Source organism: Oncorhynchus tshawytscha, linkage group LG10 (genome assembly GCF_018296145.1).
Source record: "Oncorhynchus tshawytscha isolate Ot180627B linkage group LG10, Otsh_v2.0, whole genome shotgun sequence".
NCBI classification, from domain to species: domain Eukaryota; kingdom Metazoa; phylum Chordata; class Actinopteri; order Salmoniformes; family Salmonidae; genus Oncorhynchus; species Oncorhynchus tshawytscha.
The window spans coordinates 24498087-25074802 of record NC_056438.1 but is presented as its reverse complement, the minus strand read 5'-3'; the positions used below and the strand labels follow the sequence as shown (position 1 = coordinate 25074802).

At 42.3% G+C, this 576716-nt stretch overlaps 7 protein-coding genes and 1 pseudogene across 14 annotated transcripts; 5 read left to right on the top strand and 3 right to left on the bottom strand.

Moving 5' to 3' along the window:
* Positions 1-24890: 24890 nt before the first annotated feature.
* Positions 24891-30502, bottom strand: gba3 (glucosidase, beta, acid 3). 3 transcript variants are annotated; one of them, XM_024434740.2, is made up of 6 exons: positions 30364-30502; positions 30035-30146; positions 27845-28072; positions 26742-27544; positions 25746-25869; positions 24891-25336 (listed from the first exon to the last, which is right to left on the bottom strand). In XM_024434740.2, exons 2-6 carry the CDS (start codon positions 30087-30089, stop codon positions 25128-25130), a joined length of 1419 nt encoding a protein of 472 aa, XP_024290508.1. In that variant the 5' UTR covers positions 30090-30146; positions 30364-30502; the 3' UTR covers positions 24891-25127. The 3 variants fall into 3 exon arrangements, with proteins under 3 accessions (XP_024290508.1, XP_024290509.1, XP_024290506.1); XM_024434741.2 differs by having other exon boundaries at positions 30368-30489; XM_024434738.2 differs by lacking the exon at positions 30364-30502 and having other exon boundaries at positions 30035-30350.
* A 10262-nt stretch (positions 30503-40764) lies between these two features.
* On the top strand, positions 40765-96773 carry adgra3 (adhesion G protein-coupled receptor A3). The gene is made up of 19 exons (XM_024434737.2): positions 40765-41909; positions 64573-64644; positions 71441-71512; positions 76678-76749; positions 77167-77238; positions 77664-77824; positions 78661-78874; positions 79085-79249; positions 80132-80333; positions 80625-80774; positions 81527-81688; positions 81917-82120; positions 82856-83063; positions 83457-83665; positions 87510-87634; positions 89376-89499; positions 90304-90449; positions 91544-91639; positions 94893-96773. The coding sequence occupies exons 1-19, from the start codon at positions 41686-41688 to the stop codon at positions 96382-96384; spliced, it is 4170 nt and encodes a 1389-aa protein (XP_024290505.1). The 5' UTR covers positions 40765-41685; the 3' UTR covers positions 96385-96773.
* A 4311-nt stretch (positions 96774-101084) lies between these two features.
* On the top strand, positions 101085-359497 carry kcnip4a (potassium voltage-gated channel interacting protein 4a). 4 transcript variants are annotated; one of them, XM_024434735.2, is made up of 8 exons: positions 101085-101985; positions 338553-338677; positions 351496-351565; positions 352875-352945; positions 354737-354844; positions 355201-355305; positions 355553-355615; positions 355751-359497. In XM_024434735.2, exons 1-8 carry the CDS (start codon positions 101913-101915, stop codon positions 355796-355798), a joined length of 663 nt encoding a protein of 220 aa, XP_024290503.1. In that variant the 5' UTR covers positions 101085-101912; the 3' UTR covers positions 355799-359497. The 4 variants fall into 4 exon arrangements, with proteins under 4 accessions (XP_024290503.1, XP_024290501.1, XP_024290504.2 ...); XM_024434733.2 differs by lacking the exon at positions 101085-101985 and adding an exon at positions 179220-179826; XM_024434736.2 differs by lacking the exon at positions 101085-101985 and adding an exon at positions 255087-255363.
* Positions 124128-125139, bottom strand: LOC112259982 (annotated as a pseudogene).
* Positions 359498-370210: 10713 nt separating the features above from the next.
* On the bottom strand, positions 370211-397725 carry sec24d (SEC24 homolog D, COPII coat complex component). Its single transcript, XM_024434732.2, has 23 exons — positions 397571-397725; positions 395845-396044; positions 395371-395470; positions 394827-394945; positions 394228-394530; positions 393790-393920; positions 393171-393282; positions 392313-392440; positions 388140-388278; positions 387645-387760; positions 385088-385212; positions 382393-382584; positions 378735-378828; positions 377768-377884; positions 377441-377611; positions 376883-376979; positions 376503-376648; positions 375534-375672; positions 374338-374456; positions 373726-373905; positions 372659-372850; positions 372411-372500; positions 370211-371576 (listed from the first exon to the last, which is right to left on the bottom strand). Exons 2-23 carry the CDS (start codon positions 395993-395995, stop codon positions 371436-371438), a joined length of 3102 nt encoding a protein of 1033 aa, XP_024290500.1. The 5' UTR covers positions 395996-396044; positions 397571-397725; the 3' UTR covers positions 370211-371435.
* A 1552-nt stretch (positions 397726-399277) lies between these two features.
* Positions 399278-464993, top strand: LOC112259978 (synaptopodin-2). 2 transcript variants are annotated; one of them, XM_024434731.2, is made up of 5 exons: positions 399278-399490; positions 433187-433338; positions 447105-447868; positions 449682-452527; positions 463536-464993. In XM_024434731.2, the coding sequence occupies exons 1-5, from the start codon at positions 399383-399385 to the stop codon at positions 464223-464225; spliced, it is 4560 nt and encodes a 1519-aa protein (XP_024290499.2). In that variant the 5' UTR covers positions 399278-399382; the 3' UTR covers positions 464226-464993. The 2 variants fall into 2 exon arrangements, with proteins under 2 accessions (XP_024290499.2, XP_024290498.2); XM_024434730.2 differs by having other exon boundaries at positions 399279-399490; positions 449682-453352; positions 463536-464991.
* Positions 464994-474383: 9390 nt separating this feature from the next.
* On the top strand, positions 474384-483997 carry LOC112259977 (myozenin-2). The gene is made up of 6 exons (XM_024434729.2): positions 474384-474551; positions 476287-476376; positions 477814-477980; positions 480343-480472; positions 482823-483009; positions 483383-483997. The coding sequence occupies exons 2-6, from the start codon at positions 476295-476297 to the stop codon at positions 483621-483623; spliced, it is 807 nt and encodes a 268-aa protein (XP_024290497.1). The 5' UTR covers positions 474384-474551; positions 476287-476294; the 3' UTR covers positions 483624-483997.
* Positions 483998-508665: 24668 nt separating this feature from the next.
* LOC112259976 (inactive ubiquitin carboxyl-terminal hydrolase 53) lies at positions 508666-571517 on the top strand. Of its 2 annotated transcripts, none has more exons than XM_024434727.2 (17): positions 508666-509134; positions 524706-525392; positions 526224-526316; positions 526683-526817; positions 530496-530606; positions 531108-531190; positions 531339-531423; positions 531700-531846; positions 542231-542380; positions 545828-545996; positions 547631-547795; positions 548843-548989; positions 557436-558258; positions 559374-559441; positions 566497-566566; positions 566785-567563; positions 567810-571517. In XM_024434727.2, the coding sequence occupies exons 2-17, from the start codon at positions 525249-525251 to the stop codon at positions 567884-567886; spliced, it is 3246 nt and encodes a 1081-aa protein (XP_024290495.1). In that variant the 5' UTR covers positions 508666-509134; positions 524706-525248; the 3' UTR covers positions 567887-571517. The 2 variants fall into 2 exon arrangements, with proteins under 2 accessions (XP_024290495.1, XP_042184327.1); XM_042328393.1 differs by lacking the exon at positions 508666-509134 and adding an exon at positions 509291-509348.
* Positions 571518-576716: the final 5199 nt, after the last annotated feature.

Sequence of the window (576716 nt, the reverse complement as noted above, 5' to 3'; positions counted from 1 at the left end):
CAAGAGAGAGTGCACATTTCTGTCCTAGCCCAGCACTAACACACCTGATTCAACTAATCAATTAATGACCAAGCCTTTGGTTAGTTGGATGGGATGTGTTAGTGCTGGGCTAGAACAAAAATGGGCACCCTCTGAGGGCCCCCCCGGTCACACCAACAAACGACCATTTGACAACTGATCTATCTTGGCGACAGTGGTCGCCCTTGGTTGTCCGTCCGCCCCCCTCCTCTGTCATGGGCATGGCTGCACGGCGTGGCACTGCTCACCGGCCTCCAACAGAGCACCTGGCCAGGGTGGCATCCATCTCTCCCATATACACAGCCTCCATCCACCAGACCCCCCTTGGAAATGACACACACACACACACACTCTCAGGCACCCCTGTCATCAGTCACCGCCCGGGTAGATAGCGTCGGTCGTCACGGGATTAAGTGACGATTGGGCTCTTTACCTGAGGCACTGGATGACAGTGGGCCTCGCCGCGATAGATAGAGAGATGAATATGCCTCCCATAGGCCATATAGAACACTCTCATGGCTTTCAACAAGAGGCTACCCACTGGGCACACCACGTCATTTCAACGTGGATAATTAGGTCATATTTAGTTGAGACGGTGATCAATGAGTATCACAACATATATCCACCCAATCAATAAGACAGCCACAAGTTAGTTGAATTTCCAATTGTGTTATCACTATGCTATACCATCTAAAAGCATGACCAAATTCCAATGATTTTTGTTTTAGTGTCACCCAAATGTCTATCACTGCACTTTCAACCATTTAACGGCACAGCAGTTCCAATGGGACTACAATGTCAGACGTTTTGTTTATTTATACAACAGATGAATTTATACAACCAGATGAAATTGATATCATCTAATAGCAGAAGCAAATGAGCTGGATTGCAGTTGAGATTACATTAGAAGTACATGGTGCAAGTGATCAATGCCATTTGAGATTCTGTGCGGATGATCACAGCATTTGTGAAGGTCTCACAGACCTGGGATGACCTATGCATGTTATCTTGAACATGCACACTTGATATGATTACATAAGAAGAAATGTACAATTACAGAAACCTCAAAATGTGGCCACGGATGTGTTACTCAATTTAAGGTTGAATGTTACATTAGTTTGTAAGAAAAGCCTTAACTTTAAGCTATTTACTATATTAAAAAAGTAACATTGATTTTTTTTTGGGTTGACAACACAATTAAATATTATAATTTAAAGGAGATCTATCTATTGCTCAGATAGTTCCATCTGAGCAACTGGCTTAATCCCATTCTTTAATGTTTATTTTAGGTTGAGTTGGAGACATGAATCCAACATATCATTTGTTAACTTGTCAACACGTTAATAGGCCATTTATTGCATTTTAAAAGTGATATTGAATGTGTTTGGTTGTCAACATGACCTAACATCAACATTTGAAGGGGATTTATCTTCTGCTTGGATAGTTCCATCTGTCCCACTGACTTAGTCTGGCTTTAATTCCAGTTTGTCTAAAAATGAATCATTTATATGTTGCGTTCACGTCTCCATCTCAAACAAAAATCTAAGTTAAAGAATAGGACAATCAAACCAAACTTTATTTCAAGGGCTTTTTAAGTTCGATTTGATTTAGTCTTCTTCTTTAACGTAGATTTTTGGTTGACAAACTGGTATTAAAGCCAGACTAAGTCAGTGGGACAGATGGAACTATCCAAGCAGAAGATACATCTCCTTCAAATGTTGATATTTGATTGCATAGACAACCAAACACAATTCAATATCATTAAATAGTATTACAATTGAAATCACCCAGAGCTTGAAACCCTAAGCCTATTGTTTTGTCTATTTTAAGTTGAATTCTGGGATTCAAATGTTATATAGGCCTAAATAGCATCATTGGTGATTGATAAAGTATGCTCACATTTCATTTGCTCTGGTAAGCCTACCATTTGGAATGACTTTGATAGCAGTAGTGAATATATTTCGTTTTGAAGAACAGATCTCTCAACAGTCATTCTCATCGGTAATAGTCAGTGACAAATACCGTAGATAAACTGGGATTGGTTCCAATCTTGGATGGGAGACTAAAGGGTAACTGTAGATAGATGAACTCTTCTGTAGGAGGTGCTGCCCAGCCTATTGTTGTTTTTTATGATAGTGGATATAATGTTGAAAGTCTGCTGTTGTTTTAAAGGTAAAAACTCAACATATGTTTTCCAAGGTTTGTCTACGGGGTATTCTTGTTTTGGCAAAAGTCTGTCCTCTGTCCTGTCGCCCTTGTCCTCTCTTCTCGTGACCAGGTAACCGATAAGTGGTCGAGTGGTCAAGGAGTGCGTCAATTCGTTAGTAGGCAAACGGAAGAAGTCCTCCTCAATAGCCTCTTTTTGCCATGGAAGCACAAGTGTATCCTACCTGAGTCCTTTGCGGAAGAGCTTTGAAATCTGCCACACACCCCTTTGAATCAGCTATTGTTTTCTCAAAGGAGAAAAGCATGAAAACATTTCAAAACAATATGTTACATATCCTTTTATCTATAAAATGTCGTACACAACTAGCTACATTTGTTTTGATCCCTTTAAACATCTATTTTGTGATTCCACCCTGTAAACTGTCATTAGCATAATGACGCACAAGTGGAGAAGGACCGTCTCATTTCAAGCAAGCGCATTTCCATCCACGCTCTCTTCTCGCCGATTCTCGATAACCTTTGACATTTTTCAGGAGGTGAGAGAGGACGGAGGAGAGAAGATGCAGGAGGTGAGGAAATCAAATTGATAAAAGGACTATGTTGAAATTTGGTTACCATGATGACTAATAATCTTGTGTTTGAAATTTCACCCTCAAAACAACGTTAAGGACCTTTTTCAATTCCATTGTGTTTTCCACGTAGATTCCACTTCACAATATGTAGACAAATTACGTTTAAACAATGTTAATTCAACCAAAAAGCAGACATAAGATGTACCTTTGAGCAAGGTGAAGTTATTAATTACACTTTGGATGGTGTATCAATACACCCAGTCACTACAAGACATCCTTCCTAACTCAGTTGCCGGAGAGGAAGGAAACCGCTCAGGGTTTTCACCATGAGGTCAATGGTGACTTTAAAACAGTTACAGCATTTAATGGCTGTAATAGGAGAAAACTGAGGATGGATCAACTACATTGTAGTTACTCCACAATACTAACCTAATTGACAGAGTGAAATGAAGAAAGCCTGTACAGAATGCAAATATTCTAAAAACATGCATCCTGTTTGCAACAAGGAACTAAATTAATACTGCAAACAATGTGGCAAAGCAATTCACTTTTTGTCCTGAATACAACAGTGTTATGTTTGGGGCAAATCCAATACAACACATTCCTGAGTATAACTATCCATTATTTCAAGCATAGTGGTGGATGTATCATGTTATGGATATGCTTGTGATCATTAAGGACTGGGGAGATTTTCAAGATAAAAAAAATAAACAGAATGAAGCTAAGCGCAGGCAAAATCTGGTTCAGTCTGCTTTCTACCAGACACTGGGAGATTAATTCAGCAGGTCAATAACCGAAAACACAATCTACACTGGAGTTGCTTACAAAGAAGACAGTGAATAGCTGAGTAGCCGATTTACAGTTTTGACTTAAATCTACTTGAAAATCTATGGCAAAATCTGAAAATGGTTGCTAGCAAGAAGAAATATTTGGCAGAGCCGTAAGTATTTTGAAAATAATCATGTGCAAATGGTGCACAATCGAGGTGTCTCTTAGAGACTTTTTTCTCCCGAATGGTAGTTACAGTCTTGTCTCATCGCTGCAACTCTCATACGGACTCTGGAGAGGCGAAGGTCAAGAGCCATGTGTCCTCCGAAACACAACCCATACTGCTTCTTGACACAATGCCCACTTAACCCGGAAGCCAGACGCACCAATGTGTTAGAGGAAACACCGTACACCTGGTGAATGTGACAGCATGCACTGCGCCCAGCCTGCCACAGGAGTCACTAGTGCACAATGGGACAAGGATATCCCTGCTGGCCAAAGCCTCCCCTAACCCGGACGACGCTGGGCCAATTGGGCACTGCCCCATGGGTCTCCCGGTGGGTCTCCCGGAAAGACTCACAGCTATAATCACTGCCAAAGGTGCTTCTACAAAGTGTTGACTCAGGGGTGTGAATACTTATGTAAATGAGATATTTCTATATTTCCTTTTCAATACATTTGTCATTATGGGATATTGTGTGTAGATGGGTGAGATAAAAAAAAAAAAATATTTAATACAGTTTGAATTCAGGCTGTAACACAACAGGCGTCTGTTTCTCAAACTAGACACTAATGTACCTGTCCTCTTGCTCAGTTGTGCACCGGGGCCTCCCACTCCTCTTTCTATTCTGGTTAGAGACAGTTTGCGCTATTCTGTGAAGGGAGTAGTAAACAGCGTTGTATGAGATCTTCAATTTCTTGGCAATTTCTCACATGGAATAGCCTTCATTTCTCAGAACAGTTTGAGAAACAGACGCCTCACAAGTCGTCAACTGGTAGCTTCATTAAATAGTACCCGTAAAACACCAGTCTCAACGTCAACAGTGAAGAGATCTTCAGTTTCTTGGAAATGTGTCACATGGAATACCCTTCATTTCTCAGAACAAGAACAGACTGACGCGTTTCAGAAGAAAGTTCTAAAGAAGGCCAGTTTTATTGCTTCTTTAATCAGGACAACAGTTTGCAGCTGTGCTAACATAATTGCAAAAGGGTTTTCTAATGATTAATTAGCCTTTTAAAATGATAAACTTGGATTAGCTAACACAACGTGCCATTGGAACACAGGAGTGAGGGTTGCTGATAATGGGCCTCTGTACAACTATGTAGATAGTCCATTCAAAATCAGCCATTTCCAGCTACAATAGTCTTTTACATCATTACCAATGTCTACACTCTATTTCTGATCAATTTGATGTTATTTTAATGGACAAAAAATGTGATTTTCTTTCAAAAACAAGGACAATTCTAAGTGACCCCAAACCTTTGAACGGTAGTGTATACCGTGGTGGGAAAAGTACCCAATTGTCATACTTGAGTAAAAGTAAAGATACCTTAATAGAAAATGACTCACGTAAAAGTGAAAGTCAGTACAACACTACTTTAGTGAAAGTCTAAAGGTATTTGGTTTTAGATATATTTAAGTATCAAAAGTCAATTTAATTGCTCAAATATACTTACTGTAAGTATCAAAAGTAAAAGTATGAATAATTTCTAATTCCTTATATTAAGCAAACCAGATAGCACAACTTTCTTGTTTTTGTTATTTACTGTACTTCTGGCCAGGGGCACACTCACTGAAATATAATTTACAAACATTTGTGTTTAGTGAGTCCGCCAGATCAGAGGCAGTAAGGATGACCAGGGATGTTCTCTTAATAAGTACCAGAATTGGACATGTTTTCTGTTAACATTCCAAATGTAGCGAGTACTTTTGGGTGTCAGGGAAAATGTATGGAGTAAAAAGTACATCTTTTTTTTACGAATGTAGTGGAGTAAAAGTAACATCTGTCAAAAATATAAACAGTAAGGTAAAATACAGATCCCCAAAAAACTACATAAGTGGTACATTAATGTATTTTTACTTAAGTACATTACACCACTGCTTGAATACATACTGCTGTCACACCCTGACCTTAGTTATCTTTGTTTTCTTTATTATTTTGGTTAGGTCAGGGTGTGACGAGGGTGGTATGTGTGTTTTTGTCTTGTCTAGGGTTTTTTGTATATCAATGGGGTTTTGGTATTGCCTAGATAAATGTAGGTCTATGGTGGCCTGAATTGGTTCCCAATCAGAGACAGCTGTTTATTGTTGTCTCTGATTGGGGATCCTATTTAGGTTGCCATTTTCCATTTTGGTTTTGTGGGTTATTGTCTATGTGTAGTTGCATGTCAGCACTAGTTGTTTATAGTGGCACGTTTGTTTAAGTGTTATTCGTTAAATAAAATAATGTAATCCAATCGCGCTGCGCCTTGGTCTCCTCGTGATGTCGAACGTGACAATTGCCTTCACATTTATGCGTTAATCATGTACTCCATGGTCAAGTCTTGGGCCAAATCTCCCTTGAAAAACAGTTTCTAAGAGAGTTAGAATTATATAAGAATGACTACACTTCCACAGTATCCAACACGTTTCAAGTCCACTGGCTGGTGGAGTTTTCTGTGTCAATCGAAGTGACAGAGGAGAGGATGGAAGTATGTTTCAGAGCGATGCACTAACAAAAAGCTCTTGTCTAAACAAAAAGGGCAGGAATAACAATTGCCATGCGTCTAATCCCGTCATTATTGAGGTTCCGGGGTGGCGTAGCAACTCCCATAAGATGACAGTAGTCTTCGAGTGGCCATTGTTGCGTTTTTAAATTGAACTGGAAATATACATCCCGGACCGAATTGGCTATCCAAGGTATAGGCCTTGATATCCCCGGAGTGACCCTCTTAGCAAATCCTGTTAAGTCCCTCTTAATTGCACGCTATTCAGTTCGATTCAAATTTCTTGTACACAATATAAAGAAGTGAGTTTGGGGAGTGGAGGGCCTTCTAAGTAAGTCACTCCAGAGAGTGTGTAGGTGTGAGTTTGGGGAGTGGAGGGCCTTCTAAGTAAGTCACTCCAGAGAGTGTGTAGGTGTGAGTTTGGGGAGTGGAGGGCCTTCTAAGGAAGTCACTCCAGAGAGGGTGTAGGTGTGAGTTTGGGGAGTGGAGGGCCTTCTAAGTAAGTCACTCCAGAGAGGGTGTAGGTGTGAGTTTGGGGAGTGGAGGGCCTTCTAAATAAGTCACTCCAGAGAGGGTGTAGGTGTGAGTTTGGGGAGTGGAGGGCCTTCTAAGTAAGTCACTCCAGAGAGGGTGTAGGTGTGAGTTTGGGGAGTGGAGGGCCTTCTAAGTAAGTCACTCCAGAGAGGGTGTAGGTGTGAGTTTGGGGAGTGGAGGGCCTTCTAAGTAAGTCACTCCAGAGAGGGTGTAGGTGTGAGTTTGGGGAGTGGAGGGCCTTCTAAGTAAGTCACTCCAGAGAGGGTGTAGGTGTGAGTTTGGGGAGTGGAGTGGAGGGCCTTCTAAGTAAGTCACTCCAGAGAGGGTGTAGGTGTGAGTTTGGGGGGGAGTGGAGGGCCTTCTAAGTAAGTCACTCCAGAGAGGGTGTAGGTGTGAGTTTGGGGAGTGGAGGGCCTTCTAAGTAAGTCACTCCAGAGAGGGTGTAGGTGTGAGTTTGGGGAGTGGAGGGCCTTCTAAGTAAGTCACTCCAGAGAGTGTGTAGGTGTGAGTTTGGGGAGTGGAGGGCCTTCTAAATAAGTCACTCCAGAGAGGGTGTAGGTGTGAGTTTGGGGAGTGGAGGGCCTTCTAAGTAAGTCACTCCAGAGAGGGTGTAGGTGTGAGTTTGGGGAGTGGAGGGCCTTCTAAATAAGTCACTCCAGAGAGTGGGCCTGTAGGTGTGAGTTTGGGGAGTGGAGGGCCTTCTAAGTAAGTCACTCCAGAGAGGTGTGAGTGTAGGTGTGAGTTTGGGGAGTGGAGGGCCTTCTAAGTAAGTCACTCCAGAGAGTGTGTAGGTGTGAGTTTGGGGAGTGGAGGGCCTTCTAAGTAAGTCACTCCAGAGAGGGTGTAGGTGTGAGTTTGGGGAGTGGAGGGCCTTCTAAGTAAGTCACTCCAGAGAGGGTGTAGGTGTGAGTTTGGGGAGTGGAGGGCCTTCTAAGTAAGTCACTCCAGAGAGGGTGTAGGTGTGAGTTTGGGGAGTGGAGGGCCTTCTAAGTAAGTCACTCCAGAGTGTAGGGTGTGGAGGGCCTTCTAAGTGTCACTCCAGAGAGGGTGTAGGTGTGAGTTTGGGGAGTGGAGGGCCTTCTAAGTAAGTCACTCCAGAGAGGGTGTAGGTGTGAGTTTGGGGAGTGGAGGGCCTTCTAAGTAAGTCACTCCAGAGAGGGTGTAGGTGTGAGTTTGGGGAGTGGAGGGCCTTCTAAGTAAGTCACTCCAGAGAGGGTGTAGGTGTGAGTTTGGGGAGTGGAGGGCCTTCTAAGTAAGTCACTCCAGAGAGGGTGTAGGTGTGAGTTTGGTGTGAGTTTGGGTCAGAGAGGTGGAGGGGGAGTGGAGGGCCTTCTAAGTAAGTCACTCCAGAGAGGGTGTAGGTGTGAGTTTGGGGAGTGGAGGGCCTTCTAAGTAAGTCACTCCAGAGAGGGTGTAGGTGTGAGTTTGGGGAGTGGAGGGCCTTCTAAGTAAGTCACTCCAGAGAGGGTGTAGGTGTGAGTTTGGGGAGTGGAGGGCCTTCTAAGTAAGTCACTCCAGAGAGGGTGTAGGTGTGAGTTTGGGGAGTGGAGGGCCTTCTAAGTAAGTCACTCCAGAGAGGGTGTAGGTGTGAGTTTGGGGAGTGGAGGGCCTTCTAAGTAAGTCACTCCAGAGAGGGTGTAGGTGTGAGTTTGGGGAGTGGAGGGCCTTCTAAGTAAGTCACTCCAGAGAGGGTGTGGAGGTGTGAGTTTGGGGAGTGGAGGGCCTTCTAAGTAAGTCACTCCAGAGAGGGTGTAGGTGTGAGTTTGGGGAGTGGAGGGCCTTCTAAGTAAGTCACTCCAGAGAGGGTGTAGGTGTGAGTTTGGGGAGTGGAGGGCCTTCTAAGTAAGTCACTCCAGAGAGGGTGTAGGTGTGAGTTTGGGGAGTGGAGGGCCTTCTAAGTAAGTCACTCCAGAGAGGGTGTAGGTGTGAGTTTGGGGAGTGGAGGGCCTTCTAAGTAAGTCACTCCAGAGAGGGTGTAGGTGTGAGTTTGGGGAGTGGAGGGCCTTCTAAGTAAGTCACTCCAGAGAGGGTGTAGGTGTGAGTTTGGGGAGTGGAGGGCCTTCTAAGTAAGTCACTCCAGAGAGGGTGTAGGTGTGAGTTTGGGGAGTGGAGGGCCTTCTAAGTAAGTCACTCCAGAGAGGGTGTAGGTGTGAGTTTGGGGAGTGGAGGGCCTTCTAAGTAAGTCACTCCAGAGAGGGTGTAGGTGTGAGTTTGGGGAGTGGAGGGCCTTCTAAGTAAGTCACTCCAGAGAGGGTGTAGGTGTGAGTTTGGGGAGTGGAGGGCCTTCTAAGTAAGTCACTCCAGAGAGGGTGTAGGTGTGAGTTTGGGGAGTGGAGGGCCTTCTAGAGAGAGGGTGTAGGTGTGAGTTTGGGGAGTGGAGGGCCTTCTAAGTAAGTCACTCCAGAGAGGGTGTAGGTGTGAGTTTGGGGAGTGGAGGGCCTTCTAAGTAAGTCACTCCAGAGAGGGTGTAGGTGTGAGTTTGGGGAGTGGAGGGCCTTCTAAGTAAGTCACTCCAGAGAGGGTGTAGGTGTGAGTTTGGGGAGTGGAGGGCCTTCTAAGTAAGTCACTCCAGAGAGGGTGTAGGTGTGAGTTTGGGGAGTGGAGGGCCTTCTAAGTAAGTCACTCCAGAGAGGGTGTAGGTGTGAGTTTGGGGAGTGGAGGGCCTTCTAAGTAAGTCACTCCAGAGAGGGTGTAGGTGTGAGTTTGGGGAGTGGAGGGCCTTCTAAGTAAGTCACTCCAGAGAGGGTGTAGGTGTGAGTTTGGGGAGTGGAGGGCCTTCTAAGTAAGTCACTCCAGAGAGGGTGTAGGTGTGAGTTTGGGGAGTGGAGGGCCTTCTAAGTAAGTCACTCCAGAGAGGGTGTAGGTGTGAGTTTGGGGAGTGGAGGGCCTTCTAAGTAAGTCACTCCAGAGAGGGTGTAGGTGTGAGTTTGGGGAGTGGAGGGCCTTCTAAGTAAGTCACTCCAGAGAGGGTGTAGGTGTGAGTTTGGGGAGTGGAGGGCCTTCTAAGTAAGTCACTCCAGAGAGGGTGTAGGTGTGAGTTTGGGGAGTGGAGGGCCTTCTAAGTAAGTCACTCCAGAGAGGGTGTAGGTGTGAGTTTGGGGAGTGGAGGGCCTTCTAAATAAGTCACTCCAGAGAGGGTGTAGGTGTGAGTTTGGGGAGTGGAGGGCCTTCTAAGTAAGTCACTCCAGAGAGGGTGTAGGTGTGAGTTTGGGGAGTGGAGGGCCTTCTAAGTAAGTCACTCCAGAGAGGGTGTAGGTGTGAGTTTGGGGAGTGGAGGGCCTTCTAAATAAGTCACTCCAGAGAGGGTGTAGGTGTGAGTTTGGGGAGTGGAGGGCCTTCTAAATAAGTCACTCCAGAGAGGGTGTAGGTGTGAGTTTGGGGAGTGGAGGGCCTTCTAAATAAGTCACTCCAGAGAGGGTGTAGGTGTGAGTTTGGGGAGTGGAGGGCCTTCTAAGTAAGTCACTCCAGAGAGGGTGTAGGTGTGAGTTTGGGGAGTGGAGGGCCTTCTAAGTAAGTCACTCCAGAGAGGGTGTAGGTGTGAGTTTGGGGAGTGGAGGGCCTTCTAAGTAAGTCACTCCAGAGAGGGTGTGTGAGGTGTGAGTTTGGGGAGTGGAGGGCCTTCTAAGTAAGTCACTCCAGAGAGGGTGTAGGTGTGAGTTTGGGGAGTGGAGGGCCTTCTAAGTAAGTCACTCCAGAGAGGGTGTAGGTGTGAGTTTGGGGAGTGGAGGGCCTTCTAAGTAAGTCACTCCAGAGAGGGTGTAGGTGTGAGTTTGGGGAGTGGAGGGCCTTCTAAGTAAGTCACTCCAGAGAGGGTGTAGGTGTGAGTTTGGGGAGTGGAGGGCCTTCTAAGTAAGTCACTCCAGAGAGGGTGTAGGTGTGAGTTTGGGGAGTGGAGGGCCTTCTAAGTAAGTCACTCCAGAGAGGGTGTAGGTGTGAGTTTGGGGAGTGGAGGGCCTTCTAAGTAAGTCACTCCAGAGAGGGTGTAGGTGTGAGTTTGGGGAGTGGAGGGCCTTCTAAGTAAGTCACTCCAGAGAGGGTGTAGGTGTGAGTTTGGGGAGTGGAGGGCCTTCTAAGTAAGTCACTCCAGAGAGGGTGTAGGTGTGAGTTTGGGGAGTGGAGGGCCTTCTAAGTAAGTCACTCCAGAGAGGGTGTAGGTGTGAGTTTGGGAGGGAGTGGGTGTGAGGGCCTTCTAAGTAAGTCACTCCAGAGAGGGTGTAGGTGTGAGTTTGGGGAGTGGAGGGCCTTCTAAGTAAGTCACTCCAGAGAGGGTGTAGGTGTGAGTTTGGGGAGTGGAGGGCCTTCTAAGTAAGTCACTCCAGAGAGGGTGTAGGTGTGAGTTTGGGGAGTGGAGGGCCTTCTAAATAAGTCACTCCAGAGAGGGTGTAGGTGTGAGTTTGGGGAGTGGAGGGCCTTCTAAATAAGTCACTCCAGAGAGGGTGTAGGTGTGAGTTTGGGGAGTGGAGGGCCTTCTAAATAAGTCACTCCAGAGAGGGTGTAGGTGTGAGTTTGGGGAGTGGAGGGCCTTCTAAATAAGTCACTCCAGAGAGTGTGTAGGTGTGAGTTTGGGGGGAGTGGAGGGCCTTCTAAATAAGTCACTCCAGAGAGGGTGTAGGTGTGAGTTTGGGGAGTGGAGGGCCTTCTAAATAAGTCACTCCAGAGAGGGTGTAGGTGTGAGTTTGGGGAGTGGAGGGCCTTCTAAGTAAGTCACTCCAGAGAGGGTGTAGGTGTGAGTTTGGGGAGTGGAGGGCCTTCTAAGTAAGTCACTCCAGAGAGGGTGTAGGTGTGAGTTTGGGGAGTGGAGGGCCTTCTAAGTAAGTCACTCCAGAGAGGGTGTAGGTGTGAGTTTGGGGAGTGGAGGGCCTTCTAAGTAAGTCACTCCAGAGAGGGTGTAGGTGTGAGTTTGGGGAGTGGAGGGCCTTCTAAGTAAGTCACTCCAGAGAGGGTGTAGGTGTGAGTTTGGGGAGTGGAGGGCCTTCTAAGTAAGTCACTCCAGAGAGGGTGTAGGTGTGAGTTTGGGGAGTGGAGGGCCTTCTAAGTAAGTCACTCCAGAGAGGGTGTAGGTGTGAGTTTGGGGAGTGGAGGGCCTTCTAAGTAAGTCACTCCAGAGAGGGTGTAGGTGTGAGTTTGGGGGGTGTAGTGGAGGGCCTTCTAAGTAAGTCACTCCAGAGAGGGTGTAGGTGTGAGTTTGGGGAGTGGAGGGCCTTCTAAATAAGTCACTCCAGAGAGGGTGTAGGTGTGAGTTTGGGTGGAGGGCCTTCTAGGTCACTGAGTTTGGAGTTTGGGGAGTGGAGGGCCTTCTAAGTAAGTCACTCCAGAGAGGGTGTAGGTGTGAGTTTGGGGAGTGGAGGGCTCACTCCAGAGAGGTGTAGGTGTGAGTTTGGGGAGTGGAGGGCCTTCTAGAGAGAGGGTGTAGGTGTGAGTTTGGGGAGTGGAGGGCCTTCTAAGTAAGTCACTCCAGAGAGGGTGTGAGTTTGGGGAGTGGAGGGCCTTCTAAGTAAGTCACTCCAGAGAGGGTGTAGGTGTGAGTTTGGGGAGTGGAGGGCCTTCTAAGTAAGTCACTCCAGAGAGGGTGTAGGTGTGAGTTTGGGGAGTGGAGGGCCTTCTAAGTAAGTCACTCCAGAGAGGGTGTAGGTGTGGTTTGGGGAGTGGAGGGCCTTCTAAGTAAGTCACTCCAGAGAGGGTGTAGGTGTGAGTTTGGGGAGTGGAGGGCCTTCTAAGTAAGTCACTCCAGAGAGGGTGTAGGTGTGAGTTTGGGGAGTGGAGGGCCTTCTAAGTAAGTCACTCCAGAGAGGGTGTAGGTGTGAGTTTGGGGAGTGGAGGGCCTTCTAAATAAGTCACTCCAGAGAGGGTGTAGGTGTGAGTTTGGGGAGTGGAGGGCCTTCTAAATAAGTCACTCCAGAGAGGGTGTAGGTGTGAGTTTGGGGAGTGGAGGGCCTTCTAAATAAGTCACTCCAGAGAGGGTGTAGGTGTGAGTTTGGGGAGTGGAGGGCCTTCTAAATAAGTCACTCCAGAGAGGGTGTAGGTGTGAGTTTGGGGAGTGGAGGGCCTTCTAAATAAGTCACTCCAGAGAGGGTGTAGGTGTGAGTTTGGGGAGTGGAGGGCCTTCTAAATAAGTCACTCCAGAGAGGGTGTAGGTGTGAGTTTGGGGAGTGGAGGGCCTTCTAAATAAGTCACTCCAGAGAGGGTGTAGGTGTGAGTTTGGGGAGTGGAGGGCCTTCTAAATAAGTCACTCCAGAGAGGGTGTAGGTGTGAGTTTGGGGAGTGGAGGGCCTTCTAAATAAGTCACTCCAGAGAGGGTGTAGGTGTGAGTTTGGGGAGTGGAGGGCCTTCTAAATAAGTCACTCCAGAGAGGGTGTAGGTGTGAGTCTGGGGAGTGGAGGGCCTTCTAAATAAGTCACTCCAGAGAGGGTGTAGGTGTGAGTTTGGGGAGTGGAGGGCCTTCTAAATAAGTCACTCCAGAGAGGGTGTAGGTGTGAGTCTGGGGAGTGGAGGGCCTTCTAAATAAGTCACTCCAGAGAGGGTGTAGGTGTGAGTCTGGGGAGTTCTAAATAAGGAGAGGGTGTAGGTGTGAGTTTGGGGAGTGGAGGGCCTTCTAAATAAGTCACTCCAGAGAGGGTGTAGGTGTGAGTTTGTTTTTTCCTTTTTTCTTTCTGTTTTCTTTTCTCTCCATCCTCTCCGCTCCCTGTGACGTCTGAGGGCCAAGGGGGTTTGATTTACCTTCATAGTCCTGCTCACGAGTTAAAACACTGCTAATGCCCCCCCCCCAACAGACACACACACATACACACACACACACATTCACGGACGGAAAGACACACATAGACACACACATACGCACACCCAAACACCAAAGAGATTCATAAAGATAAAAAGCCCCCAAAAAGCCAGCCAACTCATAAGCCCATTTGTGCGCAGCCTTGAACTCTGCCTGATCCGCTATGTATTACCGGCATCACTTGGAAAAACAAAAACACCAACATCCAAACACCTGAAGGGAGTTGTTCCTCATTTTGGTGGGGTTCAATGTTGTCTGGCTGAGAGGCAGAAAGCGACACAGACACACATTCCCTCCCTCCTTCACAACAACCTTTATCCAATTAAAAAATGTCAAGCTTATTTGCTAAAGTGTGAACACTTAAATTACTAATATCACCCAGGTAATTATTATAACATTTCCCCGGCAACCCTTTGGAAGGTTTGTATTACGTTGGAAAACAATGTTTGCACAACAATCCAGTGTCGGGTTTTGGCGCCAGCCGATAATGATTATGTTAATCCAAACAAAGCGACAGCTCTTTTGCACGTCGTGGAATTCCGCTGTAAACTCGTGACCTTATTAACCTCCCTAATCCTTGACTGTATACCCACGATAAGGGGTTTACACACCCTGACACACACCCATGTCACTTTGTCTCAGGACTCAAGTGCCACTTCACCCCCCCTCGCTCCAGAACACCTGACGATCCACGTGTGGAGAAATCACAGAGAAACTAAACACAATTAATACACCTATTTGATCAATGCGGAAAATGGACATCGACTGGGCAAAAAAAAAAAGAAAGAAGCTAAGCTAACGAGCGTCGAGCGAGCGGTCTGATTGGTATTAAGTGGTGAGATTAAAAAGCCATCCCGTAGGTCAGGTCAGCGGTGTTCATTTGAATGCATTATCACCGGGGCTGGGGCCTAGATTACTCACTCAATAGCCACACTCCAACCCTGAGTGACAACGCGGGTGAGAGGGAGCATGTCGTGCAACACTTAGAGCTCATTAGTGTTAGCAACAGTGATGTAAAGCACGTAAGTAAAAATACATTAAAGTACTACTTAAATCGTTTTTTGGGGTATCTGTACTTTACTATTTATATTTTGGACAACTTTTACTTCACTACATTCCTAAAGAAAATCATTTATTTTTACTCCATAAAAATGTCCTTGACAACCATTACATTACATACTCATTACATACTCATTACACATTGAATGTTTAGCAGGACAGGAAAATGGTCCAGTTCACACACTTATCAGGAGAACATCCCTGGTCATCTCTACCGCCTCTGATCTGGCGGACTCACTAAACACAAATGCTTTGTTTGTTGAAGTGTGCCCCTTGCTATGCGTAAATAAAATAAAAACACAAAAATAGTGACATCTTGTTTACTTAATATAAGGAATTTGAAATGATTTCTAGTTTCACTTTTACATTTGATACTTAAGTATATTTTAGCAATTACATTCACTTTTGGTAATACTTTTGATACGTAAAACCAGATAGTTTAAGACCTTTACTCAAGTAGGTGACATTTGACATTTGAGTCATTTTCTATTAAGGTATCTTTACTTTCTTTTACTCAAGTATGACAATTGGGTACGTTTTCCACCACTGGTTAGCGAGGCAGTAGCACACTGTTGCTCCCCACCACCACCTCACCTCCTTGCTCTGTCACTAGTGAGAGGACGGAGGCATCTCCCTTTATTTAGCACATACCTTTTGGTGTAAGGCTAGAGGAGGCAGTCGACAGCGATTGCTGGAACCATAATCCTTCACGCAAAAATAAGGTGATTATCGGATGATCATGGGGTTTTATTGATCATTTCGGTAGGAATCATTGATGATGTTTTTGTGGAAATAGTTAGGTATTGTTTTGGGCACATAGGGAAACCCAGCCAAAAAACCCAAACAGCAAGCAATGCAGATGTAGAAGCACAGTTGTTAGGAAAAACACCCTAGAAAGGCAGGAACCTACGATGAAACCTTAAGAGGAACCAGGGTATGTGGGGTGGCCAGTCCTCTTCTTGCTGTGTGGGTGGAGATTATAAGAGAACATGGCCATTAAGGCCAGATTGTTCTTCAAGATGTTCAAACGTTCATAGATGACGAGCAGGGTCAGATAATAATCACAGTGGTCACAAGATTGTCTATATTTAATATATTATCTCTTTCTCTCTCTGCTTGGCTCCTAACTACTGACTTCTGATTTCCGAGCTGCTGCAGGTGTCCTGGAGTGACACACACACACACAAACACACACACACACTCTATCTCTCTCCCGCGGTTTCCGCCATGAGATAGAGACGGCGGAACTTGGCTCATTGGTCACCTCAACACACACAGGGGGTATCTCTCCCACCCCCGCTAGACCTACCTACCACGCACACACACTGAATACCAACTCTCCTCACACCTCACCCACTGTGCTCTCAGAAGCAGCTGAATATTCCACAAGCGTTTTGATTTTTCAAGGGGTATGTGAACTCCCATCATGGAGAGCTGTCGTACGCGGGAGAAGTTGGGCTAGAACAGTCGTAAGTGAGGTCATTTCCTCTCTCTCTCAGTGGGACCACAAAGAAAAACTTTGAATAGTTTGTTCTTTTTTTTCCTAATTTCTGTGTGCTTTAGTCCTCGGCATCGCTCCTGCTATGTCAGTTCTTGTCTTCGAGGCCGAAGCACTCATCCCTCAATCTTGTCTCATCCCCAAATTCAAGAATCAATGTCGAGGCCGTCCAATCGCTTTTTAACTCCGATGTCACACTTCTTACGAGATGGACAAAAGCTCAGAAAGAGCGAGTTATGCGACGCAAAAGCATTTACCCCCCCCCCCCACACACCCTACCCTCAGAATGTGATGTGCTGGAAATGGCTTCTAGCTCAAAGAAGAGGGGGATATTGAGGTTGTGATGAGAAAAAAATAAAAAGAGAACACATTTTTTTCTACATTTCTTTTTCAGTGTTTCGCATTAATATGAATTCCCAGCAAAATGTCTGGTGAAGTAGGTCAATGGGATTTAGAAAGTTTGGCCTGTTTTTTTTTTCTTTCTTCTCCTCTCTTGTCAATGGAGACTGAGCAGCAATGCGATTAGAAGGAGGGAAGGAGATGAGCTCTGGAGAGAAAGAGAGAGGAGAGAGGGAGGAGAGAGGGTGAGAGAGAGGAGGAAAAGAGAGAGAGAGAGGGTGAAAGAGAAAGAGGGATGGGGAAGATAGACAGAGGCGCGCATATACTGTAGATGTGAGAGAAGAGGAGAGGGGGCGAGAGAGAGATACAGAGATCTGTATAGACCTCTCCTCATTCCCTTTCTGATTGGCTGAGAGAGAGAACGAGATCGAGAGACTAGGAATGTGAGGAAGAGATGGTGAAATACATGAAATCTATCATTTCAGTACACAAAGGGCACATCTCTTTGTCGTGATAATAAATTAACAATTTCAATGCACCATTTCTGCCAGTAATATGTATATGAGAGTAAATAGAAAAGGTATCTGTACCTGTATATGTCAAGACCTAAGACGTTACAGCATTATTCAAAAATTGATTTAATTGTTTTTTTCTTCTCATCAATCTACACACACTAACCCATAAAAAACCTTCGACCGCAAGGCGCTACAGAGGGTAGTGCATACAGGGCCAAGCTTCCTGCCATCCAGGACCTCTATCCCAGGCCGTGTCAGAGGAAGGCCCTAAAAATTGACTCCAGCCACCCTAGTCATAGGCTGTTCTCTCTGCTACCGCACGGCAAGTGGTACTGAAGTCTAGGTCCAAGAGGCTTCTAAACAGCTTCTACCCCCAAGCCATAAGTCTCCTGAACAGCTAATCAAATGGCTACCCAGACTATTTGCATTGCCCCCACCCCCTCCCTTCTTACGCTGCTGCTACTCTCTGTTATCATGTATGCATAGTCACTTGAATAACTCTACCTACGTGTACATATTACCTCAATTACCTCGACACCAGTGCCCCCACACATTGACTCTGTACCGATACCCCCTGTATATAGCCCCATTATTGTTATTTACTGCTTCTCTTTAATTATTTGTTATTCTTATCTCTTACTTTTTGGGGATATTTTCTTAAAACTGCTTTGTTGGTTAAGGGCTTGTAAGTAAGCATTTCACTGCAAGGCCTACACCTATTTTATTTGGCGCATGTGACAAATAAAATTTGATTTGATTTGATTTGATAATGACAAAGCAAAAGCAGTTATTATTTTATTTTTTGCTCATTTATAAAATAAAAAACTGAAATATAACATTTACATAAGTATTCAGACCCTTTACTCGGTACCTTGTTGAAGCACGTTTGGCAGCGATTACAGCCTCAAGTCTTCTTGAGTATGACGCTAGAAGCTTGGCACACCTGTATTTGGGAAGTTTCCCCCATTCTTCTCTGCAGATCCTCCCAAGCTCTGTCAGGTTGGATGGGGAGTGTTGCTGCACAGCTATTTTCAGGTCTCTGCAGTTACATTCGATCGGGGTCAAGTCCGGTCTCTGGCTGGGCTATTCAAGGACATTTAAAGACTTATCCGGAAGCCACTCCTGCGTTGTCTTGGCTGTGTGCTTAGAATCGTTGTCCTGTTAGAAGGTGAACCTTTGTCCCAGCCCTGAGCGCTCTGGAGCAGATTTTCATCAAGGATCTCTCTGTAATTTTCTCAGTTTATCTTTCCTTTAATCATGACTAGTCTTCCAGCCCCTGCCACTGAAAGACATCCCCACAGCATGATGCTGCTACCACCATGTAGGGTTGGTGCCAGGTTTCCTCCAGACGTGACGCTTGGCATTCAGGCATTCATTCATTATGTTCAATCTTGGTTAAATCAGACCAGAGAATCTTGTTTGTCATGGTCGGAGAGTCCTTTAAGTGCCTGTTGGCAAACTCTAAGCGTGTTGTCATCTGCCTTTCACTGAAGAGTGGCTTCCGTCTGGCCACTCTAACATAAAGGCCTGATTGGTGGAATGCTGCAGAGATGGTTGTCCTTCTGGAAGGTTGTCCCATCTCCACAGAGAAACACTGGAGCTCTGTCAGAATGACCATTGGGTTCTTGGTCACCCCCCCGACCAAGGCCCTTCTCCCCCGATTGCTCAGTTTGGCCAGGTGGCCAGCACTAGGAAGAGTCTTGGTGGTTCCAAACTTCTTCCATTTAAGAATGATGGTGGCCACTATGTTCTTAGGAAGCTTCAATGCTGCCTTGACACAATCCTGTCTCGGAGCTCTACGGACATTTCCTTCGACCTCATGGCTTGGTATTTGCTCTGACATGCACTGAAATCTGTGGGACCTTATATGGACAGGTGTGTGCCTTTCCAAATCATGTCCAATCAATTGGATTTACCACAGGTGGACTCCAATAAAGTTGTAGAAACATGTTGGCTGCACACTTGTTGGCTGCTTTTCCTTCACTCTGCGGTCCAACTCATCCCAAGCCATCTCAATTGGGTTGAGGTCAGGTGATTGTGGAGGCCAGGTCATCTGATGCAGCACTCCATCAATCTCCTTCTTGGTTAAATAGCCTTTACACAGCTTGCAGGTGTGTTGGTTCATTGTCCTGTTGAAAAACAAATGAAAGACCCACTAAGCGCAATGGGATGGCGTATCACTGCAGAATGCTGAGGTAGCCATGCTGGTTAAGTGTTTCTTGAATTCTAATTAAATCACTGACACCATCACACCTCCTCCTCCATGCTTCACGGTAGGAACCACACATGCAGAGATCATCTGTTTACCTACTCTGCTTCTCAAAAAGACACTGGAACCAAAAATCTAGTGGAACCAAAATTCTAGTTCCGTTGCTCATGTTTCTTGGGCCAAGCAAGTCTCTTCTTATTGGTGTCCTTTAGTACTGGTTTCTTTGCAGCAATTCGACCATGAAGGCCTGATTCACACAGTCTCCTCTGAACAGTTGATGTTGAGATGTGTCTATTACTTGAACTCTGTGAAGCATTTATTTGGGCTGCAATTTCCAAGGCTGGTAACGCTAATGAACTTATCCTGTGCAACAGAGGGAACTCTGGGTCTTCATTTCCTGTGGCGGTCCTCAGAAGAGCCAGTTTCGTCACAGTGCTTGATGGGTTTTGCAACTGCACTTGAAGAAACTTTCAAAGTTCTTGAAATTTTCCCAGATTGCCTGACATTCATGTCTTAAAGTAATGATGGACTGTTGTTTCTCTTTTCTCATTTCATCTGTTCTTGCCATAATATGTACTTGGTCTTTTACCAAATAGGGCCATCTTCTGTATACCACCCCTACCTTGTCACAGTACAACTGATTGTCTCAAATGCATTAAGAAGGAAAGAAATTCCACAAATGAACTTTTAACAAAGCACACCTGTTAATTGAAATGCATTCCAGGTGACTACCTCATCAATCTGGTTGAGAGAATGCCAAGAGTGTGTAACGCTGTCATCAAGGCAAAGGGTGGCTACTTTAGAGAATCGCAAATATAAAATATATTTAAATTTGTTTCCCACTTATTTCGTTACAACATGATTCTGAATGTGTTATTTCATAGTTTTGATGTCTTCAGGATTATTCTACAATGTAGAAAATAGTAAAAAATAGAGAAAAACCCTTGAATGAGTAGGTGTGTCCAAACTTTTGACTGGTACTGTATGTAAATAAGGAATTTATGTCTTTTATTTTTAATAAATGTTGAATGATGAGGGGAATTTTTTTTAAATCCATTTTTTAGAATAAGGCTGTAACGTAACTAAATGTGGGAAAAGTCAAAGGGTCTGAATACTTTCCCTACGCACTGTAATTTGTTATGGAGATACTCGTTCATTTGCAGCTAAATTATTCCGATAATTTATATTAAGAAAATGAGTTCCCTGGCCATTGAATATTTTATAGGGCCTGTCAAATATAACAAGTTAAGTTTGTCCAAATGCAAATAATAATGACAATAATAATGTATTATGAATGTATTATATGTTATACAGTTGTGGCTTAATTGGAAAGCACGTTCGGAAACGGCTTGCTTAGTGACTTTCTACATCACCGCCTAATATGAATTAATTCCCTACATAAAGAATTAAAGTTTAATATTTGTGGGGCTGATTAAAGGAGGCTGTAACAGAGAATTATTAACATTTTAATTAATGTTTCAGCATTCCAACCTGCAGTAGGCACATATTATGACATCCTAACTATCACAACAGACCAATCTTGCCGCTCGTTAGGGGCAATGCGAACTTCTCCTCATATTTCAGGCAATCAATTCCCGAAGTGTTTCTCTTACACATACTAGTCCCTAGTTAGTCACATGGAAAGATGAATCTATCAATAATGATAGACAGGCTGGGAAAGACAGGCTGGGAAAGACAGGTTGGGAAAGACAGGTTGGGAAAGACAGGCTGGGAAAGACAGGTTGGGAAAGACAGGCTGGGAAAGACAGGCTGGGAAAGACAGGTTGGGAAAGACAGGCTGGGAAAGACAGGCTGGGAAAGACAGGTTGGGAAAGACAGGTTGGGAAAGACAGGTTGGGAAAGACAGGCTGGGAAAGACAGGCTGGGAAAGACAGGTTGGGAAAGACAGGTTGGGAAAGAGAAAGACAGGCTGGGAAAGACAGGTTGGGAAAGACAGGTTGGGAAAGACAGGTTGGGAAAGACAGGTTGGGAAAGACAGGCTGGGAAAGACAGGCTGGGAAAGACAGGTTGGGAAAGACAGGCTGGGAAAGACAGGCTGGGAAAGACAGGCTGGGAAAGACAGGCTGGGAAAGACAGGCTGGGAAAGACAGGCTGGGAAAGACAGGCTGGGAAAGACAGGTTGGGAAAGACAGGCTGGGAAATTACTCACCCCAGTCCAGGCTAGAATTTACAGGGAAAATTACATACCTTGACAATCAAAGGTCATATGGAAATACCTCAAGATCTCTTATTTTTTTCCCCCAATTTGATGCTGAAAAGAAACACTTAGTTATTGTGCTTACCCAATTGAATTTTTGTCACGTGTTCTAAATGTAGCCTTATAGTTTGGAAGCTGGTAGAATTATAACGTGCAAGGTTTTGTATGGTTCAAACTGAGTAGGATTATTGATATGTTGTGTAAAATGATTAGTAGTGTGTTAATGTACTGGTTTCCACACTTTTTTGTTGTTGTCTTTATCGCTGTTTTCAAATACGTAGACATTGGTATGGTGCTGGAGAGGATAGATGAATAGATGTGAATAGATGTGTTTAGATGTGGTGACATGCCCCTTTAATTAATAACTTAACATACTGATATTCTGCTGTTAATGTTGTTATTCCCTCTGTAAAAGAGGAGGAAAACTTTGGTGAAAGCACTTTAAAGCATGTATTGTCTGGTCCAAAGGTTTTCAAGACAGGTTGGAGAAGTGGTGTGAAAGGTTGTTAAATCACACATACGTATAAAAGACATTTGCATAGAAATATTCACCGCCGACTTCAAAGACATTATTGATGGCCGCACAATAGGTTGTTATTCATCATAAGACAAAAGACAAATTCATTCTGCTTGACTTAGATAGAGGAGGGCCACGGAGGCATTTTTCACATCTGTTGAAAACAATCTGCATAGTCGACGATACGTCATGCCACAATATCCTTATTAATGCAAACAACAAAAGTCACATAATACATAATATAAATGATGCTTTCTATCCTACTGGTGCAGAAATATTAATATTTAATGTGAAATATATCATAACGACAGATATGGTTTAGGGACTTGTGGATAGATAGATTGTCTGTGATACATTGTAATGGTTCAAAACACTTTATTGTGTGATGCCACGTTGTGTCCATGATCATTTAATTGTGCACTAAAGCTGTAGTTCCATTTAGTACCACACAGCGGCAGTGTAAGCTAACAAAAAGAACCAACGTTGTTCACGTGTATTCGAGTTAAAGGAATATCTTTTTTTTATCTAACAACAAAACAACAAATAAATTAAATTCTTTAACTGAAAATAAGTATAATTTTATTTGAACATTTTCAGCCTCAATTGAGGCTGTTCAATCGTCAATGCCCACTGAAACTAAGTGAGCAATTTCATTAATTTGTCGGAATAAAACATACATGTAGTTAATTCTACACTGTGTTAATTCAAATACATTCAATTTGGTCATCCCTTAAGTCCCCCCTCAAAATGTTTGGGTGCATGACATGCCATTCAGTGGTGTTTTGCAATGACTTGCCCAGAGAAAGACCAGCCTCAGCTGTGCAGGTTTTGCAGTCCATTGTTTGACGGTCAATGTAAAATGAAACCAGAATTAACCACAGTATGTACATCAAGTAAACACAGAACTTGAGGGAGGATGTTCACCTTGTTCTCTGGGTAGTTTCTAACAGCTGCGGGAGCAGCCAGAGCAGTACACAAATGCCACCCTGATTTTCAGGTGGCATGACGACATCTGTTGTTCAGCATGGCATTCCGATCAGAGGTGTTCCAATGGGTTGTATCCATGCCGACAGGCTCATAATGCAATAAATCTATTTGTATCTTTTTAATACCTTTTTATTGAATGTCATTGGTGGCTTTGAATTCAATGAATGGAAAGACGAGATGGCAAAACAGAGCTACTACCAAAACTACAGGTTAAGGCAGTTGTACAGTACACACTGCAGTTCACAAAGGAACATTTGTATGAAAAGGGTTCAGATTCAGGGAAACACAAACAGGATGTTCCATTCAGTGCCCTCTGTAATTATTGGGAGAGTGAAGCATTTTTTCGTCTTTTGTCTGTATACTCCAAAAGGTTGTATTTAAAATTGGTTAAAGTGCAGACTGTCAGCTTTAATTTGAGGGTATTTCCATCCATATTGGTTGAACCGTTTAGAAACTACAGCACTTTTTGTACATAGTCCCCCCATTTTAGGGGACCAACAGTATTGGGACATATTCACTTATATGTGGGTTATAGTAGTAAAAAGTTAAGTGTTTGGTTCCATATTCATAGCATTCAATGACTACATCAAGCTTGTGACTGTATAAGTTTGTTGGATGCATTTGCTGTTTTGGAGTTCTCAGTACTCCAGTCCATGAGTCTTTATGCCACAGTGCTATTCCATTGGACTAGGGTTCATACACAGGAAGTATCATAATCCCCCTGGTGTTTGGATCCATTAAGAGAGCAATAGGTTGTCTGTGCCTCAGCCCCCAATGGGCGGACCCTTTACCCTTTCAACTAAAAACACATCTGACGGATACCTTTTCTCCCTTGATGCTGAAAAGGACGGTTTCCCTTTTATAGTATGTACAGTATTCACTGAGTATACAAAACATTAGGTTCATCTGCTCTTTCCATGACAGACTGACAAGGTGAATCCAGGTGAAAGCTATGATCCCTTATTGATGTCAATTGTTAAATCCACAGATTAAATAAGGATTTTTTTAAATCTTGAGACAATCAAGACATGGATTGTGTATGTCAAATCAAATGTAGTTATAAAGCCCTTCTTACATCAGCTGATATCTCAAAGTGCTGTACAGGAACCCAGCCTAAAACCCTAAACAGCAAGCAATGCAGGTGTAGAAGCACAGGTACTATGTGTGTCATTCAGAGGGTGAAAGGGCAAGACAAAAACTAAGTGCCTTTGAACAGGGTATGGTGGAAGGTGTTAGGCGCACCAGTTTGTGTCAAGAACTGCAACGCTACTGGGTTTCTCATTGCTTAACAGTTGGGATACATTGGATGCAACGTGGTCCAGCATTCCTGTGGAACGCTTTCGACACCGTGTAGAGTCCATGCCCTGACGAATTGGCTGTTTTGAAGGCTTCTCCTGACAATGAATGGCACAATGAGCAGCAAACCTTGAGCACCAGTAACAATGTTGACATTTGCTAACATGCGGCTGGTAAATGTTTTTCCATGTTTGTCCTCATCTTGGACATTTGAATGTCCGTAACTCTCTTCCCTCATAATGTACAGACATACAAGTGACTCCGCCCTGTGTATTATCTCCAATTCTCTGTAAATACAAACCTGTGTTTTAAGACTATGTGATCCTTCTTACCTGTGCATGGGCTCCTGCCTGGCGTCATTTTTAGTGTTAAATCAAGCTCTCACTCAACCCCAACTCTCCACCGGGCACAGTGAGTTGCATTGTGTATTTTGTTTCAACATGAGGGCTGTATAGGATTTTTTTTTTTTTTTTTAATCATCTGAGCAATACAGGGGCCTTGAGAGGTTGAGATATGAGGTCACACACACCTCTGTAGACTTGTGCCCCTCACCAAGCCCTGCATTGGCCACAACAGCTTGGCCTGAGAACATAAACCCTTTGTACAAATTGAATGGGAATTGGGCAGGATAGAATACATTTTCCATTCACTTGAATAAATGTAACACTCTTTGGCTGGGTCCTTTCAAGTATATGCCAAAGTCAGGGAAGAAATCAGACAAAAATCACTTTATTACGAAGGAAGCAGAATAAGCTTAGCACTGTTTAACAAAACATTTTCAGGGTTGACAGAGAAAAGCGGAGCTACAATCTGTTTCAGATGGGCTTCAATTCAAAATTGCCTGTAGGAACATTGCAATGGACCAAGCTTGGTTGCAGTCGATTAGAACAGAACATTGAGCAAAAAAAAATAGCCTTTATTGGCTGATTAACACTGTGCCCATTGGCTGTTTAGATATTTACCATGGTCTGAGATCTGTACTTGGAAATTATGCCGGCATACTCCCTTCCAGAGCGGTACGCAGTCCGTGGTCGCTCCGGTCGAGAGAAGTCCACGTGGAACAGGCCAAAACGTACACTGAACCCGTCGGCCCATTCAAAGTTATCCAGGAGAGACCAGGCAAAATAGCCTCGCACGTCAACACCATCCTCTCGGAGAGCTAGAACAAAGAGACAAACATACATGGTATTTTTTAAATGTATTTTTTTAAATACGTGACAGTGCGCATTAAGAGGTCATGTGAAAATACTTTGTTCACACAGAACAAAAGGACAAGATCCCATTGTATCATGATTGCCATAAGTCACTCTCAACCTTCTCCATTGACCTGAAATTAGCTAAATACTGTCACTAATTCAAAAGAACAGGTTCCTCAACAAAGGATTCAAGTCACTCAGCCCCCTGTAACTTAGTTTCTGGATGATGTATAAATACTACAATTTTAAGTGAGAAGCAACCCCTCAGAGGTTTAAATAGTACAAGTAGCGACTGGAAGAAATTCACATTAAATAATGATAGATTCTCCATAATATACGGTAGCTTTATGGCGGCCACTTTCTGGTCTCTACCTCTGGCTATTTCCTGGATGATGTCATGGTAAAACCCACAACGCTGGACATCTTCCATGTCCACTGGCCCCACCTGGGAGAAGCCATTTTCTGTGATGTAGACCGCAGGGTTGTTGAATGTGTCCTGTCAAAGCAATTGGTTGCCATCATTATCCAAGAAAACACGAGTTCAATAATGACAGTCAAACAACACAGTGGAAGGCTTTAAAGTACAGTGGTGTGTGTGTGTGTGTGTGTGTGTTCTGGCTTTTGTTGGTTTTGTTGCACAAATTTAAACTTTCAAATGGTACCACAAAGATGGTTGGAGGTCCACACATCAGAGAATGTTGACTTGAATGGGAATATGTTGTTTTTAATTATACTGTCAATCCTCCATAGGAAAATCAGAGAAATATAGATAATAGAATAGACATTAAGTTGACATTCAAAGGTGGGTGAACCGGTCATCTTTGCAGTATTAGAAGTTACATTTTCAATTAAATTTCAATGGTATACTAGCTAAATTGCATTCAAATCGATTTAACCCGGTGACAAACCGCGACAGCAGGATATTTCTCATTCTCAAAAAACTGTTTTCAGCTGAAGCGATCAATGTGACACAATTCAATGTGACAACTGTAATGGCTCTTCAATCTGTTTACTGTGCAAAAAAACAATCAATAGCGAGCAACTATGTTAATGTTAAATGTTCTCCTCACTAAAGGTTTGGCTCAATTTGATTGGCTCAAGGCAGGGGATTCAATCCATGAATTGAATAATCCTTAAATGCAAAATCATCAGAAAAAAATGTATTCTAAAACTTGATTTCATCCTTTGAATTGACTGCTTTCGAATGGAGCCGACCCTGTTAACCTGGGCGCTGTTCGGATACTTTAAAAATGTGTACTTTCCTTAGTGTAATCACTGATCTGACATGACGTGGATTGGTGGAAGTGGAACTTTTAAAAAGTTGTTTTATTTTTGTAAGTATTGGAACAGAACCCTGGTCCTCTTTACCTTAATGTACTTCAGCAGTTTCCTCAAGCCGTCAGGAACCACAGCCAGCCATGACACCCCACATACCGGCCAGGATGGGTCCACCACCCCCTCTGCATCCTGGTCACTCTTCAACCCCAACACCCCTGGACAACATTCCCCTGGCTTCACCCTCCGAGACGTGTAGTAGTTCAACGCAAAAAAGTCAGCCGTGCCGAGAAGACTAGGCTCGTCTTTGGAGAACCTGGGCAGTCTAGAACCTTCTTGGTAACCCAGTTCTTTGCTTCTGACCTCAATACTAGACCTCATCACTTCTGGGTAGTCTCCAGTGACAAACAGGGGCCAGGCAAACCACCCTAGTGTAAAGGCCAGGTAGCGTTCGGTGGCGGCCGTGTCATCGGGACTGGCCGGGTCCAACGGTTCAGCCCAGTCGCTATTAATCGCTAAGGACACCGAGCCACCCTGTTTTGCCCTGTAGAGGACATTGTAGCTGTGCCAGGCCCTGGCGTGGCCACGTAGCATGTTGTGGCCCACCAGGTAGGCAGCCATCCCTGGTTCTTTTACCCCCGGGGCAAAGATGCCATCCTCGTGGCCCAGTTTAGCGCACACGTACGGCTCGTTCAACGTGATCCACAGTTTCACACGATCCCCGAACGATTCAAAGCAGAAGCGGGCGTAGCTGTCAAAGATGGCCGCAATCTCAGGTGATTTCCAACCTCCCTGGTCCTGGAGAGCTTGTGGCAGGTCAAAGTGGTACAGAGTAACCATGGGCAACACGTCACTAGCCACCAAATCATTGATCACTTTGTTGTAGTATCGCAAACCTGCAGGACAGAGACACATAGCTTAGTAGTAAATCATGGGTATCAAGGCTAAATTAGGCTTAAATCAGGGACGCTGCACTTCTAAGAGTAGCACACAACAAACTGTGGCAAAAGGGTCCAGACCCCTTGACAGAGTTTGTGGCACTGCATTGTTTACATAAACAAAAACCAGGTCTTAACACAATAATGTATGATATTTTTTTAATTTTATCATATCATATGCCATAGGCATTCACCACAAATAAATACTGGAGGAATCTTATCGTAAGTAACCACTACACAGTCTCAGAGTACGGCTACCTTTTTGATTGACATGCCGTGTTATCCCCTCCGGTAGCAGGCGGGACCAGGACAGAGACAGGCGGTAATGGGTCAGGCCTAGCTGACGGATACACCGGAGGTCCTCTTCCCAGAGCTCATAGCTGTTACAGGTGACATCTCCACTCTGGCCCTCGAACACTAGTCTGCCCCCCTCGTGACAGAACGTGTCCCAAATGCTCGGTCCCTTGTCATCCACATTCCAGCCTCCTGCAAGGTTCAATTCATAGCAGTACTGATCATCCATAACGCACTGTTGGATTATCAACAACAAAATTCTAAAGAAAAATGTGCCTACAATTCCTAAAAATAGCTATTGTACTGTATGTAGCCTATATACAGTGCATTCGGGAAGTATTCAGACCCCTTCACATTTTGTTACGTTACAACCTTATTCTAAAATGTATTAATTGTTTTCCTCATCAATCTACACACAATACCCCATAATGACTAAGTGAAAACAGGCTTTTAGAAATGTTTGTAAATGTACATAAAAATATATTAAAAAATACCTTATTCACATTAGTATATAGACTCTTTGCTATGAGACTCTACATTGAGCTCAGGTGCATCCTGTTTCCTATTGATCATCCTAGACATGTTTCTACAACTTGATTGGAGTACACCTGTGGAAAATACAATTAATTGGACAGGATTTGGAAAGACACACACCTGTCTATACAAGGTCCCACAGTTGACAGTGCATGTCAGAGCAAAAACCAAGCCATGAGGTCAAAGGAATTGTCCGAAGAGCTCCAAGACCGGATTGTATCAAGGCACAGATCTGGGGAAGGGTACCAAAACATTTCTGCAGCATTGAAGGTCCCCAAGAACATGGAAGAAGATTGGAACCACCAAGACTCTTCCACGAGCTGGCCGCACGGCCAAACTGAGCAATAGAGTGAGAAGGGCCTTGGTCATGGAGGTGAACAACAACCTGATGGTCACTCTGACAGAGCTCCAGGCCTTTATGTTAGAGTGGCTAGATGGATGCCACTCCTCAGTAAAAGGCACATGACAGCCCACTTGGAGTTAACCAAAAGGCATCTAATGGACTCTGACCATGAGAAACCTTTGGCCTGATTGCCAAGCGTCACATCTGGTGGAAACCAGGCACCACTCATCACCTGGCCAATACCCTCCCTACGGTGCAGTATAGTGGTGGCAGCATCATGCTGTGGGGATCTTTTTCAGCGGCAGGGACTGGTAGACTAGTCAGGATCGAGGGAAAGATGAACGGAGCAAAGTACAGAGAGATCCTTGATGAAAACCTGCTCTCGTTGTCCTGTTGGAAGGTTCCGACGGGACAACGACACTAAGCACACAGCCAAGACAACGCAGGAGTGGCTTCTGGACAAACCTATGAAGGTCCTTGAGTGGCCCAGCCACAGCCCGGACTTGAACCCGATCTAACAACGCTGGAGAGACCTGAAAATAGCTGTGCAGCAACGCTCCCTATTCAACCTGACAGAGTTTGAGAGGATAAGCAGAGAAGAATGGGAGAAACTCCCTAAATACAAGTGTGCCAAGCTTGTAGCGTCATACCCAAGGAGACTCAAAGCTGTAATCGCTGCCAAAGTTGCTTCAACAAAGTACTGAGTAAAGAGTATGAATTTGTATTTTTTATACATTTGCAAAGAAAATCTAAAAAACTGTTTTGATTTGTCATTATGGTGTGTTGTGTGTAGATTGATGAGTGGAAAAAAACTATTTAATCCATTTTAGAATAAGGTTGTAATGTAACAAAATGTGGAAAAAGTGAAGGGGTCTGAATACTTTCTGAATGTACTGTCAATGGGCTACTGTAAGTCTATGGTTGCTCATTCTATACATGTATATAGCTCATGCTGTAGTTGTTAAATGTATACATAACTACATTAATGTTTCAACCATTAGGCTACTATCAATACATGATACAGTGATTGAGAGAAACTCTTGAGTTAAAGTCCCCCTTTTGCATTAGAGATCTAACTGCAGCCTACCGGTAGACCTATAGGTTGCAAGTAGTTGTGTGTAGGTTAGCCTACTTCTCGCGCTAGGCCAGAGAAAGTCGTCTCGGGGACGCGCATTGCCATTGCCTTTCCTAATCAAATTACTGTATCTACAAATGCACACACAAAAAAACACTTATACAGTTTGACTGCCGGCGCCAAACAAATTCTTATTACGTACCTTCGATTTGATAAGCGGATGTAGCCGCGCCCCATGCAAAGTTAGTAGGGAACATGGTTTCAGAATCGTTCGTATGGATACAATTCCATTCAGGGCTGTTGGTAATATTTGCCTACATGTACAAAAAAATATATTTAAAAAAGACAACAACCCTCTTGTTGTGAAATATTGTATTGTCAAGCAAGCACGAGTTAGAGTTAAAAGGAGCTACATAGTCAATCTGTCCTCTGCATGCTACGTGGAGCAGCGCAAAACTGCTGAGCATTGCTATTGTGAAGGAAGTTTTCAAGGAAGTGAGTTTGTGTTTATATAGGATCTCCAGCCATTACCTACTGTCAAACATCAATGTCGATGCGGAGCTATACGGAGCCCTCCGCATTGTTACAACATTTGGGAAGTGCACAGCGGTGCGGTACAGAACTCAATTTGGTCCGACACACCCCGCCTCCAACCATATTTAGAACAAAGCATAAATTGGCTTTTAGTTACGTAAGACTCTGATGCGTTACATCACTAGGGCTTGTTCGCAAGCGTTGTTGTGAACTCGCGCTGCGCAAATTCTGTTTGTAGGCTACATGAAGGTTGGAGTAAAAAAACATAGCTGGAAGATGAGGATCTATCTGGCTTCAGAAAGTATTCACACCCGTAGACCTTTTCCACACTTTATTGTTACAGCCAGAATTAAACATGTAATTTTGATTTTGTGTCACTGGCCTACACACAATACCCCATAGTGTCAAAGTGGAATTCAAATCAAAGTTTATTTGTCACGTGCGCCGAAGACAACAGGTGTAGTAGACCTTACAGTGAAATGCTTACTTACAGGCTCTAACCAACAGTGCAAAAAAGGTATTAGGAGAACAATAGGTAAGTAAAGAAATAAAACAACAGTAAAAAGACTGAAAAATAACAGTAGCGAGGCTATATACAGTAGCAAGGCCATAACAGTAGGAAGGCTACATACAGGCACCGGTTAGTCAGGCTGATTGAGGTAGTATGTACATGTAGATATGGTTAAAGTGACTATGCATATATGATAAACAGAAAGTAGCAGCAGCGTAAAAGAGGGATTGGACATTAGACATCTTTACTAATGAATAAAAAATGAAAAGCTGAAATGTCTTGAATCAATAAGTATTCAACCCCATCTTTATGGTAAGCCTAAATAAGTTCAGGAGTAAAAATGTGCTTTACAAGTCACAAAACAAGTTGCATGGACTCACTCTGTGTGCAATAATAGTGTTAAACATAATTTTTGAATGACTACCTCAACTCTGTACCCCACACATACAAGTATCTGTAAGGTCCCTCAGTCGACCAGTGAACTTCAAACACAGATTCAACCACAAAGACCAGGGAGGTTTTACAATGTCTCGCAAAGAAGGGCACCTATTGGTACATGGGTAAAAAAAAAACAGACACTGAATATCCCTTTGAGCATCGTGAAGTTATTAATCACACATTGCATGGTGTATCAATACACCCAGTCACTACAAAGATACAGGCTGTCCTTCCTAACTCAGTTGCCAGAGCTGAAGGAAACTGCTCAGGGATTTCACCATGAGGCCAATGGTGACTTTAAAACAGTTACAGAGTTTAATAGCTGTTGTCAAAGCTAAAATACCACCCCTGCAGGATTAACTGACTCAAATAGGCCCTGTCTACCCAATGGCAGTTCCGTTATCTCTTGCCCCTAATCCCCACAGATCTGATAGATGCCACTCTGCTTTAGCACTGGGTTAGTGTACAGCTAGGGACTGTCCTTCAGACTCAACAGTAAGGGCCTTACGGTAGAGTGGGCTATCCCCAAAGTCGATTGCCTGTGCTCTTTCACCCTGCATCCCGGCAGGATCGTCCAGACCAGAGCTTCAACCTTAGAGCACTATGAGAGGCTCCCTCCCGGGTTGGCTTATGCACTCAAATCAAGTCAAATTGTATTTGTCACATGCACCGAATTCAACAGTGAAATGCTTCCTTACAAGCCCTTAACCAACAATGCCGTTTTAAGGAAAATAAGTAAGAAAGTATTTACTAAAAAAGAAAATACAAAAAATACAAAAAATTTAAATAAGAAAATGGAAAAATAACAAATAATTAAAGAGCAACAATAAACAATAAAGAGCAACAATAAAATAACAGTAACAAGGCTATATACAGGGGTACTGGTACAGAGTCAGCGTGCAAGGGCACAGGTTAGTCAAGGTAATTGAAGTAACATGTACAGTGGGGCAAAAAAGTATTTAGTCAGCCACCAATTGTGCAAGTTCTCCCACTTAAAAAGATGAGAAAGGCCTGTAATTTTCATCATAGGTACACTTCAACTATGACAGACAAAATGAGAAAAAAAATCCAGGAAATCCTGTTGTAGGATTTTTAATTAATTAATTGGAAAATTATGGTGTAAAATAAGTATTTGGTCAATAACAAAAGTTTATCTCAATACTTTGTTATATACCCTTTGTTGGCAATGACATAGGTCAAACGTTTTCTGTAAGTCTTCACAAGGTTTTCACACACTGTTGCTGGTATTTTGGCCCATTCCTCCATGCAGATCTCCTCTAGAGCAGTGATGTTTTGGGGCTGTTGCTGGGCAACACGGACTTTCAACTCCCTCCAAAGATTTTCTATGGGGTTGAGATCTGGAGACTGGCTAGGTCACTCCAGGACCTTGAAATGCTTCTTACGAAGCCACTCCTTCGTTGCCCGGGCGGTGTGTTTGGGATCATTGTGATGCTTGAAAGCCTCAGCCACGTTTCATCTTCAATGCCCTTGCTGATGGAAGGAGGTTTTTCACTCAAAATCTCACGATACATGACCCCATTCATTCTTTCCTTTACACGGATCAGTCGTCCTGGTCCCTTTGCAGAAAAACAGCCCCAAAGCATGATGTTTCCACCCCCATGCTTCACAGTAGGTATGGTGTTCTTTGGATGCAACTCAGCATTCTTTGTCCTCCAAACACAACGAGCTGAGTTTTTACCAAAAAGTTCTATTTGGGTTTCATCTGACCATGTGACATTCTCCCAATCTTCTTATGGATCATCCAAATGCTCTCTAGCAAACTTCAGATGGGCCTGGACATGTACTGGATTAAGCAGGGGGACACGTCTGGCACTGCAGGATTTGAGTCCCTAGTGGCGTAGTGTATTACTGATGGTAGGCTTTGTTACTTTGGTCCCAGCTCTCTGCAGGTCATTCACTAGGTCCCCCCGTGTGGTTCTGGGATTTTTGCTCACCGTTCTTGTGATCATTTTGACCCCACAGGGTGAGATCTTGCTTGGAGCCCCAGATCGAGGAAGATTACCAGTGGTCTTGTATGTCTTCCATTTCCTAATAATTGCTCCCACAGTTGATTTCTTCAAACCAAGCTGCTTACCTATTGCAGATTCAGTCTTCCCAGCCTGGTGCAGGTCTACAATTTTGTTTCTGGTGTCCTTTGACAGCTCTTTGGTCTTAGCCATAGTGGAGTTTGGAGTGTGACTGTTTGAGGTTGTGGACAGGTGTCTTTTATACTGATAACAAGTTCAAACAGGTGCCATTAATACAGGTGACGAGTGGAGGACAGAGGAGCCTCTTAAAGAAGAAGTTACAGGTCTGTGAGAGCCAGAAATCTTGCTTGTTTGTAGGTGACCAAATACTTATTTTCCACCATAATTTGCAAATAAATTCATTAAAAGTCCTACAATGTGATTTTCTGGATTTTTTTTTCTCATTTTGTCTGTCATAGTTGAAGTGTACCTATGATGAGAATTACAGGCCTCTCTCATCTTTTTAAGTGGGAGAACTTGCACAATTGGTGGCTGACTAACTACTTTTTTGCCCCACTGTAAATGTTGGTAAAGTGGGGAGGGGGAGGTCAATGCAAATAGTCCTGGTGGCCACTTGGTTAGCTGATCAGGACTCTTATGGCTTGGGGGGTAGAAGCTGTTAAGAAGCCTCTTAAACCTAGACTTTCCACTTCAGTACCGATTGTTGTACGGTAGCAGAGAGAACAGGCTATGACTATGGTGGCTGGAGTCTTTGGCAATTTTTAGGGCCTTCCTCGTGCAGAGGTCCTGGATGGCAGAAAGCTTGGCCCCGGTCATGTACTGGGCCGTAAGCACTACCCTCTGTAGTGCTTGCGGTCAGAGGCCAAGCAGTTGCTATACCAGGCGGTGATGCAACCAGTCAGGATGCTCTCTCTCTCTCGAGAGCAGCTGTAGAACTTTTTGATAATATGAGGACCCATACCAAATCTTTTCAGACTCCTGGGGGGGGAATAGGTCTTGTCGTGCCCTCTTTAAGACTGTCTTGGTGTGTTTGGACCATGACAGTTAATTGGCTCTCAACATGTTCCACTACAGCCCGTCGATGTGAATGGGGGTGTGTTCGGCCCTCCTTTTCCTTAAGTTCACGATTTTCTCCTTTGTCTTGATCACATTGAGGGAGAGTTTGTTATCCGGTCTCTGACCTCCTCCCTATAGGCTGTCTCATCGTTGTCAGTGATCAGGCCTGCCACTGTTGTGTCGTCAGCAAACTTAATGATGGTGTTGGTGTCGGGCCTCGCCATGCAGACATGGGTGAACAGGGAGTACAGGAGGGGACTGAGCATGCACCCCTGAGGGGCCCCCGTGTTGGGGATCAGCATGGCAGATGTGTTGTTACCTACCCTTACCACCTGGTGGTGGCCTGTCAGGAAGTCTAGGATCGAGTTACAGAGGGAGGTGTTTAGTCCCAGGGTCTTTAGCTTAGTGATGAGCTTTGAGGGCACTATGGTGTTGAACGCTGAGGCATTAGTCAATGAATAGCATTCTCACGTAGGTGTTCCTTTTGTCCAGGTGGGAAAGGGCAGTGTGGAGTGCAGTAGAGATTGCGTAATCTTTGGATCTGTTGGGGCGGTATGCAAATTGGAGTGTTTCTACGATTTCTGCGATAATGGTGTTGTTGTGAACCATGACCAGCCTTTCAAAGCACTTCATGGCTAAAGATGTGAGTACTATGGATTGGTAGTCATTTAAGCAGGTTACCTTGGTGTTCTTGGGCACAGGGACTATGGTGGTCTGCTTGAAACATGTAGGTATTACCGACTCGGTCAGGGACAGGTTGAAAATGTCAGTGAAAATACTTTTAAAATTTTGTATACAACCTTTATTTAACTAGGTAAGTCAGTGAAGATCAAATTAATATTTACATTGACAGCCTACCCCAGCCAAAACCTAACCAGGATGGCGCTGGGCTAGTTGTGCGCCACCCTATGGGACTCCCAATCACGGCCAGTTGTGATAGAGCCCAGGATCAAACCAGGGCCTGTAGTGGCACCTCTAGCACTGAGATGCAGTGCCTTAGACCGCTGCGCCACTCCGGAGCCCCACTTTCCAGTTGGTCAGCATATGCTCGGAGTACATGTCCTGGTAATCCGTCTGGTCCTGCGGCCTTGTGAATGTTGACCTATTTAAAGGTCTTACTCACATCGGCTATGGAGAGTGTGTTCACACAGTCGTCTGGAACAACTGGTGCTCTCATGCATGCTTCAATGTTGCTTGCCTCAAAGCGCACATAGAAGTCATTTAGCTCGTCTGGTAGGCTCGTGTCACTGGGCAGCTCACGGCTGTGCTTCTCATTGTAGTCCTTAATAGTTTGAAGCCCTGCCACATCCGACGGGCGTCGGAGCCAGTGTTGTAGGATTCAATCTTAGTCCTGTATTGACGCTTTGCCTGTTTGATGGTTTGTCGGAGGGCATCGCGGGATTTCTTATAAGTGTCTGGGTTAGTGTCCCACTCCATGAAAGCGGCAGATCTACCCTTTAGCTCAGTGGGGATGTTGCCTGTAATCCATGACTTCTGGTTGGGGTACGTACTTACGGTCACTGTGGGGACGGCGCCATTGATGCAATTACTGATGAAGCCACTGACTGATGTGGTGTACTCATCAATGCCATCAGAATTATTATTTAACCTTTTTTAATTGAACCTTTATTTAACTAGGCAAGTCAGTTAGGAACACATTCTTATTTACAATGACGGCCTACCCGAGTCCTGGAACATATTCCAGTCTGTGCTAGCAAAACAGTCCTGTAGCTTAGCATCTGCGTCATCTGACCACTTCCGTATTGAACAAGTCACTGGTACCTCCTGCTTTAGTTTTTGCTCATAAGCAGAAATCAGGAGGAAAGAGTTATGGTCAGATTTGGCAAATGGAAGGCGAGGGAGAGATTTCTATGCATCTGTGTGTGTGGAGTAAAGATGGTCTAGAGTTTTTTTTCTCTGGATGCATATGTAACATGCTGGTAGAAATTAAGTAAAATGGATTTAAGTTTCCCTGCATTAAAGTCCCCGGCCACTAGGAGCGCCTTCTCTGGATGAGCATTTTCTTGTTTACTTATGGCCTTATACAATACCTATAGTTGGCTTTCAGGTTAGATTCCTTTAACCATGAATATTAGCTAGAGATCCTCAATGAATCAAGCATTTTCCAGAGAACCAGAGTAAAACGACAAGGTCAATTTTTAATAACAAGAAAAATGGGTCCTTACCTTCTACAACTCTATAAACAGTTTTCTGTCTCCCCCTCAGTATGATCAGTCCCTCAGATACGTCTAAAACTCTAACCGCTAATCTACCAAACCTCTATCAATGAGGTAACCTTAAGGATTCCTCCTAGAATTTTACTTTAACTGAGTATAATAAAAATCAAAATATAACTATGATAAAAATCTAAATATATTTTAGGTTAGAAAGTCACAGCAAAACTCTTCTTGCAAGCTCAAAGAGAGTTATTTCTCTCCCCCAAATCGTAGCCCTTTTATACCATCCATTTTTCTTAACACCCTCGTTCAAAAAATGCCTAAGCAGGACGTCCATCCGCTTCGCCTTAACATACTTTATTAATCTTAACTTTTAAAGCATACATTTTTAAACATGAATCTTTCTTATCCCACTCAATTGCAATCTTACTCCAACTCAATGTATCACTCCCCTTACATCTTAAACATTTACCAACTTAAACATTTCATCATTACAAAATTTCAACATTAGAACCTTCCATTGTCAACCTCCTATAGGCCCTAAGGCCTTGTTCCTATATGTTTAACAAACTAGTCTATATGCATCATACCTTAAAGCAAACAACATTAAAACATTGTTACCTATTTTAGTGCATTACTTTAATCACACATTGTTACTCCTTTACTACCTTACTCGAATCACCCTTTAATAACATCTTCCCTTATACATTTCCCTATGCTTTCAAACTTTGTAATTTAACATATTTAACCTTAATCATTATTTTATCAAATTCCAGTCCCGGTTCATTTATTTGACTTATTTTTCATATTTTCCTTAGTCAACGTCAATTCTCTCTCAATGTTCATTCTTCTTTGTGCTCTGGGTGTGGGTGTGAAAGGGAATCTTCTTCATGAGTGTATACATGTGTGTATGCAAATGTGTCTCTAAAATGTCACAGAGAACTGGGCCTTGGCCTAGAGATATTTAGGATAAAGAGAAACAGAATAGAGCTTAGCACAGATGACAAAATCCTAGAAGAAAACCTGGTTCAGCCTGCTTTACAACAGACACTGGGAGAGAGAAATTAATCTTTCAGCAGGACAATAACCTAAAACACAAGGCCAAATATACATTGGAGTTTCCTACCAAGATGACATTGAATGTTCCTGAGTGGCCTGGTTACAGTTTTGACTTAAATCGGGTTGAAAATCTATGACAAGACTTGAAAATTGCTGTCTAGCAATGATCAACAACCAACTTGACAGAGCTTGAAGAATTTGAAAAGCAATAATGTGTAAAATTGTACAATCCAGGTGTGCAAAGCTCTTAGAGACTTACAGAGAAAGACTTGAAGCTGTAATCACTGCCAAAAGTGATTCTAACATGTATTTATTCATGGGGTGTGAATAATTATAAAAATTTGATATTTCAGGATTTTATTTTCGATCAATTTGGAAACATTTCTAAAAACATGTTTTTGCTTTGTCATTATGAGGTATTGTGTGTAGATGTGTGAGAAAAATAATCGATTTAATCCATTTTGATTTAAGGCTGTAACTCAACAAAATGTGGAGTAAGTCAAGGGGTATGAATACTTCCTGAAGGCACTCTATTTATCTGTGAATCCGCGCATTGCTCATTAATCACTTGTTACCTGTCCTGTACCCTGGCTGAATTTGTTTAAAAAATATATATATATATATCCATAAATGCATTAGTTGTAGGCTACCTCACAACAGTGGTTCCAGGAGTCCATTGATTAAAAAAATTACCCAGAGAGTGAGATGACCTCCTGAATCATTCATGATCAGGCATGTGACTAATCCTCTGTCCTCTATAGGGATAGCACAATCTAGTAATCAAATTACCAGTCATTGCATACTATCCATAACAGACATCCTTTGGACCATAGTGACAATTTGCATAGTTTATGGGTAATATAATAGGAGTAAGTCCCTCATCTGGAGAAATAGATAAATTACAGTCATTTTACATGACTCATATTACATTATTTCATATAATTGTCTTATGTTACCTTATTTTGGTCTCTTGGTAGTAAATATTGAAGGCCACCACCTCATCAATACATTTAATTGTGTCATCCTGAAGCACTTCTTGCTTTGTCTCCAGGAAAATCTGTTACTACAATAGCTTTAAAAAAAAAAATGTTGTTGTTGTTTTTTTGTTTGTTACTACAATAGCTGTCGTCCGTATGTTTGCAGGCAGCCTTCTTTCAGTGGACGTCAAAGTCCTATGTGAGCCTGAAAACAAACAAGACCAATGGAAGTAAAAGCTGCGTAGCCCAGGGGTATGGGGTTTCCTGAGATAATTGGGTTACTTTGTCTGCCTGTCTTTCTGTCTCTCTGTCTTTCTGTCTCTGTATGTCTCTCTGTCTCTCTTTCTCTGTCTGTCTGTCTGTCCATCTGTCCGTCTGTCGCTCTTCTAAAACCAAGATGCTCAATTTACCCCATCATAGAAAAGATGAGTGAAGACAGGTTGGCTCTGCATGAGTGTTAGACAAGGGTATTGTAGTATTGCACATGTGAATTCTTATATGGTGTTTTCCTCTCTGACTGACTCTGGCGTTCCATGGCTATTGCCCATTGAAAAGCTAGTCTGAACTTGTTTGAGAAGCTTTGTGTGAAGGAACACAGAAAGAGAGGAGATACAATGCTGGATGAACTAAAAGAGAGAGGGGGTGCATCGCAAAGACCTGCTTTTATTACATTTGAAAAGGAAAGCATTGTTTAATTGTCTTGGCTGCATTGTTATTATGGTAGACATGTGTAGGTAGACGGGTAATCATGCTATTATAACACTATTAACAACAATTAAGTATTGTTATGTTGTTACATACTATTTTAAAAATTGCATTTGATTGCACAAATTAAATTGCTATGTAACAACAATGTTGTTACTGTAGTTATTGCAGTATTACTACGCGTATAGCACCAAGAGTATGTAAAGTGTTACCAAATTAATTTTACCCAAGGATGAGAAAGGATTTAAATAGGCTACATTTCCAAATCAACACCCACCCGTAGCATCACTACTCTGGACGGTTCTGACCTAGAATATGTGGACAACTACAAATACCTAGGTGTCTGGCTAGACTGTAAACTCTCCTTCCAGACTCACATCTCCAATCCGAAATTAAATCTAGAATCGGCTTCCTATTTCGCAACAAAGCCTCCTTCACTCATGTCGCCAAACATACCCTTGTAAAACTGACTATCCTACCGATCCTTGACTTTGGCGATGTCATTTACAAAATAGCCCCCAACACTCTACTCAGCAAACTGGATGCAGTCTATCACAGTGCCATCCGTTTTGTGACCAAAGCCCCATATACTACCCACCACTGCGACTTGTATGCTCTCGTTGGCTGGCCCTCGCTACATATCCATGGCCAAACCCACTGGCTCCAGGTCATCTATAAGTCTTTGCTAGGTAAAGCCCTGCCTTATCTCAGCTCACTGGTCACCATAGCAACACCCAGCCGTAGCAAGCACTCCAGCTCCATATTGCACTGGACATCCCCAAAGCCAACACTTCATTTGGCCGCCTTTCCTTCCAGTTCTCTGCTGCCAATGACTGGAACGAATTGCAAAAATCTCTGAAGCTGGAGTCTTATATCTCCCTCTCTAACTTTATGCATCAACTGTCAGAGCAGCTTACCGATCACTGTACCTGTACACAGCCAATCTGTAAATAGCCCACCCGACTACCTCATCCCCATAGTATTACTTACCCTCTTGCTCTTTTGCACCCCAGTATCTCTACTTGCACATCATCATCTGCACATCTATCAATCCAGTTTTAATTCTAAATTGTAATTATATTCATCTCTAGGGCCTATTTAAAGCCTACCTCCCTACTCTTCTACATTTGCACACACTGTACATAGATTTTTCTATTTTTTTTATTTTGTGTTATTGACTGTAACTCTGTGTTGTTGTTTTTGTCGTACTGCTTTGCTTTATCTTGGCCAGGTCGCAGTTGTAAATGAGAATTTTTCTCAACTGGCCTACCTGGTTGAATAAAGGTTAAATAAACAAATACTGGATATTTTTCATAGTCAAAGTGGCTAGGCATATCTATTTTCCATTAAATAAAAGAAAATAGGGTTGTTTTCTCTGTAACTGATGGGGTGCACAATTTTCTTTATTGTGTTTCATCTTTTTCTTCACCTGCACGTAAAATGTAAACCTGAGCAGCAGCTAGAATGGGAGACAAGAGACAGTCTGTGTAGCCTGTAGAGTGACGTCAGTGGCTGTAAACGCATGCAACATGGAGCCCGGGTCAAGACTGTGGGAGAAGAGTTCTCAACGGAAATGAAGCCAATGAGTACTTTCAAAGAGAGAGACGAGGACCGCAATTATGGATATCTATTTAAACTTGGGAGAATTTTTACACGTTACTGACTAACTCGAGTGGGAATATGTTTCTTTCGCTCGTTTTTTTTAGGAGTGCTATGATTTCCCTTTGCTCCAACAACTGGACTCGATGGACGCCTAAAGTGAAAAGTTGCTTACAGATGTTTTAGTTAGTTGTAAGGCTATTTAAATGTGTGGCAGTCTACGCCTCTCGGGATCAGTTATTTTAGGGAGAACGTTTTTAAAGTTTAGGCGTGATCAGATTTCATTAAGATAGTGTGTTATCCTTGGTTGACTGCAGCTGTCTCTTGGTGGAGTAGGCACAATTCTCACTTGGATCCGCGCTATTGGCGACAAAAGAAAACATTTTCTCAATCGTTGAAGTCAAATTGTGTAGTCTAGAAAAATCGGTACAATTACAAGTGAGTGTTTTTTTTCTTTTTCGGGAAGGCAGCAAAGACCCGATAAAGAAATTGATTTATAAATCGTGTATTTTGGCAAACAAAGGATGTATAGACCCTCTCTCGGAGTAATTGACGCCGAACACAAATCGAAACCGTTGCAAAAAAATGGAGGGGGAAATCCACATTATGGTGGACAAGATGTTTGCAACATGATTGAAGCTCAGAATATTCTGAAGGACGTTTTGACTTACCATTTGAACAGTAGCCTATTTGTGCCAGGCCATTTCATAGTACGACCACAAATCCCTGCCTTCCACGCTACTTGATATTAATATATACTTTTCTCTACCTATGCTTCAGTAGCCTGATTATCTTACATATAATTTAAAATGAGGGTAAACGCGGTGGATTTGTTGCAATTGTTACTTGTTTTGCTACTCGGTGGCGATGGATCTTCGCTATCATCTGATTGTAAATCATATGATGAACGTTCAAAAAGCACAGGGAAAAGCACACAGTCGGTGGCCACGGCGGATAGGAAAGTGGTCTGCAGCAATATGGAACTCCATCAGGTGTTACCCCCGGACTCCTTCTCCAACAGAACAGTCACGTTGTAAGTATAAATCGCATCCAAAGAATAATTATGCTGCCCCCTTGTTTGGAACAGCTTGGGCACACAGAAATAACCAAACCGCCAAATGTTTGTCTTGTTTATTACTGGCACTTTATTCTTTCTGTTGAGGCCAACTACTATTCAACTTTCAGGCCAACACAACTGGCATAACATACCAGTAGTTGTTTTTTGAACGTTAAGACTATTGTTTAGCGAGGGGTCTTGGGGGACCAATATAGATTCTGCAGAATCCCAACTGCAGAATTCTTCAATTAGCTAATAGCCAGCTATATCTTGTTAGTTTTACACTAACCTGGTTTGGGAATGTTTAGGTTAATCACTACCTTCTGCTGATGAATTCAACTACTGACATACACATACTGTACATTACAGCTCAAATAAAATGACCCTGCCCTTACTAAATTGTATTTATTATGGATCCCCATTAGCTGCTGCCAAGGCAGCAGATACTCTTCCTGGGGTCCAGCAAAATTAAGGCAGTTTCTACAATTTTAAAAACATTACAATACATTCACAGGTTTCACAGCACACTGTGTGCCCTCAGGCCCCTACTCCACCACTACCGCATATCTACAGTACTAAATAAATCTGTGTGTGTAGTGCGTATGTTATCGTGTGGGTGTATACATGTGCCTATGTTTGTGTTGCTTCACAGTCCCCGCTGTTCCATAAGGTGTTGTTTTTTTTGTAAATCTAATTTTACTGCTTTGCATCAGTTACTTGATGTGGAATAGAGTTCCATGTAGCCATGGCTCTATGTAGTACTGTGCACCTCCCATAGTCTGTTCTGAACTTGGGGAATGTGAAGAGACCTCTTGTGGCATGTCTTGTGGGGTATGCAATGGTGTCCGAGCTGTGTACCAATAATTCAAAAAGACAGCTAGGTGCATTCAACACCTCTCATAAATACAAGTAGTGATGAAGACACTCTCTCCTCCATTGACATGCGTATGATTAATATACACTCTCTGTGTTCATCCAAGAGCCAGACGTGCTGCCCAGTTCTGAGCCAATTGCAAATTTCCTAAGTCCCTTTTTGTGGCACCTAACGACATGACTGAACAGTAGTCAAGGTGCGACAAAACTAGGGCCTGGAGTACCTGCCTTGTTGATTAAAGGTCAACAGATTATGATTTTATGAACGCCGATACCAATTATTGGAGGACCAAAAAAAGCTGATACCGATTAATCGGCCGATTTAAAAAAAAAAAAAAAAATGTATTTATTTGAAGTAATGACAAGTACAACAATACTGAATGAACACTTATTTTAACTTAATATAATACATAGATAAAATTAATTTAGCCTCAAATAAATAATGAAACATGTTCAATTTGGTTTAAATAATGCAAAAACAAAGTGTTGGAGAAGAAAGTAAAAGTGCAATATGTGCCATGTAAGAAAGCTAACGTTTAAGTTCCTTGCTCAGAACATGAGAACATATGAAAGCTGGTGGTTCCTTTTAACATGAGTCTTCAATATTCCCAGGTAAGAAGTTTTAGGTTGTAGTTATTATAGGAATTATTGGACTATTTCTCTCTATACCATTTGTATTTCATATACCTTTGACTATTGGATGTTCTTATAGGCACTTTAGTATTGCCAGTGTAACAGTATAGCTTCCGTCCCTCTCTTCACCCCTACCTGGGCTCGAACCAGGAACACATTGACAACAGCCACCCTCGAAGCATCGTTACTCATCGCTCCACAAAAGCCGCGGCCCTTGCAGAGCAAGGGGAACAACTACTCCAAGTCTCAGAGCGAGTGATGTTTGAAACGCTATTAGCGGGTGCACCCCACTAACTAGCTAGCCATTTCACATTGGTTACACAAGCCTAATCTCGGGAGTTGATAGGCTTGAAGTCATAAACAACGTAATGCTTAAAGCATTGCGAAGAGCTGCTGGCAAACGCACTAAAGTGTTGTTTGAATGAATGCTTACGAGCCTGCTGGTGCCTACCATCGCTCAGTCAGACTGCTCTATCAAATCATAGACTTAATTATAACATAATAACACACAGAAATCGAGCCTTAGGTCATTAATATGGTCGAATCCGGGAACTATCATATCGAAAACAAAACGTTTATTCTTTCAGTGAAATACGGAACCGTTCCGTATTTTATCTAACGGGTGGCATCCATAAGTCTAAATATTTCTGTCATAATTACGTAGAATTCTGGCAAATTAGTTCGCAATGAGACAGGTGGCCCAAACTGTTGCAAATACCCTGACTCTGCATGCAATGAACGAAAGAGAAGTGACACAATTTCAACTGGCTAATATTGCCTGCTAAGCTGGATTTCTTTTAGCTAAATATGCAGGTTTAAAAATATATACTTCTGTGTACTGATTTTAAGAAAGGCATTGATGTTTATGGTTAGGTACAGTCGAGCAATGATTGTGCTTTTTTCGCAAATGCGCTTTTGTTAAATCATCCCCCATTTGGCGAAGTTGGCTGTCTTTGTTAGGAAGAAATAGTCTTCACACAGCTTGCACAGTCTTCACTCATTTCACACAGTTTGTTTTTAACTGACTTACCTAGTTAAAAAGAGGTGTAAAACAAACAAACAGCCAAATCGGTGTCTAAAAATACCGATGTCCGATTATGAAAACTTGAAATCAGCTCTAATTAATCGGCCATTCCAATTAATCGGTCGACCTCTATTGTTGATAGTGTTGTTAAGAAGGCAGAGCAGCGCTTTATTGTGGACATACTTCTCCCCATCTTAGCTACTGTTGTATCAACATGTTTTGACCATGACAGTTTACAATCCAGGGTTACTCCAATCAGTTTAGTCGTCTCTACTTGCTCAATTTCCACATTTATTTATTGCTTGTGTCAAGGATACAGAGGTCCCTATTTCATGTGTAGCTTTATTGTATCACCTCCACGTCCATCCCTCGTCAGCTGCTTAACAATAGTAGTATCCTTTCTAACAGATGTCATTGTCATGTCTCACTATAATCTAGTCCTGTATGATGGAAATGTCAGTAACCAGAATACAGTTTAAAATGGTAAATGCAGTGTATAATTGTATGGCATCCCAAGGGTATTTATATAGGCTAAGCAGACACATATACTGAGATTGTTGAACACATCTAGTGTGTGGTTGGTAATCATTTTCATTGCCACAACACAGCTATTTGTGTAATGCAACCACACTGTGTACAATTAAACCACCACAGCATATTGCACATGCAGTTACCCCGATGGAGAGAAGACTGAAGTGTTTTGGAGTCTACACCAGCCAAGAGCATCAGTTCATTATACTAGTACTCTACACTAATACCTCATTTCAATGGCCCAAGAGATGGAAAAGGCATTCTTTGTGACTTGGTTGATGAAAGGTTGAGCCTTTGCCTAATTTGATCTATGTGTTATTGGGTGCCTTTTTTTGTTCGGCGCTAAATGAATGACAAACCACGTGATGGGATGTCTTTTCAAGAGGCTACGTCAAGTATGTATCAAAGCCTCATTGGTACAGTTGTCTCTCTTCTAGTGGCCACTTCCAGTCCCTCTTCCAAAAATAGGAGGGAAGAATGCAAGGAATTAGGCTTAGTGATTGTACGTGGGCCTCTAGAACTTTAAAACAGAGGATGTGGGTGGTAGACTGTTGCTTTTTCTTCTTCATTTTTAAGTTCTTCCAAAGAAACTTGTAGTTCCTCAAGGATTATTTTTCTACTCTGACTAGGCATGATGTTGGTTAAGTCAGTGATTGATTGAGATGTTATTACCCCCGTCGTGGTATGCAATCTTTCTTTTTTCCTTCCTTACAATTCCTTACATCTCAACTGCTTGGATGGCCATCATTTTGTTCCGCCCGACAGTGATTGATTGGGAGTGGAAACATATTCCTGTCTTGAGCATTGAACCAAGCTCCATGATTCAAGGTCTGAGAGTTGGTCACTGCAGAACAAGAGCGCTAATTAGATTGCACACATTGCAAAGTGCTCAGGCATTCCTATGGGTTTCCCACTAAACTTCCCCATGGGTCTCTTAAAGTTTTTGTCAACAGATTTCAGGAATAATGGCGGTAGTGCTTCAGGATTTAAGGTTTCCGTCAAATAGAATCACTGCAACTCTGTCCAGAAGAAAGTGACTTCTTTCCATGAAACCGCGCTCTCTTTTTGGCTGCTACATTTTGGGGCTCATTTACGACCTCTCTGTGTCCTGTCAGAGGGGTTAACACCGGTCTGGACACTGGGCCTGGACTGACCTGATCCCAGCTGCTCCACCCGACCTTCCCTGACCCTGAAAATCAATCACTTCCCCCTGCCTGGACACCGTAGATCCCAGTCATGCCCTACTACCTCTCGCTTTTGTTCTGTGGGGCCAAGAAGTTCACCCTGCCTTCTGGCCCCAAAAGCTAAAGTTGAGAGGAGAGAAAGTGCAAAAAACTAAATTGATAGTGTTAGGAAATTTGGATAGCTCTTTCGGTTTATCTTGAAAAATGGACTGCCAATAAAATAGTCCTTAACTTCTGGTTAAGCACACCACATACATTGATTGTTTTGTGGGCATTTCATCTTTAAGTCCGTGGTATGCAAAAGTTACAACGTTTCCCCAGTGAATTTTCTATGTCAAGATGACCTGTGTCAGACCCACCATTGTGGGTAAATAAACCTTTCTATCTGGTTTAGTTTGGATTACCACACCATTATCTCAGGGAATGGCTAATCTAGAGCTACCTCTGACTTGTGCAGATAATGGATGTTTCTGGACAGAGTTCACACAATCGTATCCAGCCTTAACCACTGGTCTAGGGTCTGTGAAACCACCATAACATGTTCTAAATGTGCTGAATTGGTGCATCGTTATCAGTCCCTTTCCAGACTTGTTATTTGTGAGATTTGAAATGGTCTATTGACAGACTTGCTTGTCAGTAAATTAACGACTTGGTCCGATGCAGTGATTCATGTTGGGTGTAATTAGAGACCCATTAATCATACCTTTTTGACCCACATACTTCCTGTTTCCTGTCTGGAGGGATCATCTGACCTTTAGCCAGACTGAGCAGCTCATAGTTAAAGCTACAATATGTAACTTTTTGGGCAAACTGACAAAATCCACATATATTGTGAGTTATAGGTCTCGCATTCTCAATGAGAGTAAATCTAAGAAGCAGTAGATCTATTCTATGTGCAATATGTCTACGCTTCACGCTCTGAAGTTGCGATTTTTGCTTTTTTTTTGTACATTAGCTTCAAACAGCTGAAAATACAATATTTTTGGTTATAGAAAACATATTTCACAGCGGTTTAGATGGAACAATGATACTCTATCCAGACTGCTTGTTTTGTCACATAAATTGAAATAAGATAGCCTTTTTTAAAAACATTTTGCAACCAGTAAATGGCGACGCGATTTCTGCATATTGCAGCTTTAAAGCGAATAACAAAGACAAGTTTAAAACTTTCTTGAATCCTCAACGAAATTCATCTAGACATTTTAGTCAGAGTAACTAAGGACTATGATTTAGAAAAATGTTAGTTGGACATTGTTTGTAATCAAAATGGCTGGAAAACTTTGATTGGTTTAAAAGTCAAACTCATTAGGCTCATAGGGAAAGTATTTGGGGACCCTGTGAGTTCAGGCTGCTGAATGCCTCTGTGGAGAAAGGATGAGTGCTGCATTCCCAGCATTTGGACTCTCCAACCGATACTGCATGCCAAAGGAATCTGAGAGAAATGACAAACGCATCGACACAACCAGCTTGTTCTCTTGTCAGAAAAGTGTTTTGTAAAATGAGGCCTCGTGCTAGCATAACCTTTGCGTCTTTCTTCCGCACAGTGTTGTAATTTCAGGTGTGTCGTTTGAAGAGTATATGCGCAACTGCATGTGTGTGAGGCTGTTCCTGTTCCTGTTTTACCCTACATTAGAACAGCCCCTCTTGGATCCTTCCCAGCAGGCACCTGGGCTTGACTATGCGGCCCAGAGCACCTGGAGTCCACCGAAGAGTGTGGAACTGATGTCAGCACGAGGCAGGGATTTCCTCCCCACTTCAGGAAAAGCAAGTGCAGTTTGACGACGCAGTTAGGAGCAGTAAACACAAGGTTCACAGCAGCAGGGAATCATGGGGGATGGCCTGGTATGCGTCCAGTTTCCTGAATACTTAACCTGCAGTGAATGCCACTGGACCATGTTTTTAGAATGGAGTAGCTAACTCCATAATAGATTTTTTTATTTATTTTTTATTTTACCTTTATTTTACTAGGCAAGTCAGTTAAGAACAAATTCTTATTTTCAATGACGGCCTAGGAACAGTGGGTTAACTGCAGAACGACAGATTTGTACCTTGTCAGCTCAGGGATTCGAACTTGCAACCTTTCAGTTACTAGTCCAACGCTCTAACCACTAGGCTACCCTGCCACTTGACTTGAAATTTGCGGTAAAATACATTTACATTTTATAAAACGTTTTAAATGCATGACAAAGACGAGTAATTTACAAGCCTACGTTCTCTCACCACTATATTTGACTTCATTGTTTACGTTATGAGTGAGCTGAATTTAGTTGTGGCATCTGAAGGTAGAATCCTCTCTGTTGTTCTCTTGATTTGTTTCGCTGCTCCTACATGAAAAGGGGAAGTAGGCAGGCTGGCAGCCTTTTGAAGTGCTTGTGTAACTAGTACCCAAGAGTACGCTGTCACGCATGTCCGGTGGCTAGAAAGGTTTGTTTTGCTTTTCAGGCAAGCGTTTGGGTTAACGCAACGCCCCCTGTGTTTTTCATTGCTGTTGTGTGATGTTTGGAGAGGAGAACCAAATCCCGAAGGCGAGGCAATGACTGGCGGCTGAGTGTTCACATCCAGGCGGCTCACAGTCTCTCCTTGCACACTCAGACCGGTTGAGCATTTGGTTTGCCAGACCATACTTGGGCCTCAAGTTCAAAGGCTAGGCTATTCATTTGGGCTTGGTCTTATGTGCACCTGAATTTCTGTACAAGGATGTGGGCCTTCTTGTTTGTCTATCTGAAAGGCTCCAGTTCTTGGTTTCTATTCATTTGTCTGTTAGCCCTGTATTTTGCATATGCAACAGTTTGGGCTGCCTAGCTCGTTGTGAACTAATTTGCCAGAATTATACATAATTATGACATAACATTGAAGGTTGTGCAATGTAACAGAAATATTTAGACTTGGGGTTGCCACCTGTTAGATAAAATATGTAACGGTTCTGTATTTCACTGAAAGAATAAAAGTTTTGTTTTCTAAATGATAGGTCCTTAATATTGTCAAATCCGTAAACTAAGGCTCATATTTCTGTGTTAATAATATTAAGTCTATGATTTGATAGAGCAGTCTGACTGAGCGGTGGTAGGCGGCAGCAGGCTCGTAAGCATTCATTCAAACTTTACTGCATTTGCCAACAGCTTTTAGCAATGCTTGATTCACATGCTGTTTATGACTTCAAGCCTATCAACTCCTGAGATTAGGCCGGCAATACTAACGTGCCTATTAGAACATCCAATAGTCAAAGATATGTGAAATACAAATGGTATAGAGAGGAATAGTTGACGTGTCATAATTCCTAACTACAACCTAAAACCTCTTAACTGGGAAAATTGAAGAACTTGGGATATTGAACCACCAGCTTTCATATGTTCTCATGTTCTGAGCAAGGAACTTAAACGTTAGCTTTTTTACATGGCACATATTGCACTTTTACTTTCTTCTCCAACACTGTTTTTACATTATTTAAACCAAATTGAGCATGTTGCATTATGTATTTATTTATGTATAATATTAAGTTAAAATAAGTGTTCATTGTTCATTCAGCATGGTTGTAATTGTCATTATTACAAAAAGATAAGTGTGCGTGTGTGTGTGATATATATATCACACACACACATCTTTTTATAAAAACGGCTGATTAATCGGTATCGGCTTTTTTGGTCCCGCAACAATCGGCGTTGAGAAATCATAATCGGTCGACCTCTGCCTTGCACGTAAAGGAGCTGTAAGGTGACTGTTTTCTATACATGCTTTAACGTAGATCATTGGAATTAAAATGAGATATTGTCCGGCTTATAGCTGTGGGAGAGTGACACCGCATAGTCTGTTCTTCTATGACAAGTGACCTCCGTGAATTCTTTCTAAGATGAGGCATTTTTCCTTCCAAATGCAAGACAGTATTCAGGCCTTCATTTTGCGGAATACTCAGGCTGCCAATTCATAACTTAGTTAAAGAATAATCTATGGGAATTTCTGAGGAGTTTCCTTATGGTCTCCCAAGCATTCTGGTTGTTACCACAGTTTCAGGGAGTGGAGAGAAAGTGCCAGGGTCACCTTTAACCGCTATTTCATCAGATGTAATTAAGTAATATGATGCCTACCCTCCTATCTCAATCAGATACTTTTGATGAATGTTCATAGTTCCCCCTTTTAATATTGACTGGCAAGAGGTAAAGGGCTTAAAGTAAGGCTCCTCCTGAAGCTCGGCAGCACCACAGCTATTGAGCCCTCCTTTTCTTTCACCAACACAGCCCATCCCCTCTCTCTGTGTGAGCTTAGTGAATGGTGGAGTCTCTTTAGCAGGTTTTTTTTTTTTATGAGCTCAATTGCCGTCAAAAAAGTTGTTACCCCTGTGTTTTCTAAAGGGCTCCAGCTCTCCTTCAGGTCGTCCTTTGTTAAGCCTTCTAAGCATAAAGAAAGTGTTGCAAGGCTTTTTTGTTGTTGCCTTTGGGGGGGGGGTTGTAAATAGTGGCTGTTTTAAAAAAAATTTTTTTACTCAATCCCTGGTTAACTTTAGTGCTAATAACCTGGGGCCGATGTACTTCAAATGGCTGGATTTTCTGCTGTGAAAAGAGTACAACCTTACCTTCAAGACTGATAGGCCCATTCTGGGAAAGAATAGCCGTATTGTAGGTGGTGTGTTTTAACTTTTGAGTTATTTTGCTTCACTTGAAGAGCACGGGGAGAACAGAACATTAGTTTGCCTGTTTTGTTATTTTTATTAGTGTTTTTTTTTATTGATGAGGAATTATCGCAATGGTGGAATGGTGGTGAAACCAGAGAGAGAGAGTTCAGTCAGTTAGGCTTGACAACACGCACGGTTTGTATGATAGAGGCTACAATTCTTGTGATTTACAGTCCCTATTACATTAGAGCATATTACGAGAGATTTGTGTGGATCTCTCTTAGGGCTGACCCCATTTAGTTAATTGTTTGGTCGATAGGCTGTTGGTCGACTGAGATTCTTTTTTTAGTCGAGCAGTCGCAAATATATATTTTTCATGGCACACAAGACAGCTGTCTGAACCGTGTCAGTGGAATAATCAATTGCGGAGGCCGCAGGGATGGAACGGTCCAAGCAGAAGGGGAGTTTGGCTAAGATGCACATTCATTGTTTCGTAACTTCATTGTGTGAACTGTTTGCCCTTTGTTTGTTAGTCTCTCAATTCCCCATTACATTCTGTATGTCACCAGTAGTTCATTTACTGTTAATTCCCATAATGTAAGCTCCACAATGCTTGTTTGGTTACGGTAATTTCTGTTAATGTAATCTATTTATTATTTTATTATTATTACAGTCGGTTACCATTCTTATTGTTGGAGTGGACACGTTGTTTGCAGAGCTCACAACCTATGCAGCACTTGTGAGGAACAACATTTTGGTTTATTTCATTCCATTTGCGAGTTTTGTCAATTTATTCATTGTCTTTTTTTGGAGCACTCCTGTCCAATGTTGAATAAAGACGCACACCTGCGCATATAAATGCATGTCTAGGCTACCCGGGCTGTGCGCAAATGTAGGCCTATAAATGTGCCCATTTGGGGATGTCTGATAGTATTTCTGATTTGTCTTAAATGACCACCACTAATGTGCTGTTGAGCTTCTCAAAGTAATTTTTCTTCCCATCAAACAGCAAGTGAACAGTCTGTTTTTAGAATCCATTGAGGATGACAATAGTTCCTCAATTTATTTGAAAAACACTTCAAGCTCTTTCCCTTTCAAAAGCTACTTGCTGTTGAGCTCTTATCCAGTTAAACTGTCATAAAATACCTGATTACTTTTTATCCTTTGCACAAATATCCTACAGCTGTGTCTGTACCTAGCTCACTGTTGCATTACATTTTATACAATGTTGCAAGTTTGCAAGCATGACTCAGTTGATACAATGTTTCAAGTTCGTTGTGGACAGGCCTTGCATTGGCATCAGGATACTTGCTACCTGCAGGCTGTAATGTTTTTATTTGTTGGCTTCATGTAGGCTATATTTACTAAGTTGGCAATAGAAGTTACTTTTAGATTTGTATCATTTTCAATTAGATAGGATGTTGATTAAACACATGACAATGATTTTGAGATACAAAGACTTTAGTTTAATTTAATTAAACTATTCCATGAAAATGTGCATATGAAAATCATCAACTGTCATTCAGATCGGTAGAAATGGTAAGATAAATTGGCACTCCAAATGGAAAAGGTTGCCAACACCCAGCCTATTGCTGGTAACTTTAGTAGCATAATGGCAGAATCTGTAAAGGCCAGCAGTGCAATATTTTGAAACACAGCTTAGCCTTTTGTTAATCACCCTGTCGTCTCAGATTTTGAAATGATGCTTTACAGTGAAAGCAATCCAAGCGTTTGTGTAAGTTTATCGATAGCCTAGCATAGCATTATGTACACTTAGCATCAGGAAGCTTGTTCACGAAAATCAGAAAAGCAATCAAATTAATCGTTTACCTTTTGATCTTTGGATGTTTTCACTCACGAGACTCCCAGTTACACAGCAAATATTCCTTTTGTTCCATAAAGATTATTTTTATACCCAAAATACCGACGTTTGTTTGTCGCGTTATGTTCAGAAATCCACAGGAAAGAGCGGTCACGACTACGCAGACGGAAATTCCAAATAGTCTTCATAATGTCCACAGAAACATGTCAAAGTTTTTTATAATCATTCCTCAGGTAGTTTTTAAAATATATGTTCGATAATATATCAATCAAGTGTGTAGCTTTTTCCATAACAGCGGGAGGAACAATGGCCGCTTCACTCAATTGCGCACCATCTCACTCTGAGAGCCCCCACCTCTCCACTTACACAATGTGATCCTTCAGGCTCATTTTTCAAAATAAAAGCCTGAAACTATGTCTAAAGACTGTTGACACCTTAGGGAAGCCACAGAAAAAGGAATCTGGTTGATATCCCTTTAAATGGAGGACAGGCATGCATAGGAACACAGAGGTTTCAAAATAAGAGGCACTTCCTGATTGGATTATCCTCAGGCTTTCGCCTGCAATATCACTTCTGTTATACTCGCAGACAATATTTTTACAGTTTTGGAAACTTTAGAGTGTTTTCTATCCTAATCTGCCAATTATATGCATATTCTAGCATCTGGTCATGAGAAATAGGCCGTTTACTTTGGGAACGTTATTTTTCCAAACATAAAAATAGTGCCCCCTAGCTTCAAGAGGTTAATTAATCAGCTTTTTGGTATGCCACAACAGTCAGGTGGATGGATTATCCTGGCAAATGAGAAATGCTCAATAACAGGGATGTAAAAGAAATTTGTGGACAACATTTTAGCGAAATAAGCTTTTTGTGCACATGGAACATTTCTGTGATCTTTTATTTCAGTTCATGAAACATGGGACCAACACTTTACATGTTGCGTTTTATATTTTTGTTCAGTGTATGTATTGATAATCAAATGCCGTTGGAGCCAGCTACAGTTGAAGTCAGAAGTTTACATACACTTAGGTTGGAGTCTTCGATTATAATCACAGCCGTGTATTACCCCCCCCCACAAGCAGACACTTCAATGGCCCTGAAATAACTTAATTCCACTCTATGTAAACTGAAAACCACATATCCTGAGGCTGTATTTATTGTAGCTGGGGATTTTAATAAGGCTAATCTGAAAACAAGGCTCCCTACATTTTTGTCAGCATGTCAAATGGGTGACCCGGGTTGGCAATATTCTGGATCATTGCTACTCTAACTTCTGCGACTCATACAAGCCCTCCCTCGCCTTCCTTTCGGCAAATCTGACCACGACTCCATTTTGTTGCTCCCAGCCTATAGACAGAAACGAAAACAGGAAACGCTCAGGTCTGTTCAGTGCCGGTCCGATCAATCTGATTCCACTCTTCAAGATTGCTTCGATCACGGGGACAGGGATATGTTCCGGATAGCCTCAGACAACAACATTGATGTATACGCTGATTCGGTGAGCGACTTTATTAGCAAGTGCATCGGTGATGTTGTACCCACTGTGACTATTAAAACCTTCCCCAACCAGAAACTGTGGATTGATGGCAGCATTTGCGCAAAACTGAAAGCTCGAACCACTGCTTTTCATCATGGCAAGGCGACCAGAAACATGACCGAGTACAAACAGTGTAGCTATTCCCTCCACAAGACAATCAAACAAGCTAAGCGTCAGTATAGAGACAAAGTAGAGTCGCAATTCAACGGCTCAGACACAACGTATGTGGCAGGATCTACGGTCAATCACAGATTTCAAAAAGAAAACCAGCCCCATCGCGGACACCGACATCTTGCTCCCAGACAAATTAAACAACTTCTTTGCTTGCTTTGAGGACAATACAGTGCCACTGACACGGCTCGCTACCAAAACCTGTGGGCTCTCCTTCACCGTGGCCAACGTGAGTAAAACATTTAAACATGTTAACCCTCGCAAGGCTGCCGGCCCAGACGGCATCCCTAGCCGCGTCCTCAGAGCGTGCGCAGACCAGCTGGCTGGTGTGTTTACGGACATATTCAATCAATCCCTATCCCAGTCTGCTGTTCCCACATGCTTGAAGAGGGCCACCATTGTTTCTGTTCCCAAGAAAGCTAAGGTAACTGAGCTAAACTAAACTATTGCACCGTAGCACTCACTTCCGTCATCATGAAGTGTTTTGAGAGACTAGTCAAGGATCATATACCACCCTACCTGACACCCTAGACCCACTCCAATTTACTTACCGCCCCAATAGGTCCACAGACGACGCAATCACAATGCACACTGCCCTAACCCATCTGGACAAGAGGAATACCTATGTATGAATGCCGTTCATCGATTACAGCTCAGCATTTAACACCATAGTACCCTCAACTCGTCATTAAGCTCGAGACCCTGGGTCTCCACCCCGCCCTGTGCAGCTGTGTCCTGGTCTTTCTGACGGGCCGCCCCCAGGTGGAGAGTAGGAAACAATATCTCCACCCCGCTGATCCTTAAGACAAGGGTGCGTTCTCAGCCCTCTCCTGTAGCTCCTGTAGCCCCTGTTCACCCATGACTGCGTGGCCATGCACGCCTCCAACTCAATTGTCAAGTTTGCAGATGACACTACAGTGGTGGGCTTGATGACCAACAATGACGACACGGCCTACAGGGAGGAGGTGAGGGCCCTCGGAGTGTGGTGTCAGGAAAATAACCTCCCACTCAACGTCAACAAAACAAAGGAGATGATCGCGGAATTCAGGAAACAGCAAAGGGAGCACCTCCCTATCCACATCGACGGGGCAAGTAGTGGAGAAGGTGGAAAGTTTTAAGTTCCTCTGCGTACACATCACGGACAAACTGCGGAGGCTGAAGAAATTTGGCTTGTCACCAAAAACACTCACAAACCTTTACAGATGCACAATCGAGAGCATCCTGTCGGGCTGTATCACCACCTGGTATGGCAACTGCTCCGCCCACAACTGTAAGGCTCTCCAGAGGGTAGTGAGGTCTGCACAATGCATCACCAGGGGAAAACTACCTACCTTCCAGGACACCTACAGCACCCGACAGGAAGGCCAAAAAATCATCAAGGACAACAACCACCCGAGCCACTGCCTGTTCACCCCATATCATCCAGAAGGCGAGGTCAGTACAGGTGCATCAAAGCTGGTACTGAGAGACTGAAGAACTTTTGCTCGGGTGGTTGTTGTCCTTGATGATTTTTTTGGCCTTCCTGTGACAACGGGTGCTGTAGACCTCCAATTTTTGTTTTGTAGACCTCCACAAGTCTGGTTCATCCTTGGGAGCAATTTCCAAATGCCTGACGGTACCACGTTCATCTGTACAAACAATAGTACACAAGTATAAACACCATGGGACCATGCCGCCATCATACTCTCAGGAAAGAGATGCGTTCTGTCTCCTAGAGATTAATGTACTTTGGTGCGAAAAGTGCAAATCAATCCCAGAACAACAGCAAAGGACCTTGTGAAGATGCTGGAGGAAACGGGTACAAAAGTATCTACAGTAAAATGAGTCCTATATTGACATATGGTTTGCAACTGCACATGGGGACAAATGGTTTGCAGCTGCACATGGGGACAAGGATCATACTTTTTGGAGAAATGTCCTCTGGTCTGATGAAACAAAAATAGAACTGTTTGGCCATAATGGCCATCGTTATGTTTGGAGGAAAAAGTGGGAGGCTTGCAAGCCGACAAACACCATCCCAACCGTGAATCACAGCATCAGACATGGGGGTGCTTTGCTGCAGGAGGGACTGGTGCACTTCACAACATAGATGGCTTCATGAGGGAGGAAAATTATGTGGATATATTGAAGCAACATCTCAAGACATCATTCAGGAAGTTAAATCTTGGTCGCAAATGGGTCTTCCAAATGGACAATTGACCCCAAGCGTACTTCCAAAGTTGTGGCAAAATATCTTAAGGACAAGTGGCCATCACAAAGGCCTGACCTCCAATCCTATACAACATTCGTGGGCAGAACTGAAAAAGCGTGTGAGAGCAAGGAGGCCTACAAACCCGACTCCTAACTGCCCTAATACAGGGAATTTTTACTTGGATTAAATGTCAGGAATTGTGAAACTGAGTTTAAATGTATTTGGCTAAGGTGTATGTAAACTTCCGAAATTCAACTGAACTTTCACGTATGAAACAGCGCAGTCTATAGGCCTACTTTGACGTACTTTTCAAAATCGATTCTACAGCACAGGGTGACTCTGTTCTTCATCGTAGGCTCCTCTATTCATCTACAATGCAGAACCATTGTTCCAATTAAGACGTGAATATTATGAGTGGTCAACAGAACTATAAACACCCGCTGTTTAGAGGAAGTCGTTTATGGTAAACTATATGCAAGTTTTTCTGCAGTCCTGGAAGCTAAGCAGCTCCCTTCACGGATGTCACACACCAGTCATGGGTGAGACTCCGGAGAAGAGCGAGAACAAAGCTCACGACTCAGGAGAATTCTCTTACACAGATTTATTTTGACAGTCAGAGAGTCACAAGGTCAGAAGTGCATATTTATCTAGACGGACTTGGAAGAATTCCAAACAGTGTGTGTGTGTGTATTTGTAATATAGCTGTGCTGATTTTTAAAATTCTGAATCCAGTCTATACCGAATTATGCAGTTTTCTAAGAAAATAGCAGGGATATTTGTAGATAAACAAAGCTGTATGCACAGTTTTGTTCCCACCACAAATATACAAACGTAATTCATTTGTAGCGTTGCTTGCTTTCATCTTTGTGCACATTATTATCAGTGCAAGAACCATTCATGTACTTTACCTATTATTTATTCACAATGGAATTGTGTTTTTAGACCATCCCTCCCTAAACCATATAATATAGCAATCAAGTAGGCTATAGAAATCAGTCAAACCAGTTATTCCTCAATGGAAATGAGATTTTCTCGACCCGGGCACTTTATGCGAGGCCCCTGTGGCTCTGCCTATATCATCGGTACGTGTCGAGAGCTGTGATAGTCTTTGCAGTCTCGTTCCTCGCCAAGCCCCGACATCTGGAGTTTCAGCAGGGAGAAAAGTCTGCACGGGCCAGCCGTGAAACACAGGAACTGTTTGTGTTCCCTCTCTGAGGGGTTTTTAGCAGGGAAGAGAAAATATAGAATGAGTCTCCACCGGCCAACCCTGTAATAAAGCTAGCCCTCAACACCCTTTAATGACTCCAATCTGGCCGGGGGTTATGGGTACTGGTTGTGTGTGTGACCCACCACATCCCCCACAGAAAGCCAAAAAATAGGGCGACCACAAGCCCCCTCTTCTCACACCCTCTTCCTCCAAAGGCTTAGTAATTGAATAGTGATGTTAACATACTATTGAATAACATACTATACTGTGAAAGGTGACTAGCGTGATTAAAAATCTGAAGAAAGGGGGAATAAAGTGTATTTTGGGGCCAAAAATTTCACTGCTCTTTGTTTTTTTTCTGACATGTATGACACAGCTTCTGTCACAGGACATTTTCTCTGACCAATGTTTTTCAGAGTAAACCAGTGACTGTTAAAAGCACTTTGGTGGTGATAAATTCACTTCCTTATGCTATAAAATACATTTTTACCAGGACAAATATAATTATTAATGTTCTGAATCGTTCAGTGGGGTCATTCTCTAACAATATAAAAAAAAAACTAAAAAGTTGGAAATCTTAACCTTATACATCCTATAATAAGCACCAAGCTCTGTTGACATAGCGGTCCAGTTTTTTTTGTTGGATTTTACATTTTGTGTTTTGTCTTCAAAGTTGTTAATTTTTGCTAAATTAGCATGACACAAGCGGAATTAAATGTGAAAGGCTTTGAAAATAAAAAATACGCTCAGTGCCTCGTTGACATTCCAGAGACACTTGTTTTTGTGAGAAATCCTCTTCTATAAGAACAGGAATTTGTAATTGATATTGAGAAGCGTATAATAAGTATGAAAATACGACATGTCATGTCTCAATTGATATGTCTTACCTCTATCGTTATATTCCCTGCGGATTTGAGTTTAACGGGAGCCTGTCAGGTAGCCAGTAGCCTTAATTCTTGCACAGAATCCAGCCTACTGACACTAATTTTCCTTTTGAATCCTTTTAAACTTTTTTTACTATTCTGTACATAAATGTGAAACACTCCATTTAGTATGATACAGTAATGTTATGTTTCATATGTTATGTATTAATTTGTGGATGTCCATCACCCATTTTGTGTGATATGTTAAGAATTACAATTTGTATTATGTTATGAGTTTGCGAAATGGTACAACATATTACTAATTGTCAAAAATGTTAAATATGTTATGAATTTGCTAAACTTATGTTACAAATTCTAGCTAGGTGTCTAGGTTAGGGGAAGGGTTCGCTTACATGCTAAGTAGAAGTAAGTAGTTGAAAAATTGCTAAAATGCTAATGTTGTCCATGATGAGATTCGAACTCGATGTTATACCCATGCACCCCGACCAACCACCTTCCTTTTGTTTTTGCCTTACGTAACCATCTGTCTTATGTAACCATAGCAAACGTAACATATCATACTAAATGGAATAATACGAAATGCTCTGAGACCAGGTTGGAATTTTGACCACTCTTTTTTCCCCCCCTGGCCTCTGATTTAGTCACCCTAATTCCGGCCATCCTGCAAGGGTAAAAACTCTACTTTTAAACGGATTGTGATCGAGACAAGCGAGGATTATCTACACCGTTCATTTACCCATTGGTCAAAACAGTTTTTGTTGTTAATTGGATATCCTATGCTTTTGGCTCAAGCCACCATTTAAAAAAATGTTGGTAATTGACGTTTGAAACCCTAAATTCCCCCATTTGTATGGTTTCTGCGAGGCTTCTCCCATTTTAGCATTCAAGGGTTTTTCACCCTTGAATAAAGAGACTTTCATAAAATGTATCACTTTTTAAAATTAAAAAAAAAAAAAAAGTTTTTTATTAGGATCCCCATTAGCAGCTATTCTTCCTGGAGTCCACACAAACATGAAACGTGACATAATGCAAAACATTAATAGAAAAGAACAGCTCAAGGGAAGAACTACTTCAAATGAAATCGTCACACATAGCCAGGGGTAAGGTGGTCCGGTACATGAGTCAATCACAATAATAAAAACAAAATGTCAAAAACTGTAGGCCATTACACCACTTTTGATCATTACCGCATGTCAGATAAATGGAAAATGAGCGAATGGACTTAAACGGGTGGTACAGCCTGTGCTCCAAAATGCGATGTGGTTCGATGAGAACACAGACATTTTGCCAAGGCAGAGATGAGTGGCCGACACAAAGACACGTGTGGACAGCAGTCGGTGCCTAAATTCTGGCTTAATAACCATCTCCAAATGGTGTCTTGTGTAACTAGACTGGTGTCCTAGACTAGACGTAGAGAGAAACAGATGTCTCTTTCCATTCACAACTGTTTTGAGGCTGGACATATATTTAAAGTGGATGAACATGCGGGGGTAGCCTAGTAAAGGAGCCCTTTTTCGAGAACATCATGACTTGTTTTGTTTATGCCACAAAAAAAAGGTCATAGGTTTTTAAAGTTAAATGACAAATCTTTTACGACTAGGCCCACAGAGATCCTATTGAATTAATAGCAATCCTATGATTAGGCACATATAATTTTTAGGAGGTTCTGTTCCAGGAAGAAATGAATTATACTTTCACACCTGCACATATCAGTACATACACACAAACTATCTAGGTCAAATAGGGGAGAGACATTGTGCCGTGAGGTGTTGCTTTATCTGTTGTTTTTTTTTTTTAGCTGTTCGCTAGAGCAATATGAAATGGAAGAGTTCCGCGCAATCATGGCTCTATATCATACTGTACATTTTCTTGAATTTGTTCTTGATTTGGGGACTGAAAAGACAAGGCTTGCATGTCTGGTGGAGTCAGTGTGTGTGTCAGAGCTGTGTGTAAATTTATTACAATTTGGAATTTCTTGTAAAAAAAGAAGTGATGCAGTAAGTCTCTCCTCTACTTTTAGCCAAGAGAGACTGGCATGCATAGTATTAGACCTCTGTTTACAGTGAAGAGCAACACGTACCGCTCTGTTCTCAGCCAGCTGCAGCTTATCTAGGTCCTTCTTCGCAGCACCTGACCATAAGACGAGGCAATCACAATAAGATTTATCTAAAGCCTGGAGGACTTGCTTTGTGGAGTGTGGTGTCAAATCCCTTAATCACGGACATACCTCTCCCCATCATTACAACCATTGAATCAATATGTTTTGACCATGAATGTTTACAATCCAAGGCACCACCAAGTAATTTAGTCTCCTCAACTTGCTCAGCAGCTACATTATATTATTCATTATCAAATTCATCTGAGGTCTAGAACTTAGGGAATGATTTGTACCAAATACAAGGCTTTTAGTTTTAGAGATGTTAGGTAATAATTACGTAAAATTCTGGCAAATTAGGCTGCCCAAACTGTTGCATATACACTGACTCTGCGTGCAATGAACGCAAGAGAAGTGACACAATTTCACCTGTTTAATATTGCCTGCTAACCTGGATTTCTTTTAGCTAAATATGCAGGTTTAAAAAATATATACGTATGTGTATTGATTTTAATAAAGGCATTGATGTTTATGGTTAGATACACATTGGAGCAACGATACGCACTGCATCGATTATATGCAACGTGGGACACGCTAGATAAACTAGTACTATCATCAACCATGTGTAGTTAACTAGTGATTATGATTGATTTTTTTTTTTAATAAGAAGTTTAATGCTAGCTAGCAACTTACCTTGGATTACTGCATTCGCGTAACAGGCAGTCTCCTCGTGGAGTGCAATGTAATCAGGTGGTTAGAGCGTTGGACTAGTTAACTGTAAGGTTGCAAGATTGAATCCCTGAGCTGACAAGGTAAAAATCTGTCGTTCTGCCCCTGAAGGCAGTTAACCCACCTAGACCGTCATTGAAAATAAGAATGTGTTCTTAACTGACTTGCCTAGGTAAATAAAGATTAAATAAAAGGTGTATACATTTTTTATTTTTTAATCGGCCAAATCGGTGTCCAAAAATACAGATTTACGACTGTTATGAAAACTTGAAATCGGCCCTAATTAATCGGCCATTTCAATTAATCGGTCGACTTCTAATATATAGTCTTTGTTCGATGCCAGTGGCAGGTTATTAGTAAAAAATAGAAAAGAGTAGAGGGCCAAGAGAACCACACTTTAGATGTTTAACATTAGAGAAGTTTCCATTAATGAAAACGCTCTATGTTCTATTACACAGCTCTGAAACCACAATATGGCAATCTGAGGTTGAACAGCCATAACACATGTTTTTTCAGCAACAGGTTAAGGTCAATAATGACAGTGCAGCGTCCACAATCTTCTTATTATACATTTCTTTCAACCATTCATCAGTCATTTGTGTCAGTACATTGCATGCTGAGTGCCCTTCTCTATAATCATGCTGAAAGTCTTTTCATTTGTTTACAGAGAAATACTATCCTGTCAAATAACATTTTTACAAAATGTTGCTAAAAGTCAGGAGCAAACTGATTGGTCGGCCATAGGAACCAGTAAGGGGTACTTTACCATTATTCGGTATTGGAATGACTTTGACTTCCCTCACGGTCTGAGGGGGAAAAATGAACCATCTGATTCAATGAAAGATGTTTAATTAGTCTATGTACACGGAGTATACAAAACATTAGGAACACCTGCTCTTTCCATGACATAGACTGACCAGGTGAAGGCTATGATTTGTTATTGATGTAACTTGTTAAATCCCACTTCAATCACTATAGATGAAGGGGATGAGACACCTTACATTTTTTTAAGGCTTGAGACAATTGAGACATGGATTGTGTATGTGTGCCATTCAGGGGGTGAATGGACAAGACAAAATATGCCTTTTAATTGGGTATGTTAGTAGGTGCCAGGCGCACTGGTTTGAGTGTGTCAAGAACTACAACGCCCCTGGGTTTTTCACGCTCAACAGTTTCCCATGTGTATCAAAAATGGTTCACCACTCAAAGGACATCCAGGCTAGCATCCTGGCCTTTTCACTGTTGACGTTGAGACGGGTGTTTTGCGGGTACTATTTAATGAAGCTGCCAGTTGAGGACTTGAGGCGTCTGTTTCTCAAAGTAGACATTCTAATGTACTTGTCCTCTTGCTCAGTTGTGCACCGGGGCCTCCCACTCCTCTTTCTATTCTGGTTAGCGCCAGTTTGAACTGTTCTGTGAAGGGAGTAGTACACAGCATATGAGAACTTCAGTTTCTTGATAATTTCTCGTATGGAATAGCCTTCATTTCTCAAAACAAGAATAGACTCACAAGTTTCAGAAGAAAGTGCTTTATTTCAGGCCATTTTGAGCCTGTAATCGAACCCACAAATGCTGATGCTCCAGATGCTCAACTAGTCTAAAGAAGGCCAGTTGTATTGCTTCTTTAATCAAAACAACAGTTTTCAACTGTGCTAACATAATTGCAAAAGGGTTTTCTAATGATAAATGAGCCTTTTAAAATTAAAAACCTGGATTAGCTAACACAATGTGCCATTGGAACACAGGAGTGATGGTTACTGATAATGGGTCTCTGTACACCTATGTAGATATTCCATTAAACATCAGCCATTTCCAGCTACAATAGTCATTTACAACATTAACAATGTCTACACTGTATTTCTGATCAATTTGATGTTATTTTAATCCACAAAAAAAATTGCTTTTATTTCAAAACAAGGACATTTCTAAGTGACCCCAAACTTTTGAACGGTAGTGTATGAAATGTGTAAAGCTGTATCCAAACATGATTAAAGTGGCCATTGTTCGATGAGTATATACATGGGGCAACAGTCTCTAAGGTGCAGAGTCGAGTACTGGGTGGTAACTGGCTAAGTAACAGTTCATAAGGTTCAAGGCAGGGTACTGGGCGGTGGCTAGGCTAGTGGTGACTAACAGTCTGATGGCCTGGAGATAGAAGCTGTGTTTCAGTCTCTCTGTGTCAGATTTAATGCACCTGTACGGTCTTCGCCTTGTAGCTGGGCGAACAGGTCGTGGCTGAGGTCCTTGATGATCTTCTTGGCCTTCCTGTGACACCGGGTGCTGTAAATGTCTGGGAGGGCAGGCAATGTGCTCCTGGTGAGGTATTTGGCACTCACAAAGTTGATTACCTGATAGCATCTTCTCTCAAATTCATAAGGGGTCAATAAGTACAATGCTTTATCTGTTATCTGATTGATAGTATATAGAGGTGATGCATCTTACCATATCTACAGATCAGATTTCTCTCAGACAAGTTCTGCATACTTTCATTGAGTCATTGTTGCCCTGACCAGGACTAGTCTGAACCTACATTTAGCAGTACCAGTAACTTGTGGATCTAACTCCTATAAAAAGATAGATGCATTGGCAACCAGGCATTATCATTATCGAAGGTCAAGACAAGACACCTGAGCTACCGGTGTCTACGATCAAGCGTATAGCATTGCATGAAATGACTTCTTGTGGCACTCTGGAAACAATCTCAAAGTGAGTCACCACCAGATCAAATTATCATACCTTTAATCATCAAAGCGGGAAGAGGGTTGAGGGAAAGTATGCAACCACCGACATCTCACCAACCTGGACGAATTGTACCCTGTAGAGACACATGCTACCAGTTTAGCATCATGAAAGACCATGGAGGGCAGAAGCTAAAGTTGTTTTTCCCTGGCCTCTTTCTGGCACTAGAGAACATTCCATGAATGGAGGGTTGAGGGACAATAGGATGGGATTACTAGAGCTGGGCTTTTTTTCCAGTGTTGAAGGAATTTTAAAAGGTCCAAAGTAGACTCATTCTTGTTAGGTGATGAGCACGTTTTAGTATGTGAAATGTAGTTGAGTTAAAATTCTGCTAATACTAATTACTGCTGAAAGCTGCTGTGCATTTGTAGGAATTCTTTAAATGAAGTTGACATCTTTTTTTTCTTCTTCAGGATTTTAAGCAACAACAAAATTCAGGAACTGAAGAATGGATCCTTCATCGGGCTGTCTACTTTGGAAAGATTGTGAGTCTTTCATAATATTTCCTACAAGCTCTGGCCATGGGAGTATGAATACTAAGTGTAATTTATGCCTTTCGTCTTGTGTCAATCAATATCTAGAATCACGTTTCACTTTACGCATACTTTTTGACAAGACAGCTTCCTTTCAGTATAATGTGTGAGATGAGTCCTAAACCAAACCCATTACTCTTACTATATATACCATAATAAAGCTTGGGGAAGTGCTATGTTAGACAGAAATGTGCTTTATATATTTACTACAGGCTTGCAAAGCTTTTCTAGGGGCAGTTATGACAGAATCCAATCCGAGCTCGTTTCACACACCAGATATTTCTTAGTGTTTCATTTCAGAACAATATCTAGTGTTTGTAAGGGGAGTAAACATTATGCAATAAGCTATGAGTGTTAGGAAGTGAACATTTAAAAAAAAAAAGATAAATGAGGCAGAGAGTAAGAGCGAAAGCTAGAGGGGAGCAATACAGAGAGGATTAGGCCTATTGTACTTTCTCTGCCTCCTTGTCAATTGGCAGCGAAGACATTTATTCAAGTCTACTCTGCTCGGTCAATATTGAATATGCGTCAAAACGATTGAGTGAGCACGCGGAAATTCGTTATTCCTGCCACAACGCAAAGAGTCTTGTTTTGGAATCCTATCAGCCGCGGTTTCCCCCGAGACTCAGAGGAAATGCTCTCGGCCGTGTGGTATGGACCTCTGATTTATTGCTTCGCAATGGCTTCATGCAGATAAAATAACCAGACCATTAATAGCCCCGTTGTTACCCAAGGCTACAATAACCAATGACCACATCAATGGGGAATTTTAAGGGAATATTTTCCAAGGTCTTGTTAAAAGGTACAGGAGTCTCTGTGGGAGGTATGGGAAGCCCTTTTTCGGCCGCAGTTAGCTATCTGGTATTGGTCTAGAAACCATAGCCAGGCGGTTGGAGGTTGAGTAGAACAAACGTATCCCCTCATGTTGGGTCACAGTACGTTTACATGCACACTAATAATTCGATATTAAACTACTTATGGCAGAAGGTCGAGTGCGGCATTAGTCACGTAAAACACCTTACTCTGCTTATCTTAATCGGGGTACGGTCATAATCGAATTAAGCATGCACCGATTAAAACACCTGGATTTCTGAGCAATGTAAATGTATGTAAATGTAATGTAATGTAAATGTAAACTGCTTAATCAGCGTTCCAGCAGTGTATTTGATCTGCACATGTGCCAGCACCGGGTAGCGCAAGCCTCCCTCTTCTGTACGAGTGAATTGAGTATGCATCCTTATAAATAGTTTTCACATTCAAACTTTATAAGTCAAAAAGTATTCGCAAGAATACCATGGTCACTGTGGTAGACTGTTTGTTTGTTTTATTCTGATTTGGTGATTTTCTGCATTTATTAAAAGTCCCATTTAGTAGCCTGATTTAAGTTGTGTCCATGTAAATAGGATTATTCTGGGAAATCGTTCTTCTTGCAAAGCATGTAAACATTTTAAACAAACTATATTATATTAACCTGTCTGTCCACAGTAATCACATTATTGTGTGCATGTAACCGTGCTCAGTGGAAGTTTGAGTTCTACCTAGTAAACATTCCCACTTGTTGAGGTTCCTCTGTGTGTGAGGCTACACATGTTTAGCTCCAGTCTGTTAGCCTGTTTACCCTCTGTTTGTCTTTCACCCCCCCACCATACCTATCCCTCATCTGAATATGTTATTATGCTATTGACTAGTAGATCCATGCTAATGCATCTTGAACCAATGAGAAGACCCAGAATGACATCAAAGGTCAAATTGGGGGTGCTTATATTTGTCCTGTTTCACTGCATGTACAAGTGGGTAACCTGGTACGGGTGTGAAATGGAAATGTCCCAACTCCCCCTAAAACACCCTTGGAGAGTGGGGTCACGGCCAGGGATGTACCTAGGCATGGATTTGCTTTAGAATATCACTGCACTGAAACGGATGCATGTCGTACACTGTAGTTGTTTTGAGTTATGCTTGGACCAGCCACATGCCTGACCTCACTCCGACTACCTTGCCGTGTTAATAAGACATCCGCTCCCAGATTATTCGGGGCGACCTTCCTTCCTGGTTTTTAGAAGTTGGTCAGATTTTAGAATTTCAGAGTGGAAGGCCGTAAGACAGGGCTGCCTAACCCTCTTCCTGGAGATCTACTGTCCTGTAGGTTTTCAGTCCAACCCTGATTTAGCATATCTGATTCAGTCTTGTTGAGCAGCTAATTAGTAGAATCAGGTGTTAAATTAGGGTTGGACTGAAAAACCACAGGACGGTAGATCTCCAGGAAGAGGGCTGGACTGAAAACCCACAGGACGGTAGATCTCCAGGAAGAGGGTTGGACTGAAAACCCACAGGACGGTAGATCTCCTAGAAGAGGGTTGGGCAGCCCTGTCGTAAGATAAACTGGAAGTGCTTTCTGACGGTGAGTGTAAGCTCCTTTGATCCCCCACGCTGAGGAAGCCTTTAATGCTCTTTGCTTCATCTTAATGCATAGTGTACGGCCAGTCGCTTCGCGTGGCGTGTTCATTCCCTGGGTGGAAGAAGTGTGCAGCCAGTGGCACATGTACCTCAAAGCAGCTCCCATTGTGCTTTCCCGCCTCTCCAACCCCCTTTCATCCCACCCCCTCATCCAGAGAAGCTCTTTGCTTTGTCATTCTAATGAGGCCAAGACCAGAGGTGTCGGCAGAATGATTCTCACACACACACACACACACACACACACAAAGCCAGACCGGTTGCATGCTGAAGTGCCCCCTGCTTTTCTTCCATCCAACTCCCGTCTCTCTCTCCATTTGATTACAGTCGACAACAAAAAAATAAAAATGCTGTGCCCTGGGGCGAGCTCTGTCATCATTGCATGCAGGGACGAGCTCTGTCATCCCCCCTTCCTCCCCTGCTTCCCCCCTTCCTCCCCTGCTTCCCTCCTTCCTCCCCTGCTTCCCTCCTTCCTCCCCTGCTTCCCTCCTTCCTCCCCTGCTTCCCTCCTTCCTCCCTGCTTCCCTCCTTCCTCCCCTGCTTCCCTCCTTCCTCCCCTGCTACCTTCCTTCCTCCCCTGCTACCTTCCTTCCTTCCCTCCTTTCCCAGATCACAGCCAACAAAAATAGGGCTTCTCTGCTTGGGTAAGTCTATGTGCAGTGGTGCGCTCTGTGATTGGAGCTGATTGTGAGTGGCAGGCAGGGGGTACATTGATTAGCCCTTTCCAGCCCCAGCCGTGAAATGGCAGGGTAACTGTGACGACGGCAGTGTTTTGTTAGGGCCAAAGGTGTCCTAGCATGGAGACGGGGCCCACTGAATCCCCATTATTGCCCTCCTACACAGTAATATGAACCCAAGCCAGCCCCCGTCGCACGGTTATTCTCTCTCAAAGCTGCCACAAATTCAATGCAGAGCGAAGGGTTATTACGAATGAAGCAGGACTAATCTCTTGTTATTTGGAAAGACTGGAGAGGTATTGAGTTTCAAGAGGAAGCATTATTATGGGGAATAACCGTCTTATGAGGAATGCTAGTCTGGAACTGTATGCATGTAAGAGAACTGTAGATATTGTGCATAAGATAATAAAGCAATTACAGAAAAGGTATATTATGGGGTGAGACATTTGTGTTTCTCACTTAACCGGACTGAGGTGGAGTGAAAAATCTCAAAGTTGAGAGAAGCCTTATTTGATCGACTCTTGTGATCTGCTAACAAGGAATCATCCATCATTTTGTTTCAGCAGACAGCCTTGTTTAACATCGGCAATTTCTCTTCGTCGCAACATGAATGTTCATCTTGAAAATGCAGCCTTTTGTGACAGATTTGGTATAGTATGTTTTTTAGAAACCTGCCAAAGAGACAATGTGGCTTTTAATATTGCTTGTGGCAAATGGAAATTGAAGAGACTTTCTTTTCCACCTTCAGAATGACAAGGTCATAATGTTTGCCAGTAGCTACCGTGCTCTCATATTGAACAGCGCATTTGGCTGTGTTTCTACACCTTTCCAAAATGGCTGCATTGGCTTCTCATAACCTTTTAGTTTAAACTAGACCGAACATGAGGATAATTCTGGAACCCCCTAAAGCACTTTGAGGTAAATGAATTCCCACTCCATTATCCAGTAATTTCCATTTTAGCATGGCAAGCAGGCCTAGTGTGTTCTTGCAAAGAGACGAGAGAATTTAAGTTGGGATAGGTTGTGCACGGTGTACCTCCAAATGCAACCCCCACCATTAACCCAACCCCTCCCTCGTGTTATCCACAAGCTTCTCTAAAAAGGAAACTTCAAATGGTTTTATATTCTGCACTTTGACTCCTATTTCTGCCAGTAGATTGCAGATGCAAAGGTGGCAGTGTTGGGTTTGTAAGATTTTACTTTGCAACACGTCGATGCCACCCCTCAAATTGCATCTTCGTGATAGCAGGGACGACTTGACAGTGGGGTACTGCAGATTGTACTTCACCCAAGCGTCTAGATCAACCAGCTTCTTAAAGCTGGAATCCGTAATGATGAAACGACCACGCCCGTTGGGGCTATTACAACAATAAAGAAGTTACTTCCAACAACGAATACTGGACTCGCGATAGAACAGAAGAATGTGTACTGCAAGTCTTCTTTACCACACGGTGACCCTCCTCACCTTGTTCAAACAATAACAAAGGCGGTGGGGGCGACCAGTGGCGCTGTTTCCCCTAATACAAATTCCATCTTTAAACAACTGACACACTCCGTTGAATTGCAAACAGATTGGAAACGGTACCTTTTCAGTGACTCGCCTCAAGTAATCCACCAAACAAAGACCATTATTTACCTCCTTCCAAGAAGCCCAGAACTGATCACTTCAAGCTGTCATTTATTTTGGAAAACCATTGAACGAACTAAGGAAAGGCAATCGCAGAGAAATGTGAACTGGAGTTCGAAACGAGTCCAGAACAATTGTTGGACTGTTTCACCCTTTGCCAGCATTCCAACACTACTCTTTGAGGAAATGAAAGGCTCATTAGATTGGGATTGGCTTTTGTGCTAAACTGCCCCCACTGATGTTTTGACACCGGCCATTTGACTGGCACCAGCCCCACCATGGCACGATTTAAGCCTGATCAAGACATGGATAAATGTAAAACCCCCCTTTTGCTTGTTGAACACCCTCCCCCAGAGTCTGGACTGCTATTCTACCACTTGTGATATTTTGCCCCTCTGTTGATTTACTATGGTCAGCAACATCAAACAGTTGGGTAAAAACCACAGCTAGGGTTGGGGATGGCAACACCAGCATTTCAAAGTGAAACTTTTGGAAGGTTTTTAGAGGGGAGAACATAATTGGCTATAGAGAAATGAGTAGGGAAAAAGTACAATTTCGGCACAAAGATCCTCACTTCCTCGCCTCTTGCAGGTGGTCGAAGGCACTCTGTGCTCTATTTGTGCCTTGCATTTCAAAGGGAATTATTTTTCCCTTTTTTTCCTTTTTCCATCTTTCTTTCAACACCCCTCTACAGGAAAGCCAATTCTGCCAGTTCACATCAAAAGCAATAGACTCCTATGATCCATGTGTAGCCCTGCCTCCCATCCCCCTCCAACCAGATGACAGCTCTTCATCATCAAACAGCCCAGTCACAGTTACCCAGCGGCTCAGGTGGCGACCCCCGAGATCTTTTGAAACATGGATCGTAAATGAGTGACTCGGCAGTGGCGGCGCGGGGGAGCGCTAGGTGCTAGCGGGTATCTGTGACCTCGCAGCCTTTGAACTTGGTCCAGGACGAAGCATGGCGGAGTCCTTAGTGTGTGGGGACCTACGGATGTCAGCGATTGTGCTGAGGAGGCCTGATAGATGTAGGGGGGGGGATCTCGTGCTCTAGCCACAGGGATCTGAGTGGGTGAGAGTCCTACGGGATATGGGAGGATTGTTGGCGATGTGGTTATCCTGTAACAAAGTACCATAGAACCAGGGGTTAATGGGGTGAGCAGCAGTGGGGTTTCAGTCAATGCATTTTTCTGAATTTTTAGCTTAAAGCTGGCTCTTGGGTGAAGGCCTTAAGGCGTCAGCATACCTCAGTTCGGTTGGCGCCTAGCCGAACTTTGCTAGCCAAACCGAACTAGTGTGCTTTCGTACTCCCTTAAAATACCTTCTATTGAAATACGAAAAAAAAGCACCATTAGTACGGTTTGTCCATTTTGAGATGCCGTAGCCAGTATACGCTTCCTCAAAATAGTCAGAATTCATCTAAAATCACTCAAGACATTTTTGCCAAGGAGATCGTAGTCCCACAATTATACGTCTAAAGAAGATGTTTGGTGCAGTATTTCTCAATGAAGAAAATGTGCATCAAAACGAGTTCTCTCTTTGAATGACGACAACAGACTTTATTGAAGAATCCCTGCCGTTGACCAATCGCAGACGAAGGAATGTAGACGGCTTGCCTCTAGAAGAACATTTAAAAAAGCCGAAAAACGTCCAAAACGAACAAAAATGCACAAACTCTTCCGAACTGTTTCAGCTGGGAAACATGCGAACACCTTTAGTCTCTTTGCCCTCATGTGGTCCTTGAATGTACAATGCACTTATATTAACAGTAGCCCTATTTATTTGAGCAGTCAATCAGGGAATATGAATCAACTCTTTCTAATGTGTGTTATATGATATTTACTCATTTTTACTGACGTCGGTTGCAAGTATTCGTAATATCTGAACAAGACTACAAGTATTAATTGTTGTGTACTTGTATTAATTGTTGTGTACTTACTTGTTTAGTTTGTCTTTATTTTTTTGTGTCTTACCCTCTTTTTGTCTTTCACAGGGACATGCGGAACAACATCATCAGCCGTATCGAACCGGGGGCTTTTCTTGGACTGCTCGCACTCAAAAGACTGTGAGCATTATCAGTATTATCATCAGCATTAAATCATTTTCATTTTAATAACATTTGTCAATTTCTTGGCAGATGCTTTAATGTGTAGCTCTTGGACGGCAGCCAGCACGAGTGATGGGCTGAACAGTTTCAAACCTGTGTCTATACCCAGTTCTTTTGCTCAACGTCAGATTTCTCTCACAGAATCCAATTTGCACCGTTTCCAATACTGTTAGAGAAGAGAAAGAGATGGGTATGATGATAAGAGAAATACCTACACACTGTTGTATATGGTCCCACATCGCAACATTTTGACCGATAGGTCAGGTTTCATCAATACTGTTGACTCATGTTGGCCCTATCTGTCGTATCTCGTATTGAGGCTATTGCCAACTCTCTGTCTCTAGTGTATCCAGTCTATAAGCGACTGCTGTAAAGCAGCTTTCTATTCAGTTCTCCAGTCCACTTGGGCCCTTGCCAGGGACTGCATGAGGCCCGATCTACTTTCACACATACAGGGAAAAGGGGGATGGGTGTGTGCTTTGGAATGCGTGTGTGTTAGGGAGAGAGCGCTTGTGTGTCTGTGTGTGTGTGTGCGTGCACGCGCCTGTATGAGTGCGTGTGTATTGTCATCTCACACTGGTCGGACCTTGCCAACATAAACTAGAGTTTGGCTGCTGGTGCAGAGCAGTGAGTGAGACGGGAAGGTTGTCATCTCCTTGGCTTGGACAGAGCTTAATTTCCCCTTGTCAAGCCGCGGCCATTTTACAACCAACAGTATAACTATTTTCTCTAAACCTATATCCGTATTTCCCTTATCTAACCTATATCATTCAGCCAACAGCTATTTCATCTTGAATGGGACTATATAACAAAATGTTGGGTCAGAATGAAACGAATTGATCAGAAACAGTGTATATCCATTGGTGAAAATTCATCAATGCGTTTCTGTTCAAAACGACACAGCAGTCTTTTCACAAAATGAACATGTTTGGCAGTGGAAATATATTGCAGACAGCTTGTCAGGTCGTTAAATCATGCATTTGATTGGTAACTGGCTGCGTCTCCAATATATTGCTTACACTTCAACCTATTCCACAGCTAACGAAAGAGCGAAAAGTGTAGCTGAGGTAAAAATTCTTGAACTCCTACCCTTGCACCTGCCCTCTGCTGGGCTTCTGGAAAAAGGTGATTGACTTAATTGACAGGGAGGACATAAAAATACACACTCCCTCTCTTGTAATGCAGTCGGTAGCAGACTCCTGACAAAGACAGTGCGCACTCACACACTCACACACTCACACACTCACACACTCACTCACTCACTCACTCACTCACTCACTCACTCACTCACTCACTCACTCACTCACTCACTCACTCACTCACTCACTCACTCACTCTCTCACTCTCTCACTCTCTCACTCACTCTCTCACTCTCTCACTCACTCTCTCACACACACACACACACACACACACACACACACACACACACACACACACACACACACACACTCAGCCTCAGCTTATCTTAAGTTTGTCCCATCTGTCCTTATACCTCTTTCCAAAAACCCTAATTAGATTTTTGCTTGTTTTTGAGACATGCCACTCGCTGGCGGCTAGGCCAAACCGAGGCTGCCTACCTCTTTTACCCATCTTGTCAGAGAGAGGAGAGGGAAGTCAGACTTGAATGTTCTCATGAATAAACAGACATGTTCAATGCGCGCTACAATGCATTACTTCACCCCTTTCATTGTCATCATTTGTAATCAAAACTTACTTAGGTCAAAGTCCTCTTTCCATTCCAGTGTACTTTGTTAGGAAATGTTGTAGCCTATTGATTGGCTCCCGAGAGGCACAGCAGTATAAGGCACTGCATCTCAGTGCTAGAGGCGTCACTACAGACCCTGGTTCGATTTCAGGCTGTATCACAACCGGCCGTGATTGGGAGTCCCATAGGGTGACGCACAATTGGCCCAGCGTCATCCGTGGTTGGCCCGGGGTAGGCCGTCATTGTAAATAAGAATTTGTTCTTAACTGACTTGCCTAGTTAAATAAAGGTTAAATAATTAAAATTAAAGTCAAACCAGGGCTCTTACAGCACAGCAGGTATGCAACTGATCCACTCCCACTGTAGTAAATAAAAAGCAGAGCCAAAACAACATGACCGCAACGTTGGCAGGGTCGCTTAGCTTTGCTTTTAGGTTGGCGCCTGGACTCTTCACGGGACAAACGTCTGATCTGGTGTCAGTCAGACGGTGCCTGGTCTCAGCTGTTAGGGGCGGGCTGGCTAGAGGTGGGGGAGTAGAGACCCTGGGAGGAGAGAGCCCCCAGGGAAGGCTAGTTCCAACCCTGTTGTAACACCTGATACATCTAGTCAAGGTCCTGGTGAGGAGCAAGTAGTCGACTCAGTACTGTCGATATATCATCTGCATTCAGCAAAATGCATACGTTGCCAATATAGTCACATGACACCTATGAAATGACAATGCTCGTTTGTGCTGCATGAGTCACTGGATGCGTTTTAGTGCCACCTATTCAAGTCACTCCAGGGTGAAGTTTCCCCTAGGTACAGATGTAGGAACAACTTCCCCCAACCCTGATATTAACCCATAGTGGGGAAAATGCAAAACTGACCAAAGATCAGCGTCTGGGGAAAACTTCACCCTACCACCCCTCTTCTGTACTGGCCTCTCCAGGGCCTTACCACCTAGCAGCAGCCTCAACATTCCTCCAACAGCTGAACAGTCACTGACCCTGCCTTGTTACTGACACACCAGGCTATTTTAACATCTGCTCATATCACAAAAGACGGCTTGCTCTGGGTCTGCCTGGCTGTAATGTTGAGCTCTGCTGCTACTTACAAGTTCATGGACAGGTTTTATGTTTTGAAGTACTGTACAACCAAGATCGTTGTGACTTTGACACACAGCCCTGAAGCAACGTTATAGTGTGTGGGGGGGGGGGAGAACTGGCAAGGAGATCTGCAATTGTCATTTAAAATATTTGTGGAAATTCATTGGACATGATGTTGCTATGATCATTGCTGATGATGACACAAGCAACAACAATGTCATTTGTGAGAGGCAAAGCAGATGGTTTCCTCCTTATGTGGGCTGCTTTGACATCACACTACATTTTCCCAACTGCGAGAGCACTGCACCATGTCTAGTGATATGGCATGGCAGCACTGGCAGGACAGGAGTTTATCCCTTTAGCTAAAGAAGTACCCCCCCCACTAGGTAATCCTCCTCAGACACAGGATGCCAGCGCGACTTCTTGGCAGCCCCCGAAAGGTTTTTCCGGGTTCCGGGGCAGGCGGAACTAACCACCTCACACAGTAAATTCCCCAGCTGCCACCCTCCCTAGGACCCACAACAATAATTAGACCAACACCAGGACGTTTACGTGATGCGCTCCACAATTATTTGAAAAAAAGTGTTGCTAGTACTGTGATGCTTGCCAGTGCAATGCTGCTGCCCTGGCATTGGGCCTTGGGATAGGGTTGTAGCAATGCTGCTGCCCTGGCATTGGGCCTTGGGTTAGGGTTGTAGCAATGATGCTGCCCTGGCATTAGACCTTGGGTTAGGGTTGTAGCAATGATGCTGCCCTGGCATTGGGCCTTGGGATAGGGTTGTAGCAATGATGCTGCCCTGGCATTAGACCTTGGGTTAGGGTTGTAGCAATGATGCTGCCCTGGCATTGGGCCTTGGGATAGGGTTGTAGCAATGATGCTGCCCTGGCATTAGACCTTGGGTTAGGGTTGTAGCAATGATGCTGCCCTGGCATTAGACCTTGGGTTAGGGTTGTAGCAATGATGCTGCCCTGGCATTAGACCTTGGGTTAGGGTTGTAGCAATGATGCTGCCCTGGCATTGGGCCTTGGGATAGGGTTGTAGCAATGATGCTGCCCTGGCATTAGACCTTGGGTTAGGGTTGTAGCAATGATGCTGCCCTGGCATTAGACCTTGGGTTAGGGTTGTAGCAATGATGCTGCCCTGGCATTGGGCCTTGGGATAGGGTTGTAGCAATGATGCTGCCCTGGCATTAGACCTTGGGTTAGGGTTGTAGCAATGATGCTGCCCTGGCATTAGACCTTGGGTTAGGGTTGTAGCAATGATGCTGCCCTGGCATTAGACCTTGGGTTAGGGTTGTAGCAATGATGCTGCCCTGGCCTTGGGTTAGGATTTGTATTGCATTGTGAGACCTTGATAATGTAAATGTGGGTTAACCTTATATGGACGATGCCATCGTACGGATGTCATCGACACTATCATGCTCGTAACATGTACTGGTGTTACACTTTAGTCATTTGTTTACGTTTGAGTCGTTAAGCGGATGCTATTTTATCCAGCAGTTACTGCTTGCATATACACCCACAACCTTGATTTCTTTTTATACACCCACAGCATTACTTTTATACATGGGGGCATGTTTTTGGAATGGCTGTTTCGAATTCCCTGCCTACCTAATTTCTTCTAGTTTGACCAAATGTATTTTTGAGTTAAACAACATATTTCCAGAATGTTGTCAAAGAAAAATCTTTGCCCAAACATGGTTTCTTTACAAAGGACCCCCGGGCAATAGATAATGCTACCTGCCGTCCTGGCGAAAAAGACAAGCTTTGATGTGTATGACATGCATCATAAGAGACTAATCTTGACTAGTTTAGTGTGTTACACAGGCTTTGATGTGTATGACATGCACCATAAGAGGTTAATCTTGACTAGTTTAGTGTGTTTACACAAGCTTTGATGTGTATGACATGCATCATAAGAGGTTAATCTTGACTAGTTTAGTGTGTTACACAAGCTTTGATGTGGAAACCCCCTCTGGGTGAACACAGACGTCTCAAATCACCTTGAAAAGTTGTACAACTGACACCTGATTTTTTTAAAAAAAAATTAATTTTTTTATTATTAGTTTTTATCCCTGCCTCTGCCCAACCTGTCTCTCGGGGAACGACAACACCAGTCTAGTTGACAGTTTTTCTCTGATTTTGATTTGTTGAGCGAAAACGTGGATTTATTAGAATTCACTGAGTCACCACATGATGTCAATTAATGTATGCATTCCATGTTTGTACAATTTGCGGTGGCCTATGATGTTTCAAAAAATATTGCTGCTGTTTGACATGAGCATATCAGGACAGAATATAACCAGAATCTCCATTGGTTTGGCTTTCTACAGAGACCTGTCCAACAACCGCATTGGCTGCCTCAACGTGGACATATTCAAGGGCCTCTTAAGTCTGGTTCGACTGTAAGTAATAGTTATTTTCGATTTGCTTTGAAAACCGTTCATTTCTTTTTTCTATCCATCTTTAAAAAACAACCCCATAAGTCATTGATAAGTACATTCACGGGAAAGTTAAATATTTGGCTCCAGTGCCCCAATAGTATTTGCCCTTCTCAGAACACCAGAAAATGGTGGCAGCCAGGTGCTGAGATATTAGCATATTACCCAGGGTTCCCCCACGAGTTTCAGTGCAACAGCTGCAACACATTATTCCATGTGCTGTTCCCACAATACAAAGGTGAGGATTAAGATATTCCTGGATATGTCAGTAGAGTAACCAATGACAGTTTGTGTTTGGGTCCTGATGGTGTGATGTGACGGGTTGGCATATTTGAATGAATTTGTTATAGGTGATTGATAGCCTTCGTCTTGTCTTTTCAGAAACCTTTCAGGAAATATGTTTTCATCGCTAGCCCAAGGGACGTTCGACAGCTTGGTGTCGTTGAAGACATTGTAAGTATGATTTAGGGGTGACGGAAAGAAATGCGTCTCTCTAGCAGTTTACAGTGTTTTTACTGGGCTATTTACAAATGGTAGGGCCATTCTTCAGGCAGCCACTTAAAGGTGGAATCTGTAACTTTCATTTCCCAGTTGGCAACTCAAGGTTCTACAAACACATTACAAAACATAAAATCAAATGGTTCTGCCAAAAAAAACCTCAACCTCTGTTTCCAGACTGCTTCATAGGGCTAGCACTTTTGACTGGAAATTAATTTAAAGGGGCACTTTTTAACCTCATATTTATTATCTCTACAGATGTGTAAAACGGTGATTTAATATATTCTGTAGTCAAAAATATAAGAAAATGACTCTCTACGATGTCATCGGGAGTGTTGAACTGCCCCTTTAACTCTGTGTCTGTCTCCATGTTACCTCAGGGAGTTCCAGACGCCGTACCTGCTGTGTGACTGCAACCTGCTGTGGCTGCTGCACTGGATCAATGACAACAACGTGGGGGTGAAGGACACCAGCTGCTCCTACCCTCGCTCCCTGCAGGGCCAGCTCATCACCTCCACCAAGCCTGAACTGTTCACCTGTGGTAAGGACACACACACACACACACACACACACACACACACACACACACACACACACACACACACACTTGGTCCTACACTTAGTCATCAGCCCTTAAGCTCCACGTACGTATATACACAGAGAGAACACTAGACATAGGCACGCACCAATGCGCATGTGCGGGCACACGCACACACACTCGCCTTCATCAAACCTAAGTTTTGTCAGAACACAATCAACAACACACATACATGCTACTCCCCTACACCATACATCACCTTGCTCAAGGCTAACTCTTGATGAACACACTCTCACAAGCAGTCTTTGGCACGCTGCCCTCCTAAGATGCATTCTCAGACAGGACAGATGTATAGATGTACTTAAAACCTCTCTCTCCCCACTCCATAGTGGTGAGTTTGGCTCTGTCGTCTGTTTTGTGTTGCTGGTATTTTTGGGAATGGGAGTTGTCCAATGGCACAGGCGATAAGGAAAGGGCCAGCAGTACGTCGCAGTGCAGCGTTTGTTTGTGCTTGCCCTGTCTTATCAGTTTGGCACTCTTCACTGCACGGGTTAGGAAATACGTGGCACAGCTTTCACAAGTGGACACGCATGACCTGAGTGATGAATAGGACCACCATTTGACTATTGAGGGGATCCCAGCAGGAGATGAATGAAGTTGTTTTGAAATGCATTGAATTAACCCCATCCTACTCAGACATGTCCCCTAGAGAGAGACACTCACCTATGGTCATGTGTACACACACACACACACACACATACCACCAAGTAAAAAAGCCCAAACTCTAAAATAAACCACACCTGAAACAAATGCCCTAAATGGAACCTTGTCCTCCCCAGATGCACCCCTGGAGCTGCCCTCCTTCCAACTGACGCCATCCCAGCGTCAGGTCGTGTTCCAGGGCGACAGCCTGCCCTTCCAGTGCCAGGCCTCGTTCGTGGCGGAGGACATGCAGGTGCTGTGGTACCAGGACGGCCGCATGGTGGAACCCGACGCAGCCCAGGGCATCTTCATCAAGAAGAGCATGGTGCAGAACTGCTCCCTCATCGCCAGGTACGATGAAGACCATCTGCTTCCTGTCTGTTTCCTCCTTCCAGGGAGTTTCTTCTTGCCACTGTGCTCCTGCTATCTGCTCACTGTGCTGCTGTTTGCACTTTGTGACAAATGCTGTTGGGGGGGACACCTGTCAGCAATCATGGTTGAAACTAGCTACTGTTTGGCAGTAATATATTATGTCACTGTTGTCCCTCTCTGTTCTATCAGTGCGTTGACCATCTCCAACATCCAGCCTGGCTCTACGGGAAACTGGGAGTGTCGTGTGAGGACCAGCCGTGGGAACACCACGCGTACCGTCCACATCATGGTTCTGGAGAGCTCTGCCAAGTACTGCCCACCCGACAGGGTGTCAAACAACAAGGGAGACTTCAGGTGAGCTGGGTTGATGTCAGTCAGTAATCTGTCAGATAAATGTTTTCAGGTGAATATTGTACTTTTATTAATCTATTGGTTTAATCTAATCTCTGCCATGTATTTAATCTCATCTATTGTTTTATGCAAGCAGGTATGTATATACTGACTTGTGTAATTTGAATGGACTTGTTTAGGCTGTTTAACTTCTTGACGCTACCCATCCCTTAAGTGTGTCAGTTGTTTGTGGAACAAGCTTGGCTCTGTGGCACCTCCTAGTGGTTGAATATCAGACTGTTAATTGTAGTAATATCGAGGTCGTATTCACTAGGCACCAAATGGAAGAAAACTTGACAGAACGAGGGAAGGACTAACGTGAACTTGTCCGATAAGAAATGCTTGTTTTGATTGCTGAATGTTTTCAATTTGTAAAATTGTAATTGTCTACAAGCGTCTAATCCATAGAGTGAATCGTAGAACAGGGCTGGAATTAAAGCTTTCCACGGTTTTAGATGATGATGTTGAGCACCAGTAAGTGGCAGCAGCTGTGGCTAAATAATCACATGATGTTCCTGGAACACACCACGTGACTCATGCTAACCACACTCTGGCATTCCCACTCTTCTTTTTCGTAACCAACTCTCTCGCTGATTAACTGGTTTGCTGGGAGGAAGACTCATGACAATAAACGTGAACCTGGCACATCTATTAAGCACTTCATCAATCTTAGGGGGATTCTGGCATTTTGCTAACTGAACAAATTCTCTCTCTCTCTCTTTCTCTCTCTCCTCTCTCTCCCCTCTGTCTGTCTCTCTCCCCTCCATCTGGCTCTCTCTCTCTTCCCCCCCTTACTTTCTCTCTCTTTCTCCTCCTCTCCGGCTCTTCCTCTCCCCCATCTCTCAGATGGCCTCGTACCATGGCGGGCATCAGAGCCTACATGCCCTGCAACAAGTTGGCGTCGGGCGCGGGAATCTACTCGGGCTCGGTGGGTGATGAGCTGCGGGCATGGCGGCACTGTGACCGTGGGGGCCTATGGGCCGAGGACAACTACTCCCACTGCCAGTACCAGAAGGACGTCACCCGCATCCTCTACATCATCAACCAGGTGACCATGGCACTCTTTCTGCCCATGTTTGATTTGCCCTCTTTGTCTGTCTGTGTTGTTTCTCTACATCCATCGTTCTCTTTTTCCTCATCTTCCTTTTGTTTTCATCTTTCAAGTCTTTACTCTTGGTCTGTTATTTTCATCTCTTTCTTCTGACAGTGTTTTTATTATTATTAATCCCCTCCTACACTCAAATTCCTTCTTGACGCTTTCACCCTAAATCTGTCTCTGTCTGTCTCTGTGTCTGTCTCTGTCTGTCTGTCTTGGTCTGGTCTGGTCTGGGTCTTCTAGATGCCTCTGAACATGACCAACGCAGTGATCACGGCCCGCCAGCTGCTCGTCTACACAATTGAGGCCGCCAACTTCTCCGATAAGATGGACGTCATCTTCGTGGCCGAGATGATCGAGAAGTTTGGCAAGTTTGCCGAGAAATACAAGGAGGTGAGTCCCGCTTCCATCTCACAGTCCCACCGTGTATCTCATTTAGGCACGAATAAGATGCACGCACTTGCATATAAAGACACACAGACGCATAAACAGAGGATACGAACACCATGCACGATGAGGTGAACCTTCGGGCATAGGTGTCATGAGAAGAAATGGGGTCACTAAGTCGAGCTACTGTAGGTAATAGTTTGTCAGTGTGTGTTCACTGTGTTGCTGCCACATTTCTTCTGAGTGCAAGTGACAGTGTGAATATACAACTTACTGTAGGCCTTTCCAAATTACTGCTAATATTTGGGGCGTCTTCCCTTGACTTTATCACTACGTTCCTCGTAGTTGAGACAAGGCAACCCTGTCCTGTTTAAATCCACAGGAATCTGAATGAGAGCGGAAAAGATAGGATCTGGAATGAGGGATGTTTCCTGTGAGGGACTGCAGAGCAAGGCCAGGTCCGGTTTCTTTGCCTGTTTGGTTTCCATTGGAAGGGCATTCAGTGGCGCACCTATCAGTTTGAGCTCATTAGAGAGGGCTCTGAATGTCACACCTGGTTGAGACCTGCGGCCCTCAGTCAGCACTCATGGAGAGAGCGCTGAGAGGAACCACGGTGATGATAATAACATTGTTTTGGTTGATACGGCTGGTTTATGCATGTGCCCTGTCTGTGGCCCTGCGTGTATGTGCAGGTAACTTTTATCGTGCAGTTATGTTGTTTCTTGGCGTGTGTGTTAGCCCTGCTCTGTCTGTCTCAGTTGGGGAATGTGATGGTGGACATCTCCAGTAACCTGATGCTGGCTGATGAGCGGTTGCTGTGGATGGCTCAGCGCGAGGCCAGGGCCTGTTCCCGCATCGTGGAGTGTCTCCAGAGGATCGCTGTACACCGCTTAGCCAGCACAGCCCAGGCCTACTCCACCGTAAGATCACAGTAAATCATGAGATCACAGTATATAATGTCCTATTACAACTCTACGGACCAAATCCTAAGCAGCATTGATGCATAAATGCATTGATGTCATTGGGAGGCGCACTACTGTCTGTAGATGTGTTTTCCACTATTTGAATTTCAAAGCCCGTCTGATCTTACTGTTCTTCATTTCGCCTTGTGTATTATTCTTTCTCTAATTCCCATAATTTGTTCCCAGAATTCCCATAACATCGCTCTGGAGGCCCACGCCATCAAGGCGAGCAGCTTCAACGGCATGACCTGCACACTGTTTCAGAAGCTGATGCCCGAACGTGTTGGGATCAGAGACCTGGGTCCGCGCATCGACCTAGACGGCAACCCTGACCGCCAGCTCAGCTTCAAGTGTAACATCACCAGCACCCTGTCCAGCCTTGCTCTTAAGGTCAGTACACAGGAATGTCCATAAGGGAGTCGATCACAAGGTGCTTATAAAGTAACCAAGTCTCGACCGCAAAGAGCAAGCGGCAGCAGTCATGTTAATTGAAACGGGCCTCCTTAATGCGTCTGAATACTTGGTTTGGCTTGCTCCTAGCAGAACTCGGCTAAGCGACGTGAACTCCCTTCAGACCTTAGCTTGTCCATCTTGAGACGCCATAGCCATTATACACCTCCTCAAAACAGTCAGAATTAGTCTAAGATCATTTAAGAAATCTGTCATAAATGTTGATGTTTTTGCCTAGTCGTAAAATTTTTCCATTGAACTAATCTGTTTGGTGCAGTATTTTTCTAGTGAAAAATATGAGCAGGAAAAAGAGTCAACTCTTGTTGAATGACAAAACACAACTAATTGAAGAATCCCTTGGGGGCGTAGACTTTGGCTTGTTGTGTGCACGAACAGCCCAAAAAAGACATACCAAGGAACAAAACGTCACAAAATGTTGTCATAATTATCCACAAACAGTTTCGGATGGGGAAACATGCGGACGTCTTTAATGAGGTGCATTGTCATGTGACGTTCACCCATAACACATTTTAAAACGATGAACTGTAGAATAAAGCGTTACCCAGAATCCCACAGTTATACTGTACACTCCATTATTTGAATCTCAATGGGATTCACCTGTAGAAATAAGGTACAACTACAATTATAGAATAAATCACCTCTTTCTCTCCCTAGAACACCATAGTGGAGGCGTCCCTGCAGCTCCCCCCCTCTCTGTTCTCCCAGTACTCTGTCCCTGGCCAGGCCGGTGACAACGTCTACAAGTTCCACCTGCTGGCCTTTCGCAACGGCAAGCTCTTCCCCTCCACGGGCAATTCCACCCTGCTGGCCGACGGGGGAAAGAGGAGGAACGTGGCCACCCCCGTGCTCCTGGCCAAGATAGGTGAGTCTGGCATGGACCTCACTGTATCACTATAGTATTAGATGGGTTTTGTTCAAGATGTTGTTGTGACTTGTTTTAATAGTGAATTTTATGTTATGGGCAACAAATGTTATTAGAATGAATAGATGTTGATTAAAGTTTTCAAAGACTTGATTTAGGATCCGTCTGTAATTTGAGATTTTACAGTGTACGAAAAAGCTAAAAACATTTAGTTCTATGTAGTGAAAGTGTGTGAGGCCATTTTATTCTCTATTAATTATGTGTGAGGTGGCAACTTGTTTTTTGTTACAACAGGTTTTTGAAAATGTTGCGCAAAAAAGATTGATAGATTCATAAAGATAAGAACCATGACATGTTTTGACCGTCAAGACTAACGCCTCTCTCTCTGGTCAGAGGGTTTCCCACTGCGCGGCCTGCGGATGCCGGTGAACGCCACGCTGCGGAGGTTTGCCCGCGGCACTGATGCCGTGCCCGCCTGCTGGAACTTCAGCCTGTTGGGTGGGCAGGGTGGTTGGCAAAGCGAGGGCTGCCGTCTCCTGGGCCACCACGACAACTTCACCACGCTCTCCTGTGACTCGCTCAGCAACTATGCCGTGCTCATGGTGAGTGGCCAGGGGGTTCCTGACCTTTGAACTTAATGAAGAAATGTGACAACATAAGGTTGTTTGTTCCCAACAAGGGCTATTTTCCTCAGGAAATACGACAACACGGATAATATAGAGCTGGCTGTGTTTTCCGTGCATCGGCAGGACAGAGCAGCTACGTCTGGTAAGACGAGGAGCGGAGGTGTGTGTGTCTATTTGTCTGGTGCGCAATGTCTAATATTAAAGAAGTCTCAAGGTATTGCTCCCCTGAGGTAGAGTACTTCATGATAAACTATGGACCACACTATCTACCGAGAGAGTTCTCATCTATATTATTTGTGGCTGTCTATTTACCCCCACAGACTGATGCTGGCACTAGGACCGCACTCAACGAGCTTTATAAGGCTATAAGCAAACAAGAAAACACTCATCCAGAAGTGGCGCTTCTAGTGGCCGGGGACTTTAATGCAGGCAAACTGAAATCAGTTTGACCTAATTTCTATCAGCATGTAAAATGTGCAGCCAGGGGGGGGGGGAAGCTCTCCCTCGCCCTCCATTTGGCAAATCTGATTCTATCCTAATTATATCTTCCTGATTCCTGCTTACAAGAAAAAACTAAAGCAGGAAGCACCAGTGTCTCGCTCAATACAGAAGTGGTCAGATGACGTGGATGCTACGATACAGGACTGTTTTTCTAGCACAGTCAGGAATATGTTCCGGGATTCTTCCAATGACATTGAGGAGTATTCCACCTCAGTTATCGGCTTCATCAATAATTGGATCGACGACGTTGTCCCCACAGTGACCATACGTACAGTTTGAGTCGGAAGTTTACATACACTTAGGTTGGAGTCATTAAAACTAGTTTTTCAACCACTTCACAAAATTATTGTTCAAACTATAGTTTTGGCAAGTATGTGAGAACATCTACTTTGTGCATGATAATTTTTCAACAACTTTACAGACAGATTATTTCAATTATAATTCACTGTATCACAATTCCAGTGGGTCAGAAGTTTACATACACAGAGTTGACTGTGCCTTTAAACAGCTCCTGACACAGCTGGTGTAACTGAGTCAGGTTTGTAGGCCTCCTTGCTCGTACATGCTTTTTCAGTTCTGCCCACATATTTTCTATAGGATTGAGGTCAGGGCTTTGTGATGGTCATTCCAATACCTTGACTTTGTTGTCCTTAAGCCATTTTGCCTCAAAATGACGCCGAACAAAAACAAATAACTCTACAAAAACAAACCGTGAAGCTCAAAGGCTATGTGACCTAAACAAAGTCAACTTCCCACAAAAAAAGATGGGGAAAAAGGGCTACCTAAGTATGGTTCCCAATCAGAGACAACGATAGACAACTGTCCCCGATTGAGAACCATACCCGGCCAAAACAAAGAAACACCAAATCATAGAATACGAAACATAGAATGCGGTCAGGGCTCTCTACGGTCAGGGCGTGACAGGATGACCCATTTGCGACCAAGCTTTAACTTCCTGACTGATGTCTTGAGATGTTGCTTCAATATATCCACATAATTGGTGTTCTTCGACTTGCAAGCCTCCCCTTTTTCCTCCAAACATAACGATGGTCATTATGGCCAAGCAGTTCTATTTTTGTTTCATCAGACCAGAGGACATATCTCCAAAAAGTACGATCTTTGTCCCCATGTGCAGTTGCAAACCATAGTCTGGCTTTTATATGGCAGTTTTGGAGCAGTGGCTTCTTCCTTGTTGAGCGGCCTTTGGTTATGTCGATATATAGGACTCATTTTACTGTGGATATAGATACTTTTGTACCTGTTTCCTCCAGCATCTTCACAAGGTCCTTTGTTGTTCTGCGATTGATTTGCATTTTTCACACCAAAGTACGTTAATCTCTAGGAGACGTTCAGAACACGTCTCCTTCCTGAGCAGTTTGACGGCTGTGTGGTCCCATGTGGTTTATACTTGCATACTATTGTTTGTGCAGTTGAATGTGGTACATTCAGGCGTTTGGAAATTGCTCCCAAGGATGAACCAGACTTGTGAAGGTCTACTATTTTTTTCTGAGGTCTTGGCTGGTTTCTTTAGATTTTCACGTGATGTCAAGCAAACAGGCTCTGAGTTTGAAGGTAGGCCTTGAAATACATCCACAGGTACACCTCCAATTGACTCAAATGATGTCAATTAGCCTATCAGAAGTTTCTAACGCCATGACATCATTTTCTGGAATTTCCCAAGCTGTTTAAAGTCACAGTCAACTTGGTGTATGTAAACTTCTGACCCACTGGAATTGTGATACAGTGAAATAATCTGTCTGTAAACAATTGTTGGAAAAAATACTTGAGTCATGCACAAAGTAGATGTCCGAACCGACTTGCTAAAACTATAGTTTGTTAACAAGAAATTGTTGTATTGGTTGAAAAACGAGTTATAATGACTCCAACATAAGTGTATGTAAACTTCCGACTTCAACTGTACATATCCCAACCAGAAGCAATAGATTACATGCAACATCCGCACCGAGCCAAAGGCTAGAGCTGCTGCTTTCAAGGAGCGGGACACTAATCCGGATGCTTTTAAGAAATCGTGCTATGCCCTCCGATGAAACAATCAAACAGGCAAAGCATCAATACAGGACTAAGATTGAATCCTACTACACCGGCTCTGACACTCGTTGGATGTGGCAGGGTTTGCAAACTGTCACTGATTACAAAGGGAAACCCAACCGTGAGCTGCCCAGTGACGCGAGCCTACCAGAAGAGCTAAATGCCTTTTTATGCTCGCTTCAAAGCAAGCAACACTGACGCATGCATGAGAGCACCAGCTGTTCCGGGCGACTGTGTTATCACGCTCTCTGTAGCCGATGTGAGCAAGACCTTTTAAACAGGTCAACATACACGTTTCAAACAGACCACCATAGTCTCTGTGCCCAAGAAAGCAAAGGTAACCTGCCTAAATGACTACCGCCTCGTAGCACTCACATCGGTAGCCATGAAGTGTTTTGAAAGGCTGGTCCTGGCTCACATCAACACCATCATCCCAGAAACCCTAGACCCACTGCAATTCACATACCGCCCCAACAGATTCACAGATGACGCAGTCTCAATCGCACTCCACACTGCCCTTTCCCACCTGGAAAAAAGGAACACCTATGTGAGAATGCTGTTCATTGACTACAGTTCAGTGTTCAACACCATAGTGCCCACAAAGCTCATCACTAAGCTAAGGGCCCTGGGACTAAACACCACCTTCTGCAACTGGATCCTGGACTTCCTGATGGGCCGTCCCAAGGTGGTAAGGGTAGGCAACAACACATCTGCCACACTGATCCTCAACACTGGAGCATGGCCCAGTCCATCACTGGGGGCCAAGCTTCCTGCCAGCCAGGACCTATAATACTAGGCAGTGTCAGAGGAAGGCCCCAAAAATTGTCAGACTCCAGTCACCGAAGTCAGATTGTTCTCTCTGCTACCACACGGCAATCAGTACCGGAGAGCCAAGTCTAGGTCCAAAAGGCCATGAGACTGCTGAACAATTAATCAAATGGCCCCCATGACAAATGCCCCCCCCCTTGTTTTTGCACTGTTGCTACTCACTGTTTATTATCTATGCAGAGTCCATCTTACCCCTACCTACATATACAAATTACCTCCACTAACCTGTACCCCCGCACATTGATACATTGGTACCGGTACCCCCTGTATATAGCCATGTTATTTTATTGTGTTACCTTTTTATTTTAGTTTATTTTGTTAATATTTTCTTAACTCTTATTTCCTGAACTGCATTGGGCTTCTCAGTAAGCATTTCACGGTAAGGTCTACACCTTTTTGTATTTGACGCATGTGACAAAAACTATTTGATTTGATCCCACAGGATCTTACTGGGGTGGAGTATTTCTCTCCCAGCATAGAGCCTCTCCACCCAGTCATCTACGCCACGGCTATCGTCCTCTTGCTCTGTCTACTGATCATCATCATTAGCTACATATACCACCACAGGTAACAGCTCTACCTGCATACTCGTCCTGTTAGAATCTAATACAGTGTATACCAGGTATATAAGATACGTGTTGTGTGTTTGCTATGCCGGATTAAGTGATATGACATGCTATTTTATAAAATAATTTCTCTGTAATTAATATTACCTGATCAAACTAATCATGTAAATGGAATTAACTAGAAAGTCGGGGCACCACGGAAGAATGTTTATAGAGCTGTTGTGTTCCGAATAGACTCTTAAAGACCTGGTAATCTTTTATATCGATAGCAGTCAATTATTAACCTAAATAATCACACAGAATTACATATACACAAGATGGATCATACATTGATTACTATGTCATACAAGAAAACGTCCCTAGCAGACGGAACCGATATGACGCCTGGTTACACAAAGAAAGGAGGTTGTGTTTGAATGAAAGCGAGGGAAGACTGAGGAACAAAAGGATTGGGTCTCTATCGGACCTTATGAAGCTTTGCTATCGTAAATACAGAATCTTATGCATTCTAAATAACCGCCCATTTGGAAAAGGAAAATGCAAGAAATATTTACTCTGAGCTGCACTTCGATAGATTGGTCGTAGATGGAAGACTGGGTTGCCCAGCAGAGATCTCCCTTGTCCTTTGAAGAATATGTCTTGTGATAGAACGGGTACGTTGTAGTACCCTGTCTTTCTGAAGAGATTGTCCGTCCTTTCCTAGCCCGCGTTTACAGCTGCTGCTAACTCGACGTCTAGGATGTATTCTTTAAAGAATAAGAGTTCAAAGTTCATATCAAGTTGCCATTCAACCATTCGCAACCAGAGCTCACACTGAGGTTGGCTTAGTTCTGTAGTTGATATTAGCTCTTTTAAACATATGGACAGCAGTTCTCACGTCATCGGGAACACAAGGTTGACTTTCGTCAATGGGCTTTTGTAGTGGTGGAAAGAACGGCGTGTTGCATAGTTCACAACCAATGTCTGTTCACTTGGGCGGGGCCACTGAGTGAGCATAGTTCACTCATGAAAATAATTATCTCATTTAGAAGCTAAAATTACATTTAATCTTTTCACAAATAGTTTCATATTTAAACATTTAAATTGCACAACAATTCCATGTGAATCTGATAACTAGGATGTGACAGTTTGTCATCCTATCATTAGTAATAATGTATCAGACGACAACTGATCTGACATCATATTCTTTATGTACCAACGGATATTTTCAACTGGTTGGATTACCGAAATATGGTTCCATTCCCCAACCTTTTGATGTTACCAGACTCTCTCTATGTTAACAAAGGGCTTTCTAAGAGTCCAATCTGTAGAGTAGAGAAAAGGGGGAAAGGTATTTATAGGGGTCATAAACCTCACCAACAGGGAAACGACATGACAATACCAAGTACCCATCTTACTAGTAGTACGGTATCTAATACCGTGTATATTACCAAATGGTGGACTGTGACTCGCTTTCGGGTTGCAGCATAAGATTTGTGGCCAGAAGGTTTCTTATTGGTTGGGTCACAATGCAAAGAAGTTTGGGAACCAACACTGTCCAGGCTCCAGTAAGATTTTCACCACTCCACAAGCACATTTACACCATTCCACACTCATTCAAAATTACAACAAAGATTCTGAATTAGTCAAACGTACGAATAGCTTTTAATTTTTTTTTTTTACATTTGGCATATTTTATTCCCTGAGCTCAGTATTTATTTGCCGAATCTTACCATGTCAGTTCTGTGTGTTTGCCTGTCCAGATCTGTTCGGATCAGCCGTAAGTACTGGCATATGCTGGTCAACCTCTGCCTCCACATATTCCTCACCTGTGGCGTCTTTGTGGGTGGCATCAACCAGACACGCTACGCCAGCGTGTGCCAAGCTGTGAGTATTCCCCCCTACTACCCACCATACCCCCCTGGTGTGCAAGCCTATCTGCCTACCATGCAGACTGCCAACCTGCCTTCCCGTGCCCAAAGCATCTCACAATTATATGGGGATCTCAAGATGTTGTGGAGAAAGATGTGCCTTTGGCAACATACTGTGATTCTGGACTTGTGGCTGAGTCCCGACTCTCCACCCTTCTCCCAAAGTGTGCACTTGCCGTCATAGATTGAAATGCATTGGATTGGCTAAAGAGAGTTTACACCATTTGTTAAATCCATGATGAGATGTGTGCAAGTGCACACTTTGGGAGAAGGGTGGAGAATCGGGACTCAGTCTGTCTCTCAAATATTTATATTTCAGCTGAAGGCAGCCCCTGCTGATCTTCACTAGGTTCTTTTATTAATGAATTGTCCCTCATACAAAGGGCCCGGCTGGTGGAGAACATCTGGGAAAATACTGGTTTTCCACCAGGAATAAAGGACATCTGACAGTTAGACTCTACTTTGTCGAGGAATTTAAACAACTGACAATTAGTATAATAACATTTTATGAAGTTAATTTTCAGAAATATATTTATATTTTGCTCACAAATCATTTGTGAAGCATCTATATAGCGCCTATGTAGACTGTATGAATGCTCTATAAAGCCTTCATATATAGTACAGGCAAAATATGTGGAAAAACTTTCACTTTTTCATAAAAGCATGAAATTTGGTACAGTTGTACAGTTTGGGGTGCTGAACCTTTTCACAGCTAAGGTTTTTGTTTGAAGTTGGACTGAGATTGTTGTCTTGTTTTTAGGTGGGCATCATTCTGCACTACTCTACCCTGGCCACAGCTCTGTGGGTGGGCGTGACGGCACGCAACATCTACAAGCAGGTGACTCGCAAGGCCAAGCGCTATGAAGAGCTGGACGAGCCCCCGCCCCCTCCACGACCCATGCTGAGGTAAAATATTACAGTTCCCACAATGCACTGTTATGAAACTGCTTGGTCATTATACCCTATGAAAGCACTGCCTACTTCCTGATTTTAGTCCTGTACAGTTTTTGAATGGGCTTCAAGCTTATATCAAGCTTATATCATCAAATTCATGAAAACGAAGTATAAGATATATATATATATATATATACACACAATTCTATTCATATTTGTGCATTGATTTTCTCGTACCTGATGCCTTTTATCAAAATATTTGATGCTTAATACGTAAGACACATCGGCGAAAGTTAGTCTCATTTGAACTACAATTCCTGTAGTCTAGTTAGCATGCTGGAGAGTGCTGCTGGAGACTGCTTGCTTGAGTTGAGGACTCACAGGATGGTAAAAACCCTTTAGTTACAGTCCATTTGACGTGTTTTATATTAGATTACTCTGTGGCTTTTTTACTGAACATTGCCAGCCAGTACTTAAAAGAAATACAAAACCTTTTTTTTTTTTGTAGACCGGCAAGCTGTTGAAAGTGAGAGATATACATATATATATATATATACATACATACATACATACAGCTGGTGGGAGTTGTAGTTAAAGTGTGTAGTTCTAATGACTTTTCGGCTTCATGCTTCATCTTGGCCATCAAATACATTGAAAACCGGCATATGGTATGTAAATTCACTCGAAACACTTATACATTTTAATATACATGTTTACATGACCACGTTTTCATGAATTTGACTGTGTAAATTTCAAGCCAATTCTTGGCCTACAAAAAGAGGAAACAGGAAGTACCACTTTCAGGGCATCTAGCGAGTCCGACAAGTGTGTTTACTGTATTTGGAATGCTGTACATTCACATTTGAATGTTTTTCTCTCCCTTTACAAGGAGTTGCTAATACTGTTGAAATATATTCTAGAAAGGTTTCTCTTATCTCTGTGACTTGTGGAGGGAGAAATTTTGGTTTGTGTTGTTGATTTAAATTCCATCATAGGGTGTTACTATAGAGGCCTAAAGCATATATACCATCTCTACCACCAATTTGATCTCTTTCACAAGAAAGCAGGTCCTAATAAGTTGTTTTTCCAATACCTTTTCCTACCAGGTTCTACCTAATAGGCGGAGGGATACCGATCATAGTCTGTGGCATAACCGCAGCCGCCAACATCAAGAACTACGGTAGTCGGGCCAACGCGGCATAGTAAGTAGTGCCAGTCTGGCACATTGTATGGAAACCAATTAGTCCTTCTACTATACTGTGTGTTTATGGAAATTCTGTTACATTTTTATCTCGCCAGAAGGCTTTGTGTGTGTGTATATAGACAAAACTATACCCAAGACAAATTGCTTTTTGTTTTTGACTGACCAGAATGCGTGTGTGGATTTATGTAAATAACAAATATTTAGCGGGGATAGGAAAAGTTCCGAGTCCCTGTGAAGTTCTGAGAACCCGATTAGGGAGCGCTATTTATAGTGTCTCGGGACCTCACGTCTGCTGCCAGTGTCACTCCTTTTTCTCTCGATCTCGTGTTCTGGCTTTCTTTTTCTCTTCTCGCTCTCTTTTCTCTCGAATCTTCTGCCATTTTCCTAATCTATCGTTCTCTTCTCTTTCGTCCTCTTTTTCTCTCATTCTCATCTCTCTCTTGTTCTTGCTCTCTCCCTCGCTCCCCCTCTTTTATGGTGGCAGCTGTTTGGGTTGCATAAGCGCCCTGGGTAATTTGGAAATCTGGACCTGGGAGTCTTTGGAGTTTAATTAATTCACAGCTACCGAGACGAATGGAAACCGCCCTGTGGAATTTTCTGGAACCGATTCTCTGAGAATAGGAAGAGCAGGATGTTTAATACCAAGAGGCTCAATGAGTGCACGTGTGTCTTTACCTGATTTAATGAGCTAAGGGGTTGAGTCAAACTTGAAATGATGACGTTATTATATACAGTAGGGCAAAAAAGTATTTAGTCAGCCACCAATTGTGCAAGTTCTCCCACTTAAAAAGATGAGAGGCCTGTAATTTTCATCGTAGGTACACTTAAACTATGACAGACAAAATGAGAGAGAAAAAATCCAGAAAATCACATTGTAGGATTTTTTTATGAATTTATTTGCAAATTATGGTGGAAAATTAAGTATTTGGTCACCTACAAACAAGCAAGATTTCTGGCTCTCACAGACCTGTAACTTCTTCTTTAAGAGGCTCCTCTGTCCTCCACTCGTTACCTGTATTAATGGCACCTGTTTGAACTTGTTATCAGTATAAAAGACACCAGTCCACAACCTCAGTCACACTCCAAACTCCACTATGGCCAAGACCAAAGAGCTGTCAAAGGACACCAGAAACAAAATTGTAGACCTGCACCAAGCTGGGAAGACTGAATCTGCAATAGGTAAGCAGTTTGGTTTGAAGAAATCAACTGTGGGAGCAATTATTAGGGAATGGAAGACATACAAGACCACTGATAATCTCCCTCGATCTGGGGCTCCACGCAAGATCTCACCCCGTGGGGTCAAAATGATCACAAGAACGGTGAGCAAAAATCCACACGGGGGGGACCTAGTGAATGACCTGCAGAGAGCTGGGGCCAAAGTAACAAAGCTTACCATCAGTAACACACTATGCCGCCAGGGACTCAAATCCTGCAGTGCCAGACGTGTCCCCCTGCTTGAGCCAGTACATGTCCAGGCCCATCTGAAGTTTGCTAGAGAGCATTTGGATGATCCAGAAGAAGATTGGGAGAATGTCATATGGTCAAATGAAACCAAAATATAACTTTTCGGTAAAAACTCAACTCGTTGTGTTTGGAGGACAAAGAATGCTGAGTTGCATCCAAAGAACACCATACATACTGTGAAGCATGGGGGTGGAAACATAATGCTTTGGGGCTGTTTTTCTGCAAAGAGACCAGGACGACTGATCCGTGTAAAGGAAAGAATGAATGGGGCCATGTATCGTGAGATTTTGAGTGAAAACCTCCTTCCATCAGCAAGGGCATTGAAGATTAAACATGGCTGGGTCTTTCAGCATGACAATGATCCCAAACACACCGCCCGGGCAACGAAGGAGTAGCTTCGTAAGAAGCATTTCAAGGTCCTGGAGTGGCCTAGCCAGTCTCCAGATCTCAACCCCATAGAAAATCTTTGGAGGGAGTTGAAAGTCCGTGTTGCCCAACAACACCCCCAAAACATCACTGCTCTAGAGGAGATCTGCATGGAAGAAGGGGCCAAAATACCAGCAACAGTGTGTGAAAACCTTGTGAAGACTTACAGAAAACTATTGACCTCTGTCATTGCCAACAAAGGGTATAAAACAAAGTATTGAGGAACTTTTGGTATTGACCAAATACTTATTTTCCACCATAATTTGCAAATAAATTCATTAAAAATCCTACAATGTGATTTTCTGGGTTTTTTTCTCATTTTTTTCATTTTGTCTGTCATAGTTGAAGTGTACCTATGAATTACAGGCCTCATCTTTTTAAGTGGGAGAACTTGCACAATTGGTGGCTGACTAAATACTGTTTTGCCCCACTGTATATATTTTTTAAAGGTTCGACCACTTGAATGGTTGGCACGTGACTCATCCAGTGACTCATCCAGTGACTCATCCAGTGACTCATCCAGTGACTCATCCAGTGACTCATCCAGTGACTCATCCAGTGACTCATCCAGTGACTCATCCAGTGACTCATCCAGTGACTCATCCAGTGACTCATCCAGTGACTCATCCAGTGACTCATCCAGTGACTCATCCAGTGACTCATCCAGTGACTCATCCAGTGACTCATCCAGTGACTCATGGGTCGTTCCACCAATTCAGTGCCTTTTGAAAAGTGTAACTTTTTGATTTCATCTCATTTAAACATTCTGTCATAAAGAGAGCAAAATACAATAGTAAGTGTCTATTAAATGCCAAATAAAGTAACAGATATGATTAATCGTGTTGATTATTTCACCTTAAATTGGCCATAAATCCCCTTGTGACATGGGAAGCTTGTTGTGTGCAAATAGGAGTGGCAAAATGAAATTGTGAAAACATTTCAAGCCTATCTACAGGGTTGAGATATGATGCTTAGTTTTCCACCACAAAACATGAGAAAATTCCCCAAAAGAAAACCAGGTCACCTGCTTTAACATTATTATTTGACTATTAAAATGTTTAATGTTTATTTTGCATTTAAAAAAAAAAAAGATTTATTGAATGAACAATTTGGTCTATTTTAAAGGACAATTCATTTAATATAACAGGCTTTTAACATTCAGTATTGGTGCATAATATCTACTTAAAATATCAAAGGCACTCTAATACATGTCATATGGCTCCATTGCCAACATATGTTTTTGCTGACATATCAACAACACTGCATACTACATTTATGTGAATGATAACGTGCGTGTGTACCACATTTACATAAATATTTACTGTTTGTACTGTTGCCTTTCCCCTCTGTGTGTCTCTCAGTTGCTGGATGGCGTGGGAGCCCAGCCTGGGGGCCTTCTTCGGCCCTGTCAGCTTCATCGTCTTCGTGGACTGCATGTATTTCCTTAGCATCCTCCTCCAGCTGCGACGCCACCCTGAGCGCCGCTACGAACTCAAAGAGCCCGCCGAGGAGCAGCGGCGACTGGCGGTAGCAGGCAGCGAGGCCGGAGATGTCCCAGCCACCCTCCTCCACCTCCACGACGCCTCGTCCTCCACAGTTTCGGCTCCCCACGCCGTGTCCCTGTTGGCCTTGGAGAACGAGCATACATTCGCGGTGCAGCTCCTGGGCGCGGCCGCGGCTCTTGGGCTCTACGCTGCGCTGTGGGTGTTTGGTGCCATGGCCGTGTCCCAGGAGAGGCCGGCCAACCTGGTGTTCTCCTGCCTGTTTGGCGTGGTGGCGCTGGCCCTGGGTGGCTTTCTAATGGCGCACCACTGCGTCAACCGCCAGGACATGAGGCACCACTGGGCTCAGGCCTGTTGCCCTGGGAGACGGGCATACTCTGCGCAAGAGGACGCCCTGCTGCCGCTGCCGGGGACATCCACGGCCTCCGCGGCTGGGTCAATTGGTAGGGGCAACGGAGATGCAGTCAAGTGTGCCCACAGCAGCGCTGAGTCATCCTGCACCAATAAGAGTGTCCCCAGCATGCGAAACTCCGCCCAGGGAAGTAAACTCACCAATCTGCATGCAGAGGCGGCACAGAACAAGTCCCTGCCCTTACTACACCTGCCCGCGCTGGCTAATGGCGCAGCCTTGCTGGACAACAGCCTGACTGAGCACTCTGTGGACAACGAGATCAAGATGCACGTGGCTCCTGTGGAGGTGCAGTTCCGGCCCGTCAACAACAACAACAATCCCACCGCCGCCACCAATGGACACGCGGGTCGGCACCACAAGAACAGGGCGCGGGCCCACCGGGCCAGCCGACTCACGGTGCTGCGCGAGTACGCCTATGATGTGCCCACCAGCGTGGACAGCAGCGTGCAGAGCACCCCCCACAGGCGGCATCGCCACGAACACCACGACAGTCAGCAGGCACGGAGCAGCCGACGGGCAGCCTACATGGCATACAGAGAGCGCCTCCAGAGCCAGATGCAACAGGACAGCAGCGACGCCAGCACGTCCCTGCCCCGACGCTCGCGCTATGCCGGCAAGGGAGGGGGCAGCACTAGCACCCTGGGCAACGGGGCTGTCAGAGGAGTTGGAAGTGGTAGTGTAGGAACAATAGTAGGATCAGGTGGAGAAAGTGAGGGGGTTGGGACTGCTGTTTCCGTTACGAGTAAAAGCAGTAGTAGCGTAAAGCAGCCCAATAACACAGAACTGGTGGAGGGCCAGCCCAAATCGTACGGGCTCAACTTGGCTATACAAAACGGCACGCTCAAAGACAACGGGCAGAACATGCCTTTAATCAACACAGAGAGCTTGAGCTCGGCCAACATAAAGACTGGCCTATGGAAACACGAAACTACCGTGTAGCGAATGTTTTCTGCATCAAAGACTGCATATCACATGCTCTACCCTTCAACTGTGAAATTAAATTTTATACTATTGTTGCTTTTTTAGATTTCTGTACAATCATTTAAAAAATTTTTTTTTAAAGAAAAATGTATCGGGATAAATTAGTCCCACTATTTTGAGTTTGTGAAAGTGTGTGTTTTGGATGCCACTCATCTGTTTCTGTAGGAGACATTTTATAAATGGTCTATTTTTACATCATTTAATCCCGATTTGGTTACACTGTTCTCAAGTTTTGTACGTGAAACTGCATGGTCTGTACCGTTACTGTACCGTACATATCCATTGGGCTGGTTCTTTTGTATTTTCTAGTGTGTTCCAACGTAATAAACCAACAGTTTCTAATTCCATTCACCTAATTGAAAGTCTCTCATTCCCCTGTTCTCGGTTAACCTTGACTCTGGCATATTTCAAGAGTGCGAAGGCGAGTCAAAACATCTTGGTTCTCAAAAGTTCCCCTACTGTCAGTGGTTCCTTGACAAGCTCAAGGAACCACTGGCTTGCTCAAGGTGTCCGCTGGCTTGCACCGCCTGCACTGATTTGACAGCGAGAGTCACTGTCGGCAAAGAGAGGATCATTAGTGCAGTGCATCTTCACCTCTATACCTCTCCCCTCTCTGTAGCAGACCATCAGTGTTTTATACTGCTGCATATATCTGTTAGGAGAGAGTGGGGAGGAGTGACGACGGAGCTGTACTTTACCGCACAATGTGTCGCAGAGGGATGGATTGCCATCATTTAGTCTGCTAGATGCATCCACTTGTCAGTTATCATGTACTGGTCTTAATCCGTTGATTAGTAATCCCCGTATAGGGCCTAGGGGCAATCCATGCTGGAGGGTCTGCCCTAAATGTTCACAATACGTTTTGACAGTCATTTGTTTGACATACTGCACCTATTACGAATCAACATGTCCTTTATTAAACTTTTGTGTGAAGGTCATGTAAAAAGAAAGTCCAGATGGGATTCATTAAAAAAAGACTGACTAACTTTCGAAGCCACGAAGGACACAGCAAAGAAAGTAAAGACATCACTTGAATGTTTATGCTAATGATGCAATACAAAGCATATTTCAGGCAGGCAGAGATGTATTACCCGACCATCTTGAAAGTGACAATCTGTAATACGGCCTTTGAATAATGTATTGAGCAGTTATGGCTTGATTAGTGTTGGCTTCAGTGATTCCCTCCAGTCAGGAGAGTGAGTTTCAAATAATGACAGAGGTTTCAAGGAGTCGATCCCATCTGTTAGGAAGTTAACTTGAGGTTGACACTTTTCTGTTTTCTTTCTTGAGCTAATCAAGTCGACCAACGGGCTGATACAATCTGCTTTGAAATCACGCAGAGATCCGATATTAATAGTCAATTGCTTCCCCAAATGTGTGTTTAGAACTTGGCAAAGGATATCCAATGCTTCCAGGACTTGCCTGTAAAAAACAAAAGTAGTTGAGAAACTTCAAATGGTGTTTTTTTTTGTCATCAACTATGATTTCTTAGGAAGGCGAAGGACGGTTAAGGTCAGACGAGTAATGCGTCTTTTACATTTTCCCGATTTACTGCCTACCTTGCCTGGAAGAAGCATCTGGCTTTGTTGTGGAAACTTGCCATGGGAATTAAGATTGATACCTTCTACAAAGTCGTGCCATCTGTGCTAGTCACAATTAGCTGGCTCGAACTGTCAAGAGGAAAATACATATATTACCTGGAGCGTCTTAATTACTTACAACTTTAGAGGCCTGAACTATAAATGAGCAACCAGCGTTTCTAATGATTATGGCAGTGTCAAGCCATTGTCTTATTACATGTAGCGAAATATGAAACCTGGAATCCGTGTGGTGGTGAGAGTTGATCGTTTGGTGTGCTCCTGCACATGGGGGGCCATTTGGACTGATGTTTTAAGACCATGCAGTCCCTTTTGATGGAGCTTTTCTCTATTCTGTATTCTTAGTATTTTCAGCTAAAAATGATGAGTAGTCATGTGCTTTTATCTGAACGCATTGTTTGCAGTCACACCTGGGGGAGAGAAGACCAGGTGGAGTTGACTGGGCGAGTGGAAGAACTTGCCTTGAGCCGAGTGAAATGGAGGACATTCATCAATGGCCTATGCTGAAGTCAAAGCAAGTCATTGTTTGGCTTGCTTGTCCTGATTCCAACTGTTGCAGGTCTATAGGTATAGTCACTTAGGATGTCGGTATGGGAAAGTGGGATCTCATGGTCTTTTCAGGCTCATCCAAATGGATTCTTGACTATGCAGATGGCTGGGTGTGGGGGCCATTTTTTTTAAGGCAATGGGCAGAGGTCCAGATTCAGCTAAGTGATGAAGAGGTAGAGATGGTTGAGCAGAAGGAAGAGCAAGAGAGAAGGTTGAGGAGAAGAGGTTCCTTTGTTCTTTCATTCCATTCCTGTAGGACTCCGAGTGCTCAGTTTTGTTACAGCCCTGCACTAACACCGCTGCACTAAACCTACATATGTTGATTAGTTGAAACGTTGCAATATGTTACAGGTTTACAAGAAAGCCACAATATTGCACTATTGATTGATTCTTTCAAAATAATCTGAAATCTTTTGACTCATTAAAGTCTTCTATATGAATTGCCATGATCATGATTTTTGCTTACATTTCCAATGGAAGGAATGCATTTTAGGCTATAACTACCCACGATACCTCAGAGCGTTAGGATAATCCACACAAAGGCAATGACTGACCACGGTAAATGGAGAACACACAAGTGTTTGAAATATCCAAATCCAGGGACCTGCTTTTTGTGTACCATATAGCTCAGAAAATGGTGACTTTAGACTGAAGTTACATAAACCCATCACACATAACAGACCGTGTGTTAGCCTCATCACCCCCAGGCCACACTCAGTTCTAGTGCGACCCGTCAACTGCATAGTAGAATCAGCAGGTTACAGCTTACTGTGAGAATCACTCCAAATTGCATCTGAAGGGGAAGCTACTATGACTGAACCACTAGCTTTTTGGGTAAACTAGCTTATTTCATGTACTACAATTCAACTCTAGGGCATTTGCACATATTCATATGCTATTCAAGTGAATGTGCTGGCAGTGGTATTTACAAAACATCCAAGTGGGACACATTTTCTATAGTATACCCTACTAGGCTTGTATGCAATCAGGGTTGCACAATTCCAGTAACTTTCCCAAAATTCCCAGTTTTTTTAGAAATCCTGGTTGGAGGATTTACGGATTTCCTTCTTATTCCATCCTGAATAAGTGTCCTAAGTTTTCATAACTGTGACCTTAATTGCCTACCGTCTGTAAGCTGTTAGTGTCTTAACAACCGTTCTACAGGTGCTTGTTCATTCATTTTTTAGGGTTCATTGAACAAGCATTGAGAAAGTGTTTTTAGCCCTTTACAATGAAGGTCTGTGAAGTTATTTGGATTTTTACGAATGATCTTTGACTGACAGGGTCCTTAATAAGTGTTCTTTCTTATTTTGCTAAGTTTATATACCTTGATTACATAAGTATTCACCCCCTTGAGTCAATATATGGCAGAAACACTAGCGATTACAGCTGTGAGACTTCTTGGGTAAGTCTCATTAGAGCTGTGCACACCTGTATAGTATAATATTTGCCCATTTTTATTATTTTCAAAATTCTTCAAGCTCTATCCAGGAGCTGAGGATCATTGCTGGTCGGCAATTTGCTATAGATTTTCAAGCAGATTTAAGTCAAAACGTATTATTAAAACGTAGTATTCCTTTCCGTTGGCTTTTTGTTATTGTTCCATGTTTTGGAATACTTGTATTTCTAATTATTATTATTATTTTTTGCCATTTAGATCATTATTGTGGAGTCACTACAATGTTGATCCATCCTCATTTTTCTCCCATCACAGCCATTGCTCTGTAGTTTTAAAATCACCAATGACCTCATGGTGACATCCCTAAGCAGTTTCCTTCCTGTCCTGCAGCAAAGCTCAGCAGGACAACTGCACCTTTTGATGTGAATGTTTGGTTTAATACATCGTTCACATCCTAATTCTTATATTAAAAAGGATTATAATGGATTGCGTCCCTTCTACATATTGTCAGCAAATTCTGCAATCAACTGAGTAAATTTACTCCTGTTTCACACCAATGGTTACGCCAAAGCTGTCCGTTGTGCTTTAGGTAACTGACAGTGTCCAAAATAGACATGAAAATGTCTATTCCCAGTAATGCCGAGTATAACTTTTTACACTCATTCGCAAACTCCTTTGATTTGTCACTGACAGGCACTCGGTACAGTTTGTAAAAAGCAGAAAGGAAGCATTTTCTGTGAAAAGTCAGTTTTGTTGTCTACATTTGCTGACACGCAATCTGGGTGGTCTTTTGATCTCAGAATTTAAAGTATTAGGGTCTGCATGGTAAAACCAAGACGTGTGTGTGTGTGTGTGTGTGTGTGTGTGTGTGTGTGTGTGCGCACGTGCATGCACAGCTGGAATATTAGCTACCCACAGTACCATACTCCTGCATGGGCCCAGAATTATATATAGTCAATATATTGTGTCAATAGGAAGAACTTGTATATGTCCTTGAGTCAGCTTTTCATATCCCTGTACGGTGCAGACTACAGAATTTAAATGGGTGCATAGTGAGACATTTACCTGATTTTATTCACATTTTGGAATAAAAAGGGTGTAATTGCAGACGGAATTAGCAGTGTTTTCTGATTTAGGTGTTTCTTGATATCAAGTTACATACATTGACGTTCACCATTGGTCTGTGCCAGTTTCTGGTCCGTTGGGGACAACTGTAGCGTTGTAGCTAACCCTAACTATTTTGCTAACCTTAACCTCTCCTAACCAGCCACATTAGTTAACGCTGCTTTGTTAACGAATCATCTGTCAAGAAACCATCAGTCTCATAACACCAGAAATAACCAATTTAACTTGGCCCAGGTGCCCCGTTAGGCGTGTTTTACACAGGGTGAAAGTTGATTGCATTCATTTTGGAACCTAGCTGCATCACAGGCATGAGCCAGATGCTCGTTCAAAGCCCTGTGCGAAATTGGCGCAAAAGAAAAGTGACATAATTAAGCACGAGGAGTAATGATTAAGATTCTGTTTTCACATGCAAAAGTGATTGATTTAGATAAAGCGTTTTTTAAAATCTGCCTTCCCAATGAATATTAGTTTGAAAAATTAAAACATATTTTATGGGAAAGAGATGCATGTTTCTGGACGATGTACAATGCTGCCTTGTTGACAACATGACCAAGCAGCGTCAACATGACCTCAACGCTTTTGGTGCCCCGCGATTCAGCATAATCGGATCCGCCCAAAGGCAGATATCGATGAGCGAAACGCCCGGAATTGCGGTCTGCAATTATAGCACATTGTTTGCGCGCGCCCATGGAGAATGTCATGCGCGCGAGATTTCTGCAATAACTCCGGTACAAGTTGCAAGTGAGCATCTATACAACAAACTATCCAGCGCTCCAAACACTCACCGTCGGAACTCAAACTAAACTGCAACTTATATGACCATGGATTCAAAGACGAATAGAGTGGAAAGCATTTCTGCCCGAGTGGATGCTGCTGGGTCTTCAACTGGTAGGACAGTATTTGCATGTTTATGCCCCTATGTTTTGTTATGAATCAAAATGTCGGGTGCAGTTGGAGCAACAAGCATGTTATTTTTCCCTCGGAATAGTTTGCATGGAAACTTTTGCTAAATGCTACTTTTTTTAAGGAGTCATGTGTGTACTTTTGTCTTCTCCGTTATTATAGGAATGAAATTCATCCCTACCTTATTTGGTGTACATTATACTACTTGGCACACTCTTGTCAATTTGAACAGCTGTTTATGATTAGCAACACCTGAATGAGGCAGCATCCTTTGCGTCGCATCGTTTTGTATTGTAGCCCAATTGTTTAGCATTACTGTCCCAGCATTTGTGTAGGCATATTGGACAAAAAGTTTGTCAGATTATTAAATACATATGTAGCTGACACCAATATAATAAAACAATATTGCCCGAGGTGGTGTGCTATACGGCCAGTATACCACGAACAATATACCACGGATAACGCCTCGATCACAGTGTCATTGCATTTTGGTACACCAGAAGTACATTTATTTTCAATGGAATGCTGCGTTTCCTGTGCTGTATTGCTTTGCAGATGCAGTTGGTGTGCGTTCTGTGTGCTGCATACGTTGGATTTATCGAACGTAGGCGTCAAACTATACGTACATGGCTTGACAGAAATGGTAGCAGAAGGTGAATGTTGAACTTTTGTTGCACACACATCCAGATGATGCTGCATACTATTTTGCGCAAAAACACTATCGGTGTGGCCAAGGCAAATGCTTCGAACAGTGTATTTGCGCAAAATGGTATGCATAATAATCTTGATATGTGTGCAACAAAAGTTCAACATTCACATTCTGCTACCATTTCTGTCAAGCCCTCTACCCATACAGTTTGACGCATACGTTCGATACATCCAACGTATGTACCACAAAGAACGCACTGCACCCGCAACGCAATACTGCAAGGCAAACGCAGCGTTTCATTGGAAATGAATGTAATTCTGGTGTACCAAAATGCAATGACGCTGTCGGTGATGATGTGAAGCAGAGTGCCTGGACACAGCCCTTAGCCGTGTTTTATTGTCCATAGACAGTGTCACAAACCTCTGAGGTGCCTTACCACTATTGTAAACTGTTTACCAACCCATGTTATAATGGCTAATACATCCCCATGATTCGCAATACTGCAGTCAGGACCAAACTGTGTAGACTGTTTAACTAGGCCTAGCTAATGTTGTAATCACCATTTCTGTAATGTAAAAACTTCAACCATATAACTGACATTCCCTCCATGAACATTGTTGCTCTTATCTGCTCAACTTCATTTCTATGCAACTTGAAAGCAAATAATTTAATACAATGGTACACAATTGACTGTAGTAAGTACATTTAACCTCTGTAGTACCAAGTGCTCTTAAAAACAAAAATTCACTTTTAGATCCGCAGTCCCTGCAACTACATCATTTGTCCATTGTGACGAGAAGGGAGCTCGATCATTGGCGGTCATGGACAATCCAGTTTGTTCTACAGTAGAATTGACCACAGGTTGCAGAACACCTGCATTCTAATCCTGGCTGCTTCTCTAATCCGAGCACTTGGCTGCCTTCCGGGCAGATTATCACTCTGTTATAGTTGATGGGTTTCCCTCAGGCAGCTCATCTCTTCTCACAAACCAGTTGAACAGCAGTTAACAGATAGTTATCCCCTCACACAGGTCAATGTTTTTTTGTGCTGTTTGTAAATCTCTTGATTGGGTCCTTATTATGCCTGCATAGGAGTTTGAATCAAATGATTTCAAGGAATCCTTATTGAGTAGATGGAAGTGTGCTGACCTCTGCAGAGGTAGAAAGTGTATGTAATTTAAGTGCTTTTCACATTTTCCCTATGTGTACTCGGATGTGAGATATGAAACTGATTTATTCTGACTGGGTAATTCTGTACGTCCATTAAACCAACTCTACTGACAAGGAAGATTAACCATGCAATCATTTGATATTCTTGTGGTATTGCAATAAATGCTCTCAGCTTCTGGCAAGATTAGTTTAAGTACTTTAATTTGCATATTCAATGCATTTAGCTGCTTTGTAATTTCTTTTAAGTTTTTTTTTAACCTTGCATGATGCTTTATATATATATATTTGTCTTCTCTTTATATTCGGGCCATGAGTGGTCAGTTTTATATTCCGTAGCTGTATAATCTAAGTGGTTGCCTAATTTAAACATGTTGGCTAAATATGTTGTACAATGACAAGTCACACTTTGCAGTGTTTGTACATAATACCATTTTGTGCCGTCTCTTCTAGAAAGACAGTGTATCAACCCTAAGTGTTAAAAACATATTCTGTAATACAGGGGTGGCCAAATCTCCTCCTGTGGTGCTACTCGGTACATTCAGGCCTTTTCTCCAGCCCTGATCCAACCTGCTATTTACCACGACATTAATGAGCTGAATTAGGTGGTTTTGAGCAGGGCTGGTAGCTCTCTAGGTGACTTGGCCACCCATGATGCAATGTAAGGATCCTGCCTCCAAGCTGTGTAAATAGGCAGGGGTACTCTGCATGTTATTGTGTGTATATATCTGCCTAGGCTTGGCCATTTCACTACATTGCATCAACAAACTGATGGGCGGCCAGTCACCCTTTTCAGTTGTTGATCAGTGTTGGCAACCGCAAATCAAGCTTTTCATGTCACTCAAGTGGCAGTGCATAATGTTTGAGTGTACCAGGACTTGATACTAATTCCCCCCCTAAACTTTTCTTGGAATGTAGTTGTCCCTTGTGAAAAAGCGACAACCAGCCACCCAGTTTGGGGTACCGTGGGGGCAACGATGACTGGCATCACTGCCTCATTCATCCTCCTAGTAGAATACCACAGAGCTTTTACAGTGGAGGAAGATGCATTCTGTAGGATCGGCTGCTATTTCTCTTGCAATTCTGTAATTTGGCAGCTATATTAATACAACAATAAACCACGGTAGGGTTTTCCTCAACCGTTTGTCAGATGGCCAGTCACATGCCTAGTCCCAATAGGCAGAAGGAAATGGAATCGTTTGGTTCGGTTTATCAGATATGTAGTAATGTCTTTTTTTTTTAAACGCAGAAATCCATTTCAGCACCTTGGTTGGCACCAGTATGCACTAACGGGACCTGGGCCCGTTTTCCCGATAGCTTTCTCGATAGTGATCGACCTTAGGCTTAGGAGTGTTTTCCTACAACAGCTGAAGATTTAAAATGCGTTTCCTAAAACGCCACACAGAAAGTTAGCTGAATGCGCCGTTGGAGCATGTCGCTACTGATAGGTCAGAAAGGCAGTGTAGCTCTTGGATCAGCTTTCGCAATTCAAATCTTAGCTTAACATGAATTATTTCAGCATACTGACGGATCAGCTCCTAGACATAACCACCTATGGCTACAGCAGGTGGCTTATTCTAATACCTACCCAATAAAAATGCCCACACGTTAGGCTACACAAAATATTTTGAAACAAATTAGACTGTAGTAAAATTGAACTAAATGTATTGAACATATATGTTTGTTATTGGCCTAATATATTTATATTTTTATGCAGTCATTTTGGTTTTCATTTGAAGCACCTTTTTGTGTTGCTTGTTTGTATTAATTGCAAAGTCATTGGAAACTTTATTTGTAGTCAACTTTGTTCTGAAGTTATTGGCTGTGAGCCCGATAAAGAGACCGATAAACCATGTGATTCTATGTTTAGCTGAGATCTTCTGTGTATAAAGTGATGCGGGAGGGCAAAACATCGAATGACGCACTAAGCTGTTCTACTAGTAGTCTGAGGCAGGCATTCGATTATGAACGTTAATAACGATGGTTTTGGGAAACTGCTCAGAGATGTAACAATGCTCCTACGAAGGTTCTAACAATGAACTTAGCCGGGTCGTGGTTTGCGTTGTCCAAATGCAAACATCTATAGTTTTGCTTTTGGAGTCGGGTGCATTCTCGACATAATATTCTCTCTGCTAGCAGTTTTTATTATTATCTTTTTTCACCTTTTATTTGGTTGGTCTCAAAACAAATATACATATGCATCACTTTACAAATTTTCTTTAAGATAAACACACTTGTAAATGTTGAGTATCTTCACTGCAGGTAGATTGTATATAAATAATATAAACACTTCTGCATTAATCAATAATTAGTTCTAGGTGCCATTGGTATTATTCAGATTCACACCGGCTGTGTTTTTGCTAATTTAGCCATTTGGCAGCCCCCCGCGCCTCTCTGATTCAGAGGGGTTGGGTTAAATGCAGACGTTTCAGTTGGAATGCATTCAGTCGTACAACTTGACTAGGCATCCCCCTTTCCTTTACCTTTCCCACTAAGTTATATGCTTTGTCCACCCTTGAACCAGCCTGTAACAATCAATTTACCTTCTTTACAACGACTGTAAATAGATCAAGAAAGCTTTTCGGATTTGTATGGAACTCTAACTCTTTGCATGCAGCCTGCACCTGACCTCACCATGCAATATTTCCCCCAGATCTTATTTTGATTTGACAAAACATAACTAAAACATTACTAAATTATAGTTAATTATTTTATCTCTATGATAACATTCTATAGCTTCCATTTCTTTCCTCTGACATTTGGACCAAACTTATGTGTAATGTCTCTATTGTAATGTGCAATGAACACTATTGGAGAAGCATACAATACCATTCAATCAAATGTATTCATAAAGCCCTTCTTACATCAGTTGATGTCACAAAGTGCTGTACAGAAACCCAGCCTAAAACCCCAAACAGCAAGCAATGCAGGTGTAGAAGCACGGTGGCTAGGACAAGAAAGTCCAGAACCCAGGAAGAAACCTCGAGAGGAACCAGGCTATGAGGGTTGGCCGGTCCTCTTCTGGCTGTGCCGGGTGGAGATTATAACCGAACATGGCCAAGATGTTCATAGATGACCAGCAGGGTCAAATAATAATAATCACAGTGGTTGTCGAGGGTGCAACAGGTCAGCACCTCAGGAGTAAATGTCAGGCTTTTCATAGCAGATCATTCAGAGTATCGCTACTGCGCCTGCTGTCTCTAGAGAGTTGAAAACAGCAGGTCTGGGACAGGTAGCACGTCCCGGTGAACAGGTCAGGGTTCAGGTCAGGCAGAACAGTTGAAACTAGAGCAGCAGCACGGCCAGGTGGACTGGGGACAGCAAGGAGTCATCAGGCCAGGTAGTCCTGAGGCATGGTTCTAGGGCTCAGGTCCTCCGAGAGAGAAAGAGAGAGAATTAGAGAGCATACTTAAATTCACACTGGATAAGACAGGATAAATTCTCCAGATAGGCTGATCCTAGCCCCCCGACACACAAACTACTGCAGCATAAATACTGGAGGCTGAGACAGGAGGGGTCGGGAGACACTGTGGCCCTGACCAACGATACCCCCGGACAGGGCCAAACAGGCAGGATATAACCCCACACACTTTGCCAAAGCACAGCTCCCACACCACTAGAGGGATATCTTCAACCACCAACTTACCATCCTGAGACAAGGCCGAGTATAGCCCACAAAGATCTCCGCCACAGCACAACCCAAGGGGGGGGGGCAGGAAGATCAACCCGGACAGGAAGATCACGTCAGTGACTCAACCCACTCAAGTGACGCACCCCTCCTAGGGACGGCATGGAAGAACACCAGTAAGCCAGTGACTCAGCCCCTGTAATAGGGTTGTGGGACCTTTATTGTGAGAACCATGCAGCGTAGTTTTTTTAGCACTCGGCTATTAAACCTAGTCTTATAACAAACAGTCGCAGTGTTCCTGCTCTTCATTCCTGCTATTGGCTTTAATCATCTCGTAGTAGATGGGAGCATTGAGTTCAGCTAGATTGAGGAGAGCTGACCACGTGAGAGTGTGTAAGGCCATCTTTGAAACATCTGTGTTTGTCAGCCAATGTTCCTGAGCTCCCAGCAGAGTTTCGACAGATTGAACAGGCTGCCCTCAATCTCCGACAATAGAGACGTACATCTTTGTGTTTCAGAGGACATTGTTTCTTAACACCGGATCAATGATCAGACGTTTCTGGTGACTACAGACTGCAAAGGATGTGTGTATTATATGTACAAAGTAATGTAAAACACTAGCAAATATTATGAAGACACAGTAGGTGGCTGTGTCTTTAAAACAATGGCAATGTGCCTTTAAAAAAATATTTTTGTCAGATTACTTGATCATCAGAATGCAGATCTCTGAAAAAGCAGAAAGCCATTCCAGTATTGGCACCCAGGTTTACGGCTTGCTAAGTGATCTGTCTGTGTATCTACAGACAGTGTTTTAATCAGTAATGCTGACTATTATATGAATTGTAGAAAGAGCAGACCACTGTTCTGTATTGAATTGGGAAAGTAAAGGCATGGTTCCACCCCATGGCTTTCAAATTCACCCATTGATTTTCAAACCATTAGAGAACTCCGGTAGGACGGATGCATTATAAACAAATTGGTCTCTGAAAGTGTTTTTTAAAAGGTGAGACCATGCCAGCAGTCTTAAGACTAACTAGTTACAAAGTTGATTTCATCTAAAAAAGCATCCCTCTGAAAAGGATGATTCATTGCGGAGGAGAACTTCCCCGTTTGTCTCTCAGGCGCTTTCCACCTCCATCTGTTTGCTTTGGAGCCAGCTTTTATTTTTTTTCCATAGGGGTGCCGGGGTGGGAAGCATCTGCTAGGATGGCCGTCAGACTCGGGCCATAATGTGAGAAGGGGATGGAGGGAGAGATGGATCGAGGCAGATGGGGAGAGGGAGTGGATGTGGTGGAGTCTGTGTGCGGTGGTGGCAGAAATAAACTACGCAGGGAGGAGTGAACAGAAGGTGTTTGTTTATGATTGCTGGAGGCCAAAAGGAGACTGGACTGTTTAGATAGTCAATCCCTAGGCTGGTTTATGCCACACATTCCACTCCATTTGACTTCCTTGGATGGGGTATGCCAAGCAGGTTGTGCCACCGAGTGACAGTGCCAGTCAGCTCCTTCACTGTAGTGTGCTGTAGGCTACTTACGCACAGTTCAGACGCCATAAGCGAGTCCAACTGAATAGAAATTCTAAGCGGGCTGGCATGGTTGAGCGCTTTGCTTGTTTTCATACAACCCCTCTCAACAGCTCATTGGTTTTCACGATTCACACACCTGTGCATTGCATAATTTAAAGTTTTAAACAATTCATGTGATTGGTTTAATTTGTCTCGGTTAATGGAACAGGACTTCAGATTCCATAACTCCCTTTTTACTAAGGAATCAAAGTCTCATCCATGAGATCTGTTGGCAATATTAAGCCTACTGTGCCATGTAGACATATTTTCTCAGATTGCAAAACAATTTGTACGTTGTAGTGCCCCTGTTGAAAAGTCATGATTTACTGTTATTTCCTGCTTTCCAAGGGTACCAAAACTACACTAACCTTGAGCCAAAGTGTTTCTGCCACCACAAACAGACCCTGGGTCTGTTCAAATGACCACCTGCAAATCCGAGGCCATGATTGTGCTTCCGTTGTGGCTATGGTAGTGAAGCAATTAAAATGTAATTAATGTGGATTACCATTTCTCCCGACAGTGGAAGAACTGCTCTGGCGCGCTGCATGAAACGGAGCCGTGATTCACCCGCACCACGCCGAAAGAGTTCGGCACCCTCTGCCCCTATCATCAAAAGTCAAGTCCGAGGAGGCGCACTGCAATGTTTCAGACGGCACTCTATCCCCGCTCTTCCAAAGAGAGTGAGATGTTGTTTTTTGAGCGGTGTTTGAACTAGGGCAACGTGTCAGAGAATGTAGGCAAGCCTTATAATGTACAGAGTTGCACTATTGTCATAGAGGTCATCTGAAATTTCATGCTGCCTGCCCATATCCTGAAGTACTGATCTGGAACGCTACATCTACAGCCATCAGTCCCCCATGTCAATGATAAATGTTCTGTTTCATGCTCATCTTCCCCCGCGCTCTTCATTTATGTCCTGTCTGAACGCTTTGAAAGAAAGACATTTATGGAATGTTACCAACTGCCCATCCGTATGTTTATTGGTGTGGAATGGAGGTCATGGTTCATGTTTCATATATATGATGTAAGAGCATGCAATTAAGTGAAATCATCACATGTACAATGGAATGTCCTGTCCAATTGGCTTCTTTGCGTTCTGATTGGACAGATGAAGAGGTTGATGGATAAAGATAATAGGCTAATGGAGCCCTGCAGAGTTGTCACAATACCCATCTCTTTCTTTTTTATCTCACAACACTATTGGAAATGGTGCGAATTGGATTGTGGAAAATAAATCTGATGTTGAGTAAAGGAGCTTGGTTTTAGACACCAGTTTGAAACCATTCAGCCCATGAGTCTTGCTGGCTGAGATCCAAGATCCACACATTATAGAGTACCACAGTATGATTCATAATACCCATAAAACCTAGCGGTCAAACAGATGGCTCCAATAGTCATTCCACCATAGGGAATTTTAGAAACACTTCAAATAAGGGCTGTGTTTCGTGTAGGCTTACCCTGGCGTGATATTTTGATAAAACAAATCTCTCAGACAAGGTCACTTTAATCAATGTATTCGGCTCTATTTACTCTGATTCGAACATGCTAATTAGCATCATGGTAGACACCATGCAAGACTACAAATCGCTGCATGCTCCTGCACATCTTTAGTTGACAGCTTTGCGAAATAAGTATTGTCAATTTAAAACTTGCACAAGACCGTGAACAGAATTGTCAATTTAAATGAAAGTTGAAATGTATTCATAGTTCATCCAGAGATTCTCACCTTTTGCCTTGATTCCACAGTCTCATCCAGATCATGACATTTGTAGTTCTTTATGATAGTCACATTAGCAGCTAATTAACATTTCATTTTTGGGGGGTAGAAATAGTGTCCTGGAGAGATTTACACGGTTATCAAAAGTCACACCAGGGTAAGCCTACACAAAACAGACCTTATTTGAACTGTTTCTAAAATCCCCTATGGGGAGAAATGGTGGAAAAACGATTGGAACTATTTTCCTTGTTTGACTGCTAGGTTTTATGGGTTATTATGACTCATACTGTGGTACTCTATTGTCGTTCTCTGATGACGTCATATACAGTTCTATGTATTGATTTTATAGGGTAGTTGTTTTTTGGAACCTTGTTGCCATTTGGAACATATGATAGATCTTTCAAATTGTTTTGTTCACAATCTCATTCAATAAGAGAAAAGCAAATCTCACACTACCCATTAGAGGTGTGCAGAGTAGTCAGACAAAACTGGTATCGTAACCGATATGGGAAATTTTCTGGATGATGAGAAATATGTCAGTCAAGTGAGGTCCTATGTGGTCTACATAACTCAACTGTATTGTTTGCCTGCCTAAAGAGAAGGGTGGGCTGTACGTTGATTCTGCTGCTCTGTTTGGATAGAGTGAAGCTGTATATCTCTGTCCACTCACTTCATCATTTCACCCCATCACTTTCTCTTCTGTTTTTAAGTCTGATCATTCAGACCGATGCTGCCTCTCTTTAGCCTGCTACTATGATAAATGGCAAGGATGTTTGCTATAAATCTATCAAAGTGCATTATATCTAAGCGGGGCGAGGGTAGGGAAAAAAGATGACACGTCGACCCACATTCTGATTGATAGCCAACTTGTCTGTCCTCTGCAAGTTGAGGACACAGACACGTCACACACTCCCACACACACACACACACACACACACACACACTCCCACACACACTCCCTCCCTCCCGGCTCCTAATCTGCAGCTTGTTTGGTCTAAACGTACAGAGAGATTGGTAACCTATTTTTGCCAACATCTACTTAGGAAAAAACTAAGATGTTTTAATATGCCTATCACGAGTCTCATCTGATCTGACTATCAACTGTCAATGTTCTGATACGATTACGAATATGGCCATGTCGGCACACCCCTACTTCAAGACTATGAAATAACACACATGGAATCGTGTAGTAACCAAAAAAGTGTTAATTAATCCAAATAGGTTTTATATTTGATGGTCTTCAAAGTAGCCACCCTTTGCCTTGATGACAGCTATGCACACTCTTGAAATTCTCTCAACCAACTTCACCTGGAATGCTTTTCCAACAGTCTTGAAGGAGTTCCCACATAAGCTGAGCACTTGTTGGCTGCTTTTCCTTCACTCTGCGGTCCAACTCATCCCAAACCATCTCAATTGGTTTGAGGTCAGGTGATTGTGGAGGCCAGGTCATCTGATGCAGCACTCCATCACTCTCCTTCTCAGTCAAATGGCCCTTAGACAGCATGGAGGTGTGTTGGGTCATTGTCCTGTTGAAAAACAAGTGATAGTCCCACTAAGTGCAAACCAGATGGGATGGTGTATCGCTGCAGAATGCTGTGGTAGCCATACTGGTTTAGTGTGCCTTCAATTCTAAATAAATCACTGACAGTGTCACCAGCAAAGCACCATCACACCACCTCCGTGCTTCACGGTGGGAACCACACACGCAGAGATCATCCCTTCACCTAATCTGAGTCTCAGACACTGCAGTTGGAACCAAAAATCTCATTTTGACTAATCATATAAAAGGACAGATTGCAACCGGTTTGATGTCCATTGTTCGTGTTTCTTGGCCCAAGCAAGTCTCTTCTTATTATTGGGGTCCTTTTTAATAGTGGTTTCTTTGCAGCAATTTGACCGTGAAGGCCTGACTCAGTCAGTTTCCTCTGAACAGTCGATGTGGATGTCTTGCTTGAACTCCCCCAGCATTTATTTGGGCTGCAATTTCTGAGGCTGGTGACTCTCTCATGAACTATGGGTCTTAATTTCCTGTGGCGGTCCTCATGTGAGCCAGAATTCATCAAAACCATCAAGGGCTTTGTGACTGCACTTGAAACTTTCAAAGTTCTTAACGAACTGCAAAAATCTCTGAAGCTGGAGACTCATATCTCTCTCCCTAGCTTTAAGCACCAGCTTGTCAGAGCAGCTCACAGATCACTGCACCTGTACATAGATGGGCTGTTTACAGATGGGCTATCTACCTACCTCATCCCCATACTGTATTTATTTATTTATGTATCTTGATCCTTTGCACCCCAGTATCTCTACTTGCACATTCATCTTCTGCACATCTACCATTCCAGTGTTTTAAATGCTATATTGTAATTACTTTGCCACCATGGCCTACTTATTGCCTTAAATCCCTTATCTTACCTCATTTGCACTCACTGTATAAAGACGACTTTTTGTTTTCTTTTGTTCTACGGTATTATTGACTATGTTTTGTTTATTTCATGTAACTCTGTGTCGAATTGCTATGCTTTATCTTTGACAGGTCGCAGTTGCAAATGAGAACTTGTTCTTAACTAGCCTACCTGGTTAAATAAAAATTAAATAATTAATGTTCTGCATTGACTGACTTTCATGTCTTTAACTAATGATGGACTTTTGTTTCTCTTTGGTTATTTGAGCTGTTCTTGCACTAATATGGACTTCGTCTTTTACCAAATAGGGGTATCTTTTGTATACCCCCCCTACCTTGGCACAACACAACTGATTGGCCCAAACTCATTAAGAAAGAATTTGTGGAATTTTTCTTTAACTTTTAACAAGGCACACCTGTTAATTGCAATGCATTCCAGGTGACTACCTCATGAAGCTGGTTGAGAGAATGCCAAGAGTGTGCAAGCTGTCAAGGCAAACGGTGGCTACTTTGAAGAATCTCAAATATAAAATATATTTGAATTTGTTTAACACCTTTTTTGGTTACTACATGATTCCATATGTGTTATTTCATAGCTTTTAGTTCTTCACTATTATTCTACATTGTAGAAAATATTAAAAATAAAGAAAAACCCTTGAATGAGTAGGTGTGTGCCAGCTTTTGACTGGTACCATATACTGTTCCTGAACAGACCCGTTAATAACGTTTTTTACGGTCATGCCATTTTTTCCCCAGTCCCCGCAAACGCAACAGTGCCTATGCAAAGCCCTCACTTTGTCACTCAATCTTATTCCAGTGTCTTCCTGCCAGCTATACATTTTCCCCCGTGTGTAGGCTACCTCCCCCTCCCTCAGAAGCATAGTCTGTCGTAGCGACTGACATTACAAGCATGATTCAGTAATTAGGGAGATATTTTATTATTAGGTGAATGGAATAACTTTTCCATTGACTTCCGGCGCCGACAGAGATGGCCGCCTCGCTTCGCGTTCCTAGGAAACTATGCAGTTTTTTGTTTTTTTACGTGTTATTTCTTACATTAGTACCCCAGGTCATCTTAGGTTTCATTACATACAGTCGAGAAGAACTACTGAATATAAGATCAGCGTCAACTCACCATCAGTACGACCAAGAATATGTTTTTCGCGACGCGGATCCTGTGTTCTGCCTTACAAACAGGACAACGGAGTGGATTCCATGCAGCGACCCAAAAAAACGACTCCGAAAAAGAGGGAAACGAGGCGGTCTTCTGGTCAGACTCCGGAGACGGGCACACCGTGCACCACCATCTTCTAAGGAGATGATTGTGGACTTCAGGAAACAGCAGAGGGAACACCCCCCTATCCACATCGATGGAACAGTAGTGGAGAGGGTAGCAAGTTTTAAGTTCCTCGGCATACACATCACAGACAAACTGAATTGGTCCACTCACACAGACAGCATCGTGAAGAAGGCGCAGCAGCGCCTCTTCAACCTCAGGAGGCTGAAGAAATTCGGCTTGTCACCAAAAGCACTGAAGCTTCTACAGATGCACAATCGAGAGCATCCTGGCGGGCTGTATCACTGCCTGGTACGGCAACTGCTCCGCCCTCAACCGTAAGGCTCTCCAGAGGGTAGTGAGGTCTGCACAACGCATCACCGGGGGCAAACTACCTGCCCTCCAGGACACCTACACCACCCGATGTTACAGGAAGGCCATAAAGATCATCAAGGACATCAACCACCCAAGCCACTGCCTGTTCACCCCGCTATCATCCAGAAGGCGAGGTCAGTACAGGTGCATCAAAGCTGGGACCGAGAGACTGAAAAACAGCTTCTATCTCAAGGCCATCAGACTGTTAAACAGCCACCACTAACATTGAGTGGCTGCTGCCAACACACTGACACTGACTCAACTCCAGCCACTTTAATAATGGGAATTGATGGGAAATGATGTAAATATATCACTAGCCACTTTAAACAATGCTACCTTATATAATGTTTACATACCCTACATTATTCATCTCATATGCATACGTATATACTGTACTCTATATCATCGACTGCATCCTTATGTAATACATGTATCACTAGCCACTAACTATGCCACTTTGTTTACATACTCATCTCATATGTATATACTGTACTTGATATCAGCTACTGTATCTTGCCTATGCTGCTCTGTACCATCACTCATTCATATATCCTTATGTACATATTCTTTATCCCCTTACACTGTGTATAAGACAGTAGTTTTGGAATTAGTTAGTTAGATTACTTGTTGGTTATTACTGCATTGTCGGTACTAGAAGCACAAGCATTTCGCTACACTCGCATTAACATCTGCTAACCATGTGTATGTGACAAATAAAATTTGATTTGATTTTAAGGATCCTATAGTATCAAGTTTCACTTTGGATTTATTAACTACAAAGGTTAGATGTGTTTATTTACATTTGGGTGCTGCTCTACACACACACACACACACAAGCTTGTTAGCTACATTGCTAGCTAGCTCTGGTCTAGCTCTCAAACTCTAGGCGGCACTGTGTAATGTAATGAAACAGAGTCATGATCAAGGGTGCTATCTCTGGTCTAACGCTAGTTAAGCCAACTCTCTGAAGTTCAAAGGCATTCAAAGTTTGTTCATAGAAGCCGCTCCACCGTAGCTAGAATTCTGTGGGCCTAATTCAGATAATGCATGTCATAACAAGATGCCCAGCACCCTCCTCACCTGTGAAATTTCAGTTAAATTCTGCCAACACTACAGTTGTCTGTCCAGTGCGTGTACATGGCTTGCCCGCTCCATAGCAAGCTGCTCTATCCATTGGTGATGTAATGTTGAGCTGACTATAATTTTTGTTTTCCAAGGTTTAAAAATGAACAGAAAGGAATGATATCAACCATAACTTTTTGGGGATTTGTTTTGGGGACCTGTTCAAAACTTTGTTATTTTTTTTGGACTAACTGGTGGAACAGAATGCAAACAACAACGATTCTGTTCAGAACATAACAATTGTAAAATGGTTTTGGTTGGTTTAGGATTAAATGATTTGCGCAAATGGACTCCGTCCCAACGTGTAGTGATCAAGTGCATTGATATAACTAATTTTAGCAATGAATGTTATCATTATTTCTGGGTGCAGTGCAGATGGAAGTGCATTATAACTATTTTGCCACACTGTTGAAGCAGACAAAGGTTTGGCATGTTAATGGTTTGACATTTTTGATATACATTCAGAAAAAAAAGTCCAATGATTTATACCCACAGTCCGTTAAAGCTCCCCAATAAAGCAGTCTGGCAACTCTAGATTTGTCTTATTTCTCCAAGTTCATTACTCAGAATAAGCGACACATTGATCAGCAATAAGGGGAAAGTAGAAACCCTTTCTTACCACCTGTGTATAGTATACTGAGTGTTTCCTCTCTAACACCCAACTGTGTTAAATTGCTGCTCTTTCAGTTTGGACTAGAATGTAGTGGAATCTAGAACATTCTAATCGTTCTATTCTCACAATATTGCTCAGTCGGCATTCCTTGTCTCTGTGTAGTTGCAGTCAGATTTTGTATTACATCGGACTAGTGACTGTTTTCCTTGTATGCATAGGCAGACACAAGCACAATGGAAAGTAATGTCTTTCAACGTGCTCGTCCAAGAATAATACACTAAAATCCGATGTAATGGGAATACTGGATTATGTCTCAAACATCTTTTCTTCTATTAGGCGTATTTTGTTAATGTTGACATTGCTGGTTGAGCCATGAACCCAGGCTGACAAGATTGTGCCACAAGCAACTTAAATTAAGTGACTCTTGCCTTACATTTTCTGTTGCTCTTTACTATAGGCCAGCAGTCAATTTGATATCTTTGGAAGACTACTTTCCCCTGAAGTAGGATGATATGTTACAGTAGGCATTGTTTTGCATAGGAATTGGAAGATGGCGCCGGAGGGGATGGCTGGCTGCTGTCTTATCGGCTCTAAACCAACCATGCTATTTTTTTGTTTTTTTCACGTTGTTCGTAACTTGTTTTGTACATAATGTTGCTGCTAACGTCTTATGACCGAACATCTCGAATATCAGAACTGCGATTACTCACCTCAGATTAGACCGAGTTTATATTCAATGAAGGAGATACTACAGACACCCGGCCAGGCCCAAATCCCCGTCATTGGCTGGAAAACAGGTTTAGTGGAAGAAATCTGCCTTTGCCTTCTGTCCTGCTAGCTAATGTTCAATCGCTGGAAAATAAATTAGACAAACTGAAAGAATGTATATCCTACCAGCGGGACATTAACTGTAATATCTTATGTTTCACCGAGTCATGGCTGAACGACGACATTAAGAACATAGAGCTGGTGGGTTATACACTATCGGCAGGCTAGAACAGCAGTCTCTGGTAAGACAGGGCGGGGGCCTATGCATATATGTAAACAGCTGGTGCACGATATCGATGGAAGTCTCTAGGTTTTGATCGCCTGAGGTAGTGTGGTCTACGGCTTATCATGATACTCTTATCTACCTAGAGTTTTCATCTGTATTTTTCATAGCGGTCTACATACCACCATAGATCACCGCTGGGACTAAAACCGCACTCAATGAGCTGTATACCACCATAAGCAAACAGGAAAACACTCATCCAGAGGTGGCACTCCTAGTGGCCGGGGACTTTAATGCAGGGAAGCTAAATCAGTTTGACCTAATTTCTATAAGCATGTTAAATGTGCAACCAAAGGGAAAAAAAGACCACCTTTACTCCATACACAGAGACGCGTACAAAGCTCTCCCTCACCCTCCATTTGGCACATCTGACCATAATTCTATCCTCCTGATTCCTGCTTACATGCAAAAATTAAAGCAGGAAGCACTAGTGATTCGGTCTATAAAAAGTGGTAAGATTAAGCAGATCTACTGGATTCTTTTGCTAGCACAGACTGGAACATACTCCGGGATTCTTCCGATGGCATTGATAAGTATACCACATCAGTCACTGGTTTTATCAATTAGTGCATCGAGGGACATCGTCCTCACAGTGACTGTACGTACATACACCAAACAGAAGCCATGGATTACAAGCAACATTCGCACTTAGCTAAAGGGTAGATCTGCCGCTTTCAAGGAGCTTATAAGAAATCCCACTATGCCCTCCGACGAACCATCAAACAGGCAAAGCGTCAATACAGGACTAAGATCGAACTGTACTACACCGGCTCCGACACTCGTCGGATGTAGCAGGGCTTGCAAACTATTAGACTACAAAGTGATGCACAGCCGTGAGCTGCCCAGTTACACAGGCCTACCAGATGAGCTAAATAACTTCTATGATCGCTTCGAGGCAAGAAACACTGAAACATGCATGAGAGCATCAGCTGTTTCGGACGACTGTGTGATCACACTCTCCACAGCCGTTGTGAGTAAGACCTTCAAAAAGGTCAACATTCACAAGGCCGCAGGGCCAGATGGATTACCAGGACGTGTACTCCAAGCATGTACTGACCAACTGGCAATTGTCTACCCTGACATTTTCAATCTGTCCCTGATTGAGTCTGTAATACCAACCTGTTTCAAGCAGACCACCATAGTGTTCTTGGGCACAGTGACTAAGGTAACCTGCCTAAATGACTACTGACCTGTAGCACGCGCGTCTGTAGCCATGAAGTTCTTTAAAAGGCTGGTGTCATGACGTTGCCCTCTTTGGGTATAGCATCTTTACTGAGGAGTCATGACCCTATATGGGAGGAACATGACCAGCTGAAGTGGCCGGTCTGGCCCTGTCCATGTCCTCAGTCCGCCCATAATCCTGCCCACTTCTGCACCCAAACAACCCTGCTTTGTGTAGAAGTTATCCTTACCAAATCCTAACCTTAGAGACACTCGGCTATTTTTGAAATTTCGTGTTGAAAAACAATATCCTAAGTATAAATAGAGTAATATACACGATTGCAGAAGCAATGGAGGACAAAAGAGAAAGGCCCACCTCTCCACTTGTGCCATGTCATACGTGGACCACCTATTGATGTGCCTTTTTTTGTTAAATAAATCAGGTTATAAATTAGGGGAAGAGGAGACTGGAGTGCCATTTTTAATCATTAGATGGCAAGCGATACTGACCCTAGTGTCGTGGGACAACGTCTTGCTGCTCTTACTATCCCACAATGTACACACCTATGATGTGTGCAATAACTCACATTATGTGGTCTTTCGTGTAAACCCTTCACCCCTTTCAGAAATTAAACATACATATTTGTTAAACATTTGTTAATGTGTCTCTGAAGAAAAATCTATCTTCTGTTACATATCTGAAATGGACAGCTGGATAGCATATCCATTCCCAGAAAACACTATTTGGTACAACAGCAGTAATGGTGTGCAAGGCTGACATCCAGTGGTAGTACAGTGAAACTGAACTATTTCTTCAGACTAAGAACAAAATGAGATCCCAGTACACTAAGCACAGGACGACATGTTCTAGTTGATTGGCATAGTTCCCTTGTCTCATTTCGTCCATCACCACTGACACATGAAAGGACTGGATAGGTTTCTGCCATGCAGCTTTCACCTCTTATTCCCTTTCAGATTAGTGGTCATGGAAGAGATATTATTAAAGGTTTTACGTGGGAAAGGCACTAGAGAAACAGCTCCAGTCTTATGTACTGACAGTTTGTTATGCTCTCATCCATTTGCAAACAGTTGGCCTAATGAGATTTGCTGAAATTCAGCAAAAAAAGGAAAGTCCTCTCACTGTCAACTGTATTTTATTTTCAGCAAACTTAACATGCATAAATGTTTGTATGAACATAAGCTTTAACAACTGAGATATAAACTGAACAAGTTCCACATAGATGTGTCCCTGAACAAAGGGGGGGGGGGTCAAAATCAAAAGTAACAGTCAATATCTGGTGTGGTCACCAGCTGCATCTCCTCCTCATGGACTGCACTAGATTTGCCAGTCCTTGCTGTGAGATGTTACCCCACTCTTCCACCAAGGCACCTGCAGGTTCCCGGACATTTCTGGGAGGAATGGCCCTAGCCCTCACCCTCCGATCCAACCGGTCCCAGACGTGCTCAATGGGATTGAGATCCGGGCTCTTCGCTGACCATGACGGAACACTGACATTCCTGTCTTGCAGGAAATCATGCACAGAACGAGCAGTATGGCTGGAGGCATTGTCATGCTGGAGGGTCATGTCAGGATGAGCCTGCAGGAAGGGAACCTGAGGGAGGAGGATGTCTTCCCTGTAACGCACAGCGAGATTGCCTGCAATGACAACAAGCTCAGTCCGACGATGCTGTGACACACCGCCCCAGACCATGACGGACCCTCCACCTCCAAATCGATCCCGCTCCAGAGTACAGGCCTCGGTGTAACACTCATTCCTTCGACGATAAATGCGAATCCGACCATCCCCCGGTGAGACAAAATCACGACTCGTCAGTGTCTTGTCCAGGGGTGGTGGGTTTATGCCCATAGGCGACGTTGTTGCTGGTGATGTCTGGTGAGGACCTAGCTTACAACAGGCCTACAAGCCCTCAGTCCAGCCTCTCTGTCTGAGCACTGATGGAGGGATTGTGCATTCCTGGTCTAACTCGGGCAGTTGTTGCCATCCTGTTCCTGTCCCGCAGGTGTGATGTTCCGTTGTACCGATCCTGTGCAGGTGTTGTTACACGTTGTCTGCCACTGCGAGGACAATCAGCTGTCTGTCCTGTCTCCCTGTAGCGCTGTTTTAGGCGTCTCACAGTACAGACATTGCAATTTATTGCCCTGGCCACATCTGTAGCACGTTCGCGCAGATGAGCAGGGACCATGAGCATCTTTCTTTTGGTGTATTTCAGAGTCAGTAGAAAGGCCTCTAGTGTCCTAAGTTTTCATAATTGTGACCTTAATTGCCTACCGTCTGTAAGCTGTTAGTGTCTTAACGGTTCCACAGGTGCATGTTCATTAATTGTTTATGGTTCATTGAACAAGCATGGGAAACAGTGTTTAAACCCTTTAAAATAAAGATATGTGAAGTTATTTAGATTTTTACTAATTATTTATCAGAGACAGTCCTGAAAAAGGGAAGTTTCTTTTTTTCTTTTTTTTGCTGAGTGCAAATGAGAAACAGATCAATTCTGGATCTGACCATTGACCTATTACACCAGGTGTATTCCTTTTAAGTTTGTATTAAAGAAAAGCCATTGATCGATCACCTAATTTAGCAGTAATCTGACTGATGTCACCAATCTAGGTCTCTGAGCTATTCTAGGGGAATATCTATCTAAAGACCAAATCAGAGAGATAGGTAGGAGTAAGCCCATGTAATGCTTTGTAGGTTAGCAGTAAAATCTTGTTAAGCCATTGCCTTAACAGGAAGCCAGTGTAGGGAGGCTATAGCACTGGAGTAATATGATCACATTTTTGGGTTCTAGTCAGGATTCTAGCAGGTTGGACTGGTGCGCTTCACTAAATAGATGGCATCATGAGGGAGGAAAATCGTAGATATATTGAAGCAACATCTCAAGACATCAGTCAGGAAGTTGATGCTTGGTCGCAAATGGGTCTTCCAAATGAAGGACAACAAAGTCAAGGTATTGGGAGTGTACATCACAAAGCCCTGACCTCAATCCTATAGAAAATGTGTGGGCAGAACTGAAAAAGCGTGGGCGAGCAAGGAGTCCTACAAACCTGACTCAGTTACACCAGCTCTGTGTCAGGAGGAAAGGGCCAAAATTCACCAAACTTATTGTCGGAGGCTACCTGAAACGTTTGACCCAATTTAAACTATTTTAAAGGCAGTGCTACCAAATACTAATTGAGATTATGTAAACTTCTGACCCACTGGGAATGTGATGAAAGAAATAATTCTCTCTACTATTATTCTGACATTTCACATTCTTAAAATAAAGTGATCCTAACTGACCTAAGACGGAATTTTTACTAGGATTAAATGTCAGAAATTGTGAAACTGCGTTTAAATGTATTTGGCTTAGGTGTATGTAAACTTCCGACTTCAACTGTAGGTAGCCCTCCTGTCAGGTAGCTCGCTACAGTTACCCATAGCTGGCTTGCTAGTTTTATAGTTTGGTCATTTATTTAAAAAAATATGTTTATGAATCTATCAATGTTTTATAGGCTCCTCATTACGAGACTAAGCCCATTTGCCAACTATAAAATCAGTATATATAATATGTATTTATATATGTTTTTCCAGGCTAGCTTGATACTTTTTTCTGACATGCTGAAAATGCAGCCTTGTGATTATATTTGACACATCACAGCCACCAGAGTTTGACATGCGACTACAGTTTGCATTGAATTGTGGGTCATATCAACCCCGCAAGTGACCAAACTTGTTCACTCACTCCCTCGTGCTAAATTGGGGGCGAGGAGGCAACGTTAGTGAATTGCACCTCCACTTAAGATGCCAATCAAACTGCATCTGTTTTCGATGGGGATTCCCCCCAGGGAAAGCGGATAGCACAAGGGCTGAGGGGGTTAAAAATTATGTGTTTGGACTGCAGCCACTGCAGCCACTGGACTGCAGCCACTGCATGAAGTAAAGAACATTTTAATGTAGCCAAAGATTATAGGCTCCCATAGCAAACACTGAACAACACTTTGGTTCCTACCCTGTCAAAAGGGCATTTTCATTCGTTGTCATGTCACACTGTATTCAAAGTGCCCACCATTATATTCTAACTATAGAATTCAAATAATCATTTTTTTCCATGATTCCAACAGTTCACTCAAGTGTTCACTCAAGTCAAATCGCAATTAACAGAATTTGGTAAAGGCCTAGATATCGTGCAGCCCTACATGGCAGTGTGGATTTAAAAAAAATGAGTGCAGGAAATGTGGAAATTGAGAAATGTAGTTTGTTTTATACTGTTCAAATAATCAGAATGGAGAAAGACCCATTTTGAAATAACTTAATGTGTTGCCACCCTAGGGTCAAGCATTACACCTTATGCAAGTTTAGAACATATAATACCGTCATACTGTCACTTTAAAAAAAATATCGGAATACCGGAATACTGGTATTTTGACAGGATTGACCAGCCCTACGTTACACTCCTACCAAATAGGTATTGTATTTCAGGCAGAATGCTAATGGGTTTTCGCTAAGCTCAGCACTGTTGATTGCAAAATCTGTGAAAACAATTATTTTTAAGATTGATATTTACAACAGATAGCCTAGCATATGGTGGGGCCAAACAGTGCTGTCACACGCTGCATTCATTCATTCCTGATGTACATTTTGTCGCTGTTGGTGTAAAGTCTCACCCCAAATAGCCTCTTGCTAGTGAGCTGAGAAAAGAGAGCCCCTGAGAAAAATAGTGACCTCTAGAATGTAGGATACAGTACTTTTGTATTGTGCTCCTTTGCAGCAATGTCCGTGAAGGGCTGAGTGTCAGAGGCCAAAATCCCAGGTGGCTTCTTCAGTGTGCATCTCTACAGTGTCTTTGGAACACGCTGACTGGTAAAGAGCCACTTGTTATCTGCGAAAAGCAGGCACCGCATGCCTAAATAATAATTTATGGAAACATTCCAATCCATCAGAGCATGGCACATCGCCTGAGAAAAGATGGGTTTAAGTTTCCTTTGTGCGTGTGTGTCATGACTCGTGTGTTTATAAAGTGGCTTGCTACTCAGGCCGTTAATGTCAGGTGAAAAGGCTGCTATGGGGGAGTCGGAGAACAAGCAAACATGGACTGCGCCGTTCTCACTATTCATTACAATTATGCGATATTGGCTCTTCCCTAGTTCCCTAGTCCCTAGCTTTTCCCTAGTTCCCTAAATCCCTTTTTTTTAAGTGCTGAAATTTCATTTGGGAAATAATTACAATCCGTGTATGATTATTACTGTAGTGTGAAAATTCTTGATTGGTATATTCAATGATTGTCCTTTTTTCCCTTTAAGTTGTATTCTTTACAGATACATTGTCTAAGAATCGTGTCACCCCACAAACCAGTTTAGAGGTTGTCCTTACAATAACATGCGTAGCCACTTGAATATATACAGGACTAATCCTTTATTTACATTTGACGAACATGATCAAACTGCCCTTATTTTGGTCTTAACAGGGTGGCTGTAACTAACAAATGCAGAGATAAAAATCGAAACGATGATGCACATAATGGAGTGCGGTTTTTCGTGTTAAGTAGTAATCTTACTCATTTGCTAATAGTCATCATGAAAATACATAGGAAAACGAAACAAAATAGACATCTTGATTAAGGTGATGTCAGAGCTTATAGTTTCATGGAACATACAGAAGGTAACGTCCTACTGCAGACATCATCATTCCAGCGGTTTTCTTCTCCATAGTTTATATGCATACAGTTCTCATTTCCCATGGCGTTATCAGGCTACATTGCTCCAGTCGCGGTAGTAGAACCTGGACCCATCACTCCACAGCCATAGGCGCTCCTGGGTAGCGTCCTGTCCGCCGATCCAGACTCTTGGGAAGTCGTGTGTCTGTCTGCGGATCATCTCCTGAATGAAGTGGTTCTCTTCTGTGCTGTGGATGGATGCCAGGTTGGCCCCCTGAAACACGCAGTACTGCTCCGACTCGGCCCATGTCCGTTCGGTGCGGATGTATGTGAAACAGCGGTGCCCATGTTTGAACCAGCCTGTGGAGCATACGCTACTGCTTTCTGTCTTCACCTGCTCATCCTCCAGAGACATGGACTGCTCTACACCAAGCTCCTCTGATGGCTCAAGAGAGAGACCCTGTCCGGCGTCTGTTTCCTCAAACACCTCGAGGTGGGTTCTGTTCAAAGTAGTTTCCCTCGACACCCATGTCCTCCATAGGAGGAACATGTTCGGCGTCAATCTTCTGTAAGATTTCAAAAGTAGGGAGCTCTGGGTTTGCCTCTAGTGAACGCTCAAGAGGAAGAAGTTGGGCCTCCATTAAGGGCGTTGTGTTGCTGAGCTCCAAGACGGCACAGACAAGTAGGAGGATGGTCAACTTCGCCATGGCGCTAGTCTCCTATTAGAGGGTTCTGTTCATCTGGAGAAAGAGATGCACCTTTAATACAGTACAGGCCACAAAGTGAATTCCAAACAATGGTTAACTAGTGTTGTTGATATAAGAATTTTTACGAGTGATTCCTGTAGCAATTGATCAAAGTACAAAAAAACAGGCAAATATCTGTTTCCTTATTGAGAAATGCCACCACGTGAGTGCAGGGATTTATTGTAAACAAGAAACGTGCCGAGTTAGTCTTTTATGGGTCATCTCTTCCTTGTCATGGCATGTTTCTTGATACCATCCATGTTTTTTTGTGTTTTTTTTTTTACAAAGTTATAGGCAGTCGACTGCATTATGAATTCCCACACATCAGTTTTATGTTTCATAGCCGTTGTTTTTAACCTGACCTCGACATTGGCTTCCTTGTGCTGGGCTTTGTTGTCTTAGGATTTTCCCCATGGTATATCATATTACTTGATATGGTCAAGAGGTCATAGTATCAAAATTCTTGTGCTTGTGAGTGGTAGTGTATGAGTAAAAGCCGAACAATTCATGATGCTCAAGAAGTGAAGTGTTGTGTTTTTAAAATGGCACAATATATACTTTTATTGGCAAATTAATGACTTTTGTTGTAAAAAAGACAGGGCCAGCTCAGTTGGTGTACTAAATCCAATGCCTGGCGGGCTCAAAACCTCTTCACATTAAATGCCGCATGGGATTTTATTAAGGAGGCAATTTGCTATGCCCCTTTTGCTATTTTTAGCTGCTGTTTTTGATGGAGGACCAGATTATAGCCCTGGTGTGTGTGATATGCAGTGTGCTTCTACTGTCTGGCCCTGCCGTGGGTTACCCAATGACTTGTTGTCATGAAACCACTGGGCTTCTGACCACAATGACATTGTGGTACTGGGCAAGTTTGCAGGTACACACTCAGTACAGGCATTTCTAGATAAAGGATTATTAAAGCCAAGCATTTGTTGATCAAACATACATTGCATCAGTTCTGTTGTGCACACTTGTTGGGACAGTAAGTAGACACATTTTTAAGTGAGACGATTAGAATGATAATCTCTTCCTCAAGGATGTGTGAAGTTCACCTCCACGTTCAGGGGATGCACATAGCTTCCAGTAGTTTGGAATGCCATCTAGGAAAGTAGGAGAGGGTCAGGAAATTCTATGTATACGACTGTCCTCTTGGAGACAATTCTGGTAACTTTCTATGAACCACATATGAATAGTGTATTATGAATGTGCTTATAGTCCATTCTATCACCCAGCATGGTTTAAAATTGATCTATTGTTGTCATGAAACCACTATGTAATGGCCTGAATCAAAGTTTATGTGCCATGTGCGCCGAATACAACAGTTTATTATTTTACAAGGGAAGTCAGTTAAGAATAAATTCTTATTTTCAATTACGGCCTAGGAACAGGGGCAGAACGACAGATTTGTACCTTGTTAGCTCAGGGATTTGTTCTTGCAGACGACACAACTGTAGGCCTGATCAACCTTTCGGTTGCTAGTCCAACGCACTAACCACTAGGCTACGCTGCCGCCCAGTGAAATGCTTACTTACAGGCTCTAACCAAGAGTGCAAAAAGGGTTTTAGGTGAGAAATAGGAAAGTAAAGACATAAAAACAACAGTAAAAAGACAGTGAAAAATAACAGTAGCGAGGCTATATATGGTAGCAAGGCTATAAAAGTAGTCAGACTGATTGAGGTAGTATGCACATGTAGATATGGTTAACGTGACTTTGATGGACAGAGAGTAGCAGTAGCGTAAAAGAGGGGCTGGGGGAGGCACACAATGCAAATAGTCCGGGTAACCATTTGATTAACCGTTGAAGCCTTTTTGTCCTTGACTTGGCACTCTGGTAACGCTACCGAACAGTCTATGGCTGGGGTCTTTGACAATTTTTAGGGCCTTCCTCAGAGGCCTTCCTTTTAGGGCCTTCCTCAGAGGTCCAGGATGGCAGGCAGCTTAGCCCCAGTGATGTACTGGGCCGTACGCACCACCCTCTGTAGTGCCTTGCGGTCAGAGGCCGAGCAATTGCCGTACCAGGCAGTGATGCAACCAGTCAGGATGCTCTCGATGTTGCAGCTGCAAGAAACTTTTGCGGATCTGAGGACCCATGCCAAATCTTTTTAGTTTTCTTTGGGGGAATAGGCTTTGTCGTGCCCTCTTCACAACTGTCTTGGTGTGTTTGGACCATGATAGTTTGTTGATGTGGACACCAAGGAACTTGAAGCTCTCAACCTGCTCCACTACAGTCCCGTCGATGAGAATGGGGGCGTGCTCGGTCCTCCTTTTCCTGTAGTCCACAATCATCTCCTTTGTCTTGGTTACGTTGAGGGATAGGTTGTTATTCTGGCACCACCCGGTCAGGTCTCTGACCTCCCTATAGGCTGTCTCGTCGTTGTCGGTGATCAGGCCTACTGTTGTGTCGTCTGCAAACTTAATGATGGTGTTGGAGTCGTGCCTGGCCATGCAGTCGTGGGTGAACAGGGAGTACAGGAGGGGACTGAGCATGCACCCCTGGGGGGCTCCAGTGTTGAGCATCAGCATGGCAGATGTGTTGCTACCTACCCTCACCACCTGGGGGTGGCCCGTCAGGAAGTCCAGGATCCAGTTGCAGAGGAAGGTGTTTAGTACCAGAATCCTTAGCTTAGTGATGAGCTTTGAGGGTACTATGGTGTTGAACGCTGAGCTGTAGTCAATGAATAGCATTCTCACATAAGTGTTCCTTTTTGACCAGGTGGGAAAGGGCAGTGTGGAGTGCAATAGAGATTGCATCTGTGGATCTGTTGGGGCGGTATGCAAATTAGGTGGGTCTAGGTTTTCTGGGATAATGGTGTTGATGTGATCCATTAACAGCCTTTCAAAGCACTTCATGGCTACGGACGTGAGTGCTACGGGTCTGTAGTCATTTAGGCAGGTTGCCTTTGTTCTTGGGCACAGTGAATATGGTGGTCTGCTTGAAACATGTTGGTATTACAATCAGGGACAGGTTGAAAATGTCAGGGTAGACACTTGCCAGTTGGTCAGTACATGCTTGGAGTACACCTCCTGGTAATCCGTCTGGCCAGGCGGCCTTGTGTATGTTGACTTTTGGAGCTCACTTCCGGCGCCGGCAGAGATGGCCACCTCGCTTCGCGTTCCTAGGAAACTATGCATTTTTTTGTTTTTTTTTACGTGTTATTTCTTACATTGGTACCCCAGGTCATCTTAGGTTTCATTACATACAGTCGAGAAGAACTACTGAATATAAGAGCAGCGTCAACTCACCATCAGTACGACCAAGAATATTACTTTCGCAAAGCGGATCCTGTGTTTTGCCTTTCACCCAGGACACCGGAATGGATCCCAGCCGGCGACCCAAAAAAACGACTTCGTAAAAGGGGGAAACGATGTGGTCTTCTGGTCAGACTCCGGAGACGGGCACATTGTGCACCACTCCCTAGCATTCTTCTCGCCAATGTCCAGTCTCTTGACAACAAGGTTGATGAAATCCGAGCAAGGGTAGCATTCCATTGCTTCACGGAAACATGGCTCACTGGAGAGACGCTATCGGAGTCGGTGCAGCCAGCTGGTTTCTCCACACATCGCGCCAACAGAAACAAACATCTTTCTGGTAAGAAGAGGGGCGGGGGCGTATGCTTCATGGTTAACGAGACGTGGTGTGGCCACAACAACATACAGGAACTCAAGTCCTTCTGTTCACCTGATTTAGAATTCCTCACAATCAAATGTCGACCGCATTATCTACCTAGGGAATTCTCTTCGATTATAATCACAGCCGTATATATTCCCCCGCAAGCAGACACATCAATGGCTCTGAACGAACTTTATTTGACTCTTTGCAAACTGGAATCCATATATCCTGAGGCTGCATTCATTGTAGCTCGGGATTTTAACAAGGCTAATCTGAAAACAAGACTCCCTAAATTGTATCAGCATATCGATTGCGCAACCAGGGCTGGAAAAACCTTGGATCATTGCTATTCTAACTTCCGCGACGCATATAAGGCCCTGCCCCGCTCTCCTTTCGGAAAAGCTGACCACAACTCCATTTTGTTGATCCCTGCCTACAGACAGAAACTAAAACAAGAAGCTCCCACGCTGAGGTCTGTTCAACGCTGGTCCGACCAATCTGATTCCACACTCCAAGACTGCTTCCGTCACGTGGACTGGGATATGTTTCGTATTGCATCAAACAACAACATTGACGAATACGCTGATTTGGTGAGCGAGTTCATTAGAACGTGTGTTGAAGATGTCGTTCCCATAGCAACGGTTAAAACATTCCCAAACCAGAAACCGTGGATTGATGGCAGCATTCGCGTGAAACTGAAAGCGCGAACCACTGCTTTTAATCAGGGCCGAATACAAACAGTGTAGCTATTCCCTCCGCAAGGCAATCAAACAAGCTAAGCATCAGTATAGAGACAAAGTAGAATCTCAATTCAACGGCTCAGACACGAGGTATGTGGCAGGGTCTACAGTCAATCACAGATTACAAAAAGAAAACCAGCCCCGTCACGGACCAGGATGCCTTGCTCCCAGGCAGACTAAATAACTTTTTTGCCCGCTTTGAGGACAATACAGTGCCACTGACACGGCCCGCAACCAAAACATGCAGACTCTCCTTCACTGCAGCCGACGTGAGGAAAACGTGTCAACCCTCGCAAGGCTGCAGGCCCAGACGGCATACCCAGCCGCGCCCTCAGAGCATGCGGAGACCAGCTGGCCGGTGTGTTTACGGACATATTCAATCAATCCCTATCCCAGTCTGTTGTTCCCACATGCTTCAAGAGGGCCACCATTGTTCCTGTTCCCAAGAAAGCTAAGGTAACTAAGCTAAATGACTACCGCCCCGTAGCACTCACTTCCGTCATCATGAAGTGCTTTGAGAGACTAGTCAAGGACCATATCACCTCCACCCTACCTGACACCCTAGACCCACTCCAATTTGCTTACCGCCCAAATAGGTCCACAGACGATGCAATCTCAACCACACTGCACACTGCCCTAACCCATCTGGACAAGAGGAATACCTATGTGAGAATGCTGTTCATCGACTACAGCTCGGCATTTAACACCATAGTGCCCTCCAAGCTCGTCATCAAGCTCGAGACCCTGGGTCTCGACCCCGCCCTGTGCAACTGGGTACTGGACTTCCTGACGGGCCGCCCCCAGGTGGTGAGGGTAGGCAACAACATCTCCACCCCGCTGATCCTCAACACTGGGGCCTCACAAGGGTGCGTTCTGAGCCCTCTCCTGTACTCCCTGTTCACCCACGACTGCGTGGCCACGCACGCCTCCAACTCAATCATCAAGTTTGCGGACGACACAACAGTGGTAGGAGCGTGGTAGGAACAGTGGTAGGAACGACACAACAGTGGCAGCAGCGCCTCTTCAACCTCAGGAGGCTGAAGAAATTCGGCTTGTCACCAAAAGCACTCACAAACTTCTACAGATGCACAATCGAGAGCATCCTGTCGGGCTGTATCACCGCTTGGTACAGCAACTGCTCCGCCCACAACCGTAAGGCTCTCCAGAGGGTAGTGAGGTCTGCACAACGCATCACCGGGGGCAAACTACCTGCCCTCCAGGACACCTGCACCACCCGATGTTACAGGAAGGCCATAAAGATCATCAAGGACAACAACCACCCGAGCCACTGCCTGTTCACCCCGCTATCATCCAGAAGGCAAGATCAGTACAGGTGCATCAAAGCTGGGACCGAGAGACTGAAAAACAGCTTCTATCTCAAGGCCATCAGACTGTTAAACAGCCACCACTAACATTGAGTGGCTGCTGCCAACACACTGACTCAACTCCAGCCACTTTAATAATGGGAATTGATGGGAAATGATGTAAAATATATCACTAGCCACTTTAAACAATGCTACCTAATATAATGTTTACATTATTAATCTCATATGTATACGTATATACTGTACTCTATATCATCTACTGCATCTTTATGTAATACATGTATCACTAGCCACTTTAACTATGCCACTTTGTTTACATACTCATCTCATATGTATATACTGTACTCGATACCATCTACTGTATCTTGCCTATGCCGCTCTGTACCATCACTCATTCATATATCTTTATGTACATATTCTTTATCCCCTTACACTTGTGTCTATAAGGTAGTAGTTTTGGAATTGTTAGCTAGATTACTTGTTGGTTATTACTGCATTGTCGGAACTAGAAGCACAAGCATTTCGCTACACTCGCATTAACATCTCCTAACCATGTGTATGTGACAAATAACATTTGATTTGATTTGACCTGTTTAAAGATCTTACTCACGTCGGCTACGGCGAGCGTGATCACAGTCGTCCGGAACAGCTGATGCTCTCATGCATGCCTCAGTGCAGCTTGCATAGAAGTGATTTAGCTCGTCTGGTAGGCCTGTGTCACTGGGCAGCTTGCTGCTGTGCATCCCTTTGTAGTCTAATAGTTTGCAAGCCCTGCTACATCCAACAGGTGTCGGAGCTGGTGTACTACGATTCAATCTTATCTCTGTTTTGATGCTTTGTCTTTTTGATGGTTCGTCGCAGGGCATAGCAAGATTTCTTGTAAGCTTCCGGGTTAGTCCCGCACCTTGAAAGCGGCAGCTTTCCTTTAGCTCAGTGCGAATGTTGCCTGTAATCCATGGCTTCTGGTTGGTGTGTGTATGTATGTACGGTCACTGTGGGGACGACGTTCTCGATGCACTTATTGATAAAGCCAGTGACTAATGTGGTGAACCCCTCAATGCCATCGCAATACAGTCCTGTAGTTTAGCATCTGCTTCATCTGACCACTTTTTTTTTATAGACCGAGTCACTTATTTTTTGCCTGTAAGCAGAAATCACAATGATATAGTTGTGGTCATATTTACCAAATGGGTGGCAAGGGAGAGCTTTGTACGCGTCTCTGTGTGTGGCGTACAGGTGATCTATAATATTTTCCCTATGGTTGCACATTTAACATGTTGATAGAAATTTGTTAGACCTGATTTAAGTTTCCCTGCATTAAAGTCTCCGGCCACTAGGAGCGCCGCCTCTGGGTGAGTTTGCTTTGCTTATTTCCTTATACAGCTGACTGAGTGCGGTCTTAGTGCCAGCATCTGTCTGTGGTGGTAAATAAACAGCGACAAAGAGTATAGCTATAAACTCTCTAGGCAATTAGTGTGGCCTGCAATTTATAACAAACTCCAGGTGAGCAAAATCTACAGACTTCCTTAGATTTCGTGCACCAGCGGTTGTTTACAAATATGCACAGACCACCCCCCCCCATCTTACGACGGCTGTTCTACGGCTGTTTTATCTTGCCGGTGCAGCGTATATCCCGCTAGCTGACTATCTATGTGATCATTCAGCCACGATTCCGTGAAACATTGAATATTACATTTTTTTTATGTCTTGTTTATTCGTGATCGTACCTCGTCTAATTTATCGTCCAATGATTGCACGTTGGCGGGTAATATTGACGGTAACAGCAGCTTAACCACTCGCCTCCTGATGGTCCTCACGAGGCATCCCGCTCGGTGTCCTTTACCTGTGTTTCCTCCTCTTGCAAATAATGGGGATGTTGTCCCTGTCAGGTGATTGGAAAATGTTCTGTGCTTCCTGCTTGTTGAAGAAAAAACGTTGTCTAATCCGAGGTGAGTGATCGCCGTCCTGATATCCAGAAGCTATTTTTTGCCGTAAGATATGGTTGCAGAAACATTATGTACAAAATAAGTTACAAATAACGTGAAAAAAACCACATAATAGCACAATTGGTTGGGCGCCCGTAAAGATGCTGCCATTTCTTCCAGCACCATTAACACACTATTAACACAAATAATGTGTCACAAACCTAGAAAGTGTTCATATGAAGTGATACGGGTCATGGAGTTTTGAGCACCTGAGCCAAGTCCTGGTCTAATGTCATCAAGCCTTTGCTGTGTGAACAGCTACCTCCTTAGCGCTCAGTAATGGCCTTCCTTATAGGTTCTAGCATTATCCTCACATGGCTTTATGGAGATTCAGAGCTGGGGCGTATTGTTTTTGAATGTGTGTGTGTGTTCCATCATCGTTAAGTGTGGGATTGTGGTATGTTCATATACTTTTTAACGTACCCTCACAGCAGGGAAAGCCAGGGGAAGGGGTTCTTTGTAAGGGGGACTTGGCTGGATTTCCTAATATTATTCATTTAATATGTTGAATATTTAGTTTGGATATGGTGTCAGCCCGTGACATCTAAGACCATTGAATTTGGTTAACTATCTTGTGAAATACAGTGCGAGTGATTCAATTACTTGTTTAGGTAGTATTGGCAGCCAGTCAGTCATCCATTGTAACACGAGACAAAAAAGTGAAGTAAAGCACAGCCTATAGGCCTATTGATTTTGTGAATATGTTAAGGCGTTCCCTTCTGACTGGAGATCAATATGCATATGTAATCAAGGAACAATGAGGTTGCAACTCTCAGCCATCCATCGACAAACTCTGCTATATTTCACCCAAACCAACATAACACACGGCAGGCTTAGCGCCCACAGTGCAGTGAAAGTATAGGAATTAGGAAATACATTTTGGTTTTCAGTCAACGGGGTGAGGCTAAATCATAAACATTATTGAATAATCCTGTACAGAATATATTTTTTAATAGTATTCATTAAATAGTGTTCTAAACAAGTTAATTCAATGCTTTGCTTTTGAAGACCATTTTCTGTAGTGACCAAGTTTATCTTTGGCTCGAACACACTTTTCCTTCCTCATTTCATTCTGCTCCACATGTTTGACTGTCTCGGGAGTGTAACTCAATCAAGCATAGCAGAACTACCAGTTCCACCCAGAGTGTGTCATTACACACAACCAATAACCCCATGTGTGTTTTGGCATTCCTCAGGGCTCTGTATACAATCCAATTAAATTCAGCTTTGGGAGGATAAACTGTGCCACCTTGTTTGTCACTTTCAGTTAAACTGTGGGACCTGTTCCCTTATGTAGAAAATGTTTATTTTGACTGCATATTATACCATCTCTTGGAGACTCATCGGAGCACTTGCTCCAGGTATGGTGTGTGTGCGTTGTCCTGCTGGGTTGAAGTGGAGGTATTTCCAGGTCTGTTTAGTCAGACACCCCCTCTGTCTTTATAGCTACATTATCTGCTTTAAAGATATGAGAAGTAATTAAAAGCTAGTCTCGCAATCCCCATCTATCACTGCTGCTCAGTAATTAACGCTGTGCATTTAGATGTAAAAAAAAAATCCATTTGAGGTGGGTTAATGGGGCTTATAAATTATACCATAACTTGCATAAGAGGACAGGAATTAACCACATTTTACATAGGCCTATTCCAAACGGATAATTATAAATTCATGTCTGTAATATGAAGTATTGTTCAGATTTGATAATATCTTTGTTAGAAAGTGCAAGGTTGTACTGTGTCAGTGACATTTAATTGAGCATCTGGCCTCCGCTTTTATCGCATTTCTGAAAACAATTTTGGTACTTGATCAACTTTTTAGTTTTAGTTTGGTACTTGATCAACATGGTTTAGTAGGACGAGGAATGACCGTAACGACGTGCTGTACGTGTTCCACAGCAGTGAGTGACAAGCATGTCGGCCCCAACCAAGAGGACCCAGTGGCGGAAGGAACTGCAGAACCTCCACAGGGAACTCAACTGCTGCCTGGTCCAACGCATCATCGCCTGGTACAGGAAACTCTACTTGAGTGGGTTGATAATGTAGCTTAGCCGCTAGCTATACTAACAATGGTTGTTAAAGTGACGTCACGTTGCCCTGAGACTTGAAGACTCAGGATTGAAATGATTGGTGGTTTGCTATATAGTGTATTGGATACAAAGATCAGCTTTGTAGTAGTGTCAGAGAACATGTTATACGATCAGAGCAGGACGTTGATTTGTATACAGAAGCGCTGGGTCTTGATCATGGTATCTGCTGTTGCATGTCATTGTGGTGAAGTGATGCAGTGTCAGATACATGTGGTTTGTCAGGACACCTGTGCAAGACCGTATCTCAAAGCCTTTTTTCTCTCGCCCTCTTGGTTTCATGAGTTGAAATGAAAGATCCCAGATATTTTCCAAACGCAAAAGCTTATTTCTCTCAAGTTTTGGGCACAAGTGTGTTTACATCCCTGTGGCATATCAAGAAGCTGATTTAAACAGCAGAGCATTACACAGGTCCACCTTGTGTTGAGGTCTTTAAAAGGCCACTCTAAAATGTTCAATTTTGCCACAACACAATACTACAGATGTCTCTCATTTTGAGGGAGCTTGCAATTGGCATTCTGACTGTAGGAATGTCCACCAGAACTGCTGCCAGAGAATTTAATTTTCATTTCTCTACCATAAGCAGTCTGTTTCGATTTGGAGGTACATCCAACCGGCCTCACAACCGCGGACCACATGCATGGCGAAGTGTGGGCGAGCGGTTTGCTGGTGTCAACGTTGTGGAAACAGTGCCACATGGTGGCAGTGGGATTATGTTATGGGCAGGCATAAACCACGGATGACAAACACAACTGCATTTTGTTAATGGCAATTTGAATGCACAGAGATCCTGAGGCCCATTTATTTATATATATATATATATATATATATATACACATTTTTTTAAATATTTTTTTTATAAATGTTAAGCTATCTGTGATTGACAGATGCCTAATGAATTTATTTTAAATCAGATTTCCTCATGAACTGTAACTCAGTAAAATCAATGAAATTGTTGCATTGTAGAACATGAGTAACACTTACTAGCAGGTTGATTTCCCCTGTCAACATAAAGCTTACCTTTTTTCCAGAATGTCTTTGTTTTGGTGGTAGCGTCGCTAGTACTTCAGGGACTCCAGCTGTGTAATGAGCGTATGGTGTTGCACTTTGTGGTTTGATGACAGCCGATGATATATACCCATGGATGGCCCGATCATTTTACCACAGAGATTTTTTTTAAATGATCAAGTTGCACCGGTGAGTAAAAATAAATAAATGAGTCAATGTTTTATTTCATCCCTGATATTTTGGGCAGAAATGTTTTGTCTAATGATTTGGTCTGTCTACTGTTAATTTGTAATCGATCACAAGTCCCAGAAATAGCCTTTACCTTGTTCACTGATTCATATCAGGCCGTCTCGCTGTATGTGGGGCAAAAAACATCTCCTGCTTCCAAGACTATTAAAACACTAATGTGATATCGATCAGCCCTGTCCTCACCTTTGTAGGAACGGCACAATTTATGGTCTAGTCAGAATGAAAAATGACCTGCGCTCATCGCACCATATGCTGAAGCTGACATCGGTAGATAAATGTATTTTCAGTGTAACGGCAGTGTTATTGATTACTCAGTGGACTGTATATGTACATTGGTCATACAGCATTATGGAATATCATTTGCTATAGGAGAGCTCCCTCCAATTGGACCAGAATACATTGGCCATAAACTGATAGATGGTAGAGAAACAGTATATGTCTTCAGAGTCAGTATTCCGGACACACATTAAGCCTGGTCTTGGACTATTGTATAAAAATCATTCTCAATGGAGAATTTTCAATGAAATAACTTTTTGGACCAGGCTTAATTTGTGTCCAGAAAACTGGCCTTAAAAGTAAACATTTGGTATTTCTATATTCTGTCAATATACAATACAGCCTTGTGTGGAAATATGGTTTGGACATTATCTGCACAAATATAATTTTAAGTTGGCAGGGGTATATTTTAGTCTTAGAAATCATCTTCCAATGAAATATCCTCAAAAGAGAACGAGCAGGACCAGTGGGAATTATTATCATGTAGATTTAACCATTGGGTGGAAAAAGTAATTAAGTAGTCTTGGCTAGCCAACTCAATTTGTCCTAAAGGCTTTGTCTTTCAGTTTGGATTATTCGGAGATTTCCCTTTTTCTTAGGGGGAAAAAAAAAAAATGAAAAATTTTCATTTTCATGAAAATGCTTACTTACAAGCCCTAATCAACAATGCAGTTTTAAGAGTTCTGAAAATATTTACTAAATAAAGTGGGAAAATAAACACGATTTATTAAAGGTTAAAACAATAAAATAACAATAATGACGCTATATACAAGGGGTTCTGGTGCCGAGTCAATGTCCTGGATGTACAGGTTAGTTGAGTTGATTTATACATGTAGGTAGGGATGAAGTGACTATGCATAGATAAAGAAACAGCGAGTAGCAGCAGTGTAAAAACAAATGGGTTAGGGTGTTAATGCAAATATTCCGGGTGGCCATTTGATTAATTGTTCAGCATTCTTATGGCTTGGGGGTAGAAGCTGTTAAGGAGCCTTTTGGATCTAAACTTGGCGCTCCGGTACTGCTTGCCATGCGGTAGCAGAGACAACAGTCTATGGCTTGGGTGACTGGAGTCTTTGACAATTCCTTTGGGCCTTCCTCTGACACCGCCTAGTATATAGGTCCTGGATGGCATGAAGCTTGGTCCCCAGTGATGTACTGGGCTGTTTGCACTACCCTCAGTAGCACATTACGGTCAGATGCCGAGTATTTGCCATACCAGGCGGTGATGCAACCGGTCAGGATGCTCTCGATGGTGCAGTTGTTGATCTTTTTGAGGATCTTTGGACCCATTCCAAATCTTTTCATTCTCCTGAGGGGGAAAAGGCATTGTGCCCTCTTCACAACTTTCTTGGTGTGTTTGGACCATGATAGTTTGTTGGTGATGTGGACACCAAGGAACTTGAAACTCTCGACCCGCTCCACTACAGCCCCGTCAATGTTAATGGGGGTGTGTTCGGCTCTCCTTTACCTGCAGTCCACAGTCATCTCCTTAGTCTTGCTCATGTTGAGGGAGAGGTTGTTGTCCTGGGACCACACTGCCAGGTCTCTGACCTCACTATAGGCTGTCTCATCGTTGTCTGTGATCAGGCCTGCCACGGTTGTCGTCAGCAAACTTAATGATGGTGTTGGAGTAGGGCTTGGCCATGCAGTCGTGGGTGAACAGGAAGTACAGGAGGGGAATAAGCATGCACCCCTGAGGGATCCCCGCTGAGGATCAGCGTGGCAGATGTGTTGTTGCCCACCCTTAACACCTGGCGGTAGCCCGTCAGGAAGTCCAGGATCCTGTTACAGAGGGAGGTGTTTAGTCTCAGGGTCCTTAGTTTAGTGATGAGCTTTGTGGGCACTATGGTGTTGAACGCTGAGCTGTTGTCAATGAACAGCATTCTCACAAGTGTTCCTTTTTTGTCCAGGTAGGAAAGGGCAGTGTGGAGTGCGATTTGAGATTGCGTCATCTGTGGATCTGTTGGGAAGGTATGTGAATTGGAGTGGGTCTAGGGTTTCCGGGATAATGGCGTTGTGAGCCATGACCAGCCATTCAAAGCACGTCATTGCTACTGATGTGAGTGCTATTGGTCGGTAGTCATTTAGGCGGGTTACCTTCGCTTTCTTGGGCACAGAGACTATGGTGGTCTGCTTGAAACATGTAGGTATTGCAGGCTCGGTCAGGGAGAGGTTGAAAATGTCAGTGAAGACACTTGCTAGCTGGTCCGCGCATGCGCTGAGTACACGTCCTGGTAATCGGTCTGGTCTCACGGCCTTGTGAATGTTGCTCACATCAGCTACCGAGAGCGTCGTCCGGAACAGCTGGTGCTCTCATGCATGCTTGAGTCGAGGCAAGCAACACTGGAGCATAAAAGGCATTTAGCCCCTCAGGTAGGCTCGCGTCACTGGGCAGCTCACGGCTGGGTTTCCCTTTGTAGTCTTTAATAGTTTGCAAGCCCTGCCACATCCGACAAGCATCAGAGCCGTTGGATTAGTAGTAGGATTCAATCTTAGTCCTGTATTGAAGCTTTATCTGTTTGATGATTCGTCTGAGGGCATAGAGGGATTTCTAATTAGTGTCCTGCTCCTTGAAAGCAGCAGCTCTAGCCTTTAGTTCAATGCAGATGTTGCCTGTAATCCATGGTTTCTGGTTGGGATATGTATGTATGGTCACTGTGGGGACGTCGTTGTTGATGCACTTATTGATGAAGCCTGTGACTGAGGTGGTATACTCCTCAATGCCATTGGATGAATCGCGGAACATATTCCAGTCTGTGCTAGCAAAACAATCCTGTAGCGTAGCATCCGCATCATCTGAGTCACTGGTACTTCCTGCTTTAGTTTTTGCTTGTAAGCAGGAATCTGGAGGATCGGAAAATAATTATATTTTCCAAATGAAGGGCGAGCTTAGTACACGTCTGTTTGTGTGGAGTAAAGGTGGTCTGGAGTTTTTTTTCCCCAAAACATACAACTCTATGCACAAGGACTACTTTTATCAATTTCCCCTGAACATTTATTTGACAGAGTTCAAAGCTGTATGGTTATTTAAACTTGTTTGACATATATATTTTACCCCCTTTTTCGCCCCATATTTGTGATGTCCAATTGGTTGTCTCATTGCTGCAACTCTCCAACAGACTCAGGAGAGCCATGTGTCCTCCGAAACATGACTTTCCAAGCCGCCATGCTTCTTGACACTCCGCTTGACACTGACACTCTGCTCTGGAAGCCAGACGCACAAATGTGTTGGAGGAAACACCGTCCAACTGACGACAGAAGTTAGCGCGCTTTCTCCAGGCCCTCCACGTGTAGCTAGAGCACAATGAGACAAGGAAATCCTCCTCCTCGTCCAAACCCTCCCTTAATGCAGACAACCCTGGGCCAATTGTGCGCCGCCCCAAGGAGCTCCCGGTCACGGCTGGCTGTGACAGCCTGGGATCGAACCAATACTGTAGTGGCGCCTTCGACCGCTGCGCTACTCGGGAGGCTGAGTCTCAGCATCATTATTACAGTGAAATTGCCCAGCTGCATCTGCCAAGTTACCTCTTAAAGCATAACCTTTTAGCAAGTGACACGTGCTATATCACTCATGAATGACATTTTGCATTCAAATTATATTTCAGTCAGGACACAAGCATACAGAAGTCACTGTCACTTAACCCTAGGACTGATGAAAACACATTTTTATTTACCCTTCGTATTTCCAGCTGCCTGCTGACCTCGTGCCACTAATATGTATGCATGTCATATCATTGTTCTCTTCATTTGCAATTTTTGAGTTTGTCTCAGTGTGGCAGGTGCAGTGTGTAGATGACTCCATCATTAGGATCCCATTGTAACACCTCCAATGGAGTTGTTAGTGTCTGTCTGTCTTTGAATATAAATGTGTGTTTGTCTGCCTTCAGTTGTTATGGAGCCCTCTACCTTGTAATCAGTGAGCTACGGCACCCAGCTGAGGCCATGCAAGTGTCAGGTGTTCCTGTCAGGTGTCTCGCCCCACCAAGACAGAGCATTTGTTTGTGCTCTCCATCCCTCCTTCCTCCTGCATTTTGTCTCAAAGCGTATTACCCCAGTCTGAGAACAGACTGCTTCTTCATTACTTAGATAATCACACTACAGTCCTGCCAGGTGCCAAAAGGCCCGTCAGGACCAAGGAGCAGTTGCTGGCAAATGAGCAAGCTTGCTAAAATCGGGCATAAATAAATACACATGCCCTGAGTCAGAGCTAGAGGGCTAGTCAATAAAGGGCTTGTCAATATAGCTTTGAGGGCCGCCCACCACGATGGGTTGTAAAATACTGTGATTTAGGCTACTTTGGATTTGTCAAATGTGTTGAGGTTATTGGATTTAATTGAATGGCAGAGGCCTTTTGTCCATATAGGCCTACCTAGTTTTGATATTTGTAGTTGACGGATATTTTATTAAAGTATTATTTTGACAATTGTGTCAGAATCCTCTGTGCTTCATTGATGTTGTCCACAAAACAGGACGACTCCAAACTATGCATAAGCAAGCATAATATTACATTTGGACGATAGAGGGGGCAAGAGCACAAGATATGTATCATTACCAGTGTTTTTGTCCTGTATACAATACCATTTGTAAGTGAATTAATACCAACTAATAATGTGGATATCTTCAGTTTATAGTGCACAATGCAAACAGTTTTACTGTTTTTAATTGCTCTTAGAATTCTGAGTTAATGAGGTTCCGTAATTAATTGTTTCCTTATTGATCTTCTGTACTAGCTGCTCATGTATTTGATCTTTTGGGGGAAATGATTTTGTTAATTGAAAATTGGCCAACTTGATTTTGGTGATCTAGCCCGAAAAAAATATGATTCATATATTTTACGTCTTAGAGATCTCATACTTGTCACCTGAAGATGGAAACAACCCACAAATATAAGAAATCCCCTACAAGTGCAAGGGAATGGTATCGGTTATACTGTACTTTGTTACATATTGTATAATTATGAAGCCTATAGGCCATCTCCTATATGATATTTCCAAACTCAATTTACATAGTAAGGCAGGGTTAGGCTCTTGAAACGTGTTGGATTTCTACAATATTTATCATGATCTCTGCTTTAACCACAACTTGTCTTTACCTCTACAAGTGCTGTTTGATTTGATCATCCTCAGATGTTTCAAAGTGTCATATTGCAGGCGTATGTGTCGAAGATGAAATTGGACGCCACGTGTATCCATAGGTTGTGCAGGTAAAATAACTTGTCATTAACAGCTACTGTTGTTGCACCATTTACTTGCTGTCGCTCGCTTGATCTCGGCCATGGTCTACACCATGTGTTAGCAGCAGGGTGCTAATATTCAGGTCAAATTGGCAATTTTGTGTGTGATAATTGTACGGTTATTCGATCTGGAATATCTTTCAGTTGGAACATCAGTTTGAATATATAGTAGCTTAGGCCTTTTATTGTAGCTCTATGGATTTGAATAAGATTAGACGACTATCCAAGCTGGCTAATAGGTTGTCAGTAGCATGCTTTATGTTGCAATACTACCAATTTTCTACACTTGAATCTCTATCTAGGCAATTAGCGTACATGCTAAAGTCACTCTAGGCTGAGTAGATATTTGCTAGAGTTGGCAAGTATCCTCATTGTCATGCAGTCTTTTGATTGTTTTGTTCCCAGACACACTTGATGCGATAAACTGTCTGTTTTCTGCTGAAGTTTGGCCGCACTTGAATAATAAAATAATGCTGGCATAAATATGGATATATTGTGGCATGTCACTGTCATTAGTGGCCAGTCGTGAAATGAAGCTAATTAGTATTCATCTGATGAGATGGCACTCGAGTGAGCTTAAGCACTCGCAAATTGTTCCATTTTTCAGCCTCAACAATGCGTGTGCTCAAAATAAGTAATTAGTATGGAATACCATCATAGTTTTGGTGAATGCTGGGATATTGACTCACTTGTTATGCTCAGTTGGCTCAAAGATCCATGAAATTCCTTAAATGCCACATGAAAACACACAAAGAATTCCACTTAATTTAAGTTGTCTTTATAATTACGAATTAAATTAAGAATCACAGAACAAAAAACACAACCACTCCAGGTTTTCCACCTTAAATGAGTGAAAGCGCTGCTCCAACTAAACTTCTATGCTTTTCCCCCTCACAGGGGGCACCAATGCTCTCCACGGCTCTGCCTATCCCTCCATCAGATGCAGAGTCCCTCACCATGAGATTACATGTCAGGGTCATATCCTCCAATTCCCCTGGGTAGCAAGTCAAGCACTCGGAAACAGTTTCTTGTTACATGAGCATGAAAAGGAAGCATTTTCTCAATTGGATTTTTTTTGTTTAGCTATTCTTTGGTGAACTCATTCAGTCTGACTTGCACTGTTATTGAGTTTATTGCTGGAGGAAAAGTGCAGTCGCAGAACGAGATGTAGGCTTAGCGGTTTTGATGTAGCGCTGAGTGATGCTGCTGAAATGGCCTCTTCACCTTGAGGATTAATGCCAGTCATCCCCTCTTATCATTTTTTAAAATTAAGTACTAGTGAATATGTTTTAGACTTGCAAGCATTTCATTTCATTACTGCCAATGGAGTTGTTAGTGGACAGACCATGTACAGACAAGACATTTCCCCTATGGATCAGTTACTGTCGTTGAGTACATACTGTGTCACACTTCATTGGTTTAAAGACTTGTTTTTGTCCTTCCCACTTTGCCGGAGTGGGGGTCCTCTGTGTCGGCCTTGATGGATTAAAGTGAGACTTGCAGCAGCTGTTTGGGGAAAGGGGAGGAAGAGTAGTTGCCCAAAAAGTGCCTGCGTGTCCCTTGCCCCTTTCCCTTTTCATCTTGTTGATTCATATTTTGTAATGTGTCACTTGCGAAGCTGGGAAGCACACAGTGGGGTTGCCTCTACATCACCTCGGACCATTGTCACATGGCTAGAAATTGCTAGAGAGGAGAAAACACTTGCCACATGTGCCCAAAGACTTACGTTTCAAATCAATTTGACCATTATCATGCTGATGGCTGGACAAAAAAAATTATTTATTTTGATAGATTTGATTTCAGTCATCATTATTCACCTGGCTTGCAGTGAATATTAGTCATGACCCCTTTACTTTTTCCATCTGTGTCGATTTAAATGAAAAGGCCACACTCGCTTTCTTACTTGATCAGGCGAACTACGAGCTGTTTTTGCAGTTAGCACCATTCATAATGGCAACGTTGAGATTGGCGGCCCAAAAGGCCCCTATGATGACATTGGGTGACACATTTAGTGTTATTACTCAATGGTGTGAGAAGTTGTTGTGCAAAAACGCCAAAAAACGCACACTTGAGTATTAGTTACAAATGTTTCATCCATAATGAGACTCAGTCTTTTACCCCACTTGGCTGGAGCCTGTCTCAACAGAACCCTACCCTGTGTGATGGTAAACAGGATTAGCAGCTAAATGTGGCTAACAGCCAGTGCTTCGTTCAGAATGGTCGACCCCTGCTAACGAAGCCCTCTGCAAAACGGCTCAAAGTTACCCGGTGATATACAATAGGACTCGTAACTGTCATGGGATACGTCAACTGAGATGCCACGCGAGCACGTGACACTCGTTGGTTTGCCCCGCCGTGCTAGTCTGTCCTTTCTGTAGGTGGTGTTCATTCTATATGCCTACATCATTAAAGCTGCATCTGTAACCACATACCATTGTTTTCCATTCATTCTCTGTAACAGTGTATTTTGCTATGTAGGTTCAGTGGACTGTCTGACAATGACCTATATCAAATATGAAAACTACTGAAATTTGCTATTGGTACTCAGTAGTATCTCAGTAGTTTTCATATTTGATATAGGTCATTCTCAGGCTGTTCCAAGGGCCGCCAGAAACTCTAATTCACTGAGAATTAATCCAAGATATCCAACATTCCGTCAGCCTTTTAGAGAGTGGAGGTAGAGTTTAATTTCACTTTCAAATGAAAACCTTCCTTCATAGTGGTTTTTCATAGGTCTTTAAATGCATCTCTGCCATTAGCAAATATTTTCTCTGTCATCAATCAGCTGTTACTGTATTTCCAAGATGGCCGCTGTAGATAATATGTATCGCTCTCTATAGACGAGCATACTTCAGCTGTGTTTGTATTCCAGAGGTCACTTAATCTTCCCAGCGTGAAGTAGTTCCTATTCGTTGTGTTCTGATTGTGACATCATGTTGTAAACATTTTCCCAAGTCAATAATTGCATGCACGTCTGTGTGGATGGCTGAGTTTGTGCAGATGTTTCACACCCCACCCGCCTTGATTTAACCAGCTAAATAGCATTATTAGCTGTAAATTGGTTGATGGCTTGTTCTCAGAGGTGTGCAGTTTTAACTTGTTTGTATAGCTAACTATCAAACAAATATATGCATTGTCAATCGAAAACGTTGTGCCCAAGTCTTTGCAATCTCAAAAAATCGCAGCACTTCAACTGATTGGTCAGAGTCAATATCCTAGCCACCATTTGATTGGCAGATGTGTGAAGCAAATACGTGTACTATCAACAGAAGTTTTGAGGTCGAGGGAGAGTGTGCGAAACATCCGTACAAGCTCAGCCATCCACATAAAGAGATGCGCATGTAGTTATTGAACTGGGAACATTTTCACGCTGGGAGAAATTTTGCAGCATGATATCACAATCAGAGCGACTGAACTATTTCACGCTGGGAATATTTTTACATGACAGCCTGGCTGTGCTAAAAATAGCCACTGTGATTGATACTAGGAACAGTAAAAGTCTGCTCCCGTGGCCAGAAGTGACATTATATGCATCTGTAGCTAGGTTCCATTCCAATTGGCAACAGATTTTCATGCGACTACTAAAATTTGCATGTCCAATGTTTTTTTTCGTTTTTTTACGTTTATAAAATTGTCCCGACACTTTCCAGCACCATTTTTTTTTACGCCATGACTTTACTCTGTGGATGGAAACATGCTTTGTCTGCTTTTACACCTGTCCCCGTGCCAATGTATTGCCTCTGTCAAATGACAGCGGTGCGTTGCCGCAGCTGAGCGAGCGAGATAAGCAACAGAAGGTGTTTAGAAGATGGCCTTGGAGTTCCACATAAGCACATTATTGCACACACAAAGTTCTCATGATTTGAACTGTATTTTTGTTGTTATATTTGAGTCCTTTCTATACACTACATTTAAACCAGGGAACCCAGTATTGTTAGTGTTCCTTTAAAACTATGTAATTGTATTGGCTGGTATATGTTTACACTGTACACATGGTTACTTGCATTCGTTTGGAATGCAGCTTAATGCCAATCGGAATCTGATAGATGCCTACATCAGTACACGGATTGCAATGTCATGCAGCCGACTGTATGTTAGGCTTCCCCATGTCCCAACCTTTCACCACATGGCATGTGAATGCCCAGACAGGTGGTTTCATCAACCTGCCATTGGCGAAGGTGGCTTGGATCAAAAAGCTGTCACTATGAAGATGACATGTGATACACCATTCTCAATGTCAACAGTGGAGAGATGACACCGGGATGCTGGCCAGTGTCTGTTGTTTTGCCCATCTTAATATTGTATTTTTATTGGCCAGTCTGAGATATGGCTTTTTCTTTGCAACTCTGCCTAGAAGGCCAGTATCCCGGAGGCTCCACTTCACTGTTCATGTTGAGGCTGGTGTTTTGCGGGTACTATTAAATGAAGTTGCCAGTTGAGGACTTGTGAGGCGTCTGTTTCTCAAAGTAGACACTCTAATGTACTTGTCCTTTTGCTCAGTTGTGCACCGGGGCCTCCCACTCCTCTTTCTATTCTGGTTAGAGACAGTTTACGCTGTTCTGTGAAGGGAATAGAACACAGCATTGTACAAGATCTTCAGTTTCTTGGCAATTTCTCGCATGGAATTGCCTTAATTTCTAAGAACAAGAATAGACTGACGAGTTTAAGAAGGAAGTGCTTTGTTTCTGGCCATTTTGAGCCTGTAATCGAACCCACAAAATGCTGATGCTCCAGATACACAACTAGTCTAAAAGAAGGCCAGATTTATTGCTTCTTTAATCAGAACAACAGTTGCATCTGTGCTAACATAATTGCAAAAGGGTTTTCTAATGATCAATTAGCTAATCCAAGTTTATCACTTTAAAAGGCTAACACAACATGCAATTGGAACACATGAGTGATGGTTGCTCATAATGGGCCTGTGTAGATACACATAACAAATCTGCAGTTTCCTGCTACTGTAGTCATTTACAACATTAACAATGTCTACACTGTATCTCTGCTCAAATGTAGGTTATTTCAATGGACAAAAAAATGTGCTTTACTTTCAAGAAGGACATTTCTAAATGACCCCAAACTTTTGAAAGGTAGTGGATATAGATATATTTCAACTGAGAATGTTCTGGAGAATTACCTGTAACTGGAGGTACACTTCCAGTTCATAATTAAGCCACAAAAGGTTGAACCTCTGCAATAGGTTGCAATCAGGGAAAATGTTGCTTAATGGATATTTTACAGCATGACAAATCTCTAATGGAAGGAGTGGTCCTGAATTAAACATGTTGACTTTCCATTGCTAATGTAGTCCCAGATGCACTTGTATTTTCAAGCTTTTATCATCTCATTTTTCACTTTCAAACTCCTCCATCTCTCTCTCTCTCCTCTCCTGGAGGACTTGATCCCTAGGACCATACCTCAGGACTACCTAGCCTGATGACTCCTGGCTGTTGCAGTCCACCTCGTCATGCTGCTGATCAAGTTTCTGCTGACCCTGACCTGTTCACCGGATGTGCTACCTCATCCCGGACCTGCTCTTTCGATCTCTCTCGCACACTCACTCACTATTAATATGCACTGCTCAAAAAAATAAAGGGAACACTAAAATAACACATCCTAGATCTGAATGAATGAAATATTCTTATTAAATACTTTTTTCTTTACATAGTTGAATGTGCTGACAACAAAATCACACAAAAATTATCAATGGAAATCAAATTTATCAACCCATAGAGGTCTGGATTTGGAGTCAGACTCAAAATGAGTGGAAAACCACACTACAGGCTGATCCAACTTTGATGTAATGTCCTTAAAACAAGTCAAAATGAGGCTCAGTAGTGTGTGGGGCCTCCACGTGCCAGTATGACCTCCCTACAATGCCTGGGCATGCTCCTGATGAGGTGGCGGATGGTCTCCTGAGGGATCTCCTCCCAGACCTGGACTAAAGCATCCTCCAACTCCTGGACAGTCTGTGGTGCAACGTGGCGTTGGTGGATGGAGCGAGACATGATGTCCCAGATGTGCTCAATTGGATTCAGGTCTGGGGAACGGGCGGGCCAGTCCATAGCATCAATGCATTCCTCTTGCAGGAACTGCTGACACACTCCAGCCACATGAGGTCTTGCATTAGGAGGAACCCAGGACCAACTGCACCAGCATATGGTCTCACAAGGGGTCTGAGGATCTCATCTCGGTACCTAATGGCAGTCAGGCTACCTACCTCTGGCGAGCACATGGCCCCCCCCAAAGAAATGCCACCCCACACCATGACTGACCCACCGCCAAACCGGTCATGCTGGAGGATGTTGCATGCAGCAGAACGTTCTCCACGGCGTCTCCAGACTGTCACGTCTGTCACATGTGCTCAGTGTGAACCTGCTTTCATCTGTGAAGAGCACAGGGCACCAGTGGCGAATTTGTCAATCTTGGTGTTCTCTGGCAAATGCCAAACGTCCTGCACGGTGTTGGGCTGTAAAGCACAACCCCCACCTGTGGACGTCGGGCCCTCATACCACCCTCATGGAGTCTGTTTCTGAACGTTTGAGCAGACACATGCACATTTGTGGCCTGCTGGAGGTCATTTTGCAGGGCTCTGGCAGTGCTCCTCCTGCTCCTCCTTGCACAAAGGCAGAGGTAGTGGTCCTGCTGCTGGGTTGTTGCCCTCCTACGGCCTCCTCCACGTCTCCTGATGTACTAGCCTGTCTCCTGGTAGCGCCTCCATGCTCTGGACACTACGCTGACAGACACAGCAAACCTTCTTGCCACAGCTCGCATTGATGTGCCATCCTGGATGAGCTGCACTACCAGAGCCACTTGTGTGGGTTGTAGACTCCGTCTCATGCTACCACTAGAGTGAAAGCACCGCCAGCATTCAAAAGTGATCAAAACATCAGCCAGGAAGCATAGGAACTGAGAAGTGGTCTGTGGTCACCTCCTGCAGAACCACTCTTTTATTGGGGGTGTCTTGCTAATTGCCTATATATTTCCACCTGTTGTCTATTCCATTTGCACAACAGCATGTGAAATTTATTGTCAATCAGTGTTGCTTCCTAAGTGGACAGTTTGATTTCACAGAAGTGTGATTGACTTCGAGTTACATTGTGTTGTTTAAGTGTTCCCTTTATTTTTTTTGAGTAGTGTATTTATTTTTACATACATACAGTTGAAGTCAGAAGTTTACTTACATTTTAGCCAAATATATTTAAACTCAATTGTTCACAATTCCTGACATTTAATCCGAGTAAAAATCCCTGTCTTAGGTCAGTTAGGATCACCACTTTATTTTAAGAATGTGAAATGTCAGAATAATAGTAGAGTGATCAATATCAGCTTTTATTTTTTTTCATCACATTCCCAGTTGGTCAGAAATGTACATAATCTCAATTAGTATTTGGTAGCATTGTCTTTAAATTGTTTAACTTGGGTCAAACGTTTTGGGTAGTCTTCCACAAGCTTCCCACAATACGTTGGGAGAATTTTGGCCCATTCCTCCTGACAGAGCTGGTGTAACTGAGTAGGGATTGTAGGCCTCCTTGTTCGCACACACTTTTTCAGTTCTGCCCACAAATTTTCTATAGGATTGAGGTCAGGGCTTTGTGATGTCCACTCCAATACCTTGACTTTGTTGTCCTTAAACCAAAAGCGTCTCCTTCCTGAGCGGTATGGCGGCTTCTTGGTCCCATGGTGTTTATACTTGCGTACTATTGTTTGTACAGAGGAACATGGTACCTTCAGGCGTTAGGCTAATTGACATCATTTTCCTATCAGAAGCTTCTAAAGCCATGACTTTTTTTTTTGAATTTTCCAAGCTGTTTAAAGGCACAGTCAACTTAGTGTATGTAAACTTCTGACCCACTGGAATTGTGATACAGTGAAATAATCTGTGTGTAAACAATTGTTGGAAAAATGTCATGTGCAAGGTAGATGTCCTAACCGACTTGCCAAAACTATAGTTAACAAGAAATTTGTGGAGTGGTTGAAAAACGACTTTTAATGACTCCAACCTAAGTGTATGTAAACCTCCGACTTCAACTGTATATCTCTGCCGTCTCTACCTCTGAATGCTGTCTCTACCTGCTGTCTCTACCTCTGAATGCTCGGCTATGAAATGCAAACTGACATTTAGTCCTGAGGTGCTGATCTGTTGCACCCTCTATAGCCACTGTTTGTATTTGATTCTGCTCATCATATTTTTAACATCTTAAAGAACGATCTTGCCTTAAATGCCCATGTACTGTTATAATCTCCACCCAGTACAGCCAGAAGAGGACAGGCCACCCATTGGAGCATGGTTCCTCTCTAGGTTTCTTATTAGGTTCCTGACTTTCTAAGGAGTTTTTTCTAGACACTGTGCCTCTGCATTGCTTGCTCTTTGGGGTTTTAGGCTGGGTTTCTGTAGAAGCACTTTGATATCTGCTGATGTTAAAAAAAGGGCTTTATGAATACGTTTGATAGTGATTGAGTAGGGAGGGGGAAGACATTTACTGTATACCCCCTCCCTCTGCAAATACATTTGGCATTTGAACATTAGCTTGACTTCTCAATGTGGTGCTAGCGGCAAATGTAACTTTTTGTCAATACAGAGATGAGATGAAGTAGCCTATCTTTTCATTCCAGCAGAGCAGAACTCATTTACAGCCTGTTATTAAACCACCTATAGCCTGAATGCAACTTCTCCACCATTGCTTTAAAAGCTTAATTGGATTTTATTGCCCCATAGCAACTCTAAATAGATTCACACTGACCCATTGACAGTTTGTTTAGTACCCAGATCATGTCTTTGTAACATCCCAGTTTAAGTACACTTTCTGACTTTGCCCTCCAAGTCCTCCACACTGCTCTCTGATTTTAGCCCCCCTTAATGTCTGGCGGCTTGATATTTAATCCTTCATATTTGTTTGGCGCCAGGTGCCACCGCCATGAATAATTGAGGCAATGTCACCTTTGTTTACACTTTGATTACGAGACCCTCGTCTTTATCACTTGGGCTAATGGAAGAGATGGCAGCCATCTCACCCAGTCTGAATGGAAATGTAATATTAATGAGAGTGAAGGTCTACGAGGTGCATAGGCCACGTTCATCAGGGCACAACGCAACGCTCTAGGTTGTTGATAGAAATCTATTGTGTGGAACAGAATGTGTGGACATGCATCTGAAATGTAGAGCAATTAATCATGTCAGTTCTACATAGATATTTTAATCTTCAAGTCCAGTATGTTGCGCCCTCCTGAACAAGACCCAGGTATAGTGTCAGTGATTTATCGGGAACCGGCTTATCCAAAGCTTACAATAGGAGACCATGTTAAAAGGCCTGTCACTACGAGCAATGCAGACGACCGAGAGGGACTTCTGTGAGAGTGAAATGGAGGTAGAGCAAGAGCGAGGGGGATTGGGGGAGGAGAGCTGGAGAGGAGAGGGAAAGTGGTTGTGTTTAAGGGATAGAAATGGAGAAGCGATGGGGAGATGAGGAATACAGGGAGACAGACGGTGGTGGGAAAAAGATACGTGTAAAAGAAAGGGCAAGGTTGGGATGATGGAAAGAGGGAAAAATATTTAGAGAGAGAGGGGCAGTGAGACTTGGTAAAAAGATGGATCGAGTGAAAGATTGCTGGACTGGGAGAGAAAGGTATAGAATGAGAGGGATTAACAGACGTAGAGAGTCAAGGTGGCAATAAAGGGTAGGCAGAGAGGGTAAGGCAGTGGGTTTTGGGGCGAGATGGAGGGTGGCGTTGAGAGAGAGTAAAAAGCTGTGCTAACTTATGAGGTTAGCTTGCTCTCACCGAGCTCGACAATCCACAGCATGATTGGATTTTAAAAAATCTGCTTTCGAAAACATCTGCTCAATTCATTGCTAACCATGTGCTAGGGAATTTTAATTGACCTGGGTTATGCGGTTCTTGCCAAAGGGCATTTTCCCTCCCCGTCAGTCTTGTCATAGCTTCCAAGAAAAACCCAACCACATAACCTTTGTGTGATAATGAAGGCCCCCCAGGAGGGCTGCAAAAGAGAGATGGATGGATGCTTATTAGTCCCTTGGTGAATTAACTCAGTCTCTGACATGGCACCGTAAGGTCACCCCAGAACTAGGTTGGTAAATTCTTCACCCACACAGCACCAGTGATCCCTTCCCCTAGCTCTCTCGCTTCCCAACTACACATTAAGGTCAGCCTCGGTGTGGTGGAGTAGAAATGGAACATCTCATTTGCAAAATGCTTCAAGACAAAATGGGAGTACCATACCTGAGGAGTACCATCTCTCCACTGGCTTTCTGTGTGTGGATTCAGTCTTCAAGGCGACTCCGACGAATTGGATAGAATATAGGTCGGAGAACTACAGTCCTTTTAGAGTTCAACTAAAGAAATGAGGTCATGGAAAAAAAGAAAATGCTTCAGCTGGCCCGCAGACCGTTTTAGTGTGGTACAATATACGCTCTGTTATGACAGGACTCCATCCGAACACTAACACTTTCTTTGCCAACATATATTCTTCATAAGCGCTCGCAGTGTGTTTACTTGAACCTCTTGAACCAGCAAAAGGATAACACCTCAGTTTATAAAGGAGTAGGGTGTATGATAAGGCACATTTTAGAGACACAAAGCAAAAAACGAAACAATCGAATGTTAAACGTTCATTGTACCAGCAAGAAACTTGTGCCTCGTTATGAAAAGGGGTCTCCTTTGATGAAATCCTAATATCATGAATACCACCAGAGTCCTATTGGCCAAACACAATGCCAGATATGTGTGATCAATGTTGCTGTGCACATGGCCAGAGACTTTTCCAGCAACCCCTGGTCAATGGAGTAGTGTATTTGTAAACTGGGAGGACATTAGTTGCTACATTTTTTTACATTTTTAATTTTTAATTTCTTTCACCTTTATTAAACCAGGTAGGCTAGTTGAGAACAAGTTCTCATTTGCAACTGCGACCTGGCCAAGATAAAGCATAGCAGTGTGAACAGACAACAACAGAGTTACACAGGAGTAAACAAACAAGTCAATAACATAGTAGAAAAATAAAATCTATATACATTGTGTGCAAAATGCATGAGGAGGTAGGCAATAAATAGGCCATAGGAGTGAATAATTACAATTTAGCAGATTAACACTGGAGTGATAAATGATCAGATGAACATGTGCAGGTAGAGATACTGGTGTGCAGAAAAGTAAATAAAATAAAAACAATACATAATCCCCTGAGTAATGCTTTCCTCCATGCTTTAATGCTTACTGGCAATCTACTTTCACTGATGAATTTCAAACACAATGGGTTCACATTCAGTCGTTGCATTGCTAATGATCATTGTGCTGTACTGCTAGTTGGTGGTAGTAGTAATTTGTCCGATTCCCATGGCTGTATCAAATATATCTCTGCCATTCAGTAAATAGCTTTTGTACATGGACCCATGTCTCAACTTAATTGGTTTATCATAGTTGGCAAACTGTAGACTTTAAGGTAATAACTGGTTTGGCATGAACTGCTGAAGGTTGTGTGAAATGCAGAGTAAATGAGTGGTTATCAGCCAGTAGCCATTTAATTTCAAATGCTAATTTACTTTGTTTCCCTCGTGACACTTTGGCATCACCGCATTCGGCACTTAGATGTCATAAAACGCAAATCGCATCCAATAAAAAAATTGAATGGGACCACGTCGGAGGCAATGTGTCGAAGATGGCTGCAGGTTGTGCCGCTTATTGTAATTAGTGTGATTCCTTCACTTGTCAGGTGTGAGTAGCATCTATATAGCCCCTGACAGCTTGACTAGAGCTGCTTAACAATGCATTTAATAAATCCTGATGGCGCTTCCCCAGACCTCGAGAATGGAATGGACAAATCTTCCACGGGAACTGGCTTAGTCATTAACCTGTCTAGGACTTTGCCAACAGCCAATGAAATTGCAGGGCGCCAAATACAAAATCAAAATCAATCTCATCAATCAAATTTCTCAAACATACAAGTATTAGGCACCATTCTAAAGATAAAATTCTCATTAATCCAGCCACAGTGTCTGATTTCAAAAACGCTTTACAGCGAAAGCTCCACAAACGATTGTTAGGTCACCACCAACTCACAGGCGAAACCCAGCCATTTTTCCAGCCAAAGAGAGGAGTCACAAAAAGCACAAATAGAGATAAAATTAATCACAAACCTTAGATGATCTTCATCAGATGACACCCATAGGACTTCATGTTACACAATAAATGTATGTTTTGTTTTGTTCATATTTATATCCAAAAATCTTATTTTACTTTGGTGTGTTATGTTCAGTAGTTCCAAACCATGCAGTGATTTTGCAGTGAGCCACATTAATTCACAGAAATACTCATTATAAATGTTGATGAAAATACATGTTATATATGGAAATATAGATAAACTTCTCCTTATCTTCTTTGGGATAGGGGGCAGCATTTTCACTTTTGGATGAATAGCGTGCACAGAGTAAACTGCCTCCTACTCAGTCCCAGATGCTAATATATGCATATTATTATTGGTAATGGATAGAAAACACTCTGTTTCTAAAACTGTTTGAATGATGTCTGAGTATAACAGAACTCATATGGCAGGCAAAACCCTGAGGAAAAATCCAAACAGGAAGTGGGAAATCTGAGGTTTGTAGTTTTTGAACCCTATCGAATTCACAGTGTGAAATGGGTTATTTTGCACTTCCTAACACACATGGTCATGTAGTACAGCGCCAGTAGCTGGACAATAGACTTGCCTAGGAGGGTAGAGGGAGAATTCTATCATCAAATTAATTTCTTGGTTAGGTTGGCTGTATCACAACCGGCCGTGATTGGTTGCAATTTCAGTTTAATCCACCAGAAAAGGCTAAATAAATAGTACAACAAAAAGTGTTATTATTATGCATCACAGCCGACCGTGATTGGGAGTCGGATAGGGCGGCGCACAATTGGCCTAGCGTTTCTCTTCCTCTAAAAAACAAAAATGTTTTGGCCTTTATTCAGAAAACAAATTGCTCACTTTCCTTTTTTTGAAACCAAAATAACCTTCAAAATATTAAATATTATCAAGTTGATGGCAGAGTCATATAGCCCGGCACCTACATAAAGCTGAGTGACTCACTCATTCATGGCTATGGATCAAAATAAATAAGCACCAACATTCTCTGTGATAGTTTTTAATAAAGAAATGTTTTGGTTATCCTGACCCCTGGACACTATCTACAGTATTGTAATAGCCAGACACCTCTCTGTATTTTGATACTTTGTTGATGGGGACTCCAGAGTGGAAGGGGGCTCCCGCAGTACAAAATGCGTTGCTACAGATGCAAGTTCGATACCCGTTCCGGGAGAACCGTGACGTGGCTTTTGTTATTAATTTAGAAACCTCTATATGTCATTATTGTCGGAGAGTCACGTCAAATTTTTCAATATACTGTAGGCGACATGAGTCTCACTAGCGTTGAGTAATGTGCTGTTAAGTGGTGTAGGTTTTATTCATTTAATGAGCAGATTGAAATTAGAAGCAATAGGATTTTGAAGCAATAGCCTACAACTATTTTAGCACTGTTTCACACTGCTCTGAGACAAGAATGAGGACTGGTCTTGATAAATCGATGACATTTTATTTTCACTGAATCTCCGTTTGGGTATTGGTTAGACTACAATTATGGTGTAGCAATGTTATGCATTTAGTGTAACCTTTATTTCACTAGGCAAGTCAGTTAAGAACAAATTCTTATTTACAAGGACACCCTACTCCTTCCTCCCTGCTGGGGAATTGAACCCTGGTCTCCCGCGGATTCTTTAGCTGAATAGCCCAGTACTGCAGCCTACTCCCGTCGGTCACGTTGTACAGCACCATATTTTCTTTCCATCCTTATTTATTTAAAAAGCATATTGAAGTTAGAAGCAGTAACTATTTCAGCATTGTTTCGCGCTGTTATGAAACGAGCATGGGGACTGATAAATCAATTACATTTTTAATTTCATTGAATCTCCATTTGGGCATCTCCGTTTTACACTACAATTAGGGTGTGGAAATGTTATGCCCCTATATTATTTTTCAATCCTCAAATCCTCTTAGTACTGTAGCCTACTCCTGACCATCGTGTTGTACAGCGCCATATTTTCCGTTCCATCCTAACGGAAACCCTGAGGATTTCGTTTTTCATGTTTCTTTGAATAGAAACATCATAATATTAATCAATTTAAGCTAAATTTCTAAAAATCAATCCCATATACCCATATACTATGTCTTTACAAAAAAGGTTTTAAATTCTCTAGTAATGCCAATATTGAAGACTATCAAATGCTTCTCAAAGATGCCCTCTGGAGGTCAAAATAGCATTAAATGGTAAAAATGGCTGACAATTAAATAATGTGCCATAGAATTCTGCAGCAGCCCGCTGCAGTATGACGCAACTTTAAAAGGAGGAACCAGTATACACTCACACACAAAACACACACACTGCTGCTAATCTGTTTATTATCTATCCTGATTGCCAAGTCACTTTTACCCCTACCTACATGTACATTTTACCTCAACTACCCTGTACCCCTGCACATTGACTAGGTACCAGTACTCCTTGTATATAGTCTCACTATTTTGTTATTGTGTTAATAGTTCGTCTTGAACACATTTTCCATACTTTTTAAATCTGCATTGTTGGTAAACGGTGCGCAACTAAGCATTTCACTGTTGTATTTAAAAAAAAAAAAAATTGGGTGGTGTGTCATCCATCCATCCATGTGATGAGTAGCCTCGTAATTACCAGACTGATTACCGCGTGAAGCGAACCATTTCTGTCAGCTGGCGGAGTCAGGCCACTCGCAGCACTATGTGATGCGCAACCCTGTCAGAGACATGTTAATTTGACTGATAGGGTTCTAACCGAGGTGTCCTGGGCGTCGAACAACGCAACTTCCTCAAGTTACTCATCAAACCAGCGTTGTCACCGAACCACCTGTTACACTTCAGCCCCCCTTTTAAAAAAAGTGACCCATCCATATCACTGGACCTATGCCTAGGCTTTAGCTCAACAGGCTAACAGTCTTAACCCAGTCGGTCATGTTATCCTTATAATGACTACTCTTGCCGGAGACTTGAAACCAGGGGCGGAATGGGACCAAAAATCAGTGATGGCAATTCTAACACACCGGTCCGTTCTTTTCCTTCAGGCCCTCTCACAGTAGCCCATTATTTTCCTTGAGGACCCCATTAGTAGCCAGATTATAATTTTGTACAAAAAGCACAAGGTAGACAGGCCGACTGGGCTAAAAATGGCCTAGCCCATCTGGCATTTGCCTGAAATGCCAGTCCGCCCCTGCTTGAAACTTGACCATGTCAAACACAAACTAACACATCAAACTAGCATGTCTTCCGGTCTCAGGCAAGGTTCTCATCACATAAGCATGGACCACCAAACCATGTGAGTAACCTTGCTGGATCTTGTAGACTTGTAGTACATTTGTGAAACTCACTCATCAGCTTGAATTGTTGCCCCATTCGTATTTGAAGGCCTTTTTTAATAGCACAATGCTTTGAAAGTTTTCAGGAGGTCGGTCACCTGTTTGAGGCAGAAGTCCTGAGTTCATGTCTCCATATGAGCTGAATCCTTTGCAATTTTGCCACTGGACTCCGCTCTACAGTTGTGCTGGTTTAACCGCTGGGGTCGCTGTGAAGTGAGTTAAGGGGGTTAATGTAGAAGTTGGGGATCTATGAATCTCACTCGTGAGCCTGAAGTATCGCTTCTTGTGCAAATTAAGGCTTTTTTTAATAGCATGATGGTTGGGAAGCTTCAGGCGGGCGGTGACCTGTGTTTGCGAAGCAGATATCCTGAGTTTGAGTCTCTGTATGAGCTGAATCAGGGGGAAGAGGTACTCATAAAGCAAGCAGCATGTTGTCCTTCACCTAAAGATTCCTGAACTTATCCCTACAGGCTTTAGCTAAGTGGCCTAACAGTCTTGTGACATGCAGGTGACCTGGTTTGAACCCAATCAGTCACAAGAGCAAGATTAAATGGGGAGTGGAAGGGCTATGATGTGGCATTTCAACTATATTCTTATGGGGAAAATTATGAATTATTTCGGACATTCCCTTCTAAGCGCAGCCTGTGATCATCAGAGGGGAACAGGAAGCGCGTCCATGCCCCAGTCTTAGCTTTCAGGAATTATATAATAGCAATAGCCAAAGAGGTTCAAAAGCTAGAGCCAAATTCATAAGAAAATACATTCAACATGCCACATGGGCTTCAGAAACGGCAAGAATCGTCCTTTTACCACAGAGCGTGTTTAATTCTTTCTCCCCTAACTTTCTCGGCTGGCAAAGTACCAGGATTTTTTCTCTGGTTTTGTGATTCAACTGAATTAATTTGAAAACTGGATCTGAATGCATTTGATAAACGGAATATGAACTCAGCAAAAAAATAAACGTGCTCTCACTGTCAACTGTTTATTTTCAGCAAACTTAACATGTGTAAATATTTGTAAGAACATAACAAGATTGAACAACAGACATGAACTGAACAAGTTCAACAGACATGTGAATAACAGAAATTGAATAATGTGTCCCTGAACAAAGGGGGGGTCAAAATCAAAAGTAATAGTCGTTATCTGGTGTGGCCACCAGCTGCATTAAGTACTGCAGTGCATCTCCTCCTCATGGACTGTACCAGATTTGCCAGTTCTTGCTGTGAGATGTTACCCCAGTCTTCCACCAAGGCACCTGCAAGTTCCCGGATATTTATGGGGGGAATGGCCCTAGCCCTAGCCCTCACCCTCCATTCCAACAGGTCCCAGACGTGCTCAATGGGATTGAGAGCCGGATCTCTTCACTGGTCTGCCACTGCGAGGATGATCAGCTGTCCGTCCTGTCTCCCTGTAGCTCTGTTTTAGGTGTCTCACTGTACGGACATTGCAATTTATTGCCCTGGCCACATCTGCAGTACTCATGCCTCCTTGCAGTCTGCCTAAAGCACGTTCATGCTGATGAGCAGGGACCCTGGGCATCTTTCTTTTGGTGTTTTTCAGTCAGTAGAAAGGCCTCTTTAGTGTCCTAAGTTTTCATAACTGTGACCTTAATTGCCTACCGTCTGTAAGCTGTTAGTGTCTTAAAGACTGTTCCACAGATTGACAGTTCATTAATTGTTTATGGTTCATTGAACAAGCATGGGAAACAGTGTTTAAACCCTTTACAATGAAGATCTGTGAAGTTAATTCGTAAAAATCCAAATATCTATCAAAGACAGAGTCCTGATAAAGGGACGTTTCTTTTTTTTGAGTGTATGAAACATTGATCATTAACTTGAGACAATGAATGCATTATCTACCATACTGAAACAATATAGACATGTTGAATTTGAATATTCAATTAAATATACATTTTATTTTAAAACGGAATGCAATATTCATTCAATTCAGTTTCAAATCATGAAATACAAGTTCAATTTATGAATTCAATGATTCACTTTGCGCATTAAACATGAAAATATATTAAATTCAATATCCTAATACAAAATTAAATACAATCTGCTTGCACTGAAATCGCTCCATACCATGGGTCCCCCGTCAAAAGATATTGTGGTTAACTCAAACCCCCATCAACTCAGTCTATTATCTCCCATGCCACGCCATCAATTTTAAAAACCATGCCTTTTCAGTGTTATTATTTATAAGATAATAAGGTGGGTGCTTACAATTGACCCAAGACACCCTCTGAGAGTGTGGTCAGAGCCAGGGATCAGCCATTAGGGTTATGTGCCTTGCTCAAGTGCACAGGCAAGATTTTCACCTAGTCGGCTTGATTTGAACCAGTAACCTTTTGGTTAATGGCCCAATGTTTCTAAACGCTAGGCTACCTGCTGTCCCATGGATAGTCTAGGTACTGTGAGGCCTAGTATTTGATTGATCATTCATTTTTGGTCTGACTAACATGGTCGGCTGGAGCTTTCAGGTATGAAATGAGATGGCTGAAACCAACTGTGAAATGAGGCTAGTGTTCCATAGGTCATTCTGTGCATACGAAGCAGGCAGGCCTATTTTAGGAATGTCTGCAAGTGCGGTTGTCGTCTGAGGATTCTGAACTCTCTGCTCTCGCTGGCGCGTGACCGACGTATATTGTTTGAGGATAGAGAAGCACGGGGACCACGTAGAAAAGTGTTTGAACAAATTGTAGACATTCTTGTGTCAAAACCTAAAGCTGTGGATTATATTCACACTAGAGGTTGACCGATTATGATTTTTCAACACTGATACCGATTATTGGAGGACCGAAAAAAGCCGATACCGATTAATCGGATGGTTTTTGAAATTAATTTGTAATAATGACAATTACAACCATACTGAATGAACACTTATTTTAACTTAATATAATACATCAATAAAATCAATTTAGCCTCAAATAAATAATGAAACATGTTCAATTTGGTTTAAATAAAGCAAAACAAAGTGTTGGAGAAGAAAGTAAAAGTGCAATATGTGCCATGTAAGACAGCTAACGTTTAAGTTCCTTGCTCAGAACATGAGAACATATGAAAGCTGGTGGTTCCTTTTAACACGAGACTTCAATATTCCAAGGTAAGAGGTTTTAGGTTGTAGTTAATATAGTATTTATAGGACTATTTCTCCATGCTTGAAGCACAGCGAAGAGCTGCTGGCAAAACGCACGAAAGTGCTGTTTGAATGAATGCTTACGAGCCTGCTGCTGCCTACCACCGCTCAGTCAGACTGCTCTATCAAATATCAAATAATAGACTTAATTATACCATAATAACACACAGAAATACTATCATTTCGAAAACAAAACGTTTATTATTTTGGTGAAATACAGAACCGTTCTGTATTTTATCTAATGGGTGGCATCCCTAAGTCTAAATATTGCTGTTACATTGCACAACCATCAATGTTGTGTCATAATTACATAAAATTCTGGCAAATTAGTTCGCAACGAGACAGGCGGCCCAAACTGTTGCATATACCCTGACTCTGTTGCAAGAGAAGTGACACAATTTACCTATTTAAAAGAAATTCATGATAGCAGGCAATATTAACTAAATATGCATGTTCATAAATATATACTTGTGTATTGATTTTAAGAAAGGCATTGATGTTTATGGTTAGGTACACGTTGAAACAACGATAGTCTTTTTTTTTGCGAATGCGCACCGCACCGATTATATGCAATGCAAGACATGCTAGATAAACTAGTAATATCATCAACCATGTGTAGTTAACTAGTAATGTTTGATTGTTTTTTATACGATAAGTTTAATGTTAGCTAGGAGCTTGGCTTCTTACTGCATTCGCGTAGCAGGCAGGCTCCTCTTGTAGTGCAATGAGAGGCAGGTGGTTAGAGCGTTGGACGAGTTAACTGTAAGGTTGCGAGATTGAATCCCCGAGCTGACAAGGTAAAAATCTGTCGTCCTGCCCCTGAACAAGGCAGTTAACCCACCGTTCCTAGGCCGTCATTGAAAATAAGAATGTGTTCTTTAACTGACTTGCCTATTTAAATAAAGGTGTTTAAAAATATATATTTTTAACATCGGTGTCCAAAAATACCCATTTCCGATTGTTCGGTTGACCTCTAATTCACACCGTTGTTAAAGTTAAGAATTAGTCTCTCCAATAAGTATAAAAATAATGCAAGATTTAACAGGCCCGGGGGGTGTGGTATATGGTCAACATACCATAGCTAATGGCAGTTCTTCCTGGACACAGCCCTTATCCAAGGTATATTGGCCATATACCACAATCCCAGAGGTGCCTTATTGCCATTATAAACTGTTTACCAATGTAATTGGACCAGTAAACTTGCATTTTTGCCTCATACCCATAACTACCCGGATTATAATATGCCATAATGAATGACAACTTTTGCATGTCTAATATAGTATATTTAGCACCACTGATCAAATGTAGAGTACATTACCACCACTAGTTCCATACAAGGCTTCAGAGTAGGATAATCAATCAATGTGCCATGTCAGCTCATTGTTTACTTTGTTTTCTTGTAAAATAAAATAGACAAAACACATTGGAGTCCAGACATGGACACACATTAACGTCAGCTTGAAACTCAGAAAAAAATAAAAACAAGCTCGCTCTAACGGCTGTTCTACCCGCTCAAGAATCCACGTCACAGGCTCCCAGTCAGTACCTGAAGTTATGCAGCCCTACTCAGGCATGTTCAATAGAGTCATTTCAATCAGCAAGGTCTGAAAAGGTACATGGACAGACATTACGAAGGAAGGTGTACTGTATTTTACTCTAAGACTGCACCGTTTAACCAAGGGAGAATTTGGGTTGATAATCTGTGCAGCTCTGTCACCTCTCAGCCAGCCCCTGGATTCCAATTCCAGCCGTGTTTCATTAAAAAAAATTGCGTCCCTTTAAAAGTCTACAACCAATTCCCTCGCAGTTGTGATTCAATGCTATTATGCTGGGGTATTTTAAGGACAATCCATTGTGACGACGCTTCAAGCTGCATGAGGACAATGGAGTTCTCTGGCCTATATCTTACAATACAGAGTGAGATATTGGTTCCCTTCACACAAGCCTGAGCCAATTTGACACAAAATAACACCAACTAGTGTACACAACAATATTTTTCAACTGTAGTGTTCTAGAAACTGCAATCGCTCATCTTCGATCAGACGAGCAAGTAACGGTTTTCATAGATCAGTAAATTAGCATCTCCTGTTCAACGAAATACAAAATGTATATGACACATGACCATCACATTCCAAGCCCGTACATGTACCATCAGCTCCCTCAAGACCAGGCATGTTTGCCTTGATGGAAATTACCATGACTACAACAGTGCTGATAACTCACATCATTACAGGAGCTAGTGTGGAATGTGCCGCCTTGGAAGCCCTGCTGATGTCATGGGATGATTGCAGTGAGGCCCGATTATGTATTAGGCAGCTTCTGTTCTGGTACTAGTATTCCAAATAGGAGTATGTCAGAACAAAACCTTTTGAAAAACATCTCCTTTCGGACTTTTTAATTCTGTTAAGATACACAATGCTGCAAGTACTGAATGACTTTGTATAAATTAGGCTAATACTGTATTGTCTCTTGCCAAGGCCGGCTCATCACTTTCAGTCCACCAGCAGCAAACGTTGAGCAGACTGCTTTTTCCCCCCCAGACACTATCTCCTCCCTTATGCCCTTGAACCTATTGAAGGGGATTGGTGTCTGAAGCACAGCCTTGTTTCAACCATCTTCAGCAGAGATAGGAAAGGAGAACCTCGTGGGCTATAGACCTGGTGAGGTCTGTTGCTGAAATATACACATCCTGACCTAGTAGGCACCTGTAATCTGACAGACTGACTCCACATGTTCTGCCATGAGGTAGAGGAGAGAGAAAACGTGAGGGTGGGGTAGAAGAGTGTGAAGGAATCAAAATCTAAATTGTATGCGCTGAATACAAGTGAAATGCTTACTTACGAACCCCTAAACAACAACGCCGTTTAAAAAAACAACATTTCTTATTCTTATCCGTAACAAGTAATTAAAGAGCAGCAGTAAAATAACAATAGCGAGACGATCTACAGGGGGGGTACCGGTACAGAGTCAAGGTGCGGGGGAACCGATTTTAGTCTAGGTAATATGTACATGTAGGTAGAGTTATTCAAGTGACCATACATAGATGATAACAGAGTAGCAGCGGTGAAGAGGGGGAGGGGCAATGCAAATAGTCTGGGTAGTCATTTTATTAGATGTTCAGTAGTCTTATGGCTTGGGGGAAGAAGCTGTTTAGAAGCCTCTTGGACCTAGATCAGGCGCTCCGGTACCGCTTGCTGTGCGGTAGTAGAGAGAACAGTCTATGATTAGGGTGGCTGGAGTCTGACAGCTGGCATAGATGTCCTGGAAGTCAGGCAGCTTAGCCCCAGTGATGTACTGGGCCGTTCGCACTACCCTCTGAAGTCCCTTGCGGTCGGAGGCTGAGTAATTGCCGTACCAGGCAGTGATGCAACCAGTCAGGATTGTCTCGATGGTGCAGCTGTAGAACCTTTTTGAGGATCTCAGGACCCATGCAAAACCTTTTCAGTCTCTTGAGGGGGAATAGGTTCTGTCATGCCCTCTTTACGACTGTCTTGGAGAGGAGAGAGAACTACTAACAAAGCAAAGAGAAAAATACATTTCCAATGCGTTACCTCTTCAACCAAAACAAACCTTCAAAAACTTTCCATAACAGTTTGAAGGAGTTTTCTTTTTTGTTTGATGTTTTATACAGGTGGAACAGGAACTTTGACATTTAGCCTTCTGGCAATGGGGACAATGTGAGGTGACTGCCATTCTCTGATATGTTGACAGGTGTGTTGATGCTGAAAACAATGGAAGGCAGCACCTGGGGAGAGATTGACCATCGCCACTGAGGCAAAGCTTTGATTTCACTCTTTGAAAACTGATCTAGATCCAAATAGAATGCCATTTCAATTTTATTTTTTTAATCATCTGAAAGGTATTCCGTAAAAATTCAAATCAAAGAAACGTGTGAGTGAAATAAAAGCAATGAACTAACCATTTAGGAACAGTGACACAGATTCAAAACATGACAAGTGAATTATAATGATCCATTCCTTGATATTCAAGTCAATCAGGTAAAGGGAAGGACATTATTTAACATTAGCAAAGGTGTCATTGTATAACTAGATCATTAATGTCAAACTGAGGGTCAATAACAAGTTCAACTCATTCCAATTTTCCATGGCGCGCACACACCCACAACAAATGTGAATGCATCTGAAAGATACTGCATTGAAAAGGCTAACGTATGTCAACCTTGACTACAACTCCAATTTCACACTTGCTTTTTACAGGAGAAAATCCACAGAGTCATGAGGCTGAACAAATACCGCTTTGCAGTGGATTTGAAAAGTATGAGGAGAAACTACTGGAAACAATAGTGATAGACTCTGCGACGATGTAGTCATTTTCAGATTATACAGTGCGTCTGGGCTCTGTGCTCAGAAACGCTTACTGAGAGCACAAATTCATCAGCCTCAAACAGCGAAAGGAAATATGATGTATCGTCGCCAAATGTGCACAGTGACATGAAATGGGAAATCCTGGCTGTGGAAAATGACACTTAATCGCAGATAAGTTCATGACAAGTGCCTCTGCAGAAAAGAGTTGAGCCATGCAAGACTTATTTCAACTTCCCAAAATACTATGAGTCCTTTTAAAAGTTCATTCACAACTGGAAATAAATAAATAAATAAATAAAAATCGCAGAACACTAACGTAACCATATGGTGAAATTGTTATTTTTTTAATATGTACTCATTCGGGTTCAGTGTGGACCGAACCGAGGTCCCTGTACTGAACAGTTCAATACAAATGCATGTACCGCTACACCCCCATCAGCTAACATTTTTTTAATTGGTAGGTTAGTCTAGCCGGCTATCTGAAATTGTAATAATGATGGTTGAATTACCGACTGGGGGCCCCCCCATTTGATTTTGTTAGTCACTCAGATACTGTGTCATATTAAAAAAGTGAAAACTTCTTAGCTGTAAAACATATATATTTTTTAAACTCTGTCAAGGTGGCCCACTAAATAGTTTTGCTTACAAGGTGGGGGGGACCCACAACTAAATTTTGCTTAGGGCCCCCAACAATCTAGGACCGGCTCTGACTGCATGTGTCGGTATGATGTGGGTACGCAGACCTGCGGGCCAATGCGGCCCCTCATGATGATGGAGGTAGGGGCCACAAAGTTGCCCATTTCTGACCTAGGCCTACTGATATAAAACATTTTATACATATATCTATCTATATATATTCTGCCGCAGAGCAGATAATCACTCTGCAGTTCTCTCATGTCATGTTGGTCCGAGTCCTCTCTCTCTCTCTCTCTCTCTCGCTCTCTCTCGCTCTCTCAAAAGTCAGGGCATGGATATACACAGAGCCAATCCTTAAACCACCTGCAGCTTTTTCTCATTCGCAAACCATTCAAAGCCCTGGAAAACTGACACATTTCTGAGAAGAGATCAGCAACAACTTTCATACAAAGTAAACAACTCTGGCCACCTCATGCAGTATCTTTCATTTGAACCAAAGTGCACAGGTCAGTTGTGTGGCTCAGTTGGTAGAATAAGGTGCTTGAAACAGAAATGGGATCCAGAAAAAGGAATACTGAAATAGTATAGAATCAACTATAAACATCAGTGGCTCTTAACCGTATAAAGCCACAGTAAACGTGAGCATGAACATCATTCCTTCAAAAGACAGCCCAAGGCTATAAAGCCTGCTATGGTAACCTTTGAGGATAATAGACCATACTGATGTGGTCATTAAGGCAGAGGACAGATCAATATTTGAGTGCATGGAAAAAGACCCAACAATGGCCTTTTCTAAGAGGGACCGTTACTAGCATGGGCTATCAATGATAAACACCCCCAAAAACCATGGTAAGTAATGACGTTTCTGCTCTTAGCTTAGTGGAACAAGACCGCATTCTCTGAATTAGCGAGGTGATTGAGCGCTGGTCAAAGTAAAGAGGATTCAACGATCAGGTTGGGCTCAGCTCAATGCTCAAACGACACAAAACCCATTAAGGATAGACCACTTATCAATGTACGGTGATATCACCCACCAGCTAGGCCACACTTGGGGACGAGAGCGCTTTAAAAGGAAACATGGATTCTTTTGTCTGAAATGCAGAAGTAGAGGTTTGTTTGAAGGACAAAAAAATAAACATGTTGGCCCAAAACTAAAAGAGCATAATTTTCCATCAGTGCACTGGTTTATATTCAACTATTATGAAATGAAGTGCCAACTTTCCCAATTAAACATTGATGGAACAGAGCCAAGCCTTTGAGTTGAATTATTAACTGTAGCGTGTGAAGCTGAAGCTCTCGTTTAAGCTATGCTATTCTCTTTCCACATGTTTTTACATTCCTTCAAACCACAACTATAAAGTATCCGAATCCACTAACTTGGAGTGTCCACAAACTTATGTATATATAGTGTACGTACACACACACACACACAAATGGAACATCCAACAATTTCTAAAGTGTTTACAGAGCTACAGTTCATAAGGAAATCAGTCAATTGAAATAAATTAATTAGGCCCTAATCTATGGATTTCACATGACTGGGAATACAGATATGCATCTGTTGGTCACAGATGCAATACCTTAAAAACAGGGTAGGGGCAGAAACAGGGCAGAAAACCAGTCAGTATCTGGTGTGACCACCATTTGCCTCATGCAGCATGACACATCTCCTTTGCATAGAGTTGAACAGGCTGTTGATTGGCCTGTGGAATGTTGTCCCACTCCTCTTCAATGGCTGTGTAAAGTTGCTGGATATTGGCAGGAACTGGAATACTCTGTCGTACACGTCGATCCAGGGAATCCCAAACATGCTCGATGGGTGACATTGGTGAGTATGCAGGCCATGGAAGAACTGGGACATTTCCAGCTTCCAGGAATGGTGTTCAGATCCTTGCAACATGGGGCCGCGCATTACCACGCTGACACATGAGGTGATGGAGGTGGATGAGTGTTACTACAATGGGCCTCAGGATCTCGTCACGGTATCTCTGTGCATTCAAAATGCAATTGTATTTGTTGTCCACAGCTTATGCCTGCCCATACCATAACCCCACAATGGGACACTGTTCACAAAGTTGACATCATCAGCAATTCACATGAGGCAAATGGTGATCACACCAGGTAATGACTGGTTTTCTGATCCACGCCCCTACCTTTTTTGTTAAGGTATCTGTGAACAACAGATGAATATCTGTATTTTCAGTTATGTGAAATCCATAGATTAGGGCATAATTTATTTATTTCAATTGACCAATTTAGTTATATGAACTGTAACTCAGTAACATCTTTGAAATGGTTGCATGTTGCCTTTATATTTTATCCCTTGCCATAAAGGTTGACAATTTGTAACTTTCACTTGCTTGACACACTAACATACCTTTTGGTTGGTTGCATTTCGCTTCACTCACATTAACATCTGTTAACCATGTGTATGGGACCAATAACATTTGATTTGTAGTGCATAAGTCTCTGGTTCTCCCATTAATGAGTCCCAGTCATCTTGTCATTCTTCAGCACTGTTGCAACGGCTGTGCAGGTGCCTTATTTTTCACAGAGGGAAGGGAGCTCCCATCGCACTTTGTTCATGGTGCCGGCCAGACATGTTTTCCTTGCTGGGAACTTGTTTGCCAACTACAGTCAAATTGTCCATGGTGACATTTCACCCCTTGCCAACCTAAAGGTTCCACAAGCCTCAACCCTACATTCTCCGACACTCGCTTATTTGCTGCCCAGATGTGGATATTTTCACAGATATTGAAAACCGTTCAGCATATACAATTACGCACGCTCTCGCTGTGTAGCCTTCTCCCGAGTATGCCAGAGTAGGCTGATAAGACTGCTTTGATTCGGTGGACTGATATAGGGTACATACCATTGTATGATAATTAGAGTGGATCAATAGAATAGTCCACCCTGTTAATTCACAATTGTCGATAACGTAATTAGCCATTGTTCGCTTCCACTTGTTTCATCAACTCACCCATTCTCCCTTATCGCACTTTACTTGTTTCATCTACTATGTGTGTGAAATTTGTTTCAGTATAGTTTAGGTTCAGTTGAGGCAATTATCAATTTGATTATCAGCTGGACACCACTTTCAACTGTCCGAAGGATCAGTGGAGCAGGCCCTACTGTTGGATTAAGGAGGAGCAACGGGGGAAACCATTAAAAAAAACATGCCCTCCTAATAATGGTTATAACGCCAGTTGTGTTTGTGATATTAAGATTCTAAACACTGACAGTGTGTTATTTAGACTTATTTAGGAAAAGTCAAGGATGGAGGGGGGCATGACTCCCAGACAAATTGCCCTTTGCTAAGAAGCTATTGTTTCTTTTTGACCATTTTAATTTAAAACAATCACAGTAAGGTACTTAATTGTTACCCAGAAATGATTTGATATTGATATTTTAAATAAGCTGATTGGACCTTCAAGCTCCCAACTTGTTGTAATTCACACCTTTTTTTTGTCCAATTCTAAAACCAAAATAACATTGACGAGAACATAACATTACACTTGGGTACACTTTAAAAGGTGTCCCATCTTTATATTGTAGGTGTTAAAGTCACAAGGCCATAAAATCCTGTGACAAACATGCCTTTCCAACCAATAAACGGTTTCCATTAGAGCAGATTTCATCAAAAGGGTAACAATCACGGCACCCTTACACTCGGAGCAGAACGTTCAACATCACCTGAGGTATCATTCATTATGGCGTGGCTTTAACCCCCTACACTCCATAACCCCTGGGGCGTGCTGCTATGGGTAAGGGAAAAATACAATCTAAATTAAACATTTTCAGAGACCGAAACAATAAAAAGAGCACATCAAACTGTCTTGGAAGGAGAGCTGTTGGGCTACGGTGGCTCAGAAGGTAACAAAAGTAACGCCGAGCTCAAGGCAGAACGGTGTCATCAGTGATAGTTGGAATTTAATGCACCGAGCCTTTTCAGAAATGAGCCAGGCCTAGTATTCTCCTAGTGCGCTAAACTGCTATGACATCAGTGTGCTAATGTTAGCTCTCCTGCTCCCTTAGGGCATTGAGGAAAAGGCATATGGTGTGCATCCTTGTGCTAATTTGAATTTGGGATGGTTCTGTATCCACTCAAGGATTTGACAGTATGTTGACCTATAACTAGGCAATACTGAACCATATGGATGATCATTTGAATTAAGTGCCAGAGCAATATGATACTCCAGGTATTATTTTATATGTGTTTGGCATGAAGGGAAGGGCATTTTAATTTGAACATATTGCAGCTGACATGTACAGTACCAGTCAAGTTTGGACACACCTACTCATTCAAGGGTTTCTCTTTATTTTTACTATTTTCTACATTGTAAAATTATAGTGAAGACAAACTATGAAATAACACATGGAATTATGTAGTAACCCAAAAAAAGGGTTAAACAAAACAAAATATCATTTTATATTTGAGATTCTTCAAAGTAGCCACCCTGTGCCTTTCCTTGGAAGTAATTTGAGCAACATCAAATCAAATGTATTTATATAGCCCTTCGTACATCAGCTGATATCTCAAAGTGCTGTACAGAAACCCAGCCTAAAACCCCAAACAGCAAGCAATGCAGGTGTAGAAGCACGGTGGCTAGGAAAAACTCCCAAGAAAGGCCAAAACCTAGGACGAAACCTAGAGAGAAACCAGGCTATGTGGGGTGGCCAGTCCTCTTCTGGCTGTGCCGGGTGGAGATTATAACAGAACATGGCCAAGATGTTCAAATGTTCATAAATGACCAGCATGGTCAAATAGTAATAATCACAGGCAGAACAGTTGAAACTGGAGCAGCAGCACTGCCAGGTGGACTGGGGACAGCAAGGAGTCATCATTGCCAGGTAGTCCTGAGGCATGGTCCTAGGGCTCAGGTCCTCCGAGAGAGAGAGAGAGAGAGAGAGAGAGAGAGAGAGAGAGAGAGAGAGAGAGAGAGAGAAAGAAAGAAAGAAAGAAAGAAAGAAAGAAAGAAAGAATTAGAGAGAACTTAAATTCACACAGGACACCAGGAGAAGTACTCCAGATATAACAAACTGACCCTAGCCCCCCGACACACAAACTACTTCAGCATAAATACTGGAGGCTGAGACAGGAGGGGTCAGGAGACACTGATACCCCCGGACAGGGACAAACAGGAAGGATATAACCCCACCCACTTTGCCAAAGCACAGCCCCCACACCAATAGAGGGATATCTTTTTTTTTTAAATGTGCTTACAGCAATTTTTAACATTTTAATTTATTTTCTGACCGATGCATGCCACATTTGGATTGGTTTGGGGTCCCGCAGACAGACCCCAAACTAATGCACTCATATCAAACATTTGAACTGGTTGACTATTGAATAGTTAACTTTTTGCATTTGCTTTCATGTCTCAGAATCGCCTAGCTCCTTTGCAAATGGTTACTCTATCACAAAATATTGATACAATCCTCAATAGTACAAAACTTGCTAATTTGGGTACTTAAGATTTACCAAAAAACTTGCAGTCAATAAATCCCTTTATCCTTGTGGGAACAGGGTATATCTGTGTCATTATGCTTCGGACATCCTGACGAGTTCTCTAATGCAGCACCTGCAGGAGCGATTCAGCAAGATTAAGAGTTAACTAAGTGCAGACTCTGCTTTCTTTGTCCATTTGCAAAGCCCAATGCTGCAAATAGGCTGTAATGAACAACTCTTACCTCTGGAAATTTTTAGCTCTGGAAAAGTCAAGAGAAGGACAGTTCTTGGCATGGCATCCACTCGGGAGATAAATGCTTTTTGTCCTGCCTCTCCTTTCTAATTGTTTTCGTGTCTGTAAAAGCATTCTCGGCTATTCTTTGTGGGATTGTTGGTCTTTTCGTCTGTTAATGTCCATTGACTCTTCTCTTGTGTGAATCATTGTTGTTTTCCCTGTACTGTCTGTAATGGGGGCCTTCACCTCTGACAGGGTATCATAGTCTCTGCTCTCTACCTTCTCCCATTTAGCCCACTGATTATGGGCAAGGTCGCCTGCTCAGACCAATCAAATTGGAGCCTTGTGTTCAAATGTAGAGATCGCACAGAAGGCAGGAAACCATATAATGCATGGCCATATGTGGGTGTGGCAAATCTGTGGGCTTTAAAGTATAGCGTGAAGCGCATGAAGCCTGACAATGGAAACGTAAGAAGGGCACTTATGTTTCCAATGTGGATTAATGTGTAGATTTACAGATAGGGTTCTTGTAATGGCAAGGTAGTGCACTATACCTTCAGCCGTGTCACAATAGAGCAGGATTATGATTGTGGGCAAAATAAGCACACTTTCTATAAGGTCTATTCATACTACTTGCTTAGAGGTGACTCAAGTGAGTAAGCGCTGATAGAATCTACAATGACTCGTGCCACATGGTTAAGAATGAAGGAATAATGCATTATCATATCAACCTCAGTGGTGAACAATGACTCACTACTGGAGGCAGGTAAGCCTACCGGTTAGCGGAGCAAGGCACTTAATCATAATTTGCTCCGGGGCAGTGTACTACTATGCCTGACCCTGTAAAGCAACACATTATTATGATTACCATTGTAGACATTATCTGTAACACGAGACACTTCTAAACCACTGCATTCTTAAGCAGGGAGGAGTGCCATCAAAGCAGATGTCTCAAATGTGCTCTACATGCTGAGCTACAGCTGCCTAAAAACATCCCAAAGGCCAAAACTCGCTTCAGTTACTGTCCACCGAGCAGTCAGCCTGCCAAATTACACAGAGGTACAGACAGAGGAGAAGCAAAAGATAAGTCTAGAGCCAGTCAAAGTGTTTACGGAACAAAATCAGAAATCCAAACGTGTCTGAAATATTTTGAAGAGACTGATAATTTCTCATATGAACCCATCTCTTCTAGAGCTTGTTCTTGTGTAGGAAGCTGCAAAAGGAAAAACAAAAAACCTGAAAGGTCTCAGAGACAGTCGGAATAATGACATTACTGGTGACGACTGTCTGCTGGGTCCGACTGACAACTGAGTTAAGGAACAGTCGGAGGGTCCAGGTGTAAGAGACACGGAGGGTGAAAGAGAAGTGAGAGAAGGAGAGAAAGACAAACGGAGAGCAATGAAGACCTCAGAGATGGGGAAAATAATGACGACCATTCCTCCTATCTATCACTCTGATGGAGTGAGAGCTCAACTGTCATTTTGCCTGAGCAAAAACTAAAACTTCCATAGAGTCTGAAGCACCCCTCCCCCATCTCCTTCCCCTACAATCCCTCAGGCCAGCAACATCTTTAAATATGATGCCCCTCTATGCTGATAATGTACACCATCCATCTCACTCTATGTGGGAGGAAGTAGACATTAGCAGGGAAGGTAGCCTAGTGGTTAGAGCGCTGGGTCAGTAACAAAAAGGTTGCTAGATCAAATCCCTGAAGTGCCAAGGGAGAAAAAACTCTTGTTCCGCCCCTGAACAAGGCCACTCTTCCTAGGCCTTCATTGTAAATAAGAATTTGTTCTTAACTGACTTGCCTAGTTAAAGGCAGTGGCTTTCAGGGAGAGTAACTTGGTAATGGACGTGCTGGACCAATTATATTCCATGGACATACTCTGTATTCAAAAACTATTTCACAAGGAACCAGTTAAACATTGAATTTATCTGTAATAGGCCTAAATCATGTCATTTTCAGAGAGTAAGCCTGAACTGCCTGAGTCAGTGTCCTAAATCTCGATCTAAACAGAACATCCAGTACAGTACAAGGTCACTTTTGGTTTCCTGACAAATAGTGCCACAGAGGCTAACCCTAAGAGGGAGGGTAATTATTTTCCACTGAGAGGATATATGTATATGGGGGATAAATCAGAGTAAGGAAAGCAAAGCAATTTTTTTATTTAACTAGACAAGTCAGTTAAGAACAAATTCTTATTTTTAATGATTGTCTACAAACAGTGGGTTAACTGCCTTGTTCAGGGGAAGAATGACAGATTTGTACCTTGTCAGCTCGGGGATTCGATCTTGCAACCTTTCGGTTACTAGTCCAACGTTCTAACCACTAGGCTACGCTGCTGCCCCAGATTTACTGTAATACAACTGTTTCTACTATGGTGGGTTACAGGATGGTGCCCTACACCACAAATTACGGAACAGATACCACACCAATGGTGTCCAGGTGGAGACTAGATGAGACAATTAACTGTCAAGACTGAACAAGTATGATTGACTTCAGGTGGCTAATTTAGCCAACATTAAACCTTCCCATCGGTAGCACAATATAAATGCCCATTGAATATGTAGTATAAATATACCACCAATGCTTATCTATATTAGGTATTCAGTTTTCCCATGTCTTGTGACCAATCTTACATTTGCTTGAGTCATTTTGCAGTTGCTCTTATTCAAAGCGATTTTCAATATGTGCGTTCAACTATGGGAGAGGTGAAACAACCACATGGGGCTTTCGAGTGAGATGTCAATTAGGGTTCCAATCCACAGTGTTTAATTGACCATTCAATTTTTAGACAAATGTGGAGTATTCATTTCCATACCCTCGAAGTGCAATGTCATCTCATGAGATGTGCTTTTTTGGAGGTCCTTTGTGTGGGAATGTCTAATAATCAAATGTATTTCTGTAGCCCTTCTTACATCAGCTGATCTATCAAAGTGCTGTACAGAAACCCAGCCTAAAACCCCAAACGGCAAGCAATGCAAAATGTAGAAGCAGTGTGGGATATTGAATTAGTACAACTGAAGAGAGAGATTGCTGTCACCTCTTGTGACCTCTCTAAGAGATCCATTTCAGTATTCAGAAAACACATTCTACCATGTTGATTCATTACTTAAACAGCCTAAAAATTCCAATAAAACGATCCAGGTTGAAGTTCACTTTCCTTTTTTTGTCTTACACTATCATGAATTTGGCAATAAAAAGTTGTTGGTTATAGTGCAGTATTTGTTTAGTTTCATAGCACAAAAGTTTGTTCTCACAATATTTCTCCCTCGCTAGACACCGAGGGAGCGGGCCTGCCCTGGCAAGTGCAGGGGGGTTGCCGAGCAACATGTGCCTCAGAGGGAGTCAACGTCTGCATTTCGTGACAAATTCCTATGAATTTGTGAATCTATTCAGAGTGAACAGCTAGCGTGACAGCTAACATGGCTTTGAAAAAAATATGATTTCCATTAATAGGGAGATGTATCTAACAAAATAAATATACTGAACAAAAATCAACCCGCAACAATTTGAAATATTTTACTGAATTACTGTTCATAAGGAAATCAGTCCATTTAAATATACACTGGAGAAAAATAGAAATGCAACATGTAAAGTTTTGGTCCCATGTTTCATTCTCACTCAACCTTGAGGTACATTTGGACATGCCAATTCAATTAGCTTAATTGTGCAATGAATAAATTCAGAGTAGGTCTCGTAAAACATTGAGAAATTTGTTCCTCAGAAATTGGCCACGCACACGCACACACCTCCAAACTATTCTATATTCAAATCACTGCTGACAGTCACCATTTAACGAAAGCATAAAGATGCTGATGATGAAATACAGTACTGTACAGTATATGCCTTTACATTTGCATAATAAAACATTTTGAAGATAAACCACCTGCATTTGTTTATTAGGCTATAGCAGAACAGCATAATGGTCCAGACGACCCTTGATGTGCCTGGTGAGTAGTTGGTCAAGTTCTGTTGTCAGAAGAGGAATGGAAATTTCAGGGTGAACCGACGACCTGATGAACCCGCCAGGTATGTTGACTCTTCCTGTCTGAGGTGGAGTTCCAGAGCTCACAGGTGTGCCTGGCCCTCTTCAACGTGTCATTCTCCGCCTGACTCTCCGCCAATGCTGCCTGGCTCTGGACCAATGAATCAGCTGTCGCCCGTATCGCTGCCCTCAGATAATGTTTCTCTTTCTGCTGGTCTGCCTTCAATGACTTGATCTCGGGCTTCAAAGTTTGAATCTGATCCATGTGCACCTTCATCTGATGAGCAGAATGGTACCACCCAGAGCCCCCATCGATTACAGTGGCCTGTGATAGAAAGGTAGATACATTTAATTCTTAACTTGACTCCAACACGCATGCTGCGTACACATTTTAAGAATCTAGCAAAACTAACTGCTGTCTTGGCAACCATGAGTTTTTTTCGTTGCGGCCCGTTGTCCAGCCCTTTGTCCACTGATCTTCACGGATGGTTGTATGCGCTGCAAAAACACATTCACATTTTTAGTATACAATCATTTTTATTTATTACATTTTTATTGAACCTTTATTCCATTATCAATGTTATTATGGATGTTATTGTGACTTTCACACCTACAGTACCCGGGCTATAAAGAGTCTATTGTCCTGCTAATCTGGCTACAAGTGTTTTAATACCTGTTTTCAAAATGCCATCAGCTGTCCATCGCTACTGTAAATAAAAACACAGCATCTTGTTTACATCTTGTTTACATTCTTTATTGTAACCACTATCACAAATAATTTGTATCTACCTTTCTAATTACTTTTAGAGTTTGGGATTTACAAATGTGTGCTTTTCATGTCATTTTTTGTTAAATCCAGTTCGGATATAAGTAACTTTTGAGTGACTCCTTTAGTGAGAGGTCTAATGCTTTAATGTTTAATAATATCTTCCCTCCGAATTCAGATCTAAGGGGCATTTTTTTGCACCATTATTAGTTACATTGTTTTAGTTTGAATGTGCCGACTGGCACGAAGAACAGCGGGAACGTTTCCGTAGTCAGCGCCATTATTAGTGCAATGCCCCTTAAAGTGTTGGTCTGTGCTACCCGGTGGGGTGGGGGTGCCATCAGCTGTCCATTCAGTGGATACAGCTGGAGATCTGCAAGGCAATCCCATTTCTCCTCCTCTCTTCCCCATGGGCTAGGTCCGATTTCTGTGCGCAGCTCTGCGGCCCATCCCGTTATTTCAGTGGATACAGCTGGAGAACTGCAAGGCAATCCCATTGTGTGCCAATCGGGAGCCATAACCAATATGGCTAATAACAGGTTTAATAATATATCTGTGAGAATATCCAAGGGGCTTTTATATAATAATAATAATCGCTTTGTTTAAAAATATATATATTTTGTTTTCAAATAACGTAAAATTAGCGAGGAAGAAGGCCATTCTTGAAAATGGGCTGAGACATTGTTACAAATTTAGTAAATAAGGCCATTTTTTAAAATTTAGAATTATTTATGTTTTTAGAGGGGGAGAAACCAAAAATCTACAGCCATCTCGTGGATCTCCCAGTCAAGGCCGATACGGGTATTGAATCACATCTGTAGCAACACAGCTTGCACTGCTGTCCGCTGCCTCACTAAGGCGCTGTACAACGTGACTGGTCGGGAGTAGGCTACAGGACTACAAAGACACAGTAGCTCCTTGGGACCCAAAAGCATAATCAGTGCTCTAACTTCCCCTTGTGCTTGTCTGGAGCAATGAAGTAGTGACGCAGGGTACCGTACTAAACCACAAATTACCTCTAAGTCCCGCAGCATAATCACACAACTTTTAGTGGAGCAACCACTGTATGTAGTCTGTGTTCGTGTCAGTGTAGTATGTGTGAGTCTGTGGGTAGAGTCCAGTGAGTGTACATAGAGCCGGTGCAAGAGAGCCAATGCAAATAGTCAGGGTAGCCATTTGATTAATTGTTCAGCAGTCTTATGTCTTGGGTGTAGAAGCTGTTCAGGAGCTTTTTTGGTCCCAGACTTGGCGCTCTAGTATTGCTGCCATGCGGTAGTAGAGAGATCAGTCTATGACTTGGATGGCTGGAGTCTAATCATTTTTAGGGCCTCCTTCTGACACCGCCTGGTATTTTTATTTATTTAATCTTTAACTAGGCAAGTCATTTAACACATTCTTATTTACACTGACGGCGTATCAAAAGGACTCCTGCTTGGACTGAAGGCTGGGATTCAAAAATATAGGACAAAACACGAGACAACACTACATAAAGAGAGACCTGAGATGACAACACAGCAAGGGAGCACAACATGACAACACAGCATGGTAGCAACATAACATGGCAGCAGCACAAAACATGGTACAAACATTATTGGGCACAGACAACAGCACGAAGGGGTCCTGGATGGTTGGGAGCTTGGCCTCAGTGATGTACTGGGCCGTAAACACTACCCTCTGTAGCGCCTTTTGGTCAGATGCCAAGCAGTTGCCATACCAAGCATTTAGTCAAGATGCTCTCACTGGTGCCGCTGTACAACTTTTTGATGATCTGAGAGTCCATGCCAAATATTTTCAGCCTCCTGAGGAGGAAGAGGTGTTTTTGTGCCATCTTCACCACTGTTTAGACCATGATTGGTCCTTAGTGATGTGGACACTGAGAAACTTGAAGCTCTCGACCTGCTCCATTACAGCCCCGTCGATGTGAATGTGGGGAGTGCTCTGCCCTCCGTTTCCTGTATTCCATAATCGCCACCTCTGCTGCACTCTCATTAAATGGGGTGCACAGATCCTTCTGCTTCGATCTGTCACATTCTTGTTGTGCAGATGGCCTGATTTTTAACCCAATCAGTTATAAGCACAAAAGCTTATTTCTCTAAAATGTTGTGCACAAATGTTTACATCCCTGTTAGTGAGCATTTCTCCTTTGCCAAGATAATCCATCCACCTGACCAGTGTGGCATATCAAGAAGCTGATTAAACGGCATGATCATTATACAGGTGCACCTTGTGCTGGGGACAATAAAAGGCACTTTTAAAATGTGCAGTTTTGGTACACAACACAATGCCACAGATGTGACATCTGAGCTGTTGCCAGAAAATGTAATGTTAATTTCTCTACCATAAGCTGTCTCCAATGTCGTTTTAGCGAATGTGGCAGTACGTCCATCCGGCTTCTTCACCTGTGGGATCGCCTGGGGAGGGGGGTGCTGAGGAATTCATCTGTAATAAAACTCATTGATTTGCTGGAACTGGCAAACTTTTGAAATTGTTGCTTGTTGCTTTTTATATTTTTGTTCAGTATTAGTGGGCTAACAGTCTTGTGACATGCAGGAGACCTAGTTCGAACCCAGTCAGTCACAAGAGCAAGATTAAATAGGGAGTAGAAAGGCAATCCATAAAAGGGCTGCGACGGAGCTGTTCAACATTTTTATGGTGGCTAAATAGCGGCTTTTATGACTCCCTTCTAACGAGGTCTGTGATCATCATAGATTGGGAACAGAATGCAAATCCTTGCTCGAGTCTTAGCTTTCAGGGATGGGGACATAATAGCGCATAGACAAAACGGTTCAAATGCTAGAGCCAAATTAATTGGAAGAAAATAAATCAAATACATTCAACATGCCACATTGGCTTCAGAAACTACCAGAAGCTTCTGTTTACTACAGTGAGAATTTGATTATCTGTTCACTAACTTTCATACCTGGCAAACTACCAGGATGTTGTCTGGTTTTGAATCTGAATTTGGGGAACAGTGTTTTTGAAAACTGAATCTGAATGCATTTGAGAAGTTGGATATATGAAACTTTGATCAACTTTAAATTATAGTTTGCAAACTTGATAGACAATGTTTTAAATATCTACACTATTGAAACTGAATATATAAATATTTAACTTGAATGTTAAATTAAACTGAAAGATTATTTTAAAACAAAATACAATATTCATTCAGTTCGGTTTCAAATCGGGTGGGATGTAGCCTAGTGGTTAGAGTGTTGGGCCAGTAACCGGAAGGTTGCTAGATCGAATCCCCGAGCTGACAAGGTAAAAATCTGTCGTTCTCCCACTGTTCCTAGGCTGTCATTGTAAATAAGAATTTGTTCATAACTGACTTGCCTCGGTAAATAAAACAATACATTCAAAAAATTCCTGAAATACCTGTTCAATCTTACCTCTTGCTTTCTCTCCTGGGAAACTGATTCCATTGCATTATCACTGTCAGTTATGGTCTATATAGCAGCGTGATGTGACAGGCCCGTAATCTGCGGTCATTGCTCTTTCATTGAGTTAAACACTTTCCCCTTGTTTCCTTCTCTCCTCCTTTTGCGCTATCTCTCCTCCTCCCTAGGGCCAAACAGGCCCCTCCCCCTTTGGTAACAGTCATCGAGGGCAAAACATTCTCAGATGGTGCTGAGTAGAGTAAGCAGCTGGCGTAGTAGGGGAGCGAGAGGTGGAGAGCCACTGTACAGGGAAGAAAAGAGAAGGGTGGAGAGAGAATAGCCTCTTCTGTAAAATAAGCTTCAATGAGAGAGAGAGAAAGTGAGGGAGGGTCACTGTACAGAGAAAAAGAGGGAGTGCAAGTGATGCAGAGCAGCACCGTGGGGACCCTGAGGTAAACTGCCGGTGAGGAAATATTAATGACCCTTACAGCGCTCACTGTGCAGCGTCCCACTGGTGATCGGAGCCTAGGCGCCAGAGAAGCCCTGAGAAAGGTGTCACATTAAGAGCAGCCCTGGGGTGCTCTCCACAAAGCGCTCCCGCCACCAACACAACCACTCTCACACTTAGACCAGGGGCACGCCGGGAAACGTAGCCACACAGTGGACTGGAGGACAGAAGAGGAGAGCCCGGAGAGCGGAACAAGAAGGATTACACCCCGAAGAAGAGTCCATTCCCCTCGCGACCCCTGACCCCCTGTGCCAACATGAGCAGCTGCAGGAAGAGGTGCAAGAGGGAGATGTTTAAATTCGCTCAGTACCTGTATAGACTTGTCACGGGCACGCTTCATGCAGGTAAAGTTTCTGAAGGGCTTTGTGCCATCCCTTGTCTGCTACTGTGTTTTGTGTGTACAGTAACTCTCTTGCTTTCAGTCCTGCTGAGATGGGCTGTAGCCTAACATTTGTTATCTTGGAAGTTAAGTTGTCGTACTTTTGGAAGCTGCTCCTAAACGTGTTCATTTATGGTCACTTACTTCACAGTGCAAAGCAGAGCACAGCTTCCACAGAAGCATAAAACTTCCACACAGAGCAAGCACACTTTAATGCTTGCCGTGCCTTGTGGTGTCTAGCTCATGTATACGGTCATGACAAGTTGGAGTACAATGAAAAATACCGGAGTTGGAGTGTGCTTTATTACATGCGCCAGGTCATTGGGTGTGTGTGTGTGTGTGTGTGTGTGTGTGTGTGTGTGTGTGTGTGTGTGTGTGTCAGAGCGAGAGATTGGTAAGGAGGAGTGTGGGAGGGACTGAAAAAGAAGTCACCACCATCTCCACCTTGGACAGGTGCCTGAATATATGTCACTGATCGCTAGTAGTGTACAACCCTTCCAGCATGCCTGAGCTACAGGACACAAAATGTGACGTAGTCACTGAGAACCATTTACACAGCTTCATCAAAGAAGCCCATAATGTGTGGTATTTTATGGTTTTGTCATAGATCAATCTGAGAATCATTATGGCTGACAATCCAACAGTCTTTCATACCTGGCCACAATTGATTTATAGAATACTGCATTTTACTTTAATATGCAGTATATTTTATGTTTAAGGTTATAAACTAATCAGTTTCCTGAACATTTACTCATAAGGCTGTTGGTTCCAGTGTATTCATGGACAAAGTGTGTTCTTTGTCATCGAAAGTGACGAAGTATCAATCAGTTGGCAAAGTTACCTTGGTCAGCGTGTTGCTTGCTCCTCAGCGAACCTCTTGACAGGTCAATTATACAGCCATACTACATCGGACAAAAAATTAATCTAAAATAATTTCTATAGTCACTGCCTTGTTTGCATGATTTAGGTGTCATTGTAAAACTCATCCCAAGTATGCCTATATTAACAGATGTATTGTAACTTCTGCACCAGCTTAACTCCCACGTCTGAACTTTGGCGATGGGACTGGTAATGAACAAAAGAGATTGAACAAGATTACATATTAGATTACGTACAATACAGAACAAAGGTCACTTATAGTAGCAGGTGGGGAGAACATGTTCTATAGATACTGTATGCATGCAGTATTTATGTAACTCACTGTATACATTATTCAGTTAATCAGTGTTTGCTTATCCTTCTCGCTCTCATTCAGATGATGTTCATGTATAATGAAGACACTGGCGTTTGTCATCACCAGAGTACATTGTCATCTCTGTGTGGTCTCCTTAGGCTAGTAGACATCATGTCCCTGTCTTGTTAGTACATTCATTTGGCTGTCTAGCAGAAGGGCTGGTTGATTATCTCCCTATGTGTATGAGGTGGCCCGAAGCCTCAGAGGTGCTAAATGAAAATGCTAATGACTGGCAGAGGCAATTGTGCACCTTATGAAGTGGCATGTGGGACTGAATGTACTTCATGAATAGCTGCTCCATACTCATTGCATATGGACATTAATTAGTGCACGCATGCCTATAATACGGTCGTTGCCACAAAGTCATAAACCCTGTCTATTTCTACAATTTCTCTTCTTAAAATATTTAACCTAACCACACTGCTAACCTTATGCCTAACCTTAAATTAAGATCAATAAACATTTGTTTTCATGAAGTTAATGATTATAGACCATTTTGACTTTGTGGCTGTGGTAACTAGTGGACAACCCTGTAATACATGTACAGTGCATTTTTCCTCTCATCAATCTACACTCACTACCCCATAATGACAAAGCAAAAACAGTTTTATGGTTGTTTTTTTTGCACATGTATTCAAAATGAATAAGTATTCTGTAAATTACTCAGTACTTTGTTGAAGCACCTTTGGCAGCGATTACAGCCTTGTGTCTTCTCAGGTATGACGCTGGAAGCTTGGCACACCTGTATTTGGGGAGTTTCTTCCATTCTTCTCTGCAGATTCTCTCAAGCTCTGTCAGATTGGATGGAAAGTGTCGCTGCACAGCTATGTTCAGGTCTCTCCAGAGATGTTAGATCGGGTTCAAGTCCGGGCTCTGGCTGGGCCACTCAAGGACATTCAGAGACTTGTCCCGAAGCCACTCCTACGTTGTCTGGGCTGTGTGCTCAGGGTTGTTGTCCTGTTGGAAGGTGAACCGTCACCCCAGTCTGAGCTCCTGAGTGTTCTGGAGCAGGTTTTCATCAAGGATCTCTCTACTTTGCTCTTCATTTTTCCACTCAATCCTGACTACTCTCCCTGTCCCTGCTGCTGATAAACATCCCCACAGCATGATGCTGTCACCATCATGCTTCACCGTAGGGATGATATTGGCAAGGTGATGAGTGGTGTCAGGTTTCCTCCAGATGTGACGCTTGGCATTCAGGCTGAAGAGTTAATCTTGGTTTCATCAAACCAGAGAATCTTGCTTCTCATGGTCTGAGTGTCCTTTAGGTGCCTTTTGGCAAACTCCTAGCGGGTTGTCATATGCCTTTTACTGAGGAGTGACTTCCGTCTAGCCACTCTACCATAAAGGCCTGATTGGTGCTGGAAGTTTCTCCCATCTCCACAGAGGAGCTCTGTCAGAGTGACCATTGGGTTCTTGGTCACCTCCCTGACCAAGGCCCTTCTCCCTGATTGCTCAGTTTGGCCAGAGGTTAGCTCTAGGAAGAGTCTTGGTGGTTCCAAACGATTTCAATTTAAGTATGTTGGAGGCCACTGTGTTCTTGAGGATCTTCAATGCTGCAGAAATGTTTTGGTACCCTTCCCCAGATCTGTGCCTCAACACAATCCGGTCTCTGTGGTTTTGCTCTGACATGCACTGTAACCTCTGGGACCTCCTATAGACAGGTGTGTGCCTCTCCAAATCATGTCCAATCAATTGAATTTACCACAGGTGGACTGCAAGTTGTAGAAACATCTCAAGGATGATCAATGGAAAAAGGATGCACCCGAGCTCAATTTCGAGACTCATAGCAAAGGGTCTGAATACTTATGTAAATAAGTTATTTGTTTTATTTATAATACATTTCTAAAAACCTGTTCACTTTGTCATTATGGGGTGTTGTGTGTAGATTGAGGAAAACATGTGATTTAATCCATTTAAGAATAAGGCTGTAATTTAACAAAATGTGGGAAGGGGTCTGAATACTTTTCGAATGCACTGTAGAGGACATCTCAGCATTGGGGAAGTTAGCGGTTCAGTACCTGACTGGATTTAGTTGGATATGACATCTGGTTGTAGACATGGTCAACATGGTAAACAACAACAGTCCACAGGCTCGTCCTTGGTGGTCTTGGGGAGATGTGTAATGATGGATGTCCTCCACCAATGGGCAGCCTTGCAGTGAGATGTCACGATTGCTCCACCAATTGGGCAGGAGGGTCTTTTCCACTCAATTACACCAATCGTTGATGTGATCACCATTGGTGGTATGGAGCAAGGAGAGTACCATCTCTCCACCAAATGAGATGTTGGTTTCCATACCTACAGGAGATTGTGGACAGGTTACACGTCAGCAATTGTCGTTCTCCCTTGCTTCATCAGAACATGTTTATGCATTTGTTCATTGAAACATAGATATTGTTTTCTCAAAGTAGCATTATTCTGGCCTTTCATTTTACAAATTGGGGGATAATATAGGCCCAAATGAAGTACATTTTTGTCAGTCATTTGTGTTTGGAAACTTCAGAGGCTGACTTATTCCAGGTCTGCGGATGCACCAGTATAACATGCTTTTTATAAAAGGAAAGCTGAATCTACTTAGTATATTTTGCTTAGGTATAGTATTTTCTGGCAGTTCTCTGTTTGACAGCTAAAGCCTAACATATTAATTATTAATAACAATGGATAAATGGAGAAGCTGTAATTCCCATTGGAGGAAGCCCAATTCCTGTAAGCTCACTGAATTAGGAAAACCAAAATGTTATAGGCCACTTAAAGCCAGTTGAGCTGTTCTAAGTGTGTGTTGTCTCTTGCTCCTAACCTCTGATACCCGTTGGTGGCATCAAATTAGATTCTGACACAGCAAAGTGTTCACAATTAAATACAGTATGTAAGTATGTAAGTTAGTATGGATTTGTAAGAAGCCCAATGGTTTGATATGGAGGTGTTGCACTTTTGCTGTGGTGCTTTTATCTGAAACGACAAAATCCAGATAACGCAACGTGGCCGTCTCTGCCAGTTATTTGCACATTTGGTGTAGAGCGGTTGCCACTAAACTAAGCTTATGTCCCCCATCTCTAATCAGTTATTTAGTATAGTCTAGCCCTACTCAATTTGATATATTTGAGCCTTTTCTTATGGGAGAATGAGAAGATGCTCTTCAAGAGTGACTTAATGTGTTGTAAACCACCAATACTACTGCTCATTTGTATTTGGTCTTGAAACATATGCTGAGGGGGTGTAACTGCCAATGGCCAATGAATACGATGCAATGCAACAAGAAGAGCAGTCATACCTGTGATGTAGATAAAAACCCACATGATTATATCAACCATTAATAATTCAACCATTAGAGCCAGAATAGCATTTCCACCTCAGTTAACCCATTGTTGAAAAATCTGCACCGGCCAATTATTTTATAGAACCTGACGTGATTCATATGTTTTTTTTTTGACCAGAGCGATGGCCGCATCACTGTGATGATCTAGTAGGAGAATGATTGATTATGCAAATTTCTGGACCATAAGATTTTAATTGAGATGTTCATTGTTCTAGAATAGGGTCCACGGACGTTGAAGACTTTACTTACAAAGCACAGTCCATGCATGCTCTTTCTGTTACAAACAGTCACTAAGATTGTATCTTTATGCATAGGCCTACAGTGCAGTTTGTGACTTAATATAAATTTGGTTATTTTACTGCCAACTATCATATGAATGTGACGCTCCAGTTTATTTGTGTGGATGAGGAGCAATTATTATGTCCAGCGCATAAGGTTATGACGAGTACAATGGCTAGAGTCAGGCCTCCGGTTGAATTTGTATTCATGGCACACATTCTATGTTAACACTTTCACAGAGTAGATCCTTAAATATTTCAGCAGTGGTCTGCCTCTGAGAGTAAAGGGGTGGGGGGGCAAATCAAAATTGTACAGGTTCTTAAGCCATAAAACAAAACATTCCTATCAGCACTCAATATATTAAAAACCACAATGATTTATCTGAGCACTGAGGGAAACACATTTCCCTTTTATGTAGTCATTTTCACTGATTGAGAGGGAGGAAGAAAGAGGGAATATTCACCGAAGTATTAATGAAGTGTATTAGAAGTTTTAAACCAGTACGTATTACGTGTTTACGCCTAAGCGGCCTAATTTCCGAGTCAATCCTTGCTTGTCAATATCCCCCCAGACTTTGCGCAAAGACTCTGCACAAGTGTTCCAAGTCTCCCCTGTACATTAGGCCTGCCTCTTCTCCTATGCCGCCGTTGCCCCTACCTGCGCTACAGACAGTGTGCGGTAAATCTGCCGTTTGCTCCAAATCAGAGATCAGACATTTTCCTTTTTATTAGATTTTTCCCCTCTCCGGTCGGATGGCCCCCTTAGCATTCAGATTTCACCCGGCAGCGGCTCCTGTAATGCATCATTTTCAGCCGGACAGGCTCAGATACCTGGTGCTCATTCTGGAACATTACCTCCTATTTCCCTCCTGTTTTGTTTGTTTTTGAATCACTTACCTGGGGAACGTTTCCATACAACGGACTGCAACAACTTCTCTCCCTCCCTGTCAAAGTAGAGGTGTATACAGGCTTCTAGATTCTCTTGGAAGCGGTTCAGTGGTCCCTCATTGATTTAAGTCATTTCATTTCGCTTGTCAACGAAGTTACTTTGAATTCTGTCGAGACTAATATTTTCCCGTCCTTCCTTATTGAGAAATGTTGTACCGTCGGGGCTGAATTCTGTCGATTCAGCAGAAGATGTGTTCACGGGAAGTTGCTTGTAGGGAGGGATTTGCATAAACATTGCAAGTGTTTGGATCCAGCCCTAAGCTTAGGACATAACTGAGACCCACTCGTCGTCTCATGTCTGTTACAAAGTAGGGTCTGTTTGGAGGTTGTTTGTGTTTGAGTGTGCATCAGTGTGTGTTTAGATATGAGCAAAATCTGCATTCACGGGACCGTCACCATTTTCTTAGTATGTTTATTTTTTGGTCTTTGTGTGGATGTGCCCTCAAGCGTGTCTGTAACTGGAGCATGCACATGTGACTGAGCTTGTGAAGGCTTTCCCTGCCCCGTGAAGACCAGTTGTACTTCTTTCCCCCGCTTTATGTTCCACCTGTCCTCTGTAGACTGCGCTCTCAAAGCCCGTAGTCCCAGACCAAACACTGAATATTTAATACCGTATTGCAGATTGCGTTGGCATGTTGTTGGCCCTCACAGTACGTAGTCTACCTGTTCTGTAACCAGAGAAGGCTCACTGTTGAACTCTGTGCGCTAAGTGAAACCCAAATCAACCCTTAGTCTTTACCAGCTAGGCACTGTAGATCTGAAACAATTGTATACGTCTAAGCAATATGGCTAAAATTCCACCCAGCCTATCGGAAGGAAAAGCGAAGCAATGACAATATTGATTGAACCGATACACACCTTTCAGACCTACATGAGTTTTTGATGTATACAGTCCATGCAGCCCAACTCCACATTTCATTTAGATACAACAATGACAGATGGTTGACGAACGTTTCATAATGTTGCCTTTCACCTCCAGTGAACTGATATGGCATCTGCTTGAGAATCTGAGACGCACCCTTTTACCAATATACGAGTTGTGTGCAGAGAATCAAGATCTGATGTGACTCGTTACTTTGCAAATTTGCTAATTATTTCCGATAGAGCTACTCTTCTCAAGATAAGTGTTGGTCCATATTTTATAGTGAAAACGTACTAAAGTCTCGACAGATTAAGCCTAGTTGTTCTCTTACAGGGGAACCGGCCCATTAAGTATCTCTAGGATATTCTGTTGCTTGCAGCATGCTTATGTTTGTCTCATAATGATACAGCAATGACTCTGCAATTGTCTTTCTTGAATATGCAGTCCATGGAGCCGGCATGGCTCATCAAAGACATTCTGAAGCCAAAATATCACAAAGCAGCTACACAGTACAAGCAGCATCATAATTAGATTTAATTTAGACTGAAAATGTTCAGACAACCCCCCCCAGCTGCAGACGGAGCCAAGAAAGTAAAGTAGGACAATTGAATTACCGCTATCAGAGGCGAGAGCTATTTATTCTACCTCTGTGATCGAACGTCCCCAAACCCCCTTCAGCTGATCTTAGAGATCAAAGGCATTTTGTTTAATTCATCCTTCATTTAGACAGGTAACCAGGCCCAGTTGACATGACACCAGGTGACATAAGACAAGGAGTGTCTGACAAGGGCATTAGTAACATCTTATCAAGCTGCTTCACATAATTGAACAAAAATGGCTAAAACTCAAGACAGTATCCATCTCAGTAGCATGTTGGCCCATGTCCAATGAATATTGACCTTTCATTGCAACCCCTTTCCCACAGTTCACTGCCTTTTAGCACGGACCAGGAAGAGGTCAGCTCTCTTACCACGTCTGATTCACTGGCCCCTTGTGCCCAGAGGTACCGCTGCTTTGTTGCCGTCAGACTGGCATGGCTTCCTGGACCGAAGTTGGCACTGCTTGCCTGCGGACACAATGCGAGGGATAGTCCACAGTCCAAACAACTCATCCCTCGGGCTGGGATGGATGTAGTAAAGTAATCCAGCTCACTCTTATCTTAAAGAGAGGATGGAGAGGATGGGCATGATCAATTTGTCTTTCATTTGGCTACTCGGTTGTCTTCCGCCAGGTTTCTAAGCCAAAAAATAATTATGCTGGTTAAAAGAAAAGAAAAAGATTCTTGTCTTCAGCAATCCTCCATCCCGTTATAAATCAGAAGTTAAGGGAAACCAGCTGTTATTCTGACTTTGATTATGTGTGTGTTTGGCTCCAACTTCTCCGAAAAACCCTCACGAGTGCGTTATGATGTGAGCACATAGCTCACATACACACTAGTGGATATGGATGGCTCAGCCTTCTAGTAGTCGCTGTAGAGCTAGAACCCCCATTGTTGAGTAGCCTGTTATTAATTGGACTTACAATGAGTAATTAGATAATGATGAGCTTGTCAAATTAATGTCACCCTCAGGGTTGAGAGAAGTGATTACAGCGTCCCGTATCCAGGGACGAGAGCTGGAGTTATTGTGTGTAAGCCCCCACACCCCGGGTCTACCACAGTTTATAAACTGGGTGGTTCAAGCCCTTAATGCTGATTGGCTGTCAGAGCGTATACCACGGGTATGACGACACATTTTATTTGTACTGCTCTAATTACGTTGGTAACCAGTTTATAATAGCAATAAGGCACCTCGGGTTTGTGGTGTATGGCCAATATACCATGGCTAAGGGCTGTATCCAGGCACTTCGCATTGCGTCGTGCATAAGAACAGCCCTTAGCCAAGCATTTCGCTACACTCGCATTAACATATGCTAACCATGTGTATGTGACAAATAAAATTTGATTTGATTTGATATTGGCCATATACCACACCCCCTCGGACCTTATTGCTTAATTCTAGTTACTCCTTTGTTAATGTGTAAATATTTAATTCACTGTATACATGCACTGTACAAATTAGTATGATCTGTGTTGTATGTCGGCAGCATTAAGATTTAGTTATTTATATGAAACAAGTTTGATCAAGTAAGAACTTTTGAATGACCGACACCCTAGGGTTGACTTTTGATTTGTTTTAGATTCATAAATTGTTCACAAACGGGAGAATTGATGTTTACATGTTGGATGTTCTGGTGCAGCTCGGGCCGTTTCTGGTGTTGATTGAGGACGTAGTAGCCGAGGAATGGGACTTTTTCTTACTGTGTTTTGTATTGATTTGCTGTTATTGTATTTGATTGTTGTATTACTGTGATCAGGGCACCCTTGGGAATGAGCCCCTGATCTAGATGGGTTTTCCCTGAATAAATCAAATATTTTCATTAAAGGAAACACGGCAAAAGTCAGTGACATTTACATTTGCTTAGGTTGTTTTTTAGTAGTCTGTGCCCGTGGCGACCGCAATACAATCAGAGAATTCACCAGTCCCTCTGGATACCGAGAAGTCATTGTTTTTCTGCGATGTACATTGGTCTACTGCTCCTAGTGATCCTAGCCTGCAGTCCATTCCAATCTAGCCCCTATAGAAAATGTAATCAGTTTTACCATTTGCACTAATGTTTGTAAATGAGAGTCCCTTTCACTAGAAAGAATGGCCAGGGTATTTTTAGCAGCAGCGTTGGAGGGCATGGTCGAGTGCTGAGCTCTGTGTATTGGATCCCTCTGTACTTTTGATGCCTCCTGGGGACCCACAGACCACAGATGCCTGGGTAGCGCTGCTGCTGCAGGAGTGGAGCCAAATTGAAAACCTGCAGCGATATGGCCCTGCTTCATTATTAGATAATGATGTGAAGAAGAGGCAGGGCCGTCGGACCAGAGCCCAAGGACATTGAACAGCCAACAAAGGCTTTGCCCTTTTAGATCAACACAGGGATCTTAATTTGTTTTGGTGTTGATTTGTGTTATTGGCTCCTCATGTTTTATCACGTCAGCGACTTATTCCAATACCTCAGCACCTTTTTGTGTTTTGGTGTTCCCTCAAGTCATCATTACTGTTGGAAACTTAGATTTAAATTTAGATGACTAAATTCTCCAACCCCCTTCTCCCCCGCCCTGTTGCTTGCGCACTTAATCCATCTTGTTCTCTATCGTCTTTCTCTTTCCCTCCCCCTCTGTCAACCCTGTTGCTTATACTCACTCTTCCTTTCTCTCTACTACTCTTTCGCTCCCCCAGTTCTCACTCCTCTTTTTCTGGTCTTCTGACGCCTTCTCTCAATCTCATGTACCTTTTCCCTCCCACTCTTTCGTCAGTGTTTTACGTTAGCGTCGGCTGTCTGCTAATCATTTTCAGGCGGTTACATTTTTCACCTCATATTTAACTAGGCTACTTTTCAATTAAAAGTTAATATTTTGCGGGCCTCCCGAGTGGCGCAATGATCTAAAAAATGTAATAATAATAGGGATGCAGGATATTGGTAAGCATATCGGAATCGGACGATATTAGTTAAAAATGTCGACATCGGCCCGATGTCTAGTTTAATGCAGATGTGCAAAACCAATGTCAAAGCTGACTTGCATTCCTATATAATGTAGGTAGATGACGTAATGAAGCCACTAAGAATACAGCGCTACATTCCTAACCTGGCCCACAATGTCTGCTGTGTGGATCTATTTTGACGTTTCAAAGGAAGATAACAACGGCCGTATGCAACGTTTGTGCTGCTATTATTTCCCGAGGGGAGAAAGTGAAATAGTTCCTTATCACAAACCTAATTAATAATTTGAAAGTGCATCACCCCCAGACGTTGGACTACTTTAGTTTTTTTTCTGCTTTTGTTCTAAGTGCACACTTCCAACAACTAAACAAGTTCAAGTCGAGCAGTCATTTGAAAGAGTAAGAACATTTCAGCAAATTTTTTAGCTCAAGGACGAAATCCATTAACGCCAAGATAATGGAATTCATTGCCCTTGACAATCAACCGTTCTCTGTCGTGGATGATGTTGGCTTTTGCCGACTGGTCGAGCACCTCGAGCCCCGGTACACACTACTGGTTGAGAATGAAAAGACTGAACAAATGAACAACGAAACAGCACAGCAAGTAAGTGAAATAAATTATGTTTGATTATGTTTTACTGGTAATAGGGACATATGTAAATTCCAACAAAATAACTTTTTGTGTGTGTGTTTTAACTATTTAACTGTACTAGAATTGTCACGCCCTGGTCGAAGTATTTTGTGTTTATCTTCATGTATTTGGTCAGGCCAGGGTGTGGCATGGGTTTTTGTATGTGGTGTGTATGTATGGGGATTGTAGCTAGTGGGGTGTTCTAGTTAAGTCTATGGCTGTCTGAAGTGGTTCTCAATCAGAGGCAAGTGTTTATCGTTGTCTCTGATTGGGAACCATATTTAGGCAGCCATATTCTTTGAGTTTGTCGTGGGTGATTGTCATTTAGTGTCCTTGTTCCTGTCTCTGTGTTTTGCACCAGATAGGGCTGTTTTGGTTTTCCACGTTTGTTGTTTTTGTAGTGTTCGTGTTTATCCTTTTTGTTATTAAACATGAATCAATATAATCACGCCGCATTTTGGTCCGCTTCTCCTTCACAACAGGAAAACCGTTACAAGAATGCTAAATAGTTTCGTTTTTTTTGTTAAGGAAAGTATTGGATATCGGTATGGGCCAAAAATGTAATATCGGTGCATCTCTAAATAATAATTTTCTAGTGCGGTGAAACCTCTCCCGCTAGAATGAATGATATGCATTTTCTAGCGATCTATTGCTAGGATAGGCGGCTGTCAGTCACAAAGTGAGCGATGGCAGGGAAACACAACAGAGGAAGGTTTCACTGTTGCCGAAATCTGTCCAAAATGAGCCCAATGTGTTTCTATGGGATTTTTATGGACCTTCGCTTGTCGCCTGCCTTCTCGCCTTTGGGACAACGACTCCCATTATTAGGTTGGAGACATGAGCATCTAGTCATTATAGATCTCTGGTTGCTGAATTTGCACGTCCCATGTAATAAAAGTGGTAACGATGAGTCAAAATCCACGACTTCGACTAATTTTTGTTTTTTTGACACCCATTTATTTTATTTTGCGCTTTTTAGTGCTTTGATTGACATCTGAAATGTAAGTGTTGACTAGTTTATAAAAGGTGTCAAACTGACTGAATAAAGTCAATATCCTATAAACCAATCATGCAACGTGGTTGTCCATATCGCAAAGGGACAACTAAACCAAAGGATCTCCTAGGATGTTGGGGCTTGCCAGACAGTGACTCTAAAGTGAGTGACTCTTGTCAGTCAGTGTAGCCGACTGAATCACATAGGTGAGAGTTGTTCATTTGGATCACTAATTTGCATAGGCTACTGTTAGGCCTAGGCTTTTTGGTGATTATCTGCTTATAAATTATGAAAACATTCAATGAATATGGTGAATCATCACTGCAGGAACAATTGGGAGAAGAAATATGATAATTAGTGCCCTCACGGAATCCAGGCAGTAAAACTGAGTTCAAGAAAATACATTTTTTTATTGACCTTAGTCAGCAATCAACTACTGTAAATGTATTGAAAATGTCATTTGCCCAAGTTTATCTTAAGACATGAACGGAATGCATCAGTGATTAGTCTTTACTGCAACTTTCTGAAGAGGCAACGAGAATGCCCCTGCCTCTGTGTGTGATGCGCACGTCTACCACTTTGTGTAGCTGTTAGCGATAATGCTAATGAAAACGGTCCTCTGGTAGATAGTCTTAATTTAATGTTTTTGGGAAAGACTAACTTTTAAAGTACCTATGCTTACCTGGCAGAATGATATTATGATTATTTTCATCAATCCGGTGGGTATTTGTTTTGCGAACTCTACCATCACGTGTGCTACAAAAGCACAGCTAAACAGCCTCTTGCTAGGTGCACACTTTAATTAAAGGGTAACTACACCTCAATCTACATTTCTCAGATGTTTCCCGGACCTCAAAAGTGGTCTGCTGATGTGGTTTAATGTTCTCTTACTTAGAAAATAGTCCTGAATCGTGTATGCCTAGACAATATCCAAAACAACTAACAATACATTGAATTCATACATTTTCAGTCATTCAAATGGTAATTTTTCCAATCTGGGAGGTAAAACTTTACATTATTAAATCATTTTGCTGTATATTTCAGATGGAATCGAGGTATTAAAATGTACCAGATGCCATCCACAATAGATGTCCTTGGAAACCTGGCTGGCTACTGTTTCTATTTGGCTGGCTACTCTATGTACTTGTGGAAACCATTTTCTTGGGCTCTCTAAGTTCCACCTCTGTCCTTTTCTCTCTGTCGATCTTGTCAGTAGCTAGGTTTCCATCTAATTCCCAACAGATTTTCATGTGAATATCTAACATCCACAAATATGAGCATTTTCCCTCCAGTGGTGTTTCCACCAAATGGACTTGGCAGAAACACCACCGCTGAAAAATCGGCGAGTGACGACACAGTGCACACACACAATGTAAGTTTTCGCTCAAGTTTTAATGTACCGGAAAAAAATAGAAACAAACTTTCGATCGCATTTTCAACCCTATTGATAGTTTTGTCACAAACTGTTGCGTTAAATGGCAAATGTGCCTACTCTGGTCTTGGCACGTGTTCTAGCCAACAGCTCGCAGGTAGTGTGGGTAGGTAGTCTACAGGATGAGATTATTATGGATAGCACCAGTCTCAACATCAACAGTGAAGAGGTGACTCCGGGATGCTGGCTTTCTAGGCAGAGTTGCAAAGGAAAAGCCAAATCTGACTGACCAATAAAAAGAAAAGATTAAGATGGGCAAAAGAACACAGACACTGGACAGAGGAGCTCTGCCTAGATGTCCTGCATCCCGGAGTCGCCTCTTCACTGTTGACGTTGAGACTGGTGTTTTGCGGGTACTATTTAATGAAGCTGCCAGTTGAGGACTTGTGAGGTGTCTGTTTCTCAAACTAGACACACTAATGTACTTGTCCTCTTGCTCAGTTGTGCACCGGGGCCTCCCACTCCTCTTTCTATTCTGGTTAGAGACTGTTTGTGCTGATCTGTGAAGGGAGATCTTCATTTTCTTGGTAATTTCTCGCATGGAATAGCCTTCATTTCTCAGAACCAGAATAGACTGAAGAGTTTCAGAAGAAAGTTATTTGTTTCTGGCCATTTTGAGCCTCTAATCAAACCCACAAATGCTCACGTTCCAGATACTCAACTAGTCTAATGAAGGCCAGTGTATTGTTCTTTAATGAGCACAACAGGTTTCAGCTGTGCTAACATAATTGCAAAAGGGTTTTCTAGTGATAAATGTCTACACTGTATTTCTGATCAATTTGATGTTGGTCAATGGTCAAAAAATAGCTTTTCTTTCAAAAACAAGGACATTTCTAAGTGACCCCAAACTTTTGAACGGTAGTATATATTTTTATTCAAGTTTAACAGAATGTACATCAAGGTAATTACAAGGATTTTACCGTATTCCAGCCACCCTCCCTCCATACAACACATCCACCCAAACCCCTAGTCCCTTCCCTACCTCAGTCCACCCTCCTTGATTCCCTCCCTCCCTCCCAACCCATCCCACACCCTCCCTCAATTCGGTCTTAGGAAACACATTCTACAGAGATGTATACTAACAACTCAATACAGATTAAAAATACAAACAGAAATAAATAAATGATCAGTAAACCTTAGACAACCTTGCTTGGGCTGGATAGCATTATATTGATGACTGTACCTATCATATAATGACTACTGATAATGCCTTAAACGTTAAAGCATCTCATCAGAGGTGAGCCTCTGCAAGCCATTAAAGTGTTAAAGTGTAATATAAATGGTTGCCATTTTCTTTCAAATGTATCGTTGGCACCCCTAAGAATACTTTATTTTCTCAAGCTTTAGGATGAACATTACATGGTTGAGCCATTGAAGTAGAGGGGGGCTGAGCAGACTTCCACTGGAGAAGAGTTCTACGTTGAGCTAATAAGGATGTAAAAGCTACAATATGGGCATGGTTTGGGGTCCAAGGAGAATAAGTCTTCCGGAATACCGAAAACCGCTATCAAGGGACAAGGCTGCAGGTTTATTTCAAATGACTGCTTTCTGTTGAGGTAATAGAGTCAATTGCCATACCAGGGTTGGCAAAAGGGTGGAGCAGAGAAGCCAGAGAATTGGGAGGGGACCCAATGCCTAATTTGAAGGTAACGGAAAAAGTGAAATGGAGGCAAAGTATTTTAGAGGCCAGGTTGGGAAAACTAGAAAAAATGTATATTTGCATATAAGTCTTTGAAGGACTTAATACCTTTCCTTGTCCAGTAAGAGAAAGCATTATCTATTAGAGAAGTGGGGAATAAGGGATTCTTATCAATAGGACTCATAGTAGATGCAGCGGTACTCCCACTCAATTCTGTCGAATGCCTTCTCTGTCTCTAGGGAGATGACAACCTCGGGGGAGTTGGAGAATTGTTTAGAATAAATCATGTTTAACACCGTCCGAATGTTTAAAAATTGAACATCTGTCCTTTTTATAAAGCCGGTTTGTTCCTGTGATATGATTCCAGCTAAGACTACTTCCAGACGCCTCGCTATCACCTTCACCAGCACCTTTACATCCACATTAAGGAGATTTGGGGGCCTAAATGAAGAACAGGAAGTGGAGTCTTTACCTTTAAGGAGAAGCGCATTTGACGCCTGTGTTAGGGTAGGTGGCAACAAGCCATGTTCAAGGGATTCATTATACATAGATAAAAGTAAAGGGGCTAACTTGGTATAGAATTTCTTGAAGACCTCAGCTGGAAAACCATCAGGCCCTGGAGCCTTACTGCTCTGCATCGACTTGATAGACCGAATAACTTCAAGGCTGAGAGGGAAATCAAGGTCATCTGCAGTTTCAGCCTCAACTGTGGGAGTCTCCAGTTCACCCAAAAATGTAGTCATATTGGCAGTATCTGATGGAAATTCAGATGAATAGAAGGATTTGCAGGTGTCATTGATCTCCGTAGGGTCAGAATTCAATCTATGAGAGGAATCTTTAATTTGGGGAATCAGACGGGTAGCAGCACTGCGTTTTAATTGGTGTGCGAGCAGACGACTTGCCCTGTCACCATGTTCATAGTAGTTACCACGTGAATGCAATAGTAAACGTTCTGCATCTGTAGTGGAGAAGAGATCTAATTCAGATTGTAAGTTCAAGCGTTGCTTATGTAGCTCTGTCAAAAGGATGCCTTTAGTCAGTTCTTCTAGTTTAGCTTTCCAGGTTTAATAGTAGAAGGTAGAATAATAAGAAATAATTTATCCTCTAAGATAGGCCTTAAGTGATTCCCATAAGCAAGAATGAGAGGTTGAGTTTGCCTGATTTGAAATAAGAAAATGATCAATGGAAGTGGAGATAACATGACAGAAGTCTGCAATCAGACAGGAGAAGATAATTGAATCTCCAGAGAGGAGTACGAGTTTGTCCTGATAGGACTATGGCCAGGGCTAAAGTTCCATGGTCAGAAATGACACCGGGTAAATATTCAGAAGAGGTGACATTTTGGAAGTAACTTATGTTCAATAAAGAAATAGTCAAGATGAGAAAAAGAATGGTGTACACATGAAAAGAAAGAATTCTCTCTTGCCTGGGGATTCTGAAATCTCCAGGGATCTGTATACCCGTTCTGAACCATACAATCTGAGAAGGTCTTTGACATAACAGAAGGAGACATAGTTCTTGGGTTGAAGCGGTCTTAAGCCGGGTTAGTAACACAATTCAGATCCCCGCCAACTATTAAAAGATGGGTGTTCAGAGAAGGGATTTTCCCCAGCAACCCATTGGCAAATTCAACATCATCAAAAATGGGAGCACATACGTTGACCAATACTACAGGTGTGTGTCAAATGGTGCCAGTTATGATGAAATATCTCCCATGACTGTCTGAAATAACATTAGTAGTAGAGAAAGGTATTATTTTACGAACTATAATTGCAACCCCACTGGCTTGGGAGTTAAAGTCTGGAAGGAAAACCTGACTAAACCTGGAGTTTTGTAGCCTTGAGTGATCTGAAATGCGTAAATGGGTAAATGGGTCTCGTGTAAAAAAAAAAATCTACTTTTAGCTTTTTCAAATGAGAGAAGATCCTAGACCTCTTGACAGGATTGTTCATTGCCTTAGTATTCCAAGATAGAAACCTTTATAAGATTAGGCCTACCTATTCCCATAATACTATTAATATAATTTGCAAAGATAACAGAGAACTGATGAAAAAAGCAACAAATAAAAAAATAGGACCGAAAAAGGTCACTCCTCGTCTCCTTCTCCAGCGAATGGAGACAGCAGGTTGAAGTTTGTGCGGCTTCGGTGCATATAAACAGAACCTTCCTGTCCTAGCTCGGTGGTGAAATACATTTGAAAAAGCATTCACAAAACGGTGATTAGGTCTACACCCCATAACTAGGTCTACACCCCATAACAGTGAAACTGAACTGTCCTGAGTCAGAGATTCTTCAATCAGTGCAACACGTACAATGTGTCTTAAGGATGGCCAAATAAGTGTCCCACAGTATGTTACCCTGTTACCAAAAAAGAAAAGGGGCCGAGTGTCTGTACATGTACGAATGGTCAATAGGGCGTAATAAAGTGGTGAAAAGACCTTCAGTAAGTATCTAAATGAAAAAGAAGAAATCAAACAAAGAAAGCTCTGCAAATGCTTGAAATTGTAGCCGTGCAGTACTACGCTAGCCATCTAGCCAAATTAAAAGGACCTCCCAAATGTGTAGCTTAAATGACAACCACACAAGACAGTTAGTTGTTATTGAGTCCAATAACGCCGAGTAGAAAATGAATGGCAACGGGAAGAAAATGCCCTGCCGTAAAAGTCAAACATACCTTCGACTTAGAGGCTAGGCTATATGCATGCTACCTGGCAAAAGAGTAGGTCATAGATCCAAGATATGGCTCAGAAGTGACATGTTGAATTAACAAATTATGTTTTATACATATGACTTTATTCGCATGAGAACTGTGGGCGGAAACGTGGTTGGTGTTCCTGAAATGAATCCTCTTGCCCAAGACGGCTTGTGACAGGAGAGACGTTGTCCTCCCTGCACGATTAACTCCCAATTACCAGCACTGAAGTCCTCTGCCTCTTCCTGCAACAAAAGGGGAATCAATACACCCTGATGGGAGAGAGAATGGAACAGAGTCCCTTGGAAACTGGAATAACTTTAGTATAGCACTAAGGCCTTAAGATAATGGAATGTTTCATCAGAGGTTTTCTACGCTGGGTTGGGTAGGAATGGGGTTTCAGTAATGTGAACGTCGAGGCACCTTCTCATGTATAGTTATTTTATCATTTAAATTATTGATTTTTAATGTTGCATTTGTTTGGCCTGTGCTTGAGAAACACAAAAAGCAACACCCCATTTCACTGATTTGAATGTAGCCATTTCCTGGAAATGCTTTCAAGTCTTAGATTTGCGCTAAATTGAATTCTGTAATGGAACGACCCTGTTCATTTAAATCCATAAAATATGAATGACGATGTCCAGGATTTTAAATAAATGGGCAATGGAGAGATGGACAGAATAGAAGAGCCCTTTTTGAGTGTGGTCCCGTGTGGCTCAGTTAGTAGAGCACTGTGCTTGCAATGCCACGCCTGGGTTGTGGGTTCAAATCCCACAGGGAACCAATACAAAAATGTATGCACTCTACAGTAATTCGCTGTGGATAAGAGCGTCTGCTACATGACTAAAATGTCAAATGAATGCATGCCCTGTGGAGGAGGGCATATTGAATGACATTTGGATGTTCCTTTCTGAGCCTCTTTAATAACATCACCACTGTCATGTGTGTGACCTGGGTTCAATTCTCCTCCCATATGAACTCTGACTAACATGGAGAGCATGATCAGGAAGCTTCACTGTACATATGTGCTATTGCACCTGTGCCATCATATCTTGGAGGGTTCTGTTAGTCAGCTTTACTTCACCATTGGTGACAGAGGTGGAATCTTCATGTGCTTACAGAGAGCTGCCTGTAGGCAATATTGAATTAGATGTAACTCTCATTTCTGGATTAATGTGTGACTGTTTTTCTCTCCATTTTATTTAATTTGATTTAGTTGTCAGGGACAAAGCCCATCAATCATCTGAAGGGCTAATGTCCGTCTGTAGGCAGGTGGTAGGCAACATATGTAGAATCATTATCGTATGGTGTTTCAAATCATACATTGTCGCTCGCATTCGTGGCCAGCCGCTGTTTGAGATGGCACAGCAGTAATTGTATGCAGAGACTATGTAATCTCAGTAGTTGTAGGTTTTTTTTTTTCAGTGATCCTTGTTATGGTGTGCACTGTACTATGGGAAACATGAGGGTAAGCATAAATGTTGAAACACTGTTGTTTTGTAATTACATCCTCTGTTACCTTTGTAATTGTCTATCAGTCTAATGTTATTTTCTCTCATTTGGTGCGTCATTGAGCAAGATTCATCCCCAGCTGGCTTCAAATGCAGTCCACAAACACATATATATATATACATGCACGCACGCACACACACACACACACAGAGATTTATGAAGAGGGGGAAAAATTAAATCAGTTTTTACGGTCCTTGGCGTGGCTGAAGGCTCATCTACACTGAACAAAAATATAAACGCAATGTGCTACCATTTCAAAGATTTTACTGAGTTACAGTTCGTATGTAGAAATCTGTCATTGGAAATCCATTCATTAGTCCCTAATCTATGGCTGTCACTTGACTGGGTTTACAGATATGCATCTGTTGGTCACAGATACCTTAAAAAAAAGGTAGGGTCGGGGGTCAGAAAACCAGTCCGTATCTGGTGTGACCACCATTTGCCTCACGCTGCGTGACACATCTCCTTCACATAGTTTTGATCAGGCTGTTGATTGTGGCCTGTGGAATGTTGTCCCACTCCTCTTTGATGGCTGTGCGAAATTGCTGGACATTAGTGGGAACTGGAACACGATGTCGTACACGTTGATCCAGGGCATCCCAAACATGCTCAATGTGTGACATGTCTCAGTATGCAGGCCATGGAAGAACTGAGACATTTTCAGCGTCTAGGAATTGTGTACAGATTCTTGCGACATGGGGCCATGCATTATCATGTTGAGAGATGATAATGATAACCCCACCACCACCATGGGGCACTCTGTTCACAACTTTGACAGCAGCAAACCACTCGCCCACACAATGCCATTCAAATGAACATTCATCTGGCACAGCTCTGGTGGACATTCCTGCAGTCAACATGCCAATTGCGTACTCCCTCAAAACTTGAGACATCTGTGGCATTATGTTATGTGAAAAAACAGCAATTTTTTTTAGTGGTCTTTTTATTGTCCCAAGCACAAGGTGCACCTGTGTAATTATCATGCTGTTTAACCAGTTTCTTGATATGCCACACCTGTCAGGTGGATGGACTTTCTTGGCAAAGGAAAAATGCTCACTAACAGGGATGTAAACAAATTTGTTCACAAAATTGGAGAGTAATACTCTTTTTGTACATATGGATTTTTCTGAGTAATTAATTTTTTCACCTCAAACATGGGACCAACACTTTGCATGTTGCGTTTATATTGTTGTTCAGTGTAGTTACAGGTCAGCTTTCTATAACATCCAGCAAAATACACCCAGCCAGACCTGCTGTGCACATCTTAGTATTGCCTTTGGGTGCAGATAGAATTCCCCCTCTAGTCTAAAGGAGTCAGTGTGCTTCAGTTTGGCTGGCACCTAGATGAACCAAACAAATTTACTGGCATACTTCCTTAAAAGACCTTCGCTTGAAAAATGATGAAGAAAGCGGCGATAGTACTGTTTGTCCATTTTGAGATTCGATAGCCAGTATACACTTCCTCAAAATAGTTAGATTTCTTAGATTAAGTCTGTCATTCATTTTGATGTTTTTGCTGAAGATATCTTAATTGCGCAATTTTACATCTAAGATGTTTGCAGTATTTTTCAAAGACATTTCTTTGCCTGAAAACCACTAATCTCTACTATAATAACAGATTTTATTGAAGAATCCCTACTGTTGACCAATCACCTAACTTTGCCTTGCCTCCAGAAAAAAAATGTTGTGTGCCTGAACAGCTGGGAAAAACCCAAGTCCAAAACTAATAAAAACATCACAAAATGTCATGTTTCACCAACTCTACCGAACTGTTTTGGCTGGGAAGCATGTGAACGAACCCCTTTAGTCACCTCGCTCTTGAGACTTTCCAATCCAATGACATTATCATGACAAAATCCACCAGCCTTGGCAAGTGTTTGAGAGAAACCCGCTGTGAATTCAAGGCAATGGATGTTCAGTCTGCCTGTTGCCATAACCTTTTAGCCTTCCTATGTTTTGCTATTGCGAATAGTGAGTAAATAGAGAAGATAGCCCTGATGCCCACAACCCCTTTTTAATCTGATCTTGACGATAAATATATTATCTTATCTCAATCATAACGTCTGCACCATACAGTTTTGATTATAGCCTTAAACAAATAGATTGGGAGTGTGATAAAATGTATGTTGCCAAATGTTGTACAACATTTTATTTAATGTTTTAATTTAAGGAAGGCCGGTAGGCTATAAATATCATCAGGTCGAGGATGAAGTCCCATCTGAGAAGGTAATAGATTAACATAGGAATATTACTCTTCTTTTTTTGGTGCATTTTCTACTCTTGGATCTGAGCAGACTCATTCTGTCCAAGTGGCACAGCTGCTCCAGAAATTGGGCTGTTTAAATTAACCTAGTTTAGGGATGTTATTTACTTCATTTGGGAGAACTGGGCCCATGTGTGGTCTGCTCTCCTTTGGGATGCTATGTGTGAGTCTATCTGGGGTGTATAGTTGTCTTTGGTATGCAATGTCTGCACGTATAGACTGTGCAGGTTTGGGGATATGCGTAAGTATGTGTGTGAGTGAGCATGTGTGCGTTCAGGGAGCAGTCCGACTGTGACCTTGTCTTAACCAGCAGGATGTGACGGACACTGCAACCTAAGACTAGTGGTCAACGGGGGCTCAGTTACCGCTCTGACACAAGTAATCCTAGCCAGAAACACCTTCTCTAGATCCAGACGATCCGCCACTCTCTCTCGTGGATCCTGTCGTAGATCCTGTCATAGATCGTCATGTGGAAAATAGAGCACCTTCTCCACCATTCAGGAGGCAGACAGCCAGCGAGGTCCTGACCCATTACTTTCATGGCACAGTGTATGAACAAGGCAGATCAAAACAGGATCACACCTAGATTCCCCCCCCCCAGACGCATTCATGACGAGGTTATGTCTGAAACTGAGTTAATGAATGTGTTAGGGATGTGCCATAGATTGACTGACTTGTTCTGTGCGGTGGTTATGGACCACGCAGTTGTGTGTGTGCGTGTGTGGTGTGTGTGTGTGCGTACGCACTGTAGAGCAGTTAGGAGGAAAGATGTTGGACATTGGCCTCAAGGACCCGGGAACATTTAGGAAATTCTTCTTTCCATGGACCATTGCCACTGCTTAATATTCTATTTAAATGCAAAGCAACATATTCAAAAATGTAAAGTGTTTAGGGTTGGTTTGGTCCGCTGCAATCAATGAGCTGGGCCATCCGGAGTAGGTACAGTTGAAGTCAGAAGTTTACATACACCTTAGCCAAATATATTTAAACTCAGTTTTTCACAATTCCTGAATTTTAATCCTTGTAAGAATTCCCTGTATTGGGTCAGTTAGGATCAACACTTTATTTTAAGAAAGTGAAATGTCAGAATAATAGTAAAGATAATTATTTATTTCAGCTTTTATTTATTTTCATTACATTCCCAGTTTACATACACTCAATTAGTATTTGGTAAATTGTTTAACTTGGGTCAAACGTTTTGGGTAGCCTTCCACAAGCTTCCCACAATAAGTTAGGAGAATTTTGTCCCATTCCCCCTGACAGAGCTGGTGTAACTGAGTCAGGTTTGTAGGCCTCCTTGCTCGCACACACTTTTTCAGTTCTGCCCACAAATTTTCTATGGGATTGAGGTCAGGGTTTTGTGATGGCCACTCCAATACCTTGACTTTGTTGTCCTTAAACCATTTTGCCACAACTTTGGAAGTATGCTTGGGGTCATTGTCCATTCGGGAAGACCCATTTGTGACCAAGCTTTAACTTCCTGACTGATGTCTTGAGATGTTGCTTCAATATATCCACAGAATTTTCCTCCCTCATGATGATATCTATTTTGTGAAGTGCACCAGTCCCTCCTGCAGCAAAGCACCCCCACTACATGATGCTGCCACCCCCGTGCTTCACGTTTGGGATGGTGTTCTTCGGCTTGCAAGCGTTCCCCTTTTTCCTCCAAACATAATGATGGTCATTAAGGCCAAACAGTTCTATTTTTGTTTCATCAGACCAGAGGACATTTCTCCATGTGCAGTTGCAAAATGTAATCTGGCTTTTTTATGGTGGTTTTGGAGCAGTGGCTTCTTCCTTGCTGAGCGGGCATTCAGACTTATATCTACTCTAAGGTCCGTCCATCCTGTTTTTGCTTTAGTTGTCTGTGATTAAACAATGTCCTGAGGAAATGCAGGGTTTTTACACCAGAGCTCAACACAGAACAGCTCATCTTGATGTGCAGCGACATGGAGCACATGATGGTGTTCCCTGTCTTCTTTTTTGTCCTCCATCCAGTGAACTGAACAATGAATGAAATGTGGATAGAGCCTGTAATCCAGGATGGTGTAGTGTTTTTTTCTCTTGTTGTGTAGCTCAGGCTATTGACTAATGGCACCTGACAGGGTTGTCTGTTGTTACTGCTGGAGGTGTCATACATCACCACCAGAGGCCCTTCCTTTATCAGTGGAACAGTACTACTGGAGATACCCACTTTGTAGGCTACAGTGTGTAGCAAGGGAGCCAAGAGGTTTATAGGTATCTGTGTGCGTGTGTGTTTGAGATTGAGACATACTAAGCAAATGTTTTTTTTACCCTAATGTTAAAAATGCACCTTGCAACATACAGACGAAAGCGAGCCAGACCCGGTTTGAACCAGGCCCTGTCCTCGAACCCGCTGGATCTTACAAGCCACAAATGAAACATCAACAGGGGGCGAAACATCATTATCACCCCTAGCGTTGACACACCGGAATCTGTCTCCGGGGATCTGCGGGAATAAATCACTGTTGCGATCAGCGACGTTCGGCGCAGGCAGGCAATCGGTGCCCCTGCTTGACAGCTTAATAATGAGAATTACAGCCATAGATCTCCATGACAGATGCAGAACAGGATATAGAGCCCTCCGAATGGGATTTCTTTATCTCTCCTCCCTCTCCCATCCTAACTTTCAGTGCCTGTTAGCAAAGGGATGAGAGCGTCTCGCCAAAAGCCACACATGAAATAAACGTGACTGTCCCACTAGAGACACAATTGAGTGACTTTGGCATCTGTTTTTCATATTGCATACATGTAATATTTGTATCCTAAATGTTTCTCTATGGGGGAAAATGGTGGTTGTTCTGTGTGACGTGACTGCTAATATCCGGGTTCATCCCGATTTATTGCATTTGTCAATGGAATATGCGTATCGTATTTCTGCCGAAGACCCTTCACTGTCTTGTGTCCAGAGAAACTTTACCCAGGTTAATGTCACATGTGTAGTGGAACGTTTATGTCTGTCTGCTGTGCTTCATGCACATTTGGCGGTGCACAGATCTATTTGTATATGTGTGCTCATTAGTATACACTGAGTAAACCAAACATTAAGGACACCTTCATACTATTAAGTTGCAACCCCTTTTTCCCTCAGAACAGCCTAAATTTGTGGGGGCAAGCACTCTACAAGGTGTCAAGCGTTCCACAGGGATGCTGGCCCATGTTGACTCCAATGCTTCCCACAGTCATGTCAAGTTGGCTGGATGTCCTTTGGACCATTCTGGATACATACGAACTAGAAAGAAAAAAACATCAGCGTTGCAGTTCTTGACACAAACCGGTGCACCTGGCACCTACTACTGTACCCCGTTCAAAGGCATTTAAATATTTTGTCTTGCATATTTACCCTCTGAGTGGCACACATACACAATCTATGTCTCAATTGTCTCCAGGCTTAAAAATCCTTCTTTAGTCTGTCTCCTCCCCTTCTTCTACACTGAAGTGGATTTGACAACAATAAGGGATCATAGCTTTCACCTGTTTTGTACACTGTGTATATGTGACAAAGAGAGAGGGAGTTGCTGCAGCTTCAACTCTCTTGAGTGAGCAGCATGGCATTCGCTACTTAACGCACTGCCATTAAAGGGGCTATTAAAAATACATTTGAACGGAGCTCCAGTCAAGGGACTTCAAACTAAGTAGAAGCTAAATGCTTTTATCAGCACTGGTGCACTTCTCATTACCCTCCCTTTCACAGTATGGGGGGGTTCTTGTGTAGTATGCTAATTATTGCAACAATACAGTTCTCTGTCCTTGAGGTTACATTTAATTTACAGTACCAGTCAAAAGTTTGGACACAACTACTCATTCCAGGGTTTTTCTTTCTTTCTTTTTCTAAATTGTAGAATATTAGTTAAGATGTTAAAACTATGAAATGACACATAAGGAATCATGTAGTAACCAAAACAGTGTTAAACAAATCCAAATATATTTTATTCAAAGTAGCCACACTTTGTCTTGATGACAGCATTGCACATTATGGACATTCTCTCAACCATTTCAGGTACTCACCTGGAATGCATTTAAATTAACATTTGTGCCTTCTTAAAAGTTAATTTGTGGAATTTCTTTTCTCAATGAGTTTGAGACAATCAGTTGTATGGTGACAAGGTATAGGTGGTATACAGAAGACATCCCTATTTGGTAAAAGACAATCCATATTACAACAGTCCATCATTACTTTAAGACATGGTCAGTCAATCTGGAAAATGTTAAGATCTTTGAATGTTTCTTCAAGTGCAGTCGCAAAAACCATCAAGCGCTATGATGTAACTGGCTCTTCTGAGGACCGCCACAGGAAAGGAAGACCCAGAGTTACCTTTTCTGCAGAGGATAAGTTAATGAGAATTAACTGCACCTCAGATTGCAGCCCAAATAAAGAAACATGAGCAATGGACATTAGACCGGTGGAAATCTGTCCTTTTGGTCTGATGAGTCCAAATTTGAGATTTTTGATTGCAACCGCCGTGTCTTTGTGAGACGCGGAGTAGGTGAACAGATGATCTCCGCATGTGTGGCTCCCACCGTGAAGCATGGAGGGGGAGGTGTGATGCTGCTTTGCTGGTGACACTGTCAGTGATTTATTTAGAATTGAAGGCACACTAAACCAGCATGGCTACCACAGCATTCTGCAGCGATACACCATCCCATCTGGTTTGCACTTAGTGGGACTATCACTTGTTTTTCAACAGGACAACGACCCAACACACTTCCATGCTGTCTACGGGCCATTTGACTGAGAAGGAGAGTGATGGAGTGCGGCATCAGATGACCTGGCCTCCACAATCACCCGACCTCAACCCAATTGAGATGGTTTGGGATGTGTTGGACCACAGAGTAAAGGAAAAGCAGCCAACAAGTGCTCAGTTTATGTTGGAACTCCTTCAAGACTGTTGGAAAAGCATTACAGGTGAAGCTGGTTGAGAGAATGCCAAGAGTGTGCAAAGCTGTCATCAAGGTTAAGGTTGGCTACTTTGGAGAGTCTAAAATATATTTTGGTTTAACACTTTTTTGGTTACTACATGATTCCATATGTGTTGTTTCATAGTTTTGATGTCTTCACTATTATTCTACAATGTAAAAATAAAGAAAACCCACTGTATGTGTGATATGTGTACCATATTTAAGAACATGTTGTCAGAGGTTAAATTTCATGACTGGATTATATAACATACGTTTGTGCATGGTAGTATTTAATTGGTTCATGGCCATTCTCTGCATGTCAGGTTGAGATCTGCTTTAATGTACTATAGGCTACAATAACTCTGTTATAACTTAATGAGGGGTGGCACGTTTATGTACGATTTCGTTTCACCAACGTGTTAGTGACGTTGACATGGACTCTTTTTGCCTTTGGATCGTCCACTTTGCATTTCTATTTGAGTTTCCATTTAAATCTATCTCCTCCAGTATAGCTGGGAGAGGAGTTGAGACTCCATAACCACAGGACAATGAGTGAGTGCGTCAAACTGAGCTCCCTGACTGCAATTGAAGAATGTTCGAAAGGACAGTGCTATCAACCCCAAGGTCTTTTTATGTGAGGGTCGTAAAGTGGTAGTCAATTCCACAGGAGGTGTGGTGTGAAGTTTCAAACTAGGAGGAAAAGCATATTGCTGCAGCACATTTGGTACAAACACTGTAACCTGTAATGGTGTTCCAGAGAATGTTGTTAAGATACTACGTACACAAACCTTGTTTCACCTTAATGCCTTTCCTTTGGTAATGTTTTGCAGACTGCTTCTGACTTCTGATAAGTACAACAATGGATATTTCCATGTTTTACTTTCCTGATAACTGCACAGCCTATCATGAAATGGCTTGTCATTTATAATTCATATTAACAACCTGATTAAAATCTGAAAGTATGGCTTATTCTTCATTGTTGACTAATGAAATTAAGAGAATATACTACACCAGAGGATATCTAAACCAGGGGAAATACTGTAATTTTATTGGACCTAGATCCAATTGTCATGTTATTTTTATATATTTATTTTATTTAACCTTTATTTAACCAGGTAGGCAAGTTGAGAACAAGTTCTCATTTACAATTGCGACCTGGCCAAGATAAAGCAAAACAGTTCGACACATACAACAACACAGAGTTACACATGGAGTAAAACAAACATACAGTCAATAATACAGTAGAAAAATAAGTCTATATACAATGTGAGCTATATACAAAATGAGGTCAGATAAGGGAGGTAAAGGCAAAAAAAAAAAAAGGCCTTGGTGGCGAAGTAAATACAATATAGCAAGTAAAACACTGGAATGGTAGATTTGCAGTGGAAGAATGTGCAGCCGTGCTTCTACACCTGCATTGCTTGCTGTTTGGGATTTTAGGCTGGGTTTCTGTACAGCACTTTGAGATATCAGCTGATGTACGAAGGGCTATATAAATAAATTTGATTTGATTTGTGCAAAGTAGAGATAGAAATAATGGTGTGCAAAGGAGCAAAATAAATAAATACAGTATGGGGAGAGGTAGTTGTTTGGGCTAAATTATAGATGGGCTATGTACAGGTGCAGTAATCTGTGAGCTGCTCTGACAGCTGGTGCTTAAAACTTGTGAGGGAGATAAGTGTTTCCAGTTTCAGAGATTTTTGTAGTTCGTTCCAGTCATTGGCAGCAGAGAACTGGAAGGAGAGGCGGAATTGGTTTTGGGGGTGACCAGAGAGATATACCTGCTGGAGCGCGTGCTACAAGTGGGTGCTGCTATGGTGACCAGCGAGCTGAGATAAGGGGGGACTTTACCTAGCAGGGTTTTGTAGATGACCTGGAGCCAGTGGGTTTGGCGACAAGTATGAAGCAAGGGCCAATCAACGACAGCGTACAGGTCGCAGTGGTGGGTAGTATATGGGGCTTTGGTGACGAAACAGATGGCTCTGTGATAGACTGCATCCAATTTATTGAGTAGGGTATTAGAGGCTATTAGAGGATCAGAGACTCACCAGCAGCAAGAGCGACATCATTGATGTATACAGAGAAGAGAGTCGGTCCAAGAATTGAACCCTGTGGCACCCCCATAGAGACTGCCAGATGCCCGGACAACAGCCCCTCCGATTTGACACACTGAACTCTATCATGACCAGCTCTGAAACCAGATTGCATAGCGGATAGGATAGATATAGGTCTGTAGCAGTTTGGGTCAAGAGTGTACCCCCCTTTGAAGAGGGGGATGACCGCAGCTGCTTTCCAATCTTTGGGAATTTCAGACAACACGAAAGAGAGGTTGAACAGGCTAGTAATAGGGGTTGCAACAATTTCGGCAGATCATTTTAGAAGGAAAGGGTCCAGATTGTCTAGTCCGGCTGATTTGTAGGGGTCCAGATTTTGCAGCTCTTTCAGAACTTCAGCTGACTGGATTTGGGAGAAGGAGAAATGGGGAAGGCTTGGGCGAGTTGCTGTGGGGGGTGCAGTGCTGTTGACCGGGGTAGGGGTAGCCAGGTGAAAATGATGGCCAGCCGTAGAAAAATGTTTATTGAAATTCTCAATTATAGTGGATTTATCGGTGGTGATAGTGTTTCCTATCCTCAGTGCAGTGGGCAGCTGGGAGGAGGTGTTCTTATTCTCCATGGACTTTATAGTGTCCCAGAAATGTTTTGAGTTTATGTTGCAGGAAGCAAATTTCTGCTTGAAAAAGTTAGCCTTGGCTTTTCTAACTGCCTGTGTATATTGGTTTCTAGCTTCCCTGAAAAGTTGTATCTCACGGGGGCTGTTCGATGCTAATGCCGAACGCCATAGGATGTTTTTGTGTTGTTTAAGAGCAGTCAGGTCTGGAGAGAACCAAGGGCTGTATCTGTTCCTGGTTCTAAATGTATTGAATGGGGCATGCTTATTTAAGATGGTGAGGAAGGCATTTAAAAAAAATAATAACCAGGCATCCTCTACTGACGGGATGAGATCAATATCCTTCCAGGATACCCCGGCCAGGTCGATTAGAAAGGCCTGCTCGCGTTTGACAGTGATGAGTGGAGGTCATTTGACCACTGACCCATTACTGATGCAGGCAATGAGGCAGTGATCGGTGAGATCTTGGTTGAAAATAGCAGAGGTGTATTTAGAGGGAAAGTTGGTTAGGATGATATCTATGAGGGTGCCTGTATTTACAGATTTGGGGTGGTACCTGGTAGGTTCATTGATCATTTGTGTGAGATTGAGGGCATCAAGCTTAGATTGTAGGATGGCTGGGGTGTTAAGTATGTTCCAGTTTTGGTCGCCTAGCAGCACGAGCTCTGAAGATAGATGGGGGGCAATCAGTGTATATATATATATATATATATATATGATATATATATATATGGTGTCCAGAGCACAGCTGGGGGCAGAGGGTGGTCTATAGCAGGCGGCAACGGTGAGAGACTTGTTTTTAGAGAGGTGGATTTTTAAATGTAGAGGTTCAAATTGTTTGGGTACAGACCTGGATAGTAGGACAGGACTCTGCAGGCCATCTTTGCAGTAGATTGCAACACCACCCCCTTTTTGGCCATTCTATCTTGTCTGAAAATGTTGTAGTTAGGGATGGAGATTTCAGAATTTTTGGTGGTCTTCCTAAGCCAGGATTCAGACACGGCTAGAACATCCGGGTTGGCAGAGTGTGCTAAAGCAGTGAATAAAACAAACTTAGGGAGGAGGCTTCTAATGTTTTAACATGCATGAAACCAAGGCTATTACAGTTACAGAAATCATCAAAAGAGAGCGCCCGGGGAATAGGAGTGGAGCTAGGCACTGCAGGGCCTGGATTCACCTCTACATCACTAGAGGAACAGAGGAGGAGTAGGTTAAGGGTACGGCTAAAAGCTATGAGAATTGGTCGTCTAGAACGTCTGGAACAGAGAGTTAATGGAGGTTTCTGGGGGCGATAAAATAGCTTCAAGGTATAATGTACAGACAAAGGTATGGTAGGATGTGAATACAGTGGAGGTAAACCTAGGTATTGAGTGATGATGAGAGAGATATTGTCTCTAGAAACATCATTTCAGGTGATGTCATCGCATGTGTAGGTGGTGGAACTGAGAGGTTGGATAAGGTATAATGAGCAGGGCTAGAGGCTCTACAGTGAAATAAGCCAATAAACACTAACCAGAACAGCAATGGACAAGGCATATTGACATTAAGGAGAGGCATGCTTAGTCAAGTGATCATAAGTGTCCAGTGAGTAGTGAGGTTGGTTGGGGTCGCGGCGATTCAGACAGCTAGCCGGTAGATTAGTGGTAGATTAGTTGGTAGATTAGTGGGGTTCCGTGTGGTAGAGGGGATCAATCCAATTGGCAAAATAGATATAGTTATAGTGACCCAAGAAACATTGTCCGATAGACCTATTCAGATATCAGCCGATAAGACAGCTAATGATTAGCGGGCCGCAGATGGCCGTTCAGGTAACGTCACGACGGAGGGGCCAGTTGGATAACTCCCTCTGGCAGATAACGTCGGTAGTCCAGTCGTGAAGGCCCGGTGGGGCCAGTCGGGTCCAGATAGGTGATTGTAGCCCAGGAGTGGCTGATGGAACTCTTCAGCTGGCTAGCTCCGAAATAATTGATGTTTGCTCCGGGATCGACGTAAGCCAGTAGTCACACGGATAGCAGCTAGCTAGCTGTGAGATCCAGGTGTAAATGTCACGGGCTTGCGGTTGAAATCCGGGGATATGTAGAGAAAAATAGGTCCGGTATGTTCTGGTCGCGTTGTACAAAACTGCCGATAGCTCGAAAGGCTAAAGGATAGCTGATGACCACAAACCGTGGTTAGCTGAATACAAATGTTAGCCAGTAAACTGGCTAGATTCTGGTTAGCTGCTGGCTAGCTTCTGACTAGCTTCTGGTTAGCTTCTGGCTAGCTTTTATTGTGGATTTCAGATTTGAGGTAAATAATACTTTTTATTTTTTATTTTAATTGGTGAGGCAGGTTGCAGGAGAGTTTTGAAGTGGAGTTTTTGGAAAATAAAATATATAAAAGATATGCGAAGAAAGATGTAAATATATATATATATACACAAGACATGACAAGATGAGGACAAAGGACATCTGACTGCTATGCCATCTTGGTATGAGCTTAGGACCTTCTCTACCTTTTGGTCGTATGATTTAAGTTGATATGGCTTTACGTTAATTGGTTTGGTGACAAGGTGCTCCCCTATAAGGTCCTTCCTTTGTGATCAGCTTGGTTGACTTCACCGTGTGACAAGCTTTGACCCTATGGATAGTCCAAAAGGGATGCCTGAAGCACGGTTCTTGTCAACCCTTTTCAAAGTATTGATTGACATATGAAATTGCCATTTGATCAATAAGCAGTTCTAATGCTAGAAATTATGAAGAGTTTTTTTTTACACCGTGTACAAGCAGTATATCACAATCAGTAGTATAAATTTGCTAACACATAGGCCTATACTTTAAATCGAGGATGGGAAACTTTGGTGGAGGTTGGGGCCATAAAAATCTGAACTCATCATGTGGTGCTGCAGTGGCTTGCGGGTCTGCATATCGACATCCTGACCCACACATGCAGTCAGATCCGGCCCTTAAATTTAGTTGGGGGGGGCGACCCCACCTTGCAATCCAAACATTTTAGCAGCCCACCTCTTGACAGCAGAGAGAAAAATGTATGTTTTAGTTCATTTCTACTCATTTTGCCGTGTGGTGTAGAAATGTTGCAATTTATAATTCATTTCATGCAATTCTAGTCATTTTGCCATGGGGTGGAGAGAGAAATGTGCAGTTTTACAGCTAATTTCCTGCAATTCTACAAATTTTGCCATAGAGCGGAGAGAGATCTTTACAGTTTTTAATGTCTAAGTGAGTGATTAACAAAATCAATGGGGGCCCCCCTGTCGGTAATTCGTCCCATGATTTACTATAAGTTTAGATAGCTGGCTCAGTGGCATCCCGTCATTCAGGGCAGGTGAGCCCCACATTTTTTGGGGGGCTTGCCTGTTTTGCATGTTATTTTGGCATTAATATGTGTCACATCAGTTTACAAGCAATGTAAAATAAATAAATACATGTAATTCAGTTAATAAAGCTAATACACACATGGTCTCTTTTTTGTTTTCTTGAGTAAGGCAGCTCCAAAATGCAGGTGTTTCAGTCTCGCTCAGTGCTTTCTGTGATAGTGGGGCGAGCCAGCAGAAAATAGGAGCATTGCGCCGTGATTGGCTCAGTGTTCTGTCGCTTAGTAAGTCCTTAGTATAGGTAGACATCCAACATTTCAGCCCTTTAGGACCTGCCATAGTAATATTACAAGTGCCCTTCCAAGAAAGCTGAAGGTCATTGGCTGCAGATAAAATGACGTCAAATCACTTATGTACAGTAGCTTTGATTGGACCGTACATGTCAACATCTTACTTTCACATTGAATCAAGTCGATAATCTACAAGCAAATCTTTTTCAATCCTTGTCATATGCAGAGAAATAATACATAAAACGTATCGGTGCTCATCGGCCATTGGACATGAGATCGCAAATTCAACAATAGTCGTTTGGAAGGAATCCGTGTCTAACTGCAAGCATTGCAAAGCAACCACTAACGTTAGCCTGCTATTCAATGGTGGGGCTGTGTTTTTTTTTCTTTGAGTTCCCACCATAAATCCAGAGAATGCCAGACTTTTGATGACCAAGTTTGGCAACAAAATTTTCCAACAATGGACTGCAGCGCCACCTTCACAAGGTGAGTCCAAAAATGTATTTTATGTTACTGCATAAATTATGAAATATGCAATGGAGATATGTATACTGTAGCTAAGAAAATAATACTAGGTGTAAGCTGTTAGTAGCCCATGTGCCTCACCCTAATAATTTGGTCTATTTTCACCAATGCGTTATTGTACACACTGTTGTTTTGACAGTGCTACTGATGGTAGTAGTGGCACCTGGCTTGCAAGTACAAATTCAGCACACACAACATTCTATAATAGAATGGTATTATTTGATGCATCAAATAGTCTTCTAAGACATGCATCTTTTTGACAAGTAAAGACCCTAATGGCGTTCAATTTCACCTACTGTTGTGCACAGGTAGCCTATAACCTGTTTTTAGACAAATGTAATCATCAAATATTGTATGCGCTTTCAATTTCTGTCTATATGCCCCCTTTATTTATCCTACAGTTCTGACTTGTACAGGGAGTACACTGTAAGAACGGCCCATGTTTTAATTCTGTCGCTGTACTTCAAAAGTGCTGAACAAATAGTTATATTGACTACTTCCGTCGTCGCTCGCTCATTGTCTTAATCAAAATTACAAATTGCCTTTTATCCGCTTGTTCTCCCTTATGCCAGAGTTTGAACATCTCAATTGTCAGTAGAAACCACATTTGATTAATTAAGCAAGCCAGCCATGTTCCTTAAAGGGCAGTAAATGAGGCTGAATGAACTGTTTCGCTGCCTGACAAGGCTCCGCTGAAAGCCAGGTGTCATGACGTTAGCCCTAACAGTGAAATGGCTAGCAGAGTTGTAAACATCCTCCCTCTCCAGTTAGGGAGAGGGGCAGTTTTACAACTTAACCCCCACGTCGTAAATTATGTAAAGAGACTCCCTGGCCATGCAGTATGGAGAGAGAGAGGGTTTCACAGTAGAACAAAGGAACTCCCGCCAAATTCTACTACGTTCCAGAGTTTTGAAAATTGAACAATATCCATATTTTGCAGAATGTGTAAACGGTGGGTGGAGAAGCCAGCTACGACCCGGTCCGTTTTGTTTCATGTTTGTGACCTCATGAAAGACAGTACAGCCACATTATCCTAACTCTGTTTATACAGGTTCCTCAGTTATGAGGCTTGCATCTAATTATTGTAATAAATGAATGAGTAGAGATGAAACTATTTGTGAAATGATGATGTTAACCTTTTTCAAATTAGACAATTGACCTTCATTGTAATGCTTAACTGTCAGGAGCCATGCCCAAGTGAATAGGCATTTGTTGGAAATTATGAACCGACCCCTTTCCTACATTTCTATAAAAGCCCCCGTGACCCAAAGTTCCAAATAAGGGGAGGTCTTGTCCTCACATTTTAAAAGGGCTAATTCTAATTTCAACCCTACAGGCCAGGAAACGTGAGAGCTTGCACTACATGTGAAATGGTATGAACTCTGAACTATTGATCACCCAAGAAGAAGTGAGTCCTAGATGACAGCCTAACAGACTGCAGCTGGAAAGGTAGCAAATCTAGTACTCTCCAGAGTGAGATGAACCTCTCAGACCACGTGACCACACGATGACCCGGAAGATTCCACAAAGGACAGGACAAACCAGAGCCTCATAACCATAAAATGAGCGATCGTTAGTGGCATATGTATTTATGTGAGAATAGCTTTCCAGGTCCGATAAAGACCAATGTTCCTTAGCCTTCCTTCCAAAACCACTTCTCTTCTCTGAATCTATCGTGTTATAACCAAACTGTTTTGTTTAGCACACTAGAAAATCTTCCTTGTCATTGTTAGTAACCAATATCTACTGTTTGTTTGTTTATCCATTTCTGTGATTATTTAGTTAGTTAGTAAATAAATGATTAAGCCAATTGGTGTATGGATGATACATAGTTTAGGCTGGGTTTGTGCAGATAACCAACAATTTACGACGTTTGGAATGAGACTGACGTGAGGTAAAGAATAATTCATTAATAGAAGACTAATTGATCAGATATAAAAATATCTGAAGCGTTATATTCGGAAAATTATAACTTTGTAATCTGAAGATTTTCCTTGGTGCCCTGACTTCCGAGTGAATTACATTTACTTGATTAGTTTAATCACGTAATAATAATTACAGAGAATTGATTTGATAAAATAACAGTCTTTACCTTTAACGATGCCAAAGACACGACACATGTGTAGCAGTGGTAAGGTGTTGGGACTGCTGTTGGGACTCTGCTGTTGGGACAGCGTTATGTAGGCCCTAACAGTGTGTGGGCACCGTTATAGTGCAATTCATGTATTGTTTCGTGTTGTGTAGTGGCCTTGCTGCATTGCAGCCCACTTTTTTCTCCCCCCCCCCACCAATATTTACTTGCTGAAATCGCCACTGAGCTGGCTAGATTAATTTACCAATCTAAAAAATATTAGCTGACATGATCAATTTCCACTGAGTGACTGTCAGTGACTGACAAGAGAAACTGCTGATGTACAACCAAATGCACGTTGTGTATTCTACTATTCTAACTCTCAACAATAAATTGAGACCCTGACTGAATTTCAAAAAAGTTGCCCATCCCTGCTTTAAATTAACATCCTATTTCCACCCAATCATCTTTTAACAATGGGTCTGAGAGGCCATGAAAAAGTGTATTTTATGGATAATAATTCAGTTGATGTCTATTTATCCTATCTAACCTTTCAGATAAAGTATATTCTTCCCATCTTGAACCTTTTATCACGAGACACTGAGCTCAAAGAGCGTATCTCCAGAAGCATCTTTTGGTCTCTGCTTAATGACAGCAGGCTAAATTACCATACCTCCAGGTTCCTCTTTAATGAAGGAAACCATTAGACATGAAAAATGGGTGGCTAAATCTAGAGCCTACAGCACCGCAATGAAACTCCATAAAGAGGGATGATACTCACATGAGCGATGATGAAGGTAATCTGACTGAATGCGGTATTGGATATGCGTTTGATGCGCTCCTATGGGATGAGGATAGCTTTCAGTCCACAGGTGACGAACAAACACCAGAGAATACATTAACGATGTGTATATTTTGTTTTAGTGAGATGGCTATCAATAGTATGTGACTGCTAAGCGGTGCTGTTATCTGCACCGAAGGCCTCGTTACGCTGGTTTATGTCGTCTACCCATCATAAATTCAAATAGGAGAGGATGGTACTGGCACCTTCACTTTGATGTAATTTTGGAGGGCCAAGTGCTTGACTACATGGACTTTAGTCAAGCGAAGTGCCAGCAGACATGTTCATAGGGTGCTCTCCTAGTTGAAAGTGACACTTGTCAGGAAGTGGCACCAATTTGTTTTTAGAAGCTACGCCTTTCTAATGTTGCGTTTACTTGGCACTGCAGAGCTCGAGCTGTACTGTCTGTTGTTTTAGGCTGTTCGCTAGGCTATTGTTGTAGCGATACCAGCATTTTGACTTCGATACCAGGTTACTATCATGATACTCAATATAGAAACAATACCAGAGCAAAAAAAAGGCATAATAGCGAAGGTCACAGAATGGCACTTGATCCTGATAGATGTTTTGAGTTCAATATCATTGTTTGTTGTACATTTTTCGGAAACAGCCATGTATGCATCGTTGAATCAATTATACACTGGACAAAAATATGAACGCAACATGTAAAGTGTTGGTCCCATGTTTCAAGAGCTGAAATAAAAGATCCCAGAAATGTTCCATACACACAAAAAGCTTATTTCTCTAAAATGTTGTACACAAATTTCTTTACATCCCTGTTAGAGGGCCATCCCTATTAGAGGGCCAAGAGGCTTCTAAACAGCTTCTACCCTCAAGCCATAAGACTCCCGATCACCTAATCAAATTGCTACCCAGACTATTTGCATTGCCCTCTCCTCCTCTTTTACACCCCTGCTACTCTGTTGTTATCATCTATGCATAGTCACTTTAATAACCTTCATGTACATATTACCTCAACTAACTGGTGCCCCTGCACATAGACTCTGTACCGGTACCCCCCTGTATATAGTCTCACTATTGTTATTTTACTGCTGCTCTTTAGTTACTTGTTACTTTTATTTCTTATTCTTATCTCAACTTTTTTTTAAACTGCATTGTTGGTTTTGGGCTTGTAAGTTAAGCATTTCACTGTAAGGTCTACACATGTTGTATTCGGCGTATGTGACTAATAAAAATGTATTTGTTAGTGAGCATTTCTCCTTTGCCAATATAATCCATCCACCTGACAAGTGTGGCATATCAAGAAGCTGATTAAACAGCATTATCATTACACAGGTGCACCTTGTGCGGGGGACAATAAAAGGCCATTCTAAAATGTGCAGTTTTGTCACACAACACAATGCCACAGGTGTCAAGTTTTGAGGGAGCGTGCAATTGGCATAATGACTTGCCAGAGAATGTAATGCTCATTTATCTACCATAAGTTACCTCCAACGTCATTTTAGAGAATTTGGCATTACGTTCACTCAGCGACAAACCGCAGACCACGTGTGTGGGGCTGAGCGGTTTGCTGATGTCAACGTTGTGAACAGACTATCCCCATGGTGTGCGGTGGGGTTATTGTATGGGCAGGAGTAAGCTATGGACAACTAACACAATTGCATTTTATTGGTTGGCATTTTGAAAGTACAAAAATACAGTGATGAGATCCTGAGGCCCATTGTGAGGTGTCTGTGACCAACAGATGCGTCTGTATTCCCAGTCATGTGAAATCCATAGATTTAGGGCCTAATTAATTTATTTCAATTGACTTGATTTCCTCATGAACTGTAACTCAATCAAATCTTTGAAATTGTTGCATGTTGCGTTTTTTTTTCCAGTATACAATCAATTTAACTGTGTATTTACCAATCTAACTATATAACAATGTTCAGAATAATTGATTTGAATGGTAATCTCTTGATAAACTGGGTAAGTCAAGATGTAGCCTATTCACAATACAGTTGAATGCGTATTCAATAGGAGTGTGTGCATGCATTGTTATTGAGCTTGTTTTGGCTGATCCTATGGGACTTATTCTATTGTACTGATCAACATTTGCATAGAAGAAGCCATCTATTTTAAGACCTATGAATGTCGTACACACAGTGAGTGAGAGGGAGACAAAGTGAATGAAACGTTTTTGGCAATGACTGGTTTTTGGTAACAATCAGCATATTTTGCATTATGGGATCACAAAGTACTTTGGTGGTGAATTGATGTTAGCTTCAGCTGTAAGCTAAGGAAAGATAGCCTACAAAACTGGACTCAACCAGTATCTTCTTGCATTGTAAAGTGTTCTAGCCTGTAATGGACAGGCGAACAGTAATTATAGTTGCACTGTTTCTACATGCCGTGTTGCACTTTGCAAGTGTGTTAATGCCTGTGCAGCGTGAGAGGGGAGCTAACATGATGCAGCCCAGAATCCCAGTGCAGTGGTTCCTCAGGACAGAGCTAGCAACGTGTAAGTGGAGTGGGCACGGTGCTCTCACGCTAGAATGGGACGTCAGCTGCATTGATACAGACTTGATGCTCTCTCAAGCAGTCGACGAAGTGAGCCACCTTGATAAAGTACTGAAAGTAACAAACATTGTAGTACTGAACCGTTTTTCATGTTCTAGTATCAAAATAGTACCAAAGTTTCGGTATACCGTGCAACACTAGCCTAGGCTAAAACATCTCATGACAGCAAATGAAATGGCTACAAGCTCCTCTTGAATGTTAGCATCAGAAAACCAAGCTTATCTCGCCGCTGTTAAACTGGGGAGAGAAAGTGGATCAGCAATACTGGAGTACCCAAGACCTCCAGCTGCCTTCCTCACTTACCCTCGACCAGAGCGCTAGGCTCCTAACTGACTTTCCCAGTACACCCAAAACAGACAGACAAGGAGGGAGACCAGTCAGAGCTCACTACACATCATGAGGAGATCACATTACCATCAGCATCCCCCCTCAGTCTTCCCCCTCTATGCTGGAGCCCCCAGGCCGAGTGATGCCCAGACAAATTGCTCTTGAAGCAGCCCAGAGGTAAGTTGAGAATTATTTGTGAATTACTTGTCCCTTAACAAAGCGATCGATCTGCTTGGCAAAGATGGGCCAATCCTTCGCATCGAACTCCCAGGACAGTGGCGCCAAAACGGGCCTAATAAAAAAGGCTCTCAGCTCTGGGTAACACTTTATTTGGATAGTCCATCTGTAGATGCTCGACAAACATTTAGACTATCTACTTAACCCTAGCCCTTATTCTAAACCTAAACTGAGGAAGCAGTTGCTTATCAACAGATGGTCGGTCATACTATTAACAAACTATCTGTTCAGCACCTACACGTGAACTGTCCAGACTATTTACATTTGAGTCATTTTGGCAGAAGCTTTATCCAGAGTGATTTACAGGAGCAATTGGGATTAAGTGCCTTGCTCGAGCACACAGACAGATTTTTAACCTAGTCGGCTTAGGGATTTGAACCAGCGACCTTTCAGTTATTGGCCCAACGCTCTTAACCACTAGGCTATGTGTGACCAATTTCTGATATACACGAAAGTCTGGTACAGTGTCCATATTATGAATCCCTTTGATAGTCACTGCTACGGTGTCTATATTAGGGCGGCTTTATCCCCTAAGAAGGAAAGTCACTCCTACGGTGTCCATATTCGGATGTCATCACACGCTGGCTTTAGAAGGCAATAAACCAAGGGTACTTAACTGCTATTTGAGAAGGTCAGGTCAAAGGAGTTGTCCGTAGTGCTCTGAGACAGAATTGTGTCGAGGCACAGATCTGGGGAACGGTACCAAAACATTTCTGCAGCATTAAAGGTCACCAAGAACACAGTGGCCTCCATCATTCTTAAATGGAAGAAGTTTGGAACCACCAAGACTCTTTCTAGAGCTGGCCAAACTGAGCAATCGGGGGTGAAGAGTCTTGGTCAGGGAGGTGACGGAAGCCACTCCTCAGTAAAAGGCACGACAGCCCACTTAGTTTGCCAAAAGGCACCTAAAGGACTCTGACCATGGGAAACAGGATTCTCTGGTCTGATGAAACCAAGATTGAACTCTGGCCTGAATGCGAAGATTCACGTCTGGAAGAAACCTGACACCATTCCTATGGTGAAGCATGGGGGTGGTGGCAGTATCATGCTGTGGGGATGTTTTTCAGCGGCAGTGACTGGGAGACTTGTCAGGATTGAGGGAAAGATGAAGGGAGCAAAGTACAGAGAGATCCTTGATGAAAACCTGCTGCAGAGAGCTCAGGACCTCAGACTGGGACCAAGGTTCACCTTTCAACAGGACAATGACCCTAAGCACACAGCCAAGACAATGCAGGAGTGGTTTTGGGACAGGTCTCTGAATCTCCTTGAGTGGCCTTGCCAGAGCCTGGACCTGAACCCAATTGAAAATCTTTGGACAAACCTGAAATTAGCTGTGCAGCGACTCTCCCCAACCAACCTGACCGAGCTTGAGAGGATCTTCAAAAAATAATGAAACTCCCAAAATACAGGTGTGCCAAGCTTCCAGCGTCATACCTGCGAAGACACAAGGCTGTCATCGCTGCCAAAGGTGCTTCAACAAAGTACTGATGTAAATGTGATATTTAAGGTTTTTAGTTGTAATACATTTGCAAAAAATTTCTAAAACCTATTTTTGCTTTGTCATTATGGGGCATTGTGTGTAGATTGATGAGGGGGCAAAAACAATTCAATACATTTTAGAATTTGGCTGTAACATAACAAAGTGGAAAAATTGAAGAGGTCTGAATACTTTCCGTATGTTAGGGTACCAGCTATCTCGCTAAAATGGGCTAGTTGATCAACTGGACATTTTTGACAGGTAATAAATGGCTCTCTAAGGTCTGTCAGTGAATGACATGAGAGGGAATCTGCCCATGCACTACCAAGTTTCAAAATTATACCTTGTGTGTTCTATTACAACTCTCAATCACATTAAATTGAAAGCACTACTGAGTTCCTAACAAATTAAAATTGGAACAGCGGTCTGTTTTGACCCCGTTCTGGGTTCGGAGCCGGACCTCGGTCCGCCTGTAGAGTAGCTGCTGTAGACGTGTCATGACGTGGACCTTTCTGGGTGTAGATCGTGGTTCCCCCCTCTCTCACTCTCTCTCCTAAACCCAGGTTTGTTTTCTCAGGTCATATATTCCTGGCAGAGACTCTCTCCCCCTGGTCATGCAGAAAGAGAGGGAGAGAGCACAAAGAGAGAACAAATGACTTTACTTGTCCAAACCCCTAAATCCCCAAAATGGGAGAATTTAAACAATATTGCTACGTTTGAGATGTGGGAATAGTCCGTGGAAACTTAAGGGACAGTTATGACGAGTGTGTTTAATTTGGTGATCTCATGAAGGACAGGAAACTCAATGTTATCTCTTTCCCAGCTGTCAGGTTTACATCTAAGTATTGTGAAACATATGTGTTTAAACATAAAACTATTTGTGAAAATATGTAATGTGATATTAACCTTCTAAATGAGAGTATGGATTTTCATATGAAGATTAACTAGTCAGTGGCCACACCCCCGTGAGCCCAGACATCACATTAGGCGTCATGGACCGCCCTTTATTACTGAAATGTATAAAACCCACTCCTGATGAAATTCACACCAGATCACGCAAAACCCTGTGTAAGCTAAGGTTGCAACTGATTGCATTTCTAAGACCAAAACATGCCATGTGACGCTGGTGTGTGAAGTGGTTTAAACTACAGCTCTACTAAAGGACAAGACTATACCACGTGGAGCATTGGCTACACGGCTGGAAATGGTTCAACTCAGAGACTATTGATTCACTACAGAAGAAGTGAGAAATTCTAGACGACACAAATTACTTGACTGCAGCTAGAAATTACGTAAACCTAGGACAAGAATACCAACAACCGCCGAAGCATTTGTTTTATGAGAACATTTCTGAATGGTACTCTGAAATATTCATTCTAACCACCTACAACCACAATACTTTGACTTCAATGAAAGTTAACCAGAGACTCTGATGAACCCTACAGGACGATCGAGGATTCCAGCAGAAAAGACAACAACGACATACATAAATATATATACAGTGCAATTATTCTCAAATGAGCGGCCGTTCATGTGCAAAGGATTAGCATTTCAATTAATATAATTATAGACTGTGTGTGTGTGTGTGTGTGTGTGTGTGTGTGTGTGTGTGTGTGATGAATCCATTTGTCTTCCCCACTCTCTCAGTCCCACCCATTTCCTTTTCTCTACCAAGCTGTTATATCGACTTAGCCCACTAGGGATTTTCCTATCATTGTTAGTAACCAATATCTACTGTTTGTATTTCTGTTATTATTTAGCTAGTAAATCAATAATTAAGCCAATTTGTATATCGCTGATTCGTTATGGAAACTTGGGCCTGTGCAGATAACCAATTTTAATACGTTCAGATGAGACTGATAGAAGGTCATTAATAATTGACTGCTATTGATATAAAAGATCTTCAGATCTTTAAGAGAGTGGATTCGGGAGATAACCGCTCTATATAAATTAATGCTGCCGTGGTGCCCCAGGTTATTAATGGTTTAATTGTTGCATGGTTTAATTCAATCACGTAGTCAATTAAACGTTAGGTAATCAATTTGATAAAATAGCATGCCATCACATTAAGGATAGTAAAGACACGACAGACGCTTAAGTTTGTGGCCTTGATCGCTCTATGCAGGCACCTCACGTGTTGGCCTCTTTAATTGCCTTCCACAAGAGTTTTATGACCCCTGTATTGAAATAATAACCCATGGTGATGCAGCGGGTCTCTGCTTTAAAGGTCTGAGAACTTCATCTGTGTGACATAATAGGCAATCAAAGTGAAGGATGAGTTGGGGAGATGGAGGTGGTGTGTGTGTGTGTGTGTGTGTGTGTGTGTGTGTGTCTTAGCCCCTTTTGTAGCCATGTGTTTTGTGTCTCTGTTGTATCTGTTTTGTGCATGAAATTGTATTAGTCATGTAGAGTTTACAGCACAATATCAATAATAATCAAGTAAAAAAATAGATATATTTAGAGGAAAGGTAGCATCGTAATGAAACTATGTACACAATAGGATATACAGTGTAAATGATGAATGTGCTATTTCACGTTAACAAATATCAAGTGGATAGTGTCTTGGTCGCACAGTTGAATTAATAGTATATTATAAACTGAGTGGTTCGAGCCCTGAATGCTGATTGGCTGACGGCCGTGCTATATCAGACCATATACAATGGGTATGACAAAACATGTATTTTTACTGCGCTAATTACGTTGGTAACCAGTTTATAATAGCAATAAGGCACCTCAGGGATTTGTGGTATATGACCAATAAACCACCGCTAAGGGCTGTTCTTATGCACGATGCATAAGAACAGCCCTTAGCGGTGGTTTATTGGTCATATACCAAACCTCCTCGGGCCTTATTGCTTAATTATAGAACGGCAGAGTTGACTGTGTGTGGAGAGTCTTTTACTGACAATCTGAGGTGCAAATAGTCTCTACGGTGCTGGTCTGAGCAGGTGGATGGCGAGGGTTAGTTGTTCAACAGTCTGACCTGGTGGTAGAAGCTGTATTAGGTCATTTGTAGCCACGTGTTTGTCTGCGCGTACGTCAGAGGGGGTGCTTGCACTCCCCTCATACTGACATCAAGAAGCGGTGTGAGTCTGTTTCCATAGCAGATGGTCACACTGGTTGCCATATCATTGTTATGTGGTACCGGTCATTGTGATAAAAGGGCTGGTACGTAGATTTGTATCATGTTGACAGGGCCACTTGTGTTTTGACAATAGTGTTGACAAGCTTTGTGGCCCGAAATGCATCATTTAAACTTCTGCCATGACGACTAATTGATAGAATTGCTTCAGTTGTTGGCTAGACTGCTGCCCATATTCTATGAGTTACTCTTGAGCTACAGCAGCCAAAGTTCTGGCATTCTGGATTGGGAAACAATGGCTACAGTTTAAATCTATATTTTTACATTTCAATGAGTACACCGTAGTTTTCATTTCATTCACTTAATATTGAATATTTCTTACCGTGCTAATGTCTACTCAGATATTTTCTACTTTTAAATATTCATATTCAATATGGTTTTTAAGTTTAGGAACATTTTTAAACTTTCTCCAATAGAAAGTGCCGCTAACTAATGTCTTGTTCAGAGCCTATGTTTTGATGTGTGCATAGAAACACCCATCAACTTCACTGTAAACACTACTGTATTCACATCTTTTATTCTCATGGTTATTTCAGCCCCAGATGTGGCATTTTATAACTTGAGGGCAATGTAATGTCAACATACACGAGGAGGGTTTCAATGTATGTCTGAAAGGCACTCGGCTTCTTTCGCATTATTAATTCAGTACATGTCAGGATGTGAATATTACTGTGCGTTCTGCACCCGGGTTAATAGCACAGTTAAAGCATACTGGGGCATGTTTTGTAGGGACTGAGAGAAATGAAATTTTCTTCAACTGAAGAGCACTACCTAATTATATTAAGGAACACTGGATGGAAAATGGATCTCTCCCAATAATTGAACTTCATGTGAACTACACTGAACAAAAATATAAACACAACATGTAATGTGTTGGTCCCATGTTTCATGAGCTGAAATAAAACATCCCAGAAATTGTCCATACAAACAAAAAGCTTATTTCTCTCAATTTTTGTGCAGAAATGTGTTCATATCCTTGTTAGTGAGCATTTCTCCTTTGCCAAGATAATCCATCCACCTGACAGGTGTAGCATATCAAGAAGCTGATTAAACAGCATGATCATTACACAGGTGCACCTTGTGCTGGGGACAATAAAATGTGTTTTGCCACACAACGCAATGCCACAAATGTCAAGTTTTGAGGGAGCTTGCAATTGGCAAGGAATGTCCACCAGAGCTGTTGCCAGAGAATTTAATGTTCATTTCTCTACCATAAGCCGCCTCCAATGTTGTTTTAGAGAATTTGGCAGTACGTCCAACCGGCCTCACATCCGCAGACCACGTATATGGCATCGTGGGGGCTGAGCGGTTTGCTGATGTCGACGTTGTGAACAGAGTGCTCCATGGTGACGGTGGGGTTATGGTATGGGCAGGCATAAGCTACAGACAATGAACATAATTGCATTTTATCGATGGCAATTTGATTGCACAGATACAGTGACGAGATCTTGAGGCCCATTGTCGCTTGTTGCGTTTTTTTATGTTTGTTCAGTGTACATGTAATATCCAAAGTTTAGTATTTGTGCATTTGTGTGCATTATTTTCTGTTGCTGAGTTTTACGCATTGGAGGCAGGCTATTCTTAGCACACATTTGCCTCATATCTGGGGCCATTTCCCCTTAATTAGATTTTAATCAAATTCTAATAGTGTCTCCAATGAGCCTGGTCAATTTCAGCTCCTGAACTATGAAGCCAGGAAATGAATTCCATTGATTTCTGGTATTGACCCCCAGCCACACAGACAGAGTATGAGTTGTATGGCCTCCTTGGCAATGAGAGATTTCATTATGACACACTCAGTGCTCCTCAGTAGAATAGACTGAATGGCGGCTCCTGGTGTCTGCTGTATTTGATCTCACTGTATACAGCACTAACATGCTGGTAGGAGAGTGACTTGTGAGTTTATGATGAAGGGCAATGAGGATATCATTTTGGTGATTTGATTAATCTGGATGATGTGAAGTGTATTACCGCACTTGTGTTGCAGAAAGTGAATAGCGCCGTCTGAAATAACCCAATTAAACATCTAAAGTGGTCTCCAATTCATGCAAATGTTAAAATATATTATTTCCAGTGGTTCCTAAACTCTGGTCAGCCCTCCCTGTGGGTGTCTATTCCCGGAGAGCAGTGAAAATGGTAGGGTCTTGGCGGAGGCTGAGAGGCGATGAGCTGACCATGCGTCACCCTGATATGGATGGCACTCCACAGCAGTCACAGAGTGAATTAAAAGAGTAGCCCTGGAGCACTGAGAAACGTGAACGCCGTAGCTTCCTCGGTGTGTGTGTAGTGGGTGATGGCGCTGTGTACATGCGTACGTGTGTCGCAGATGGCCAAGTTAGCTTTGCCACTGCCGACCTGAAGTACTGTCGCTTCTGACTTTGGTAGCGTTGTCATGCGTTAGAATCCCAGGTAGGCTGTGAACAGTGTTGTGTGTTTTAGTTGGTGTGTTTGTCTGAAGCTCTTTATAGCAGGAAGAAAGAAAAAAACGTCTGTGAAGTAACTGTCCTCAACATGGAGGTTCATTTTGACATAACATCCACAACATATAGGTCAAGTTAGCTACGTGCTTGGACCGATGTCCCCTAATCATTAACCTGTGTACAATTTTTTTTTGATGAATATTGTGTTGTCATGTGTTGCTGCCATGCTATGTTGTCTTATTTCTCTCTTTACGTAGTGTTGTGTTGTCTCTCTTGTCGAGATGTGTGTTTTTGTCCTATATTTTAATTTTATTTATTTTAATTTAATTTTAATTTAAAATTTTTAATCCCAGCCGCTGTCCCAGCAGGAGGCCTTTTGGTAGGCCATCATTGTAAATATGAATTTGTTTTTAACTAACTTGCCTAGTTAAAAAAGGTTAAATAAATAAATAAAAAATAAAATATATCAATGAACCATGCATGGATAGATGTCATAAAAATACATGTGACAGGTCATTAAGAACCATACTTCACTGCATTAATATGGATGATTTCTTTGCCTTTCAATACCCATAGACAACGCTTACCGTTTAACTTTGCTTCCCGAGGGAGTGTTAGACTCGTGATTAAATTGAGCGGAATCGTCTCGACAAAGTGGTAAAATGAAATGAAGCACCGGCTGAGCTCAATATTGATATATGCAATGCATAATTCAGGTACAGTACACATTTCTGCCAGTCAAGTTGCTCATGCATGATTTATGATCGTAAACGTGGAAACACAACAACATAGTTGATGCATACAGTACGTGCCATGTTTGATCCGTTTCTAGGAACATGTCCTATACATGCTGTATGTCATACTATATATACGGTTCTGAATGGTTTTTATTAAATAGGGCATATGACCCAATGGCGTGCATTGATAAATAAGTCTCAAATGTTTTCGATAAACAGCTACATTTAGAATTACTTTGATGTAGCCTTCCCATTCCATTTAATGTAGGGAGATGCTGGAGTAATTTATTGTATAGATTTGTCAGCCGTAACTATAAATTACAATACATTGTTGTCTGATTAACTGATTGTTCCATTATCTGAAGTGCAGCATGTCACCTGGAAGTCCTCCACGTAGTCTTTGTTGATTTAAGTTTTTCCAAAAGCATTGTGCACATGTAGGGTACTAGAAGAATTGTAAGGAAATGTTTATTCAAATTGATACGATTTCAGCATCATGTCAGTCACATCTGGGGTTGCAGGGGAGGACACTTGAAACAGAGCACAGCATGGTTGGTAACATTTAATTAAGATGCTGTCCAAGATCATCAAACCTCAAAGGTGATCTAATGTTTGACACTGTCCCACGCCATCTGTTTCTGTTGTGTAGAGCAAACCTGAGATATATATCAAGATGCAGGCCCTACGCAACAGATGTGTCACGACTTCTGCCGAAGTTGGTGCCTCTCCTTGTTCGGGTGTCATTCGGCGGTCGTCGTCACCGACTTTCTAGCTGCCACCGATCCATGTTTCTTTTTCCATTTGTTATGTCTTGACTGGCTCCCATTACCTCTTTGCTGAAGGGGGGACTGGTTCGACTGCAGTGGTCAGCTGGGGCGGACAGGGCTTTTGGTCAACTTTAGGCTCTGTTTGCCTCGGCTCCTTTGTTGGCTCATCTTGATCCCTCCTTAGCGTTCATAGTTGAGGTGGATGCGTCCGAGGCTGGGATAGGGGCTGTGCTGTCTCAGCGCTCGGGTACGCCACTAAAGCTCCGCCCCTAGGCTTTCTTTTCGAAGACGCTCAGCCCGGCGGAGCGAAACTATGATATGGGGGACCGGGAGTTGTTGGCTGTTGTCGGGGCTCTGAAAGTGTGGAGGCATTGGCTTGAGGGAGCTAAACACCCTTTTCTTATTTGGACGGCTCTTCCTCCGTCACAAGGAAACACCACGATTCTGGTTGTTGTGGATCGGTTTTCTAAGTCCTGCCGTCTCATTCCTTTGCTTGGTCTCCCTACGGCCCTACAGACTGCGGAGCCCCTGTTTACACACGTCTTCCAGCACTACGAGGTGCCTAAGGACATAGTATCTGATCGAGATCCCCAGTTCACGTCAAGGGTCTGGAGGGCATTCATGGAATGTCTGGGAGTCTCGTCAGCCTGACCTTAGGGTTTCACCCCGAAAGTAATGGGCAGTTGGAGAGAGTTAACCAGGATGTGGGAACCTGCCGGGGGAGTGGTCGGCTTTCATCCCCTGGGCAGAGATGGCCCAAAACTCTCTCCGTCACTCCTCCACTAACCCGTCTCCATTTCAGTGTGTACTAGGTTATCAGCCAGTTCTGGCACCATGGCATCAGAGCCAGATCGAGGCAGCTGCGGTGGATGAATGGTTTTGGCGCTCGGAGGAAACCCGGGACGCTGCCCATGTACGCCTGCAACGGGCCATCAGGCGACAGAAGGCGAACGCCGACCACCACCGCAGTGAGGCTCCGGTGTATGCACCGGGAGACCGGGTCTGGCTCTCCACCCGAAACCTGCCTCTTCGCCTGCCCTGCCGGAAGCTGGGTCTGCGGTTTGTGGGGCCATTTAAAGTCCTAAGGAGACTGAACGAGGTATGTTATAGGTTACAGCTTCCCCCTGATTATCGTATTAACCCCTCGTTCCATGTGTCTCTCCTCAGGCCGGTGGTGGCTGGTCTGCTCCAGCAGTCTGAGGTGCGGGAGGTTCCTCCGCCCCTCTGGACATCGAGGGGGCCCCGGCGTATACTGTGCGAGCCATAATGGACTCAAGGCGTCGGGTGAGGGGCCTTCAGTACCTCGTGGAGTGGGAGGGGTATGGTCCGGAGGAGAGATGCTGGGTGCCGGTGGAGGACATCCTGGACCCTTCCTTACTGCAGGAATTTCATCGTCTCCACCCAGATTGCCCAGCACCTCGTCCTCCTGGTCGTCCCCGAGGCCGGTGTCGGCGCGCTGCTGGAGCCGCGCATCGGGGGGGGTACTTCCCCGCCGAAGTTGGTGCCTCTCCTTGTTCGGGCAGCGTTCGGCGGTTGTCGTCACCGGCCTTCTAGCTGCCACCGATCCATTTTTCTTTTTCCATTTGTTATGTCTCGAGTGTACACGCCTGGTTCCCATTAAGTTATTATTATTTCCCTATTTAACCCTCTGGTTCCCATTATGTTTTGTGCGTGATTATTCCTGGTTTGTGTTAGTCGTTTGTGTTCGGGTTTGTTATCCCTGCGTGGATTATTTTGGCTGATTTATTTTTCAGAGTAAAGTATGTTATTTTACTCAGTTCTGTGTCCTGCGCTTGACTCCGTCCTCACCTCTGCACAACTGATATATGACAAGATGACATGGAACATTGGCTCATCTCAACATTAATCGACCACTTCTGGTGTCTGTAAATGTATGACAGACTTGTATGTTGGCGTGAACTATCCCATTTACCATCCAGACCCAATCAGATCTAACTTCAGTACTTGGTGACAAAGATGTATCCTGGTTTACTGCTCAATCCCATATCCTTCGTTTGTGACATTTTATAGCAAGTATTCACAGGGCCAATCGACTAAAACATGTCTGCTGTTTCATCATTGTGAAGCCACCAGTGCCATTAATCATTCTTTTGTCCCCGAGTGTCTACGTTGTAGTGTTTGTAATTGAATTAGGCTGACAGCGGAAAAGAACACATCACCAACTCTGCTGACAAACCTTGGCCAAAAGCACTTTAATTCCCGGTCACCCTCTGAATGGACATCTTAACTAATTTGGTTTAGTGTAGCTTTTGCATCGCAATTGTCCATCAGCGAATCTTGCAGGTGCCGATGGAAATGGTCTTAAGCCATATTGTATTAACTCTGAGTAGCTCATATAAACCGATTTGTGTTTCTCACAAAAGAGTAAAGACAAATAGCAAGAAAGGCAGTCAGTTTTTGGTAATTAAGTGCCCTGCCTAGCATCTATGGGTGAATTAGTACCAATCACTATCAAAGGGAACTGACACTGTTGATTACTTGGCAATCACACCATCCACTTCCACTTTAAACCCAGAAAGTGACTGATGGAACAATGTGATGTAATACACACTACACTACAGTCACGTGGAAAACCGTGGGCATGGTGCGATAATTTTTGTGCTCTGTTACATGCGAGATAGCATTGCTAGCTCTGTTACAGTCCTTAGGTCAGGTTGGGGGATGTTTTCAGCAGGTAAGCCATCTCAGGGAAAGGGTTTCCCTTATACTCTCAAGTAGCAGCTGACTATGAATAGGGAAATAGTCTTCACATTAACAGGTACCACAACGTTACCCACTAATGTTAATATTGATGACAGCTAACGTTTCACCTGTTAGTGTTGTTGACTTTCTGTCATCAGAGTGGCGGTAATGGCTTTGCAATGTGACTGACAGAACATGGTCTGAAGTACTACTCATAGATGACAGTCTATACCTTTTTTTCATGATGGCTATAGTGTACAAAACATTATGAACACCTACTCTTTCCATGACAGACTGACCAGGTGAAAGCTATGATCTCTGATTGATATCACTTGTTAAATCCACTTCAATCAGTGTAGATAAAGGGGATGATGCAGGTTAGAAAATTATTTTTAAGCCTTGAGACAAATGAGCCATGGATTGTGTGTGTGCCGTTCAAGAAAGTGAAGGAGCAATACAAAAGATTTAAGTGCCTTTGAACAGGGTATGGTAGTAGGTGACAGGCGTACCGGTTTGTCAAGACCTGCACCGTGTTCATCAAGAATGCTCCACCACCCAAAGGACATCCAGCCAACTTAACACAACTGTGGGAAGCATTGGGGTCAACAATGGCCAGTATCCCTGTGTAACGCTTTTGACATCTTGTAGAGTCCATGCCCCGAATAATTGAGGCTGTTCTGAGGACCAAAGGGGGCGTGGTGCAACGTAATATTAGCACGGTGTTCTTAATGTAAAAACAAGCACTGTGTTCTAGGGCTTGACACCATTTAGTCCAGTGGTTTGGTCAATAGGTTGATGGTCAACCGAGATTTCTTTAGTCGAGCAGTCGAAAATATATATATTTTTTCATGGTACACAAGACACTTGTCTGATGGCAGTCCATCATTATAAGACATGTGCTACTGAAATTGTAAATACTTATTTTATGAAAGTTTAATGGTGCAACACTAATAAATTTACTATTTTATAACATGCATTTTGTCCGTGAGCACCAAGCCTCATGCAACCGCAATATTTTGGATAAGACCATTTCACAAATTTGGCTGTTTTTATCTTTGCTATGCTGTAATAAAGGCTTTACATTTTTTTTTTTTTTTAGAACAGACTCTGGTAAAAAAATATATATATATATCTTTGTGTTTACACTGTTCCAAACAGGCAGAAAGAAAATACTGTAATCTAACAGCACCCGTTTGTCACACACAATATGCATGCAGTTCTCGGTCCTATACCCTCCTTTTTCTTGATCTCATTATTATTACAATTATTTTTATGATCATCATTATAAAAAGTAATGTCATTATCATTAGTAGACTTCTTATAGTAGTAGCCTTGTGCAGTGATGGAAAAAGTATCCAATTGTCCTACTCAAGTGAAGTCACCTAGAAAAATACTAAAAGGATTTTGTTTGAAATATAAGTATCAAAGGTAAATGTAATTGCTCAAATATACTTACTGTAAGTATCAAAAGTAAAAGTACAGATAATTTAAAATTCCTTATATTAAGCAAACCAAACGGCAAAAATGTTATTTCTTTTTTTTAAACAAATTTACGGATAACCAAGGGGCACACACCAACACTGACATAATTTACAAACTAAGCACGTTGTATCGTGAATCTGCTAGATCAGAGGCAGTGGGGATGCACAGGGATGTTCTCTTGATAAGTGCCTGAATTGGACCAATTTCCTGTACTGCTAAGCATTTAAAATGTAACGACTACTTTGGGGTGTCAGTGAAAATTTAGGGAGTAAAAAGTACATTCTGTAATTTAGGAATGTAGTTAAGTAAAAGTTGTCAAAAATATAAATAGTAAAGTACAGATACCCCATAAACGTCTTTAGTACTTTAAAGTATTATTATTTTCGACTTTACACCACTGGCTTTGTATAACCACCATCGAGATGTAGGTCTGTCGCGTACTGTTTAGTCTTAATAATAAGGCCAGATTTTTAGGCTATACATGTTTTGAAATCTTGAGAATCTTGTTTTTCATGGTCTGAGTCCTTTAGGTGCCTTTTGGTAAATTCCAAGCGAGCTGTCGTGCCTTTTACTGAGGAGTGACTTCTATCTGCCCGTTCTACCATAAAGGCCTGATTGGCCACTGTGTTCTTGAGGACCTTCAATGCTGCAGAAATGTTTTGGTACCCTTCCCCAGATCTGTGCATCAATACAATCCTGTCTCGGGGCTCTACAGACAATTCCTTCTACCTCATGTCTTGGTTTTTGCTCTGACATGCACTGTCAACTGTGGGACCTTATATAGACAGGTGTGTGCCCTTTCCAAATCAATGTCCAATCAATTGAATTTACCACAGGTAGACCCCGATCAAGTTGTAAAAACATCTCAAGGATGATCAATGGAAACAGGATTCACCTGAGCTCAATTTCGAGTCTCATAGCAAAGGGTCTGAATACTTATGTAAATGTGACCCGTTTCAGTAAACTAGGCATGTCTCTGGTCACTACATCACACGAGAGCTATTTGAACATAATCAAAAAATGTTTTTAGCAATATGCATTTTTGTCAGAAATGCCTTCTCGAACATGTGAACTTTCATGTGCCTTAATATCAAACTTGAATTCCATCTGGAAATACGAATAAAATTGTTCAATTACGGTGCCTACTTGGTTTAGCCACAGAAAAAGATGGCAACCTTCCCGCTAGTAATTATTGGCTGAGATAATGAGTGTTTTGAAATCAGTTGAATTAGAGTATGATAGCTAAGGAGATGTAATCTGAAGACAGGTGTTTTCTCCATCTTCAAACTCTGCAACTACGGTATATGTGACAGGGGGAAGCATCCAACCAAGATAGTCTAGCTCGCAAAATTTTCAGATATTACACGTTTGTAATTTTGACAGTCGTTTTCATTTCAAGTTGGAATGTTAGCTGGCTGGCTCGCAAGCTAACCTTGTGTATGATCTCATTATTCTTATCTCAGAGCCATTTGCTTGGCTAGTTATAGCCTAATGTTAGCTAGCTAACATTGAACCTGGTTGGTTAGCTAAAACTTTTGACTGGTAGTCTACCTCCAGAAATAGCAGGGGTTCAAATTTAAGAGCCCATTTCCTACATTTGAATATAAAAATTCATTTTATTAAACAAAACTACGCTACATTTTATCTTTGGGATCCTGAGGATAACAAATCAGAGCAAGATTACTGAATTTAAGTAGATTATTTACCTACAGAGGTGAATGTATCAAACCAAGTGCCATAATAAAAGTTTTTTGTTGTGCACTCTCCTCAAACAATAGCATGGTACTTGTTCACTGTAATAGCTACTGTAAATTGGACAGTGTAGTTAGATTAACAAGAATGTAAGATTTCTGCACATATAAGACATGTCTATGTCCTGGTATAGGGACACTAGAGGTAGAGGTTAAAGAAAAAATCTTTGTGCAGTTCGAAGTGAGTAATCGCTGTGCTGATGTCCAGAAGCTCTTTTTGGTCATAAGAGATGGTAGCAGCAACATTATGTACAAAATAAGTTACAATGTGAAAAAACACACAAAATAGCACAGTTATAGCACAAACGGCCGCCTTCCCCTCCAGCACCATTAGCCATTGATGAGGATTGTTTTTTTATTTAAGCAATTTTAGAATAAGGCTGTAACGTAACAAAATGTGGAGAAAGTCAAGGGGTCTGAATACTTTCCGAATACACTATGTAAAAATAGACATTTAAAATGTTTACCAATTAGGGTTCTCTGCGCCACCCGCCACAACCCAACCAAGCAGTGCGGCTTGGTTGGGTTGTGTTTCTGAGGACGCATGGCTTTCGACCTTCGTCTCTCCCGAGGCCGTACGGGAGTTGTAGCGATGAGACAAGATAGTAACTACTAACAATTGGATACCACGAAAAGGGGGTAAATAAAAAAATAAAAAATGTTGACCAATTGATTGGTCGAAAGAACAGACAACTCTCGGTTGACCAAGATTAGGGGGGACATCCCTATGTTCTGTATTCCAAGTATACTTAATATGGTTATTTCAGTGGTGTGAGCACTGAGCAGGTATTGCAGTTTGTTATTTGGTTCTCAGTTGGTTCCCCACAGATATGGTTAATAAGATTCAAGAATTGGAACGTGTGAGCCACACACTGCTACTGTTGGGAGTTGGTTTGTGCAATTCAAGCAATATGTTGGTGTCTCTGGGTGTGTTACTCACTTCTCTGTAAGCTGGTCTCTTAGAGGGGTTGAATCCCTCTGGAACATGTTGTGCGCACACACACACACACACACACACACCCACATTCATTGATGAGGACCACCCAAAAAGCAAACCCACACTGTGACAGTTTAAAAGCACTGCAAACCGCTGTCAGCACCTGTATTTCGAACCAGTGCTTTTAAGAATATCAGATACATATAATGTAAAGAATGATTCAAGAGGAGACAGTAAATCAGTTTGGAGTCTGACACACCGCAGAAGGATTTAAGTAATATGCTCAAAAGCGCACCAGATGAATCATCGCCATGACAACGCAACATGAGCGACGGATACCGTCACCCATCTGGGCTCTGGTGAGCTCTCTAGTTTTGAAGAAATGAAATAATGAATGCCCATAATTCAATAATGTTAAATCGGCAGAGTTTTAATTTGTATAAATCCTCATCCCAAAGCTCTTAATCTCATCTTCAGCCTGCTTAGGTAATGGTATGCAGGAGCACGTCAAATGAAGTAGAGATGTATCACTCTGACGTAATCTCAACATCTCTGAGCACTTTAAACATGCAAAGATACTCTCTTGCCAAGAACCATCTCCAGAGCCAAAGGGGATATCAGTGTGGGGATTTAATTCAAATACACCGCCAACTCTCACCTCCTTCATGCAAAGCATTTGGGGTCAGCATTTGTAATCGGTTAAACATATTAGATTGCACAGTAGAGATGTATGGAGTGAAAGAGTAAGATAGTGAAAATGTATATTGCCTTGGAGATTAGGACTGCTCTTTTATGCAAAATTCCGATAAATTGTGTTTCCTGCTAGCGTTTTGATATCCACTTGTATTTGTGTTCCCAAATAACTTTGATTGGATTTACTGGTGGAGTGTTATTGCCCCTCATTTTCAAAGTTTATACCTCACGGTTATACCTAGAGCCAAATGATTCAGTATGCTGCACAGTTATCAACTGCAGATGTATCATAAATGATCATTTTTGCCATGATTTGAGGTCCGTTGGACAAGACGGTGTGAATTTCGACTGTGCCAAACCTACTCATATTTTAGCTCTGCATTTCCTGTATTATAGTAGTCTGTATTGTCATGAATATCACACTGTTGGAGTTGTGCCTTTTTAGAGCTTGTTGTGTTGTAACATGATGACCCATATTGGTGGGCTCTCTGTCAGCTCTTGGCAGCATGACTTAGTGTGATAACAGAAACTGACAAAGGCTTTGACTCCAGGGGCCAGAATGGCAGCAGGTGGGGTTGTGCTAATCAGCTACAGTACATATAGACCGGAGCAGGTGCTACTGGGCTGGGCGCCCAACTGGTCCTGCTGCCTGGCCTTTCCACGCTACCCAGTCCCACATAACCACTGGTCCATGATGGGAAAATTGGGTCAAATGAACTGCTTGAGATGGACGTTCACTGCACATCTAGGATCATGTTACCGTATACCCAATCATAACATTGAATATTAGTGGGGTTAAACTATATTTGACCCTGGTCCAGTAGTTAAAGGCCCAGTGCAGTCAAAAGCAGAGTTGTCCTGTGTTTTTTAAAATATATTTCCACACTTTGTGTGGAATAATACTGTGAAATTGTGAAAATTATGATAATGCCCTTTTAGTGTAAGAGCTGTTTGGAAAGACCGCCTGAAATTTCAGCCCATTTTGGTGGGAGGAAGTTTTGGCCTTCCATGGTGACGTCACCATGGGGTAAATTAGTTAATAGACTAATAAGAAAGAGTTCCAAATCTCTGTGCCAATAACAGCTAGTTTTCAGTTTTCCCTTCCCCACTCTGACCACTTCCAGACATAGTAAAATTCTTGCTTGAGAAATTGTCTTTGCTTAGAAGCTAGTTTTTGTTTATTTTTGACCACGTAAATTGAAAACAATCATAGAAGGTACTTTAATTGTTACCCTCTCTCTTACTCTTGAGTTAAAAACGGATGCGTTAAGGCCAACTGCTACCTACTCCCCATGGACCTGAGCTGTATCCTGACCTGACAGACCTGTCTTTCTTTAAACAGTGGGAAAGGATAAAGGCTTCCATCCCCATGGTGCTAACGAATCCAGTGTCCTCTGTCTTTATATTGCATTTCAATGAGTGGGGTATTGAAGCTAAAGGAGGCCCATAGGTTGTAATTCACACTCTAATGACTCTGTACTGTACTGCCCTTTGGAAGGAGCAAAGCGCTTGTTTGTCAGTGATTGATGATGTCAAATATCACACATCGTGTGGCCCCATGCCCACTGATGGATTCCACAAGTGTACCATCTGGCAAAGTGCCCTTTTTGTCTTGTGTGGTTGTTTAAAAAAAAAAAAACATGGGAGAAGGACAGGAGTACATGGCAGGATTGGCAACCTTCTGTAATATGCCAATTCTCCTTCTCACACACACACACACACACACACACACACACACACACACACACACACACACACACACACACACACACACACACACACACACACACACACACAGAGAGATACACAGACCCACAGACACGAAGCATACAGTACAGACCTTCAATCTCTTACTCACTCACTCTCACTCAATCACACACAGAGATGAGCACCCTCTAATCGGCGCCGTCTGCTCTCTTCCATGACAACGCAAACACAACTCTATCGCTTGCCCGCACCCGGTGCCTCCCTTGTCCTCATAAGGCTGTTGTCTTAATTGGGCTCTAATTAAAAACAGCAGGTTGCAGACTCGTCTGCAAATGTGCATCTGCGCCATGGCATTCTAGGGGACTGCATGCTCTCACCAACTGCTGCTCATGTAAGCTCTGTAGCCTACCTGGATGCTCTAGTTATTCTCAACTACTGATTCTAGATCAGTTTTCTTTACACCTGTACAGCGGTCCTGATCTTCCCAAACATAGGTAAGACACAAGTCATCCCTGAATCAGTTGATAGCTCTAGATCAGTTGATAGCTTGTCTTCACACCACAGAGTTGGGTAAGATGGAACAGAAGTGGCATTACTTATTAAGCAGGCACCTGATTCTTGTGTTAGGGACTCATAATGTGGTTTCTAATCTGTGTCTGTTGACAATGTTCTGGCTGTTTAGTCCTTTTGTAAAAATCTTATTTCTTGGGTTGTTGCTCTACATCCTCTATCCCCCGGCCCCCCTCTGGCTATTTGCCTGTCGAAAAAAAGACTATTTGTTATTCCTCGATTTTACTCTGCAATTTTCTTAAACCTCCCTGTCATACTGCTGAAAATGCTAAATTAGTATTCCTGAGGCATTTTCACTTGGCTTCCTCTGACAGTGGGATGGCTCTGCTTGCAGTTTGCAAAAATCTCTTTAGCTACAGTGTTGTCCTACTATCCTCTCAATCACTGATTCACACTACTGCCTCTGTTATCCAAAGAGGCCAGTAGTTTCCCCAAATGGCCTAAACACAAAGCCACCTTTTAAAAAAGTCTAGGCTGAGTTAGAATACAGGCCGTGTAACTGACCTGTATCCTAGGTGGTTGGCGTTCTGTCTTGAGCCAAACTTCTAATGTTAAGAATAGACAGTCAGGATTGTAGGCCTATAGTTTGCAGGGGAGACTGATCTGTTGCTGTCCTTATGATAACACTTTTACTGAGTCTGTTCTCCACTATTTATATTCTGTTTTATATCCTTCTAGGCCCTAAGCTAAGTGTAGTAAAAGCAAGTAGGTAAGCCTTGGACAATTAAGCCTCCCTTGTCTGAACCAGAGCAGCCCATAGGGCAGGAGACCATCTCCTGTTTCTGTGTTGTGAGGCAGCTTGATATACATGTACACCCCCTGGACAGGATGCTAGGTTGTCACAGAGCCTTACCCCCAATTCATCTCCATAATGCTGTGTGCTAAGCAGAGTGGCATCGGGTCCTATTTTTGCTTTCGACATCTCAGGCTTTCAATCTCAGGGTGGTCACAAGATTGGACGGTTGGGGGTGCGATCCCCGGTCACGGTTCAACGTTTTTGGAGAATGAACATTTTCTTCTGATTTTGAAGAGAGCAAAGCAGTCTTTAAAGGCATGTTGGGGGTGTTAGACGGTGGTAATGTTTTCATAGATAGATGATACGGTACATTAATGTTCTAGTTATTCTTGTTCAACGACACTAAGAAATTGTATTTCGTGACTCGGATGATGAGTCAGATCTCTTGTTCTTACAAGAAGATTATCATGTGGTGTAATATAGTGGAGTTAATCTTGCAGAATGAAGTGCACAAGCTGATGGTGTACACCATGAGACCATAGGCCATCCTGACAATGGGGAAACAGGTTTAGCTGAGAGGGTTTGTGTGGTCTTTCTCTTATAGAAGCCTGTAGTGCCCTCTGCTGTCCAAACATCAGCACCACATCACTGGTGCTATTGTACCTCAGGCGGATCCCTGTCTGGACATCAACAAAGGTGGGGTGTATTACCTAATGGCTGTGTACCACATTAAAGAGATTCTCTGGTACTTTTGCATACTTCTTATCCAGTAGTTATGAAAGTAGCACTCACGAACCAAAAGTGATCCCCGGCTATTCCGTACTATGTCACATACATGCAGATATGTTCACCACGTCATTGCGCGCTCTCTCTGCTGTGTGTGTATCTTGCTAGCTGTCACTCAAATGGTGAGGGGCTGAAGCTCATTGGCCAGAATTGTTTTTCTTTGCTTAATTTTTAATTTGATTGAATATCCGAAACATACAATATACTTGCAGTGAAGCCGCTCAACAACTACATCATACCAGTCATCCAACAGACTCCCATTCAGAGTGACACAAAGAAGCATCTAGGGTCAATGCCCTGCTCAAGGGCACATTGACAGATCTCCCACCAGGCCAAAAAATGTGAACCCAAACCCTCCAAGATCCCCCTCACAGTTCCCCAACAGCTGTACCTCAACCATTTGAGACCCCTCCCACAGTCCCCCCCACCGGAATAAAAATCCAAATCAAATTAATTCCATTTCCCACCCCCAAGAACCCCCCAATGCACCAACAAACAAGAGAATGAACTATAGAGGAAAAAGAAAAAAACGAAGGACAACTAAAATCATAACAGCAATGCAAACTGTATATGTTTGTGTGCATGTCTAGCACTATTACATGTATGTGTGTGTTCTTGTATGCATTTATTTGAATGTGTGTATATGCATGGCATCAGCCTCAGGCAAACCGGCATTAGCTGTAAAAACACTGCCCCTCATTGTCATTCAAACATACTTTTTATTATGTTTTATTTTTTACTTTTATCTTTGACCATCATTCTATCTCCCGCACAGCAACTCCACTCCCACTTGTCTCCAATTCCACATCCCAACCCTCAGCTTCCCTCAGCCCATCCCACCTCTCTCTGCTGGCCACTTTCTTCGGATTTCTACGCAACATATATCTTTCAACTATGCTGTGATGTTTAATGTACAATTTCGATCTATATAATCGAATAGAATCCACAGATTGCGAGTAGAAGATAAATACTTTTGCTAAGACTATTTGAATATTTGTAATTGACTGACCCGATCTCTCCAGATTTCCTAACAGTACTATTTCAAGGGTCAATTTTAGATCAATGCTATGCATTTTCAGCCATTCCTGGACCCGAGACCAGAAACAGGCTACCTGAGGGCAATACCAAAATAAATGGTCTATTGATTCTGTATCCTCACCACAAAATCTGCAGAGCTTCAATGATTATATGCCCCCAATATTCAACATTTTGTTGGTGGCAAGAATTCTATATAATAATTTTAGCTGAAAAGAATAAAGTCTTGAATCGTGTGTTGTTTTATACACTGCTCAAAAAAATAAAGGGAACACTTAAACAACACAATGTAACTCCAAGTCAATCACACTTCTGTGAAATCAAACTGTCCACTTAGGAAGCAACACTGATTGACAATAAATGTCACATGCTGTTGTGCAAATGGAATAGACAACAGGGGGAGATTATAGGCAATTAGCAAGACACCCCCAATAAAGGAGTGGTTCTGCAGGTGGTAATAAAGGAGTGGTTCTGCAGGTGGTGACCACAGACCACTTCTCAGTTCCTATGCTTCCTGGCTGATGTTTTGGTCACTTTTGAATGCTGGCGGTGCTTTCACTCTAGTGGTAGCATGAGACAGAGTCTACAGCCCACACAAGTGGCTCAGGTAGTGCAGCTCATCCAGGATGGCACATCAATGCGAGCTGTGGCAAGAAGGTTTGCTGTGTCTGTCAGCGTAGTGTCCAGAGCATGAAGGTGCTACCAGGAGACAGGCCAGTACATCAGGAGACGTGGAGGAGGCCGTAGGAGGGCAACAACCCAGCAGCAGGACCGCTAGTTCCGCCTTTGTGCAAGGAGGAGCAGGAGGAGCACTGCCAGAGCCCAGCAAAATTACCTCCAGCACGCCACAAATGTGCATGTGTCTGCTCAAACGGTCAGAAACAGACTCCATGAGGGTGATATGAGGGCCCGACGTCCACAGGTGGGGGTTGTGCTTACAGCCCAACACCGTGCAGGACGTTTGGCATTTGCCAGAGAACACCAAGATTGGCAAATTCGCCACTGGCGTCCTGTGCTCCTCACAGATGAAAGCAGGTTCACACTGAGCACATGTGACAGACGTGACAGAGTCTGGAGACGCCGTGGAGAACGTTCTGCTGCCTGCAACATCCTCCAGCATGACCGGTTTGGCGGTGGGCCAGTCATGGTGTGGGGTGGCATTTCTACCAGAGGCTACCAGAGGTAGCCTGACTGCCATTAGGTACCAAGATGAGATCCTCAGACCCCTTGTAAGACCATATGCTGGTGCGGTTGGCCCTGGGTTCCTCCTAATGCAAGACAATGCTAGACCTCATGTGGCTGGAGTGTGTCAGCAGTTCCTGCAAGAGGAAGGCATTGATGCTATGGACTGGCCCACCCGTTCCCCAGACCTTAATCCAATTGAGCACATCTGGGACATCATGTCTCGCTCCATCCACCAACGCTACGTTGCACCACAGACTGTCCAGGAGTTGGCGGATGCTTTAGTCCAGGTCTGGGAGGAGATCCCTCAGGAGACCATCCGCCACCTCATCAGGAGCATGCCCAGGCATTGTAGGGAGGTCATACAGGCACGTGGAGGCCACACACACTACTGAGCCTCATTTTGACTTGTTTTAAGGACATTACATCAAAGTTGGATCAGCCTGTAGTGTGGTTTTCCACATTAATTTTGAGTGTGACTCCAAATCCAGACCTCCATGGTTGATCAATTTGATTTGCATTGATCATTTTTGTGTGATTTTGTTGTCAGCACATTCAACTATGCAAAGAAAAAAGTATTTAATAAGAATATTTCATTCATTCAGATTCATTTTTTTGAGCAGTGTATATCAACTCATACACCCTTTACCATGGAATCGGTACATAAAAAAATATCTTCCAAATAATTTTGCAATCTGTATGGCACAGTTGTCAACATCTTGTTTATGCTATTTTTATTCCTCCAATCCTTTGATATATTGGGTAGACAGACCAGTTCCCTACCTCCTCCCGCTTCCACCTGCTTCCTCCATTTTTGGGGTAATGCTGTAATCAATTGGTTGTACACTTGCATTGAGCAGACCTTCCCATACAATTCTCATAACTCCATGAAGGACATAACTCTACCATCCCAATTTACAATATAATTTAAGAACAAAATACCCTTTTCAAACATTTTCCCATAAATACATGTATTTTATCAACCAGCACATTTCAGTTCAGCCGTAATATTTGATGTTCTATCTTTTCAGGGGGATGAAATTGAAATTGTAGCCAGCTCTGCAATGCTTGTTTGAAAAAGAGAGATACTTTGAAAAAAGTATCAATCTGCACAAAGGCAAAAAGGCAATTTTTTAAACAATGGATGAGTTTTTCTTAGTAATCTACTTGAGAACCATTTCGGGTTCAAGTAAAACTTTTGAATAAGTGAAGCTTTTAGAGAGAGGTTTAGTGGTTTTATATTTAATAATCTCAACCCACCCAATTCATATTCATTATATAGATCGGCACGCTTTATTTTATCTGGTTTAGTCCCAAATAAAGTGACTTTTTTTTGCTCATATGATTTGAAAAACGAATCATCAGGAGTAGGCAGCACCATATGTAAGTGACTAAACTGAGATATGACTAAGGAGTTCATCAGGGCAATTTTTCCATAAATAGACAGGTATTTACATCTCTATGGTTGCAGGATCTTGTCTATTTTTACAAGTTGTCTATTGAAATTCATTGTGGAGAGCTTAGTTATATATTTTGTGATATGAATACCAAGTATGTCTACTTCACCATCAGCCCATTTTCTAGGTAAACTGCAGGGTAATGTCAAAGTTGTATTTTTTAAAGATTCAAAACATAATATTGTACACTTATCATAACTAGATTTTAGTCCAGAGAGTACAGAAAAGTAATCTAGATCTTCAATGAGACATTGCAGGGATCTAGCTTGCGGACTTATTATAAAACTTGAGTCATCGGCATACATGGACACCTTTTGTTTTTAAACATTTTCTAATTTCTAATCCTCTAATGTTGTTATTGGATCTGATTTTAATAGTTTGCATTTCGATGGCCATAGTGAATAGATATGGTGACATTGGACACCCTTGTTTAACTCCTCTTGACAATTCAAAACTCTCTGAGAAGTAGCTATTATTTACTATCTAACACCTGGGGTTGCTATACATTATTTTTACCCATTTTATTAGAGAATCGCCGAAATTAATAAAATCCAGGCATATATAAATAAAATCCAGTCTTACTTTATCAAATGCCCTTTCAAAATCCGCTATAAATACCAGGCCTGGCTTCTTAGATGTTTCATGCTGTTCTATTATTTCTAGTAGTTGTCGTATACTATCTCCAATGTATTGTCCATGTAAAAAACCTGTCTGATCGGGATGAACAATACCTGCTAAAACCTTTTAATTCTGAGTGCTATGCATTTCGCTAGTATTTGTTCATCACAACATTGTAGTGTAAGGGGGCCTCCAGTTTTTTAGATAGACTGGGTCTTTATATTTTCCATCTGGATCTTGTTTTAATAATAGAGAAATCAGACCTTCTTGCTGAGTACCTGACAGGCTACCATTTCTATAGGAGTAGTTAAAACAATCTAACAATGGAGCTTTTAGTAAATCAAAATGGAGCTTTTAGTATACCTCTACGGGTATGCCATCAAGCCCTGGGGTTTTTCCAGACTGAAAGGATTTAATAACCTCAAAGTTCTTCCTCTGTAATTTGGCCTTCGCACTGATCTTTCTGTATATTTGCTAATTTTCCTTTTTTTAAATATTATTTGGAAAGAATTCCTTACCGTAATCTTCATTCAGTGGGAGAGGATGGGACGGAAAAGAGAACATCTGCCTAAAAAAATTAGCTTCCTCTTTTAAAATATCATTAGGAGATTCGTAGATGATTCATAGTTCTTTTTGTTTTTCCTCTAACTTATTTTGTATCTCTGTAGTATCGTTTTCATTGCTATCTACCTGTACTTTTAGTTCATGGATTTCCCTTGTTAGTCCAGGAATATTGATGAATATTGAATTGAATGACCTCTGAATGTACATTTAAAGGTATCACAAACAATAAGGGGATTTGCTGAACCTATATTATACTGGAGAAATTCAGTTATAAATTATTTTGTCTTCGTTAAAAATAAGTTGTCCTCCAGTAAACTTTGATAATATTTCCAATATCCCCGTCCATGTGGAACATCTATGAGTTATGTGAATGCCAATTAGGTCTGATCGCATTCTGTCTCCTATTAAAACTTTTTTAACCTTTGATGCAAGAGAGAAAGAGACAAGAAAGTAGTCAAGACGACTAACTTAAGTCTCCTCCATGTACAGTGGGGCAAAAAAGTATTTAGTCAGCCACCAATTGTGCAAGTTATCCCACGTTTCTGGTGTCCTTTGGTCTTGGCCATATTGGAGTTTGGAGTGTGACTGTTTGAGGTTGTGGACAGGGGTCTTTTATACTGATAACAAGTTCAAACAGGTGCCATTAATACAGGTAACGAGTGGAGGACAGAGGAGCCTCAGAAGTTACAGGTCTGTGAGAGCCAGAAATCTTGCTTGTTTGTAGGTGACCAAATACTTACTTTCCACCATAATTTGCAAATAAATTCATTAAAATCCTACAATGTGATTTTCTGGATTTTTTTTCTCATTTTGTCTGTCATATTTGAAGTGTACCTATGATGAAAATTACAGGCCTCTCTCATCTTTTTAAGTGGGAGAACTTGCACAATTGGTGGCTGACTAAATACTTTTTTGCTCCGTTGTATATCTCACTAGGTCTGGGTTTTTTAGTCTCCAAATATCCACTATTTCTAATGTCCATAATATTTGTGATTTCCTTAAAGGCACGGTGATGATAGTTTGATAGTTCACGGTTCATTGAGATACTTAACACTGTGTTATAGTCTCCTACCATAATGATATCGCCATTTTTTTGCCTGTAAGTTCAATAAATTGGTATAAATATTTTAGAAGAAGTATGGATCCTCCTGATTTGGACCATATAGATTGAGCCAAATCTCTTTTTCGTCCACTTTCATATTCAAAAAGATTCACCTTCCTTGCGAATCATTCCTGACTATTTGCACATTCAGTTCGAAAATTTTGTTAATGAATATTATCACACCTTGAGTTCCTTTGTCCATGACAGAAACATTTTTCACCACCCCATTCCTTTTCCCACGCAACTTCATCTAAGGATGTAGAGTGATTTCCCTGTAAACAGTATATGTTATATTCCTTTTCTTTTAGCCACGTAAAGACTGATCTTCTTTTTTTATAATCTGCTAAACTGTTACAATTACAATTGGCTATACTTATTTCACCCCTTACCATAACTAGATACTATTCTCAGTCTAAATTGACCATAATTAGTGCTTGTAAAGTTACTGCCATCATCAGAGGTATTATGACGGTCAAACTTAGAGCTTTCAAATGTCTGATATTTAGAATTCAAGAAATAGGTTCTAGCAAGATTTGTTTTATTCCCTTGCCTGTTTGCCTGTGAGCCAATGCCACAGATGTTAGAAAATTGAGACAAGATGTTATGTGCGTAGTTTAACCTGAGTAGGTTGGTGTGTATGATATTGGATGTGATTTAGTGAGTGTGTACGATGTCTGTATAAGGGTAAGACTATAATGTATGCTGTCCAAATAAATAATAACTCCGCCAATTTGCATGGTTGAGTGTCTGTGTGTAACATGTAGTGTTTATATCCTTAATATCCATGATGATAATTGTAATCCATAGCGTATCACTGTTATAGTTGCATCATATTTACCTTTAACATCATTGAAAAACACATCCCAGCATTTCCAAGGCAATTAACGTTTCACATGATCATGAGAGAGACCTTGCATTACTCTAGACAGCTTCACTACGACGAATTTGGCTCATTTCGTACAACATGTTATGATTCCCCAATGCCCCTATTCTGATATCTTCCACTTGCTTGTTGTAAACATATATAAACTTGTAGACAATGCATAAAAAAGATAGACAAACAAGAAACATGAAATTATAAAACAGTTCTCGACAATAGAGAGAGAGAGTAAGAGAAGAGAAGAGAAAAGAGATTGAGAGAAGAGAGCGAGATCAGGTGTGTGTATAAGTCTGTATGTGTCAGCGTTGTTCTCTCTCGCCCTCTCTCTCTCTTGCTGTCTTTCTCTCAGTCTTTCTCTCTCGCTCTCGCTCTCTCTCTCCGTATTTCTCTGTCTTTCTCTCTCTCTCGCTGTCTTTCTCTCTCTCTCTTGCTGTCTCTCTCGCTGTCTCTCTCTCTCGCTGTCCCACTCTCTCGCTTTTTCTCTCTCACTCTCGCTGTCTCTCTTTCACACTCACACATGAAGGCTCACTGACACATTCTTTGACTTAATTCCACCCACACTCCTTACTTCTAATGTCCTCACCAACCCCCTAACAACAGATTTCCTTTATAACAGCGATTGACAAAGCTTTGGTCTAAATAATGTCCTATAACAGCCATTTATACTAGTTCTTCTATACTCTTCTAAAGTATTTTTTTCAATACTTGACAGTGCAACACAGGCTGCACTTAGTACGCTTTTCAATTCTTCAGTTTTATCTGCGCGCAAGAAGCAATCAATGTCATTTGGTTTCATTAACATATTTTTTTTTTTTGTTAACAAGGCAAGTCAGTTAAGAACAAATTCTTATTTTCAATGACAGCCTAGGAGCAGTGGGTTAACTGCCTTGTTCAGGGGCAGAACAACAGTTTTTTTACCTTGTCAGCTCAGGGATTCGATCTTGCAACTTTTCGGTTACTAGACCAACGCTCTAACCACTAGGCTACCTGCCGTTCCATTTGACATAAGATTAGTCATTTCTGATAAGAAGGGTTAGATGAATGAGTTTAACTGAATCATTTTTGTTTATTTGACACACTGTATTCCACATGTGCCCTTGTCAAAAGTAGTGCACTATATGAATGCCATTTGAGAGACACACATATCTGGGACTGTAAAATGAACATTGTGAGATACAGAAAAGCCACGCATTGAGTCAGTCAGCTCATTGAGCATGATGAAATGAGCCAGCTTTCCATTCCCTGCTTGTACATTGGAAACGGTGATAGATTGTAATGGGTGTTTCTGACAAACGTCTCTGTAAATCAAGTGCGTGAGGCGCCGACTGATTGAGTTGTCTGTGGAGTGAACTCGGTTTAAACTCACCACCTTGCTTTTTTCTGACTGTAGGACCAAATTCAATCAAAACACAATTCACGTTGTTCCTATGATGTATATGTTCTTTCCTTGATATCGAAATCGGTTTGATTTAGTTTCCTCAGAAAAAAATCACATCACGCTACTTTTATAGGAGAAAGGAGAAGGTGATTTTGCCACTGTCTAAATTGAGGTCCAGACTGTGTTAAAAACAAATAACCAATGGTTTTGTCTTACAAAGGACAGTGATAAACAGCCAGTAATTGTTATGCTCTTGCAATGTAGGTTGCTTTACAAGTAGGGACAGCAGCTTGTGACAGAATGCCATTTCAGATGTGTGCCAGTTAAAACACATGGGGCATGATTCTTACATGGTATCTCTGCACACAGATGGAAGCCTTACTGCAGATGAAATGATGGTTCGGAGAATACGGGTTGTATCTAATCACTTTTAATATTGGAAGACATGAAAGTGTCAAAATAATGACTTTGCGTTTGGGACTGATCCTTGCTGGGCTATTGTAACTTGAGGGCAGACTCAATTGGATATGCAATTTTACACTGCTAGTCTCACGGATTTTTAAATCCACAGGCTCAGTGGCTGGCAGGGTGCTTGAAGTGTTGCCCGAGCTAATGCAGCCAAAGAGGTAGCTGCAGTCAAAATAGGAGTAGGGTCAGGTTGCCCCTGATCTATGGCCAGTTTTTTGTTTTGACCCCCTGATTATTAGGTTTAGGGAAGGTAATCCAGATCTGTGCCAGCAGGCCACAGGAAATAACTTTGAAACAGGGAGTACCATTTTAAAGTGTTTTTGACCCAAAACTTCTCTGCCACTGTGAGGATCTGTCTATCCTTTCATCCTGCCTGTGTGATTATTGTATCTCCTGCAGTTTGGGGTTATAGAGTGAGCCTAGTCGCAGTGAGGTTTTTTATATTAATGGATTTCACTATTGAGTAGTTCTGAGCAGTTAGTAGCCATCTGTGATTCGAGACAGTGAGGAGCTGAGCTAAGTTCTGGTGACCATTAAGGGCATTCTACTCCTAAATGAATTCAAATAAAATGATGCTGACACCATCTAAAATATAACTTCCACCTACCGGAATGAGCTGAATAACATATTGGACCATGCAGAGAAATTAACATTCAATTATCTGACAACAGCTCTGGTGAACATTCCTGCAGTCGGCATGCCAATTACACGCTCCCTCAAAACCTGAGACATCTGTGGCATTGTGTTGTGTGACAAAACTGCACATTATAGAATGGCCTTTTGTCCGCTGCACAAGGTGTATCTGTGTAATGATCATGCTGTTTAAGCAGCTTCTTGATATGCCACACCTGTCAGCTGGATGGATTGTCTTGGGAAAGAAGAAATGCTCACTAACAGGGATGTAAACACATTTCTGCACAACATTTGAGAGAAATAAGCTTTCTGTGCATATAGAACATTTCTGGGATCTTTTATTTCAGCTCATGAAACATGGGACCAACACTTTACATGTTGCATTTTATATTTTTGTTCAGTATGTAAACAATAACCTAAATGTCGTCAAATTTTGCTGGGGTGATTCAGGGTGGAGATGCAGGTGGAAAAATGGTGCAGCCTTCTTACTTCATGCTATCTTGACTGAGCTCCTATGTCCAGCACCAGGAAATGGACTCCAACATCTCAGAAGAGGGAAGGTATTTTCGTTTAGCCAGTTGCTTGTAATTAGCTGGATGGCTATAGAGATTAGCTCTGAATCACTATGAGTGGTGCAGTGCAGACTAATTTATTGCATGCGTATGACAGCTCTATAAAGCGCAAGAAGTATGAATGCTCTGAATTCTGCTGAGGCCACAAAGCATTAAATTCTGTGTGGCCACTGCAGAAGTCGGATTGACCATTTAGAGCCTTTTAGTGGCCAAGTAACAGTTTTGACTTTAATCTATGGCAAGACCTTAAATTGATGTCTAGCAGTGATAAACATCCAATTTGACAAAGTTTGAAGAAATTTGAAAACAATAATGGGCAAATGTTGCACAATCCAAGTGTGGAAAGCTCTTAGAGACTTACCCAGAAAGACCCACAGCTGTAATCGCTGCCAAAGGTGATTCTAACATGTATTGACTCAGGGGGTTGACTACTTATATAATGAAGAAATATTAGTATTTTTTCATGTAACGCAACAAATGTGGAAGAAGTCAAGGCTTGTGAATATTTTCTGAAGGCACTGTAAACCCTGGATTACTGATACTATGTATTCTATAGCTTCCAACATGTTTGACAATGGTGGGTGAGTGTCAAGATGGCGGCACGGTGTCTTCAACACAGCGCGCCCTACCAGTCATCTAGTTTATAAAGTCCATTCAGAAAGTATTCTGACCCCTTCTCTTTTTCAACATTTTGTTACGTTACAGCCTTGTTCTAAAATGGATTAAACATTTTTACAATATCATCTACACACAATAGCCCATATTACAAATTAAAAACTGAAATATCACATTTTATATAAAGTACCAGTCAAAGGTTTGGACACAGCTACACATTCAAGGGTTTTTCTATATTTTTAAACTATTTTCAACTTTGTAGAATAGTAGTGAAGGCATCAAAACTATGAAATAACACATATGGAATCATGTAGTAACCAAAAAAGTGTTAAACATATCAAAATATATTTGAGATTCTTCAAAGTAGCCACCCTTTGCCTTGATTACAGCTTTACACACTCTTGGCATTCTCTGGAATGCATTTCAATTAACAGGTGTGCCTTGTTAAAAAAAAGTTAATTTGTGGAATTTATTTCCTTCTTAATGCGTTTGAGCCAATCAGTTGTGTTGTGACAAGGTATGGGTGGTATACAGAAGATAGTCATATTTGTTAAAAAACCAAGTCCATATTATGGCTAGAACAGCTCAAATAAGCAAAGAGAAGCAACAGTCCGTTACTTTAAGACATGAAGGTCAGTCAATCTGGAAAGTTGAAAGTTTCTTCAAGTACAGTTGCAAAAACCATCAAGCGCTATGATGAAACTGGCTCTTATGAGGACCACCACAGGAAAGGAAGACCCAGACTGTTCAGAGGCGACTGCTTGAATCAGTCCTTCATGGTTGAATTGCTGCAAAGAAACCACTACTAAAGGACTCCAATGAGAATAAGAGACTTGCTTGGGCCAAGAAACACTAGCAATGGACATGAGACCAGTGGAAATCTGCCCATATTTGAGATGGTTGGTTCCAACTGCCTTGTCTTTGTGAGACGCAGAGAAGTTGAACGGATGATCTCCGCGTGTGGGGTTCCCACCGTGAAGCATGGAGGAGGTGATGTGATGGTGTGGGCATTCTTAACCAGCATGGCTACCACAGCATTCTGCAGGAATACGCCATCCCATCTGGTTTGCTCTTAGTGGGACTGTAATTTGTTTTTCAACAGGACAATGACCCAGCACACCTCCAGGCTGTGTAAGGGCTATTTGACCAAGAAGCAGAGTGATTGAGTGCTACATCAGATGACCTGGCCTCCACAATCACATGACCTTAACCCAATTGAGATGGTTTGGGATGAGATGGACCGTACAGTGAAGGAAAAGCAGCCAACAAGTGCTCAGCATATGTGGGAACTCCTTCAAGACTGTTGGAAAAGAATTACAGGTGAAGCTGGTTGAGGGAATGCCAAGAGTGTACAAAGCCATGTCATCAAGGCAAAAGGTGACTACTTTGAAGAATCTAAAATATATTTTGATTTGTTTAACACTTTTTCGGTTACTACATGATTCCATATGTGTTATTTCATAGTTTTGATGTCTTCACTATTATTCTACAATATAGTAAAGATAAAGAAAAACCCTTGAGTAGGTGTGTCCAATCTTTTGACTGGTACTGTAAGTATTCAGACCCTTTACTCAGTACTTTGTTGAAACACATTTGGCAGCAATTACAGCCTTGAGTCTTCTTGGCTATGACACCGTAAGCTTGGCACATCTGTACTTGGGTAGTTTCTCCCATTCTTCTCTGCGGAATCTATCAAGCTCTGTCAGGTTGGATGCGGAGCATCAGCTCTCTCCAGAGATGTTCGATCGGGTTCTAGTCCAGGCTCTGGCTGGGCCACTCAAGGACATTAAGACTTGTCCCGGAGCCACTCCTGCATTGTTTTGGCTGTGTGCTTAGGGTTGTTGTCCTGTTGGAAGGTGAACCTTCGCCCCAGTCTGAGATCCTGAGCGCTCTGAAGCAGGTATTCATCAAGGATCTCTCTGTAGTTTGCTCTGTTCATCTGTTGCTCTGTTGCTCTGTTCATCTTTCCCTCGATCCTGACTACTCTCCCAGTCCCTTCCGCGGAAAAACATTCCCACGGCATGATGCTGCCACGACCATGCTTCATCATAGGGACTGTATTGGCCAGGTGAAGAGCGGTGCTTGATTTCCTCCAGATGTGAGTGACACTTGGCATTTAGGCCAAAGAGTTCAATCTTGGTTTCATCAAACCAGAGAATCTTGTTTCTCATGGTCTGAGAGTCCTCCAAGTTGCCTGTCAAGTGCCTTTTATTGAGGAGTGGCCTCCATCTGGCCACTCTACCATAAAGGCCTGAATGGTGGAGTGCTGCAAAGATGGTTGTCCTTCTGGAAGTTTCTCCCATCTCAACAGAAGAAATCTGGAACTCTGTCAGAGTGACCATCGGGTTCTTGGTCACCTCCCTGACCAATGCCCTTCTCCCCCGATTGCTCAGTTTGGCCAGGTCGGTGAGCTCTACAAAAAGTATTGGTGGTTTCAAACGTCTTCCATTTAAGAATGATGTAGGCCACTGTGTTCTTGGGGATCTTCAATGCTGCACAATTATTTTGGTACTCTTCCCCAGATTTGTGACTGGACACAATCCTGTCTCAGAGCTCTATAGAAAATTCCTTCAACCTCATGGCTTGGTTTTTGCTCTGACATGCACTGTCAACTGTGGGACCTTTATATAGACAGGTGTGTGCCTTTCCAAATCATGTCCTATCAATTGAGTTTGCCGCAGGTGGACTCCAATGAAGTTAGGTAAATTGCTAAACCATTCTACAATGGGGTTGTCCGATTTTTCTATTCAATACTTTGTTTGCAGAGGAAAAGCAAATGTGAACTGTTCTAGCGTCTTCAATGTGTCCAACTGCAGTAATATTTTTTCATGTTACATATTTTTTTGCCGTGGCTGCAAAATATTGCCGTGGTGCAGCGCCACAGCTAAATGACTGCAGCAGAAACACTGATGTATTGTCCAAAAAATTTTTCGATGAGGACGGAATTCTGGAGGTTTTTATTCTAGGCGCGAAGATGTCTAAATAATAATATGAAAATGAGAAAGTGAACGGTTTAAAAAAAAGTTTAGCTCACTGAGGAATTGGGGATGTCCTGATTTGCGATATATTATCTACTTTTACAGCGAGGGTTTAATTTAAATTGGCCTTGGCACAATACTTTTATTGGACATTATTCTGAGTTTTGGCGATGTTGAAATTCATTGGCACAAAACACAGCCTAAATAAGTATTCACTGTGGAAGTTGATTAATGTAGGCCATTCTGAAGAAATATATGCGCAAGCACTTAGTTTTAAGCATCAATTTATCCGTTTTCTTGCTCCAACTGAAAACAGCACCAGTCAAACTCTAACCTCTTGGAAACACAGGGATGTCGGGTACGGGATTAATATTATCAGAGGACCTTGGAATTTGCCCCGCTATATAAAAATTACTGACCTGGCCCATTCGCACAGGACTAAAATTATGGATGTGGTGTTTAAATAAATACATTACCCGACATCCCCCAGTAAAATTCTCTGACGCATTGTACATTCATCAGATGTTGTACCAAGCCTAATCCATTTGCAATGCAAACGTTCCAGAATTGTATTCATGGAGATCTTTATAGCTGAGGGATTAACCAAGATATTGGCCAGCAAATTGCAATTTCTCTCCCGTTGTGACCTATGCTTTGAAAGCACCACTGGAGGCAGAAAAACATATTTGTAACAAGTGACAGTAGCCCTATTCCCGGATCCTACCACAACAAAGCCATGTATTTTATCATACTGGTCAGAGTGGTTCTGGTTGTAATTTAGTTGTCAGGCAGGTGTGATTGCTTCTTGTGGACTGGACTCGGACTCCTTAAGAGAAACCAAATTACAATGTAGAACCAGTGCAGCGGCTGACACACAAAGGGCTTTTTACCTTCAGGATGGTCATGATGACACACTTCCAGGTAGATGTCTATGTTAGCCCTTCCATCCCGCTCTCTAAAGCCTTGCTCATACCATGCTGAAGTTGTTTTCATCATCCCCAGCCCCACTTACTAGTTTCTTCCTTAGACTTTTATCCGTAGGAGGCCCCAGAACGGCGACCGGCACACCGTAGAGGCAGGAAGCGGGATAATGGTGTGGGGAAATTGGTACTTGATTGCGGGCGGTCGTGTTGTAAATTGGACCGCCGACCTGGATGTTCTTTGAAAAGACTGCTAAGGGTTCTGCAGGGGTGGCAGTGGGAACGGAATGATTTTTTTTATTTTTGTTGTGTGAAAGAGAAAAGTCGAGTGCCAGTGATGATACATTTTAAAGTAGGAGTCCATGTCTGTAGAAAACGGGCCAGCGTTCTGTAGATCTTCAGTAGTCACTTGGGGGATGGCAAGGTCCCTCCTCTTCTCTGCCCATCCACATTTTATCTGTCACGTGCTTCTTAAACAACAGGTGCAGACTAACAGTGACGTGCTTACTTTCGGGTTGTTTTCCAACAATGCAGAGTGAAAGATAATAGAAATAGTGACACAAGGAATAGATACACAGTGAAGAACAATAATGAGGAAAAAATAACATGGCTATATATACAGGGAGTACCAGTACTATATATACAGGGAGTACCAGTACTATATATTCAGGGAGTACCAGTACTATATATTCAGGGAGTACCAGTACTATATATTCAGGGAGTACCAGTACTATATATTCAGGGAGTACCAGTACTATATATTCAGGGAGTACCAGTACTATATATACAGGGACTACCAGTACTATATATACAGGGAGTACCAGTACCAAGTCCAAAAAGCCTTTTGTGTCCAACACAAATAGGAAGGCGAAGGGTCTCCTTTAAAAACTCGCCGTTGCACTTTGAGGGTTGTATGGGTAGGTTAAGAAAAGGCTTTGGTGTGGTAGAGTGAGACGTTGAATGTGTTGACAAACATTCAATGAATTGGAATTGTCTACCTTTGCACACACCACTCTCTCCCTGTGCAACCTGTTGATGTTCGATGCACTAGTAGTCTATGCACTCTGCATATCAATGCATTTGGATGGAAAACAATCAAAATATTCTGTCTTTTGTGGTGTTTTTGATTACAAGCATCCCATTGCTGTTCCTTTGTATTGTGAATGTTGTGATTGCAGGATTGTAATTAGAGGACTCAACGACTGTGATTGATTTCAATCAAATTTATATAGGGAGGTGAAAACCTTGATTAATGTATTGAAGGGAATTTGCAGCAAGGCATGCCCTTCCATAGTAATTTCCAGGATCTCATCCTTTGAAAAACATGTCTATGTTGCATAAAGAATTAGAATATGCTGGCAGAATCAGAAAAATAGGTGTTACCCACAGCATGATGAGGGATGACTCCTGACACATTAATCTGCCTTTAAATTGGTTCCTCCTTTTCAGGGTTGATATGGTGCAGATGGACCTTGTTGTCGTCAAGTGGTTGACCCGCTTGCAATCGAAATATCTACACAGGCTGCCAACGTTCTTTTAGTCAATGTCATAGATATGGCATGGTTTTCCTATTCTCACAGCATGGAGGCTATAGTTAAAAGATACCTATTCACAAGCAACAATATTAATCTTTGAGCTTCCTCCCTTTCCTCCCTCGTTCCCTCCCTCTGTGAGGGGGTATCTTGAGTGGCGCTACTATTACCTACAGCGAGTTTCTGGCTCCTGCTGAGAGAGCTCAATTAATCTAGGTGCTCAACTCGTACAAAGTAGCCAGGCAGTGCAGCAGCACTCTGCTCCGAAGTGCCCCCTTCAGCGAAAAAAGGAGGGGGGGAGAGACTGAAACGCGTCAAAATTCTAAACTGAAAAAGGGTGGCACCGGCGCTCGACTCCCACTCCACACCCTCGTTGCGCACCCAGCTCACCAAGCCTGGGTGGAAAAAAGGGAAGCTAGGAAGCACAGACCGGAGACTCTGATAGTTGCAGCTCATCAGCTCTACTCAGAAGCCAGCAAAGTGTAAAGCTGTAGCGTTGTCAAAACTCGCAGGACTTCTGGATCACTGAGCGAGACCGGGACAGGGAGGTAGACATGGGTGCTTTGATGGTCATCTTTTCTCTTCAGAAAGATCAGAGGCGCAAGAGGACAGGTAGGCCAGGGTGGGGGTGGGGGGGGGTGCAGGATGGTGGTCGTAATCACTAAACTAGATTACTCAAACTACTGAAGACATTGAGGTAATATGCTCAATTTGAATTGCTTTCAAAGCCCAGACCTGAATGAGTTCCTTATCTTTTCATTCTCTAATATGCATTACCTGTGTTTTATTTGCAACATGTTTTAGGGTGTTTATTTTCTTCAATCCCCTACAGACTTTTCCACTAGTAATGTGTTGTTGGGTTCATTATACTCCTGTATGAATTAATGTGCCACACCACCAGTCCATGAAATTGACTCCACATAATTTACCCCTTGAACTTTCGAATGCCACCTTCCACAATTTAAATGGGTAATCTGGGATTGATACATACATGTTTGAACTTTTAAATGAATGACATATAGCCATTGGTTCTTGAAGAATATAACTTAAAGCTAAATGCCTCACGAGTTTAGTTCAACTGGCATCTGAACCCAAAATATAAACTTGTTTTTGTAAACGATGTAATTGTAAACAAACACTATATAGCTTCAAAACATGATAAAAACTATAATGTTCATCCAATGGATGAATTTGAGTGTTTTATGAATTTGAGTGATTCAGCTCCACCCCTCAGCTATTTACCAGAAAAGTGATGCAGTGACTGCTTTGTTGACTGCAATGCAGAATTCGCTCCGCCATTTCCTGGTTGCAAAAATTTGAATAGTTTGCCTAATTTCAGTTTGTGACAAAACAAGCAAGAATAGTGTAGAGAATTATTGTGCCATATAAACCGTTGTGAAATATATTTTCCATAACCAACAACATTGTCTTTTCAGCTGTTTTGAAGCTGATGTACAAAACCAAAAGTAAAAACTAAACTTAAGATCGGGAAGCATAGGAAATAACGCTCATAGAGCAGATCTACTGCTCCTTTGACTTGCTTTCAATGAGAATGACAGATCTATAAGTCACATTTTTATGAGAAGTTGGTTGGGTCGCCCAAAAAGTTACGTATTGCAGCTTAAAACAGAGTGTAAGACCGTCCATTTAAGGACAATAAAATATTTAACAGGTGGTCAGTCATGGTGGTAGTGGTGGGGGTTGTAAGTTGTCAAAAGTTATATTTAGTCATTTGGTGCTGTACGAGAGACTGATCACTGATGGATCACTCTTATCTTAAGCCATATTTCATTGAAGTCTTGTGAAACAAGCTGAAAGCAAAATGAATGGGGGAGCCATTCTTAGGCAATAGATCAGTTTTGACAGCTCTGTCTGTGCAATGTAAGCACATTTCACCAGAACCCAGATAGGAGAACATGTGGACCAGGCAGGCACAATTCCCCTCCATAAACTCTTAAATGTACATTTCTAAAATGTTCAACTTTATATTCATCATCTCCAGCACCACCCCAACATCAACATATGTGAAAATAGCATGTTTCTGTTTTCTTTTGGGGGGGGGGGTTAAATGAAGATGAGTGTTTCCAATGACATCATCAACCAATTAAGACAATTAGTAGGCCAAGTCTACTATTCATAATTGCTTCAAATCACAATGCACACTGATGTCATTGGAAACACTTATCTTCCTCCTTTTCTATATTTTTTTGTTGGGAAAAAAAGGTGCGGTGCCGTGGCGTGGCGTGGCGTGCCGTGGCGTGGCGTGCGTGATTTGAAGTTGAGTTCAAACCCAGACTGAGCTCCTGGGACCATCACAGTGGATGGAAGTGATTTTATGAATTGGGCTGATTCGTTGCATGGTTAACACATGGGGCCAGAAGCCCTGAGTGCCACTCCACTACCCACTCAGTGTTCCACATTAATTACCAAAGCTGCTCTCACCTACATGTGAAGAGCCACTGTTTTAGTTAGCGCCTTGCCAACCGTACCCTCAAACTCCTCTCTCTTCTACTCCATTCAGACCCATTCTTTTGAAGTGTCTCAAGGTGAAAAGATACGAGAGTGTACTCTAGTGATGGTGGTTCAGCATGATGCTACAGTAGGTCCACCAAAATCATAGAAATCAGTCTATATAGAGTGAAATATGTAATTCTATGGGTAGGTCTAGATATATGACTCTTTTGTTCAGTGTTGGTCTGAGTGGGTTTTTGAGCTTCTGAAGTAGTCCAATGTGAAATGATGTAAGATTGTAGTTATGGTGGTTTCATTATGATTGTAGGTCTAGGTGTAGTGGGCTTGTTGTCGACGTAATCTGCTGTGAATCAATCTTTTCAGGGTTTGTTTGTGAGTGGTTGGCGTAGGAGTGCTGCACTCGATGCATTACCTCTCAGATAGAAACGGCAAAACATCAAGTGACTCAACCCCTTAGTGGGTAAATGGATGTCTGTTTTGTACTTTTCTAATCTGTCATATGAAGGTGAATGGTTGTATAAGCAAGCACTAAATGGTTTCCACCCCTCCCTCTGCACTGTTCATTTAGTTTAAGTTTCATGTTAAAATCACGTAATGTACCAGGCAGAACAAGCTAATTTCAGCTCTACCATGATGTACCACACTTGAGTGATGTGTGTCCTTTCCTGCTACATGGATGAGCTTCCCGATCTAATGCATAGGCTTTAGCTCAAGACACCAACACAGTCTTGTAGCATGTAGAAGACCTGGGTTTGAACCCAGTTGGTCACTCACACATGCACTTTTGTTTACGGCAATCCCAGTACGTTTTGTTAATTGATTGTTGTGATCTCCCTCTGTTTCGGTCGGGGGGTCTCGAGTGGATCGTGTTGCTGGCCGGGCCCCGGTACAGGACTTCTGGTGTTTACAGAACTACAAGAGACTTGTAACATCCGCAGGGAGAGCAGCTGACACTACACCCATAGAGTACTGCTCAGCCATGATCAGTCCATTTTCCACTATGCTCACACGGCAGAAGTGGCACATGCACACATTCACTACGTGTTTATATGTTGTGCTGTATGTCTGTTTGAGCGTGAATTTTGTTACGGATCCCTAAAGTTGTATAAGTTGTCATCGCATTCCAATTACATGGTTGCCATTCACTCAGTGCTACTAAATCCCACAGTTCATGGCCACCCTACTAAGCAACACATACAGTGCATGAAGTAGCTTTATAGCATGCCTTCATACCACACTGTGTATTGCTACTGTCCATAAAATTCAACTTTAAAACAAAGGTCCTGATTCTTTTTGATCACTAAAGATCCATGGCATTTATCACAAGAGGGTTGTTCCCTTTTGAAAAGGGCACAACTCTATTGCTTTCAAAACACACGTATTTACAGAGCAAATCCATAGCACTTACTTTTCGTTCCTGAGACCACACTGGGTTAGTTGAACGTTTTTAAAAAGCATATTACCGCCGATTTAGAGCTCTGCTACCCGACCCAAGCCAGATGGGCTCTGAAACAGTTTTCATCAATAACTAGGATACGGGTAATGCTCGGGTATCACCAAATTATTCTGTAACATTTTGAAGCTGAGCCAATTTCTCGTGCTCTGACTAAGATCATAACATGGTGTCAGAAGTGCTTCAACCTCACCAAATATAAGACAGGAGAGATTATTTCACAGAAAATGTTCCTTGTTTTGTCTGAGTTTAGAGTAAAAAAAAAAGAAGTAGCTAACAGCTCTCAAGTCTCGTCATTGAGCAGAGCAGCCCAAACAAAGCTGTTGCTATGGATACTCACAGACCCAGAGCTGTCATGAGCAGAGCGTGAGTGACATTGAGGTGCAGCTAATGGATTTACTAACAGAGGAAGTTGTTTCTTGAATTTGGAAGAAGCAATGGGTAGGGTAGGGCCTGAACATTGCAGGCATTTTATTTAACCCTTGTTTTACCAGGTAAGTTGACTGAGAACACATTCTCACTTATCAAATCAAATTATGTTCTGGGCTAGGTATGTTCTGGGCAAGGTATGCTTTTGCCGAAAAGCATTTTATAAATATGACACTGTGGTTGGTTTAACAAGAAGTTCATCTTTAAACCTGTTAAACCTGTTTAAATATGTTTAGTTTTCTGAATTTTTATAATTCTGTAATTGAATTTGGCGCTCTGCAACCTCACTGGATGTTGGCCAGATGGGACGCTAGCGTCCCACATACCCTAGAGAGGTTAACACGTTTAAATGTTTTACTCACGTTGGCCATGGTGAAGGAGAGCCCGCAGGTTTTGGTCGCGGGCCGTGTCAGTGACACTGTATTGTCCTCAAAGCATGCAAAGAAGTTGTTTAATTTGTCTAGGGGCACGACGTCGGGGTCCGCAATGGGGCTGGTTTCCTTTTTGTAATCCGTGATTGACTGTAGACCCTGCCACATACGTCTCCTGTCTGAGCCGTTGAATTGCGACTCTACTTTGTCTCTATACTGACGCTTAGCTTGTTTGATTGCCTTGTGAAGGGAATAGCAACACTGTTTGTATTCGGTCATGTTTCCAGTCGCCTTGCCATGATTAAAAGCAGTGGTTCGCACTTTCAGTTTTGTGCGAATGCTGCCATAAATCCACAGTTTCTGGTTGGGGAAGGTTTTTATAGTCACCGTGGGTACAACATCACTGAATAACTTGCCAATAAACTCGCTCACCGACTCAGCGTATACATCAATGTTATTGTCAGAGGCTATCTGGAACATATCCCAGTCCACGTGATCGAAGCAATCTTGAAGCGTGGAATCCGATTGGTCGGACCAGCGTTGAACAGACCTGAGCATGGGCATTTCCTGTTTTAGTTTCTGTCTATAGGCTGGGAGCAACAAAATGGAGTCGTGGTCAGATTTGCCGAAAGGAGGGCGAGGGAGGGCTTTGTATGCGCCGCAGAAGTTAGAGTAGCAATGTTGCCAGCCCGTGTCGCGCATTCGATATGCTGATAAAATTTAGGGAGCCTTGTTTTCAGATTAGCTTTGTTAAAATCCCCAGGTACAATAAACCTCAGGATATATGGTTTCCAGTTTACTTAGAGTCCAATGATGTTCTTTCAGGACGGTGGGGTGGGGGGGATATACACGGCTGTGATTACAATCGAAGAGAATTCTCTTGGTAGATAATGCGGTCGGCATTTGATTGTAAGGCATTCTAGGTCAGGTGAACAAAAGGACTTGAGTTCCTGTATGTTGTTATGATCACACCACGACTCGTTAATCATAAGGCATACACCCCTGCCCTTATTCTTACCAGGGAGATTGTTTCTGTCGGCGCGATGCGTGAAGAAACCGGGTGGCTGTACCGACTCTGATAAAATATCCAGAGTGAGCCATGTTTCTGTGAAACAGAGAATATTACAATCTCTGATGTCTCTCTTTGGAAGGCAACCCTTGCTTGAATTTCATCTACCTTGTTGTCAAGAGACTGGACATTGGCAAGTAGTATGCTCGGGAGCGGGGAGCGATGAGCCTGTCTACGAAGCAGAAGACCACTCTGTCTGCCCCTTCTGTGGTGTCGTTGTTTTGGGTCGCCTACTGGGATCCGATCCATTGTCCAGGGTGGTTGTCCAAATAGAGGATCCGCTTCGGGAAAGTTGTATTCCAGGTCGTAATGTTGGTAAGTTGGTGTTGCTCTTATATCCAATAGTCCTTCCCGGCTCTATTTAATAAAACTTCAGATTTCCTGGGGTAGCAATGTAAGAAATAATACATGAAAAAACAAAATACAGCATAGTTTCCTAAGAACGCGAAGCGAGGCGACCGTAGAACTTATAGCAACACCATGGGGAATAGTTTCAAGGGAGAGGGGGAATGAACCCATTGGAAGCTGGGGATGATTAGTTGGCCATGATTTGGCTGGGACACCGGGGTTAACACCCCTACTCTTACAATAAGTGCCATGGGATCTTTAGTGACTACTAAGAGTCAGGACACCTGTTTAACATCCCGTCCGAAAGACTGCACGATACACAGGGAAATGTCCCAATCACTGTCCTGTGGAATTGAATTATTTTGTTTAGACCAGATAAACAGTTCCTCCTACTGTCCCTCCAACACCACTTTCTCCCATCCAGGGACCAACCCTGCTTAGCTTCAGAGGCAATCCAGCAGTGGGATGCTGGGTGGTATGCTGCTGGCAATGGGAAGAGCTTGGGCTTAAAATTAATGCACGTGCAGGACTCTACTGTTGATATTGCTTCAGCATTCATAGCCACACTCTTGAATAGTTTATTCATTACTCTGCGCGCTCATACTGTATAATGGAGTTATCAGCAATGTTCCTCACGGACTGCCATGCAGATTAAATATCAGCCCACATAGAAAAGCACAAGATTGAACCTCACTCAACTTTCTAGAGTTTTCCCCTTTAGTTAACACAATGTGGCTCCCGAGTGGCGCAGCGGTCTAAGGCTCTGCATCTCAGTGCTAGAGGCGTCACTACAGACGCTGGCTCAATTCCAGGCTGTATCACAACCGGCCGTGACTGGGAGTCCCATAGGGCGGTGCACAATTGGACCAGCGTCATCCAGGGTTAGGGTTTGGCCGGGGTAGGCCGTCATTGTAAATAAGAATTTGTTCTTAACTGACTTGCCTAGTTAAATAAAATGTAATTAAAAATCAAACACTGTTTCGATATGCTGTGGGAATTGTGCTCGAATCAACCCTATAAAAATTAACTGTGCAAGAGATTTTCTTGTAGGCAGAGCGCATTGGAGTATGATTCTATTGCATTGACATGCACACCTCAGGCCTGTATACACAGATCGGTGCGCCATAACCTGTCAGAGCTGCAGTAGCACAAAATGTAAATAGCCATTGCCATATATGGAGCTGTGCCATTCACTTTTGAACAGGACAGCATGAGCGGTCATGAGAAGATGCTCTTGTTTTGAGATCATGTAGCCACCTGTGCACATTGATTCATATTATTTGCTGGTCAGTGAGTTATTAGCCCAGTTATAGCTCATTTCTATACATATTTTTGTTGAGGTAACATTGGTTATCTTGAGTATGAATACATCATTTGTCTGACTGCTTCTCTGGGTAGAACTAATTTTATCAAATGTATGGGCTTCTTGCATCAAACAACATTTTCAGTCGATTTATTTCAAACATTTATGGTGCTGTAGGATAGAACAGCTATTTCCATTTTAAAATGTAAAAAACACCATTTCTAATTTTGCAACACAAGACCGATTTCAGCCGGTCGGTCACAATTCTTCTCTAATTAAAAATGTCTCTAATTTGTAAATCACGCTTGTAATATCTGTAGGCTACAGTAGCCTAAACTTCAGAGGGGAGTTGCCTACACACGCACACATTGGCCATGATTTTCAGTTGGCAGGCAGACACTGGAAATCAGTTTCTGAGTGAGAGTGAGGGCTTTGCTTGAGTTTTTTATGGGTCTGAAGAAAATGCCTGGAAAGTAAAAACGTTTCTTTTAACCTGTTCCCAGGCTTATTAGTTAACATTGGTCTATTAACTAATAATGGTTCTGTTCTGGAAAAGTTTAGATCACTTAAGTTCCGGTTATATTTCTATTCCTCAAAAGAAAAATTTGGTTGTTTTCCCTGAACTGGTTCTAGCCCCTGCTCACTACTGTAAGTCATCCTGGATAAGAGCATCAGCTAAATTACTCAAATGTAAATGCAGTTAAAAAGTTGTCTTAGCCATGCACAGACTGGCCTAGTCCCACTGAATGGACCATGACACATTTCATATCAATATCAAGTAAACTCAATGTAACAATTAAGTACTTTACTGTACTTTTCAGTATAAAAAAATATGTAAAAAAGCAACAAATAGCTTATTAGCAAAGAGCAATTTCTCAAGTAAAAATGTAGCTAGGACTGTCGGAGTGGTCTGAGGGGGGAGTGGAAATCTGAAAATTTGCTGTTATTGGCAGGTTTGGAACTTTCTTTTTTTTATTGGTCTATTCACTAATTTACCCCTTGGTGATGTCACCATGGAAGGCAAAAACTCCCACCCAAACAGGCTGAAAATGCAGGTGTTCTTTTCAAACAGCTCTTACGCAAAAAGGTTATCATAATTTCACAGTAATATTCCAACCTCATAGTGGAAATGTATATAAAACACTGAAAAATCCCATTTTTGACTGCACTGGGCCTTTAAGATTTGCATATACCATTGCCTTTTTGGTCAGTTTTAATTACCCTTTCTGGGGGGCACTCTGACTGTTGCATCACTAACAGTATCTGAAACTTAAGCTAAATAAGGCGCAAATTGCATAATCCATCTGACCCCTTGGTTATTTTCAGTAGTTTTAATTGTATTTGTACCTATTCAACTCCCCAAATTGCTCATTGCTCAGGCAATTTCCCCTCTAGTGACCTGATGAAGACCTGTAGGGTTAATGTGGTTTCAGTAAATGCACTCGGGAGTGTATATCTCACTGTGGAGTGTCTTTGTTCTGTTGCATAATTGATCAATGGAATGAGTAATGGGTAGTATTTGAATGAATAGTGGCCTCTACATTGATTCATAGTGGCGAACTGTCTAACCCGGTTGTTTCTGTCAGTGGCCTTTTGATGGCAGCAAAGTCACAAACACAGTACTGTATGTTGATTGCCGTCTGAAACCTAAACAATACAACAACCTGGGGAGGTGAAAAGAAAGGGCCGTGTTTTTAGATATGCACACTGCCTTTTACACTGCTAAAAGGCAATCGATAGCAACATGCCTCGTTATAAGGTCATATTGTTATAGACTTGTCAGTTGTGTCCGAATGCATGATTGGTAGTGAGTATTGTGTGTGGTTAGATGTATGAAATAAAATCATGCAGTGCAACCATGTACTGGAAGTCATTCAGTTATAGCCTTTTTCACTCTGCTTGTACTGTAACTGTGTCCTTGTATAAACTAGGGTACCAAGTGAGGATTTCCTACCTTGGACCACTTGTTACAGCTGTTGATAAAAGATATGTCCTAAATCGTGTGACATAAAATATTACTTTTCTGTCCTTGCATTTATGGCAGTGTAAGTTGGTGTTATATCTTGTATTAAGCATTAATCAGTTAAATTAGACATTGAACCTGAAACCTGGATCTGGCTGACAATAGTTTTTTTTTGTATAGAGAACTCAGAAATGCAGGATAAGTACTTAACATTTTGTGTCTTACAGTACCAATCAAAAGTTTGGACACCCAAAGAAGGTTTCTACACATCTCCCACTCTTTGCCCTGTGTCCACTCCGGATGCACACCGCCCTCTCTTGCAGATCTTCAAACTTCACCTGCTTTCAAATTATGAGTTTAAACTCAGTCCACATGCCCTGGTGCCACACTCTTTGCTCTCCTCTTCCTGGCACAGTAGCTGCCAGGAAGAAGCTGCATTTTGAATGCCTTCTTGGACCAGCGCCTGTGGTTTCTGGAAAGGGGCCCCCACACAATGTATGCCTTTGTGATGGCAATGTTGAGCATCCCCAAACACACATACTTCCACCATTTTCAGCCTGTGCGTCAAACATTGTAATAGCTCCTCAGCTGGTCAAGATGGTCAACCCTTCCCTGTCCCATTTTCTTGTTATCTATTACAAGCTCTGGAACAGATATATACAGTGCATTCGGAAAGTACTGTATTCAGACCCCTTGACTTTTTCCACATCGTTACGTTACAGCTTTATTCTAAAATTGATTATTTCGTTTTTTCCCTCATCCATCTACACACAATACCCCATAATTACAAAGCAAAAAAACTTTTTTTTACAAAAAAAAATGTTTTTTTAAATTGAAATTACATTTACATAAGTATTCAGACCCTTTACTCAGTACTTTGTTGAAGCACCTTTGGCAGCGATTACAGCCACAAGTCTTCTTGGGTATGACGTTACAAGCTTGGCACACCTGCATTTGGAGTTTCTCCCATTCCTCTCTGCAGATCCTCTAAAGCTCTGTCAGGTTAGATGGGGAATGTTGCTGCATGGCTATTTTCAGGTCTCTCCAGAGATGTTCGATCGGGTTCATGTCCGGGGTCTGGCTGGGCCTCTCAAGGACATTCAGAGACTTGTCCCGAACCCACTCATGCATTGTCTTGGCTGTGTACTTAGGGTCGTTGTCTTATTGGAAGGTGAACCTCGGCCCCAGTCTGAGGTCCTGAGCGCTCTGGAGCAGGTTTTCATCAAGGATCACTAGTCTGCATTGGCTCGCAAAACCAACTGGAACTTCTTTCCTACTAGACACAGAGACATACAAATGGCATCCACAAGTGTATCTGACTCTGTCTGGGGAAGTAGATAAAGGGGCTCATTGTCAACATCCCTAAGTATCCCTAACACAAAATGGTTGGATTAGACAATTGCTTTCTTTGTGTGAATTCCCTGTCAGTGTGTTTGCAAGCCCTAGCTCTATTATCAGTATATGGAAGACAGCCATATAGGATTTAATTTTCTTTTGTCATTGTACCCCATTCCATTACTTGGAAGCTACTGAGAGCAAAATCAAATACATTTGCAATTAAGCTTATTGCTTGAAAGGCTACAGGCCAGAAGGGCTTGCCTCATGTAATTTCACCAACAAATGGAAAACAATTTGTTTTTACGCTTCCAGGAGTATTTGTCAGGCGTTAAGAATTCAATGGTAACTCGATTTCAATGCACTCCAGGAAGCCATAGTCCCTCTGTTTGTCTACTGTGAGGACGTGCCAAGAGCTGGTGTAATGAGAGCAAATCTCGAAGAATGTGCTGTTGGCTGTTTGCACAAGAATATGAAGCAAACGCCATCTGAGCATCCACCGGTTTTTTGTTGTGTTTGAGTATGTTATGATGTTTGCCGAAGTTATCTGGCTTCCCTTCACTGGGGAAGACCTTGGATTGGCATACATTTATATACGGGTGGAACTCGTGAGATTAAGATTAAGGGTGCAGAAGAATCTTTGCCTATACCTTTTCTTCTTGCCCTTTGAACTGTTCTGAATAGCGTGATTTCTAATTGAAACATGTAACATGACCATGTTATTCCTGTTGAAGAATGACCATTGTGGAGATGTCTTTGTAGATTTGTTTTTGGTATTTCTGGTAGTCAGGGCAGTTTCTGATTTCATAGTTCCGCAATCCGCACGCCATTTGAGACGACTCAGCTGTACAGTAGCTCCCATAATTGCCATCACCCATCTACTGGATGTGGCAAACTGTGTGCGGGAGTGACGTTTGTCATGCAGCAGCTCAGGTCTTGATTGCGTTCATTTCGATTTCCCAGGGACTATAATTATTTTTTAAACTTCAATTTGTGTGATTTGAGAATTGATAGAATATGGAACAAACTTCTCAGTCACTCAGTCCAGCCTGTCCTGACATCTCACAAAATCACACCAGCTAGCAACACAAAACAACCTACCAACAGGGCCTGAGAGCTATATTTAGTGAGCCCAGCTGCTACAAAAAAAAGTAACCGATAGCACCTTAAATGAGCTGGTTAAAAGCATTAACGCCGCCGAGGTAGTTGCCATGGCAAATCATCAATATTTCCAAGAGTCCCTCCCTAGAGCAACATTGAGAGAAACATGGTATGGGTGCTGTTAATGACAGTCTCTGTGGGCGTCCAAATTGTTGTAGCGCGTTGCAATTATATCCCATATTGTCACCTTTGGTTCGTTGAATTTCTCATATACATACACTACCGATCAAAGGTTTTAGAACACCTACTCATTCAAGGGGTTTTCTTTATTTTGACTATTTTCTACATTGTAGAATAATAGTGAAGACATAAACTATGAAATAACACATGGAATCATGTAGTAACCAAAAAAAGTTTTAAACATAACAAAATATATTTTATATTTGAGTTTCTTCAAATAGCCACCCTTTACTTGATGACAGCTTTGCATTCTCTCAACCAGCTTCACCTGGAATGCTTTTCCAACAGTCTTGAAGGAGTTCCCACATATGCTGAGCACTTCCCTTCACTCTGTGGTCCGACTCGTCCCAAACCATCTCAATGTGGTTGAGGTCGGGGGATTGTGGAGGCCAGGTCATCTAATGCAGCACTTACCACTCTCCTTCTTGGTCAAATAGCCCTTACACAGCCTGGAGGTGTGTTGGGTCATTGTCCTGTAGAAAAACAAAGGATAGTCCTACTAAGCGCAAACCAAATGGGATGGCACATCGCTGCAGAATGCTGTGATAGCCATGCTGGTGTGAATTATAAGTGTGAATTATAAATAAATCACAGACAGTGTCACCAGCAAAGCACCATCACACCTCCTCCTCCATGCTTTACGGTGGGAAACACACATGGTGAGATAATCCGGGTTGGAACCAAAAATCTCAAATTTGGACTCCAGACCATACACTGGAGGCAATTTACAACTGCACCCTTAGTGTTCAGTCAAATGTATTTTGGCATCGATCAAATGGGTGTGCAGGCAGTGATGTTCCCACTTAGTTGTCAAAACATGGGTTGGGACAAGCATGCATTGGTAGGCAAGCTGCAGAAAGACGAGCAGGCTACTACTCCCCATCGTTTATCAGTTCGATTTTGACGGCCAACTAACTGAAAAAGGTAGAGGGTTTATCTAATGTTCCCAAATTTAGATTTTAGCTCATCTCGCTCTGGCTAGCATTAGTTGTTGATCTTGTTTTTGTTGATGTACATAACTGAGAGAGAGCTTACCTTTTCATGGTTGTTTGATCAATAGGACCGTGAAGTTACCAAATGTAAAATGAACTTGGTATCTATCTATCTATCTATCTATCTATCTATCTATCTATCTATCTATCTATCTATCTATCTATCTATCTATCTATCTATCTATCTATCTATCTATCTATCTATCTATCTATCTATCTATCTATCTATCTATCTATCTATCTATCTATCTATCTATCTATCTATCTATCTTTCTATCTTTCTATCTTTCTATCTTTCTATCTTTCTATCTTTCTTTCTTTCTTTCTTTCTTCATAATTTCGGCCCGTTAGATCATCCCAAAACAGCAGTATGATCCAGTTATGTGTGTTTGCTTGCAAAGAAGCACAACGGTAGCTTTGTGAGGTGAGTTATCTCTGCAGTGCAACTTAAGTGAGGCGATCAATTTACACGTGTAGGAAATTCACTACTAATGTTTGTCAGCTTTATACACTATACAAAGGTATGTGGACACCCCTTCAAATTAGTGGATTGGGCTATTTCAGCCACACCCGTTGCTGACAGGTCTATTAAATTGATCACACAGCCATGCAATCTCCATACACACATTGGCAGTAGAGTGGCCTTTCTGAAGAGCTCAGTGGCTTTCAACATGGCACTGTCATAGGATGCCACCTTTCCAACCAATCAAATCAAATCAAACAAGTCGGTTCGTCAAATTTCTGTCTTGCTAGAGCTGCCCCGGTTAACTGTACATGCTGTTATTGTGGAGTGGAAATGTCTAGGAGCAACAATGGCTCAACTGCGAAGTGGTAGGCCACACAAGCTCACAGAATGGAACAACCGAGGGCTGAAGCACGTAGCGCGTAAAAATAGTCTGTCCTCGGTTGCAACACTCACTACCAAGTTCTAAACTGCCTCTAGAAGCAACGTCAGCACACAAACTGTTCGTCGGGAGCTTCGTGAAATGGGTTTTCAGGGCCGAGCAGCTGCACACAAGCCTAACATCACCATGCATAATGCCAAGCGTCGGCTATAGTGGTATAAAGCTCGCCGCCATTGGACAATGGAGCAGTGGAAGCGGGTTCTCTTTAGTGTTGAACCACGCTTCACCATCTGGCAGTCCAACGGACAAATAATGGTCTGTGGTCTGTTTTTCATGGTTTGGGCTAGGCCGCTTAGTTCCAGTGAAGGGAAATCTTAACGCTACAGCACACAATGTCATTCTAGTTGATTCAGGCCCTTTCCTGTTTCAGCCTAACAATGCCCCATGCACAAAGTGAGGTCCATACAGAAATGGGTTATCCAGATTGGTGTGGAAGAAATTGACTAGATTGCACAGGGCCCTGACCTCAACCCCATCGAACACCTTTGGGAGGAATTGGAACGCCAACTGCGTGCCAGGCCTAATCGCCCAACATCAGTACCCAAGCTCACTAATGCTGTTGTGCCTGAATGGAAGCATGTCCCCGCAGCAATGTTCCAACATCTAGTGGAAAGCCTTCCCAGAAGAGTGGAGGCTATTATAGTACCAAATGGGGGACCAACTCCATATAAATGCCCATGATGTTGGAATGAGATGTTCGACGTGCATGTGTCCAAGTTACCGATCTAAGATATGCCAAATAAATTCTCTCCTGCTGGGTTTTACAAACTTGCCAATGTTAGCTAATGTTAGCTTGGGGGCTTTTTTTGTGTACTACCGTGTATCCATGGATGGCTCAGGCACGGTGTGAAGGTATGGAAATCTGGATACCGCCCAACTCTACTATACGTCATTCCCAAACACTCTATGAATTTATGAAAATGACCATATCAACGTGTGGTCTTGTCAGGAAATACAAAAAGGTGTCATTCTTCCTGGGTGTTTATATGAACAGATTTGAATAAGATTTCAAGGTTCCACCTTAAGTTGCTCTTTGTATATAGCCATTTTGCAACACGATGGAAGGCGAAAGACGAGCTCTTGTTGTCGTCACTGAGAAAGGTGGCTATCGATATGTCACCCTTATCAAACTTGACACTAAATTTGTTTTTCATGGAAAATAGGTTGAAAATGAGAGACTAGAACTATTTATATTTCTAGAAACAAACTCTCACTACTTTACTTGACACTCATAACCATGTCATAATGTCAAAACAACTGACATAACCTGTTATAATATGGTCCTAACACTGTCATGACACATTTAGACCTGTTGTAACACACTACATGACCAAAAGTATGTGGACTGCTGCTCGTCGAACATCTCATTCCAAATTCATGGGCACTTATATGGCGTTGGTCCCCCACTATGCTGCGACAACAGCCTCCTCTCTTCTGGGAAGGCTTTCCACTAAATGTTGGAACATTGCTGTGGGGACTTGCTTCCATTCAGCCACAAGCATTAGTGAGGTTGGGCATTGATGTTGGGCGATTAGGCCAATTTTGCATGCCATCTGTTTTGCCGGGCCTACGTCTTGATATACAGTGTATCCCTCAGGTTGGCCCTACACAACAGATGGTGTGGGACGTAGTGTCAAACATTAGATCACTTTTGAGGTTTGATCTTGGCTTGGACTGCATCTTCATTTGTGCCAAATGTTACCAACCATGCAGTGCTCTGTTCAAGTGTCCTCCCCTGCAACCCCAGATGTGACTGACATGGTGCTGAAGTTGTATCAATTTGACTGTCAATTTGAATAAACATTTCCTTACAATTTGTCTAGTACACTACATGTGCACAATGCTATTGGAAAACCTTAAATCAACAAAGACTAAGTGGAGGACTTCCAGGTGACATGCTGCACTTCAGATAATAGAACAATCAGTTAATCAGACAACAATGTAATGTAATTTATAGTAACGGCTGACAAATCTATACAATAAATTACTCCAGCATCTCCCTACATTAAATGGAATGGGAAGGCTACATCAAAGTAATTCTAAATGTAGCTGTTTATCGAAAACATTTTGGAGACTTATTTATCAATGCACGCCATTGGGTCATATGCCCTATTTAATAAAAACCATTCAGAACCGTATATAGTACGATATACAGCATGTATAGGGCATGTTCCTAGAAACGGATCAAACATGGCACGTACTGTATGCATCAACTATGTTGTTGTGTTTCCATGTTTACGATCATAAATCATGCATGAGTAACTTGACTGGCAGAAATGTGTACTGTACCTGAATTATGCATTGCATATATCAATATTGAGCTCAGCCGGTGCTTCATTTCATTTTTACCACTTTGTCGAGACGATTCCGCTCAATTTAATCACGAGTCTAACACTCCCTCGGGAAGCAAAGTTAAACGGTAAGCGTTGTCTATGGGTATTGAAAGGCAAAGAAATCATCCATATTAATGCAGTGAAGTATGGTTCTTAATGACCTGTCACATGTATTTTTATGACATCTATCCATGCATGGTTCATTGATATATTTTATTTTTTATTTATTTATTTAACCTTTTTTAACTAGGCAAGTTAGTTAAAAACAAATTCATATTTACAATGATGGCCTACCAAAAGGCCTCCTGCTGGGACAGCGGCTGGGATTAAAAATAAAAAAATTAAATTAAAATAAATCAAATTAAAATATAGGACAAAAACACACATCTCGACAAGAGAGACAACACAACACTACGTAAAGAGAGAAATAAGACAACATAGCATGGCAGCAACACATGACAACACAATATTCATGCATGAGCATGTTTAACAATAAATGACATGATAGACATCAAAAAAATTGTACACAGGTTAATGATTAGGGGGCATCGGTCCAAGCACGTAGCTAACTTGACCTATATGTTGTGGATGTTATGTCAAAATGAACCTCCATGTTGAGGACAGTTACTTCACAGACGTTTTTTTTCTTTCTTCCTGCTATAAAGAGCTTCAGACAAACACACCAACTAAAACACACAACACAGTTCACAGCCTACCTGGGATTCTAACGCATGACAACGCTACCAAAGTCAGAAGCGACAGTACTTCAGGTCGGCAGTGGCAATGCTAACTTGGCCATCTGCGACACACGTATGCATGTACACAGCGCCATCACCCACTACACACACACCGAGGAAGCTACGGCGTTCACGTTTCTCAGTGCTCCAGGGCTACTCTTTTAATACACTCTGTGACTGCCGTGGAGTGCCATCCATATCAGGGTGACGCATGGTCAGCTCATCGCCTCTCAGCCTCCGTCAAGACCCTACCATTTTCACTGCTCTCCGGGAATAGACACCCACAGGGAGGGCTGACCAGAGTTTATGAACCACTGGAAATAATATATTTTAACATTTGCATGAATTGGAGACCACTTTAGATGTTTAATTGGGTTATTTCAGACGGCGCTATTCTGCAACACAAGTGCGGTAATACACTTCACATCATCCAGATGAATCAAATCACCAGAATGATATCCTCATTGCCCTTCGTCATAAACTCACAAGTCACTCTCCTACCAGCATGTTAGTGCTGTATACAGTGAGATCAAATTCAGCAGACACCAGGAGCCACCTTTCAGTCTATTCTACTGAGGAGCACTGAGTGTGTCATAATGAAATCTCTCATTGCCAAGGAGGCCATACGACTCATACTCTGTCTGTGTGGCTGGGGGTCAATACCAGAAATCTATGGAATTAATTTCCTGGCTTCATAGTTCAGGAGCTGAAAATGATCAGGCTCATTGGAAACACTATTAGAAACTAATCAAGGGAAAATGCCCCCAGATATGAGGCAAATATGTGCTAAGAATTGCCAGCTTCCAATGCGTAAAACTAAGTTAGCTATAGAAAATAATGCACACCAACACACACAAATACTTAACTTTTGAATATTACATGTACAGTGAACACAAATATAAACACAACATGCAACAATTTCAGATTGTACTGAGTCACATATCATTTTCGGAAATCAGTCAATTGAAATAAATTCATGCGGCTCTAATCTATGGATTTCACATGATTGGGAATACAGATCTGCATCTGTTGGTCACAGATACACTACATGACCAAAAGTATGTGGACACCTGCTCATCTAACATGTCATTCAAATATCATAGGTATTAATATCCCCCCTGCTGCTATAACAGCCTTCACTCTTCTGGGGAAGCTTTCCACTAGATGTTGGAACATTGCTGCTGAGAGTAGCTTCCATTCAGCCACAATAATTATTGCTGTCCGGCACTGATGTTGGGCGATTAGGCCTGGCTCGTAGTCGGTGTTCCCATTCATCCCAAAGGTGGTCGATAGGGTTGAAGTGATGGCTTTGTGCAGGCCAGTCAAGTTTTTCCACACCTTTCTCGACAAACCATTTCTGTACGGTCCTCGCTTTCTGCACGGGAGCATTGTCATGCTGAAACAAGAAACTTTCCCCAAACTGTTGCCACAAAGTTTGAACCACAGAATCGTCTAGAATGTCATTGTAAACTCTAGCATTAAGATTTCCCTTCACTGGAACTAAGGGGCCTAGCCTGAACCATGAAAGACATCCCTTCACGGCTGTGCCGTTGTTGCTCGTAGACGTTTTCACTTCACAATAACAGCACGTACAGTAGACCAGGGCAGCTCTATCAGGGCAGAAATTTGAGGAACTGATGGAAAGGTGGCATCCTATGACGGTGCCATGTTGAAAGTCACTGAGCTCTTGAGTAAGGCCATCTTACTGCCAATGTTTTGTCTAGGGAGATTGCATGCCTGTGTGCTTGATTTTATACACGTCAGCAACGGGTGTGGCTGAAATAGCCAAATCCACTCATTTGAAGGGGTGTCCACATAATCTAGTGTATTTAGTGTGCATTGCCCTACGTGGTTATTACACATACATAATAGTATCAAAACCCACAAAATCTACAACACAAGGCAAAACATACCATTACACCATAGCCTACGTGTCAACAGTATATTTGTTATTTATTGATATATATATATATAATATACTTTTTTTTAAATTGACCATATTCAATTATCATTAATTGTGCAAACATTGATGTCAGACATGCACCCACCCCAATGCTCTTGCTGATGACTGGGATGAATGCCGGTGCACATTTCAGGAGCGGGACAAGACACCCACTTTTTGACTGATGACTCATATAAGGGCATGTATGTGATAGGCCTATCTGCCTTATGAATATGATGGTCATAATGCTTCTTGATAGTGTTATAAAGTGTATTTTCTTAGTCCAAGTAAAGTGACACAGGATGGTCATAATGTTTTTCTACAAGTTATTTAAAATATGAGGAGAAAAATGACTAAAGAATGAATTACAACAACAGACAAGGAGTTAAGAAATTAACTTTCAAAACGAAAGGTAACTAATTGGCACGGAAAAAACTAATTTCAATATGTGGGGTTTCACACTACGTCGGCATAATAACCAGCCTTACAAAAATGCAATATATGTCACAACAGGTGTAAATATACGGGTCTTAACTGTGTATTGACAATATTATGGCAGGTTATGACATGTTATGTCAGCTGTTATGACATTGTGACATGGTTATGACTGTTATAAAACTAGGTGTCAAGTAAAGTGTTACCAAGTTTTGCCTCTTTTGCAATATCGAGAAGGTGAGAGGCCCATACTCCGCTTCATGAGTTTCACTTGGTCCATTGTTATCTAAAACAGCCAAATGTTTGACAGTTATCTTCCTTAGTGCATGCTTGGCCTGCTAGGAGGAAATATATGCTAATGAAGGCTTCCAGTCAAGAGTGCATGTTTTAAGAACGATTGAATGACTACTTTCGTAAATATTACAATTCATATCTCCATGAAACGCCAGTACAAAAATAACCAGGCTTTCAATTAAACTCTCTCCCATGAGAACAAACCATGTTTATATAATTATTTAGACCCCTTTTTATCGAAGTGGATTCATAAATCAAGTTGAGATAATGCATTTACCTTGCTAATGTTTGAGGGCAGCACAGCGCAGGCAAACATGTTAATTAAATTAGCCCAAACTCTAATCAAAGGGCAACCTGAGAGGCTATATCATCACAATCAAGTCTAATGCATAATGTCATTATTACAGCAGTTAAAGAGGAGGAAAGAGACCCATATAAGTGGCCATGTGACTTGCATAGGCACTGCAATGGGCAAAAACACACATTTAAATAAAAGTTCAAATGACGTTTCTACCAATTCTTTAGAATCGTTTGAAATTGTGTAGTGAATTCTGGGTAGTAATTGCAGAACAGAATTTTACTATATACTTAATTGCGGGTTTATCACTGTCTTCTTATGTAACCTACCATACTTTGATGGTTTCAGTGTTACACGGTTACCTAGTTATGCATTTAGAAGGAAATTCCCTTTAATACAGAAAAATATCATTGGTCCCAGGTGTTTTTGTTTCCCACTTCTAAAGCTGTTAAATGTAGATGAGTACAGAAAATGATCAAGTGGACACAATGTTTCACCTCAAACACTTTTTCCCCATTACTGTACCATGTGCTTGAATAAATGTACACAGCTGCTCAAATATCTCTATAGTTCCATACATGTTTACCGTCACCATAGCAACAGGCTATTCTGAATGCTTCCTTCTGTTCGTACTGGACCATTATTGAATGTACTGTATTGAGAAGTGCGTTATTCCTAGAGAGCTGCCTTCTGGACTTTCCCGGATCCATGGGGTCATGGGAGAGTCCTGGTATCATGGAGGGGGGGAACAGGACGTTTGGGGAGTGGCTCCTATGTGACCCTCCTATGCTGGGATGTGATTAGCAGTCCTTTCTGTAGCATTGGTGTGTCCCACTGTGGGGAAAAGACAACAAGGGGTTTGGTAGTCCCTACAGCCCCTGGCAACTGGTTCTCTCTCTCTCCCTTTCATTTTCTCTCGCTCTTTGTCTTTGTGTCGCTCCATTTCCCTTGCTCTCTCTCTCCCCCTCTTCCTCTATTTGTGTTAGTTTCTTCACCCGCTCTCCTGTTTTCTTCTCATTGCTCTTTCTCCTTACTCCCCTAACCTCACACACCTCTGTCTGTCTGTCTGTCTCTCTGTCTCTGTCTCTCTCTCTGTCTATCTCTCTCTCTCCTGTGTCTCGTCAAGTCTGAGATGCTGGCTCTCTAAGTGGAGGTAACTGGCCTGTAAACGGGCAGTGAGCTCTGTGATTGTGACCGTGGCATGGGCAGCCCATGACCCGACAGACTTGATCACCATGAACCTGGAGGGTCTGGAGATGATCGCGGTATTAGTGGTGGTGGTCCTACTTGTCAAGGTTCTGGAGCAGTTTGGACTTTTAGAGGCGGGTAACGACGGTAAGATAGAACCAAGAATTTGTTGTTTTGTCAGAACACTAAAGTAGTTTTGAGGACTTTTTTTGAACAAAGGTTGTCAGTTTGTCCGACCTGGTTGAATGTAACTTTGTATTTGATTTTCCACAGTTTATAGAAACTGATTTATTTAGCTCTGTCACTACTCAAACTACAAACTATTCAACTTAATTGTGGACTTGTCTGGTTCATTATTGATATATTGATTTAAAGTTGAGTATAGCTCCTGTTGCAGACTACAATTGTGTTTTCATAGCTATTTATGTACATTTATGTACATCCTAAGAAATAGTCAACAGGTCAGGCATTCCTCTTGTTAACATATTTGAATCTGTAGTTCCCTCTGCGACAAATTCCTTTTGGCCATGACTGTGCTCTCTTAGCTATTTCATTTTCTATGACCACACTCTGTAAGTGTTACACTAAGATTTCATTTTTTTTGCTAGCTATTCACATGTCCAGTACAAAGTAGTCAAACTGTGAGAGGGTGAGAAATAGGTAGTTGTAATATGCAACGACAGGTGAACCAAGATGGTGATTGGCAAGAGGGTCAAAACAATGCCCAGCTAGCACATAATGTTATGAGGACCATATGTTTCTTAGAGGTTGGTGAGAGTGTGGTTATTTAGAATACAACCTTCCCACAACCTTCTGGGAGCGGTGCAGAATAGTTGCTTGGCTTTGGAACATTCTCAGCACATTTAAAGAACTTGACAAAAAAACTATTTTCTTGGTATTTGATTGCTTTAACGTACTGTTTCCTAAAATGTCAAACATGGTTACATTTCATTTAAATGTTGCTAATATTCTAGGAACATTCTGCAACTGGTTTGACATTGGGAATGTTCTCATAGTTCAGAGAACGTTAACCCTTTACACTCGTGGGAATTGGTCTACATGGCTAGAGCTAATTTGAAATGTTTCTTGCAAAAGAAGTATAAAAAGCATATGCATAACCATGGTAGAAATTGAAAGGGTTTGGAGATTATGGGGAAATGATTAGATCAAAAGGTGAGGACACAACAGTTCACCTGACACAAGACTGAATCCAAACATTACACAGATTTTATGTGAATTTGACATTTACTGTACTTTTTGTCGCATTTGTTGATAATGAAATCTGAAAATACTCTGGACAGGCTACATTCAGTAACATGATAAGAATATTCCTGGAAAATGTGTTGTACGTGCAACATAAGACAAAAACAAATGACAAGGGTTTGAGTTAGGGGACTAACTGGAGTCTCCAAGAGACCACACACCTCTCCAAAGTGTGCACAGTTCCCAAGTCATTTCAATGCCACAAAATATCCTCCGGGCTGCTAGCGAAACCAATTTATTAAGCACGTGCGCTAGTAAACAATGCTCCCTCAAGTTCTTGACACAGCCTATTTATTTGATTTGATTTATTTCACCTTTATTTAACCAGGTAGGCTAGTTGAGAACAAGTTCTCATTTGCAACTGCGACCTGGCCAAGATGGTGACGTCAGTTCAAGTGAATGCTGGAGCTGACTGGGGACAAACATCTGGAGAAAAACCATTTCCACAAACAAGTGACCATTACTTCTCGGCCTGAAGTACGAGAATTAAACAAATTATCGGCTTGAAGGTAATCGTCTCTTTTATATGTGTCAATTATCTATTTGGGTAAAAGGCATGAACTTGACATTGCTAGCTAGGCTTCTGAATTACTCATCCTACTTTACTAGCAACTGGCAAGCTGAATCAGGGAGAGTTGGGTGGAAACATATATTTGCTTGCTATCCATTTGATTGATAAAGTTGATGTAAAAAAAATGCCATTAGCAAGCAAGCTGGATTGAAAGCTAACGTTACCTAACTCAAACCATCAGTCTGAGTTCACCCAAGCTAGCTAGCTAGTTCTCGAAAATAACTACACAGTGTACACAACATTAGGAACACATGCTCTTTCCATGAGACTGACCAGGTGACTCCAGGTGAAAGCTATGATCCCTTATTGATGTCACTTTGTTAAATCCACTTCCATCGGTCTTGATGACGAGGATGAGATAGTTTTAAATAAGGATTTATAAGCCTTAAGACAATTGAGACATGGATTGTGTAAGTGTGCCTTTCAGAGGGTGAATGGGCAAGACAAAATATTTAAGTGCCTTTGAACAGGGTGTGATAGTAGGGGCCAGGTGCACCGGTTTGAATGTGTCAGGAACTGCAACACTGCTGGGTTTTTCAAGCTCAACAGTTTCCCATGTGTATCAAGAATGGTCCACCACCCAAAGGACGTCCAGCCAACTTGGCACAACTGTGGGAAGCATTGGAGTCAACATGGGCCAGCATCCCTTTGGAAAGCTTTAGACACCTTGTAGAGTCCCTGCCCTGACGAATTGAGGCTGTTCTGAGTGCAAAAGGAGGTGCAACTCAATATTATGAAGGTATTCCTAATGTTTTGTGCACTGTGTATATTTTCTAACGAAAGGATAGTTACTTACTATTAAACACTTTTTGTCAAGCTACTTCGTTCCCCTGCCTGTTTAATGATGCCAATTGTTTCAGTCACCAACGCAAGAAAAATGCTGCTCTTGATTTTTTGTATATGGCTGCATAGGCCTGTGCACATTTACATGAGTGTTTCATTAGTTTGCTAAGTTACTGACTAGGCTAATTCTTATGTTGTTGGTGTTTTTGCGGCCCATATTCACAAAGCATCTCAAGAGTAGGAGTACTTTTTCAGTTTTTCTTTTTTTTTAGATAACAAATAATATGATTACCTTGACAAGGGGAGCTGGTCCGAGGTCAGTATTCCTACTCTGAACACGTTTTATGTATATGGGGCCGTGGAGAAAGCTATTGCCCAATACCTTGCACCGCAGTAGTTTCACCACAGGACCCTGGAGGTATTACAGTCGATGCTTATTAACTGAATATTGTATGTGAATTTCCAAATATCAATGTGACACTAACAAAAGGGGTGAATAGTTCAGCGACATGTGCAGTGAATACTAACATGGCTTTGGTGATGAAAGGTACACTACCGTTCAAAAGTTTGGGGTCACTTACAAATGTCCTTGTTTTTGAAAGAAAAGCAAAAAAAGTGTTGTCCATTAAAGTAACATCAAATTGATCAGAAATACAGTGTAGACATTGTTAATGTTGTAAATGACCATTGTAGCCGGAAAGGTCTGATTTAAAAACAAATATGTTATTTATCTACTTACGCGTACAGAGGCTCATTATCAGCAACCATCACTCCTGTGTTCTAATGGCATATTGTGTTAGCTGATCCAAGTTTAGCATTTTAAAAGGCAAATTGATCATTAGAAAACCCTTTTGCAATTATGTTAGCACAGCTGAAAACTGTTGTTCTGATTAAAGAAGCAATAAAACTGGCCTTCTTTAGACTAATTGAGTATCTGGAGCATCAGCATTTGTGGGTTCGATTACAGGCTCAAAATGGCCAGAAACAAAGAACTTTCTTCTGAAACTCATCAGTCTATTCTTGTTCTGAGAAATGAAGTCTACTCCATGTGAGAAATTGTCAAGAAACTGAAGATCTCGTACAACGCTGTGTACTATTCCCTTCACAGAACAGCGCAAACTGTCTCTAACCAGAATAGAAAAGTGGGAGGCCCCGGTGCACAACTGAGCAAGAGGACAAGTACATTAGAGTGTCTAGTTAGAGAAACAGATGCCTCACAAGTCCTCAATTGGCAGATTCATTAAATAGTACTCGCAAAACACCAGTCTCAACGTCAACAGTGAAGAGGCTACTCTGGGATGCTGGCCTAGATATTCCATTTTAAAAAATCTGCCATTTCCAGCTACAATAGTAATTTACAACATTAACAATGTCTATACTGTATTTTTGATCAGTGTTATTTTAATGGACAAAAAATGTGCTTTTCTTAAAAAAAAAAGGAAATTTCTAACCTTTGAACGTTAGGGAGATAACAAATGTATCATGTACACTATCAGGACCATGCATGCTGTGACATGGGCCTGGATGATGATGATACATCTTCTTCAAGCTGCTTGACTGAATAATGGGGCCTTCAGTGATACCTAAAGCAAGGGCCTTACCTGGGAGTACAAAAGTCTCTGTCTCACAGCCATCTTAAAGAGACACAGACTTTTGTAAACTCAGCAAAAAAAGAAACGTCCTCTCACTGTCAACTGCGTTTATTTTCAGCAAACTTAACATGTGTAAATATTTGTATGAACATAAGAAGATTCAACAACTGAGACATAAACTGAACAAGTTCCACAGACATGTGACTAACAGAAATGGAAAATGTGTCCCTGAACAAAGTGGGGAGGGGTCAAAATCAAAAGTAACAGTCAGTATCTGGTGTGGCCACCAGCTGCATTAAGTAATGCAGTGCATCTCCTCCTCATGGACTGCACCAGATTTGCCAGTTCTTGCTGTGAGATGTTACCCCACTCTTCCACCAAGGCACCTGCAAGTTCCCGGACATTTCTGGGGGGAATGGTCCTAGCCCTCACCTTCCGATCCAACAGGTCCCAGACGTGCTCATTGGGATTGAGATCCAGGCTCTTCACTAGCCATGGCAGAACACGGACATTCCTGTCTTGCAGGTTGTCTTCCCTGTAACGCACAGCGTTGAGATTTCCTGCAATGACAACAAGCTCAAAATGTCCCCAGTTGGTCAAATTCTTGTTTGTTTACTATTCTTGTGGGGGCAAGTATAGTTAAACATGTCCACACACACATACATTCATGCTACACACGCATCACAGCTCCTGCTAAAATACTCTTATTAATTCTAAATACTGCACAATTTTAACACTTCCCCCCCAATCCCTCCTTACCAAAGCACGTGTAAATATTTGACTATAGATTGTAGCAGAAGTATAATACAGGAAGGCACAATGTTTATTCTACTGAAGCATTTACTTTTTGTTTTCTTTCTTATTGTTTCTTATTGTTGCATTGTCCAGAAGGAACCTGTAAGTAGGCATTTCTTTGGACGGTGTATACCATGTGTATGCTGTACATACACTAATGAAACTTGAAATGAGCTTTAACCCAGTGGTTCTAAGGACTGGACCCGGTTGCATAAAACATCCTAAGTGTTTCCCTTAAGGATTTACCTTAAGGAATACTTTACCCTTACCTAAGGGAATTGTTTAAGAGTGTTGCATAGAGTCCCTTAAACATTTTCCTTAGGTAAGGGCATACTTAAGCAGTGGTGGGGAGTCGATTCAAAAATAATCGTTGACTCCCATTTCTGTGTGTCAAGCTTCAATTACGCTAGGAATCAACGACTCGACTATGGAAGAAAAATGAGTGACTGGAGTGCAGTGGCGATTCTAGCATGTAAATCTTGGTGGGGCCACCAAAATGTAAAATAGATGCATGCCAGCAAAGCCACAACACTAAACAATACATTAATTGCACTCAAACAGTGCCCACAAACTGTTAGGGCCTACAAAAGCTGTCCCAAAAGCAGAGCTTTATTTTCAGCACCATGGAGTGAATCCTTACCATTGCTATACCTGGCTATTAATGGAGCCTTGTCTGCCAGTGAAACAGTTAATTCAGCCTCATTTACTGCCTTTATTGAAAATATGATAATATGGCTGACTTGCCTAAAACAAATGTGGTTTCTACTGACAATTGAGATGTACAAATTATGGCATACGGAAACGACGAGCGGATAAGAGGCAATTCGTAATTTCAATTAAGACAATGAGTTAACTAGGATGGACGTAGTGCTAGCCAGGAGGCCTACAAACCTGACTCAGTTACACCAGCTCTGTCAGGAGGATTAGGCCAAAATTCACCCAACTTATTGTGGGAAGCTTGTGGGAGGCTACCCGAAACGTTTGACCCAAGTTAAACAATTTAAAGGCAATGCTACCAAATACTAATTGAGTGTATGTAAACTTCTGAACCACTGGGAATGTGATGAAAGAAATAAAAGCTGAAATAAATCTTTCTCTACTATTATTCTGACATTTCACATTCTTAAAATAAAGTGGTGATCCTAACTGACCTAATACAGGGAATTTTTACTCTGATTAAATGTAAGGAATTGTGAAAAACTAAGTTTAAATGTATTTGGCTAAGGTGTATGCAAACTGTATATATATAGATAGATATATATCACACATATACAGTACCAGTCAACAGTTTGGACACACCTAGTAATTCAAGGGTTTTTCTTTATTTTCACTATTTTATACATTATAAAATAATAGTGAAGACATCAAAACTATGAGATAACATATATGGACTCATGTAGTAACCAAGAAAGTGTTATACAAATCAAAATATATTTAGTATTTTAGATTCTTCAAAGTAGCCACCCTTTGCCTTTGACAGCTTTGCACATTCTTGGCATTCTCTCAACCAGCTTCACCTGGAATGCTTTTCCAACAGTCTTGAAGGAGTCCCCACATATGCTGAGCACTTGTTAGCTGCTTTTCCTTCACTCTGTGGTACAACTCATTCCAAACCTTCTCACTTGGGTTAAGGTCGGGTGATTGTGGAGGCCAGGTCATCTGATGCAGCACTCCATCACTCCCCTTCTTGGTCAAATAGCCGTTACACAGCCTGGAGTTGTGTTGGGTCATTGTCCTGTTGAAAAACAAATGATAGTCGCACTAAGCGCAAACCAGATGGGAAGGTGTATCACTGCAGAATGCTGTGGTAGCCATGCTGGTTAAGTGTGCCTTGAATTCTAAATAAATCAGTGTCACCAGCAAAACACCCTCACCTACCACCTCCTCCATGCTTCACGGTGGGAACCACACATGCGGAGATCATCCGTTCACCTACTCTGTGTCTCACAAAGACATTAAAATGGAAAGAAATACCCAAAATTAACTTAAGGCACACCTGTTAATTGAAATGCATTCCAGTTGACTACCTCATGAAGCTGGTTGAGATAATGCCAAGGGTGAGCATAGCTGTCATCAAGGCAAAGGGTGGCTACTTTTAAGAATTTCAAAAATAAAATAGATTTTGATTGCAGCCTCGTCTTTTCGGGTATGACGCTACAAGCGTGGCACACCTGTATTTATTTAGTTTTTCCCCATTCTTCTCTGCAGAACCTCTCAAGCTCTGTCAGGTTCGATGGGGAGTGTTGCTGCACAGCTATTTTCAGGTCTCTCCAGAGATGTTTGATCGGGTTCAAGTCTGAGCGACACACGGACATTCAGAGTCTTGTCCGGAAGCCACTCCTGTGTTGTCTTGTTGGAAGGTGAGATCCTGGGCACTCTAAAGCAGGTTTTCAACAAGGATCTCTCTGTACTTTGCTCGGTTCATCTTTCCCTCAGTCATGTCTAGTCTTCCAGTCCCTTCCGCTGAGTCTTCCAGTCCCCACCGTATGATGCTTCCACCACCATGCTTCACCGTAGGGATGGTGCCAGTTTTCCTCCAGACATGACGCTTGGCATTCAGGCCAAAGAATTTCAGTCTTGGTTTCATCAGACCAGAGAATCTTGTTTCTCATGGTCTGAGAGTCTTTTAGGTGCCTTTTGGCAAACTCCAAGCGGGCTCATGTGCCTTTTACTGAGGTGTGGCTTCCGTCTGGTTGTCCTACCATAAAGGCCTGATTGGTGGAGTGCTGCAGAGATGGTTGTCCTTCTGGAAGGTTCTCCCATCTCTACAGAGTAGCTCTAGGAAGAGTCTTTGTGATTCCAAACTTCTTCTATTTAAGAATGATAGAGGTCACTGTGTTCAAGGGAAACATTCAATGCTGCAGACATTTTTTGCTACCCTTACCCAGATCTGTGCCTCAACACAATCCTGTCTCGCAGTTCTACTAACAATTCATTTGACCTCATTGCTTGGTTTTTGCTCTGACATACACTGTCAACTGTGGGACCTTATATAGACAGGTGTGTGTGCTATTCCAAATCATGTCCAATCAATTGAATTTACCACAGGTGGACTCCAAGTTGTAGAACCATCTCAAAGATGATCAATGGAAACAGGATGCACCTGAGCTCAATTTTGAGTTTCATAGCAAAGTGTCTGAATAGTTACAGTTGAAGTCAGAAGTTTACATACACCTTAGCCAAATACATTTAACCTCTGTTTTTTCACAATTCCTTACATTTAATCTTAGTAAAAATTACCTGTCAAAAGTCAGTTAGGATCATCACTTTATTTTAAGAATGCTACCTGTCAGAAAAATATTAGAGAGAATCATTTATTTCAGCTTTCATTTCTTTCATCACATTCCCAGTGGGTCAGAAGTTTTACATACTAATTGAGTGTATCTGGTAGCATTGCCTTTAAATTGTTTAACTTGGGTCAAACATTTCAGGTAGCCTCCCACAATAAGTTGGGTGAATTTTGCCCATTCCTTCTGACAGAGCTGGTGTAACTGAGTCAGGTTTGTAGGCCTCCTTGTTCACACAAACTTTTTCAGTTCTGCCCACAAATTTTCCAAATGATTGAGGTCACAGCTTTGTGATGGCCACTCCAATACCTTGACTTTGTTGTCCTTAAGCCATTTTGCCACAACTTTGGAAGTATGCTTGGGGTCATTGTCCATTTGGAAGACCCATTTGCGACCAAGCTTTAACTTCCTGACTGATGTCTTGAGTTGTTGCTTCAATGTATCCACGTAATTTTCCGCCCTCATGATGCTATCTATTTTGTGAAGTGCACAAGTCCCTCCTGCAGCAAAGCACCCCCACAACATGATGCTGCCACCCCCGCGCTTCACAGTTGGGATGGTGTTCTTCGGCTTGCAAGCCTCCCCCTTTTTCCTCCAAACATAAGGATGGTCATTATGGCTAAGCAGTTCTATTTTTGTTTCATCAGACCAGAGGACATTTCTCCAGAAAGTACGATCTTCGTCCCCATGTGCAGTTGCAAACCGTAGTCTGTCTTTTTTATGGCGGTTTTGGAGCAGTGGCTTGTTCCTTGCTGAGCGGCCTTTCACGTTATGTCGATATAGGACTCGTTTTACTATGGATATACATATTTTGTACCTGTTTTCTCTAGCATCTTCACAAGGTCATTTGCTGTTGTTCTGAGATATATTTGCACTTTTTGCACCAAAGTACATTCATCTCTAGGAGACAGAATGCATTGGTTGTTTAGGCCTGACTCGCAGGTGGCTTTCCAATTCATCCCAAAAGTGTTCGATGGGATTGAGGTCAGTGCTTCCACATCGATCTTGACAAACCATTTCTGTATGGACTTCGCTTTGTGCACGGGGGAATTGTTATTTTGTTTTACTTATTTTTTTGTACTTTAGTTTATTTAGTAAATATTTTCTTAACCAACAATGCATTTTTTTTTTTTAAATAGAGTCAAGGGTTTTTAAGTAAGCATTTCATGGTAAGGTCTACGACACCTGTTGTATTCAGCGCATGTGACAAATACAATTGTATTTTATTTTATTGTCTGAAACAGGAAAGGGCTTTCCCCAAACTGTTTTTATTTGATTTTATTTCACCTTTATTTAACCAGGTAGGCAAGTTGAGAACAAGTTCTCATTTACAATTGCGACCTGTCCAAGATAAAGCAAAGCAGTTCGACACATACAACGACACAGAGTTACACATGGAGTAAAACAATCATACAGTCAATAATACAGTATAAACAAGTCTATATACGATGTGAGCAAATGAGGTGAGATAAGGGAGGTAAAGGCAAAAAAAGGCCAAGGTGGCAAAGTAAATACAATATAGCAAGTAAAACACTGGAATGATAGATTTGCAGTGGAAGAATGTGCAAAGTAGAAATAAAAACAATGGGTTGCAAAGGAGCAAAATAAATAAAATAAATACAGTAGGGAAAGAGGTAGTTGTTTGGGCTAAATTATAGGTGGGCTATGTACAGGTGCAGTAATCTGTGAGCTGCTCTGACAGTTGGTGCTTAAAGCTAGTGAGGGAGATAAGTGTTTCCAGTTTCAGAGATTTTTGTAGTTCGTTCCAGTCATTGGCAGCAGAGAACTGGAAGGAGAGGCGGCCAAAGAAAGAATTGGTTTTGGGGGTGACCAGAGAGATATACCTGCTGTTGGTGTAACCGATGTGAAATGGCTAGCTAGTTAGTGGTGGTGCGCGCTAATAGTGTTTCAATCGGTGACGTCACTCGCTCTGAGACCTGAAGTAGTTGTTGCCCTTGCTCTGCAATGCCATGGCTTTTGTGGAGCGATGGGTAACGATGCTTCGTGGGTGTCAGTTGTCTTTGTGTGCAGAGGGTTCGAGCCCGTGTAGTGGCGAGGGGACGGACTAAAGTTATACTGTTACATTGGCACCAAGTTGGAAGTTCATAATTGTCTAGAATATCGTTGTATGCTGTAGCTTTAAGATTTCCCTTCATTGGAACTACCATGAAAAACAGCCCCAGACCAATATTCCTCCTCCAACCAAACCTACAGTTGGTACTGTGCATTCGGGAAGGTAGCATTATCCTGGCATCCGCCAAACCCAGATTCTTCCATCGCCTGCCAGATGGTGAAGTGTGATTCCTCAATTTGTGGCTGAGCCTTTGTTGCTCCTAGAGTCGTTGTTGCTCCACTTCATAATAACAGCGGATACAGTTGACCAGGGCAGCTCTATCAGGCAGAAATTTGAGAGACTGACTTGTTGGAAAGGTGGCAGCCTATGATGGTGCCACGTTGAAAGTCACTCGGCTCTTCTGTAAATCCATTCTACTGACAATGTTTGTCTATGGAGATTGCATGGCTGTATGCACGATGTTATACACTTGTCAGCAACGGGTGTGGCTGAAATAGTCGATTCCACTCATTTAAATTGGTGTCCACATACTTTTGTATATATTGTGTATATATCACGAAAGCAACAATAACATCTATGAGGAAGGGCATAATGGTAGGCCAGCCAATAGAGTTGAGTCTTAAGGCCAGCTTTAAAAGCCCCAACATTCTGAACAGCCCTGAGATTCAGGGAGTTTCATAGGCGTGGTACATGGGAAGAAAAGGCACGATCCCCCATTGTGTGGAGCGTGGTCCTTGGGGCATGGAGCAGGTTGATCAGTTTGGCCTGGCTTGAACGTAGGCTGCGGGGAGGTTCATAGGGGGAGAGTAGGTCTGACAGGTAGTCAGTCGGGTCCTACTCTAAAACGATTTTAAAGGAAGTGCAAATTTTATAGCTCACCATTTAGTTTTGGAATAAACCATCTGTCTATCTGACCATCTATCCTGAGCTCAACAAACTTGATTTTTACATTTTTATTTTTAATAACGCAAGTAAACAATGTGAGGGGTGCAGCTAAGATGACATACGTTTTTAAGTTGTCACTAAATCAATTAGCCTTAAACCTACAATGGCATTCTAATTGCAGACCGCTTGCTTAGTCATAGCGACTAGTGACATTGTGTGATGTTCTTGTTTTGTGACTGAAAGTTGTTACCGGAGAAACTTTTCACTCTGCAGTGATTCACTAATCACCATGGCAGCGCCATTCACTTCCCTTCACTATTCTCTGACGTCATTGTCATTATGGTAGCACAATGGCAAGCTGTCATTATCGTTTGAAAGCAGACATCGGTGTAGTATTTGTTTTCTTTCAAATACGTAAGCCATAAGATTTAGCCTAGATTCCACTGCTTACATTGATTGTGTTTGCTCTGAGGTATATGATTGATAGTGTTTTTTTAAGGCCGAACCCATTTGGATATAAAAACAAACCTCAGACACTATATGGTGGGCCTGGTCAAAACGCGATAAGTTGGGGTGTATTCACTAGGAACCAAATGGAACTAAAAATAATGAAATGTTTGTCCCACAGTAACTCTCGTTTCCGTTGCAAAAGGTTGTGCTCTTGTCGTGAATACACCCCTGGTTTCCATGAAAAGTGATAACGTTCTTGTTGCGCAGAAAGAATATGAATTAATTCTAAGATCGGCCACAGGAGGGAGCCATAGGCTGTTTTTTACCCCTTGACGGACCTGTCAGATTTTGCTGATGGAATATGAACTGCTGCAGTCTGGGCCTTTTGAAGAGGAAAGGCAAACACAATGGCAACCGCTAGACAACCTCTGCTCAGTGTTTTTATTTTATAGCCATTACTGAAAAACAGTTGAAAAATAAATAATTCAGAGTGGATAAATTAGCTTTTCAATAAATAACCATCAAAAAGCATATGTGAGTGAGAGGCTTTGTTGCTTTATTCATGAGTTTTTTTTTTTTGCACCCTTCTGTGTGCTTAAATGTACTATTCTATACAACATTTCCAAGCTGTTAAAACAGCTTTAGAACAAATTACCACTTTTTAATGAGTATTCAAAAAACCTATATCGTTTTGCGAAAAAAAAAAAAAAACAAGCATTACATTCTGCTTATGATCTAGCGTTAAGTTATTTGTCAGTTTTATTCATATTAAAGTTCTGCCCTGCACCTTTTTATTACATTCTGATTGAATTAACTGGGTATAGCTGAATACAGACCCAATGCAAATCTACAAACTGTACAATTTATCATATTTCTAATGGCTTGGAATATCAGATGTGGAATAGCAGGCGTGTTGTCACTAAAGGGAGCTCTACATTGAATTATGGCTGAGTAGGCAGTCTTTCCACAGGCATTAGTTCTACAGAATCATGCATCACAGTGCAAGTGGGAGCCACATTAAAGTCTATGCAATTTGTTCATCCGTGTACTCGCTCTGCTGTAATTTGTTTTATGTTGCTTACATACACCTTTTTAATAGAGGAGATGGGAGTCTCCATGTTAGTGTTTTGGAAACACATAACACATTTTTCTTTGAGATTAAACCCCCCCCAGAAAACCATTCAGCTTCAAAGCAGACACAGAACAGAGCAGAGACTATTCAATAGGCATAGTATTCACCCAAGCGATTGACTCTTCAGCTGATGATGAAGCTAATTACCTATATCCCGAATAGGACCAAGTAAAAAAAAAAAAGGACAATGTAAAATAACCGATTGAAGCTTCCACTCTGAGCTCTTGAATTTAAAAAAGTAGGTTGAGCTTTTGAAATTCTCCTTGAGCACTTGGCGGTCTTGGTCTTACCAAATGATTTACGAGGCGGACGTTTTGCAGAGGTAGTAAGTCTCTGCAAAGTCATCCCTTTTTACACCAGGTCAAACAGGCTTTTGGAGCTGACTTTTAATGGCTTTGTTTAATAATCTGTTCCCGTCTGTATTGGCCCGGACACACTCCCGGCGTAGGAATGATTTTATGACAGTCGTTCTGTTTTAAACTTGGCTAAGGGGGATACTCTATTTTACATCTCTTTGTTCAGCCCAATTATTTGGATTTGTTCACTGCTCCGTGAACGGAGTCGCTTTCACATTTAAAAGTGCACTTTTAGAGCAGGTCATGGGTCATACCGGACTTCGAAAGGGCCCGTCGTCCTTGAACTGAGACATCTTGTCTTCTACTGTCTCGCATCTTTAAAATCATTAGTCCTGTATGTATATTCCTCACATTCCTGCAAACTATGGGTGGTTGAAATATTGCGGTCTTGCCTGTGCTCATCTTTTCCCCATATTTTGTCATCACTTTAAAAGCTATTCATAAAATGTCAGAGATTCTAATTACACAACATGCAAAGGCAGGTATCTTGTCACAAGCATGAAAAACATACAGTAATTTACAGATCTGTTGTTTCCATGGTGATTAATGATCAGAAGTGCTTAATTAATTGACTTTGAACACATTGACTCTCCCAATGTTGTAAATGCAGTGTATGCTGGTGTGTAGCCTCGCACAGCATGTTTTATGCAGCTAAGTGCTTCACTTCTGGCTGTTGTATTATCGTAATTGGTTTTATGTTTTCAACCCCCTTTACCCCCCAAAACATGCCTTGAATGTGTAATTTCAGCATTTCTACCGTCAACAAGAAATACAGAATCCGCAAACGGACCTTTTTCAGTTTGAGTGTTCTTGAGTGTTCTCCACTCCAGTCCTTGAGTCATAAGTGGAAATCAGTTTAGCCCATATGCTGACTTCTATCTGTATTAGCTATCCCTTTAAGTTCCTTTTCTAGTATCTACGGGCAGTCACTATTCATTTCTCTCGGACTCCCGGCCTACTCGATGTGCTCAGTTTTTGTGTGTGTGTGGGGGGGGGCGACGATATCTGATCCATTTTGCAAATCTGCACAGATGGCCCCTGATAATGCTGTGCCGGCGTCAACTGCTTTATGACAAGGGATGTCTCCACACAATTAACTGGGATTATGCGAGAAAGAAAAATATCCTGAAATATAAAGTGGTGGAACATTATTAAAACCAAAGAGACATTCCCTTTGGGGATGGCTGTATCCCTTGGGAGGTTAAATGGAGGAGAGTACTTGATAAAAGAATGAAGGTTCATGTTCACTTCCGATGTCAATTCTCTACTCAACCCAATTAGATACAAGAATCTGATAGGGATTTATTATAATACTCCCAGTAATTAAAATAAGACACTTTATATTGGCTCTGGGCCTAAATGTTCTAGGAAATGATGCAATCAATGAGCTGCCCATCCCTGGGATGGACATAATACCCACCGTTTGTAGACACTGGTGTGTGCATCATGTCAGTGTTGGACATCTGCACATTCTGCATTACCCGATCACTTGCACCTGACCACTATTAATGCCTTCTCTAGCCATTTAGGTCTTAAAACCATAACTCTGAAAAGTTGTAGTGATCAACAGTGGTCTAAAGTTCTTCATTAAAAATACTTTAAAGTACTTAAGTAGGTTTTTGGGGCATCTGTATGTTTACTTCACTACATTCCTAAAGAAAATGTACATTTTCCCTGACACCCAGAAGAAGTACTCGATACATTTTAAATGTATAGCAGAACAGGAAAATGGTCCAATTCACACACTTATCTAGAGAACATCCCTGGTCCTCCCTACAGCCTCTGTCTGATCTGGCGGACTCACTAAACACACGTGCTCCGTTTGTAAATGTCTGAGTGTTGTTGTGTGTGCCTGGCTATCCGCAAATTTAGAAAAACACTTAAATGGTGCCATCTGGTTTGCTTAATATAAGGGATTTTCAATTATTTTCTACTTTTACTTTTGATATTTCACTACATTTTAGCAATTACATTTATTTTAGATACTTAGGTGTATTTTAAACCAAATACCTATTAGACTTTTTTACTCAAGTAGTATTTTGCTGGTTGACTTTTACTTGAGTCATGTTAATTAAGGAATCTTTACTCAAGTATGACTATTGGGTACTTTTTCCACCACTGGTTGATCACCAGGATGGTCTGAGACCAGCCACCTGGACAGCTGATGTGTGTTTGCACAACCAAAGAATGTCTGTGCAAACTGTCAGAAACCGTCTCATGGAAGCTCACCTGCGTGCTTGTTGTCCTCACCAGGGTCTGGATATGACTGCAGTTAGTCTTTGTAACCAGTGAAATTTTCTCCCTCCCCATTCTCAGCAAACAGATCCTTAATACATTACTACAGATCACACTGTAGTTAAATCACTAAAAAGAAAGGGGGAAAAGGTCCCACTTTTCCTATATCTTGAGTGGATGAGTGGATTTTGTGGATTTTGCCATTGACCCGTTTCAATTGTTGTACTGTGATGTCAAAGTGTTACTCACCCATTGTGATTGGAGGAAAAGCTTTGGAAGCCGTACATACAGTGGGGCAAAAAATTATTTAGTCAGCCACCATTTGTACATGTTCTCCCGCTTAAAAAGATGAGAGGCCTGTAATTTTCATCATAGGTACACTTCAACTATGACAAACAAAATGAGGAAAAGAAATCCAGAAAATCACATTGTAGGATTTTTAATGAATTTATTTGCAAATTATGGTGGAAAATAAGTATATGGTCACCTACAAACAAGCAAGATTTCTGGCTCTCACAGACCTGTAACTTCTTTGAGGCTCCTCTATCCTCTACTCGTTACCTGTATTAATGGCACCTGTTTGAACTTGTTATCAGTATAAAAGACACCTGTCCACAACCTCAAACAGTCACACTCCAAACTCCACTATGGCCAAGACCAAAGAGCTGTCAAAGGACACCAGAAACACAATTGTAGACCTGCACCAGGCTGGGAAGACTGAATCTGCAATAGGTAAGCAGCTTGGTTTGAAGAAATCAACTGTGGGAGCAAGTATTAGGAAATGGAAGACATACAAGACCACTGATAATCTCCCTCGATCTGGGGCTCCACGCAAGATCTCACCCCGTGGGGTCAAAATGATCACGGTGAGCAAAAATCCCAGAACCACACGGGGGGACCTAGTGAATGACCTGCAGAGAGCTGGGACCAAAGTAACAAAGCCTACCATCAGTAACACACTACGCCGCCAGGGACTCAAATTCTGCAGTGCCAGACGTGTCCCCCTGCTTAAGCCAGTACATGTCCAGGCCCATCTGAAGTTTGCTAGAGAGCATTTGGATGATCCAGAAGAAGATTGGGAGAATGTCATATAGTCAGATGAAACCAAAATATAACTTTTTGGTAAAAACTCAACTCGTCGTGTTGAGGACAAAGAATGCTGAGTTGCATCCAAAGAACACCATACCTACTGTGAAGCATGGGGGTGGAAACATCATGCTTTGGGGCTGTTTTTCTGCAAAGGGACCAGGAAGACTGATCCGTGTAAAGGAAAGAATGAATGGGGCCATGTATCGTGAGATTTTGAGTGAAAACCTCCCATCAGCAAGGGCATTGAAGATGAAACGTCGCTGGGTCTTTCAGCATGACAATGATCCCAAACACACCGCCCGGGCAACGAAGGAGTGGCTTCGTAAGAAGCATTTCAAGGTCCTGGAGTGGCCTAGCCAGTCTCCAGATCTCAACCCCATAGAAAATCTTTGGAGGGAGTTGAAAGTCCGTGTTGCCCAGCAACAGCCCCAAAACATCACTGCTCTAGAGGAGATCTGCATGGAGGAATGGGCCAAAATACCAGCAACAGTGTGTGAACCTAGTGAAGACTTACAGAAAACGTTTGACCTCTGTCATTGCCAACAAAGGATATACAACAAAGTATTGAGAAACTTTTGTTATTGACCAAATACTTATTTTCCACCATAATTTGCAAATAAATTCATTAAAAATCCTACAATGTGATTTTCTGGATTTTTTTTCTCATTTTGTCTGTCATAGTTGAAGTGTACTTATGATGAAAATTACAGGCCTCTCATCTTTTTAAGTGGGAGAACTTGCACAATTGGTGGCTTACTAAATACCTTTTTGCCCCACTGTATGTCTCAGATGTTAGTGGCGCTTGGACCGATCAATTTGAAACGTGGTGCGCTCCTCTACTTCTTTTGTTTACTATTTCCAAAGGCTTTTACTGATCAAAAATATAAACGCAACATGTAAAGTGTCGGTTGCATTCTTCATGAGCTGAAACAAAAGATCCCAGAAATGTTCTATACACACAAAAAGCTTATTTCTTTCAAATGTTGTGCAGAAATTTGTTTACATCCCTGTTAGTGAGCATGTCTCCTTCGCCAAGGTAATCCATCCACCTGACGGGTGTGTGTCACGGCCGTTGCTGGAAGAAGAGGACCAAGGTGCAGCGTGGTGAGCGTACATATTCCTTTTATTTAGGATGACGCCGACCAAAACAATACAAAACAACCGTGACGCTTCAGGGCTATGTGCCACAAACAAAGTTAACTTCCCACACTGAAAGGAGGTAAAAGGGCTACCTAAGTATGGTTCCCAATCAGAGACAACAATAGACAGCTGTCCCTGATTGAGAACCATACCCGGCCAAAACATAGAAATACAAAATCATAGAAAACAAAAACATAGAGTACCCTGACCAAACCAAATAGAGACATAAAAAGGCTCTCTAAGGTCAGGGCGTGACAGTGTGGCATATCAAGAAGCTGATTAAACAGCATGATCATTACACAGGTGCACCTTGTGCTGGGGACAAAAGCCCATTAAAATGTGCAGTTTGTTACACAACACAATGCCACAGATGTCTCAAGTTTTGAGGGAGCAAGCAGTTTGGCATGCTGACTGCAGGAATGTCCACCAGAGCTGTTGCCAGATAATTTAATATTAATTTCTCTACCATAAGCTGCCTCACGCAACATTTTAGAGAATATGGCAGTACGTCCATCAGACCTCACTTCCGCAGACCACATGTATCCACGCCACCCCAGGACAACCACATCCAGCTTCTTCACCTGCAGGATCGTCTGAGACCAGCCACCTGGACAGCTGATGAAACTATATGTTTGCACAACCAAAGAATGTCTGCGCAAACTGTCAGAAACCGTCTCAGGGAAGCTCATCTGCGTGCTCGTCGTCCTCACCAGGGCCTAGATGTAACTGCAGTTGGTCTTCGTAAGCAACTTCAGTGGGCAAATACTCACCTTCGATGGCCACTGGCACACTGGAGAAGTGTGCTCTTCCTCGATTAATCCCAGTTTCAACTATACCGGGCAGATTGCAGACATGCTGTATGGCATCGTGTGGGTGAGCGGTTTGCTGTTAACGTTGTGAACAGAGTGCCCCGTGGTGGGGTTATGGTATGGGAAGGCATAACCTACGGACAATGAACACAATTGCATTTTATCGATGGCAATTTGAATGCACAGAGAGCATGACAAGCTCCTGAGACCCATTGTCGTGCCATTCATCCGCCGCCATCACCTCATGTTTCAGCATGATAATGCACAGTTCCATTTCACAAGGATCAGTACACAATTCCTAGAAGCTGAAAATGTCCCAGTTTTTCCATGACGTGCATAGTCACCTGACATGTCACCCACTGAACATGTTTGGTATGCTCTGAATCAACGTGTACGACAGCGTGTTTCAGTTCCCACCATTGTCCAGCAACTTTGCACAGCCATTGAAGAGGAGTGGGACAACATTCCACTGGACACAATCAACAGCCTGATCAGCTCTATGCGAAGGAGATGTCACGCTGCATGAGCCAAGTGATGGTCACACCAGATACTGACTGGATCTCTGATCCCACTCCCCTACTTTTGTTTTTAAAGGTGCATATCTGTATTCCCAGTCATGTGAAATCCATAGATTAGAGCCTTATGAATTTATTTCAGTTGACACTTTTCTTTATATTAACTGTATCTCAGTAAAATCTTTGAAATGGTTGCACGTTGCGTTTATATTTTTGTTCAGTGTGCAGGAAATAGCCATACGGCTTTGACGTTTTTGGAGACTAGACCGCATTGACAGTTTTGTCATTAGGACAAGCCATGAGCATTGACTGCCTTTCTTTGCTACGGACTCCTGACTTGAACCCAGGACACTTAGATTGAACACTGATGACACACGTTCTACCTTTTCTGTTTCTTCACCATTTTCATGATCCCATCAAGAGATAACTGTCTGAATTGATTTCCTCTCAGCAACCACGACTTGCTTAATATATCTTGTGTTTGTACAGACGGTTGCGGGCGCAAACATGCTGTTCAAACAGTTGGAGACTGACAGAAGTGTGGGTTCATAAGAATTAAACTGTTCTGCCTTTCAAGTTACCTAAACTTGAAATAAACTCAGCAAAAAAGAAACGTCCTCTCACTGTCCTCTCACTTTATTTTCTGCAAACTAAACACGTATAAATATTTGTATGAACATAAGATTCAACAACTGAGACAAAAACTGAACAAGTTCCACAGACATGTGACTAACAGAAATGGAATAATGTGTCCCTGAACAAAGAGGGGGTCAAAAGTAAAAGTAATAGTCAGTATCTGGTGTGGCCACCAGCTGCATTAAGTACTGCAGTGCATCTCCTCCTCATGGACTGCACCAGATTTGCCAGTTCTTGCTGTGAGATGTTACCCCACTCTTCCACCAAGGCACCTGCAAGTTCCCAGACATTTCTGGGGGGAATGGAGCTAGCCCTCACCCTCCGATCCAACAGGTCCCAGACGTGCTCAATAGGATTGAGATCCGGGCTCTTCGCTGGCCATGGCAGAACACTGGCATTCCTGTCTTGCAGGAAATCACGCACATAATGAACAGTATGGCTGGTAGCATTGTCATGCTGGAGGGTCATGTCAGGATGAGCCTGCAGGAAGGGTACCACATGAGGGAGGAGGATGTCTTCCCTGTAACGCACAGCGTTGAGATTGCCTGCAATGACTACAAGCTCAGTCCGATGATGCTGTGACACACCGCCCCAGACCATGACATTCCACCTCCAAATCAATCCCACTCCAGAGTACAGGCCTCGGTGTAATGCTCATTCCTTCAACGATAAACGTGAATCCGACCATCACCCCTGGTAAGACAAAACCGCAACTCATCAGTGAAGAGCACCTTTTGCCAGTCCTGTCTGAGACGGTGGGTTTGTGCACATAGGCGACGTTGTTGCCGATGATGTCTGGTGAGGACCTGCCTTACAACAGGCCTACAAACCCTCAGTCCAGCCTCTCTCAGCCTATTGCGGACAGTCTGAGCACTGATGGAGGGATTGCGCTTCCTGGTGCAACTCGGGCAGTTGTTGCCATCCTGTACCTGTCCCGCAGGTGTGATGTTCGGATGTACTGATCCTGTGCAGGTGTTGTTATACGTGGTCTGCCACTGCGAGGACGATCAGCTGGCCGTCCTGTCTCCCTGTAGCGCTGTCTTAGGCCTCTCCCAGTACGGATATTGCAATTTATTGCCCTGGCCACATCTGCAGTCCTCATGCCTTCTTGCAGCATGCCTAAGTCACGTTCACGCAGATGAGCAGGGACCCTGGGCATCTTACTTTTGGTGTTTTTCAGAGTCAGCAGAAAGGCCTCTTTAGTGTCCTAAGTTTTCATGACTGTGACCTTAATTGCCTACCGTCTGTAAGCCGTTAGTGTCTTAACAACCGTTCCACAGGTGCGTGTTCATTAATTGTTTATGGTTCGTTGAACATGCATGGGAAACAATGAAGATCTATGAAGTTATTTGGATTTTTACAATTTTTTACGAATTATCTTTGAAAGACAGGGTCCTGAAAAAGGGACGTTTATTTTTTTGCTGACTTCATAAAGATTGGCTGGCTACTCACTAGCACGTGGGCTTGTGCTTGAGAGATTGTTTATGAGACCTGTATTAATGTTCTATAATGCCTGCTCAATGAAGTTAGTCATTATTAGTGATTGTGCATCATGCATGGTTCTGGTTAAATTTGTAATGGAAAAAGCATTTTCATAGACAGTCATGAAAACCAAATCAGTGATTATTGCAAAAAAAGCCTATTAGTGGCTCTTATGGTTATGGAAGGGTTAAATTTAGCCTAGGTATAATTTCACAAGCCCTGAATGTATTATATTATTCCTGACTGTTTAAAATGCAGGGTATATGACCTTTAACTGTACAACAAAGCTTATTTGGGGGAGAAAAAAATCAAAATGTACTGTGTGGTGAATCTCCCATATGTTTGAAAAAAAATCGATATGGCCATATCACCCAGCACCATGTCCACTTCCTTTTTATGCGCCCCATGTCTTTCCCTACTGTTTTACAGCCACCTCATATTCTTCAGCCAACTTTAATCAATGGTTGTTTTTTGTGGTACCTTGCCACCGAAGGATGGTAACCCAGCCTATACTGTAAATCAGAGTACAAAGCTAGTCCTTCAAAAAGGCTTCTTGCCCTCTGTCTTCCATGCAGTACGTCCATAGTAAGGCGTTTAGACCATGTTAGCTTCCACAGCGAGTCAATGTTATCAGCAGCAGCACACTGTCCTGAGTTCAAACCCATGGCTTTTGTGTGACTGTCCACCTGCAGACAATGCCTGTCCAGCTGGCTGCAATTGGTTGTACAACTGATTGGACCCATTGATCTCCTGTATCTGTCAATAGAGCCATGAGTATTCAAAACCAATAGCAACTCATTGTGTAAATGGATCAATCAATATCATGTGAGTGAGGGGTTAAGGCCATCTGTGTCTCCTGAAGTCAGGCGATTTCAGATTATTGTGTGTGATGGTGTGGAGCAAGCCGTTTGACAGCAAAAATAGCCACAGGGCACACTGGCAACTTGAGTGTTGTGAAAATAAATCACTGTCACCTGTTCGAGATGAACAATTCTCACAAGGTGTCCTGGGGCTTGAAGTGAATCAAAATTAAGGAGGCCTATGTAGCCCCTTGGAGTGAGCGATAAGCCTAGTGTCAGACCTAAGGGGTCTTGTGCTTTTGATGTAAGCACGTGGCATCTGTAGATGTGTACTTGTGTGACATTCTCCTTTGTGTGTGTCTGCAAGATCCAAAGAGGCCACTAAAAGCCTATTTATTCTTGATCGGAAAATGTGGTCCGAGGCTTTGTATGTAGGGTGTGACGCAAATGTTGTAGCAATGCGGAGGACTCCGCATCGTTCCGCATTGACATGATTGGTTAACTGTAGGTGGGGGCGGGAGGTCCTGTATAAACACTAACTCACTGCCTTGACAACAGCTCTGCGATCCGCAAAAAAATTATGTTTGATCTGGCTTTTGCGGGGGCAGCATTGAAGTAAATGAGGCCGAGGTCGGATTGATCATGCATAGCGCCCTCCGAGCATGCGCAGACCAGCTGGCTGGTGTGTTTACGGACATATTCAGTCAATCCCTATCCCAGTCTGCTGTTCCCACATGCTTCAAGAGGGCCACCATTGTTCCTGTTCCCAAGAAAGCTAAGGTAACTGAGCTAAACGACTACCGAACGTAGCACTCACTTCCGTCATCATGAAGTGCTTTGAGAGACTAGTCAAGGACCATATCACCTCCACCCTACCTGACACCCTAGACCCACTCCAATTTGCTTACCGCCCAAATAGGTCCACAGACGATGCAATCTCAACCACACTGCACACTGCACTAATCCACCTGGACAAGAGGAATACCTATGTGAGAATGCTGTTCGACTACAGCTCGGCATTTAACACCATAGTACCCTCCAAGCTCCTCATCAAGCTCGAGACCCTGGGTCTCGACCCCGCCCTGTGCAACTGGGTACTGGACTTCCTGACGGGCCGCCCCCAGGTGGTGAGGGTAGGCAACAACATCTCCACCCTGCTGATTCTCAACACTGGGGCCCCACAAGGGTGCGTTCTGAGCCCTCCCCTGTACTCCCTGTTCACCCACGACTGCGTGGCCACGCACGCCTCCAACTCAATCATCAAGTTTGCGGACGACACAACAGTGGTAGGCTTGATTACCAACAACGACGAGACGGCCTACAGGGAGGGGTGAGGGCCCTCGGAGTGTGGTGTCAGGAAAATAACCTCACACTCAACGTCAACAAAACTAAAGAGATGATTGTGGACTTCAGGAAACAGCAGAGGGAACACCCCCCTATCCACATCGATGGAACAGTAGTGGAGAGGGTAGCAAGTTTTAAGTTCCTTGGCATACACATCACAGACAAACTGAATTGGTCCACCAACACAGACAGCATCGTGAAGAAGGCGCAGCAGCGCCTTCCACCCCGCTATCATCCAGAAGGCGAGGTCAGTACAGGTGCATCAAAGCTGGGACCGAGAGACTGAAAAACAGCTTCTATCTCAAGGCCATCAGACTGTTAAACAGCCACCACTAACATTGAGTGGCTGCTGCCAACACACTGACTCAACTCCAGCCACTCTAATAATGGGAATTGATGGGAAATTATGTAAAATATATCACTAGCCACTTTAAACAATGCTACCTAATATAATGTTTACATACCCTACATTATTCATCTCATATGTATACGTATATACTGTACTCTATATCATCTACTGCATCTTTATGTAATACATGTATCACTAGCCACTTTAACTATGCCACTTTGTTTACATACTCATCTCATATGTATATACTGTACTCGATACCATCTACTGTATCTTGCCTATGCCGCTCTGTACCATCACTCATTCATATATCTTTATGTACATATTCTTTATCCCCTTACACTTGTGTGTATAAGACAGTAGTTTTGGAATTGTTAGTTAGATTACTTGTTGGTTATTACTGCATTGTCGGAACTAGAAGCACAAGCATTTCGCTACACTCGCATTAACATCTGCTAACCATGTGTATGTGACAAATAAAATTTGATTTGATAAGAAAGAGTCCCCCCACCATTCATTGCATATGCAGCTCCTCTCTTCTAATAAACAAGGAATAAGGTTACTTTTTCAACGACAGCAAATATAATTACTATCTCCCCTGTGGTGTATTATATTAGCATTTTTGATTTGTCATTCTGGAATCATCAGATTTATGGGTTTTGGGATGAAAAGGCATAAAAAACATCAGTTACTCTAAACTTTAAAGTTCTGATGCAAATGAATTTGCCCATTTGACAAAGACCATCCCACTGGGTACAGTGCTTATTCATCGATTGCTGGCTATTCATGATGCAAATTCATGATTTCATTCCCCGTGCAAACGCAACTCTAGCTTCCAAACAGAAACACACTGTCGATGTAGAGGACTGTCTTTTACCTCTTCCTGCAGTGCCCGGTCAGTCCAGACACCTGGTGATAAGACCCCCCCCCACACCCCCATGCGAATATGACAGGACGAGGCAGGCTGGAGGGCAGCGAAAGACAGCCATGAGAAGAGAAAATATGTAATCTGTCCCCAAAATCAATATCTTCGCCTGCAGAGACAGAGGAACAAAGGCCTCAGGTTTTTCAGGGGCACATGTGCTCCATGATAAGGAATCAGTCTCGGAATGGAGAGGCACTATCCATCGATGAAGCCGAGTGACATTTTCAGACACTGGCTACTATAGATGTACTGGAAGACAGATGTTGCTGGAATATGGGGACTATATTGGGACTTGATTGTATTCCAACAAAAAAAGTTTCACCAGGTTCCAACAAACAACCTCTTATGTCAGTTGACCCATGTCCTCCATTGGAATAAAAATGAAAGGATCTATCAGATCGTAGGTTAATCTGTAACATTGATGGAAGGAGAACACTCACTCTCTCTCTTTCTCTCCCTCTTCCTATCTTTCTCGTGCTCGCTTACCCTCTATTGCTCTACTGTACTGTAGGATAGAAATTGCAGCACTGCTTCTAGCTCTTAACCAACTTTACAGTATTTTTTGTTGTAATTTCTTACAGAATCATAAAACACGGGACGAGATGTAAAAAACTGTCCATTGTGCCAATAGATGGAATGCACTCACATGAGATTTGCCGTGATGTTGACAGAGTGGCATGGGAGGTTTATTTCTTAGACTGGGTTAAGATGTCAATTTTGGGACACATCCTCAGTAGTGTGCCTTCGAATCAGTGGGTGTTTCGGCCTTTAATCACTAAACACCCTCATCAAAGGTGGCCAGCTAAAGGGTGATCAAGCCTTAGCTTGTGTCCCATGCCCAATTAAGATGTCCCACGGGACTATGCAAGGCAGGGGCGTCCTCTTCCCTGAGCCAGCCCTACAGCTGACCGCATACCTCATATGCCCCCTCCTCAAGTTGGAGGGATCTGAATTGGGTTCTCAGGTGGGGGTGGGGGTCATGAAGTTATAGCCCAGCAAGGGTCCTTCCGTTTGATCCAGATCCACTGGCTGCCTCTTTCAGCTGCTTGAGAAACTGCTCTGACGGTCTGCCGCAGAGCCTGTCCATGGATTCCAAGTTCTTTCAGCAACCTGATGGTGGAAGAAGCCACGAATCCTCTGCATCCCACTTCAACTGGCCAGACTTTTGCATTCCAGCCACGCTGAGTTACGTCTGCTGCCAACTCTGTGTAACGCAGTTTCTTACGCTCGTAGGCCTCTTCAACAGAGTTTTCCCACGGGACTGTGAGCTCTATGATGTACACAGCCTTTCGTGAAGGGGACCAGAGTACCATGTCTGGCCTAAGGTTACATTATTAGCCCAGAACGTTTTTTGTGTTATTACATATAGCCGGAAAAACTTTTGGATATCACAGCGGCAGTAACTCACCCAGCATTCCGATCAGAAATATGATTTTCCCAAATTGGATCCTTTGTTTGTACCCCTCAAGGCAATTGAACTTATCCCGGAGGCTGCTCCAAGACGCCGCCGGCGGAGAAAAGGTATTCGGAGTGGACTTCTAGTCCGACTGAGGTGTGCACACCATCCACCACTTCTGATTATATTACTCGCTGATGTTCAGTCCCTGGACAAGAAGGTAGACAAGCTCAGGGTGAGCATCTCCTTCCAGAGAGACATCAGAGACCGTAACATACTGTTTAAAGCAATCATGGCTCTCTCCGGATATACTGTCCCCACCCATACAGCCAGCTGGGTTCTCAGTACATCACGCAGACAGGAATACAGAACTCTCCGGGAAGAAGAAAGGCGTAGGTGTATGTTTCATTAACCGTTCATGGTGTGATTGTGATAAGGTAAAGGAACTTAAGTGGTTTTGTTCACCTGACCTAGAATATCTCACAATCAAATGCAAGACCGTATTACCTCCCAAAATAATTTTCTTTGGTTATAGTCACAGCCATGTATATTCCCCCTTAAGCCGATACCACAACGGCCATCAAGGAACTACATGTAACGATTCTCTTCTTCGTCTGAGGAAGAGTAAGCAAGATCGGATTGGGAACCATACCAGGCCAAATAAAACATGCCCACCCCAACTCACGCCCTGACCAAACCAAAATAGAGACATAAAAAAGGAACTAAGGTCAAGACGTGACAGTACCCCCCCCCCACAAAGGTGCGGACTCCGGCCGCAAAACCTGAACCTATAGGGGAGGGTCTGGGTGGGCATTTCACCGCGGTGGTGGCTCTGATGCGGGACGTAGACCCCACTCCACCTTTGTCTTGGCCCACTTATGTGGCGCCTCTGGAGTGGCGACCCTCGCCACCGACCCCGAATAGGCGGGAGACTCTGGCAGCTCCGGACTGACGGGCGGCTCTGGCAGCTCCGGACTGACGGGCGGCTCTGGCAGCTCCGGACAGACGGGCGGCTCTGGCAGCTCCGGACAGAAGGGAGACTTGGTTCTAGGAGCAGGCACAGGACTCACCAGACTGGGGAGACAAACAGGCGGCCTCTTCCTTGGCCGAGGCACCGGATGCACTGGGTCGTGGAGGCGCACTGGAGGTCTCGAGCAAAGAGCCTGCACAACCCGTGCGGACGCACTGCCCAGTGCTTCATTAAATTGTACCTGCAAAACACCAGTCTCAACGTCAACAGTGAAGAGGCAACTCCGGGATGCTGGTCTTCTACGCAGAGTTGCAAAGAAAAGCCATATCTCAGACTGACCAATAAAAAGAAAAGATTAAGATGGGCAAGAACACAGAACACAGACACTGGACAGAGGAAGATTGGAAAAAAGTGTTATGGACAGTCGAAGTCTGAGGTGTTCGGATCACAAAGAAGAACATTCGTGAGATGCAGAAAAAATGAAATGATGCTGGAGGAGTGCTTGACGCCATCTGTCAAGCATGATGTAGCCAATGTGAGGGTCTGTAGGTGCTTTGGTGGTAGTAAAGTGGGAGATTTTTACAGGGTAAAGGGGATCTTGAAGAAGGAAGGCTATCACTCCATTTTGCAATGCCATGCCATATCCTGTGGACGGCGCTTAATTGGAGCCAATTTCCTCCTACATCCGGACAATGACCCAAAGCACAGCTCCAAACTATGCAAGAATTATTTAGGGAAGATGCAGTCAAGTGGTATTCTGTCTATAATGGATTGCCCAGCAGTCACCGGATCTCAACCCTATTGAGCTGTTGTGGGAGCAGCTTGACCGTATGGTACATAAGTACCATCAAGCCAATCCAACTTGTGGGAGGTGCTTCAGGAAGCATGGGGTGAAATCTCTTCAGATTACCTCAACAAATTGACAACTAGAATGCCAAAGGTCTGCAAGGCTGTAATTGCTGCAAATGGAGGATTATTTGACGAAAGCAAAGTTTGAAGGACACAATTATTATTTCAATTCAAAAATCATTATTGAAACCTTGTCAACGTCTTTACAATATTCCTATTCATTTTGCAACTCATTTCCTGTATTTTTTTTCATGGAAAACAAGGACATTGCTAAGTGACCCCAAACTTTTAAACGTTGGTGTATACAGTACACATTTCTATCTTAATGACTGTTTGTCCTGGAGGTCTTCCACCTTTTGGCTTTGGTAGAGCCCTCAAGTGGCCTGAGGTAAAGACGTTAAATGTTATGCCACTGAAAATTAGCATCGTTTTGGAGGTTGTTTGGAAAACTAAAATCCTGGTCTAACCCTGTCAAATTATTAAAAAGGATGTGCATAATTGTGTAGGTTTATTGCAGTCGAGGTGTAGTGTTGCCTTCGTTCTGTTGTCATTTACACTGTTGGCTTGACATTTTGACATCAATAAAAACACTTTCCCATCTCCAGTGAGAACACAGCTGAGTTGACTTTTGATAACAAGCTATTTCTCTGTGCAATGTACTGTATCTTACACCTGTATCACGATTACTCTTGATAGAGTATGTCCTTAGTGCCTCTCCTGCAATAACACAAATCTGACATTTGAGATCCCTTACTCCCAGGGGCCTTTTAGAGTAATATTGTCACTGAGGACATCTTAGCACTGTGAATGAAACACACATACCGTTTTCATTAAATACAGTAGCCTATGTTTGGTGGATTAAAAAAAATGGCACTATGTGAAATTATTCATGCGAGAAGATGAAAATAGTTCTCATTTGTTCTTGAATTTGCGTTCCGTATAAGAGCTGAGTCAATTTGAGCAAAGTGTTAATGGAAACAGATATAGATTTGTCTTCATAGGGGACTTACTGTAACAAAGGTTCTGTCAGTCACAAGTTATCTTATTTTTTTGCCTCCATGTGACTGAACTGTTATTTGAAAGGAGGGTTAAAGTGGGTAGATGGAGAACAGCTCAGAAGAGGTCATAAACCATAATAAAGTCGTTGGTATTGTGAACAGTTCTATAGCAGCCCTGTAGGTGGGGGTATGATCACTGGCTTCTTTTCTGGAGCGAGTACACACACACACACACACACACACACACACACACACACACACAGCGCTAGAGGGTAGTTAGGATATGAAAAGCTACATTGCTTTTCCCCTCTACCTCCATCCCACTTCAATAGATTTCTGTTGAATCAAATGGATCCTAAATGTAATCAGTCACATTTAATGAGCTAGAGTAATCAATTTGCTTTTTGCTCTTGTTGGAGAAGGTTCCTGTTTCAAATGAAGTGACCTTCCCAATCTACAGTTCAGTTAGACAGAGGCTTAAACAACCATTACTATATGTTACAATCAGTCACTGAAATGAAAGCTGCTATTAGTAGATTGAAGTTTCCACTTTCCTAATTGACTGTTGGCTATAACTGAGCGTATGTTAATCTATGGAGCTGTTGTCCCTGTAGCTGTCCGTTGCCCCTTCAAATGGACTGTTTCTCATTATTATTATCACATGCTCCATTGGGGAAATATGCATTTATGTAAATGAACAACTGTCCCAGTATCCAATAGTTGTACTCTTGCCAAGTTTAGACCAGTTGTCACAGGGTTTAGCCTACTCTTCATGTAATAATATTAGAGAACTGTACTGTATTGACCTGATTGTTGATTGTCCTATTTGGGGTAATTAATATGTACAGTACCAGTCAAAAGTTCAGACACAAGGGTTTTTTCTTTCTTTTGACTATTTTCTACATTGCAGATAATAGTGTAATAGTGATGTGAAACTATGAAATAGGACTTATGTAGTAACCAAAAAAAGTGTTGAACAAATCAAAATATATTTTAGATTGTTGAAAGTAGCCACCCTTTGCCTTGATGACAGCTTTGCACACTCCCTCTCTACCTTCCCCTCTCTACTTCTCTCTCTCACTCTATACCTCATTCTTGCTCTCACCCTCTCTCTCTTTACTGCCCCCTCTCTACCTTACTTTGACATTTTAGTAATTTAGCGACTTACAGTAGTGAGTGCATAAATACTGTATAATACTTTTTTCTCTCCGCACCTTCCGCACTCTCTCTCTCTGTCCCTCTTTCTCATATACCTTCCCTCTCTCGCTCTCTCTCTCTCTCGCTCTCTCTCTCTCTCTGTCCCTCTCTCACATATACCTTCCCTCTCTATCTCCCTCTCTCATATACCTTCCCTCTCTCTCTCTCTCTGTCCCTCTCTCATATACCTTCTCTCTCTCTCTCTCTCTCTCTCTCTCTCTCTCTGTCCCTCTCTCTCACATACCTTCCCTCTCCCTCTCTCTCTCTCTCTCTCTCTCTCTCTCTCTCTCTCTCATATACCTTCCCTCTCTCGCTCTCTCGCTGTCTCTCTCTCTGTCCCTCTCTCTCTCATACAGTGGGGGAAAAAAGTATTTAGTCAGCCACCAATTGTGCAAGTTCTCCCACTTAAAAAGACGAGAGAGGCCTGTAATTTTCATCATAGGTACACTTCAACTATGACAGACCAAATGAGAAGAAAAAATCCAGAAAATCACATTGTAGGATTTTTTATGAATTTATTTGCAAATTATGGTGGAAAATAAGTATTTGGTCAATAACAAAAGTATATCTCAATACTTTGTTATATACCCTTTGTTGGCAATGACAGAGGTCAAACGTTTTCTGTAAGTCTTCACAAGGTTTTCACACACTGTTGCTGGTATTTTGGCCCATTCCTCCATGCAGATCTCCTTTAGAGCAGTGATGTTTTGGGGCTGTTGCTGGGCAACACGGACTTTCAACTCCCTCCAAATATTTTGGTTTCATCTGACCATATGACATTCTCCCAATCTTCTTCTGGATCATCCAAATGCTCTCTAGCAAACTTCAGACGGGCCTGGACATGTACTGGCTTAAGCAGGGGGACACTGTAGGATTTGAGTCCCTGGCGGCGTAGTGTGTTACTGATGGTAGGCTTTGTCACTTTGGTCCCAGCTGTCTGCAGGTCAGTCACTAGGTCCCCCCGTGTGGTTCTGGGATTTTTGCTCACCATTCTTGTGATCATTTTAACCCCACGGGGTGAGATCTTGCGTGGAGTCCCAGATCGAGGGAGATTATCAGTCGTCTTGTATGTCTTCCATTTCCTAATAATTGCTCCCACAGTTGATTTCTTCAAACCAAGCTGCTTACCTATTGCAGATTCAGTCTTCCCAGCCTGGTCCAGGTCTACCATTTTGTTTCTGGTGTCCTTTGACAGCTCTTTGGTCTTGGCCATAGTGGAGTTTGGAGTGTGACGATTTGAGGTTGTGGACAGGTGTCTTTTATACTGATAACATGTTCAAACAGGTGCCATTAATACAGGTAACGAGTGGAGGACAGAGGAGCCTCTTAAAGAAGTTGTTACAGGTCTGTGAGAGCTAGAAATCTTGCTTGTTTGTAGGTGACCAAATACTTATTTTCCACCATAATTTGCAAATAAATTCATTAAAAATCCTACAATGTGATTTTCTGGATTTTTTTTCTCTCCTTTTGTCTGTCATAGTTGAAGTGTACCTATGATGAAAATTACAGGCCTCTCTCATCTTTTTAAGTAGGAGAACTTGCACAATTGGTAGCTGACTAAATACTTTTTTGCCCCACTGTATACCTTCCCTCTCTCTCTCTCTCTCTCTCTCTCTGTCCCTCTCTCTCATATACCCCCCCTCTCTCTCTCTGTCCCTCTCTCTCATATACCCTCCCCCTCTCTCTCTGTCCCTCTCTCTCATATACCCTCCCCCTCTCTCTCTCTGTCCCTCTCTCTCTATACCCTCCCCCTCTCTGTCCCTCTCTCTCTCTCTCTCTCTGTCCCTCTCTCTCTCTCTCTCTCTCTGTCCCTCTCTCTCTCTCTCTCTCATATACCTTCTCTCTCTCTCTCTCTCTCTCTCTCTCTCTGTCCCTCTCTCTCATATACCTTCCCTCTCTCTCTCTCTCTCTCTGTCCCTCTCTCTCATATACCTTCCCTCTCTCTCTCTCTCTCTGTCCCTCTCTCTCATATACCTTCTCTCTCTCTCTCTCTCTCTCTCTCTCTCTCTCATATACCTCTCTCTCTCTCTCTCTCATATACCTCTCTCTCTCTCTCATATACCTCTCTCTCTCTCTCTCTCTCTCTCTCTCTCATATACCTCTCTCTCTCATATACCTCTCTCTCTCTCTCTCTCTCTCTCATATACCTCTCTCTCTCTCTCATATACCTACTCTCTCTCTCTCTCTCTCTCTCATATACCTCTCTCTCTCATATACCTCTCTCTCTCTCTCTCTCTCTCTCATATACCTCTCTCTCATATACCTCTCTCTCTCTCTCTATACCTCTCTACTCTCTCTCTCTCTCTCTCTCTCTCTCTGTCCCTCTCTCTCATATACCTCTCTCTCTGTCTCTGTCCCCCTCCCTCTCTCTCTCTGTCCCTCTCTCTCTCTCTCTCTCTCTCTCATATACCCTCTCTCTCTCTCTCTCTCTCTCTCATATACTCTCTCTCTCTCATATTCTCTCTCTCTCTCTCTCATATACCCTCTCTCTCTCTCTCTCTGTCCCTCTCTCTCATATACCTCTCTCTCTCTGTCCCTCTCTGTCCCTCTCTCTCATAAACCTCTCTCTCTCTCTGTCCCTCTCTCTCTGTCCCCCTCCCTCTCTCTCTCTCTCTGTCTCCCTCCCTCTCTCTCTCTGTCCCCCTCCCTCTCTCTCTCTCTGTCTCTGTCCCCTCTCCTCTCTCTCTCTCTGTCCCTTTCTATCATATACTCCTCTCTGTCCCCCTCTCTCTCTCTCCTTCTCTCTCTCTCTCATATACCTCCTCTCTCTCTCTCTCTCTCTGTCATATACCTTCTCTCTCTCTCTCTCATATACATTCTCTCTCTCTCTCTCATATACATTCTCTCTCTCTCTCATATACATTCTCTCTCTCTCTCTCTCTCATATACCTTCTCTCTCTCTCTCTCTCATATACCTTCTCTCTCTCTCTGTGTCCCTCTCTCATATACCTTCTCTCTCTCTCTCTCTCTCTCTGTCCCTCTCTCTCATATACCTTCCCCCTCTCTCTCTTTCTCTCCCTCTCTCATATACCTTCTCTCTATTTCTCCCTCATATACATTCCCTCTCTCTCTCTCTCTGTCCCCCTATCTCCCTCTCTCTCATATACCTTCTCTCTCTCTCTCTCTCTCTCATATACCTTCTCTCTCTCTCTCTCTCATATATTCTCTCTCTCTCTCTCTCATATACATTCTCTCTCTCTCATATACATTCTCTTTCTCTCTCTCTATACATTCTCTCATATCTCTCTCTCTCTCTCTCTCATATACCTTCTCTCTCTCTCTCTCATATATATTCTCTCTCTCTCATATACATTCTCTCTCTCTCTCTCTCATATACATTCTCTTTCTCTCTCTCTCTCTCTCTCTCATATACCTTCCCCCTCTCTCTCTCTCCCTCATATACATTCCTCTCTCTCTCTCTCTCTCTCTCTCTCTCTCTCTGTCCCCCTATCTCCCTCTCTCTCATATACCTTCCCTCTCTCTCTTGCTTTCTTTTATACCCTCGCTCGCGCTCTCTTGTACATGTACTCCATCCCTCCCTCTGCCTCTGTCTCCTCTGCCTCCCTTCCTCTCTTTCCATGCCTCCCTCCCGGACTCCCTCCCTCCTTTGCCTCCCTCCCCTCTCTACATCTGAGCCAGAGTGACTGTCAGAGGGAACATAGCAGTTCATTCACTCCTCATCCGTAGCTCTTAGAGTATTCTCCCTTGACAGAGAGAGATACATACGTAGACAAGAAGAGAGTCGAAGAGAAAGAGGCACTCTTTAAAAGGACTTTAGGAGCCATGTTATTATCTTCATCACTCTTCCTCTACCTTCTTACTTTTTAACGAGATTAACATTTCCCGTATGCCTCTAGCAGACTTTCTGGGACTTTAAGGCAGACAGACTCCCTATCCACCCGTTCCACTTCAAACCCACCCAGTCTGGATTTGGGGAGTGAGCGGGCGGTAGGCGGGTGCCTCGGGGCGCCCAGCCCGTGTGTGTGGGCGCAACGGAGGTGGAGTGGGCGCGGGGGAACTGGAGCGCCGAGGGTGCGGCCAGGGCTCCAGAGGGCGAGGAGGACGGGTCGGGGTCCGAAGTCGGGGCTGCAGGGTCTGGGCATGGTGGCGGCGGCGCCATGCTGAACATGGTGTGGGAGACTGAGGGGCTGCAGACAGTGGGCATCGTGGTGCTGGTGTGTGCCTCGCTCAAACTGCTGCACCTGCTGGGGCTCATCAACTTCTCCGAGGGTAAGAGAGAGATGGATAGAAAGGAGAGAGACAGCAATGGAAAACAAAGAGAGTGAGGGTCTTTGAATTGTAGTATAAGTGAGAGATATTTGTCCATTGGTGGCTCTCCTTACTTGATTATAATGTGTTATTTTGGTATGTAATATGTTTTGTATTATATTGCTCCTTTCTTGCCAATGAAGCTTGTTTCATTTTGTTGAGTGTCTGAGAGCAGTTTGGGAAACTTAAACGTGTGTAGCCAGCCACTATAAGACCAGGGTGGTCAACTACTGTGTAAGGGTGAATTTACATTAGTAATATATGCGTAGTGTTCAACATCATTTGCAACTTTTCTGTTTACACTATCCTTACTTTAGCCTTGGATGTGGTATGGCCAGCTATTAGCATACCGTAAATACCATAGTATATAGACAAACAAAATTTAAACCATATTGCACATAATGTTGCACACTTGATTAATGCAACGATTCGCAAATGTGTGGATATTTTAAAAGCCTTTCATTTTCAGTTATGGTAACAGAGCAAAAATGCTGTATTCTGGTTTTAAGGGATGTGGTGTGGGACACGTGTAGTTTCATTACACTGTACCACTAAGAGGAGTATGTGGTTTAGATTTCTCCCACACTACCTCCGAAGCAGGGTTTCCGTTAGCCTGTAATTGCCGGCTTTTGGCTCAAATCAAATCGTTGCCAGCCAAATTGATCAGGAGAAAAAACAATCCAAATTGCAGAATGCTTTTTATTCATTTATGTAAATAAATGGATAAACATTTGATTGTCCTTCTAATTGGTCTATAGGTTAATTAGGCAAATTTGGCGGGATTAAATTGGGGCGTGTGTATTTTCTGTAGTCCGTCATGTATCTTATTGATCACAGCATACAGAGCCTATTTTTAGCAGAGGATCACTGGTCAGACGGTGCTAGAGCTGCTGCAGCTTCTCTCCTCTGTTGGGGTGGAATGTGCTTTTATAACTGCGCAACAATTCTAAATGCAATCGCATGTTAAACAGTTTTGATGGCCACGATTTAAAAAGAGCTTCTATTTTTATTTCTCAACTGGTAATTGAAGCACGCCTTCCATTCGCCCATCGAGTGCATAGGCAACGGTAGGCTGTCAGCGCATCCCCCAACCGTCTTTGTATTGTGAGCTGGAGGCAGTATGCGCTTAATTGTTTGAAATCTGAACATTTTACTTCATATTATGAGGCCTGTCTTACCTTGCTTCAAAGAAGCCTAGGCATAATCTGACCATAGAAACATGGGGGCAATTATTTTTCAAATACTTCCTCATATGCCATTGAAACCTTGCATTTCTCTCCTGTTGTATTTGTTTTCATATCAACTTTCTTTCATTGTCCAGTAGCCAAAGGCACAATCATAGTCATATTAGCAGCCCAGCCTAGTTGTTGCATCTTTAGATTCCCCCTCTAAATTTCTAACAGAGATTTTCATCCATCACATATGGAGCTGCTCTCATCAGGTGCTCTGTTTAGAGTTTTTGGCGAAATTGAATTTTGGAAAATGTTTGAAAATGATGTTTTATTGTCTGCTTCATTACAGGAGTTGCATGTTCTGTTAAGATGAATTACCATAATCGTAATGTGATTTTTGCATTCTGAGCACAGTGTATTCTCCTGGGCAATTTGGCCAGCAACAATTTTATTTGGGATTACCGGCTAACGGAAACCCTGCTCCGGAGGTAGTGTGGGAAACAACTCTCAAAGAGATTTGAATCCAGATCTGTCTCTTTATGCTACAAAAGTATATTTCCTTGGACTAGCGTATGTCTCAAAGTAGTGTGGTGCAAAGAGAGCATTAAGAGATACCGAATTAGCTAAGGAAGATACGGGTGCTGGAGGCTTAGTCAACTCAGACATACTGTAATGCATCTCCAGTTGTGGTTTATATTGGCCTACAGGTCAAGAGTGCCTCCTGAATTTAAGTCATTCTGCGTTTTAGGCTCGTAAAAATATTTTGATGTTTTCAAGGAAAAAGTTTTTAGGAGGGATTATTTTTCTTGGTGCGTGTGTAATCATTGCTGTATTGCGCTTTGTGCTTACATACGCAAGAAAGCGCCCTTCTCCTCTGTGCTGTAGTGTGTTGGCTAATCATAGGAGGTGTGAATTACTATTATATGCTCTGTACACATCTCATTTGGTGTACACAAGGGACATCATTGCCACTCAGATGTTACTAAGTAAGGGCAGACTGTTGAACTGAGCACAGAACGTGGCATGGCTAAATAAACTGTTTAATTTGGCAGAACAGTTGTCTAGTAGAAATGTTTAGTAAGCACTTTTAGTTTAGTTAAAGACCATCTGTCAGGCGGTAAACACACAAGTGGTAAACACACTTTAAACCGTTGTTAAGACTATGAATCAAACATGGTGGGTCATTGTATTCTCATTCACATGTACATATGAAATAGTATTATGTGCATTAACAGCTTAAAGGCTGTTTTCACTGTTTTGAGAGAGAGACTCAATTGCCGTTGCTAAGTCAATATCAATTGTCATGATATACAAACATGCTTTCAGTTAGTCTCTTTTATTGTTCCTAAGAAGTTCTACAAGCAGATTCAAGCATGTCTAATAATTTACAGTGGGGCAAAAAAGTATTTAGTCAGCCACCAATTGTGCAAGTTCTCCCACTTAAAAAGATGAGAGAGGCCTGTAATTGTCATCATAGGTACACTTCAACTATGACAGACAAAATGAGAGAAAAAAAATCCAGAAAATCACATTGTAGGATTTTTAATGAATTTATTTGCAAATTATGGTGGAAAATAAGTATTTGGTCACCTACAAACAAGCAAGATTTCTGGCTCTCACAGACCTGTAATGTCTTCTTTAAGAGGCTCCTCTGTCCTCCACTCGTTACCTGTATTAATGGCAGGGGGTTTGAACTTGTTATCAGTATAAAAGACACCTATCCACAACCTCAAACAGTCACACTCCAAACTCCACTATGGCCAAGACCAAAGAGCTGTCAAAGGACACCAGAAACAAAATGGTAGACCTGGACCAGGCTGGGAAGACTGAATCTGCAATAGGTAAGCAGCTTGGTTTTGGAAATCAACTGTGGGAGCAATTATTAGGAAATGGAAGACATACAAGACCACTGATAATCTCCCTCGATCTGGGGCTCCACACAAGATCTCACCCCGTGGGGTCAAAATGATCACAAGAACAGTGAGCAAAAATCCCAGAACCACACGGGGGGACCTAGTGAATGACCTGCAGAGAGCTGAGACCAAAGTAACAAAGCCTACCATCAGCAAGGGCATTGAAGATGAAACGTGGCTGGGTCTTTCAGCATGAGAATGATCCCAAACACACCGCCCGGGCAACGAAGGAGTGGCTTCGTAAGAAGCATTTCAAGGTCCTGGAGTGGCCTAGCCAGTCTCCAGATCTCAACCCCATAGAAAATCTTTGGAGGGAGTTGAAAGTCTGTGTTGCCCAGCAACAGCCCCAAAACATCACTGATCTAGAGGAGGCCATTCCATGGAGGAATGGGCCAAAATACCAGCAACAGTGTGTGAAAACCTTGTGAAGACTTTCAGAAAACATTTGACCTCTGTCATTGCCCACAAAGGGTATATAACAAAGTATTGAGATAAACTTTTGTTATTGACCAAATACTTATTTTCCACCATAATTTGCAAATAAATTCATTAAAAATCCTACAATCTGATTTTCTGGAGAGAAAAAAAATCTCATTTTGTCTGTCATAGTTGAAGTGTACCTATGATGAAAATTACAGGCCTCTCATCTTTTTAAGTGGGAGAACTTTTTTTTTGCCCAACTATATATATATATATTTTTTTACATCACAAGTGACACTAAATTAGGTTGATATACTGGAGGTAAATCTTTAGTCTTTCTTTGAAAGACAATTGTCCTACTTTTCAGCAGTGGTCATTGTATCGATCTGTTGCTGTGGTGGTTGGATAAAGGAACTGTATCAACCTTCACAGTGTGTGGTATGAACCTGCGAAAAGCAGATGATGTGGTCACTATCTCATGAATCAGTTCACCCCGGCATAATCACCTTGACAGGATGTCTGGTGGCAAAGCTTTTAGACCGCCTGACAGTTGGTCAATAACTACATTGACGTGTTGCATCTCCGATCCAGTCATGTTTTAGAATGGATTGGTGTTTAGGCAGCCTTGCCGATGTCTGGTATTTGGGGGGGTAGAAGTGATGGACTTATAGTTTAGAAATTCACCTGATCTTTTTGTTCATTTTAGAATTCTTGTTCAAGGTACAGTTGTACAAAGAACACTGTCTTTCTCTCCTTGGTGAAAGATACATGCTTGTCCCATCTCCTTTGCCTCGCAGGCTCTACCATAACCTGAAATTGATTAAACAAACTGAACATGTACTTGATTCTCATTGGAGTCATATGTCCATTACACTGCCCCATAGGAACATCAGTTATGCCACATTCCAGTAATAATACTGTAGGCCTATATCTGTCATCCACAGATGACCTAGCATACACTCACTGCCCAGTTTATTAGGTCCACCCCCTCGTTCATGTAAATGTATCACTCCTACTGGCAGTGAGTCATGTCGCCGTGGCTATAAAGCAGGCGGACAGGCATCAAGGCATTCAGTTATTGTTCGACTGAATGTTAGAATGGGCAAACTGAGTGACCTAAGCAACTTTGAGCGTGGTATGATCATCTGTGCCAGGTGCGCCGGATCCAGTATCTCAGAAACGGCCGCCTTCCTGGGTTTTTCCACAAATGACAGTGTCAAGGGTTTACCGAGAATGGTGCGACCCAAACAACAGAAACCATCTAGTCAGCGGCAGTCCTGTGGGGGAAAACGGCTCATTGATGAGAGAAGTCGAAGGAGAATGGCAAGAATTGTGCAAGCTAACAGGCGAGCCACAAACAGAAAAATAACTGCACAGTACAACAGTGGTGTGCAGAATGACATCTCGGAAACCACAATTCATTGGTCCTTGTCACGAATGGGCTATTGCAGCAGACAACCACACCAAGTCCCACTGCTATCAGCTAAAAACAGGAAGGGCGGCTCCAGTGGGCACGAATTGAGGAGAATTGTGGACAATTGAGGAGTGGAAAAACATTGCCTGGAACATGACAGTGAGTTCAATTTACTTGAGTGGCCTGGGCAGTCCCCAGAGCTCAACCCAATAGAGTATCTTTGGGATGAGATGGAACGGGCTGTTCGCAGCATGAATGTACCGCCGTCCAATCTGCAGTAACTGCGTGATGTCACCATGGACCAAAACCCCTGTGGAACGTTTCTGACACCTTGTGGAATGCCCCAAAGAATTCAGGCTGTTATGGAGGCAAAGGGTAGTTCGACCCGGTACTAGAGGTGTGTACATAATAAACTGGCCTACGTGAGTCTATATTCCCATTCATGAATTCCCATTCATGACTGTATTGGAGCTGGAAATGTCCCTTCCTACCCAGCAAGGGATCGTGTACAGTATGACCCAGGGAGTTTCCCATTAGCATGCTCTGATCACTTCTGAGCAACACCAGGCAGTAGACTGGGTGCTGTCTGCAAAACACACAATTTCTCCTATTGCACTTCCATGTTCTGGAAACCTTTAACTTGAACATTGCATCAGGCACTGGCTGCCCCACTGGACCCAACACTGTGGATACTTTATACTTCTAGTTATAATGCTAATGTGTGGTTGGCTAAACTTTCAAGAACTTAGCATGGCTATGGTTTATGCTTAGTCCCACTATAATTTGTTTTTCAACAGGACAATGACCCAACACAACTCCAGGCTGTGTAAGGGCTATTTGATCAAGAAGGAGCGTGATGAGTGCTGCGTCAGATGACCTGGCCTCCACAATCACCTGACCTCCACCCAATTGAGATGGGATGAGATGGACTGCAGAGTGAAGGAAAAGCAACCAACAAGTGGTCAGCATGTGTGGGAACTCCTTCAAGACTGATGAAAAATAATTCCAGGTGAAGCTGGTTGAGAGAATGCCAAGAGTGTGCAAAGCTGTCATCAAGGCAAAGGGTGGCTACTTTGAAGAATCTCTAATAGAAAATATATTTGTTTAACATTTTTTTAGTTAGTGCATGATTCCATATGTGTTATTTCATACAGGCACAATTATTCTACAATGTAGAAAATAGTAAAAATAAAGAAAAGCCCTTGAATGAGTAGGTGTGTCCAAACTTTTGACAGGTACTATATATGTTATTTTTGTTATCCAGTCGGATAAACACTCCAAACAGCCTACCCGACTGCTCGGAGGCATACGCATGGTCCTAAAGCACACGTAACTAATTTTAAATCGCATTCCAATGATAAAATTGGAGGGGGGACAAAAATGCCATTTCAGAATGTGATAGTTGCACCCCTGATAATTACACAGGTGCATCTTGTGCTGGGGATAATGAAAGGCCACTCTAAAATGTGTATTTTTGTCTCCCAACACAATACCACCAATGTCTCCAAGTTTTGAGGGAGCGTGTAATTGGAATGCTGACTGCAGGAATGTCCACCAGAGCTGTTGTCAGAGAATTGAATGCTTGTTTCTATACCATAAGCCGCCTCCAAAGTTCTTTTTAGAGAATTTGGCAGTACGTCCAACTGGCCTCACAACCGCAGATAACGTGTAACCACGCCAGCCCAGGACCTCCACATCAGGCTTCTTCACCTGTGGGATTGATTGAGGGGGTGCTGAGGCGTATTTCTGTCTGTAATGAAGCCCCTTTGTGGGGAAAAAACTCATTCTGATTGGCTGGGCCTGGCTCCCAAGTGGGTGGGCCTGCCCAATCATGTGAAATCCATAGATTAAGTCCTAATGAATATATTTAATTGGACTGATTTCCTTATATAAGCTGTTTCTCAGTCAAATCTATGACATTTTTGCATGTTGCATTTTATATTTTTCAGTATATTTTAAATAACAAAAAATACTGTTTTTACAGCTGTTTGAAGCTGGTGGACCAAAACCGAAAGTTACTTTCATAAGTCATTCTACACAGAGCGAACAGTGTAGAATTTTATCAACCAGTAAGTGATTTCCACTAGATAACACAGCTACAAAGTCAGAACAGCTTTCACACTTTCATAGCAGATGCTGCTCCGGTGGAAAAAATCTATATGTGAATATCACAGCCAATCACAACACTGGCAGTGAAGTAATACAGTGAAACAGTATCAATCCACTATTACCGCAGACATTTTTATTTATCCGTTATTTTACCAGGTAAGTTGACTGAGAACACGTTCTCATTTGCAGCAACGAACTGGGGAATAGTTACAGGGGAGAGGAGGGGGATGAATGAGCCAATTGTAAAATGACCAAAGGTCCAGTAAAAAAGAAACATGGCTTCCAGACATTTTCATTTCTTTGCTAACCTTGTCCTTTGGTGTCTTACATAACGTTAATGTTCTCTCTGCGGTTTGTTTTGGGAGGCTGGGTTTTGAAAGGGGTCTGTGGCAGAGATGGTGCTTTGCCCTTGGGCTTTCAGCAGAATTTGCTAGTGGTGCCAATGCCCTGGTTTGGTCAACCTTTTGTTTTCACTGTAAGCTTTTGACACTTGCAATTAGAGCTCCTTGTACTCCCTGTACTTGTTTGCTGTTGTGGTACATATGACACAATATCTTTATCAAGGATCGTTCTAAAACTATGAGAATTCAAGGGGTATTCTTGGTTGAATTTAATGCAATGTTTACTGTGTAGTCGGTATGGATAGGTGTGTGTGTGTGTGTGTGTGTGTGTGTGTGTGTGTGTGTGTGTGTGTGTGTGTGTGTGTGTGTGTGTGTGTGTGTGTGTGTGTGTGTGTGTGTGTGTGTGTGTGTGTGTGTGTGTGTGACTCAACCAGCAATCGATTTTTACGTGGCATGCAGTTTCGTGTTGATTGACACGTTTATCAAAGTTAAGTGACCATGTGAGCTTTGTATCATTTTGTTGCCTTAAGTAGTGTCCCTTTCAAATGACACCACATAGTTTCAGTATGTTGCCTCCTCTGACTGAAAGTATTGGACTGTAAGAGAAAAACCTCAGCATATCCTCTCCCTCTCTCAACCAAGTCACTTAAAGTTTATTTACGTCTTTTGAAAATGTCCATTAAAGTCTCAATTTACAACCTGTCATGTCTGGACACCTTCCTTAATAAAACAGAAATGTTGTTATTTTCTACTGCCATAAAGTCTCTACTTGTCTTTAAGGGGAAACCTCATCTGTTACATGCAAGATGATGATGATGATAAAGAGATGCCTAAAGACAGCGCTGGAGTGATTGACATGACCTTTCCCACGGTGTCCTGACCCATGGTCCCCTCAGTTGTCTTTAGCGCTCATCAGTGGGAGGGAAACTTATTGAAACGGTCTGGACCGTCCCCGTCAATTAGGATTACAGTGGTAGAGACAAAAAAAAAAGTAGCACCCTGCTGATCAATACTGATGAAAGTATCCCAGTTAATCAATTCTGACGGGAGATTGACAGTGATGAGGTGAATTCGTTTTGGATGATTGTGATGCCTAAGGCTAATAACAGATTGGGCTACAGACAGATTTTCAAGTTGTAGGTGGTTAAATGACCTCGGTTTCAGAGCAATGGGGAAAACAGTCATGTATCTCCATAATGCCGTTTGAATTCAGTGTGACCATGTAAGTCTCACAATGTTTGAGGTGTTGGACTGTTAGATTGACTCATTTATTCAAGACCGTAAGGGCTTCGCAGTGTTGCCACGCATTAATGAATTCAAAACCTCTGCAGTTGTTATGGTTTTGTGGCCCATATCACAGACTGTAAAATACTTATTAAATTAAACTATGGTTGTCATGAAAAATGTATGAAGTATTATCTTATTTTTGTTTTCTCTTGAAACTTTTCCATTTTGTTCGAGGAGCTTTGAAGCTGACTGCCTGAGGTCTTAAGTAACGCATCCGTTATTTATTATTCAATCAAGACAATACAGGGAATACTGTCAATCAGCACTTTGATAACGTGAATTATCGAGCTAAGTAAAAAAATATATATATATATGTTTTCTGTAATTATGCAGAGGAGGTAGGTGGTCTCATGCATTATGCAAATGTTGATCAGATATTTATGAATTTGTTTTTTTGTTTTTCTTTCCAGACGGATATCCCTGAATGTCGGAGTGTTTTATCTGGCATTGAAAATCGTTAACCCATACCTTTTAAAGTCTGCACATAAAGTTGTTGTGAGTGAGTTCATGCCATTTTAGTTTGAGTTGTGAAAGTGCTGACTGGTCTAAAGTCGCTTCATTTAAAGGGGATGCCACCGCCTCAGGGCACCACTGCCATTGCTTGATGTATGAAACAGTGAAAACTATCAGCCACACAGACAGGTTTGTAATTTGCCATAAGACTGATAAAAGGGACCATCCGTAACAAGGGACTCTGCAGTTTTATTGGATTGGATACATCATTGGAAGTTAGGCTACAACAATACCAGGGAGCTTTGCGGTATCAGCAAATGGGAATGCTCCCAATTAGAGATATCTCTTTACAATTGAGTTATTTAGCAGACACCCTGGTGTTACAAGCCCCATGCTCTACCAACTGAGCCACACGGAACCACCTTTTCATAGAATTCTGCAGTGGCTTTGAAGTTTGCAGGATATAAATAATGTTGTCACACAACCACTGGCGAAGGCATGAACGGGGTGAACCCTTTCATGTGAATTGCAAGTGAAAGCCTCTGCTGTGCTTTCACTTGCTGTAATCCATCACAAAACCAATTGTAACTCAGTGCTGTTGATTGTAATGGACAGGCTCCTTGAGTTTAAGTTGTGAGACTCAATGAACCCCAACTCTGCATCGGTTTCCAAACATTGAACACATGGCAGTTGAGATTTTAGGGCTGATATACAGTGCATTCGGAAAGTATTCAGACCCCTTCGACTTTTTCACATTTTGTTACAATACTGCCTTTTCTAAAATTGATTCAATAGTTTTATTCCCCCTCATCAATCTACACACACTACCCCATAATGACAAAGAAAACACAGGTTTTTAGAATTCTTTGCAAATGTATTAAAAACCAAAAACTGAATTATCACATTTACATACGTATTTAGACCCTTTACTCAGTACTTTGTTGAAGCACCTTTGGCAGCGATTACAGCCTTGAGTCTTCTTGGGTATGATGCATCAAATTTTTGGCACACCTGTATTTGGGGAGTTTCTCCCATTCCTCTCAAGCTCTGTCAGGTAGAATGGGAAGCATCGCTACACAGCTATTTTCAGGTCTCTCCAGAGATCGAGAGTTTGATTGGTTTCAAATCTGGGCTCTGGCTGGCCCACTCAAGGACATTCAGAGACTTGTCCCAAAGCCACTCCTGCATTGTCTTGGCTGTGTGCTTAGGGTCGTTGCCCTGTTGGAAGGTGAACCTTTGCCCCAGTCTGAGGTCCTGAGGGCTCTGGAGCAGGTTTTCATCAAGGATCTCTCTGTACTTTTCTCCGTTCATCTTTCCCTCGATCCTGACTAGTCTCCCAGTCCCTGCTACTGAAAAACATCCCCACAGCATGATGCTTCACCGTAGGGATGGTATTGGCCAGGTGATGAGCGGTGCCTGGTTTCCTCCAGACGTAACGCTTTGCACTCAGGCCAAAGAGTTCAATCTTGGTTTAATCATCGAGATAATCTTGTTTCTCATGGTCTGAGAGTCCTTTAGGTGCCTGCTGGCAAACTCCTAGTGGGTTGTTATGTTTCTTTTAGTCAGGAGGGTCTTCTGTCTGGCCACTCTACCATAAAGGCGTAATTGGTGGAGTGCTGCAGAGATGGTTGTCCTTCTGGAAGGTTCTCCCATCTCCAAAGAGGAACTGTAGAGCTCTGTCAGAGTGACCATCGGGTTCTTGGTCACCTCCCTGACCAAGGCCCTTCTGCCCTGATTGCTCAGCTTGGTCAAGCATCCAACTCTAGGAAGAGTCTTACTGGTTCCAAGCTTCTTCCATTAAAGAATGATGTAGGCCACTGTGTTCTTGGGGACCATCAATGCTGCAGACATTTTTTGGTACCTTTCCCCAGATCTGTGCCTCGACACAATCCAGTCTTGGAGCTCTACGGACAATTCCATTGACCTCATGGCTTGGTTTTTGCTCTGAGATGCACTGTCAATTGAATTTACCACAGGTGGACTCTAAGTTGTAGAACCATCTCAAGGATGATCAATGGAAAACCTGTTTTCGCTTTGTCATTATGGGGTATTGATGAGGACATTTTTGAATTCAATAATTTTTCAAACAAGGCTGTAACTTTACAAAATGTGGAAAAGGGGAAGGGGTCTGACTAATCCCCCCCCCAACTTCTTTAATAATGCATGTCTTTTAAATTTTTTTTTTTTTATCTAAAGCTCATGTTATCTAATTATGTATGTGTTATCGCAACATGAATGCGAAAATGTGTTTGTCACTTCTCCAACCAATATTTGGTTCATATGCACACTCAATGAAAGAAAACTTAGCAAGTTGATTTTGAAACTGAAGAGCTTCTTCATTTCATGAAATAAAAGTTGAGATTTAATTGCACAGGATCCTGAAGTTTCTCTCACCTCTTAACTTTATTTTTGTATATCTGTGAATTGGTGGAGCAGCTTTTGCTTGAGTAAAAGTAAAGATGCCTTCATAGAAAATGACTAAAGTAAAGTCACCCAATAAAATACTACTTGAGTAAAAGTATCAAAAGCAAATGTAATTGCTCAAATATACTTAAGTATCAAAAGTAAAAGTATAAATCGTTTCAAATGCCTTATATTGAGCAAACCATTATATTGACAGCACCATTATCTTGTTGTTTTAATTTACAGATAGTCAGTGTCACGCCCTGGTCTAAGTATTTTGTGTTTTTCTTCATGTATTGGGTCAGGCCAGGGTGTGGCATGGGGTTTTTGTATTGTGGTGTGTTTTGTCTTGGGGTTCTGGTGTGTATGTATTGGGATTGTAGCTAGTGGGGTGATCTAGCAAAGTCTATGGCTGTCTGGAGTGGTTCTCAATCAGAGGCAGGTGTTTATCGTTGTCTCTGATTGGGAACCATATTTAGGCAGCCATATTCTTTGAGTTTGTCGTGGGTGATTGTCCTTAGTGTCTTTGTTCCTGTCGCTGTGTTAGTTGACACAAGTATAGGCTGTTTCGGTTTTCGTTACGTTTATTGTTTTTGTAGTGTTTGTTATTAATTAGTGTTTTACGTTCGTTATTAAACATGGATCGCAATCTACACGCTGCATTTTGGTCCGACTCTCCTTCACACCTAGAAAACCGTAACAGTCAGGGTCACATTCCAACATGTATGATAATGTATGATGGAAACACTTCCACTGTCAGATTACTGCAATTATTAATTAACCTTCTAAATTACTGCACTTTTCAACAGCAAACCCCCCCCCCACCTCAACTCTGAAAATGCCCCGTCCTAAAGCATGTTGTCACCAAATCCCTCGCCCCAAAATGCAGTCACTCACTGTCCATAATAGCAAAGGACAACACTTTGTGATGTCCGTATCAGTTTAAGAACGGGGGAAAAACAGCTTAGGGACGACTTGACTTTTTCAAGAGTTCTAACCAAAGTAAATGATTGATGTTCTGGTACATCTAAAAAACTATGGTATTTTGGAAAAGCTGCATATTTGAACGTTAATGCACAAAAACATTGCTTACAGTAAGTAGCTAGGTATCCATCCAATTGGTGACAGTTTTATCATGTCAATATTTTAAAAATCTGCGTAAAGAAAACCAGTGGTGTTTCTACCGAACAGACTTGTTGCAGATTTTTTTTAAACAACAACAGTGTGTGACGACGTAGTGCACACAATTGACTTTTTCTCTTAAGTTTTCATGTACTGAATAAAAATCTAAAGTTCAATATGTTTCCATCGCATTTTAAGATCTACCGATAGTTTAGTCACACCAAAAAAAAAACTGTTGCGTTTAATAGCAAATGTGTCTACTTTGGTCATGGCGCGTACGCTCTAGCCAACAGCTCGCCGATAGTGCGGGTAGGCAGTGTGGGTAGGCTAGTCTACATGAGGAAATTATTATGGATAAGAGCAAGAATATTTATTTGTCAGGCTTCGATCATCATGTCACCAGAATATTTATTGGATTCGTCTGTAGCCTAATGAACTGCATATAGTTTCCAGAGTCGTAGTGGGAGGACCAAACCATATCACCGGGTGACTCTGTTTGCTTCAATATGATGGTTATTGTATGAATATTTGCGCCTAAAGGCATTCCCTCCGCCATTTATCTCATAATGAATTGTATCGACACACAAAGATCCCACCATGTCGAACGAATAAATTATCTATCGGCGTTTATAAAATTGTACTGAAACCTGTTTCTGTCATTTTTTACTTTACTCTCGTTAAAACTGTGGATGGAAACATAGTTTATAATGAACTAAACCAAATTCATACACTTGAACATCTAAGATCGAGATGATCACAGCATTTTGTTGACCAATTATGTCTTTTAGTACATAACGGTCCCCTATTTGATGCCAGTGAATGCTGATTATTAAGCCAGATTTAGCTCTGATTCACCACCTGTGCTTTATTAGTGTGTGCTGACCAACACTGTAATTGAGATATCTTACCTGGCAAGATGCCCCATAGCTGAAACATGGTTTTTGACTGTTCGCATATCTCTCCCTGTCTACTCTCTCTGCCACCACAGTTTAGGCTACTTCACCTGGAGTGGACCTTGTGCTGACAGCATAAAGCATTGCATTTAAACAGTGGCAAAGATTTGCATACAGCACAAATGGACTGACAGTTCTGATAGGAAATGTAAAAAAAATCCAGAATTGCTTTAATAACCAATGCCATTGCACGAACAGTTGGCTCTATTGGTGTTAGTGAAAATGAGTTGCCAATGTGGCTGGGGTTCGCAGAAACAATGACCAGCCTTCTTATCCAAAGCCATTCCACTGCAGTCCTCAGAGCCAGCAACATGGAACTGCACTAAACAACAATATGAACGCAACATGTAAAGTCATGAGCTGAAATAAATACATTTCCATATGCACAAAAAACTTCTGTCAAATTTCGTGCACAAATTTGGTTATATCCCTGTTAAAAAAACATTTCTCATTTGCCAAGATAATCCATCCACCTGACAGGTGTGGCACATAAAGAAGCTGCTTAAACAGCATGGTCATTAAGCAGGTGCACCTTGTACTGGGGACAAAAGGCCACTCTAAAATGTGAAGGTTTTTTTGAGGCAGCGTGCAACTTGCATGCTGACTGCAGGAATGCCCGCCAGAGCTGTTGCCAGAGAATTTAATTTCCTTATCATAAGCCACATCCAAAGTTGTTTTAGAGAATTTGACAGTACGTCCAACCGGCCTCACAACCGCAGACCATGTGTAACCACGCCAGCCCAGGACCTCCACACCCGGATTCTTCACCTGTGGGAGAGTGGGGGTGTTGAGTATTTCCGTCTGTAATAAAGCCCTTCTGTGGGGGGAAAACACCTTCTGATTGGCTGGGCCTGGATCCCCAGTGGGTGGGCCCTGGGTCGCAAGTGGGTAGGCCTATGCACTCCCAGGCCCACCCATGGCTGCGCCCCTGCCGAGTCATGTGAAATCCATATATTTGGGCCTCATGAATTTATTTCAATTGACTGATTTCCTTATATGAACTGCAACTCAGTAAAATCTTTGAAATTGTTGTGTGTTGCGTTTTATATTTTTGTTCATTATAGATGCTACTGATTTATTAGATAACAGCAATGTAATATTGTTTTCCCAGACTGCAATTTTAAGGCACGTTTGTGTTTGAGATGTAGCAAATGGGAAAGAATGGCTGCATTTATTTGTATCTACCGTCCCCCATATTTTCCATGGCTATGTGGGAGATAATGAGCCTTCCCCATTAGGTAGTCAAGAGTGTGGTCGAAAGTACCATCTTCAATCGACTTTGTACATCAGACACAACACCGATGCAGAGAAGTAATTTGACGGATGTCCATTGTTTGGCAGTGGTTGTATTGTATTCTGGAGTCAGGCTGTGGTCTAGCATTTGTGTTGGATCATTTGAAAATATTTGTGGCTGTGAGAGGGCCAAGGGGAATCTATTACTCCTCAGGAAACTCAGGCGGAATATCGGAATACGGCCCTAGGGCACCACAGGTGCGACTTGGTCGCAGCCACTTCCTACAAACTAGACCTTGGAATGCCAACATTGCAAACACACACACACACACACACACACACACACACACACACACACACACACACACACACACACACACAGCCATCTTGTACACAAGATCCAGTGGTTGTCAGTGGAGGTGGCTTTTTTCTGGCACTGAGCATTTTCATGCCGTCTCCAAAAAACTATACTTTAAAAAGGTCAATATTCAGATTGATAGTGGAGACAATGGCAAATAGATGTCCTCCTTTCCACTGCCTGTAAAAGAAAATGCCTCCTTTTTTAGTCGTCAGTTTGGCATGCCTCAACTAAGCTGTCTATGGCCTTATACAGTATGTGCTGCTCCAACATTCAATAAGGAAAGGGGTCTCATTGTATACGTGTGTGAATTGTTGCTGTCTGCTACCCTTCAAAGAGACTAATGCCTCTTGCCTCATCAGATAAAACAGCTTGGGGTCTTGAAGGCACAAGGTCCGTGTTTATGTTTGCGCTCACCTGCTTCGTTGAGCAGCACCATTGACCGCAGCGCTCTGATATTCCCTGATAGAAATGATGGCACGTGTTGCCTGTGGTGGGTGTACACATTTCTGTCTGACCGTACCTGGATGTTGCTGCTTCATAATCACATTTGGAAACGAGCTTCATAGTCTTGACTCTAAAATGTGCTTGGGCCAGGTTATAAGTGAAGGTGTGACCACATTCGCGCCCTGGATTGTAATGATGAGGCATTTGTTGAAGTTTGGCGGATGGAGATGAACAGAAATCTTATTCTGGTGCCAGAGGATTGTATCAAATTTCAAACGCGAATCCTCACCAACCAAAGCTACAGTTGTCTGTCAGTCTGAAAGACAGATCTCCATCCCCTTGGGGCTCACCAGCACCATTTCTCCATCTGACTGAGAAGCAGGTGCTTGAAATATTTATGGGTGCAACAGTTGAACACCACTTCCCTCGGCGCCTATGTGGGTTCAAATCATTTCAAGCCTCTCCACCAGATTTGGCTTCGCGCCTAATCACCATCATTTTGATATTATTAGCTAAGCCTTACCTGAAATGATTTTGCCTCCTTTCAAATTCTGGAGGGGAAAAAAAGTGGAAAGTTAGTGAGGCTCATCCCCAAACATGAGCAGATGTGCTTCTGAGTGGCTAATTATGAAGCCGCCAGAACTGCTGTACTAACTGTCAATCTGGGGGGCGATCAGATCCGGCTCTCCAAAATCTCAGGAATGTGCTGGGAAAAGCAGGTGATGTCGGTAAAATGGCGGGAGAGCAGGTCAAACTGATCTCATGCTGGTCAACCTCTTCCACAGGACTGAACCAAAACCTATTAAATCTACCATTGCCCAGACTGCAAGACTCTCCCGTTTGCAGTCATACTCCGTCTCTCGCTGTGTAATTTCAGTTCATTACCATCTGCTAAGGAATAGTCTGTTCATCCTTATTTCAACTCCGAAAGAACATGCTGATTGATTGGTGTTATAGCAGACACCTACTGACTGCCTCCCGGAAAGCAGAATTAAAGAAAATATGCTCCCGCCAATATTGGAACTTGGGTTGCAATTTTGAAATCCATAGTACGTCCTGCATTCTCACTTGGGTTACGTTGTTCTCCCTGTCACACACGCATATATATGCATATATAGTACCAGTCAAAAGTTTGGACACACCTACTCATTGCAGGGTGTTAAACAAATCAAAATATATTTTAAATGTGAGATTCTTCGAAGTAGCCACCCTTTGCCTTGATGACAGCTTTGCACACTCTTGGAAGTCTCTCAACCAGCTTCACCTGGAATGCCTTTCCAACAGCCTTGAAGGAGTTCCCACATATACTGAGCACTTTGTTGGCTGCTTTTCCTTCACTCTGTGGATGATTGTGGAGGCCAGGTCATCTGATGCAGCACTCATCACTCTCCTTCTTGGTCAAATAACCCTTACACAGCCTGGGGGTGTGTTGGGTCATTGTCCTGTTGAAAAACAAATGATAGCCCCGCTGAGCGTGAACTAGATGGCTTTGTGTAACGCTGCAAAATGCTGTGGTAGCCATGCTGGTTAAGTGTGCCTTGAATTCTAAATAAATAAATAAGACAATGTCACCAGCAGAGCACCATCACACCTCCTTCTCCATGCTTCACTGTGGGAACCACACATGCGGAGATCATCCACTCACCTACTCTGCGCCTCACAAAGACACTGCGGTTGGAACCAAAAATAACAATTTGGACTCATCAGACAAAAGGATATATTTCCACTGTTCTAATGTACATTGCTCGTGTTTCTTGACCCAAGCAAGTCTCTTCTTATTATTGGTGTTTTTTAGTAGTGGTTTCTTTGCAGCAATTTGAACCTGAAGGCCTGATTTCACGCAATCTCTTCTGAACAGTTGATGTTGAGATGTGTCTGTTACTTGAACTGTCTGAAGCATTTATTTGGGCTGCATTTTCTGAGGCTGGTAACTGTAATGAACTTATCCTCTGCAGCAGAGGTAACTTTGGGTCTTCCTTTCCTGTGGTGGTCCTCATGAGAGCCAGTTTCATCCTAGCGCTTGATGGTTTTTGCGATTGCACTTGAAGAAACTTTCAAAGTTCTTGACATTTTCCAGATTGACTGTCTTAAAGTAATGAAGGACTGTCGCTTCTTTTTGCTTTTTTGAGCTGTTCTTGCCATAATATGGACTTGGTCTTTTACCAAATAGGGATATCTTCTGTATACCACCCCTACCTTGTCACAACACAACTGATTGGCTCAAACGCATTAAGAAGGAAATTCCACAAATTAACATTTAACAAGCCACACCTGTTAATACAAATGCATTCCAGGTGACAAACTCATGAAGCTGATTGAGAGAATGCCAAGAGAGTGCAAAGCTGTCATCAAGGCAAAGGGTGGCTACTTTGAAGAATCTCAAATATAAATCATATTTTGATTTGTTTAAAAGTTTTTTGTTTTCTACATGATTCCATATGTGTTATTTAATAGTTTTTTTAAATGATTATTATTCTATAATTTAGAAAAATAGTAAAAATAAAGAAAAACCCTTGAATGAGTAGGTGTGTCAAAATTTTTGACTGGTACTGTACATCAATACCTTGCGACTGCCGGTCCAATAACGCTCTCTTGCAATAACCTTCCCCAGACTGTTGTGATGTTGGCCATCCTGACATGTTCAATGCCCGTAGAACACTTTCACACTCATTGACATTTGTCACATATCGCACCACTGACAGGTGGAGTGACTTTTCAATACACTTTTATACATTTCCTTAGAAGTGGACAATGGCAGAATGTTGCTTTGCCTACTATGAATACGAGACTCTTGCTTCGGTCTTCTGTTGTCTTGCAAGGTCCCAAATGGAGACTAAATAAGGAGATTGTTGAGGTGGAGATAAGATCAGTTTAGAGTTTGGCTCAGGGTTCAGTGTGTCAACTATAGTGTGCTGCGGTGTGTCGTATGTCGAGAGATCACAACACATGGTTTGTGCCGACCAGGCTTCCTTTTCACTCTTAGTGCAACAAGCAACCAGGAAGGAGAAAGAACTGATACTGACCTGCCCTATGCCCGTTTGTTCTCTTCATGTACAGTGGCTTCAGAAAGTATTCACACCTCTTGACTTTTTCCACATTTTGTTGTTACAGCCTGAATTTAAAATTCATACAGTTTAGATGTTGTTACTGGTCTACACACAATACCCCATAATGTCAAAGTAGAATTTTGTTTTTAGAATTTTTTACAAATGAATTAATAATGAAAAGCTGAAATGTCTTAAGTTAAGTAATTCAACCACTTTGTTATGGCAAGTTTAAATAAGTTCAGTCGTAAAAATGTGCCTAGGTCAAAAGATTAGTTGCATGGACTCACTCTGTGTGCATTAATAGTGTTTAACATGATTTTTTAATATAACAAAAGGACCACAAAGACGAGGGACGTTTTCTAATGCCTTGCAAAGAAGGGCACCTAAAAAAGCAGACAATCAATATCCCTTTGTGCATGGTGCAGTTATTAATGACACTTTGGATGGTGTATCACTGCACCCATTCAATACGGAAATACAGGTGTCCTTCCTAACTCAGTTGCCGTATAGGAAGGAAACCGGTCAGGGATTTCACCATGAGGCCAGTGGTGACTTTAAAACATTTTCTGAGTTTAATGGCTGTGATAGGAGAAAACTGAGGATGTATCAACAACATTTTAGTTACTCCACAATACTAAATGACAGGGTGAAAAAAAGGAAGGCATAAGGCACTAAAATAAAACTGTTAAAAATTTGCCAATGAAAAGAAATGTATGTCCTGAATACAAAGATTTATGTTTGGGGCTAACACCACTGAGTACCACTCTTCCTATTTTCAAGCATGGTGGTGGCTAAATCATGTTATGGGAATGCTTGTCATCGGCAAGGACTTGAAAGTTGTAATAGTATAATGCACAAGGTGCAATTTCAAAATTGGCTAGTACATCATCAGTTTTCCTCTTGTCATGTCAGTCATTGCAAACCTTAGAGAGCTATTTATAACTTGTCAGAAATGTCCAGATCAACCAGCCCATGTCAGCAAACTTTTCTTGAGCTACGTTTTGTTAGCCTATCGATGTTTTTATTGTTGTAATGCTAGTCACTCATATCACATTAATACACATTAGACATGACAAAATGTATAGAGTTGCAAGATAATGAGCTTTAAACCTGCAAAAATGTATCTGCAGCTCATGACAAAATATTCTCTAAGTCGAAACCAACAAGTGTGTGAACAGTTTGTTTCATGAACAGTGCCCATAGAAATAGACATGGTGCCCCAGGATGTTCCCCAATGCTGGTAGATGGTCCTGAGTGAAAGAATGTTTGGGAACCCCTGACGTGGAGTAAGGCATTTGTGAAAATCTTATAGCAATATAGAGTGGGAAAGCGGCTGTGTGTTTGGAAAATTAATAGACACTGCAGTAAATAAATACTAATAAAAAACCCTGTCTTGCATAGGACTGTACTTTACACAGACCGGTGCGCCATAGCCAATCAGAGCTACAGTCGGCCTATATGCAAATAAACCATTTGCCACATGGGCCTGCCATCATTCACTTTGAACTGGACTGTGTGTTTACAGGCAGTAGCAACAGCACGACTTTAGATCATTAGAAAGCATTCACCAAAAGCCACAAAATGCACCTGAATGGATTTCTGTAAATATGTAAATACCATGGGTCCTCTTACCTTTGAGAACTTTACAATCCTATTGATCAAAAACCATGGAGGTAGGCTCTCCCTCAGTTGCCTATGCACATCAACAACAACAAAATCAACAACTAACATCAGCCAGAGAGAGATGAGCTAAAGTCTAACGAGGGAACAGTAGATTAACCCTCAAACTTTTTCAAAATTGCACTGATATACAATGGGGAATAGTAGCCTGCTCGCCCTTCTGCAGCTTGCCTGCCAAAGCATGCTTGTCCCAACCCACATCTTGTCAACTGAGTGGGTACTTGCCTGCCTGCCCGTCCATTTTATCAATGCCAAATTAATTAGTTTGACAACTAAGATATATGCTAACTGTGGATAAGTTGTTCAAGTTCAGCATAGCTACCTAGCAAAGTTATTGACATTTCTTGCTAGCTAACCAAATAGCACCTGCATCTCTAGCTGTAGCCAATGAAAAACGATATGGGGGGAATGACAGGACATCCTCCCAGCAGCTAGCTAATGTTACCTCTGTGTTTGGAGTGGACACTATATGGTATAGTATGGTCATCTGTTAATGACTCTACTCAATTATTCAACTGGGTTTCTCGTCACCCAAGAGGAGTTTCCTTTCCTCTGGTTAACGACCGGACAGCATTATCACCAAACAAGGCCTGGATATCCTCAGGTCAACACGGGTTACGGTAATTACGGTGAACCTGTCATCTACCGTAATGGAATGACATTCCAGGCACAGTTAAGAGATCCACAGACCTACGAAAAGGATCTTATGACATACGAGTGTGATTGCCTGTAACACTAGCAGGTGTGTCGCCGGATGATAAGTTGTAGGTCCTCTGAGTGGTGGCCTGTTTTTTTTATCCCGGCTTCCTGACGCCACAGAGCGAACATAATGTCTGGGATTTGACGCTAACTCATGCCAGGGTAAGACCTTGACAGGCATGAGAAACAAAGGCTTTCTGAACAGAGACCTGTAAGTCCTAACTGAAGTTTATCTCTGTTTGATGATCCAGTAATATTGGACTATTGGGGGATATTTGTAAGGGATGTTAGGGGAGGGTAACCTATGAGGTTTGATGCAAGTCATGAGAAGGTCAGAGCTTTACATGAGGGATGTTAAGATTGAAAAGCTGGAAGGGAATTATGTTTCCTCTTCATGATACATGGTCTGTTCTGATAATAGGACATTCACCCAGAATACTCTTCATCGTGGAAAGGTTCAGGACGATTCCCTGATCTGGACTTTGTCATGCCTTTGGTATACTGCATCTCAGCTTGTAAGTCATCTGTGGAAAAATATATGGTCTGCTTAAATGTAAGCAATGAACTGCTGATACTTTATAAGATAAGCTACTGTATGTGAGGGAACTTTCAGTCAGCAAAACAATGGATTGTATGTGTACTGAATATCGTCAGCACGTGGCCCCTCAGAACTATGGTAACCCTACCCTTCACCTTTTTAACAAAACAATAGGACCTACACAAGCACAGCAGCAGAAATCATAAAATTGTTTGTTTCAGCAGAAAAATGCTATTTAACTATGAATTGATTATAAGTATTCGCAACTATGTCTAACTATTTGTCTACTCAAACAAAGGCAATTGAGTTTATACATACTATTAATCTATCAAATAATTAAACCATGTTTTTCAGGCCATATATCATATTAATGGCAGTGAGTGTAATCGTAACCGTTAGCTCTATTGTAGGAAAAATGACTCTTGTAAATGTCATACTTTTATGAAATTGAGCAGTTGGGATTTGATGTGTCCGAAGTCAGTCTGTAGGGAATAGCGCTATTCTGGCATCCTTTTTGTCTTTTAGCATAACTGTATACTTTGTGTTTGCCTGGCCGCAAAGCAATAGCATCCCCTGGTAATTGTTTTGCTGGGGCATTTATTGCCTTTCCTAAACCATTGACAGGATCAGAACTCATTCCTCATTTTGCCTCTAGGGCAAAATATTTAAGGCAACCACTTTATTGATGAGAGGCTGGATCAAAGTAAAATGCTCCAGAATTTTGATGAGCTTTGCACTTAACAACCTACCATTCCTGTAACACTATATCAATCTATTTGTTAACTAACTGTTCCAGGTTTTGTTTACTTTTTCACAGAAGCCAAAAGTATGAAATTACAGCAGTGTGGATGTTGTGTTTTTATGCTGCGTTATGATTTAAAATGCTGGGTCCCCCAGTTTGTCCGTATTACAACAGTGTCTTGGTTAGGAACAACAACGCCCAACCTTTGCGTATCATTAATACTGCATGTCACACTATGAACTTGGCACGACAATTCACTGGAGCAGTGGTAAGGAAGCGGTCCCTGTGACCCCTGCCAACTCCTAGTCAAAGCTGTCCCCTACATATTACATATCACATCCATTTAGTCAATAAAGGAATAAAGGGCATGTATTCCTCCAGACACACTGGCTGCATGCTCTTTTCCTCCTTGATTAAGGGCCGCGTCACTCAGACCCTACATTAATTCCACTGTTGTCTGCCATTTCTCAAGTCAGACACTTATTCCCTTACTGCACAGCTCCAGCAAATAACAAAACATGCAATCATATGTTTGTATAAGCGCATTCACTTCAGACAAAACTTATTGTTGAATGTCGTCAATACTGGCCACAGTAGTCACATTACTTCCTTTAGCTCTTAGTGGAGCTACTCAGTGTTTCCCCTAGATTCATTTAGCAGCTGCAAAAATGTTGTATATGCAGTATATATATATATATATATATTTCTGCCTAGACGCACTTTTAAATGGATAGTTGTTGGCTCAATGACTGGAAGTCTATGAGAACAGCTACCATGTCATTGTGCTAACGCTAGTAGCAATGCACCCCCCTACCCTTGCCACCACTGCTTAAAACATTTCTAGTTGAAACACTGAGCTACTAAAGGCTTGTCACTGCACTACCTTAATCATTCCACATAAATGTCTGCTCTCCAAAGAACTGCCAACACGCTTTGTCTTTAGCGAGGACGCACAGACTTCTCCTTGCCAGTCAGCAGAAGGGTGTGTGTCAGTGTGGTAACGAGAATGGATGACAAACGCAAGACATCTGACCGTATTGTCAATAAAATTGTCTGACATCATGCTAGAGGAGGAGGCGATTGTGTCTGCGAGATTGTCTGCGACATAGCTCACACAGGTTATTGGCCTGGATGGATATTGTCTCGAAGAACTAACCAGATTAATGTCATTAATCAGCTTCTATAGTTACAGTGCATTCAGAAACTATTCAGACCCCTGGACTTTTTCCACATTTTGCTACGTTACAGCCTTATTCTAGAATTGATACAATTTGTTTTTCTACACACAATACCCTATAATGAAAAATAAACATTTTTGCACATTTGTTAAATATAAAAAATACAGTACCAGTCAAAAGTTTGGACACACCTACTCATTCCAGGGTTTTTCTTTATTTTTACTATTTTCTACATGGTAGAATAATAGTGAAGACATCAAAACTATGAAATAACACATATGGAATCATTCAGCAATCAAAAAAAGTGTTTAAACAAATCAATATATTTTATGTTTGAGATTCTTCAATTAGCCGCCCTTTGCCTTGATGACAGCTTTGCACACTCTTGGCATTCTCTCAACCAGCTTCACCTGGAATGCTTTTCCAACAGTCTTGAAGGAGTTCCCACATATGCTGAACACTTGTTGGCTGCTTTTCCTTCACTCTGCGGTCCGACTCATCTCAAACCACCTCAGTTGAGGTCGGGGGATTGTGGCGGCCAGGTCATCTGATGCAGCACTCCATCACTCTCCTTGGTAAAATAGCCCTTACACCGCCTGGAGTTGTGTTGGGTCATTGTCCTGATGAAAAACAAATGATAGTTCCACTAAGCCCAAACCAGATGGGATGGTGTATAGCTGCAGAATGCTGTGGTAGCCATGCTGGTTAAGGGTGCCTTCAAGACTGTTGGAAAAGCATTCCAGGTGAAGCTGGATGAGATAATTCCAAGAATGTCCAAGGCTGTCATCAAGGCAATAGGTGGCTACTTTGAAGAAGCAAGTTTTCATCAAGGATCTCTCTGTACTTTGGTCCGTTCATCTCTCCCTCGTCTCCCAGTCCCTGCCGCAGAAAAACATCTCCACAGCATGATGCTGCCACCACCATGCTTCATCGTAGCGATGGTGCCAGGTTTCCTCCAGACATGAAGCTTGGCATTCAGTCCAAAGAGTTCAATCTTGGTTTCATCAGACCAGAGAATCTTGTTTCTCATGGTCTGAGAGTTCTTTAGGTGCCTTTTTTCAAAATCCAAGCGGGCTGTCGTGCCTTTTACTGAGGAGTGGCTTCCATCTTGCCACTCTACCATAAAGGCCTGATTGTTGGAGTGCTGCGGAGATGGTTGTGCTTCTGGAAGGTTCTCCCATCTCCTCAAAGGAACTCTAGAGCTCTGTCAGAGTAACCATCGGATTCTTGGTCACCTCCCTGACCAAGGCCATTCTCCTCTGATTGCTCAGTTTGGCCAGGTGGCCAGCTCTAGGAAGAGTCTCAGTGGTTCCAAACTTCTTTCATGTAATAATGATGGAGGCCACTATGTTGTTGGGGATCTTCGATGCTGCAGAAGTGTTTTAGTACCCTTCTCCAGATCTGTGCCTCGACACAAGCCTGTCTCCGAGCTCTACGGTCAATTCCTTTGACTTCATGGCTTGATTTTGCTCTGATATGCACTGTCAACTGTGGGACCTTATATAGACAGGTGTGTGCCTTTTCAAATCATGTCCAATCAATTGAATTTACCACAGGTGGACTCCCATAAAGTTGTATAAACATCTCAAGGATGATCAATGGAAACAGGATGCACCTGAGCTAAATTTCAAGTCTCATAGCAAAGGGTCTGAATACATAGGTAAATATGGTATTTCTGTTTTTTTAAATATTTTTTTTAATAAATTTGCAAGAATTTCCAAAAACCTGTTTTCGCCTCGTTACGTGGAACATTATCCATTTGTCAGTCATGTATAATATTGCTTACAGTGGCAAGTACAATATGGACCCCTGTGTGTTTTGTGAAGCGATACGCTTGACTGTGTGTGTGAAAAGTGAAAAGTCCAACCTGAGGTCATGTGCTACAGATTGTATTCAAAGCCACGCTTACAGTGATGACTTAGTGCCACAACACTACAGTATATTAAAAAGTCATGTAACATACTGACTGGTTTCCATGGAGCAAACGTTGCAATAGGAAATTAAAATGACTGATAAGAGTTGAATCTCTACAGTCAGTGTTTCCCCTAGGATTGCTTTCAATTGCCAGCAATTGACAATGTGCAAACAGGATACAGACAGGAGTCAATACAGATTATATAATATAAATACAGTAAACATTCAACTCTGGAGCTGATTTACAGTGAGGAAAGACCTAGTTAAATAAATACAGTTAAAAATGAAAAAATATACAGTAGCACCATACTGAAGTGGATAGATTCTTTGATGTACCAGTGTTGTAATAGCAAAGTTGCTGCATTGCAGTATTTTTCAATACTTGACTGAATTATCGTGAGCCCAAGCTGCTTTAACAAGGTCTTATAGGCTGCATCTGCACACTAATAAATGGACATGAGATGCATGCTCTTTGTTCATTTGTGCCCAGATTTGAGATGCTTCATTTTCCTTTGAGGAATATATGTGCCGACTCTGAATGTTTACACATGGCACGTAAATGCACACACGTCCAGTGTTGTCTTGAGAGCCATTGGTGACAGTCACTCATCTCCACAGCTTGCACTCTCCGTTCCGTTTCAGTCTCCCAGCATGCACAGCAGCCGTCGGTTGTCAGGGTAACTGTTACACTCACCATGCTGTTTGTCCTAGGTTATGTCTACCCTCAGAACGGCGACAGGCATGGCGTCAAAGCTCGACTAATGAAGCTCTTACCGTGCTCCGCCGTCAAAAAGTCATCTGCCAGTAGCCAAAGCAAGTGACTTTCTCTCTCTCTGAACATCTATCTCTCTCCCAGAACATCTTTCTCTCTCTCAGAACATCTTTCTCTCTCACACTCTTTTTCTTTCTTTCCCCCCTTTACCTCTCTTTCCTCCTAAATATTATCCTACCTCCCACCCTTTACTCTGTGGTGTTGTAGTACAGTCAGTGAGGTTTTTGAAAGGAACCTCAGGCCAGCAGTCACTGCTTCTCCAATCTCTTCTCTGGTGTCCTTATGTGGCTGGCCAATGGCCAGAGGCACCACCAAGGCAACATTTTTAGAGACCTTACTTTAGATTCTACACAAAATGTGGGACCTAATAACAAAGTCTAATCCCCCCCTTTTCAAATCAATTTCAAACTTTACTGAGTGAGCTCCTTAATGTCATGAGAAAATAGATGCATGGGAAAAGACATGCAAGTGCCAATATGGAAGAACTGGGTTAGACACTGAGGGCGAAGTGTTAAGCTAAGTCTGATACAACCCACCTGTTCATTGTACTTTGTCTATTAAATAACGCACACATGAATTGAAACCCTATGACTATATCATAACTGAGTCAGTAGAAACGGGTGAATCGTTAATCTGGGTTGTCTGTGTGTTCCTGTGTGTGTCCCATTCATCATCCAACCAGCTCACTGTAGAGTCAGACTCCATAGCGCTATTGAAGAATCACCGTCACACAGTTTCTTACCTCACCGTGTGGTGCCAACACGCTCAGTGGACTGGACAGACTCACCATGGCCTTTGTGTGTGAATAATTGACTTGAAAGTATGAGGGATGGCAGGATTTGATTACAGCAATCTGAGGACGACGAGCACCTTGTCATTAGCATAATAAACCAGATCACAAGATACTGTATTCTTTTGGAGTGGGAGCATAGGGTTTTCACCAACATCAAAGGGAAACTCTGAAATTGGCAGCATATGAGCTATGAGAGTGTCTTCCCTATCCTATTGATGCTTGTAGACACACACATACACACCAGCTCTTCGGCAGGTTAATCCAATACTGAGAAGAGACGTAGCAATTTGGCCACCGTCCACAAGACTCCTCTCAGGGCTAATGAGAGGTGGTGAGACGCTGGCATACCTCAGGTGTGCAAGAGAGACTTTTCTAGTGCTCGGCTCTGAGGACAACCGCTGGCATTGACAGGCCCGAGACGGCGGCTGCCATCATTACAGGCCCATTAAAGCTCCTCTCCGAGTTCAACGGCCCCCATCTCGAGGAGGCTCCCTGCCAGAGGGCCCTTGTTCCTGGGTTTCGATAACGCTAATTACCTCTGCTGTGATATTTCATGAGGAGAGATCGGGACACCGCCAAGTGCTTGGGGGTTTTGCCTGGTTTTGTAGTGGAGGGACCAAGCAAGGATGTGAAAAGATCTTCCTCGATTGGTTGGCTTTGAAGTGTGCTTGAAGCCTAACCTTAAGCCTAATATCAAATAACATCAAATTGTAGGGATCATCAAGTGGGTGACAATGAACGTACACTACTAGCCTATATTCTACCCCTCCTGAGACTGTGGCTGAGATTCACCTGGCTGTAGGCCTTTGTGTGAATGGCATTTCAATGGGATTACAATGGGATTACATTAGCAACATGGGTGATAAAAATGATCATATCAGATAACAGCGACAGGTGGGCTGGTTCCAATACTTATTTGTATCCTCATTTGCTCCTCCCATAATAATCAAACATTTCAAAGTGGCTATAGACTCCTTTGGCTCACTATGGTGCTGCTATGATAATGGTATGCTATCCCTACAATTATATAACAATAGCCTGTGAAGTAACTGGTTTCACAATATTTGCAGTGCTGTGCTTACTTAAGGATCCAGAATTAGCATGTTTAGAATGTGTTTGACATTCATATCATTAACGCCATTAACCTTGCTGCTTTAACACAAACTAGCATACGGTAGAGCATTATTGTTTCATATAAATCCTTTGGTTAACGTGGCGAGTGTAAACTACACTGCTAATCTCTGTTCTTAGAGGGCGAGTCAGTGCTGTGAGACCTCTGTGGGCTCCAGAACACCGTGTGGCACTGCAAAACTTACTGAAGTAGGACAGGACACACTTTTCTTTTATGGGTGAAATGCAGCCAATTGTGTTGAATTGTTCTGAATGAGTCAGATTCCTTCTTCCTCCTCTTCAGACAGCGTGGAAGATGAGTTGGAGCTGTCGGCCGTCCGCCATCGCCCCGAGGGTCTGGAGCAACTGGAGGCTTTGACCCGCTTCAACCGCAAGGAGCTCCAGATCCTCTACCGAGGCTTCAAGAACGTAAGTGGCCCAGTTTCACCACGCATCCAAAGCCATTGAAATAACGTGCATTGTCTTTTTTGTCTCACCGCTAAGGTCCTCTTCCATCCAGTCGAATTCGTGTCTCCATTCTTAGATAGCTATTTATTTATTTTTTTCCTACTATGGCCAGGTGTGTAGATGTTTAGTCTACTTGCTACACTTGTTTTTCCTTTCTAAAGATGATCTGACCTATTGAACTTCATTTCGTCTGCCTTATTGAGCTCTTATTGGTGCAGGGGGAAACTTTTTTTAAACTTTAAACTCCCCTGATCTTGGGTTCTTGGGAGTTTAAACTTTTAAACTCCCCTGATCTTGGGTTCATGGCATTTCAACTCTGTCTATGGAATTGTAGGGGGGGCATTGAAAGTATTCAATAGGTTTAATTGACCAAAAAATGTTATGTGTGATCTTCTGTCAAATGGCACAAGTGTAATCACAGTTGGAAGATGTCTCACTCGAGAATATTCTAGAGTACTCAAGGAACAATTAGGTCATACCTAGAATATATTCCATTCTAGTTTATGACTAACGTACAATCAGATCACACAAAGATCCTTAGAGAGGTATGTATACAATTGAAATCGTCACCTCTGTTGTGAACCGTAATGAGATGACCCAGAATGAATTTGACCCAAATTGTCTGGTGACAAATGGAAGAAGGGAGCCACGGTCTATGATACCTGCATCCTGAGTGGCCCTGGCCCCCATGGACCCTAACCCGAGACCCTGGGAGGACGGAGGTCAACTCTACCCATTAGCCCTTCACCACAGGAGACTGGAAATAGGGGTTGATAAGTGGTCTAATGAGTGAGGCGGCTGTTAATTGGCACCCTGTAATCTCCCCGACTCCTTTCCCCAATGAGATCTCCCATCAAAAGATTTGTTAGACCCCGCTCTCCTACCTCTAGATCTTTTGGTTTTGTCTCCTCTTCAACCAAGACCAGGGTTTTAAAGGTAGGCTCAGCGATATGACGTAGATGCTGAAAGTTAGCGGTATAGTCGGTACATTTCTGCAACAACTAAGGCTGTTGAAGCGCGAGGATCAACTTCTCTGGTGGTTTGGTTCCCGTGACTACCACTATGTAACAGCCTGAAGGGAACCCGTGCACATGCGCAGATACTGTGTGTGACTATGTGAGAGAATGTATTGCATCTCGCTCATTTCAATATCTGCGGTGCTGCTCATGGCAACGTCGTTTTGCTGAGTACCTTTTAAGGTGGCTTTTGGTCTTGCATGTTCAATAATAGTGGCCTCTCTCAGCAGAAGCTAGACCCATCACTTCTTAACTGCATGAAATATAGTTGAGGAAATCGATGCCTTTGCAGTCTGAATGGAGAATGTTTTATGTACGAATAGGCCCACGGGACATACGAGTGTTTAGCCATATGTATATATTCCCTTTGGAGGATAAGGTGAAACGACTCAATATCGCCATCAGCCGGCCTTTGTGCTAGTCAAATACCTGATCTATGGTTCACACTAACCCAGTGACAAGGGCAGAATAAAGGCAATATTTAAAACTAGCCAGACAAATGTAGTCTGGCACAGTCTCCATTACGAGCAATTTGGCTCTGTGTCTTTGACGTCTCAGACTTGGGTGCGAATCAAATGGCTCCAGGGTGAGCGTCCACGGGTGGTAGAATATCGTCTTTTTTTAATGCCAGACTCCTGGTAATTGCAACCTAGATGTCATCACGTCTGACAAACTCTTCGGCGCTACTCAGGAATTCAGAGCCAGGGCATCGGCATGGGGCAGAAGATTGCCATCTCAGATTGTGACACATTCAATTCCATCAGTGGAGATGCCACTGTTCAAACCTCTGTCAATAACCTTATTTTCCCCATACATTTTCTTCCCAATCTTGCCGGGATGAGTCATTGAAACGAATTTCACATGCGGCTGGTTTTTGCATTCCACAAATTACAGTTATGATTTTGTTGTCATGGATGAGTTCATCTCACAAGCTTATCAAATGAATACAGATACATTGAGTCACCACGGGCCCGTTCAAGTTGTGAATGTGAATGCTGCTGACTATGTACTGGTAACTGCCAAAATAAAGAAAACACCAACATAAAGTGTCTAAATGGGGCGTTGGGTCACCATGAGCTGCCAGAACGCGCCTTGGCATAGCTTCTACAAGTGTCTGGAACTCTAGATGTGACACCATTCTTCCACAAGAAATTCCATGTTTTGTTGATGGTGGTTGAAAACGTTGTTTCGGCGCAGCTCAAGATTCTCCCTACTCAAATAACATTTTATTGGTTACATACACATGGTTAGCAGAAGTTATTGCAAGTGTAGCAAAATGCTTGTGCTTCTAGTTCCAACAGTGCTGAAATATCTAACATGTAATCTAACACAACAACTACCTAATACACACACATCTAAGTAAAGGAATGGAATAAGAATATATACATATAAATATATGGATGAGCAATGACAGCAACAGCAAAATGGCAATGACATTGGCAAAATTAAATAGATGGTATAAAATACAGTATATACATATGAGATGAGTAATGCAAGATATGTAAACATTATTATCTGGGTCCCAGCTCTGATGCACCTGTACTGACCTCACCTTCTGGATGTGAACAGGCAGTGAACAGGTGAACAGGCAGTGGCTCGGATGGTTGTTGTCCTTGATGATCTTTTTGGCCTTCCTGTGACATTGGGTGCTGTAGGTGTCCTGGAAGGCAGGTAGTTTGCCCCGGTGATACGCTGTGCAGACCGCACCACCCTCTGGAGAGCCTTGAGGTTGTGAGCGGTTCAATTGCCGTACCAGGTGGTGATACAGCCCGACAGGATGCTCTCAATTGTGCATCTGTAAAGGTTTGTGAGGGTTTTAGGTGACAAGCCAAATTTCTTCAGCCTCCTGAGGTGTGCATCCTGGAGACTGAAGAATGCACCTGAGCTCAATTTCAAGTCTCATAGCAAATGGTCTGAATACTAATGTCATTAAGGTATCTATGTTTTATTTTTAACAAGTGCGCAAACATTTCTAAAAACTTGTCATTGTGGGGTATTGTTTGTAGGTTGAGGATATTTTATTTAATCCATTTATGAATAAGGCTATCGTAACAAAATGTGAAAAAAGTCTAGGGGTCTGAATACTTTCCGAATGCATTGTATGAAGTCTTGCAGAGTGGAAATGCAGTGTTGCACCTTCTTCACCACACTGTCTGTGTGGGTGGACCATTTCAGTTTGTCCGTGATGTGTACGCCTACATACGCCTCGTGTCTGAGCCGTTGAATTGCGACTACACTTTTTCTCTATACTGACATTTCACTTGTTTGATTGCCTTGCGGAGAGAATAACTACACTGTTTGTATTCAGCCATATTCCCAGTCACCTTTCCATGGTTAAATGCGGTGGTTCGTGCTTTCAGTTTTTATTATGGCGAGGTGTGTGTTGATAGTTCAATTGGGTTGAGATCTGGTGACTGAGACACACACACTCTTTAAACTCCCTATGCTCCTTTGAGGCCCCTCTTTCAAGGTCAGCGAGATCTCTTCTAGCCGTGGTATCCAAAATAATGGGCAACTGGGGATTTTTGCATTGTATGATAGAAAGGAGCAGGACCTTATTTGGTTTGGAGCCCAGCCATTCTTCATTACTTTCACATTTAGTCGCTATGTACTATTAGCGTTGACATCTGTAATCTCCCAACAGTCCCTGGGGTTTCAAGGATGGTGTGAACACACTGCATTTCCACTCTGCAAGACTCACAAACATACAGTATTTTGACTAGCAGACAATAGAGGTGAAATAAGGGAAGCGGTATAATATCCCGACGTGCTGTAAACATTCTCAGTGTAACTCCTCTATAGCCTCATGCAGCGTGAACAAAAAGTGGGGGGGGTTGACAAGAACACAAAAGTTTTAATTAGCAGTAGCTTTGCAGAACAACAAAGGCTTTAAAGAATAATGGTCTATGTCGAACTTTGTGTCTGTACAGCAGAAACCTTGATTTGTTTAGGTATAAAAGGAATAGGTTTGAAGTTGATTCAGCTCTCTAGTACTCTCTCCGTTGTACATCTCTCAAAATGTGTGGTAACCAAATGATATAATGTGAGGGAAGGTTTCATTTTGCATTTGATAGAAACATGTTTGTAATCACTGTGCTGTGTCCACAATAATGACCATGGCCTCAGATGACCTGTGGTACAGTATCATGACTATGCAAAACCCTCATTGAAATTGCTCTTTCATTGAATGGCATTTTCAAATGACCAAATATCTGAGGTAGATTAGAATTACTGTAATATCCATGATTATGCATTTGTAAAATATGCTGTATTTATTACAGTGACAGCCTCAAAGTGTGACCAAGAATTTCCCACCACAGTACTTTCAAAGCCAGGAATAGATCATGCTTACGTAGACAGTATAATCAGTGTTTACCTAGTACTCTCTATCACAAGTAAGACAATCCACAGAGAGGTCAGAGATTAACCCCACAACACCCTTCACAGCTCCCTTACACTTCACTTTTCACCGAATCATGTCACGAAACAGCCAAAATAAAAACCTGTGACCTACTTAGTTCAAACTTTGTTTCTTTGCCTGCTTTTCAGTTCAGGGACTTCTTGACCTAAGCTACTCCTGACAAGATATTAAAATGGGTTTATTAAACAACAAATAAGAAGCAACAAGGAACACAGTGTAGCACACCTCTGAGAATCAAAGTCTGAAATACAAGTGTCCCCATGAGAGTTCCCCAGTAGATATGTCCCCCTGAAATATAATAGGGAAGTGCAAAGGGTAATGTCCTACTCCGTTTCAAAACGCTGATCTTTATAGATTTGAAATATAAACTTAGATGGACGAAGAGACAAAAGTGAAGTTGGCAGTCTCTTGCAGGTTCTTGAGCCTAGCTTTTTGATGGAATCGATAGAAAATATTTTAGTTGTCTCTTTCAGCAGGCTTGCCCACTTGACCCGTCTTCGCTGCCTTTATCCAAACCCTCTCCTCTAAATGTATCTCTTAACCATTTTAGATGTATGTTCACCATGAAAAGCAACACAGGCAGCAAAGTGTGGCATGTTGTGTGATCTGAAGTAAAGATGTTATTGTTCGGGTGCTTAAATTTGGGTCAATTGGCTGGATTCCAAACCGAAAACTTCCTACATTCTCCCTGCCCTTGTTGACTTGCCGTCATCACGTTGGATTGACTGCATACATTAAGCAATGTTATTGAATCGCATATATGCTTTCATCTATATGGTCTCCTCAAATGTGCTCGGTCGAGTTACTGCACTGTATAAAGGGCAGAGGTAGGACATTTTTTGGTTTGGAACAAATTCTTCATTACTTTCACATTTAGTCACTAAGTCCAATTAGTTTTGACATCTAATGTCCCAACAGTCCCTGGGTTTTTGAGGATAGTGTGAACAAACTGTATTTCCACTCTATTTTGACCAGCAGACAATAGAGGTGAGCTAAGGGAAGTGTTTTAATGTCTCAACATACTGTAACCCTTCTGAGTGTAATTACTCGATATGCCCTCATGCAGCGTGAACAAGAGGTGGGGGGGGGTTGACAAGAACACAAAACATCATTTTAATTAGCAGTACTGTAGCTTTGCAGAACAACAAAGGCTCAAATAAATATTGTCTACATCAAACTTTGTCTGTAGAGCAGAAACCTTTTTGTTTAGGTACACAGCTCTCTAGTACTCTCTTGTACAATCTCTTGTACAATTTATCTAATGTGTGAGAAGGTTTGGTTTTGCATTTGATAGAAACATATTTGTTTCTATCACACCTTTTTTGGAGTATCCCGTGGACCATTAAGAGTGCCATAATACATGGGAGCTATAATCAACGATCTAAACACAAACTCATGTGCCACACAGCTGATCGAATGCCTGCTGGTGTTGATGTGATTTGCCTCTCAACAAGTCGAGGCAGCCCTTAAAGTCTGAGGGTGCCACCTACCAGCCTTGTTTATGTAGTTGGCCCTCACCCACAGAACATCAATACAGCAGCTGTGGCCCACACAATTACCAACCTTCGCTGTCTCCCTCAGATTTGATACAGTTTTTCATGCATGGGTGAGTTCTATAAATGTTGTAAGTGACCGGTTGTGGCCAATTTATATTTTGTTTGTGCCAACTTAGTTGTGTTCGCGTCAAGTTCATTCAGTTTATGTCACGTTCATTTAGTTTGTCAAGTTCATTTTATTTCTATCCAATTTCTTATTGTTTTGGGGGTATTGCACCACATTGCCACCGTAGCAATGACCGGTGCTACCTCAGTATTCATAACGATAAAATAACACTGTGAATTTCCAAACAAATCAATTCTAAGAGCTTTAACGAGCAAGTTATTGTGTTTCATTTGAAAACAGCATAACATTTTGTAAAAGCAGAATATGTGTCTTAATTCAGGAGGGGATTGTCTCTGTAGCTATTACTAAGAAGCTTGATCTTGCGAGTTTAGATAACATTAGCAACTCAGCTTGGCACATCTTAGATAGTTAACTTAATAATTAGTAATGAATTTCATACAAGTGTAACTTGATCACCTCACTTAAGTTGCGCTGCAGGAGTGACTCATTTTATGAAGCTCCCATTTTGCTTGTTGTACTTCTTTGTAAACAAACACACCCGACTGGCTTAAACCGCTGTTTTGGGAAATGAGAGGTGGCGAGTACCGGTAAGCTTCATAATTGAAAAAGTTTCAGAATGAAAAATCTAACGGGAGAAATGATGAACGCAATCTATTTTATATATTACCGAGTGCACAAGTTTAAATAAATACCTGCAGTCAAGTACTAATATTCAAAGCCCAAAAAACATTACTTACCAGAATGCTAACAAAATGCTAACAAGTACTAAGGAATCGTCATAGAGAATGCTAACTCAATGCTAATGAGCACATTGAGAACAATTTGTACAGTTTCTGACCTAATCAATGAAGTAACTTAAAAACGCAACACAGTTTTTCATGCTCAAAACAAATATTAGCCTGCAAGGGTCTTGATCCAGGAGGGGATTCTATGCTGTTACTAAGCAAATGCTTGATTTTGGAAGAAGCCCACCACTTAACTAGATAGCTAACTAGCTCTAAATTAGCAAAGTATTTAGCACATTTTAGACACTTCACTTAATAGTTCTAGATAGATAGATATAGATATTAGATATAGATAGATATTTAGCTGGCAAACATTTAGTTGTGAATTCCATAGTGTAATTAGATCACCTGGAGTATGCTGCATGACGGTGAGTGAGTCACAAGGCTCCGGTGTCGCTGTGTGCTTGTAAACAAACATCACGTGACTGGACTACCGTAAGCTACATAATAATGTGACAGGTGAAATGAAGAATGCAATGTTCTTTAGCTTCTTACGTATGGCACAAGTTGACTGCAGGTATTTACATGAAAAGTAGCTACAAATATTCACATTTTCAAGTTAACAGTTTTGACAGTATTGAAAAACCTGCCTGTGGCTTTTTCCAAATACCAAATACCTAGGGTATATACGGTATACCGCTAAAGCCTAGTCTATCGTTTATCTGAGATTAATAAACGTCCCTTTTTCAGGACCCTGTCTTTCAAAGATAATTCGTAAAAATCCAAATAACTTCACAGGTCTTCATTGTAAAGGATTTAAAGGTTTCCCATGCTTGTTCAATGAACCATAAACAACTCATGAACATGCACCTGTGGAACGGTCATTAAGACACTAACAGCTTACAGACGGTAGGCAATTAAGGTCACAGTTATGAAAACTTAGGACACTAAAGAGGCCTTTGTACTGACTCTGAAAAACACCAAAAGGGCCCAGGGTCCCTGCTCATCTGCGTGAACGTGCCTTAGGCATGCTGCAAGGAGGCATGAGGAATGCAGATGTGGTCAGGGCAATAAATTGCAATGTCTGTACTGTGAGAGGCCCAAGACAGCGCTACAGGGAGACAGGATGGACAGCTGATCATCCTCGCAGTGGCAGAGGGTAGGTAACAACATCTCCACCCTGCTGATCCTCAACACTGGGGCCCCACAAGAGTGCGTTCTGAGCCCTCTCCTGTACTCCCTGTTCACCCACGACTGCGTGGCTATGCACACCTCCAACTCAATCATCAAGTTTGCGGCCTACAGTGGTAGGCTTGATTACAAACAACGACGAGACGGCCTACAGGGAGGAGGTGAGGGACCTCGGAGTGTGGTGTCAGGAAAATAAATTATAAATAAATGATTGTGGACTTCAGGAAACAGCGGAGGGAGCACCCCCCTATCCACATTGATGGGACAGTAGTGGTGAGGGTAGTAAGTTTTAAGTTCCTCGGCGTACACATCACGGACAAACTGAATTGGTCCACCCACACAGACAGCGTCGTGAAGAAGGCGCAGCAGCGCCTCTTCAACCTCAGCAGGCTGAAGAAATTTGGCTTGTCACCAAAAGCCCTCACAAACTTCTACAGATGCACAATCGAGAGCATCCTGTCGGGCTGTATCACCGCCTGGTACGGCAACTGCTCCACCCACAGTCGTAAGGCTCGCCAGAGGGTAGTGAGGTCTGCACAACCGGGGTCAAACTACCTGCCCTCCAGGACACCTACACCACCCGATGTCACAGGAAGGCCATAAAGATCATCAAGGACAACAACCACCCGAGCCACTGCCTGTTCACCCCGCTATCATCCAGAAGGTGAGGTCAGTACAGGTGCATCAAAGCAGGGACTGAGAGACTGAAAAACAGCTTCTATCTCAAGGCCATCAGACTGTTAAACAGCCACCACTAACATTGAGTGGCTGCTGCCGACACACTGACTCAACTCCAGCCACTTTAATAATGGGAATTGATGGAAATTGATGTAAAATATATCACTAGCCACTTTAAACAATGCTACTTAATATAATGTTTACATACCCTACATTACTCATCTCATATGTATATGTATACACTGTACTCTATATCATCTACTGCATCTTTATATAATACATGTATCACTAGCCACTTTAAACTATGCCACTTGTTTACATACCCATACATTACTCATCTCATATATATATATATATATATATATATATATATATATATACACACTGTACTCGAAACCATCTACTGCATCTTGCCTATGCCGTTCTGTACCATCACTCATTCATATATCTTTATGTACATATTATTTATCCATTTACACTTGTGTGTATAAGGTAGTAGTTTTGGAATTGTTAGGTTAGATTACTCGTTGGTTATTACTGCATTGTCGGAACTAGAAGCACAAGCATTTCGCTACACTCGCATTAACATCTGCTAACCATGTGTATGTGACAAATACATTTGATTTGATTTGTAACAACACCTGCACAGGATCGCTACATCACACCTGCGGGACAGGTACAGGAGTTACACCAGGAACGCAAAATCCTTCCATCAGTGCTCAGACATTCCACAATAGGCTGAGAGAGGCTGGACTGAGGGTTGTAGGCATGTTGTAATGCAGGTCCTCACCAGACATCATCGGCAACAATGTTGCCTATGGGCACAAACCCACCGTCACTGGACCAGACAGGACTGGCAAAACGTGCTCTTAACTGACGAGTCGCGGTTTTGTCTCACCAGGGGTGATGGTCGGATTCGCGTTACACAGAGGCCTGTACTTTGGAGCGGGATCGATTTGGAGGTGGAGGGTCCGTCATGGTCTGGGACAGTGTGTCACAGCATGATCGGACTGAGCTTGTTGTCATTGCAGGCAATCTCAATACTGTGCTTTACAGGGAAGACATTCTCCTCCCTCATGTGGTACCCTTCCTGCAGGATCACCCTGACATGACCCTCCAGCATGGCAATGCCACCAGCCATACTATTCGTTCTTTGCGTGCTTTCCTGCAAGGAATGTCAGTGTTCTGCCAGCGAAGAGCCCAGATCTCAATCCCATTGAGCATTTTAGGACCTGTTGGATCGGAGGGTGAGGGCTAGGGCCATTCCCCCCAGAAATGTCCGGGAACTTGCAGGTGCCTTGGTGGAAGAGTGGGGTAACATCTCACAGCAGGAATTGGCAAATCTGGTGCAGTCCATGAGGAGGAAATGCACTGCAGTACTTAATGCAGTTGGTGGCCACATGAATATATTTTTTACACATACTGTATTTAACCCCTTTTTTAGGCACTAAACTACTTCCATTCACTTGTTTAACTGGTGTAAATGTCTGACTTCAACTGGCTACCTTCGGACTAGTCTTGTAAAACAATCAACATGTACAGTTGAAGTCAGACATTTACATACACTTAGGTTGGAGTCATTAAAACTCATTTTTCAACCACTCCACAGATTTCTTGTTAACAAACTATAGTTTTGGCAAGTCGGTTTGGCCATCTACTTTAAATTAGTTTAAATGTATTTGGCTAAGGTGTATGTAAACTTCCGACTTCAACTCTACGTGTTCGTGAGTCATCTTTCCGTAGAGGCGTCATTAGTGTGTAGCCCGAGCTGTTCGGATGCTACATTCAAAATTTGGCAGATTGGCGGGACCGACTTCAGACGAGTCCCGTAACGTTTGTGGGGATCGTAGAACACCATCGTATTCATCATCGTTCGGGCGCTTTTTTTATGGGATTTCTGCGGGGGTGCCGACGTCAACTCTAGGGGTTAAAGGCGTATGGCATCTTGAGCTGGGAATACATTCATGTCCTTTAGATTACGAAATGAGACACAAGCAATATTATTTACATGATATTTTGTATGTGTAAATAAAATATTGATATTCTAGTTCTGTCTTGTTGTACAGAGACGAGATAAAAGTTGAATTGTATGCTGCTGCTCATTGTTTACAGACGAGAATGAAAGGAAACAGTTATTCATGTCAAGCATTGATCTCTTTTTAAAAGGTGTCCTTGGTGGATATCTAAACAGAAATTGAGCACGGTTTTTCTAGCTTGTAAGAAACAAAAGCTAGATTGCATTGACAATAGCTCCAGAGGTTAGGCCTTTATGATAATATAATTTTACAGATTTCCATTGCGCTGATAAGGGCACATGTATAGCTCTGGACTTGAGGAAGACGCCCTCTGCACATTTGATAAGAATCCCTACAAACCCTATTTTCTTCTCATAAAGGACATCACCATTCACCACAAACCCTTTCATATCCCTATTTCCTTTTGGTGATTGTGAACTGTACACACTTTTCTCAACACTCTTTTGGTTGATAATGGCCAGCCTAATGCATCTGATATACTGTAGTTCTGTGCTGTTAGGTGAAGACCGCTCCCCACTGAATGCCAGTGTATTTGCCTGAAACACATTTCCTAATGGGTTCCACTCATGAACTCCTCTTACTGTTTTATGGATTAATTGTACCCATCTCACTGTTTTGACTGGCCAATTGTGCGCCGCCCTATGGGACTCCCAATCACGGCCAGTTGTGATGCAGCCGGGAATCGAACCAGGGTCTGTAGTGACGCCTCTAGCACTGAGTCCTATTATCAGTAAATCAAGAAAACCACACTACAAGTATACTAAACAAAAATATAAACAACGTGCAACAATTTCAAACATTTTACTGAGTTATTTCTGCGTCAGTAAGACACGTGAGGCCCAACTTTTATCAACACGTCTCCTTCGCCACTAGGATAAAGACCACTGTTACTCAACCCACAACTAAACATTCAAGCCCCCCCTTTGGCAAATCAGATCATGTGTCTATGCTCCTGTTTCCAGGAAGTACCAGCGACTCGCTCTGTAGAGAAATCGTCCTTCCGAGTAAGAGGCTATGTTGCAGGACTGCTTTGCTAGCGCTGACTGGAATATGATTCGGGACTCCAGAGATAGCATCGACTAGCTAACCACCTCCGTCTTGGGCTTCATCAGGAAATGCATCGCCGACATTGTCACGCTACAAGCCCTGTATTAACCCAGGGATTGAACACCACCCTCCTACTACAATTATCATTGATTAGATTTATTACACCACTGTCCATTGATTTCTATTAACATTTATCATGGTACTGGTCACACTTACTCCTGTTCACATGTGTATATATTACCATTAGTATGTATATAATCCTACTACCAGTCACCTTTCAGCCCTTTTTTTTACCAGGTGAATTGACTGGAACACATTCTCATTTACAGCAATGACCTGGGGAATAGTTACAGGGATGAATGAGCCAATTGTAAGCTGGGGATGATTAGATGACAGGGCCAGATTGAGAATTTAGCCAGGACACTGGGGTTAACACCCCCTACTCTTACATTAAGTGCCATGGGATTTTTAGTGACCACAGAGAGTCAGGACAGCCGTTTAATGTTCCACTCAAAAGACGGCACCCTACACAGGGCAATGTCCCCAATCACTGCCCTGGTGATTTGGGAAATGGTGCCTCCTACTGGCCCTCGAACACCACTTCCTGCAGCATTTGGTCTCCCATCCAGTGACCAACCCTGCTTCGCTTCAGAAGCAAGTCAACAGTGGGATGCAGGGTGGTATGCTGCTGTTTACATATATATCCTACTACCAGTCACTTTTTATGTATTAACCCAACTCAACCACTCCAGTACCCCTGCACATTGAATGGCACTGGCACTGATCTGTATATACTTTTTGCAGTTTTTTTAGTCTTAAACATTTTATTCTATTTTATCACTGCAATGTAAGAATTTCATTGTACTGTTTTACACGTAACAAATAAACTTTAAAACTTGAAAGGCTACGGCGGTCTTTTTCTAAGCAGTACAAAATATTGCTTTTTTCATGTCTTGCAGCATGGGGTTGGCCATGTCAGAGGCAAATTAAGAATGCCTTGTGCGTCTGAATCAAATGGAATGATATTCTCTTTTCCTTGCAGGAGTGCCCTAGTGGTGTGGTCAACGAAGACACCTTCAAAGACATCTACTCCCAGTTCTTTCCACAGGGAGGTATGTTGACACATCTGGTGAGAATTGTTCATTTGGATGGACAAAATGTGTTCGGCCAAAGGTGTGCTTTTTCTTTTGATTATCCGGTGGAATTGGGTCATTGGAATTGGTATGACTGGAAAGACAGGGGTTTGGGTTCTTGGAAATAAGCACCTGAGCACCTGAACCTTCTGTGGCACATCGATATTCAGTTAATTCAGCTCACAAAGCCCAAAGGTAAAGTCATGTTCTTCTACTTCGAAGTTCTCCCATTTTTTAATTCTCACACAGTTTTTTTTAAGGCACTATATTTCACCCAAATATAAATAAAACATGTTTATAAGACACTGGAGGATGTGTCCCCCAAATCACTTTTATATGATGTGTCCGTGGCTAAATATAGCTCAAAATATATGGCTCTGGAGGTCTCTAGCATTACAGCAAGAGAGACAAACGCCAGGGATATGGGAAGACTTGTCTACCTCTGCAAAACACACATCTTCATTTCTTTCCCAATGATAAAGTACAGGTGCCTATAGTACGTTAAAAATCTATAAAAATCTATAACTTTTCTATATAAACTGTTTGTATATGACAGTGCTGGATTGCAGCCAAAGTCACACAGATAGTTCTCCTCAACCAGTACCTGAAGCAATATTGTCTTCATACTGTAGGTAATAGATCTGCAGTATGTGTCTTATTGTCCACTGTACAATGATGGATTTCCTTTTAAGAAGCAATGTTACATTGTAATGTCGTTATATCGCTTGTTCTTTTGTGCTCCGTTTATTTGTTACACTGACTGGGGCAGTCTTTCCTGCCAGTCCCCCTGGGTTCCTTGCGTTTGATGGAATTGTCATCTGCATTAGCCCATACAACTCAACAAAAGAAACTCAGCACATTTTTATTTTTATCTCTCATCTTTACAGCAAATACACACGCTGTCAGTCAGTCGCAAACAGGCCAAGGTTTGAGAGCTCACGCAGGCACACAGACACTTAGTTCTGTTATGCTGCTTGAAAATATTTTAGGATTGCCAGAGAGTTGCAACCATAACATGTGAAGATGCAACATTGAAAGGGAGCGATAACACATCTTGCTTAAAGGCCTGCTACTGGGAGAACTATCAAATTAAAACAACTCTAAAATCTCTTATTCTTACTCTGCTTTGGGAAACAAACTTATGATGGCTTTTATGTTGACCAAAGGAGAAAAAACACCACAGATGAAAATGTCTAGTTGGAACCGCTGTCAGCATGTATTGTCCATGTCAATTAAGGTTGTGACTTGTCATTACAATGTTTGACCGAGACTGTGTCTCTCGTTTCAGACGCTTCGACATATGCACATTTTCTGTTCAACGCGTTTGACACGGATAAAGATGGATCTGTGAGTTTTGAGGTAAGCTAGTGTGTCCTTGACAATTCATCACTGACTGATGTCACTCTCTAAAGTATAATGGCGTTGATACATTTTACATTAGAGATTTGGTTCTATAGTGTCAAAGTTGATGCATGTGTGTTAATGCTGGGGAAGAACAAAAGCCTGCAGGTCTCCAGGAAAAGGATTGACAGACACTAGTCAATACCTTTTTTTAGTTTATATTTAACTAGGAATGTTCCATTTATATATCTAAACATTTTTAACATTACAGGTTTTAATATAGAATATACAGTTGTGGAGATTCCTTATATACAGTATATCAGTCTCTGATGAGATACTCAAGTTGGTCTTCTCAGTCCTCAACAATTGTTTACAGACAGATTATTCCAATTATAATTCACTGTATCACAATTCCAGTGGGTCAGAAGTTTACATACACTAAGTTGACAGTGCCTTTAAACAGCTTGGAAAATTCCAGAAAATTATGTCATGGCTTTAGAAGCTTCTAATAGGATCATTTACATAATTTGAGTCAATTGGAGGTGCTGTGGATGTATTTCAAGGCCTACCTTCCAGCTCAGTGCCTTTTTGCTTGACATCATGGGAAAATCAAAAGAAATCAGAAATTGTAGACCTCCACAAGTCTGGTTCCTCCTTGGGAGCAATTTCCAAACGCCCGAAGGTACCATGTTCATCTGTACACACAATAGTATGCAAGTATAAACACCATGGGACCACGCAGCCATCATACCGCTCAGGAAGGAGACGTGTTCTGTCTCCTAGAGATGAACATACTTTGGTGCGAAAAGTGCAAATCAATCCCAGAACAAACGTTGATGGAAGAAACAGGTACACACAGGTACAAAAGTATCTATATCCACAGTAAAACGATCCTATAACGACATAACCTGAAAGGCCGCTCAACAAGGAAGAAGCCACTGCTCCAAAACCACCATTAAAAAGGCAGACTACGGTTTGCAACTGCACATGGGGACAAAGATCATACTTTTTGGAGAAATGCCCTCTGGTCTGATGAAACAAAAATAGAACTGTTTGGCCATAATGACCATCGTTATGTTTGGAGGAAAAAGGGGGAGGCTTGCAAGCCGAAGAACACCATCCCAACTGTGAAGCATGGGGGTGGCAGCATCAGTGGTGATCCTAACTGACCTAAAACAGGGAATTTTTACTAGGATTAAATGTCAGGAATTGTGAAAAACTTGAGTTTAAATGTATTTGGCTAAAGTGTATGTAAACTTCTGACTTCAACTGTATATATATATATATATATATATATGGTAATCCCCCTCAGCATACATATAATTAACATTAAGGAAGAGTATAGGCTTACGTAATACAACAGACATGTTGTCATTGCTCTACACCCTAGTTATCTGGTGTTAATAAACATTGGTACCTTCTGTCCCATAATACTGGATAACCCTCAAGCCTATTTCATTGGGATCCTAAAAAAAACCTCTACAAATCAAATCATATGCATTCTTTATTATTTAAGTTTCAGCACTTCAAAGATATAATGTTCTCTTTGTTCAATTGTTGCTTTTTGGGAAGAATATTGTTGGGAAGAATGATACCAATGAATGAATTATGTCTTTTAGACTAGATATGGTAATCAAACTAAGTTCAATTCAAGTTCATTCTTTCTACATGAATATACTTTTGCGTATGTTGGATGTACCAGTATCATATCAATCCATTCAGGTTTAGCTGATGTTTGAGATATTCTTGGTACAATTGTATTGTGTTTGTTTAAGTGCAAAGGTCTAATGGGTTGTGTTTCTACTGCAGGACTTTGTAATGGGCCTCTCTATCCTGCTCCGAGGCTCAGTCCAGGAGAAGCTCAACTGGGCCTTTAATCTGTATGATATTAATAAGGATGGCTATATTACTAAGGAGGTACTTACCATTAATGTCGCAACATGCTGTCAACGATGATGTTGATACGGTAGATGATTGAACAGAGTGAATCATATATTGATTTCTTTAAATACGAATAAAAGGGATAACCATACTGCTCTAATAATTGTAACGTGTTGTATGAGAGATGACCTACTGTATGTAGATATAAAGCATGCCGTCTGTTGAATACTGGACAACCAGTCTAATGATATGTAAAGAACGATCGCCTACTTTGTCAATGTTTCATAGTATGATACCCTGAAAGTCGGGTATTGCATAATGTACTTCATTTCCGTTATCTTTCCGTTATAATGTCAACATTTCCGTTATCTTATTAACTCTCCGTTTTAAAGGAAATGCTTGACATCATGAAGGCCATCTATGACATGATGGGGAAATGCACATATCCCCTACTCAAAGACGATACGCCTCGGCAACACGTGGAGATATTTTTTCAGGTATGTTTTTTGTTTTTAAGTTCCGTACATTGTTGCCAAAATGTGCATATTATATTCACCATTAGCAGCATTTATTGTATGGACCCATAGTCCTTGTCATATTTAGATACAAATAACCCCAAAGTACAGTGACATTTGTTGTGAGGAATGAAATGAACAGTTGACCATCTTTTCAGTTTATTTCTGTCTATACTGTTACATCATATTGCGTTGCATTCTCAACATCTCTGCTCTTCCTGACCAACAGAAGATGGATAAAAACAAGGATGGAGTTGTAACCATAGATGAGTTTATTGACTGCTGCCAAAATGTGAGTTATTTCTGCCTTCTTTTCTGCAATCACATCATATGTTTTGCACAATGCAGTATTTAGTACCTCTGGTATTCACATAAGAGTTGTCGGTGAAGTAGGGACATATCTCTAAAATGTATGTTTGTCCACCAGGATGAGAACATCATGAGATCGATGCAGCTCTTTGATAACGTCATTTAACTTGTGGCTGACGTGGAGAGCTCTGGACCGGACTATCGACAGACGCTATTCTATCAACTGTACGCTGTTCAGACAAACATAAGGAAGTATTGTCACACGGAAAATGCAGTATAGATGTAACGGTATGAACCATTCTGGAATAACTGCAAAAAAAGCATTGATGTTTTCCAATCTTACCTTTTTCAATTTGAGTTTTGTGGTTTGATTGAGTAAATTGAACTCTTCAAACCTGTGTACAAAGATCTTAACAGCTGCGCCGCAGTCAGTATTTATCTGCAGTACAGGAAACCCAGCTGTGTTAGATTTTGCCACTGACTTTGAACAGATGGACAACAATGAGTTTGAAAGGTGAGCGGTTTTCCACCCACCATGGTCCATCCTTTGCTCTCCCAGGACCCAGATAAAATGTAGACTTAACATTGTACCATTTCAAAAATATATATGTATATACTATCTGAGGACTGTTCAACTTTGTTCATGTTTACTTGCCAACTAGAATGAGACAATGCACTCCACATTGCATTTGATGAGTCTGGACAGTATCCTTAGAAGCACACAGGTTGGTATTACTTACCTTGGGTCTACGCATAGGAGAAATGACCATCTTGTCACAAGATTATGCTGCTTCTAAATGTATTTTGTGACCCTACATGTGTGTATTTCCCTGTTTTGAGATGTTTCCTGTCGACATGTTTCCATTCATGTTTCGAATCACTATTTTGTGGTATGTTTGATTTTATTTATATAATATGGTAGTCAGTGTACAAAGGGATAGTCAGATGTTCAGTATTAAGCAGAAGCTAACTCTTGGGGTGAATTTACAGTCTTCTTGGGTATGTAATGTATATTGATCACTGTCTTATAAAGAGGATCACTGGGATGAAGTTATACAAGCAAATCTGATCTGTCACCTTTAGTTTTGTAAATATATATCCCTGTCCAGAAACAACCCCTAGCCCCAACTTTCTAGGCGATTGCAGAGATATGGGAGGATTGGACAGGTGTAATCAATATGGCGATAATTCCACTCGGCCTGTCAGAAGGCAAGGTGGAGTTATAACCTACTTCACTTTGTATCTATCCATACCTTTCAAGCCTTGTTTACACTGCAGGCCTTCACACTGCTCAAATCAGTTTTGTTTTTAAAATCCATTTTGGAACATTGACTGTCTAAACAGTAGGTTACAAGTGACCAAATCGGATTTGTGTGTTCAGACAGCAGTCATTTGCTGGTTGTCATAGTAATGACGGGTGTGTGCACAGTGGTGTAGGCTGATTGGTGGTGGTGCTCGTGCTTCTCAGAAGTTATGTGGCAAATTAAGGGGACAACAATGTCTGCAATGGAAGTTTCCCAGTTGCTTTGAATGTTCAAACACTTTTAAGGATAAGATGATCCAAGGATAGGATTATCCAACTTTCAAAACAAGTGGTAGCTGTTTAGCTTTCACTAATGTGTTTAAACAAACTAGTTACCTACTACATGTTCTTGTTAAACTGGCAACAAGCTAGCAAGCAACAATATATGCCAACTAAGTCTAAAAACCACACGAGGGAAATCAGATTTGACCGTTCAACCCAATTAGAATGGCCAGGAATCAAACCACCTACAAGTGTATTAAGGGTCTAGATTGTGTTGCTGGATAGAGGTTGCTTCTGGATGAGGTCTGTGTTTTCTTTCCTCTTGTTTGGGGCATGTGTCCAGGTTCTTTGCATAATGAAGACTGATTGGCTGTGGCTGTCTCTGATTAGAGCCCTGATAGGCCCCAAATGTGGGCAAGCACAGAGCATGCTGGGCAGCAGATGGGGCCTCACCCTCCCCAATCTCACTCACAGGTGGTTCCAAAAACCCTACTATTTAGTCCTCATCTATCTAAAAGGTTGGTACGAGCAAGGTAGTATCTGCACTATTTTGTGCAATTAATTTTTCTTGCCTTAATTGGCAATTCCTTATGTATCCATTGGAATATGTTCTGATGTCCATATGATTAAGTAAAGTCTAGGACAATAACTTGTTTGTGTACCTAACTTGATCTCATTTGACCAATGATTTTGTTCAGCTGGCTAATTATCTCCTAAACATATGGGTCAAGTTAAGTAGGGCACAGAAAAGCCTGCAATGAAAAACAAGTTCAGGTATAGCTTCTACAAATCCAAGAGTGGAAGACTCCTCTCTCTCGTCTCTAACATGAAGGCTCACTTTTTGTGAACAGTCCCATCACAAGTCAGAATGTTGAATAAACTTCATTTGAACGTACTTTACCTGTTGTCCGCTGATTTTTGTCCTTTATGTAGGAAGTCATCTGAGACAAAATATCCACCGAGTAGCATTATTAACACGACTTTCAGTACGCTGGTCTATATCGGTATGTATTTTCAATGCTGACGCAATTTGCATGCAACTTGCACAATATGTCAACAATGGCCGAGCTTAACCGAAGTACAGACTAAATGTTGTCCCAAACTAATTTCACAAGCCCTTCCAGCTGATTGCAGGGAACAGGCTTTTAGTCGACTACATTCGGTTACATTTGGCTATTGTTCACATATTGTGCATCACGTGAAATGCATCAGGAGGTGGAAAATACAAGCGACCGAACCTACCGGCGCAGCAAAAAGTCAGGTAAACAAATACTTTCCTATGGATTTGATCGCCACTACCTTCCAGCGAAAGGAACAACAGCACGGACAACCGGTAAAATAACCTAGTTTGTAGAGACTATTGCATATTTTTAACAGCGACTTTTTTCAGACTGATTATCCATGGCGTAACCATGATAAGTCTGATAGTTAGGCAAGTTCAGGTACTACCTGTTTCATCTCAACATTTTCTCCTTACTGAATATGTCTCTGGGAAAACAAGTTCCCTATGATAAAGTGACTTATGTCAATCTGTTATTCAACCTTGCATCCTAATGTATTTAAATCGATCATTATAGCATAAGGTGCATGAGGGTAGTAATTGGGTTCTATGATTTCTGATTTTATGCACTCAAACTCTGATCTTGGAGAATTTGAATGCATCAGAAAAAAGCCTGTTAAAATGAATCAACTATAATTTCTCATGTTTTTTTCTGTACTCACTTCTGTACTGAATGTTAATTTGCTTGTGCCTACCAAATGATACCTTCAACTTTAGCACTGTGACAGACACTTAGGGATGGATAGAAATGTACAGAATGGGTATCTGGAGGAAAAAGGGGGGAGGGTCATGTTTTTTCAATTTCAATCAAGGGGAGGGTTTAGTATATTATTTTATTTAGTCCAGGGGTGGGTCATGTAATTTGTAATTGATGAAATGTCTATATTTCTCAGTATTTTAGAATGAGTTGTTAGGCTATAGATCGATGTGTGCCGGTTGCAGCCCCTCACCTCTGATTCTCTGCTGGGCGCGCAATATCAAGTGGGCCTATAGGCTATTTAGTGTGGTCTCAATCAAATGATCCATAGCCTATTGTCTATGAAGTGCATGCTCGGAGAAGCACAGAAAAAAGTTATATTTCAAAGATAGCTGCTGGGATGGTGTAAATAATACTAGGCTGCATTACACACTGTAATGGATATTCCAACAATGAGCCCCGGCCTGCTCTGATCTTGCTGATCAAAAACCTTTTGTGTGCTGCTTAACCAGTTGCTGTATTCTGTATACAGTGCCTTTAGAAAATATTCAGATCCCTTTACCTTTTCCACATTTTGTTATGTTACAACCTTATTCTAAAATGGATTGAATTATTTTTGTCATCAAAATAAACACAATACCCCATAATGATAAAGCGAAAACAGGTTTTTAGAAATTCTTGCAAATGTACACTGCTCAAAAAAATAAAGGGAACACTAAAATAACACATCCTAGATCTGAATGAATGAAATTCTTATTAAATACTTTTTTTCTTTACATAGTTGAATGTCCTGACAACAAAATCACACAGAAATTATCAATGGAAATCAAATTTATCAACCCATGGAGGTCTGGATTTGGAGTCACACTCAAAATTAAAGTGGAAAACCACACTATAGGCTGATCCAACTTTGATGTAATGTCCTTAAAACAAGTCAAAATGAGGCTCCATAGTGTGTGTGGCCTCCACGTGCCTGTATGACCTCCCTACAACGCCTGGGCATGCTCCTGATGAGGTGGCGGATGGTCTCCTGAGGGATCTTCTCCCAGACCTGGACTAAAGCATCCGCCAACTCCTGGACAGTCTGTGGTGCAACGTGGCGTTGGTGGATGGAGCGAGACATGATGTCCCAGATGTGCTCAATTGGATTCAGGTCTGGGGAACGGGCGGGCCAGCCCATAGTATCAATGCCTTCCTCTTGCAGGAACTGCTGACACACTCCAGCCACATGAGGTCTAGCATTGTCTTGCATTAGGAGGAACCCAGGGCCAACCGCACCAGCATATGGTCTCACAAGGGGTCTGAGGATCTCATCTCGGTACCTAATGGCAGTCAGGCTACCTCTGGGAAGCACATGGAGGGCTGTGCGGACCCCAAAGAAATGCCACCCCACACCATGACTGACCCACCGCCAAACCGGTCATGCTGGAGGATGTTGCAGGCAGTAGAACGTTCTCCACGGCGTCTCCAGATTCTGTCACGTCTGTCACATGTGCTCAGTGTGAACCTGCTTTCATCTGTGAAGAGCACAGGGCGCCAGTGGCGAATTTGCCAATCTTGGTGTTCTCTGGCAAATGTCACATGTCCTGCACGGTGTTGGGCTGTATGTAAGCACAACCCCCACCTGTGGACGTCGGGCCCTCATACCACCCTCATGGAGTCTGTTTCTGACCGTTTGAGCAGACACATGCACATTTGTGGCCTTGTGTGGCCACATGTGTGGCCACATTTACAGGGCTCTGGCAGTGCTCTTCCTGCTCCTCCTTGCACAAAGGCGGAGGTAGCGGTCCTGCTGCTGGGTTGTTGCCCTCCTACGGCCTCCTCCACGTCTCTTGATGTACTGGCCTGTCTCCTGGTAGCGCCTCCATGCTCTGGACACTATGCTGACAGACACAGCAAACCTTCTTGCCACAGCTCGCATTGATGTGCCATCCTGGATGAGCTGCACTACCTGAGCCACTTGTGTGGGTTGTAGACTCCGTCTCATGCTACAACTAGAGTGAAAGCACCGCCAGCATTCAAAAGTGAGCAAAACATCAGCCAGGAAGCATAGGAACTGAGAAGTGGTCTGTGGCTATCACCTGCAGAACCACTCCTTTATTGGGGGTGTCTTGCTAATTACCTATACTTTCCACCTGTTGTCTATTCCATTTGCACAACAGCATGTGAAATTTATTGTCAATCAGTGTTGATTTCACAGAAGTGTGATTGACTTGGAGTTACATTGTGTTGTTTAAGTGTTCCCTTTATTTTTTGAGCAGTGTATTTTAAAATTTAAAAAACATACCTTATTTACATAAGTATTCAGACCCTTTCCTGTGAGACTCAATTGAGCTCAGGTGCATCTCGTTTTCATTGATCATCTTTGAGATGTTTCTACAACTTGGAGTCCACCTGTGGAAAATGTAATTGATTTGGACATGATTTGGAAAGGCACACACCTGTCTATATAAGGTTCCACAGTTGACATTGCATGTCAGAGCAAAAACCAAGCCATGAGGTAGAATCAAATCAAATCAAATGTATTTATATAGCCCTTCGTACATCAGCTGATATCTCAAAGTGCTGTACAGAAACCCAGCCTAAAACCCCAAACAGCAAGCAATGCAGGTGTAGAAGCACGGTGGCTAGGAAAAACTCCCTAGAAAGGCCAAAACCTAGGAAGAAACCTAGAGAGGAACCAGGCTATGTGGGGTGGCCAGTCCTCTTCTGGCTGTGCCGGTGGAGATTATAACAGAACATGGCCAAGATGTTCAAATGTTCATAAATGACCAGCATGGTCGTATAATAATAAGGCAGAACAGTTGAAACTGGAGCAGCAGCACGGTCAGGTGGACTGGGGACAGCAAGGAGTCATCATGTCAGGTAGTCCTGGGGCATGGTCCTAGGGCTCAGGTCCTCCGAGAGAGAGAAAGAAAGAGAGAATTAGAGAGAGCATATGTGGGGTGGCCAGTCCTCTAGAAGGAATTGTCCATAGACCCCCGAGACAGGATTGTGTCGAGGCACAGATCTGGGAAGGGTACCAAAACATTTCTGCAGCATTGAAGGTCCCCAACAACAGATGCTTCCATCATTCTTAAATGGAAGAAGTTTGGAACCACCAAGACTCTTCCTAGAGTTGGCCGCCCAGTCAAATTGAGCAATCGGGGGAGAAGGGCCTTGGTCAGGGAGGTGACCAAGAATCCGATGGTCACTCTGACAGAGCTCTAGTGTTCCAGAACCTTCCAGAAGGACAACCATCTCTGCAGCACTCCACCAATTAAGCGTTTATGGTAGAGTGGCCAGACGGAAGACACTCCTCAGTAAAAGGCATATGACAGCCCGCTTGGAGTTTGCCAACAGGCACCTAAAGAACTCTGACCATGAGAAACAAGATTCTCTGGTCTGATGAAACCAAGATTGAACTCTTTGGCCTGAATGCCAAGCGTCACGCTGTGGGGATGTTTTTCAGCGGCAGGGACTGGGAGACGAGGGAAAGATGAACAGAGCAAAGTACAGAATGACCCTTGATGAAAACCTGCTCCATAGCACTCAGGACCTCTGACTAGGATGAAGGTTCACCTTCCAACAGGACAACAACCCTAAGCACACAGTTGAGACAATGCATGAGTGGCTTTGGGACAAGTCTCTGAATGTCCTTGATTGGTCCAGCCAGAGCCTGAACTTTAACCCGATCGAACATCAGTGAAAATAGCTGTGTAGCGATGCTCCCAATCCAAACTGACAGAGCTTGAGAGGATCTGCACAGAAGAATGGGGGTAACTGCCCAAATACAGGTGTGCCAAGCATGTAGTGTCATACCCAAGAAAGCTCGAGGCTGTAATTGCTGCCAAAGGTGCTTCAACAAAGTACTGAGTTAAGGGTCAGAATACTTAGTGGCAAGAAAAAGTATGCGAACCCTTTGGAATTATCTGGATTTCTGTATAAATTGGACATACAATTGTGTCTGATCTTTGTCTAAGTCACAACAGCAGACAAAACATTGTGCTTAAACTAATAACACACATGATTGTATTTTTCATGTCTATGTTGAATACATAATTTAAACATTCACAGTGTGGGTTGGGAAAAGTATGTGAACCCCTAGACTAATGAAGTCAGGACTCAGCTAACCTGGAGTCCAATCAATGAGACGAGATTGGAGATGTTGGTTAGAGCTCCCCTGCCCTATTAAAAACGCTATTCACAAGAAGCATTGCCTGAGTGAACCATGCCTTGAACAAAAAAAGATCTCAGAAGACCTAATTGAACCTGGACCTAATTCAGAATTGTTGTCTTGCATAAAGCTGGAAAGGGTTTCAAAGGTATCTTTAAAAGCCTTGACGTTTATCAGTCCACGGTAAGACAAATTATCTATAAATAGAGAAAGTTCAGCACTGTTGCCGTCCTGCAAAGATGACTGCAAGTGCACAGTGCAGAGTGCTCAATGAGGTTAAGAAGAATCCTAGAGTGTCAGCTAAAGACTTACAGAAATCTCTGGAACATCTATGTTGAGTCTACGATGCGTAAAACACTACACAAGAATGGTGTTCATGGGAGGACACCACGGAAGAAGCCACTCCCGTACAAAAAAAAACCATTGCTGCACATCTGAAGTTCGCAAAAGTACACCAGAATGTTCCACGGCGCTACTGGCAAAATATTCTGTGGACAGATTAAACTGAAGTTGAGTTGTTTGGAAGGAACACACAACACTGTGAGGAGAAAAAAAGGCACAGCACACCAACATCAAAACCTCAACCCAACTATATGGTGGAGGGAGCCTCAGGGCCTGGACAGCTTGCTATCATTGACGGAAAAATTATTTCCCAAGTGAATCAAGACATTTTGCAGGAGAGTGTAAGGCTATCTGCCAATTGAAGCTCAACAGAAGTTGGATGATGTAACAGGACAACAACCCAAAACACAGAAGTATATAAACAGAATGGCTTCAACAGAAGAAACAAGAGTTCTGACCTCAACCCGATTGAGATGCTGTGGCCTGACCTCGAGCGGTTCACACCAGACATCCCAAGAATATTGCTGAACTGAAACAGTTTTGTAAAGAAGAATGGTCCAAAATTCCTCCTGACCATTGTCCAGGTCTGAACCGCAACTACAGAAAATGTTTGGTTGAGGTTGTTGCTGCCAAAGGTGGGTCAACCAGTTATTAAATCCAAGGCTTCACATACTTTTCCCACCCTGCACTGTGAATGTTTACAGTGTGTTATTAGTTGAAGCAGACTGTGTTTGTCTTGTGACTAGAGGTCGACCGATTTTATGATTTTTCAACACCGCCGATACCGATTTATTGGAGGACCAAAAAAGCCGATACCGATTAATCGGCCGATTTTATAAAATAAAAAAATGTGTTTGTAATAATGACAATTACAACAATACTGAATGAACACTTATTTTAACTTAATATAATACATCAATAAAATTTAGCCTCAAGTAGATAATGAAACATGTTCAATTTGGTTTAAATAATGCAAAAACAAAGTGTTGGAGAAGAACGTAAAAGTGCAATATGTGCTATGTAAGAAAGCTAACGTTTCAGTTCCTTGCTCAGAACATGAGAACATATGAAAGCTGGTGGTTCCTTTTAACATGAGTCTTCAATATTCCCTGGTAAGACGTTTTAGGTTGTAGTTATTATAGGACTATTTCCCTCTATACCATTTGTATTTCATTAACCTTTGACTATTGGATGTTCTTATAGGCACTTTAGTATTGCCAGTGTAACAGTATAGCTTCCGTCCCTCTCCTCGCTCCTCCCTGGGCTCGAACCAGCAACACAATGACAACAGCCACCACATCGAAGCATTACCCATGCAGCGCACGGGAAACAACCACCCCAAGGCTCAGAGCGAGTGAGGTTTGAAACACTATTAGCGTGCGCTAACAAGCCAGACCATTTCACTTCGGTCACACCAGTCTCATCTCGGGAGTTGATAGGTTTGAAGTCATAAACAGCGCAATGCTTGACGCATAACGAAGAGCTGCTGGCAAAATGCACGAAAGTGCTGTTTGAATTAATGTTTAGCGCCTGCTTCTGCCTACCACCGCTCAGTCAGATACTTAGATGCTTGTATGCTCAGTCAGATTATATGCAACACAGGACACGCTAGATAATATCTAGTAATATCATCAATCATGTGTAGTTAACTAGTGATTATGATTGATAACAGGCAGTCTCCTTGTGGAGTGCAACGAGAGAGAGGCAGGTCGTTATTGCGTTGGACTAGTTAACTGTAAGGTTGCAAGATTGGATCCCCCGAGCTGACAAGGTGAAAATCTGTCTTTCTGCCCCTGAATGAGGCAGTTAACCCACCGTTCCTAGGCCGTCATTGAAAATAAGAATGTGTTCTTACCTGACTTGCCTAGTTAAATAAAGATTAAATAAATGTGTAAAAAGTGTGAACTTGAAATCGGCCCTAATTAATGGGCCATTCCGATTAATCGGTCAACCTCTAGTTGTGACTGATGAAGATCAGATCAAATTTTATAACCAATTTATGCAAAAATCCAAATAATTCAAAGGATTCACATACTTTTTCTTGCCACTATATAAATGTGAAATTTTAGGTTTACATTCTTTACATAGTGTAACTTGCTACTACTATAGTAGATTTGATTAAAATCAATGTTTCTTGCCCATGATGTATTTATCAGACTTATTGACCTCAGAATAAGACAGATTTTAGGAACAGTTGAAGTCGGAAGTTTACATGCACTTTAGCCAAGTATATTTAAACTCGTTTTTTCACAATTCCTGACATTTAATCCTAGTAAAAATCCCCTGTTTTAGGTCAGTTAGGATCACCAGTTTATTTTAAGAATGTGAAATGTCAGAATAATAGTAGAGAAGTTTACGTACACTGTCTTCTTCTTATTTTCCTAATCAAGAAAAGAGGTAGGTCTACCTGTTTGACAGACGAAAATAGGCTATAGGCTGCTATATCCAAAGATTTATCAGGCAATTCCTCTACCCACCACGTTCTCTTTGGCCAACCTCAGTGTCAGTGAAGGGCTGTTGACTTAAAACCAAGACTTGAATTGAGGCGGTATTAGAGGGTATACCATAGGCCTACCTTTTTATTAAAGAAAATGGTAAAAAGCACAGACCCCTTGGCTTAAGATTTTGATGAAAATAAAAAGGATGCGAAGCTGAATAAACAGCAAGTTCATTACACAGGTTCACCTTGTGCCGGGGACAATAAAAGGCTCTAAAATGTGCTGTTTTGTCACACAATGCCACAGATTTCTCAAGTTTTGAGGGAGCATACAATTGGCAAGCTGACTGCAGGAATGTCCACCAGAGCTGTTGCTAGAGAATTTTATGTTAATTTATCCACCATAAGCTGCCTTCAATGTCGTTTTAGGGAATTTGCAGTACGTCCAACTGGCCTTAAAACCGCAGAGAAAAAAGTAATTCTGATTGGCTGGGCCTGGCTGCCAAGTGGGTGGGCCTATGGCTGCGCCCCTGCCCAGTCATATGAGATTCCTCGATTAGCACCTCATGAATTAATTTAAATTGTCTGATTTCTTTATATGAACTATAACTCAGTAAAATCGTTGAAATTGTTGCATGTTGTGTTTTATGTTTTTGTTCAGTTTTTAACAGAGCTTTGGTCCGCGATGCTTTATGCTCGAAACAAGCTGTAAAATACCTGGGAAAGACATGACAGTGATGCATATGGTGATATCATTGTTTAGTTTCTATGACATTCAGAGGCTGAGTTACAACCGTCTATAGCCAAGGAGACAAAAAATGTACTTTGCTTGGGAAGCAATCGAATTCTGTCACTATCAATTGATTAAGCTATTCACTTTCTGTACAATAGATGTTTAAACCTAGACAGATTTTTGGGAAACACTTGTGATCTTCTCTTTTTGGGTTAAGCCACAGAAGAAAAGTAGCCAGCAGTTAAAGCTTCCATTTTCCCCATAGGTCTACTCTGGGGTGGAACGGTAGGCCTAACTTTTGAAAGTACCATGCTCAGATTCATAATGACGTCTCAAATATAATTATTTGCAAACAAGGCACACTGATTTGGTATTGGAGAAATAGGCCTGTGTTCATCTTATCCTATCTCTGTCCATTCTTAGCCTGTAATTTGTGTGGTATTAAAATATTCTGTTAATATGTAAAATGATGCAGAATTGCATAATGTTTATAAAAGACCAATTTTCTTGGACCTGCAAATACAATGATCGATTCCGGCAATGCTTTTACAATGGAGATCTTTCGATCCCTACTCTTGTCGACGGTGGTCTGCGAACCCACAACCTGGCCGCGGTCCTGTGTGCTATCAAAATTCCTGCATTGCCATGTAACGCTTACAGGATGAAGAACAGTTTCTAAAACTGCATATCTAAACCTCTGGTCTGTCCAAAAAGTGAGGGTAAACGGTAGAGATGGTCTTTACCCACTTTGTTTTAATTATTATTTTGGGTATAGGGGAGGGTCACTTTTTTCAAGGGAGGATTTAGCTCAAATATATTCTGGTGAAGGGAAGGCCATCACTTTCATTTGAGAGTCCAGATTTTCTCCATGTAACCCTTATTATAAATAACTAAAAACATAAATTCACTCTCTTATTTGAGTAGCCTGTGGTGAAAAAATAATATAATGCTGCCACCTTCTGGTACTCTGAGCCTACCACTATTCATATAAACAAATCAAAATACATTTTATATTTGAGATTCTTCAACGTAGCCACCCTTTGCCTTGATGACAGCTTTGCACACTCTCAACCAGATTCATGAGGTAGTCACCTGGAATGCATTTTAATTAACAGGTGTAATTTCTTTGAGCCAATCAGTTGTGTTGTGACAAGGTAGGGGTGGTATACAGAAGATAGCCCTATTTGGTAAAAGACCAAGTCCATATTATGGCAAGAACAGCTCAAATAAGCAAAAAGAAACGACAGCCCATCATTACTTTAAGAAATGGCGGACAGTCAATCTGGAAAATGTCAAGAACTTTGAAAGTTTCTTCAAGTGCAGTCGCAAAAACCATCAAGCGCTATGATAAATGTTTCATGAGGACCGCCACAGGAAAGGAAGACAGCTGCAGAGGATAAGTTCATTAGAGTTAACCACCTCAGATTGCAGCCCAAATAAGAGTTCAAGTAACACACAGCTCAACAACTATTACAAGGAGACTGTGTGAATCAGGTCAAATTGCTGCAAAGAAACCACTATTAAAGGACACCAATGAGAAGAGACTTGTTTGTGCGAAGACACACAAGCGATGGACATTAGATCGGTGGAAATGTGTCCTTTGGTCTGATTTTTCCAAATTATAGATTCCAACCGCCGTGTCTTTGTGAGACGCAGAGTACGTGAACAGATCTCTGCATGTGTGATTCCCACCGTGATGCATGGAGGTTTGCTGGTGACACTGATTTATTTAGAATTCAAGGCACACTTAACCATCATGGCTACCACAACGATACCTCATCCCATCTGTTTTTCAGCAGGACAATGACCCAAAACACACCTCCAGGCTGTGTAAGGGCTATTTAAAAAATGTAAAAAATTATTTCACCTTTATTTAACCAGGTAGGCTAGTTGAGAACAAGTTCTCATTACAACTGCGACCTGGCCAAGATAAAGCATAGCAGTGTGAACAGACAGCAACACAGTTACACATGGAGTAAACAATAAACAAGTCAATAACACAACAATTTTCTTTTTTAATAAAAAGTCTATATACATTGTGTGCAAAAGGCATGAGGAGGAAGGCGAATAATTATAATTTAGCAGATTAACACTGGAGTGATAAATGATCAGATGGTCATGTGCAGGTAGAGATACTGGTGTGCAAAAGAGCAGAAAAGTAAATAAATAAAAACAGTATGGGGATGAGGTAGGTAGATTTGGTTGGCTATTTACAGATGGACTAGGTACAGCTGCAGCGATCGGTTAGCTGCTCAGATAGCAGATGTTTAAATTTGGTGAGGGAGATAAGTCTCCAACTTCAATGAATTTTGCAATTCGTTCCAGTCACAGGTAGCAGAGAACTGGAAGGAAAGGCGGCCAAATGAGGTGTTGGCTTTAGGGATGATCAGTGAGATACACCTGCTGGAACGCGTGCTACGGGTGGGCGTTGCCATCGTGACCAGTGAACTGAGATAAGGTGGAGTTTTACCTAGCATGGACTTGTAGACGACCTGGAGCCAGTGGGTCTGGCGACAAATATGTAGCGAGGGCCAGCTGACTAGAGCATACAGGTCGCAGTGGTGGGTGGTATAAGCTGCTTTAGTAACAAAGCGGATGGCACTGTGATAAACTGCATCCAGTTTGCTGAGTAGAGTATTGGAAGCCATTTTGTAGATGACATCGCCGAAGTCGAGGATCGATAGGATAGTCAGTTTTACTAGGGTAAGTTTGGCGGCGTGAGTGAAGGAGGCTTTGTTGCGAAATAGAAAGCCGATGCTAGATTTGATTTTGGATTGGAGATGTTTGATATGAGTCTGGAAGGAGAGTTTACAGTCTAGCCAGACACCTAAGGACTTATAGTTGTCCACATATTCTAGGGTCGGAACCATCCAGGGTGGTGATGCTAGTCGGGCGTGCGGGTGCAGGCAGCGAACGGTTGAAAAGCATGCATTTGGTTTACTAGCGTTTAAGAGCAGTTCGAGGCCACGGAAGGAGTGTTGTATGGCATTGAAGCTATTTGACTAAGAGTGATGGATTCCTGCAACAGATGACCTGGCATCCCCAATCAGTTGAACACTTTTTTGGTTACATGATTCTGTGTTATTTCATAGTTTAGAGGTCTTCACTATTATTCTACAACATAGAAAATAGTAAAAATAAAGAAACCCTTGAATGAGTAGGTGTCAACTTTTGACTGGTACTGTGTGTGTGTGTATAGAGAAAGATCAACTATTTATGTTCCTCTTTCACACCCCAACAATCTGCCATTTGCTACATCTTGGAAACTGCTACCATCGATAGTGTATGTTTAATTTGTGTAGGGGCCTAGCAGTGAGAAAAGACTTCAAGTAGTGAGCTAACTGGGCATTTAATGCGCTCACCTAATTACACAGCGATTCAATTAAAGGCTCCGAATGTTCACAGGCTCCTGTGTTCTGATATTAAGTGTGTGTGTGTAGTTATGTTGTGCTGAAATGTTCTTTGGTTGACGAAATGACAAAATAGTTTATGATTTAGTATTCTATACCATACTACTTACTGTTGAATTACATTATTTTGTTACTAAACTTCTACACCAGACTAAACCAACTCAATTGTTAGTGAGAATCAGTGGAATTAAGTTTAAAAAACACACACAACCTCTCAATCTTGATATAGTCAGGAATTTAATCAAAAACAAGAGATTTTTTAGATCAAAATGTACATGGCACACCACTCCAAGGCCCTTCCCTCAAACACATCCATTCCAGCCACACTTCCGTCTTTCCAGTTAAAACAGTAACGCCCCTGTGTTCCAGCGCTGCACCACAATTGTTAGGTACACAAATGACCTGAGATGTTTTCAATCTATTTGGTTTGTATGTAATCTATATCACACTGGAATAGAATAATGGCCTCTAGTATTTACTACCATAAAAACAATTTAATTAAGGCAGACGGTTAACTGGCACAGGAACAGTTCCCCCAAAACCTCCACGTCGCATACTAACACAACCATTGGTTTGCAGAGCACAATTCTTGACATAATATTAAAATGAATAACGGCAATAACTTGATAAAAACAAAACGGCATATAGTTCTATAACTGGAATGAATTAAGTGTGGAATGTTTAATTGCATCTTTACGGATAAATTGATTTTGGTTATTTCTCCCTTTTTTTACAGCAGTGAGTTGTCACTGGAATCAGCCTTGTATGAATTATCTTGCTAGCACATCCTCTCCATTCCTGAGGGGAATGGCAAAAATAATGGATCCAATCACAAATGGTGGAGTGAATCATTAATTTAATAGCCACGGCACCAGTGTTCAGTCATTACAACCAGATGTTTATTCCAGTCCATGTAGCTAAATTACCATTTGGTGCTGTGACATTGTCAAAACTATTCCTTAATAATGAGAAATGGTGACAAACCTACAATTTTGGAAAGAATGCATGTGCTTAAAACAGATGTTGGCAATTTAAATCGCACCAGAAAAACACAAAATAATTTAAATTTGGTTTGGTCAATAGTGAAACATGGTCTGTTTCAAAATGTAGCCAACCCTGTGGTCCTGATGTTCTGAACCCCACGAAATTCATTTTACCATCATTGGCCCATTTACATAGAAATCAGTTAAATTGTTAATGTACATAAATTCAACAGACAAAGCAGTCAGACTGACACGTACAAGTACACGAAAATGTACAATGCAGACTGGAGCACAGATCCTGGTATACTGACAAAGAGCGAGCGGTAGCCCCATAGGTTTGTGTGGAATAAAGGGGATAAAGGGGTGTTGGAAAGGCAGCTCTGGAGTCAGAGGTGGTGTGGTCCTCTGGTTGTTTTGGTCCTAGCCCAGCCCAGCTAGGTGATATCCACAGTGGGTGGTGTTAAGTGAGGACTTGTCTGATCTCGCGGTGGACATAGCACAGGAAGTCCATGTAGGAGGCTCCACCGTGGAGCCCCTTGTCCTCTACCAGGTGCTGGCGGAACATAATCTCAGACCGGTCCTTCTGCTTCACAATCATGAGCTATGAGGGGGATAAAAATGGGGACATAGTCAGCTTATGACTTTTCACTCAACCTTGAGGGACAAAACTGTGCACTGGAATAATACAGTCCTGCTGCTTGTTTCTCCCTGGCACTTAATTGATAAATAGTGAGAATAGACAGCAAAAATATTTCACTACTCCTTACAATTGCTTACAGGCAAAACCAGGTAAGCTTTGAGCAGCCTGTTGAATTTAATCTGTTATTGTGTCCAGGGCTTAAGACAGTTGTGGTCAATTTGGTTACATGTTTGTTTCCCAATTCAACAAACAGATATTCTGTAAAAATGGTCTCCACCCCCCCCCCATCTGAGATATCTACTGCAGCCCTCATCCTCCAATTTCAACACCTGTTCTGCCAGTCACATTCTATTAAAGGTCCCCAAAGCGCACACATCCCTAGGTCGCTCATCTTTTCAGTTCGCTGCAGCTAGCGACGAACGAGCTGCAACAAACACTCAAACGGGACAGTTCTCAATCATCTTCGTTCATTCTTAAATCATGGACACTCTTACTGATAGTTGTGGCTGCTTTGTGTGATGTATTGTTGTCTCTACCTTCTTGCCCTTTGTGCCATTGTCTGTGCCCAATAATGTTTGTACCCTGTTTTGTGCTGCCATGTTGTCGTCTTAAGTCTCTCTTTGTGTTGTTGTCTCTTGTTGTGATGTTTGTTTTGCGTTTTGTAAATAAGAATTTGTTCTTAACTGACTTGCCTAGTTAAATAAATGTAAATATCATTCTTTCATTATATCAATGTAGTTTAGACATCCAGGGGAAAGTATGCATTGTAACAGTAACCAACATTGAATAGTGTACCTTCATGGAGCTGGGCCTCTGGTCAAGCAAGGAGTCAATGATGGAGCGCAGCTTCTGAGACTGGGGGTTATCCAGCTCTGGTAGGGACCTCTGGAAAGCACACACATGAATATTAGTGATATGCTGTGCTTTCTACACAGTCTAGAATTCACTTTTCAACCATCTGAACTAATGGTATCTAAATAACTTCGGTGTTTCCAAACACCATCTTCTGTAGAGCTTGGGGTTAAGGAAGTTACTGTCCTCACCAGGTCAATGGGCACATGGGCGAGGGAGGGCACGTTGAAGATGCTCTGGATCACCTCTGGGGGGCAGGCCTGGCCCAGCCACAGGAAGAGGGAGCACCCATTCTCCAGCAGGAACATGCCGGCATCTGTCAGGCGCTCTTCAGAGCAGCGCACCGGAGTTGGCACCACGTCACTGGCAACGTCCATGTTGTGCTGGAAGAAAAGGAATCGATGAAGGAATGCTGAGGCTGGAGAAATGAGCCTGACAAGTTAAATCCATCTTTCATTTAGGTCAGAGTGAGCGGTAATCCAGAGTTTGCAGCATATTATTAGGAGGACCATTCCACCCCTAATTATGCAATATTACAGTGTTTGGTGACATTGACACACAAATTAAAACAAAATGAATCACAAATGCCTGGCCACTTCCCAGCAAACACTGCAATTGAAGTGAAGGAGAACAACTGCCATTGTCTGAGACATTTGGTCACAATTACGAAGCATGTAATTATTCTGAGGGCAACTTATATATTTAAACTCAAACACACTTCTCAGAAGTCTTTCATGGACACCATTTACTGAGCTTTTCTTACCACAAAATGGCAGGTTTTGATAAAGTGCTGGGTAATTGTTTGTGTGCTGGCATGTAATAACACAGCCTCATACACTGCCATCATATTTATCGAATTAGTTGGCATATCAAATAAGATGTCACACCTAAGGGATGCCAATACCAAATAACTAGTAAATGCATCAACTCAATTATAGGAGACGCACACTGAAAGGCTGCCCTCTGCTGTTCATCTGTAAAACAGTTCTTTACCTCAGAATCCTTCAGCTAGCCTGGGATCCACACAGAATATCTTTGTTTCTTTATTGTATCACCTGTAGTCAGAACTCAGCACTGATGAGTACATGAAGTGGGATTGGAAAAGAGTGATATAAAACTACTAAGAGGTCCATTAGCCTCAATGAGAAAGGAAACATTCATTTTTTAAAAGTTGGTAAAAAGGACAAGTGTGTGTGTGCGCGCGCACACTTTCATGAGTGGGATAAGGCTGGAGAGAGTGCCTAGTGTGTTGTCTCACCAGTGGGATAAGGCGTGGATAGAGCAGCAGCTGGGTATCCTCCACCCCCATGGCTGTGGTGCTGAGTCTCTGGTGAGCCCTGTCGTCTGTAGAGAGCTCAGCGCTGCCCACCAGGGGACCAGTCTTCAACAGGCTGTTTAAGTAGACTGGGAACACCTTCATGGCATCAGGTAGGATCAGCTACACAAGGAGAGACGAGCTAGTGAGAACACCCCTAATACACACAGGACTCCCTGACGCCACAGTAATATTGTTTGTTTGCAATTCTTGAAAAGACGAAAGCAAGCATAAAACTGCAGTTGGAATCAATCGTGCCGGAATCTGTCTTTTCAGTTTACTTTTGTACTCTGCACCTGTACGTTTCTAGATGTTAGTACACTTCGTTGAAACTAGATCCTTGATGTCCCTAGAGACCATGCTGCTCCATGTTCAGTTTTTAGCATTTACACACTGACCTATGAGTGAATCACACCACAATCTTACACACCACACTCACAGTGCTGGATTAGTAGAAATCTTTCACATATTACCCTACATACACAAAGACAATTTGTCACAAATTGAGAATAAAGTTTTCTATCCAAATTAACTGTGTTGTTGTATGCCACTGACCTGGCTGGCAGCGGAGGGACTGGCACAGTTTTTCCTGTAGCAGGCCAGCATGTGGGCCGCCTGGTTGACCAGGATCTCCTTCACCGTCTTCAGGGGCTGGTTCAGCATGGCACGGTATGCTGGGAGGAAGAGGGCATTTGAAGGTCAGTAACTGTGTGTTCCCACACCAAAGCTGTCTGAAGTGCTCTCATACAAGGGGTTTGCTTTTCACTAATACTTTATGGGAGGTATATGGGTTACCTCACCTCTTAGTTTTCTTAAGGTGATTTACATATACAAGGTAGCTAAAGTGAAGCATGAAGTTCTTTGAAAATTACAGATAATCATGAATAATGATGAGTGAAAAGTTATGCACAAAGATCATACCCACAAGACATGCTAACCTCTCACCATGACCAATAATTAGCATTTTGGGTGGGGGGGGGTATGATATTTATGCCCGTTACCTTCTCATCATTATTCACAATTCATTCATGTTTATCTATAATGTGAATGCTACCATGATTAATGTAGAAGTGTTTAGAATCATATTCTATTATTGTTTAAAATAAAATAACAATACATTTACTATTCATTTCTATTGGGCACTAAATCATCCGAAACAATCTACAAACTAGTTGGATGCATTTGCAGTCACACGCTTGATGTCATCATTGCATACTAGGAATATTGGACCAAATACTCTTTTGGCTACTTTAATATACATAAGTGACTTGTCCAAATACTTTTGGTCCCCTAAAATGGGGGACCCATGTACAAAAAGTGTTGTAATTTCAAATCCAAAGTGCTGGAGTACAGAGACAAAACTACAATGAAAATTGGCACTGTCGAAATACTTTGAGCTCACTGTACATATAGGGTATGAGTATGCTGTATATAATGCAGAATTACACATCAGCCAGCTATGTTCTACTAATAAGTGGTATTTAACTGATATTATTTGTACCTGAATCTCATTCAATATGCCTAGATGGGAGGGAGCGAATATATTCAAACAGGAAACATAAATGAACATTCCAAGTGGACAAGCCCAGGAGGCATCTCTTCTGCAATCAAACCTTTTGGTAACTTCTATGAGGCAAACATACATAATGCCTTTAAAGTGGATTTATAATGTCTTATGATACACAGGATATTTCCCTCATTTGGACCATACTGACACAGGCCTAAAGACCGTAAAACTCTGCTGTAGTCACCTGACTTGGCAAAGAAGTTGATGAGGGCGTCCGTCTCACAGCTCTTGTAGAGCTCAGACAGCTGTGCGCTGCAGTTCAGACTGAGGTTGTGGATCCGCAGACGCCGCTGGCCGCTGATGGTCGTGTACAGCAATGCACACTGGGAAACAGAACACACACAGAAGCCATTAGTGGGTCTAAAGACTGTCAGGGTTTTAATCTAACATATCAGAGTGGGATGTTTAAGGCTTTGTGGAACCCTTGCCAGAAAACACACATTGTGAAAGGGATATATTGGCAGTGTTGGAAAAAGTACTCTTGTACAAGTACATACGTGTGTAAAAGTTAAGATGCCTTAATATAAAATGACTCATGTAAAAGTCACCCAGTAAAATACTTAATGTGTCTAAAAGTATTTGGTTTTAAATGTACTTGAGTACTTTTTCCACCACTGTACCCAATTGTCATACTTGAGTAAAAGTCAAAAGTTAAAGTAAATGTTATACATCAAATTCCTTTTACTAAGCAAACCAGACAGCCTGATTATTTTTAATTGTATTTACGGATAGCCAGGGGCACACACCAACACAATTTATAAATGCAGTATGTGTGTTTAGTGAGTCCGCCAGATATTATATTGATAGGTGCATGAATTGGACCATATTGCTGTCCTGCCTGAGCATTTGAAATGTAACGTACTTTTTTGTGTAGGAAAATGTATGGGAGTAAAATGTACATATTTTCTTTCAGAATGTAGTGGAGTTAAAGTTGTCAAATTAAATAGTAACGTACAGATACCCTCAAAAACGACTTAAGTGGTACTTCAATGACTTCACACCACTGGTTATTAAATGGGATGCATATTTTTTATTTTGGTTGGAGTCAAATACCTACTTTGCAGTGAGCCTAAATATCTATTAGTGGTTACCCCTCTAAAATCAGATTCAGTGTTCGTTTAGATTTTTTTTGAGTGGTGTGCGAGACACAGACCTGCATGAGAGCGCCCGTCTCCTCGCTAAGTGTGTCATCGTGTTTGAACTCCACCGTCACAGCCTTGTCACAGTCCACGGCAGCCATCTCCACGTCTGTGGTGTTGTTCATGTGGATGGCACCAAAGAAGTCTGTAGCCCTGAAGCCTGGAAGGAGAGACAAGGGAAACATATTAGTAAGTATCTTGGCACGCCACTACAGTCCAGCAGTATTAAAACCAATTTTACCTCAAATTTGAATCAATTAATAATTTATTATCTGGCAGTGTTGTAAACAACAAAAAAATCCTACAATCGAGACTACATATTTTGGGGTTCCTGAGTACATACAAGGGCAATGAAATGAGCTCATACACTTAATAGATTAGATGGCTGAATTACCTGTGCTGGTTCGGACTCTCATGATGGCATCAAACCCGATGGCCTTCTCCACATCCTTCCTCAGGTCACTCAGGAAATGCTGTCCATCCCTCTCCACCTGAAATACACAGGTAGTGCTACAGTCAACCACAAGGTGTCAGAGTTTCCCCAATTTACTCTCCATGGACTATTGTACCAGGGCCAAGATCAATGTGATTCTGGCTCTAATGCATTTAAGGTCATTTGATACATCACATGTGTTTAATAACAGAACTGATGGACTCAAATGGCAGTTTGGACAAAATCCAATTTTCTGTGGCATACTAGGAGCACTCTGGGGAAACTATCCCGTTTTACCATGCCATGTTTGGTGGTGGTGCCGGACTCGGACCTAGGCTCCAGAAGCTGTGACTAAGTCCCTCCCTCCACATTATCACATTATTTCTTTATTGGTTTATTTTACTTTATGGACTGTGCACTGCAACTCAGCTCTTAGCTGCCAATGTACACCCAGTAACAAAATATTTAGATGTTTTGTTGTGGCGTCTGTCCTCGGCTGCGTGTGTAATGTGTACGTACCTGGAAGTTGCTGTATTTGAAGACGGAGCCTCCTGTGTGTGTGGCAACGTCTCCCATGGTGGCGATGTCCACGTACTGGCTGGGGAAGAGGAAGAGGTCCACGCTGCAGCCCTGAGACACACAGTCCTTGGACAGCTGCTCATAGACAGCCTTCTGGGGCTGGAACAGAGTCTAGGACACCGCAGGGGACCCAAACAAGACACACACGTTAGAAAGCAGGCTATGGATATCTCAAACACTCAAAATAAATGTGATAGCCGATGATATGGTGCACGTAGAGTCTGCGTTTTCAATACAAATTTTAAAATACTGCCAATTTTGCTTCACCTTTTCCTTCTCTGTGTTTATCAACTTCTTGTCGTCCCTGTTCTTCAGTTTCCCAGGGGCCTCGGCGGTGGGGATGGAGGAGTGGAAGATGAACAGCTTGCCGCTGCATTCTGCTGCCTGGAGAGGACAAAAATAAATATCACACTAGAGACAGAGACGAGAGAGATAACAAAAGTGTGCTAATATAAGGTGTGCACATGCATGCATTTCATTGTGGGACTTTTTCAATGAAGGAGACAACATTGATTTGACCTGGACGGGTCTCTGTGTGTTCATTTCAGTAAGGGGATTCTATGGTTGGAGTTTAGGTCAACAGATTGCTAAGGCAATATAGTCAACGGTATTACCGAACCAAATTAGTTGCTGACTCACCATTATGCTCAAGTACTAGCATTTTCTGCAAGTCTGTCTGTTGCAAATCTATTTGACCTCTACCACACATTCAATCAAACTGAAGGCAAGTCGTTGGGAAATATTCAGTTGGAGCAGATTAAATAAGCAGTTCTATTAGGAAGCAAAAAGGAAAGTTGCAGAGTCATTGGGTTGGAGAAACTTTACTGCACAATGCCAATTGCGGAAGCGCAGTATAACAGTCTGTCGACAAAAGAAAACAATCCCTTTCTGGGGGAGTTGGCGGTAAGGAGGCTGGGACTGCAAAAATATATTTTGGCCTCTACAGCTGTGATTTGTTTGGACTATTCTATTTCCTTGAGTTTTAATCTTGGTTGATAAGCATCTAGTAGGATTACACAACGCACTGTATCAACTTACTATGTGCTTCTGTCGTCTTTTAATCTGTTGACTTTTCATTTCAATGTGCCAGTGTTTTTGTATCTGTCCTAATGTATATAAACAATTCAAATGAAATCAGCACTTTAGAGTCCATCACCGCCTGGACAAAGTAACAGTTGACTTGCCATCTCCCCTTCCCTCGTGTGTGAGTGGGAGTTGACATCCAGCCTCTCACCTTCAGTGCTTCTACCCCAGCCTGGATGACGGGGGCAAAGACCGTCTCGCTCTCATTGGTGTCGGCAAACATGTCAGGGATCTGGTCTAGGAGACTGGACAGGGGTTAGCAGAAAAGGACAGTGTCACAATCGTTCACCTCTAGTATCATGTTTTCAACACTTGGTAGATAATCATGTTAAACAGCTTTGTTTCATTGCCTCCTTTATGACAGCTAATCTGAACAGATAGTTAACTGGATGGACATTGACCGTAGTACTTTCACAAGTCTGTGGTTTCCAAGGGATAAGGAAAGGAAATCATTTTAGAGATTACTGGGACAGCCAGTGGTTGGCTCCAAAGGCGATGTCCTTACAATTCCACAGATCATTGGGGAACTATGATGCACAAGTACAGTTCAGAAGAGTCCATTTCACAGGTCATACAGTAGACAAAAACCCTGCAAGGCAGCTACTCAATTCTTCCAAAGTCATAGTTGGATCTAAACCAAGGCCTCAACTCACATTTGTTTAATTATATCGGGAGTAAGAGATTTTGCCAAAAGTCCCTGTTTGAGATGGACTACTGCCATGTACTCTGTACGCCTGCATAGACATATCAAAATATCAAGTGGTAATAAATCATTTTGGTGCTGTGCCATACACAACTGCAAAGATAAGACTATTTTTCCATATAAATCCACATGGGCCTTTTTAATATAAAATCCTTCCAGGGACCACTTAACCTCCTATGAATTCTCTGGACATAACGTTTTTTTATCTCCATCTTGGCAATTTATGATGAAAAGTTTTAAATTAAATTAAATGTTTTGGTTATCAATTTTTTACTTAACAATCGTTTTTCTTAAAACTGCATTGTTGGTTAAGGTCTTGTAAGTATTTCACTGTAAGGTCTACACCTGTTGTATTCGGCGCATGTGACAAATAAAAATGGATTTGATTTGAAACTAGAGATGCAGAGAAAATGAGGCATTGGAAACCTTCTGATGGGCAAGATAATCAAATGCTGTCACTCAACATTATTTTTCACCACATGAAACATGTCACTCAGAAATCAGCCTTGACAGAAATACAGTTGAAGTCGGAAGTTTACATACACCTTAGACAAATACATTTAAAACTCAGTTTTTCACAATTCCTGACATTTAATCGGAGTACAAATTTCCTGTCTTAGGTTAGTTAGGATCACCACCTTATTTTAAGAATGTGAAATGTCAGAATAATAGGAGAGAATGATTTCTTTCAGCTTTTATTTTTTTCATCACATCCCCAGTGGTTCAGAAGTTTACATACACTCAATTAGTATTTGGTAGGATTGACTTTAAATTGGTTAACTTGGGTCAAACATTTTGGGTAGCCTTCCACAAGCTTCCTACAATAAGTTGGGTGAATTTTGGCCCATTCCTCCTGACAGAGCTGGTGTAACTGAGTCAGGTTTTTAGGCCTCCTTGCTCACACATGCTTTTTCAGTAGGATTGAGGTCAGGGCTTTGTGATGGCCACTCCAATACCTTGACTTTGTTGTCCTTAAGACAATTTGCCACAACTTTGGAAATATGCTTGGCATCATTGTCCATTTGGAAGAACCATTTGCGACCAAGCTTTAACTTCCTGACTGATGTCTTGAAATGTGGCTTCAATATATCCACATAATTTAACTTCTCATGATGCCATCTACTTTGTGAAGTGCACCAGTCCCTTCTGCAACAAAGCACCCCCACAAACATGATGCTGCCATCCCCGTGCTTCACGGTTGGGATAGTGTTCTTCGGCTTGCAAGCATCCCCCTTTTTCCTCCAAACATAACGATGGTCATTATGGCCAAACAAGTTCTATTTTTGTTTCATCAGACCAGAGGACAAATCTCTAAAATATACAATCTTTGTCCCCATGTGCAGTTGCAAACCGTAGTCTGGCATTTTTTAAATGGCGGTTTTGGAGCAGTGGCTTCTTCCTTGTTGAGCAGCCATTCAGGTTATGTCAATAGAGGACTCGTTTTACTGTGGATATAGATACTTTTGTACCTGTTTCCTCCAGCATCTTCACAAGGTCCTTTGCTGTTGTTCTGGGATTGATTTGCACTTTTCGCACCAAAGTACGTTCATCTCTAGGAGACAGAACACGTCTCCTTCCTGAGCGGTACAATGGCTGCGTGGTCCCATGGTGTTTATACACTGCTCCAAAAAATGAAGGGAACACTTAAACAACACAATGTAACTCCAAGTCAATCACACTTCTGTGAAATCAAACTATCCACTTAGGAAGCAACACTGATTGACAATAAATTTCACATGCTGTTGTGCAAATGAAATAGACAACAGGTGGAAATTATAGGCAATTAGCAAGAAACCCCCAATAAAGGAGTGGTTCTGCAGGTGGTGACCACAGACCACTTCTCAGTTCCTATGCTTCCTGGCTGATGTTTTGGTCACTTTTGAATGCTGGCGGTGCTTTCACTCTAGTGGTAGCATGAGACGGAGTCTATAACCCAAACAAGTGGCTCAGGTAGTGCAGCTCATCCAGGATGGCACATCAATGCGAGCTGTGGCAAGAAGGTTTGCTGTGTCTGTCAGCGTAGTGTGGTTTTCCACTTTAATTTTGAGTGTGACTCCAAATCCAGACCTCCATGGGTTGATAAATTTGATTTCCATTGATAATTTGTGTGATTTTGTTGTCAGCACATTCAACTATGTAAAGAAAAAAGTATTTAATAAGAATATTTCATTCATTCAGATCTAGGATGTGTTATTTTAGTGTTCCCTTTATTTTTTTGAGCAGTGTACTTGCGTACTATTGTTTGTACAGATGAACGTGGTACCTTCAGGCATTTGGAAATTGCTCCCAATGATGAACCAGACTTCTGGGGTCTTGGCTGATTTCTTTTGACTTTCCAATGATGTCAAGCAAAGAGGCACTGAGTTTGAAGGTAGGCCTTGAAATACATCCACAGGTACACCTTCAATTGACTCAAATTCTGTCAATTAGCCTATCAAAAGTCATGACATCATTTTCTGGAATTTCCCAAGCTGTTAAAGGCACAGTCAACTTAGTGTATGTAAACTTCAGACCCACTGGAATTGTGATACAATGAATTATATGAAATAATCTGTCTGTAAACAATTGATGGAAAAATTACTTGTGTCATGCTTAAAGTAGATGTCCTAACCGACTTGCCAAAACTATAGTTTGTTAACAAGAAATTTGTGGAGTGGTTGAAACACTAGTTTTAATGACTCCAACCTAAGTGTATGTAAACTTCCAACTTCAACTGTAGATGCACATCCATGGGCTTTGAGAAGGAGCTGGAGATAAAGACAAAGTATACGCTTAGGAAAAAGAAAACGACCACTACTAACACACTGCACTCCAAAGTGAGATTCATCCAGACAAGATTTTCACCCTTTGGTGTTCATCAGGTTGTCTGTCTGACTTTGGAGCATAGATTGCAGTGTGCAGAGATCTTGGTTTTTTTTTAACAAAGAGCTTCCATTGGGCTACATAAGCTAAAGAGTGGCAATGCCTTCTTCAAGAGGTTCAGCTTCCTCACATTACCTATGGCCATTCATACACACTAACTAACATATCTAAATATTAGAAAATACGCCATCAGGGATCACTACTCAAATCAACTGTCATGTAAGATATGTGCCCTTTCTCGTACTTGTTGATGACTGCCCGCGACTCCTGGAAGTTGACAAGGAAGCCATCGAGCAGCGGGACGAACATCTCTGCCGTGTCGGATACCACCATCATCTGGGGCTGGGCCAGGGCACTCTTCACGTTGTAGAAATGTAGGATCTTGTTGTAGGTGACGAAGCCCACCTTCACCATCGAGCTCTCAGCACCATCCTCTCTGTGGGGGAGGAAGAGAGGAAAAGTAGGGGATGTGTGTGTGTGTGTGTGTGTGTCAATGGAGAGAGAGAGAGATGGAAAGAAAGAGAGTAGCCTGACGTGAGTCATGAATTATAGTCATGTCATTGATCATATTTGTCTAAAAGACAGATTTGGGACCAGGTGACGAGGAGAGAGTATGTCAGAATAGGGATTTTTTTTTTTTACTAAACATGCTGGTCCTTAGAGGGCACTATGTTACAGCATATATGAACAACTTAGTTGTTGTAGTCGTTTATCCACTTAGACATAATGGCAAATAAGCAGCAAATATGTCCGCTATTCTGAAGTGTTACTCTAAACATGATTTTTCAAAATACAGTGTTCCTGATATGAACGGATCACAAATAACTTCTCGCCCTATGAATTACAGTGAATTTTTAGGGTAGGCAACTGATGCGCTAAAAACATTCCTCGGGGCAGAATTGCAAAAACAAAAACAAAAGAAAATGTCTTATTCCCGGGTATGGGCACCTCTTGCAGCAGCCACCACTCAGCAAATTAAAAGGGCCATTACCCAGGCACGCCTAACAAACTTACACAAACATCCACGGAAAAGTAGAATAACAGAATATGGGATTGTTTATTGGCAGAGGAGAGTGGGAAGAAGAGAACAAGTGTGTTGGAGAGTTACACTTGAGAAGGTCCTAACTATGCTTTTTCTCTAGGAGGGGTAGTGGGGTATTGAGGCTGGAGGGGCTAAGGAGAGAGAGGCGTAGGGATGTTTTTCTTCAGGGCAAAGTGCTGATTGGTGAAGGAAACAAGGGGCCTCGTATGCTTTCAATTAAGCACACACTTTCTCGCACATTAAACTACACCAACAATTTCCTTCACACACACACACACCTCTCCAACCTCAACAGAAGTGCAATTACATTAATAAGAAACTGTCAAGGAAATATATGACTGTTCTCCTCCCTTTACAGACCTCGCTTTAATTTTCATGGACTGGAGAATTCAATGCAGTCGAGATGAAAAATAATTACATCTACTTTATACACCTCTGTTTCGACGAGGCTAGAGGGAAAGTAGCTGCAGTAGCACAGAAAGAGAACCTGACCAAGTGTGACATAGACCAGAGCACTTGGAATTGGCCTGTGGGACTAGTAGGTCTGTTGAACTGTGGCCTGCATCTAAAATCATTCCCGTCTGACAGGGGGCAACTGGGGTTTGTCTTCCTTTCTTTCTGAGCACTGCAAGAGCAATACAGAACATGTACCTCAACTCAATGTAAAGTCCCATAGAGCGGACTTCTATCTACATCATTCATAAGAACTGATAGGAGAAATAGTCCGGCAATGCAGGCTTGTTATTGCTTCTTTTCATTCCAAGTATCAGTGATGAAATATTAAGATGACAGAGAAATGCCAGAGGATTTAGTCTACACCTGTTTTTGCTATCTCCGAGCCCCGTTTCTGCACGAGCAAGTGAGAGGCAAAAATGTGGCTATTTTAAAGGCAAAAATGTGGCTATTTCGGCAGCATCGCTGATCTGTATAAGTGTTGGGTGTCCAACATGTTTTCCATCAGTTTAAATGTAGCAGAGAGAAAAGCTTCAAAACAGAGAACAGGGAAGAAAAGTCTGATTTAAAAACAGAGGGCTTATTTAGAGAGCACTACCTAACGGTTTCAGGGGTGATGTAAGGGTTCTGTACAAATATGTCCTGCAGGCTAGGGACGAGAGAGAGTTTCCAAATAAGTTATTTTAGGAAAGTCCAGGTGAAGTATATCATTGTTTTCTCAGTGGTAAATCAAAACCTTTATTCCTCGCCGGCAACCCACATAAAACAGCCAAAATCAGACCCATCTGTGCAGCTGACTTCTTGTGTTTTGGACGGGGTTCAAGGTTGGAATCTGCACAGTAACATTTTCCATTTTAGCCCGCCCTCCTCCTTTCCCTTCCCCTAGCATCTCCCCCCTCCCACCAACCCAGACCCAGCAACCTTCAGGCAACAATTTTCAACCGATGAGATACTTGAATACTTGGCTTAATGCTTTTTTCTTTGCCTTGGACTTGTGGGACCTCCTTATTTGGCAGTGTATCACAGCCCACCACCCAAATAACAAACCACCCAGCTACACAGTATGGGTGATGGGGGTATGGAAAACCAACACTTCCATAAATCTAATGTAATTTCTCTCTGCCTCGAGACACCAGTTAGCATGGTATCCAATTACCTTGGAGGGCACAGCATTGCATGAAGAATTCTGATTTTGGCCACCGCTTACGTAATCCTACTGTGACCTCCAAGGCGATGTAGTGAGTCTCAAAGACCTCTATCACTCCAAGTTGGCAGATCTTATATAAAATACCTTGGAGCTAGGCTGTAGGCAGAGAGATGCTGAGACAGTTTCTATAAAGTGCTTAAATGCAGGCCGTTCAAGGTTCCATTCCTTGACTATGAGAGGTCAGTGTTTGATAGTGTGTGTGTGTGCGTATGCGTATGTGTGTGTGTGTGTGTGTACCTGGGCAGGTTGTCTAGCAGGGTCTTCAGCTCATCACACACCAGTCTGACCAGTCCGCTCTTGATGTTGGCATAGGACACGTCGATCATGAAGATGTACGCTGGAGGACTGGCTGGCTTGTTGTTCTGATAGAGAAAGAGCGAGGACATTTTGATTTACAACTTCAATTCAACTAGTGTTACTTCACCTTGTTTATTTTATTTGCTCATATTTTGCAGATATTTAAAATATCAAATGTATTTGACTGTCTAAATACAGTTTTAAAACCCTGTAACACAAACACAACTATTGTTCAATTATACCATAAAATCAACACAATTGACCTTGCCTCCAATGGCCAAAGGTGCCTGGCAGACATCAGAGCTCAGATGTCAGCTCTTCCTCCTGGGGAAGGCCTGCCCGCTCCAAGACCTCTCCATCACGATTGACAACTCCACGTTGTCCCCTCCCAGAGTGCAAAGAAATTTAACATGACCCTGGACAACACCCTGTCATTCTCTGCAAATGTCAAAGCAGGGACTCGCTCCTGCAGGTTCATGTTCTACAACATCCGTAGAGTATGACCTTTCCACACACAGGAAGTGGCGCAGGCCCTAATCCAGGCACTTGTCAGTTCCCGTCTAGTCTACAACTCTCTGTTGCCTGGGCTCTTATCCAGAATGACACAGCCCACCTAGTGTTTAACCTTCTTAAGTTCTCCCATGTCACCCCGCACACTCTACTGGCTTCCAGTCGAAACATGCATCATCTTCAAGATCCTGGTACTTCCCAACAGAGCAGCAAGGGGAACTGTCCCTCCTTACAGGCTATGCTACACCCCAACCCGAGCACGCCATTCTGCCACCTTTGGTCTCTTGGCCCTCCCACCCCTACGGGAGGGCAGCTCCCATTCAGCCCAGTCAAATCTCTTCTCTCTCCCAGCACCCCCTAAAGTCAGGACAGCGGAGTCCCTGCGGATCTTTTGAAAACGTCTGAAACCCTACCGCTTTGAAGAGTATCTTAAATGAGTCATGGTGCCCGACACCCCCCCCCAAAATAGCACTTCTTTTCCCACTAGCATTGACTGATACATACTTTGAGAGAAAATGTACTTGATTCGATTGTGATGTGTTGTCTCATCTAGCTATCTTAAGATGAATGCACTAACTGTAAGTGGCTCTGGATAAGAGCGTCGCTTAATGACAAAAATATTATTATAAATCGGATGGTTGGAGCCCTGAATGCTGATTGGCTGAAAGCCGTGGTATGTCAGAGCGTAAAACATTTACTGCTCTAATTATGTTGGTAACCAGTTTATAATAGCAATAAGGCACCTCAGGGGTTTGTGGTATATTGAGAATAAACCACCGCTAAGGGCTGCATCTAGGTACTCTGTGGTGCACATAAGAACTGTGGTATATTGGCCATATACCACACCCCCTTGGGCCTTATTGCTTAAACATAAAATGTAAATGTCAAACACATAACGAACACACCAGAGACGTTGAATCAGAGGTCACTTTCCCACTAGCCTTTGAAATCATACTCCAATTTGTACCCCAATTTTAGGTCAAACCCTTTCCTTTTCCGTTCATGTTTTTTCCCCGTCTCCCTCTCCCATAAGAAGTGTTTACACTGAAGCCACTTATCCCCTAACCTTTGAAATTGTAGGCTACTCTTATCAAAACTACATTGGTCAATGGACTCTAATTTTTGGCAAATACTCCCTCTTCTGCTCATGTTTTGCCCGGTGTATACCTCCACCACACTCAAAACTTTCTTTGTGTTTAAAATTACAGCTTGTTTGGATCTTGGAGCCGTTAGGAAAGACTATGTAACATCCAACTGCCCTCCATGTTAGGAATGTGGATGAGCACGCCATTGTTTTGTTTCCGTGGTAACAGTCTGTGACATAGCTTACCTTCGAGGCTTTTGATAAAAGCTGTCCAGGACTACATTTCTAAATATTAATAAACAGATTGAAGTAACGTGTTGGCTTAAGTAGTGAAACGTGAAGTTGTTATCCCCCACCTACCTCTACCCATAATGTACAAGATAAGAAAACCCTGCAGAGCGCAACAAAATTGAGAACATATAGATCTCTTTTGGCTTTAATGCAGTGGTCTCAATGTAACAGAACATGCTTTTGCCTGTGCTTCCTTCTAATCATTTGGTCCTGAATGAAGAATGAATGCAGTGTCTGCCAAGAGGTGAGCACCTCCTCCCTATACACACACACTTTATAGAACCCCCCCCCCTCAGAAAGACCACTGGGAATGGAGATCCTAATAACTTTCTCTTTCTGTCCATGTAAGTTTTTAGGAGATAGACTCTTGCCAAGCATTGAAAGTTTTATCCGTGCATCGTCACAGCTTTCCCCCATGTCAATTCACATTGTAGGCTATTAGGACTATTGGTGACGTATACCACTACTTAATTTACTTTTCATCCATATAAATGTCATTCAAACTAGTTATTCCACCAATTCCTATCTATTTGTATGAAATGAAACAAAGCAATATTATACATACGGTTCACTATAAAGGCAGAAAAACTGCAATAGTAGGGCATGGCGTACCTTGCAATAATCCAGGGTGGCGGCGAACTCGTAGGACCCCAGCGACAGCTCTGGCCTCTCGTAGAAGTCCACCCTTTTGCCCATGTGGTCCAGGTGTTGGAAATAAAAGGCTGGCACTATGAAAGAACAAAAGAACGTGTTTTAGCAGTGGCGACAAAAACAAACCCAAACATAATATTGCCTCCGCTTAGCAACCACCCCCCTTTACTGTCTTTCTCAGGCAGTGTCCCCTAACAGAGTGCACTTGTTTCTATGGAAAAGGGGGTTCAAAATTAACCCACAGCACTGGTTGGAACTTATATCTGAAATATTAAGAATAACCCCCCCCCCCAAAAAAACAATCATTCAGATATTGGTTACCCAAATTAAAGAAAGCTATTATAGCTTTGAGCTTAAAAGAAAAAAAGGTTAGTCAGATCCTTAACTTATTTTTATCCACAGAACATTAAGACCCAGTAAGACCCTGCATGGCATCCTTGTTACGGGTAGACGTACCTTCGTTGACGCAGTTGCAGAAGCCACACTGGTAGCGGCGGCCACCGTCCGTGAACTGCATGTAGGGACACATGTAGGCCTTGCAGCGGTTACAGCGGATTGGGCCAGTCTCACCATGGTTCACGACGTACATAGGAGTCTGGGCCAGACGACAGAGGAGATAGGCAGTCTCATAAGACAGTGGTCACACACACACACACACACACACACACACACACACGACAGCAGTCGCACACATGCTTGTTTTAGAGTCAACTGTAGGCTACAGTCAACTGTACAGATAGATGATTCCTTATTTGGTAGTTTGTGTGAAATAGACAGGCTTTAGGTTAACCATGATGATTACAATGCATTTCATTGGCCTCATCTTCACCAGTTTATAGAGCAGCACCAGCTGGCTATACACCAACAGAAGCATCCAAATGAATATATATCAGTAAACAGGACCAGGATGCAAGGTTACAGTCAAAAATATAACTTTTATCAAACCCTTAACCCTTGTCAAACAGAGTGATTTAAAACACTGTGCCCATGTGCTATCTGGATAAATCCATTTGAATTCAATCACTTTGACAGCACCCCTTTTGTTTTGAATGAAACCTTCCAAAAATATTTGCCCATTGTAGAAGTGCTCAGAAAGTAACTTTTTGGACCTGAATGCCAAAACATTCAAGAGATAAAAGTTGACCCATTTTGCATACCCCACCATATCATGAGACATCCATGTCTTCATCACTGGAAAAGATAAACGGTTGAGTTTGATAGCATTTAAAAGCTTACAAAAAACAGTGTTGTCAAAGTTCTTTAATACAAATTGTCATTTTTATAACCTTTCATGTAAATTCTATAAAAATGTGTTAACTCTTTTTTTTCCTTCACGTTGTAGCTTAAGACCCTATTTCACGTTATCTGACATTATCATTATCTGAAAAAATGTTTGTGTTTGGCCCGCCATCGGATGAGACACAACATGCTCTTAAAGTCATTTCAATCATAGATATATAATTAATAGAATGGACCTATCCATTCAGACCACTGCAATTTAGCTGGTACACCATCGAAATTTAAAATATTCACTTCTAATTACTATCACAAAGATAACCGCAGGTCCACCCACCATCAAATCTCAACTTAAAATTGTCATTTATTTTCTATGTTTTCAATAGGTTTCTTTGGATGATTGATAGTAGAATTTAAAAAACATTCCCATTCAAGTCAACATTCTCTGATGTGTGGACCTCCAACCATCTCTGTGGTACCATTTGAAAGTTGAAATGTCAACTTTATTCTCATTTTAGTACTTTTATCAACCAAAATATGACACCTACCCTGTATTCAAGAGCATGTTGTCTCAACCAATGCTGGGCACAACACATAATACATGTTAAATGATGTAAAATAGGGCATAAGCTACATGTGAATATAACAATTATACGATTTTACTTGTTTTTTGGATCATTTACATTAACATTTTATTTTAAAAAACATTTTTACAGAAATAAGATAGCTTACTGACAGGGATGTCAAACTTTTAAATGAGATCAACCATTTATATTGGAGGAAAGATTGGAGGAATGTTTAAAGGTGTCCTTGGACAAAAGGCAGACCAATTTCCCAGGCCTCAGTTCATGCCTCATCCCTAGGTTCAGCAACACTAAATAATCATTCTAACTGTTCAATTTTGCATTCAAACCTTTAAAAAAAACAAATAGCCTTTGTGGGGGAAAAAAAACAAAACCTAACAGTGCAACGGTCTACAAGTGTGAAGTTGTTGCCCTGTTAAACAAGTGTGAGTTCTATCAAGATCTTTGCCTGTGTAGACCCACACACTCAGTCATAAAGCATTTAATCTTAAAATTGTCTGTGATCTCATCTATACCTTCAAAACAGTTATTCTCATGCAACTAAACACATGCTGACATGCTACAAAAAGCAGATTCTCTCCTTGAAAACGTCTCAATCTTATGGGCCATGTAAATACCTGCATGGTACATCTACTGAACGCATTACATGTGTCCATTGCAGAATGTTTCTTGCCAGATAAGGCTTTGTTTAATGTAAAGATGAAATATGTCTCCTGCCGAGTGGGGATGTGTAGGAATAAAGATGGTAAAGGTGCTCCTATAGCTTATCCAGCCCACACACAGTAGTGCTGAGCGATTAACTGAAACGTTGGTTATTTTTTGATTTTTAAACAACTAATTGACCAACGATGTTATTTGAATCAATTATTTGAATTCCATTTTGTTCTGTTTTTTTTTTCTGTGAGTTTAATGTGCAGTTTCTCTGGAGATAAATCAGATCAAGCCCGAACTGTGCGATGTAGTAGGCAGTTATAGTTTCCAACAGGCCAATATTCAACATAGTTTAGCGCAGAAAATGTGGTAATTAACTACAATGACGATAGTCCATTGCGCGCTTACTTGTCCAGTCTGTGTGATTCTTTTACACCTGCTACGGTAGGAGCAGACAGAGAAGAGACAGAACAATACACAATCGGGGGGGATGGAGAGCAGTTTCTTCGCGAGGTATCTCTACCTGAAAATACATTAACTAAGTTATAGATAGTTGGTATTTAGCAGTCATAAAAGTATGTCTTATTTACTTTGAAAAACTACAAGAAAAAAATATATATATTCTGACAGCATAGGCAGCAGCTCTATAGAGATGACTTGGAAATAAATAAAATCATCTAATTAAACAAATGTAATTTAAAAATGAAATAATTTATTAAAGTAATGTGAATAAATTAGGGTTAATAAGTGATAAGCAGTAATGGGTAGTCACTACCATCATGGGATGTTTTTTAATTGTTCTATTCTGTGTTACAGCATTCAACCCACGTAATGTATGATGAATTTAATGTCTAAAAACAATCTAAATCTGATTATTTTTCAATAATCGAAAACCAACCTCAAAAAGCACTAATCGCTCAGCACTAACACACACAAACAAACCCATGGGAACATATGGTACAAATTGCCTCTAAAAATGCACAGTCTGTAGACTCACAAACATTTACTAACGAAAACAAACAACTTTGTGCACATTACACACACACACAGTTCAAATATAGCCTTAGTTAGAAGATTTATTTGAGGGCATAAAATCTTAGAGCCAAGCCTTATTCAAATGAGTTAGGACAATTTATTAGCACCACAGAAGGTGATATACTATCCAAAACATTGTAGCCTAACAACCAAAACATTGTCTAAAAGATGGTCACTACTAGGCGTAAATGTAATCCAAATCTATCCTGAGAAACTCCAATTAGACTTTTAACCAGAGGAAGAAACCGGTTCAGGGAACAGAACCAAAAACCTTGGTTTCTCCTCTTTCTTGAAGGGAGGCTTTTACAAACAACCGTATGTGTTTCATATGGGCTCCAAGGCCATAAAACTGCAGACAGACGTCAATGCAGCCAAGTAGTTATATTATTAGAACAGTTCATCCAAAGAGGACATGAAGTTATTATACATTTGTTTATAATAAGTACATGTACGATACAAGATTTTAATGTTAACACTTGAGTGCTTGTGCAGTGAAGTCATTAATTCCAAACAACCAAAACTTAAATGCTCCACGCTGATAAAAATGCTAGTCCATTTGATTTGGAATCCATGCAGGGCTTTAGCATACGTTAACTTCCTACTATGGGAATCGTGCTAGCACTGTCTGGACACTGAGCGATAACCTGAGATGGCAGTGCGCTTGACATGAGTGCTTTGTTAAACTGCTTTCATCTTCTGTGGTCCCTGCAGATCTTGACATTAGCTGATTAGCACTCTCTATGAGACAGAGAAAAAAGCTACATTAACATCGCCTAAAAAGGGCCTTTGGCGCCGATGACAAGGCGAGGGGAAGAATATCTAAGGCAGGTTTCCTGGGACCACACAGGATTAGATCGAGGTTGTCCTTGGGACACAAACTTTTACAGCACTTGGACAAAGTATAATATTATAAGGAATGAAAAAGTTTGAGTCATTGAGCTTCTGAGGAAAACAAAAAGTGCTAGTGTCTCCCTCCCCAAACATTTCTACAATTATGTACCTGAGGTCTATGTAGTGTTTGGGTTTAAACATATTGGTTTCAGAATTCATAAGCGGCTTAGTTGTCCGACTTCATAAAACAATGTGGATAATCTCTGCAAACATACAGAGGGCAAGTGCCTACCTCATTCTTTGGCACTGTGGCGAAGGGTTTGATGATGGTGGCCAGGGGAACTTGGCACTGCTTAGCCAGGTCAGCCGTGCAGGGGAAAGAGTATGTGGTGCAACGCATGAACCTTGGGCTGGCGTTTCCTAAAGGGGAAGAAGAAATGGAAACAGATCCAGTTTAAAAAATAAAAAATATATTTTAATTAAGTTGGTAAAGAATGTAATAATATTGGTTTGTTTCAAGAAAAAATATAAATACAATTTAAAAACAGCTTTGCATTTTCACAATATCATTCAGTTCTTCCCTCATAACTTTAAAGATTCATCAGGTTGTAAATAACTGTTTGTGTCTGAAGTAGAGCTGTTAATAGTAATAGCTTCCTGAGTTATTTGTTTGATGAAGAGCAGGGGTGTATTCACTTCGACCTAAACGGAAGCAAACAGTCCGAAACGGAGAGGAACCTACCTGAACTTGTCCAATAAGAAACTCATTTTCATTGCGAAAACGTTTTGCTACGATGTGCACTAATGAATACACCCATATCATGTTCCCCATGTTGCCATTAAAAAAATCTTTCAAAAGTGTATGATTGAACTAAGGCTATTACGGTGTTGTCCAAAGCCATCGGTCACGTTTTACTTATTAATTCCTTGGGGAACACCACATTGTTCCATCCCAGCACAAACAAACCAGATTCAACTAGTCAAGTAATCACAAAGCCCTTGATTAGTTGAGTCAGGTGTGCTAGTGATGGACTGGAAATAAAGCAATAACGGATTTCAGAAGTGTGTTGAAGTAAAGCTGTGTCCTTTAGTTCTGTTCAATGACACCGACAGGTTTGTAGTACTGTACGCTGGTATTCCTGTGCCTTACCTTGGTCCTGTACTGTATAGTCAGTGGTGACCAGCGGGGGCACCTGGCCTCTGAGGTTCGTGGTGTACACCTGTCCCCCTCGTTTGGCTTGGTCGTCCTCGATGACTTGTGTCTGAACCAAAAGAGGTTGCATTGTTGGTAAAAGAGCTTCTACTGTGGTGAGCCATTTCCTTGACAAACAGTCAGGCTGGGTGAATGATTTCAATCAGTTCCACTCTGTTTTTGCTGGCTGCGTGTGGTATAGGACACATTGGTATTGTACAAATTCACATGCTGCTGTTGCTTTATTGCCGTTTGCCTGACGACAACCCAACCACAATCAGTCAAACATTTTGTTTTTAACTACGGGACACAGGGTTGACGTCATCATTTGTAAGTCATATTTCCCACAAATAAGACAAAAAAACATGATCAACAGGGTAATTGGGGGGGATAGGCTAACATGTCTATCCTGGGCCCATACTGTATGTGAAATAGCCAAATCTTCTAAAGAGTAGTGTGGGTCCACGCTATAATGCCTTTAAAGGAAATACTGGCCTGGAGGTAGCTCGGAAACATGTGAAATGGCATTCTGGTATGCAAAGACGTGAAGTCACGGGATAATTAAATATGGACTCACTGTGCTAGGGATGGAGTCAGGATCCAGCTTTTTCTGAGGTGGGCCGGCCATTTGTGCTGCCCCACCTTGGAAGGGTCCCGCCATCCCGGGTCCCGCCATCCCAGGTCCCGCCATCTGCCCCCCAAATTGACCTGTGACACACAAACAATTCCACAGTGTAAGGCTCTGGTGACCTATACCTGGTGCAATCCTATTGGCAAGAACACACTTAGCGGTACAGTCCTCCAAAAGCTATTTGTGCACACTCCTCGCCACATTCAATACAATAAGCTTGAGTTCCACAGTGAGTTCCCATATCCAAGGACCCAGATTAATCCTGGACTGAAAACAATTTTATTCCAGGAATAGGCTTAATCTGGCTCCTGGAAAATGGCCCTACAAATCCATAAAGCTTTGAAATGGCCACTGTTGAGCTCCAGGTTACTCTGCTATCTGTACCTTGTAGTTGCTGAGGATGTCCTGGTGGTCCGGCAGCTCCAGGCCCAGGCTGCTGGAAGCCCCCAGCACCTGGAGGGGGTGGGCCAGGGAAGGGCCTACCCATGCCTCCCATGGGTGGGGGGCCACCCATAGATTGGGGCCCTGCCATAGTTGGACCAGCTAGGGGTGATTGTGGGTGAGCCATCTGAGACGAGTGGGGGCCCATGGGTGGATGTCCCATGGCTGTGGGAGGGGCAGTCTGGAATTGCTGCTGGGTTAGGTGAGAGGTGGGAGGTGCTTGAGGGCTCTGCACGGGCCCTGGACCTGCAGGAAAAGCAAGGGGAGGGTGATCCACTTTCAACACACTGCATGAATGAAGCCTAACAATAACATACTGCATGCTAGTGTACCTAAGTTGTGGTGCCTCTGTTGAATATATATAGACTAACACTAGCAAGAATAGTAGATCTACCTAAAGGCTTCCATTTTACTATTTGGGCAACAAGGCAGTTTACTTTTTTAACTTGTTTGAGAGTTGGTTTGCATCTTGTTAACCAGCTAAAGTGGTTGCCCTAACCATCCTTAAAACATCAGTCTTGAGTTCTACAGTGGTTAATTACCATATCCGAGGTTCATGGCACCCATCTGATTGGTGAGCTGCTGTGCTGGGGGCGGGCCCTGGTGGGCCATGCTGTGATAGGGGGACTGAAGTGGCTGTCCATACGGAGGGGCGGGGTAGCTGGAGGAAAGTAAACAAAGAGCTACATATTTAGTCTGTTCCAATAGTATCAATTAGCTTCCTTGTTTATTTTCCTTCATTACTGATTTGAAAGTAGAGGAAAACCAACTCACCTATTTGTCATGAAGAAAATGGAAGAAGGAATGTACTAAGAGTATTGGAATGCAGATGGTTGCCTTCCAATTCTTTACCTGAAGTGTGCATTATCTCCCTCCCACTCATGGGTTTGAAAGCAATGAATTGGTGTTAACATTGGCTAGAGGGCGTTTCGAGCATATGTATTGCACCAGTCCATTCATTTTAAATTAAATCAAATTCCATGAGGGTGGACAGATCAAGTGCATACTTCAGGGAGAAGGGTAGAATTGGCCATAACAATGTTATTGTAGTAAATAGACTCTGCTCGGTGGAGGAAGCTCTGTTACCTTTGAGGGTGAGCTCCGTTCTGCTGGCCGTTTGAGCCGTAATGGCTGGGGACCTGTGGTGGAGGCATGCCGGAAGGGGACGACACAGGCTTCATCATACCTGGAAGGTAAAGCATTCTCTTATGGTAACACATTATATACAAATCATGCACCTGAGCAAAACATCTCATCAAAATGCTATGGCAATAGCATGGCTGTACACAAAGCATCACACATTACGGTCACACATTACATACAGAGTACAATACACACATGAGCAAAAAAAATAAATGATTAGGAAATAGCATGGCCATGCAGAAAATAACATATCCGTAGTCTTAAATGTTGTCATTTTAATTGAAGCTGCATCGCTTGACTTGTTCATGAATGACTGCTACGGGACACTTTCCAACTGACAAGATCAGACCTGTTAAATGAAAAGCTAAACAGAAGACTTCACAGGAGGAATGGGAGACCAAAGGCACGTGTCTTTACCTGTTGGTGGGGCGGGGAATGATTGAGGTGGTCCCCCATATTGTCTATAGAGGGGCTGGGAAGGCGCGCTCCCAAACCCGGCTGGGTAGCCCCCCATCCCAGGCTGGGCCTGGGAATAGGGAGGTGTGGCAACATAACCCTGCTGACTCATCCTGTGCTGTTAAGGTCTTCTCATTACAAAATGGCAGAGATCCAACAATCTGCAAAGATGAAAGCACAGAGTAAGGAACTTTGCTACCTGACGAGGCAGATCATTTAAGAAAGTGTCTATTGGTCTAGCATTCTCGTAGTCTTGACTTGAAGGGCCAAAGCAGTAGTTTGAGTTTAATAATGAGATTACAAAATCTCTAATTCACAGAATTTCACAAACAAACCTACACCTGTCACCTTGCCCATGGGAAGATTTTTCATAGACTGCACACTTAATATCCTTTGTTGTCTTCACTATTTTCCTCATACCTAACATCAGTACTTTCCTCCAGTACAAAGTAAATAAGTGGTATTCTCCACCAGGCAAAGCCAACAAGCAATATTTGACCTCAAGACAAAGTCAACGCTCACGTGTAACAAGACCCAAGAACATTGGACTATTAGGAGATAAGAGAGTTCCATCTTTGATAACATAGACTAATCTACAAGTGACTGATTTATACCGTTGTTGTCAGTCAGTTTCCTGCAACAATGGTCCTAAAATAATAATAATAATATTCTCAAGATGAATATATGGAATAACACAATGTAATTACACTATTATATATATATATATATATATATTATTTCTTACAACTGTTGGTTGATGAAAGCCGGTGTAATGGTTGCTTAATGACATATTGGAGCAGAAATTGTAGATAGATACTGTCTCTCTTAATTGGGGTTCAAATTATTAAATGACTGATTCAGGCCTAGCTTCACAAGCTCATGTGTAGTGTTGGTGAAATCATTATTGAGCAATAGGCCTCTCAGTAAGTCCAATGGTTATAAATAAATACATACAGTAGGCCTAAATCATTTAGTCACCTTCTCCAAATAGGCAATTAATAATAATGGATTAAACGAATTATTGGTCTCCCTTGTAAACTATTCTTTGTCCTTAAATCTCTCGGTAAGGTTGCATTTTTTTTCCAGTTTTAGAACAACCTGAGCTTGACCTGATGGACTTCCACAAGCCTATACAACAGCTGTCAAATATTGCTATATTAAGGCCACAAACAGCGGTCTGGCATTGCGACTCATATCAAATGCAAAGTACTTAAAATAAAAGGGGGGGATCCATAAATGAAGACAGAAATATCAAAAGAAACAGTCATGGCTAAAAACGTAGGCTAATGTACGACGAGTAGCTCAGCCACAACCCAGAATTGCCACGTCAAAGACCGTTATGATGGTTTAAAGCTGAGCTTCACCAACCCAGGACCTAGGCTAGGTAGCCTAGCTACCATTCAGTTACAACCAGACATACATCAATATTTATCAACTGCATGAAAATATATCGGTTGTTAACACCACCCGAAACATTATCCATCTATCCAGCACCATTGTGATTAGTGTGCGCGGTGTATTTAACGTTACAAATAAACAAAATGTGTCGTTCATACACGGAAATTGCTAACGCGTTAGCTAGATATGAAAGCATTCTGGTATAAAATGTATTTTAATATACCTACAACAGACAGTGAAATAGCCTCTTATAAAACGTATTCGGCTTCTGACTAATTGAATTATTTACCTGTATTCTGGGGAGTACCTGCCGAGTCCTCTTCTCTACGAATTCCTGATAGTCAAAGTAGAGTGCCACGTCAAACTCCAACACAGCACCGGTCGGTACGTAACTCGCTGTAATTCCCAGTGGTAAATGCGCATGCACCAACCTGTGGGAAACCCAACACGTCAGCGTAGACAAATATTATTGCGCCGATTGCGTAGCATTAAAACTCTCTAGAAATGTGTGCATTTCTGATCTGTCACGCAGGCAATCAAACTGCTCATAATGTAAACTAGGCAGCATGAAACTAGGCAGTAGGCCTATCTAAACTTGATTTCGTTCTCCATTCAATAGGCAGTAGCAATTGGAATAGATCCACTATCAGGTGATCTAAAACGGCTTATCAACAATGTCTATGTAATTGAGACCAGGCCAATTGGATCATAACAGTCCCAACAGGGTAGTCCTACCAACTCCAGGTTAGGTGCAGATTGTATTTGATGTGTAAACATAAAGCGTCTCAATATACAATCAGCACTTGAATTCAATGGTTTGCATCTCTGCATATTTGTAGACTACATGTGACTGTATCGTGTTTATTCACTTGCTTGTGTTTTGTAGGCCTGCATATTCACAAGACAAGTTCCCAATCAATGCAATGTCTCTACTATGTTCTATTGCCAAGAGTTAGTCTCTCTACTATAGGCTATTATATTGCATTTTATTATATTGTATAGGTAGGCCTATTGTCAAACCGTACACTCAATATCCTGGGTACCTCACATGCACATACTCGAGAATTTTCCGCGGGCCACCACTTACTGACAACCCATTCATAGACGTTAACAACCTTTAGCGCCTATTGACAATGGGCCTATCTTCTGCCTGGGGGAGTTTGTTAAGAGCCCCAACGCTCAGCAATAAATAATTTTCAAAAAACAGAAGGTTAAATTACTACACATATTAAGCCACATTTCCATGTTATGGAAAACAGAGGTGGTACCTGTGCTAATTAGCTATATCTGCGTCTCCAAACACCTGTGTGTGGATGGAGTATTTGGCTGTTTTGGCTGCCAGAGCCAATTCGCCTCTGAAAAGAGTAATGTTTCTGTCCCTCCTCTCGCATCGAACCAGGGAGCCTCTGCACACATCGACAACTGCCTCCCACGAAGCATCCTTGCCCATCGCTCCACAAAACCCCAGCTCTTGCAGAGCAAGGGAAACAACTACTTCAAGGTCTCATAGCGAGTAACGTCACCGAATGAAACGCTATTAGCGCGCCCGCTAACTTGCTAGCCATTTCACACCGATTAAAAGAGCATGTAAGGTCCTTGGACTACAAGGAGCAAAGTTAGGTTCCAATAGTCCATTATTTGTCTAGTCATCAGATATTATTTTTATATTTACAATGCAAGTAATCAACTGATTTATAGGGATACACAAAAAAAATTAGGCCTAAATCCCTTTCAACCAATAGGCTATAGGCCAACACATACATTTGACTAGAAAACAGCCAGCATAATCGATACATAAACTAAATTGAGATATCAAAGCTCATTATTATTGTAGCTACACTGTATGAGAAGTTCAACCCCGACGGTGGCCCCACACAAATGCAGCTACAAGACATTCCCAAGAGCGCACAACTAGATGAGCAGGCGGGGCAATGTGCAATGACGTTTCAGAGCGGGCTGGACGAGAAGGCTGGAATCGGGATAATTTGCAGATGATGGGAATTATACTGCACTGTGCTGCTCTTGGTTTCCTAGAGCCCTGTTGGTCCAACTCCGGACAATTTGATGATAGCGGTTTTGGTGGGAGCCTGTTGCGTGTGGCATGGGCACTGGGGATTATATCTGTGTAACGGTGCGCGGAGGCGCGCCCTGGGGCTTCAGTCTCTGCCAAGGAGAGGGAGATGCCTACCGACCTTTGCAGGTTTATCAGGTAGAAACATAATTAGTTTGAAGTATTTTTTGTTAATTGTTTATGCTTTGGGCGTTGCAGTGTATAACATAGGTCAACGGAGCCTTCATCAAGATCATGATTTGTCGCATTGCAAGTTTGTTTTGTCTCGCGTTTATTTGTGGAATGTTTCTACGGAACCATGTAAAACGTGCATTTACTTGTCATACAATGCGGCTTTAGGCCAACAAGTTTTTTTTCTCCTCATGTTCAGGAACAGTGGCGACTTGGAAATGAATCCATTAGCTACGCTGGACATGTAGGTTATTTGATGCGAAGTTGAGACAGGTATCCTAATGATGTTGATCTTTAAGGTTGATGTTGTGGCCAACATTTCATATGGTGAATTACTTGTTTTGAAAATACTTTATTTGGGCAAATGTTTTGAGTTTAAGAGAGCGTGTGTTTGAGACGGGCAGAATTCCCCTTTTTTTTTGGTGTGTCGGAGATGGGTTTTTTTATGGTATGATTCCTGGGGACCCTTATATGGTCAGGGCTCGAGGACTGTGCCGTGCAGCGCGATCTATCAGTTATCACAAGTGAAAATTTAATTAGGAATCTAAACATCCTCGAGCTGTGGAGACCATGCCTTCAGGGTCACGGAGTGATAAAAACCTAAACAAAACGGAAAAGATGGAAAGCTGTTGGATGGGAACTTTTATTTAGATAAGTCTCAATCGAAAATGGTAGATTTGTTCAATCTTGTTTAATTGAAGCCTATAGGCCAAATTGTGCAGCCAACCACATGTTGATTCATACAGTAGACCTATCCCATGCTGGTCTAATTTGTAGCCTATTACTTTCTACATGTTAGTAATTGTATCCAGCTGGAATAATGATGCCTTTCCCAATGGCATAACTTTCTTGGTCACATTTGTGGCCAACACGTTCTATTCTCCTCATGTTTAGGAACAGTGGCCACTTGGCTACACATTACTATGTACACCACTGTCTTAGAGAATGGACAGTAAGCCCATTTTGACAGAGATACTTACCAAAAGGCAATCCGCTCCTTCATTGGCCACACATGGAGCTACCTAAGAAGCATCACATAAGGATAAACAGGCAGACCCTTAAAGCACAGGGATGCTTTATGTAGGAATGCCATCCAAAGACAGTTGATGGATCAGTATGACTAGGCTATGTCAAGTGCATTGTAAAGGAAGTGAAAATGATTATGCTTGTGAATGATGGTGTAGATGGGTACCCCATCAACCACATCCAGCCCCCCAGCAAGGGGTCAAGGTGTAGCTTAGAGGGGGTCTAGGACTCTGCGGCATTGATTTGTTCTGGCCAGGAGAACAACTCGCAAGCAATGCTTTCCCCTGCACTAAAAGTTCTAATAGGCAGCCCAATAAAAAAAGGCTGAACCAATAAATATTTTAATATCTCATCATGAAATACTAACTCTCAAATGGCCAAATAACTTAGGGTTCCTAAGCTTTGTGGGGGTACTCTCTCCTAATTGAAATTTTAAGTGGACCCACATCACTGACCCAAATCTCACTTGTAGCCATTTACTGGGTTATAGGACTCTTTTAGTCATTACATCCTTTGTTTTAGGGAGAGCCTGGTTTTGCTTTGTGGAACTCCAGGGATTGACATTGGTAACATATGGACCAAACATATGGACCACATTTTTGAAGAATTCAACTATTTTAAAGGTCCTTTTTTGACAGGATTGATGATGTCACCAAGTACTAAGCACTAAGGGGTGGTTTCCCAGTCACATATTTCACCTAGTCCTGGACTAAAAAGCATGCTCAATGGAGAATCTTACTTTTTATTCAAGGACTAGGCTTAGTCTGTGTCCTGGAAATTGGCCCAAAGTGTGCCGAAAGACTGTTAGCCCACTGAACTATTCAGGGAGCTAACACAAGTGTTCAGGTCTCAGGCAAATGTACTCATCATGAGAGTATAGTTTACTGAAGCCCCTCCATTTATCTACAGAAATGTACACTGTACAGCATTTCATAGATGGCATAATTCCTTAAATAGAATGTTGTAAATACATTTTAAAAGAGCTGTCCACTTCATAGATATATAATGCTCCCTTTGAGCAGCAATATTATTTATTTAACCTCACGTGAAACATTTATTAATTTACTTATCAAAAACATTTTTTTACAAAGACTGTTTGTAAATCATATGATACCATGTGTAAAGCATTTACATCAAGCCTGACCGAAATAGCCAAAACTGCTTCACTTGAACTGAAAACCCTCCGATCACTGGGCACACAATGTTTGTATCAATGTTTGTTTCACGTAATTTCAATTAAATTACGTTGAACCAATGTGGAATAGGTGTTGAATTGACATCTGTGCCCAGTGGGTGGTAACTAACCTGCCTATCTAACCACAAGGCTACTGCCATTACTTTGTTAGACTTTGAAGCTAGAATGCTCATATAATAATTCAAATTTTCTCTTCCAGGTGTTGGAATGTTACACTCCCCAGGTCTTGTTTATGGAAATCTGTCATCAACTTGTCAACCATAGAGAGAGCATAAATACATTCCTGTGACATCAAAAATGCGTGCCAAAAAATCCCCCCAATAGATGAAAATCAAATATTTTATGAACTCTGACATATTTTATAACATATAATATACATGTAACTGCCAAAATAAAGGAAACACCAACAAAGTGTCTTAAAGTGTTGGGCCACGGCGAGCCCTGTGGATGGGGGCATTTTCCTATCAGGATAGAAATGATTCACTCAGAATGGCTGTGTATTTATTTGTGTTTACCTTGAGTGGACCTAAACCATACCACAGGGGTATCCTACGAAGCAACCTAGATCTACTCAGAGTTTTCTAAAGCTAACCAGCTTCAGTTAGCTTCACTTTCCTAACTCAGTCTTCATTCATACTACGAGTATGGATATTGCTTGTCCTCCTGCCGCTAACTCTAGCAGGCTTATTGTAACGCCCTGACCATAGTAAGCTGTTTATTCTCGGTTGGTTGGGGTGTGATAGTGACTAGGGTGGGTCCTCTAGGTTTTTTGTATGTCTATGTTGGCCTGATATGGTTTCCAATCAGAGACAGCTGTTTATCGTTGTCTCTGATTGGGGATCATATTTAGGTAGCCATGTCCTCATTTGTGGGATCTTGTCTATAGTTAGTTGCCTGTGTGCACACCAGTAGCAGCACGTTTTGGTCAGTAGTTTGTTGTTTTTGTTCGGTGTTCATTTAAATAAAAGAAAATGTATGCGTACCACGCTGCACCTTGGTCAAATCAAATCAAATCAAATTTATTTATATAGCCCTTCGTACATCAGCTGATATCTCAAAGTGCTGTACAGAAACCCAGCCTAAAACCCCAAACAGCAAGCAATGCAGGTGTGGAAGCACGGTGGCTAGGAAAAACTCCCTAGAAAGGCCAAAACCTAGGAAGAAACCTAGAGAGGAACCAGGCTATGTGGGGTGGCCAGTCCTCTTCTGGCTGTGCCGGGTGGAGATTATAACAGAACATGGCCAAGATGTTCAAATGTTCATAAATGACCAGCATGGTCGAATAATAATAAGGCAGAACAGTTGAAACTGGAGCAGCAGCACAGTCAGGTGGAAGTTGAAACTGGAGCAGCAGCATGGCCAGGTGGACTGGGGACAGCAAGGAGTCATCATGTCAGGTAGTCCTGGGGCATGGTCCTAGGGCTCAGGTCAGTTGAAACTGGAACAGCAGCATGGCCAGGTGGACTGGGGACAGCAAGGAGTCATCATGTCAGGTAGTCCTGGAGCTCAGGTCCTAGGGCTCGGGTCCTCCGAGAGAGAGAAAGAAAGAGAGAAGGAGAGAATTAGAGAACGCACACTTAGATTCACACAGGACACCGAATAGGACAGGAGAAGTACTCCAGATATAACAAACTGACCCCAGCCCCCCGACACATAAACTACTGCAGCATAAATACTGGAGGCTGAGACAGGAGGGGTCAGGAGACACTGTGGCCCCATCCGAGGTCACCCCCGGACAGGGCCAAACAGGAAGGATATAACCCCACCCACTTTGCCAAAGCACAGCCCCCACACCACTAGAGGGATATCTTCAACCACCAACTTACCATCCTGAGACAAGGCTGAGTATAGCCCACAAAGATCTCCGCCAAGCCACAATGGTCCAATCCTTACTACGATCGTGACACTTATAACTGCTTGTGCATGTTGCACGATACTAGTCGAACGCTAGACTCTTCATTGAGAAAATGCTGAAACATGAATCCATGGGAGAGTCAGTGCCACATTTTAATTTCTGCCGAAATGAAAATGTAATGTTATTTTGCAAATTCATCAGGCTATGATGTTAAATATACTTTTAGAAGTGGCATCTTTATTTTATTACTTATCTTTAATGCTGTCTTTGGTGTGCTTATCAATGCACAAGCACATTTAAACACTCCTGATACAAGTGTTACATTTTTGTGTTATTTTTTTAAGAAAAAAAAAACAGTTTGATTAATAAAACATGTAATCAGTAGTCTTCAACAAATGAAGTTGATGATGCCACAGGAGGCTGCTGAGGGTAGGACGCTAGTTAATAATGGCTGGAATGGAGCTAATGGAAACCATGTGTTTGTGTTGGATACCATTCCAATTGTTCAGTTCCAGCCATTACTATGAGCCCGTCCTCCCCAATTATGATGACACCAGCCACCTGTGGATGACGCAATCTTTTCAAGAGGGAGGGAATCGGATTTCATTGGTCCTCAGTCATTTCATTCTGGGTGAGTGGAGTTAGCCTGGCCTGGAGCAGCTTAGTTCTGAAGGATTTGTTGCCATAGAAATGTAGCTGGCTAGAAGGTGAGCCACCAAAGTTACCTCTAACTCCTCAAACCTGCTTTGTACGATACCCCTCAGTAAAATGCACCCCACACCATAAGAGGCACCAGAACCCTCATTTACTCAAGTGTTTCCTTTATTTTGGCATTTACCTCTATATAAAATATATTATAATAGTTTAATTCAGCCTTTTGACTTTGTCTGAATTTGTTCTACTGATTGAGGTCAATCCTAAACTATTAAATGATTGATTTACCCATATGCTCAGTGGCCTTTCAACAAAACAGCATTGCAGTGTAACACAAAGGTCAGAAGAATCTGATAGAAGTCAGGTTGGTATTCAAAGAGAGTGGGAGGAATCGCCTATCACCGAGCTTTAAGTGCCTGGCACTTGTTCAGTGTCATGGAGCATGATCAAAGGGAATATCTTTGTTTTTCTGGACAAACACTCAGTTACTATGCTACCGTAACTTCATTGCTTTTATAAAACCTATGCTAGCCTCTGGGTATATGTGTTTCAGAGTGAGTGTTTGTAGTTTGGTCCTGTTCTATTTGAAATGTTAACGGAACATAAATACAGTACATACACAGATTTCTGGACATGCAACGTTGCACTGACGTGGCTATTTAGAGAACGTTAACTTTTTGTGTAATTCAATTTCATCTAATGTCATCCTTGATTCTATTACTTGATGTTGACATTCAATTGATTTAGTTAATTTATTTAGGGCAGAGCAAGTTATATAGCTTTTGATTGACAGTATTACAATGCTGCTGTATCATATCATCCACGATAAGCCTCACTCGGCCACAGCCACTCCAGTAATGTTCATCTATAAATAAGTCAAAGACTATCCATTTTTAGACAAATAGTCTCGTTTTAAACCTTGTTCTTTTCAGAATTGGGGAGTATGTTGACATTCCAAAAAAGACTGATGTAGAGAAACTTGGCTTAATTCACACCAGACAGCAACAATAGGCCTTTTTTAGGCAAGGCAGCTATGAATGAGACCTTTCTAATGTAGCATAAGGAATAGGGGCAAATTGAATTAAATTAAAGTTGAATTACATTTGTAGGGAAGTGGAATGAAAACACGCACCACTCCTCAAGAAAAGGGCTTTGCGCATGACATCCTCATTGAACTCGTTTTTGGATTTGTCAAACAAATGAAGTTTGATTAAACTGCAGTATTTTAGGGTCAAGGGTGCTAAGTTCCAAAAGAGGGTCTTTCCAAAGTTTGAGCACATTGTTATATAAGCCCTGTGTTAATGTCTTCTTTGGCTTAACTGCCAAATATTTGCCTGTACCGGTGTGAAATGGCAATAGAAGACGTCTCTTGCGAGTCTATGCCTCAGTCGAGGATATCTGAAGAGTGACCTCGTGGTAACAGCGAGTCATCTGGAAGACATAACTTTAAGCTTGTCTCGAGACTTTTTGAGGAGGGTTGGAGCAGAGAGTGGGGAGAAGAGCTGTCAGTAAAAGTTTTAAAAGCTAACATACCAAGATTGTGAGAAATACTTCACTAGCAGAGTTAGGGCTCTTTCATATCTGATAAATTGGAGTTATTCAAAGCTTCTGTTGGATTGTGTGAGCCGGGCTCCCTTTCTAAAGAGAAAGTGACTGTTGAATGTACTGACATGCAGTAGGCCCACAGTGCGAGGGGGTCTCGTAACACTCAAGAAGCTGTTGTCCATATATGGGAAGTTGTTTTTTAATCTGAGTTTTTGGGAGAACAAACTTGGTAAGGTCACAACCCACTTAATTTTTTAAAAGTGCAGAAAGTCTTTGGCCTGACTGAAATGCAGCCACATTTCAATAAGTAGGGGATATTTCTTTGTTGGTTTTATTCGTGGTCTATTTTCATTTAATTTCCTTAACTGATTCACTGTAAAGACAATCCTACATTAATTACTTAGAATTTAGAAGTATTTTGCATCTGGAAATTGTATTATACTTGAACACATCGGTGTCTCCACATCCTGCCACACCGAAGTTGTGAAACATGTTACGTCGATGCTGACTGACAACTTTTGACGTCGTAGTGCTGGCCTCTAGGCTTCCTAGTGTGGAGTTGTCCCCTCGTTGCTAACATATAGATTCATGAAGACGGAACAGTCCCTTTACAAGTCAGCATGTTGAATAAATGTTATTTGAACTTACTCTACCATTTGGCCACTGTGTTCGTCCTTATGCCGTTGGAGAAAAATAGACAAAAACACCTACAGAAAAATAATATCTATTAGGCCTACTGACTTAAAACGCAGAGGTCTGTGCGTGGCTATCACAGTTTTTGTTCATCACTGGAGCTATGCATGAAAATACCCTCAAATGAAAGGTGACATTCTGTCTTGTCGCCTCATATGAAACATTCGATATCAAATCCAAAATGCTGGAGTATAGAGATAAATGTAACATTTTGCTTCACCGTCCAAATACATATGAAGGGGACTGTAACTCCAAAAGGAAAGGCGTACCTCTGATAAAAGCATAAAGAGACCAAACTAGTACTTTCAGGTTCAGTCTAGCTACTGAATTCATCATACAATGAAACATTACAACACTTGCACCACACCAAACTCACATTCAGTCCACATGGATGTTGCGGTTTCCCTTTCCCTATCTCTCATGGTCATAGTCCTAAAGAGTAACATTCACTGTGCTTGAAACACATGGTTGATTAATCAATTACTGTCAGGTGGCATTTCCTGCCACAGTGCAGGGGGTTGTGACAAACGGAGTCCTTTGATTTCTACAGCCCCTTGAAATGGTATCAGTTTCCAGACAGACAGACAGACATGGGAAAATGCATGAGATGAAGAACTCCCTGGGAATTCATCCATGAAGGCTACTTTCTGGCCTTGGCTAGTATGGATTGCTATGACAATATAAATAATATAGTTGGGATTCAAATACAGCTCTTTTGAAAGCACTAGTGATGCTATTCCAACATGATTAAATCCTATGAGATAAGAACTGTAAGTTAACCTGATTCTGTGTCCATACTGAATCCAGAAATCCTGACAGTTACCCTCAAGTTACCGTCCTACGTAGTCTACACAGATGGCAGTAAGTGAATGAATAGGGTTATTTGGGCCGTCCAATTACCGAGATACAGTATGCCACTGCGTATCAAGTCAATCCCATCGTCCAAAGACCAGAGTAAATTTTTCTTAATATAAAGACCTTCTGACTCCCTTTATGTAAACGTCAATGTTAAAGGGGCAATCTGCAGTTTCTACAACCATATTTGGATGTATAAATTAATGCTATGTACTCATTGATTCTTGAAGAATATAACTTGTATGTGAGCTTAGTTCAACTGTCGTACCCCATCAGAACTGAAAATATACAATTGTTTTACTCCATGTTTGTAAACAAAGTAAACGTAAACTAATACTGTACAGCCTAAAAACATTGTTAAAACTATATTTTGGCCAATCCCGGCATCCATAGCTCTGTCTTTGAATTTGAGGCGCATGGAAGTAATTTCAGAAGAGGGCAGTCATTCCCTATATTTTGTGGAATATCGCCCCTGGATCAGAGCCGTTTTCCCCTTCTTTTGACCAGTCTTCTAGACTAAAAAGCATGCTCAGTAGAGAATCTCTTTGAAACATCCTATTAGTCCAGGACTTGTCCTAATCTGTGTCCAGGAAACCTGCCCTGAGAGTATAGAGGCCTTTTGTTACTTGTGCATTAGTCCTAATGGTAGACCACATGAGCTTGATAAAGACGCTGTACTATCAAATACGCTTTTCTCAAGCATTCCCTGCAGTCGCAGAGTTGTTACAGAGAGAGACAAATGGCTCGGTCCATTCATTTGTGGTGACTGCAGGAGTTCACTGTGGTGGTCAATCAGTGCCTTGTTGATTAAATGAATCTATACAGTAGAAACCACTTCCATAGTTACCTGTAAGACAGATGGAATGTGTTTGCCTGAGATTTAAAAACATCATTACTTAAAGCTGCATGGAGTAGGAACTGCCTGAAGCTATGTGTTCAATGCACAATGTATTTCCTGTGGTTTTGTGTTGTGTTTAAGACACTAAAAATGATGTTGGAAAATTGGGAGAGGAGCGGTCAAGCAGGCCGTGAGCATAGATTGTCTCATTTTAGCCCTACAGCTGGCAATATAAAATGTGTTACTGTTAAAATCTTTATGTATGGTAAATGCCACATTGTAACTATACAAGATTGTGTTGGACACTGCCCTCTTTTATGCTGCTGCTACTCTCTGTTTATCATATATGCATAGTCACTTTAACTATACATTCATGTACATATGTACATACTACCACAATTGGCCTGACCAACCAGCGCTCCCGCACATTGGCTAACCCGGGCTATCTGCATTGTGTCACGCCACCCACCACCCGCCAACCCCTCTTTACGCTACTGCTACTCTCTGTTCATCAGATATGCATAGTCACTTTAACCATATCTACATGTACATACTACCTCAATCAGCCTGACTAACCGGTGTCTGTATGTAGCCTCGCTACTGTATATAGCCTCCCTACTGTATGTAGCCTCGCTACTGTATGTAGCCTCGCTACTGTATATAACCTCTCTACTGTATATAGCCTCTCTACTGTATGTAGCCTCTCTACTGTATATAGCCTCTCTACTGTATATAGCCTCGCTACTGTTATAGCCTCTCTACTGTTATAGCCTCTCTACTGTTATAGCCTCTCTACTGTTATAGCCTCTCTACTGTTATAGCCTCTCTACTGTTATAGCCTCTCTGTTGTTATGTAGCCTCTCTACTGTAATAGCCTCTCTACTGTATATAGCTGTATATAGCCTCTACTGTATAGCCTCTCTCTACTGTATATAGCCTCTCTACTGTAATAGCCTCTCTACTGTTATAGCCTCTCTACTGTATATAGCCTCTCTACTGTATATAGCCTCTCTACTGTTATAGCCTCTCTACTGTTATAGCCTCTCTACTGTTATAGCCTCTCTACTGTATATAGCCTCGCTACTGTTATAGCCTCTCTACTGTATATAGCCTCTCTACTGTATGTAGCCTCTCTACTGTATATAGCCTCTCTACTGTATGTAGCCTCTCTGTTATAGCCTCGCTACTGTATGTAGCCTCGCTACTGTTATAGCCTCTCTACTGTATATAGCCTCGCTACTGTTTCTCACTGTCTTTCTACTGCTGTCTTATTTCTTTACTTGCCTATTGTTCACCTAATACCTTTTTTGCACTATTGGTTAGAGCCTGTAAGTAAGCATTTCACTGTAAGGTCTACACCTGTTGTATTCGGCGCACGTGACAAATAAACTTTGATTTGATTTTTAATCTGAATGACAGATTCAAACCTCTTATGAACACTCTTATGAACACTAATAAGCGAGTGTTTCCTATGTTGATCTTTCTATACCAAGAGCAAAAAAAGAAATAACAATTGCAGCGGAACATATAGCGTACCCTGAGGAACATTTTATAAGCAATCTATGGCTGATATTTAACAGTGGCAAAGCAGTCCTGTCCAGAACATTGTTTGACATCTGTGTCTATTACTATGGCTTAGGAGGAGAAAGAAATGAAAGGTTTCCCCTCCTTTTTTGGAGGAGGGAGGGAGGAATGGTGCTGTGGTGGTCCAGACAGACTTTCCTCCCACAGAGAGTCCAAACACAGGCTCACAGGAGACCTCCATATAGGGCCCTGTTTGCACACAGACTGCTCCTAAAACCCAGGCTGGAGTCACACTGTTTTATCAGATGGTTACCAGCTCATAAAAGAAACCCATAAAACATATCTGTATATATATAGCAAGGTCTTGTTTTTATCACAGATTGTCAGGTAGTGGCCTTTTCGTAGTGGCCTTTTCACCTTTTGGCTTTATGCTCTGAAATGTTTGATAATGTGGTGTACTGTAAATTGTACTTTTGTAGGAGTAGAAGTATATTACTATTATGGTACGGTATACATATATATATCATGTTGATACTATTTTGGACAGACTGGGAACTCTGGTTTGACTCTGACAGAGGCAGGTGGCTAGGATGGAGATCAACATAATGTAGGCAAGGCACCACAATAAATTCTGGGCTACAGTTGTAAGCAGAATGAGTGACAGCTAGGAGAAACAGCCTAGCTAGCAAATTTGGTTCCTTGGAAGTTGTGGGAATGTATGTTTTTGGTTTCACATTGGTTGTGGGAACAAAACCATACGTTTCCTGATGTTTTTTTAAACATTATGAGACCAGAAGTGAACATTTAGCCTATTCTGGGAACATTTATTTTTAGGTTGCAGGGAGGTTCTGAGAATGTTTGACTCTAGTTCTTTTGAAGTTGACCTGAGAGGTTTTATTAACTCTCTTAGAACGGAAATTCTAGGTTATTTTGAGGTTTTTGAATAACTTCCTTAAAACATTCACTAAATGTTTCAATAAGCCTTAATAACACAGCTAGCATATTTTGGGTTAACCTTTTTGAACTCCAAGCACAGATAAGACACATGGAAATGTATTTCCTTAAGCATTAATCATGCAAACACATTTGTTTTTTATTTAACTGACACGGCATCAGTTAAATTAAAAGCTGTAATCTTCTGTTCTCTATCCTCGGAATTAGTGCACTAGCCACCTGCCTCCGTCACCAGGATGGAGCTAGCATGCCATGTTTTTTACAGATAAAAAGCTGTTCATTTTATTCTATTCAAACAGACCTCAGTTTAAAAGAAACAAGCATTCGTTAAGATCAGATGTGGCCAATTAGTGGGCACGGCAAACACACCTGAACACACTTAACAAGATAGAGGATAGAGATAGTTTTGTTGATGCTGAGAATGGAATCTATATGTTTGTATATTCTCTGAACGTAACAAAAGTTTCTTATGTTATGTTATGGAAAGTTTTCTTAACATTCCCTGAACAATTTGAGAACATTACTTTAAATAGAACCACGAGGAAACCTGTAGGAAACAATATGCTGAAGTACTGAAATTCCCACAAAAGAATATTGTTTCTTAATGTTTTTGGAACAATTTAAGAACATGCCTTTAAATAAAATCATGAGGAAACCATAGGAAATGTAATGCTGAAGTACTGAAATTCCCACAAAAGAATATTGTTTCTTAACGTTCTTGGAACAATTTAAGAACATTACTTTAAATAGAACCATTATACATGTATATAGTCTAGCTATTGTTATTTTATTACTGCTCTTTAATTACTTGTTACTTTTATTTCTTATCCATATTTTTTCAAACTGCATTGTTGGTTAAGGGTTCGTAAGTAAGCATTTAATTTCACAACAATACCTGTTGTATTCGGCGCATGTGACGAATAACATTTGATTTGATTTGAGGAAACTTGTTGGAAATGTTATCCTGATGTAGTGAAATTCCTACAGAAGAACATTGTTTCTTAACATTCTTTGAACTATTTGAGAACATTCCCAATGTCAAACCAGTAAGAGAACATCCCAAAATTACCAAAATGTAAATTAAATGTAACTAAATCAGCAAAAAAAGTAACTTCCCTTTTTCAGGACCCTGTCTTTCAAAGATAATTCGTAAATATCCAAATAACTTCACAGATCTTCATTGTAAAGGGTTTAAACACTGTTTCCCATGCTTGTTCAATGAACTGTAAATAATTAATGAACATGCACCTGTGGAACGGTCGTTAAGACACTAACAGCTTACAGACGGTAGGCAATTAAGGTCACAGTTATGAAAACGTAGGACACTAAAGAGGCCTTTCTACTGACTCTGAAAAACACCAAAAGAAAGATTCCCAGAGTCCCTGCTCATCTGCGTGAACGTGCCTTAGGCATGCTGCAAGGAGACATGAGGACTGCAGATGTGGCCAAGGCAATAAATTGCAATGTCTGTACTGTGAGACCTCTAAGATAGCGCTACTGGGAGACAGGATGGACAGCTGATCGTCCTCGCAGTGGCAGACCACGTGTGACAACACCTGCACAGGATTGGTACATCCGAACATCACACCTGCGGGACAGGTACAGGATGGCAACAACAACTGCCCGAGTTACACCAAGAATGCACAATCCCTCCATCAGTGCTCAGACTGTTCGCAATAGGCTGAGAGAGGTTGGACTGAGGGCTTGTTGTAGGCCTGTTGTAAGGCAGGTCCTCACCAGACATCACCAGCAACAACATTGCTTATGGGCACAAGCCCACCGTCGCTTACCAGACAGGACTGGCTCAAAGTGCCCTTCACTGACGAGTCATGGTTTTGTCTCACCAGGAGTGATGGTCGGATTCGCATTTATTGTTGAAGGAATGAGCATTACACCGAGGCCTGTACTCTTGAGCGGGTCCGTCATGGTCTGGGGCGGTGTGTCACAGCATCATCGGACTGACCGTCCAGCATGACAATGCCACCGACCATACTGCTAGTGCTGTGCTTGATTTCCTGCAAGACAGGAATGTCAGTGTTCTGCCATGGCCAGCGAAGAGCCCAGATCTCAATCCCATTGAGCACGTCTGGGACCTGTTGGATTGAAGGGTGAGGGCTAGGGCCATTCCCCCCAGAAATGTCCGGGAACTTGCAGGTCCCTTGGTGGAAGAGTGGGGTAACATCTCACAGCAAGAACTGGCAAATCTGGTGCAGTCCATGAGGAGGAGATGTACTGCAGTACTTAATGCAGCTGGTGGCCACCACTCCAGATACTGACTGTTAAGTCAAGTTTTGAGGGATGGAGCGTGCAATTGGCGTACTGACTACAGGAATGTCCACCAGAGCTGTTGCCAGATCAGTTTTTTGTTAATTTCACTTCCATAAGCTGCCCCCAACGTCGTTTTAGAGAATTTGACCTCACCTCCGGCCTCACAACCGCAGACCACGTGTAACCTCTCCAGCCCAAGACCACCACATCCGGCTTCATCACCTGCGGGATCATTTGAGACCAGCCACCAAGACAGCTGATGAAACTGAGGAGTATTTCTGTCTGTAATAAAGCCCTTTTTTGGGGAAAAACTTATTCTGATTGGCTGGGCCTGGCTCCCAAGTGAGAGCCCTCCCAGGCCCACCCACAGCTGCACCCCTGCCCAGTCATGCGAAATCCATATTCGGGACTAATGAATTTATTTCAATCGACTGATATGAACTGTAACTCAGTAAACTCGTTGAAATTGTTACATGTTACGTTTATATTTTTGTTCAGTATAAATTGCGGCCGCAAATCCACGATAGAAATATAAAGAATATAAACTCCGGTAATATGGATAGCCTAACTATTGAACGGTTTGGAACCTGTATGAATTCAATGAGCGAGTTCAGTTTGTATAGACCGGTGCCCCGGTGGATGGAGATTTTTTTTTTAGGATCAATGGAATTTTCGAAAATGAGCAAACCCTGCACACCTGGGGCGCCAGGCCATGCTAAACGAATTTGCCTAAAACGTTAGTGGTCAAAATCATTCATCTTGCGGCGACGGGAGGAGCTTTATGGTCATATTTTTTTCATGCAAACTAGCTAAAAAAAAGTGAAACTTGATCAATTATCAAATGGATCAAGATAATTAGCTGGTAAAAAGGGGAGGTGCAAAAACGTTAGTTTGCATCCGCTATTTGAATTTGCTCCATGGTAAGGCGTTCAAGGGTAGGGTCGTCACTATTTAACACAGACGAAACGTCATATACCCCGTCTATTTCTAAAATTGTTCTTCTTAAAAACAGATTTGAAACCTAACTCCCACCTTAACCCTTACCACACTGCCAACCTTATATTAAGACAAAAAAGCTAATTTCTGTTTTAATTCATTTGTATGATATAGCACATTTGGACTTGTTGGCTTTTTTTATCTAGTGGAAACCCAACTGTAGGCTAAAGAGAAAAGCTGTTGGGCTCTCTGACTCACGAATAGGAAGAACTTTGCTGTAGGTGTTTCTGATTAATAAACATTGCCATGCTGGTGGGTGGTAAAATTGAAATAAAACCCAGCTCTGAAACGAAACGTAGGCTGAAAATAATTTGCATGTCATATCATAGGAAAAGACACATAAGACTCACAGAAACATCCAAAGTCACACATTCGGATTTGTCACTTCAAGCCAAAAATATATCATACTTCGACTAAAACTTGATTTATTGACTTACATCGTTGTGCAATATCATGGGTAAACTTTTTTTTTTTTAAAGTGGATTTCTACTTGTGTGGGCGTTTAAAGGCCCAGTGCAGTCCAAAACGTTATATAAATATAAGGCATTATCATCATTTTCATAATGAAAATTCATTATGAAAATGATGATAATGCCCTTTTAGTGTACGAACCGTTTGAAAAGACACCCTGTAATTTCAGCCTATTTTGGTGGGATGGAGTTTTGGCCTGCCTCACCAGGTAGCAAATTAGTTAATAGACCAACAAGAAAGTTCCAAACCTCTCTGCCAATAAAAGATAGCTTCCCCCTCCCCACTCAGACCACTCCTAGACAGTCTGAGGAAAATTCTTGCTTGGGAAATAGCTATTTTCTAAGAAGCTTTTTTTTCCTAAACAATTTATTGCATTTTAATTAAACAACAGTAAGGTACTGAATTGTTACCCATAAATGATTTGATATTGAAATAAAAACAGCTGCACCTTAACAGCTTGGACCTTTACCTTTAATCAATAGCCAATTATTTATTTTTTATAAAGGGAGTAGAGACAACTTTATTTATCCCAGCTTTATTCCTTGTTGGGAGAAAAATCTATATTCATGCAGTTTATGACTTGTGCTCCCCTACATTGGCTGTACACTGCCCTCTAGTGCCAGAGTAGAGGAACAAACATCAGTGTTGTGAGTGACTTAATCTCATTCCCAGAAACTTTCCGCCCAAATGTGCAATAGCCTGGGGAAGAGGTTATGACTGACTAGACAAGGCTATGTGCAGTACTCCTATATGGGAAATACATGTTTTTGTCCGAATTAGTGTCCCTTGAAATAACTTTTTTTATTTTTTTTATTCCACTGTCATCAACTTTGTTATTCACCTCTTAGTAAATGATGAGATGTTGTGACCCACCCAAAGGTGAACAATTATCTAAAACAGGATTGACCGGTGTGTTTGTTGTCAGTGGTTAATCTTGGTTACCCAGAAGTAAAACTCTTGCAAAGCTGTCCACGAGAGATTAGTCAGTGGTTAACACCCCATGGCAAATAACAAGTAACAATATAGTAATAATACTGCTGTGTGTCCTTAAACAATATTTACACAATGATTGTACACAGGAAAACATGTGATCTGAGAGCAATAACCAGTGAAGAGAGTGTTATTTTCGGGCAGTTGGGGACAGAGCAACAAAGCAAAATTGAGGTTGAACCTTTAGCAGTTGGTTAAAGGTTGAACGTTTAGCAGTTTTGTCCCGTAAGCATTTAACGTCACACTCAATTCAATGATCCAATGTCACACTTTAATTTCTCCTTTCATTATTCATTGGACTGACTGCTGTGAGAATCCTACGAGGCATGGGAAAGTGTTATTTACAGTTAGCCTCAAACAGCTGTGTTGTTTAAATAGTCAGAGAGTCCTTGGGGATCGTCCCTGGTAATTGCCTGTATATAAATGCCTAAATGTTATGCTTGGAAGGAGAGCTGAACATGATTTTTTGTGGAAAGCAGTCGCCAGAGGTCACTCTGGGTAACGAGGCTATAAATATAACAAATGGAAGAGCTTATTTTGGAAAATGGTGTTAGGTTACAAATGGACCTCTCAGAATGGATTACTATCATGGCAGCTAGGGGGCATTAAAGATATGACCTATGGTAGTCAGAGAGAACTGAGAACTGTCAGAAATCAGAGATGTTCACAAGACAACTGTCAGTGATGCCATAAAGTGCATTCTGAAAGTTTTCAGACCCTTTGACTTTTTCCACATTTTGTTACGTTACAGCCTTATTCTAAACTTGATTAAACTGTTATTTTTTCTCATCAATCTATACACAACACCCGATAATAACAAAGCAAAAACAGGTTTTTAGAAATGTTTGAAAATAAAATAAATAAATAATGGAAATATTACATTTACATAAGAATTCAGACCCTTTAGTCAATGCTTTGTTGAAGCACCTTTGGCAGTGATTACACCATCGACTCTTCTTGGGTATGACACTAAAAGCTTGGCACACCTACACTACCGTTCAAAAGTTTCTAGTCACTTAGAAATGTCCTTGTTTTTGAAAGAAAAACATTTTTTTTTGTCCATTAAAATAATATCAAATTGATCAGAAATACAGTGTAGACATTGTTAATGTTGTAAATAACTATTGTAGCTGGAAAAGGCAGATTTTTAAAATGGAATATCTACATAGGTGTACAGATGCCCATTATCAGCAATCATCACTCCGGTGTTCCAATGGCACGTTGTGTTAGCTAATCCAAGTTTATAATTTTAAAAGTCGAATTGATCATTAGAAAACCCTTTTGCAATTATGTTAGCATAGCTGAAAACTGTCGTCCTGATTAAAGAAGCAATAAAACTGACTTTCTTTAAACTAGTTTAGTATCTGGAGCAATCGCATTTGTGGGTTCGACTTGTGGGAGATGCTTCAGGAAGCATGGGGTGAAATCTCTTCAGATTACCTGATCAAATTGACAACTAGAATGCCAAAGGTCTGCAAGGCTGTAATTGCTGCAAATGGAGGATTCTTTGACGAAAGCATAGTTTGAATGACACAATTATTATTTCAATTAAAAATCATTATTTATAACCTTGTCAACGTCTTGACTATATTTCCTATTCATTTTGAAACTCATTTTATGTATGTTTTCATGGAAAAAATGACATTTCTAAGTGACCCCAAACTTTTGAACGGTAGTGTGTGTATATTTGGGGAGTTTCTTCCATTCTTCTCTGCAGATCCTCTCAATCTCTGTCAGGTTGGATGGGGAGCGTTGCTGCACAGCTATTTTCAGGTCTCTCTAGAGATGTTCGATTGGGTTCAAGTCCGGAATCTGGCAGGGCCACTCAAGGACATTCAGAGACTTGTCCCGAAGCCACTCCTGCGTTGTCTTGGCTGTGTACTTAGGGTTGTTGTCCTGCTGGAAGCTGAACTTTCGCCCCAGTCTGAGGTCCTTAGCGCGTTGGAGCAGGTTTTCACCAAGGATCTCTCTGTACTTTGCTCTGTTCATCTTTTCCTCGATCCTGACTAATCATCCAGTCCCTGCCACTGAAAAATATCCCCACAGCATGATGCTGCCATCGCCATGCTTCACAGTAGGGATGGTGCCATGTTTACTCCAGACGTGACGCTTGGCATTCACACCAAATAATTCAATCTTGGTTTCATCAGACTAGAGAATCTTGTTTCTCAAGGTCTGAGAGTCTTCAGGTGCCTTTTGGTAAACTCCAAGCAGGCTGTCATATGCCTTTTACTGAGGAGTGTCTTCCGTCTGGCCACTCTACCATAAAGGCCTAATTGGTGGAGTGCTGCAGAGATGGTTGCAGAGATGGTTGTCCTTTTGGAAGGTTCTCTCTTTTCCAAAGAGGAACTCTAGAGCTCTGGCAGTGTGACCATCGGGTTCTTGGTCACTGCCCTCTTCTCCCCCGATTGCTCAGTTTGGACAGGTGGCCAGCTATAGGAAGAGCCTTGGTGGTTCCAAACTTCTTCCATTTAAAACTGATGGAGGCCACTGTGTTCTTGTGGACCTTCAGTTCTGCAGAAATGTTTTAGTACCCTTCCCCAGTGCTGTGCCTCGACACAATCCTGTCTCGGAGCTCAACGGACAATTCCTTCGACCTTGTGGCTTGGTTTTTGCTCTGACATGCACTGTCAACTGTGGGACTTTACAGTGGTGTGCGAAAGTATTCAGCCCCCTTGGCATTTTTCCTATTTTGTTGCCTTAAAACCTGGAATTAAAATATATTTTGGGGGGGTTTGTATCATTTAATTTTCACAACATGCCTACCACTTTGAAGATGCAAACAAGATACAAACAAGACATAAACAGAAGTCAATACTTTGTAGACCCACCTTTTGCAGCAATTACAGCTGCAATTCTCTTGGGGTATGTCTCAATAAGCTTGGCACATCTAGCCACTGGGATTTCTGCCCATTCTTCAAAGAAAAACTGCTCCAGCTCCTTCAAGTTGGACGGGTTCCGCTGGTGTACAGCAATCTTTAAGTCATACCACATATTCTCAATTGGATTGAGGTCTGGGCTTTGACTAGGCCATTCAAAGACATTTAAATGTTTCCCCTTAAACCACTTGAGTGTTGCTTTAGCAGTATGCTTAGGGTCATTGTCCTGATGGAAGGTGAACCTCCGTCCCAGTCTCAAATCTCTGGAAGACTGAAACAGGTTTCTCTCAGGAATTTCTTTGTATTAAGCGCCATCCATCATTCCTTCAATTCTGACTAGTTTCCCAGTCCCTGCCGATGGGAAAAACATCCCCACAGCATGATGCTGCCACCACCATGCTTCACAATGGTGTTCCCGGGGTGATGAGAGGTGTTGGGTTTGCGCAGATATAGCATTTTCCCTGATGGCCAAAAAGCTCACGTTTAGTCTCATCTGACCAGAGTACCTTCTTCCATATGATTGGGGAGTCTCCCACATGCTTTTTGGCAAACACCAAAAGTGTTTGCTTATTTTTTTCTTTAAGCAATGGCTTTTTTTCTGGCCACTCTTCCGTAAAGGCCTAGCTCTAGGCTTAAAGTGGTCCTGTGGACAGATACTCCAATCTCCGCTGTGAAGCTTTGCAGCTCCTTCAAGGTTATCTTTGGTCTCTTTGTTGCCTTTCTGATTAATGCCCTCCTTGCCTGGTCTGTGTGTTTTGGTGGGCGGCCCTCTCTTGGCAAGTTTGTTGTGGTGCCATATTCTTTCAACTTTTTAATAATGGATTAAATGGTGCTCCGTGGCATATCAAGAAGCTGATTAAACAGCATGATCATTACACAGGTGCACCTTATGCTGGGGACTCTAAAATGTTCCGTTTTGTCACACAACACAATGCCACAGATGTCTCAAGTTTGGAGGGAGTGTGCAATTGCCATGCTGACTGCAGGAATGTCCACCAGAGTTGTTGCCAGATCCTTTTTTATTAATTTTGTTTTAGAGAATTTGGCAATACGTCCAACCAGCCTCACAACCGAAGACCACGTGTGTGGCGTTGTGTGGGCGAGCGGTTTGCAGATGTCAACGTTGTGAACAGAGTGTCCCATGGTGGCGGTGGTGTTATGGTATGGGCATATAACCTACGGACGACGAACCCAATTGCATTTTATTGATGGCAATTTTAATGCACAAAAATACCATGACGAGATCCTGAGGCCCATTGTAAGGCCCATTTATTTGAAGGTATCTGTGACCAACAGATCTGTATCCTAGTCATGTAAAATCCATAGAGTAGGGCCTAATTTATTTATTTAAATTGACTGATTTCCTTATATGAACTGTAACTGGGGCGACAGGTAGCCTAGAGCGTTGGGCCAGTAACCGAAAGGTTGCTAGATTGAATCCCCGAGCTGACAAGGTAAAAATCTGTCGTTCTGCCCCTGACCAAGGCAGTTAACCAATTGTTCCTAGGCAATCATTGTAAATAAGAATTTTCTCTTAACTGACTTGCCTAGTGAAATAAATACTAATATATTTAAGAAAAACTTTGTTGTGTTTATATTTTTGTTCAGTATAATTTGTTTCTGAAATTGGGAATAATGTCATTAGTAAATGTTATATAAGACCTACACGTTATTTGTTGGGCATGTTCCGTTTGGAATGCCTTCTTTGTTTAGAATGCGGTTTAACACTGCACACAGTTTAGAGTTCATTTGCAGTAAATGCAGTAAATGCTTATATGCTTATATATCATTTACAGGGATATTTGAAAAATAACAAAGTACAAATCTGTTCATTTCATTTTCACACCAATGTATGCCATTATCTGTACTGAGTCATTTTTCCAGTTTCGTCTCTCTCCCCCATTGAAACATATAGAATTAATCCTGTATAAATGGCCTTTTGTGAACAATTTATGACACACTTCTGCTTATTACATCCCTCATATTAATGAACCATTTTATGGGGTCTAGGAGCCAGTTATAAGAGAGAAAAACCTCAACCAGTGGAGCACCGGCGTATGTAGCCACACACATGGTAACACTTTATTTGGATAGTGCATCTGTACAGTGGATGCTCTACAGACTATCTACTAACCTTAACCTTAGCCCTTATCCTAAGCATAAACTTAGCCTTTTCCCTAACCTTAACCCTTATTCTAAACCTTACCCTAACCGTAACCTTAGCAAGCAGTTGCTTATCAACAGATAGTTTGTTGATAGTATGACCATGTGTAGAGCATCTACAGCTGGAATATCCAAATAAAGTGTGACCAGGGGAATGCTTTCAATCGAGGCTTTAGTTGTTTAATTAGTTGGATACAGATGCCATGAAATGGTTGTTATTTGCTTCAATGATAAGCAATGTTTCAATTACTCTTTTGCTGAAAGTTGACTACAGATCCTTATCATTCATTTGAATTGATATATTATAAAATATCTTCAAACCATTTTGCTTCAAAACACTTTTTTGGGGTAATTTGCGCAACATACAATTTAATGGAGAGTTTAATAAAGAACAAAGCAGATTCACTACCAAACGGATGAAAAGTGATGCTTGCGTTTGCATGATTTGCTGGCATATAAATGGTTTGTATGAATAACTATGCACACCTTTTGGCCTCCACTCCCCTTGAGAACCTCCATTTAAACAACACTGGCCATTTCAGTAGGTGCTACACGGACCATAAGCAATTGACTGCCAGTGCTGGATATTGTTTAAAGGGGCAATCTGCATTTCAAACAATAACAAAGCCGCCACTCTGCCACTCTTTCGATTAACTGCTGAAGAATTAGGCTGGAGAAATGTCACCACTCTCATAGACACAGCTATGTATGCCAAATTAACCATGTTTTAAATATTTACAGTGTTTGTTTATAATTACATTCTTTACTAACAATGGAGTAAAACAGTCTTGTACTTTGGGTTCTAATGGGGTACGACAGTTTGTAATAAATACCTCTACAAGTTGAACTGGGCTCATGATGCATTTATAAGGTATATTCTTCAAGAATTTATGGATACACGTATATCATTAATTGAAAAGTATTTTTTTAAATTTAGCAATCACAGATTGCGCCTTTTAACGAATAACTTTTTCCAAATCCTACTAATTCCACTAATAACCACATGTTTGTGTGTCTTTTACCCTATATTGTTTTACCACAGCACAGTGGTAATTGTATCACTCCATAACTAGCTGCAGTCTATTTATATGTTGGTTTACTACAGCTTTATAATGTGAAGCGTTATTGCAGTAGTATGTTATATTAATCTACAGTGCATGATGTAATTGTACCCACCACATTGTATTTCTCAAATATTTTTAGAGGTGAATGTAGTTTCAATTAGTACAGTAACCTAATATTGCTGTGCCAACAATACACAAGTGACACAGTTATATTAAATATAATAAGTATCAGTGTCAGCTGAGACCTTATGTTGTCCCTATTACTTTAGGTATGTCCATGCATCTAATATTATACCTCACCTGATGCTTGAGTTATGGAGTTGACATGGTTTGGAGCTGACAGCATTACGGAGCAGACTTGTGTTCTTGCTGTAGATATAGTATCTCTGCCATATCTAAAGTGCCAGAGAAGGTCAGTGGCAACTCCTGCACCTGAACACCCTCCAGCTCCTTGGCTATTATTAATGCCTGGGTTACGGGTCTGAACGAAGCAGCAATTTGCATTGTTGTGTCACACGACGAGCACCTGTTGTGGTATGTTTACTGGTGGACACTGTACACTCTGATGTCACAGAACTCTGACAGTGGAGAAATGACCTGTCGGGGTTTGTCTACAGTCGTGGCCAAAAGTTTTGAGAATGACACAAATATACATTTTCACAAAGTCTGTTGCCTCAGTTTGTATGATGGCAATTTGCATATATTCCAGAATGTTATGAAGAGTGATCGGATGAATTGCAATTAATTGCAAAGTCCCTCTTTGCCATGCAAATGAACTGAATTGCAAAAAACCCCCATTTCCACTGCATTTCAGCCCTGCCACAAAAGGACCAGCTGACATCATGACAGCGATTCTCTCGTTAACACAGGTGTGAGTGTTGACGAGGAGAAGGCTGGAGATCACTCTGTCATGCTGATTGAGTTCGAATAACAGACTGGAAGCTTCAAAAGGAGGGTGGTGCTTAGAATCATTGTTCCTCCTCTGTCAACCTTGGTTATCTGCAAGGAAACACGTTCTGTCATCATTGCTTTGCACAAAAAGGGCTTCACAGGCAAGGATATTGCTGCCAGTAAGATTGCACCTAAATCAACCATTTATCGGATCATCAAGAACTTCAAGGAGAGCGGTTCAATTGTTGTGAGAAGGCTTCAGGGCACCCAAGAAAGTCCAGCAAGCGCCAGGACCGTCTCCTAAAGTTGATTCAGCTGTGGGATCGGGGCACCACCAGTACAGAGCTTGCTCAGGAATGGCAGCAGGCAGGTGTGAGTGCATCTACACTCACAGTGAGGCGAAGACTTTTGGAGGATGGCCTGGTGTCAAGAAGGGCAGCAAAGAAGCCACTTCTCTCCAGGAAAAACATCAGGGACAGACTGTTATTCTGCAAAAGGTACAGGGATTGGACGGTTGAGGACTGGGGTAAGGTCATTTTCTCTGATTCCCCTTTCCGATTGTTTGGGGCATCCGGAAAAAATCTTGTCTGGAGAAGACAAGGTGAGCGCTACCATCAGTCCTGTGTCATGCCAACGGTAAAGCATCCTGAGACCATTCATGTGTGGGGTTGCCTCTCAGCCAAGGGAGTGGGCTCACTCACAATTTTGCCTAAGAACACAGCCATGAATAAAGAATGGTACCAACACATCCTTTGAGAGGAACTTCTCCCAGCCATCCAAGAACAGTTTGGTGACGAACAGTCCCTTTTCCAGCATGATGAAGCACCTTGCCATAAAGCAAATATGATAACCAAGTGTCACAGGTAACAAAACATCGATTATTTTGGTCCATGGCCAGGAAAATCCCCAGACCTTAATCCCATTGAGAACTTGTGGTCAATCCTCAAGAGGCGGGTGGACAAACAAAACCCCACACATTCTGACAAACTCCAAGCATTGATTATGCAAGAATCGGCTGCCATCAGTCAGGATGTGGCCCAGAAGTTAATTGACAGCATGCCAGGGCGGATTGCAGAGGTCTTGAAAAAGAGGGTCAACACTGCAAATATTGACTCTTTGCATCAACTTCATGTAATTGTCAATAAAAGCCTTTGACACCTATGAAATGCTTGTAATTATACTTCAGTATTCCATAGTAACATCTGACAAAAATATCTAAAGACACTGAAGCAGCAAACTTTGTGGAAATTAATATTTGTGTAATTCTCAAAACTTTTGGCCACGACTGTACACTGGCCGGTCACACTAGCATTGAGATATGCACTGGGTTAACATGTGATTTCTTATCACAACTTTTCTGTCAGCAGTTACACCGAAAATGAGTGGTATGGAGTAGTATTGTAATGTATTGTTGTGCTGTCATCTAAGTCAATGATATCTTAATAGAGGTTCCATTTGGACTCATATCAATAAAGACATTTGACTTAAGGCCAGTGTTAATTTTGGCACTCTATTTTTAGGTTTAGTATAGTCTTAGTCAGTTTGACTAAAATATAATTTAGTCTTGGTCACATTTTTGTCAGTTGAATAATGATTTAGTGTAGTTAATGACGAAAACAGTGGGCCATTTTAGTCAACTAAATGGCCTTTCATTTTAGTCACATCACATTCGTAAAACCTCATTAACCTATAGTAAACATAAATGACTGACTTCCATGTGCTCAAACATACATAGCCATGTCCTTCCAACATATTTTTCTGCATAACATCATATTCTCTTCCCAATAGCAGAAACATTACAAACATGTATAACAAAAAAATGCCTTCATAAAATATTCACACTGTCACGACTTCTGCCGAAGGTGGTCCCTCTCCTTGTTTGGGCAGCGTTCGGCCGGTCGAAGTCACTGACCTTTTCATTTTCCGACCTTTTCAATCATCGATCCTCTTTTCATTTTCCTTTGGTTTTGTCTTCCATCACACCTGGTTCCAATCCCATCAATTACATGGTGTGTATTTAACCCTCTGTTCCCCCTCATGTCCTTGTCGGTGATTCTTTATCTTTATTCTTTATGATATATTTTTTTTCTCACCTATCTACACACAATAACCTATAATGACGTACTTTTCTGCAAATGTAATCAAAATGAAATACAGAAATCTATAATTTACTTAAGTATTCACTCCCCTGAGTCAAACCTTTTAGAAACACCATTGGCAGCAAATACAACTTTCTGGGTAAGTGTCACACTGTATAATGATAGGAGACAAGTGCAGGAATACGTAATAGGGTTTTTCATTTCTTCACCCAAACAAAAGAGCGAGGTGTAACCCTCTACATAATACACGGGACGAGACCCGTAAAACAAGTGCATAATAACACGTAGCATGGAGGCCGATACAACATAGCACAGGTACTCACAGGACCAATGGACATGGGACAAGACGGCGTCGAAGAGGATGGATGACATTTTACATGCTCATAACCAATTGTTCTATTCTGTTTGTTTTTTTGCGTTGTTTGTTACTTATTTCTTTACTTGTACATAATGTTGCTGCTATCATCTCTTATGACAAAGAATAACTTTTGGACATCAGAACTGGGATTACTCACCGCAACTTGAAGAAGCTTTCCTTTAACGAGTCCAATGAGAAAGATATACTGCTCTCCCAGGAACAGGCCCTGATCCCCGTCATTTGCATGAAGAATCCGTAAGCGAGCGAGTAAACTCCCACTGCCATCAATTCTACTTGCTAACATGCAATCATTGGAAAATAAAATGGATGATTTACGATTATCCTACCAACGGGACATTAAAAACTGTAATATCTTCTGTTTCACCAAGTCGTGGCTGAACGACGACACTGATAATATAGAGCTGGAGGGATTTTCAATGCACCGGCAGAAGAGAGAAGCTACGTCTGGTAAGACGAAGGGTGGGGGTGTGTGTCTTTTTGTCAATAACAGCTACTGAGTTATGTCTAATATTAAAGAAGTCTCAAGGTATTTTTTGCCGGAGGTAGTGTGGTCTACAGCTTATCATAAGGTACTCTATCTACCAAGAGAGTTCTCATCTATATTATTTGTAGCAATCTATATTATTTGTAGCAGTCTATTTACCACCACAGGCGGATGCTGGCACTAAGACCGCACTCAACCAACTCTATAATGCCATAAGCAAACAAGAAAATGCTCACCAGAAGCGGTGCTCCTAGTGGCCGGATTTTTACTAGCATGTCACATGTGCAACCAGAGGGAAAAAAACTCTAGACCACCTTTACTCCACACACAGAGACGCATACAAAGCTCTCCCTTGCCCTCCATTTGGCAAATCTGACCATAATTATATCCTCCAGATTTCTGCTTACAAGCATAAATTAAAGTAGTAAGTAGCAGTGAATCGCTCAATACGGAAGTGGTCAGATGACGCGGATGCTACTCTACAGGACTGTTTTGATAGCACAGACTGGAATATGTTCCTGGATTCATCCAATGGCATTGAGGTGTATACAACCTCAATCATCGGCTTCATCAATAAGTGCAATAAATGCATCAACGACGAAGTCCCCACAGTGACCGTACGTACATATCCCAACCAGAAGCCATGGATTACAAGCAACATCTGCATCGAGCGAAAGGCTGGAGCTGCCGCTTTCAAGGACACCTATAAGAGATCTCGCTATGCCCTCAGACGAACAATCAAACAAACAAAGCATCAATACAGGATTAAGATTGAATCCTACTACACTGGCTCTAACGCTCATCAGATGTGGCAGGGTTTGAAAACTATTACGAACTACAAAGGGAAACCCAGACACGAGCTGCCCAGTGACGTGAGCCTACCAGGCAAGCTAAATGCTTTTTATGCTCGCTTTGAGGCAAACAACACTGATGCATGCACGAGAGCACCAGCTGTTCTGGATGACTGTGTGATAACGCTCTTGGTAGCCGATGTGAGCAAGACTTTTAAATAGGTTAACATTCACAAAGCCGCGGGGCCAGATGGATTACTAGGACTTGTACTCAAAGCATGCGTGGACCAACTGCATCTTCACTGACATTTTCAACCTCTCCCTGACTAAGTCTGCAATACCTACATGTTTCAAGCAGACCACCATAGTCCCTGTGCCCAAGGAAGCGAAGGTAACCTGCCTAAATGATTACAGCCGGTAGCCGTGAAGTGCTTTGAAAGGCTGGTCATGGCTCACATCAACAGCATCCTCCCGGATACCCTAGACCCACTCCAATTCGCATACCGCCCCAACAGATCCAAAATGACGCAATCTCAATCGCACTCCACACTGCCCTTTCCCACCTGGACAATAGGAACACCTATGTGAGAATGCTGTTCATTGACTACAGCTCACTGTTCAACACCATAGTGCCCACAAAGCTCATAACTAAGCTAAGGACCCTGGGACTAAACACCTCCCTCTGCAACTTGATCCTGGACTTGCTGACGGGCCGCCCCCAGGTGGTAAGGGTAGACAACTGCACATCTGCCACACTGATCCTCAATACTGGGGCCCCTCAGGGGTGTGTACTTAGTCCCCTCCTGTACTTCCTGTTCACCAATGACTGTGTGGAGAAACATGATTCCAACAAAATCATTACATTTGCTGATGACAAAACAGTGGTAGGCCTGATCACCAACAACGATGAGACAGCCTATAGGGAGGAGGTCAGAGAACTGGCTGTGTGGTGCCAGGATAACAACCTCTCCCTCAATGTGAGCAAGACAAAGGAGCTGATTGTGAACTACAGGAAAAGGCAAGGCGAACAGGCCACCATTCTCATCAACAGGGCTGTAGTGGAGTGGGTCAAGAGTTTCAAGTTCCTTGGTGTCCACATCACCAACAATCTATCATGGTCCAAACACACCAAGACAGTCGTGAAGAGGGCACGACAAAACATTTTCCCCCTCAGGAGACTGAAAAGATTTTGCATGGTTCCCCAGATCCTCAATCTTTGAGGATGTTTGTAAAAACTGTTTATTATCTCTGCATAGTCACTTCACCCCTACCTACATGTACAAATTAACTCTAATCTGTACCCCCACAAACTGACTCGGTACCGGTACCTCCTGTATATAGCCTCGTTATTGTTATGTTATTGTGTTCTTTTTATAATAGTTTATTTGGTAAATGTTTTCTTAACTCTTCTTGAACTGTACTGTTGGTTAAGGGCTCGTAAGTAAGCATTTCACGGTAAGGTCTACACTTGTTGTGTTCGGCGCATGTGACAAATAAAGTTTGATTTGATGAGGACAATGGGGAACAGAGTGTCAGGGTTTACCAGAATTGGACCCAGAAGCAGACCAGGACAAGGTGAGTAAGAAGATGGTGTGTATTTATTAATTAATGAGAACGTGGAGGTAGATAGTTCCGGGTGGAGGAGCGGGCAGCGGAGGTGGGTTGATGGGAGTGGGTAGGCAGATCCAATGGAAAACAACACACTGGCATGGATGGGGTATGGGTTCGAATGCAGACATGGATGGGGTATGGGTTCCGGGTGAATGGCTGTAGCTGATGATCAGGACAGGTGTGCAGCCCGACAATCTCCCAACAAGCTAATTCGCCCGGCAACCAGACAGGGTGCGTTCCAGGACACCGGAAACACACTCCAGGACAGAAACACAGGCAAACACAGACTCAGGAAGCGGGATTCGTGACACAGAGGGCACCTATATACACATACTAATCAGGGTGAATGGGAACCAGGCGTACATAATGAGACAAGACAGTCCGGGGTTGGTGGTAATGAATCCAGTTCAGTGACGCATAGAAGGCCGGTGACGTAGACCTCTGGAGCTGGTGAACAGAATGAGCAGCAGTACCGGGGGGATCCATGACAGTACCCCCCCTGACATGCTGCACTAGCAGCGGGATGACACCGGCCTCGGGGATGACCACAGGTACACGGTGCGGGTCGGTCAGGGCGCCGACTGTGAAAATTCCTGGTCAGCGAAGCATCCAGGATGTCCACCACAGGAACCCAGCACCGCTCCCCTGTGCCGTACCCCTCCCAGTCAATGAAGTACTGGAGACGCCCCGCCCGATGCCTCAAATCCAGGACTTCACGGGCCGAGTACGCCGGACCTGCCTCGATGTCCATAGGAGGAGCCGGGGCATCACTGGGTCCAGCCTCAGCGAGGAGACCAGGCACCACTGGCCTGAGGAGAGACACATGAAAAGTCCTGTTAATGCGATAATCAGCAGGGAGTTGCAAACGGTACGTTACGTCAATAACCCTCAATAACCGCAGGCTCAGCTTCCGGCAGGGCAGGCGGAGGGGCAGGTTCTGGGTGGAGAGCCAGACCTGGTCGCCTGGAGAGAAGGACAGGTGCCTCACTGTGGTGGTGGTCGGCCTGTTCCTTGTTCTGACGCATGGCCCGCTGGAGACGAGTGTGTGCAGCGTTCCAGGTCTCCTCAGTGCGCCGAAACCACTCGTCCACCACAGGGGCCTCGGTCTGGCTCGGATGCCAAGATGCCAAGGCCTGCTGATACCCCAACACACACTGGAAAGGATTTAGGTTAGTGGAGGAGTGTTCGAGGGAATTCTGCGCGTTCTCAGCACACTCCGCCCACTCCCTCGGCCGGTCCTGACAGTAACACAGGAACCTGCCCAGTTCCTGATTTGACCCTCTCCACCTGCACATTAGCTTGAGGACAGTACCCGGAGGTGAGACTAACAGTGACCCCCAGGCGTTCCGTGAACGCTTTCCATACGCGTGAGGTGAACTGAGGGCCACGGTCTGACACAATTTCCTCCGGGATCCCATAGTGCCGGAAGACGTGCGCAAAAATAGCCTCCGCGGTTTGCATGGCCGTTGGGAGCTCAGGCAGAGGAAGGAGGCAACAAGCTTTGGAAAACCGGTCCACAATGACGAGAATGGTGGTTTTCCCCTGGGAGGGGGAAGGTCAGTTACAAAGTACACCGAGAGGTGAGACGGTCTCGCACACCCGTGGGCACGTAGGCGTGGTCGTCCGGGCACTGTGCAGGTGCGGGTTCCGTGTGCAGGTTCCGTGCACAAGTCCTGCAGTATGTCGGCATCCACGTCCCACAACACTGGCGTGATGATACGGGACGTAGGGATGATGGGGGTCTCCTCTCCCTGCCTCTCCTCTGTGTCATAGAGGCGAGACAGGGTGTCCACCTTCACGTTCTTTGAGCCTGGCCTATAAGAAAGCATGAATTGGAACCTGGCGAAGAATAGAGCCCACCTGGCCTGTCTCGGGTTTAGCCTCTTTGTTGCCCTGATGTACTCCAGGTTGCGGTGGTCCATCCACACCAGGAAAGGGTGTTTGTACCCCTCCAAATAGTGTCTACTTGCCTTCAGACCCTTCTTGACCACCAAGAGCCAAGAGTTCCCAGGTCCCCTAAGTCGTAGTTCCTCTGGGCGGGGTTCAGCTGCTTGGAGTAGAAGGCTCAGGGCCACAGCTTGGGAGGGGTTTTCTATGCACTGCCCCGACTCCTACTTCGACGGCATCCACCTCGACGATGAAGGGAATTGAGTGCTCGGGATGTGCCAGTACGGGAGCAGTGGTGAAGCATGCCTTCAGTGTCTCGAATTCCCTCTCCGCCTCCGACCAACGAAGCCGCTGGGGACCTCCTCTCAGCAGGGAGGTAAGAGGCGCGACCATCATGCTGAAGCCCCGGATGAACCTTTGGAAATAGGTGGCAACCCCTTGGAATCGTTGGACTGCTGTCACGGAGTTATGGATGGACCATGACCTGACTGCGCTGATGCGTTGCTTCTCCATCTCCACTCCCTCCGTGGATGTGAGGTAGCCCAAAAAGGACAAGGACCGGTGGAAAAATAAATATGGCTCTTGTATAACATATAGATCATGCTCCAACAGTCTTCCCAGCACAGACCTGACTAACGAGACATGTTGGGCGCGGTCAGGAGAATAGACCAAAATGTAATCTATATAAACAACTACGCCCCATCCCAGCATGTCCCGAAACACGTTGTTAATAAAGTTCTGGAAGACTGAAGGAGCATTAGACCGGCCAAAGGGCATTATGAGATACTAGATTGTAAGTGCTCCTCAAGTCCAGTTTGGTGAAGTACTGCGCACCATGCATTTGCTCGATGATGGTTGAGATGAGGAGTAAAGGATAGCTGAACTTAATGGTGGCTTTGTTCAGTGTAGGGGTGCAGTCCCCCATCTTTCTTTTTAACACAAAGTAAGCTTGAGGAGGCTGGTGATGTAGAGGGGCAGATAAAACCCTGCTGGAGGCTCTCCAGTATGTAGATCTCCATGGCCTCAGTCTTTGCATAGGAGAGGGGATAGACATGTCCTCTCAGGAGGGCTGCATAAAACAGCAAGTCTAAGAGCTTTCCACACCTGGATTGTGCAACATTTGCCCATTATTCTTTTAAAAATGATTCAAGCTCTCTGAAATTGGTTGTTGATCATTGCTTAGCAACCATTTTCAACTCTTGCCATAGATTTTCAAGCAGATTTAAGTCAAAACCCTAACTCGGCCACTCAGGAACATTCACTGTCTTCTTGGTAAGCAACTCCAGTGTAGATTTGGCTTTGTGTTTTATGTTGTCCTGCTGAAAGGTGAATTCATCTCCCAGCGTCTGGTGGAAAGCCGACTGAACCAGTCCTTAATATTACAAGCATACCCATGACATGATGCAGCCACCACTATGCTTGAAAATATGGAGAGTTGTACTCAGTAATGTGTTGTATTGGATTTGCCCAAAACATAACACTTTATATTCAGGACAAAAAGTTAATTGCATTGCCACATTCTTTGCAGTATTACTTTAGTGCCTTGTTGCAACCAGGATGCATGTTATGTACAGGCTTCCTTCTTTTGACTCTGTCAATTAGGTTAGTATTGTGGAGTAACTACAATGTTATTGATCTGCCCTCAGTTTTTTCCTATCACAGCCATTAAACTCGGTAACTGTTTTAAAGTCACCATTGGCCTCATGGTGAAATCCCTGAGCGGTTGCCTTCCTTTCCGGCAACTGAGTTAGGAAGGACGCTTGTATCTTTGTAGTAACTGGTTGCATTGATACACCATCCAAAGTGTAATTAGTAATTCACTACTCAAAGAGATGGTACATTTCTGCTTTTTCAACAACAACAAAAAATGTGCCCTTCTTTGTGGTTGAATCTGTGATTAAAATGCACTGCTCATGTCTCTATCAGTTTTGCACATCGAGAGACTGAAATTTTTTCCCATTCCTCCTTGCAAAACAGCTCGAGCTCAGTGAGGTTGGATGGAGAGCATTTGTGAACAGCAGTTTTCAGTTCTTTCCACAGATTCTCGATTGGATTCAGGTCTGGACTTTGACTTTGCCATTCTAACAACTGGATATGTTTATTTTTGAACCATTCCATTGTAGATTTTGCTTTATGTTTTGGATCATTGTCTTGTTGGAAGACAAATCTCCGTCCCAGTCTCAGGTCTTTTGCAGACTCCATCAGGTTTTCTTCCAGAATGGTCCTGTATTTGGCTCCATCCATCTTCCCATCAATTTTAACCATCTTCCCTGTCCCTGCTGAAGAAAAGCAGGCCCAAACCATGATGCTGCCACCACCATGTTTGACAGTGGGGATGGTGTGTTCAGGGTGATGAGCTCTGTTGCTTTTACACCAAACATAACGTTTTGCATTGTTGGCAAAAAGTTCAATTTTGGTTTCATCTGACCAGAGCACCTTCTTCCACATGTTTGGTGTGTCTCCCAGGTGGCTTGTGGCAAACTTTAAACAACACTTTTTATGGATATCTTTAAGAAATGGCTTTCTTCTTGCCACTCTTCCATAAAGGCCAGATTTGTGCAATATACGACTGATTGTTGTCCTATGGACAGAGTCTCCCACCTCAGCTGTAGATCTCTGCAGTTCATCCAGAGTGATCATGGGCCTCTTGGCTGCATCTCTGATCAGTCTTCTCCTTGTATGAGCTGAAAGTTTAGAGGGACGGCCAGGTCTTGGTAGATTTGCAGTGGTCTGATACTCCTTCCATTTCAATATTATTGCTTGCACAGTGCTCCTTGGGATGTTTAAAGCTTGGGAAATCGTTTTGTTTCCAAATCCGGCTTTAAACTTCTTCACAACAGTATCTCGGACCTGCCTGGTGTGTTCCTTGTTCTTCATGATGCTCTCTGCGCTTTTAACGGACCTCTGAGACTATCACAGTGCAGGTGCATTTATACGGAGACTTGATTACACACAGGTGGATTGTATTTATCATCATTAGTCATTTAGGTCAACATTGGATCATTCAGAGATCCTCACTGAACTTCTGGAGAGAGTTTGCTGCACTGAAAGTAAAGGGGCTGAATAATTTTGCACGCCCAATTTTTCAGTTTTTGATTTGTTAAAAAAGTTTGAAATATCCAATAAATGTCGTTCCACTTTATGATTGTGTCCCACTTGTTGTTGATTCTTCACAAAAAAATAGTTTTACATCTTTATGTTTGAAGCCTGAAATGTGGCAAAAGGTCGCAAAGTTCAAGGGGGCCGAATACTTTCGCAAGGCACTGTATATGTCCTATTGAAAATGTTACCTACAGTCATGTGGAGTTTGAACCTGGGTATCTTTTGTGGCAAACGGCTGTGTTAGCCTGCTTCGATAAAGTCCTAGGCATTAACTCGGTGAGCTAACACAAGCCTTCAGATCTCAGGCAATGTTCCTCATCAAACAACTGTGGTTGGCCAAAACTACCTCAGTTACATAAAGTAAATACACTAACCTGAATAATAGTTGTAGGTGATTTTGTTATTGTGAGGCATGTCCTGGGGACTCACCACTGCTTGTAATTCCGCAGGTGGAAGAGGGAGGTCGTGCGTCCCTGGCCGGGGTTTGTGAGGGGGATGAGGTGGTGTCGCTGAATGGAGAACCCTGCGGTGACCTTTCCCTCCCAGAAGCTATTGCTCTCATTGACGCCTGCGTCAACTGCCTGCAATTACTGGTCAAAAGGTAACCCCAAAAGGCTGGATTTTTAACTACACCATTAACTACACCATTTCAACTACACCATTAACTACACCATGGTTTCTCAAACCAGGGTCTGCACATAATATCCAGAATTATATACCCCAAAATATACTTAGTCTTTTGATTAGTTTTCTTTTTTGGAAAAAATGACTGCCAAGTTAACACCACAACCTTGGGGTGCTACAGGTTTATCCAGGTTTATGTCAATGCTCTCATAACTTAATGTTGCATTGTTGTGTAAAACTGGGCTATATACTACAGGGCATGGTTCAACACAACACAGCAAGCACTAGTGTATTATTTAAGTGATAATGGCAGAGAAGCCAGTGTTTGGAGGATATATTGGCACGGGTGTTGTTCGGCCCGAGGCTACAGTAAGTTGAGGGCCGGCAAACCAGGCCAATATATCCTCCAAACACTGGCTTCAAGAGTATTATCACTTTTATATAATGGGTTACCAACATATTAAAATAACAATTGACATATTTTCATTAAAGACATTATTCTGATTAATTAATTTATACTATTTCATCCTTCTACAAGATATAGTCCCGACACAAATATAGGGTTGCTAGTTCTGCATCCAGTCGATCGTTCTAAATGTTCCATTTCCATATTGCCTGGCAAGGTTCTTATACCTTGCTTGCTAGCTAGAGAACTACGGCTAATTTAGAGTCACACCAAAACGTGCAGCCAGAATAACAGCAAAGTAGTTGCATTTGCATTTGTTTAAGCTGTTTTCTAGTGACATTTATTTGGATACATCCATAACAATGAGCCAATGATTTCGCCTGGCATGGAAAATGTGCTCGCTCGTCAGGACACTGTTGTTCAGAGGAGCTGGCCAACAACACAGCTACAGTAACACAATCACATCAAACTGAAGCTGGAAAGACTGTAAATTAGCTGCATTTTATTTGACCTTTTTAATTATTATTATTTTTCGTATATATCCATAAAAATGATGCCACCTGATTCATGATTTTAACTGGCTGAGAAACGTTGCCTGCCTGTCTCTCGTCCCGACACATTCATTACTATAAGACAGCAGGAGAACGAATTTGAATATTGAAACAATGCTGCAAAAGTCAGAGAGACAGACAGTAAGGTTTATACAAATCTCCACTCTTGAAAAGTAGATGTTAGTCTAAAATAAATGTGAGTTAATGTCTAGATGCTTTTTATAGTGGAGATCAAGTTGCCTGGCTGGGATGATGAGACAGTGGATGGCATTTTAACGACAACTTGTGGAATAGACACTGGCTGGAATGCGGTTTTAACCAATCAGCATTCAGGATTAGACCCAACCATTGTAAAAAATTGCATGTACACGTTTGAGTGGCCTGGAACATGGTGGCCGGACGGACAGATAGTGGTTCATTGGTAAGTGCGTTGACCTTTGAGTGTCTTGGCTGCTGATGAACCAGCTGTTGCAGATTTGTGTGCACACTCAACAAGCAGCTTTTAAACAGTTACTCAGTGGGCCTCACACACCGTGCGTGTCTGGTGTGCCATCGGATATTTGTTCCGATGCCCATATTTAAGGGAACACATACAGTGAGCTCCAAAAGTATTGGGACAGTGACACATTTGTTGTTGTTTTGGCTCTGTACTCCAGCACATTGGATTTGAAATGATACAATGCAGACAAAGTGCAAACTGTCAGCTTTCATTTGAGGGTATTTTCATATCAGGTGAATCGTTTAGAAATGACAGCACTTTTTATCCATAGTCCCCTCACTTTAGGGGACCAAAAGTATGGGGACATATTCACTTTCACAAGTGTCCAAAACATTATGAACACCTGCTCTTACCCTGAAATAGACGGACCAGGTGAATCCAAGTGAAAGCTATAATCCCTTTTTAAATCCACTACTCGTGGGTGGCAGAATCATGGTGTGAGGGTGCTTTGCTGCAGGAAGTACTGGTGCACTTCACAAAATAGATGGCGTGACGAGGAGGGGAAATTATGTGGATGTATTGAAGCAACATCTCAAGACATCAGTCAGGAAGTTAAAGCTTGGTTGCAAATGGGTCTTCCAAATGGACATTGACCCCAAGCATACTTTCAAAGTTGTGGCAAAATGGCTGAAAGACAACAAAGTTAAGGTATTGGAGTGGCCATCACAAAACCCTGACCTAAATCCTATAGAAAATTTGTTGGCAGAACGGTGTCTCCAGTACACGTTCTTAGCCCGGTGTGCTACATCCCAGCTCCCCGCATCTGCCGGGCTAGGATGAGCATCCAGCCAGAAAGGATTGTGCCAGTCCTGCTCTCCAGACCTCCAGTACGTCTCTACGGCCCAGGATATCCTACGCCGGCTCTGCGCACTGTGTCTCCAGTGCGTCTGCACAGCCCAGTGCGTCCTGTGCCTGCGCCCCGCACGTGCCGGGCCAAAGTCACCATTCAGCCAGGACGGGTTGTGTAGGCTCTTAGCTCGAGACCTCCAGTGATGATCCATGGTACAAAGCCTCCAGTGATGATCCATGGCAAGAAGCCTCCAGTGATGATCCATGGCACGAAGCTTCCAGTGAGTAGTCATGGCAGGAAGCCTCTAGTGGTGAGACATGTCATGAAGCTTCCAACAAGGGCCTCCAGTCCGGAGCCTCCAGCGACGCCCTCCAGTCCGGAGTCTCCAGAGACGGCCTCGAGTCAGGAGCCTCCAGCGACGGCCTCCAGTCCGGAGCCTCCAGCGACGGCCTCCATTCCGGAGCCTCCAGAGACGGCCTCCAGTCCGGAGCCTCCAGCGATGGCCTCCAGTCCGGAGCCTCCAGAGACGGCCTCCAGTCCGGAGCCTCCAGAGACGGCCTCCAAATCAAATCAAATCAAATTTATTTATATAGCCCTTCGTACATCAGCTGATATCTCAAAGTGCTGTACAGAAACCCAGCCTAAAACCCCAAACAGCAAGCAATGCAGGTGTAGAAGCACGGTGGCTAGGAAAAACTCCCTAGAAAGGCCAAAACCTAGGAAGAAACCTAGAGAGGAACCAGGCTATGTGGGGTGGCCAGTCCTCTTCTGGCTGTGCTGGGTGGAGATTATAACAGAACATGGCCAAGATGTTCAAATGTTCATAAATGACCAGCATGGTCGAATAATAATAAGGCAGAACAGTTGAAACTGGAGCAGCAGCACGGTCAGGTGGACTGGGGACAGCAAGGAGTCATCATGTCAGGTAGTCCTGGGGCATGGTCCTAGGGCTCAGGTCCTCCGAGAGAGAGAAAGAAAGAGAGAATTAGAGAGAGCATATGTGGGGTGGCCAGTCCCCTTCTGGCTGTGCCGGGTGGAGATTATAACAGAACATGGCCAAGATGTTCAAATGTTCATAAATGACCAACATGGTCGAATAATAATTAGGCAGAACAGTTGAAACTGGAGCAGCAGCACGGCCAGGTGGACTGGAGACAGCAAGGAGTCATCATGTCAGGTAGTCCTGGGGCATGGTCCTAGGGCTCAGGTCCTCCGAGAGAGAGAAAGAAAGAGAGAAGGAGAGAATTAGAGAACACACACTTAGATTCACACAGGACACCGAATAGGACAGGAGAAGTACTCCAGATATAACAAACTGACCCTAGCCCCCCGACACAAACTACTGCAGCATGAAATACTGGAGGCTGAGACAGGAGGGGTCAGGAGACACTGTGGCCCCATCCGAGGACACCCCGGACAGGGCCAAACAGGAAGGATATAACCCCACCCACTTTGCCAAAGCACAGCCCCCACACCACTAGAGGGATATCTTCAACCACCAACTTACCATCCTGAGACAAGGCTGAGTATAGCCCACAAAGATCTCCGCCATGGCACAACCCAAGGGGGGGCGCCAACCCAGACAGGATGACCACATCAGTGAATCAACCCACTCAGGTGATGCACCCCTTCCAGGGACGGCATGAGAGAGCCCCAGTAAGCCAGTGACTCAGCCCCTGTAATAGGGTTAGAGGCAGAGAATCCCAGTGGAAAGAGGGGAACCGGCCAGGCAGAGACAGCAAGGGCGGTTCGTTGCTCCAGAGCCTTTCCGTTCACCTTCCCACTCCTGGGCCAGTCTACACTCAATCATATGATCCACTGAAGAGATGAGTCTTCAGTAAAGACTTAAAGGTTGAGACCGAGTTTGCATCTCTGACATGGGAAGGTAGACCGTTCCATAAAAATGGAGCTCTATAGGAGAAAGCCCTGCCTCCAGCTGTTTGCTTAGAAATTCTAGGGACAATTAGGAGGCCTGCGTCTTGTGACCGTAGCGTACGTGTAGGTATGTACGGCAGGACCAAATCGGAGAGATAGGTAGGAGCAAGCCCATGTAATGCTTTGTAGGTTTGTAGGTTAGCAGGTTAGCAGGCCCTAGAACAAGCATCTCTGTTTTGTCCGAGTTTAAAAGTAGAAAGTTTGCAGCCATCCACTTCCTTATGTCTGAAACACATGCTTCTAGCAAGGGCAATTTTGGGGCTTCACCATGTTTCATTGAAATGTACAGCTGTGTGTCATCTGCATAGCAGTGAAAGTTAACATTATGTTTTCAAATAACATCCCCAAGAGGTAAAATATATAGTGAAAACAATAGTGGTCCCAAAACGGAACCTTGAGGAACACCGAAACAGTTGATTTGTCAGAGGACAAACCATTCACAGAGACAAACTGATATCTTTCCGACAGATAAGATCTAAACCAGGCTAGAACTTGTCCGTGTAGACCAATTTGGGTTTCCAATCTCTCCAAAAGAATGTGGTGATCGATGGTATCAAAAGCAGCACTAAGGTCTAGGAGCACGAGGACAGATGCAGAGCCTCGGTCCGATGCCATTAAACTTGATTCTAGCCATCCCGGATCCGGGATCGTGAATACAGCCTCAAGCTCATTACCATAACGCAGCGTTAACTATTCATGAAAATCGCAAATGAAATGAAATTAATATGCTAGCTCTCAAGCTTAGCCTTTTGTTAACAACACTGTCATCTCAGATTTTCAAAATATGCTTCTCAACCATAGCAAAACAAGCATTTGTGTAACAGCTAGCGTAGCTAGCGTAGCATTTAGCGTTAGCATCAGCAGGCAACATTTTCACAAAAAACAGAAAAGCATTCAAATAAATCATTTACCTTTGAAGAACTTCGGATGTTTTCAATGAGGAGACTCTCAGTTAGATAGCAAATGCTCAGTTTTTCCTGAAAGATTATTTGTTTAGGAGAAATCGCTCCGTTTGGTGCGTCACGTTTGGCTACCAAAAAAAAAACGAAAATTCAGTCATCAAAACGCTGAACTTTTTTCCAAATTAACTCCATAATATTGACTGAAACATGGTAAACGTTGTTTACAATCAATCCTCAAGGTGTTTTTCACATATCTCTTCATGATATATCGTTCATGGAAGCCTCCTCTCTCCTCTCAATCACTGGATGACTGCGTGCAGCTTGTAGATTACGCACCAATTTAGACAAAGGACACCGGGCGGACCCCTGGTAAATGTAGTCTCTTATGGCCAATCTTCCAATGATATGCCTACAAATACGTCACAATGCTGCAGACACCTTGGAGAAACGACAGAAAGGGCAGGCTCATTCATGGCGCATTCACAGCCATATAAGGAGACAATGGAAAACAGAGCCTCAAAAATTCTGCTAATTTCCTGTTTGAAGTTTCATCTTGGTTTCGCCTGTATCATGAGTTCTGTGGCACTCACAGATAATATCTTTGCAGTTTTGGAAACGTCAGAGTGTTTTCTTTCCAAAGCTGTCAATTATATGCATAGTCGAGCATCTTTTCGTGACAAAATATTGTGCTTAAAACGGGCACGTTTTTTTATCCATAAATTAAAAGAGCACCCCCTATATCCAAGAAGTTAAAATGTCATTTACCACCTTCACAAGTGCTGTCTCAGTGCTATGATGGGGTCTAAAACCTGACTGATGCATTTCGTATACATTGATTTACTTCAGGAAGGCAGTGAATTGCTTCGCAACAGCCTTTTCTAAAATGTTTGAGAGGAATGGAAGATTCGATATAGGCCGATAGTTTTTTATATTTTCTGGGTCAAGGTTTGGCTTTTTTAAGAGAGGCTTTATTACTGCCACTTTTAGTGAGTTTGGTACACATCCGGTGGATAGAGAGCCGTTTATTATGTTGAACATAGGAGGGCCAAGCACAGGAAGCAGCTCTTTCAGTAGTTTAGTTGGAATAGGGTCCAGTATGCAGCTTGAAAGTTTAGAGGCCATGATTATTTTCATCATTGTGTCAAGAGATATAGTACTAAAACACTTGAGCATCTCTCTTGATCCTAGGTCCTGGCAGAGTTGTGCAGACTCAGGACAACTGAGCTTTGAAGGAATATGCAGATTTAAAGAGGAGTCCGTAATTTGCTTTCTAATAATCATAATCTTTTCCTCAAAGAAGTTCATGAATTTATCACTGCTAAAGTGAAAGTCATCCTCTCTTGGGGAATGCTGCTTTTTAGTTAGCTTTGCGACAGTATCAAAAAGGAATTTCGGATTGTTCTTATTTTCCTCAATTAAGTTAGAAAAATAGGATGATCGAGCAGCAGTAAGGGCTCTTCAGTACTGCACGGTAAGGTCTTTCCAAGCTAGTCGGAAGACTTCCAGTTTGGTGTGGCGCCATTTCCGTTCCAATTTTCTGGAAGCTTGCTTCAGAGCTCGGGTATTTTCTGTGTACCAGGGAGCTAGTTTCTTATGAGAAATGTTTTTAGTTTTTAGGAGTGCAACTGCATCTAGGGTATTGCGCAAGGTTAAATTGAGTCCGGGGCCTGCAGCAACGAGGGTGCCCAGTCCGGGGCCTGCAGCAATGAGGGTTCCCAGTCCGGGACCCGCAGCAATGAGGGTGCCCAGTCCGGGACCTGCAGCAACGAGGGTGCCTAGTCCGGGACCCGCAGCAATGAGGGTGCCCAGTCCGGGGGCGGCGGCGAGGTTCTCCACACCAGAGGCGTTACCAAAGAGGGGTGAGCCAGAGGTGGAGCGGGGTCTATGTCCCGCACCTGAGCCACCACCGCAGATAGATGCCCACCCAGACCCTCCCCTATAGGTTCAGGCTTTGCGGCCAGCGTCCGCACCTTTGTGGGGTTGGGGGGAGAGCCTTTTTATGTCTGTATTTGGTTTGGTCAGAGTGTGATTTGGGGTGGGCATTCTATGTTTTGTTATCTATGATTTTTGTATTTCTATGTTTTGGCCGGGTATGGTTCTCAATCAGGGACAGCTGTCTATCGTTGTCTCTGATTGGGAACCACACTTAGGTAGCCCATTCCCCCTCCTTTCTTTGTGGGAAGTTGACTTTGTTTAGGGCACATAGCCTTTAGCTTCACGGTTTGTTTTTGTAGTGTTTATTGTTTTGTTCGGTGTCATTTTAAAATAAAGAGAAAATGTACGCTGACCACGCTGCACCTTGGTCCTCCTCCTTCAACAGCCGTGACAGTTACACTATAGTAGCCTGCTGTCTTATGTCTTATCCCCATATCTGCAAAGCACTCTTTGACGTCAACAGACTAGAAGGGTGAAAATAAATATTGTGGCAAAGCTAATTAGCCAATTGTGACAGATAAACACAGACAAGCACACATTCAAGATTTGGTTCTGGGTGCCAAGATTATGCGACTTTACGGGTGGTACTAATCCGGAATGCAGATTTTTTTCGAACCACATTCCAACCAGTGTCTATTCCACAAGTTACCAAAAGCTAAATACATCTATGACGTTAAAATGCCTATTTACTCTGTTCCATCTGAGTGCACAATACACTGTCTCATCAGCCCAGCTAAGCAATTTAGAAACTTGATCTCCACTATAAAAAGCATCTAGACATTATCTCACATTTCTTTTAGACTAACATTTAGTTTTCAACAGCAGACATTTGTATAAATCTTGCTGTCTCTCCGACATTTGCAACATTGTTTCAATATTCAAATTCAATCTCCAGCTGTCCCATTGTAATGAACCTGTTGGGAGTTTGGATTAGACAGACAGGCAGGCAGTGTTTCTCAGCCAGTCGAAATCATGAATCAGCATAATTTTTATGGATTTATACTAAGACCTATCAATAGAAAACAAAATGAAACGAAGTGCAGCTTGTTTGCAGTCTTTCCAGCTTCAGTTTGAAGTGATTGTGTTAGAACTGTAGGATAAATTAAGAGGGGTAAAAATACCAAATTATTAGGGTGAGGCACATGGGCTACTTACTACACAACATACACTTAGTATTATTTTCTTAGCTACAGTATGTATTCATATCTCCCTGGCATATTACATTATATATGCAGCAGCATGCAATACATTTTTGGACTCACCTTGTTGTGCTGTGCTCACTTGAACAGGAAGGTGGCGAGGCGGTCCTTCGTGGGCAAATTTTGCCATCAAAGTCTGGCTTATTCTGGATTTATGGTGCTTTCAAAACAACTGTAAACTCTGAAAAAAACAATCATGATGACGTTATTGATCTTCAGGTCGTAGCTCTAGAAAGAGGCCGGATTTACAATTCCGAGTTGGATGACTGTTCAAAACGTATTTTCCCAGTCGGAGCTTGTTTATTCCCGACTTCCCAGTTGTCTTGAACTCACTGAAGTCAAGTTTTCGCAGTTCCGAGTTAACAGTTTTGAGGAGCGTGGCACAAATCAGGCTTCATTGACAGTATGGCCAATGATGAATGTTTATCATTTTAAACTTGGATAAGAGCCCCTTAATCCCAGTTTTGGGACCACACAGCCACTCTACTGAATAGCAGGCCAGTGATTGCTTTCCAATGCTTGCAGTTAGCCACTGTCACTGATCCCTTCCAAATCACTCATTGTTGAATATGCGATTTCCAACTTGTATGAATAAATTCAACAAAATAACTAATTAAAATATGTCAATCATTATTTGAGTATGTTGGTAACCCATTGCATACAAGTGATAATGCCCTGTTTGGAGGATATATTGGCACATATCCTATATCCTTTGCCATAATGGCTGGCAAAGTTCTTATCCCTTGCTTGCTAGCCAGTGGCGACCCGTCACTCCCAAAACGTTCTGGGACACTGTAAAGTCCATAGAGAATAAGAGCACCTCCTCCCAACTGCCCACTGCACTGAGGCTAGGAAACACTGTCACCACCGATAAATCCACAATAATTGAGAATTTCAATAAGCATTTTTACTACAGCTGGCCATGCTTTCCAGCTGACTACCCCTACCCCAGTCAACAGCCCTGCACTCCCTACAGCAACTTGCCCAAGCCTCCCCCATTTCTCCTTCACCCGGATCCAGATAGCTGATGTTCTGAAAGAGCGGCAAAATCTGGACCCCTACAAATCTGCCGGGCTAGACAATCTGGACCCTCTCTTTCTAAAATGATCTGCCGAAATTGTTGCAACCCCTATTACTAGCCTGGTATCGTCTGAGATCCCCAAAGATTGGAACGCTGCCATGGTCATCCCCCTCTTCAAAGGGGGAGACACTCTAGACCAAAACTGCTACAGACTTATATCTCTCCTACCCTGCCTTTCTAAGGTCTTTGAACCAAGTTAACAAACAGATCACTGACCATTTCGAAATCCCACCGTACCTTCTCCGCTATGCAATCTGGTTTCCGATGTGGTCAAGGGTGTACCTCAGCCACGCTCAAGATCCTAAACTATATCATAACCGCCATCGATAAGAGACAATACTGTGCAGCTGTATTCATCGACCTGGCCAAGGCTTTCGACTCTGTCAATCACCATATTCTTATCGGCAGACTCAACAGCCTTGGTTTCTCAAATGATTGCCTCGCCTGGTTCACCAACTACTTCTCAGACAGAGTTCAGTGAGTCAAATCGGAGGGCCTTTTGTTCGGACCTCTGGCAGTCTCTATGGGGGTGCAACAGGGTTCAATTCTCGGGCCGACTCTTTTCACTGTATACATCAATGATGTCGCTCTTGCTGCGGGTGATTCTCTGATCCACCTCTATGCAGACAACACCATTCTGTATACTTCTGGTGTCACACCCTGGCCATAGAAAAGCTTTTATTTGCTATTTTGGTTAGGCCAGGGTGTGACTAGGGTGGGCATTCTATGTTCCGTTTTCTATGTTTTTGTATTTCTTTGTTTTTGGACGGGTATGGTTCTCAATCAGGGACAGCTGTCTATCGTTGTCTCTGATTGAGAACCATACTTAGGTAGCTCTTGGCCCACATGGGTTTTGTGGGTAGTTGTTTCCTGTTTTTTTTTGTTTTTTTTGTCATTCAGTTTATTTCATTAGATTTACTATGAACACTTACCATGCTGTGTGTTGGTCCGATGATTCCTATTCCTCATCATCAGACGAAGATGAGAGGCGTTACAGAACTACCCACCACAAACGAACCAAGCAGCGTGGAGAAAAGGAGGAATGGACATGGGAGGACATTCTGGACGGGAAGGGATCCTACACATGGGAGGAGATCCTGGCTGGAAGGGATCGCATCCCATGGGAACAGGTGGAGGCAGCCAGGAGAGCGGAGGCAGCAGGAGAAGGGAACCAGCGTTTACGAGGGGACACGGCTGGCGAGGAAGCCCGAGAGGCAGCCCCAATAATATTTTTTGGGGGGACACAGGGGAGTGTGGCAGAGTCAGGTTGGAGACCTGAGCCCACTCCCCGTGCTTACCGGGTCGAGCATGTGACTGATCAGGCCCCGTGCTATGGGGTGATGCGCACTGTGTCTCAGCCGAGTATTCACAGGCCGGTGTGCTCGGTGCCAGCGTCCCGCATATGCCGGGTGGAAGCTGGCATCCAGCCAGAACAGGGAGGGGGGGACATCTATGCGGTCGAGACTGCCAGAGACTGCCAGAGCCGCCCGTCTGTCCGGAGCTGCCAGAGCCGACTGTCTGTCCGGAGCTGCCAGAGCTGCCCGCTGTCCGGAGCGGCCAGAGCATCTGTCCGGAGCTGCCAGAGCCAGCTGCCAGAGCCGCCCGTTCCGGAGGCGCCAGAGCCGCCCGTCCGGAGCCGCCAGAGCCGCCAGGAGCTGCCATAGCCCCTTCACCCGGGGCCGCCAGAGCCGCCCTTCCCTCCGGGGCCGCCAGAGCCGCCCTTCACTCCGGAGCCGCCAGAGTCGCCCTTCTCCGGAGCCGCCAGAGTCGCCCTTCACGCCGGAGCCGCCAGACTCGCAGCCCTTCAGTCCAGAGGCGCCCCTCAGTCCAGAGGCGCCCCTCAGTCCAGAGGCGCCCCTCAGTCCAGAGGCGCCCCTCAGTCCAGAGGCGCCCCTCAGGCCAGATGCGCCCCTCAGTCAGAGGCTCCCCTCAGTCCAGTGGCGCCCTCTATGAGGGTCTTCATTTCGGGGCCCGCTGCAAGGGTCCCCGCGCCAGGGGCGCCACCTAAGTGGGCCAAGACTGAGGTGGAGCGGGGTCCACGTCCCGCACCCGAGCCGCCGCCGTAAGGAAGGCCCACCCGGACCCTCCCCTTTAGAGTCAGGTTTTTCACCTTTGGGGGGGGGGTTACTGTCACACCCTGGCCATAGAGAGGCTTTTATTCTCTATTTTGGTTAGGCCAGGGTGTGACTAGGGTGGGCATTCTATGTTCCTTTTTCTATGTTTTTGTATTTCTTTGTTTTTGGACGGGTATGTTTCTCAATCAGGGACAGCTGTCTATCGTTGTCTCTGATTGAGAACCATACTTAGGTAGCTCTTGCCCATGTGGGTTTTGTGGGTAGTTGTTTCCTGTTTTGTGGTTTTTCACCTTACAGGACTGTTTCATGTCATTCACTCTCTTTGTTGTTTTTTGTCATTCAGTGTTCAGTTTATTTCATTAAATTTACTATGAACACTTACCACGCTGCGTGTTGGTCCGATGATTCCTATTCCTCATCATCAGACGAAGAGGAGAGCCATTACATCTGGCCTTTCTTTGGACACTGTGTTAACTAACCTCCAGATGAGCTTCAATGCCATACAATGCCCCGCCTTATCTCAGCTCCCTGGTCACCATCGCAGCACCCACCCGTAGCACGTGCTCCAGCAGGTATATTTCACTGGTCACCCCCAAAGCCAATTCCTCCTTTGGCACCTTTTCTTCTAGTTCTCTGCTGCCAATGACTGGAACGAACTGCAAAAATCACTGAAGCTGGAGACTCATATCTCCCTCTCTAATTTTAACCAGCGGCTGTCAGAGCAGCTCACAGATCACTGCACTTGTACATAGCCCATCTGTAAATAGCCCATCCGTAAATAGCCCATCCAACTACCTCATCCCCATACTGTTATTTATTTAATTTCTTTTCCTCCTTTGCACCCCAGTATCTCTACTTGCACACTCATCTTCTGCACATCTATCACTCCAGTGTTTAATTGCTAAATTGTAATTATTTTGCCGCTATGGCCTATTTATTGCCTTACCTCCCTTATCCTTCCTCATTTGCACACACTGTATATAGACTCTTTCTATTGTATTATTGACTGTATGTTTGTTTATTCCATGTGTAACTCTGTGTTGTTGTTTGTGTCGCACTGCTTTGCTTTATCTTGGCCAGGTCTCAGTTGTAAATGAGAACTTGTTCTCAACGAGCCTACCTGGTTAAATAAAGGTGAAATAAAAATAAACAAAATAAAATTCAGGGCAGGTGGGGCAGAGCCTGTTTTGTGTATTATTTTGACATTAATACGTGCCAATATATCCTCCAAACACCGGCTTCGAGGGCATTATCACTTAATTAAACATGCTTGGTCACATCTCTCACCCCCTTCCCTTTTGGTTGCTAGGTTCTAATTGACTCCAATGCAATAATTGTAGTGACACGACGACATACTGCATTTGTCTATGACGCTGAAAGGGGAAATGAAGTGGGGCCCAATTGAAATGTGATTACCTTCCACTTTAGTGCTTCACTCCAGTCATTTAACATGAGGGACAGAGATTGAGTTTGCGTGATTATGGTGACCACTTGAGGGGCCAGTGGTGAGATGGCTTTAGTTAACACAAACGTCAAGTGCTCTGGTGCGCAGCACAATATTCAACGATATTAAATATTGGAAATCCAGGTAATCAAACCATGAGATCAAAAAACATGTTTTTTTTTTAAATTAGATGTTTTATGCCAGTCCCCAGATAACCTTTTGCCTGTGTCTTCAAGGGAAAAGGAAACTGAGACATTCTATCTATCTATCTATCTATCTATCTATCTATCTATCTATCTATCTATCTATCTATCTATCTATCTATCTATCTATCTATCTATCTATCTATCTATCTATCTATCTATCTATCTATCTATCTATCTATCTATCTATCTATCTATATCTATATATCTATCTATCTATATCTATATATCTATCTATCTATCTATCTATATCTATATATCTATCTATCTATCTATCTATCTATCTATCTATATCTATATATCTATCTATCTATCTATCTATATCTCTATCTATCTATCTATCTATCTATCTATCTATCTATCTATATCTATATATATATCTATCTATCTATATCTATCTATCTATCTATCTATCTATCTATCTATCTATCTATCTGTCTATCTATCTATCTATCTATCTATCTATCTATCTATCTATCTATCTATCTATCTATCTATCTATCTATCTATCTATCTATCTATCTATCTATCTATCTATCTATCTATCTATCTATCTATCTATCTATCTATCTATCTCTATCTATCTATCTATCTCTCATTTCAAACCAAATGACCATACTCTTATTATGCACAGTCTAAACACTTGTAAATTCAAAGTGATTTTCATTGAACTATTGTATGATGTGTTATGCTCCTAACTCTCCACCCCCCCTGCTCATACAGATGCTGTGCACTAACCCCCGAGGCATTTAATTTAGAGGAGACCTACTTTGGCACAAGGGAGTCCTCTGGTGAGGCTTTGGAAAGCACCAACCTCCGCATCCTGTCCCTTTGCAGGCTCCAACCACCCAGAGAGCTCTACATCGCTGAGTCCCAGGATGAGACCTACTATGGGGAGACAGAGAGTGACACGGAGGCCGCCAGAGGGACCCATCTGGTCCGTACCCAGCTCTGCGGCCCAGAGTCCCAGTTACTCGGAGGGGGAGGGTACGGAGGTCGAGTAGGACCCCAGGGAGGGGGTTTCTCCCCAGGGGCAATGGTGGAGCTCCAGTTGTCCCTCTCTGAACACACCCTGGAGGATCCTGTCTGCACCTCCCTGGGGAGTGCTCTTGGAATAGAGGGGGAGATCCAGGCGAGAGAGGCCCTCCAGAACAAGGCCCTCCTCCATACCACCACCCACTCGCTCTACGTCTGTGGCCCAGCTAGGGAGCCCCTAAGTCAGCATGGAGTGGTGGAGATCACCCTGCAGCATCCCGCAGCCGGAAGGGGTTCTCCATGTCTGGTAGAGGGGGAGGGTGCCTGTGGGGCCAGTGGAAATGTTGGTGGAGCCCCCAGGGAGGAAGGAGCAGGGCAAAGCCAGGGAGCTCCTGCCTCCTTCACTGTCTCCTTCGGAATTCCCAAAGAGGGTGCCGAGCCGGCAGAGGAGCCAGACTCGGATTCAGAGAAGGACCTTGGGAAACCCAACAAGCACCGGGCCAGGCACGCCAGTGAGTACTCTATGCCTGTTTCCACTGCTACTAGTCCTGCTTTGTGTGTGTATTTATGAGGGTCAAATTACTGTTGTCTTATAGGGTGCACAGACTCATAGCAGACTGACATACTGTAGCACTGCTGTGAACTGCATTTGTCAACTCAACTCTGGGAGGCATGTGTGCATTCCTTAGCCCGGTGCCCTGTTGCACACAAAAATGTGGCCCCAAAAATAGTAGATGCTCTTTCTTACTTCGGAGGGGTTTTGTTTGGACTGAAGCAGAGAGGTCCAGTTCAAGCCTGAATAGTATCCAGTTTGTAGTATCCAAGATCACTGAGGGCAGGATTGTGGCAATATAATCGGTAGAGATAGAGAATTATCATGTTTTTAAAAAAATATATAAATGTTTTCCTCTAGCTTAGAATAGTGGCTTGATGAGGATGTCTCTTTCAGGGCGATAAGTATGACATTTAATTGAATGCCAGCGCATTGATGATGCCTGCAGAAGTGCTCTTTGACGGACACCAGCATGTGCTGCACTAGCCCGTTACCCGATCCTTTAAAACCGTATGTCTTAGCCCGAGCCGTAAAGCGAGCTTCGCTCACTACTCCCAGTCTTCCTCCACCTTGAGGTTAGTCGTACTGAGAGAAATAAAAATGTAAGGATGGGTACTTTTTTAAATCACCGCTTTTTATGTTTGTGTATGTGTGTGTAGGGTTGGTGCTGTGAAAGAGTGTGTGGACATGACTGTCGTCGCCTCGGGTTCAGGTGACAGATCCGAGAGTGGACTTACAGATAAGGAGTGGGAAAGGTGCTTGGGTGCTGGTGAATGCACTCCCGTCCCACAGACTATTTTTAATTCATTTTATCTCTTCTATGCTCTGCCATTGGCTCAAACTATGGGGACCACCCATTTGAATAGGCTTTCACAGCTTTGATAATATCGTGTATTATCGGGGAACAAACTAGGAGGATATTAGACAGTTGGTCAGAGAATTAGCTAATTGTTTTTTGTGTTGATTTAATAGAGATTTTGGAGATTGAATGATCAAATCTGTGATAAGTTTCAGCACTGAGGTAAAGGGCTTTAAAGGACTTTTTGTTGGCCTATAGATAACCAAGTATAAGATCAGGACCAGGAAAATATTGAATGAATGAGTGAATGAATGGATTAGATTTAGCTCTTATGTATGTTTATGGAAATGTGTAGGTTATTGTTTGCATTTATGTCATTTGAGGGATTTCTACAAATGTTTTTTGCTTGAAAAAAAGATTCCGGTTTTCAATATAATGGGGTGAATACAATTGTCTGCTATGATATTTAACACTGCTTTTAATTTACTATCTAATAGCATGGTGTGATTTAAGTTTGCAGTTTGTCAGAATTTCTGCTATTTTTCATGTCTGCCATTTAAACAGTGATTGTTTATATGAGTGAAATATCAGTGGAAGTAATTAGTGAGTGGTTGCTTTAATGTATTAAGATATGTTTTCATAATGTCATTACGGTGGACATGCAGTGTTAAGGTGTATTCAAGATTATCATAAGACTCATAAGAAAATGTGGTTGCATTGCAGGCCTGCTGGTATCTGAAAACAGTGTAACTTGGTGTGGAAAACATTTTCCAATGGATGTTCATCCAAATGGAATGATTTGTGGTCGTCTCAATTAGACCCAAGCTATTAATAACCATTATATGCAGTTCAATTAAATAGGCCACAAGAAGCAACCATTTGAAATATCCCTCGTCTCTCTCCCTACCCTCTCTCTTCCTCCCTCCCTCCACCTCTCTCTCTCGCTATCTCTCTCCCTCTCTCTATTTTGCAGGGCTCAGGCGCAGTGAGAGCCTGTCAGATAAGCAGGTGAAGGAGGCCAAGTCTAAATGTAAGCGCATTGCTATTCTTCTGAACGCTGACGCTCCCAACCCCAACAACAAGGGGGTGTTGATGTTCAAGAGGCATCGACAGAGGGCCAAGAAGTACACACTCGTCAGCTACGGCACTGGTGAGAGCGAACCAGAGTACGAGGAAGACGACAGCGAGGAAGACTACGAGGAAAAAGACCCCCGAGCGATCAAATTTACCCTCTTAGCCACCACCAGCGATTCAGAGCTTGACGAGGACTTCATTACTAATGTCCATGGTGGAGGCAGAGTGATAACCTGCGACTGGGACACGGGACTACTCAATATCGAGCGCAAGCTCAATTCCGGAGAGGAGATGGAGCAACTGCCCAACACCACGGGCAAGGGGGCCACAATGTTTTCCCAGCGCCGCCAGCGCATGGATGAGATCGCTGCCGAACATGAGGAGATGAGGCGCCAGGGGATTCCTGTGGAGGGAGTGCAGGAGGTGGAGAAGCATGCAGCCTACCAGCAGATGGAGGAGCGCTCGTACATGCAGGCCACCACAGAGAGCCAGGCCTACATGGACGTGAACGTGCAACAGAAGCAGCAGCAACAGTATCAGCAGTTCCAAGAACAGCAGTATTACGAGCAGCAACAGCAGCAGCAGCAGCAATACCAGCAGCAGCAGCAATACCAGCAGCAACAACAGTACGAGCAGCAGCAATACAACCAGCAGCAGCAATACCAGCAGCAACAACAGTACGAGCAGCAGCAGTACCACCAGCAGCAGCAAATTCAACAGTACTCATCTAACATGAATGGCGTTGCCAACCACCAAAGCAATGAAATGCAGAGTTCTATGAGCAATCGAACCACCCAACCCTTCTCGGTACAAAACCAGGTGCCCGTCCCATTTCTTACCCCAATGAGTGGGAACAACCAAGAAGCGATGAGTCAGGGGGAGCAGATTGCCTCGCGCGACGAGCGCATTTCAACGCCGGCTATTAAGTCTGGGATCTTGCAGGACACAAGGAACAGATTCAAGGGCAAGCCAATGTTCAATTTCAAACAGGCTCCCAAAGTTCCACCCAACCCGGAGCTTATGAATCTCCTCAACAGGAGTGACAAGAAGTTGGATTTCGAGTCAGCTACGGAAGAGGACTACCTTAGCTTGGGGGCTGAGGCTTGCAACTTTCTCCAGTCACCAAGGGTCAAACATAAGACGCCTCCACCAGTCGCTCCCAAGCCCATCATTAATCCCAACTCTCCGCCTTGGTCCCCTCAGCCTGAGCTGGCCAACCAGGAGTTGCCACTGCATGCTGAAAATAGTGTCCCCGCACCTGCTACAGCCTCCGAGCCGGAGTCCGCCCCTGCTCCAGAACTGGATCCAACCCCTGTACCGGCCCCAGAACCCTCCCCCCCTCTTGCACCCCAGGAAGTTCCTGCCAACACTCCCTCTCCAGAAAAACACACATGGAGTCCCCCAGGGTCCCAGGCAGAGCAGCAGCCCCAGCAAGTGCCAGCCTGGGGAAGAAATGGACCTTCTCCACCTCAGCCTCATTCACAACCCGAGCCTCAAGTGAGTTCTAAGGCTCCACAACAAACACAGGCACAACAGCAGCCACAACTGCAGCCACCCGTGAGTACTTGGACACCTGCTGAAATGAAGCCCCAAGCTCCAGCTCCAAGTCAGTCCCCACCACAGCTCCCTTGGGTGACTCCCCAACCTCCTCCTCCTCAGCCTCAAGCTCAGCCTCAGCCACCAATTAATTATTGGGCTGCCCAGCCCCAATGGGCTCAACCTCAAGAGCAAGCACAGGTCCAACCACCATGGGTTCAGCCTCAAGAACAAGTACAGCAACAGCCCCAGTCACATTGGGCTCAGCCTCAAGAACAAGTTCAGCAACAGCCCCAGCCACCATGGGCTCAGCCTCAAGAACAAGTTCAGCAACAGCCCCAGCCACCTTGGGTTCAGCCTCAAGAACATGTACAGCAACAGCCCCAGCCACCATGGGGTCAACAACCTCAGCCTCCACAACAGGCTTGGCCCCAGGCCCAGGCCCAGCCTCAGCCACCTTGGGTGTCATCACCTCAGCCTCCAATGACGGCATGGACATCACCACAGAGCCAGGCCCAGCCACCACAGCCACCTTGGGCCCAATCAGCCCAACCCCAACCTACAGCTCAGCCCCAACCCCATATGAATTCATGGTCCCAAGCACCTGCTCAGGCTCAAGCACCTGCTCAGGCTCAAGCACAGCTACCCATTAATGCCTGGACCCCAGATCAGAATCAGGTCCAGCCACAGTCACATTGGGCCCAAACAACTCCAACCCAATCCCCATCCCAGCAATGCTGGCAACAGCCACCTCCACAGCAGACACCCCCACAGCCACCTATGAATGCATGGGCCCCGGCTCAGGCACAGCCTCAGACACACACAAGTACCTGGGCCCCACAACCACAGCAAGCCCCAGTAAATACCCAGACCCCGATGGACAGACTGGCTCAACCTTCTCCGAAACCTGGGAATGCGCCACAAAATGCTCCCCGTTCTATTCCTCCACCTCGCCCACAGCGAATGAATTCTTACACGCTTGGAGAAAGGTCATCGTCACCCCTCATCAATCCAATGGCCAGCGTGTTGGTACCAGTGCGAGGCATGGGCTCAGCTTTGTCAATGCCGGCTGTTACAGGGAAAGGAGCTGATTTGTTCGCCAAGAGGCAGTCTCGTATGGAGAAGTATGTAGTGGATTCGGACACTGTGCTGGCAGCCACTGCACAGGCAGCCCAGCAAGCCCAGGCAGCCACTGCACAGGAAAACAAGGCAAGGTCCACATCGCCCTCTCCCTCCGTACCTCATTCGTGGAAATATTCACCCAATTGCAGAGCTCCCCCTACATCAAATTACAACCCCATACAGTCCCCGTCCTACCCACCAGGGGCCATTAAGCAACCCCCTCCATCTAGCCCTGTGGCCAAAGCCAAGAAAGGGAAAGGCAAACCTGCCTGCAAACCCCTTGCTGTTATAGATGTCATGAAACATCAGCCGTATCAGCTCAATGCCTCCCTTTTTACATATGGCCCAGCAGTGGAGGCTGCCGAGGCTGCCAAGGCCGCTGCACCAAAGCCTGCCCCAGCCCCTGCCCCAGTCCCTCCAAACCAAAACCAACCAATCAGTTATGAGCAACTTTCCCCTGTCCAGCCGGCTGGACCAATGAATTCTGCCTATCCACAGCAGCCCCAGCAGCCCTATGGGATGCCCCCTCAACCACACATGCACGATAGTCCCTACCACCAAGTCCCAATTAATGCTTACCAGCCACCTAATAACCCCTACCAGCAAGCTCCTGCTGGCCCTTACCAACAACCATATAATCCCCTTTACCAACAAGCCCCTCCAGCCCCTTATCTACCCCAGCACCATCCCCAGCCCCAAGCTCCAAACTCTTCCTACCAACCGACCCCCCAAGGTCCATATCAGCCAGCCCATAGCCCCCCTTACCAAGCAGCACCCCAAGCCACCTACCAGCCACTACCTCCCAGTACCTATGTGGTCCCCAGCTTTCCGATAGCGGCAAAGCCTGAGTCCATCTCTGGGGGCAGCACCGCTCCAAAGCCCAGGTTCATGGCCAAAAAGAGTTCAGCCCAGGTATGGAAGCCAGCACCTGTGGAGAAAGAGTAAATTTGATAGGATGACTAAGTGATATTTGCTTGAAACAACATAAGATCTAGTTAAAATAGACATTCATACAAATGCAATATATTCATAGAAGGCTTTTAAGATGGCTTTTCTAAATATTTTACAGCCAACATATTTTTTTAAATGATGTCACAATATGACACATTTTAGAATGTCAAATATCATAAAGTTCGGATGTAGTTTTCCACCAGCTAAGCAAAGCTTTTCAAAGTTTGTTTCTTAGCATTAATGCAATGCAAAACACATTGAACATGAAGTATATGATATTGGTATAGCTTATTACTTACCCGAGCCAACAAAAATGATAAAATGTAGATTTTCAGGAAAGCCATGAAATGTATTCAATGGACTTATGATGTGAATCAGTGTTCATTCATCGGAGTCTGTGAGCAGGCATTGACAGAATGTGAACAGGTGAGTGTTTATTGCTGAGAACAAAATGGAAATGAGAGTAGATTGAAAGGTGATTTAAGAAAATGTTGGTTGATGAGTACTAAGGAGGTGCCTGAGCGAGTGCTAATTTTGAGAATCTCTTCTGCAATATCAACAGTGTATTTGTTAGCTGTTAAGATGTGCAATAATGGTTTGTCAAAATTGACCTTGATGACAAAGAGAAGACTAAATGATTAGTAGAGACTAAAGAGGTTTAAAACATGGTAAGGGAGACCAGGACTGGTCAGTTGAAATATATTTAGAGACAAGTTTGAGAACTGTCTGACTTTATTTGACATATTCTCCTGAGACCCAGTTTTAGATCATTTATACATTTTTCATTAAGTTTATTAAGTTTTTGGGGTGAAGAAAAGAAACATGTCAAAGGATGTTCACTGTAGTGGCCATTAGGACTGTGTTGTTAGTAAATATGAAAAAATATGAACGATTACAGTAAGTGGGGGCAGTAGGTAAAGAACCTTGTTTAGCTCTTATTTAATGTCACATATGATTACATTGCTCTAAAACTCACCAAACTATTCCTGAGATATTTACCTATTAGAAACCATTTGAATATCAAACTTACAAAAATGATAATTATACAATTACAGACACTTACTATGAAATGTGCTAATTGTGATGGTAGGCATTTTGAAGAACCATAAAGGGAAAAAATGATCAAGGTGACACCCCCACACATGTTATCATTGGAAAGCCCAGAATGTCCTCTCAAAGGTACAACAGGATCTACCACAGTGGCATGTATGGCCTAAGAGATACGGACCAAAAACGAATGTCCATTAGAGAGGACGAAAATGAATTCCTGGATCTTAGGAGGATATGTATGTTTTGTATGTATAGTGAAATTATTTCGATTTGGTGGATATAATGCTCATATGCTATAGTGAATAGGAAACCTGCCAAAATAATGTTCACAGAAAAATATTCATAAATTATATTGCAAAAAGTGAATGTATTGTATTTTATGGAAGTATATAGGTAACTGCCAAAATAAAGGAAACACGAGTAACCTAGGGATACAAAGTATATTGAAAGCATGTGCTTCCACACAGGTGTCGTTCCTAAGTTCATTAAGAAATGTTCATCTCATCATGCATAAGGTCATGTATAAAAATGCCCAGTTGCCCATTATTTTGGCTACCATGGCTAGAAGAGATCTTAGTGACTTTGAAAGAGGGGTCTCAAAGGAGCATGGGGGGTTTAAAGGGTGTGTGTGTGTGTGTGTGTCTGGCCCCCATCTCTGAGAGGTGGAATGTACTTGGACGAATGTAGGATGTAGATCGTATACAATTTCCTTCAGCGTCTTCCAAAGACCCTACTTGAATGGTTTGGTTTTATTTTAAACTTTTTACCAGCTGTTGCGTCATGTTAGGTTCCTACATTTAAACTGTCCCAATGTCACAGATTATATGTTTGTGTGTAGTGAGAGCTGTTGGTTTGGGAGGGTTAGTCGGCTTGTATTTCACCTCCACGAATGGCAGTCACGCACTACCTCTCTAGCTTTGGCCTACAAATGATTGTCTTTTCTCACTTTTCTGATTTCAGCTTTGCATCCTTTTTCTATGTTTCTGTCCACCTGCTCTTTGATTTGACATAATGCCAAAAACAAACATCATTAAAGGGATATTTAAATCAGCACAGTTACAGAAAATAGGTGAGCTAGGATGAAACCACCCTGAAATGTTAAAGGTATCATTTCGTATAGGGCTGCTTCCTTTCGTTCTTCGAGTTGTTTCTTTTTCATTTTCTTTTGTGTGTTTCTTCTCCATAGTGCACTTTCTGTAAGATTCACATCGGTGCAATTAAAATGTATTTTACCCTTCTGTTTGCGTTTCCTTGGTTGGTCTCTTCTGCATGCATTGTTTAGATCCCGTTCTGTTTGTTACTCTTTACTTTTCCTCTATACCTTCTTTATGCTTGGCACAACATTGTCCCCACCTTGTCACCACTTCACCCTATTTTCTGTACGAAACAAATTACCACACCCACACAATTAAAATATGTATTCATTGTTTTGTTACTTCTTTACTCAAATATGACAACGGATGGATTGTAGGTTTAGATTTACAAAACTGCAACACATCTTGGACTATTTTCAGTCATAGCAAAATACAAATCATACTTTCAATAATCACAGCCGAAGGGACTTTGAGAACATAGAGACAACTAGGACAGAGGAGAAGAAACTTGTGCAGGTAATCCATGTCACCTTCTAAACAACTGACATGTTTATTGGCATAGCCAACATGATTTTGTACTGTCAGAGTGGATATACCTACCACTGTTACCACTGTGTTTTATTATTGTAAATTCAATGGATAGCCAACCACTTTCCAATAATAGCTCACTGCTCACCTTCTATAAAAGCCTTGTAACCAGCCAGCTGCCCCTGCTTAGAAATCGGATATGTTCCTCACCCAAACTCCAGAGCTATCTAGAATGCTAGGAAAGTGCTCAAAAGGCACATTCCCATCCCTGAACGCATGGTCACTGATTCTGCATCAAGGGTATTTCGATCTTTGACGACCTCATCGAATTGGAGCTTGGAGTGACCTCTTTGGATAAGATTGGAGGATGAGCAAGCTGTGACCTAAGTGTTTACCCGTCAGTCTTGCATCATCACGTCGTTTTGGGATCCATGTTAGAGGGGTTGTCAAGGGGATGTCATCTGTTTAGAGGGAGTCTTAATATCAATCGGTGCCCAGAGCAGGCTGCAGGAACAGGCTATATCGGGTGGAAATTTGATCCCTACTTGAATGACCTGACTAGAAGAGTCCTGTCCTGGCCTGTTGGCTACACCTGCTTCTTAATCTCATGTAGATTTATGTATTTTATGCATGCTAAGGAATACTTATTTAGATGGATGGCAGCTAGTCTAACACTTAAGAGTGTTGGTTGAAAAGTTGCTGGTTCGAATCCCAGTGACGACTAGGTGAACAATCTGTCGTTGTGCCCTTGAGCAAGGCACTTTAACCACAATTGCTTCTGTAAATCGCTCTGGATAAGACGGTCCGCTAGATGACTAGATTTGAAATGTAAAATGTGTTCTACTTGCTTGTCCATTTTAATTACTGTATAGACCTCTGTATGAGTTACGGGAAAGTCGCAATCAAGACTAAAACTGGCTGGCTTACAGCTAAGGAATGGGAGAGTTCTAGAATGAACAGAAATGCATTTGTTGATGCACAACGTGTTTCCTGGTAGATTGAATGAGACAAGACTCAAAAATGTGTATGTTGTTCACATATTATGTCTTTGCCAACAAATGCCCTCATCTCAGTATTTTAATTCTGAGGTAGTCAACAGGTAGTAACAGACAGCGCTTGCTTATAAACCAGTGACGTAGGAGCCAAGTGGAAAACATAGAAAATATCAAATCCATTTGTAGCACTATCACAACAGACCAGGAAACTCTCTCTCCAATGGCCCCAGTTGCCATGACATCATCAAATTCCTAACGGTGACACGCAATGCTAACTGGACTCCCCAATGGTGTGGTAGAGCCAGACTCAATGGTGCCCATCTAAGTTTGACCTTCCATCCCCTACCGTCACCCCCTCCAACCCAAGGCAGACACCCAAGCGCCCCTGGCTGTGGCTGGGAATCAGTGATTAGTTCATGGATTGTTCTCGGATTGTTCTGAAATCGTTTCTGTAGTTAGAAACAGATAAGATAGGCATTCCGGAAACCATATTTTGTTGAAATATAATTGATCTCTGAGACATTAAGCTAACTGATTGCACCCAAATTGGCAATTTCAATTTATAGGACTCATGTAATATTCAATAACTATAGTACCTAACATCCAATTTGGACCCAACAAAAATTCTAACAATAACCATGTTTCTATCCACTGTTTTTATGCGAGTAAAGTTATACCGTATAAAATAAATCAACAGCTGTGATGGAGATAATTTGTTAATTCGACATGGTGGGATCTTTTTGTGTCGTTATAATTAATTATGCGAGAAATGGCAGTGGAAATGCCTTTATGTGCAAATATTGACATACACTGAACCAAAATATAAACGCAACATGTAAAGTGTTGGTCCCATGTTTCATGAGCTGAAATAAAAGATAATATAACTTTACTCGCATAAAAACAGTGGATAGAAACGTGGTTATTGTTAGAATTTTTGTTGGGTCCAAATTGGATGTTAGGTACTATAGTTATTGAATATTACATGAGTCCTATAAATTGAAATTGCCAATTTGGGTATAATCATTACACAGGTGCACCTTTTTCTGTGACAATAAAGGGCCACTTTAATTTTAAAAAAATGTTTATTTAACTAGGCAAGTCAGTTAAGAACAAATTCGTATTTACAATGACGGCCTACTGGGGAACAGTGGGTTAACTGCCTTGTTGTCACATGTGCTCTCTCTCTGGCCTCTAGGTCACCAGGCTGCTAGTTATGGCGCACACCTGTCACCATCGTTACACGCACCTGCGCGTCATCCAACTCACCTGGATTCCATCACCTATATTTGTCACTCATTACACAGGTTCCTTCCCCAGACGTTATTGTTTCTGTTCCTGTGTTATTCGTGTTTCTTATTTTGTGTTGTGTTTATTAAAACACTCCCTCCCTGAACTTGCTTCCTGACTCTCAGCGCGCTACTTTACCTTGTCAGCTCGGGGATTCGATCCAGCAATGTTTCGGTTACTGGCCCAATGCTTTAACCACTAGGCTACCTGCTGCCCCTAATGTGCAGTTTTGTCACACAACACAATGCCACAGATGTATCAAGCTTTGGGGGAGTGTGCAATTGGCATGCTGAGCTGTTGCCAAATAATTAAATGTTCATTTCTTTACCATTTATTCGCTTCCAATGTCATTTTAGAGAATTTGGCAGTATGGGCAGGAATAAGCTACGGACAATGAACACAATTGCATTTTATCGATGGCAATTTGAAGGAACAAAAACACTGTGACGAGATTCTGAGGGACATTTTTGTTCAGTATAATAACCATCATATCAAAGTTAACTTGGAGTCATGTGATGAAATGGTGTGTGGTCCTCCCACTACCACTCAGGAAACCATGCACTTTACTAGGCTACAGATGAAATAACTTATGATGAACTTCACAGGGTGGTGAAGGGTGATCTTGATGCACAGGTTGATCTTGATGCTCCTTTCCAATAAATATAGAGGGTAAGATTCTGGTGACATGATGATCGATGATTGACTGCTGTTTGACAAATAAGAATCCATAATAATCTCATCCTGTAGACTAGCCTACCCACATTGTATCTGCGAGTTGTTGGTTAGAGCGCACGTGCCAAGACCAGAGTAGGCACATTTGCTATTTAATACAACAGTTTTTCTGGAAAAACTATCGGGGGAGTTGAAAATTCTTTGGAAACACACAGATTTATTTTTTATTTTTTTCATTACATGAAAACTTAAGCAAAAAAGTACATTGTGTGCACTATGTCATCAGGCACTGATTTTTATCCACAAGTCCGTTTGGTGGAAACACCACTGGTGGGAAAATGCTCATTTGCTTTATGCGGATTTTAGAATATTCACATAAAAATCTGTTGCCAATTGGATGGAAACCTAGCTATTGAGTAAGACATGAGGAATCCAAAGAAGTGGGCAAAAGCCATACACGGATCCCCACACCAATCCAACCCAAACAACGAGTATATAGTATCAATTCTCTATGTTTGAAAGGTAGTATGGAGCTGCAGCTTGGAGTATTGTTTCTATCAAATCAAATCAAATTTTATTTGTCACATGCGCCGAATACAACAGGTGTAGACCTTACCGTGATCTTGCAGAGTTACTCCACCACAAGAGTTGCATTTGGCAAAAGGCATGGCACAAGCCTACTCAAGCTGACTGGCTATCGTTCAGGCGAATTAGAAATAAGTGCACTCAGGCTATCCGGAAGGACAAAGTTAGTTACTTTAAGGAGCAGTTCTCTCTCTATGGGTCTAACTCCAAGAAATTCTGGAAAACAGTTAAAGACCTGGAGAATAAACCTTCCTCCTCACAGCTGCCCATGTCCCTTAATGATGATGATGTGGTTGTTACTGACAAGAAGTACATAGCAGAGCTCTTTAATCACCATTTTATTAAGTCAGGATTCCTATTTGACTCAGCCATGCCTCCTTTCCTGTCCACCATTTCCTCTCTCCCACCCCTTCTAATGCAACCATCCCCGATGCTTCTCCCTCCTTTTCCCCTGTCTCGCTTTCTACCTGCAGGCAGTCACTGAGTCCGAGGTGCTAAAGGAGCTCCTTAAACTTGACCCTAAAAAAACATCTGGATCAGATGGTTTAGATCCTTTCTTATTTAAGGTTGCTGCCCCTTTAATTGCCAAGCCTATCTCTGACCTTTATAACCTGTCTCTCCTCTCTGGGAAGGTTCCATTTCTTGGAAGGAAGCCACAGTTCGTCCTTTATTTAAAGGGGGAGATCAGGCTGATCCTAACTGTTATAGGCCTATTTCTATTTTGCCCTGTTTATCAAAAGTGTTGGAAAAACTTGTCAATAATCAACTGACTGGCTTTCTTGATGACTATAGTATTCTCTCAGGTATGGAGACATCACTGCACTCTATACTCCTCTGTAAACTGGTCATCTTCTGTATACCCGTCGCAAGACCCACTGGTTTTTGCTTATTTTTAAAACCCTCTTAGGCCTCACTCCCCCCTATCTGAGATATCTACTGCAGCCCTCATCCTCCACATTCAACACCCGTTCTGCGAGTCACATTCTGTTAAAGGTCACCAAAGCACACACATCACTGGGTCGCTCCTCTTTTCAGTTCGCTGCAGCTAGCAACTGGAACGAGCTGCAACAAACACTCAAACTGGACAGTTTTATCTCAATCATCTTCATTCATTCTTAATCATGGACACTCTTACTGACAGTTGTGGATGCTTTGTGTGATGTATTGTTGTCTCTACCTTCTTGACCTTTGTGCTGTTGACTGTGCCCAATAATGTTTGCACCATGTTTTGTGCTGCTACCGTGTTGTGTTCGTACCATGTTGTTGTTATGTTGTGTTGCTACCATGCTGTGTTGTCATGTGTTGCTGCCTTGCTTTGTTGTTGTCTTGGGTCTCTCTTTATGTAGTGTTGTTTTGCCTCTCCTGCTGTGATGTGTGTTTTGTCCTATATTTATATTGTTTTTATTTGTTTATTTTAATCCCAGGCCCTCGTCCCTACAGGAGGCCTTTTGATTTTGGTAGGCCGTCATTGTGAATAAGAATTTGTTCTTAACTGACTTGCCTAGTAAAATAATAGAATGAATAAATAAAAACCGTGAAATGCTTACTTTACAAGCCCTTAACCAACAATGCAGTTCAAGAAATAGAGTTAAGACAATATTAGCTAAATAAACTATGTAAATAGTCCAGGTGGCCATTTGATTAATTGTTCAGCAGTCTTATGGCTTGGGGGTAGAAGCTGTTAAGGAACCTTTTGGACCTAGACTTGGTGCTACAGTACCGCTTGCTCTGCGGTAGCAGAGAGAACTGTCTATGACTTGGGTGAGTCTTTGACAATTTTTGGGGCCTTCCTTCCTTCTGAGCAATATATTCTCAGTAAATTTGGTGAGTTTTTTTGACCTGTTCAGAGAAATTAGGGTTTATGAAATTAGGGCTTATGTCCTATCCTATATCCTGATATATATCCTATATCCTGATATCCTGATATTGCCAGGTTCTGACCACTAGATGGTGCTGTTCCTGCTATTAGGTGATTTTTAAAGCACCCCCCCTCCCCCTATTGTTAAAGGGTTAGTTCACTCAAATCACAAAACACATATTGGTTAACCAGTTCGATGGAAAAAGTATGACAGCAACCCATGCTTTGGTTTTGTTTACTTGGCCACTGTTTAAAAAGCAAACTTTTCAGCATTTGTGGCACAAATCCAACTCAAGTCAATAGTACCTATATTAGCCCTTTCACACTTCATTTTCAAATCATCTATAAGTAACATCATTGAGTTACACAATACATTTGTTGATACAGGAAGTGTGAAAATATAGGTACAATTGAGTTGCATTGGATTTGTGACACAAATGCTAAAACGTTAGCATTTGAAACAGTGGCCATGTAAACAAAACCAAAGCATGGGTTGCTGTCATACCTGTTCCATTGACTGCTTACAAGAAAACCAATATGTAATTTGGGTGAACTATAAAAAATAATCACCTAATTTCAGGATCAACACAATCTAGTGGTCAGTACCTGGTAATATCAGTATGAGACATAAACCCAACAACTTCAATTACTAATTTCTCTAAACAGTGGGAAAAATCATTACAAAAGCCGAAGTCAGCTTGCTGGCGCCTGGTCCTCCAGAAGGAGTCGCTAGAGTGCGATGGGACAAGGAAATTCCGTCCGGCCAAACCCTCCCGAACCCAGACGACACTGGGCCAATTGTGCACTGCCTTATGGATCTCCCGGTCACAGCCCGCTGTAACACAGCCTGGGATTGAACCTGGTTCTGGAGTGACACCCCAAGCACTGCAATGCCGTAGACCGCTGCGCCACTCGGGAGGCCGTACAAATCCTCTTTAACATCATTCTTAGAATTAAATATGAGCTTACATTGTCTACTAATCTAGTTAAGCCCATTCATATGTGTCCCAGTCCAAATAATGACAGCTGGATCACAAAGACAGCTGGATCTTGGATTCCTCTTACAGCTTACGGGATATCTTGACTAAACAAGTTATTCATTGAATTTCGCCCTAAAATTACTCACATTTTGCTGCAATTGACGTCGCTCTCTTGCTGTCCTATGAGTCACAAGTTTCTATAGGAGCTGATCTTATTGGCTGTTTTTACACATATTCACCAGATGGCAGCACGCTCCCATCTGAGCGGTTTAAATTACAGGAAGACTGTTTGGATCATACAAGAGACGCTGCCAGCATTGCCCACTCGACACATTTCCTCCGCCTGTGCAGGCATTCTAATGGGGACTTAAAAGGACCCTGGTCTTTGATACAACGAGAGGCACAAGATAACAGCCATTGGGGAGATTTGCTGACTCATTGAGATACCTTAAAAGTGAAGCATGAAATCCACGAAGCCAGTCAGATCCAATTTAAATAAGCTAAATGTGACTTTCAATGGAAACACATGCTCATAAGCCAATTGTTCTGAGAAATCCAAAGACCGTCTAGGTGTTGGAATTGAGACAATAGAAAATGGTGAAGTAGCCTCCTTGAGTAGTCATCCTCTATCTGGTTGATTGTGGTAGTTTTCTTCTTTTAGAACATTGCAGCATGAATCTTAACTCTCTAAAAGATTCTGATTACCAAAATACTCCTCATATGATGTAGGACTAATGCTGTGTTATTTCCATTTACTCAAGAGAACACAAACAAATGATTTATAACATAACTAATGGGGGTTCTAAACATCTAATTGCTTTAGTTAGGTTCTCAATTTAATAATAATAATATACCACATCAAAAATATTACTTGAAAGATGACCGAACATAAGTTTTATAGTTACACATTATTGTGCTGCATGAGATTGAAGAGCATACTGGAGATTATATGTGGATTTTAAATGCTCAAAGGAAGCTCTCAAAATTTGTCGAAGACATTTTCAAAGTTAAACTCTGCTATTTGCTAGTAGACAGACAAGAATATCAAAATCTGCCTCTGTCTGAAGTAAACATGTCTGAATGTCCCTTTTCCAGGAGTTTGGCCGGAGCTACAATCTGTCCCCACCTGCCGCCAAAGCACCATCGCTGGGCCTCCGGTCATCATCTGGATCCCCCTTTCCCTCATACAAACCCCTGGTACAGGCCTTGTCTGCTCAGGCCCTCCCGGGGAGGCAGACGTCATGGCTGGACAGGAGTCACAAGCCTCCTTCCCCCTGGGAGGCCGCAGCTCACCACCCCATGGGCCTGGTTGACGAGGCCTTCGCCTTCCAGAACCTCCAGCAGGCCATCGCCTTCAACGTTCGCTCAGCTGCCCAGCGCAAGCTCCTCCCTGAGCCCCCTGCCGAGTGGAAGGCTAGGGTGTCTGACGACCCTCCCAGGAAGACTGAGGTATGGAACCCGAACCAAAGATGGAACAAGAGACAGAGCTGGGGTCAGAGCCAGGGTCAGAGCCAGGGTCAGAGCCAGGGTCAGAGCCAGGGTCAGAGTCGGAGTTACAGCAGAGTTATGCCTCCGTTCCTGTCCCCGACCAAGAGCATAGCCTCGGCCCCCGCTGGTCCGACTGGCTACAGGTCCCTGCCCAGACAGTGGCAGCCACAGAGGTTCCTGACGGAGACCAACATCGGGCCCTCGGGGGCTATTCATGGGTACGGAAGGCCCCTTGGGGGCCAGCAGCAGCCGAGCTACAGATCTGTGTACCACACTAACTGGAGCTGGAGACGCTAGAGGCAGACAAACATGATGGTTACTTCATAACAAGACCAAAAAGTAACTCCAGGATATTCAGATGAAGCTGGTAATTGTGGCCATATATATATCACCATTAAATAAAACTTGGGACAATGGGATAACACATTGATTGAGGAGAGTGAGGGGCTAGCTATTATGTTTGTGATGTGTATAGGAGAGAGTTTAAGAGGGAGGTCTGTTTTAGATCTGCTTATTCAGTTTCACTGAGAATACTGCTAGGAGTATACAGATGATGACATTCCCGCATCAGAATTTAGTTGAGAGAGACAGACTGTTGCATTGCATTCAAGTGTGCATAAATGCCAGACAGATTAAACCAGTAAATGTTTTGGTATTGGGGACACTGTCAATGATGGTTCTATTTTAGCAAATGGGCCACTATTGAGTTTAACTTTATCAAGTTTTCATTGGACAAAAATCAATGAGTGATTGACGGTGCAATTCCACCCTTCTTTTTGCTTCAGAGGCTTTCATTTCGTCCAACACTGTGAGGCGATAGTGGCATTCAAAGTAAGTGAAATCAATAGTATTTCTTTAGAGGATGTAATGGGCATAAAGTATGTTGTAAGGCAGAATGTGTAATTGGCATGTATAAAAATGAAAGGATAGGAGTAATGAATGGACAGGTACACTGAACAAAATATAAACGCAACATGTGAAGTGTTGGTTCTATGTTTATTAATGAGCTGAAATTAAATTAAACCCAGAAATGTTCCAAATGCACAAAAAGCTTATTTCTCTCAAATTTTAGTGAGCATTTCTCCTTTGCCAAGATAATCCATCCACCTGACAGGTGTGGCATATCAAGAAGCTGATTAAACAGCAGGATCATTACACAGGTGCATCTTGTGCTGGGGACAATAAAAGGCCACTCGAAAATGTGCAGTTTTGTCACACAACACAATGCCACAGATGGCTCAAGGTTTGATGTAGCATGCAATTGGCATGCTGACTGCAGGAATGTCCATCAGAGTTTTTGCCAGATAATATGATGTTAATCTCTCTACCATAAGCCACCTCCAAGATTGTTTTAGAGAATTTGTCAGTACTTCCAACCGGCTTCACAACCGCAGACTACGTGTATGGCGTTGTGGAGGCGAGTGGTTTGCCGATATCAACGTTGTGAACAGAGTGACGTATGGTGAATGTGGGGTTATGTTATGGGCAGGCATGGGCAGACAACGAACACAATTGCATTTTATCGATGGCAATGTAAATGCACAGAGATACCGTGACGAGATTCTGAGTCTCATTGCTGTGCCATTCATCCGCCGCCATCACCTTATGTTTCAGCATGATAATGCATGGCCTCTTGTCACAAGGATCGGTACATAATTTCTGGAAGCTGAAAAAGTTCTTCCATGGCCTGTATACTCACCAGACATGTCACCCATTGAGCATGTTTGGGATGCTCTGGATTGATGTGTTCCAGTTCCTGCCGATATCCAACAATTTAGCACAGCCATTGAAGTGGAGTGGTACAATATTCCACAGGCCACAATCAACAGCCTGATCAACTTGATGTGAAGGAGATGTGTCACCCTGCATAAGGCAAATGGTGGTCACGCCAGATACTGACTGGTTTTCTGATCCACGCCCCTACCTTTTTTTAATGTACTGTGTCAGTGGCCAACAGATGAATATTTGTATTCCCAGTCATGTGAAATCCATAGATTAGGGCCTAATGAATTTATTTAAATTGACTGATTCCTTATATGAACTGTTACTCAGTAAAATCTTTGAAATTGTTGCATGTTGCGTTTGTATTTTTGAAAAGTATACATTTGTGTCAAAGACCTTGAATGCTGTGGGAAGTATACCTGCTATGTTTGCTGTGCATCATACAGATCACCCACTCTCACCAATGAACACAAGGCAAGTGTGAAATTGCGGTGCAGTACAATAATGTGCGTCGACAAGCTAAAACCTAGTACGATAGCGTTAGTTGATAGGACACTAAAGCTGTGAGAAACACACAGCAAAACACAGGTGCTACGATAGTGGTTGGTGGCGTTAGACACAAAAGGGTCAGGTTTGATGGTTTTATGATGTTGAAGTTCAACTGTGGATGTATTTACAATGCATCCTGATTTTTGTGGTGTTTGTGTACTCGCATGTCTTGTCAAACGAAATGTGTCAATATGATGCTGGGAAATGCTTAGGGAGTCAATTAAAAGCCAAGAAAAAACCATTTTACATCCAGAGCAAGGAGCTATGGACACAGGGCTGAATACTGATCTTGGATATAAATCACATCTCAAACATCCACATAAATCATAAATATTTAGGTAAGTCCTTTAGAAGACTTTACATAAATATATCAAGGCCAAGATTTCAACACTTACTGCATAGTGAGAAGAAATACTGCTGATGCATTATGGGTCTAAACCAGGCTTAAAACTTGGGAAATGGATAAATCTATAACTCAGCAAGTTGGGAAGACAGGTTATTAAGTACGCTCTCCACTTAGAGAGATCAATTCATTATTTTCTCTGGCTGCCTTTTATGTACTACATGAACATGTGGCAGAGAACAAGGGTTGTGTCCCAAATGGCACCCTATTCCCTATATAGTGCACTACATTTGACCAGGGTAGATCGGGGGCTCTGGTCAAAAGTAGTGAACTATATAGGAAATGAAGGGGAGAGCATCAAGCTCTCTAATTTATCTAACAGGACATTCTTTCTCCTGCAAGATATTTATCCAAGTGATTACACTGTGGGCACCTGGAAAAAATAATCTCCAGGTATGTAACAGTGTTAACACCAGGCACATTAGAGAGAATAGAGTGATGGATGGAAATTATGTTCTTGGACGTTGATATTTGCTGTTGTCCGTGGCTGGTGAGAAATAGGCTTCGAGCAAATAGATAATGTAGAATAAAGTAGAAAATGAATGATTGTATGTTAATTATTTGGTCATGGATGTGTATGAAGTTGAAATTGTGAGATACATCACATGCGTTTGTCTGTGTTACTTATTTCTTTCATTACTTTTCATAGCGGGCCTACCAACTGTATGTGTGAATGCGATGGATCAAATTCTGAATGTTCATGTATCATCTCTTATTATTGCAAGATTTGAAATTCTTGTCTCACAGAGTGAACACTAATATCTCTCTATCATGTGATTTTAGATGCCCACTGTATTTGTGGCATCAGCAATGATATGTTTGAGTGATAGTGATGTATTCATGGTTTTTCTTTTTGGTTTATTTTACACAAACACTTTCTGTCCAAACAATTAGCTAATGTCTGTTTGAACTGTATATTCCCGAAGTTCAAAGTGTTCTTTTCGTTGATTTTGATTTCTTCATTGGATTTCAGTAGGCTACTATTCTGAGCTGTATGAGGCATTTTGGAAAATAAAAAAGCATTTGCCTACTGACTAAGTATTTGTATTGCTGTGTTGTTGTGGGACTGACATGTTTCTGCAGACTGGTCTCATAGACTAGACTTGACATACTAAACGCAAATCCGGGACACTCAAATTAGTATGATATGTTACTTTTGATATGCTTACATAAGATAGAACAGTGGTCACCAACCGGTCGCCAAACATTTCTGTAAAAAACTCAATGATAAAGCCTTGCGTTCCTATTTATTGTATTTGTTTCGCACTGTTGGCGGTACACTGTATATCAACATCCTTCTTGTCAATTCAAATATCCCATGTTGCTGCTGTCAATTGTGAGCAGCACATTTAACACTGCATTCATTCTGAACTGAACCCCAGAATATGCAGCAGGAGGACATCATTACACAGGTGATAAAAAGGTGGCAGAAACAGTACACCACAATACTTTTAAATGTTTTACTCTGTCTAGAAGTGATCAAATCAGGAGAAGAACATGTGAAGGACGCAGCATAGGGAAAATAAGTGTAGGTTCCAAAATGTCCAAAGTTGAGGGACCATGGGGCATAAAATATAGTGTGGAATAAGTAGTAGCTAGAGGGATGGTTGGCCATGGATTAAACATAAAATGGTGTGCTGGTGTGCTTCTGCACCCCTTTTAGGTTATTGTCTCAAATATCAATTCCATGTCTAGTCATACTCAGGGTCTCCGCGTGTGTTCCTGCATTCTTTCCCTATCAGTTGCAGCATTAAAATCGTGGTCATCGTGTGTCTGTGAATCACAACTTTAAAGACGAAAAGTGATCACAGCATTTCCATAAATTGAGTCATACACTATAGAATTTAAGCAATGACAACAGTATTTTGTTGACAACATGGTGGTTCACACTGTGTGTGAATGATGGAATAGTCTTACCCCAGCTGTAGGTCCATTTGAGTTTGTTTGGTCACTTAGGCCTGCACATCAACCAGTACTGGGGCCATTGGAGACTTGGGATGCTTGCTTTCAAAATTCTGCTTGAATGTTTTTGGGTTTGCGTCTGTAAAGATCAATTACAAAATGGAGGAAGTTCATCTGTGGCTTATATTGAATTCAAAGTTGACGCAAATTATAAGCTAAGCAATACGATGCAACAACCTACTACACATATGAAAGACTATCACACAGGCCAGTACAATAGCCTACAAATTCATTACCAACCAACACTACTCACCCGACAGACAGGGCAGGTGTGGACCGGTGCTGCCTTGGCTGCAGTCTTCTGGTCTGCAGCTGCCCTCTTCTAAGCAGCCGCTGCCTTGGTATCAGTCAACAAACTTCAACTAAAGAGTGAAGCATGCATTATATCAATACCATATAAATTAACCCCCCCCACCCACCCACCCCCACACCAATTATACCCAGAGTACAGAATAATGAGTTACAATGGTGGACATCTACAGATCTGAATGGCAGGAGTGTGTATAAGCTTTTATTCCAGCCCAGCTCCTACCTGATAACAAATCATAGCCTATCGCCGTGATTCGTTATGTTGATTATTTAAGTTGGATGTTAGAGCTGGGCTGAGCCCTTCACACACTCATGCTCTTCAGGACTTCCTGCAATGACTGAAACAGACCAAAGCAGGAGTATTGTTGAAGGTTGAAACAGCATACCTAGTTGAGAGGTGATAAGACTCAGGCACACCCATTGCTTCTGGAGTAGATAAGGTAGAAATAAGGTTTGCAATTTGGCATCAATAACATGACAGTAATTCGACCTGGAAAAACAAATGTGTGAATACCAATTCAATTAAAACCCACCACAGCAAGTAGGAATAAATACAGTTACATAACCTTGCTTAGTGGCTATACTAATGATTTGCTGTCCAGAGACTAACAGCAAGTAGATCAATGTCTTCCTGCAGTAAAGTAAGTACACTGTTGACTGAAGAGATACTAAATCAGGCCATTTCTGAAACCTCTCAAAAAGCCAGACCAAAATAATGCAGTTAGCTAGGTTAGCTACATGTCAAGTACCGGAGAAGTCTAATTGAAGTAGGCTACCCACCCCTCAGCCACAGACACAAACAATCATCAATAATGCCTAGCTTCACCATCTAAATCAGCTAGCTAGTTAACTAGCAAGCTAGATAGTTGGTTTAGAAAAGCCAAAGAAAGAAACCAGTTTTTATGAATTTGTCATGCATTTAAATGGATAGACAAATACACAGCTCATGTAGCCATCTAGGCAGGCTAATGTTGCTAACTAGATAGCTAACCATGAGCTAGATAACAGGTATTGTGTAAATGTTAAACTTTCCCAAGACAGTTCACATAATTGTCCATTTAAACACATTTAGCCAATTTATTATTGACTAAATTTAGCTACCATTAGATAGTTAATCGAGAGATTCTTAACTGCCTCGATTCGGTAGTCTCGTCCAGATAATCATGGCCTTGGTGAGTGTTGTGAAGTTTGAGACAGGCATTTCTAGTTGTGTATGATGGCCAAATTAGCAGCTAATTAACATTTCATTTTTTCGGCATCTTTTAATCAAAATGTCACAGCAGGGTAAGCCTACATGAAACACAGCCCTTATTTGAAGTGTTTCTAAAGTCATGTATGGAAAAAATGATGGTGGAAAAATTGGAACCATTTCAATTTAAGGGCTTTCTTGGCATAGGAAACACATGTGAACATAGCCAAAGCAAGTGACGTACAGTTGAAGTCGGAAATTTACATACACCTTAGCCAAATACATTTTAACTCAGTTTTTCACAATTCCTGACATTTAATCAGAGTACAAATTCCCTGTCTTAGGTCAGTTAGGATCACCACTTTATTTTAAGAATGTGAAATGTCAGAATAATAGGAAAGATAATTATTTATTTCAGCTTTTATTTCTTTCATCACATTCCCAGTGGGTCAGAAGTTTACATACACTCAATTCGTATTTGGTAGCATTGCATTTAAATTGCTTAAGTTGGGTCAAATGTTTCAGATAGGCTTCCACAAGCTTCCCACAATAATTTGGGTGAATTTTGGCACATTTCTCCTGACAGAGCTGGTGTAAATGAATCAGGTTTGTAGGCCTCCTTTCTCGCACACACTTTTTCAGTTCTACCAACAAATGTTCTATAGGATTGAGGTCAGGGCTTTGTGATGGCCACTCCAATACCTTTACTTTGTTGTCCTTTAGCCATTTTGCCACAACTTTGGAAGTATGCTTGGGGTCATTGTCCATTTGGAAGACCCATTTGCAACCAAGCTTTAACTTCCTGAATGATGTCTTGAGATGTTGCTTCAATATATCCACATAATTTTCCTCCCTCATGATGCCATCTATTTTGTGAAGTGCACCAGTCCCTCCTGCAGCAAAGCACCCCCACAACATGATGCTGCCACCCCCGTGCTTCACGGTTGAGATGGTGTTCTTCGGCTTGCAAGCATCCCCCTTTTTCCTCCAAACATAACAATGGTCATTATGGCCAAAGAGTTCTATTTTTGTTTCATCAGACCAGAGAACAATTCTCCTAAATGTACAATCTTTGTCCCCATGTGGAGTTGCAAACCATAGTTTGGCTTTTTTATGACAGTTTTGGAGCAGTGGCTTCTTCCTTGCTGTGCGTCCTTTCAGGTTATGTCGATATAGGACTCGTTTTACTGTGGATATACAGTAGGTAGTTTTTTACCGGTTTCCTCCATCCTTTGCTGATGTTCTGGGATTGATTCACACTTTTCGCACCAAAGTACGTCCATCTCTAGGAGACAGAACGTGTCTCCTTCCTAAGCGGTATGACAGCTGGAGGTCCCATGGTGTTTATACTTGCGTACTATTGTTTGTACAGATGAACGTGGTACCTTCATGTGTTTGGAAATTGCTCCTAAGGATAAACTTGTGGAGGTCTACAATTTGGTTTTGGCTGATTTCTTTTGGTTTTCCCATGATGTCAAGCAAAAAGGCACTGAGTTTGAAGGTAGGCCTTGAAATACATCCACAGGTACACCTCCAATTGACTCAAATTATATCAATAGCCTATCAGAAGCTTCTAAAGCCATGACATCATTTTCTGGAATTTTCCAAGCTGTTTAAAGGCACAGTCAACTTAGTGTATTTAAACTTCTGACCCACTGGAATTGTGATACAGTGAATTATAAGTGAAATAATCTGTCTGTAAACAATTGTGGGAAAAATTCCTTGTGTCATGGACAAAGTAGAGATGTCCTAACCGACTTGCCAAAACTATAGTTTGTTGACAATAAATTTGTGGAGTGGTTGAAACACTAGTTTTAATGACTCCAACCTAAGTGTTTGTAAACTTCCGACTTCAACTGTAGATAACAAACAAAAGGGAAATAATCAATAAAAATGAACAGTAAACTTTACACTCACAGAAGTTCCAAAAGAATAAAGACATTTCAAATGTCATATTATTTCTACATACAGTGTTGTAACGATGTGCAAATAATTAAAGTTCAAAAGGGAAAATAAAGAAACATAAATATGGGTTGTATTTACAATGGTGTTTGTTTATCACTGGTTGCCATTTTCTTGTGGGAACAGGTCACACATCTTTCTGCTGTGATGGCACAATGTGGTATTTCACATGGTAGACATGGGAGTTTATCAAAATTGGGTTTATTTTCAAACTCTTTGTGGATCTGTGTAATCTGAGGGAAATATGTGTCTCTAATTTGGTCATAGATTTGGCAGGAGGTTAGGAAGTGCTGCTCAGTTTCCACCTCATTTTGTGGGCAGTGTGCACATTGCCTGTCTTCTTTTGAGAGTCAGGTCTGCCTACAGTTTTCCTTAAGTTTGAGTCAGTCACAGTGGTCAGGTATTTTGCTCTGTTTTTTTGTTCAATCTTTCCAATGTGTCAAGAAATTATATTTTTGGTTGGGTCTAATTGTGTTGCTGTCCTGGGGGGGATCTGTGGGGTCTGTTTGTGTTTTGTGAACAGAGCTCTAGGACCAGCTTGCTTTGGGGACTCTTCTCCAAGTTCATCTCCCTGTAGGTGATGGCTTTGTTATGGAAGGTTTGGGAAACGCTTCCTTTTAGTTGGATAGACTAGAATAGATGTATGGAAGAGCTGTGAATGTTGTTCAATACACCCTGAACATCCTGAATCTTCGGTATTTGTAATACCCCAGTTTTACTTTCAGATCATGTCTCCTAAACGTTTGAAGGATTATATCATAACATTTGTAACAACTTGATGATTTAAAAGGTGCAATCTGCAATTGACACAATAACAAAGTGGGAACCCCGCTTCGGTTTTGGTAAAGCACTGAGCGATGGGTCTGGATGGGTCTGGATGGGTCTGGAGAAATGTAACCACTCTCAGATTCATAGACAGAGCCATGGATGCATGGACAGGGTTGTGCCGTGGCGGAGATCTTTGTGGGCTATACTCGGCCTTGTCTGAGGATGGTAAGTTGGTGTTTGAAGATATCCCTCTAGTGGTGTGGGGGCTGTGCTTTGGCAAAGTGGGTGGGGTTATATCCTTCCTGTTTGGCCCTGTCCGGGGGTGTCCTCGGATGGGGCCACAGTGTCGCCTGACCCCTCCTGTCTCAGCCTCCAGTATTTATGTTGCAGTAGTTTGTGTCGGGGGGCTAGGGTCAGTTTGTTATATCTGGAGTACTTCTCCTGTCCTATTCGGTGTCCTGTGTGGATTTAAGTGTGCTCTCTCTAATTCTCTCTTTCTTTCTCTCTCTCGGAGGACCTGAGCCCTAGGACCATGCCTCAGGACTACCTGACATGATGACTCCTTGCTGTCCCCAGTCCACCTGGCCGTGCTGCTGCTCCAGTTTCAACTGTTCTGCCTTATTATTATTGGACCATGCTGGTCATTTATGAACATTTGAACATCTTGGCCATGTTCTGTTATAATCTCCACCCGGCACAGCCAGAAGAGGACTGGCCACCCCACATAGCCTGGTTCTTCTCTAGGTTTCTTCCTAGGTTTTGGCCTTTCTAGGGAGTTTTTCCTAGCCACCGTGCTTCTACACCTGCATTGCTTGCTGTTTGGGGTTTTAGGCTGGGTTTCTGTACAGCACTTTGAGATATCAGCTGATGTACGAAGGGCTATATAAATACATTTGATTTGATTTGATTTGACAGGCCATCCAATATATTTAAATAATAGTTTTAAGCATGTTATGAGGCTAAACAGTATTTGGTTACATTTAAAATGTCTACAAACATTAGAGTAAAACAAGCTTATATTTTAGGTTCTAAGCTCATAAGGCATATTTTTTTTATCATAGCGTACTGGTAGTCCCATAGTCATTGATGCATTTGGTGCACTGGAAATATAAAACTCCTCTCAATGACCTCTCCTGCTACCTAGGGCCCAATACCAAAACAGCTCCAATCAGCGGCTTAGGTAGAGTTCATACATATCCAATCGTTTCAGCTCCCTGGGCAGACCATTGAGATCTACACTATAAATACATATGAGAAGGATCAGTAATATAAGGGTTTGGAAACTTGGTTCAGCTGGGGGGAGGGAGATTTACAACATTCCCACAGGTCCTTGCTTGTCAAACGGGGAGGGGGAGATGGTATGGAATCAAAAAGGGGTAGGGGGAAATAGTGGCTAAGACTGAGCTAGTCTGGTAGTGACCTCCATCTAAGCTACTGTACAGACACCGGTCCACGAGAGAGCGGGAAGTGAAGTGGTAGCCAAGGCCTGCTATATTTAGCCACCTCCCACGCTGGCCAAACCACATACCAATGACAACAGACACTGACACCCACCCAGTCACTCACCCATCCCAGCCAGCCACCGATCCCCACCCCCTCCCCCTCTTTCCCACCCACACCCGCAACATCTTCAGAGCTGGGGAGCGCAAGGACCCGTCTAGGCCGCACTACCCAGTCTGACCTCCTCGCCCCACGCCTTCCTAGCTTCCGTAAGGATATAGACATATCTTGAGATCCCCCTAAAGGGACCTACACACAGGTAAGGTGTCATAACCATAGGGCCACTTCTTAGGTGTTGTGCCTATATGTTTTGCTGTGTGATTGTACAGGGTGACATTGATGTTTCAAGTCAAGCTTGTTGGGGACACTCAATAGACCGTTGGGACAGAGCTGCCCTCCGCACTATTGTCAATTTAACAAGTTCTTTGCATCCCAATGTCTTGCTAATATGTAAGGTCCATCTGATCCCCCTAAGATTTAATAGAGCCTGGCATTATGTCAATGACCAACCTGGACTCAGGGGTAGACGTAACATAGTAAATGTAAATCTGTCTCCCACCATTTAGTATATGTTACATATGTATTAATTTGTGGATGGCCGTCATCCATTTCATATGATATGATATGTTACGAATTACAATTCGTATGTTATGTTCCCAATTGCAATTTGTACAATATGTTGCTAACTTGCAATGCGTATGCTATGTTTCAAATTAGTTGTGGCTAACATTAGTTAGGTGGTCAACTCTAACATTAGCTAGGTGGCTAACTTAGGGTTAAGGTTAGGAGTTAGGTTAAAGGGTTAGGGTTAGCTAACCTGCTAAGTACTGTAGTTGCAAAGTAGCTAAAAAGTAGTAAGTAGTTGTAAAGTTGCTAATTAAATTTGTCTGTGATGAGATTCGAACACTCAACCTTTGGATTGCTAGACATTGAGTCTATGAGACCAGGCTGGAATGACTTACTCTATGTTGATTAATTTAATTATGTATGACAATGTGCAGCAATTTCACATTATTTCTTAGTTCTCCATACATCTTTTGTTGGTGCTATTCCCTTAACATTTTTACATTTACAACAGAGAAGGAATGAACATTGAGAATTCTTTGGAAGTGAATTTACTTCTTGGAGCTGACACTAAAGCTATGAATGAACATGTGAGCATGCTTTAATCGACTGGTCAGATAGCTATGAATGGCTCTAAGGCCAAATTAGTGGACAAGATCAGTTTTGAGTTGTTTTACTTTACTTATGAGTACCTATTCATAAAATACTGTACATGCAAGTATATATATTCATTCAGATTTGAATAAAAACAAGATGGTGCATACAGTGTTTCCCAACTCTGGTCCTCGAGTACCCTCAACAGCACACATTTCTGTTGTAGCCCCAGACATAAAATGACTGATTCAACTTGTCAAGGGGTTGATAATTAGCTGACAAGTAGAATCCGGTTTGCTTGTCTGGGGCCACAACCAAAATATGTACTGTTTGGGGTACTCGAGGACCAGAATTGGGAAATTGCAGTAGGCTATTGCTTGACTTGGGCAAAATGTGTATTTCGCTGTGGACTGTTGCTCGCCCCATCTTCTCAACTGTCACATCTGTTTGTTGTGTCCTGTCCTGTACCCCTGTCCATTTTCGACCAACATGGGTAATTCCAAGCATATCGATTCTTGTTCTACCGTGGTTCGCTCCTGCCATGTCTGATGAGTATGTGCTCAGCTTTTAATGGCCCAAGGTTATTTAAAGGGATGCCAAGGTTATTTAAAGTGATGCGAAGGTTATTTAAAGGGATGTGCTAACTTTGCCCTTTTAGCGCCTCCAATAAATGCAACCGGCCCCGGCGCGTGTTTGTGCGTGGCAGGGGGAGTGTAATGTTAGCAGATCAATAGCATGCTGCACAGTGTTGCCTCCTTTGGGGTGATGTTAAGCTAGCTGTCATTGAACGAGGTGTGCCGTAACATGCTGTCCCTTGTGATATTGTGTTTCCCCAGCGGCAGCAATGTCACAGTTCTCTACCATGACAACCAATGAGAGGAAGCTACAAGCAGCAGCCATCTGTAGGGAGATACAGGGTCCTGAAGGTACCCCTCTCACTCTCTGAATAAATGTAACTGCAGTCATAGTGTACATACTGCACAGACATAAATACACTCACGTGAGTGCCTGTGAACAAACACAAATGCGTACGTACGTACACACACACACACCAAAGGAGGCTGCTGGGAGGCGCTATAGGAGGACAGGCTCATTGTAATGGCTGGAATAGAATGAATAGAACGGTATCAAACATATGGAAACCACATATGCCATTCCATTAATTCCAGAGCTCCCACCACCAGCCTCCTCTGACACACACACTTAATACTCTCACTTTGTAGCGGTGTATCATCTAGTTCGCCACCATCTAAGGCCCTGTATATAAATAAGAATTTTATTTGCTCAAAGTAACTAATCTCTTTGTCGTTGTCCTTTGAACAAGCTATTTCTGGGCGTGGACAACTGCATGGCTTGTCGCGGTAGGGAGGGAGGGATGGGGGGGGCCTGAGGGTCACTGACAGCTGAAGCATATTCTGGCAGGCTAGATTGCTTTTGGCTGATTTGATAGGCCTATGACACCTCCATGATCAGCATGCATTAGGTATTAATCGCAAACAAGGGGGCCAACATGAGAGGCTGGCTGACACGAGAAAATGATTCATCATTACTCATATTGACAGTATACACTATATCAAAGTATATCAAACATTAGGAACACCTCAATTTGTCGGGTTATAGACACTATAAGGTGTTCGAAAGTCTTCCACTGGGATGCTGGCCCATGTTGACTCCAATACTTCCCACAGTTGTGTCAAGTTGGCTGAATGTCTTTTGGGTGGTGGACCATAGTTGATACACACAGGACACTGTTGAGTGTGAAAAACCCAGCAGCGTTGCAGTTCTTGACACAAACCGGTGTGCCTGGTACCTACTGTACTACCATATCCCGTTCAAAAGCACTTCAATCTTTTGTCTTGCCCATTCACCCTCTGAATGGCACACATACACAGTCCATGTCTCAATTGTCTCAATAGTTAAACATCCTTCTTTATCCTGTTTCCTCCCCTTCATCTACACTGATAGAAGTGGATTTAACAAGGGTCATCAATAAGGGATCATAGCTTGCTCAATGTAATGTTTTGTATACTCAGTGTATACTAAGTCAGTGAGGTGGGTATTGGGAATGTGTAAAATGTGTTTTACATTGAAAGGTAATCAGTAGAATGTAATTAGCAAAATGTGCATATTGTCAGTATAATGAGAAACTGCTTTGACAGAATATGCATAATAGGATAATTTAAAGGTAAGGGCGTATGGGACACTAGCTCAGCCAAACGCAGATAAACCGACAACTACACATAATAAGTGCATATACATGTGGAGGTACAGTATGACACGATACACACACACCAGAACCCCCCACACACACACACACACACATACACACACACACTTTCTCATAGCTGTTGTGTCTCTTCCAGATGCAGAGATGGACCTGGGGAAGAAGATGAGTGTCCCTAAGGATGTGATGCTGGAGGAGCTGTCTCTGGCCTCCAACAGGGGCTCCCTCCTCTTTGAAAAGCGCAAGAGGCGCTCCGAGAAATACACCTTCGAGAACATCCAGAATGTAACCAACACACAGATCAATGTAAGCAACACAAACCACTTGCATGTGCACCCTTGAATGTGAACACTAACTACAATAGTGTACTACAAGGACAATCAAAACACTGGAACAAAGTTGCTGTTTCAACAAGAACATTTAAGGGAAACTGAGCGATGAGGGTGATGACAGTTGCCATTTGTTTTGGTACTTTATGTGATTGTGATGAGAGACGCAAATAAGGGTCATCAAAGTTTCCATTAAACGGTTCAATCAGACCATTATCAATAAGCATTTTCTACATTATCAGTAACTTATCAGCTGTTGAACTGTAGGAGACTGTTCTGCACGGCTAGTACATCTAGTGATTTATTCTCCCCAATCCTAAAGCAGCCTATGGTCCTAAAGAAAGGAAATTGAGGAACACAATACCTAATTTCCTAATAAAATGCACAGGCACTTGAAATGCATTGCAGACTGCAGCCCTACTGCTGCTCAAGACTTGAACCCGTTCCAGAAACAACCCCTTGACCCTACCTCAGAGGCACTTGTATAGAGTACAGTAGATCTATAGTAGCTCTGCCCTTTGATAGTCTAGGTGGATTTGCTATCGTATATTGCTACATGAAGATTTATAATGAGGTCATAGAGGATAGAGGGCAGGACATAGGGGTTGTTTCTGGACAAGGCCTTGGACTTGCATAATAGGTGTGATATTCTTCCAACGGGCATACGTCAAAGTCCTGTTTACATGCTTTGTGTTTGGATGGGCAGTGTACGAAGTCATCGTCTTCGCAGCAATATAGGCTACACAGGCCCTAGTAAGCTACTGGACTACTTAGGCCACATAGGGACATTTCCCATATAGCTTTTAAAACAGAAAGTCCAAATGCCAAGGGTCTAATAATCTGTTACATTGCATTTAGTAATTGTTGTATCTAGCTCAGCTGGAGAAGAACGCACATCTGCACGGTTTCACATTGTACATCACTCTGATGTTTTCTAACATGTGCCACTCATTCTGATAACCCATTCATACGTAAAGCAGCACACTGTTGTAAACCACAACGTACAGTACGACGTACCATACACAACAGTAATGTCATGCAGTACACTTCCTCTGGTAGTTGCTTGAGCCTTTGGAATGTACACACACAGTCATACCTGTTAAACTCTGAGTGTTGTTTTGGGCCCGGTACCGGGCCTCCGGAGCTTAAGAAAGTGACATATCATTTGAAAGCTAAAGCACTTGTCTTTTTGAAAATTGAGCTCAAATCTTACTGCTGGTGATGTCATAAGAATGAGCTATGGTCATATTCATAGAGTATGCAATTTAGGTCAAGTCACCAAAAGTGCAAAAATGTTGTATGTGTGGAAAGGCTACACCCTGGTAGTCATCGTAATGCAATGCATTTCTTTTTTGATCCACATTTAATATGACGTTACCTCAAATGCATCCGTTGATCCATCGTTTCCTATGACAAAAATGACTGGGAAAATAAGTTTGAGGGTTTCCTCAACTGTCTGTCTGTTATTTACAACAACAAAAAATAATAACTGAAAAGTCCCGATCACCCGATGTCAGGCTTGAGGTGAGGTATTACCCAAACCAGATCAAACAAGATGCATCTGGTTTCAACTGTTTAAAAAAAATGTCTGTGTTCCTATGGGAATTTGCAAATGTGTAGAGTGCCACCATCAGGTAAAAGATATGACAATGTTTTTCTGAACGGTAATTGATGACATATTTTACTTAAAATCTAGACTTTAAATTCTCTTATTCCCCAACATGGGGACAATTTGGAACCAAAACCCCCCCAAAAAATATTTATTTTATTTAGCTTTTCTTTGCCTGCTGTTTCTCTGGCTCTGTAATAGTCACATTGTTGCTGTACACCTGTAATAGAATGCCACGGTTATTACGTTTCTATCAGTACTAAGCATGTGTTCGTAGGACATTTAGATTTTTTAAAATCGTTTTTAAATGTCTCTAATGAAGTCGCTTAGAAAATGCCACCAGAGGGCGTCATAGTTTGACAGATTGTTTGGAATATATTTACAATATATTTGAATATGATGAAATTCTTTAAAAAATAATATCTCCCCCCAGTTTGTTTACCTTTGGGGGCAAAGGGGAACTGCTATTTCAAGTGTCAACATTCCCTGAGGAAGTACTGGCATAAATCATTCCAAATATCACTGGGAAGATGAAAGTTACAGCACAGGATATTCAAGCATGAGAAAACAATGCTCTTTATATTACTGGCTCTGCATAAGACACTCACTGACCTTTCAATTGCCCCCACCCTCTCCTCTTTCTGTCCCTCTCGCTCTCCCTCACTCTTTCTCTCCATCTCTTTGACCCCTGCTCTAAACTGTATTTCTCCATCCCTCCCTCTCCCCTTAGAATGGTGTAACTCTTCAAACGGAGAATCAAGAAACCAAAGAAAACAGCTTAAGAGTGGAGCAGTTGTCTAAAACGCCCCAGAACATGCCTGACCTGAGCACAGCCCCTAACCCAGACAACATCGCACCAGGTTGGTGCTGCAACTGTGAAATAACCTCTGCTCTAAACTCATGACCCCATGACCCTTATGACTCAGTAGCCTGGAGGTCAGTGGAGTCATTAGCACGATATATAAGCGTGAGCTATCTCCGGGTGAGCCAGTGACGTTGGAGTCAGCCTTGATCATTTGAAAATGTATGTTGTATCACCTGAATCACACACAGAATAAAAAGCCTTGGTCCAAATTAAAAGTAGCGCAGCCTGGCCTGGCCTGATAGCAAGCCTAATTTAGAATGAGACTTCTAGCCAGTCAAGAAACTAACCCTAGCCCCTTACTGCCTAGACAGGATTTTACTTGTATTAAGTTATATAGTCATAGCTCAACCTTGCCCTCTGATAGGCTAGGTAGGACTTTGTTTACTAGGAGCGCTTTCTCCATTATTCACACATGGTGCTGTATATGTATGGTCCAGCTGGATATAACAAACAATGTAATGCTTTGCTAAGGCTTCATAGGGGAAAGCATTTTATCCTTGTATGGAATCTTCTGGCTCAAGGGCATGAGCCATCTTTCTTCTTCTCCTCCTCCTTGTTCTCCCTCTCCCTCTTATTCTCTTTCAATGGATCCCCCCTAACTTTCTGTATCTATCCCTCATTCTCCCTCTCTCTTTCCCCCCTTACCCTCCCTCTCTTTTTACTGGCGACCATGGGCATAGTTTGATAACAGTCCAGATTCCCCACAGGAAATGTATAGAGTATTTCCTGTGTCCACTGCTCGCTGTCCCCTGATACCATCAGGGAGAGACTGGCTCTCAGATATTGCTCGCACTCCCGATCCAGCACCGTCAACATAATATGGACACCAGTTTAGCCGATGAGCACATGGAGACAGTACGTGTTGCTATTTCGGGAACTTACGACTACGCCACCACCTTGATAGGGAGTCCGAGGAAAAGTCAGTGGATACAGCATGGAAAATTTTGGTTGGACCTTGTGTGCAATTGACCAATAATGTAAAAAATCATAACAGTCACAAAGACGTACCGGACCAAATTTGAACCTATCATAGAGTTTGGATAGCACAGTACAGTGAGTGGAGCTCAATACAGTACTGAACTCTACTATGTTCTGCTGTATTGTACTACACGGTACTTCACTGTGTTTTGCTGTGTTGCGCTGTGATGTTAAAACTTGTGAAACATGAGGAGAATGATATTCATATCCATAATTATGCATTTCTGTGCAGTACAGATCAGGGACCCATGATGTAATTCCGTTACTGGGTGTAAATCAACTTAACTGTAGTTCAATTTTAAAAAATGTAGTTCAAAGTCAAGGTGCCATGTCATAACAGACACCCCATTCTTTTTGTAGATATTTTTTATATATTCATTCGGAGCAGATATTTAAGAGTTTTTTTTTGTTTGCATCTGTACAGTTCTTCCACTACATTCGTTTTTTCAGTAGACATTTTTAAAAGTAGTCCTTGTGCATGGAGTTGTATGGTTTGGAACACTTTTAAATCTATGGTTTCTGTTTGGCATATATTATAATGTCTTTTTAATTTTTTTTTTTTTTTTTTTACCTGAGTCAAAGAGTAATTCTGTTACTAACCAAGCTTTGGGGCAACCATGTCACTTATACACATATCCTCCTCTTATCTCCCCCAACCCCCAGTGTTTCCTGAAGTGCGGCAGTCACAGTACATTTCCCACAACACATTGGAGCAACTAAATGCGCAACCATGCACGTGAGCACTGTATGTGGCTGGTGTAAATCTCTTGTGGTGTGCATTTTGTGAAAAACAGCAGAACTCCCAGAGGGGCCAATGTTTGGTCTTTCCCATTTCCTTCTCGAGCAACCATCAATTCAGGAAGAGGGATTGTTCATAATAAGAGGGTTGGACATGACAGCGCAACACCCCACGTTATGTAACACCTGCTTGCAAGCTGCCCCTGGCGAAGAACACCCGTTTTGAAGGATAGTTCTTTGGATAGGCCTTCCCTGTCACCCTTACACCACACAGTAAGAAGTCCTTCATGTTGGTTCACTGTGGAACTTGACCATATTTTCCTCTGGATGCAACACAGGGAGGACCCGTGCAGTGCTTCATGGGGTTTATATTGAGCTTTGTGTTAAGAAAAAATCAGGTTGGTAGTATAATATATCTGGCCTGATGGATGCCTCAAAGGTCATTGTGAATCATTTCTAATAGTCTATTACATTATTTTGCTGTTAAGCAGTTTCTCACTAATTCTCTTTCTCCCTCAACCCCTCTTTTTCACTCACTCTACTTCTTGAACCACAAGCTGTACCAAAGAAAGGTTATGTGGAATCCCAGGGCCCTTTCACCAGATTCTCTCTCCCTCTCTTTCGCCCAGGTTATGGTGGCCCTCTGAAAGAAATGGAACCAGAGAAGTTCAACAGAACATGCCTCCCGAAGTCCTACCACTCCCCCTGGGACCAGGCCATCTACCACCACGACCCCTCCCTGGCCGATAGCCTCGTCACCTGCCTGCAAGAGCCTGAGGCCAAGCCAGAAGGACCAGGGTACAAGAGCTTCAACAGGTATAGCCGATGATGGACCCGGACCACACCATGGTTGAAATAGTACTTGCGCATCGTGTAACACTCCTGACTTCGGAAAACATATGTCAACATGTGATTTTGTAATGAGCATAACATACTCTATGTCGAAGTGTACTAAAATGTCAACTTGATTTTACCATTTGTAGTAGATGAAGGGAGTCCACTGACATGCTTTCCTTTATCTGGGTCACAACATAGTCAACAGACACACCATGCATTATCATTTCAACAGAACATGTCCTCCAGACAGTGGCTCATACCTTTGATGGGATGAGCCAATCTGTCACTTCCCTCTGCATTGTTAGTGGTGCAAGGTTAACATTAACATTGTCAATTCTCTATCTATCTCCAGGGTGGCTACTCCGTTCAGAGGCTTCGGAGGCAAGTCCACCAGACCGGCCCCAATGTCCAAGGCCCCCGAGATGGAACACAACCCCATGCCGGAGCTGTACCCCGAGCTCCAGGCGGAGCCGGCAGTGCAGAGGCCCACATTCAACAGGGTGGCCTGTGGCTGGGCGGGGACCAGCGCCCCACTCATCCTTCCCACAGTGCCGCTGGTTCCCATGCTTATCCCGGAGTCCGATGACCTTTGAAACTCTGGCTGCTGCTGTGTGTCCCGAGACGTTTCCTGGTTTGCTACCCACAAGTCCTTTTTGGTGGGTTAGGGTCAGAATAGGGTCAGAGTGAAGGAAGGAGGTCTTTTGGTTTTCCGCTTAGGGCAAGTTAGCTACGTCTTTGTGGCGAAAACACACGTTTCTCTGATTAACTGGTTGGCCCATGCCCAAGGTATTCTGCCCATCTTCAAACTGCACTTAAAATAAGTCAACCACACTTGCCAGAGTTACTAAATACAGTATAAGAGCTGTACATACATTGATGTGTATAAGTGAAATTGTATTTGCCTGATGACATTTGATTATTGGTATTAGTTGTTTTTTTGAGGTAAATAAAATTATGTAAAGCATAATGCTGTTATTTCAGTTTTCCTTTAATGATTTTATGCTTGCATTGCTGCTTTTCCTGCTGAATTAGTCCCTTTCCTTGTGATTGAGTGACACAAATTGCTTTAACATATTCACAGAGAAACGCTTCAATAACTGTTCAGCAGTGAGTGTCTGCACTTGATCTACAGTGAAGGATCCATTGCCGCATGACATTGCACCTGTGTTCTCTTCTATGTAGTCTTCCATCACCACTCACATCCTATGTCAGTCTAAGTTACAGTTTTATAACACACCTCAAGGTTACACTGCCCGAGCTGACATATCAAATCTGCTTCCCCGAGGCGAGCGAGGTGACGGGCCTCACCTTTTTGCAACAATGCGGCCACTCGCATCATATCAGCCAGTCTCCTACCCACTCCTCTCTGTCGCTACGTCTTTCAGTTATCCCACTCAAAATAATATAGGGTATTCGTGAACAGGATGTGACCATTGTTGGGAGTACTCAGATTACTTTTTTTGTGATAATGAGTTCGTTTTTTAATTTAGGTTATCAGTTACTTAATTACTTTTTCAAATAAACAAGTCGTTATTTTTACAAAATTAATTTCCTTTTTTTTGTTGGCACAAATAAAAAATAATCGTCCCTCACTGTACATTCGCCGCAGTTTCTGTTTCTTCCTGCTTCTGCACGAACAAGTATTATTCTATTTACAGTTTTTGACAATTGCTTACACATGATTTCTGAAACTAGGGCTCCTTTTCTCTAGACTCTACACACAAAACCCCAAAACACACACACAACATACAAAACATCACACATCTCTTGCAAAACCAAACAGTTAATTCAAAACTATTTTAACTCTTTTCAAAATGCTGTTTTTGCATCAAAACTCTAACACAAACCATCACATAATTAGCTCTTATACACGTCAACTACACACGGATGTGACAAATGTAAAAGACTACTATCTTGTGTCTTTTGCATGTTCAGTGTGCAGTGGAGTCCACGGCAGTTTGTCATAGCACTCACACGTACATGTGTGTGCACAAATATATACAGTATGTATGCATCTTCAATATATATTTACACTATAAACAGAAATGCAAGGGGGTGAAAATAACATTTCTTTCTTTCTCAAAACATTGTATTATCATCCAGATTTCAGGAAGAACAGTAACAGACAGAACAAATACAGTGGAAAATAAACAAATCAGCTTGTTACTGTAAAGATAAAAAAATTAGGGTGCATCCTGTCTCCTATTTGGGTCTGGCCACAGCACCTCATCAACATCACAAGCGATGTTCTCTTTGGCTCAACAGGGGGAGTCTGGAGTGGTGTATCCTGCCCTGGCATACACACTCGTCTATGTCAACACAGGCTTCCTCCATCGCCTGGAGAAGGGGTATGCGTTGGTGGGGTTGGCGATCGTGTACCTTCCAACGCCACGCCGAAAATAACTCTTCTATTGGGTTTAGAAATGGAGAATATGTTGTCAGGTTGAGCATCAAAACTTGCGTTTGGCCTGCTCTGGCCCATTCCTCTGGTCATTGGGAATGAGGATATTATGCAGGGTGTCAAGGAAGGTGATAATGTGGGCAGAATTAAGGATGTAAGGATGTAGAGTGGCATGATGAAGGACACCGTTCTGACTAATGGCTGCACACATTGTGATAAATCCAAGATGGCGTAGATGGATTAGCAGTAAGGCGTCTTTGTCTTCGTCTTGTCGTGTCCTGAGTATATATATTTTTATATATTTTTTCTTCGCATATATTTAAAAAATATTTTTTCTTAACCTCAACTTCAACATACTCTCCTGCAACCCGCTTCACCCAATGTGGTATGGATCTACTATTTTCTTTACTTTAGAACTGGAACCCCCAACAGAGGCTAGCCAGCTAACGAGCTAGTAGTCAGCTAGCCACTGCTAGCGGTCATCAGCTAACCTTTAGCCCGGACAACTCCTGCAAACCTTTTCACCTGTATCATCGCAGTTAGGTAGCTGCTATCTGAGTGGCTACTCCTGGCTCTGTCCCGAAGCAAGAACCAATTAGCCTGGAGCAAGCCTATGCTAGCTGAAGAGGTCCATCAGCCACTCCTTGGGCTACAATACCTATTTTGCCAATTGGCCTGGACCCCTTTTACTGCCAATATGGAGCCCCGCCGATACTTCACGACTGGACTACCGACGTAATCTGCTCGAGGTGGTTTATCAACAGGCTCCTCCGTCGCGATGTGCCCTGAATGCCCTTCTGCTTGCCGTGGCCCGCTAGCTGTCTAGAGCATATCGGACTGTTAGCTGAAGAGGTCCATCAGCCAATTTCTTTGGCTACTATATCTATTTTGTCAATTGGCCTGGACCCTTTTACTACACTGAGCCCTGCTGATCCGTCACGACTGATCTGCCGACGTAGCCGCACGATGGGGCTACAACAGACTTCTTCCGTCGCGACGTCCCTCTAAGGCCCTTCTGCTAGCCTGTTGGTTAGTGATTATTGTCATATTTCACTGTAGAGCCTCCAGCCCTGCTCAATATGCCTTAGCTAACCCTTTTGTTCCACCCAAGCCTCCCCCATTTCTCCTTCACCCAAATCCAGATAGCTGATGTTCTGAAAGAGCTGCAAAATCTGGACCCCTACAAATCAGCCGGGCTAGACAATCTGGACTCTCTCTTTCTAAAATGATCCGCTGAAATTGTTGCAACCCCTATTACTAGCCTGTTCAACCTCTCTTTCGTATCGTCTGAGATCCCCAAAGATTGGAAAGCTTCCGCGGTCATCCCACTCTTCAAAGGAGGAGACACTCTAGACCAAAACTGCTACAGACCTATATCTATCCTACCCTGCCTTTCTAAGGTCTTTGAAAGCCAAGTTAACAAAAAGATCACCGACCATTTCGAATCCCACTGTCGTGACGTTGTATTAGTTAATGTGACGACTGTTGCTCATCGAACGATAAAAGGTTTCTAATTGCGTGATTAACTGAATCAAGCAATTATTAACTCATTAACCTGGGGCACCTTGGGAAAATTAGTTTTATTGAGATTCTATTTCCCAAATTAAATCAAAGAATATCAGAATATCGATTTTACAAGAGCCGCTAATTAATCAGTTACCTCTACAGTCTCGTTCTGAACGTCGCATAATCCGGGAGTCTGCACGGACCCGGGTCTCACCAATGAGTTCGTACCACACCAATCTTAGTTGAGTATTTATTTACTAGAAATCTAAAATTATTATGATAAAAGATACACATACACAAAAACACATTCTAGGCTATTGATTAGAACTTAGTATAACGGGCCAACATGCTGTAGCGCGTGTTACCCAAAATGGGGATTTAAAAGAGAGAGAAAAAGAGAAAGTACACGAGAGAAATATACATTTGGGTGAATTTGGCAGCTATGCTTATTCTAACCCTAGCCTTGCCCCAAACTGCCGCTCTTATGGGTCAGAATATAATGATGTAATTACGTGGGGAAGGTCTCTGTGGATTCTCCGCTCAGACTGTTCAGGCTGACTTCTCCGGCGCAACTCTCTGGTTGTCCTCATGATGTCAGTGTCCTTTTGGCTTAGGAGTCTGTTCCCTCGCCCTTGCTTTGGAAGGGCTCTTCTGAGGACAGACAGCTCTGTAGCTCAGAACTCACAGTGTAGGAATAAAACAGTGTAGATACCACGATTCGATGGGGAGTGGAGGCTAGGTGGTTCGACTTGAATTCACCCGCTTAGACACAGCTACTCATCCGTAGCTTGGGTAGAAAAAGATTTCTTTGTCTTCAAACTTGTGTTGCGTTTTGGGTTTGTTGACTTTATTCGACCTCGGCTGCAGCTTGGGTCACTTAGTCTGATCTGTTAATTCTTAACTCACAGGTTTTATACCATCGGGTCAGAAGTGGGCGTAACCGCCTTTAGGGCAATTATCTGGGCGTACCAAGTTAAGGGCAAGGTCTAGATTTGACTCAAATCCAATTTTAGACAACTAACTTCACATTTCATCTTTACCAAAGCATTCTCTTTCATTTGGACATTTTCCACACAACGTACAATGTATAAACATCAAACATATACTAGGAAAACTCTTAATGTTACAATGTTTTCGTAATAACGTCATCTATTAATCTTTAATAACAAAAATGACATACATTTTCATATTCCATCTATCGTCATGACCACCATTGTGGCTGACGGAAACCATTGTTCCAAAGTCCCTTTATTGCATGTTTAATGTTCTGAGGGTGGTTCTCCATATTGAGGGGACACAGGAATGTTGTGTGGCCTAAGATTTACCAGGGGCGTGAGGGGTCATAAAACCCCCACATCTTCAGACCCCTAGATCTCTCCTCCTCTGTTGGGGTTGGGAGATAATGTGTAGGGTTGTGGTCTCCTGTAACCTGACCCGATCAGGACAGTCATGACACCACCCTACCTTCTCCACAATGCAATCTGGTTTCCGAGCTGGTCATGGGTGCACCTCAGCCACGCTCAAGGACCTAAATGATATCATAACCGCCATCGATAAGAGACAATACTGTGCAGCTGTATTCATCAATCTGGCCAAGGCTTTTGACTCTGTCAATCAACACATTCTAATCGGCAGACTCAACAGCCTTGGTTTCTCAAATGACTGCCTCGCCTGGTTCACCAACTACTTCTCAGACAGAGTTCAGTGTGTCAAATCGGAGGGCCTGTTGTCCGGACCTCTGGCAGTCTCTATGGGGGTGCAACAGTGCAACTGTATACATCAATGATGTCGCTCTTGCTGCTGGTGATTCTCTGATCCACCTCTACGCAGACGACACCATTCTGCATACTTCTGGTCCTTCTTTGGACACTGTGTTAACTAACCTCCAGATGAGCTTCAATGTCATACAACTCTCCTTCCGTGGCCTTCAACTGCTCTTAAATGCAGGTAAAACTAAATGCATGCTATTCAACCGATCGCTGCCCACACATTCCCGCCCGTCCAGCATCACTACTCTGGACGGTTCTGACTTAGAATATGTGGACAACTACAAATACCTAGGTCTCTGGTTAGACTGTAAACTCTCCTTCCAGACTCACATTAAGCATCTCCAATCCAAAATTAAATCTAGAATCAGCTTCCTATTTCGCAACAAAGCATCCTTCACTCATGCTGCCAAACAAACCTCGTAAAACTGACTATCCTGCCGATCCTTGACTTCGGCGATGTCATTTACAAAACAGCCTCCAACACTACTCAGCAAATTGGATGCAGTCTATCACAGTGCCATCTGTTTTGTCACCAAAGCCCCATATACTACCCACCACTGCGACCTGTATACTCTCGTTGGCTGGCCCTCTCTTCATATTCGTCGCCAAACCCACTGTCTCCAGCACATCTATAAGTCGTTGCTAGGTAAAGCCCTGTCTTATCTCAGCTCACTGGTCACCATAGCGGCAGCCACCCATAGCAAGCGCTCCAGGAGGTATATTTCACTGGTCACGCCCCAAAGAAAATTCCTTCTTTGGCCACCTTTTCTTCTAGTTCACTGCTGCCAATGACTGGAACAAATTGCAAAAATCACTGAAGCTGGAGACTCATATCTCCATCACTAACTTTAAGCACCAGCTATCAGAGCAGCTCACAGATCACTGCACCTGTACATAGCCCATCCAAATACCTCATCCCCATACTGTTATTTAATTATTGTTTTTGCTCCTTTGCACCCCAGTATCTCTACTTGTAATTATTTTGCCGCTATGGCCTATTTATTGACTTTACCTCCCTTTATCTTACCTCATTTGCAAACACTGTATATAGACTTTTTCTATTGTGTTATTGACTGTGTTTGTTTATTCCATGGGTAACTCTGTGTTGTTGTTTGTGTCGCACTGCTTTGCTTTATCTTGGCCAGGTCGCAGTTGTAAATGACAACTTGTTCTCAACTAGCCTACTTGGTTAAATAAAGGTGAAATAAATAAAAAATATGTTGCCACCACACTGTCCAGGGACATTGACGATGGCGCGGTGTCCTATGAGGTTTCTTCCCCTTCGACTTGTTTTGGCTAGTTTAAAGCTGACCTCATCAACATAGAGAAAATCATGATGCTGTGCAGCAGCATCTAGTTCCATAACTCTGACACAGACAAGACAAAACATTATTGTATATCAGTATGAATAGACATAGAGCAGTCAACATGTAGCACAATACACTGGAATACAGTACCAATGACAGGATAGTATAGCTTACTTGTACATATTCATAGCGCAGTTGTTTCACTCTTTCAGAATTTTGCTCAAATAGTACTCTGTAGAGCTGCTTCATACAAATCTGATGGCTTTTCAGGAGACGGCTAAGTGTGGATAAACCCACCCTATTTATGTTACTGAATGGTGTGTTGCAGTGATGATGAGGTGTTGCAGTTGTCGTGAACATATGCTGTTGTTTAAAATGACCATATTCACCATGTGTTATTCCTGCTCTGCTCTTCCTCCATTGAAGGGTCGTCAAGCAATTCTGCAAAAACATGATGTGAATGGTTAGGGTGCAAGATTTCTTTCAGTATGAAATTACATGTTACTGTAGTGCTGTAAGTACAGTAACATGGTATAGAGGGTAGGTTAACTTACCTGTTCTCATTTAAAAAATGTCCGGATGACACTTGCTGCAGTGTAGCAGCTCAAGTTAGGCCTCCCTGAAACTCAGACCTCATGGTCAAACAAAGTGGCCCACATTTGTGATCGTTCTCCTTCCTTCTCTTTCTTGTCCCACTCCACGTCCTCATCCTCTTCCCCGTCCTCCTCCTTGTCCTCTTCCTCCTCCTCCTTGTCCTCATCCTCCTCCTCGTCCCCCTCTTACTTTCACTCCTCTTCCTCTAACTCTCTCTCTAAAATTGGCCTACATTGTTGTCCAAACCAAGAAAGCCAATTTATAGTGCTCAAGCTCTGATTACTAAGTGAAGAAATGAGCTATAAGTGTTTTCACACGTGAGCACTGGGTGTAGGTAATCGGTAAAGGAGTGTGGCATTTTGAATGGGAGCGTTTTCCAAACGAAACACAAGACCTGTTAGTTTTGAATGATGTGTTGAATGTAGAGAACTGTGTTTAGTGTTTAGCAAAAAGTGTTTTACAATTGCAAACTGAGTGTAAAGCAGATAATGTGCTTGCAGTTTTGCAGACTTGGTCTGAAGATTAGGCACATGAGTTCATGGTTTCACTGAGTGTGCCTCAAGTACTGTAATACCAACATTTTTTAAGCAGACCCCCATGGTGCCTGTGTCCAAGAACACTAAGGTAACCTGCCTAAATGACTACCGACCCGTAGCACTGACGTCTGTAGCCATGAAGTGCTTCGAAAGGCTGGTCATGGCTCACATCAGCACCATTATCCCAGAAACCCTAGACCCACTCCAATTTCCGTACCGCCCCAACAGATCCACAGATGATGCAATCTCTATTGCACTCCACATTGCCCTATCCCACCTGGACAAAAGGAACACCTATGTGAGAATGCTATTCATTGACTACAGCTCAGCGTTCAACACCATAGTGCCCTCAAAGATCATCAATAAGCTTAGGACCCTGGGACTAAACACCTGCCTCTGCAACTGGATCCTGGACTTCCTGAGGGGCCACCCCCAGGTGGTGAGGGTAGGTAACAACACATCTGCCACACTGATCCTCAACACAGGGGCTCAACAGTCCCCTCCTGTACTCCTTGTTCACTCATGACTGCACGGCCAGGCACAACTCCAACACCATCATTAAGTTTGCCGATGACACAACAGTGGTAGGCCTGATCACTAACAACGACAAGACAGACAGCTTATAGAGAGGAGGTCAGAGACCTCGTGTTGTGGCCGTGTGGTGCCAGGACAACAACCTCTCCCTCAACGTGATCAAGACAAAGGAGATGATTGTGGACTACAGGAAAAAGAGGACCGAGCATGCCCCCATTCTCATCGACGGGGCTGCAGTGGAGCAGGTTGAGAGCTTCAAGTTCCTTGGTGTCCACATCACCAACAAACTAACATGGTCCAAGCACACCAAGACTGTCGGGAAGAGGGTACGACAAAACCTATTCCCCCTCAGGAGACTGAAAAGATTTAGCATGGGTCCCCAGATCCTCAAAAGGTTCTACAGCTGCACCATCGAGGCAGTTAACACACTGTTCCTAGGCTGTCATTTAAAATAAGAATTTGTTCTTAACTGACTTGACTAGTTAAATAAAAGGTCAAATAAAATGTAGAAATTATTTTTAAAATCCTGACTGGTTGCATAACTGCGTGGTTTGGCAACTACTCGGCCTTCGACCGCAAGGCACTACAGAGGGTAGTGCGAACGGCCCAGTACATCACTGGGGCCAAGCTTCCTGCCATCCAGGACCTCTGTACCTGGTCAGAGGAAGGCCCTAAAAATTGTCAAAGACTCCAGCCACCCTAGTCATAGACTGTTCTTTCTGCTACCGCACGGCAAGCGGTAACAGGGTGCCAAGTCTAGGTCCAAGAGGCTTCTAAACAGCTTCTACCCCCAAGCCATAAGACTCCTGAACACCTAATCAAATGGCTACCTAGACTATTTGCATTGCCCCCCCTCTTTTACACCGCTCTATTGGGCATAAGAATGAGCAACACGCGCAAGGCATCTTCAGAGGGATTTCTGTTTTTGGTAATGCAAAAGTAATGTAACAAGTTACTTTCCACAGTAACAACTAACATTCGATGGAAGTAACATTGCAACGAGTTACTTTAAAAAGTAACTTTCCCCAACACTGGAAGTGACTTACAAGTGTGGTGAGTCTTCCCGCCACTTTTATGTTGGAAAGTGTGTTGAGCACTTTGGAAAGTATACTACATAAATACAAAATATTACATAGTTGCATTTTTTCGCTTAAGTTGTTTCTAGTACATATAGCTATCACTGGATGTATACCAACAGCGATTCAAACTCCGTGATAAAAATTACACATTCACTGTGACATATTTTTCCAGGTACTTTAAAAAAAATCCTTCTTATCTACAAAATTTCACAAACAACTTCAATCAAATTCAAAGTGAGATTCTTTCAGTTTCATGAATAATAATTACCATGTGGAGTCATTATTTTTAAACTTTTTTTCTCCATTGCCTATCAAGCATGGCTTCAAGCACTCCATGAAAGCAAGGAAAGTATAGCACACATGATATGGCGATGTACTGGAAAAAAAGAACACCCATATGTAAAAGACAGCTTTTGTTTTAGTTGCCCATCATCACAAGAGCAGTGTGTGGTAGGTCAGAGACCATGTGGTGTGAATTTACTGTCTTGTCACTGGTGGATATGAAAAATGGGGCCTCAGCAAGCGCCAGCTTTCGGAGACTGTTTTTGGTCCTTGTTCTCTCCTTACATTTGGCTATAAAATCTACTGAACAGCTGAGAATATAGTCAGAACATAAATACTGGATGAACACCTGGATGAATAACAGATGAATTATTTCAGCCGTACTTCATTTCTTAAGATGAAAGGAACAATGCACATCAGCTACCACAAAGAGAGAACTTTGGAATGTGTTGTGTTTTATGAGCCACATGCCAAAGATAAAAGGTCCATCATGTAAATCGGATGGACAATAAAGCTTTATGAATTTGAATACTAGACAGACGCTGCAAACCCACTCCCTATTGCTCCATAACGACTTGGGCCCAGTGGCTGCATGCATTCCTAGCCTCTGTTTTGCACTCTTCGGAATGCACTGGAACACATGAACCCCGCCTTTAGCTGTCTTATTGATTTTCTCTCCATCAGTCTCCTTCGCGCTCGGTGTACACCCAGCATCCCAGCACGTCAGCATTGCCAAGACTGTTACGCTATATCCAGCCTGTTTATCAAGAACGGCCTGGACTCTCTTTGAACTTCGATTGTGCACAGTATCAAAACTCAGAAAGGAAATATTATTGGCTGGTGGTGGGGTTGGGGGGGTCATTCAGTCTTTAATCTCCACCAGTTTCCCCCAGGGGTGTATTATTTGGCACGGGATGGCACAGTGGGAGGTGGGCTGAGTAAATCGAGGGGCTTTGGTTGGTAGACCAAGACATCCAAGGAACGTATTGGTCTGCTGCACGAGCAGGTCCTAGACGAGCCCTTCCCAATCACTGTACACACTGTGCTCTAGGAGTACTGTAGCTGAGAAGATATTCAGCAACTCTTGGCAAGGCAAGGGAAGTTCAAAAATAACTATTTCATTGTCAAAACCGCCACGTTTCTGGGTGTACTGTAAAATCTAACAAACACCCGACCGATAGACATCTAGGGACTATTACACATGTTCTCTCGGGCATTGCAGATAAAACGAGAGCACTTTTGCCTTTCAATCATGTGATTGCCTGTGATTGTAGAATGCAGGACAAGCATACACAACAATCACAATTCTTGTTGGTATTTGTAACTTCATAACTACTACATAAACATGACAAAGGTGTTTTTCTTGGTGTTGCTGTACTTCAAAAGTGTTTCATATCATGTTACCCTGCCATTTGAATGTATATAGCACTCTCAATGTCTTGCGAAGCTACTGACATTTGGTGCTGTTGCTACTGCAGCTAGACGGTTTGTGTCATGGAAAAGTGCATCAGTCCCCAGAGAATCCTTCTGCACACACAGCAACAAAAGCCAATGTTTGAGGCAGAGTCGGACACACAGACAGGCTCAAAAAGGGTGAGACTTATCTCCAAAATGGTTTCCTCTAGCATTTCAATGTCTCATGGAAAGAGCTAGCCTGAAACACAGCAATATGAGTGTGGATTCCAGGCTACTGGTAGGATATTGTATAGGCTAAACTGCAAGGTATCACAAGCACAGCTAGAGGGAGGTGTTTTGAAAGCGAACGCTTTACATTTGCTCTCATAGGCACCTGTTTCTGTCTGAGAATTTGTTTCATCAGAGGACCATGGGACATATTTGGGTTTGACTGGGAATATTTTATACCCCTTTCCTAACTATACAGACAATGATCTCGAACATATAATGTTGGATTTGGGATAAATAGTCAGTGATATTTGACCTCCACACATGTTCTTAAATAATTGATATCCAACCATTGGGATTGTGTGGTGACCATGTGTTTTCATACTCTATGGGTTGGTTTCCCTGGCCCAGAGAAAGCATAAGTTGTACTTTAACAAAAAGAGAATCTCCATTGAGTGATTTTTGGTAAAGGAGCAGGCCTAATCTGCCTGGGAAACAGGTCCTTTCTTCAGTATATAGTCTACATTATTATTGTTATTATTATTCTTATTAACAATACTGCCGATATGTAGATAATATAGTGTACTGTAAATTTACTGTACTATAGACTTCGGCCCGGTGCTTGTAAATTGACACAGCGGGTGGTCTATCTCGTAGCGGGTGCTAATCCCAGCGTGATGCTCAAAAATACAAGTGAAGAAAATATCCCGAGGTCAATGGGTTGGTATAGGGTTACTAATGAGGTGGGGTGAAAGGGTGAGAGGGAATAGGCTTCACGGGTGGTATAACTCAAAATGTCATAAAAGGCAGACCTAAATTTGACTGTCAATACGTGTTTGACCAATCATAGTAGTCGTTTTTTTGGGAGAGATGTCATGGGGTCAAACAGTGATCGACAGGATGACACGTATCAAAGCTTCAGTCCCCCATCATTAATGATTAGCTTACTACAAACAAAATAAACAAAGATAGATGAGGGAGGGAGGGGGAATAAAAGAGAAAACAAATCCAAAACTGGTAGGAGCAGAAGTAGGAAGAAGAGGAAGCTTGGTCGGTAAGGAAAAACAAAACATATGGATGAAAATAAATGGCTTTGGCAAGACCTTAGCCCCAAGCACACATCAAAATTGACCTAAAAAATCTTAGTCTCCATTGAAAATGTGTGGTTTGAATTGAAGAGGGCAGTCCATAAGCACAGACGAAGGAAATCAAGGATCCGGAAGGTTTCTGTACGGAGAAATGGTCTAAGATCCCTCCCAATGTGTTGTCCAAATAATTTTGAAAAAGGCTGAGATTTGTTTTTATTACTTGTTAACAAAATCTCTTTCTCTGAGCAATTGTATTAGTATAACATACACATTTTTTTGAGCATACATTATAGCTCAATGTTTGAATTATTTATTTTATACAGTAATTTTTGCTCATTTTTATCAAGGGTGTCAATAATTTCAGACCCCACTGTATATTAACCTCTCATTGGTTAATGGCCTGCAAATAGTGATGGACTTACTAGCGACTGACATGCTTTCTAGGTAAACAAACGTATGGCTTGGAATTAAGACAACAGCTTTCCCCTTGGACAATCGAACACCCTTTCCTGGTTCAAGAGCAGAAATCTGAGGATTAAACAAATCCTGTGGAATTCCAGGAGCTTTTGTCCATACAAAGCAACATGAATGGGAATGAGAAACCGCCCCCCGATTTCTGAAGACGTCTCAGTGGAAAGAATAATAAATGTCTCTTATCCATGATGGCGTAGGCCATTCGTTTCCTTAACAGACAGTACTGAGGAGACGGCATCACTTCCACGACTAGTGCCGGAGCCCGGGCTGCCACGGATACAGCAAACACAGCAGCAAAATATATCACAGTCACCCTTTGGCTGCGAGCCAAAGTTAACATGGTCAATTGCCCATTTTTATTGCTCACGTCATCCCCTTTACTCCCCTCCCTGCAGCAGTTAACAGCTAACGGCAGCGGTGCAAGTCGATGGTGAGAGAGTAGGCGAATAATGTGAATCTGTGCTTTTTCTAAAAAGGCAGATAAAGATGTTGGAGATGAATGATTCAAGTAAATGCATATAGCTACTGTATGTCTACACTGTTCGCAGTTGTCCCTGATGACTTAACACTTGTTATCAAGATACCTCACCTGCAGTTTGATTTCATACTGCTGTCATGCTACATGCAAATTCATTGTGATGCATGTTGAACTGATATACATTCCACTATGTTAAGCAATATCTATGCCTACCTTGTTCTTGCTTATTAAAGATACACTACGGGATCTTAAGCACAACTAATTCGTATATCACATGAAATGGATGACATGGTACACAATTGGATAACATAGTACACAAACAACGGGACTCGTTTCGGCTCATGAGCCCACCCTTTCAAAACTACTGGCTCAAATTAGACAAAAGTTTGAGTGCCTCAAGATCCTCAACACACTTGGACTACTTGTCCTGTGCATGATATGATACATTCATACTAGAGGTCGACCGATTATGATTTTTCAACGCCGATACAGATTATTGGAGGACCAAAAAAAGCCGATACTGATTAATCGGACGATTTTTTAAATGTATTTATTTGTAATAATGACAATTACAACAAGACTGAATGAACACTTTTATTTTAACTTAATATAATAAATCAATAAAATCAATTTAGCCTCAAATAAATAATGAAACATGTTCAGTTTGGTTTAAATAATGCAAAAACAAAGTGCTGGAGAAGAAACTAAAAGTGCAATATGTGCCATGTAAAAAAGCTAACGTTTAAGTTCCTTGCTCAGAACATGAGAATATATGAAATCTGGTGCTTTCTTTTAACATATGTCTTCAATATTCACAGGTAAGAAGTTTTAGGTTGTAGTTTAGGTTGTAGACTATTTATCTCTATACCATTTGTATTTCATATACCTTTGACTATTGGATGTTCTTATAGGCACTATACTATTGCCGGTGTAACAGTATAGCGTCCGTCCCTCGCCTCGACCCTACCTGGGCTCGAACCAGGGACACATCGACAACAGCCACCCTCGAAGCAGCGTTACCCATCGCTCCACAAAAGCTGCGGCCCTTGCAGAGCAAGGGGAATAACTACTCCAAGTCTCAGAGCGAGTGATGTTTGAAACGCTATTAGCGTGCACCCCGCTAACTAGCTAGCCATTTCACATCGGTTACACCAGCCATTAGGCTGATAAGCTTGAAGTCATAAACAGCGCTGTGCTTGCGAAGAGCTGCTGGCAAAACGCACAAAAGTGCAGTTTGAAAGAATAGTTTCCGTCCCTCTCCTCGCCCCAGGAACACATCGACAACAGTCACATTTGAAGCATCGTTACCCATCGCTCCACAAAAGCCGCGGTCCTCAAGGGCCGAGGGTGACTGTTGTCTATGTGTTCCTGGGGCGAGGAGAGGGACGGAAGCTATACTTCAAGGTCTAAGAGTGAGTGACGTCACCGATTGAAACGCTATTAGCGCACACCCAGCTAACTAGCTAGCCATTTCACATAGGTTAAACCAGCCTAATCTGGGAGTTGATAGGCTTGAAGTCATAAACAGCACAATGCTTGAAGCACAGCGAAGAGCTGCTGGCAAATGCACGAAAGTGCAGTTTGAATGAATGCTTATGAGCCTGCTGCTGCCTACCACCGCTCAGTCAGACTGCTCTATCAAATATCAAATCATAGACTTAATTATAACATAATAACACACAGAAATACGAGCCTTAGGTCAATAATATGGTATCCAGAAACTATAATTTCGAAAACAAAACATTTATTCTTTCAGTGAAATACGGAACCGTTCCGTATTTTATCTAACGGGTGGCATCCATAAGTCTAAATATTCCTGTTACATTGCACAACCTTCAATGTTATGTCATAATTACGTAAAATTCTGGCAAATTAGTTCGCAACGAGCCAGGCGGCCCAAACTGTTGCATATACCCTGAATCTGCGTGTAATGAATGCAAAAGAAGTGACACAATTTCCCTAGTTTAATATTGCCTGCTAACCTGGATTTCTTTCAATGAAATATGCAGGTTTAACAAATATTTACTTCTGTGTATTGATTTTAAGAAAGGCATTGATGTTTATGGTTAGGTACATTCGTGCAACGATTGATTCAATTAACAAGCCCCCGCATCGATTATACTCAAACGCAGGACAAGCTAGATAAACTAGTAATATCATCAACCATCAACTAGTGATTATGTTAAGATTGATTGTTTTTATAAGATACGTTTAATGCTAGTCTCCTCGTGGAATGCAATGTAATCGGCCATGATCGGTGTCCAAAAATGCCGATTACCGAATGTTATGAAAACTTGAAATCGGCCCTAATAAAATCGGCCATTCCGATTAATCGGTCGACCTCTAATTCATACATCCAAATTATGTTAGTTGATGTATCAATGTGTTCCAGGGACAAAATCAGTGAAGAGAACGCACAATCCCCCCCCAAAAAAGGTATCTATTATTATTTTCTATGAGAAAGCTGACACGTGGTTTTGTTTCAAAACCATCATCATTACCAGATTATAATTCCTGGATAAATATAGGCCTAGCAGTTTCCCAGTCAATAGCCGCATTACCTCCCATGGCCTCGATTGTGGTAATGGACCATCTCTAATCTTTCTCTTATGTAACTCGGGGTATTCACATTGTATGTAGCTGCTAGTTAGTGGTAATTCAATAATGGCACTACCCATAGTGTTTTAGAGGAAAGAACATGTCCTGATGCTTTGGTTTTGACATTGGTGGGTACATTGTGAATAAGAAGGGCGTTTTGGAGAATACGTTCGGAGTCCTGTCATGAATTAGTTTGGTCGATGTCAATCATGAGTACAAACAGCCAATGGTCTCTGGATGGCTCCTTGGTGAATGGGCAGAGCTGGTTAACCGGGTTGATACAGACACACCCTCACACACAGATGTACTGTACACACATTAGTACAGTACATGTCTCATTTGCAGCATCTGCATTTTCTGTGAGTCCCGGCAATCCCACAAAGGGGCACTTCTGTGTTTGCTAACTAGGCAGAGGTTGGAGAAGGAGTGCACCTCAATGTGATGGCTATTTTCCTAAAACCTGACAGTAAACTCATGGAGATGTATATTTTATTGTAGCTGTTATACTTTGTACCTATAATCACATGTACAGTAGATAGGAGAGTCAAGTAATATCATTTGAAAAGCAAAATGCATTCTCCAGTCAATAGGTTTAGTAGGCCACAATATCTGGTTTATATGCCACAGCATCAACAGCCTGTTTTACGTCTTTTCATGTACGTTTTAACAGTTCTGAAAAGAGCAAGCCCAACAACGTGGCCCTGTTTTTTAACGCCAGCGGTTGTCCCCGTTTCCAAACAAAGTCTGCCCATTACTAATAATAGAAACAAGTATGGGATTGAAAAGCCAGACAGTGATGCTGAAAATATCCCAGCTGTCCATCAAATGGCTGCATTTGGGGTGAAACAGCATTTAGCCGCATGGTGACCAGCCCAACTAATCCAAAAATAAACATGAGCTGATTTCTCTCCACCAAGGGGATTGGTCAATATGTTTGTTAGGCACATTGGGTCATGCTAACCTAAATGGCTAGCTGTGAGAGAAACATCAACAGTTCAAACTAAGTGAATGAAAACATAGCATTTGGATCTGAGAGGTGTCAGATGTCATTTTCCTGATAACTCCAAATGATTGAATGCAGCTTATTGCTTTTATCTACAGTGTTGGGAAATGTGGGAAAATGGCTTGGGTTGGTGGGTGCCAGAGGAGATGGGTTTGTCATTTGAGCCTCTGGGCAAGGCACTGTGTTCAGCAAATCACTAGCTGTTGACTGGGGGATTTTCTCAAGGTGAGAAGTCAGGGCAAGCAGAGGCAGAAATTCTCAGCGGGCCATTTACTATGTACTGTACAGTCAGTGTCTCCTTGCAGAGCTGGCAAAGTCTAAGTAATTCATTTTCTATTAAAATGCTATTCACAACCCAGCCAAAACAGGGTAGTGTTGACTATCAGTGGCTTGGTTTGCTGTTGAATTTGCAGTCAATACCTGTTTGGTCTCTAATTCGGAAAGCTACACTTTGCATGGGTGGGTTGTGTGTGTGGGTAGAAAAACTCACTAATTTGGAGCTTAACAAACTTGAAAAGTATGTAAATGCAAATAAAATTGGCTGCTTTCAAGGCAGTTTAATGCCTATCCTCATTGTTATGAAATATGGCATAGATCTAATGAAAAGGCTCCTGAAATTCTATCAACACATCTACTGTGCTACACATAGAGACCAAGCATTGTTACTCTCCCTTCCAGGATGGCTATAAGGCCCTCACTTCAGCAAATCAGGCCACACCTCCATCTGCTCCTCCCCGCCTATAGGCAGATACTTATGCATGAAGCAACTGTGGTAAGGACTGTCCAATGTTGGTCTGACCAATAGAAATCTATGCTTCAAGACTGTTTTGATCACGTGGACTGGGAAATGTTCCCGGGTCACCTCTGAGAATAGTATCGATGTATACACATACTCTGGGTTTATCAGGAAGTGCATAGAAGATGTTGTTCCTCCCGTGACGATTAGAACTTATACAAACCAAAAACTGTGGATAGATGGCAGCCTTTGTGCAAAAACTGAATTTAACCACAGCAAGGTGACTGGGAATATGGACATGTACAAACAGACAAGCTATGACCTCCATCAGGCAATCAAAGAGGCAAAACATCAGTACAGGGACAAAGTGGAGTCGCAATTCAATGGCTCAGACACGAGACGCATGTGGCAGGGACTCCACATAATCATGGATTGTAAAGGGAAAGCCAGCCATGTCGCGAACACTGATGCCTCGCTCCCGGACAAGCTAAAACACCTGTTCTCCTTCAAGAAAAACAACACGTGGACCCCAGCCGCTCATGACGACCCGATCTCTGTGGCCCACGTGAGTAAAACATTCAAGTATGTTAACCCTCGCAAGCCTGCCCGGACCAGACGGCATTCCAAGTCACATCCTCAGAGCATGTGCAGACCAGCTGGCTTAAGTGTTTACTGACATATTCAATCTCTCCCTATCCCAGTCTGTTAGAAGCTAGTTAAGGATCATATCACCTCGACCTTACCTGACACCCTAGACCCACTACAATTTGCATACTGCCCCAACAGACGACACAATCGCCATGGCTCTGCACACTGCCCTATCCCACCTGGATAAGAGTAACAGTGCTATTAATGGGAGTGCAATGGAGCAAAGGTGCTCTGCACAGGTATACCCCTATCTGTGCACATGCCTGACTGTCTGCAATGCCAATGACCCAGAGCTGGAAATGAGAGGCCGTTGATTCCCGGGAGTCATTTACGTTAGGTATAAATCGGACAATGACCCGTCAATGCACGAGCTGCAACTATACAGTAATATTCAGGCAGACTCAGTGTTACAGAGCAATGCTGACGCGTCCCAAATCTGTGGATTCAACTGCTGATATGCAAGCTGTCCACAAGGTCAAAAAAACAACTTTTGGAAGTTACTTCTAAACTTTGAACGAAGTTGAGCCATCTTTATGTATAGATATTCAGTGACATCGCTTCAAATCAAGGACTAGCCTACGCCCAAGGTGAGAATGTCCAACGTTGGGAAGAGAGCATCAAAAAGAAAATAGGCTCAGTATGTATGCAATGCACCCCACTGATACCAAAAACACTTTTTTGTTCATCTTTTCCTGTAAGCACAGAAACATTCCTAGCCTATTGAGTGACTGGTATCAAGTTATTGTCAAATCAAACATGTTTCTAGTGTGAATGCACTTCCGTGTTTGTTGTTGAAATGCACCAACTGTATTTCTAACTCTGTTTTCCTATGGACTTCTTCAGGTGTTTTGTATCAAATGAAAGCATTGATAGTGATCATCCCTTTGAAGAATTCCTCCCACCCAGTGAGGGAGTAACGTCCACTCCCACGCTGTAAAAGGCCAGTGTCCTTTGCATGGTTTTGAATTGGTGATTGTAGATAAGGGCTCAGTGGCGTGGGCTCTTAGCTCACATCGCTTAAAATGATTAACACACTGCTAAACTTGTTCCCTGGTCTGAGAGGAAGCACTATGTGTCCCCCAGGGAAACGTTGGCTGAGGGACAAGACATTGTCTCATCTATGGCTCACAAGTATTTCCTGGGGAAAGCCTGGGCCACTCAGATACGCTGTGGCCCCCTTTAATCGCATAGCCAAATCAATTGATCGCCACGTCCCGATTTCCTTGACCACTCTTTGCCATTGGACAGCTTTGTTTGAAAGACAATGTCTATCAAGCACAAGCTTGTGAGACCTTTGGCCCACCTGAAAATAATTAGCCCATATTGGATTGTACAACCAATTGTATCTAGAGTGGGATCTTCACTGCATTAAAGTGGATTAATAGAACCTGAGCCCAAAGCAGCAAAAATGACATTGCATCTCTTTAAATTGTCCCAAATTCAGGTAGCTGATAACACTCATAACACTTCAGGAACTTCAAGATTATCAACAAAAATTAATTGCACCCTAAAAAAACAGTTAAGCAGTATATGGAAGCCATTCAAAGAGCTTCCGAATCTGGGAATTAAGAAGAAACAGATGGTGGGAAGCTGTGGTTAGATTAACTTTGCAAGTCTGTGGCCGTTTATAAAAAGAGTGCCGAAATGTATTTTTCCTGTGTAATGACATAATAAAGCCACAGCCAAATTGTGTTTCTGAGTGACAATCATGTAGTACTCGTGTTTGGTCAACAATTCAAAGAATGAACCGTAAAAGTTGTATTTGATTTTAATTATGAGAGCTTTAAATGACCTCACGGTTTGTCTCTGGGATGGATGTGACCTTGTTTAACCTCTCTTTCTCCAAGCGCTATGGGTTAAGGAGTTACATTTTCTATTTCCATAAAGGAAATGAGAATGGCATCAACACAGAGGAACTTCTAACAGACGTGCACACATGCCCTCTCACACACAAAATAGAGACACACAGACAGACTGTAACAATCTTCTTCATCTGATGAGGAGAATGAAAGATCGGACCAAAATGCAGCATCGTAAGTGTCCATTTTAATGAAATATAACTGAACACTGAATACAAAATAACCAAAGTGAACCAATGAAAATGGAAACAGTTCTGTACGGTGAAACACAGACACAGAAAACAACTACCCACAAACCATAGTGGGAAAACAGGCTGCCTAAGTATGGTTCTCAATCAGAGACAACGATTGACAGCAGCCTCTGATTGGGAACCATACCAGGCCAAACATAGAACTATAACACATAGAATGCCCACCCCAACTCACGCCCTGACCAAACTAAAATAGAGACATAAAAAAGGAACTAAGGTCAGGACGTGACACAGACACATCTGCATAGTGTGAACAAGCACTGTTAAAGGCTACTAGTAAAATACAGAAGTGTGGCAAAGTAACCTATACTAAAGAATATAATACAATAATAGAATGCACAATACTTGCACTCAAAAAAAATGCTTTAATTGTATTCCATTGCTTCCTTTATATAACAGGATTGGGCAGATGGTGTTTGGGTAACAGGAGTCCTATATCACATTGTTGTACAACTGATTTCAGTTCTTCATAATCGTCAAGCAGTGTTGTAGGCCTAATAGTTGCCACATTGCTGGCGTCCGTAGGCTGTGTGTAGCTTATAAGCAGTAGGCTATCAGCCTGTATAAATAATATAAAAATGCATATGACTCTTTTCCACACCTGAAACCAGTATGGTAACCGACTTGAAACCACATTAGTAAAGGCATATCCCAGTGGGCATACAATGTGATGAAGACATATTTTTCTGGTTAGAATTTGGTCGAGACGCCTTATAACCAGATCACAACCAGATTAAGACATTTTTTCATGACACCAATTAATAGACACCAGCCTACATAAAAAATGTGCATAGTGTTTGTGGGCCATGCACCCAGTGGATGTAAGACACTATAGAACCATTATAATGATTAAAATGTGAGTGGTTTTTTTCAGCAGGGTTTGCATGACTCAGTTTAGCACAGTTGGCAAACAACAGCTGGCAGAGTGCACCAAAGTGGGTAAGGGTCTCAAGGCATATGGTACCCAATGAACACGGTGTGCTCAGGCCTATTCCGTTTGAGACTCGGCACTACATTTGAGTCATTTAGCAGACACTCTTATCCAGACTGACTTACAGTTAGTGCATTCATCTTACGATAGCTAGGTGGGACAACACCATATCACAGTCACAATTGTCCTCAATAAAGTAGCTATCAACAAAGTCAGAGCTAGTAAGGGGGAAAAAGTGTGAGTTAATTCACGAAAGGAAAAACATATATATACAGTTGAAATCAGAAGTTTACATACACTTAGGTTGGAGTCATTAAAACTCGACCTCAGAAAAAAAAATGTAGACCCCCACAAGCCTGGTTCATCTATGGGAGCAATTTCCAAACACCTGAAAGTACCACATTCATCTGCACAAACAATAGTACGCAAGTATAAACACCATGGGACCACACAGCCGTCATACCGCTCAGGAAGGAGACACGTTCTGTCTCCGAGAGATGAATGTACTTTGGTGCAATACCAGAACCGCAGAAAAGGACCTTGTGAAGAAGCTGGAGGAAACAGGTACAAAAGTATCTATATCCACAGTAAAACGAGTCCTATATATCGACATAACCTGAAAGGCTGCTCAGCAAGGAAGAAGCCACTGCTCCAAAACCGCCATAAAAAAGCCAGACTACAGTTTGCAACTGCACATGGGGACAAAGATCGTACTTGTTGGAGAAATGTCCTCTGGTCTGATGAAACAAAAATAGAACTGTTTGGCCATAATGACCATCGTTATGTTTGGAGGGAAAGGGTCATGCTTGCAAGCCAAAGAACACCATCCCAACCGTGAAGCATGGGGGTGGCAGCATCATGTTGTGGGGGTGCTTTGCTGCAGGAGGGACTAGTGCACTTCACAGAATAGGTGGCATCATGAGGAAGTAAAATTATGTGGATATATTGAAGCAACATCTCAAGACATCAGTCAGAAAGTTAAAGCTTGGTCGCAAATGACCCCAAGCATACTTCCAAAGTTGTGGCAAAGTGACTTAAGGACAACAAAGTCAATGTATTGGAGTGGCCATCACAAAGCCCTGACCTCAATCCTATAGAAAATGTGTGGGCAGAACTGAAAAAGCGTGTGCGAGCAAGGAGGCCTACAAACCTGACTCAGTTATATCAGCTCTGTCAGGAGGAATGGGCCAAAATTCACCCAACTTATTGTGGGAAGCTTGTGGAAGGCTACCCGAAACATTTGACCAGAGTTAAACAATGTAAAGGCAATGCTAACAAATACTAATTGAGTGTATGTAAACTTCTGACCCACTGGGAATGTGATGAAATAAATAAAAGCTGAAATAAATCATTCTCTCTCCTATTATTCTGATATTTCACATTTTTTAAATAAAGTAGTGATCCTAACTAACCTAAGACAGGGAATTTGTACTCTGATTAAATGTCAGGAATTGTGAAAAACGGAGTTAAAATGTATTTGGCTAAGGTGTATGTAAACTTCTGACTTCAACTGTATATATATTTAGCTGTTGAAGCCATTTGTTGTAGCTAGCTAGCTTTTTGATATAGGTTTAGTTAATGACAGTAAATGTGTGTGTATTCTATCTGTGTGTGTGTGTGTGTGTGTGTGAGAGGGAGAGGTAGAAGAAAGAGAGATGATCACAATAACTTTAGAAAACATTGTTATGTCAACATTGTGTGTGTGAGAGAGAGGGATGGTTGGTAAATACACACATATGAAACATTGATTTTGTGTGTGTGTGTGTGTGTGTACCCCAATTTGGATGTGAAGATTTCTTGATTCCCTCTTCAAGAGGGCTCTTGTATTTTTGTGTATTTTGTATTTGACAATACGATACATTTTCAGATACTATGCCTGCTCCCCCTCAACACTCATTCTAACTTCACACCTTTCAACTGCCTTTTTCCATTCATGATTCTCTTTTGTTGCAGGAATCTTCTATCATGGATGGAAGGATGGAACAAAGGGAAGAAGTACAGAAGTTATTCATCCTGCTGACAAAGTAATGTAAATAGACAGCAAAACATAGAAAGAGAGCCTATCTGTCTGCCTGTCTCTGTCTGTCTGCCAGATTGCTGAGGGGCAACATAGTCAATGTACTTGCTAGACTAAGTGAAAACTTTAGGTAATGGCTAATCATGATCCATCTCCATCTTTACAGTTCCTAAAACATGCCAATGACCTGATGCATGGCCTCTACAGCAGTTCTTGGCCACCCTCTCAGTTATTAGTGACCTATTCTATTCCTATTCTAATATACGTTTGTAAAGGAAATAAAATCTTCTTTTTTTTGCCACCCTTCTGTTCTGATTCAACAGACACCTCCCCTGGTGGGTCATGTACATTTTCTACCATTTCTCTTATCCATTCTCCCTGTCGCTCACTAAAACTCACACACACACGTGCACAGTTACAGAGAACAGAAAGAGATTTGACAATTACACCCCTTTCTAACAATGTTTGTTGCCGCAATGATATGAAAGACAACTTGTGAAAAATATAATATTTTATTGTATCTATATTTTCTCTTTAAACATAAAAATGATCATTATCAAACTAGGCTAATTTTGATATCCTCTTTCTTGTTTCAGATTGATGATAAATTCATTAATGTCCCACTTCAATATAAAGGCACAGAGGACAAAACATGCCATTGCTACCATTCCTCCATTCCATTGAAGTTGGTAAGTTAATGTGGGGTTGCGACCATTGACATGGACAGTGAGACATTTTTAGTAGAATCTGTTACAAATATTTGATTGTGCATTACTGTTCTGTCATGTCCTGCATGCCCACATTATGCCAGTTGTTTATGTATTGCTTACTGTAAGTGTCATTGATTGGTTGATTTGTTGGTGGAGGAGAATACAAAGTATGTATATGAGCAAGTTGCTCTTTTTTGAAGACATCTCTAAGCTATAACTGCCACAAACTTCTTTAACTAGTACCATGGAAATACTTTTAGTCAGCTAAGTCCAAAGTTTTGTCAGGAATGTCATTTTCTAGTTATTTTACAATCTCAAATTGATGAAGTTGTAATGTGCTGATTCGCTTCACTGCAGATCTGACCCATCACACCACTCTTCAAGAGGGCCACTATGCTTCAGATCGCCTTCTGTGCTCTGAGGTCCAGGATGAGGATCTACTCATTCTAATTAGTACAACAAAACAATTGGCTTTATATAGTCTCGTTATTGTTATTTTATTGTGATATTACTTGACTGTATTTTGTAAATATTTTCTTAAAACTGCATTGTTGGTTAAGGGCTTGTAAGTAAGTAAGCAGTTCACGGTAAGGTCTACACATGTTGTATTCAGCGCATGTGACAAATACATTTAGATTTTATTTGATGATATATATTCTGTCCCAGTCTCTCTATGCATGTAATGTCTTTGGGTGAATTATGAAACAATTACTGTATGCAGAATGGGGATGTAGATTTGTTTTTGCCATTGCTTTATCTATATCTAAATGTAAGAATATGTTGCAGATTTAAACTTGAATTGATGCCTATGGTAACAAATAGAAATGTAATTATCAATGTTTTCAATATCAAACTTTGTCCTCTGCAATACTTTTTACAGTACGTAATAAACTGTTACCAGGTCATGATGAGGTCTTAACTATGACCAGTGAATAATATAGCACATAATATAGTGGTAAAAAATTATGACCAGCTGGTCATATGTTGGTCAGAAAAAAAGTCACATTACATTTTTTATTTATTTTCAACCAGTTTGCGACCAGAACAAGACCTATTAAAAACACGTTAAACTAACATATTCTGAACCAGTGTTGCCTACTGGGTATTACCTGCTTGATTGACGGTGAAAAGTACCGTGAAACTCCTCCCTTCACTCGCAGGCAGTTGGGATTGCTTCCTATGCAAACGTGTCTCAGTAGAGTACAGCACAGTCGGTTGCAGTAAATACAGTGCTCCAGAGGCGGGGTTTGACCTCGCAGCTCTGAAAACATCACTAATCCAATATTTCAGGTGCGGAAGCCGACCATTGCTCAAACTGCAACAGAAACACACACGACTCTTAAAACCGGTATACTGCAAGTGAATGGGAGGGCTTGTGACAAAAACTGGAGTTCTGATTGAAGAAAGAGTCCGTAACCGTAAAGACGATTACAGCTAAATTGTTACACGTGCTATTCTCTTAGTTATGTGGTTTCATTTATAACGCGACATTAATAATTTTAACCACGCGCAACGACTGCTGGAATTGGGACACTAGGCTACGTCAATTTCCACTCTGGTTTCACTGAAACTCCAGCCGTTCCCAGTTCAAGAACTAACACAAAATACATTTGGAAGATCCTGCCGATTTCCTACCTTGGATTTACCTACTGCTGGAGATATTGGTCATTCTTTAAAAAGGTGAGTGTTAGTGTTCTTTTGGTTTAGGTTGGGTTGTTCTTCAAACTTTTCCCTGGTCATTTTCCTGTATCAATTGTGTTTTCAAAACAACTGGGAACCCGGAAAAAACGATGTCAAATCATGACGTCAATGGTCTTGAGGTCGGATCTCGGAGTTCCTAGTTGTTTTGACTGTGGCAGAACGCGCATGAGGCGGAAATGTACCTGAATTACAGGTAAACTCATCTGAAACGTATGATATCGCTGATTAACTTCCGATGTTATTCAAAACAAAAACGTCAACAATATGGATTAGTGCGGTATCCGTAGTGCTTCTATAACTGCGTGAAATAAAAGCCTACATCTTATTTCTATAAGAACCTATCCTAAATATTGTGAAAGTACCCGGCTTAGCAACAATATTTAATTATTGCATTTGGGACATTGTAGCAACATAACATATGAAAAAAGACTAGTCTAGCATGTCCCTTACCGGTTTACACTGACAACAATTCCGCAAAGTTTACTTAGGTTATTGAAACTCAAACTTAAGTCCCTCAGGCTATGCGATATTTTGTGAGCCTAGTCAATCGTGTAAAGTTTTAAAATCCGCTACAAGTAGGCCAAAATACTGTTGTAATTGAAACCAATACATGTGACAGGTTATTAAAAATAATCATGCAGATCTACGCTCAAGCATTTCCATTAATTTGCACAAGTTACATCAGACTGTTAGTTCAAGTAGGCCCGCAGTGTTTCCCAACTCCAGTCCGAGTACCCACCAACAGCACACATGTTTTGTTGTAGCCTAGATAAACTCACCTGATTCAACTGAGGGCTTGATAATTAGTTGACAAGTTGAATCAGGTGTGCTGGTGATGGGTACTCGAGGACTGGATTTGGGTTAACACTGCAAGCCTACTTGAATTGACATAGCCTGATGCAGCCTGTGCAAATGAATGGAAATGCTTGAGCGTAGATCTGCATGATTATTTTAATGCAGGATCCAGCAACATTGACTAAGTAACCTGTCAAATCCAAAAGTTTCATTTTGTTTAAACTATTGCATTGGTTGGGGGCACTCAAGGACTGGATTTGCGAAACACTGTTAGGTATCAACCATTTAATTATAGATTTGTGCCATTATCTGAGAGAAATGTGCTTGTAATAATCTGGAATGAATTGGAGAAGAATTTTCTACTTCCAAACTGATTTGACTGTACTAAAGTAAAGTAACTGTCCAGTGAAAATCTCACTTTAAAGTTCATATTATGATAACTCATACCTAAAAATGTTGTTGACTCGTCCTATACTCGTATGTGGCCAAAGCATAAATTGGAGAAAAAAACACTCATCTCGAACAGACTTTCAAAAATGGTTGCTATTTCCTCATAGAGTATGATGTCATACTCCTGAGAAGGATAAGCGGCCCAAGCAGCGGTCTACTTACATTCATATTTTTAATGACCGGTATACTCCCATACCATTCTGTAGTTGGGTAAACGCTCACACTATTCCAACCCAGAAACAACATAGGCCTTCTTAATGACCATTTGTTTTGGAAGAATAACTATTTCACTCGTATAATTAATGAATTATAGGTCATGTAGAAATCTGGAAACACAAGACAGTTACTTTAGCATACCTTTTTATATTTGTCATGTGGACCAGCACTAGTTTCTCAACACTGCCAATAACAAAGTTGTTTTAACATGATTATAGCATGATTCACTTTTACAGAACATTCAGCAAACATCTGAGTGATAAGCAGACAGTCAATTAGTCATTTTACCACATAGCGTCGTGCTTTTGAAATACTGTGTCTTTTTGTATGACCAGTGAGTACAATTTGTACTCAACTCCCGAGTCCCCAGTGAGTTTCAGTGATATGCATTGTTCTACGACACCTTCTTTTCCCCCGGAAGCCTTGCTAGCAAATGAACACCTCATCCTGTCATCAAACATCAGACACCTCAAGAATATTCCCTTGATTGTGTGATTTTGGCCATTATTAGATAGCTGTCTTTTTATATTCCTCACAGGCATTAAGCTCATTCAAACCTTGAGTTGTGTGTAAGGTATTACAAACAAATGAAAATCTTATCAGAAACTAATGGTTTAGAATTGAGTATATTAAATTGTACTTAATATACATTGTGGGTTTGTCTGATTGTTTGAATTATTTAGATGTGAGAAAGGGTGGTATTCACGTTAAGAATAAACCCAATTGGAAGGTGTTACGATTAGCCTACTTATCTATCGTGGGACAAAAATAAGCCTAGAGGGTGGCAGGGTTGGATCTTCACATTTTACGATGCTCCAATTTCAGTTTAATTGATAGGAAAGATACTTTGATTCAGGACAAGGTAGCAAATGTCTTTCCATCACAATGAATATATTGGAAAGAAGACTTCATTCAGAAATTATGGATTACTCATTCTCTATTTTACATCACATATACACACACTCCTCAAGATAACACATCGACATTTGTATTATCCTGCTGTGACATAAATGACCTGTATTCTACACCGCTAGATAATGCTGTGCTGTTTTTAGCCCACAATGTATTTTCATCATACCAAACTTTACTGTGGGATATTTTCATTGGAACCCGTAGATTAGAAGATAATGGCATGTTGAAAAAACAGCGAATGTTTGTAGCAGCGTGGCCCATGTTACATAATTCATTTCCCAGAGTTGTTTCAGAGGACTATGTCAGTTCACTGTTGTTGTCTATGGAAGTTTGCTGGTGTGATATTTATTTACGTACTATCACTGGGATAGTCAAATCGAGTACCAATTGGACGAGAGAAAGTGCTAACTCTCAATGGAGTGCAGTTCACTAGCGAGTTCCCATAGATAATCAGCGCTATTGGAGGTTTGATTGAAGGGTACCTGGCATGGATGATTACTTGTGTCCCATTTGTTGGCCTATGTCAGCAGCTGCATCATCCATTCATTAAAGCCTCACTCTGTAGGATGTAGGACCACCAACTAAACTGAAAATCCATTCACTTTTTCACTGTAGTGCTAAAAAATGCCATTCCATGAGAGCAACATTACTTTTTAAAACATGTTTTGAAGCTATACATATTTTGCTTATAAATTACTGAAATCTTAGACTGTGGCATTAAACAAGGGCTGTGCCAGAGTGCACTTAAACCACCTGACCTCCGCATGCAGCATTTCATTTAGCTGCTGGAACAGAATAAACTCATTCATCTGTTTTAAAAAGGGAGAGAAAGTTTTTGGCCAGCGCTGTCGCGCTGACATTTATTGGCAAGTCATGGGAAGCAGTGAGACATTTAGGAAGTAGTCTGAACAGTCCAAGGGAGGATGTTATATTTCAATCAGAGCCTTAAAAAAAATGCAGGGTCCGGTTTTGGGAACATGTACTTTTGTTCTCTCCCTTTTCCATTGTCGCTGTGACAGAAGGGGGTCGTTCATTGAGTGACTCAGCGAGGTGTGGGTGACCTGTTCAGTTTCACAGGGTTCAAAGTGGCGACGTGTGCTGGAATGCAGCGAGCTTTTGGCAGGAAGGCCACTCGAAACGTCCGCTTGCATTGTTTCCCCAGTCTCCAGTCCCCAGGGAATTTACCAATGTTTTGTATCGTTCTGTTATTTCTTGATTTTCAACAGAAAATTATTTTATTTCCCCATAGTTGAGCAAGGTTTCCTAGTAGTCAGCTTTCATTATTACATGGTCTAAAATGTTTGAGGATTTTATTTGTTTCATCCGCAACATCTAGGGATTGTGATATACAAGCGTTTTTGACTGAAACCAATGGAAACCAACATTTGTGTATGAAGCAAAATGAGGCAGATGCTGACTGAGTGTGAGGGACAATGTCAATAAATGTCGGTTCGCTCTTCACTTTCTGACCTCGCTGCTTTTCAGCACCACAGTTACGCCTGGTGGCAGCTTTAAATGAATTATTTAGTGAAGTATTGAGTGCACGTTGGAAATGGTCAGCACAGAGAAGGTCAGCTTGACTGACCGGTGTCAAGTTGCTGAGACAAGTCTCCTACTAAGTGCTTTCATGCTAAATGTAGACCTATGTCACTCCATTTGGGAATATCAATCCATTTTTCCATTGATGAAGACGACACAAACAAACCGTGATGACAATGTGCAACTGTCAGCCACACGTGGGAGAAATCTCTCCTGTCAACCTTAAAAAAAACAACGCTATTTTCTGTAGGCTTGGGTGGCTTACCGCATACTGGGGTATATGGAGAACACCACGCAAAGATTTATTTTTCAATACCGTCAACTATTTTATTTGAAGATTTAAAAAAAATACTTTTAACATTTGTAGCTATTTAAAAAATGTTTTGTATTTTACTCCCTTTTTCTCCCCAATTTCAATCTTGTCTCATCGCTTCAAGTCTCCAACGGGCTCAGGAGGCGACGGTTGAGTCACGCGTCCTCCGAAACATGACCCTTCAAAACGCTCTTCTTTACACCCGTCTGCTTAATTTGGAAGCCAGCCACACCAATCAATCAAATTTATTTATAAAATTATTATTATTATTATTTTCAGCTGATGTCAAAGTGCTATATAGAAATCCAGCCTAAAACCCCAAACGGCAAGCAATGCAGGTGTAGAAGCACGGTGGCTAAACTTTGTCAAGAGAGGCTTTATTACTGCCCATTTTGTGAGTTTCGTACACATCTGGTGGATGCAGAGCTGTTTATTGTGTTCAATATAGGAGGGCCAAGCACAGGAAGCAGCTCTTTCAGTAGTTTAGTTGGAATAGGGTCCCGTATGCAGCTTGAAGGTTTAGAGGCCATGACTATTTTCATTAATGTGTCTAGAGATATAGTATTCAAAAACTTGTCTCCCTTGATCCTAGGTTCTGGCATTGTTGTGCAGACTCAGGACAACTGAGCTTTGGAGGAATACACAGATTTAAAGAAGAGTCTGTAATTTGCTTTCTAATGATCATGATCTTTTCATCAAAGAAGTTATGAATTTATCACTGCTGAAATGAAAGCCATCCTCTCTTGGGGAATGCTGCTTTTTAGTTAGCTTTGCCACAGTATCAAAAATAAATTTAGGATTGTTCTTATTTTCCTCAAGTTGGAAATGTAGGATGATCGAGCAGCAGTGTGGGCTCTTCGATATGGCACGATACTGTCCGTCCAAGCTAGTTGGACGACTTCCAGTTTTGGTGTAGCGCCATTTCCGTTCCAATTTTCTGGAAGCTTGCTTCAGGGCTCAGGTACTTTCTGTATACCAGGGAGCTAGTTTCTTATGGCAAATGTTTTTTGTTTTTAGGGGTGCAACTGCATCTAGGGTATTACACAAGGTTAAATTGAGTTCCTCAGTTTGGTGGTTAACTGATTATTGTATTCTGACGTCGTTGGGTAGGTGGAGGGAGTCTGGAAGGGCATCTATGAATCATTGGGTTGTCTGAGAATGTATAGCTTGGTTGGGGTCTGAGCAGATTATTTGTTGTGTTTGCAAACTTAATAAAATGGTGGTCCGATAGTCCAGGATTATGAGGAAAAACATTAAGATCCACAACATTTACTCCACCGGAGAAAACTAGGTCCAGAGTATGACTGTGACATTAAGTAGGTCCGGAGACATGTTGGACAAAACCCACTGAGTCGATGATGGCTCCGAAAGCCTTTTGGAGAGGGTCTGTGGACTTTTCCATGTGAATATTAAAGTCACCAAAAATTTGACTATTATCTGCCATGACTACAAGATCCGATAGGAATTCAAGGAACTCTGTGAGGAATGCTGTATGTGGCCCAGGAGGCCTGTAAACAGTAGCTATAAAAAGTGATTGAGTAGGCTGCATAGATTTCATGACCAGAAGCTCAAAATATTTAAATTGATTTAAATTTGCTATCGTAAATGTTAGCAACACCTCCGCATTTGGGGGATGCGTGGGGGGATATGGTCACTAGTGTAACCAGGTGAGGCCTCATTTAACACAGTAAATTCATCAGGCTTAAGCTATGTTTCAGTCAGGTCAATCATATCAATATTGTGATCAGTGATTAGTTAATTGACTATAACAGCCTTGGAAGTGAGGGATCTAACATTAAGTAGCCCTATTTTGAGATGGGAGATATCACAATCTCTTTCAAAAATGACCGGAATGGAGGAGGAGGTCTTTATTCCAGTGAGATTGCAAAGGCGAACACCACCTTGTTTAGTTTTGCCCAACCTATATCGAGGCACATACTGTAAATGCAACATGTAAAGTGTTGGTCCTAGAGGTCACCCGATTATGATTTTAACGCCGATACCGATTATTGGAGGACCAAAAAGAGCCGATACCGATTAATCGGCCGATTTATTTTTTTACTTACATTTATTTATTTGTAATAATGACAATTACAACAATACTGAATGAACACTTATTTTAACTTAATATAATACAGCAATAAAAATCCATTTAGCCTCAAATAAAAAATGAAACATGTTCAATTTGTTTTAAATAATGCAGAAAAAAAGTGTTGGAGAAGTAAAAGTGCAATATGTGCCTTGTAAAAAAGCTAACGTTTGAGTTCCTTGCTCAGAACATGAGAACATATGAAAGTTGGTGGTTCCTTTTATGAGACTTCAATATTCCAAGGTAAGAGGTTTTATGTTGTAGTTAATATAGTATTTATATGACTATTTCTCTCTATACCATTTGTATTTCATATACCTTTGACTATTGGATTGTCTTATAGGCACTATAGTATTGCCAGTGTAACAATATAGCTCCCGTCCCTCTCTTCACCCCTACCTGGGCTCGAACCAGGAACACATAGACAACAGCCACCCTCGAAGCAGTGTTACCCATCGCTCCACAAAAGCCGCGGCCCTTACAGAGCAAGGGGAATAACTACTCCAAGTCTCAGAGCGAGTGACGTTTGAAACGCTATTAGCGTGCACCCCACTAACTAGCTAGCTATTTCACAGCGGTTACACCAGCCATTAGGCTGATAGGCTTGAAGTCATAAACAGTGCTGTGCTTGCGAAGAGCTGCTTGCAAAACGCACAAAAAGTGCAGTTTGAATGAAAGCTTACGAGCCTGCTGCTGCCTACCACCACTCAGTCAGACTGCTCTATCAAATCAAAATCATAGACTTAATTATAACATAACACACAGAAATACGAGCATTTGGTCATTAATATGGTAACATCCGGAAACTATCATTTTAGAAAACAAAACGTTTATTTCAGTGAAATACGGAAATGTTCAGTATTTTATCTAGCGGGTGGCATCCCTAAGTCTAAATGTTCTTGTTACATTGCACAACCTTCAATGTTACGTCATAATTACGTAAAATTCTGGCAAATTAGTTTGCAGTAAGCCAGGCGGCCCAAACGGTTGCATATACCCTGACTCGCCGTGCAATGAACGCAAGAGAAGTGACACAATTTCACCTGGTTAACATTGCCTGCTAACCTGGATTTCTTTTAGCTAAATATGCAGGTTTAAAAATATATACTTCTGTGTATTGATTTTAAGAAAGGCATTGGTGTTTATGGTTAGGTACAGTCGTCCAACGATTGTGCTTTTTTTGCAAATGCGCTTTTGTTAAATCATCCCCCAGCGTTGCATCGATTATATGCAACGCAGGACACGCTAGATAAACTAGTAATATCATCAACCATGTGTAGTTATAACTACTGATTATGATTGATTGTTTTTTATAAGATAAGTTTAATGCTAGCTAGCAACTTACGCGAATGCAGTAGAAGCCAAGGTATCAGGCAGTCTCCTTGTGGAGTGCAATGAGAGGCAGGTGGTTATAGCGTTGGACTAGTTAAGGTTGGACTGGTGGACTGTAAGGTTGTAAGATTGGATCCCCGATCTGACAAGGTGAAAATCTGTCCTTCTGCCCCTGAACAAGGCAGTTAACCCACTGTTCCTAGGCTGTCATTTCTGGGATAAAATATCCCAGAAATTCGCACAAATTTGTAAACATTAGTGAGCATTTCTCCTTTGCCAAGATATTCCATCCACCTGACAGGTGTGGCATATTATGAAGCTGATTAAGCAGCATGATCATTACACAGGTGCACCTTGTGCTGGGAAAAATAAAAGGCCACTCTAAAATGTGCAGTTTTGTCACAACACAATGCCACAGATGTTTCATGTTTTTAGGGAGTATTGCAATTGGCATGCTGACTGCAGGAATGTCCACCAGAGCTGTTGCCAGATAATTGAATGTCAATTTCTCTAACAAAAGCCGCCTTCAACATCTTTTTAAAGAAGTTGGCAGTACGGCCAACCGGTCTCACAACCACAGACCACAGCGTGTAACCACGCCAGCCCAGGACCTCCACATCTAGCTTCTTCACCTGCGGGATCATATGAGACCGGACAGCTGATGAAACTGAGGGTTTGCACAACCAAATAATTTCTGCACAAACAGTCAGAAACCATCTCCGAACCTGACTGCAGTTCAGCGTCGTAACCGACTTCAGTGGCCAATTGCTCATCTTCGATGGCCACTGGCACGCTGGCGAAGTGCTGGCACGCTAGAGAAGTATGCTTTTCAAGGATGAAATGTGGTTTCAACCATACCGGGCGAGCAGTTTGCTGATGTCAACATTGTGCCCCATGGTGGGATTATGGTATGGGCAGGCATAAGCTAAGGACAACCAATAAAATCACAGTATCGAATCGCAAGACATATCGTGTCGACACCAAGGTCCCTGGCAATTCCCAGCCTTATTCCACACTGACTGTTGTCTCCTTTTGGGAAAGTCATCCATCAAGGTTGAGTCAGAGTCGGCGGGTTGCGGGGAGGGACATACTTCAGCCGTCACACAGGTGTGTAATGCGGCAGCTAGATGGGATGATGTATGGATCTGCATTGAGCAAAGGCACACTGCACCACTGTCCAACATCAAGCGTTCAGTAGAGAAAGTAGGCCAACCAAGGTTTTCAAGTTTTGCCTTTGCGTGTCTGTAAAATTAGGTAAATGACAACACATTTTCTTCCAGCGGCCACTTCTTTAACGGCAGTGTTTTGTTGTGATCATTCGCCTGACACATGTTAAATGACGACAGATCGTCTAGTAAGTTTCAAGTTCCTCGGCATACACATCACGGCGTACACATCATGGACAAACGGAATTGGTCCACCCAAACAGACAGCATCGTGAAGAAGGCGCAGCAGCGCCTCTTCAACCTCAGGAGGCTGAAGAAATTCGGCTTGTCACCAAAAGCATTCACAAACTTCTACAGATGCACAATCGAGAGCATCCTGTCGGGCTGTATCATCGCCTGGTACGGCAACTGCTCCGCCCACAACAGGAAGGCTCTCCAGAAGGTAGTGAGGTCTGCACAAGGCATCACCGGGGGCAAACTAACATGCCCTCTAGGACACCTACACCACCCGGTGTCACAGGAAGGCCATAAAGACCATCAAGGACAACAACCACCCGAGCCACTGCCTGTTCACCCCGCTATCATCCAGAAGGCAAGGTCAGTACAGGTGCATCAAAGCAGGGACCGAGAGACTGAAAAACAGCTTCTGTCTCAAGGCCATTAGACTGTTAAACAGCCACCACTAACATTGAGTGGCTGCTGCCAAAATACTGACTCAACTCCAGCTCACTTTAATAATGGAAATTGATGTAAAAAATACATCACTAGCCACTTTAAACAATGCCACTTAATATAATGTTTACATATCCTACATTACTCATCGTAGAGTACAGTATATACATATATCTACTGCATCCTGCCATCTTTATGTAATACATGTATCACTAGCCACGTTTATGTTTACATACCTTACATTACTCATCTCATATGTATATACTGTACTCGATACCATCTACTGCATCTTGCCTATGCCGTTCTGTACCATCACTCATTCATATATCTTTATGTACATATTCTTTATCCCTTTACACTTGTGTGTGTGTGTATAGGGTAGTAGTTGTGGAATTGTTAGGTTAGATTACTTGTTTGGTTATTACTGCATTGTCGGAACTAGAAGCACAAGCATTTCGCTACACTCGCATTAACATCTGCTAACCATGTGTATGTGTGAAATAAAATGATTTAATTTATTCGAAGGATCTTGCCATTACCATATAAAAGTTCAACTCCTCTTAATGAGGCCATCCATTACATCTATCCCACACTGTATCCCAGGTCACGTTTTGCTGTGTTCAAGTCTAACGGACAGCCTTGTCCTGTCAAAGATGCTGATTTACAACAGACACTCTAGCTGATTACTCAAAGGTGCTAGCCTTAGCATTTTCGCTATGTCAAGAAAACATGAGTTTGTGCTTGGAATTTGCAAGGCACCATCTAAGCAAGCCTCTCTCTTTACAAAGAGAGTCTCATAACTCCTTCCTGTGCTTTGGTCTATTCTCAAAATCCAGACCAGTGAAATGCCTTTGCTTGGCTACTCCTCAAAAGTGTAGTTTATCCTTACCAGATTTACAAACACACCTGGAAAGGGTGGCTTGTCATTTTTGTTTTGTTTTTCTCATTAATAATTCCATACGGTAATAAGTGTTGAGGGCATGGCCACATTTTCAGAAAGGCCTATTTTTGTTGAGTGTCTGGGATACAAATGACTGAGATGTTGTTGTACACAGATATGGAAAAGGAACTCAATAAATAGACATGAAAAGTGATTCATAGGCCCCTTGAAAGGCCTGCCCACTCAGGTGAATGTGCTTTTGAACTGAGATCAGGTGATGCCTATGTTTTTGATAAGTTGGTGGATTTCACTTCTGTATATTGATATACTTTCTGTTAGACACAAGGACATGGGCTTCACAAACAATCGACCATAACGAGTCTCTTTTAAATGAGCTCATTTCTGTTCGTCTGTGCAAGCCTGTGACTTTGCGACATGGAATTCCATCCTCTAGTCTAAACCGATCAAATTTCATAATAAACACAGCTTGAGGAAATGTCACCCATGCTTCAGAACTCTAAAGGAAGGGTGTGTCTCGGGTTACGCAAGGACCCATGCCATGACATCACTCGGCTCGGTTGCAGAAGAGTGGCAAATTGGAGAGCAGGCTTTCTCCAGACAGGACTGAAAGCAGGAAGCCGAGATATTTCAACACAACTGCACTCTACTCACACTCAAATCACAGGGTATTTAAAGCACCAACATCCATTTGTCTGATTAATATAATATTTTACCTTAAAAGCACAGTGGCTATTGACATGTTCTGCGGTTTTACCTTAGCTACCTGTAACCCTGACCCTGCACAGTCACTCTGTGTTATTCCACCCTTGCATCTCTGTCCCAGTTCTCACCTAGCAGGTTAGGTTTGGAATGAAAGACCATGCCTGTCTCCCTGGTGTGATAGTACTCAGCCAATCCAGGTAACAACAATGTCTGTCACTCATGCGTTGCATTGTCATGTCTTTACGGAATGCTGTCACCTGCCCTGATCACATGTGCCATATAGTAAGCACATTGACCGTAGGTCACACAGTAATGTTAATTGGTTTCTTTTCGAAACCAGTGAGAATGTAGTGACTGCCAAACTGTAATGACTAAGAAAATTATATGACACTGGTAATAACGTGATGATTGTTAATGGTGATAAATCAGCAGTTCGGTTTTAGAAACCAGAGATGGCTACACGTGATAGCATTGTTTGAAGGCACCGCTGAGCACAGGGTTGTCTTCAATGTTGAACAAGGGTAGCATAGAGAGACCTTTGTCATTCTATAAGGTTGTTGAGACACACGTACATTGGTTCTATATTGTGCTCCAGTTGCAGTCTGTCACACCAGTGTCAATTTACCTCAGACTTTGAGATACTAGAAGATAAGAGAGGTTGGCAGATTGAGTACAGTAATGTATTATCTGTGCTGTGATAAGGTAAGCATACATTAGTCATCTTTACTGTTGTTGCTGTGGATGTACTTCTTATGGAAGGGGAGTATGTCTTATGCACTGAAACCTTAATTATTATTTTATTTTTTGTCAGAGTTGGTAGTTGACCTCTAAATATGTGGTCATGATGACATGGACTTATTTTACAAGCACTTGACTGTGGGCCATTTTCTCCATAGGGATTATTTTGTTCATGGTCATCATCTATGGATGCATACTGGCTGGGCTCGAAGGGCCAACATTATGGAAGAGATTCAGTTAATTTATGTTGAGGTTTATGCTATATGTAAGATTCCAGGGAATCACTTTCTCTAATGGTGGAAATCAAGGATTTATATTGGTCTTGAGTATCGTTTCAGGGCCGAATGTGTGATTGAATTGTGATGCCGGCCTCCTTGATTTGACCTGGAGGGATGGATACATCAGGGTAATGTTTGTGAGAAGGCGGTATTAGAAATGAAGGAAATTAATCGTGGCCCCTTACAGCTGACTTGATCAATCGTTCTCAATCATTCTCCGGGCGTATTGGACATGGTGAGTAATAATTTAGTTTTTGCAACTCACTTCCTTAAATGGATGGGCACATTTGGTCAAATGTGCATTGAGAAAATAGGCTCTAAATGGATGGATGATGTGATATATTGGTGTCTGCAGGAAGCTTTTGTCCCGGTATAGACAGACATGACACACATGCATGGTTGAATGGAGAAGGTTAAGTAGAGTACAGTTTTCCACTTGCCCCTACAGCGTTGCATCTAATCACAAAGACACGAGCTCTTTAGCAACGCCAGGCTTAAGTGATTCCTTTGGAATGCTGTTGCTATGGAGGGTAGTTGCAAATGAGAGCCACAGGGCCTGAGCCTGTTGTTTTCTGTAGAGAAACTTTTTAAAAGAATGGTCAAATTCTGGTTCCAGCATAAACATACTCTATTGTAGCTGTGTGGTCACATTTCAGGACATGTTGAAAATAGTTTGAATACCAGAGAAGAAATATTGCTCGACTGGTTTTGCCGTCCCACAATCTGCTCTGCTATATTCTCAAGAGTTTAAGCTCGAGCTGAAAAAGCTGTGAAAACATCCAAATTATAAAAACAGAATCTATAAATCTTCGCTATCTCCTAGTCAAGAAAACAGCATGGTTCCCAACTTCCTAGCTATAACAGTTCTGCATACAATCACCATCTTCTCATTTATTTATTTTTTAACCTTTTATTTAACTAGGCAAGTCAGTTAAGAACAAATTCTTATTTTCAATGACGGCCTAGGAACAGTGGGTTACATTCCTGTTCAGGGGCAGAACGACAGATTTGTACCTTGTCAGCTCGGGGATATGAACTTGCAACCTTTTGGTTACTAGTCCAATGCTCTAACCACTAGGCTACCCTGCTACCCCTTATAGAGAGTTATAGAGAGGTCTCCAGTCTTACAACTTTACCCCTTTATTATAGCTAATGCTATTGGAGCAGATGCCCATTCATCATACTGTATGTGGAAAGGTTCACCACCAGAGGGAACCAAGTCTCAGTGTACCTTCCACTCTATTGATTATTGATAGTAAATAGACACTGTGTACAAAACATGTACAGCTTGAAAAATCCAGCACTTCAATATTTTGTCTTGCCCATTCACCCTTGGAATGGCACACATACACAATCCATGTCTCACTTTTTTCAAGGCTTAAAAATCCTTTTGTAACCCGTCTTCTCCCCTTCATCTACACTGATTTGAGGTGGATTTAACGGGTGGTATCCAATAAGGGTTCAGAGCTTTCACCTGGTTAATATATGTCCTGGAAAAAGCAGCTGTTCCTAATGTTTTGTACACTCCTTGAACTCTGTCCTGCCACCTCCTTTCCTTTCAATTAAGACATAGACAACCAGGTGAGGGGAGATAAGACCTAGACAGTCGGCCCTCCGTGGAATGAGTTTGACGTGCTCTAGAGAGATTGTAAAAACAGGATATATTCAATACCTGAGATGTATTGCAATGCATACATCATGCAGGAATGGACTGGGACCAGAAATTGGCCTGGGCTTTTCTATCACAACAGCCAATTTTTTTTCCCCCCCTCAAGGCACCAACTCTAGCCCAAACTTTTTTTCTTTAAGGTCCTCAGTATTGGACAAATAATTACAATTCTTGCAAAAAATATATACAAATTTTAAATAGGCCCACTGTGCAAAAAATGGACCAGCCCATCTGGTATTTGCCAGAACGGCCCTGTAGTCAGTCAGTATCTGACTGCATGACTTGATATGTCAACCAGGCACAGTACATTACTCATGGAGTGGATCTATTTGTTGATTTGTCAAGTTATGGGTTGCACTCCAAAGCTTTTGAGCTATGGAATAAAATATTTGCATCATCATGTACTCGGAGGTGCCTAACTTAAAGCAGAAGTCTGAATTGGATGTGAGCTGACAGTGGAAACTGCTGCTCAGTGTCTCATTCTAACGTGTATAGCTTCTAGATAAGTAGGATGCTCACAGGAAATGATATGATAACTTCCCTTAACCACATTCTTTGCAATATGGTAGCACTAATATGAATAGTAATACAGAGGGGTTCCGCCATTTTATTATGTGCAAAAGACTAGGTATAGAGTCCTTTGTTCCTCAGCCAACATTTTTAGAAGCTACAAACAGACCTACATGAACAGCAAAGAAACATTTGGTTTATGAAGCTCACAACTCTTTACCATCAGTATGCACATTCAATTTACTAAAACAACCCTACACCAGCATGTCCAAGGGAACAGATGACACATTGCAGACAACACTGGCAGCATTCTGGGAAAAATCTCTTCTCTCTGTCGTGGATCGATTGTTGCATTTGAAGTTCAGTGTGTCGGTATGACCTGGAGCATTAGGGCTGCACTGGTTCCAGCAATCTCACATGTTTAACAACACACTGGTGTCCTGGTTATGTTTTCGAGAGGCTATTGCAAGTAGCAGGTCAGGCCGGGCCGGGTCATGCATTGTCTGCCATGTTAGCCTAATGCTAAGTCCGCTCCAGGCTAACACTCATAAGTTGAAAGGCTTTGAGAACTACTACATGACTGAAAGACTGGCCATTGGCAAGCCGTTGGACCTGAAGGAAGGCGTGCTGCAAGTAGATAATTTGCACTACATTGTTCACTGGGCTGATGATATTACTGTGTAACTTGGCATTGCTCCCTTTCTTCTTTAGCCTTCAACTCGGTAGCTGGGGCACGACTATTATAAGTGACACGATGACGAACGGCTTAGACTTTAAATCACGTAATATGCACAGTCGACTGTAATGTCTTAGTTTGGTGGACTTTTGAGTTTGTGACCTGATTTTTCCAAGACCTAAACAATGTGATATTTGGATATCTGTAAATGATCAATAATTACTTTGTTTCCCACTCTCCATTAAATGTGTTTAGAAAGAGGGGATAGATTATATACATTTCATCTTTCAAATGTTTTATTTAGAAACATTGGGTACAGAGGACAGTCATAAAAGTTAATGGATATACTTTGTTGCTATATATATTGTAAAGAGGGTGGGGTCAACTACTGACTTTGAAATAGGTGAAGCCTGCTGTTTACTATTGCCCGAAAAAATAATTTAATAAGTGGGAAGATCCAAGAATCAATCCTTGTCCTGACTAAATGTTTTTCCATTTACGATATGTAGAATGTTAATCCTGGATGTTCATTTGTTTTCAGTGAAATGTATTATTTTATGGTGTCAAGTCTTTTTCACTCTTTATTTTATAGATCAGACCCCATTGACATACAATGGCAAGCGCTGCCTGGATAGATCTTCGCTATGGATGAAGCTTGGAAAGGCCGATCAATTCCATTTGACTGCCCTATAACATCCTGGCAATGTGGAGAGCCCCCAGAGGCACTGAATCCCCAGTGCAGAATGATCCAGGCTGGAGAATCTCTAACACCGCTACTTCAGGAGTTAAACAGCTATGCATAAGAACAATCGGACTAGCGATCAGTGACAAAATAATTTTGTCTGGATTCCAGACTTCCTAGCTAGGGACTTTCTGAAACATTTCTCCCGGTTTCTGTGACATTTAAGACCTTTCCAAGTTGTGGACAAGGTAAAATCACCTTTCTCTCAAGCTGCGGAGAGGTGGGAGTAGTCGCCCATGTGTAGCAGGACAGTAACTGCTGCTGGCGGAATAACGTAGCCTCAGACTGTCTGGGGTTCCTCTCAACGGGACGAGGGATCCCACCGCTACCACCAAGCCTCAGTCTGACTCACCGAGTGACTCCACTCACGTCAAAAGGCAGACCCTCTATCCAATGGCATGGGTCAAGTTCTTCAGGAAGCCGGGGGGCAATCTCGCCAAGTCCTACCAGCCGGGGAGCATGCTGTCTCTAGCCCCCACCAAAGGCCTGCTGAACGAGCCGGGGCAGAACAGCTGCTTTCTCAACAGTGCGGTGCAGGTGAGTCATATCTAAACAATGAATAGTAAATGATTACTGCATGTTTTCAGATTATTGCAATAAATGCTTTGTTTTTCAATGACTATATATCCAGAACAATAGGATGGAAGTAGAGACACTGTTAATATCTGATAAGGGACATGTGCATTAATGCAAATTGTATCAATGCCCAATCCCTTGATTTGAAATACCTGGTAAACCAATACAAAACATGATCTCATTTCCAGGAGGCTACATTCCTCATGTTAGCTTTGCTTATTCATAGTAAAGGACTAGACAGCATCTCCCTCTAGACAAAAAAATATTTACCACCACCAACATTACTTTATAACCTCAAAGCCAATAGCTTAGTCACTCTCTAAATGCTTCAGTACTTCCCGGCAAGTTACTGGAAGGTTGTTTTTGCCTCGTGGGAAGGCATTTGGCGGACCCTTCCAGGCCGTGACTCAGAGGGCGAGACATGGCTGAGCTGGATGAAGACGTCCGCCACCCAGGGCTTTGTTTCCAAGGAACATAACCCCCCCCCTCTTTCTTTCCTCTCTCTCTCTCTCTCCTCTTTTTATTTTTCCCCCCTTTAATTTAACTAGGCAAGTCAGTTAAGAACAAATTCTTATTTTCAATGACTGCCTAGGAACAGTGGGTTAACTGCCATGTTCAGGGGCAGAACGAAAGATTTTTACCTTGTCAGCTCGGGGATTCGAAACCTTTCGGTTTCTAGTCCAGCGCTCTAACCACTAGGCTACCTGCCGCCCCAGGTCATGTTGTCCTCATGGCCTGACACAGCATGACAATACTTTCACAATAATATGTTTTCTTCAATCCCCTGTTCAGGTGCTTTGGCATCTGGACATCTTCAGACGCAGTCTGAGGCAGCTTCCTGGACACTTCTGTCTCGGAGACTCATGTATCTTCTGTGCGTTGAAGGTATGCACCCTTCATCAAGTCTTTGTTGTTGCAAGCAATCCCAAATTTAAAAAAAATGACATTTGTAGGGCTTTATCGGTGCTTTGATAGCATTACCAATAATTTGATTTGACATTTTGTTGATAACACACATTCAGACTGGGGATATTGAGCTTTGAGGGAGTAGTTAGTTGTCCCTTGAGAACTGCTAGAAATAATTATTTGTAAATGTTTTCATTTGCAGAATTTAATGAATGAACTCCTTTCGATTAAGGCAGCCCCCCGTACCTCTGATTCAGCGGGGTTGGGTTAAATGCGGAAGACAAATTTCAGTTGAAGGCATTCAGTTGTACAACTGACTAGGTATCCCCCTTTCCTGTTCCGCAGGGCATCTTCTCCCAGTTCCAGCACAGTCGGGAGCGCGCCCTGCCCTCAGACAACCTGCGTCACGCTCTGGCCGAGACTTTTAAGGATGAGCACCGCTTTCAGCTGGGCTTCATGGACGATGCTGCCGAGTGCTTCGTAAGTTCCTTTGGTGACTGACCAGACTTTCTGGCAGGTCCCTGGTATCCAGGGGGCTTTTGAGCAGAGGCGAATAGAGTGGAATGTGTGTGTATGTTTGTTTATGTGAGTGTTTTGGGGGGGTGTAACAAACATTTAAGCGAGGTCATCATCTGAAAGAGGTATGTCCCTTCTCCCATCAATCCCCTCGACACAGCCTCTAATATATCATGGTGGTGGGTTATGTAAGACAAAACACGATCTTTGGGCCTTCACTGTTTCCTCACTGTATTATTCAATACCACTGAGTGGTTTAAAGTGGTATTTGAGCTCTCTGACTGAGTCATTTTGACCATAGCTATTCAGTACACTTGTGTTTAGTTTGCTAACTTCCAAACATTTATCCTACTATAATAACAGTGGTGGACAAAGTACCCAATTGTCATACTTGAGTAAAAGTAAAGATACCTTAATAGAAAATGACTCAAGTAAATGTAAAAGTCACCCAGTAAAATACTACTTGAGTAAAAGTAAAAAAGTATTTGGTTTTAAATATACTTAAGTATCAAAAGTAAATGTAATTGTTAAAATATACTTAAATATCAAAAGTATAAATATTTTCAAATTCCTTTATATATTAAGCAAACCAGACAGCACCATTTATTATTTTTTTATATATATATTTTTTAGAATAACCGGGGCATACAACAAAACTCAGACCTCATTTACAAACGAAGCCTGTGTGTTTAGTGAGTCTGGCAGATCAGAGGCAGTAGGGAGGACCAGGGATGTTCTCTAGATAAGTGTGTGAATTGGACCATTTTCCTGTCCTGCTAAGCATTCAAAATGGAACAAGTACTTTTGGGTGTCAGGGAAAATGTATGGAGTAAAAAGTACATCATTTTCTTCAGGATTGTAGTGAAGTAAAAGTTGTCAAAAATATAAATAGTACAGATACGCAAAAAATGACTTAAGTAGTACTTTACACCACTATGTAATAGTAATGCTTTGTTACCCTGTTATTTTTCACACTTATTCTAGACCCAACAGAGAAAAGATCATTACCATCTGAGAGCACGATGTTCAGACACTTCAACATCAACTAAGAAACATCCAGGATTTTAGGAATTTTACTGTACATTACGTCTAGTTTTAGACTTCATCTTGGATAATGAATTAGTTCATCTTTAGCAATTTAGCTATAGGGCTTAGGTGAGGCTACACCACAGTACATTATGTTCTCTGTCTGCCTGCATCAGGTTTGTCACTGTAGCATAATTGCTCTAAACCGAGTCAGCACAGACATATAATCATTTCCTGTTTAGCGCAGCAGGTCTTGAGTGGGAAGGACATTCACTCAGGAGAGCTCATTATACAGTGGAGGATAAACAGCAGAGAAAATTAAGTCTCTTTCTCTCAAGAACAGGAGGTGATGAGAAAACGAGCGGTCAGCCAAACCGATAAACCAATATGCCCACTCTACGAGCTTTCCGGCAACACAGGGAACCAGTCACACGAGCCGTTTACGTCAAATTTACCTCAGATTCCCTACCCAAGTCTGTTATGAATAAGCAATGATTTTCAAAGAACTCGATCCAATGAAATCCAAAGTGGTGGTTGAAAGGTCAGGTACCAAACAAAACAAAAAACTTGCTGTTTGAATTCTTGTTCTGTAAACAATGCCCCTTTTTCAGAGTGGCAACAATGCTGTTTCAGTTACATAGCTAGAATAAAAATGTTCGAACACCTGAGGTGACGTGATATCAGGTAGAATGGTTAAAGGAGCTTCTGCATACTGTGTACAACTTTTTTCTCCCCTCCCTTTTATTTTTATGTGCAGTTTGATCAGATAGTCCTTTGTCAGGCATGTCACCTTAACCATTCTAACATTGTAACAACTGACTTCATTCTGTGTTTATTTCTCCGCGGGCGTGAAGTTGCATGAACGTTCTGCTGTGTGTATGTTAGGATTTGGCAAGGTTATACAGCGACTCTCTCTTCATCTAGATTTTCCCATGGGAATCTTGGGTTTACATGCGTAAAGTAAAGACCGACGCTCTGTAATGAAATGCTTTAGAAGTACGACCTGGATTTATTTATGAGCAGAATTAGCCAGTGTCAGAACAAATGGGCTGTGTGGTTATGGAGGTCTAAAAGCAGCCTGAATGTTTCATAAACCTAGGGGGATTCCATAGCAACAGGAGCGAGTTTCAAGTGCTTGCACACGGACTGGTTCCTTAACTACAGTAGTGAGGCACAGCATAACTCCCTAGCTGTTAAATGTCACAAAACAATACAGGCTCATACCGACGTATCAGGGGGGGAAAGTATTTCTTCTCTGTACTGGTACATTGGGGAGAGAAGCTGATAGCTGAGGGTAAGTTGAGGGTAATACATGCTGGGGATAAAGAATAAGCTGGTGATTCGTAATATTGTAATCGAGGGGGATGATTACTAGTTTCAATTTGGAAATTAGAATGTTCCCATGGATAAGATCGAGCAAACTTTGCTAATGGAATATATTGTGATTTGTTGACAACTATTGTCTCAATCTCTCATGGAAAGACCTACGTAAACCTAACTGGTACTGTCACCAGCCTATGGCAGTGGTTCTGCCATTTTAGTTTTTGCCTTAGCACTACAGAGCTGATTCAAATGATCAACTCATCATCAAGCTTTGATTATTTGAATCAGGTGTGTAGTGCTCAGGCAAAAAAAACACAATTAGCACCCACTTGGGCCAGAATTGAGAACCACTGTCCTATGGAATACGTAAGATAACAAGCAGCATTAGTTCCGGATCTTGGGTTTTTGTTTTTATTTAGATGTATAAGGATTGGGCGAGGGCGGTGCTAAAACTGGTGTGCCCACACGAATGATAAACACAAGTGAAATTATCATAAGGGGTGGCTTCAGCTAAGATTTTCCTTTTGCGAGGGTGGGGGACTTCGCAAACCAGAAATCTTAATTTCTAACATGCTTAATGTTTTGTATACTCAGTGTATAGGGAATAGTAATCTCGGTTAACCCAGAACTAAAATATTGCGTAATTTGGTCAGATGCTTGATTAGGTTATGGGGGTTAGGGTTAACCCATAACCTAATCAAGCGTCTGATCAAATTACGCAATATTTTAGTTCTGGGTTAACCGAGATTACTATTCCCTATACACGGAGTATACAAAACATTAAGAACATAGCTTCAACCTGGTCAGTCTATGATCCCTTATTAATGTCACTTGTTAGTGTAGATGAAGGGCAGGAGACAGGTTGAGAAGTATTTTTAAGCCTTGAGACAATTGAGACATGGATTGTGTATGTGTGCCATTCAGAGGATGATTAAGCAAGATAAATTATTTAAGTGCCTTTGAACAAGGTATGGTTCTAGATACCAGGCGTACCGGTTTGTTTCAAGAGCAACAACGCTGCTGGGTTTTTCGCACTCAACAATTTCCTGTGTGTATCAATGACGGTCCACCACCAAAAGGACATCCAGCCAACTTGACACAACTGTGGGAAGCATTGAAGTCAACTTGGACCAGCATTCCTGTTGAACGCTTTTGACTTAGAATCCATGCCCCGACTAATGTGTGCTTTTCTGAGGGGAGGGGGTGCAACTCAATACAAGGTAGGTGTTCCTGATGTTTGGTATACTCAGTGTGTGTGTTCTCATTTCTTATCGGCATACTATATTCTCACAGGAGAACATTCTGGAGAGGATCCACCTGCATATTGTGCCTGAGGAGACCGATGCCTGCACCTCCAAGTCCTGCATCACACACCAGAAGTTTGCCATGACACTCTATGAACAGGTTAGAGAAAACCACATCTGGCAGCTCTCTAGCTGGAAGGTTGCTTTGATGGGTAAAAAACAACATGGTCTGCAATACATGATTAGATCAGAGGAACTCATATCTGACCCTTGAGGTTACATGTACTGCAGGTTTTATTTTCTTCTTGGTAGTTTATTAATTGATTTGTAACTAGTGGAAACTTCTCCCCGAAGCTGAAAACCAGCAATGCTTTGGACCTCAAGGCCCGAAGTTAAGGGGGCAATAGATTAAGTCTGAAGACCGGACACAAACCACAACCCACCCGCCACTTTTCCTCTCAACTCTGACAAACACTCCGCTCTCTCCCATCACAGTTTTCACAAACAGCCCACAGTAGTAATTTCCCCATAACCATCCCCAAACTACTACCCCTCGCGAAATGACACGCTGACTTGATAATTAGTGCTTGGCAGTGGCTAAGCGGCGCCTAGCTAACGGCCATGTGTCTGTATTATGTTCATGTTCCCCTCTCCTCTGCAGTCTGTCTGCCGTAGCTGTGGGGCATCCTCTGACCCCCTGCCCTTCACTGAGCTAGTGCATTATGTCTCCACCACTGCCCTCTGGTAAGCCATGCTGATTGTTTTCAAACTGACGTCACACAGAACACATTTCTCTATGTTCCTCGTAGGGTTACTGAGTGACTTTTGTGCTTTCTAGCTTTGTCTCTCTCTACCTTTTCTTTCCTTGTCTCACACTCTCTTTCATTCTCAGTCAACAGGTGTATCAGAGGCGGGATGAGTCATTTGGAGAGCTGCTGCAAGCGGCCAGTACCATCGGGGATTCCCGTAACTGTCCGGTAAGTGGCTGCCCCATCAAGCATTAAGAAAGTCATGCATGTCAATGGAAAATTCATGTCAGGATGCACCTTCATCTCCATCACACTAAACAACTACTAAGAAGGGGAAATTCGGAAAATCACTAGCAAGAAAACAGAAATAAGATCAACTGTGAAATTGTATTTATGGTCCTTTTACTTAGTTAGTTGGCTAGTTACGTTGCTTAGTTTAGTTTGTTAAGCTGGTTAGTTAGCTCTGCTCACCTAGTTAAGTCTCTTCCCTCTCTCTGTCATCAGAGTAATTGTGGCCAGAGGATCAAGATCCGCCGCGTCCTCATGAACTCTCCAGAGATCGTCACCATCGGTTTCGTGTGGGACTCGGACCAGTCAGACCTCACAGAGGACGTCATTCGCTCGCTGGGGCCACACCTCAACCTTTCTGGGGTAAGGACAGCAAGCCAGCAGGGACAAAAAGCACATTAATACGAAGCTCAGTTCAGTAGGGTAGCGCTATGTCAGTCGGTCTACTCTTGTTTCGTTCAATGAAAGTACACCTACTACCATACCCCGTTCAAAGGCTCTTCAATTGTCTCAAGGCTTAAATATCCTTCATTAACCTATCTCCTCCCCTTCATCTACGCTGATTGAAGTGGATTTAACAGGTGGCATCAATAAATGAGCATAGCTTTCACCTGGATTCACCTTGTCAGTCTACGTCATGGAAAGAGCAGGTGTCCTTAATGTTTTGGACTCTCAGTGTATGTAAAGTTGGGTAGCGCTTTATAATAACTCCATGTAAACAAGCATTTAAAATGGATTAGTAAATAGTTTATTCATGTATTATTCATTACTCCATTCATTGCTCCATTTAACACTCAGAGCACTGGAATTCCATACCTACTAGAATGGCCCTGATGGCCTTTCTGACGATGATATTTCAATTGTATAAATAATCCATAATAATTTGCCAAATGAATGCATTTATTATGTTCAAATATAATCAGTCAAATGTATTGATTTATCCAGAAGCGATAGTCTTGCCTACCAAGCTGGCCCTTCCACTCTACATCTTAACTACATTTCAAATAATTTTGCATAAAAAATAATACATTTAGCCTAAAGACAAGATTAAATTGACGATGGGTGACAATATTATCAATTGTCAAATGGAGAATGTAGGGACTGATGACCTGCACTTTAGAGTACCAAATAGCACTTCTTCCATATCATCCTGTAGAGTCCATGCAGGCCAGACATTATGATTGCTATACCCTATCAGAAAGAGCAGATTCCAAGGTTTCTAATGAACCTCTTCATGCCAAACAACTCTACAAATACCGCGGATGGTCTCCGTTTCAAAATATAACTTTTCCCAAGAATAACCGTGGTGCCGTGCATTCCTCAAGTGAGTAGGTTACTGGTGACAATCAGCAATAGCCATTTGGAAAACAATCCTTTATTTTCTTCTATTATATTCCATTATTATATATATTCCATATTTTTACTGTAAAATGTTTGTTGACTATGGTAGGGCAGGTCTGCTAAATGAACAAGTTGATTTCATTGGCATGGCACAGCCATAGATTGGCATGGCACAGCCATAGATTGGCATGGCACAGCCATAGCCTTGGCTTCTAAGCACGGATAATAAAACTCAAAGCATGCTATTCTGTTATTTTTAAATAAATTGCTTTGTGTCATATTTTTCATGACCTTCCTAAATGGAATATGAATGGATTTCTTTGATTATGTACACTGAGTATACAAAACATTAACAACACCAGCTCTTTCCATGACAGACTGACCAGATGAATCCAGGTGAAAGCTATGATCTCTTATTGATGTCACTTGTTAAATCCACTTCAATCAGGGTAGATGAAGGGGTGGAGACAGGTTAAAGACAAATCTTTAAGCCTTGAGACAGTTGAGACATGGATTGTGGATGTGTGCCATTCCAATGGTGAAAGTACCTTTGAACAGGGCATGGTAGTAGGTGCCAGGCGCATCGGTTTGTGTCAAGAAATGCAACACAGCTGGGTTTTTCACGCTCAACAGTATCATCACCCAAAGGACATCCAGCCAACTTGACACAACTGTGGAAAGCATTGGCGTCAACATGGGCCAGCATTCCTGTGGAACGCTTTTGACACCTTGTCCATGCCCCGATGAATTGAGACTGTTCTGAGGGAAAAGGGGACGGTGCAACTCAATATTAGGAAGGTGTTCCTAATGTTTGATATACTCGGTGTACATGTAAAACTAGCAAGGCAGAGCGCATCAGAATGACTCAAAATAAATGTAAATGTTTATATACTCTGCCATTTTTAAAGTCATGTCCCCCTTGTCCTTGTCTTTTCCTAAATAAGTCTATATAACACACTGTATTTGTATTTATTATTGATCCCTATTAAAAAATGCAGCATTGGTCCAGTGAAATTAAGGCAGTTAGTTATATACAATTAAAACCATTTACATTACATAACAGATTTTACAACACATTAAGTGTGTGCCCTTAGGCCACTACTCTAATACCAGATATATACAACACAGTCCATGTGTGTATAGAGCGTATGTTATTGTGTGTATGCGTGCCTGTGTGTGTGTCTTCACAGTCCCTGTTATTCCATAAGGTGTAGTTATAACCCGTTTTAGGAAGGAATGTAATTGTTGGATTGGTTTTCCATCAGCTCCTTCTCTGATAGCTGAAAGTGCCGTGCTCAGTTAATAATAATCCCGATAATTGCCTCAACTGAACCTAGCCTATACCGAAACTAGTTTCACACATATAACAGCAGATTAAATAAATGAAGTATAGTATGATTGGGGAAAATGGGTGAGTTGATGAGCGAGGAGAAACAACTATGCATAATTGTGTAGGCCTAATCACCAATTGTGAATGAAGAATGAGGCGGGCAATTCTATTGATGTAATGTAATTATAATTTGAAAATTGTGTACCCTATATCAATGCACTGGCATTCAAGCGGTTTTATCAATTTACTCTACTCCTACTTGGAGTAGGCTACACAGTGAGTGTGCCTCAATTACAATGGTAAGACCAAGATGAATGGAGGCACATGCTGCGTTAGCGTTGCTACAAGATCTGAATGAAAACGACTCTGATGGCAGTGATGAAATGGTTCATGACATTCTGATGATTATTATTCTGATTCATGCTGAATAGCTTTCCATATCTGAGAAAGGATCCATATCGGGCAGCAGGTGAGCGAGTTCCGGATAATGTTTCGGGTTAGATGGCACAGCTGTGCTAGGTGAAAGGAGGAACTCGCCGCTGGCCTGTTGCGGTGTTCTACAACATGCTTGACTTAGCTGCTATCATCACACGTGTTGTTCAAGCTGTGCATGAACACCATGAGCAGGAAAGACTTCATCAGTCTGGCACACGGGCTACGTGAGTGACATTTCGGGCCAAGGTAGCAGCAAAGATTCAACGGGAGCCTTTGCCCGAGCCAAATTGCGCACAGCTCCCGGGGAGGAGAAATTGCATGGTGGGCAGATGCACTCGGAACAGAACCCACAACACCTGTTTCAACTGCAGCTCCTGCAAGCAACTTATTTGTGGGAAGTGTTGCAATCAAGTGAAAGTGAGGAAGATTTGTGCTGACTGTTACAATGGCTTGTGAAAGTATTCCCCCCTTGTCATTTTTCCTATTTTGTTGCCAAATGGATATTTGGGGGGGGTTGTAGTATCATTTTGATTTGCACAACATGCCTACCACTTTGAAGATGTAAAATATTTTTTATTGTGAAACAAACAAGAAATAAGACAAAAAAAACAGAACATGAGCGTGCATAACTATTCACCCACCCAAAGTCAATACTTTGTAGAGCCACCTTTTGCAGCAATTACAGCTGGAAGTCTTTTTACAAACTTGGCACATCTAGCCACTGGGATTCTTCAAGGCAAATCTGCTCCAGCTCCTTCAAGTTGGATGGGTTCCACTGGTGTACATAAATCTTTAAGTCGTACCACAGATTCTCAATTGGATTGAGGTCTGGGCTTTGACAAGGCCATTAGAAGACATTTAAATATTTCCCCTTAAACCACTCGGGTGTTGCTTCAGTAGTATGCTTGGTGTCATTGTCCTGCTGGAAGGTGAACCGGTTTCCCTTAAGAATTTCCCTGTATTTAGTGCCATCCATCATTCCTTCAATTCTGATCAGTTTCTCAGTCCCTGCCGTTGGGAAAAACATCCCCACAGTATGATGCTGCCACCACCATGCTTTACTGTGTGGATAGTGTTCTTGGGGTGATGAGAGGTGTTGGGTTTGTGGCAGAATTAGCATTTCCCTTGATGGCCAAAAAGCCCAATTTTGGTCTCATCTGACCCGTGTACCACTCTTCCGTAAAGCCCAGCTCTGGAGTGTACGGCTTAAAGTGGTCCCATGAACAGATACTCCAATCTCCGCTGTGGAGCTTTGCAACTCCTTCAGGGTTATCTTTGGCCTCTTTGTTGCCTCTGATTAATACCCTCCTTGCCTGGTCTGTTAGTTTTGGTGGGCGGCCCTCTGTTGGCAGGTTTGTTGTGGTGCCATATTATTTCCGTTTTTTTAATGGTTTTAATGGTACATCGTGGGATGTTCAAAGTTTCTGATTTTTTTCATGGCCTAACCCTGAACTGTACTTCTCAACAACATTGTCCTTGGCCTGTTTGGAGAGCTCCTTGATCTTCATGGTGCCCCTTGCTTGGTGGTGCCCCTTGCTTAGTGGTGTTGCAGACTCTGGCATTTCAGAACAGGTGTGTGTGTATGTATGTATGTATGTATGTGTGTATATATACAGGTGTGTGTATGTATGTGTGTATATATATTTATATATATATATATATTTATATATATTTTTATATATTTATATATATATATATATATATATATATATATATATATATATTTATATATATATATTTATATATATATTTATATATATATATTTATATTTATATATTTATATATATATATTTATATTTATATATTTATATATATATATTTATATTTATATATTTATATATATATTTATATTTATATATTTATATATATTTTTATATATTTATATATATATTTATATATATATTTATATATATATGTATATATTTATATATATATATATTTATTTATATATATATATTTATTTATATATATTTATATATTTATTTTTATATATATATATATATATATATACAGTGCCTTGCGAAAGTATTCGCCCCCCTTGAACTTTGTGACCTTTTGCCACATTTCAGGCTTCAAACATAAAGATATAAAACTGTATTTTTTGACAGTTTTCCGGCTTTAAACTTCTTCACAACAGTATCTCTGACCTGCCTGGTGTGTTCCTTGTTCTTCATGATGCTCTCTGCGCTTTTAATGGACCTCTGAGACTATCACAGTGCAGGTGCATTTATACAGAGACTTGATTACACACAGGTGGATTGTATTTATCATCATTAGTCATTTAGGTCAACATTGGATCATTCAGAGATCCTCACTGAACTTCTGGAGAGAGTTTGCTGCACTGAAAGTAAAGGGGCTGAATAATTTTGCACGCCCAATTTTTCAGTTTTTGATTTGTTAAAAAAGTTTGAAATATCCAATAAATGTCGTTCCACTTGTTGTTGATTCTTCACAAAAAATACAGTTTTTTTATCTTTATGTTTGAAGCCTGAAATGTGGCAAAAGGTTGCAAAGTTCAAGGGGGCCGAATACTTTCGCAAGCACTGGGTATATATGTATATATGTGTGTGTGTGTGTGTGTGTGTGTATATAAGGGGTCTGAGGATCTCATCTCGGTACCTAATGGCAGTCAGGCTACCTCTGGCGGGCACATGGAGGGCTGTGCGGCCCCCCAAAGAAATGCCACCCCACACCATGACTGACCCACCGCCAAACCGGTCATGCTGGAGGATGTTGCAGGCAGCAGAACGTTCTCCACGGCGTCTCCAGACTCTGTCACGTCTGTCACATGTGCTCAGTGTGAACCTGCTTTCATCTGTGAAGAGCACAGGGCGCCAGTGGCAAATTTGCCAATCTTGGTGTTCTCTTGCAAATGCCAAACGTCCTGCACGGTGTTGGGCTGTAAGCACAACCCCCACCTGTGGACGTCGGGCCCTCATACCACCCTCATGGAGTCTGTTTCTGACCGTTTGAGCAGACACATGCACATTTGTGGCCTGCTGGAAGTCATTTTGCAGGGCTCTGGCAGTGCTCCTCCTGCTCCTCCTTGCACAAAGGCGGAGGTAGCGGTCCTGCTGCTGGGTTGTTGCCCTCCTACGGCCTCCTCCACGTCTCCTGATGTACTGGCCTGTCTCGTGGTAGTGCCTCCATGCTCTGGACACTACGCTGACAGACACAGCAAACCTTCTTGCCATAGCTCGCATTGATGTGCCGTCCTGGATGAGCTGCACTACCTGAGCCACTTGTGTGGGTTGTAGACTCCGTCTCATGCTACCACTAGAGTGAAAGCATTGCCAGCATTCAAAAGTGACCAAAACATCAGCCAGGAAGCATAGGAACTGAGAAGTGGTCTGTGGTCACCACCTGCAGAACCACTCCTTTATTGGGGGTGTCTTGCTAATTGCCTATAATTTCCACCTGTTGTCTATTCCATTTGCACAACAGCATGTGAAATTTATTGTCAATCAGTGTTGCTTCCTAAGTGGACAGTTTGATTTCACAGTGTGATTGACTTGGAGTTACATTGTGTGGTTTAAATATTCCCTTTATTTTTTTGCGCAGTGTGTGTGTGTGTGTGTATATATGTATGTATAATATATATATATATATATATTACTGAGATCTTATGACACTTAGATTGCACACAGGTGGACTTTATTTAACTAATTATGTGACTTCTGAAGGTAATTGTTTGCACCAGATCTTATTTAGGGACTTTATAGCAAAGGGCGTGAATACAAAAGCACAACTTTTACACTTTATTTTTTAGACATTTTTGAAACCATTTCTTTTTTTGTTTTCACTTCACCAATTTGGACTATTTTGTGTATGTCCATTACATGAAATCCAAATAAAAATCTATTTAAATTACAGGTTGTAATGCAACAAAATAGGAAACACGCTAAGGGATAACAGCTAAATGAGATCCAATGGTTGCATGAAGACCATACTGTAAGCACGAGCGAGGCCACACATTTGTCCCAATAACTGACAATAGACTATTTTTGACCCCTGTCATATCAACACATACAGTTGAAGTTTACATACACCTTAGCCAAATACATTTAAACTCAGTTTTTCACAATTCCTGACATTTAATCCTAGTAGAAATTCCCTGTCCCTGAATGTGAAATGTCAGAATAATAGTAGAGAGAATAATTTATTTCAGCTTTTATTTCTTCCCAGTGGTTACATGCACTCAATTAGCATTTGGTAGTATTGCCTTTAAATTGTTTAACTTGGGTCAAATGTTTTGGGTAGCCTTCCACAAGCTTCCCACAATAAGTTGGGTGAAGTTTGGCCCATTCCTCCTGACAGAGCTGGTGTAACTGAGTCAGGTTTGTAGGTCTCCTTGCTCGCACACGCTTTTTCAGTTCTGCCAACAAATTTTCTATAGGATTGAGGTCAGGGCTTTATGATGGTCACTCCAATACCTTTATTTTGTTGTCCTTAAGCTATTTTGCCACACCTTTTGGAAGTATGCTTGGGGTCATTGTCCATTTGAAAGACCCATTTGTGACCAAGCTTTTACTTCCTGACTGATGTCTTGAGATGTTGCTTCAATATATCCACATCATTTTCCTGCCTCATGATGCCATCTATTTTGCGAAGTGCACCAGTCCCTCCTGCAGCAAAGCACCCCCACAACATGATGCTGCCACCCCCGTGCTACATGGTTGGGGTGGTATTCTTTGGCTGGCAAGCCTTCTCCTTTTTCCTCCAAACATAACGATGATCATTATGGCCAAACAGTTTTATTTTTGTTTCATCAGACCAGAGGACATTTCTCCAAAAAGTATGATCTTTGTCCCCATATGCTGTTGCAAACCATAGTCTGACTTTTTAATGGCGTTTTTGGAGCAGTGGCTTCTTCCTTGCTGAGCGGCCTTTCAAGTTATGTCGATATAGGAATCATTTTACTGTGCATATAGCTACTTTTGTACCTGTTTCCTCCAGCATCTTCACAAGGTCCTTTGCTGTTGTTCTGGGATTGATTTGCACTTTTCACACCAAAGTACGTCCATCTCTAGGAGACAGAACGCGTCTCCTTCCTGAGTGGTATGACGGCTGTGTGGTCCCATGGTGTTTATACTTGCGTACTATTGTTTGTACAGATGAACGTGGTACCTTCAGGCATTTGGAAATTGCTCCCAAGGATGAACCAGACTTGTGGAGGTCTACACTTTTTTTTCTGGGGTCTTGGCTGATTTTCCCATGATGTCAAGCAAAGAGGCACGGATTTTGAAGGTAGGCCTTGAAATATATCCACATGTACCCCTCCAATTGACTCAAATGAAGAAGCTTCTAAAGCCATGACATACTTTTCTGGAATTTTCCAAACTGTTTAAAGGCACAGTCAACTTAGTGTATGTATACTTCTGACCCACTGGAATTGTGATAGTGAAATAAAATGTCTGTAAACAATTGTTGGAAAAATGACTTGTGTCATGCACAAAGTAGATGTCTCAACCGAATTGCCAAAACTATAGTTTGTTAACAAGAAATTTATGGAGTGGTTGAAAAACAAGTTTTAATGACTCCAACCTATGTGAATGTCATCTTCTGACTTCAACTGTATATTCATTATAATTCCATTATTTGTGCTGATTTTCTCTATTCACAACCACGCTTGGCGCTTATACCGATGTTTAGGCTACTGATATTTTCACATATTTTCTTCATAGACTGAGTGATTTATGAGACTGGTGGCTATTGGTACTCCTCGAGGTCTGGCTATTGTACTGTTAAATATGCATATGGTCATTTTGACCTTCTATGATATCTTTCTGAAATTACTGCTCGAGTGTAAAGCACACATTTAGGAAAAGTCAGGGACAGGTTGGTTCAAGGTTTTTATTGAAATTAAGTTTTTGAAATTAAGTGTTGGTTGTTCTAGTGTAAATATAGTCATTAGTCATTAGTCTTTTTATATGGCCTCATCTAAAGTGTGGGCTATTTATACTTTAAATACTTTTTAAAATGTTTTGAGTGACCAGTGCAATTTCTCACAAAAAGATGGAGATCCAAAGTTGGATCTCTGATGGAGGACAAGCCAAATACCTGTGAAGAAAGTTTGAGATGGCCAAAAACCTTCACACGAAATTAAAAAACGTCTTATTCCAAGAATCACAATAATCTTCGACTGTCAGCCCGTACTAAAACAGATTAGTCAAGTAGTCTGATTAAATTGGCCAAGGCACTGATTGCATCAAAACAAAATGTCTGCCTCCGCTCCAAAATTATGTGAATAGGAAAAACAATACACTGTTGTGAAATTGTTTTGGAATATGTATGGAATCACTTCATTCTGGTTTTACTCAATTTGTTTTCTGTCTTGTGTTTTTGTGTGTATGTGGGTTTTTTGGAGCCTCCACAGCTGCCATTCTTTGCCCTGATTTTGTTGGGGTCTGTTTATTTTGGTGCCGTGGAGCATATGTGGGAAATAAAGTGGGTCTTTATCCCTCTGTAAGTCGGAGAGTTGCGTAAGCAGTGTGCGGTGTGATGCCCAGTTGGCCCACGTCGCAGATCAAAAAGCCTCTGCTGCACAGGCCAGCTCGTGTCAACGCTTCCTCCGTTCCACGATGGAACGGCACAGTGTTTGTGTGTGAGAGAGCGAGTCAGAGAAAGGTTGTGTGTGTGTGTGTGTGGTATGTGTAAGAGAACATAGCGTGTGTGGAAGATGTGGCGTGTGTTTTCTGTACATGTATGAGTTTGGGACTGTGTTGGAGTACAGAGTGTCCTTGGCGTGGGCATGCAGTAGGTTTAATTTGTAACACTCTACTCTGGCTGACACTTCCTGTTCCTTCAAGATGTTTGTTTTTTCAGAAACGGAATGAGCTTCGGTTAAACCTACTACAAATTTAGAACAAACTCTTATAGGCCAGGTCCAACATATTGCGCAACTCCACCTCCCTTGAAGACTACAGGCACAGAATGAGCTTCTGTGAGACCTGTGTCAAACCTAGGCCAAACTCTCACAGAACAGGCCCAACGTATTACACAACAGCCCCCTTAGACTACAGGCACAGATTCCTCTTTGCCCCTCTCCTTGTTTTGAGTGCATTCCAGAACTGGATTAGTCTAGCAGAAGCCCCACCAAGTACCACAAAGGTCTTGATTCATACTTGTACTGTTCATGTGACTGTGCTGGATGTCGGAGAAAACCTCCCCTTTCCTAGGAATCCATTGTCTCCCATAGCCAAAGAGAACTGGCCATTCAGGAAATACGGGTTATTTCACAAACTCTTCATCCAGTGGTCTTTTCAAACGGGTGGGAGGCTGTGGTTACACTGATAATTGCCTGAACTAGCTTGATGGAAACTGCTCGATTTGTGGAAATGTACAATGCAAACGAGTCCAACAGTCCAAGTTGAAGGGCAATTATGCTGTCCAAATGCTAACATGATAGTTTTGGCCAAAGGGCTGTATATGTGACTAAGAATGTTCGAACCCGGGTCTGCTGCATAATGCAAGACTGTGTTGGTCCATTGAACTAAAGCCTAGGCATTAGTTCGGGCAGCTAACGTAAGTCATCAGGCAACGTTACTCGTGGACAGCATGGGATTGTTTTTGTGTATTTTGGTCATTTCTATCTCATTTGATCCAAATAAAGTAATTGAAATGTGTGTATGTGTCCGCAGCTCTTCTACCGGGTGACAGACGAGCACGCAAAAAAGGGAGAGTTGCTCTTGGTGGGGATGATTTGTTACTCCAGCCGCCACTACTGTGCCTTTGCCTTCCACACCAAATCCGCCAAATGGGTCTTCTTCGACGACGCCACCGTCAAAGAGGTGAGAGCTCGCTGATGCGTCTTGAACACCAAAATACACACTCACCAAGCAAGTAAGCAAACACACACGCATACCTCACCCACCTCACCCAATGCCCTCATAGCCTCTGAGTCTTTTGCTGTGGTGCGATATGAAGCTCGGACCACACTTGCACTAGCGTGCACATACGTTTTATAACAAGACTAACTAAAGTAATGTTACGTTGGTAACTGGCTTGAATAGTTCTTTGACTATTTAAATAATGTATAAACACAATCTGATATCAATGGAACGGTTTCCATGAACTGATTTAGATACTATAGGCTACCTGCAGTCAACAGGGAGCTAAACTGTCCCCAGGCAGCAACTCAAAGCGCAGTGCATAAATGTACTTGTCTGAACCGATAAAAGCAGGCAGTTTTAAGAGAGAGCAAGGAGCGCCCCGCTCCACCTCTTATCTCCATCACCACCGTCTTTATCGTCTAAGGGCCCCATCGACCGCCCTTCACCACCCCCGGGGTTGAAAAGTCTGCTATAATCACTACCACCACTACCACCCACACAGACACGTACACAAGCAAGCACACACACATACACGCATGAACTCAAGGAGGCTCGCTCACACACACACCCCCACTGGGCAATATCTGGTTGAATCAACCCCCCAAAAATCAAGGCGATAACGTTGAATCAACATGGAAAACTAATTGGTGTTGGAAAAAGTAATCAACGTAAGGGTATTTCTTCTTTGCTTTCATCAAACTCAACCAAATGTATACTGAACAAAAATATAAACCCAACATGCACCAATTTCATTGATTTTACTGTTTACAGTTCGTATGAGGAAATCAGTCAATTGAAATAAATTGATTAGGCCCTAATATATGGATTGGATACAGATTTTTGTATTTTTTATTTATTAGTATCCCATTAGCCGACGCCAATATACATCTGTTGGTCACAGATACCTTTAAAAAAATGGGCCTCACAATGGGCCTTAGGATCTCATTACGGTATTTTTGTGCATTCAAATTGCCATCAATAAAATCAATTGTTCGTTGTCCGTAGCTTATGCCTGCCCATACCATAACCCCATCACCACCATGGGGCACTCTGTTCACAACGTTGATTTCAGCAAACCGCTTGCCCACACAACGCCATACACGTTGTCTGCGGTTGTGAGGCCGGTTGGACATACTGCCAAATTCTCAAAGACGACGTTGGAAGCGACTTATGGTCGAGAAATTAACATTCAATTATCTGCATTGTGTTGTGTCACAAAAGTAGTGGCCTTTAATTGTCCACAGCACAAGATGCACCTGTGTAATGATCATGCTGTTTAATCAGCTTCTTGATATGCCACACCTGTCAGGTGGATGGATTATCTTGGTAAAGGAGAAATGCTCACCATCAGGCATGTAAACAAATTTGTGCACAACATTTTAGAAATATAATATTTTTGTGCATATGGAACATTTCTGGGTTCTTTTTATTTCAGTTCATGAAACATGGGACCAACACTTTACATACGTTTATATTTTTGTGTTTGTTTTTGTTCAGTGTAAATTTGCGGTTATATTTTTGTTCAGTGTAAATCAAAACTAGACGTTGAACTGATGTCTGTGCCCAGTGGGACACCTTTTTCCCCCATCGTTCTAGTCGTTTAGCAGACACTTTTGTCCAGAGTGACTTACAAATTGTGCATTCATCTTAAGATCGCTAGGTGAGACAACCATGCATCACAGTCGTAGTTAGTACATTTTTCCTCAAAGTAGCTATGAACAAAGTCAGAGCTAGTAAGAAAGGAAAAGTGTTAGTTCAAGAAAGGCAAGGGTGTTACTTTTAATAACTATTTTTGTGCGGGGGAGAGACGTACACACACACTTTCACAAGTACACGCACAAAAGTGTATGCACACACACACAGCAGCAGCACCTGTACAGTAGTAGTGTACTAGGGTTTCCCAATGGAAACTATTAAAGCAGTTAATTGCGTCATCAGTCATCCACAGTTGAGATATACTGTTTAGTGGACTTTTTGGATATATTGAAATGACTCGTGGTTGAAATTGGACTTTTGCGTGCGCATGACTGTGTGTGCGCATGCATAAGTGAGTGTGCTAATGAACGGCACGGTGTGTGTGTGTCCAGTGCATTTGACTGGACTGCGGTGCAGGGGCTGGCTGGCTCCGAGTCAATCCATCAGCAGCTTATGCAGTGTGTGCACTTCGGCCCTACTGGGACGGACGACTACAGTACAGCACTCTTAGCCAGCTAAATAACACTCCATATACCTGCTGTATTGCTCCTCATTCTCTCACTGCCTCACACCAAGTAACGAGCAGACATGCCCTCCAGTTTATGGATAGCTTTTAAAACTTCCACTATATATTTTACAGGTTGTGTTTTGTTGACTATCATTCTTGTCATTCATTCTTTTTTAAAAATGTATTGTTGCAGTAGTGGTTCAGTGTTTCTCCTATATATGTTTTTTTTGTCCCGGGCAAAGATATGTGTTCACCATCAAAATGCCAACTCAAAGCAACCTCTTCCAGCCTTTGTTTCTCCATCCTTTTTTCTTTTCCCTCATTTTGCTTTCCTTTCTTGTTCTTTCTCTTCCCTCTTTGTTCTCTCTCTTCCTCTTTCACTGTGTCTTACCTTCTGCTTCTCTCTCCCCCTTCGTTCATTTGGTTAATTAGGGAGCACACTAGCATCTGTTAGCCTCCAGTCTGCCTCTGTGGCATTTTCTAGCGAGGCACACACCTAGCCCAGCTCAGCTAATGTGATTGTGAGACTCCGCTTCAGTGCATATTTTTCACTTGAGATCCAGGACAAAAGGGAAAATGAGCATTTGCAGTGTACAACAATGCCTCCTTGGCCAATCAGAGTTTTGTGTGGAATTAGAAAAGTAAAATTAATCTCTGAACAGTTTGCAATAAGCTTGGATCCAATTGCGCTTCTTCTGGTTTATGGTCAGCGCATGTTTTGGGGTAGCGGTACAAAGAACGTCACAGAAAGCATTGTGTCAAAATCATCCCTCCAAGTTTTTGTTTGTGCACTATCCATGCGTCTCATTTTTAACAATGCATTCGACATTACTTGTAGCGGAGTATTGTGTCAACCATTTTGAACGAGTCCATGTTTTCTGAAAGGTGTACACAGATCAGAGCTAGGGTTTGGGGACCTTCTTTAAATGTAGATTTTGGCAACTGGTGCTCATCAAATACAGGAGCTTCAAAAGTAGTAATGTATATTGTCACTAAAGAACACATCTTCTGAAAAGACCTCTCAGGGTAATGAGATGAGGAAACTGGTTGCTGCCAGTAAGACAAAGGTGACTTCTTGTCACATTGGGAAAATGCCAGTTTGTGTGTGTGTGTGGTACACAGACAAACAGCCTTCCAGACGTGCACACACACACACACACACACACAATATTGACCTCTATATCTCATCTCCTCTATCCTAGATTGGGACCCGGTGGAAAGACGTGGCCACCAAATGCATCAAAGGCCACTTCCAGCCCCTCCTCCTATTCTACTCCAACCCAGACGGCAGCGCCATCTCCGTAGACGACGCCTCGCGCCAGAACTGTGATCATTCCCGCTACAAGACCCCCGTCAACGGAGACGTCCAAGGTATACAAGACATCGGACAAAGGGACATTCTCTTTTCGTTCCTTTTATGGGAAGAACTACACAACTAACCCTAGAGTCATGGGAACATTCCAGCACGTTGAGGGGAATAACTGCTTTCAATTTACAATTCAAAATCGTGCAGAAAATGTTTTTTTTCCAGAATGAAAAGTCAAAACCAAGATGTGCTTTTGTGATGCAGATGCAGTCTATCTAATGATCTTTGACTTGAGACAACTTGAGACCAACATTTGTTCTTGGTCTAGGTCTTTTGGAGACCAGATTAAAACGGTCCCCCTTTCCAAATTGGTTAAACCACCGTTCCTCAGCTTCATCTGTACCAATTCCAAGGAACCACATACCACGTTTATAAAACATTAGTTTATTTTAATTCATGCTTAACAAGTGGGTGCTATATTTAAGTCATGCAGTAAATTCGCAGCCAATACGTTCTTCTAAGAGTAGAGGTCTGCAGCACCAGCCATTTGGAAGTAATGTCAGCAAGTGTTGCCAATGGTGTGACTGCGGTGAACTTTTTTTTTTTGATGGCGTGTGTTGAAATGCACACTTAACCAAATGACTGCCACTGCCACAGAGCAGTGGTTCTTGAAAGTTTTGACCAGAACATCCTTGAAATATTTTGGTCAAACCGTGAGCCCCCTGCCAGATGCACATGAATAGCTTTTTATTAAGTGTCAGCCCCACCACATTCAGTCTGAGTGAGAATCGGAAAAAAAGAAGTTGTGCTACAGAACACATTGCAGTGTGGACGGGATGCAATTTTGGTGTCTTTTGAAGTCTCACCATGTCAAGTGTCTAGACTGTGGATGACCAGAAAAGATGTGCTATTTATTTTATTTTACCTTTATTTAATTAGGCAAGTCAGTTAAGAACAAATTCTTATTTTCAATGACGGCCTAGGAAAAGTGGGTTAACTGCCTGTTCAGGGGCAGAACGACAGTTTTGTACCTTGTCAGCTCGGGGGTTTGAACTTGCAACCTTCCGGTTACTAGGCTACACTGCCGCCCCTATTAATCTACATCCGCAAAACCCGGGCCAATTGTGCGCCGCCCTATGGGACTCCCAATCACGGTCGGTTGTGTTACAGCCTGGATTCGAACCAGGGTGTCTGTAGTGACGCCTCTAGCACTGAGATGCAGTGCCTTAGATCACTGCGCCACTCGGGTGCCCACTTCTTTTTTCCTATGATTTATTTATTTCTGATGTCAACCTCAACCATAATACTCATTGCTGTTGGCAATGGCAGGAAGTTGTTGATGACAACAGCTGAACATTTCTTTGTGGGGATTAAAAACATTTGGATGTGTTTGGGGTATATCCCCCTTAATGATCCTCCCTCTAACTCGCTGAGCTGGCCTCGCCTCAGGTCGTCACGTTGCCATGTTGCCTTCAGAGGCAAAAGACGAGCTTAAGAAGAAAGAGCGACCTTTTTTTTTTGTTAACTGGGTAGCGCTCCACTTTTTTGTATTTATTTTTAATTATTGGGGATATTTGGGGAATTTACTGAAAAGCTAATGGCATTGCATTACAAAATACCTAAGAATTGCTTTTTGGGATTGATAAAATTGATCCCAACCCTGATTTTTCTCATCCTCTTCTCCTTTCCGACCACCCAGCGCCTGAGTCTACAGTTCCAGCCCCCAAGAAGCTGGACCTGACCAGGGAGAACCTGAATGCCCTGCTGGGCCTTGGCGGCTTGAAACAGAAGAGCCAGAGCCCCTCTATCCATAGTTCCACCTTTACCAGGGGCAGCGGCCAGACTAGCGGGGGCCGAGGACCAGGTACGACGGTTGGGGGGTGGGAGAGAGAGAGGTATTTTTACATACAGGCTTTGGTCGAAAGTAGAGCACAATATAGGAAATGGGGTGCCATTTGCGATTCAGCCTTAGTTATTATTGCACATTCCTTTGTTATTGTGGAGCATGGCGTAATGTCTGCCCTTGTTTTGGTCCCCCTTTGTTGTTACTCCCTGCTTAAAGCCAGCAGCTCAACTGTACAATGTGTTTTGACTGTTTTCTATCCCCCAGTAATGGAGAATGTTACCAGTAGCTCAGGGCTTTTGAGAACAGCAAATCCACTCTGAATGACTGACAACAATAGCAGTCAAGTACCTTGTAGGAAAAGCGATGAATTGTCCTCACAACACTTAATTCAGGCAATGGAGTGACTGCAATGTGCATGCCGTAAGACCAAATTCTCTTATCATGAATTCAATTGGAGGCCTATATCTTGGAGAGCTGGGAGTGATCATAGCTCATATTCACGGAGAACCTGTTCTAGCACATTCTTTGTGCTACAGAGGGTGGGTCTGAAATGACCACAGTGCATAGTTCTAGTTCTGTCTGTCGTCTCTGACTTTCTCCTACATGGCGAGAGATAACACACGGAAGGAGAAGGAAATGGTTTCCGCAGCTCCACGAGTTCCAACTCGGTGCATTTCCCCTCACCCAGCAGACAAGCCCTCCGTATACATTAGCACATTGGTTGGCCCTAAAGTTCCACCCACTCTCCCTCCTTTACACACTCCGCACTGTTCAATGCGTCCAGGGGTCTAGTCGGTATAGAGGGGAGTGGGGAAGAGGAGGGATTGAGGGTGTGGGAGAGGGAGTTGGGGTGGCCTAAGTTACTGTAGTTTTGGCTCTCTTCTTGTATTTGGCTTTAGAAGGAGAAAGAAAGTTCCCACTTGCGTGTTTGACTTGCTACACATTATTTTTGCTGTGTTTCTGCCCCTTGTATTGTCTATTGGAATTGAAGTCACTCTGTATCAGTTTCTCAAAATGACTGAAATGGAATGTGTTACATAATGGTTCTTTCTCCCCGTCTTGCAGTGACACTGGGCACCAGTGATCCTAAGAGCCGTCTGAAGGACATATCCAGAGAAGTGGCCCAGAAGGCAGTGGAAGTCCGGGGGATGCACCCCTCCAGGAGAGACCAGGACAAGATGGAGAGGAGGAGACAGGATGCCCACTACAGAGGTGTGGAACTACACACAGGCACACTCTCACACACATACACACACACAGATTTACATGCACACACACATAAAGAGAGAAATAAAATTAAGATATGATAACCCTTGACACAACGGTGTACACAATGCACACGCAACCCACCATTATCAACAAACATAACATCAAATCACCTGACCAACACAAACGACTAGCATTTCACTGTACTGGTCCTTACATAATCAACCAGACAGGGTATTTTGGGAGCATTGTCAGGATAAGGATTAGAATTCTGACATCTGTTCAAGCCTGCCCTCATCACCCCCCCCAAATTTTAATCTCTAACCCTCTGTCATATTTCTCTCACCTATCCTGTCATTTAATTTCTCTGAACACCAAAGGGGTAGAAACTAGGGGCAAGGTGCTAGGAACTGAAAATGAACTAGCCCCCAAATCCACCATGCAACCACAAGTGTCCCTGTTAGGACCAAGCTCACGTCCCTTTGTGATTGAATGCACCAAGCTAACAGACGCTAGCGTCATGCCCGTGATGAATGGCGAGACTGGAAGTGACACTATAGTTGATGTAAGTGAAATAAATCCATCTCTAGTGCTGCTTGTGAACAGGCTAGCGCTCCACTAAAAAGTTGACCTCAAAGCTACTGGACATACTTGGAAAAAGAGAAGCATAAGAAAGTTAGCATTCAGGTCAGATAGGAAGTGTTGATGTCAATGGGAGACATTGGCTTCATCATAAATGGCACCCTGTTCTCGATATAGTGCAATATGTATTGGTTTTTGGTCAAATGTAGTGCACTATGTAGGAAATATAGGAGTTAGTGTTACCAGAATACATTACCCAGTTTTCCTCTAGCATAGTGTAACTGTGTTGATTTTTAGCTTCCAACCCTAAAAGACAAGTGTGCTGTGTTTTCATCACAGCCATAGTTAAACCATCTGTCGACACACACACACACACACACAGCTAACAGAAACTCTTACACAAATCCACTCACAGGCGCACACACACACACACAAAATCACACACGCCATGTGAACAGTTATGTTCGGGGTGATTTAACTCTCGCACGCCCCGTCAGCAGAATCCATCTCTGTAGCGACTCTATCTTTCAGGAGAGGTTACATCTAAGGCGCTGTGGAATATAACCTCTCATAACTTTCTCTGTACACCTGAGACTCAGTGTAGGCCTCAATCCTAGATCACACACCCTGTCATGTTATTAATGAATATTAATATGATGATTTAGGAGACACTTTTACCCAAAGGGATTTCCAGTTATAAAACATACACCCAGACGCGTGTGTGTGCGCGCGTGTGTGTGTGTATGGGGGGGGGATCAAACCCACAACCCTGATTTTGAAAGAACAATGCTCCATCCAACAGAGCCATTGGAATCATGAGAAGGCCAGTTGTTAGTCAAAATCACCCAAATGTTAAATACTGGTCCCTTAGTGCATCTCCTGTTACTCTTTGTTCAAGCGCTCCATCAGTTAATAGAGTTGGACGGTAATTAGAAGAGCATATTTTTGACAAGTAAAGCTTTAACAGTGTCTCTTTTTCTCATTTGACATATGTGGCCCAAAATGTGTTACATGGACCCAGCTGGTCCACGATTACACCAATTATACCACGGGCTATTGCATACTGCACACCTTGTTTTGTGGTACAAACACTTTTTGTCCCCTGTAATGGTTTTAGGGCTTAAAAATGTTTCATCCTCTTCCATTAAAAAGTGCTAGTCAATTGTTTCTATTTAGATTTTGTTTTTATATTCCCAAGCGAGAGAAAATTTGATAGAGGTAGTACTGTATGTATAGTAGCTTCATGCTCTGCTAGTTGTGGATACAGCGAGGGTACAAGTGTCATCCAGTATAGAAATATTGAGCTTGTGTGTGCCCCCCGGTCATATCTTTCGAAAGTGGCGGGCATGACTCTGTGTCCTTGAAAGACAACCACACACGCATACAAACACTTTGTCCTCTCAATCATGCACATCTCCAGGCCACAGACTAATCAGTTCAAGGAGTCATGGACAGCCAGCAGGGAATATACACACACACACACACACCATTCATCAATAATATCTTCACAGACGTCACAACGTTAGGTCACTTCCCCTACTGCTACACCACAGAGACACATACGGCCTCCCGGCGTCCATTATTTACACCTTCCTCTTGTCTATAGACGTACAGTACCAGTCAAAAGTTTGGACACACCTACTCATTCAAGGGTTTTTCTTTATTTTTAGTATTTTCTACATTGTAGAATAATAGTAAAGACATCAAAACTATAAAATAACACATGGAATCATGTAGTAACCCAAAAAGTTTTAAACAAATCAAAATCTATTTTATATTTGAGATTCATCAAAGTAGCCACCCTTTGCCTTGATGACAGCTTTGCACACTCTTGGCATTCTCTCAACCAGCTTCACCTGGAATGGTTTTCCAACAGTCTTGACGGAGTTTCCAAATATGCTGAGCACTTGTTGGCTGCTTTTCCTTCACTCTGCGGTCCAACTCATCCCAAACCATCTTAATTGGGTTGAGGTCAGGTGATTGTGTAGGCCTGTCATCTAATGCAGTACTCCATCAAATCAAACTTTATTTCTCACATGTGCCGAATATTTCAAGTGTAGACCTTACCGTGAAATGCTTACCGTAATTTCCGGACTATAAGCTGCTAATTTATTCCCACACTTTGAACCACGCGGTTTATACAATGACGCGGATAATTTAGGGATTTTTCCCGCTTTTACAAGATTCATGCCGCCAAAAAACTGAGCACCGTCACATACTGTGACGTAAATCGAGCGCGCTCAAACTTCCCATCATTCTGATTACAGTAGTAATTTTGTCACCCTCATCATGGCAAAGACACAGAGAAATGCACATGATGCAGCTTTCAAGTTGAAGGTGATCGATCTGGCTGATGGAAAAGGAAATAGAGCTGCTGCATGGGAGCTTGGCCTTAATGAGTCGCTGATAAGACGTTGGAAACAGCAGCGTGAGGAACTGACTCAGTGCAAAAAGACAACAAAAGCTTTCAGAGGGAAGAAAAGCAGATGGCCCAAAGTATTTGCAGCCACTCGACATCAGTGTAAATCGTGCATTTAAGGTGGCGCTCCTTGTTCAGTGGGAGGCTTGGATGACAAGTGGGGAGAAATCCTTCACTAAAACGGGCTGCAGGCGAAGAGCATCTTATGGTCAAGTGTGCCAGTGGGTCCTGACAGCGTGGAGCATTGTCAAAAAATCCACTATCATCAACGGGTTTCGAAAGGCTGGACTGCTGCGTGTTGAAGGGGCAGCATGAGCTCAGCGGGGTATTTGCCTCCGGATGAAAGTGACGAGAGCGACAATGAAAACGATCCAACATCGGATGAAGCAATTCTGAGGCTATTCAACTCCGACACCGAAGGAGATTACTTCAGTGGTTTCAGTGCACAGGAGGAGGAAGATAGTGACCAATGACTTTCTTGGTAGGCTACTGTTTTAATTTTTGTTGCAAGCCGTGTTTCGTTAAAGCCTATTTATTTTTGTTACAAGCCGTGTTTCGTTAAAGCCTATTTATTTTTGTTACAAGCCATGTTTCGTTTAAAGGCTGTGTAAAGTTCATTTGTTTCAATGTACCGGTAGGCACCTGCGTCTTATAGACATGTGCGGCTTATTTATGTACAAAATACATATTTTTTTATAATTCAATGGGTGCGGTTTATATTCATTTGCGCTTAATAGTCCAGCAATTACGGTACTTACAAGCCCTTAACCAACAGTGCAGTTCAAGAAGAGTTAAGAAAATATTTCCCAAATAAACTAAAGTAAAAAATAATAAAAAGTAACACAATAACGAGGCTATATATAGGGGGTACCAGTACCAAGTCAGTGTGCGGAGGTACAGGTTAGAGGTCATTTGTACATGTAGGTAGGGGTGAAGTGACTATGCAGAGATAATAAACAGTGAGTAGCAGCAGTGTACAAAACAAATGGAGGGGGGGTCAATATAATGGTCCGGTGGCCATTTGATTAGTTGTTCAGCAGTCTTATGGCTTGGGGGTAGAAGCTGTTAAGGAGCTTTTTGGTCCTAGACTTGGCGAACCGTTACCGCTTGCCGTGCGGTAGCAGAGAACATTCTATGACTTGGGTGAGTCTCTGATAATTTTATGGGCCTTCCTCTGACACCGCCTATTATATAGGTCCTGGATTGCAAGAAGCTTGGCCCCAGTGATGTACTAGGCCTTAGCACTACCCTCTGTACTGCCTTACGGTCAGATGCCGAGCACTTGCCATACCAGGCGGTGATGCAACCGATCAGGATGCTCTCGATGGTGTAGCTGTATAACGTGTTGAGGATCTGGGGAACCATGCCAAATCTTTTCTGTCTCCTGAGGGGGAAAAGGTGTTGTCGTGCCCTCTTCATGACTGTCTTGGTGTTTTTGGACCATGATAGATTGTTGGTGATGTGGACACCAAGGAACTTGAAACTCTTGACCCGCTCCACTACAGCCTCGTTTGATGTTAATGGGGGCCGGTTCGGCTTGTCTTTTCCTGTAGTCCACGATCAGCTCCTTTTATCTTGTTCACATTGAGGGAGAGATTGTTGTCCTTGCACCACACTGCCAGTTCTCTGACCTCCCTATAGGCTGTCTCATCGTTGCCGGTGATCAGGCCGACCACTGTCATCAGCAAACGTAATGACGTAACGTTGTTGGAGTCGTGTTTGGCCACACAGACGTGGGTGAACAGGGAGTACAGGAGGGAACTAAGTGCACACCCCTGAGGGGCCCCAGTGTTGAGGATCAGTGTGGCAGACGTGTTGCTGCCTACCCTTACCACCTGAGGGCGGCCCGTCTGGAAGTACCGGATCCCATTGCAGAGGTAGGAGTTTAGTCCCAGGATCCTTAGCTTAGTGATGGGCTTCGTGGGCACTATGGTGTTGAACACTGAGCTGTAGTCAATGAACAGCATTCTCACATAGGTATTCCTTTTGTCCAGGTGGGAAAGGGTAGTGTGGAGGGCGATTGAGATTGCGTCATCTGTGGATCTGTTGGGGCGGTATGCGAATTGGAGTGGGTCTAGTGTATCCGGTAGGATGCTGTTGATGGGAGCCATGACCAGCCTTCCAAAGCACTTCATGGCTACTGACGTGAGTGCTACTGGGCAGTAATCATTTAGGCAGGTTGGTTACCTTCGCTTCCTTGGGCACAGGGACTATGCTGGCCTGCTTGAAACATGCAGGTATTACAGACTCCGTCGGGGAGAGGTTGAAAATGTCAGTGAAGACACTTGCACTTGGTCTGCGTATGCTTTGAGTACACGTCCTTGTAATCGATCTGGCCCCACGGCTTTGTGAATGTTGACCTGTTTTAAGGTCTTGCTCACCTTGGCTACCGACAGCGTTATCACACAGTCATCCAGAACAGCTGGTGCTCTCGTGCATGCTTCAGTTTTGCTTGCCTCGAAGTGAGCATAAAAGGCATTTAGCTTGTCTGGTAGACTCTCGTCACTGAGCAGCTTGCATCTGTGTTTCCCTTTTGTAGTCCATAATCAAGCCCTGCCACTTCCGACAAGCATAGCGGGATTTCTTATAGGCGTCTGGATTCATATCTGGTTGGGATATGTACGTACGGTCACTGTGAGGATGAATTCGCTGATGCACTTACTGATGACTGAGGTGGAATACTGCTCAATGCCATTGAATAAATCCCGGAACATATTCCAGTCTGTGCTAGCAAAACTCCTGTAGCGTAGCATCCGCGTCATCTTGACCACTTTCATATTGAGCGAGTCACTGGTACTTCCTGCTTTAGTTTTTGCTTGTAAGCAGGAGTCCGGAGAATATAATAATTGTCAGATTTTCCAAATGGAGGGCAGGGGAGAGCTTTGTATGCATCTTTGTGTGTGGAGTAAAGGTGGTCTAGAGTTTTTTTAGTTTTTTTTTCCTCTGGTTGCACGTGACATGCTGGTAAAAATTTAGCAAAACTGATTTAAGTTTGCCTGCGTTAAAGTCTCTGGCCACTAGGAGTGCCGCTTCTGGGTGAGCGTTTTCTTGTTTGCTTATGGCCTTACAGAGTTAGTTGAGTGTGGTCTTAATATAGATGAGAACTCTCTTGGTAGATAGTGTGGTCTACAGCTTATCATAAGATACTCTACCTCAGGCGAGCAATACCTCGAGACTTTAATTTTAGACATCACGCACCAGCTGTTATTGACAAAAAGACACACACCCACCCCTCGTCTTGCCAGACGTAGCTTCTCTGTTCTGCCGGTGCATTGAAAATCCCTCCAGCTCTATGTTATCCGTGCCGTTGCTCATCCACGACTCTGTGAAAGCTAAGATATTACAGTTTTTAATGTCCCGTTGGTAGGATAATCTTAGATCATCAATTTTAATTCCCAATGATTGCATGTTAGCAAGTAGAAGTGGGAGTTTACTCGCACGCCTACGGATTCTCAAAAGGCAGCCTGATCTGCGTCCTCTTTTCCTCCGTCTTTTCTTCACGCAAATGAATCTGGACCTGTTCGCGGGAGAGCAGTATATCTTTCTCATCGGACTCGTTAAAGGAAAAAGCTTCTTCCAGTTCGTGGTGAGTAATCCCAGTTCAGAAGTTATTTTTGGTCATAAGAGACAGTAGCAGCAACATTATGTACAAAATAAGTTTAAAAAACAAGTTACAAACAATGCATAAAAACTATCAAAATAGCACAATTGGTTACAGGCATGTAAAACGTCAGCCATCCTCTTCGGGCGCCATCTTACTAAACCATCACTCTCCTTCTTGGTCAAATAGCCTTTACACAGCCTGCAGGTGTGTTGCGTCATTGTCCTGTTGAAAAACAAATGATAGTCCCACTAAGTGCAAACCAGGTGGGATGGCGTATCGCTGCAGAATGCTGTGGTAGCCATGCTAGTTAAGTGTGCCTTGAATTCTAAATAAATCGCTGACAGTATCACCAGCAAAGCACCATCACACCACCTCCATGCTTCACGGTGGGAACCATACATGTGGAGATCATCTGTTCATCTACTCTACGTCTCACAAAGTCACGGCGGTTGAAACCAAAAATCTCAAATTTGGACTCATCAGACCAAAGGACAGATTTCTAGCGTTCTAATGTCCATTGCTCATGTTTTTTGGCCCAAGCAAGTCTCTTCTTCTTGTTGGTGTTCTTAGTGGTTTCTTTTCAGCAATTCCATCATGAAGGCCTGATTCACGCAGTCTCCTCTGAACAGTTGATGTTGTGTCTGTTACTTGAACTCTGAAGCATTTACTTGGGCTGCAATCTGAGGCTGGCAACTCTAATGAACTTGTCCTCTGCAGCAGAGGTAACTCAGGGTCTTCCTTTCCTGATGCGGTCCTAATTAGAGCCAGTTTCATCATAGCGCTTGATGTTTTTTGCGACTGCACTATAGTTCTTGACATTTTCACATTGACTGACTTTCATGTCTCAAAGTAATAATGGACTGTCATTTCTCTTTACTTGTTTGAGCTGTTATTGTCAAAATATGGACTTGGCCTTTTACCAAATAGGGCTGTATTCTACCCCTACCTTGTCACAACACAACTGATTGGCTCAAATGCATTAAGGAAAGAAATTCCAAATAATTTACTTTTTACAACGTACTCCTGTTAATTGAAATGCATTCCAGGTGACTACCTCATGAAGCTGGTTGAAAGAATGCCAAGAGTGTGCAAAGCTATCATCATGGCAAAGGGTGGCTACTTTGAAGAATCTCAAATATAAAATAGATTTGGATTTGTTTAACACTTTAAAAAAAGTTTTTATTTTTTGATGTGTTCACTATTCTACAATGTAGAAAATAGTAAAAATAAAGAAAACCCATTGAATGAGTAAGTGTGTCCAAACTTTTGACTGGTACTCTATGTCCCTTCAGTAAACTTCACCACGACCCCATTGTTCACATCCCACACTACGCCCCTGCTGTCTTCCTTGGCAAACCCTGTGTCTTGGGTTGGAATGGCATTGAAAGTCAGTTGCTGCACTTGGCAACGTGTCACAATCTACTGGCATTTGGCATTACAGGCAGCAGTTTGGATACTATGCCAGCTCGAGTGCAATGTTGGAATCAGAATTAGCCCTGCAAAAAAAGTGACTTTTTCCTAGCGACCTCAACCAGAAAAGGTTATTTGGACCATTAAACCCCCCACTTCTCTCCTACCACCCTACTTTGGCCTCAGATTAATTGATGGGGTTTTGTTTGCATCTTTTCCGTCAAGCCTTGGCGTAATGTCGTCAAACATGTGTATTTTTTATCTTGATCGTTTTTTCCTTCATATTTATTCCTTCATGTACAGCAAAACCTGTAGAAAAATATTTTCCACATCCTTTTAAGTAGCAGACACCTCTAGGATAATGTCCTTACAAAACATGTACCCACACACTGCACCTATCCTCATAAACCACTTGAACATAAAATCCTTTCATTCAGATCCAATCCCAGAGAGGTACTCACGCTCCACCTCCCCACCGGAGAATGGCTTCAAGCAGTACCTGGATACGCACCTGTATGCCAGCCAGGGCAAAGGGCCCACCAAGACAGAGAGGACCCCCCACTTTGGCGGCAGGTCCTCCTCACACGAGGGGCCTCCTCGCTCCCACTCCAGGGTCCATGTACATCCAGCCCCTCCCAGCAGTAGGGGCTTCGGTGGCGGCCATTACAGCCGGAGACTGGAGCAGCTCTCCAATGGCTATGACACAGACAGCAGCCGGGAGGGCAGCCGTAATGACAACTCCAGCTCCAGCAGCAGCAGTAGTAGCAGCAGGCCCAGTCGGCCATGGAAGCCCATGCGTGAGGTGCTAAATGTGGATAGTGTGATTAGCGGTGGTGGTGGTAGTGGTAGTGGTGGTGGAGGGGGTCACGAGCACCGGCAGCACAGCCCCCACCGGAGACCTTCCAGCCAGGAGAGGACGCCACCCCCCAACGAAAAAGACATGGACAGGGACGTCACATGGGGTGGGCGTGAAGAGCACAAGCCCAAGAGCCTGATGACCATCTATGAGGATGAGCAGCGTCCTGAAACGGGCGGCAGCCGCAGTTCGGTGGAGTCTGAGGGAAAGGACAGGTCAAAGGGCACCACTGTGATGGCGAACACACTAACGGTGCGCAGCGACAACTGGAGGATCCAGCGCACAGAGTCAGGATACGAGAGCAGCGACCGGCTTAGCAACGGCTCGGCCAACCTGGACTCACCCGTGGTGGAGAACTTTATGTCCAAAGAGCTGAGGCCCATACCTGAGGTTCACCTGACAAGGTAAACAGGAGTGTTATTTTTTGCCTCATGTTGTTGTTTCTCTAAGATCATATATCCAGCTTCATTCAGTACTAGTTTGTTGATAGACACACCTTGTATTCACTCACTCAAACAGTTCCAAGTCAAACGCTGTCGCTGCCTTCCTCCAGCTATAATCTCTTTGTCACTCGTGTTATGATTCGACTGAGTCAAAATCGCTGCCATTTCTGAATAATTAAATGGTAAAAACAACTCATTCTAAAAATAGAGTAATACATTTTTTACGTAAGTGCACATGGAGCAGAATCTACCAACGTTATTGTACTATGGTCGTCATTTGTCTCGGCAGGGTGTCTTGTTTGGCGATGATCCCACAGTGGTGTTTCCATTATAACAACATAGTTAAATATATTAATTCATCCCGATGTATATAACAAACATTAGTATACAATATAAATATATTGCTCAATATGTTGGAGTGAATAATCTGTTTTTTGATGAGTCAGTGTTAAGACTATATGAGTCTTGAAATGACTAGTATTAAATTAGACATTCTATTGCACTCTTGGAGCTAGTAACATAAGCATTTTCCTGCACTTGCTATAACAAATGCAAATCTGTGTACACCAGCAATAAACTTTGATTTGATAATGACTATATAGAAATCCATGTACAAATCTGTAAGTGAAATCTCACTAAGGCTTTAATATAGATAATCTCAGAGGCGATCGTGAAACGGTATCTAAACACAGTAGCTATTCTATTGGCATCCTACGATTCAGTGCTCCACTGCTGTTGGGGCACAATAAGTATTGACTTTTCTCAGTCTCCGGAATTCATCAATGCACCAGCCGAGAAGAGCAATGGATGTGAGCCATACATTTACCAAAAGAAAAAAGCTGTTTTTGTGGATTAGTATCGTATTACTCCACAATAAATCAGATACAGAACAAAGTAGTGTGGAGTAAAGTGGATTTCCGTGTTTACGCTAGCAGTTTAGATCCAACTTAATCTCTTTAAAAGGTCAGTTGGGGGAAAAACCTGCATGCGGAGAGACACCATACAAAGGGACATGCATAGAAAGGCCTTTGTCATGCGGCGTCAGCGTTTGACCCTACTCAATTTGTGTATTTCAGGGACCCTTTCTCTCACCGGAGAGGAGACGACTCCAAGGCCCACATCTTGCACTCCTCCTTTTCCTATGGTAAGTACTACAGGATAAAGTTTCCCCTATGTACAGATCTAGGATCAGCTTCACCTCCCCCCAATCCAAACCTTAACCATTAGTGGAGCAAATGCAACACACTCCCAATATCATTATCTAGGGGCAACTTCATCCCACTCCATGGTGGTAAGTAACTTATGCTGCTTTTTGACTGACACCGATGTTAGACTGGTGTATACACACTGATGTTATACTAAGGGAATTGTGTTAAACATTGGGGTTAATCCTTTGTGGAAATTTGCCGTTAGTTGTCCTGCCTCCCATGATGTTTTGTGCCAGTTACCTTTCGGCCCTCACTCCTTATTTGTTTTGCTTGTTTGTAAGTTCTCAGAAAAGCCAAAGCGTCTGGCAAAATCCTCACTTTACACCCCACCTTGTCGTATTGTCCTTTGCCCAAAGCATAAACACTCAAACAATATGAAATGAGGCAGCCGTGCTAATTTTGAGTCAATATTTTGGCTACCTGGATGAGATCTCATCTAGACTAAATGTATTGTTGTGTAGACGATGGGGGGAAAATGAGCAGCTGAAACTTTCCGATGGTAGGAAATATACTTTTCTATCAGTCGCTTAACCCAATGTGTCTGATATAGAGGTAAAATAGACTCTGGTGCGGTCATTATCAGAGAATGATAATCTTTGTCATTACGTGCTTCAGAAGTTAAATTGTTTTGCCCCCGAGATGTTTATTGTGCAGTATAAAGTCTAGAGATATTAAGAAACACCACTCTGTAATTTCCTTGATTTATAGTCCCATCAGTTGTGCTAAGGTTAGAGCCCAATGGTGGCGATTTCTTATGCAAGTACACATGGGATTGGTTTCTCATTTGCTGGACCGGCCCTTTTCCAGAGCAAAGTTAATGTGTGCTTTGCAGTCCACAGAGAGTAATATGATGTGTTCTGCCCTGAACAATGCATGTATGAGCCTGAAAAGTGGTTAGGAGAAGGGTGAATATCAATGTATCCGGTATTTTAATACTTAACCCTTAATTTGCAATGTCATTTTTAACACTTAACACCTAGGCACCCAGTTTCAAAGGGAAGTGGAACAAATCTTACAATCTAATCAATAACTCCTGTGTCTGATTGAAGGCAACAAGCTTTTAGTACAAAAAAACGAGTAAATACAAGTCAGGTTTACGACTAGTTATAATAGCTATTTTAGCCCCCAGAAGAGATGGAGGGAGATTAGTTGGATATGAATAGCAGCAGGGGGGGCTCACCGCTCGGCCACCTCTCACATACTGTATCTGTTTTTCATCACTGTCTGAACCATCCATTCCAAGAGAGAAATAGATGTGTTTTGTAATGCTCCAATCTACGGCAGCCCTTTTAAACACCCGTCACCAATTCTCAGAATTGTCCGTGGAGTTTGTCCTTACAGAGCAGGAATGATGAGCGAGCTCACGGGGGCCTCCCAGCTGTGCCCAGCCAGGCAGAAAATGCCATGACCCGGCCTGTCAGAAGGTGGCATTCACACACACATAAATAAAATGCCATTTTCTGTGGCACCACACTTTTCCCCCTCCCCTCCTTTTATTTTGTCCTTTCTTCTCAATAACAACAAATGGGGTGAATGCGAGGTCTCAAACATCAGTGTTTAGAACAGCGGGATGGTGGGTTGGTTTTACGTAAGTCTGGTGAGCTGACTAATCGAAGCGGAAAAGGGTTGTGTTTTATGTCTGGCCTGTGAGCGTCTGTGTGTGCAGAGCAGAGCAATCCATGTGGAAACACTCCCTGGCAAGGAAACAAACACTTTTGAAGCCTTGATGTATTTATCACCGCTGCGATTTCTGATCCCCCTTAGGTCTTTTTTTGTTCTGGATCTGTCATTTTTAGCAGTTTGATTTAAAACAGTGGGGATCAATTAAATCGTATTTTAATGCCTTCACAATTGTATTAGCTTATTGCACACACAGTAGGCCTACAAGAGAATCCATTTATTTCATTGTTCGGGCACCACTTTGATTGCTGTGTTCTTGGCTTCCGGTGATATATAATCTGTAACAAAATGTCAGATCTTTCCAATTTTCCAACTATTTAATATGCCAACATTTTAGGAAGGCTGACTTGTTGATAACCTGATTGTTCGATATTTGAGTCACCCTACTTGAGCCAGGGTTGTTGCCTCTACTCCCTGCCATTTGCAAATTGTATTGACAAGCTCCAGCAAATGTTTTTGAATTAAATTTGGCAGGAGTTCAGCTGTGAGCCCGGGCTGCGCTGCAGATTCCAGAGGTCCATTAGAGGCTAAAATACTTTTTAAGATCAAAGCTGGCCAGGATTCAGTGCAGACGTAAATAGTAAACACCATTTTTATAAACAACAAACCTTTGTTTTGTCTGGATATTATGTTATGTCTACAAAAGTAGAGGGGTCATAAAAGTAGAGAATATGGATGTTATGTCTAGATCACTTCTGAAACAGCCGTCCAGACTTTGTCTACCTAAATGACAGCGTAACATTGTGTTTTTGTTGCCGAGATGCCAGCTTAACCACAGGGTGCTAAAATGGATAGAATGCCTTTAGAGAAGGCATTCTGTCTGTGAGGGCTTCGAAAGGTCAAGGCTGCTGGGAGATGGGTGGAAAGTCCAGCGTCTTCAAACGGCTGTATCCAAGCAGTAAATCATGCCCTCGCTTGATTTACTCCGATTGGCTCCTGTGGTTCCCCAGACACTCGTCTGGAGGCATAGACACACACTCTGTCGTGCTAATTTCTTGTTTTGCTATCGTGTTAGCACAACATTGCTAACACTTACTGAATATGGCCCCCCTTCTCCTTCCTCAGAATATCGACCTGTTTCATTCACAATGAAAGCCATATTGTGCAGTGTCAAACTACCCCAACTGAACACCTACATGCACCAACCTCTGTCACCAAGACACAAACTGTCTTTATTTATCAAGGCTGACAAATTATATCTATGTAGGTGTTAATTTGTCTGTGAAAGACAGAATGTTTTGAGCAAACAACAATTTTAAAATATTAAAGGGGGATACCTAGTCAGTTGTACAACCTGAATGCCTTCAGCTGAAATGTGTCTTCCACGTTTAACCCAACCTGAGTGAAGTTAACGTCGTTGTGTTCAAGCATTTGTGGTGGCGTGTATTAGTGTGTCTAAGACATAAGGCATGCCTTTGTGTATGCGCGCCCACTGCTTTTGAGAGCACGCCTTGGCTCTGCTCCCTCAGCCTGTTTAGATGAAAAGAGTGCCTTTGGCTCCCAATGGGTAACCAAGCACAACCAAAGCATTTCCATGTTCAACAAAAACTTAATAGGACTTCTGCATATTAATTTCAAACAATTATCCAGTCATGTAAGCTACCAAATCTCTCTCTTTTTTAATACTCACATTTTAATGAAGATAGTAAATAGATAAATCTATTAAATTCATGGAAATTATTAACATAAAGCAATTTCCGAGAAAGATTTCTTTCTCAGTCCTGTGTTGTGTTACTGTACTTTGGTCTATAGCGCATCCAAAATTACACCCTGTTCCCTATACTGTGCACTACTATTGACCAGAGCTCTATGGGCCCCGTTCAAATATAGTGGAATATTTAGGTAATAGGTTTCTTCCCAAATGCCACCCTATGACTCAGCAAGTTGGGAGCTGGGTTGTAATGCTCCCAGGCTTAGAAAGCCCATTGACACCACTTAACAAGCCTGTGACTGATGTGATAAACTTCGTGTTAATGCCCTGGGATAGAGTCCAAATTTATATTGCACCTTTCTGCTTGATGTTCTCAGACTGGGGTCCTATCAGCACTCCCATAAGCCATACCGAGTGGGTGGATTATGTTGAGTGATGAGACGATTTAATTAAAAAAGTGTCAATATTTTCAATATTCAACAATATGAACAGGCATTGGAGTTAATAAACTATTGTATTTATGAAATTCGTAATGACTTTGAAATGAATAATTGGTTAAATTGTCAGCATTTTAACAAACTGTCTGCCTAAGTAAATGTGGAGTTGACACCCCAGAGAACTGATCGATTAATGTACAGACTGATCGATTCATTTAAAAGTGTGAATTTGAGCAACGTGAAAGGTCAGTCGCTTGTGAGATCTGATATCTTTGGATCCCTGCCATCCACACCAGCTTGAGTTACATCCCTCTGATCAGTGTCTTATCTAGTTTCAAGCTGGAAAAGGAACTATCTTTAGGTGTCAATAAATACTCTCGACAGCTTTTGGGTCCTTTGATTACTCAGATGTACCATCTTTTTCTCTTCCCCATAATTGATTTGCACGAAAACTGAATAGATAGTGTGAATGCAAGTATGATTGATGTCAAGGAATTTGAAGGACTGCAGATCAGCAGAAAACCCTGAGCTCTACAAATCTTGACTCGGCAATCTTGAAATTGAAACATCTGAAGTTGTTTCATTTAGTTGCTTCAACACAGCTATTTAAGATGTTCAAAAAGCTCTTAAATTCTGGTTTTATAATTTTTCATAACTGGGAGAGGTTGGAGTTTGTGACACCACGTGAGATATTTGGTAAGTAACCTGAAGCTCATATATAGATGCTGAGCTATGATCATAGAGTTCTGAAACAATGTGATTAGTAAGATGTTGATTTGATTCACAGGTGTCCTTTCGACTGCTCAGGATAGTCCCATTCACTGAAATGGGATCAGTGGCATCAGTGATTTTGGTCCACAGAAACAGTATCTTCGTATAAAAATCACCACTGGAACACTAAATATTATGTACACAAACACCAGAGGCCATATTCTATCTATAAGACAGTAAAGCTGGGTGTACACTACATGATTTTGGCCCTGATTTGGCTGTCCCAAACAGATTTTTGAGATCGGAGACGATGTCGTTGCCTACTTTCGAGCAAGAGCGACGACTACTACTAGTATGCGTTCACAAGCAATGTTATTCAGTTCAAAATGTTGGCTAGATATTTAAACTCTGTATGGCAAGCGTGAATGTCTGACTGAAAACATTTGAGGCTGCTTTGAGCCACAGCTTGTTTTGTTTAAAAAAATAAACAATTACATAAAAATAAAATATATATATATATATATATAGTATTCATAATACAAAAATCAACTTACATTGCTACATCAAACATGTCTAACAAAACAAACCACAGGTATTAACAAGAAAATACTCAAACATACAAAAAATATCAATAAAATAATACAAAAAAGAAACAATTTTAGTGCAATTGTATTCACTCTGAAAAAAATTGAATTATAATGATTCAGGAAGATGTTATTCTTGTTATTGTTCACTAGGGCCACAGCTCGTTCTAGCTACATTAACAATCTAATGACATCATCACATTGTTTTCGGAAGGGAGCATGGTATGGAGAATCCTCACAACCAAGTGAAGAATCTTGGAGTGTGTGACACCCATTTGTACCAGATCGTTTAGTGTGGGCACCACTACGTTGGCAAGACCAAAAAAAACTACAGGAAAGACAGTCGATAAATGTGAGCGGCTCAGCGATGTTAGGATTTTGGAAAATATGCATTCTCGTTGTGTGGAAATATGTATTTTTCCATAAGGACACAAGTTTATCCATGTTGTTTCTTATGGCAGCATTAGCCACACAGTTTCTGAACTATACTGTTGAACTTGTTGTGCCCGTAAGTGCGAAGAGATGGAACAATACCACATTACTTTATTAATGCACCATATTACAGAGGTATGCATCACCTAAGTTGTTGGTCTCTAATGCTTATAGTTTTACAACTATCAGAGTGAGCCCAACTCTGCCGTTAAGAGATTATTCAACCATTGATTTGATGGTAATCGAATTGCCGGTGTCTGAACCATTTTGGGATCTGGTTAGAGGCATTTCTCTAACCGGAGAGCCGCCGCAGCTGCCTTGCTCTTTGTTACACAACAGCTATGCTCCCCAGTCCCTCTGGTTCTCTCGGCAACAGCCGACTGTAAAGAAGAGAGGATTTGCTACAGTAAGAAGCAATGTAGTGGAGGGCTGTAAACTGCAACCCACTTTGTTTTCGTATTGATATTGTTATGGTTGCTTGCCAAAATTTCAAATGACGGACTTAGCGTCATAAAAGCACGCCGTGTTGAGAGGGAGAGGAAAAAAGTCAGATCCCAGCGTAATAAATGCATGCCAGCTGAAGGGTTTTAGCCAGCAATGCTCCTGCGGAGAGCACAAAATGAAGGTAAAGGTGAGAGGATGAAAGCCGAGTATGTTTACACATCACAGACAGTCTAAGCCTTATAAAATTATGCACATTTTTCAACCATAAACTTTTAGCCACACTTCCTGTGAGAGTCCAAGGGCCTTAGAGGTTATATTGACGCACGTCTCTTTGCATTGACATGAAAGGTAAACATGCACGCTCCGACTTTCTTGCCCTAGTTTATTTTATTTGTGGTCATGCCCTTCTCTGCAACTGTCCCACTACCACTGATGGCTCCCTATTTAATCTGCTTGTCACTTGCTTTGTTGACATAGCTCACTGGGTCAGGCTCTGCCACTGGGGCCTAAATCTGCAAGGTGCAGAAAGTCCAGATGCTGGACACCCTCTGCCTGTCACATCCCCACCCCCCTCGGTTCAGGGTACGACCCTTTCCCCCTGTCCCCATCTCCCCACTGGGTTGAAGTCCTCACTTTGCATTAGCAAGGATTAGCATCATTAGCCTAAAGGCTAGCAGATTGGCCTGGGCTTTGGACTTTAGCTTTCTCTGAGGGGCCTTGGCCTCGCTCATGCCGGATCAGACAGTGGTACATGGGGCCCGAAGGCACTCTACCAGACTGCCTCTCTACTTTGATGTGTCCTCCCCCAGCACCGGGCTAGGCCCACAACCAAGTTAGATAACATGTATGTGCTAGAGACAGGCAGGAAAATACTGTGAGTCAGAGCAGAGTCACATAATTTTTGGGGGTTGTGTCAGTGAGGTTAAGGGTTAAAAATGTATTTTGAAAAGTAATTTTGAGTACATGATTCAGAATAGGGCAGTCTTGTTTGTGTAGCTGTAGCAAATTAGTAGCAATCTACGAAATCAAATGAACTTATTATTATCTTCCAGGTGAACACCCAACAAAGTCTCCGGACCTGCAAGATGCACATCTCCTCAAATTGAGTCCAAGATTACAAAGGTAAAGCATGGTTATTGTATTACTTACAGTTGAGTGAAAGGGTTGTTTCTTTTGATTATTTGATCTGTAAACTGGATATACAGTAAAGATTCCAAAGATTGGTCCCTGCTATTCACCCATTTTGAAGTACAGGTACTGATGCTAGTGACAAAGTATGCAATCTTATTCTGGATAGACTGTTTAATTGATGTGTGTTTTTTTTCTTCTCCCTGCAACAGAAGACGAGCCTTCCGATATACGCCTGGAATTCTGGAGAGGAGGGACGGTATGGATGACGAGCAGGAGGATAATGTCGATGGCAGCCCCAGCCTGGTCAGCCCCTTTCCCCCATACCTGGCCAAGACCAGCTCAGAGTGGAACAGCTCCGACAACCTCACCGGGCCCTTCTCCGAACAGGAAGAGACCAGGCCACTGGTCCCCAGAGAACCCTCCCCCCAACTCCATTACCAAAACCTAGCCCCGCCTCTCCCCCCAAAGACTTACGCCCACCGATCGACAGACCAGTCGGGCTTCCGCTCTTACCAGCTCCAAGAGCCCTCCCGGACGAGCCCCCGGAACGAGAGCAAAAATGGTCCGATCCCGTCCCTCTCCCACACCACCCTCCACAGGTGGATCGAGACGCCCTCCGAGCACAAGCTCTCGTCTGATGCAAGCTCCAAGTCAGGCTCGTCGGATCAGGACCGGAACGATCTGTCGGCCAGTGAGAGTGGAGAGGAGAGGTTTCCCAGCCCAAGGCCAGGGGATGACATAGATGGCCTAGACTCCCCGATCACACGGAGGATGGTTCTCCCCATGGTCCTCCCCACCACATACTTCTCCGTGGACAACTGTATGACGGACACATACCGGGCCAAGTACCACCAGAGGTCCACCTTATACAGGGACACTAAAGGTGGGGAACAACACGCAGTGTCTGGTGAGAGCGACCTGGGAGATGGGTGGATCCCCATCCCTGAGGCCCAACCTGCAGAGCTCCCCAAGAACCGGCCTGAATCAGGTAAATGGAATTGTCTGTAGATAATTTGCCACAGGACGTGGAAAACACTTGGAGCCCTAATTGTTTGTGGTCATACCCACTTTCACCATTTGTTTATTATGACCAAAGTAAAAGCATGTTCCTGCTATAGATTTGTTCATCATCAATAAATGTTACCAAAAGGACCAGAACTTTCATTAAAGTCTATTAGTGTGGTGGATACTGTTTTCTTTGTGTGTTTTAATCTATGTCTCTGGTCTTTTGCAGGTTACTCCACCAGTAAACATACTGCAAAATGGAATCCTGTAACACCCAAAGGACTTGATGAACATGGGTTTCTATGATAGAGACTCCTGTTGAAGGGCCTGGTACGAAAGCCACAGTTAAAACAATCATCTCCTCCTACAAGTTTTGAAACCTTATGGTGATGCTTATTTGTACAGATCTCATATCAGAAGTCCAATATAAATCTGGAACGCCAAAGAGATTGGTAACTCCCAAAGGCAGTAACAACTAGTCTGAAGAGTACTTTTCAGTTCAGCAGTAGTCACAGGAGTCTTGCGCCACCCCGCAGAACAGTCTTTCTGCAGAACAATCTTAGTACCATTGTGATTGTGGCCACTAGATGGCAACAGCAGTAATTGTGGATTTGCACAGTAGAAAGCCCCCAAAACTACCGAAAGAGGATCTAAACCTAGGATGGTTATTGGTCTATGCAGGGACCTCCTCGAACTTACTTCCAAGGTCATCTACTGAGTTGAATCACAGAATGTCTCCCACGAAGCCACTTTTTCCCCTTAAGAGATTATCAAATAAAATACCCTTAACAATGACAATAACCCATCTCTAACCCATTTACAATTTACGCAGATAATTGATGGAATGCTTGTATTTCTTTCTGGAATTATGCTAATTTCAGTGTTACGGTTACTGTGCTACTTCTGCCTATGTGACAATGCAGGGTGAGGTAGATAAGCCTTGTGCAGGTTTTTAGTTTTAGTCTTCAGTGTGGATTCATTCATTCATGGAATAAGATTTTTTCAGTTTGTGGACACTAGGGCTGGCACAATTACCGTTTAACTATGTGACCAACGATTATGGATTAAGACTGTCATGAAAATAAAATATCTGTCATAACTGTAAAAAATATATACATTTGCAAACAAACTGAAGACGGGGCGGCTGGGCATTCGTGCAGTTGAGTCCCTTTCTGTGGTAATATGGACTCTTAACAACGTGATGAAACTTGGTTGCTCCTTGCTGAAACAAGCAAGGTGGTGCCTATGCAACGCACCCCACAATGCAGCAGCACACAGAAAGGGAATGAATAGACCAGGCTTGGAACCTCTAATCCTGGCAATTTGACGGGTAAACTCATGGGTAAACTCAATGGCTGCCTGGTATTGTGATGCAATATTTTCAAAGGTTATGTAGATTGTTCATTCAAATGTGACTCATGCAATGAAATGTATTTTTTGTAATGTGAGTTGAATCAACAAATCACAACACATATTGATGGGTACTCTAGGTTGAAGATAATATATAATATATATATCTTTACTTCCTACTTTGCGCAAAGATTGTGGATGAATGAAGATCGTTCACTTGGGCCATTTACCATAGATTTTTTTTCTCAGTTCCTGTCTACTTAAGGGGGTGGCTCTCCCATAGACACCAATGCAATAGCATCTGGGTCTGGTCTACTTAGTTCATTGACTTCCATTTAAAACAAAAAATGTGAAAGTGGGATTTCTCACTTCATCTTCCTTCTCTGCTATGTGTACACTCGCCTCCAGTCCACCCATTATGTGATAATTGACTTGAATGGAGACACCTGTTCTATGCATTCTATGTATATGGCAGCACATGCAGTCAGGAGCGGAGAAAATGTGCATCTAAAAAATATGATTATTTTTGCTGTTCTAATGTTATTACAGAGACTGCGGTTATTTGGCTGGCCAATTGCCGTCTTCGGAAATTCCATGATCGTCACAGCCCTAGTGTACACTCATCCATTGTTTTTGTAAGAGCCAGTTGGGGAAGACGAGAAGCCCTAAGGATTCCTAAAGATTTATAAAATGATTTATTATTTTGTGTTTTAAAAATTATTATTATATTTTCAATAATTTAAATGATATTCTGATTTCATCTCTTCAGTTTGTGTTGGAAAGGGAACGTTTAACAATGAAGAGAAAAAAATACTAAATGTGGATATTTTTTTTTTGTGGTGGTCTCTGAGGAGAAATATTTTGCTAGCTAAGCCAGCCATGGTTAGGCCCTCAGAAACTAGACATCTGCCATTCAACAGTGACAGGGAAGACAACTAATCATATTTTGACTGGGTAGGACCGTTTTTACAGTATTGTTTTAAACTTCCACTTTTTCAAAGGCCTAGACACTTCACTCCTGATTGTATGAGCAGTAGCCTAGTTCTCCCACGGTCTAGCTAGCTTTTGTTGCCGTGTGCAGCGGCTGCAGCCACAACTGTTATCGAGGAGGATGTTTTTTCAAATGTTTTAACATCACCCTTCAATATAAACTTTTTAACAAGATATTAAGTTTCACATTTTCATAGTTTGGTGAGTGTCACTGTTTTTGCAGCACGCGTGTTGTTAGCTATCACTTTGAAAATATGCGTGTGAAACATTGTTGCATTTAAACATTAGATCACTGGTTACTTTGTGTGCTTAACGTGATAAAATGTTTGCAATAGGAAGTAATAGTTGTACATTTAATGGTTGTGTTTTTGGTTATGATTGGGGGCTTCTGACACCTTTTGATGTGTCACTTATCGCTAGGCTATTGCTGACAGTGATGGTGTTAGGCTACCACAGATCGTTTAAACTGTTGTTGGTCGCATTATTCTGTGCCGGGCGTGACAGCCTGATGCGTGGCTCAGGTCGGTTTGATTAATTAATGATGTCATCAAAAAACATTGCTACTCTTGCATTAGAGTTAGTGTAAATTACGTGTAAATGTTAACTTTTTTTTTTGGGGGGGGGGGTGTTTTAACCCCAATAAAGTCCAACAGTCACGGTTCGTAGGAGCACTACTTTAAAATGGATCCCAAGGGTCCCCTTATGTGACCACAGAGGTGTTGGGTGAATCTGTTCTAGTCCAAGGTTGAATGCGAGTTTAGTGATTGTTAGGAGAGAAACGTCTCAATTCATTGGCATTGGCACAGTATGTTATCTGCCTTTCAACTGTGTATTCACTAGGAAGCAAATTGCCGAAGTGGGGAGGGACTAACCAGACTTGTCCAATAAGAATCACTAATTTTCATAAACATTCGCTGCTGTGTTTTATACGTTTTTCTATCCCTAGTTCGGATCGCAATACATTCTCTCTCACTCCTTTCTAGATATAAGCTTCTTTGTCTGCTCTTTTTAATGTTGCTCCTGTCCATACTGGGTAGTATGTTAAAGGTATGTTAGGTCAAACCATGCTTCTATATATTTGTCTTCTACTCCTGCGTCAAATACATGTGTCAAATACTTTAGGTGTGTTTCATTTAGTTTTCCCCATACAATTGAACCAATAGAATTTGTTCCAAAAGTCCAAACTCCAAGCTAAATCAAGCCCACCTCAATCTGGTAAGTATTTGACATATGAATTTGACCAAGGTCTGTTGGTTTATCTAATCTTAAGCTTAAACCTCAAGGATGGATTGAGTAATGGATTTTAAGAGTGTCTTAATGAGGTAGAAAAGGCCTGCTTTTCCACAGGTATTGTGCTTGACCCCCAGAGATGATCACATTGGCTAGTGATGCTGTAAAAAGTTATATTTATGATTATTTCTGTTGTCAAATATGTTTTATATATTGCTCGGCAGACTTCACTGCACAGTGCCTTTTCTATTTTTCTATGTCGAGAAGAGTTGAAATAGGAGCCATTATTTGTACAAAACTGCTTTTATAACATTTGATTTAATTTTTTGATTAAAAATTGTTTAATAAACCATTTTATTTAACCATAGCATTGACTACATGTTTTATTTTAAACCATGAAATTCCCACTTTTAAGTTACTCTCATTAATGATGTAATGTAAATAAAAAGCCTACTTGGGGTAAATGTGATCTCTGAAAAACAAAATCTTACGTAAGCGATTGTATTTTATGGATACATCTGTCCATGAGAGATTAGGGTAAATGCAATTGAACACCCTATATGAAGTTATACATTGTATTGTAAGAGTAAATGGGAAGCTGAGTTTTGATATATGGAGCACAAAAGGTTTAGCAATGGAGGCTTGGAAACCCGAAGCTCTGCTGCCATCTACTGCATGGAGGAGATGTGGACAACATGTAAACAAAGGGTGTGTACCAATAATGTCTCCTTTCTCCAGAGGGGTACACTATGAAGAAAGTTTATCTATTCAGGATTTTCTAAAGCTAGCCAGCTAGCTTCCCTTCCAGCTCAGGCTTCATCTGTACTACGATGGTGGATATTGCTTGTCTGCCTTCCACTAACTCCAGCAGGCTTGTAAATGCGCATGCATGTCGCACGTGGCTAGTTGAACGCCAAACTCTTCTTTGAGATGATAAAGCATCAATCAATGGGCAAGTCAGTGCCACATTTTCATTTGTGTTGAAATTAAAATGAAAGAAAAGTTCATTTCCAAATTCAGCAGGGTACTACGGCAGTCCAGAGAGGACATAGTACATTCGAAAAGTATTCAGACCCCTTGACTTTTTCGACATTTTGTTACGTTACAGCCTTTTTCTAAAATTGATTAAAGAGTTCCCCATCCCCTTCAATGTACATGTTTTTTTATACATTTTTGCAAATGTATATAAAAAAAACGGAAATATTACATTTAAATAAGTATTCAGACCCTTTCCTCAGTACTTTGTTGAAGCACCTTAGGCAGTGATTTACAGCCTCAAATCTTGGGTATGACGCTACAAGCTTGGCCCACCTGTATTTGGGAAGATTCTCCCGTTCTCTGCAGATCCTCTAAAGCTCTGTCAGGTTGAGTGGGGTGTGTCACTGCACAGCTATTTTCAGGTCTCTTCAGAGATGTTCGATCGGGTTCAAGTCCTCGTTCTGGCTGGGCAACTCAAGGACATTGAGACTTGTCCCGAAGCCACTCCTGCGTTGTCTTGACTGTGTGCTTAGGGTTGTTGTCCTGTTAGAAGGTGAACGTTCACCCCCAGTCTGAGGTCCTGAGTGCTCTGGAGCAGGTTTTCATCAAGGAGCTCTCTGTGCTTTGCTCAGAATATCTTTCCCTCTATCCTGACTACTCTCCCAGTCCCTGCTGCTGAAAAACATCCCCACAGCATGATGCTGCCCCCACTATGCTTCACCATAGGGATTGTGCCATGTTTCCTCCAGACATGAAGCTTGGCATTCAGGCCAAAGAGTTCAATCTTGGTTTCATCAGACCAGAGAATCTAGGTTCTCATGGTCTTGAGTCTTTAGGTGCCTTTTGGAAAACTCCAAGCTGGCTTGAGGAGTGGCTTCCGTCTGGCCACTCTACCATAAAGGCCTGATTGTTGGGGTGCTGCAGAGATGGTTGTCCTTCTGGAAGGTTCTCCCATCTCCACAGAACTCTGGAGCTCTGTCAGAGTGACCATCGGGTTCTTGGTCACCTCCCTGACCAAGGCCCTTCTCCCCCGATTGAGGAATTTGGCCGGGCAGCCAGCTCTAGGAAGAGTCTTGGTGGTGCCAAACTTCTTCCATTTAAGAATGATGGAGGCCACTGTGTTCTTGGGGACTTTCAATGCTGCAGAAATGTTTGGTACCCTTCCCCAGATCTGTGCCTCGACACAATCCTGTCTTGGAGCTCTACAGACAATTCCTTTGACCTCATGGCTTGGTTTTTTCTCTGACATGCACTGTCAACTGTGGGACCTTAAATAGACAGGTGTGTGCCTTTCCAAATCATGTCCAACCAATTGAATTTAACACAGGTGGACACCAATCAAGTTGTAGAAACATCTCAAGGATGATCAATGGAAACAGGATGCACCTGAGCTCAATTTCGAGTATCATAGCAAGGGTCTGAATACTTATGTAAATAACATATTTAACTTGTTTTATATTTTTATACATTTGCAAAAAAAACATGAAAAACCTGTTTGCGCTTCGTCATTATGGGGTATTGTGTGTAAATTGATGAGGATTTGTTTTAATTTAATTAATTTTAGAATAAGTCTAACGTAACAAAATGTGGGAAAAGGGAAGGGATCTGAATACTGTATGAATAAAATAAAGAATTTTCTTATGTCGATCACACCTTACTTATTTCATGATCACTATATAAAAAAATTGTTTTGTCAAGATCACAAAATAAACTCTATATGAGTGCACATATTGATAGTATGGCTGAAGCAGCAGAGCCCACTGTGGATCAGTGCGTACTTTATTGATTAATTGCTACACTAAAGGATGGTACATTATATGCTAACATCGTGCTTTCATTTGTATTTGGAGCTCATTATCAGTTTATAAATTAGAATCTTAGCAAGATAAATGTCCCTTACCTTGAGCTAAGAGCTTGTGGGGGAAGCTAAGCCCTCGTGGGGCATTTAAGCCCTGAATGATGTCTGACAGGCAGCCCTGTCTCCCAGGCTGTCTTCCACCCCCAAAACCACAGCCAAGGGCATGCAAGAAACAACACCCCTAACTGGGCTAGTCTTGTGAGCGAGCTATCTAGCTAATTAGTTCTGTTATCAATGCTGGTTGTTAGCTTGCAAAACTAATGTGTATAATTGTAAGGGATGCTTCATGTTTTACATTTACAGAGTGGATGAGCTCCATTCCTGACAGGCTGATCAGATTCAGTAGCAGCCTCAGAGGCTGATAAGTCCGGATCCTGCCTTGTAGGCTGTCTGCAAGGAGCTGTACACATGAAACAGCCTACAAGGCAGCATCTTGATTTATCAACCTCTGAGGCTAAAATTTAATCTGATCAGCCTGTCAGGAATGGACCTGACCCACTGTAAATGTAAATATCCACAAAACATGAAGTGTTCTCTATAATTATACACATCCGTTATGCAAGCTAACAACCAGCATAGCTAGCTATCTCACAATACTAACCAAGTTAGCTGCGTCGTTCCTTGCAGGTTGTGGCAGCCTGGGAGACAGAACTGCCATTCAGGCATCGTTCAGGGATTAAATGCCCCACGAGTGCATTGCGGTCAAAACAACTTTTGTTATGTCGCGATCACAAGACTATTATCTTGTGATCTCGACGAAACAACTTTTGTTATGTAGTGATCATGAGATACATGAGTTGTGATCTCAACATTATGAGAATCATTTTTTTTATTCATACAGTTGAAGTCGGAAGTTTACATACACCTTAGCCAATTACATTTCAACTTAGTTTTTCACAATTCCTGACATTTAATCCTATTAAAAATTCCCTGTCTTAGGTCAGTTAGGATCACCACTTTATTTTAAGAATGTGAAATGTCAGAACAATAGTAGAGAGTGATTTATTTCAGCTTTTATTTCTTTCATCACATTCCCAGTGAGTCAGAAGTTGACATACACTCAATTAGTATTTGGTAGCATTGCCTTTAAATTGTTTAACTTGGGTCAAATGTTTCGGGTAGCCTTCCACAAGCTTCCCACAATAAGTTGGGTGAATTTTGGCCCATTCCTCTTGACAGGGCTGGTATAACTGAGTAGGATTTGTACGCCTCCTTGCTCACACACTCTTTTTCAGTTATACCCACAAATCTTCTATAGGATTGAGTTCAGAGCTTTGCGGTCCTTAGGCCGTTTTGCCACAACTTTGGAAGTATGCTTGCTGTCAATGTCCATTTGGAAGACCATTTGCGACCAAGCTTTAACTTCCTGACTGATCTCTTGAGATGTTGCTTCAATATATCCACATCATTTTCCTCCCTCATAAAGCCATCTATTTTGTGAAGTGCACCAGTCCCTCCTGCAGCAAAGCACCCCCACAACACGATGCTACAAACCCTGTGCTTCATGGTTGGGATGGTGTTCTTCGGCGTGCATGCCTCCCCCTTTTTCCTACAAACATAACGATGGTCATTATGGCCAAACAGTTCTATTTTTGTTTCATCAGACCAGAGGACATTTCTCCAAAAAGTATGATCTTTGTCCCCATGTGCAGTTGCAAACCGTAGTCTGTTTTTTTATGACAGTTTTGGAGCAGTGGCTTCTTCCTGGCTTGTTTTACTGTGGATATAGATATGTTTGTACCTGTTTCCTCCAGCATCTTCACAAGGTCCTTTGCTGCTGTTCTTGGATTGATTTGCACTTTTCGCACCAAAGTACGTCCATCTCTAGGAGACAGAATGCGTCTCCTTCCTGAGTGGTATGACGGCTGTGTGGTCCCATGGTGTTTATACTTGCGTACTATTGTTTGTACAGATGAACGTGGTACCTTCAGCCATTTGGAAATTGCTTCCAAGGATGAGCCAGAGTTGTGGAGGTCTACAGGTTTTTTTCTGGGGTCTTGGCTGATTTCTTTTGATTCTTCCATGGTGTCAAACAGAGGCACTGAGTTTGAAGGTAGGCCTTGAAATACATCCAGAGATCAAATTATGTCAACTATCCTATCAGAAGCTTCTAAAGCCATGACATCATTTTCTGGAATTTTCCAAGCTGTTTAAAGGCACAGTCAATTTAGTGTACGTAAACTTCTGACCCACTGGAATTGTGATACAGTGAATTATAAGTTAAATAATCTGTCTGCAAACAATTGTTGGAAAAATGACTTGTGTCATACACAAAGTAGATGTCCTAACTGACTTGCCAAAACTATAGTTAACAAGAAATTTGTGGAGTGGTTGAAAAACGAGTTTATGTAAACTTCCGACTTTAACTGTATGTCCTCTCTGGACTTCCATATTTGACACAAGGGTTGTGATACAACTGCTATTTTTGTGATACAATTGAGTTGGTCCACACACACATGTTAACACAACCATTGTGCTGTGTCTTCTACATACTTGTGCTATTATTTATGTGGATAAAAACGGTTTTAGCACGTGTTATACATCACAGGGCCCATGAGAGATGAAAAATTATTAATACACACAACAACTTTGTTTAGACCGTCGTGGTGACATGTACAGTACAGCAAATGTTGCCAGTGTGCACTCTCGACTTCTACTGACATTCCACCATGTTGTGGTCTTACTGGGGCTGACAGTGTTTTCTGAGTTCAGCAGTCAGAATTTATCTAA

Coding starts and splice junctions, on each gene's coding strand:
- gba3 (XM_024434740.2), bottom strand. CDS start 30,089: ATGTTCCCTACTAACTTTGCATGGGGCGCGGCTACATCCGCTTATCAA. Junction 28,073..30,034: donor ATCCGCTTATCAAATCGAAG/GTACGTAATAAG, acceptor TGAACCTTGCAG/GAGGCTGGAATGTGGATGAC. Junction 27,545..27,844: donor ACGGCATGTCAATCAAAAAG/GTAGCCGTACTC, acceptor TCTGTCCTGCAG/GTTTGCGATACTACAACAAA.
- adgra3 (XM_024434737.2), top strand. CDS start 41,686: ATGAGGGTAAACGCGGTGGATTTGTTGCAATTGTTACTTGTTTTGCTA. Junction 80,334..80,624: donor TCCTCTACATCATCAACCAG/GTGACCATGGCA, acceptor TGGGTCTTCTAG/ATGCCTCTGAACATGACCAA. Junction 83,064..83,456: donor CGTGCTCCTGGCCAAGATAG/GTGAGTCTGGCA, acceptor CTCTCTGGTCAG/AGGGTTTCCCACTGCGCGGC.
- kcnip4a (XM_024434734.2), top strand. CDS start 276,007: ATGAACCTGGAGGGTCTGGAGATGATCGCGGTATTAGTGGTGGTGGTC. Junction 351,566..352,874: donor CCAGTTCTTTCCACAGGGAG/GTATGTTGACAC, acceptor CTCTCGTTTCAG/ACGCTTCGACATATGCACAT. Junction 352,946..354,736: donor ATGGATCTGTGAGTTTTGAG/GTAAGCTAGTGT, acceptor TTTCTACTGCAG/GACTTTGTAATGGGCCTCTC.
- sec24d (XM_024434732.2), bottom strand. CDS start 395,995: ATGAGTCAGCAGGGTTATGTTGCCACACCTCCCTATTCCCAGGCCCAG. Junction 377,885..378,734: donor CTGGGGTAGAAGCACTGAAG/GTGAGAGGCTGG, acceptor TGTCCTCTCCAG/GCAGCAGAATGCAGCGGCAA. Junction 371,577..372,410: donor AGAGGCCCAGCTCCATGAAG/GTACACTATTCA, acceptor TCCCCCTCATAG/CTCATGATTGTGAAGCAGAA.
- LOC112259978 (XM_024434730.2), top strand. CDS start 399,383: ATGGGCACTGGGGATTATATCTGTGTAACGGTGCGCGGAGGCGCGCCC. Junction 447,869..449,681: donor GCACCGGGCCAGGCACGCCA/GTGAGTACTCTA, acceptor TCTATTTTGCAG/GGCTCAGGCGCAGTGAGAGC. Junction 453,353..463,535: donor CCAAAAAGAGTTCAGCCCAG/GTATGGAAGCCA, acceptor TCCCTTTTCCAG/GAGTTTGGCCGGAGCTACAA.
- LOC112259977 (XM_024434729.2), top strand. CDS start 476,295: ATGTCACAGTTCTCTACCATGACAACCAATGAGAGGAAGCTACAAGCA. Junction 476,377..477,813: donor GGAGATACAGGGTCCTGAAG/GTACCCCTCTCA, acceptor TGTCTCTTCCAG/ATGCAGAGATGGACCTGGGG. Junction 483,010..483,382: donor GGGTACAAGAGCTTCAACAG/GTATAGCCGATG, acceptor ATCTATCTCCAG/GGTGGCTACTCCGTTCAGAG.
- LOC112259976 (XM_024434727.2), top strand. CDS start 525,249: ATGGCATGGGTCAAGTTCTTCAGGAAGCCGGGGGGCAATCTCGCCAAG. Junction 526,818..530,495: donor ACGATGCTGCCGAGTGCTTC/GTAAGTTCCTTT, acceptor ATATTCTCACAG/GAGAACATTCTGGAGAGGAT. Junction 566,567..566,784: donor TTGAGTCCAAGATTACAAAG/GTAAAGCATGGT, acceptor TCCCTGCAACAG/AAGACGAGCCTTCCGATATA.